Raw genomic sequence first — 455,232 nt, 5'->3', positions numbered from 1 at the left:
GTCATAATGAGGGAATAAATGTGTGCTTGGCCGGTCTTAAACTCTCTGTGTAAGACCGGTTGGAGTCTGGACACTGATAATAACCCGAGCTGGATTACCAGACGCCAACTGGTCTTAAAGGGAAGATACAACAGTTGCGAACACCAAAAAATGAAATGATCAAATAATCACAAAATATTTTACTGGATTGTAAGGGAATGACAGTCCAAAGCATCCTTTAAAATTGTGGCTCTAGGTGTGCTGACATTTTGAGGAAAACTTGACATTTGCAGGAAAACTGGCTTTTTTTCAAAAACTTTTTCTAAGTTTTCATATTTAGTTATTCCACATTTTCTTTGCAATTGATTACACACCTGTGAAGGGGTACAAGCCTGCTAGACTGATTCTCTGACTTTACAATTCCCCAAAGTATATAAATTGTTCCATTTCATCTTCAGTAGGGTCATGGAACCAGACTATAAGAAAATGGTTGGTTTTCTTGGATTTTCCAGCATCTCCGAACCCAAAACGTGAAGCAAGTCTGTTTAACAATACTTGCTATAACATACTAATCTTCCAAATTCATTTATTTCTGACAATTGAAGCAAATGTTGTACATTCCCTTGAAATAAAGTGTTTAATACCGGTCAAGTACATACTTATTCCCATTCATCAATACCTTTTCGGTCAAATAATCAAAACTTTTCAGTCCAAAAGGCAAAAGTGTTCAACAAGTTTACCTCATGTTTTTTGGGACACCCCTCAAGCATTATTATGGTATGTCCAGTCTCGCGAGTGTTGTAAACAACTCCTTATAAATTACGGAGATTGGTGTGTGCATCACACGCACTAGCAATGTGGCACATAACGTAGCTGTGCCAGTGTATTGTAAATTTCGGACTACGAAATTCTGAACCACCGGTAGTATTATGCATGCCTATGTGAGCCAAATTGTGACCTTCAACCGATAAAACGGTAAAGCACCAGATTTCATAGGAGTCCAAATTTCATGTGACTAGTGTTTAACACCAGCCAGCCATGTCTTTATTAACCGTTGAAGACCAGCCACGTGACATACTCTCGACCAAGAGGAATGGGGTAAAACTGTCTTAAGTATTTAAGAATATAAATTACATCTTGCACCTTCAAAGGAAGCACTTGGTAAAAGAGAATTATAGGTCTTGAATTACCAGTTGTACTTTCTTCAGTGGTGCTCAGTACTGTAGTCGTCTCTTCAACTGTAGTTGACTCTGGAGTAGTTGTGTACACAACAGTGGTTGTCACCTCCTCAGTAGTTGATGGTGCCTCAGTAGTTGATGGTACAGTTGAAGTAACGGTAGTACTCACAACAGTGGTTCTAGCCTCTGTCGTGGAGGCTTCTGTTGTTGGGAAAATGATCAAGTGTTTTTCACTTGTAATCGTCAAAAGTATAAAAGACAAGTTTCTTGCATATATTAAGCTATTAATTTTACCAATTTCTTTTCGGTGTGTTTTTTCCCTGGACTATTGTAATGCAGATCATTTCAGGGAGTTCTCCGAATATTTTAGGTATTTTCATTTCTTTATTGAATGTTTTATCTTCAGCATTTGTATATATAAACATGCCATAATATTATATGTATGGGACAGCATGTATAACCCACTTAGCCAACAAATGTCAAGTCATTCAATCCTCAAACTTCCCCAAACAGCCCTAGCACTCAACAGTTTTATTGATTTATGGAGTAAATACAATGTAATACAATTTCATACAAGTGGTAAAGGGTTCCATTCCCTACTTGTACGGATATGCTCACAGCCAAACAGCTATGTGTTGACATGCTCAATAGGTGGAGAAACCTAGATTGTCAGCTGCTTGCCAAAGAGGGCATGTCAGGCTCCAAGACTCAAGCGGACTTCAAACTCACAAACCAGAAAACACGGAAAGAACAAAAACAGTCTGTCCAACCATTCCAACATCACACCCAAATGCCACATGATGTCATATCTAACCTGTTGTAGACTGCACTGTGGTGACTTCCTTTGTGGTAGATTCAGGGGTAGTGGTCACAACTGTTGTTACCTCCTTGGTCGTTGAAGGTGGGGTAGTTGTTGAAGGTGGGGCAGTTGTTGAGGGAGCCTCAGTAGTTGTCACACGAGTAGTTGACTTCTCAGTTGTACTTGGAGGACCTAAAAGATACAGTTCACAAAGTTTTAATTTGAGTGGGGTTAAAACAAAATAATCTTTTGCTCTTTTGCTCGCTACGGATCTTCATTTCAATGAGAAACTTATTTTCTATTCCATTGTAAAGGCCTAAAAGGAAACAAACATTCCTGATGTATTCCTTATTGGGGTCATAATGAGGGAATAAATGTGTGCTTGGCCGGTCTTAAACTCTCTGTGTAAGACCGGTTGGAGTCTGGACACTGATAATAACCCGAGCTGGATTACCAGACGCCAACTGGTCTTAAAGGGAAGATACAACAGTTGCGAACATCAAAAAAGAAACAATCAAATTATCAAAACATATTTCACTGGATTGTAAGGGAATGACAGTCCAAAGCATCCTTTAAAATTGTGGCTCCAGGTGTGCTGACATTTTCAGGAAAACTTGACATTTTAAGGAAAACTGTTTTTTTTTTCTCAAAAACTGCTTCTAAGTTTTCATATTTAGTTATTCCACATTTTCTTTGCAATTGATTACACACCTTTGAAGGGGTACAAGCCTGCTAGACTGATTCTCTGACTTTACAATTCCCCAAAGTATATAATTGTTCCATTTCATCTTCAGTAGGGTCATGGAACCAAACTATAAGAAAATGGTTGGTTTTCTTGGATTTTCCAGCATCTCCGAACCCAAAACGTGAAGTAAGTCAGTTTAACAATACTTGCTATAACATACTAATCTTCCAAATTCATTTATTTCTGACCACTGAAGCAAATGTTGTATATTCCCTTTAAACAAAGTGTTTAATACCAGTCAAGTACATATTTATTCCCATTCATCAATACCTTTTCGGTCAAATAAGCAAATCTTTTCAGTCCAAAAGGCAAAAGTGTTCAACAAGTTTACCTCATGTTTTTTGGGACACCCCTCAGCATTATTATGGTATGTCCAGTCTCGCGAGTGTTGTAAAAAAACTTTTTATAAATTACGGAGATTGGTGTGCGCATCACACGCACTGGCGATGTGGCGCATAACGCAGCTGTGCCAGTGTATTGTAAATTTCGGACTACGAAATTCTGAACCAGCAGCAGAACACCGCGAGCTGAGTGTTGATTGCGGAGGTGCACCAGTCTATGTGTGGACGACCTAGGATCGAGAAGATCTGACTTGCGATTCTCTTGTTCGATGACCACTCCGTGGGAATTATTTTGCCCCTGGAGAGAGAGTCCGCTATGTCGTTTTCCGCACCAGGAACGTGAATGACACGTAGATCTACTTTGTGTCTGGTTAGCCACTAACACATTTCCCAAGTCAGGTAGCACAGCTGGGGTGACCTTGTACCGCCCCATTTGTTAATATATGCTACCACTGTCGTGTAGTCGGTCTTGATTAAAACAGACCGGCCCACTGCGTCTGCTTGAAAGTGGTGTAAGGCGTTGACTGCAGCCTAAAGCTATAGAACATTGATATGTAGGGGGGAGGGGAGGCTCCCCAGCCCTCGTTGGAAGCGTCAGTGGAGATTATGGCGTGAGGATCCCCTCTGGGGAAACTCCATCTGCACCGAATGTTCTGTTCCAATGGCCACCACCGAAGGTGTGGCCAAATGACTTCGTCGATCGAGATTACTAGAGAGATTGGATCTGTCTCGGGTCAGTCATGTGCCAGAAGATGCATTTGCAAAGGACGCATCCTAAATCCGCACCAGGGGACCAGGTCCACTTAGCTGGCCATGATCCCTAGAAGTTTCAGCCAAGCTTGCGCTGGGGCGACTTGAACAGATAGGAAAAGTTTGACGCACTTCCGCAGGCTGGTAACGCGTTCCCCTGTGGGGACGGCTATGCCCCTGCGTAGATTGATCTCTGTTCCCAGAAAAGCGATTTCCTGGGACGGGATTAGTTGGGACTTCTTCTCCTTGATGATGAAGCCTAGCCTCGTTGTCAACGTATAAGTATCTCTCAAATTTTGAGCAGTTTCGTCTTTTGATTTTCCCACTATCAGTCAGTCATCGAGATCCATAAAAATCATTGTTTTCTCGACGAAGACATGATGCAACTGCCCGCACAACCCTGGTAAACACTCTTGACGAGGTTGATAACCCGAAGGGAAGGGCAGTGAATTCGTAAGTGCGCCCCTGAAACCGGAAACGTAGGAATCAGGAGTGCTCTTGGAAGATGGGGACATGTAGGTATGCGTCTTTCAGGTCTAAAGACGTCCCCCACGCTGGCGTGGGCAATGACTCTAGAACTACATGGAGTGTTTCCATTTGGAAACGCTTGGGTCTGACAAACCTATTGAGCAGTTTAAGCCAGCCACCTTCTTTGGTGTTAGAAAGAAGGACAGGAAGCCTATGAATTGTTCCATTGGTGGTACCAAGCGGACTGCTCTCTTCTCGATAAGGGATGATATCTCTTGTTCGAGAGCTAATCGTTTGTCTGTGTTTGTCGGAACTAGTGTTTTGCGAACACATATTTCCGACCAAGGGGTGCTTGTAGATTCTAGTTGATAGCCGTGGCTGACTATAGAAAGCACCCTTGCGCCGCAGGTGATCTCTCTCCAGAATTTCTGAGACGACACCCAACGGGCCTGAGTGTGGGGGTCGGCTCCGTGGGGGAGTCACCGCCGCCATCCGAGGCGGGGGGCCGATGGCCCACCGCCACGTCCCCGGCCGCTAGTTCGTACATACTGACGCGCAGGGACAGAGTAGGGGCGTGGAGCTGAAACCATTGCACCAGAATGATGCCTTGGCCGTCTGTTGGTAAAAGGTCTTGAATGGTTTCTTAGGGGATGGGCGAAACGAGGCAGCACCTCCCGTTGCCTTCTTCCCAGATAACTTGGGCTTGTCAGTAGCTGAAGGCTTCTTCAAGCTCAGTTTGTCCGCTGTTTCGATTCTTTTGGCTTCAACTTCCAGAATCTCCTGGAATTTGCCTCCGAAAAGGTCTTTGCCCATAAGAGAAAGGTCTTCCAACTTCCTCTTAGCGCCTTCGTGCGGTATGTAAAGTGCCTCCATCACGTTAGTCCTATGTGATTTGGCGGACAAGATAGAGATTCTCGTAAACTGATCTATAGAAAACTGGAATTTGTTAGTCTTCCTCACATGCGCAGACGATATATTCAGATAACAAAAGTAAAAAGGTGCTTTGTTTGTGAGCCAAATCTAGCCGCCTCATCAACTTTCTCCATTGTATCTTCCATCTTTGATCTAGTTTGATCGACAAATATTGACTTGGTCGGGGCTTTGCTGCTATCTCCAGTCAATTTGTCCTTGGCTGTATCTGGAATAGCAGGAACCGTAAAGAAATTATCTCGGTCCTTTTCTGGAAACTGGAAATAGGCTGCCGACCTTTTGTTGAAAGCAGTCCATTTCTTTGAATCGGCGATCTGTTGGATGCGATCGGCGCATAAACGATCCACTGGCATAGCTGGGAAAGGTGGATCTCGAGGTTCCTCCACACCACTCCGGCGTTTGAAAGAACGACGGGTGGTCTCTGGCTAACTGCTCTCTGGTTGTTGCAGTACTCGAACCATATCACCTTGAACTAGCCTCAGCTGAGTCCCAAATGGCAAAAAATTGCCATGGTCAGTGGCCTCTTCATCCCCAAAACATCCATCTTGCGAGTGAGTGGAAGGGGGGTGAGTACTGTCGACATCTATGCCAGGAACATTTTGAACAGAAGTGCCCAAATTCATAGATGGGTGTAAAGAAATGCCCACCTGTGATCTCGGGGGCGCCCAATCGCGGTCCGGAGTAGGTGGAATATCTGAGCAGACACTGATGGCAACCCCAGGATCTGGGGGCCCAGTGTGTTCCCCTTTCATCCCGTCGAAATCGGCAGGATTGTGCCCGGATCCGGCTGAATTAAGCCCGGATCCGGCTGAATTAAGCCCGGATTTGGCCGGATCCCGGCCGGATTGGAGCCGGATCCGGCCGGATCACACTCGGATCCGGCAGAAAAATGACCCGGATTTGGGTCCGGAAATGTGGCCGCCGGGAGTGACTTCTCAGTCACCGCTGGGGCCGATCTCCATTGTTGTTGTTTAGTGAGGGCTGCTAGCGAAACGTTGATGTCCTGGAAAGCTTTTAGAAAGATTTCCATGGATACACCTTTGTTTTTCTTTTGCCGATGCGTCGACTTACGGGGGGAATCCCCTGAAGAAGACGGCGCTGCCTTGTGTTTCTTTTTCTTACTTGGGTGACTTGATTCATTGAATGAAAACTCCGATAATATCCTGGGAATTCCGGAGCATTGATCAAAGAACGAAGTTGACTGCGAGTCCGTGGCCCGAATTTGGGGAGGAGGCAAGTCAGTCACCGCGAGTCCTGCCCATTCCGCACGGGTGGAAGCAGGAAGCTCGGAGCACAATGAACGCGCAGACGGGGCCGGTGAGGATTGAATCCTTTTACCGCTCCGTGACTGGTCGTCCCCGAGGGTTGCTGGAGCCAGCAGACCGGGGGGACGAGGCGAAGAAATTCCCGTGAAAACGCGGTAAATCGACGCCGGGTTGCTAGGTGACGCCGATGGTCCGGAGACCGGTGGCGTGATCGAGCGACTAGTGGTCCCTTTTTGGGTCTTGCCCTTGGGACCGCTGGTGGCCTTTGATGCGGCCTTTTTAACCGCGGGACCCTTAGGGCTGGTCGCCTGGGGGGCCCTGGTTACACGGGGAATTTTATCCCCGGTATCCTCACGGTGTTCCATACCGTAGGACGTATGTTTGGTGCCGGTCAAAACGCGTAAACACGGTATGACCGTTACCGACTACGGCTATGTCCCTGCGTGGGGACTCACTGCTATCTCGTTTTTTCGTACCATTGTACAACTGAGATAAATGCAGTTGAGAACAGCCGAGGGGAAGGGAACGACCGCTGGTCGCTGTACCCCACGGACTTTTTCTTTACACGCCAGGCGAGGCGGCCGAGGGAAGGGAATGGCCAGCGGCCGATATACCCACAAATATCTCGCCGCTATCTCGTTTGTCGTCGTACTATCGAGATAGCTTAGGACGGTCGAGGGGCAGGGAACGACCTCTGTCGATATACCCAACGAAACGTCCTCTCCTAGCTTACTAGCTCCCCGAGCTAGCTGAAACGGTCAGGGGGGAAGGGAACGACCTCTGTCGATATACCCCCACTGTACTCGTCTCGCTAGGCCCTAGCTCACCGCGAGCTTAGGGGAAACGAACGGTGAACAGGGAACGGCCGAAACCGCTGTATTCTTCGAAACGTTTCGCTAGTCCCCTGAACGGCCGAAAGTCTGACTTCCGGAACAGGGGCCCCATGTGTGGGGCGACTAGCAGACCTTGTGGAGAATAACCGCACTTTCTCTCCGGGGATATACGACGCACTGTCTCCCCTAAAGGTCTTTACGGATTCGTCCGTCTATGGAGTCATAAATTAAATGCACTGCTTTTTTTTTTTTTTTTTTTTACAAAGAAATATTATTATTAAATAACTGTACAACAGAAAATAATAATAATAACTCAGGAAAGCCGACTTGGCTAAAAGGGGATTGCACTTGATCCCAAAGGGAGACCCCACGATGCCTACCCGGCACTGGGCTAGTCCCGCGGTGCTGACCTGGCCCGCCGCACGTGGTGTCAGACAAAGGCTGAAAACCTGCTACGCTACGTGCAAGAAAAACGAAATCAAAATGACTCCAAAATCACTCCAAATGAGAACTACTTAACTCAAACCAAACTCTACAGATTCTACACAACTCACTTGGTTGATAAATTCTATAAAACAGAAACTCTTAAAGCGAAAATCGTACAAAAACTCGTCAAAAGGCGAGAGCAAAAATATTTGCTTCTGCACGATGCCGTCGCTAAGAAAAAAGAACAAGTATAATGGCGGATTCATGACGTAGCATAATGGGTAGGCCCCGAGAGGGCGCTCGGTGGTTGATTAAATCTTTTAGCGTTTGAGCCTGTCGGCTGAATAAATATGCATATGTAGTAGCTATTGGGTAAGTGAATGAAGTAGATTATAGGTCTTGAATTACCAGTTGTACTTTCTTCAGTGGTGCTCTGTACGGTAGTTGTCTCTTCAACTGTAGTTGACTCTGGAGTAGTTGTGTACACAACAGTGGTTGTCACCTCCTCAGTAGTTGATGGTGCCTCAGTAGTTGATGGTACAGTTGAAGTAACAGTAGTACTCACAACAGTGGTTCTAGCCTCTGTCGTGGAGGCTTCTGTTGTTGGGAAAATGATCAAGTGTTTTTCACTTGTAATCGTCAAAAGTATAAAAGACAAGTTTCTTGCATATATTAAGCTATTAATTTTACCAATTTCTTTTCGGTATGTTTTTTCCCTGGACTATTGTAATGCAGATCATTTCAGGGAGTTCTCCGAATATTTTAGGCATTTTCATTTCTTTATTGAATGTTTTATCTTCAGCATTTGTATATATAAACATGCCATAATATTATATGTATGGGACAGCATGTATAACCCACTTAGCCAACAAATGTCAAGTCATTCAATCCTCAAACTTCCCCAAACAGCCCTAGCACTCAACAGTTTTATTGATTTATGGAGTAAATACAATGTAATACAATTTCATACAAGTGGTAAAGGGTTCCATTCCCTACTTGTACGGATATGCTCACAGCCAAACAGCTATGTGTTGACATGCTCAATAGGTGGAGGAACCTAGATTGTCAGCTGCTTGCCAAAGAGGGCATGTCAGGCTCCAAGACTCAAGCGGAATTCAAACTCACAAACCAGAAAACACGGAAAGAACAAAAACAGTCTGTCCAACCATTTCAACATCAGACCCAAATGCCACATGATGTCATATTCTAACCTGTTGTAGACTGCACTGTGGTGACTTCCTTTGTGGTAGATTCAGGGGTAGTGGTCACAACTGTTGTTACCTCCTTGGTCGTTGAAGGTGGGGCAGTTGTTGAAGGTGGGGCAGTTGTTGAAGGTGGGGCAGTTGTTGAGGGAGCCTCAGTAGTTGTCACACGAGTAGTTGACTTCTCAGTTGTACTTGGAGGACCTATAAGATACAGTCCACAAAGTTTCAATTTGAGCTGGGTGAAAACAAAATAATCTTTTGCTCTTTTTGCTCTTTAGTGGTCTTTATTTTCTAAAAAATCTCCTGAAGTATTCCATATAAGGGTCATAACATAAATTAAAACTTGAACCTTCATGGAAGCACTTGATAAAAGAGAATTATTTGTTTTGAAATACCAGTTGTGCTTTCTTCAGTTGTGCTCAGTACTGTAGTCGTCTCTTCAACTGTAGTTGACGCTGGAGTAGTTGTGTACACAACAGTGGTTGTCACCTCCTCAGTAGTTGATGGTGCCTCAGTAGTTGATGGTACAGTTGAAGTAACGGTAGTACTCACAACAGTGGTTCTAGCCTCTGTTGTGGAGGCCTCTGTTATTGGGAAAATGATTTAAAAAATGTTTGTCAGTTGTAATCTTCAAAAGTATAATAAACTCGAAGATAATAAGCTATGAACTTTACCAATTTCCTTTACTTGATTTTTTTTTAAATAATTTTTTAATGACTTTTTTTTATCATTAATGATTTTGTATTTGATGTTACATGTTGGTTTTTATCTTCAACGCAAACAATTCAAATGAACACAATCTAGTTCACATTGCATATAATCTGGTGGCCTACCACTTCTGCTGCTAATAAACTTGATTAACTTTCTCCTCCAAAGTTTGATACAAGTTGTCATAGATGATGGCCCAATTTGACACTTTGTCGTCTACCTTCTTGTGAATTCTTTCTGTGTTAGTCATAATATATTATTAAATCCCTTGTACAGTCACATCTAATTCTCCAGACAGTCGTGGATATAACTGTTTGATAATCAAAATTTTCTAATGCATTGAAAATTGTTTTCGCAAGTCCTGTTAGAACACTTGTAGACAATTTTTGCCTTTTTCACAAGTACAAGCAAAAACCTAGCTCACCTGTTGTTGAGGGTGCCTCTGTTGTTGAGGGTGCTTTGGTTGTAGTCACTGTGTTGTTTAAGAAAGCACAATAAAGTTTTGGTATATCTTTTATACTACCGTTTTGACTCATGGCCTAATGTAGTTTGACTAAGTTCCTCCAACGATGGACCATTGACGAAGGTCCCGCTAGGATTGCAATGGTTAGGCCGTTCACCTTTTATGATTTGTACGTTTCAGGTCAATCCAGTCAAGTAAGTAGTTTGCAGCAGTTTGACTAATTTTTTTTTCAACAGATATAAAAGCAGACAATATTCAGTCATCATTCACATTGCATTTATTTTCCAATACTGTAGATTAAGCTCCATTTTTTTATCATTCTTTTCATGTTTCATTGATTCATTCAATTCTACAGCCGTTCCATCATTATACCTACGAAGTAAAGAGAAAATAAGTGACTATAATAATACCTCCGTGTTCACAACCGTTGAATATCACTTTGTAACCATCTGGGTTTGAGGTGATGATGCAAACTTTGAGTCCCGTCACCAACGCCATACTGGATGGTAGATAGATCTTTTGATCTGTTTTGCCAATAAAGATAGGAGAGCCAGCTTCATCTACTAGAGGCAGGTATGGTTGCCTGTCACCTGGTTGAAATTTGAAGGAAACAGTTATGTCTCCCGGTGGGCCTTGTTCTGTCTTTATGATGACCGACGTGATTTCAACCCGTGGGCTGAAGGTAGCCCCCAAACATGATCCATTGTGTGGTGATGTAACATCGTTGGGTGGGTTGCTAGGCCGCCACCATTCAGTCGGAGGTAATTCTTTGCCTGATTCTGGGTCTTCGCGTATTATCGTCACATTTGGCAATTTGTCAAGATCATCCGCACATACCTCTGGAGTAGTTGATGGTGGTGAAGTAGTTGACACTGATGTGATTCAAAATAAAAATGAAGGAAATAAAAAACATAAAAGATGCATACCACTGAAAGTAATGAAAAGATGATGAATGAGAGGTTTGTGGAAACACCATGTGGGAATAATTTCTCAACAGTTCCCAAACAGTTCAAGACTCAGGCCTACAAATATTAGAACAATGCAGAAAGTAACTTGAACATTCCCTTTAACCATACGACTATCAGAATCGAATGTCAGTCTATCTCACAACCTCTAACCTGTTGTGGACTCCACTGTGGTGACTTCCTTTGTGGTAGATTCAGGGGTAGTAGTCACAACTGTTGTTACCTCCATGGTTGTTGAAGGTGGGGCAGTTGTTGAGGGTTGGGCTGTTGTTGAAGGTGGGGCAGTTGTTAAAAGAGCCTCAGTAGTTGTCACACGAGTAGTTGACTTCTCCGTTGTACTTGGAGGACCTAAAACATAGTCCACAAAGTTTCAATTTCACTTAGGTGAACAAATAATAATGTTTTGCTCTTTTTGCTCTTAACTGATCTTTATTTAATGAGTACATTACTCCACTGTCCATGCCTGAAAGTTGAAAAATAATGGTACAGGGTGAGTAGAAAAAAGGGGGTCCCACACCCCCAATATTAAATCTCATATTTAAATAAGTCAGGTGTGTTAACAAACACAAATGCCCTGCAACCGTGACTGTTCCCATGACATACAACCACTCTTTTAACATCAACTTACATGTACATATGTACTTGGCTCACATGGAACGTTCATTGACATCATTAGTGTTTTCTGTAGGTTTTATATGAATTAATCCCTATGATGTCAGAGTAAATACAAGATTTCTATTGTTTTAGACACTGTGACCTTGGCCCTCGACATTTTGGCCTGAAATACAATAGGATTCTTAGGATTACCAAGAACAATCCACAAACCAAATTTGAAGTTCATATGTAAAGTATTTCTCAAGTTATTGCGCTGACAAAATTTCTTTTGTTTTAGCCGCTGTGATCTTGACCCTTGACCTTTCGGCCCCCAATGCAATAGACTTCTTAGGATTGCCAAGAACAATCCACAAACCAAATTTGAAGTTCACATGTTAAGTATCTCTAAAGTTATCACACTGACAAAATTTCTATGTTTTAGCCTCTGTGACCTTGATCTTTTGGCCCCAAATGCAATAGGCTTCTTAGGATTACCAAAAAAAACCAATTCACAAACCAAAATTGAAGGTCATATGTTAAGTATTTCTCAAGTTATCGCGCTGACAAGATTTGTCCGGACACCCACACACGCATACCCACACACTCTTGTTCCGTAATTGTGGGGACTTACACTCGTCTAAAGGTATTTTGTGGGGACCGAAAATGCTATGGGGACAGCAGAAAGTCCCCATAACTAGGTCCTAATTTGCCTAACAATCAAAAACTTCCCCATAATGCAGGGTATGCCTACCCACCCCCACACACGTGTGTAAATGCCGGCAATCGTGGACGCCCCATTGTCCCTAATCCTCTTTCCTTTGTTTGTACTCTACCTTTTTAGCGACAGCTGACATTGGTTTTGTACACGATTTGAGATCGTGGACGTTCGGTCAATCGTGAATGTTTTGTTTGCGCCCACATTCTTTTGTCCTACGTGTACGTCCACGATTGCCGGTGTTTACATACTCAAACCCACCCACCCACGCACGGAAGGACAAGGCGGAAACAGTATGCCCCTTCGGTTTCGCCGTGGGGCATAAAAACAAGACACACAATTACAGCTGAACAGTCTGTCCTTGAGACGATGTTGATGGGGATGTGAAAGAAGTGATTGAAAGCTCGGAATCACTTGTACCTGCTTGTGTCATGCGAGTGATCTTGTATATACATTGTATATATATGCTTCATACCTTAAATGAAAACATGACAACAGAATTTTTGATTGTCACAATCAATTAAAAAAAAAATTGAAAACCACTCCATATACCATTGCCAGTTGCCACTAATTACGCACATGATTCATTGCACTAATTGGCTTTGAATTACCCTGCATGGTTATCTCCTTAATGCTTGAGTTGAATCCAACAAATTAATCCTAAAATGTTATCATCACGCTTGGGGTATTGATAGTGGAGCCAAGTGTACAAAATAGTAATACATGTACGTGCCAGTGTTGTAGTCAAGTACCAAAACTCGAGTACCAAGTTTTCCAAGTACACACAGTGCCGAATACAGGCCGAGTCCGAGTACTTTTTAGTCGAGTCCTGGGCCAAAAATCCGAGTTCAAGTTTTTCAGAGTCCGAGTACGAGTACAAAGATATCGAGTACATCCCGAGTATATTTTTAAACTAAAGCATTATGGAAATTAGCACCGTTACTTACATGTGATATATAAAGTAATTACCCAGTATTCCAAGAAATTAACACGCACTCATATTCAAAAGTGTTGTTTTTGCTTGGAATTCTTGATTTATTGACGATCTTCCTCATTCTGAAGGTTAAGACAATAGTCGGTTTTGCAATGCTTGTAAGTGCCTTTTCATTTTGTGTTCCCTATTTTACTTGGTTAAACACAACACCTATTTATTTGCATAGTTTTACAAATAAAATTGCAGACAGAAAAGTACAAACTATAGGCGTACTTCAGTAAAATTCAGTGCTATCTGTTGACCAGACTACCTTTACTTGCATAATCAAAAATGCTAATGTATCATCATGGTCATAGTCATATGAAGTGTTGTTGCACGAAAAGAGGTTTAATTCTATAAGATGTTTTGTTGATTGTTCACATAGGTAGAACATTTATGAAATGGACCATTTCCAGGGCTTGACTGAGAAAATCAGACGGGTCAGGAACCTAACACCCAGTCACGCCACATTTAATCACGTCATAGGAGGGGATCATACCATTAAGACAATGGAAAACAGCTTCTGTCCGTTAGCGAATATTCCTTGTGATCTCTAAACCCCCAAGATATAATTGCTGACGAAGAAACCATGTCTAGGTCTGGATCAAACTCGCCGCCATGTGCCAGAGAATGTGACGCGTTTCCAACAAAGAGTGATGTGCACAACCTCTTCCCCACGGATACGATCTTTCCACACCTTGTTAGTTAGAAAATGCCGCGTGTGATGAACGCACATGCAGCCCATGGAAAGAAGGTTGCGATTTATTTCACTGATATTCTTGTAGTATTCAGTAGGAATAGGACAGTAAAAAATGTGCACCAGCGATACTGCGAGCCCTGCCAATACCCATTCAAGAATACTCGATTTAGAGTCGATAAAGAATACAGCGCAATACTTTCATCATTTTTATATACACTCTGTGAAATTTTTGGTCAAAGTTTAGTATCAAAAACTTAGAATCGAAAAAATCCGATTTTTTTTTTTTAGTACTGCGCGAATGGGATCGAGTTTACCGAGTACAATTTGTCGAGTTAAGGGACGAGTCCGAGTACAAAATTACAAGTACGTGCCGAGTAATTTTTTTTTCTCGAGTACTTATGATTGAGTACGGGCCAAGTACTTATTAGTACTGGAGTTGTACTCGAGTTAGAGTACGAATACTCCAACACTGGTATGTGCACAGTAACGAATTAATTGCGTGTGTGGTCGGTCCGGTATACCACGCACGCACTGCCTGCAGCACTTGTCATTCAATAAGATGACCCCCAAAATGGACAGAGCGCATGTCTACAGACAAGAGGGGGTGCTGGTATTGATATGCTCACGATGCACATGCGATGTGTATGCAGTACGACACCCTTTTGCGGCACAGATGCATATGCAGGGATCATGGGCCGTGCCAAACCACTGTTCAATCAACACTTATTGCCAACTGCAGTACAAGAAGTCGATACCAATGTGAGAATGTTTTGTAATGCCAACTTACACAAAGGATTTTGTGATGCTTTTTATGGAAAGGGGACCGAGAGAAACAGGACGACATGAGTGAAATGGCGACTTATAAGAGCCAACTTAGAAATAAAAAATTCAATGGAAATTTACGGACAATTGGAACTTTAGTCAGACAGCGGACTCGAGCAATTTGACAAGTTATACGATGTCGGTTTAGCCGGAGTTTACTGTATTCAACAAAGTCCTAACTCATAGTGTTTGCCTAACCTGGGTTGTTAATAAAGATATTGTGTACTACTGTTGTTGACAGTTGTTGAAACATGTAATGTATTCTGTGTCATTTTCTTTGTTGTTCAAAACAGGTTTTTTGGTCATTGTGTTGAAATGGTGATATTCTTTAGACGTATTGAGCAGTTACAGTAATTTTTTTTATCTAAAAGTAGCTAATAAAGTTGTCTTTCCAGTGATTATTATGTTTGGTGCTACATATTTTTTTTAAATATAACATTTATTTTTTTTTAATTTGGGTTCTGCTTTTTTTGGACTCCCCCTGTATATTCCTCATCAATTAAGTCCCCCCCCCCACACAGAAGTGTGGTTGGGGCTACGGGCTAATACTTACCTGTAAAACCATCTACTTATGGATATTCCCTATGGCAGCAGGTATTTCCCGCTAAGAATTTTATACAATAGGGCCCTCTGGCACTCTACCCATAATACCCAGTGGAATGCGTGCCTCGTGAGCGTCCTCTTTTCTCGAGCATTAAGTCGGAATACTCATTGCATCATTGGGGTAGGAGGGAGGGATGCTCTACAGGTAAGTATTCGCTCGTAGACCCCAACCACTTCTGTGGGGGGGGGAGTCTACTTTGCTCAACTTACCTGTAGAGCAATCTACTTATGCATAGACTAGCACCGTCAAGGCGGTGGGTCATGCCAGATGCACAAGCATTATGACATAGTACATGTACATATAGACACTATTTTACGTATCGACTTCAATAAAGAATCAGAGTTAGGAGACACCAATTCTGGGGAAGTCTCCAGTCTGAAAATGTCCTGAAAACGTGGTGGGGCTCAGTCAGTCGCCCTCAACACTGCTCTCCCATGCTCTGCCTTATTTTGTGCATGCGGAACAATCACATGGCCTCTGCCCTTGATACATCCGTGGTTTCATGGATTACCATAACCAACCCTCAGGCAATCATGTTGTGAAAAGCCTGCAGGTATGGTGGGGTCGTTGTGATAAATACATGTCATGAAAGGTCTGCCTGTATGGCAGGGTTGTCATGTCAAAAACATGTCGCGAGAAGCCTGCTGGTATGGCAGGGTTGCCATAACAAATACATATATGAGAAGCCAGTTGGTATGGCAGGGTTGTCGTGGCAAAAACATATAACTGCAAGTGACCGATTAAAAGCGTCCCAGTGCAGCTAATGTACGAAGTTAAAGTCATGATTGGCACCAAAGAATGATTTGATGCCCAGAACAAAGACATCCGAAGGCAAATAGGACTCCGACAGTCTTAGTTATAAATCTTTCCTCAGGGATCAGACGTCATGATCGGCACCAAAATTCTCCGTCTGGCACAGACAATGATTTGATGCCTGGAACAAAGATGTTTGAAGGTTAAGAGGACTCCGACAGTCTTAGTTCAAAATCCTTGAGTAGGAATCGGACGGGCACACTTGGTTCCCACTAGATGTAGGCCGTCTCTATTATACAGATAACAGTTCTTTACTACATGTGCATCTAGAAGTAACAACTGCTAACAAAAAAGGCAATCTTAGGGACAATTGAAACAGATGTAAAATTGTTCACTGGTTCAAAGATCTGTAACATTTTTTGATAAGAAAGGTATTGAAGAGATCTCGCACTTCAGGGGTGTTGAGCATCCTCTTAATTAGCTGACATGGAAGTTTGACTGTCTAACATAAAGTACTCTACTGTTGCGTTAGATGTCCCTGACATGCAGACTGTAAAAGCCGTAGCTTGTTTGAGGAAGGACTGATGTGTAGAGGGATTGCATCTAGCATCCAGCACATCAGGAGAAATTCCTGGGGAGCCGGGTAAAGGAAACCCAAGCTGCACTGGAACAGAATATTGTTCTCCTCAGAAGTACATTTGTACAACTGACTGATGAACCAAGGAAATGGTTATAGCCCTGGGAAACTAATCAATGGGACCAACAAGGAGGTAAGAGCAGGAAATTGTCATCCTTCTGCTCCAGTTGATTCAGTACCCGAGGGATAAGAGAGAACGGTGGGAAGGTGTATACAAGTAGCCTGTCCGTCTCTTTCATCAGTGTATTCGTCTGCCACACACAGGGTTCAGGAACCCTTTCGCAGTAGACCGGAAATCTGTGACTTATTTGTGAAACAAGTCAGATTGACATGTGGTTAGTGCTCAACAGCTTCCACTGTCGGGAGGATCCACCACCCCTAAGGAGGGCCTTAGAAGCAACGTCGTACTTGCTTGGGAGGTGGACCTTCGAAAGCAAGAAACTGTGTCACAAACACCAATGGGGGGTTTCTCAAGTGAGAGTACACAGTTGAGCAGACTGCCTGCCCACCTATTCGTCGATGTAAGCCACAACCTTGTCAAAGTCACATTGAACCAGGATCATCTGGCACATCACTGATTACAGAAAATAATATCGCAGTTTATCCATGACTGCCAGCATCTCAAGTCTGTTAATGGAACTTGAATGATGCTCACACAGGGCGGCAGGGCCTCAGCAATCCCCCACTGGATGCGGGTGGTGGGTAGTCAACTGACAGGGTAACGTGTCTGCCATGACAGTTTTGATCTGTGAGAGGCACACCCTTGTGTGGTTGGCAACGTCGAACCACCACTGGAGGCACTGCACAAGTCAGGTCATGGCATGCACTGCATGCACTGATGACTGGGCCGGTACAAGGAAAATAGGTGAATGCCACCAATCTCTGCGCAGCCAAAGTGCCTTTTTACTATCTGAACAGAGGCCAGGAGTGAGGCAGAAAAAGGCTGGATGGGGCCACCATGAAGTTGCAGAGAGAATCTTTGTTTGAAAACCACAAAATTCTCAGTGCTCTTGCCTGATAGGAAGTTGCAGAAGATAGAAGGTGGGACTTGAATCTTTGGCGGGCGCCCTTTGACTGGAGAAACAGTTCATCATGCAAGTTACCCCGGCGGGCCGAGGCCGTTAGGGTCTGCACTCATGTAAACTAATAGATTACTGAGTGCAGATTAAGATTTAAGTTAAGATTAAAAGATTAAACCTAATGTACTCCGTGCGGATAAAGAGGGAGGCTAAACGGTAATGATCAGATTATTGCTTGAAGAGCAGCAGACATTTTGGATGCAGGCACAATCTTGCGAATGTGGTCCACACTTGCCTGAACTACGAAAATATCACAACACACAGTCGCTGAATTTATGATCAGGCTGGGGTTCATTGTGAAGAGCAGCTGCCATCTGATGAACCATCATAATGCAAGGGTCGAATTAACCCCATAAACAACAACCGTCTAGCACACCTGGAGGGAGGAGTTGCACACGGCCACCGTCAGTGGTTGAACGACTCCCTCGGAGACAACAGACAGTGTAATTATGTACATACATGTACTGTATACGGTACAATGTACATGTGCATGAAAAATGTAGCGATTTCAGAGCAGCAAGAAACAACGACGCACAGCTAAAGCACTGCGCGGCATGTCTCTTTGTCCTCCAGTGACCCAACCATGACTAATGTAGAGGCTACAGAGCACAGCTTCCAACTGAACTCAAACGGGCTGTTTCATCAACGTGCCCACCAGGCAATACTTGTACAAATGTATATGACCGACAATGAAGTCGACAATGAAGCCAAGAACAATTGCAAGTCTTGCAATGAGTGGGCCAAAAACTGAGTCCTCATCCCGGAAGCATTTGCTGTGGTGGGATTGGTGCAATAATTCGCCCGAATTAGAAGAATAAGAAGAATGACATAATGTTGTCGATGTGTTCCACACACACTTGATCCAACAGAAGTTTGGGGAACACTTTGTCATCGTTAGATCTGGAGCCCGTCCTGCGCTTGACAGATTTATGATTGGGCGGAGGGGGCTCATCGGTAGAGGGTAAGTTAAGTACCCGTATAATGTCCCTCTGCAGCAAACGGAGTTCCGTCTCTGCGATGGACAGCAGTTGTAATTGGTCTGGTTCTTCGTCATCATTGGATGAATCAGCCGATTGTGAAGGCCGAGTTGACTCTGGTAAATGAGAGCCGTCTGCAGGGGCTAGATGTACAGAACCATGCGGTGGTGGCTGGGCAACACCCTCGGAGATTATAGGCATACAAGTCATAGATGGGTGAAGACTGAACACAGGCGGGGATTCTGGCACACAGCTAACTGTGTGTGGTAGGTCCCTTTGTCTCTGGTCCACCCAACCCAATGTGAAGTGTTCGCTGTAGACCGGGCCTCCTGTGCATGCCACCATGTGTGGTATACATGAACATATACATGTATGTACATGTACATTTTTTATAAATGTACAATGTACATGTATCTCCTTGTATTTGGGCCACGTAACTGTGACCAAATACTGACAACTGTTAAGCATTCACGGAGCACGGCTAACTGTGTGCGATATGTCCCTTTGTTCACGGCCACCCACGGGCTTCAGGGAGGCACCAATAGGGCCCGTCTGGCGGCCTGCAGTCATAGACGATAGCATAGCTGAAAACAAATGAAAAGCCTAGCCTGCAGAAAATCAGACCTCGAGATCGAGTCCTCACCTTGGGTGCGTTTGCCCCAGTGGGACCGGTCAGAGGAGCTGTCAGAGTCTGAAGAAGAATGGCATGATCTGCGATCAGCCTTCTTTTTCTTTTTGTTCTTCTCCTTTGAAGAACAGCCCCAGGGTGTGTGGAGAAAAATTCGGAAGACACCTGGGGAACCGAGACCCACGAACAATGGAAAAAAATCCAATGACGAGAATGGTCCCTCAGAGCAAGATACAATGGGGGCCGTAAGGCCGGGGTACCCCTGGGCGACCGGCTTCACGTCGCTCATAGCATACCCGGCCGACAGCACCTCAGGCCCCGTGGGCTGAGTGAGCGCTGGTTGGTCCAAAAGCCGGTACAATAGCCCGGCAACCAGTGGTACTCCGCACTGTGTCAGGAGGGCATGGGTAACTAGAGCCTACTGAAGCGTGGCGGTTGGTCCCCTCAGGCTGCCCCGTGTTCGGGGAAGAGTCGGGTGGTATAGCGGCACTTGTACCCGAGCCACGCCTGCCCTGTCGGCCCTTTTTAGGCTTCACTCCAGCACAGGAGGGTATGTTTTGGAGGAACCTTAACGGAGCGTGCCTTTCGTCTGGCTGTTCCGCTTAAATTGACCAGAGAAGGAGACCGAGGTCCCTTCAACTGGTCAGCAGAACTGCCAATGCCCCCAGCCGGCAAAGGCTGAGGGTGCTGGACGAGGGACTGCTACCGCGGTAATGACACGGTGCTAACAGCAGAGTCCCCCGAAAACTTGGTCTGTCACGTACATGAGTAATTCTCCCCGGTTTCTGACTGATCCATTCTCCCCAAGCGCTTCATAATAATCGAATAAATATAACAAATATATCAAGAAGATGAGAAACTCTACAAACTAACTGTTTTACTAAAAAAAACTTCTCTTAAAAAAAAAAGGGCATAAAATGACGATGAAAACAGGAGCTTTTTTACACACATTATACCCTACCTGCCGCTAAGAGAAAAGAGGACGCTCACAAGGCATGCATGCCACATGGTATTATGGGTTGGGCGCCAGAGGGCGCATTGTATAAAACTCTTAGCGGGAAATACCTGCTGGTATAGGGAATATGCATAAGTAGATTGCTTTACAGGTAAGTTGAGCGAAGTAGACCTTGAACCTTCAAATTCATGGAAGCACTTAATAAAAGAGAATTCCATGTCATTGGTCATGAGTTACCTGTTGTACTTTCTTCAGTGGTGCTCAGTACTGTAGTTGTCTCTTCAACTGTAGTTGACTCTGGAGTAGTTGTGTACACAACAGTGGTTGTCACCTCCTCAGTAGTTGATGGTGCCTCAGTAGTTGATGGTACAGTAGAAGTAACGGTAGTACTAACAACAGTGGTTCTAGCCTCTGTCGTGGAGGCTTCTGTTATTGGGAAAATGATAAAATGTTTGTCAGTTGTAATCGTCAAAAGTGTAGTAACCTGAAATATTACAACTATTCATATTAACAATTTCTTTTTTTGGTTCTCTTTTTTTTTTAGAAAATTGTGGTACAGATCATTCCAGAGAGTTCCGAGAATATTTTAGGCATTTCCATTTCCTTATTGCAATTTTTTGGTCTGAAAATGGATTAATATAATTTCAGCATTGTATATAAATGTGCCGTAATATTAAATATATTCACAGTCGGGACAGTGTATTCAACCACTTAGCGCTCAAAGTGCCAAGAAATGTCAAGTCAAACGTCCCCAAAGAGCCCTAGCACTCTATAGTTTTACAATGTAGCATAATTTTTATACAAGTGCTATTGGGTTAAATTCCCTTCTCGTTAGGAAAATGCTCACAGCCAAATAGCTATGTGTTGACATGCTCACTGGGTGGAGGAACCAAGATTGTCAGCTGCTTACCAAAGAAGGCATGTCAGGCTCCAAGACTCAAGCAAAATTCAAACTCACAAACCAGACACTAACATAGAAGGAACAAAAACAGTCTGTCTAACCATTCAAACATTAGACCCAAATGTCGCATGATGTTATATCTAACCTGTTGTAGACTGCACTGTGGTGACTTCCTTTGTGGTAGATTCAGGGGTAGTGGTCACAACTGTTGTTACCTCCTTGGTTGTTGAAGGTGGGGCAGTTGTTGAAGGTGGAGCAGTTGTTGAAGGTTGGGCAGTTGTTGAAGGTGGGGCAGTTGTTGAAGGTGGGGCAGTTGTTGAAGGTGGGGCAGTTGTTGAAGGTGGGGCAGTTGTTGAGGGGGCCTCTGTAGTTGTTACATGAGTAGTTGTCCTCTCTGTGGTACTTGGAGGGACTAGAAAAGCAACACTTGATGTTTAAATTGTATTAAGTATATCAAGTATGGTCTGTTTCTTTTAAAGATCACAATTTCATTTATGGTTAGCAATTCCTTCAGCCATTTGATAGCCACATAAATTCTACAGTCTGTCTGTACCTGTTGTACTTTCTTCAGTGGTGCTCAGTACTGTAGTCGTCTCTTCAACAGTAGTTGACTCTGGAGAAGTTGTGTACACAACAGTGGTTGTCACCTCCTCAGTAGTTGATGGTGCCTCAGTAGTTGATGGTACAGTTGAAGTAACGGTAGTACTCAAAACGGTTGTCCTAGCCTCAGTTGTTGAAACTTCTGTTTGTTGTAAAGTTATACTATTTTAATGCTGATTCATTTAGAATAGGTTGTATCAAATTGAGAACAATTAACCATTTCACCTTGCATGTGAACTGTAGACCTACCTCATGCAGGGATATACTATATATACATGAACTCTGTACATGCATGTATATGTATATGTCCACATATTTAAAGCTATAGTCCATCATTTGCATCCATCCGAAAAGTAACTGGCGTAATTACTTTTGAAAAACAAACTTTGTTGAAAGATAGTAGGGAACTAAACTCCCTGTGAAATCATTCTTTCTGGCAAGCTGTCATTTTGAAGTGATTAACGAAAAAAGGCCTTTCCAACAGTGCGTCTTAAGATGCACCGTAGGAAAATCTAAATTAGTAGTGCGTTTTGTTATTCGGCGATGCACACGCGCACGGTTGCTATAATTCTTCGGATCAGTGCCCGACTTCGCTTATAGCTGCAATTCAAAACAATTCAACACATGATTCAGTAACTTTTGATTTGAAATTGAGATCCTAGAATGCTGTTTTTTCTAGGAATATACAGCTGAAGCTTAGCTGAAACTTCATCAGGTTAGTTGTTCAGTATCCTTCATTAGATTTTGAACACATTTGTTGCTTCAAACGAACAAAATGCACAAATTACAAATGATGGACTATATCTTTAAGCATTTGTAGATTGAACATGAATAAAACTTAAATGTAATCAGTCATTTGTAGAAAACAAATAGACTTCTGGCAATTGCTGGAGGACTTTCATCCCTACTTGTGGTTAATAAACAGATAAATCCACTCTCAGAAACATATGTAGCACGATATGGGACAGAGGGACCTCCCCCCTTTGTGTTGGTCATTGTGTTACAGAAACTCAGCAATTCATTTCAGATATCTAAGGGGATGTGTAAGGGAACAATAGTCTAGGGTTTGCATAGGGTATAAGGAAATGGGGAGTACCCTTAGTCTCATATCATGCTGGGTATACTCAGAAAGTTTGAGGCTAATTATTTAATGTGACATATGAATTTTGTTTGCCTTTGCTCACTTTTATAGTTGGTTTGATTTTTATAACAGATACATACCAGTTTGGCAGTTTGATATCATTTGTATACAAGTATTGAATCCCTGACTGGATACATAACCCCTCATATTCCCTATTCATACATAAAGGTGTGAATTTATGAGTTTTTTTTTTTCAATTCAGGTGATTCACAATGCCGTGCGCCACCAAGAGTTTGCCACGGAGAGTCCATTTTCACATTTAGGGTTCACAAAACACGGCCTATGTGAATGAGTGTCAGTAGAGAGCTTGAGCTAATTTGTAATAGCTTGGGGCATAACATTCTGCCGCCTTACAAAAAAAACCACGATATTGATAAAAAGAAATGAAAAGGGCAAACAAATACTCGAATCATGCACTTGAAACTACTGACCGGAATTTTTTTTGTTCAAATGTCCCGTGCTGTGAATTTGTTGACCATCTCCCAAAATGCACTGGGAAAAAATGAACTCTCTGTGGCAAACTCTTGGTGGCACTCTGCATTGCCAGGTTGCCAGCATACAAACCAAAAATCCTGTTTTGTAGTTGCTTGCAAAAGAACGAATGGGAAGCATGGGGTGCCGGATTCACATTATAACAATGACACAGAGAGAATCTGAAACAGTCTCTGTAACCAGTTGACCCTTAGGCTGCCAATTCAAAAGTATAAAAACTCTAACCTGTTGTAGACTCAACTGTGGTGACTTCCTTTGTGGTAGATTCAGGGGTAGTAGTCACAACTGTTGTTACCTCCTTGGTCGTTGAAGGTGGGGCAGTAGTTGAAGGTGGGGCAGTTGTTGAAGGTGGGGCAGTTGTTGAAGGTGGAGCAGTCGTTGAAGTTGGGGCAGTCGTTGAAGGTGGGGCAGTTGTTGAAGGTGGGGCAGTCGTTGAAGGTGGGGCAGTCGTTGAAGGTGGGGCAGTCGTTGAAGGTGGAGCAGTTGTTGAAGGTGGGGCAGTTGTTGAAGGTGGGGCAGTTGTTGAAGGTGGGGCAGTTGTTGAGGGAGCCCTTGTAGTTGTCACATGAGTGGTTGACCTTTTTGTTGTACTTGGAGGAGCTGGAAATCACAACAGCCTATTTTTAGATTTGATTAATGATTATCAAATATGGTCTATTCCTATCACAAATTCTTTCGTGGAACGGTTTGATTGCAGTTAATGTTATACACGATATCATTACCTGTTGTACTTTCTTCAGTGGTGCTCTGTACTGTAGTCGTCTCTTCAACAGTAGTTGACTCTGGAGTAGTTGTGTACACAACAGTGGTTGTCACCTCCTCAGTAGTCGATGGTGCCTCAGTAGTTGACGGTACAGTTGAAGTAACGGTAGTACTCACAACAGTGGTTCTAGCTTCTGTTGTTGAGGCTTCTGTTTGTGGTCAAGTTATACAATGGTTAACTTTGTTTCTCATTTTGACCAAGTAGAACTATATTTAACAAAATAAGCTTATGCATCCAATAATGCATGTGTATCATAAATAACCAGTTTTCATCTTATTACACATTACATATATTTCAAATGTTTCCAAATCCAGATGCATCCCCAATGAGATTTATGTATTTACCCAACCACAATGGTTAGTCCTCAGTGTGTACCTTGCCATGTGATGACTTTGAACTTTTCTGGTCCTTTTTGTTTTATTTCTTGACAAGTTGCTACTCATGTAACGAGACAGCGGCATGCGTAACTAACAAAACTGATAATTGTTACTTTATTGAAATATTAAGACATTTTGCCTTATTAAAGGTTTTCCCGGCCGAATTCGGGAAAACAGCAGTCAAATTTATTAACGTGCATTCGTTTCCGAGCGATTTTTCTCAGCTGGTTGTTCTCATGATTCATTTTCACACTTTGAGTCTTCAATTTTGTTTGCAGACTTTGAATTGTGTACTTTCAGGCATTCAATTTAGAACTAGCTTCATTCAATTAGATGATGCATACCCGTCATTCAATTTCGCGCTAGGCGACTAGAAGGAGAATTCCCTCCTGAATTGTACTTTCGTTTTCGACTATGGGCAATCATTTTCGCACTTCGAGCCTTCAAATTGGAGAAGGAAAGTACAGTATTTATGAGGACAACTGAAATAGATGATGCTTATATTCACTAAATGGAGTTTACTGAATAATTTGTTATTTTACATAAAACAAATACCCACCCACACACACACACGCACCCATCTCATAGTTATACTCATGAGGACCTGATCCTTTTGTTTGTACTTCAACTTTTTTTCTTGACTGCTCCCATAAGGTTTGTACACGAATTCTCCCGAGGACCTGGGCCCAGGTCCTCGGGCCCATTAAAATTGCACACACCCACTGTCCCAATTCCTCAGTCTGAATGGATAACCAACCCACGCAAGTGTGTATTTGCCTGCAATCGGGGACTCCTATTGTCCCTCTTTTGTTTGTACATTAACTTTTTAGGAATACCTCCCACATGTTTTGTACACATCGCCAAATTGGAGACCTTCGGGAATTGGGGACCCTATTGTCCTCTGTTGTTCAATGTCCCCTATTGAATGCAGAAACAAACTCAACAACACACACCCACGTTTGTTTATGATGTAAATCGAGGATTTTCTATTGTTCCTCTCCCTTTTCATTTGTTTATACTCTAACTTCTTTGCCACAGCTCTCATTGGTTTCGGACATGTTTTTCTAATTTGGTTCCTGTCCTCCATTCATTGATGATGTTGTATGTGTGTGTCCTCGATTAATACACCATAAACAAACACACGTTTGTTTAAAGTGTAAATCGAGGATTTTCTTTTGTTCCTCTTCCCCTTTCTTTATTTGTACCCTAACTTTTTAGCAACAACTCTCATTGGTTTTGTACACAAATTTAAATCGTTGACTATCGGTCAATCATGGACCCTTTATTTGTGCCCTAACCCTGTTGTCCTTAGTGCCGGTATTTACATGCTCACATGTGCATTATTTATGTGTTGTGCCAATTAAAATTATTCGGAATTTGTTCGCAATGGCCTAATTTCTTTATTTATCACAATTTGCAAGTACTTCTTTGTCTCTCCATTTTTCATTTATCTTTTGTTTCTCCTTTTTGCATGCCCCCTCCTTTTTCATTTATTAATCCTTTCTGTTATAAATATATACTTTCGGGTGTTTTATTTCATTTTACTTATAATATGCATGTAGGTGTTGTTTGTTCTTTTTATAATTATTTAAAACGAAACAAATTACATATCAGAAAATTAACATTAAATGAAAAACATTGCACAAATGTCACAAATGCTTGCCTATTCACAAAATTGAATGCCCAAAATGCTTACGCGGAGAGTCCGCGTGAATTTGAATGCTATTTGCATGTTTTTTTCAAATTGAATGCTGACTCTTCAATTATGTTTTACAAATGTGTGCAATCGTGTGCTCATGAAGTTAATTTTAATGATCATTTTTGCTCTTTGAATGGTGATCTAGTTCGTCAATCAATTTCGTCCTAAATTGAATGAACCTATGGTTAATTCAGATGCTAAGTTTACGAAATTGGGCGGGAAAACCTATATTTCAGAAATATTGAATACTAAATCATGCAATATCTTTAGAAATATGTACAACATAGAGTTGAGGCTTCCGTTTGAAGTAATGTCACACGATAAGTTTGTTTAAGCTTTAATAGTCCATGGGCCAGACCAGTTGTTGCTACTGTTGTGATACTACTTAATGCATGCATGCAGTAGTCTCTTGACCATGGCTGATTAAAAATGCTCACCAACACACGGAGGACTCTATATTTGTGCCATCGATTATCCTTATTCTATCTCCATATCTCTACAGCTACCACTTGAGGTAGCAAAACTTAAATGGTGTTAATTTCTTTGTTTTATCACTATAAAGTGAAAAAAATATGATAGCCTTTCATAATGAATGGCATACTGTATGTTTGATGAAGTTGCTCCTTTTAATGTAAACCCTATGGGTATCAGAGGGCAGGCCACAACCCCCTAAAATTCAGTGATCTCTCCAAACTTTTACCAGGGGTCAATACCCGCCCCATGATACCCATAGGATTATAACGTTATTAGGGGTCTGGACATTCAAGCGGTGATAACCAATAATAAGCTACCACATTGAAACTAGAGATGTACAGCAATCCAAAAATAGCAACCAGATTTTGCCACCTCAGGTGGAACAAATTGGTGAATTTTGGGGTCCTGGCCCATGGGCTATAGTAAGTTGAACAAATTCAAATCTAATTCCCCATTCATATGGTACCTAAATTCTTGGCCTAGCATTTACTTTTACTAACTACTCTACCAGTGCAAAAGTTTGATCAATTATCACTTTCGTTTTCCACATATTTGTGCCTCTCTCCTGCCTTACTAATTTTCCTTTAGATCTTCTGATAAATGGGTATAGTATCAGCTTCAATTGTTCACTGGCACACTCAAGAATGGGGTTTCCAGCAGCGGCGTAGCCAGGGTTTTGTTTTGGGTGGGTGGGGCCTGTGGGAGGGGGCCATGGGCGTCGCGAGGGGGGGGCAAGGGGGAAAGGGGGAAAAGCAAAAAACAAAAAACAAAACAAAAAAAAAAAAAAGGAAAAAAAAGAAAAGAGAAAAAAGAAAAGAAAAAGAGGCGCGAAGACATAGTGGTGAAAATTTAATGGGTGGGTGGGGGGGGGGGGGGCAAAATGTCCCTGCCCCCCTCTAAAACTGATAAATCGAGAATGTGTTGAAAAATACAGGCATTTTTTGGCAACATTTTGTTTTGCCCCCCTCTATAAAAAATCCTGGCGACGCCCATGGGGGGGGCCCCCACAAATTAAATCTTTGCTGCAAGGTAGACATTTAGGGGGGCGTGCGCTGGTTTCCATATAGGACATGCAAATGCTTTGTCTCATTAATGCATAGCTGCCAACTTTTCAAAATCCCAATTAGTAATCAACCCACGTGGTCATTTTAAACTGCTCGTTTTATCAAAAGCATTACCAACATCGAGTACAGGTACATGGTTTACATGTACACATACATGTGCATACCCTTCTTGTTGTGAATAATAATGTACTGTAGGCCAAAAGATAATTAAAAAAAAATTTAAAAAAAATTAAAAAAATTAATATTTTTTTTTTTAGTATTAATTTTGTTTTAATGTCTGTATTTGTTTGTTGAAGTCAAATAAATAATAACAATAATAACATGTGCGCATATATTTTTTTGAGATGCATGATATCGATGTGGAGTTTCAAGTTCGTATCAATGTTTTTACACACAATGATTTAGGGCCACCGTATGCAATAGAAATATCCCGCCAACATACCTTGCAAACGCATGCTGATTTATCTTTTCTGGATGTTGTGACAAACTCAAACTCTATTACCAATTATTCCAACCATACTTTTATTAAATTCCATGATTAAAATCTCGCACTGATGGGTCTCATCCCGGCAATAAGCGACCAAATGTGCTCACGATCGTCACTGAAAAGTACTCACATACAGTACACACAACCACACATCCACGAGATGCACACAAATGACACACCATTGAAAAATAGTTTTAGTCTGGACCTCAAATACTCCACTGCGCACACTGCATTGATGTCTATCAGGTGCTTGACTGCATTCTTATTAGACTTGTCACCAGTCCATCCATTACCGCGACATTTCGCCAGAAGTTTTCTGTCAAAAACGATTCTTTACAAGTATTTTTTTTTAGTTAGGTAGAAAATGGGAAATTCGTAATGTTTTAGTGGCAAATCGTATTTTCGTAATTTAACAAACAATTCGTAATAATTACGAAAATTTCGTAACAGTTGGCAGCTATGTTAATGGCCTTAAGCACAAAGTATTGAATGTTATAATCCAATAGGAACACATCAAAAAAAAAAAAAAATTGGAGAGAACTCAAATAGGTTCCTGCTTTTCAAATACAGGAATGTTAAACACCCTGACCTGTGCTTGGATTAAATCCAAATGGTCAACAACAATGCTGAAAGTATCAGAAACAATCCACTGAAACCACTGGATACTAGGACACAACCATCAAACAATTCTCAATAGTCAAACCTGTTGTGATCTGCACAGTGGTGACCTCCCGTGTCGTTGATTCAGGTGTAGTAGTCGAAACTGTTGTTACCTCCTTGGTCGTTGAAGGTGGGGGAGTGGTTGAAAGTGGGGCAGTTGTTGAAGGAGACTCTGTAGTTGTCACGCGAGTAGTTGACTTCTCAGTTGTACTTGGAGGAGCTAGGGGACAGTCATGAATATTTCAATTTTATGAGTGAAAGATACTATGTTTTCTTTTGACTTCCCCAAAATTTCAACATTTGTGAACAATTTTTTCCTGATTGTACAGAGCTAGCAGTAGCTTACACTCGTATTACATGTAAATAGCCATCAAGCACATTAAGAAAGTCTGTTCTTGTCAGAATTGTAATTCAATTTGATTCTTAGACTAGTTATGTTTTATAACCATTTTAAAAACTACTGTCTGCAGTTGCAGTTACCTGTTGTGCTTTCTTCAGTGGTGCTCTGTACTGTAGTTGTCTCTTCAACAGTAGTTGACTCTGGAGTAGTTGTGTAAACAACAGTGGTTGTCACCTCCTCAGTAGTTGATGGTGCCTCAGTAGTTGATGGTACAGTTGAAGTAACAGTAGTACTCACAACAGTGGTTCTAGCCTCTGTCGTTGAGGCTTCTGTTTGTGGTAAAATTATACAATGTCCAATTATAAAGTTATAAAGCAGCTGTTTCAACTTATATTAATGACACTAAAATATCAAACTCTCCAAAAATTCTTACCTGTTGTCGACTGCACTGTGGTGACTTCCTTTGTTGTAGATTCAGGGGTAGTAGTCACAACTGTTGTTACCTCCTTGGTTGTTGAAGGTGGGGCAGTTGTTGAAGGTGGGGCAGTTGTTGAAGGTGGGGCAGTTGTTGAAGGTGGGGCGGTTGTTGAAGGTGGGGCAGTTGTTGAAGGTGGGGCAGTTGTTGAGGGGGTCTCTGTAGTTGTCACACGGGTAGTTGACCTCTCTGTAGTACTTGGAGGAGCTAGAAAGCACAAAAGTAAATGTTGAAATAGTATTTACTATTATCAAATATAGTGTGATGAAACAAAAGGTGCTTTAACACAGGGCGAGGCAGCTTGCACTTGCGTACTGAGTACTTAGTGTTCTTATTACTGCTGGCACCATGTCTTCCCCTAAATCAGCCCAAGATAAAGAACGCTTGGACCCTTGACGGATGACTTTCTTGCCTTCTTCACAATGGTAAGAAAATTGCCATCTGCTGTTCATCGGACATCGCCAAACTCTGACCATTCTTCATCTTCACCCACCCCTGTAACTGTATTCATCAGCCTTGCCATGTAATACAGTCCATAACTTTGTGCTACTAATGCTGATGACTCATCCACATAATGCTCACACACTTGAAGTGAATTGGTCGGAGCGGCACTGGTTGGTTGTGTGAGACATCATTTTGACTTTAGCTAGTCCAGGTGTGTCTCATATGGCTGATTAGCGTTGTTTTGGTTGGTTTAATTTAGGTGTACTTTGCACACTTTTCACAAAATTTAACTTTGACAAAAGAGTTGATTTGAGTATGCAATTTGTACTATTTTAATACCACATTCGCATATATTCCATGAAAATTGACATGGTTTTGACATATTTCTACCAAAAGGGTTGTATTTTACTTTAAAAATGTCAATTTCTTGTGGTTTCTGCCCTGACCACATGGTAGGTTGGTTCGGGCTAAAAATTGGTGTGCATTCATTGCTCATCAGGACCTACAAGCACAGCAATTTTTCTCAAAATCAGAAGACATGATGTAAAAAGTGTGTTGGTCTGACATGGAATGACCCAATTACAATTATTCCCTAGTTATGTGAGACCATTTGAGGGCTATTTTAAACTCTACAGTCTGTCTGTACCTGTTGTACTTTCTTCAGTGGTGCTCTGTACTGTAGTCGTCTCTTCAACAGTAGTTGACTCTGGAGTAGTTGTGTACACAACAGTGGTTGTCACCTCCTCAGTAGTCGATGGTGCCTCAGTAGTTGATGGTACAGTAGAAGTGACAGTAGTACTCACAACAGTGGTTCTAGCTTCTGTCGTGGAGGCTTCTGTTTGTGGTAAAATCATACAATGTCCAATTATAAAGTTGTTAGGCAGCTGTTTTAACTTAATAACACAAAAATATCAATCTCTCCAAAACTTCTTACCTGTTGTTGATTCCACTGTGGTGACTTCCTTTGTGGTAGATTCAGGGGTAGTGGTCACAACTGTTGTTACCTCCTTGGTTGTTGAAGGTGGGGCAGTTGTTGAAGGTGGGGCAGTTGTTGAGGGGGTCTCTGTAGTTGTCACACGGGTAGTTGACCTCTCTGTAGTACTTGGAGGAGCTAGAAAGCCCAAAAGTAAATGTTGAAATAGTATTTACTATTATCAATTATAGTGTGATGCAACAAAAGGTGCTTTAACACAGTACGAGGCAGCTTGCACTTTTTATGCATATCTAGTAGTCTGGTTGTGCGCACGGCACATGTGTAGCAACATTTGTGCTCCACCCAGCATGCATGCAATTGGACAGTATATGGACCACTGTTTGAATGCATTCAGCTCATGGAGCGCAAGCGTGCTGGACCAGCGATGAACACTGTGAGGTTATCAAAGGAGCACATGAACCCAGTTCATACACCCTGATATTAAGGGCCTGGTTGTCTTTTCCTAGTGAGGCTGGTGCTTCTTGGTTGTTAGGCTGATGTATGCTATCGATCAGACTCCTAAGGCTGGCTATGTGTTGCAGTAATCAATCTCAGTTTAAGAGCTAGGGTCTGTGACCCTGCAATATCCTATTGTGGGCAGTGAGGAACATTATTATTAATGATTTATTTCTTTCTGACGACAAAATGTGGCAATCAGAGATTGAATTGTAATAAGTCGAGACAAATAATACAATCTTGTGCACAGTACTTAAAAATACATCCAATTAAAAAAGAGGTTAACAAGTACACTAAATAACAATTACCCAAATGTAAGCCCCTAAAATAGTTGTTTGTCCCAGCTTCAGGCCCAACACTGACCCAGCCCCAGAACTATCAGTAACTTACAAATCCCAAACTTCATTAAAATATGTTTTGCATTAAAAAGTTAGAAACAACTGTCAATTAGTATCAGCTAGGATAAAAAAAATACATTGGCATTACATTAAGAAATATTACTCTGGACAATAACAACAATAATGGCAACAATGGCCACGACCACCACCACGACGATAGCAAGGACAACAATGAAGACAATGACAAAAGTACAATAACAAGGACAACAACAGGATTAACAAGAGACAACTGTATAAACAACACAATGTATGGTGAAATCGGCAATATGACAGTATTGTTAAAAGATAGGCTTTATTGATTAAAACACCAACATCATTAACCCAAAAGAAAAGAAGAATGTTTTGAGGTTGGGGTAAGCCCAGGATTTCCCTAATAATTATGGCAAGGTCTAAAAATTGATGAACTACAACACAGGCAATTAAAACAAAATTATTTTGCTCGTTGTAATATTGAGTTCGGCGATATTTGTATCCCACTTAAGGTCCTTCTGTATGTGTATGCCCAGAAGTTTCACTGTTTCTGACTGCAGGAGCTGTTGACCATCTATGTTGAAAACTGGTGGGGCTGGGGGGTCTCTCATGAAGTTGATTTCCATTGATGTACATTTTGCAGGATTGTATTCGCAGGATAAATGTTGGTTAAAGGGCTGGTACTGGTTGTGCAGTGTAACAATTTCATTTGAAGGGGCATGCGAGTTAAGATAACTTGCTGCAGACTTGCGTAAGGACGTGTGCATGTGTGTATTCCTGGTATATAATTTTCTCTGGTACGTAATTATTTCGAGTATGTTGTTACTCCTGCACATAGTATAACCCTCCTGTAAGTCTGCTGTATAGGAACTAGAAGAATTTGAGAAGCATTCAGGTGCATTTAAAATAGGGGATTAAGGAGACTCTAATAGATAGTTAAATATGTTCCTACTAAGCTTGTTTAATTTGGGGTCCTATGGTTGTTCGATTAAAATATACCTCATTGCTCTATCATCATGGAGACTGATATTGGACTCTGTCACATTGACATAAAAATAATAGTTACCTTTCAGAGTTTGTTTTGTTAAGCATGTCGTAGCTTGCGAGGTCGTCACGACCTCTTCATTCTCATTGCTCTAATAGATCAACCACACATGAACCAATGAGGTTAGGTTGTCCCAGCTCATTTAGCTTTTGCAACTGGGATGGGACACTTCCATTCCAACAGGTGCCTCTCTTGCCACTCAAGGACCTTCTGGGAAGTGCTGCCTGCACTTCACCCAATAGAAAGTAGCAGCGGGTACCGCAATGAAACATTCATAAAATGGAATCTGTGTCCGGGTGATGTAAATTCAATATTAGGAGTGTAATGTCACAAAAGTCTGTTAATTTAAAAATTTAGAATTTCCTTTGAACTCAGTAGTTGTTTAAAATCATTTGATGGCTATTCAATTCATATCGCTTATTTGCCGAATCAGCCTTTTTTCCCGTTAAGATTTTTGAGTGGTCAGGCACAACCCGACCACTCTCTGTTATTGTTCTGATGGATTTTAATTTTTTTTCTGGACAATACTTCTCCGCAGGTTTTCTCCTAAACAGTATATGGTATAAACTTGTAACTTTCAACATATATCAGCCCTCATCCTTAGTGGTGCATATTACTCTGACGTCATGATAGTGTCATCAGGTGTCAAATTACAAGCAATTTTCGTTAAAACAATGACGATATTCTTCCACCTATAACTAATGAACAAAATGATCAATTATTTTCCAACCTTGTAATCAGATAGACCATGAATTGATTAACATTTTTTGTCGGTGCGTTAACTCATTTGACCTTTACTTCCGGGTCTACTGGAAGGTCAAAGTTGTGTCAATTCAAAATGAAGACTTTGGCCTGAAACCAAAACAAAGCAACAATTCTTTAAAATGGTTCACGGTGTGATCATAAAACCCAGTGTGAACTTGTACCATGAAACGAAGATGTTATAAATTTTGTTACATGACGTTATCAGGTATCAAATTACAAGCAATCAAAGGGCAAATTTTGACCAAATAGTTTGTGCTATATCTTTTGAACTAAATAGAGAATCGTGTTCGTTTTTTTTGTGTGTGAGGTTGTAGACTATGCTGTGAGAAACATTTCTTGTCCCGGACACAAAACTGCTTGACCTTCACTTCCGGTGTTACCGGAAGTGCAATAAAAATCAAATATATATCAAAAGCGGAAGCATTTTACTACACACATACAAATTGTGAATGTTTTTTGTGAGAAACCCCAGACACAAAAAAATCAGCGTGATGATGTCATCACATGGAAGGGCGCCCCCTAGCGGCACATAAAATAGAGTTTGCTTTCGTTAATTTTAAAACCATAGGTTCAAATTTTACCAAGTTGCTCCTTGGTATTCTTTGATTAACCACAGTTAACTTGGCAAGGTTTCAAATTCATAACATTATCAGACAGGAAGTTACTTCTATGAGAATATGCTAACGATCAAATTGTATATTTTAAATTTAATTCTATCATTTGATCCATGTCGTATATCTTAGCCCAATTAATGTTACCATTACAAAGTTCACCTTTTGCTTCCAAACACTGTGACGTCATCAAACCGGAAGTTCGGTGTTATGAATTTATCATCAAGTTTGTCCAAATTTTCATACGTTATTTAACTTTACAATGAACATCTACTCCGAACTAAATCAGGATTCACTTCCCATTTTTGACAAATGACGTTATCAAGCCAGAAATAACTTGTATGTGTACAAAGAATGTTTACTGAAAATTTATCACACCACTAAAAATGCATTTTTTTAATCACAATAATTGTTTGTCTTGGAAAGGATTTAATTTTGTGATCCTTTGCTCTTACACAAAAATATTCTTGACTTAACTGGACAGTGTTTCATAAAATAGTTTTCTACCCAACCACTCTGCGATTGTAACAACAAACGCAAATCTGTAGTTGGCTTTTCTGATGAACGGCAGAAAAGCCTTTGTTTTTGTTCTGATATTTTTTTGTCTTCTTTTTTATCTTTTTGGGTCCACCCCAAATCGCATTGACTTTGTACACGTTATTGGTGTGACCCACATTTGACCTAAAACAAAGTCCTATTCCAATGAAACTTATCTCAGGTAAAGACCCTATAGTGAAGTTGTGTCTCGAAGAGTGACGTCATGATTACGTCATCATGGGTCACCTGACGTCATCACAAATGTGCATATTTTGAAGTTCTATATCTACAGAACTGTACGTCCGAATGGGTTGATATTTGGTATGATGGTAGACCGGGTTGTGTTATCAGGTAAAAATTGAGGTGACGTCACGATGATGTCATCGTGCGATTTATTATATTTTTGGGGGGAATTTTTGGAGCCTCAAGCCATATCTCACGAACCCAATATGCAAAATTGAAAATTCTTTTTGTATTATGATTGTTAGGTAACATGTGTTTGGCCAACATTTAGAAAAAATGTGTGACGTCACGATGACGTCATCAAAAATGCCATTTTTTAAAAATACATATAAGGAAAGGCCCAATCGTCAAGAAACTTGGTGGATAGGTAGATGGTGTCATAAGTATGCAAAACCTGAAATGACGTCACCATGACGTCATTGGTTGATTTTTTATGATTTTTGAATATTAACATTTTATTACACTTAGAACATTTTACACTTTCTTTCTTGGGATTGACGTAAAACTTGGTGCACATCAAGACCACAATAAAAATATGTGAATTCAGTCAGTAGCCGTGTCACGCACACAGCCCTGTTTGACCTCAGTTTCTCATCCCGAGGTCAAGTACGTTTGGCCCAAAAGCGTACACAAGATTTTACGAGATTTATTCGAGACTACAGAAAAACACAAAAAGTGCCTCTATACATGCACTGTTTGGCCAAGATGGCAAAAAAAGAGAAAAGTTGGAATCGTGTAATGCTGTTATGGCCTGTCAAACAAAATCATATTGTTTATCAACAATCGAGGGCCGATAGTTTTTAGGTGTACATTCGATTCTAAAGAAAGGCCGAACCAAATGGCAAGGCTTGATAGATAAAGGAAAGTATATACGCTTCATTTTCATGTGAAACACGTGCAGGAGACTTCTAATGTTTGGTCCTAATCGCAGGCTGAAAAAAAAGAAGACTTTTGCGAGATTTCATGATTTGCAATCACATGTACGCATGTAAACGAATGTAAGTACACCAACGTACAAAATGTACGTTGGCCTGAAAACATTGTGAATAGCACGTGCGAATGCGCAATGAATGACTTATGAATATTAAGCGGGCCCATACTCGAGCTTGACCAATCAGTAGGCATATGGGTCACATTTTCCCAAATGCATATAACAGAAGTTCCCTTCGTCATGAAACTTTGTGGATAGGTAGATAATGTATGCAAAATTTGAAATGATGTCACCCTGACGTGATCAGTTGATACTTGATGATTTTCTTAACATTTAAGATTTTATTCCGCTTACAAATTTTTTACACTTTCTTTCATGGGATTGACATCAAACTTGGTGCACATTAAGATCACAATGAAAGCATGTGCACTGACAAGTGTTGTTACCATGACGTTATCGCGGGACATGTGATGTGGATCATGTTAAAAGGTGTATATTTTAAAGTTCAAAGTTGGTATGTACCTGGACTGGGATGTGTTATAGATGAAAATTGAAGTGACGTCATGATGATTTTATAGGTTACGTGACGTCACGTTAAAGATTAATAGATTTAATCTTTGAAAATCAATATAAAATCAAATATGAGAGACCTCAACTGACTTTTGCGGAAATTGATAGAATAATCCTCATCTTTGGAACAAATTACCCCTTGCCATTCGCAATATCTCATTGGTTTCTGAATTTAAAGTGGCCCTGAAGACCAATTTGTTCCAGATCACTCACAATACTCTTGTCTAAATAAATTTAATTGTTTTGTTATTGCTGATTTGATCTAATTTTGTATTGCGCCATGAGTGTCATTTATGCCGGATACCGGCGCATTATAAACTGCCACTATTATTATTATTAATCCAGGGTCTTCATTTTTGATATTACATGCAAAATCACGTGACCCTTCCGTCCGGTTGAAACCGGAAGTGCCTTGTATTTTAAAATTGGTGAAAGATGTGAACTTATTTTCAACGATGTTTGCTCTGGTTAAGTTGTTCTTTACAAAAACAATTTAAAGTTATAGATGAAAATTACTGTGACGTCATTATGACGTCATCACGTGATGGGACATCAGAATTCAAAACCCTATGAGAATTTAATCATACCTATGCCACCATTTATTATAACCGGAACTACACATCTTTCCTGGATGGAATCATACTTAAAAGTGTACATGTCACATATCACAAAAAAGTTGCCGAAACAGCCCTGTGTTTGTCCACAAACATAAGTGTAGTTGTACCTGTTGTACTTTCTTCAGTGGTGCTCTGTACTGTAGTTGTCTCTTCAACAGTAGTTGACTCTGGAGTAGTTGTGTACACAACAGTGGTTGTCACCTCCTCAGTAGTCGATGGTGCCTCAGTAGTTGATGGTACAGTAGAAGTAACGGTAGTACTGACAACAGTAGTTCTAGCCTTGGTTGTTGAGGCTTCTGTTTATAGTAATTAAGTCATAATAATGTTACATGTTGGTTTTATTTTCAATGCAGAAAATTCAAGTGTGAACAATCTAGTTCACCTTGAATATAATCTGGTGGCCTACCGCTACTGCTGCTAAAAAAAATGATTAACTTTCTCCTCAATAGTTTGATACAAGTTGCCACAGGTATTGGCCCAATTAGGCCATCAGCCTCGATCCAAAATTTTGGCCATCGGTATCAAATGAGGGGAATAATCATCATAGCGATTTTTGGCATGGTATACACCTTCGGAGATGGAAAATATGTGATAGCATTGCAACAGTGGCAGCTTTTTGGGTGTTCTCACCCCTTTTTTCAAAATGTCCATCAAAATGCTTGTTACCACTCTAGGGGCGGTATACCTTGTGCATGCTCATTATAATCATTTATGCCCTGATTTGATACCAACCAAACCCCCAAGCTGATGGCCTAAATTTCACGCTTTGTTGTCCCCCTTCTGATAAATTCTTTCTATCTAACAGTCATAAAGTATTGTAGCAAAATCAGCTCTGCGCTGTATAGGGGCGTCAAAAGAGGGCGCTATCGCCGCGCGCTAGGCGCGCAGCACAGTCGTGGTTCTTCCACGTCCGCAATGTAGGACTCTCTGCTACGTCCGCGGCGCGGCTATAAAAGCCGAGCGTATCGCGCGCGCTCTCTCTCTCTCTCTGGTGGGACTCGCCGAGCAACTTGACTTGGTGAGTATAGCTGGTTAGCTGAACTGCGGAAGCGGGACTCCAGTCGTGCACGGCGCGAGGAGGAGCTACAGGAGGCTTACTCAGGATCTGGGCTACGCATGTCCATCGGGACAGGATCGGGAGGCTGACTCACGATCTGGGTACCGCTGGTCCCTCACTGGGATCGGGATCACAGCGAGCTACTGGAGGCTGACTGGATCTAACCGGGATTCACAGGAGCTACAGGAGGCTTACTCAGGATCTGGGCTACACAAGCCCATCGGGACAGGATCGGGAGGCTGACTCACTATCTGGGTACCGCTGGTCCCTCACTGGGATCGGGATCACAGCGAGCTACTGGAGGCTGACTGGATCTAACTAGGATTCACTGGAGGCTGCATGAGCAGTCGTGGCCAGAGCACAGAGGAGAGCCGGGTGCATTAGAGGCGCTCGTTACAAGCGGCTGCAACCCCTTTGTTATAGGAGGCGCGGTGCGCAATAAGCCCCCCACAGGAGGCTCCCACATAGCAAATAAGAGGCACATTAATTCACATATGCACACCCCTTAATTACAGGCCCACTGAGTATTGAATAAATCATATATCTTTTATTACGGCACATGAAACCCAGTTGTCAGTGTCCAATATAATTCCTTTGTCCTTGTCTATTATTTAATTATCCCCTCCCCCCATCTGATTTGTGAGCTACTACATTGGAAGTCGGCGGTATATTTCGGCCAAACGGACTCGGGTTATTTCGCTAAATGGTGGCAGCGGTCTGTCGCGCTACAGTATTATCAAGTCCCTTGTACAGTCATGAATTATAACTGTTTGATTATCAACATTTTCCCATGCATCAAATATTGTTTAGCAAGTCCTGCTGGAACACTTGTAGACAGTTTTTGCATTTTTGAGGATTAGCAACAAAACCGTTAGCTCACCTGTTGTTGAGGGTGCCTCTGTTGTTGAGGGTGCACTGGTTGTAGTCACTGTGTTGTTTAAGAAAGCAAAATCAACTATCAGTATATTTTTGATCCTACTTTTTTTTTTTAAGAGAACTGAACAACTACTACAAAAATCAACAACATTTCATGGCCTTATGTTTCGATCCTAGTGGAAAGTTTGACAAAGTTCCTCCAACGATTGACCACTAACAAAGGTCCTGCTGGGATTGAAATGGTTAGGCCGTTCACCTTTTTTTGATTTGTACGTTTCAGGTAAATCCAGTCAAATAAGTAGTTTGCAGCAGTTTGATTCATTTTTTGTCAACAAATATTAAAGCAGCAGAAATTTCTCTTCACTCTTCATTCACATTGCATTTATTTTCCAATACTGTAGATTAAGCTCCATTTTTTTCATCATCCTTTTCATTGTTTCCTTGATTCATTCAATTCTACAGCCATTCCATCATTATGCTTAAGAAGTAAAGAGAAAATAAGTGACTATAAAAATACCTCCGTGTTCACAACCGTTGAATATCACTTTGTAACCATCTGGGTTTGAGGTGATGATGCAAACTTTGAGTCCTGTCACCAACGCCATACTGGATGGTAGATAGATCTTTTGATCTGTTTTGCCAATAAAGATAGGAGAGCCAGCTTCATCTACTAGAGGCAGGTATGGTTGCCTGTCACCTGGTTGAAATTTGAAGGAAACAGTTATGTCTCCCGGTGGGCCTTGTTCTGTCTTTATGATGACCGACGTGATTTCAACCCGTGGGCTGAAGGTAGCCCCCAAACATGATCCATTGTGTGGTGATGTAACATCGTTGGGTGGGTTGCTAGGGCGCCACCAGTCAGTCGGTTGTAATTCATTGCCTGATTCTGGGTCTTCGCGTATTATCGTCACATTTGGCAATTTGTCAAGATCATCCGCACATACCTCTGGAGTAGTTGATGGTGGTGAAGTAGTTGACACTGATGTGATTCAAAATAAAAATGAAGGAAATACAAAACAGAAAGAGGCATACAATTGAAAATGGTGAAAAGATAATGAATGAAAGGTTTTTATTTCATAGTTATTTTTAGTTATTATTTCTGCCTCTTTCTTGCACATGTGGGACTGTCCATAAAGCCGACTTGTTAGACCCTCCGTACGCATGACATACGCATTGGTTCCAAACACCCTCCCCCTGCCTGTACACATACGCATTCCGGTGTAGTCACGATGCACCATAAATGCTGTGTTGAATAACATTGCCCGAAGTGTAAAATGCATACGATAATCATATTTTCTATGGACAAATTTCAAAAATATTGTCGTTAGATTTGAGAGAAGTAAGTTTTAGGTAAGAAGTTGTTTTTAATGATAAAAAAACTCTCTTGACTCTAACTACATGACCAAATTGATAGGGGCCCGTATCCCTTTTGCCTTCTGATAATGTCACATTTTCTAAAGTCTAATGGCCTCTCAAGGCATTAGCTGACGGTGGCACTGGCATGGGAAGATAAATCTAAATGGAAAGGGTGAGGGGTAAAGTGTTTTGATGCATAAATGCTGGTTCTAGTAGGTATTAATGATTAGAAAGTACATTTATTTTATGACAATTTATTTAAAGCAAATTATCACTACCATACATACGCATTGACTTTGACCCCCCCCCTTGTGTGTACATGTGGCCGGCCCCTTTTAGTGGTGTAACTGGGAGTCCTCATTTGTTACACTACTGGTCCTTTTATTGTTTTGTGTGTGTGATTTTATAATGATTTAATACAGAACTTTGTAAAACATTTGAAAGTAACTCAAACATTCAATTTAACTATAAGTTTATCAGAATCAAAAGTCAGTCTATCCCAAAACCTCTAACCTGTGGTCGACTCCACTGTAGTGACTTCCTTTGTGGTAGATTCAGGGGTAGTGGTCACAACTGTTGTTACCTCCTTGGTTGTTGAAGGTGGGGCAGTTGTTGAAGGTGGGGCAGTTGTTGAGGGAGCCTCAGTAGTTGTCACGCGAGTAGTTGACTTCTCCGTTGTACTTGGAGGACCTATAAGATACAGTCCACAAAGTTTCAATTGGAGTTGGGTGAAAACAAAATAATCTTTTGCTCTTTTTGCTGTTTACTGATCTTTATTTCAATGAGTAACTTATTTTCTATTCTATTCCATTGTCCAGGCCTAAAAGTAGACTTTAATAAACACATGCATTAGAGTGAGAGGCTGGGTGTACCGGTATGTGCTGCGTAAGTGTGCCTGCCACATCCATCCACGGTCAGTTGTTTCACTGCCTACTGCAACATCACCAGTGGTCAAGCTCTGTTCATTTACACAAGCCTTTGTACTCTTTCACCAGACCTTTTGCTCTCGAAGCACATCCACAATTTGTTCATCCCGATTTTTGTTTGCTTGAGAAGTGTTTGTATACAACATCCATTCATGTGCCCGAAGAGCTCCAAATTTGTCTCATCCGACCAAACAATGGATTTCCTAAACTCAACGACGTTTTTCCGAATGGTCCCTAGCAAACTTCAGTCTGGCAGTGATGTGCCATTGTTTAAGCAATGGTTTAACCAATGGTGTTTTCCTTGGTTGATGACCTCGGAGCCTTTTCATATTTATAAAACACTGAAAGAAAAAGATATTTATTCTTTCCAGTTTGGGACATTCATGCACCAACCAAATCACAACAAATTACCAAAATCCATCCACTGTATGTTTGCACCAACATTTCACCAGACAGTGAACAAATTTCATCAATCCTTTGCTCGTATGACTCTCGCCAAAATACAATCCTTAGATGTTTCTATACAAAATATATGGAATCTTACATTATTTAAACAATAATATATGGCCAAACTACTAACTGGGTATACAAATTCTAATTAGTCTATTTGTCTACATGTCTCACAGGGTTACACTGCTTACTGTAATGACAATGTGTACTTTGTGTTAATACAGTGTATGTAAGTGTCAATGAAGTGGTGGGGCAGTTGTTGAAGGTGGGGCAGTCGTTGAAGGTGGAGCAGTCGTTGAAGGTGGGGCAGTTGTTGAAGGTGGTGCAGTTGTTGAAGGTGGAGCAGTCGTTGAAGGTGGAGCAGTTGTTGAAGGTGGGGCAGTCGTTGAAGGTGGAGCAGTCGTTGAAGGTGGAGCAGTCGTTGAAGGTGGAGCAGTTGTTGAAGGTGGGGCAGTTGTTGAAGGTGGGGCAGTCGTTGAAGGTGGGGCAGTCGTTGAAGGGGGGGCAGTTGTTAAAGGTGCGGCAGTCGTTGAAGGTGCAGCAGTCGTTGAAGGTGGGGCAGTTGTTGAAGGTGAGGCAGTTGTTGAAGGTGGGGCAGTTGTTGAAGGTTGGGCAGTTGTTGAAGGTGGGGCAGTCGTTGAAGGTGGGACAGTCGTTGAAGGTGGGGCAGTTGTTAAAGGTGAGGCAGTCGTTGAAGGTGCAGCAGTCGTTGAAGGTGGGGCAGTTGTTGAAGGTGGGACAGTCGTTGAAGGTGGGGCAGTTGTTGAGGGTGGGGCAGTCGTTGAAGGTGGGGCAGTTGTTGAAGGTGGGGCAGTTGTTGAAGGTGGGGCAGTTGTTGAAGGTGGGGCAGTTGTTGAGGGTGGGGCAGTTGTTGAAGGTGGGGCAGTTGTTGAGGGTGGGGCAGTTGTTGAAGGTGGGACAGTCGTTGAAGGTGGGGCAGTCGTTGAAGGTGGGACAGTCGTTGAAGGTGGGACAGTCGTTGAAGGTGGGGCAGTCGTTGAAGGTGGGGCAGTCGTTGAAGGTGGGGCAGTCGTTGAAGGTGGGGCAGTCGTTGAAGGTGGGGCAGTCGTTGAAGGTGGGGCAGTTGTTGAAGGTGGGGCAGTTGTGGAGGAAACCTTTGTAGTCATATGAGTGGTTGCCCTTTTTGTTGTACTTGGAGGAGCTGGATATCACAACAGCCTATTTTTAAATTTGATTAACAATTATCAAATATGGTCTATTCCTATCACAAATTCTTTTGTGGAACGGTTTGATTGCAGTTAATGTTATACACGAGATCATTACCTGTTGTACTTTCTTCAGTGGTGCTCAGTACTGTAGTCGTCTCTTCAACTGTAGTTGACTCTGGAGTAGTTGTGTACACAACAGTGGTTGTTACCTCCTCAGTAGTTGATAGTGCCTCAGTAGTTGATGGTACAGTTGAAGTAACGGTAGTGCTCGCAATGGTGGTTTTGGCCTCGGTTGTTGAGGCTTCTGTTTGAAGTAAAAAAAAAAAAATCCACTACATGTCGCACGTAATCTGGTGGCCTACCATTGTTAATAAACTTTGAAAGATTTGGTCTACTTTCTAAAGGTCTAACATATCTTCAGTGTTAACACAACAATAACTTTTTGCCCACAGACTCTGGAAATTGTATCCTTGTGGAGTCGTTTCTTTGTTCTCGTGTACTAAAATTTTGAGTTTGAAAATCTAATTTTAAAAAGCTCCTATTTTAACCAGAATTTATCTTCTATTTTAACCAGAATTTTAATTCCTGGGCTGAAATTCGGACCTTATGTATAATATCCCTTACGTATAATACTTCAACAAAACTTGGAAATTCCTAGTTTTTGAGTAAAATTCATATACCTAGTTAACCTTGTGGAGACATATTCACCTATAGAATTTGTCCTGTGGAGACATATACAATCTTGTGTTCCCTATTATCAGATTCTATCATTTGTTCCCCATTATTTGTTTGTTTTTTTGTTCCCTATTTATCACGGTGACCAGCATTAGACATGATGCGAACAGCTTACTTTTTTACTCAACTACCCCAGTTTATAACTGAATAATTTAATACGGGAGAACTAAAGAATTACAAAGAATAACTAAAATGTTGCTGGGGATGAAGAATTTTAAGCAATTCATTATACCAATAGTTTTAATATCTTGCTGAAGATATCACTATGTACTTCTTCCACGTAAGATTTTCATCTATTGTAACACTTAAGAATTTAGTAGTTGTGACGGAAAGATTTCCATATAAGAAGTTCACTCAACAGAGTGGACTGAAAAATTCTAAGTGTTTTCTAAGAAAATGCTTGTATTTTCTCACTGCTCAAATTGACTTTGATGACATGAAATTGCTATCTGGGGGTTTGTTAGTCAATACAAAGGAAAATAAGTGAACTTCTTATATGGAAATCTTTCCGTTGTGACATGATTTATATTTACATCATTCAAAACTAGTGGAACAGATTTGGTATGTTTCTGTTGTCTTGAAGAAAATGTCATGTAGTTATGCATGTAGATTTCAGCAGATTAATACACAATTTTTTGATAAAAGCCAAGTACTTCTTGTTGTTTTTTTAAGTTCAATATTAAAAATCTCAATAGCTGCATCCACCTTGTTATGGCCGTACACCAAACTTGTGTCATCGGCAAATAAGCAGAAGGATATGATGTCAGATATATAAGACATATTGTGAATAATAATAATAATAATAATAACTAGAAATGTGTTTGTGGACAAACACAAGCTTTTTCGGATATTTGAAATACTCTGTGCACTTGGTGAGCAATTCGACTAGGACCATCTGTGGGTGGAAGTCTAAGTGTGTACCAAGTCTAATGTCGATTGGATTTACGAAAGTGCCAAAGTAGAGTGTTTTAAAATGTGTACAAACCCTATGGAAAAAATGCATCTTTAATGTGACGTAACCTGATAATGTCACGATGACAATTTTCTTCTAGGACCATCTGTGGGTAATGGTCTAAGTGTGTACCAAGTATAAAGTCGATCGGATTTACGGGGACCATCTTATGCTGCTGGTTTTACTAGTGTCTGACAAGTGTAAAGTCAAGCAGACATATAGAAGTAGAAAAGAGTATAGTTTGAAGAAAAACGTGTACAAAACTAAAAGGGAAACAATGCATCTTTAATGTGACATAACCTGACACCTCATGACGCCACGATGACGACTTTCTTCTAGGATCATCTGTGGGTGGTAGTCTAAGTATGTTCCAAGTCTAATGTGATCGGATCTACGAAAGTGCCAAAGTAGAGTGTTTTAAAACGTGTACAAACCCTATGGGGAAAATGCATCTTTAATGTGACGTAACCTGAAACCTGATGATGTCACGATCATGAAATTCTTCAAGGACCATCTGTGAGTGGTGGTCTAAGTGTGTACCAAGTGTAACGTCAATCATATTTACGAAAGTGCCAAAGTGGAGTGTTTTAATACGTGTACAAAACCTTTGGGGAAAATGTGCATCTTTAATGTGAAGTAACGTGACACCTGATGATGTCACGATCACAAATTTCTTCTAGGACCATCTGTGGGTGGTGGTCTAAGTATGTACCAAGTCTGAAATCAATCGGGTTTAAAAAAGTGGCAAAGTGGACTGGTAGAAGAAACGTGTGTTAAACTTATGGAGAAAAAGTCTGAAAAAGGAGAAGAAACTAGAGGTCTATGTCTGTTTGCAACAGAACATAGGGCTTTTCCGCATTATGTTTTTTTTTTAATTGAGGTCATGTTTTTCTGTTTCGTGCAAAACTGTGTGCATTTACGTTTTGTCTAACAAACCTCATTCAAATGGAAATTTGATTTTGGCATATTGCATTTGTCATATACAAAATATATATATAATCACAAGATGACGTCATTATGACGTCAGCTCAATATTTATTTGTAACACATCCCGGCCTGCCCCCATACCAAGTTTCAACCCAATCTAAATTACTGTTGATGAGATATAGGGGCTTAAAATATACAAACGATGACGTCACATGTCTAATGATGACGTCATTGTAACAATACTTGGCAGTGCTCATTATTTTATTGCGGTTTTAGTCTGTACCAAGTTTGAAAACAATCAGATTAATGAAAGTGTTAAATTTTGTAAGCAGAATAAAATTAGCAATATTAAAAAAATCGTAAAAAAATCTACAGATGACGTCATCGTGACGTCATTTAAGATGTTGCGTACTAGTGTTATTATCTACCAACCCACCAAGTTTCATGACGATCGGACATTATCTGATATGTGTTTCAAAAAAGCGCATGTTTGATGACGTCATCACGACGTCACACATTTTTCAAAATTGTGTACATATACCTATTGCCTAACAAACCTAATACAAAAAGAATTTTAAATTTAACATATTGGGTTCGTGATATATGGCTTAAAGGTCCAAAACTTCAAAAATCTATATAAAATCACACGATGACGTCATGATGATGTCACCTCAATATTTATTTGTAACACATCCCGGCCTACCCCCATACCAAGTTTCAACCCAATCTGGCGTACTGTTCATGAGATATAGGGGCTTAAAATATACAAGTTAATGATGACGTCACATGTCTAATGATGACGTCATCGTCACAATGCTTGGCAGTGCTCATTATTTTATTGTGGTTTTAGTCTGTACCAAGTTTGAAAAAAATCGGATTAATGAAAGTGTTAAATTTTGTAAGCAGAATAAAAATTGGCAACATTAAAAAAATCTTTAAAAATCGACCGATGACGTCATCGTGACGTTATTGAAGATTTAGTGTACTAGTGTTATTATCTACCCACCCACCAAGTTTCAAGACGATCGGACATTCCCTTATATGTGTATCAAAAATTCGCATTTTTGTTGGCGTCATTATGACGTCACACATTTTTCCTAATTTTTGTGCATTTATCTATTGCCCAGCGAACCTAATACAAAAAGAATTTTGAATTTATCATATTGCGTTAGTGAGATATGGCTTAAAGGTCCAAAACTTCAAAAATCTATATAAAACCACACGATGACGTCATGATGACGTCACCTCAATTTTCGTCTATAACATATCCCGATCTACCTACATACCGAGTTTCAACTCAATCGGACTGACAGATCTGTAGATATAGGACTTTGTAATATGCACATGAATGATGACGTCACGTAACCCATGATGACGTCATCATGCCGTCGCTCGTCCGCACACATCTATGCTGTATGGACTATGTCTATGCAAACTTTGAACTATATGCAACAAAGTTTAAGGGCAAAAGTGGCGTGTAGAATAAACGTGTACAAAGTCTATGGGGTTTTGGGAAAAAAAGAAGAAGAAGAAGAAGAAGAAGAAAGAAACTAGAGCTGTATGTCTGTTTGCAAACAGAACACAGGGCTTTTTCGCATTTTACAAATATTTGTTTCGTTTGTCCTTTTGCAGTCACTTTTCAGAGTGCTTCATGCAGTTAAAGGTTGTTCAAAACGCTTAGAATAATTCCTAAAGTATAAGTTTATGAAATGATGTCACTTGCCCTGCAATGACGTCATCCTTAAGACCCTTCTCAATGCACATTTTGTCATCGTGATTTTGGTTTGAACCAAGTTTGATGTCAATCCGATGAAAGAAAGTGTGCAATTTGTGGAAGCAGAATAAACTGATAAATATCTAAAAATTATATAAACCAAACGATGACGTCATCGTGACGTCACTCTAAACTTTGTATACTAGTACCATTATTTACCTACCCACTAAGTTTCATAACAGTCAGACCTTTCCTTATATGTATTTTGAAAAATCGCCTTTTTATGACGTCATAATGATGTCAGATATTTTTTTCAAAATTTTGTGCAAATACCTTTTACCTAACAGACCAAATACACAAAGAATTTTGAATTTTGCATGTTACATTCATGAGATAAGGCTAAAAGGTCAACAACTTCAAATATTCATATAAAATCTCCGGATGACATCATCATGGCGTCACCTAATTTTTTTATACCTATAACACTACCGGTCTAGCCACATACCAAGTTTCAACCCAATCAGACTTACAGTTCTGTAGATATAGGACTTCATAATATGCACGTAAATTTTCAAAAATCCATAAAAAAAATTAGGTGATGACGTCATCATGACGTCATAGTCTTGGCATAATTTTTGTATGAGGGTCTTCCTTGACTGTAACATTGATGACGATTCCAGATCACCAAGTTATAGAAATGGTGGCTTGAAAACGTGTACAAAGTCAATGGGCTAACACGTGTACAAAGTTAACGGGCTAAAAAAAATCCCACTGCAGAAAAATTGCAACTTTAAATTTGTAATTTGCCTTTTGAACTGAAACATTTTAATGAAATATTACTTGATATTCCGACCCTTAGGACTATATTCAATCGAATGACAGCGCGAAAAAAAACGATCTCATAGTAATTCTCGGCTGAAGTTCAGAACTACTCAGTAAGATATCAGTGTTGTATAGGAAAAGACTTGTGGAAAATCCCACTGCAGAAAAACTGCACCTTTAAATACGTAACATAGGGCTTTTCGGCATTATGATTTTTTATCACACGTCCCTGACTATGCGCACGCATGAACATAAAATCTGTCAAAGTTAGCCGAAAATCGGCTAAAACGGTCACTGTGATGTGGACAGGATTTGACCTCGGCAACAGGTGCTCTGCAGGCTGACTGACATACGATGTACAGTATGTGCGTAACGTACGTGTATGTACATATAGACGTTCCGTGCATGTTTTAGAGCATAGGTATTGTCAACCTGAAGTTTTAAGCGTGAGCAGGGCATGTACGAGTTCGCTTATTGCCTCGAAGCTTTGAAATGTTTTAGACCTACCCTTAAATCGACAATTAAAGTAAAAACTAACATAAAAACTGCCATGGTTGAGTTTTCAGGAATTTTCAAATGAAAAAGGGTCTTTTTATTATAACTTCCGGTCTGATGATGTCATTCACCTAAAACTTCGCACACGTCTTAAGTGTGTCAAGGTCATCATACACACTAATATTTGGGCGATTCCGACAAACTTCGCCACAGACATCTATTCAAAATACATTTTTGAACATTTTCAACCTGTCGCTAGAGGGCGCTCGAAGATTGCATGACGTCATCGGTAGATGATTTGAAGAATACTATCAGCCAAGAGACTAACACAGTTGAAAGCAAGTTCATATCTATTAACACTTTCAAATAATAAGCCACTTCCGGTTTTGGCCTTTTTCGACCGGAAGCAAGGGTCACGTGATTTCAAACACACTGAATGAAATAAAGACCTCAACCTACTCTAACACTTGCCGGTAATTGAATGCTGCGGACGCGTACGGTTGATTTCTTATGCATTTTTAAATATTAAAAGTGTCACAATTTAATTGCCTATAAATACACACCGGATGACGTCATCATGACGTCATCATTACACAATGTTGTTTGAATTAGGGTCTTTGCTTGGACAAAGATTGGTGCAAATGAATTACTGGTAAAGAGTCAAAAATGCCCTTTGAAAAGCGACAATTTTTTTTTAAATTTCTGTGTACAAAGTCTATGGGAAAAATTTAATATTCAAAAATCTATAATAAATAAGTCGATGACGTCACCATGACGTCACTCTTCGGGACACATCTTTGCTATGGGGACTATGCTTATGCAAATTTAGAATGATGTATGACAAAGATTAATGCCAAAAGTGGCACTGAGAACAAACGTGCACAAAGTCAATGGCATTTGAAGTGGAACAAAAAGAAGAAGAAGAAGAAAGAAAAGCTAGAGATGTGTTTGTGGACAAACACAAGCTGTTTCGGATATTCAAAATACTCTGGGCACGTGATGAACAATCAGTGACGTCACTAAAAATGTCATCTATAACAGCACATTATACGTACATGTCAAGTTATAACCAAATCGAACATATAGGTCTGTAAATATAGGCCTATGAAGAACAAAATGCCCCTTTAAGAGACGTCACATGACATTTGATGATGACATCACATGAATTTTCATCTATAACCCATCTCGGCATTGGTACGATCACGAATTTCTTCTAGGACCATCTGTGGGTGGTAGTCTAAGTGTGTACCAGGTCTAACGTCGATCACATAATTTACAAAAGTGCCAAAGTAGAGTGTTTTAAAACGTGTACAAACCCTATGGGGAAAAATGCATCTTTAATGTTATGTAACCCAACACCTGATGACGTCACGATCGCGCATTTCTTCTAGGACCATCTTTGGGTGGTGGTCTAAGTATGTATCAAGACTAAGGTCGATCGGATTTACGAAGGTGCCAAAGTGGAGTGTTTTAAAACGTGTACAAAACATATGGGGAAAAACGCATCTTTAATGTGACGTAACCGAACACCTGATGACGCCACAATCACAAATTTTCTTCTTGGACCATCTGTGGGTGGTGGTCTAAGTGTGTACCAAGTGTAACGTCGATCGGATTTACGAAAGTGCCGAAATGGAGCGTTTTAATACATGTACAAACCCTATGGGGAAAAATGCATCTTTAATGTGACGTAACCTGACACTTGATGACGTCACGATCACGAATTTCGTCTAGAACCATCTGTGGGTGGTGGTCTAAGTATGAATTAAGTTTAAAGTTGATCGGATTTACGAAGATGCCAAACTGGTGTGTTTTAAAACGTGTACAAAACATATGGGGAAAAATGCATCTTTAATTTGATGTAACCTGACACCTGATGACGTCATGATCACAAATTTCTTCTAGGACCATCTATGGGTGGTGGTCTAAGTATGTACCAAGTCTGAAATCAATCGGATTTAAAAAAGTGGCAAAGTGGACTTGTAGAAGAAACGTGTGTTAAACCTATGGAGAAAAAGTCTGAAAAAGGAGAAAAAAAAAAAAACTAGAAATGTGTTTGTGGACAAACACAAGCTGTTTCGGATATTTGAAATACTCTGAGCACGGGATGAACAATCAGTGACGTCACTGTACATGTCATCTATAACAGCACATTATAATACGTACATGTCAAGTTACAACCAAATCGAACATTATAGTTCTGTAGATATAGGCCTATAAAAGAATAAAATGCCCCTTTAAGGGACGTCACATGACATTTGATGATGACGTCCCTTCAATTTTCATTTATAACACGTTCCTGTAAATGTGCATACCAAGGTTTAATCCAATCAGACTTGTACCTGTTCTTCCGAAGTTATAGCGATTCGAAGAAATGCTCATTTAATGTTACGTCACGTGACACATGGCGACGTCATCGTTACGAACTCACTTGGGACCATCTTAGGCTGCTGGTCTTACTAGTGTTTGACAAGTGTAAAGTCAATCAGACATACATGTATAGAAGTGGAAAAGTGTATCAGTTTAAAGAAAAACGTGTACAAAAGCAATAGGGAAACAATGCATCTTTAATGTGATGTAACCTGACACCTCATGACGCCACAATGACGACTTTCTTCTAAGACCATCTGTGGGTGGTAGTCTAGGTGTGTTACAAGTCTAAAGTTGATCGAATTCACAAAAGTGCCAAAGTGGAGTTTTTTAAAACGTGTACAAAACCTATGGGGAAAATGTGCATCTTTAATGTGAAGTAAAGTGACACCTGATGACGTCACGATCACGAATTTCTTCAAGGACCATCTGTGGGTGATGGTCTAAGTGTGTACAAAGTGTACCGTCGAGCGGATTTACGAAAATGCCGAAATGGAGCGTTTTAAAACTTGTACAAACCCTATGGGGAAAAGTGTATCTTTGACGTGACGTAACCTGACACCTGATAACGTCACGATTACGAATTTCGTCTAGGACTATTTGTGGGTGATGGTCTAAATATGAATTAAGTTTAACGTCGATCGCATTTACGAAGATGCCAAACTGGAGTGTTTTAAAACGTGTACAAAACATATGGGGAAAAATGCATCTTTAATGTCACGTAACCGGACACCTGATGATCACGATCACAAATGTCTTCTAGGACCATCTGTGGGTGGTGGTCTAAGTTTGTACCAAGTCTGAAATCAATCGGATTTACAAAAGTGCCCAAGTGGACTGGTAGAAGAAACGTGTGTTAAACCTATGGAAAAAAAGGCTGAAAAAGGAGAAAAAAAAGAAACTAGAAATGTGTTTGTGGACAAACACAAGCTGTTTCGGATATTTGAAATACTCTGAGCACGGGATGAACAATCAGTGACGTCACTATAAATGTCATCTATAACAGCGCATTATAATATGTACATGTCAAGTTACAACCAAATCGAACATTTTAGTTCTGTAGATATATAGACCTATAAAAGAATAAAATGCCCCTTTAAGGGACTTCACATGACATTTGATGATGATGCCACTTCAATGTCCATCTATAACACATCCATGTGAATATGCATACCAAGTTTTAACCCAATCAGAAAAACGTGTACAAAACCTACGGGGAAAATGTACATCTTTAATGTAAAGTAACGTGACACCTGATGACGTCACGATCACGAATTTCTTCAAGGACCATCTGTGGGTGATGGTCTAAGTGTGTACCAAGTGTAACGTCGATCGGATTTAGAAAAGTGCCGAAATGGAGCGTTTTAATACATGTACAAACCCTATGGGGAAAAATGCATCTTTAATGTGACGTAACCTGACACCTCATGACGTCACGATCACGAATTTCATCTAGGACCATCTGTGGGTGGTGGTCTAAGTATGAATTAAGTTTAAAGTCGATCGGATTTACGAAGATGCCAAACTGGAGTGTTTTAAAACGTGTACAAAACATATGGGCAAAAATGCATCTTTAATGTAACGTAACCTGACACCTGATAACGTCATGATCACAAATTTCTTCTAGGACCATCTGTGGGTGGTGGTCTAAGTATGTACCAAGTCTGAAATCAATCTGATTTTAAAAAGTGGCAAAGTGGATTGGTAGAAGAAACGTGTGTTAAACCTATGGAGAAAAAGTCTGAAAAAGGAGAAGAAAAAAAAACTAGAGCTGTATGTCTGTTTGCAAACAGAACACAGGGCTTTTTCGCATTTTACAAATATTTGTTTCGTTTGTCCTTTTGCAGTCACTTTTCAGAATACTTCATGCAGTGAAAGGTTGTTCAAAACGCTTAGAATAATTCCTAAAGTATAATTTTATCAAATGATGTCACTTGCCCTGCAATGACGTCATCCTTAAGACCCTTCTCAATGCACATTTTGTCATTGTGATTTTGGTTTGAACCAAGTTTAATGTCAATCCGATGAAAGAAAGTGCAATTTGTGGAAGCAGAATAAAATTATAAATATCTAAAAATTATAAAAACCAAACGATGACGTCATCGTGACGTCACTTTAAACTTTGTATACTAGTACCATTATTTACCTACCCACTAAGTTTCATGACAGCCAGACCTTTCCTTATATGTATTTTGAAAAATCGCATTTTTATGACGTCATAATGATGTCAGATATTGTTTTCAAAATTTTGTGCAAATACCTTTTACCAAATACTTTTTTTTTTTTACCTATAACACATCCCGGTCTAGCCACATACCAAGTTTCAACCCAATCAGACTTACAGTTCTGTAGATATAGGACTTCATAATATGCACGTAAATTTTCAAAAATCAATAAAAAAAAATAAGGTGATGACGTCATCATGACGTCATAGTCTAGGCATAATTTTTGTATGAGGGTCTTCCTTGGCTGTAACATTGATGACGATTCCAGATTGCCAAGTTAAAGAAATGGTGGCTTGAAAACGTGTACAAAGTCAATGGGCTAACACGTGTACAACGTTAACGGGCTAAAAAAAATCCCATGCAGAGAAATTGCACCTTTAAATTTGTAATTTGCCTTTGAACTGAAACATTTTTATGAAATATTACTTGATATTCTGACCCTTAGGAATATGTTCAATTGAATGACAGCCCGAAAAAAAACACGATTTCTCTTTCTTTCTCATAGTAATTCTCGGCTGAAGTTCAGAACTACTCAGTAAGATATCAGTGTTGTATAGGAAAAGACTTGTGGAAAATCCCACTGCAGAAAAACTGCACCTTTAAATACGTAACGTAGGGCTTTTCGGCATGATGATTTTTTATTATACGTCCCTGACTATGCGCATGCATGAACATAAAATCTGTCAAAGTTAGCTGAAAATCGGCTAAAACGGTCACTGTGATGTGGACAGGATTTGACCTCGGCAACACGTGCTCTGCAGGCTGACTGACATACGATGTACATGTATGTGCGTAACGTACGTGTATGTACATATAGGCGTTCTGTGCATGTTTTAGAGCAGAGGTATTGTCAACCTGATCAAAGTTTTAAGCGTGCGCAGGGCATGTTCGAGTTCGCTTATTGCCTCGAAGCCTTGAAATGTTTTAGACCTACCCTTAAATCGACAATTAAAGTAAAAACTAACATAAAAACTGCCATGGTTGATTTTTCAGGAATTTTCAAGTGAAAAAGGGTCTTTTTATTATAACTTCCGGTCTGATGACGTCATTCGCCTAAAACTTCGAACACACCTTTAGTGGGTCAAGGTCATCATATACACTAATATTTAGGCGATTCCAACAAACTTCGCCACAGACATCTATTCAAAATACATTTTTGCTAATTTTCAACCTGTCGCTAGAGGGCACTCGAAGATTGCATGACGTCATTGGTAGATGATTTGAAGAAAACTTTTAGCCAAGAGACTCACACCGTTAAAAGCAAGTTCATATCTATTACCATTTTTAAATAAAAGGCCACTTCCGGTTTTGGCCTTTTTCGACCGGAAGCAAGGGTCACGTGATTTCACGCACACTGAATGAAATAAGGACCTTAACCTACTCTAACACTTGCCGGTAACAGAATGCTGCGGACGCGTACGGTTGATTTCTTATGCATTTTTAAATATTAAAAGTGTCACAATTTAATTGCCTATAAATAGACACCGGATGACGTAATCATGACGTCATCATTACACAATATTGTTTGAATTAGGGTCTTTGCTTGGACAAAGATTGGTGCAAATGAATTACTGGCAAAGAGTCAAAAATGCCCTTTGAAAATCGACAATTTTTTCTAAATTTCTGTGTACAAAGTCTATGGGAGAAATTAAATATTCAAAAATCTATAATAAATTAGTCGATGACGTCACCATGACGTCAATCTTCGGGACACATCTTTGCTATTGTGACTATGCTTATGCAAACTTAGAATGATGTATGACAAAGATTAATGCCAAAAGTGGAGGCCAGAAAAAACGTACACAAAGTCTATGGGGTTTAGGCGACAAAAAGAAGAAAGAAGATGATGAAAAAAAAAAAAAAAAAAAATGAGAACAAAAAGAAAGGCTTTTTCGCAAATTTTGCGAAAAAGCCAAAAAAAGAAGAAAAAAGAAAAAAAAAAATCTTAACGAAAACAAGAGCTGTTTCGGTGTGTCACCGAAACAGCTAAAAAAAAGAAACTAGAAATGTGTTTGTGGACAAACACAAGCTGTTTCGGATATTTGAAATACTCTGTGCACGTGATGAACACTTGATGAAGTCACTTCGAATGTCATCTGCCAAGTGAAAAGTCAATCAGACATACAGTGCCAAAGTACATGGTTTGAAGAAAAACGTGTACAAAACCTATGGGGAAAATGGATCTTTAATGTGAAGTAACCTTACACCTGATGATGTCAAGATCACGAATTTCTTCTAGGACCATCTGTGGGTGGTAGTCTAAGTGTGTACCAAGTCTAACGTCGATCGGATTTATGAAAGTGCCAAAGTAGAATGTTTTAAAACGTGTACAAACCCTACGGGGAAAAAATGCATCTTTAATGTGACGTTACCCAACACCTGATGACGTCACGATCACATATTTCTTCTACATGTAGGACCATCTGTGGGTGATGGTCTAAGTGTGTGCCAAGTCTAAAGTCCATCGAATTTACGGAAGTGCCAAAGTAGAGTGTTTTAAAACGTGTACAAACCCTATGGGGAAAATACATCTTTAATGTGACGTAACCTGACACCTGAGGATGTCACAGTCACAAATTTCTTCTAGGGCCATCTGTGGGTGATGGTTTAAGTATGTATCAAGTCTGAGGTCGATCGGATTTACGAAGAGGCCAAAGTGGAGTGTTTTAAAACGTGTACAAAACATATGGGGAAAAATGCATCTTTAATGTGACGTAACCCGACACCTGATGATGTCACGATCACGAATTTCTTCTAGGACCATCTGTAGGTGGTGGTCTAAGGGTGTATCAAGTCTGAGGCCGATCGGATTTACGAAGAGGCCAAAGTGGAGTGTTTTAAAACGTGTACAAAACATATGGGGAAAAATGCATCTTTAATGTGACGTAACCCGACACCTGATGACGTCACGGTCACGAATTTCTTCTAGGACCATCTGTGGGTGGTGGTCTAAGTATGTACCAAGTCTGAAATCAATCGGATTTAAAAAAGTGGCAAAGTGGATTGGTAGAAGAAACGTGTGTTAAACCTATGGAGAAAAAGTCTGAAAAAGGAGAAGAAAAAAAAACTAGAGGTTGTGGTTGTGAACAACCACAGAGCTGTTCCCAGTTTTGATTCTCTATTGGACCGTAAACAAAATGATTTAATGATTAACAAAAAATGAAAGTAATAAATTGAAATTATTACTTTTAAAGATTCCACTTCCGGTACAGCTTTTTAAATATTCATGACGTCATAGCATAACAATAATTATGCGCACAGTAATAATAATTCAATTTAATTATCTGTCAATATAGCTTTGTATTAATGTGAAATTTCAACCTGATCAGATTAATAATTCATGAAATATGATATAAGGGTCTAAAATTACCACTTCCGGTAAAACCGGAGGTGAAGGTCACATGACCTTGACATTTCAATTTTTATCTATAACACTTCCCTGTCTGTATACCTGCCAGGTTTGAGATCAATCGGTCAAATAGTTCTATAGTTATAGGACTGTAAAGATTGTCTCATTAAATATTCATGACGTCATGACATGACAATAATTAAGTGCACAGTAATAATAATGCAAGAAAATTATCTGTCAATATAGCTTTGTATTAATGTGAAGTTTCAACCTAATCAGAGTAATAATTCATGAAATATGATATAAGGGTCTAAAATTACCACTTCCGGTAAAAACGGAAGTGAAGGTCACATGACCTTGACATATCAATTTTCATCTATAACACATCCCTGTCTGTATACCTACTAAATTTGAGATCAATCGGTCAAATAGTTCCATAGTTATAAGACTGTAAAGAGTGTCTCATTAAATATTCATGACTTCCGGTCTGATGACGTCATACACCTTAAACTTCGCACACGTCTTAAGTGGGTCAAGGTCATCATATACACCAATATTTAGGCCATTCCGATAAACTTCGCCACAGACATCTATTCAAAATACATTTTTGAAAATTTTCAACCTGTCGCTAGAGGGCGCTCGAAGATTGCATGACGTCATCGGTAGATGATTTGAAGAATACTATCAGCCAAGAGACTAACACCGTTTAAAGCAAGTTCATATCTATTACCACTTTCAAATAATAAGCCACTTCCGGTTTTGGCCTTTATCGACCGGAAGCAAGGGTCACGTGATTTCACGAAGACTGAATGAAATAAAGACCTCAACCTACTCTACCACTTGCCGGCAACAGAATGCTGCGGACGCGTACGGTTGATTTCTTATGCATTTTTTAATATTAAAAGTGTCACAATTTAATTGCCTATAAATAAACACCGGAATACGTCACCATGACGTCATCATTACACAATGTTGTTTGAACTAGGGTCTTTGCTTGGACAAAGATTGGTGTAAATGAATTACTGGCAAAGAGTCGAAAATGCCCTCTGAAAATTGACATTTTTTTTAAAATTTCTGTGTACAAAGTCTATGGGAAAAATTAAATATTCAAAATTCTATAATAAATCACGTGATGACGTCAGCATGACGAAAAGTTTCGGCACACATCCTCAGATGATGGTTAATAACTATGCTGAGTTTAAAGTTGATCGGATTTAAAATAATTGCCAAAGTGGCTTGTAGAATAAAAACGTGTACAAAACCTATGGGAAAAAGTGGAAAAAGAAAAAAAAAAAAAAAAAACTAGAAATTGTGGTTGTGAACAACCACAGAGCTGTTCACAATATTGATTATCTGTTGGACCCATATACATATAAGTAGAGATCTATGTCTGTTTGCAACAGAAGATAGGGCTTTTCTGAATTATGATTTGTTTTTATCAATAATACGTCCCTGACTATGCATGAACATAAAATCTGTCAAAGTTAGCCGCAAATCGGCTAAAACGGTCACTGTGGACAGGATTTGACCTAAGCAACACGTGCGCTGTGCGCGGGCTGACTGACATACGATATGTACAACGTACGTGCATGTACATGTACATGTACTGTACATTGTGGACGTCCTGTGCATGTTTCAAAGCAGAGGTATTATCAACCTGAAGTTTTAAGCGTGCGCAGGGCATTTCCGAGTTTGCTTATTGCCTCAGAGCTTTCAAATGTTTTAGACCTACCCTTCAATCGACAACTAAAGTAAAAACTAATATAAAAACTGCCATGGTTGATTTTTCAGGAATTTTCTAAGGAAAAAGGGTCTTTTCATTATAACTTCCGGTCTGATGACGTCATACACCTTAAACTTCGCACACGTCTTAAGTGGGTCAAGGTCATCATATACACCAATATTTAGGCGATTCCGACAAACTTCGCCACAGACATCTATTCAAAATGCATTTTTGAAAATTTTCAACCTGTCGCTAGAGGGCGCTCGAAGATTGCATGACGTCATCGGTAGATGATTTGAAGAATACTATCAACCAAGAGACTAACACCGTTGAAAGCAAGTTCATATCTATTACCACTTTCAAATAATAAGCCACTTCCGGTTTTGGCCTTTTTCGACCGGAAGCAAGGGTCACGTGATTTCACGCACACTGAATGAAATAAAGACCTCAACCTACTCTACCACTTGCCGGCAACAGAATGCTGCGGACGCGTACGGTTGATTTCTTATGCATTTTTTAATATTAAAAGTGTCACAATTAAATTGCCTATAAATAAAAACCGGATGACGTCATCATGACGTCATCATTACACAATGTTGTTTGAACTAGGGTCTTTGCTTGGACAAAGATTGGTGTAAATGAATTACTGGCAAAGAGTCGAAAATGCCCTCTGAAAATTGACATTTTTTTTTAAATTTCTGTGTACAAAGTCTATGGGCAAAATTAAATATTCAAAATTCTATAATAAATCACGTGATGACATCAGCATGACGAAAAGTTTCGGCACACATCCTCAGATGATGGTTAATAACTATGCTGAGTTTAAAGTTGATCGGATTTAAAATAATTGCCAAAGTGGCTTGTAGAATAAAAACGTGTACAAAACCTATGGGGAAAAGTGGAAAAAGAAAAAAAAAAGAAAAAAACTAGAAATTGTGGTTGTGAACAACCACAGAGCTGTTCCCAATATTGATTATCTGTTGGACCAATAGACATATAAGTAGAGATCTATGTCTGTTTGCAACAGAAGATAGGGCTTTCCGCATTATGATTTGTTTTTATCAACGTCCCTGACTATCACTATGCATGAACATAAAATCTGTCAAAGTTAGCCGGAAATCGGCTAAAACGGTCACTGTGGACAGGATTTGACCTCAGCAACACGTGCGCTGCGCGCGGGCTGACCGACATACAATATGTACAACGTACGATGTACGTGCATGTACATGTACATTGTGGACGTCCTGTGCATGTTTTAAAGCAGAGGTATTGTCAACCTGAAGTTTTAAGCGTGCGCAGGGCATGTCCGAGTTTGCTTATTGCCTCGAAGCTTTGAAATGTTTTAGACCTACCCTTAAATAGACAATTAAAGTAAAAACTAATATAAAAACTGCCATGGTTGATTTTTCAGGAATTTTCTAAGGAAAAAGGGTCTTTTCATTATAACTTCCGGTTTGATGACGTCATACACCTAAAACTTCGCACACGTCTTAAGTGGGTCAAGGTCATCATATACACCAATATTTAGGCGATTCCGACAAACTTCGCCACAGACATCTATTCAAAATGCATTTTTGAAAATTTTCAACCTGTCGCTAGAGGGCGCTCGAAGATTGCATGACGTCATCGGTAGATGATTTGAAGAATACTGTCAGCCAAGAGACTAACACCGTTGAAAGCAAGTTCATATCTATTACCACTTTTAAATAATAAGCCACTTCCGGTTTTGGCCTTTTTCGACCGGAAGCAAGGGTCACGTGATATCACGCACACTGAATGAAATAAAGACCTCAACCTACTCTACCACTTGCCGGCAACAGAATGCTGCGGACGCGTATGGTTGATTTCTTATGCATTTTTAAATTTTAAAAGTGTCACAATTTAATTGCCTATAAATAAACACCGGATGACGTCATCATAACGTCATCATTACACAATGTTGTTTGATTTAGGGTCTTTGCTTGGACAAAGATTGGTGTAAATGAATTACTGGCAAAGAGTTGAAAATGCCCTCTGAAAATTGACATTTTTTAAAAAAAAATTGTGTACAAAGTCAATGGGAAAAATTAAATATTCAAAATTCTATAATAAATCACGTGATGACGTCAGCATGACGAAAAGTTTCGGCACACATCCTCAGATGATGGTTAATAACTATGCTGAGTTTAAAGTTGATCGGATTTAAAATAATTGCCAAAGTGGCTTGTACTATAAAAACGTGTACAAAACCTATGGGGAAAAGTGGAAAAAGAAAAAGAAGAAAAAAAAAAAAAAGGAAAAAAAAAAACTTTAACGAAAACAAGAGCTGTTCCCAATTGAAATTGGGAACAGCTAAAAAAAAAAAGGAAAAAAAAAAACTTTAACGAAAACAATAGCTGTTCCCAATTGAAATTGGGAACAGCTAACTAGAGATGAGTTTGTGGACAAACACAAGCTGTTTCGGATATTCGAAATACTCTGTGCACGTCATGAACAATCAGTGACGTCACTAAAAATGTCATCTATAACAGCACATTATACGTACATGTCAAGTTATAACCAAATCGAAAATGTAAGTCTGTAAATATAGGCCTATAAAGAACAAAATGCCCCTTTAAGGGACGTCACATGACATTTGATGATGACATCACATGAATTTGTCTATAACCCATCTCGGCATTGGTACGATCGCGAATTTCTTCTAGGACCATCTGTGGGTGATAGTCTAAGTGTGTACCAGGTCTAACGTCGATCGCATAATTTACAAAAGTGCCAAAGTAGAGTGTTTTAAAACGTGTACAAACCCTATGGGGAAAAATGCATCTTTAATGTGATGTAACCCAACACCTGATGACGTCACGATCACGAATTTCTTCTAGGACCATCTGTGGGTGGTGGTCTAAGTATGTATCAAGACTGAGGTCGATCTGATTTACGAAGGTGCCAAAGTGGATTGTTTTAAAACGTGTACAAAACATATGGGGAAAAACGCATCTTTAATGTGACGTAACCCAACACCTGATGACGCCACGATCACAAATTTCTTCTTGGACCATCTGTAGGTGGTGGTCTAAGTATGTATTAAGTCTGAGGTCGATCGCATTTATGAAGGTGCCAAGGTGGAGCGTTTTAAAACGTGTACAAAACATATAGGGAAAATGTGCATCTTTAATGTGAAGTAACGTGACACCTGATGACGTCACGATCTCGAATTTCTTCAAGAACCATCTGTGGGTGATGGTCTAAGTGTGTACCAAGTGTAACGTCCATCGGATTTACAAAAGTGCCGAAATGGAGCGTTTTAATACATGTACAAACCCTATGGGGAAAAATGCATCTTTAATGTGACGTAACCTGACACTTGATGACGTCACGATCACGAATTTCGTCTAGAACCATCTGTGGGTGGTAGTCTAAGTATGAATTAAGTTTAAAGTCGATCGGATTTACGAAAATGCCAAACTGGAGTGTTTTAAAACGTGTACAAAACATATGGGGAAAAAAGCATCTTTAATGTGACGTAACCTGACACCTGATGACGTCACGATCACAAATTTCTTCTAGGACCATCTGTGGGTGGTGGTCTAAGTATGTACCAAGTCTGAAATCAATCGGATTTAAAAAAGTGGCAAAGTGGACTGCCAGAAGAAACGTGTGTTAAACCTATGGAGAAAAAGTCTGAAAAAGGAGAAGAAAAAAAAACTAGAGATGTGTTTGTGGACAAACACAAGCTGTTTCGGATATTCGAAATACTCTGTGCATATGATGAACAATCAGTGACGTCACTAAAAATGTCATCTATAACAGCACATTATACGTAAATGTCAAGTTATAACCAAATCGAACATAAAGGTCTGTAAATATAGGCCTATGAAGAACAAAATGCCCCTTTAAGGGACGTCACATGACATTTGATGATGTCATCACATGAATGTTCATTTATAACCCATCTCGGCATTGGTACGATCACGAATTTCTTCTAGGACCATCTGTGGGTGGTAGTCTAAGTGTGTCCAGGTCTAACGTCGATCGCATAATTTACAAAAGTGCCAAAGTAGAGTGTTTTAAAACGTGTACAAACCCTATGGAGAAAAATGCATCTTTAATGTGATGTAACCCAACACATGATGACGTCACGATCACGAATTTCTTCTAGGACCATCTGTGGGTGGTGGTCTAAGTATGTATCAAGACTGAGGTCGATCGGATTTACGAAGGTGCCAATGTGGAGTGTTTTAAAACGTGTACAAACATATGGGGAAAAACGCATCTTTAATGTGACGTAACCCAACACCTGATGACGCCTCGATCACAAATTTCTTCTTGGACCATCTGTGGATGGTGGTCTAAGTATGTTTTAAGTCTGAGGTCGATCGCATGTATGAAGGTGCCAAGGTGGAGTGTTTTAAAACGTGTACAAAGCATATAGGGAAAATGTGCATATTTAATGTAAAGTAGCGTGACAACTGATGACGTCACGATCACGAATTTCTTCAAGGACCATCTGTGGGTGATGGTCTCAGTGTGTACAAAGTGTAACGTCGATCGTATTTACGAAAGTGCCGAAATGGAGTGTTTTAATACATGTACAAACCCTATGGGGAAAAATGCATCTTTAATGTGACGTAACCTGACACTTGATGACGTCACAATCACGAATTTCGTCTAGAACCATCTGTGGGTGGTGGTCTAAGTATGAATTAAGTTTAAAGTCGATCGGATTTACGAAGATGCCAAACTGGAGTGTTTTAAAACGTGTACAAAACATATGGGGAAAAATGAATCTTTAATTTGTTGTAACCTGACACCTGATGACGTCATGATCACAAATTTCTTCTAGGACCATCTGTGGGTGGTGGTCTAAATAGGTACCAAGTCTGAAATCAATCGGATTTTAAAAAGTGGCAAAGTGGACTGGTAGAAGAAACGTGTGTTAAACCTATGGAGAAAAAGTCTGAAAAAGGAGAAAAAAAAAAAAAAAACTAGAGATGAGTTTGTGGACAAACACAAGCTGTTTCGGATATTCGAAATACTCTGTGCACGTCATGAACAATCAGTGACGTCACTAAAAATGTCATCTATAACAGCACATTATATGTACATGTCAAGTTATAACCAAATCGAACATGTTGGTCTGTAAATATAGGCCTATAAAGAACAAAATGCCCCTTTAAGGGACGTCAAATGACATTTGATGATGACATCAAATTGAATTTGTCTATAACCCATCTTGGCATTGGTACGATCACAAATTTCTTCTAGGACCATCTGTGGGTGGTAGTCTAAGTGTGTACCAGGTCTAACGTCGATCGCATAATTTACAAAAGTGCCATAGTAGAGTGTTTTTAAAACGTGTACAAACCCTATGGGGAAAAATGCATCTTTAATGTGATGTAACCAAACACCTGATGACGTCACGATCACGAATTTCTTCTAGGACTATCTGTGGGTGGTGGTCGAAGTATGTATCAAGACTGAGGTCGATCGGATTTACGAAGGTGCCAAAGTGGAGTGTTTTAAAATGTGTACAAAACATATGGGGAAAAACGCATCTTTAATGTGACGTAACCCAACACCTGATGACGCCATGATTACAATGGACCATCTGTGGGTGGTGGTCTAAGTATGTATTAAGTCTGAGGTCGATCGCATTTATGAAGGTGCCTAGGTGGAGTGTTTTAAAACGTGTACAAAACATATAGGGAAAATGTGCATCTTTAATGTGAAGTAACGTGACACCTGATGACGTCACGATCACGAATTTCTTCAAGAACCATCTGTGGGTGATGGTCTAAGTGTGTACCAAGTGTAACGTCAATCGGATTTACGAAAGTGCCGAAATGGAGCGTTTTAATACATGTACAAACCCTATGGGGAAAAATGCATCTTTAATGTGACGTAACCTGACACTTGATGACGTCACGATCACGAATTTCGTCTAGAACCATCTGTGGGTGGTGGTCTAAGTATGTTTTAAGTCTGAGGTCGATCGCATTTATGAAGGTGCCAAGGTGGAGCGTTTTAAAACGTGTACAAAACATATAGGGAAAATGTGCATCTTTAATGTGAAGTAACGTGACACCTGATGACGTCACGATCTCGAATTTCTTCAAGAACCATCTGTGGGTGATGGTCTCAGTGTGTACCAAGTGTAACGTCGATCGTATTTACGAAAGTGCCGAAATGGAGCGTTTTAATATATGTACAAACCCTATGGGGAAAAATGCATCTTTAATGTGACGTAACCTGACACTTGATGACGTCACGATCACGAATTTCGTCTAGAACCATCTGTGGGTGGTGGTCTAAGTATGAATTAAGTTTAAAGTCGATCGGATTGACGAAGATGCCAAACTGGAGTGTTTTAAAACGTGTACAAAACATATGGGGAAAAATGCATCTTTAATGTGATGTAACCCGACACCTGATGACGTCACGATCACAAATTTCTTCTAGGACCATCTGTGGGTGGTGGTCTAAGTATGTACCAAGTTTGAAATCAATCGGATTTCAAAAAGTGGCAAAGTGGAGTGGTAGAAGAAACGTGTGTTAAACCTATGGAGAAAAAGTCTGAAAAAGGAGGGGGGGGGGGTAAAAAAAAGAAAAAAAACTAGAGGTCTATGTCTGTTTGCAACAGAACATAGGGCTTTTCCGCATTATGATTTTTTTTAATCAATAATATGCCCTGAATATTCATGAACATAAAATCTGTCAAAGTTAGCCGAAAATCGGCAAAAAACGGTCACTGTGGACAGGATTTGGCCTCGGCATTACGTGGTATGTGCGTGTGCACAAGGTCTTTGCTTGGACAAAGAGTGATCTAAATAAATTACTGGCAAAGAGTCGAAAACGCACTTTGAAAATCGACAAATATTTTTAAATTTGTTGATGACGTCATCTGACGTCACTTCGAACTTTGCGTACTGATTTACTACCTACCCACCAAGTTTCATGACAATTGGACCTTTCCTTATATGAGTTTTGCAAAATCGCATTTTGATGACGTCATGATGACGTCACACATTTTTCAAGTTTTGTGCGAATAGCTATTACATAACAGACCAAATGCAAAAAAGAATTTTGCATTTTGCATGTTGCGTTCGGGAGATATGGCTAAAAGGTCCAAACAAATAAATATTCATATAAAATCTCAGGATGACGTCATCATGACGTCACCTCATTTTTAATCTATAACACATCCTGGTATAGCCACATACCAAGTTTCAACCCAATCGGACTTACATTTCTGTAGATATAAGACTTCACTATATGTACGTAAATTTTCAAAAATCAATAAAAAAATTAGGTGATGACGTCATCGTGACGTCATAGTCTTGGCATAATTTTTGTATGAGGGTCTTCCTTGGCTGTAACTTTGATGACGATTCCAGATCGCCAAGTTATAAAAAAGGTGTCTTGAAAACGTGTACAAAGTCAATGGGTTAAAAATCCCAGAGCAGAAAAATTGCACCTTTAAATACGTGATTTGCCTTTAAACTGAAACATTTTAATAAAATATTACTTGATATTCTGACTCTTGGGAATATTTTCAATCAAATGGCAAACGTAAAAAAATACGATTTCTTTTTCCTTCTCATAGTAATTCTCGGCCGAAGTTCAGAACTACTCAGTAACATATATCAGTGTTGTATAGGAAAAGACTTGTTTAGAAAGCTGTGTACAAAGTCTATGAGAAAAATTAATTATTCATGAATACATAATAAATCACATGATGATGACGTCATCATGATGTCATAGTCTTGGCATAATTTTTGTATGAGGGTCTTTCTTGGCTGTAACTTTGATGACGATTCCAGATCGCAAAAATATGAAAATGGTGGCTTGAAAACGTGTACGAAGTCAATAGGTTAAAAATCCCACAGCAGAAAAACTGCACCTTTAAATGCGTGATTTTCCTTTAAACTGAAACATTTTTATAAAATATTACTTGCTATTCTATCTCTTGGGAATATTTTTAATCAAATGAAAGGCGTAAAAAAATACGATTTCTTTTTCCTTCTCATAGTAATTCTCAGCCGAAGTTCAGAACTACTCAGTAAGATATATCAGTGTTGTATAGGAAAAGACTTGTGGAGAAAGCTGTGTACAAAGTCTATAAGATTAATTATTCATAAATCCATAATAAATCACTTGATGGCGTCACCATGACGTCACTCTTCGGGACACGTCTTGGCTATAGGGACTATGCTTATGCAAACTTTCAATGATATCTGAAAAAGATTAATGCCAAGAGTGCTATAATACGTCCCTGTCTATGCGTAAAAAAATACGATTTCTTTTTCCTTCTCATAGTAATTCGCAGCCGAAGTTCAGAACTACTCAGTAAGATATATCAGTGTTGTATAGGGAAAGACTTGTGGAGAAAGCTGTGTACAAAGTCTATGAGAAAAATTAATTATTCATAAATCCATAATAAATCACTTGATGGCGTCACCATGACGTCACTCTTCGGGACACGTCTTGGCTATAGGGACTATGCTTATGCAAACTTTCAATGATATCTGAAAAAGATTAATGCCAAGAGTGCTATAAAACGTCCCTGTCTATGCGCATGCATGAACATAAAGTCTGTCAAAGTTAGCCGAAAATCGGCTAAAACGGTCACTGTGGACAGGATTTGACCTTAGCAACACGTGCGCTTCAGGCTGACTGACATACGATGTATGTGCCTATGTACAACGTACGTGCATGTACATGTACATTGTGGACGTCCTGTCCTGTGCATGTTTTAAAGCAGAGGTATTGTCAACGTGAAGTTTTAAGCGTGCGCAGGGTATGTTCGAGTTCGCTTATTGCCTCGAAACTTTGAAATGTTTTAGACCTACTCTTCAATTGACAATTAAAGTAAAAACAAATATAAAAACTGCCATGGTTGATTTTTCAGGAATTTTTAAATGAAAAAAGGTCTATTTATTGTAACTTCCGGTCTGATGACGTCATTTGCCTAAAACTTCGCACACGTCTTAAGTGGGTCAAGGTCATCATATACACCAATATTTAGGCAATTACGACAATCTTCGCCACAGACATCTATTCAAAATACATTTTTGCTAATTTTCAACCTGTCGCTAGAGGGCGCTCGAAGATTGCATGACGTCATCGGTAGATGATTTGAAGAATACTATTGGCCAAGAGACTAACACCGTTAAAAGCAAGTTTATATCTATTACCACTTTCAAATGATAAGCCACTTCCGGTTTTGGCCTTTTTCGACCGGAAGCAAGGGTCACGTGATTTCACGCACACGGAATGAAATAAAGACCTCAACCTATTCTACCACTTGCCAGCAACAGAATGCTGCGGACGCGTACGGTTGATTTCTTATGCATTTTTGAATATTAAAAGTGTCACAATTTAATTGCCTATAAATACACACCTGATGACGTCATCATGACGTCATCATTACACAATGTTGTTTAAATTAGGGTCTTTGCTTGGACAAAGATTGGTGCAAATGAATTACTGGCAAAGAGTCAAAAATGCCCTTTGCAAATCGACAATTTTTTTTTAATTTCTGTGTACAAAGTCTATGGGAAAAATTAAATATTCAAAAATCTTTAATAAATTAGTCGATGACGTCACCATGACGTCAATCTTCGGGACACATCTTTGCTATTGTGACTATGCTTATGCAAACTTAGAATGATGTATGACAAAGATTAATGCCAAAAGTGGAGGCCAGAAAAAACGTACACAAAGTCTATGGGGTTTAGGCGACAAAAAGAAGAAAGAAGATGATGAAAAAAAAAAAAAAAAAAAATGAGAACAAAAAGAAAGGCTTTTTCGCAAATTTTGCGAAAAAGCCAACTAGAGCTGTATGTCTGTTTGCAAACAGAACACAGGGCTTTTTCGCATTTTACAAATATTTGTTTCGTTTGTCCTTTTGCAGTCACTTTTCAGAGTACTTCATGCAGTGAAAGGTTGTTCAAAACGCTTAGAATAATTCCTAAAGTATAATTTTATCAAATGATGTCACTTGCCCTGCAATGACGTCATCCTTAAGACCCTTCTCAATGCACATTTTGTCATTGTGATTTTGGTTTGAACCAAGTTTAATGTCAATCCGATGAAAGAAAGTGCAATTTGTGGAAGTAGAATAAAATTATAAATATCTAAAAATTATAAAAACCAAACGATGACGTCATCGTGACGTCACTTTAAACTTTGTATACTAGTACCATTATTTACCTACCCACTAAGTTTCATGACAGCCAGACCTTTCCTTATATGTATTTTGAAAAATCGCATTTTTATGACGTCATAATGATGTCAGATATTGTTTTCAAAATTTTGTGCAAATACCTTTTACCAAATACTTTTTTTTTTTACCTATAACACATCCCGGTCTAGCCACATACCAAGTTTCAACCCAATCAGACTTACAGTTCTGTAGATATAGGACTTCATAATATGCACGTAAATTTTCAAAAATCAATAAAAAAAAATAAGGTGATGACGTCATCATGACGTCATAGTCTAGGCATAATTTTTGTATGAGGGTCTTCCTTGGCTGTAACATTGATGACGATTCCAGAAGCAAGTTAAAGAAATGGTGGCTTGAAAACGTGTACAAAGTCAATGGGCTAACACGTGTACAACGTTAACGGGCTAAAAAAAATCCCATGCAGAGAAATTGCACCTTTAAATTTGTAATTTGCCTTTGAACTGAAACATTTTTATGAAATATTACTTGATATTCTGACCCTTAGGAATATGTTCAATTGAATGACAGCCCGAAAAAAAAACACGATTTCTCTTTCCTTCTCATAGTAATTCTCGGCTGAAGTTCAGAACTACTCAGTAAGATATCAGTGTTGTATAGGAAAAGACTTGTGGAAAATCCCACTGCAGAAAAACTGCACCTTTAAATACGTAACGTAGGGCTTTTCGGCATGATGATTTTTTATTATACGTCCCTGACTATGCGCATGCATGAACATAAAATCTGTCAAAGTTAGCTGAAAATCGGCTAAAACGGTCACTGTGATGTGGACAGGATTTGACCTCGGCAACACGTGCTCTGCAGGCTGACTGACATACGATGTACATGTATGTGCGTAACGTACGTGTATGTACATATAGGCGTTCTGTGCATGTTTTAGAGCAGAGGTATTGTCAACCTGATCAAAGTTTTAAGCGTGCGCAGGGCATGTTCGAGTTCGCTTATTGCCTCGAAGCCTTGAAATGTTTTAGACCTACCCTTAAATCGACAATTAAAGTAAAAACTAACATAAAAACTGCCATGGTTGATTTTTCAGGAATTTTCAAGTGAAAAAGGGTCTTTTTATTATAACTTCCGGTCTGATGACGTCATTCGCCTAAAACTTCGCACACACCTTTAGTGGGTCAAGGTCATCATATACACTAATATTTAGGCGATTCCAACAAACTTCGCCACAGACATCTATTCAAAATACATTTTTGCTAATTTTCAACCTGTCGCTAGAGGGCACTCGAAGATTGCATGACGTCATTGGTAGATGATTTGAAGAAAACTTTTAGCCAAGAGACTCACACCGTTAAAAGCAAGTTCATATCTATTACCATTTTTAAATAAAAGGCCACTTCCGGTTTTGGCCTTTTTCGACCGGAAGCAAGGGTCACGTGATTTCACGCACACTGAATGAAATAAAGACCTTAACCTACTCTAACACTTGCCGGTAACAGAATGCTGCGGACGCGTACGGTTGATTTCTTATGCATTTTTAAATATTAAAAGTGTCACAATTTAATTGCCTATAAATAGACACCGGATGACGTAATCATGACGTCATCATTACACAATATTGTTTGAATTAGGGTCTTTGCTTGGACAAAGATTGGTGCAAATGAATTACTGGCAAAGAGTCAAAAATGCCCTTTGAAAATCGACAATTTTTTCTAAATTTCTGTGTACAAAGTCTATGGGAGAAATTAAATATTCAAAAATCTATAATAAATTAGTCGATGACGTCACCATGACGTCAATCTTCGGGACACATCTTTGCTATTGTGACTATGCTTATGCAAACTTAGAATGATGTATGACAAAGATTAATGCCAAAAGTGGAGGCCAGAAAAAACGTACACAAAGTCTATGGGGTTTAGGCGACAAAAAGAAGAAAGAAGATGATGAAAAAAAAAAAAAAAAAAAAATGAGAACAAAAAGAAAGGCTTTTTCGCAAATTTTGCGAAAAAGCCAAAAAAAAGAAAAAAGAAAAAAAAAAATCTTAACGAAAACAAGAGCTGTTTCGGTGTGTTACCGAAACAGCTAAAAAGGAAAAGAAAAAAAAAAATCTTAACGAAAACAAGAGCTGTTTCGGTGTGTCACCGAAACAGCTAAAAAAAAAAAAAAAAGAAAAAAGAAAAAAAAAAATCTTAACGAAAACAAGAGCTGTTTCGGTGTGTAACCGAAACAGCTAAAAAAAGAAGAAAAAAGAAAAAAAAAATCTTAACAAAAACAAGAGCTGTTTCGGTGTGTAACCGAAACAGCTAAAAAAAAAAAAAAGAAAAAGAAAAAAAACTAGAGGTCTATGTCTGTTTGCAACAGAACATAGGGCTTTTCCGCATTATGATTTTTTTTAATCAATAATATGCCCTGAATATTCATGAACATAAAATCTGTCAAAAGAATTTTGCATTTTGCATGTTGCGTTCGGGAGATATGGCTAAAAGGTCAAAACAAATAAATATTCATATAAAATCTCAGGATGACGTCATGATGACGACACCTCATTTTTAATCTATAACACATCCTGGTATAGCCACATACCAAGATTCAACCCAATCGGACTTACATTTCTGTAGATATAAGACTTCACAATATGTACGTAAATTTTCAAAAATCAATAAAAAATTAGGTGATGACGTCATCGTGACGTCATAGTCTAGGCAGAATTTTTGTATGAGGGTTTTCCTTGGCTGTAACTTTGATGACGATTCCAGATCGCCAAGTTATAAAAATGGTGGCTTGAAAACGTGTACAAATTTAAAAATCCAACAGCAGAAAAACTGCACCTTTAAATACGTGATTTGCCTTTAAACTGAAAGATTTTATCAAATATTACTTGATATTCTGACTCTTGGGAATATTTTCAATCAAATGACAGGCTTAAAAAAATACGATTTCTTTTTCCTTCTCATAGTAATTCTTAGCCGAAGTTCAGAACTACTCAGTAAGATATATCAGTGTTGTATAGGAAAAGACTTGTGGAGAAAGCTGTGTACAAAGTCTATGAGCAAAATTAATTATTCATGAATCCATAATAAATCATTTAATGATGACGTCATCATGATGTCATAGTCTTGGCATAATTTTTGTATGAGAGTCTTTCTTGGCTGTATTTTTGATGACGATTCCAGATCGCCAAGTTATGAAAATGGTGGCTTGAAAACGTGTACAAAGTCAATAGGTTAAAAATCCCACAGCAGAAAAACTGCACATTTAAATTAGTGATTTTCCTTTAAACTGAAACATTTTTATAAAATATTACTTGCTATTCTAACTCTTGGGAATATTTTCAATCAAATGACAGGCGTAAAAAAATACGATTTCTTTTTCCTTCTCATAGTAATTCTCAGCCGAAGTTCAGAACTACTCAGTAAGATATATCAGTGTTGTATAGGGAAAGACTTGTGATGAAAGCTGGGTACAAAGTCTATGAGAAAAATTAATTATTCATAAATCCATAATAAATCACTTGATGACGTCATCATGACGTCACTCTTCGGGACACATCTTGGCTATAGGGACTATGCTTATGCCAACTTTCAATGATGTCTGACAAAGATTAATGCCAAAAGTGATATAATACGTCCCTGTCTATGCGCATGCATGAACATAAAATCTGTCAAAGTTAGCCGAAAATCGGCTAAAACGGTCACTGTGGACAGGATTTGACCTCAGCAACACGTGCGCTGCAGGCTGACTGACATACGATGTATGTGCCTATGTACAACGTACGTGCATGTACATGTACATGTACATTGTGGACGTCCTGTCCTGTGCATGTTTTGAAGCAGAGGTATTGTCAACGTGAAGTTTTAAGCGTGCGCAGGGTATGTTCGAGTTCGCTTATCGCCTCGAAACTTTCAAATGTTTTAGACCTACCCTTCAATCGACAATTAAAGTAAAAACAAATATAAAAACTGCCATGGTTGATTTTTCAGGAATTTTCAAATGAAAAAGACTCTTTTTATTATAACTTCCGGTCTGATGACGTCATTTGCCTAAAACTTCGCAAACGTCTTAAGTGGGTCAAGGTCATTATATACACCAATATTTAGGCGATTCCGACAAACTTCGCCACAGACATCTATTCAAAATACATTTTTGCTAATTTTCAACCTGTCGCTAGAGGGCGCTCGAAGATTGCATGACGTCATCGGTAGATGATTTGAAGAATTCTATCGGCCAAGAGACTAACACCGTTAAAAGCAAGTTCATTTCTATTACCATTTTCAAATAATAAGCCACTTCCGGTTTGGGCCTTTTTCGACCGGAAGCAAGGGTCACGTGATTGCACGCACACTGAATAAAATGAAGACCTTAACCTGCTCTACCACTTGCCGGCAACCGAATGCTGCGGACGCGTACGGTTGATTTCTTATGCATTTTTAAATATTAAAAGTGTCACAATTTAATTGCCTATAAATAAACACAGGATGACGTCATCATGACGTCATCATTCCACAATGTTGTTTGAATTAGGGTCTTTGCTTGGACAAAGATTGGTGTAAATGAATTACTGGCAAAGAGTCAAAAATGCCCTTTGAAAATCGACAATTATTTTTTAATTTCTGTGTACAAAGTCTATGGGAAAAATTAAATATTCAAAAATCTATAATAAATTAGTCGATGACGTCACCATGACGTCAATCTTCGGGACACATCTTTGCTATAGGGGCTATGCTTATGCTAACTTAGAATGATGTATGACAAAGATTAATGCCAAAAGTGGCGTGTAGAATAAACGTGTACAAAGTCTATGGGGTTTTGGGAAAAAAAGAAGAAGAAGAAGAAGAAGAAGAAAGAAAAAAAATCAGAACAAAAAGAAAGGCTTTTCTGCAACAATGCGGAAAAGCCAAAAATCTTAACGAAAACAAGAGCTGTTTCGGTGTGTCACCGAAACAGCTAAAAAAAACGAGAACAGAAAGAATGGCTTTTTCGCAAAATTGCGAAAAAGCCAAATAAACAGAACAAAAAGAAAGGCTTTTCCGCAACAATGCGGAAAAGCCAACTAGAGACCTACATGTATGTCTGTTTGCAACAGAACATTTGGCTTTTCCGCATTATGAATTTTTTTTATCAATATATACGTCTCTGACTATGCATGAACATAAAGTCTGTCAAAGTTAGCCGAAAATTGGCTAAAACAGTCACTGTGGTCAGGATTTGACCTCAGCAACACGTGCGCTAGTGCTGCGGGCTGACTGACATATGATGTATCAAGGGCGGATCCAGAACACAACTTTTTGGGGGGGCCCAAAAAAATTTGGTCAAAATAATTAGGGCGTGGGGTTCGGGGCCCGCTTAAGGGTCCCGAAAAATTGTTGGATTCTAGATGCTCTGTGGTGCGATCTGAGGCAATTTCTGACCACTTTAACCAATGTTTTTTAGAGGAAAAGATGGTGGTGTACTCTTTGCCTGCCTTTATTGCGATGTCACATAAAAAAAAAAAATGGGTTTCGTTTTGGGGGGCCATGGCCCCCTTTGGCCCCCCCCCCCCTGGATCCGCCCTTGCGATGTATGTGCGTATGTACAACGTACGTGCATGTACATGTACATTGTGGACGTCCTGTGCATGTTTTAATGCAGAGGTATTGTCAACCTGAAGTTTTAAGCGTGCGCAGGGCATGTCCGATTTCGCTTATTGCCTCGAAGCTTTGAAATGTTTTAGACCTACCCTTAAATCGACAATTAAAGTAAAAACAAATATAAAAACTGCCATGGGTGATTTTTCAGGAAATTTCAAAGGAAAAAGGGTCTTTTCATTATAACTTCCGGTCTGATGACGTCATACGCCTAAAACTTCTCACACGCCTTAAGGGGGTCAAAGTCATCATATACACCAATATTTAGGCGATTCCGACAAACTTCGCCACAGACATCTATTCAAAACACATTTTTGCAAATTTTCAACCTGTCGCTAGAGGGCGCTCGAAGATTGCAATGTCACCGTTAAAAGCAAGTTCATATCTATTACCACTTTTAAAAAATAAGCCACTTCCAATTTTGGCCTTTTTCGACCGGAAGCAAGGGTCACGTGATTTCACGCACACTGAATGAAATAAAGACCTAAACCTACTCTACCGCTTGCCGGCAACAGAATGCTGCGGACGCGTACGGTTGATTTATTATGCATTTTTAAATATTAAAAGTGTCACAATTTAATTGCCTATAAATAAACACCTGATGACGTCATCATGATGTCATCATTACACAATGTTGTTTGAATTAGGGTCTTTGCTTGGACAAAGAGTGATCTAAATGAATTACTGGCAAAGAGTCAAAAATGCCCTTTGAAAATCGACAATTTTTTTAAAACTTTTGTGTACAAAGTCTAGGGGAAAAATTAAATATTCAAATATCTATAATAAATTAGTCGATGACGTCACCATGACGTCACTCCGGGACACAACTTTGCTATAGGGGCTATGCCTATGCTGACTTTGAATGATGTACGACAACGATTAATGCCGAAAGTGGCGTTGAGAAAAAACGTGTACAAAGTCTATGGGATTTGCCAGGGGAAAAAAAAAGGAGAAGAAGAAGAAGAAAGAACTAGAAGTCTATGTCTGTTTGCAACAGAACATAGGGCTTTTCCGCATTATGAATTTTTTTTATCAATAATATGCCCTACATATGCATGAACAAAAAATATGTCAAAGTTAGCCAAAAAATCAGCTAAAACGGTCACTGTGGACAGGATTTGACCTCGGCAACATGTGCGCTGCAGGCTGACTGACATACATGTACAATGTATGTGCATGTGTACAACGTACGTGCATGTACATTACATTGTGGACGTCCTGTGCATGTTTTAAAGCAGAGGTATTGTCAACCTGAAGTTTTAAGCGTGCGCAGTGCAAGCGTGCGCAGTGCATGTCCGAGTTCGCTTATTGCCTCGAAGCTTTGAAATGTTTTAGACCTACCCTTAAATCGACAATTAAAGTAAAAACTAATATAAAAGCATGCATGGTTGATTTTCAGGAATTTTCAAAGAAAAAATAGTCTTTTCATTATAACTTCCGGTCTGATGACGTCATATGCCTAAAACTTCGCACATGTCTTAAGTGGGTCAAGGTCATCATATATGCCAATTTTTAGGCGATTCCAACAAACTTCGCCACAGACATCTATTCAAAATACATTTTTTTTTAAATTTTCAACCTGTCGCTAGAGGGCGCTCGAAGATTGCATGACGTCATCGGTAGATGATTTGAAGAATACTATCACCCAAGAGACGAACATCGTTCAAAGCAAGTTCATATCTATTACCACTTTTAAATAATAAACCACTTCCGGTTTTGGCCTTTTTCGACCGGAAGCAGTGCGTGTAGTAATTATACAGAGGATAGTTAAAAAGAGTCAGGTGAGGATCTGCACGCGCAAATGCTGCTGTACTGTAAACTTACCAAGTACAATCGTTACAGAAACCCATTAAACAGCTCATATCTCTAAAAGTAAAGGTCGCGCACCATTGGCGCAATACAAAATATTGCTCGTCATATCCCCTTTACCCTAATGCTCATGTTTTTAGAAAAAAAACAAGCGCCCAATTTTAAAAAAAACAACGCCCAATTGGGCGATTTTGCCAGCCCAATTTTTGAGTATCATATGACGTCATCAGAAGTCAAAATGTGCTTGCGTTAAGAAGTTGTCATATGAACGTGTACAAAACACTGGTAAACACTTAAAATACATTGGTTCATCAAACAGCCGTTACATGTAGCTCAATACTTAACATACAACAGTCGTAAAACCAGACACTCAAGAAGCGAGCACGGGGAATTCCCTTTTGTACGCAATCATAGCACACTGTTTTTCGGGAATTTCCTTTTGTACGCAATCATCCCCATTTGCTCTACACGAAATGTATGTGGCATTAAATGAACTTTTCAAGGTGTAGGTTTCAAGGTGAACGGTTGATTTTATATTGAATTTCAAAGATTGAATTTATTATTTTTGCAAGTGACATCACGTGACCCGTGATGATGTCATAATGATGTAATTGCAAAGAAGCATAACTTCAGTGGGTTGTGCATTCATGTATTGACAATTAAGTTCACATTTGTTTTCATTTTGACAAAAACTTCTTGAGAAGAATTTGTCTTGGAGAATAATAATAAGAACTAGAGTTTGTGGGAACAAACACACGGTGTTGGGCCACTGTTGATGTTGACGTTGATTGTTGATGTTGATGTTAATGGTTGATGTTGATGATGAGGGATGAGGGTTGAAAAATAGCGCGTGTAGTACGATGAACTCTCAAACTATTTAACAGTCAAACATGAAACAACATAAGAACGATCCAACGATTTTAACTACAGCGATAAGCGAAATACTTGCAAATATTTAAGCGACGAAGAAGCAACCAGTGCAAAACCAAAATAGCACTTCTTACACAACTAATCAACAGAGATGCCACAGGGTCTGCTTGAAAAAAAAACGGAACTGGGTCTGCTTGAAAAAAAACCGAAACGGCTGCTTGAAAAAACACTCCGTGTCCGACACAAAGTCCCTGTGTCATCTTTATCTTGTAGCCAAGCCAAGTTCTGTTTATTTTTTAATTTTGCTTCTATGGCCTTAAAAGCTGTCGGTTCATTAAATCACTTTGACTTTTTCCATATTCCTAATTTTTATTCTGCCTACCCAAATTTCCAAAACACGCACGATTCCACAACACTGCTGTCGGTGTACATGATCCTTGCACTACGCGATGCGCTTAACGAAAACATGGTTGGTACCCGCATTTTTTGTATTCACATAAATCACTGCGATCGGAAACCACAGATAGCTGAAATGATAGACTTGATTTCCAGGCTGAATGCTACGTGTGCTTAGCACACAACACGCCCGCACGCGGTGAAGCACGCGCGAGGCGCCGTTGTATACTGCGTGCAAGTACGTTGGCCGCTTGTATCGCATGCAGGCTCGGCAACAACATACACAAAGACTGTTTTTAAGACTACTTCAACGAACAACGTTGTGCCATGCGTGCGCCTAAATGTACTAAATCAAGGTAAAAATCAACGCATTTCCACAGTTTTTCTTCTCTTTTTCTGGTTAATTTGACGGCCGGAAAAACCGGAATTTTGTGAGATTTTTTTTTAAACCGGAATTCCGGTTAAAACTGGAAAAGTGGCATCTCTGAATCAAAGTGATCTTACTCAGCTGATTGTAGAGACAATTACCAGTTCAGTTTGTGGCCTCAAAATACTACAGTTCTCCCAAAATGATGTGATTTCAATCAATAATTCTCTACAAAATAACAGCTGTCATGTCGCTTTTGACTTACGTGTTTGTGACTTTGTTACTGAAAGAGCGCCCTACATCACTTGCAAGGAATGTAAACAAACGTTCATTCATAAATTTTTCTGTCCGGAACAAACCTTTCAAGGCGTTGTCGCCGTCAACTTCACATTTCAAGGGGGAAGTTTTAGATCTAATTCTAAACTGCCATTTAACCGACAAATCAAGATTAAATCCCTTAGGGTTGATTTTCCAAGAATTGTCAAAGGAAAAGAGGTCTTTTCCTGCTAACTTCCGTTCTGATGACGTAATCAATTTTTTTTCGCGCACATGTCTTGTCTGCATTTAGGTCATCATGTATATTCATTTTGAGGCGATTACCGTAAATTTCGCCACAGACATCCACTGAAAATGCGTTTTGGACATGTTTTAACCTGCCGCTAGAGGGTGCTCGAACTGTTCAAGGCGTCACTGATCATTTTTTTTTTAAAGATCAACCCATACAGACACTAACATCATTGAAAGCAAGTTCATATCTTATTCCACTTTCAAATCATTAGGCACTTCCAGTTTCGACCGGAAGGAAGGGTCACGTGATTTCACACACACACGACAAATTTAAGATCATGTATTATCATACCAATTCCCGCAAAATTCACGTTCGGGTCTCTCACGTTTGATTTTATATTGAAATTCAAAGAATGATGTGATGGACAAATTTGAATATTAGAAATGGTAAATTTGAATGATAAACGTTTAAAAATAGCTGGAAAAACCCATATTAATCTACTAAGGGATGACAGACTCAATTAACTTCAACTAACCTAGTGTTCATTTTACAGCACCTCGTGATATAAACCTTGAATCCCATTACTGAAAATCTATCAAGTAAAAAACGTACCTGTGGTTGACTTCACCGTTGTGGTCTGTGTTGTAGTTGACTCAGGTGTTGTGCTCACAACAGTTGTGGTGATTTCCTCAGTGGTGGATGGAGGAGCTGTGGTGGATGGAGCCTCAGTGGTGGATACACGGACTGTGGTTGTCTCAGTTGTTGTGGGTGCCGCTGCAAGAAAAACATTTCAAAAGTAAAGACACAGTAAACTCTGGCTATTAAACCGACATCGTATAAACCGTCACATTGCTTAAATCGGAAGTCCCGATTGTCTCTAATGCATTTCCATTGATATTTTCATTTCTAGGTCGGCCTTTGTAAGCCGCCATTTTGCCTATGTCCCATTTCCTAAAAACCACAAAAATTCCTCTGTATAAGTCGGAATCGTGCTCTGCGGTTTGTAAGAAGTGTCGAGTGAAAAGTCCCACACACTGCTAACTGACATCTGTTTATCAATGGCACGGCCCGTGATTGATGCATCGGCCAGTTTTGAATACTTGAAATACATTTTAAATAGTTTCAGATACGCTCATTACTTTTGAAAGACTCTGTGTAAAGGCAAGTTCTTTCATGATAACATAGACAATGTCCAGAAGCAACCCATTTTTTTACTACTCAAAGAAACAATAGTGAGATTGCCAGCAGAATGCTGTGGTAGAAAACTCCTAGGTGGTTTTTGGCGGGGCTGTGGTAGGAGCCCTTGTAGTCAACACATGGGTAGTTGTTCTTTCAGTGTTTGATGGGGCTTCTGACAATGGCAAACACAAACAGAGCTTAACAAATGCTTTCAAGACATACATGTATAATACATATTAATGTTTAAAGAGATGCTTTTGAAGACAAAATCAAGTGATTTGAACTATTGAGAATGACATATGAAGGGGCAGGCACCATTCAATTCATTTGATAATTCATTTGTTAATGCAAATGCAGAAACCTGTGGTTGTTGTCTCAACTGTTGTCAGTACAGTAGTTGTCTCCTTAGTTGTTGTTGACTCAGGGGTGGTTGCTACAACAACTGTAGTACTTTCTTTGGATGTTGTTGTTGGTGCAGTTGTTGTGGACGGAAATTTTGTAGTTTCACGAATTGTCACCGTAGTAGAAATAGCCTCAGTTGTTGATGGAGCCTCTGCAAAAATGAGTCATCAGAACAAAAACATTGCATTTTGTTCTCAACACTGTGCAATCTCTACGTTTTAAATAAAAACGTTTTTACATGTGGCCAGATGTGTTACTTATTTCAAGTGAGTACACAACACCTATATCGTGCAATATTCTACAATTGGGACATTCAGTGGCAATCCATTTACCATTGATTCAAGATGACAATATTTGTTGTTTTAAGTTGAAAAAAGAAACAACAGATTTCTACAACTTTCTGCCTAGAAGTACATAAAGTGCCCTACCAAAAGAGAAATTAAGGGGGTTCAACCCCAACTTCAATGGCCAGAAAATGGGAAAAATGAAAGGAAACACAAAAAGATGTGTTAAAAAAACACTAATGCCCCGCAACTGTATCTGTTCCCTTGACATGACACACCCTTTTAACATCATCTTACCTGGGTCACATATTCATTTACATTCTTTCTTTTGTATTTAATAATTGAACCCTTGACATTTGACCTATGGGGTCTGAAAGTGACTGGAAATCCTAAGAACAAACCACATAGCTGTGCACACATGTACTATTTGCATCGCTGCTAACGTAGAGGGCGAATGATTTTATATCAGTCGCAATTCTGGCGGGACCGCTGCTGGTTGTTCTATAGATCTGTCTCCAGATCACGTAGGAATCATGTGGAATTAAGAACACGGGGGTTTTTGTTTTCCTTTTCCAATGCCATCTCATACCAATGATTTCGTGGATTTGAACAAAATCAGAACAAAAACAAAGGCTTTTTCGCAAATTTGCGAAAAAGGCCCCCCCCCCAAAAAAATCTTAACGAAAACAAAGACTGTTTCGACTTGTTGCCGTACAGCCAACTAGAGATTGTGGTTGTAGCTAAACAACCACAGCTATAGCAGTTCCCAAAATGTTTTGATTGTCTATCAGACAACCAACTGGGCTGAAAAACTTGAAGAGCGGTAAAAGGGCTCTGAGTGGTCTTTATTACAAACTAAATGACAAGGAAACCCGAAGAGTGGTAAAGGGCTCTAGGTTGTCTTAAAACAAACCAGTCAATCAGGAAAAACATGAAGAGCAGAAAAAGTTCTCAAGGTTGTCTAGAAATAAGCCAATCGGCAAGGAAAAACCTGATAAGATTAGGGCTCCAGGTTGTCTAAAAACAAAACGTTTAAACAATCAGGGAAACCTGAGGAGCGGTAAAATGGCTCTAGGTTGTCTAAAAGTGAGCCAAATGACAAGGGAAAACCTGAAACAAAACAAGCGACCGGGGAAACCTGAAGAGCGGTAAAAATGGCTTTAGGTTGTCTATAAAGGCAAGCCAAACAGCAAGAGAAAACCTGAAGAGCGGTAATATGGCTACAGGTTGTCTAAAAGCAAACCAAGCGACTAGGAAACCTGAAGAGCAGTAATTTTGGATGCGCACGGTTTTCGACTGCGGATGCCAGTGGTGTCTTGTGGCGGGAACTGTAGACTCTTATGTAGGACAACTCAGAGCATATTAATTCCAGGAGTAGGACTCAGCATTGGCAACAAAACAGATCATATACATCAAGGCTATTCCAGCAAAGCAGGCGCAGGCACATATCTCACCGCATCAAGCTCCCCCTTACATGTATTCTCCGACAAATAGGGTGTTTAGCCAGTGAGATCAGGAGGCGTCAAACACATTTTAACAGCAGCGGAAATCCTTGTCTAGCGTTAAATTCTTTCTGTGGGCGAGAGACCATGGCGGCCGACCTCGGCTGCTAAAATTGGTGAAGTTGCCAAAGTTGTTGGGTGTGATTAAAATAGTGATCACTTACCCAAACTTAAGGGTTCACACTGGACAGGATCCGACGGACTACCTACTGCTGACTTCTCGTGGGACAGCTGGCCTACATGTAGACCGAGTCCATTTAATCGTTTTGCAATGTTAAAAAAGTCACGACTACGAGGATGAAGTAAATAAAAGGCGATGAGATGGAGAAAGAACATATAATAGGTCTAACAACAAAGTTCAGCACACAGTTGGCGTGCTCAAGCAGATGGCAAAATAAGGATCCAAGACACAAAGTTTCACCAATGTAAAAAATGTTGCTAATCTGTAGAATACCTCCTCAGTTCATCAGCTTGAAAGACAAGACTCCAGACCACAATAAATGTGACCTCGTATACCAGACGTCGTGTGATGGCTGTGAAGACACATGTATCGGAGAAACAGCTCGCACTCTGCAGACCCGATACAGAGAACACACCAGTAGGTCAGCCCCCTGACAGCAGTTGGTGAACATATATCCACTCCAGGACATAACATCTCCGTGGACAATTTTGTTAAGATCATCGCCTGGGAGGACGACCTCTGGAAATGCAAATTTCGTGAAGCTGTGGAAATCAGCAGGCACCGCCCTCATATGAACAGAGATGGAGGGTACGAGCTGACCCATGGGTGTATGACCGCCTCTTGTCGTATGACCAAGCCTGGTCACATGACCGGTCACATGAGGGCCTCAACAACGCCAATTGATAAAGACATCGTGATGGTGTCGCAAGCTCCTGATACGAGCTCTGTAACTCAAGTATGAAAAAGGTATCTTTAAATTACTTAAAGAATATGTTGTTCTCCCTTTGTCTGTTGGCTCTTGTGGTAAGTGTATGCTCTAACAGGTTTGTTCATGGTGTAATTCAAGGATTTTCTATTGTTTCTGATCATCAATCTTTTGTTTACAACCTTTTTGCAACAGCTCCCATTGGTTTTGTGCACGTTTTCTAATCGGGGTCGTCCTTGATTTGAGTCCTGTCCTCATTGCAATTACTCGGTGATGCTTCACAAGTGTGTCCTCGATTTACACCATTAAACATGCACACAAGCGTACACATGTCACACGGATGGATGGACAAAATGGAAACAGTATGCCCCTTCAGTTATGCCGACGAGGCATAAAAAAAGAAGCATTTACACTTAAACACACTATCCTCCTTTGCTACTGGCCAACGTTAACAATTTCAGGGGAAGTAAGTAATTCTTTTTGTGTCTCTCCTACAAGCATAAAATGTAAAAAATTCCAGCTAATTGATTTAGTACAAACCTGTTGTAGTAAACACAGTTGTCCTCTGTGTAGTTGTAGCCTCCGGTGTGGTCGTTACAACAGTTGTTGTTATTCCCTCTGTGGTAGAACCCTCAGTCGTTATCAGTTCAGTGGTGGTAACTGTTGTTGAAGGCTCCTCTGAAAGGTGATTGAAATGTACTCACAGTAGTTGTCATTGTCATGAGGATGACACAAACGTGCTTAAGGATTCAAAAAGTGTAGGCCTAACCTTTTCACCCAATAAAAAGTGTTCCATGGTGGAATGGAATGAGCCCAGTACATGTGTACATAGAGAAGCAATGCAGTTCAGTATAAAAAGCGAAAATGTGATTAAAATGATTTTGAAGAAATAACCGATGCATTATTGTTTTTTTAAAATGTGTACAACATAATGTCTTCCTTGATTGTTTGTCCTCTTACATAATTTGTGTTTAAAGCTCAATTGTACTTTTACCCAAAAAGGTCCCAAAATAAATATAAAGGCCTAACTACTGTTTCCACTTTTTTTTCACTGCAAATCAACTTCGTAAAAAGCAAAATTACAGGACTAAAATCCAACAATGCCCAATTCGAGCCAAATTACAGCTTTTTCACTTGCTCAATTGAAAAGAAGTAGGAATTTGCCAACACTGCCTAATTACTTAATAATAATGATGGTCAAGACAAGTGTACAAATTTAAAATTGTAAAACTTATTTTCTAGATTTTATTTCTTCACTACAGATCCATAGAAGATATCAAGCTGAAATGATAGCTTTGCAAAAAAAAACTATTGTAAGATATTATTACAATTTGCCGGCGAGTCACTTAGGTGTCGCATAAGCACAAATAAGTACAATAACAATGCTATGACACCCACAATGCAAGATGAAAAATAGATCGCAAGAAAAAATGGATATGAACAATTCTCCTTTTAATTTGTTTAATTTTTATTATACATGAATATTTCATTTAATACTGTAGAGACTAAATGCAGAATGGTTCAGGATTGAAAGGAAAAACAAGAAATGATTCGAAATGTTATTTGCTTGTTTCATCATGCTTCTTAGTTAATATTTCACAATTATAACATTTATGGATGGATTCAGAGCATCATGCATAGACTGGCATTGTGAAAGATGAAAAATATTTATTTATGTATTTAACACTTAAAAATGTCGCCAACAATAATATTTGACATCAATAGGCAGCACTGATGACTTCCCCCAAATGGCAGCATGATCACAGTTTCAATCTGTATTGAAGACAATTACATTTTAAAACAATGAAGCCAAAGTTTATCCAGAGTTGAAATATATGAAACAGTGTCAGAATTTCATAACCCCTGTTAAAGAGATCTTCCAATGGTTTTGTGACTCATGACATCAGCACTGACTGGGTGGCACAAGAAGGTAACGACAACACTGAAAACATCCCAATGATATGGGTTAGGCACCTATCATAAGGCACAGAATACCTATGTAATGAAAACTGGTGGGAGCAAGTAAACATGACAAATGCCGGCAGATTACCATTCACTGGCACAAACCTGTTGTACTTGGTACTGTTACAGTAAACTCTGTAGGCCTACTTGTAAAAGGTGTTGTTCCTGGTAACGCTAAGGTGACAAATAAAGACAAAGATGATAAATCGCTTGCTACTTAGAATGAATTCATGAATTTAATACATCAAAAATATTCAACTAAATTTCCCTCCACAGTTGTGTGAAGGGAGTCTACTATGGAAATACCTAACCATTGATCCACTACTGCTGCATATTTCCCTGGAGGGGGCAATCCATTTGCTAAGACTTCACACAATAGCCTACCTACAATGGCCCACCATGTTCTGCCTTTTTTTCTTGAGAGCCAGCCTGTAAGGATCTACAGTGAGCCCTCAGTGGGGAGGGAGGGATGGATGCTCTATGCTCAAGTATTCGCTAGTAGATTCTCTCCAGATGACTGGGGCGGGGGGGGGGGGGGGGGGGGGGGTCTACTGCACTCATGTTACCTGTAGAGCCATTAACAGGGGTGGGAAACAGAATAATACTGTGTGTATACAGGACAGGACAGGACTAAAAACATTGGTTACGTTTACTGGTCATTGTCATCTGTGGAAGTAAACGTAATGGCCAGTGTAAGATATGTGTAAACCAACCATCAACATAGGGTACAACTTAGCCTTTAAGCTGGTCCCATCTACTCAGTATGCTGGGAGGAAGTGCAACAGATACTCTGGTTGCCAGCAATACCATTTTCCCTGTCTGTCTCTCTGTATTGAGGACATCTCGAAGGTAGCAAGTTGTGAAAGTGTTTGGAGTTTCGAAGACTGAGGTCTTGCTTCGGTCAAGGTCAGGCTCACTTTATGTGCAGCCGTCTGTCACAATGGATGGAAGCTCCCTAAAAGCAGTAGACAGCTTCTGCTATCTCGTTAGTGTTGTGTCTCAGAATGCCATGATAGATAATGAAGTCAATGTCCGCATTGCTAAAGCTAGTGCAGCATTTGGCAATCTGCAACGGAGGCTTTGGAGTGATCATGGTGTCCGGCTATCTACCAAAGTAGCAGTTTACCGTACAGTTGTGTTAACCACCTTGCTCTATGGGTGTGAAAGCTAGACTCCCTTCCTCTGCCATATCAACGAATAGACCAGTTCCACATGCACTGTCGAAGAATTGCCAATATCAAGTGGCAAGATAAAGTCCCCAACACCAACATCCTCAAATGATGAATCACCACTGGGATTGAGGTTCGGATCATACATTGTAGCTGCACGCTTATGCTGAATTGGTCATCTTCAGAAGATGGACTATTCCAGAATTCCAAAAGCTCTCTTCTATCGCCAACTGAAGGAAGGAGCTCATTCGTGTGGAAGCCAACATAAGCGTTTCAAAGATGTGCTTAAGGCTAGCTTCAAAGCCTGTAACATCAACTGTGCAACATGGGAGATTACAGCAGCAAACCATACCCAATGGCGCTCAACCTGCAAGATGGCAGCAGAATCCTTTGAGGAATGGTGCATACAGTCTGCAAGAACCAAACGACTGCAAAGGAAGCAAAGACCAGAAACTCCTCCACATGCTGCCCTTGTTTGCAACATCTGTGGCCGGCCTTGTGCATCAGCCATTGGCCCCATCCGTCACCAGCGAAGTCACCATCACCAATGAGATCTGACGATAATGATGGCTCACTCCACCATTGCATGATACTCTCTTCAAATAGGCCCATGTTGTCACCCATCTTGTGAGCATGTATTTTAGACTCGTCCGACCCACTTGACAAATGTTTTGATCAGTCACAATCCAGCATGTGATAGTATCCCACAAAGTTGGTGGACACAGAGGGACTGAAGTGATAAATAGTTGAGTACACTTCCCTCGGTGTGGTTCAGTTCTGCTGAGGTACCACTTCAAGGACCTCACCGGACACCATTTTTTATCTTCTGGAATGGATTCTTGGTGAGAAATGAACTGTGGGAATTAGTTGAACACCATTTGGTTCCCATGTGATGTGGCCAGATTCGATCGACATGGCATGGCGAAAATACTCCAATGTCAAGTTGTTGTTACAGCAAGTAGGAAGGCAAGTTTACTTTGGTTAAAGGTAGAGTTTAGGTTAAAGGTAGAGTTCATTATTTGTCATTTGTGCATTTTTTTAATTTGAAGCAACAAAAGTGCTCAAAATCTAAAGAAGGGTGTTTAACAACTAACTTGATGAAGATTTAACTCAGTCAATGCTGTATATTCTGACCAAAAAAACCCAATATTTCTGAATCTCGTTTTAATTCAAAAGTTGCTGAGTCATGTTTGAAATTTAGCCCAAAATTGGTATCTGGGACATGTTCTCATTCAGCCGATTGCAGCTACATGATGTCACACACTGAACTAATAATTTTGTCACTTACTCTTTGCAAATGATATATTCTATCTATAAGCAGAGTTGTTTGCCCAATTGGTTCATACGGAGTTTGAAAAGTGTTCTTGGTGAAAAGTGTATCCAATGATGGAACCAGTTTACGAGTGGGAGGTCTCTGGACAAACATTTCTTGAAGGATATGGCTTCAAGGCTTGGATGTAAGACATTGAAGAGTCACCCACAAACCCTTTATGATGAGGAATCTTTGGAGATTTTGAGTCCGTATATCTGTAGGGAAGACAGTGCTTGTTCTGAGATAGATCACTGCTCCAATGAATTTTGGGGTCTGTGTGGGAATTGGTTGCAACTTTGCTTCATTGATGAGGAATACCCAAGGCCATGGCCAAGTTCGCGCAAGGACTATAGTTGACCAATGGTTAACTAACGTTTGCCCGAACTCTGTCTAGTCGAAGGTGGTTGACTACGCTAGTCGACTATTTGGAACCAGCCTACTGGGGTTGGTTGCTTCGCTGGTAACCAATAGCCGCGCGCATGCATAACGCTAGCAGAGAGCCAGGATTCAGAAGTTTTGCGATGACATTTTGACCAGCGTTTGACTAGAGACGCTCGCACGTTGCTATCAGTGCGCAGGCGTAAGGTACGTCACAAATCAACCACTAGTCGACTAATGGTCCTTGCCCGAACTTGGCCCTGGTTGAACATTTTGCCTATTTCCTGCTTTGACTGACCGACTTTCAGCCAATCATTCAGGTTCATGAACACCATGATACTCTGTTTGTGTAGCTTTCACAGTCCTTCCTTGAAAACTCTTTAGGGCACATCCCAAGGAAATTTGAAAGTTCGCCGTTAATTTCCTGGTCTTGGCCAAGTCTGACCCTGGCTTGAGAACAGGCTTGCATAAACTGACTTGATCAGAAGTAACAATTGGTTTAGCTTCTGCTTCCACTGAGTCCTGCAATTTCCCAGCAAATAAATCTTGACTCAGAAGACGGAGTGACTCCATGCGTTTTTTTTCACTCCATCAGAAGGGAAAAACAGCGCTTCCAGTATGTTGCTTCTATGTACTTCCAGTACTGAAAAGCTGGCAAACTGTTCCATATACAAGGTTTCATCTTAACAGTGGAAGGCTGCTGACAACACGTAAGCTAGAATAGTGGTACCATCCTCACTTCCACTGACAAGATACTCTGATAGAAGTAAGGAGATTGTGTCAGCATCTTTATTTTGGCGATAAAAACTGTCGGAAAATGACTCTTAGTTGGTTTAGCGTATCTTACTGACATTTCTATTTTGGGGAAATTGGCTCTGGAAGGACTCGGATATTGCAGTCCATTTTCGAATATTATAGTATTCAATTATTTGAAACTGCACTGGACTGAATATTCATATATTCAAAACTTACCAAACACATTTTACACACACCTAAAGCTGCCTTCCTTGCTGGTCAAAAGTTGCATACAAAGCATGCCAGTTAAAAATTGCATGCAGTGATGGATATTATTGAATGCAAGAGTGTTTTGCAATTGCAGTAGAGGTACTGTTCTATCCAGGGAATTACCCGGCTCAAAGATACATACATGAACGTGTCGACAAGAAAGTTACCGTTGACAAAAAAAATATCATCTGACAATGAAATGCAACTTTACAATTAAAATTACTCCCCAGTCAAGTGTGTATGTACCATAGAGCTATATGAAGTTACTAGAGCGCTAAATCGATGTACAAAGAGATGCCTGATAGGCGCATCCATGTTTGTAAACAAACCTATGGAGAACTAGAAATTTTGTACCGGTACGTATTTTGTACATCTATTTGCATATCTGCATTTGTATTCCATACCGGTGCGTTATCGAAGCCAATACACCCAAATTTGAAACACATGATCAGCAAAAGAGCGAGTCATTTTGCTCTACGCAAACAGCGCAACGCGTGCGCGTATTCACTGCAGATGCTTTTTGCCATGACATTTTCTGAACTGTCATGACGCGCTGAAGTTGTTTGCGCATCTTCTACTTTCACGTTACATGTAGAGTGCAGTCAAAATTCAATCCATCTAATTTCCTTGTTCTACAAACACGCACATGTATTCAAAATGTCTGCACCTAGGATGTTTCAAAGCCTCTCTACACGCAAGAATGAGGAGTTAGGACTCTAGTAATTTAATATAGCTCTATGGTACGTGCATAGTTTCTCTTTTTGAATATTTAAACTGGCAAAAAGCTATTCGAATATTTGATTGATGATCAAATATTTCAATATTCGGTATATTCCGGACATCCCAAGACTAAGATAAAGGCAGAACAGCTGGAATTCCACGGCACTGAACAATTCTGATGCTGAATCAATCACTGATGTACCAGGAAGGCATTTGTCCTCGGGAGGAGAGTGCCTCCCTAGACTCAGCAACTGAGAAAGAGGTGGCCTTGTGGAGAGCGCTGATTCCACGTTACAGGTTACCGAGCTCCGAGACGATCTTATCTCATCACCTAACATTACGTTGTCTCTTGAGCACATTTTCAATTCAAAAACTCAGAATTTCATGCGAAGAAACTGACGGAGTCACAAGTAGACTGAGGACACTATATTTTACTCTGACTGGAAAATTTCTTAGTCAAATGCCAGAAGGCAAGGACATTTTACTTGAAAACCGCAGAGAAAAAAAAAATGGGGAAAGAGGTAGAACACGGTGGGTAGACCACAGGGTATTGTAGGTAAAGGCTATTGTGTGAACTCTTCGTTAATGTATTGCGCCCTGTAGGGAAATATGCAGTAGTAGTGGCTCTACAGGTAAGATGGATGCAGTAGACCACCCAATTTTATCTATGATTTACAATCAGTACTTTGGTGACTCATTTTGATTTTGAGTTATTCCTTCATAATTTTATCACTCTTTGATGGAGGTTGCACTTCAACCAGAACGTAAGACTATAAAATGAGAAGTCTTGTGATATAACATTGATAACAGTCTGTTAGCTGTAACAGTTTAGGTAAGCAAGTAGTGTATCTCATTCTGTAACACCAATTCCTAATCAACTTCTCATGTTGCTGTTATTTCCCTCAGCCATCCAAACCTACGTTCAACACAGCCTAAGTAGTCCAGTTGCAACGGTGTGTCTTCTTGAGGTTTTCTCTTCAAACTAAATTGTAAGTCTGTGACAAATCGGATGGGCTCTGTGAAGATCACATTGATGGATTGGTCCTCGATGAGTTGAATTGTGAGATCCTGTGAAAAGGCCAAGGTTGATAAAAAGTCAGTGAGAAAGTTATGGCGACTAATGGTTGGGTATTCGCCCTACATGCAGCTAGATTAATTGGCAGAAGTTTGCTCTTCTGCTCTGCTGAAGGAAAGACTTTTTTCACCTGACAGGACAACCAAATATTTTATTTGGAGTGCCCATTGAGAAGACTGGCATTTATTTGGCATGTGCCACTTGCCAGAAGAGCAGGAGAGACACTCAAGTATTTAGGGGCTAGTCTTGGCCCAACTTGTTAGTGATCGATAGTGATGTTTGCATTGTTGTACCGCACCTTTCTCGCACTAACGTCTTGGAAAACTTGCATCAACAGGGGCTTGGCCCTTTTTATGTAAATGAGACTGTTGGTGTAAATATTAATATCTTCGATCGAAACGGTGGCTTCCCATTTGATACCAATCGTCACATGTGGGGGTTAACTGCATTGCAAATCTAATTAGCAATGCTGGATCACCGCACGTAGCTATATGTTTACAACTGCTGTGCCAAGACAATCAACTTTCCAAACAAAAAAAGGTTAGCATTCAGCGCTGAACGTGCATGACTGACTATAAACCATTTCTTGATTGGTTCCCTAGGAAAGCCCTGGGAGAAAATGAAGAAACATTTAAATGGCTACTACAGGATTCCAAAGACGTTAGTGCAAGCAGGAGCACTGCAGAGGCGGATCCAGGGGGGGGGGGGGGGGGGGGGGGTGGGGTCAAACCCCTCCACCCAGCTGTCAAAAAAAAAATTCATACAAATTCCTAAAAAAAAGTCAATCCCTCCCCCCCCCCCCCCTGCTGTGACACCCCAAAAAAATTGTACTGGTATAATGTCTGCCTGTTTAAAATATGGTACACCATTCTGTAATCTAGTGTTAATAATCGTCAAATTTGAACAGCGCCCCCTATTGAAATATGGTACCCCCCCTCCTCCTCCCCCCCCCCCCCCCCCCCCCCCCCAGTTTTTGATTTTACGGAGGCCAAGTGTCCGGAGAAAAAAAAAACCTGTGTACATTTTCATATTGTTTTGCTGATGAACCCCCCCCCCTGCAAAAATTCCTGGATCCACCCCTGGACTGGTCTAATCATGCCGTTAGATTTGCAGGATCCGCTATCGACCACTAGCGTCTTGGACCAAGGCTAGTAGGGGCCACCATTAAGTAAATTCATGATGACAACATAAAATAGATACATTAAACTATTAAAAGTTTAGGATGATAATGTTTTGATACTCTTACCATTTTTATGAAATCCAATGATCTATTCACACTGTAGCTCAGTGTCACTTCTAGTGGTAGGGTCACCATTGCCTTTATTCGAATTCCCCTTATCTCTGCTGGGGTCCTAAACATTGTCTCAATGATTGAGTATATGACAAGGCTATTGACTTTCCATTCATTCTGTGGACCATAAAGTGTGTTTTTGTCATTGCCGTCAGAGATCACCCACATTTCAACCAAGCCCAGTTCGGTCAGTGATTCCAGACATTCTTCTAGAGGCAAAAACACAAAAAGATTCAAATCACCAAATGCTTTTAAGAACAAATATTCATTGTAAAAAATGAGTCATCTCTGCTGAAGGGGTTGATGTCAATGTAAACTACTTTTAATTAATATAAAATGTCAGGAAATATGTAACTTAACTGTTTGCTGGCATGAGATACGTCCTTTGCTTGTTGTGTTGATCCAGACTTCACAGTCAACTATAGTACATCAACTTTGAATGGAATTGTCTACTTACAACTACTTTATAAGTTTTAGTCAATTGTGATGATTTATTTATGATTAATTGTTTGAAAATAATGACCAAGACTGAATGATTATGAATACAAAGAACTACAGAATTTAACAGCCATAAGCATCTAGGAATAGCCATAGGCGTAGCCAACAGGGGGGGGGGGGGGGGTGGTATTTACCCCCCCCCAATATTTTGTAAAAAACTGCCTTTTCCATTCAAATGCCCTTTTGCCCTTTTTTTCAACGAACTTAACCCCCCCCCCCAAATAATTTGTAGAGTGCCCTTTTTTTACAAAGTGCCCTTTTTTTCTGAACAAGTGCCCTTTTCAAAAGAAGAAGTTGTGCCCATTTTTTGGGGTGCCTTTTTCCGAATTTTGCACATGTATCACCCTGAAAAGCACCATATATTGGCCCTTTGTGTGCATAATTGTCTGTTTTAAACAGTGCCTCCATCGTTAAATGGTACCAGTCCCCCCCCCCCCCCCCCCCCCACTTTTTGATTTTATGGAGGTGAAGTGTCCAGAGAAAAAAACTTTTACAAAAAAAACGTCTACATTTCACAACGGATGTGCAAGTGCCCTTTTCCGAAAATTCTCCCCATAAAAATGACCGTGCTACGCCCCTGATAGCTTATGTGGTCACAAGCTGTCCACACATGTTGAAGACTGTTATATTTTGTTGGATTTGATCCAAATGATCTTTGCAATGAATACTTCATTCCAATAATTCAGCTTAATTGTAATTCTCCTTAAATGTTCCTGTTTGTACTGACAAATAACCAACAATGACAAATCAACCAACTGATAGTCTAAGCCTGCAGGATAACTTGTTTTCCCACCACCAAACCAGAAAACTGTAATGTAGATTTCGAAATTGAAAATGCACTGTTGTAATCCTTGCTGTTAATCTAGCACATAAACAATACCAGCTTAACATTTAAAATTTCAAACGTTGTTGTCAATCATGGCCACAGAGGCTACCTACCTGAAGTGGTAGTTATTGCAGCTGTTGTGATCTGCTCAGTTGTGGTACTCGGGGCAGCTGTAGTTGTTGGAGGTGCTTTGGTTGTTTGACCTGCTGTAGTTGTTGGTGGTGCTGTGGTTGTGTGAACTGCAGTGGTAGTTAGAAGTGTTGTGGTTGATGGCGATATTGTGGTAGATGGAGGTGGCAGAGTTGTAAATACAGCTGTGGTTGATTGGAATGGTGTTGTTCTCAGAGGCGTGGTTGTCTTCACGGGGGAAGTTGAACTAAGGGGTGTGGTTGTCTGTGTCGCAGATGTTCTCAAAGATGTGGTTGACCTTGCTGTGGTTGACCTTGCTCTGGTTGTGGATGGAATAGTTGTAGTGGACCTCAAAGCTGTGGTTGACGGTAACGTTGTGGACCTTATGGTGGTCGTTGGAATAGTTGTAGTTGACCTCAGAGTTGTGGTTGATGGTAACGTTGTGGACCTTATGGTGGTTGTTGGAATAGTGGTAGTTGACCTAAGAGTTGTGGTTGACGGTAATGTTGTGGACCTTATGGTGGTTGTTGGAACAGTGGTAGTAGACCTGACAGCTGTGGTTGACGGTAATGTTGTTGACCTTATGGTGGTCGTTGGACTAGCTGTGGTTGACCTCAGAGTTGTGGTTGATGGGATGGTTGTTGTTGACCTTATGGTAGTCGTTGGCTTCTGTGTAGTTGTTATCGATGGTGTTGTTCTATGTGTTGTTACTACAGTCGTGGTTACTCCTTTCATAAAATGATTTGAGGAAAATTGAAGTTACATAGAAAGCTGCTTGAAAATACATAATATTGCCCACTGAATGCCAGGGGAGGGGGAATAGATTTCCTCTGTATATGCAAAATAATAGATCATCCATTGGAAAATAGGGAAAATTATACCAGTAACTCTTTTTCTCGTAATAGGCAAAGGTTTGGTATTGACAGTCAAAAAACAATAGAAGCTCAGAGTGTTGAATGTCTGAAATTATGTGTCTAATAGAATGTATCATATTAAACGCTTGTAAAAAGAAAATTTACAAATATTATTTATAATTATACCTGGTGTTGTTGTACATCCAGGGATAGGATTACAGATCATCTCATATTTAATGTCCTCACTGCTTCCAGAAAAGTCCAACTCGCATTTGCAAAGCTCGCATCCAATTTGGACTTGATCTCCAGGCTAGTAATAATGTTTAAAAAATCAAATATGTTGATTGCTTGAAAGTTTTGTTTGAAGGTGAGAGTACAAACAAAATTATGCTAAATTATGCATTTAAAAAATGCTAAATGTCGAATACAAGAATGATGGAATGAGGAATTACATGCAAGCAAGTTAATAATTTTTTTCCAATTTGGATCGGATGGTGTTCTTGTTAAATTCTCTAATCTAAGACAAACAAATAACAGAAACTGACCTCGTAAGTTTTATTATTGAGAACACAAGGTCCCCCACAAGGTTGCTCGATTTTCACACACATATATGTGTCCCAGGCGAAGCCAATGTGGTATTGCAGGAATTTTTCATTCAGGCCATCGCTGTAGTCTCGGAGATACCCTTCTTTGCACTTACATGGTATGGGGTAATCCATAAAATGCGCAAAACTGGGATTACAAAAGATGTCTGTTGTGAAAGGAGGGGACTGTTGATTGTAATTGTTATAGTCTTGATCTTCACACGGAATTGGTTCCACAATGTGACACTCGTCGTCGCAATCTATGCACACACACAAAAAAGAGACGTTATATGAAGTGTTTGCTTCACACTAATACTGAGAGCACACTCAGGTGGCACTTCACTGAACAAAAGGTGAGGAAAACCATGGGTTATGAACTTCACTAGTAAAACAGGGTGCTGTACAGCATGTGTCAATAGAAGTGTAGCAGTCAATCCATAAATATATTAAAAATACTAGCACTTTCTTTTTGTAAAACATGAGTCTGAATGTAAAGTAAGTATTCTACACAATGGTCTTTATCCCATCTCACTTGGACAGCCAGTCCAGAGATATAGCTAATTAAATGAAAGTACTTGAATTCCAAGTTGGACCTCTTTTTTTAAGTTACGGCCAACTCTAAAGACTGTAACAATCTTTTTGGGCCACTCTTCAGATTATCTGGTATCTACTGAAAGGCATTCATAATACCAAGGTGTGTGGATGCCTTTCTTAGATACGAGATCATCTGAAAAGCGGCCCAAACTTTGTTGCTTGTTCACTGTTCATATGACCTGCAGTGTATGTATATCAACAATTACAGGCGAAATGATGTCCTGTAGTTCTGTAATATTAGTGCTCCCTCCTAGTTGCCAACAAATAATGTTTGATAGGGTAAAAGTATTGGGTTGAAATCAGTATTTAGAAATAACAATAAAAGTTGTTGCTGCAATGGTTTTCAATGTAAAAGTAAGACGTGTTTCAGATAATTACCTGGTATGAAAGGAGTAGTACCAGGTGTGGTGGTTGGTGCAAGTGTACCTGTTTTGTTGAGAAAAAGTGATAATTATCAGTAGGGGCGCAATATTTTAATGATCGATGCATCGATAATCCCTATTCTGAAATGCCACAATACAGCATCATGATACATAACTGTGTATATGTAGAGATACATACAGGGCGAGTAAAAAAAAGCGGAACCTAAACACCAAAAATTATATTTCATATTTAAAAAAACATATAGCAATAAAAATAATAATGACTGGAAAGCCAATTTCATAAGCTACTTTTAGCTGAAAAAAAAAAAAAATACAGAAACTGCTCTATCCATTCCAAGAATATAATTATAATCATTTTAACGCAATGACCCTAAAACCTGTTTCGTCCAAAAAAAAAAGGCAATTTATTGTGTATTCTGACTGTGTATTTTGACCCAAGTATCGTGAGAAAGTGGTACTGTTACATCCATCCATTGAATTTCACACCCTGAATATGGAGCATCACTTTTACACTAAGCATATACAGATACTTGCCTGGTGTTGTAGGAAGCGCAGTTGTTGTTGGTGCTTGGGTAGCAGTAGTTCGTACAGTTGTGGGTGGCACAGTTGTGACTGTAATATAATACTGAAATGTCAATCGGCTTGTAAAGTAATACCCATTGTAAACCAATGGTTATTTTGCTTGAATTAGCCATCTGTTAAAAAAAAGGTAGCCTCAAGCTATATACATGTACTCTCAAGGCAGATGAGATGGTCCCTGGCATGTTTAGGGGAACCTATAGAAAAGGTAATGGGGGGGGGGGAGAGATTTGGCACTTTTCATGATTATGGACATGAAAATATGTCACTGTTGTGTTAAGGACCTTTAAAAAAAAATTATATGGATTTTCAGGTCCTGAGGGTTGGGGCAGCCCTAAAGCCAATCCATAACGGCATGCTTATTTGCAAACGGTACTCTAACACAAAAGTGCTCAAAGAAATTGTCATCATTCCATTTAACTGTACAAAGCTTATCAAGGATTTCCTCGTAAATGTAGGGCCTATCAAAAATTGCTTTGATTAAAAATAATAATTATTATTGTAATTATGAATCATTTCTGGTAATGAAACCAAGGATTCCTCAAAACGCCCTTGGCACTGTAGCTCGCAATAGTAACAATATTGAGCTTAATACTGAAGGAACATTTTGCTCAGGCAACACAGTCTGTATCAAATCAACATGCATGATAAATGCACTGTAGAAGAGCCACACCATGTGCACACACCCAGCTGCGCAATCATTATGTGACCAGGGAAAACAGGCTCTTCATGTTTGAGAGGGAACATTTTATCCTGCAGTGGCTGCATGGCAGCAGCGCTGTAAACAACTTGGCTGTTCACAGTAATTAATCTTACATGTGTTCTACTGGGTAGCTAAACCCAAACTGGTAACTAGCTAGGCCACCATTAAGTGTAAGTCGCTGCTTACTACAAGGAAGTCCGAAACGGCTGCAATGTGAGGTGTCATGTGTTTGACCCAAGCATGATGAGGATGGCTGTTCTTCACAGTCATGTCTTCAGGCAGAAGATCTGTGTTGAGATCGCAGTCGAATGCTGTAATGTCATGACTCAGTTTTGAAGCCAGGTATCCCCCAACAATGTCAATACAATCGTTGGTGTATCTGCATGACCGTGTTCTTTTAACAAATTAGACGCAAGTTCGCTTAACTGTCGTTCTGAAACTTCCGCGACCAAATGAGTTAATCGCGGAAAACGATCGTCTATTTGAGTTAATTCAACTAATGTTTCCGACCGCTTACGTTTTGTGTCAGACATGATGACTTAGTTTTACAACATCCAACCATTTTTTTATTCTACATTTCACCAACTTTAAAAAAATTACACGGCAGATTCCTGATCCACAACGTACGTTTGTGAATTTCCCGCACAATAACACATCGATTGCTTATTAGAACCACGCGGAGTTCGCTAATACTGTAGACAAAGGGACTGTAATCGGTAAAAATGCGCTTTGTGTGTATCCGCTGGATACACTGTTACATTGGCCTGGTGCCAGTCATCTGGTATGTCGCCTGTATCAAGTAACTGCTGGTATACAATCTGTAGAACAGGTGCCAAGGTAGAAGCATGGTCTTTCAATATCTTAGTTGGTATTTGATCTGGACCAGTAGCTTTTCTAGGACAAAGCAAGGCAACCGCTTCTCAACTCCCGTTGTACTAATTTGAATGTCAGGCAGGATGGGAAAGGGGCTAAGATTCTTTGATGGCATGGTGTCAACAATTTCTTTTGTAAAGACTGAGCTGGATGGTGTCAACATCTTCTTTTGTAAAGACTGAGCTGTATTGTTTGGACAACACTTCAGCCTTGTCTTTAGGTGAGATCACAACCCGGTTTCCTGAGACCAAGGAAGAAATACCCATTCCATCCTTCTCCAGTGATTTAACATACTTCCACAGTTTCTTGGGAGCACTCTACTCATTCTCAAATATGCCATTGACGTAATGGGTGCGTGACTCATCGAGCTTCTGCTTAATTTGTGTCTGGAGTGCTCTATACTTGGTTCAGTTCTTCTGTGTCTTGAATTTCTTGTATGTTGTGTGTCTCTGTTTTCTGCGTCTCATTAGACATTTTATTTCTGGTGTCTTCCATGGTAGATCCCATCCGCCTTTCAGATGTTAAGTTGGCACTAGTGGCCTTGGCAAGGGAGGGGGGGGGGGGGCTGACAGCGCCCCCCCCCAACTGAAAAATTCCTGGCTACGCCACTGGTTGGCGCATTCTTGTCCATGATGCTTGTGATCTGCAGCTTGAAATGGGTCCAATTTGAAGATGCAGTACGTGATTTCCATGTTGTGCTAAAATCAGTGGCAAAAGATTCAAGATCTTCTTTGAGCCCTTCATTGTCAGCCTTGTTGTGTAAATAAACCGTTCTGGGTTTCTTCCTGTTTATTTGTATAGTTATGTTGCAGTCGGCAGTCACGGCCTCATGGTCACTCATACCGGGAACGACATTCACGTTTTGTAGGCTGTCAGGAGCGTAGGTAAGGATCAGGTCGAGCACATTTCCCTTCCTTGTAGCCTCAAGGACAAGTTGATCTAGGTGGAAATTGCTGACAAGGTTGACCAAGGTTGACCTGTGGTTTTTAGCGACATGTTTTTCACATAAGCCACAAGGATACTTCACTGGGCCGGGATTTTCATGGATAATATCCGCTAATCATGAGGAAAATAGGCATCAGCATTATCATACATGTAGCAAAATTCATGTGGGAGATTTTAAAGTTCTCATGTTTGTCAGTGCACCCAAGCTGTGGCGGGAGTACGAGTCCGTCACCTTGGATCAAAGTCACCCAACAGGTTCCCAATTTAAGTGCGTCACAGTTACATTGCAGAAAATTGTAGAAAATTCCATCAACAATTATATGAAACACAGACAAAACTCCAGCAAAATCCAACACCTTTCAATGAGAATTAAGCAATGATAACTTGCTGATGTTTAGAATCCTCACGTTTCTCAGTACACGCCAGCTGCAACAAGAGTCTGCTATCTTGGATTGAACTCACCCAAGTGCGTCACAGTCACATTGTAGCGAAATATACTAAGTACAGGGATCAAAACTCCAGGAAAATCCAACCAGTAACTAATAAGCGATTGTAGGTTAGGTTTCAGTAGACTACCAGTTTGTTTTAGGTCCCAAATGCCCTGATTAACATATGTGTACAAAGTCCAGGGGATTTGGAGGTGGAACAAAAAGAAGAAAAAAATCTTCAAATATACACCTTTAAGATCGTGTCACATGACCATTGATTACATCATAATGACATCACTTGTCCAAGGGCCAACTTAATCTTGGATTCTTCGTCTGTGCCTAGTTTGAAGTTAATTGGATTGTATTTTATGTCATATTTTGCTAGTATAAGAACATTTTTAAAAGTTGAAAGTTAATAAACAAGTACCAAGTGGTACAACCCACAGCGGTTACACAAACAGCACTACTGCGAATTTGGCAATGCAATGGGGCGTAATCTAATATGCAAATTAGATGCATGCGCATCAGTGTCACAAAGCTGTAGGTATTCAACAGACTCACTGGCAAAGCTGTGATACGCGTGTGGCATGAAACAGTATAATACACCCTGAGTAAAGTGTCCACCAACCAACCCACCCACTCACCCACTCACCAACCCACCAACCAACTTAAGCAGCTCAAGCCCATGGTGTGTTTCACACCGCCGCCGGAAAAAGCAGTTGATGATGTCATCATGAAGTCACTTCTGATTTCGTATACTGGCAATGTATCTAACTACCAACCAAGTTTCAAGAAAACTGGATTTAACCTTTTTGATGACGTCATCATGACATCCTACACTTGTCAGATTTAAGTGCAAATATAAGTATGTATGACCTAACATACCTATTACAAAGTTTGAATTTAGCTTGTACTGTTGATGAGATATGGCTTAAGGGTACAAACAAAATTAAAATAACGTTACCTCATTTTTTGCCTATAACACATCATGACGTCACTGTGCGGGACACAAGTTCACCTTGGGGTCTTTACAGTTAAGTTTTATGGGAATTTTCTAAAAACTAAAATCTTAACAAATACAAGAGCTGTTTAAGCTAGAAGCAAACACAGGTGAGGAAAAAAAAACAGCGTAGTGTAAAATATGTTAATACATAGTGAGTTATGATGTCTTCCCTCTAAACCCCCCCCCCCCCCAAAAAAAACCCACCAATCCCACCCAAATATTTATAGCTCAGTGATGTCAGCAACTCCATCTTTCACCTTAACAAAGGTATTATCATAAAGAATTGTTTGGTTTTAAACACCAAATATATATTTAAAATCATTTCAATAGAGATTCACATACCTGTACAGGTGGGAAGATTGATGTCATTTACGCAGTCAAAATAGTATTGCGATAGCACGAAGTTAAAACGACACGTGCAATTTTCACAGTTGTCCCTGATATAGGAGTAGCCCTCCTATATGGTTAAAGAAAATAAGCAAAAAAAAAGAGAGTGTTTGACTTGACCAATTTTGGGCAACATGTTCAAGTACAAAGAATAGTTATCAGCATGCAATTTCTACATTAGCAAAAAGAACATCATCAGGGATTTTTTTTGTAATAACTGCAGAAATATCAATATGACATAAATCAAAACGTATAAAATGAAAATTGAAGAAAAATAGAAACAATATAATTACTTAAGAATTAATAGATCATTTTAAGTGTTTTCTTTTTTTCAAGTTTACTCAATTGTAACTTCCCTAATTTAAGTTACTCACCTCATAATAATTACCGAGCTCATCAGAGCAATCACAGTTCTCTTCCAAGCGTAAGCACATAAATGTACCATAATGGAACATGTATATGCTGTCAATGTCTCCATTGGGGCCATCTTTGTAATATCCCTCTTTACATTTGCAATCTGGATCAAAGGTTGGGAGGATAGTGGTGCACAGGAAGTTCTCATCAAATGGTCTGTTGCCTCCCACAAAGTACTGTCTGTCACATTCTATTTCTTCGTCAACATGGCAGTAGTCCGGGCAAACTTCAAAGCAAACAATTTCAAAATGCATAACAGTGACTTCAAGGAAGATTTTTAATTTACTCTGTAAATATTAGTAGATAAATTACAAATCTGTAAAAAGCTTAAATAAACTACACAGGCTTCATACCATAGTTTAGTGGATTGGATGTTAATTAAAACAAAACCAAAAATAAACAAAAACAGTAGTGTTAAAAAAACACAAATGCCTTGCAACTATGCATGCCTATTTCCACGACATAACACCGCTCTATTTACATCAACTTACCAGGGTCACATGGAACGTTCACTGATATTGTTATTGTTTTCTTTAGGTCATATATGTGATGTATTGATGCCTATGATCCTATAATGAATTTTAGTTTCTTGCTTTTCTGTTGGAAGTCATTGTATGTGATTTAAGCAAACTGACTGGATATTTTCAATCTTAAGCAAGACATTTCTCAAAGGCAAATTCTTTGAGCATAATCCTTTGAGCATTTACAAGGCCTACATGGAAATACGAATGTTTACATAATCAAAAGAAATATGGTTATTTGAATAAGCTTGAGTAATCATCATGACATCATATCTTTGGTTTTTAATATTTCGTGAAAACCTTGTGGAGACGTATTCATCTATAGAAATTGCCCTTTGGAGATGTACAATCTTTTGTTCCCTAAAAACACGTCTCCAGAGGGTACGGTGTATCAGATCACACGCACACCGTCGCACACAGTTTGATTTAAGCAAACTGACTGGATATTTTCAATCTTAAGCAAGACATTTCTCAAAGGCAAATTCTTTGAGCATAATCCTTTGAGCATTTACAAGGCCTACATGGAAATACGAATGTTTACATAATCAAAAGAAAATATGGTTATTTGAATAAGCTTGAGTAATCATCATGACATCATATCTTTGGTTTTAATATTTCGTGAAAACCTTGTGGAGACGTATTCATCTATAGAAATTGCCCTTTGGAGATGTACAATCTTTTGTTCCCTAAAAACACGTCTCCAGAGGGTACGGTGTATCAGATCACACGCACACCGTCGCACACAGACGGACAAGGTAGAAACAGTATCCCCCTTCGGCTTCACCATAAAAAAATCTTTACAATAGTCAAATAAACAATATAACTATCCAAAGGGAATACAATTCTTATAAGCAAAACCACTCAGTTTTGACACAAATGTAATGCTTAAGAAAATTGTATTATTCTGTTGGTGTGAAATGGAAGTTTTTTGCCTTACTTGTGATGCCCGGAGTGGTGGCAGGAGGAGTTGTTTGTTGGGTTGTAGATGCTTTTGTCGTTGATAGCAAAGTCGTTGATAGCAAAGTCGTTGGGACTGGTGTTGTAACTATTCAGTATGTGCAAAGAAAGAAAATTAACAAAATAGCCATTAATAGTCCGGTTCACAATGTAATTGAAACGTTTGGGGATCAGCAAAACTGTACATTTTTTGGGATGCTTAGGATCTACTGAATCAAAAATTCAGTAGTTCAGTAAAGAGGTCATCCTTAAGTTATTTTCATATATCATTATCTAATATAGCTTTTTTGACAGTCAAAACCTTGTATTCCCTTTCGACCGAAACAATAGTTACAGCCCTGAGCCAGTGCATTTTGGGAATCAAATATGGTTGCCATCAACATGAAACCAATTTTAAATTTCACCACTGCCGCACAATTTTGTTTCTATTACTTTTTTGGCAGATCTTTGAAGAAACAAAATGAAATGATTCAACACTTTTAAAGCTATGACTAGAAACGTAAGAGCTCTTAAAAATCAAAATTTACATAAACAGGAGAGGACTACAGATCTTGCCCTTTTTGAGAACTTTTGTCGTTCAGAATTTCATGGCTTTTTGTTGAAAAATTACATTCAAGGGGCAATATTTAATTTTATCAGAATCAGATTTATTTATGGAAATTACACAAAAATGAGTTATGAAGTAACGACAGTTTCTTTTTTTGTGAATTGTGATTATGTGTGATACAGGTTGGTGGTGTTCCTCTCTCCACTAATTACCAGAGCAACCTAATGCCACATAAAGTATAAATTTCAATTTTATGGAGCGTTTACGATTCTAGTCATGGCTTTAAAAGTTTTCAATCAAATCAGTTTTTTTCCACATGCAATAAAAACAGCAATGGCATGAAAAAAACACAAACACAATATAGTCTCACATGAATATTTGTTAGACATGGCCGATAATTTTTCCAGGCCGGCTTTTTCTGCGACACACTGTATTGCAATAATTTCTAGGTCAGGCCATGTTTCATTGTAAATTGACTGGTTTGTGAATACCGATGACAGATTGGCTGAACCACTCAATGTCAGGTAGGATTAGGTCACCACCTATTCACAAAATTGATTTCCTGTTGTTAAAAATGTTATGTACTGACTCATGCAAATGCTTTTTTTTTTTTTTAGATATTTCCCATTGGAGCTCGGGGGTGGTATAAAGTGCTATTATGAGGGATTAGCCTGTTTGTAAACTGACGTTCTTGTACTTGAGATCAATCTTAATGAAGATAGCCTTGCAATGCAGCTGTGAGGAAGACTTTTCCATCCAAACCAGGACCAACTCCAATGGTGACTCCACATCAACAGTCTGATCTTTTCCTGCTATACCTGTTTACACTTTCACACGTAGTCTAATTCAGATTCAACCAGTTGTCCGAATGACTATACCTGGTTTTAATAGCGGTTTTTCAAAATGTCACCAGTTTCTTTTAATGCTGCGACAGTTGATACCCAGAACACCAAGGTTTGAAATAGGTTAGTGCTGGGACGTTGACCCAATTTGCAAACCATTGTGTCCAATGGGGGGGGGGGGGGATGGGGAGGGGGGTGTCTGCATGGTGAATTCTCTTGCGTAAAGTTTCATGAAATCAGCTGCTGGGCATTGTGGGTAGGCTATTGTGTGAACCGTCAGAGAAATATGCAGTCGTAGTGGCACTACGTGTAAGGTTAGACCGATACGTTTCATTTGCAGTTACAGAGATGGGGGAATCACCATACAGCAAAATCCTAATTTGTGTCTAGTCGCACACATTTGAAAGGGGGGGGGGGGTGCTGTACACCACGTGACTCTAGGGGACTAGGGGATATGCACTCCTTCCCCCAGAAGTTTGGGGAAAGCAATAATGGAGATTTATATTGTTAACATTTCAGTGACCCAATCCATAAAATAAAGGCCCCCTCCACAGAATAAGACCCTCCCCCCACTCTCTTGCCCCCTGCAATTTGTACCCTAGTTATACCACTGTACATAACTGACAATTTACACAGGCTTCCATCAAATATAAATCTGTAGGATGTGAATAAGGAAAACCACTGATGTTTACAGTGTACTTACTGTGACAATAAGGACAGCAAATATTTGGATCGTCTATTGGCTGTTAGGAAAAAAGTCATAGAGAGTGTATCTATCAAATGAAGTCTTAGTCATAACAAATTTCTCGCAAAATGAAAAAGTTATTTCATACAAATTGTAAGTGTTTGTTGAGAAATAGGTTAATTAAGGTTATTGGTGGAATGATGTTCTTACATGCCTAAAGATATATCAAACAGTTGCTAGAACTCTGAGCAAACTAGCAAAAAAGCTAAATGTCTGTGAGATAAGGACAGATCACAGTGCTTTCCTGATGTGCAGTTCCTTATATATATTAAAGAAGTTTCGTAGAGATAGAACTTTAAAAAAATAACTTGAAGCTTATGTCTTAATTATGACATTATGCTTATGACATTTCATGGTTCATCTTTTTGATGTGATTTTTGTCTTTGCCAAGGTTCAAGTTGAAAATAATATATAAATCCAAAAAATTCATAATAAATCAATTAATTTCAATCATCTTGACATGATTTTATTTTTTACATACAGATTTCATGAAGAATAAATTGTTGAAGAAGAAACTGTATATCTTTACGTTTGGTGATGATGTAGGCCCTAATCATTATAGACAATAAACAACAAAATAAAGTATTAAGTACACTTACATTTTGACATGGAGCTGGGGAGCATGATGTAGTATTACACATCACCGTTTTTGACTCTTCACATACACAGACTGTGCACTTATCAGGATGCCATACCTCACCAATCTTAAGTATTCAGAATATTATCAAAGCAATGTGTAAAAATCAAAGAAAAGCAGCTTTATTATTCATTCATATATACCTCATAGTTTACCCATTTCTATTGGTTAAGAGACCATTACATGGGTGGTTTTAAAATGCTAACAAAACACAGGCAAGAAGGCCAGTAACAAACGAGGCCCCTTAACCAGGACAATAAATTTCTGCTCTCTAAAATGTATTCTTAAGAGTTTGTAGGCTTTGAAGTTTGATAAAAATGGGAATAAAGTAAATTATTTTACATCGTTTTAACATTAAACTGTCTTGAACAATATGTGCTTGCTCGCACATAATACAGTAACCCTGTGCATAATTCTGCACATACATACACTTCATGCGAGGCAGTTACAACAACTGGCCAGTCTAGTTGCTGGCAAAGTAACACTGGTCGTTACATCTAGATTCATGTTAAACCTTTATTCCAAAACAACACAAGTAGATGTCTTGCCGATCTTTCCTTGCCATGTACATAATGTCAGTACAAGTAGACACAACATGTAGGTACAAACATGAACATGAGATACTTTTCTATGATTACCTTTCAACATATGTTTCCTTATTCTGTGGTTTAATTAACTTATTCACAAAATGGCTATATACTGGACCAGCTTAGGTCATTAGGTTATCACTTTTAACCAAAAATTAATGTAAATAACTGCATGATGGAGCAGTACTAAATATCTGAAAATTTGATAGTGCGTAAATTTGTTGCAGTAAATTACTACTACAGACCACATTTAAAGTAGCCAAAACATACCTCTCTGTAGACCATAGGAGGATCATGTACATACCGACAACCATCTGCAACAAAATAACAAGACCTAATTGTTATTTTTCCCATTATCATAACACGAACAACACTTAGGCCGTGTTCCCATTGGACTTTTTTCCGTGGCCACGTGGAAAACCGAATCACCATGATTCACCTGGAGGAATGTCACATATTGCGAGAGTAGTGCACAATAACTCTTGACCTAATAACTCTTGACCGGATAATTTGCACATGCTAAAATAGTCAGCTACTTGACCAAAGTGACTCATGCACGACGCAATGCTAATAGTGTGGGATATTATGGGGAAAATGACTTATTTATCTGTACCGGTGAATTCGAGACATTGAATAGCATTTACGTCCTCTGCTCGTCTCTGCTTTTCTAAAAATCCTCCGTCCGACTTCACCATCATTTTCACTGACATGTAATCCACTCAAACTTCTCACAAAATTGATCACATCTGCTATGATTTTGAGGAGCGAACAGACAAAAAAAGGTCTCTATTTTATTGGTCGGGTTTTGTCCGTGTGTATTACAGGCACCGTTCCCATATGAGAGAATGGAAGTCCACTTTTTAGTTATTGGACTCATCAACTACAGTGTCGTTTATTGAGGGCAGCTGCTATATAGGTTTTGATTTTTTTCCCAGGAGATATTTTGTGCAGAACGACAATGGAGACGAACAAATAGGCAACATGAAAATAAAGATGGTGATCATCGCGACACACCGTGAATTCACAAAGCCGCATGTTGATTGGCATAACATCAAATTGATAACTGCATAGGAAATTCGCATTTTCTACCCCAAGATGCCGTTTCAAATTGCAAAATTAGGGTCATCCCAATTAAAAGAAGAATACCTAAGGTTGTAGGAGTAATTTTAGAATGATAAAAACATGTTAAGGACTTATACAAAAAAAACAAAAGAGAAACCCACTTCACAATGGCCTGTTGTACCATACAAAATAATGAAACTTTCTCATTTTCATTCAAATTTGCTTTCGTTGTTGAAAGTGGAGTGATGTAATACAGGAAGTGATATTTGTTTGCAAAGCATTTGACAGCAGGGTCCCGGTAGTTCGACACCGTATCAGTGTCCCTGATAACTTACCATGGCTGCGTGCAAATCTCCCGCGACCATTTTGGCCTGGCAGATAGGGATGTAATAAGTTTATTGTCTGTCCCCATACTGAATTCAATAATTATTAACAGTGTTCTCTTTCAATGGCCCTAGATTCAGTATAGCTCTTTACAGGGTGAATCAAAATAAAGGTAATCCAAAAGTAATTGGTTAACATATTAAAGTTACGAAATTGAGCGCTGTCAGAGTGGATCCATTTTGAAGGGTAATTCATTAGCTTTTCATTGATATCTTATTTGCATCTCTTCAGTCACGGATGACAGACCACCATTGATTTCAAAACAGAGGCCAATAAACCCCTGTTTTGAAGTATACTTAATAAGTGGTGAGTTATTTAAAGCTATCGGATGAATGTGCTGTCGCTGTGGATGGTACGTTAAAAGAGGGTATGTTGGAGATACTGGTGCTTAAATTGGTATATCATATTTTCCATGAATAATTAATCACTCTAAAGATTTTGTTTTTCATCACAAACTAGCAATCCAATCAAGGCATTGCCAAAGTCATGCCAAGTTGGGCAACGCCCAAGCTATGTTTTGAGTCCCTTTTTTGCAATAAGGTAGATGTTAGTCTAATTTATAAAAATAATCTTTGAAATGATTGATTTAATCATGAAACATGCATGGGCGTTGCCAGGATTTTTTTCTAGAGAGGGGGCAAAGCTCATTATTTTCCCCAAATCCCTATACTTTTCCAGCATATTCTCAATTTATCATTTTTCGAGGGTGGGCAGGGGGACATTTGCCCACCCCACTTATTTAATTAACAGCAATATGACTTTGCACTTCTTTTTCTTGTCTTTTTCCCCTCCTCTCCTTTTTCTTTTTGCTTTTTTTTTGGGGGGGGGGCCCTTCCCCCTCCTCACAACACCCATGGAAAAATGATATTCCATTCATACTTGAACGCTTTCAAGATGTCTTTTTAACTGCTCGCATTTAACACGTAATCCACTGCGAATGCACACTTTTTGGACAGCTCAATTCACAACTGACAGCTTAACTCACTACTTATTCAGCTAACTTGGAAACAGGGATTTAATGACCTTTGTTTTTAAATCAATGGTGCTCTGTCATCTGTGAATGAAGACATGCAAATAAAAAGCTACGAATTAAGATGAAGCCACTTTGACAGTATTCAAGGATACCTTTTTTTGATACACCCTGCATATAGATTAGAAAAAGTGAACAAACCTATTGGAATGCAGTGGCAACAAACCAAATCATTGGGTAACTCATTCACCAGTCGATACTAAAAGTAGGGGGGAAAAAGGAACAGAAACTCATTAACACATGAACTAATAATTTCTGCTGAGAAAAGAAACCAACAGATCAACATTAGCTGTATCAATGAGAGATTTAACTCAATTACTGTTATAATTCATTGCATAATGTAAAGTTAAAATAGGAATGTTTTTAAATGTACATCACACCTTTGGGGGGGATATTAAAACTCCTACCTTCTCCAAGATAACGTTTTTCCAGTTTATCTTACACTGACCAATTCCACGGTACATATTCTTAACCCTTTAACTGTTGGGTGGAATCTACTCCTTTTTTGTCACTAACAGGCATGATATTTTCTTTGCTAAGCCTATAGTTGTAGCTATAGAAGTACTTTTTGTAGTTGTTATCACGTGTATAGCCAACTACAATAACAATTTAGAAAACTCTGCTGCGAGAAGGTAACAGCTCTTTTAGGGTTTTTAATGTCGAGTCCCAAGTTCCAAGGATGCCACTAACATAGGGGTGGTTCATACACTCGACTAATGTGCATAAATCTTTAGCAAGCTAGATATCCACATGCAAGTTGCACTAATTAATTATGTGTGTTTCTTGCACAAGGTCATGATTTTGTACAGATCTGGAAAGGAAACATCTGTCCTTGTTAATGATTTGATACAATTAAAAAAAATTTTTTTTAATCGGTATCCACTTAGTTGAGAGCAACTTACGCCTTCAGGACAAGTTTCACCACAATATTCCCCGCAGCTTGTTTCACAGAGGGTTTGGTTCACCCATTTGCACATCGTACAATTGCCTTCGTACCACACTTTGTCAACCTGTACAGAAGAAAACAACTTTGTGTTGGAAGTTTCAAAATGCAACTAAATTCTGTGGGGGGGGGGGGGGCCTAAAATTCAACCATTCATTATTTAAAATCTTACATATGCAAGCGTTTCCTTTTCCACACCATTTACTACTGTAAGTTCATGTAAAGAATTTTCTTTAAATCTATTATGACCTGATTATTTCAATATTATATTGGAAAAGTAAAAGGAAATGAAGTATATGATTTGTAACCTGTGCAGAAGAAAACAACTTTGTGTTGGAAGTTTCAAAATGCAACTAAATTCTGTGGGGGGGGGCCTAAAATTCAACCATTCATTATTTAAAATCTTACATATGCAAGCCTTTCCTTTTCCACACCATTTACTGCTGTAAGTTCATGTAAAGAATTTTCTTTAAATCTATTATGACCTGATTATTTCAATATTATATTGGAAAAGTAAAAGGAAATGAAGTATATGATTTGTATTATAAGAGTAGAAATTTTGTCCCATTTTAAAACAAATTAAAACTCGATTGAATATGCTTCTTTGCCTTTCCCATTAATGAGCAAGATTTGAACCTGTAATGTCTAGAACACCATATCAGCACTCAACTGAGCTTACCTACCATCTAGCTGTCAATGTCTTTATAAACGGGGCACTGTAACATTAATGCCCTGACACAAACAATAACAACAGATATTTTTTAAATTGATAATAATTAGTACAGATCTGATTCAAATTACTTTGTGATCCTCGAATTCACATGGGCAATCGACAACACACTCTGTGCCATTCCAGTACTGGCCTTCAGGACAACTGCAGCCAGGAGTGCACTCGGATGGGCAGGGTACCAGTTGTTGGTCGCAGGTACGGTGGCAGGCACATTCTTGATACTCCATTGGCCCACAATCTTCGATTTAAGGCAAGCAAACAAATCAGTCAATTTTCCATCCAACAACAAATACTTTTTGATGAGGGGAGAGGTCTTTATTCTGCTAAGATGAAGTTGCAGAAAGAGCAATGGGTGTTTGTGGCAATTCTTCAGAAATTGAACCTAACTTAATTTTTTGGGATTTTTTTACGTTATGTAAAACAAATGATTATTGTTCACTAAACTATTGCTAGTAATTAAAGGTGCAAATTTGTTAAGAAGTTTCATAAGTTGGTCTTTCCATGCATAAATTAGCCTAATTTCAATTGCAAAATGTCACACAAGTGACCAATCAAATGTCAGTAGAATCACCAAAATATACCCTTAAATTAAAAAAAAAACCACCAAATATGGAAATAAATATATTACACGGTAGGTATTAATGATTTATGCAAATTAGGCCCCTTAAATGGGTGGCACCTGGGGGGGGGGGTGGCTTAAGTTATTATCCTATCTTTGTCAGGCGTTGGACAAATATCTTAGGGCGAGCCAGCTCTTCCTGAACACTAACACATCGCCTAATAGCTAAATCAACTTAATACAAAAGATTTTCAATCTGGACGCTGGGACAGAACACTACACAGAAGCAGAGCTGGGATCATCAAAGCGCTTTTGGACCATCTTGTGATCACTCACAGTCTCCATCAGTCCCATGCACTAGTGAACTCATTGCCAGTTAATCTGTGTATATTTATTGCCCACCTGGAATGCACTTGCAGCACTCCCCTGGTTTTTCCTCGATGAGCTGGCCGTCAGGACACTCCAGATTGCAGGTCTGAATCAGATTCTCTGGGTCATCTATGTCTACAACTCTTTGGTCACATATGGCTGAGTGGCAGTCATCTATAATGACAGTTTCCCCATACTGCCATGAAGAAAATAACAATGAGAAAAGGTCAATTCTTCTTTCATAAAAGAACTTCAGGCAAACTCCATCAGCGCGGCTGGTATAAGGCTAGTACGTGATTGGCCGCAACAAATCTAACAACTTGATGATTATGTTCTTGCACTGTTAATCATATATGCAAGCAGCGCAATACATATATATGTAGTGCATTTTGGCCGTGAGATCCAGTCGCACACCACTATGCAAATGAAGACTCATTCATTCTGTTACATGGGGAGTTCTTCTCAATACGTCGGGGACATGTTTGCAGATCTGGCGACGTTTGAACGGCCAAATCCCTCAGCTTGGTCAATTGTGTACAGAAATATGATCATTGTGATATTGATTTGTTTGAGTCGTGTATATGCCCTATAATGAAATTTGTACACAACACAAAGTACAAACCTTTGAAGTAATAAGAATGACCTTCTGTAGCGGCCTAGAATGCATGCTGCAATCTGAACCAATCAGAGTACTTCCATAGACTTTGCTAGCGATTCAAAATACTCCCATATGTAGTGTACAAAATATAAAACGTTTTCGCCTAGTCGGTTAATGAATATCAATAGTCAGCATCATTTGGTCTGGGAACCAGGCAGTGATATTTTGCGTGCCGACTTGGTGAATAACCGACTTGGCACCAAGTCAACCTACAGGCAAGCTCTTATACATGTACATAGAGATATGCCACAATAAAAAGCCTGAAACACGACCAAAAAAACCCTGAAACTACCTTTACCCCCTTTCAACAATGTGTTTTCTGGATGTTTCAGACCAAATCCAGCACTTTTAATTTGCCACATTTAAAAAAAAAAAAAGGTGCCCGTGTCACACGCAAACATTCATGTTCTCACCAGCTTAAAAAATAAATAAAACTTTGATCCCTGAATGTAATTTTTGGGCAAATGGCTGTTCATAATTTGCAATTGATGATGCAAACCCTAATCAGCAAAGACTAAAAAAATAGGGTGCTATTTCCTTATCACAGGATTTGTTCAGCATTCCTTAAAGTGTGTGATCACTTAATTCCCCTGTGATCTCCATACAGAAACATGAACTGTTTTGGAGAGTTTAGGAGAGGATCAAGTATTTAACTGTATGCTTATTGTACCTCATAGAATGTTCCATTGAAGTAACAAGGACACCTTTCTCTGTCTATGCAGGTGTTGTTATACACCACTTGACCCTCAGGACAAATGCAGCCAGGAATACATGTGGTGCGATTACACTCAATGATGAGAGGTGGGCGTCCCCCGGGGTACTGGGCCATGGCCAGACAATCCACGTGACAGCTGCAGTCTTTATAGACAAGACCTATGGGGCACTGGTGGGCTACAACAGGAAACACAGACAGACAATATATTGAGGCATCTGTAAAAAGCATACAAGCACCTAGCATACAGGCATCTGTAATAAGCATAAAACGCAGCTGGGCAGGTGTAGAGTGAATTTTGGACCATAAAATACTGATTCACTGGTAGTACACTGCGCATGCATACATGAGGAATGTGAAAGTTTAACCAATGAAACGTAAGGCACCGGATTTCATGGGAGTCCAAATCTCATGTGACACTGGAAAAGTGTTTAAGACCAGCTAGCCATGTCTTTATCATCCGTTTAAGACCCGGCCACATGACAGGCTCTCGACCAATAGGAATGCGTAAACTGTCTTAGGTTTTTATGAATACAGTTAAAACACAAATTTAGGCAAATAAAACACTAATATAATTGCAGATGTCCTAAGCTTTTGTGTTAACATCTACAAGTTTTAAGAGGAAGAAGCGACTGTTCTTACATTCGGTTGTACTTGGAGCTGTAGTAGTAAGAGGAGTATTAGTTGGTGCCACTGTGGTGCTTGGCAATGGAGTTGTCAACTCGCATCCATATGGTACATCCTGGCAACACTCCAATCGGATGACATAATCAAAACATCTACTTGGAAACAAGTCGGCATGATCAGCATGAAAGCATCGGAGTCCATCAACTCGACTACAGTTCACCTGCTGGCCTGTACTGGAACTGGGTATATCCTTGTTGGACTTCATGGCACACCTGATGTCAGATGGTGTTTCACAGATATCATACAACTGTCTCAGGTCATCAATTAGTTCAAATTCATAGTTGAAGTCAACAACTTTTTTGCCATCAACTTCATCATCCAGCCAGTCTGTCCAAGTACACACCCTTTCGTACCTAGGTACACATGCTGAAGGAAAAATACAAATAAAGAATCAGGAAAAATACATATGAAGAATCTGGACAACTTTATGATATACGTAGCACTTAATTCATCCAAAGAACAAATGAAAATGTATGTTTTTTTATATCTATTTGTGTGATTTGAAATTTGTAGCCTCTCAATTACCTGTTGTATGAGGAACAGTTGTGACTTCAGTTGTTGTACGTCTTGTTGTTGTTAATTCAGGCGTCGTATTGATGACAGTAGTTGTTCTGCGCGTTGTTGTTGGTTGTGTGGTGGAAATCACTGTTGTCACTTCAGTTGTTGCTTTTGTTGTTGGCAGTGTGGTGGTTGACGCCTCTGTTGTTGACAACCTTGTTGTAGATGCCTCTGTTGTCAATAATTCAGTAGTTGATGCCTCTGTTGTTGATGCTTTTGTAGTCAAAGCCTCTGTTGTCGATGCCTCTGTTGTCAATGCCTCTGTTGTTGATGCCTTGGTGGTTGATGCCTTTGTAGTTGAAGCTTCCACTGTTGTTAGTATTGTTGTTGGTGCTTTTGTAGTTGTCTTCAGTGTTGTTATCGGAACTGTTGAAGGAAGAAGTGCCTTTATTCAGTATTTAATTAAAAAAATTTATTGTCAGCTATGGATGATTTGTATTCACTAATCCATTCTCTGAATACAAAACTACTACAGGGAAGGAGGATGTAACCAAAGATCGTATGTAAGGGAAGATGAAGTCCTCAAAGAAAAGTGAAACAGGAAGTACTTGCTCAGAGGCCATGATGGGGAAGGGCGCCCTACTAGTGGTAGGTACATGTAGGTAAAAAAAACCCAGATTTGCTCAATGTGCACTCAACGTGATTTAACTTAAATGCAAAGCCACTAAAGCCGTTAAAATTTTCTTTGATAAAATCATGCAGATATATACCACTTTAAAGCAGTTTATTCACTGAATAGCCCCACCAACGCATGTGATCATGGGGAAATGCCTAGAAGTGCCTTAAACTTTTTAGGACAGTTTACAGTATTATGCTAATGAGCTTACTGTAACAGAACATACAGGATTCAGAGATAGGGGCAGTATTATGAACAATTTTCCCCAAATATTTCCACTTTTCATCATGTGTATTATTGTTTATGACTTATTCTCAGGACTTTTTTGAATTAAAATGACGTATTTTTTCATTAGTAGTTAAATTAATTGAGTAAATTATTAATGACTTTATTTATATTTTTGAAAGATTTTTGTTTAAAGTGTTCAGCGGTTGTCATGTCCAAATGTACGGAAGCGTATATGACCATCCGAGCTACTGCGTTACTGAGATAAAATAACTTGGAACCATAGAGTTCCATCATAAAATATCTTTACAACTCGGAATGCAGCGATAGCCCATCATGAAAATGCTGAATTCCATGAAAGCCTAACATGAAAACGTGGAAATCCATGGTAGGTTATCGTGGAAATCCATGGTAGGTTATCGTGGAAATCCATGGTAGGTTATCGTGGAAACGTGGCATTCCGTGATAGGCTATCATGAATAAGTAGAATTCCGTCACATGCAATCGTGGAAACGCGGAATAATGTGATAGGGTATCTCAACAACATGGAATTCCGTGATGTTTTGATCGTGGCAAAGCAAAATGCCATGATATTGTTAGCCTATCAGAAAATTCCACATTTCCACGATAGTTCATCACGGAATTACATGCTTTCACGATAGCCTATCACCGAATTCTATGTTGCTATGATAGGCTATAACGATATTCCATGTTTCCGTGATAAGCTAGCACAGTATTCCACATTTCCACGATAGCCTATCACGGAATTCCACATTGCTGTGATAGGCTATCACAGTATTCCACGTTTCCACGATAGCCTTTCAGGGAATTCCATGTTTCCACGATATTTTATCTTAGTAACGCAGTAACGCGGATGGTCATATACGCTTCCGTACGCTTCCGTACAATTGAGATACATGTAAAGCACTTTTAAAATGAAATAAATTATTATTATACCGTCAAAAAATTGAAGGGGATCACATAAGCATTCTATTCATGTTATCAGCAATGAGTTCTACTTAGAAAATGGTTTTATTAAGGGAATAAATGTGTGCTCCAGAGGTTTTTATCACTCTGTTTAAGACCACTTAGAGTCTGGGTGCTGATAATTACCCGAGCCGGAGGCGAGGGTAATTATCAGCACCCAGACTCTAAGTGGTCTTAAACAGAGTGATAAATACCGACGGAGCACATATTTATTCCCATTCATAAATACCTTTTCGGTAAAAAAAAAATCAAATAATTTGTTCAAAACATCCCGATTTTGTTCAACAAATTCACTTTATGCTTTTGGAAACATCCCTCTTGCAAAATAATGGAGTGTTCAGCTGGCGAGTAAGATGTAAACAACCCTTTTATGGAGATTGAATCGCGCGTATCATGTTCTGCACGATGTCGCGCAGAACGCACCTGGCGCATTGCGTTTTGAATTTAGAACTATAAAATTCTGACTCCCTGGTAGTGTTGCGCATGCAGGATTGAGGATTGTGAACGTTCAACCAATGAAACGATAAGAGGCACTGGATTTTTAGGAGTCCACATTTTATTGTGACACTGGAAAAGTGTTTAAGACCAGCTAGCCATGTCTTTATCATCCGTTTAAGACCGGCCACGTGACGGGCTCTCGACCAATAAGAATGCTTAAACTGTCTTAGGTATTTATGAATCATAATTAATAATAAAAAAGGCACATTTTTTTTTTTTCAAGGCAAAAAAATTGAAGCTGGTTTTCATATTTGAACAACTTCAGGAAAGTTATGGACTTTTGAAGCAATCACCGCTAGAGTCCTTATTGGTTACATTGCCCTGTCCCCACCCCAAAAATAACTTACTTGTATTCCCTGATATTGATCAGCATTCCTAAATCTCAACATGTTACTATTTTCACTGACAGGTCTACTTTTATCCTCCTTTTATTGAATTATTCATTCATCTATTCCTCAGGCATGCAACTGGGAATTTAAAAAAAACGAGGAAATTTTAAACCACACAAGACTTTGTACAGTGTTTTTCAATTTGTATTGGCATTCATGAGAAGTAAAAATTGAGGAAATCAGCAGATCCGAGAAAAAAATTGCATGCCAGATTCCTTTATTGTTTAATTCATTTCTCGGTCTTTTGTCTTTTAAACTTTTTCTTTTCTTCATCAAAGAAAATCCTTGGTGCACCAACTCGCGTACACCATGGTCATACATACATGTACATCAAGGGGTGAACACATCTGCAATGTTTGATGCTTGCAAAGACAAACACTTAGTCGGAGGCTTCCATTTTCTTTATGGGGAGGAAAACCAGATTTGTAATGGCTGAATGGAAGCTGTCGCCAGATCCGGCAAGATGTATGCCCCTTGGGTTACATTTTTGCTAGAAACTGTGATTATGTCCATAAAAGACAGAGTCATGAAAAGGTTTATTACCTTTGTTACAACTGATAATGTAGTAACCAACGGATAACGGATCACCAACCGATAATGTATCACAAATTGACCGATATTGTATCACTAACCGATAATGTAGCAAAATTGACTGATAGTGTAGTAAAATTTGTATCCGATGTAACTACAAAATAACTGTATTCGATAATGTATCACCTCGGAACGGATACTGTTATCAACCGATAAAGTATCAAAAATCAACCAATTAAGTATCAGTATGGGGAAAAGGTGTACACAAATGTTTGTTTTATGTCCTATATATCCCGCCCCACTTTTTGACCGGGGAGGGGGTCTGGGCTATTGGATCACCCCCCCCCCCCCATTATTTCGTATTTAGAGAAAAAAGGCAGATTTTGAGGTATTGTTCAAAATTCCAACCACCGAAATGTATTAAATAGTATGAGGGAGAAAAAGTACACAAAGTTTGAAATCCGCTGATACATCTGTATCATGAACAGTGCCCCCAGCGTCATGTCGTCTCCAGCCCCCCCCCCCCCCCCCCCCCCCCCCCCGCCTCTTTTTGAATTTCATGGCCGGGATTTTTTTTTTTTTGGCTATCCCCCATCCCCCAGTCTCCTGAAAAATTCTGAAAATGTACACAGGTTTTTTTTTCTCCGGACATTTGGCCTCCGTAAAATAAAAAACTGGAGGGTACCATATTTCAATAGGCGGCGCTGTTCAAATTCAACGATTATTAACACTGGATTACAGAATGGTGTACAAATACCCCCTATCTAAGCTGCCTCCATCCGTATTTTGAACAGGCGGACATTATACCGGTATGTTTTTTGGGGGGAGGGTGTCACAGCGGGGGGTGTTGGCCTCAAGAGTGCGGCAGGCTCGTGACGTTTGGACTGCAAACTGTATGGGTTCAACAAACTGAAGTCAGTGGGTGGACAAATAACAAATGACGTCACAAGCTAACGGTGCCCCCCCCCCCCCCCTCTTAAAACAAAAGCCGGTGCATTTGTACGGTTCAGTTATATAGTGTACATGATTGTAGGATTATATCACCTTTTCCCCATACTGATACTTAATCGGTTGATTTTTGATACATTATCGGTTGATACAGTATCCGTTCCGGGGTGATACATTATCAAATACAGTTATTTTGTAGTTACATTATCCGTCGACACAGGATACATTATTGGATACAAAGTTTACTACATTATCGGTTAGTGATACAATATCGGTCAATTTGTGATACATTATCGGTTGGTGATACGTTATCCATTGGTTACTACATTATCAGTTGTAACAACCTTGTTCTGAAAGCCTTTTCTCGATAAACATGTGTCAAGACAATTAATGCACAGTTTCTTTCTCTCAAAAATGTTTGTCCCTTCATTGTTACCATCATACCATTAAATCCTTAGAGTATCATTTTTCATGATGAATATTGGACAGGGAAAAGGCCAAATAGAAATTGAGACACGGGTATTCTTCTCTCTATATCTCGCTGTGATGGAATCTAGTGTTTTATTGAAGAGCACAAAAGCAAAGCACACTTTACTTGCTCAATGACAATGCGTTGCTGTTGCTGCCAAAAATTGGTACTTAATTTGTTCTATACCATTAAATTCTCAAAAACATAGATCTATAATTACAAAAATAGATGCAACAAAACACGTGGGCCGTTCATATGACCCTTTGTGCAGGTACCGGTACGTAATATTCACAATGTACACGTGCATTCTGTGAAGGTCTCACTGTGTGATTGCCAGTACAGGCAGAATTACACGTTTACTATTGTGACTATAGCTCTTGAATTACAGCCCTGAGTGCAGTTGCAGTGCAATAGTGTGACAATGTGGAACACTAGTCGCCGAATAATGAATATTCAACTATGTGAAAATCGATGGTCATGACAACCAATGCCTTTTGGCATTGGTGACTAGCCGTATGTGCCAAAATCATCATGTAAGTAAGGTCAAAGCCCAAACCCGGGTCTCAATCTATAAGATTCTTGTACATGCATATGATACAAAAATGAGGCCATACAAATTAGTTCATTCGGATGAGCCATTAACTAGATAGGTTAACTGGCTGGTACATGTTGGTGATTTTCTCAGTGCACAGAACCTTTCAGAAAACTATAAGAAAGACAATTGCAGATTTCCCCCCCCCCCCATACATAGTAGTATGGAGGGAATCTATGATAGAATATTTACCTGAAGAGCCACTACATTTTAATATTCCCCTTATTGGCAGTTTCCACTCGCTAAGAGTTTTCACATTAGCACCCTCATAAGGCTACCCACATTTACTAAGACTACCCATTTACTCTTTTCTTGTGCTCTACAGGACTCATTATCAAACTAGTTGGGAGGGGACGTGCTGTACAGGTAAGTATTCAACGGTAGACTCCCACTATGCCGTACTACTGGAAGGGGGAGTCTCCTTCACTCAACTTACTACATTTGCATAAATGAGGACCACCTTGAGGTGGTGGGAAGTGAAATATGTATTGTAAGTTGTAGTTTGATTAGTAAGGAAGTATATAGATACTATAACCTCCCTGAATAATCAAACCAGTAACATTCATTCAGAATTTATAGTGAAATGAGTAGTTAAAGATCTCAGCAATGAATTGCACTCACGTACTATACGTAAGTCAATCCTGTAAGATCGTCCTTCTTTGGTTTTTTTTGGCAGATGTTATGGCTGCCAACAGGACCGTGCATCCAAGTCTACCCTCAAACTACAATTCATCCTTCAGGCAGCAGGTTGAAAATGTGTTGGGAGATTTCCAACTCGCTGCTTTGGTGATATTTCCTAAGGATACACTCTTGGCCCTTCAAGGACCAAATACTACAGAATACTACATGTGTTGTGCACACTTGTATGGAAAGAAATGCATACTACAGGTTACTACTCAGTAGTATTTTGTAGCTATGAGGTTAGGGCTAAAAGCCCAAGATGTTGCTCCAACAACATGATTGGCAGTTTCGCACTTCTGGCCAAATGGATACTGTTGACTAGGTTTGGGCGATCCAATCTTTCTGGAGCGGGTTCTGGCTTTCAAAAAAACAAACAACAACCCCGTTCCGAGTCGGAACCGGTTCCGAGTCACACTCAAAACTGAAAACTGAAGACTCTCCCCATACCTGCACCCAAATGAAGGTTGAGGAGATCATTGAGATGCTGGTCTTCTGTTTGGACACCACATACTTTGCGTATGACGGCACGTACTACCAGCAAACACATGCGACTGCAATGGGTTCCCCAGTATCCCCACTGGTCGCCAAGCTGTGCATAGAGGATTTCAAACGTTGAGCGTTAAATTGTCTACTGCTCCTACCCCTCCAAACCGGTGGTACAGTTATGTGGACGATACCTTTGTGAAGTTACAGGAGTTACCAATCCAAGGTTTCACCCAACACATCAATAGCACCGATCCCAACATCAGGTTTGCTGTGGAACCAGAGACAGATTCCAAACTTCCATTCCTAGACACCTGTGTACACACCAAAAGCGACGGATCTAGTAAGTAACTATCTACAGGAAGCCGACTCACACCGATCAATATTTGAACTTTGGGTCCAATCACCATTTGGCACACAAGAGGTCCGTGGTTCGCACTCTTTGCCACCGAATCGACCAAGTCATCACAGAAGAGGAGGACTGCGAGACTGAACTTCACCACGTCAAAAACACTCTCACTGCCAACGGGTACCAACCAAGGGCATTCAAGATCCCTAAAAAGAAGCCAACAACTGGAGCTGCCTCTGAGACGATCACCAATGCAAAGCAACAACCTATGGCCATTCTCCCATACATCCGAGGTCTGTCTGAACAGCTGGAGTGTGTGCTTCGTGAACACGGTGTCACAGTAGCACATAAACTGTTGAACACTCTTCGCTCCCAGTTTATCAGCCTGAAAGACAAAATCTCAAGAAATGTGGCCTCGTATACCAGACGTCGTGTGATGGTTGTGAAGACACTTTATCGGGGAAACAGCTCACACTCTGCAGACCCAATACAGAGAACACACCAGTAGGTCAGCCCCCCTGACAGAAGTTGGTGAACATATCTCCACCCCAGGACATAGCATCTCCATCGACAATGTTAAGATCATCGCCAGGGCGGACGACCTCTGGAAACGCAAAATTCGCGAAGCTCCCGTGGAGCTGATTCTGGATTTTGTGCACAGAAAATAGGTAATTTAATGTAGAACCGATTCTTTTGGAGCCGGAACTGAGGATAACTGGTATCCAGTTCTTGAAATTATTGTATTCACGGTTCCCATTCCCATATTGGAACTGGTTAGAACCAGGGAACCATCGGAAACCTCGCAAGCCTACTGTTGACCTGATTGTTCTCACATTCCACTGTGTTAATGTTTTGAGATGCTGGTTGATAAGGGGGGTGAAGCAGGGTTCGACCTTAACTTTTTTGTTCACTAGACAGCCGGGGCTACTGAAACAGACTCTGAACTAGCCTGTGGGCATGTTCACTAGCCCGCATGTTTTTTCTTTTATATTGTCTCATAAACAACAATGTGCATGCACACAAAACGTGTTTATGCTTGAAAGTTGACCCCTAGTGGCACGCTTCAGGGCCCCTGGAAATGAAAAATATGTGTAAAAGTCAGAGTGTTTAAACTTAGTTTGTTATAATGATTTCTTAAAAAATCACGCTCAGAGTTTTATGGAAACCGAAAAATCGCATGACATCAAAGAGAAATATCCTGCCAAAAATTGACCTGTCACTTCTGAAAACTTCCATGTGGACTTGTAGAACTCGATCATTCATTAATTTCAGCATAAAAATTTTATGGTATAATTTTGTGGCAGGCAATTTTTGAAGGACTTAAAGGATTAATTTTCATTTAAAAACAAATAAACAAATACCGTTGATAAGAACTGCATTAAAAAGTGATCCAAACGAAATCTAGAATCAATCAGATGTTATGATTTTCGTTCTCACGCAAGCACGCCATGTGAAAACAGACGTGATCGAATAAGAAGACCTAGGTACGAAATTAAGTTGAAAGTAAAATTCGGTTTTACCCTACCCATTTACAACTGATTTCTCATCTATTCTGAGGCAATTTTGTCAGTGTTTCTAATGAACAGATCTTTTATAATTTAACCCATTAAAACAGTTGATAAAATATACACAAATTTATAGGTTTGCTTTCTGAATTTCATTTCTTCCTGTCCTTTCGTCTTTGCCGTATCCCAATATTTTTTGACTCGCCAGCTGGGCTACTTAAGGAATAGTTTGACTAGCCCACTGCTGTTTTGACTAGCATTTGGCTAGCGGGCTTCCGCTTATTTCGAACCATGGTGAAGTAATAAATAAGTGTTTTGTCTCACCCCTTGAGATCTTTTTTTTTTTTTGGTTAACATATCACTTCAGAATCCACACTGGACACCATAATAAGCTGTTTGGATTGACGACAGCAATTTTTTTTCTGGGATGAACATATCAGTGGTTGAAAGGAATTTTTTGTCAGGAAGCCTAAATTAGGGATCACCCGCGTACAATTTGGTTCCCAATGGAAGTGTCCATCTTTTATTGTAAGTGCATACAGTTGCTACAGCTAGCAAGAATACCACTTGATTGATGTATTTAATAGGGAAGCCTGCCCCAGGAGATCATAAAGGGCTTTTGAAAGATTAGACAGCACATGAGTAAGGTCCCAAGAAGGCAGAAACATCCCACATAAAAGATTGCAATGACCATTATTTGCCATACTGATTGCGACAATGGCTGACCTATATCTTAATAGTAAGCAACTGTTACCTTAGATTCAAAAGGATATAAACTAGGATATTTCCTGGTTTGTCAATGTCTGTTACATATGTATAGGTGGGATTGAGATAATGCTGTTTAAATTATTTAGTGGTGTCATCTGCTATGGTAGACCTGTAGAGGATGCATGACTTTGTGCTGCACTTTTATTGGCAGTTGCTACAGTGAGCACGACCACCTGTCTGCCCTAAGAGTTCATGGGGGCTTTCAAGAGATAATACAGACCATGAGTAAGGTCCCAGGAAGCTCAAAGTTTATGCAAAGGAGGTCTTCTTATACAAAAAAATTGGCTGCACTATTTGACAACGATGAGTCATCTGGAAAGCTTTTATGGCTGTCCTGTAAGTGTTTTATTACCTTAGATTCAAAAAAGGTAAACAAGGAAATCCCCAATTTCTGTATTGGTGGAATTGAGAGAATGCTATTGAAGAAGAACTTGCTAAGTTCGCAACGTCAGGCCACATTAATTTTTAGAATGCTATTGACTGCAATTTTAACAGCCTTTCCTTAAAGGCCCGCTGTTGTCAAAGATCTCTTGACAAGATCCAACAAGCTAGGTGGAGATCTTTCAGAGCTGGATGATTGAATCCTGATACTGGGTAAAACAAAAGATATACATAGTCTTCGAGGCAAAACTACCAGTTGATGCAAAAGAAATTTGACAAGCCTTGTAAACAACGGCTGGCATGGCCGTGATGCAGCAATGAGAAGAATGCTCCTTTGATTAGAACTCGCCTGAGAAGGGACATGGGAGGGAATTAAGCATAACCTGGCATGAGATCCCATCAGATTGACAGTGCATCGATGTGCCATGCTTGAGAATAGAGTATTCGAAAGCAGAACAATGGTAGTTGGTTGTTCATTGCCAACGCGAACAGATCTATATGCAGTTAGTCTATCAGAGTGAATAATGCCTCCACTACGTTGGGTCGAAGTGTCAATTCTGTTGGAATAATGGTCCTTTGAGATAAATCATCGGCAATGGCATTCTTCTCGCATGGAAAATGTGTTGCTTTGAGGGTGAGTCTGTTCTGGATTCACCATTGGAAAAGTCTCTAAGATAAGAGGCAATGTTAGACTGACTGAGTGCCTGATCCTTGGAGATTATGTATGACACAACTGTGGTGATCAGTATACTGACCGACTTGAAACTGCCAGACGAAAATGCTGGAGGTCATTGAAACCTACTAAATCTCGAGGATATGAGATGAACAGGGCTAGGGGTCCCATCTGCCTGATACTTGGCGTGGTGGTAATGTGGCTCCCCAATCAAGCTGGGAAGTATTCGACAGTATCACTACTGCATGGAGGTGGGGATATCATTTGTGACATCCCTGGAGTATTGGGGGGGAGGGCAGGTGACTTAAATTACCACTAGGCTGAGATCGATGGTGGACTTGGTTTGGTCGTCAACGAAGTCTACGAGTGGTATTTAGAAAGGTCTGAAAAGATTGGCAAGCAGGGATCGTTTGGTGCTTTTGTGCTCTCTTGTGGCGGTTTGGATAGGCTTATACGCATGTTGATTGTCAGTGGCTTCTATGCATTTGAAAATAGCCTGTAAATGAGTCATTGCCCGCCAACGAGAGGTCATCAAAGCGCTTACCAGCCCTTCAGTTGGTAGAAAATAACATCTAAGACCCTTGCCGGGATGATGTAGCAAGTGTTGAATCTCTTGTGATTTGCTTGAGGAAAATATGCAGACTGTTGTATGCAATGATGCATTCTGTGTCCTGCACCCGATTGGACGCGATGTGTAACAACCCGAGTTATGACATGTGACTTTGCAACTTTGCAACGCATGCTAATCCACTCACGAAACTTGTGATGTGTTAAACTGGTTGGAAGTTGCTTGACAACAGCAAACACGTCAAAGTTACGATGTGTTTAGTGGTCATTGCAAAATAAGAGTCCTCTTCTTAGCCAGTTTTATGCATACACATTTACGAGACTATAATACCATGACAATGTGTGTAAAGTTGTAAATGGAAATGCATTGAAGTAATTACGAATTAGCCTGGAATATTGCAGTTGAAATGACAAAGTAGCTAGGAAGTCCACCGCAAGCTTGTTTTCCTTTAAAACTGCCACACCTTGGCCATTTTGTTTTACGTTTAAAAACCTTTTTTGAGAGATCTCAACTCTTTGAGAAGCAGACGACTATTAACTTTACACTGAATAAATATAACAGTCACCGTGCTGTGATATAAATACACCTACGACGCACTCCACTTATGACGCATTTTGTGAAATGAATTGCAGGCCGCGTCGCAACTGCACTGCGCATTAGGGATGCGTCGCAGTGCTGCAATGCATCGTAAGTTACGATGAGTTTTGTGAAATCTGATGGTGACGATTTGTATTCAGAAGAATCCTCGTTAAATTCTGATGAAGAATAGTGGGTACAAGTGACAGAATCAGACCAGGATTCTTGTGGCCATGCATAACCTGTTCATCTGAGACCGAAAGACATGTGATTCACACGGTGCGCCTAGCACCGAGGGGTCGGTGATCTGCTTTCCAGTATTAGATTGCACCACAGCACACAGGACTCGAAGGTATATGCCTAGCGAGAGGCACTGCAGTTGGAGCCAACATGCTCACACATAGAGCTGCCGACTCACGACCAGAAAGCGTGGAACCGTATCAGATACACTACCAGCTACATGTAGTTTGGCGGCCTGCACATGAGACTGTTTTCGGCATATATGCTGTGCCTCGATCTTGAGTGAGGGTACAAATGCTGTTAGTGGCTTGGGATTTGCTCTTGGTCTTTACAATCTTTGGCAACAAGCTTTTCATGTTTTGGTTCAATCCCAACTGCACTCGGGCCACGGTAGGGAGCTGGCTATAACCCTTTGCCTGGCATGCATGGCCTCCAGTCATGTGGGAAGAAATCCTATATTCTGAAAAGACCAACAGTCATGCCCTTCCGAATTGTGACAGTTTTTAATTACATGTTATCACAGCTCTTAACTAAATTTGAAAAAAAAAAAAAAACAAGACGAAGCACCCAATTTATGTAGGTACTGGAAAACAGGTCTTATCTGTCCTGCTGCTAAGAGAAAAGAGGAAACCAATTAAAGATGTCCAGGAACTCAACTTGTTGTTTTCTGTAACCTATTTTTTGTCTGAAACCACTTTATCACTCTTTATTTGATATATGATTTATATCGATACCTATAACAAAAGGTCAGCTCAGAAAAATGAGCGTAGACAAAAATCAAACCCAACCAATCGGCCACCAACGGCCAGGGTATTTTGCTGTTTTTCCTTCATAAACTGTTAGACTGACAATCTAGCTATGAAAATAAAATAGCGTAATTTTCGCCAGCCCGGTGATCAGAATACAACTGCTGAGCAAGACAAACAGCACTCTCTATTGACAAACAATGAAGACAGGAATTCCCTTTCCAATCCCAGTGTTCTGTAGTGAGTGCGCCTCACGTATTGGACATGTACATGACACATGTACATCGATGTTACATTTTTACCGAGTGTCCTTAGCGTGAAAGGTAAAAATTTCGCACAAGCAGGTTCTTTGTAGGGTTTTGATGTAAAGTAGATCAGCTATATGTCCAAAACTTTCTAGTGAAGTTTAAAAAGAAAATGTTATTTTCGTTAAGTTAAACTACACGTGCCACACATTAACTTTTATTCAAAATGTCATGTGTTTAAGTATCACTTTGGACTATAATTGTAGCTCAGTTTATTTGGGAACAGTCCCTTTCTATTTATGAAGAGGGGAAAGCGTTCAGTACGATTCTGTTTGACTTTCACTTACAGCAAAACCTGGTCTGCAGGTATTCTTCACTAGTTTTTTTTTCTTTAAGAAACAAACTGGGCGAATCTACAAAATATGTTTACAAAGAAGTATCTCAAAGTAAAACGTAGGCACCGATCTACTACCAGCTTCACAAATGTTGCCTATTAATGACCTGGACACCAATGCACTGAGAAAATCCTACATAGAATCAGATTATTATACAGCAAATACAAAACAATACAAAACAGCAAATACAAAACACGTCCCAGTGACAAACAACAAAGTGTGACTTGATGAGTTTTATAGTTGGTCAGGCAGATTCTGCGATTGCATGAGTAAGGAACACAATGAAAGGGTAACTTTTATAACACGTTCCTTAGCCCAGCATAAACCTCACTCATTATTTCTTAAATGAGTAAGGTATAAAGTCATTTTGACTATTTAAAAAAAAAAAAAAATTGATCGCCCTCTCTTCCCCCAAACCAAAAAGCCGAAAAATATCACCTGAATAAAACGTACAATACTTCACCTGCGTCGCATGCATTATCAATTATATTTCCCAAATTTCGAAGGAAAACAAATTAAAATTAATCTACATTCCTTCGAAAATGAACATTCTCCAGTAGATTGATAAGTCCCATTTGTGTAGATTGAATAAAAAAAATAGGTAAATCTTACTTTAAATCTCACAAAATAGTGCAATGAACATATGTCGTCCTAGATTGGCAAAGTTTCAATCTGAAAAAATAGTTGTCACACTACTCACCAACGGCGAGCAAAATCTACATCTTTTTGACAAAGATGCACGTGCTGATGAACTTGGAACAAATTCTACATGGTAATTGATCACATTTGCCAGTGAGGGGAATAGGCAAATGTAGTGGCCCTACAGGTAAGTTGAGTGAAGTAGATTTCATAGTTTTATCCTAATTAAATACATACTGTAAATGTAAGAAATCTCTATGGGAGAATATTTCCAAATTACAGTTGAGGGTTAAGATTAAGGTTGATTCATTATTGGTGAGTTACACATTGCAACAACCAATCCTCATACTGTTCGGTCATTTAAAATTTTGCTTAGTATTGTTTGCCTTCCCACTGCCCTTTATAATTACTTACCTGTTTCTTCACATCCCCTCAAAGATACGGTGTAGCTAGTATTCCTGCTAACATCAGATCCAGACACAATATAGATGTTCAAACGCCACAAAAACGGAGTGCCTTTAGGAAGATAAAGCTTCTCCCCCGCAAAGCCATAGAAGATACGGTTGTCATCTTCACTTATCATATCCATGGTGGATGTAGAACCAGTCGGAATAAATGTGAAAGCCACGCTGATAGGTCGTTCCAAGCCATTTTGGGGATAAATTATGATGGACGTGATATTGACACTTGGAGTGAATTCAACAACCAGATGACGTCTGAAGTAAACATCCTCTTCGTCTTCAGGCATTGGTATATCGGGAGGAATCCACCCCTCATCTGGTAAAATTGGTATCTCCGATTCAGAAGGGCGTCGACGAACCGTTACTGGCACGTAGTCTTCATCCATGTCATCATCACAAACATACTCACGAGTAGTAGTTGATGGCTTTGTGGTTGCTTTGGACAAAAGAATTCCGAAAGAAAATAAGTCAACACATGAGTATATGCATGGCCTTTATTAAAAAATGAATTCCCAGGTATTTTACTACTTCTTGAAGACTTGATTTAAAGAGAGAATAAACATTCTCTTTGAACATTCTCCAACTGGGGAAATCATCAGTGAATCCTGTATTTTGCAAGCCAAAATAATGTCATCTTACCACCAACCAATATTTATCATTTGCAATATATACAAAATATAGAATGGCAAACGTTTCAGGCCAAATGCAACCTAATATTAAGAAAAGTTGGTTGAATAAACACAAATGCCCCACAACAGTGACTGTTCCCAGGATATGACACCTCCCTGTTAACATCAACTTACCTGGGTCATATATGCAACATTCATTTACATCGTTATTATTTTCTTTAGTTTATATTGAGTGAGTGAATAGATACTGTACAAGAAATACAAGTAAAAAGAGACAAGACCAGTGGGTACATACATGTATAGTGCAAATGCATGTAAGCAAAATGTGAGGTATACTAAAATAATCACAAACATCACATAAAAATAGTAACCTGGAAAAAAAAAAGTGGTTTACTTTATTCAATGAGTTATCACCATTCTTTCAATTTCAACCGTGGTGATCTGGCAAGCCATGGAATTTGGATTACATTTCCATGTATGCTAAAAGTGTACAGCTGGCTGGTGAGTAACTGACAGTACACAATTTACAAAAAGCAAACTACAAGTTATTATGTGTACATGCAATAGTGTATGTACACATGCGTTTTTTTATGGTGTAAATTGAGGACACACATGTGCAACATCATCACTGAATTGAAGACAGGAACCAAATTGAGGACTCCTCGGTTAGGAAAAGTGCACAAAACCAATGAGAGCTGTTGCAAAAAAAATATAAACAAAGGAATAGGGAAGAGGAACAATAGAAAATCCTCGATTTACACCATAAACAAATGTGTATGTACATGTTGAAGTTTGCATTCAGTACACTTTAAAGGTTGAAAGGTGCCACATCCATGGAAAAAGAAATGTCTGTATAAGTTACCTGTCATGTTGCCTGACAAGTAACTTATCATGATGACATTATTTCTTGTATTTTAATTAGAACCTTGCCATTTGGCCTATGGGCTCAAAAAAGTGACCTGAAAATCCTACGAACAATTACCCACGTACTTGCACCTACCAAGTCCCAAGTCGATATGCCAAATTTTTCTTGAGTAACCTCTGTATAATGCTGAGAAAACTACTGATGTTGTTTCCACTTATTTTAATAACAACCTTGACCTTTGGCATATGGGGTCCAAAAAGTGACAGGTTTCTGAATGAACCCCAGACTAACCATAATACCATGTTTTAAAGCTATAGTCCATCATTTGCAGCCATCCGAAAAGTAACTGGCATAATTATTGTTGAAAAACAAACTTGGTTGAAAGATAGTAAGGAAACTAAACTCCCTGTAAAATTATTCTTTCTGGGAAGCTGTCATTTTGAAGTAATCAACGAAAGAAGGCATTTTCAACGGTGATTCTTAAGAAGCACCGTAGGCAAATTTAAATTAGTAGTTCGTTTTGTTATTCAGCGCAGCACGCACAAGTATTGGAACGATGCACACGCGTGCGCGGTTGTTGTAATTTGTCGGATCAGTGTGTGACGTCGCGTATAGCTGCAATTCAAAACAATTCAAAACATGATTCAGTAACTTTTGATTTGAAATTGAGATCTTAGAATGCTGTTTTTCTCGGAATGTACAGCTGAAGCTTAACTGAAACTTCATCAGGTTAGTTGCTCAGTATCCTTCATTGGATTTTGAACACTTTTGTTGCTTCAAACGAACAAAATGCACTAATTACAAATGATGGACTATAGCTTTAAGTTGACATGACAAGTCTGGTTGTGTCATGGTGGGAAAACTAATTGTTTTAACCATAATGACCTTGGCCTTTGTCCTCTGGGGTCAAAACACATTAAGCTTATTAAGGTTGCAATAGCAAGCTACCTATCAAGGTTCATGACATACATGTTCATGTTCATCAAGTCCAACTCGAGTTATCACTATGAAACCAAAAGTGTGATGCACGCACACACACGCAGATTTGTATCGACCTCCCACCATGGACATCCTACTTTGTAACTTTTTAGGAAGACTCCATATGTTTTGTACACAATCCCGATTGCGGACGTATGCTTGGAACGCGGACCTTATTGTTCTCTTTTGTTCTCCGTCATTTTTCGTCAACGGTTTGAATGCATGAACACGCCCACACAAACTTGTTCCATAGTTGTGGGGACCACACACGAGTTGTCACATGGTACTATGGGGACTGAAGACGCTGTGGGGACAGCAGAAAGTCCCCACAACTAGGTCCTAATTTGCCTAATAAAAAAAATTCCCCCATAACGCGGTGACAGCCCGCCCACACACACGAACACTGATGGACAAGGCAGAAACAGTATGCCCCTTCCACTTTGCCGGTGGGGCATAACAAATAATAATTGATTAATTATTATCTATTCATAAGAGCAAGATTGAAAGCTCCCAATTGGGAAAATTGGCATGTTTCAATTAAAACATACATACTTTGTGTCCCAAGCCAGGTTACTTTTAAAGAGATTTCATCCCAAACTTTTTACAAAATGTCCAAGAAATGGAAGAAGTCTTTCTGTACTGTGGCTGTCCACCCTATTTTGTAAGTTCTTTTCCCAAAGCATTTTCTCTCAGTCACAGAAGGGTAAATCCTGATACACTGGTGAAAATGACATCCGAAAATTCAAGTTCTATCAACAGTTTTTGTTTTAATGCTAAAGAAATGTAATACCTTCCAAAACACTGTCAAAAGTAACAAGTTAGGCATATAAATTACACATTTTCTCCTTTGTAACATATGTTACCATTGCGTTCATGGAAATAACGTGAATTGATACATTACTAGGATCTGTCAAATAGAATGCATCCTCCATTCTCAGACCTATTGAATACATTGTGAATGTTGGGCAAACAAATGTACATTGTTTATAAGATGGAATTTTGCGTCGGGGTGATATAAATCAAATTAGGTTTTGCCCTTCACCAACGTTTTTGATCTACATTGTAGATCTACAAATCTGCATTGTTTGTTTCTCAGCAAGAAAATGTGGGAGGAGGGAGCCCATGCACACCCCCCCCCCCCCACTCCCCCCAGTCAAAAAGTGGGGGGGGGGGCGGGATTGCTTTTGATTATTATGCAGACAGCAACATGTTTTTTGGTCATCGAAAGTTGAATTTTTTGGCGGCGATTTTGTTTTGTTTTGTTAATTTCTGATTTTGTTTGGGCAGCAGATCTGTAATCCAAGTAATAACAAAAAATGGCATCAGGAAGAAGCAAGACTGCATGAGCTTGTACATTGTGCAGGGACATCAAACATTGATATCATTGGGAATACAAGAACACTGACGGTCCACAGTGATCCATTTAGATTCAGCAGACTGAATGGATACTACCCCATTACATCATCAGCTTGGCGGAATGAGGCTGGGGCATCTCAAGGAGGTGTTGGTCTACTTCTTAGTGGAAGAGCCAGATAAACCCTCATGGGTGCACACTCCCACTCAGAGACGATCCAGGTGGTAGAGTTTAATGGTAACCCAGTTATGTCAGTGATTGTGGTATATTCTCCCACTGATTCAGCTCCCATTGATGAGATTGAGCAGTTTCACAGATATTTATGTGCTGCTACTAGCGATATTCCAAAGCATAAGTTTCTGATACATCTTGGTGAATTCAATGAAAGACTAGGTCATCATGCATGATGAACAGTTTTCTTACAGAAACGGATCTGACATGGCAGACTTCATGTTAGAACATAAACTTTTAGCAGTTAACACAATTTCAGGAGAGGGAAAGCGGTGGACATTTAGTTACAATGGTACCGGTACACTTTATCAACTTGACTACATCCTGGTGCGTTACAAATGGAGGAAAGGTGTACTTAGCGCAGAGCTGTACAACTCCTTCCATCCAGTTGGATCTGACCACCAAACATTGATTATGAGTGTCAAATAGTCTCTTATAATGGCTCACTTGTAGTTATATTAAACAGCTCACCCTTGTAATACAGCAAATTGACCCTTCGACCTTTGTTGCTCCTATACTACATGTGCCTGCTCAATCCCCAAGACTCTGTGGTTATTAATGTGGACACTATGTTCGCAGCAGTTCCAGGCAACCAGCCGAACCCTATGGTGACCGTAGTTTCTACTGTATCCTCTCCACCCACTGCCGTACAACCTGCCTCAGCCCAGCCAGTCCCAATGGGGACGCCCCCACAGCTGTCGGCATCCGCACTACCATTCCCAAATGTGGGTGACCAGTCTACGCCCATGGTGACTGTAATCTCTACAGTTTCTCCATCCAAATGACAACGCCTACACAGCTGTCTGCACTGGCACCGCCATTCTCATATCCCGTTCCACAGCCGTACCTCTACACTCCTATACCTGGTGCATGGCCGATGTATGGAAATGTACCGTATCCAGATGGACCTGCACCAGCAGCCCCACCAATGCGAAATGCTACGGAGCTGCTAACTGCCTCTTCATATGGCATACTAAGGCCTACGCTCCCCACCTTCAGCAGTGGAAGGGAGAAGGATTTACACCCTGTCTGACCTCACCAAATGGTTGCACAGCAAGTCTCGGGGAAAGCAGATTGCAGGCCAAGCTGTAGTCATATACAGAGGTGACAAGAAGGGGAAGTTCCCACAAAAAATGGAATCAGACCCCTGCGTTCTGAGGCAATTTCTGACCACTAAAAACAGATTTTTTTTTAGCAAAAGATCATCTTTTAAACATCATTTATGAGTTTGGAGTCAATGAATCAGCTATTTTGAGTTATAGAATCATTATAGCAGGCTACAATTTTCATTCAGGAATGAAAAAAAAGTTTGTGTGTGTGTGTGTGTGTGTGGGGGGGGGGGGAACAAATGATATGATATCCCCCACTTTAAAAAGGGGGGGGGGGGGGAGGGGACATGCCTACACGTGTCGCCAAAGGACAACCTTAGTGTCAGATACCCAATCAATAGAACGTTTACAGCAAACAACCTATGGAGGAAGGAGACATCTGTGACCAGTGGCTCACTTGGGAACATGAGTTCTGTGACCTCCCTCTTGTCAAACTGCCACACAGCACCTGATGTCAACAAAGTGAGAGCCAACCGCCAAGTACATATCTTCTGTGATGCATCAGAATGAGAATATGGATCGGTAGCCTTTCTCCGTTCCAAAGATGACAAGGGAAATATCCATGTCAGCTTTCTCCTGTCATGATCCCCAGTGGCACCAAAACGACAGCTGTCAATGCCTCGCCTTGAGTTATCAGCAGCCCTTACTTGTGCTCAGCTAGCGGATCTACTAAGCAAAGAGCTTATTCTACCCATCCAGACTGTCATTCTTTGGACTGACTCAACTACTGTCCTTCAGAGGTTGCAGTCAGAGTCGTGTCGATACAAAGTTTTTGTTGGCCCACAAGTATCTGAAATTCAGACCCTAACAGATGAGCAGAACTGGCACACTTATATTAAATAGCTCACTCTTGTTATACAGAAGATTGACCCTTTGACATTTGTTGCTCCTAATACATGTACCTGCCCAATCCCCAAGACTCTGCGGTTATGAATGGGCTACTGTTTCCCAAGTAGAACCAGTCTCTGCATGGGCTAGAGTATAATATTATATGAATTATGTAGGTTGGGTCCAGGCTCGGAATGTGGATGAAGTAATGTCTAGGTTTGCCTTGCCTAGGTTTCAGACAACAGTGGTTTCTTTATTCCTTTTTAGCACTGCCAGGGTAACTGGTGCCCTTCTGTTTATATGCATTATGTATTTAGCACTAGATTTAGGGACCATTTAAGCCTTGCTCCTTTGTCTCATTCTCACACTCTTTCCTTTGCCGATCAGTCCATGTTATTTTCTCCAAAAGTTATCCCTGTATTTCTCCAATTTTCCTTTAATTACTCAAAGCCGTGAGAGCTTTGTGAATAACCACGGCTTCCACGGGTAACCTGGTAACCAAAACACAGTAATCAATGCCAACACTGTAACCAGGCCATAGCTCTTCCAGGTCAAATAAATACAGTCCACCAGTGAGCCTCAATTACCATTTGCCCGTGTACCATTACACCCTGTTTTCAATGAGGATTTGCCTTCAACTAGAATATGTAAGTCTTGCTTCAACTAGAATATACAGGGTGGATAAAAAAAACCGAGATATTATTGCTAATTGGAAGAGAAGTAGGGCACATGTGAATCAAAGGGAGATATCTTCTGTTAGGGTTGAATCTCCTCTTTAAAATGACACCCTGGTCATGTCATTACATTCACGAGTGACTAAGCAGTGACCAATTTTATGAAAGGGTCTATTTAGAGATTTGGGCCACTTTTCAATTGTGGTTTTGTTGTGTCAATTGTCACAGAGAGAATGGCTATTGTTGCCAATCAAGGCAGGAGGAAAAAAGAAGAGATTTCACCATGGAAAGTGGCGTAAGTCTCTAAATAGACCCTTTTATAAATGGAACTTTCATGTAGTGAATATGATTGTCTTCTTGAAGATGAGCTAGAGGTGACTATTCAAGCAGTGGAAAGAGTACATGGCGGTAACCAACATCAAGAAGCTTGGAATGGCATTAATGACAATTGTGGGCATAAGAATGCTCAAATATAGCCTTGGTCAAGGCGCTAGTTGTTATTCATCCGGCCGTAACGCGGTAAATGATATCTTCGCTAGTGCTATGCATGCAGTCATATGTCTATGCATGCAGTGCTTTAAAAATACAGCGTGAACAGCGACCTCACGCGGCTATTATTTTTATGCAAATCAGTTGGACCCAATCTAGCGCCTTGGTTCAATCGTCCATGTGAGGTTTTGGGGGTGGTGCTCATTATGTTAATAGCCTTAGCTGACCTGAAATGTCATTTTCTTATTGGTCGATCGTTGTGTGGAAACTTGCATAGTGAAACGTGGAACTGTACATAATCCATGCATGTACACATTGTGTATCTCTGCACACGGCACCAATGCACAAAAACTGTGGTTCCTGTCACGTCCGCAAAAGGCGAATAGCTGCAAATAATTTGACGACGTCCGGATTTACCAAGGTGTGATTGGACACTCCACATATTAGCCCCGCCTACACTTATCTGTATTTGCATACGAGGTTGTGCGCTAGAAATCCAGCGCAAAATAAAGAAAAACATAAGCTTTTGCCGACGATTGAACCAAGGCACTAGATTGGGTCCAACTGATTTGCAACCAAAGAAGAACGTGTTACCACACTGCTCACACATGTGTAATGGACCAGGATGAGGAGATCCCCCTACTGTCTTCAGGGACTTGGATATTGATGACAATCATTTTACACTTGCTGAACTTATTAAGGCTAAGGCTTCTCTCAAGGCTAAGGCTTCTCTCAAAATTGGCAAAAGTAGTGGTCCAACAGCATTCCTGTAGAGGTGCTGAAGAAATGCAATCTAGATGACATTCACCAAACTTGTAACCTCTCCCTCATGAGGAATGAGCCAGAGCAGTAGCAAATATCAACATCATTCCAGTTCCAAAAACAATGAACAATTATCACGGAATCAAAACTAAAAATATAAGTAATATATGGTTACGTATGTTTCATACCACAAATCACCTTTAATACTGGTGTTGGGACATTATTAGTTATGAAGGGCGCCACTGTGTCTTGAATTAAAATACATATTGTTATTGAAATGAAGCATACCAGTTCAAGAAAATATGAATGTAAAAGATACTAACCAATAGTTGTTGGTGCTTGAGTTGTAGTTGGTAAGGCTGTTGAGGTGGGGGCTGTAGGGAATTGGAAACACAATTTAAACTAGTGTATTTGAGTAGTATCTTTAAATTGACATACAAATTATGAAATCTGATAACTGTAGAATAAAAAATTTAAAAAAAACCCCAAAATACCTACAATTGTTCAAATAATAATCCTGCTTAGTTCCAGATCAGGGAAACCAATGAAAAACGGAAGCATATTGGGGACCATTAAAAATATTTATTTTGTTTGAGTGAAATGTGGGTTGGTTGCTCAAGCTAAATAATTACTAATCACTTTACAAAGTGCATAAAAAACCTCCTTTGATTCACCGGTACAGTGTACATGCATTCTGATGTTTTGTTTGTTTTGTTTCAACCCCATCCCCATATGGACGGGATAGAGTGTGTGACCCTTAGAGCACCATGGGGTCCTAGCCAGGCATTCAATAGCGCTGGCACCCACTGTATTTTGGAAATCAGCACTATAAGCTTAGTGGCGGCTCTACAGGAGGGCACGGGGGGCATTCTCCCCCCCCCCCCCCAGTTTGCCCCAAACACGTTATCTACAACTACATTTATTACATTTATTTTCTTCGCTGTTAAGATTCATTGTTGAAAATAGAGAGTGAATCATCGGTTCTGTGGACACATTTTTGCCAATGAAAGCATTAGCTTCATACATTTCTCACTCATAAAAACGACTACACTTCTATTTCCGAACTATTGACAGTGGGCACACGTGCGTACACAGGCTTTTAAGTTGCCATTAAGTTATTGGGCTAGCTCTTCCTTACTTTCCCCTTAGATTTTCGATATCATCAGATTTTCTTTTGACTGGACCCACAAAATATTTCCTTGCCCCCCCCCCCCCAGTACACTTTTAAGCATTGCGAAAGCTGAGGTGACTTCCAATGTGTGCATGATTTGGTGAAAAGCTACAAACGACAATAACACATGTTCCTACGAACAGAAAGCAATACATGTACTGTGCAGTGCATGCCAGTGTGCACAGTGTGCTTTGGACAACATCATTTGTGGTGCTAATTCCGAAGGGCAACATTCCTGCCAAAATAATAAAATACAGGAATTAATATCAATCCTATATTTGCTTTGAGTGACTAATCAGTCACTGATTAATTGGCCAATTATTACTGATCTTAAAGGCCTCTAAGGGTTCTAGTATGATGGGTTCACTTAAAGATGAAGTGGAAGTCCTACCAGATGTTGTTTCAACTGTGGTTGACTCTATTGTGGTTGCCTGAGGTGTTGTGGTCTTCAAAGTTGTTGTCAAGACCTCAGTTGTTGTGGGTACAGGAGCGGTGGTTGTAGGAGCGTGCCTCGTTGTCACCAGAGTAGTTGACTTTTCTGTTATTTTCATTACAAACAATAGAAAGGCAGGATAATGCTATTTATTGAAAAACTTTTCCATTCAAACATCGTATTGTGCATATTATTAACATACCAGTAGTCGTCTCCTCTGTTGTTGTCAAAAATGTGGTAATCTCCCGCGTTGTAGTTGCCTCTGGAGTCGTGAATAAAACAATTGTTGTTGAAGCTTTTTCAGTTGTTGTAGGTGAAGCTGTTGTTGATGTTGTGGTTGTTTTAACGGTTGTTGATACCTGTGTTGTTGACTCTGATTCAACAATAGAAAACAAAATTAAAATCCCTGATACCAAATCTCATCTCATTGGGCCTATCATTATTAATATTAATAATGATATCATTATTAGTATTAATAATGATAATCGATTTTGATTTTTTAAAGACAATCAAAATCACTGGATTTAATAATATATATATATATTACATGATCTTTTGTACCTTAACATCAATTAAACTTGATCTATGTTTTAAAATTTGTTCTTTTTGATTGGCATGTTTGTCCTTGAAAATGTAAGGGAACAAATCTAGCATTGAAGTTAAACAACTGACCTTTTGTGGTTGGTGATTCAGTTGTTGGTGTCTCGGTTGTAGTAACTGCGTGAATTAAGAAAAGGAGTTTGAAATAATTTTGAACACCCGTGTCAGTTATGTGGAACAGCGACGGCGGAACGGTTTCAAACTGGGTCGGCACCACCAAGAAGGGGCACTTTTTTGGGAGGGGGGGCACATCAGTGCTGAAATGTCAACACTTTTTTTTTCACCAGACACTTGGCCTCCGTAAAATCAAATACCGGTAGTGTGTGTGGGGTGGGGGGGGGGGGGCTGGTACCATCTTCCAAAATATAATAGGGGGTGCTCTTCAAAACCGGCCATTATGCAAACAAATAAGCATTATGTGCCCATTTTCAGGGTGCATTGTAACGGTTTGGGGGGGGGGGTTCATATTCTTCGTTCATATCAGAACTCTCAATACCATATTGGGAAATGGTTACTGAAAACAAATCCGCAATTTTTGTGAGGGGGCACATGTATGCTCGAGGGGGCACATATATGGCTGCTAGAGGGGCACTTGGGCAAATTGGGGGGACCGATTCCTCTGCCCCTAATGCAGAATGAATCATTTAAATAAAAAAAACAGTTTAAACAGTTCTCATCTTGTAGTTAAAGTTGCTCTCCCCAAGCTATTTTCGAGTTTCAACCTAAAAAGCTTGTTTTTAATTGCTAATGTGTTAGCAATACACAACTTATCCATACATAAATGAGATGTCAAATGCAAAAACAAAAATATTTATTGAGTAAATACTTTAAAAATACTTAACTATTGTTGCCCAAAAATTGTTCAGCCAAACTTAAAAAAAAAAAAAAAAATTGCAAAAGTATAAAAAGCCTGTTTTAGTCCAGTCAGTTTAAGTTTTGACCTAGAACTAATTGCAATAGAAATCATTCAAGTGTCAAACAACTTCAAATAAATAAACAGACAACATGTTACAGGAAAAAGTTTTCCAGTGAAGTGAAAAGGATTTTTTTCAAGCAAATTTTGGAGACTTTTGTATCTAAACAATGGAAGGCGCATTTTGTTGATTCCTCTCTCTGCTAACATGCTTTGATTTACATGCACTGTAAATGTTTATGTTTAGGATTCATAACCATAATGCAAGTGCCCTACACGACAGTTCTTCGGAAACTTAAAGCATTTTACGTGAGAAAGAATTTCTTTTGCTACTTGCATAAACTTTTCTTCTTGAAGAAAAAAAAACTTAAACTTTCTATGAAGAGCAATTAAGGTTTGTACATAAAAATTGGTCCACATTTATGCAATTGACACAGATGTTGTCCGTTTCAAGTCAGAATTCCATACAGGGCATTCATATAGACATACAGCCCGGTTGTGCGTAATGTGTCCACAGATATACAAGATGTTTCCGTAAAGGGATAGCATCATGTCAGGGAATAAATAAGGCTTGTGAAGCAGCAGAGGATTCCCTAAGTCAAGGCACGCCAGAGTGTCCATGTTGCCACAAATACTGCATTGAAAGCTGCTAAAAAGGATCATACGATTCAGCGTGTTGCATTTTGCATCTCCCATGTATTTGAAGAAAAAATCAGTGTGATTTTCAGAATTGAGAAACATGTCCCAAAGTGTATGCAGATGAAAGTGATATCCTTTAAACAGGGACTCATTATTTTGAAAGTAAAGGGAGAAGCGTTTAATTAAAGAACTAATGAAGCACCTCAAAAATCTCGTTAATGAACAAACAAAAGTTTCAGATTTAGTGAAGAAAATACTTGGCTCGGGTGGGGCTTACATAATTTTGTAAGTAGACGAATCAACAAATCTCAAAACACCATGATTACAGAGTAATAATTTCTAAGGTAGATGGAAAACAAATGTAATTCAAGATGTAATCACTGTCAATGCTACTGTTATTGATCTCCAATATGGAGGGTGTCCCTTAACACCACGTCCAAGATGGTCTGGCCTGAGATCCTGAAGTTTGAACAGTAGTCTTCTTGTAGACATTCTCAGGGAACTGCAACACTCCAATAAATAATATTGGACACAGGCCTATGTGCGTGGACATCTATATTTGATTTGGGTCGGGATTTCCGCCCCTCTTGCAAGAGTAGACCTATGTATGCAAAACGTAAAGCGCAGCCAGGCATCAGACTATTTCTAATTTTGCATACGAATCCATATTTGTTGGATATGCAAATGATCCAGCGCAGGCTAGGTAGTGGTGGGATGTACTGCTCGACACAATGGGAATGAGGTTAAGCCAACTAACAAACAAGCAAACAAGAAACGTTATCATGAGCCTATTTTTTTTTTTACAAACTAATTTAATCTCAAGGCCTTGAATATAAGAACAAATGTTTATACCTTCATGTTCACATCCGTTGAAAATCACTTTGTAACCATCTGGGTTTGAGGTGATGATGCAAACTTTGAGTCCCGTCACCAACGTCATACTGGATGGTAGATAGATCTTTTGATCTGTTTTGCCAATAAAGATACGAGAACCATGTTCATCTACTACAGGGTAGTAGTGTAGCCTGTCACCCGGCTGAAACTTGAAAGAAATGGTTATAACGTTTCCAGGTGGGTCCTGCTCAGTTTTGATGATGACGGACGTGATGTTAACTCGTGGGCTAAAAGTAGCCTCCAAGCATGATCCGCTGTAAGGCATGGCGTCGTTAGTTGGTGGATTGCTAGGGTGCCACCAATCTGCAGGTGTTAAGCTGTTGCCCGTTTCTGTATCCTCTCGTGTTATTGTCACATTCGGATTATTGTCAAGATTATCTTCGCATATCCCAGGTGTTGTCGACGTGGGCAGGATAGTTGTCACTGAGAGGGAACAAAAAGGATGGAAACCAATTAATGACAGTTTTATAGGAAGTCAGGCCTGTGGCTGGTTGAAGGTGGGGGGGGGGATGTGGGACATTGGGGAGCGGCAAGGGAGGTGGTGAAATTAAACTTCATGTTTATTGTGATCCTTCGATGTATTTCTTCAGATAAAAACAAAACAAAAAGTATAAGGGGGACAAAAACATTGCGGAGTGTCACAGTGAAAGTTTAACCATATCTTTCCCGCGTTTCATTTGTTTCACAAAGGTAAGTATGAGAAATTTCTCTGCAATTATTTTCTCCTATTGTAGCGGAAATGTATAATTTCCTGGATTTAATGCAGTATACAATAAGCACATGTAGGCTAACTACAGGGTACCTCTGAAATAGCCTTCAAATTCTACTGTTAGTCTTTCACAGAATGATAGGATATGAATGGAATGCTGAGTGTAGCCATTACCATGGGTTCGTAAATAAAAAGAATAGAATTTACAGAGTATTATATTAACAGACAATGTACTTGGTGGTCAGACTTTCACCTTAAGATTTGAGCATTTCATGACTCACCACCTATAAAGATGGCTAGGGCAATCTTGGGTGATAAAAGAGACGGCTTTTATTTTAAAGTATACACAAAAAATGTGAAATATCAACGAGGTCTGTACCTTCTGTTGTCTGTATTGTAGTTGTCTCTTTTGTGGTTGATTCAGGTGTCGTTGTGACAACAAAAGTGGTGACTTCCTCGGTGGTTGAAGGCTTAGACGTGGTTGAGGGCACTTCTGTGGTTGACAAACGGGTAGTAATCCTCTCCGTAGTTGATGGGGCTTCTACATACATACAAATGTGTCACACAAGTATGGCATCGCACATGTTATTGAAACTGGTTATTCTTCAAGGCTGGTATTTTGTAATCTTTCTTCAAAACAAAACAATCGTAAGTTCTATATAATTCCCTCACTGGCGTATTACTCAGCAGGGTGAACAGAAGTACAACAAATCAATGCTAAGGTTTTCAGGACAAATTTTCAAATAGAAAAATGCTGTGTTCCTACTTGAAATTTTACTGTACTTTTATAATAAAAAGCCTAATTCATACAAATAAAAACTAGAAGAAATTATAACAATCAATTTGATAGTTTATGATGCTTCAATACAGCTTTTGTTTTACCAGTTGTACTTTCTTCAGTGGTGCTTTGTACTGTAGTCGTCTCTTCAACAGTAGTTGACTCTGGAGTAGTTGTGTACACAACAGTGGTTGTCACCTCCTCAGTAGTTGATGGTGCCTCAGTAGTTGATGGTACAGTAGAAGTAACAGTAGTACTCACAACAGTGGTTTTAGCTTCTGTCGTTGAGGTTTCTGTTTGTGGTCAGGTTAAACACTATTAAATGTGTTTTCTATCCTTAATACAGGACAAAACCAACAATACTGTGCACAGGGGTGTGAGTGGAGTAAAAAAAAATAGCTGAAAATAGCTGAACCTGTAAATAACCGAACCTGCGAGCGCATAGCGCGAAGCCCTTAGGGCGTGGGTTTAAAGAAATTTTGAAATGTAGATGCTCTGTGGTGCATTTTAAAGCCTCCTGGCATGCCTGGGCTAGCCCCATAAATGTGGCCAATTTACTGGACTACCTCCGTAAACATATGCCACACATCCGCCAGCACTGAACCTACTCGCACAAGTTTGCAAAGTTATTTCCACATTGCGACTTCAGACCCAGTTCATTTATGCTTTAAAAATACACTCACCCTCTTAATAACAAAGTTTGAACCTGCTTCTAGTGTCAGTTGCCCAGCTGCTGCGTAATTTACGATTATTTCTGGAGGCTTCTTGGCAAATTTTTGGTCCAACTGAACAACAACCTCGCGCAATACATGACGGGATACGAACCAATATGCAGGGATCGTTCACCTGTCAATCACACATGCATGAGGCACGCCGCAGGCCCGGTGGTAGTCTTTTAATGAGATGAAGTCTTTTTCCACTGGTTCGTGGAGTTTGGTTTGCAGTGCAGGGGTTTCATGAAAGTCATCTATTACTACCGTACCCTTACTTTCTCTTGTGGAAATTATGGTTTGGGCGTATTTAATGCCAATGCCCGGCAAGGTTGTCAATTCCTTAAGGGAAGTCTTATTTATGTTCAGGGCCATATTGGGGCTTACAGGTTTATACCTAGAGCACAAACCGGCAAAATCAGATTTACGAAATATGAAAGTTGGTATTTAATGAGTGGCTTCAATTGCCCGTCACTTGTGATATACATATACGTGCACTGTCAACGCCCCTGTTGTAGTGACGCACAACAGATTGACCTGATTGACAGTACAATTTCGTACATGTACTTTGAATGCGTATCGTCAAAAATAAATGAAAACTGCAATTTTTAATTTCCGTTAGGCAATTTGGACAAATTTAACGTAGCACATGACGCTCGCAGGAATACCAACTTTCTAGATACATATGTACATAATTATATCAATATACAAGTATACAGAGATTTAATATAGTGAAACATTGCTCTAGCGTATTTCAATACTTTCAGCGAATACAGATTGTATCGAAATATATGCTCAAAGAGGATAATGCCGATGTATATTGTAATACTGGAATTCGACTGACGTCACCAACATTCAACAGACGTAGATTATTGTCGACAAACAAATTTAGTCTAAAAACATACTCTACCTACTCTGAAAGTTGAATATAGGTGTATTCCAAAATAGTTTCTGAAATTCTCAAATGAGCCGAAAATATTCTTGGAAAAACTGTATGAGTCAATTCCAAAAATCTCACACAGTATAAATATTTTTTACCAACTAGTAATCTCACATCAAAAATTGAGAATATTATCGCACGTAATGATTTATCCTCGTCGCCAATGTTGTAATTTTCGTACCTTAAGTTAATAGGTCAGTGCCCGCGCCCGCTGGTCCTGGAGGGAACAGACAACGAATTGACGCTCACTCTGGTATTGCTGGACACGGACTGCCGTGCGGCAGGGCTGCACAATGCTGCCCAGCCACCGGTCACGCCTAACTGGTTTATTATGCAACACTTATAAACATAGTCATTACGTGTATTCACTACACACATGGCATCGTATGTAGGTACGTATGTACAATGTACAATGTACAATGTACATTGAATGCTCGCTTGCGATTGCACGCACCCCAGAGCTACGTGTATGTTGTAGAGAGCGGATCGCATGCGTTCGGCGGCAGCGGAAAATAAAATAAACGGAAATAAAATCAATGCTTATGCGCGGGGGAAAAAGCGGGGGGAAATCTGGACCATCGGAAGAAAAAAAGCAGAAAACAAAATGTGGCACGCTGAACAAAAAAGCGGAAATCTGCTAAATAGCCGAGATTTCACAACCCTGTGTGCAACTGTCAATTTACATTTCATGTTGCGTAAAAATTGCAAGTCTACAAATGAAGTGATCAATCCAGGCCCTGAAAGTGTGATGCTATTCTGTATTTGAGGCATGTCTCATTTTTGTTCCCTTTAAAATTTTCATAGTCTTCTGTGGCAGAATTAAGTCCCAAGGATATAAAAATTGTAACAGTCTCTTTACAAAAATGAGCCCTGAAACCTTTTAGGTACAACAGCATTTTACTAAGGGATAACTATGTGCTTCGCTGGTTTTAAACAAGTTCATGTACGTTTTAAAACTGTTACAAGTACTCAGGAATGCAATTTTCAAAACGTGCAACACCAAGAACCAAGTTTGAGTTTTGTAACTAATTGCCTATAGATGGCATTGAAAGTGATCTTACCTGTGTACACATGTAAGATCAACATTCCAAATAACATTGCCAAAATTCACAAATTGTCTCTTTAAACATTAAACAAATGAAAGAATTTCATATAATTTCGGAACTGATAATCACAATTAAAGAGGTTGTGGAATGCTGAAAATCGTTTTGTTTTTTATATTTTTATATTGTAGAGTAGACCCATATATATCATAATGACAAACTCCCATTCTTTTCTAATGTGCGTTTATATGTTTATAAAACTGAAATTCATCGAGTAATTTGTTGGTCAGCGAGCGCATAATTGAAATCAACAGTCGTCGGGTACTTCATAAAATCAGAAAAATCGTGACGTAATAAACAGGTCTCGACTGTTTACTGCTGCACAACCCACCCCGTCAGCACGTGTGACTCGCAGTCAAGCAGTGAAAATCAACATTTTGTAAAAGACTTGCGGAGATTAATGTTCCTTCCCATCGTTTAATTGTTGGATGAGTATATTGTACAAGGAAACGGTGACCTCTGAGCTGTTCTTCCGTATAAATTTGAGCCCCAACTGCCCGGAAAAAAAAGACCAGCGAAAACACGGATACTGCAACTGGCCAGCTGAAAACGCCAGGCAACGCGGCTCTGATGAGTGGTAGGTCTGCGACGTTTGCGTAAAAAAAAACAGCTGTGTTTTATCCAAGGACTCAAAGTATTATGTTCATTATAACATTTTTAGATTAGCATCAAAAGTCCTACCGCAACTTTCTTCGTGATTTACAGACAATCTCAAACGTTATTCTGGTGAATAATTAGTCCAAAGAGACGACAAATCGTCAGGTTGTTTTCGAATTATACGCGTACGGCACGCATAACGCATCACGGCAGTTGATGTGGTCGACCGTGTCCATAACTAATTTAACGAGCACTATCAATTTTTTTCAGTACCTAATTAAGACCCTATTCAAGAAATTTCAGTGCCAGAGAATTTTTCATTCGATCAAAAGAAGTTCTAGGATATGGAGGCCTGTCACATTAATCAGCACTAACGTAAGGAAAGCTACGCGGTCCTTTTTTCTACGCATTTACCTTCGATTTGTGTGTGACAACGCGTGCGCATATGCTGCGCAGATAATGGAGGGTCGAAGATACATTTGAACGGGTCTACGGTTCTTCGAGATTGGCAATGGACAAATGGTCCAAAACAGTCTTCCCTATTAAATCATTAACAAATCATATCTCTATTATTTTTTGTCCAATTTTAACAATTGTACAAAGAATTACCTGAACATTGAAGATGAACAAAACATAGCTCTCTTGTATGCACTTTGAAAAATGGTGTGTGGTCTCGTCCGCGGCCCCGTTCTGTGGAAGGGGCCAGGCTGGCCGGAGAATATGGCTCATCATATGGTTGCCTTATACTGTCGGGATCGAGTGTCAGTACAGCACCATTGTTTTTCTGTACAGTCGTAGCAATTCCAAATTATCTCTTGAGAAAAGAAGACTCTTGCCCTACAAAATGTACAGTGCATGATCAGCGCTCTATTGGCTGAAATCCGATCTCGTGTTTCGCACGGTACCCTGTCGGACAAACTGCACGGCACTAGCATGACTAGGGAGGATTCTTATTCCTCCATGATGACTGACACCCAGACGGGAAAGCTGGAAATTTATTGCAAACAAAATGTGGTGTGATTACAGCCAGCGACTGACACAATAAGCATATAGGTTTGCCTTGGCCTAGTGCGTTCGTTTACCGGTGTCATTAGAATTTCGGGGGTAAAAGCTGTTGCCAACTACGGTTGAATTTATGGAGCATGTGGCTGCCCATACAAAATGTCGCTCAGTGGATTGTAAACAAAATCATGTCGTTGCGCGGAGTGATTTGCAAAAAGTTTCGCTGCATCGGGAGTCCTGTTTATTACGTCACGATTTACAGTGTTTTGTTTGCTGCCCCCAACGACGACTTTTACACAAATTGCACGTTCGGGTCGAAACAGGACCCGAAAAACAGCTCTCAAAAGTACCTTTTGTATTCATTTCATGACAGAAACAATAGTCGTTTTTATTTCATCACACCTAAGGCCACATATACCAGAAAAATGATGTAAATGTCTTCGAGCATTCCACAACCTCTTTAAAAAACCAATACTAATAATAACTCACACAGTCCCTTTAACCATACGTTTATCAGAATCAAATATCAGTCTATCCAAAAACCTCTAACCTGTTGTGGACTCCACTGTGGTGACTTCCTTTGTGGTAGATTCAGGGGTAGAAGTCACAACTGTTGTTACCTCCTTGGTTGTTGAAGGTGGGGCAGTTGTTGAGGGTGGGGCAGTTGTTGAAGGTGGGGCAGTTGTTGAAGGTGGGGCAGTTGTTGAAGGTGGGGCAGTTGTTGAAGGTGGGGCAGTTGTTGAAGGTGGGGCGGTTGTTGAAGGTGGGGCAGTTGTTGAAGGTGAGGCAGTTGTTGAAGGTGGGGCATTTGTTGAAGGTGGAGCAGTTGTTGAAGGTGGGGCAGTTGTTGAAGGTGGGGCAGTTGTTGAAGGTGGGGCAGTTGTTGAGGGTGGGGCAGTTGTTGAAGGTGGAGCAGTTGTTGAAGGTGGGGCAGTTGTTGAAGGTGGAGCAGTTGTTGAAGGTGGAGCAGTTGTTGAAGGTGGGGCAGTTGTTGAAGGTGGAGCAGTTGTTGAAGGTGGGGCAGTTGTTGAAGGTGGGGCAGTTGTTGAAGGTGGGGCAGTTGTTGAAGGTGGGGCAGTTGTTGAAGGTGGGGCAGTTGTTGAAGGTGGGGCAGTTGTTGAAGGTGGGGCAGTTGTTGAAGGTGGGGCAGTTGTTGAAGGTGGGGCAGTTGTTGAAGGTGGGGCAGTTGTTGAAGGTGGGGCAGTTGTTGAAGGTGGGGCAGTTGTTGAAGGTGGGGCAGTTGTTGAGGGTGGGGCAGTTGTTGAAGGTGGAGCAGTTGTTGAAGGTGGAGCAGTTGTTGAAGGTGGAGCAGTTGTTGAAGGTGGGGCAGTTGTTGAAGGTGGAGCAGTTGTTGAAGGTGGAGCAGTAGTTGAAGGTGGAGCAGTTGTTGAAGGTGGGGCAGTTGTTGATGGTGGGGCAGTTGTTGAGGGTGGGGCAGTTGTTGAAGGTGGGGCAGTTGTAGAAGGTGGGGCAGTTGTTGAAGGTGGGGCAGTTGTTGAAGGTGGGGCAGTTGTTGAAGGTGGAGCAGTTGTTGAAGGTGGGGCAGTTGTTGAAGGTGGGGCAGTTGTTGAAGGTGGGGCAGTTGTTGAAGGTGGGGCAGTTGTTGAAGGTGGGGCAGTTGTTGAAGGTGGGGCAGTTGTTGAAGGTGGAGCAGTTGTTGAAGGTGGGGCAGTAGTTGAAGGTGGAGCAGTTGTTGAAGGTGGGGCAGTTGTTGAGGGTGGGGCAGTTGTTGAAGGTTGGGCAGTTGTTGAGGGAGCCTCAGTAGTTGTCACACGAGTAGTTGACTTCTCCGTTGTACTTGGAGGACCTAAAAGATACAGTCCAGTAAGTTTTAATTTGAGTGGGGTTAAAACAAAATAATATTTTGCTCTAATTGCTCTTTACTGATCTGCATTTCATTCTGCATTTCAAATTTATTTTCTATTCCATTGTAAAGGCCTAAAGGACACAAACATTCCTGATGTATTCCTTATTAGGGTCATAATTAAGGGAATAAATGTGTGCTTGGCCGGTCTTAAACTCTCTGTGTAAGACCAGTTGGAGTCTGGACACTGATAATAACCCGAGCTGGATTACCAGACGCCAACTGGTCTTAAAGGGAAGATACAACAGTTGCGAACATCAAAAAAAGAAACAATCAAATTATCAAAAAATATTTTACTGGATAATAAAGGAATGACAGTCCAAAGCACCTTTTAAAATTGTGGCTCCAGGTGTGCTGACATTTCAGGAAAACTTGTATTTTTCCAACGCTGGCCAGCCAGCATTGGAGAAAACTGGCTTTTTTTCAAAAACTGCTTCTAAGTTTTCATATTTAGTTATTGCACATTTTCTTTGCAATTGATTACACACCTGTGAAGGGGTACATGCCTGCTAGACTGATTCTGTGACCTTACAATTCCCTAAAGTATATAAATTGTTCAATTTCATCTTCAGTGGGGTCAGGGGACCAGACTACAAGAAAATGGTTGATTTTTGTGATTTTCCAGCATCTCCTAACACAAAACGTGAAGCAAGTCAATTTAACAATATTTGCTATAACATACTAATCTTCCAAATTCATTTATTTCTGACAATTGAAGCAAATGTTGTACATTCCCTTTAAACAAAGTGTTTAATACCGGTCAAGTACATATTTATTCCCATTCATCAATACCTTTTCGGTCAAATAATCAAAACTTTTCAGTCCAAAAGTCAAAAGTGTTCAACATGTTTACCTCATGCTTTTTTTGGACACCCCTCAAGCATTATTATGGTATGTCTCACGAGTATTGTAAACAACTCCTTATAAATTACGGAGATTGGTGTGTGCATCACACGCACTAGCAATGTGGCGCATAACGTAGCTGTGCCGGTGTATTGTAAATTTAGGACTACGTAATTCTGAACCACCGGTAGTATTACGCATGCCTATGTGAGCCAAATTGTGACCTTCAACCGATAAAACGGTAAAGCACCAGATTTCATAGGAGTCCAAATTTCATGTGACTAGTGTTCAACACCAGCCAGCCATGTCTTTATTAACCGTTTAAGACCGGCCACGTGACATACTCTTGACCAAGAGGAATGGGGAAAAACTGTCTTAGGTATTTATGAATATAAATGACATTTTGCACCTTCAAATTCATGGAAGCACTTGGTAAAAGAGAATTATTGGTCTTGAATTACCAGTTGTACTTTCTTTAGTTGTGCTCAGTACTGTAGTCGTCTCTTCAACTGTAGTTGACTCTGGAGTAGTTGTGTACACAACAGTGGTTGTCACCTCCTCAGTAGTTGATGGTGCCTCAGTAGTTGATGGTACAGTTGAAGTAACAGTAGTACTCACAACAGTGGTTCTAGCCTCTGTCGTGGAGGCTTCTGTTGTTGGGAAAATGATCAAATGTTTCTAACTTTTAATTGTTAAAAGTATAAAAGACAAGTTTCTTGCATATAATAAGTTATTAATTTTACCAATTTCTTTTCTGTATGTTTGTTTTCCCTGGACGATTGTAATGCAGATCATTCCAGGGAGTTCTCTGAATATTCTAGGCATTTTCATTTCTTTATTGAATGTTTTATCTTCAGCATTTGTATATATAAACATGCCATAATATTATATGTATGGGACAGCATGTATAACCCACTTAGCCAACAAATGTCAAGTCATTCAATCCTCAAACTTCCCCAAACAGCCCTAGCACTCCACAGTTTTATTGATTTATGGAGTAAATGCAATGTAATAGAATTTCGTACAAGTGGTAAAGGGTTCAATCCCCTACTCGTAAGGGCAGGCTTCAATATTGACTGTTCGCGAGGTCAGCGAAATTCGCGAACTAATTTTGATCCCAAGGCTCTGCAGGTTCATTTGCATTGCATGACAATGTGCCTTTGTTATGCTAAAACTATGCTAATATGATACGCGTAGTTCGCGTAACCAGCTACCGGTCACTGCTCCGGTAATATTCAGGCTTTTGTTGCCTCAGCGGTATTTCTTATTAAACTAGGAGCAAGGTGCTGTGTTTTCGAATATTTTCCTGAGATTTGTTTTTGATAGGTGGCAGATTTCCTACACATCGTTTGTTAAATGTTGACAAGTGGAAATCAACTTCCTGAAATCGGAATGAAATTCCTTACCGCAAATTTCTTGACCCTTAGGCGATATTTTAACTTCGCACCCTGCGGTATTCATCAATTACAAAAACTGCAAAAATGTATTGTCATGAACCATTTTCCCTCAAAATACAATCTAATTTATTTGTACATGAACTGCACTTTTATATATAATCAAGCACCGATTGTCGTGAAAAGTGTACTATCCATGGCTTCTGATTTCCGCATTCTATATAACTTATTTATTGGAGATGTCTGCATGTAGTCCTTTCTATTTTTCCTTCGTAATGTAGAATTAGTGAAGAAATGTCCATCGGGCCTAATACGTTTAGCAATAAAACAACTTCAAGTTAATTGCTCTTGATCTCCCCGGCCGTGCTCAGAGTTTCTCCTCAAAATAAAAACTTCCGTCTTTTGTGAAATGCATTTTTTTTTTAGCAGTACAAAACAAATTCACTTTAGAAGGAGGTATCAATATAAATTTTATTTCAATGCACCCAAACCAAATATTGGAGCCTAACAATAATTCACTTTTATGCGTAATGCCTGCAAAAGCAATTAAAACATCAACCGTTATTTTAGAGGGATAATAAACAACGTCCAATTAGGATGGAATATATCATTTCCCGTTTCTTCAAAACCGTATGAAAATTTTGTTACAGAATTGAAAAGAAAATATTATAGCATAAACTGAAGAGAATGGGTAAATCAACTTCCACCATGCAGTTTAGAAACTGTATCATGAATATTTACGAAGCCGACACACGTCACTAGATATCCTTGACAATAATGTTTCTATGGTTATGCCTTGCACTAGTCAACCTATATATGGGATGTTTGGGCGGGTCTTATTGCCATCAGTTAACTCCAGTTTGGCGGGAACATTTTCACAGCTCATCGCATTAGTGGTGACATTTCGTCGTCATGACGATCTACCTGTCTGTCTTGTTTTGGCAAGAAGCCAAACCAACCATACCCTTTTCGCGCCAGGCATTGTTTGGAGTTGCCGACGGCTGTTTACTGTGCAGGCTGTTGGGCTCACGAAGCACATGCTCAGTTGTGCTGCTGTCGTGATCCCTGCTTCAATATATTGCAATATGGATTCTACTCGCCATGAAGTTCTAAAGTATTTTTTATTAATTTACCATAACTAATGTATATTGTGATTCATCTTTTTTTTCTCTTCACTGTGTTCGGGTGATTTGATGACGCTGAAATAACCAAATGTTCTTCCGTTCGACGTTTTCAAAATACGGGGGGGGGGGGAAGGATTTTGCCTGCTCATTAATTAGTTTTGTTAAAATGTGTAATTGTGCATTTTTGTATGTCGTATATCAGCCAACTTTCATCAATGCTGCAGTCCATGTCTGGAACAGACTGAGAATGTGCAGTTGGAGAGGTTCAAATCAGAGAAGGCTGGTGTTCAAAGGCACAGTGCTTCGCGAGACCCATCAAGACCCATTTAGCTGTACTCTTGCATATTTCCACTACTTTGACTATTATTCATCTAAGCATTTTATATTAAAAAAAATTCAACAGTAATAGATCGGCCTGTATTTGCCTTTGGATAGGGAAATTATGAAACTAAACCTAAAAAATGGTGCTCAGTTTTTATTCTTGAATTAATTTTTTCCGGAAATTGTTTATTTATTATGTCATGCTGTCTGGGTCATTTTAGAAACCCATGAGAATGCTTTAACTTGTCACGGCTTGTATGCTACACTTTTCTACAGAAGGATAATTGGGGATCTATGATTTGCATTCTGATGGACCTGATTGGCGTATGTAACACTATTAAACACCTGTCGCTAAAAAAATGCAAACAATTTAATCTTCAATACACTGATTACAAAATACATGATGGCAAATTTGCTCACACACTATCAAAAAACGAGGCATTAAACATTTAAACTCGGACAGCTTAGAAATGCAATGTGTATTGCTGGGGACGGTTTTGAATATAAATGCATATTACAATTTTATTCTCGTCAAGTAATCTCTATTAGGGTCTGTGCATTTCTAATATGCTTAATTGTTCTGGTACACTTATTAGGAAATAAAGCTTAAATTAGTGTGTTGAAGGACTCTGTTTCATTATGAGAACAAATAGACTCCTATAATAATATGTTTGTTTTAGGACCTAAATGTTTGGCTATACATGTATATCGTCATAGTTCGCCAAGATAATGTTGAATATCAGCTGGCTTAATTTTGTGGGAATAGGGCATATATTTGTGAAGGGAAATAAAATAAAAGGAGTGTCCTAAAGTATAATTATTACAATATACACAATTACCTTAAATTGTATGATAATTGATATACATGAACATTGAAGCCAGCAAAAAAATAACTCATCACTCTCTGAGTCTTTCCACAATTTCATCAAGTGTAACACTGCCCGGCGCGGTTGGCCCATATTCAGGGGTGTTGGGCAGTACCACAAGACAAGACGAGACAAGTACATGTATTCGCATAATTGTGATGGCAACGGAAGGCAAAGCAAATCGTCATGTTTCCCTGCAGAGTTGGTCTGTACTGCTGCTCGGCAAAATGAGTACATCAGCAAGTTCTTGATATGTAGCTCTGTTCCTCGTTTACGATATGAAGGGCTCAGCAAAGAAGGCAAAATTCTGCACCTCATTCTGCACCTCATTTCTCACTGGACACGATGCCTCTTTGCCGCATATGTTCACGAACAAGTACATGCGCTGGCAGTCATCGTGTTCCCAGAATTGATAGGTACTCAATGCGTGCATTGTTCGGCCCCGGTATCGGGAGCTGACTATTTCTAAGTCATTGCGTGCTAGCTTTGATTTCGTGCTCATGAAAAAGTCACGCATTATTTACAACGGCTGTTTCATGCATATGTATTATATTATTCATATAATCAGACTGCGTTGTTTTGTTTTTTATTAAGGCCGACAGTATAAGTGAAATAAACTAATAAAAAAGAACAAACATTGTTTTCACAATAAATAATGTTAATAAATATGGATAAGTACCTTTGAACAGCTACTTTTACAATTACTTTCGTGGATTTCATGAGTGAGTGTTTTTTTTTCAACATCACTCTATGCCGTTCGTCAAAGATATATTTGATAGAATCAATAATTTTGATTGCGTTACCTTATCACTGCATAAAGGTTATTGTCAATTTTTTTAGAAACAATTCAATAGCAACTTTTCAACCTGATTTGTGATCCATTTTTCCGGCAAAAAAAAACCTTTCAAAATGGTCTCAATTAATGGCAAACTTCCCCTTTGTTCCACCATTTTTCAGACCGTAGCGCGCGCAGTCTGGTTGGATCAGCTTCTGGACGGGAAGTTCCAGTGATCCGGACTGCATGGCTTCCCTGCACCCAATATTTTGAACCAGCGGAATGGACTTACCTGTTTCGGTTCATTTCTTCAACCATGTTTTAATAGCATAATACGAGATTTTAAGTTACAGCATAATTGACATCATCGTCAAAACTAATCACAATATTATATTAAACTGAAGAGAATCGTTTTTTTTTCTACGTCACCGTCAGCATTCGGTGTGAATCCTCAATCATTTTTTACATCGTGTTTTTACATTCAGTTTTTCCCTACAATCGTGTTTTCTTCAACTTAATTTTCAACAGGCTAGTGCTTGTGCTATATTTAACCGAAAAATATTAGTAAGTTGTCCCAATATCCGTTAATGTTTTTGATTAACTTCTGCATTGAAATTGTTATTAGATATTTCACATGCCACTTATCAAAACCTTTCGCCGCTCGTGCTCGCGAACATTAACCTCAACACATTTTGGGCATGCACGTTCACTGACTTCGCGTTATTATAATAAGACGTCCAAGTGCTGTGAATTATTCAGTACGAACATTAACATAACAAAGGCGCAGGTTTCATGACTACCTTATAAACTTGACCACAAATGGATGAGTAGCTCCGCGAAGTTCGCGAACTGCTTTGCTCTTGGCGTCGGACAGATATTCGCAAACATTCATGAACGGTTAAGTGCACCTAATAAATGCTGTTTATTATTATCATCATTTTTTCCATTTCCTTAATGAATGTTTAATCTGATAGTCGATAAATACACAGCCAAATAGCTATGTGTTGACACGCTCAATAGGTGGAGGAACCAAGATTGTCAGCTGCTTGCCAAAGAGGGCATGTCAGGCTCCAAGCCTCAAGTGGAATTCAAACTCACAAACCAGACACTAACATGGAAAGAACAAAAACAGTCTGTCTAACCATTCCAACATCAGATCCAAATGCCACATGAGGTTAAATATCTAACCTGTTGTAGACTGCACTGTGGTGACTTCCTTTGTGGTAGATTCAGGGGTTGTGGTCACAACTGTTGTTACCTCCTTGGTCGTTGAAGGTGGGGCAGTTGTTGAAGGTGGGGCAGTTGTTGAGGGAGCCTTAGTAGTTGTCACACGAGTAGTTGACTTCTCCGTTGTACTTGGAGGACCTATAAGATACAGTCCACAAAGTTTAAATTTGAGTTGGATGAAAACAAAATAATCTTTTGCTCTTTGCTCTTAACTGGTCATTATTTTTTTTAAATCTCCTGATGTATTCCATATAAGGGTCATAATATCAATTAAATCTTGAACCTTCATGGAAGCACTTGGTAAAAGAGAATTATAGAACTTGAATTACCAGTTGTACTTTCTTCAGTGGTGCTCAGTACTGTAGTTGTCTCTTCAACTGTAGTTGACTCTGGAGTAGTTGTGTACACAACAGTGGTTGTCACCTCCTCAGTAGTCGATGGTGCCTCAGTAGTTGATGGTACAGTAGAAGTAACGGTAGTACTCACAACAGTGGTTCTAGCCTCTGTTGTGGAGGCCTCTGTTATTGGGAAAATGATAACATGTTTGTCAGTTGTAATCTTCAAAGGTATAATAAACTTGAAGATAATAAGCTATGAACTTTACCTATTTCCTTTCCTTGATTTTTTGTTTTGTACAAAATTGTGGTACAGATCATTCCAGCGAGTTTTCATAATACTTGAGGCACCTTTGAATGTCATAACGATAAAGTGCACCTTATAAATGCTGTTTATTATTGTTATTATTTTTTTCCATTTCCTTATCTTATAGTTGATCAATATAATTTAAGCAATTGTATATAAAAGTGCCATAATATTAAATATCAACACAGAAGGGTCAGTATAATCAACCACTTAGCCCTCAAAGCGCCAACAAATGTCAAGTCATTCAATCCTCAAATTTCCCTAAACAGCTCTAGCACTCACAAGTTTTATTGATTTTTCGAGGAAATACAATGTAATACAATTTCATACAAGTGCTAAAAAGTTAAATTCCCTACCCGTTAGAAAAATGCTCAAAGCCAAATAGCTATGTGTTGACACGCTCAATAGGTGGAAAACCAAGATTGTCAGCTGCTTGCCAAAGAGGGCATGTCAGGCTCCAAGCCTCAAGTGGAATTCAAACTCACAAACCAGACACTAACATGGAAAGAACAAAAACAGTCTGTCTAACCATTCCAACATCAGATCCAAATGCCACATGAGGTTATATCTAACCTGTTGTAGACTGCACTGTGGTGACTTCCTTTGTGGTAGATTCAGGGGTAGTGGTCACAACTGTTGTTACCTCCTTGGTCGTTGAAGGTGGGGCAGTTGTTGAAGGAGCCTTAGTAGTTGTCACGCGAGTAGTTGACTTCTCCGTTGTACTTGGAGGACCTATAAGATCCACAAAGTTTCAATTTGAGTTGGGTGAAAACAAAATAATCTTTTGCTCTTTTTGCTTTACTGGTCTTTATTTTCTAAAAATCTCCTGATGTGTTCCTTATAAGGGTCATAATATCAATTAAATCTTGAACCTTCATGGAAGCACTTGGTATAAGAGAATTATTTGTTTTGAATTACCAGTTGTACTTTCTTCAGTGGTGCTCTGTACTGTAGTTGTCTCTTCAACAGTAGTTGACTCTGGAGTAGTTGTGTACACAACAGTGGTTGTCACCTCCTCAGTAGTTGATGGTGCCTCAGTAGTTGATGGTACAGTAGAAGTAACGGTAGTACTCACCACAGTGGTTCTAGCCTCGGTTGTTGAGACTTCTGTTTAGAGTATTAAAGTCATAATAATGTTACATGCTGGTTTCTATTTTCAATGCAGAAAATTCAAGTGAACACAATCTAGATCACGTTGCATATAATCTGGTAGCACACCGCTACTGTTGGTAATAACATTGATTAACTTTCTCTTCCATAGTTTGATACAAGTTGTTATAGATGATGGCCCAATTTGACACTCTGTTGTCCCCCTTTTGTTGAATTCTTTCTATCTCACAGTCATTTGGCAATTGTTGACTGCTGTGATGTGGGATATGACGTTTTGAACACCCGAGGATACGCCCCTCGGGTGTTCAAAAGGTCATTATGCCACATCACAGTAGACAATTATTGTTTTGTTATACCTCTGTCTTGGATTCTTTGGAGTGTGATATGAAAAAAAAGGAGTATACACAACAATCATGACAATCGAACGTCGACTCACATGCATGTCGTGTGCTAAAAACAGCTGATCATCTGCTACTTCGCTGCTCGCACTCATGTGAGAAAACATGGTGAAAATAGCGTGGGTACTAACAATACAAGCTTTTAACACTGTACTTCCTCTATGAGTGTGCCATGACTTTTTACACAAACTGAACGTGTGATCGTTCTAGGCCAATAAAAATACAGTATTTTAAAGACAGAGGTATAAAAAAAATTAGTATTAAATCCCTCATACAGTCACATCTAGTTCTGGACAGTCGTGAATTATAATTATATAACCGACATACAGATCCTTGTCATTTGATTGGTGGAACTCGCATAACGTGACATTTATTTTTTTTTCCATTCACACTGTGGCTCAAAAAGTACTATCTGCCCATGGGGAATGGGAAATACTATTCAACAGTTGGGATCATGATGCAGTATTTGTGTGCAAATGCATGCTGGTGTGCACGTTCAGCATTGAGCGTAGCGTGTATTGTTCCAAAGAGCCAGCACTACTGCCTTGGGTTCAAACATTTTCATGAAGGGGTGGTTTGGAAGAGAGAAATACATTTTTCACCAATTTTGTATTGAAATAAAAGTTCAAACTTATCAAAAGACAAGGATTTATATGTCAGTTATATAAAACAAATATTGAGTGGCTTTCAATTGTGAAATGGGAGGAATATTATTGCTCGGTAAAATCTGGACTTTTCCAGTTCACTCGGTTGGCCTCGTGAAATGGAAAAGTCCAGATTTTAATTTGCAATAATATTCCTCCCATTCCACGCTGATCCACTCAATATTTGTATACTGTTTGATTATCAACATTTTCCCATGCATCAAATATTGTTTAGCAAGTCCTGTTGGAGCACTTGTAGACAATTTTTGCTTTTTTGAGGATTAGCAACAAAACCGTTAGCTCACCTGTTGTTGAGGGTGCCTCTGTTGTTGAGGGTGCACTGGTTGTAGTCACTGTGTTGTTTAAGAAAGCACAATCAAGTATCAATATATTTTTGATCCTACTCTTTTTATAAACAGAACTAAACAACTACTACAAAAATCAACAACATTTCATGGCCTAATGTTTTGATCCTAGTAGAAAGTTTGACAAAGTTCCTCTAACGATCAGCCATTGACAAAGGTCCTGCTGATTAGGCCATTCACCATTCTTTGATTTGTATGTTTCAGGTCAATCCAGTCAAGTAAGTAGTTTGCAGCAGTTTGATTCATTTTTCAACGAATAACAAGAAAAGTTGTGTTGAATAAGCTAAAACGCCCCACAACTGTGACTGTTCCCATGACATGACACCACTCTTTTAACATCAACTTACCTGGGTCACATGGAACGTTCATTTACATCATTATCATATCTTTAGGTTACACTGTATTAACGCCTATGACCCCGGAATACAAATTATTTGTTTGCTTTTCCACTTGGAAGTCATTGTATGTGATTTAAAAGAGTGAGTGAATGTGAATAGATCGTGTACCAGGAACATGAATAAAAGGAGACCAGACCAGTGGGTACACATAGTGCAAAATGTATGTAGGCAAAATGTGAGGTGCATGTATACTTAAACAATCACAAGGAATAGTTTCCTATTCCTGTATTCAATGAGTACATATGATATCACTATTTTTTCAATTTCAACCATGATGATCTGACAAGTCAAACATGAGTTATCAAATTTGGAGTACATATAAGTGTACAACTGGCTGGTGAGTTACTGACGGTACACATTTTACACAATGCAAAATACAAGTTATTATGTGCACATGTAATAGTGCATGTACACATGTACACGTTGAAGTGTGCATTCAGTACACTTTAAAGGTTGAAAAGTGCCACATCCATGGAAAAAGAAATGTCTGTATAAGTTACCTGTCATGTTGCCTGACAAGTCACTTATTATGATGACATTATTTCTTGTATTTTAATTAGAGCCTAGACATTTGGCATATGAGTCCAAAAGTGATTTGGAAACCCCCAAAACATTCCACCTATTTGCATCTACCGTACCAAGTCCCAAGTTGATATGCACAGTTTTTCTTGAGTTACATGTAAATGCTGAGAAAACTATTTCTGATGTTTTAATAAACACATTGACCTTGGCCTAAGGGGTCCAAAAAGTGACAGGTTTCTGGAGGATCCCCATGATAAATTGATTTGACCAGTTTTTTGTGTGTTATGGCGGGAAAAACTTTTCTATTGCTTTAATGAACCAGGGTCCAAACACATTAAGCTGAAGGTGGCAATAGCAAGCTACCTATCAAGGTTCATGACATACATGTCCATCAAGTCCAACTCGTGCTATCATTTTGAAAGCAAAAGTGTGATGCACGCACACATGCTGGCACATAGGTTTGTTCATGGTGTAAATCAAGGATTTTCTAAAGTTCCTCATCATCGATCTTTTGTTGATAGTCTACCTTTTTTGCTACAGCTCCCATTGGTTTTGTAAACGTTTTCCAATACTGCAGATAAATCTCCTTGTTTTCATCATCTCTTTTCATATTTCCTCATTTCATTCAATTCTACAGTCGTTCCATCATTATGCTCAAGAAGTAAAGAGAAAATAAGTGACTTTAAAAATACCTCCGTGTTCACAACCGTTGAATATCACTTTGTAACCATCTGGGTTTGAGGTGATGATGCAAACTTTGAGTCCCGTCACCAACGCCATACTGGATGGTAGATAGATCTTTTGATCTGTTTTGCCAATAAAGATAGGAGAGCCAGCTTCACCTACTAGAGGCAGGTATGGTTGCCTGTCACCTGGTTGAAATTTGAAGGAAACAGTTATGTCTCCCGGTGGGCCTTGTTCTGTCTTTATGATGACCGACGTGATTTCAACCCGTGGGCTGAAGGTAGCCCCCAAACATGATCCATTGTGTGGTGATGTAACATCGTTGGGTGGGTTGCTAGGGCGCCACCAGTCAGTCGGAGGTAATTCATTGCCTGATTCTGGGTCTTCGCGTATTATCGTCACATTTGGCAATTTGTCAAGATCATCCGCACATACCTCTGGAGTAGTTGATGGTGGTGAAGTAGTTGACACTGATGTGATTCAAAATAAAAATGAAGGAAATAAAAAACATAACGATGCATACCATTGAAAATGATGAAAAGATGATGAATGAGAAGTTTGCGGAAACACCATGTGGGAATAATTTCTCAATAAGAGAATGGTTCTGAAAAGAACCAGAGGTATTTAGAGCCATTCTCTTAGTTTAAGAAGTTATTCCCACATGGTGTTTCCGCAAACCTTTCATTTATTAGTACCTCCACAACGTAAAGCCTCAAATCTTACTTATGAAACAATAATTTAGTAATTTCTGCTTCATTCTTGCCCCTTTCAGTGGTGTCACTGGGAGTCACAGGCTTTGAGTGGGCAGGGGGAATCCCCTTCCCCATACTCCCCTTTGTTACACTACTGGTCCTGTTAATTTTTTGTGAGTGTGATTTTATAAGCAGTAATTTTAATACAGGAATTTATATAACATCTGTTTATAAAAAATGAATCCAGTGTCTTGAATGGAGGTATAAATCTGAAACAACCTTACTAATGAAATCAGAATCATTTTTTATACCAATTACGGCCCAATGCACTGAAATAGTGAAATGGCAAGAGGTACCCAGCAGTAGAAAATTTGGGGAAAAAACAAATTTTGGGGGTCGCTAACCTAAAACAGCATTGCAAGCAATCCAAACAGTTCAAGACTCAGGCCAAACATCATTGGAGCAATGCTGTAAGTAACTCAAACATTCCCTTTAACCATGCGACTATCAGAATCGAATGTCTATCCCAAAACCTCTAACCTGTTGTCGATTCCACTGTGGTGACTTCCTTTGTGGTAGATTCAGGGGTGGTAGTCACAACTGTTGTTACCTCCTTGGTTGTTGAAGGTGGGGCAGTTGTTGAAGGTGGGGCAGTTGTTGAGGGAGCCTCAGTAGTTGTCACACGAGTAGTTGACTTCTCTGTTGTACTTGGAGGACCTAAAAGATAAAGTCCACAAAGTTTTAACTTGAGTGGGGTTTAAACAAAATAACATTCAGCTCTTTTGCTCTTTACTGATCTTCATTTCAATGAGAAACTTATTTTCTATTCCATTGTAAAGGCCTAAAAGGAAACAAAAATTCCTGATATATTCCTTATTAGGGTCATCATTAGGGAAGATACAACATTTGCAAACATCAAAAAATGAAATGATCAAATTATCACAAAATATTTTATTGGATTGTAAGGGAATGAAAGTCCAAAGCATCCTTTAAAATTGTGGCTCCAGGTGTGCTGACATTTTCAGGAAAACTTGTATTTTTCCAACGCTGGTCGGCCGACCAGTGTTGGAGAAAACTGGCTTTTTTTATCAAAAACTGCTTCCAAGTTTTCATATTTAGTTATTCCACATTTTCTTTGCAATTGATGACACCTCTGTGAAGGGGTTCAAGCCTGCTAGACTGATTCTCTGACCTTACAATTCCCCAAAGTATATAAATTGTTCTGTTTCATCTTAAGTGGGGTCAGGGAACCAGACTATAAGAAAATGTTTGGTTTTCTTGGATTTTCCAGCATCTCCAAACCCAAAATGTGAAGCAAGTCAGTTTAACAATATTTGCTATGACATACTAATCTTCCAAATTCATTTATTTCTGACAATTGAAGCAAATGTTGTACATTCCCTTGAAACAAAGTGTCTAATACCGGTCAAGTACATATTTATCCCCATTCATCAATACCTTTTTGGTCAAATAATCAAAACTTTTCAGTCCAAAAGACAAAAGTGTTCAACAAGTTTACCTCATGTTTTTTGGGACACCCTTCAAGCATTATTATGGTATGTCCAGTCTCGCGAGTGTTGTAAAAAAACTCCTTATAAATTACGGAGATTGGCGTGCGCATCACACGCACTAGTGATGTGGCGCATAACGCAGCTGTGCCGGTGTATTGTAAATTTAGGACTACGTAATTCTGAACCACCGGTAGTATTACGCATGCCTATGTGAGCCAAATTGTGACCTTCAACCGATAAAACGGTAAAGCACCAGATTTCATAGGAGTCCAAATTTCATGTGACTAGTGTTTAACACCAGCCAGCCATGTCTTTATTGACCGTTGAAGACCAGCCACGTGACATACTCTCGACCAAGAGGAATGGGGTTTTTAAAAACTGTCTTAGGTATTTATGAATATAAATGACATCTTGCACCTTCAAATTCATGGAAGCACTTGGTAAAAGAGAATTATTGGTCTTGAATTACCAGTTGTACTTTCTTCAGTGGTGCTCAGTACTGTAGTCGTCTCTTCAACTGTAGTTGACTCTGGAGTAGTTGTGTACACAACAGTGGTTGTCACCTCCTCAGTAGTCGATGGTGCCTCAGTAGTTGATGGTACAGTTGAAGTAACGGTAGTACTCACAACAGTGGTTCTAGCCTCTGTCGTGGAGGCCTCTGTTATTGGGAAAATGATAAAATGTTTGTCAGTTGTAATCTTCAAAGGTATAATAAACTTGAAGATAATGAGCTATGAACTTTCCCTATTTCCTTTCCTTGATTTTTTGTTTTGTACAAAATTGTGGTACAGATCATTCCAGCGAGTTTTCATAATACTTGAGGCACCTTTGAATGTCATACCGATAAAGAGCGCCTTATAAATGCTGTTTATTATTGTTATTATTTTTTCCATTTCCTTCATGAATCTTATCTTATAGTTGATAAATATTATTTCAGCAATTGTATATAAAAGTGCCATAATATTAAATATAAACACAGAAGGGTCAGTATAATCAGCCACTTAGCCCTCAAAGTGCCAACAAATGTCAAGTCATCCAATCCTCAAACTTCCCTAAACAGCCCAAGCACTCAAAAGTTTTATTGATTTATGGAGTAAACACAATGTAATACAATTTCATACAAGTGCTAAAAAGTTAAATTCCCTACTCGTTAGAAAAATGCTCAAAGCCAAATAGCTATGTGTTGACACGCTCAATAGGTGGAAAACCAAGATTGTCAGCTGCTTGCCAAAGAGAGCATGTCAGGCTCCAAGCCTCAAGTGGAATTAAACTCACAAACCAGACACTAACATGGAAAGAACAAAAACAGTCTGTCTAACCATTCCAACATCAGATCCAAATGCCACATGAGGTTATATCTAACCTGTTGTAGACTGCACTGTGGTGACTTCCTTTGTGGTAGATTCAGGGGTAGTGGTCACAACTGTTGTTACCTCCTTGGTCGTTGAAGGTGGGGCAGTTGTTGAAGGTGGGGCAGTTGTTGAAGGTGGGGCAGTTGTTGAAGGTGGGGCAGTTGTTGAGGGAGCCTCAGTAGTTGTCACGCGAGTAGTTGACTGCTCCGTTGTACTTGGAGGACCTATAAGATACAGTCCACAAAGTTTCAATTTGAGTTGGGTGAAAACAAAATAATCTTTTGCTCTTTTGCTTTACTGGTCATTTTTTTTTTTTAATCTCCTGATGTATTCCATACAAGGGTCATAATATCAATTAAATCTTGAACCTTCATGGAAGCACTTGGTAAAAGAGAATTATTTGTTTTGAATTACCAGTTGTGCTTTCTTCAGTGGTGCTCAGTACTGTAGTCGTCTCTTCAACAGTAGTTGACTCTGGAGTAGTTGTGTACACAACAGTGGTTGTCACCTCCTCAGTAGTCGATGGTGCCTCAGTAGTCGATGGTGCCTCAGTAGTTGATGGTACAGTTGAAGTAACGGTAGTACTCACAACAGTGGTTCTAGCCTCTGTCGTGGAGGCCTCTGTTATTGGGACAATGATAAAATGTTTGTCAGTTGTAATCTTCAAAGGTATAATAAACTTGAAGATAATAAGCTATGAACTTTCCCTATTTCCTTTCCTTGATTTTTTTTTTGTACAAAATTGTGGTACAGATCATTCCAGCAAGTTTTCATAATACTTGAGGCACCTTTGAATGTCATACCGATAAAGCGCGCCTTATAAATGCTGTTTATTATTGTTATTATTTTTTCCATTTCCTTCATGAATCTTATCTTATAGTTGATAAATATGATTTCAGCAATTGCATATAAAAGTGCCATAATATTAAATATCAACACAGAAGGGTCAGTATAATCAGCCACTTAGCCCTCAAAGTGCCAACAAATGTCAAGTCATTCAATCCTCAAACTTCCCCAAACAGCCCTAGCACTCAAAAGTTTTCTTGATTTTTGGAGTAAATACAAGGTAATACAATTTCATACAAGTGCTAAAAAGTTAAATTCCCTACTCGTTAGAAAAATGCTCAAAGCCAAATAGCTATGTGTTGACCCGCTCAATAGGTGGAAAACCAAGATTGTCAGCTGCTTGCCAAAGAGGGCATGTCAGGCTCCAAGCCTCAAGCGGAATTCAAACTTACAAACCATACACTAACATGGAAAGAACAAAAACAGTCTGTCTAACCATTCCAACATCAGATCCAAATGCCACATGAGGTTATATCTAACCTGTTGTAGACTGCACTGTGGTGACTTCCTTTGTGGTAGATTCAGGGGTAGTGGTCACAACTGTTGTTACCTCCTTGGTCGTTGAAGGTGGGGCAGTTGTTGAAGGTGGGGCAGTTGTTGAGGGAGCCTCAGTAGTTGTCACGCGAGTAGTTGACTGCTCCGTTGTACTTGGAGGACCTATAAGATACAGTCCACAAAGTTTCAATTTGAGTTAGGTGAAAACAAAATAATTTTTGCTCTTTTTGCTTTACTGGTCTTTATTTTCTAAAAATCTCCTGATGTGTTCCATATAAGGGTCATAATATCAATTAAATCGTGAACCTTCATGGAAGCACTTGGTATAAGAGAATTATTTGTTTTGAATTACCAGTTGTGCTTTCTTCAGTGGTGCTCTGTACTGTAGTCGTCTCTTCAACAGTAGTTGACTCTGGAGTAGTTGTGTACACAACAGTGGTTGTCACCTCCTCAGTAGTCGATGGTGCCTCAGTAGTTGACGGTACAGTTGAAGTAACGGTAGTGCTCACAACAGTGGTTCTAGCCTCTGTCGTGGAGGCCTCTGTTATTGGGAAAATGATAAAATGTTTGTCAGTTGTAATCTTCAAAGGTATAATAAACTTGAAGATAATAAGCTATGAACTTGACCTATTTCCTTTCCTTGATTTTTTTTTGTACAAAATTGTGGTACAGATCATTCCAGCGAGTTTTCATAATACTTGAGGCACCTTTGAATGTCATACCGATAAAGCGCGCCTTATAAATGCTGTTTATTATTGTTATTATTTGTTTCCATTTCCTTCATGAATCTTATCTTATAGTTGATAAATATGATTTCAGCAATTGCATATAAAAGTGCCATAATATTAAATATCAACACAGAAGGGTCAGTATAATCAGCCACTTAGCCCTCAAAGTGCCAACAAATGTCAAGTCATTCAATCCTCAAATTTCCCCAAACAGCCCTAGCACTCAAACGTTTTCTTGATTTTTGGAGTAAAAACAAGGTAATACAATTTCATACAAGTGCTAAAAAGTTAAATTCCCTACTCTTAGAAAAATGCTCAAAGCCAAATAGCTATGTGTTGACCCGCTCAATAGGTGGAAAACCAAGATTGTCAGCTGCTTGCCAAAGAGGGCATGTCAGGCTCCAAGCCTCAAGTGGAATTCAAACTCACAAACCAGACACTAACATGGAAAGAACAAAAACAGTCTGTCTAACCATTCCAACATCAGATCCAAATGCCACATGAGGTTATATCTAACCTGTTGTAGACTGCACTGTGGTGACTTCCTTTGTGGTAGATTCAGGGGTTGTGGTCACAACTGTTGTTACCTCCTTGGTCGTTGAAGGTGGGGCAGTTGTTGAAGGTGGGGCAGTTGTTGAAGGTGGGGCAGTTGTTGAGGGAGCCTCAGTAGTTGTCACGCGAGTAGTTGACTGCTCCGTTGTACTTGGAGGACCTATAAGATACAGTCCACAAAGTTTCAATTTGAGTTGGGTGAAAACAAAATAATCTTTTGCTCTTTTTGCTTTACTGGTCTTTATTTTCTAAAAATCTCCTGATGTGTTCCTTATAAGGGTCATAATATCAATTAAATCTTGAACCTTCATGGAAGCACTTGGTATAAGAGAATTATTTGTTTTGAATTACCAGTTGTGCTTTCTTCAGTGGTGCTCTGTACTGTAGTCGTCTCTTCAACAGTAGTTGACTCTGGAGTAGTTGTGTACACAACAGTGGTTGTCACCTCCTCAGTAGTTGATGGTGCCTCAGTAGTTGATGGTACAGTAGAAGTAACGGTAGTACTCACCACAGTGGTTCTAGTCTCGGTTGTTGAGACTTCTGTTTAGAGTATTAAAGTCATAATAATGTTACATGCTGGTTTCTATTTTCAATGCAAAAAATTCAAGTGAACACAATCTAGATCACGTTGCATATAATCTGGTAGCACACCGCTACTGTTGGTAATAACATTGATTAACTTTCTCTTCCATAGTTTGATACAAGTTGTTATAGATGATGGCCCAATTTGACACTCTGTTGTCCCCCTTTTGTTGAATTCTTTCTATCTCACAGTCATTTGGCAATGGACCGATCCAGTAAGCCCCTCCCACTGCGCACGTGGGCAAATTAACACGTGCTCCTCTCCAATGCCACACTGCATTTTCCGGCTGCGCGCGTCATACGCGCGTGCTCGCATGTCGGACTTTTGTGCACGCATGTCGGACATAAATCACGACTGTGATTGGTCAGAATACCATGGGGCAGTGCTTACTGGATCGGTCCATTGTTGACTGCTGTGATGTGGGATATGACGTTTTGAACACCCGAGGATACGCCCCTCGGGTGTTCAAAAGGTCATTATGCCACATCAGCGTAGACAATTATTCTTTTGTTATACCTCTGTCTTGGATTCTTTGGAGTGTGATATGAAAAAAAGGGAGTATACACAACAATCATGACAATCGAACGTCGACTCACATGCATGTCGCGTGCTAAAAACAGCTGATCATCTGCTACTTCGCTGCTCGCACTCATGTGAGAAAACATGGTGAAAATAGCGTGGGTACTAACAATACAAGCTTTTAACACTGTACTTCCTCTATGAGTGTGCCATGACTTTTTACACAAACTGAACGTGTGATCGTTCTAGGCCAATAAAAATACAGTATTTAAGACAGAGGTATAAAAAAAATTAGTATTAAATCCCTCATACAGTCACATTTAGTTCTGGACAGTCGTGAATTATAATTATATAACCAACATACAGATCCTTGTCATTTGATTGGTGGAACTCGCATAACGGGACATTCGTCATTTTTTCCATTCACACTGTGGCTCAAAAAGTACTATCCGCCCATGGGGAATGGGAAATACTATTCAACAGTTGGGATCATGACGCAGTATTTGTGTGCAAATGCATGTTGGTGTGCACATTCAGCATTGCGCGTAGTGTGTATTGTTCCAAAGAGCCAGCACTACTGCCTTGGGTTCAAACATTTTCGTGAAGGGGTGGTTTGGAAGAGAGAAATACATTTTTCACCAATTTTGTATTGAAATAAAAGTTCAAACTTATCAAATGACAAGGATTTATATGTCAGTTATATAAAACAAATATTGAGTGGCTTTCAATTGTGAAATGGGAGGAATATTATTGCTCGGTAAAATCTGGACTTTTCCAGTTCACTCGGTTGGCCTCGTGAAATGGAAAAGTCCAGATTTTACTTTGCAATAATATTCCTCCCATTCCAGGCTGATCCACTCAATATTTGTATACTGTTTGATTATCAACATTTTCCCATGCATCAAATATTGTTTAGCAAGTTCTGTTGGAGCACTTGTAGACAATGTTTGCTTTTTTGAGGATTAGCAACAAAACCGTTAGCTCACCTGTTGTTGAGGGTGCCTCTGTTGTTGAGGGTGCACTGGTTGTAGTCACTGTGTTGTTTAAGAAAGCACAATCAAGTATCAATATATTTTTGATCCTACAAACAAAGTTCCTCTAACGATCAGCCATTGACAAAGGTCCTGCTGATTAGGCCATTCACCTTTCTTTGATTTGTATGTTTCAGGTCAATCCAGTCAAGTAAGTAGTTTGCAGCAGTTTGATTCATTTTTCAACGAATAACAAGAAAAGTTGTGTTAAATAAGCTAAAACGCCCCACAACTGTGACTGTTCCCATGACATGACACCACTCTTTTAACATCAACTTACCCGGGTCACATGGAACATTCATTTACATCATTATCGTTTCTTACACTGTATTGACGCCTATGACCCCGGAATACAAATTATTTGTTTGCTTTTCCACTTGGAAGTCATTGTATGTGATTTAAAAGAGTGAGTGAATGTGAATAGATCGTGTACCAGGAACATGAATAAAAGGAGACCAGACCAGTGGGTACACATAGTGCAAAATGTATGTAGGCAAAATGTGAGGTGCATGTATACTTAAACAATCACAAGGAATAGTTTCCTATTCCTGTATTCAATGAGTACATATGATATCACTATTCTTTCAATTTCAACCATGATGATCTGACAAGTCAAACATGAGTTATCAAATTTGGAGTACATATAAGAGTACAGCTGGCTGGTGAGTTACTGACGGTACACATTTTACACAAAGCAAAATACAAGTTATTATGTGCACATGTAAAAGTGCATGTACACATGTACACGTTGAAGTGTGCATTCAGTACACTTTAAAGGTTGAAAAGTGCCACATCCATGGAAAAAGAAATGTCTGTATAAGTTACCTGTCATGTTGCCCGACAAGTAACTTATTATGATGACATTATTTCTTGTATTTTAATTAGAGCCTAGACATTTGGCATATGAGTCCAAAAGTGATTTGGAAACCCCCAAAACATTCCACCTATTTGCATCTACCGTACCAAGTCCCAAGTTGATATGCACAGTTTTTCTTGAGTTACATGTAAATGCTGAGAAAACTATTTCTGATGTTTTAATAAACACATTGACCTTGGCCTAAGGGGTCCAAAAAGTGACAGGTTTCTGGAGGATCCCCATGATAAATTGATTTGACCAGTTTTTTGTGTGTTATGGCGGGAAAAACTTTTCTATTGCTTTAATGAACCAGGGTCCAAACACATTAAGCTGAAGGTGGCAATAGCAAGCTACCTATCAAGGTTCATGACATACATGTCCATCAAGTCCAACTCGTGCTATCATTTTGAAAGCAAAAGTGTGATGCACGCACACATGCTGGCACATAGGTTTGTTTATGGTGTAAATCAAGGATTTTCTAAAGTTCCTCATCATCGATCTTTTGTTGATAGTCTACCTTTTTTGCTACAGCTCCCATTGGTTTTGTACACGTTTTCTTATCGAGGTCGTCCTTGACTCCTGTCCTTAATTACTCGATGATGCTTCACTTGTGTGTACTCGATTTCCACCATAAACATGCACCCATCTTTGTAAACACTGGCAAACGTGGACCCCTATTGTCCCTAATCCTCATTCCTTTGTTTTTACTCAGTACTTTGTTTGTACTTTTTAGCAAGAGCGCTCACTGGTTTTGTACACGAATATCAATCATGGAATATCGGTCAATCATGGACCCTTTGTTTGTGCCCTAACTCTTTTGTCCCTAGTCCATGATTGCCTGTGTTTACATACTCACGCACACAGACGAGGCAGAAACAGTATTTTCACCGGCGGGGCTTAAAAAAGCAGCACAAACTACTTTTCACTCTTCATTCACATTGCTTTTGTTTTCCTATACTGCAGATAAATCTCCTTGTTTTCATCATCTCTTTTCATATTTCCTCATTTCATTCAATTCTACAGTCGTTCCATCATTATGCTCAAGAAGTAAAGAGAAAATAAGTGACTATAAAAATACCTCCGTGTTCACAACCGTTGAATATCACTTTGTAACCATCTGGGTTTGAGGTGATGATGCAAACTTTGAGTCCCGTCACCAACGCCATACTTGATGGTAGATAGATCTTTTGATCTGTTTTGCCAATAAAGATAGGAGAGCCAGCTTCATCTACTAGAGGCAGGTATGGTTGCCTGTCACCTGGTTGAAATTTGAAGGAAACAGTTATGTCTCCCGGTGGGCCTTGTTCTGTCTTTATGATGACCGACGTGATTTCAACCCGTGGGCTGAAGGTAGCCCCCAAACATGATCCATTGTGTGGTGATGTAACATCGTTGGGTGGGTTGCTAGGGCGCCACCAGTCAGTCGGAGGTAATTCATTGCCTGATTCTGGGTCTTCGCGTATTATCGTCACATTTGGCAATTTGTCAAGATCATCCGCACATACCTCTGGAGTAGTTGATGGTGGTGAAGTAGTTGACACTGATGTGATTCAAAATAAAAATGAAGGAAATAAAAAACATAACGATGCATACCATTGAAAATGATGAAAAGATGATGAATGAGAGGTTTGCAGAAACACCATGTGGGAATAATTTCTCAATAAGAGAATGGTTCTGAAAAGAACCAGAGGTATTTAGAGCCATTCTCTTAGTTTAAGAAGTTATTCCCACATGGTGTTTCTGCAAACCTTTCATTTATTAGTACCTCCACAACGTAAAGCCTCAAATCTTACTTATGAAACAATAATTTAGTAATTTCTGCTTCATTCTTGCCCCTTTCAGTGGTGTCACTGGGAGTCACAGGCTTTGAGTGGGCTGGGGGAATCCCCTTCCCCATACTCCCCTTTGTTACACTACTGGTCCTGTTAATTTTTTGTGAGTGTGATTTTATAAGCAGTAATTTTAATACAGGAATTTATATAACATCTGTTTATAAAAAATGAATCCAGTGTCTTGAATGGAGGTATAAATCTGAAACAACCTTACTAATGAAATCAGAATCATTTTTATACCAATTGCGGCCCAATGCACTGAAATAGTGAAATGGCAAGAGGTACCCAGCAGTAGAAAATTTGGGGAAAAAACAAAGTTTGGGGGCCGCTAACCTAAAGCAGCATTGCAATCAATCTAAACAGTTAAAGACTTTGGCCAAACATTATAGGAGCAATGCTGTAAGTAACTCAAACGTTCCCTTTAACCATGCGACTATCAGAATCAAATGTCTATCCCAAAACCTCTAACCTGTTGTCGACTCCACTGTAGTGACTTCCTTTGTGGTAGATTCAGGGGTAGTAGTCACAACTGTTGTTACCTCCTTGGTTGTTGAAGGTGGAGCAGTTGTTAAAGGTGGAGCAGTTGTTGAAGGTGGGGCAGTTGTTGAGGGTGGGGCAGTTGTTGAGGGTGGGGCAGTTGTTGAAGGTGGGGCAGTTGTTGAAGGTGGAGCAGTCGTTGAAGGTGGGGCAGTTGTTGAAGGTGGGGCAGTTGTTGAAGGTGGGGCAGTTGTTGAGGGTGGGACAGTTGTTGAGGGAGCCTCAGTAGTTGTCACACGAGTAGTTGACTTCTCTGTTGTACTTGGAGGACCTAAAAGATAAAGTCCACAAAGTTTTAACTTGAGTGGGGTTAAAACAAAATAACATTCAGCTCTTTTGCTCTTTACTGATCTTCATTTCAATGAGAAACTTATTTTCTATTCCATTGTAAAGGCCTAAAAGGAAACAAAAATTCCTGATATATTCCTTATTAGGGTCATCATTAGGGAAGATACAACATTTGCAAACATCAAAAAATGAAATGATCAAATTATCACAAAATATTTTATTGGATTGTAAGGGAATGAAAGTCCAAAGCATCCTTTAAAATTGTGGCTCCAGGTGTGCTGACATTTTCAGGAAAACTTGTATTTTTCCAACGCTGGTCGGCCGACCAGCGTTGGAGAAAACTGGCTTTTTTTTTCAAAACTGCTTCTAAGTTTTCATATTTAATTATTCCACATTTTCTTTGCAATTGATTACACCTCTGTGAAGGGGTTCAAGCCTGCTAGACTGATTCTCTGACCTTACAATTCCCCAAAGTATATAAATTGTTCTGTTTCATCTTAAGTGGGATCAGGGAACCAGACTACAAGAAAATGGTTGGTTTTCTTGGATTTTCCAGCATCTCCAAACCCAAAATGTGAAGCAAGTCAGTTTAACAATATTTGCTATGACATACTAATCTTCCAAATTCATTTATTTCTGACAATTGAAGCAAATGTTGTACATTCCCTTGAAACAAAGTGTTTAATACCGGTCAAGTACATATTTATTCCCATTCATCAATACCTTTTCGGTCAAATAATCAAAACTTTTCAGTCCAAAAGACAAAAGTGTTCAACAAGTTTATCTCATGTTTTTTGGGACACCCTTCAAGCATTATTATGGTATGTCCAGTCTCGCGAGTGTTGTAAAAAAAACTCCTTATAAATTACGGAGATTGGTGTGTGCATCACACGCACTAGCAATGTGGCGCATAACGCAGCTGTGCCGGTGTATTGTAAATTTAGGACTACGAAATTCTGAACCACCGGTAGTATTACGCATGCCTATGTGAGCCAAATTGTGACCTTCAACCGATAAAACGGTAAAGCACCAGATTTCATAGGAGTCCAAATTTCATGTGACTAGTGTTTAACACCAGCCACCTTCAAATTCATGGAAGCACTTGGTAAAAGAGAATTATTGGTCTTGAATTACCAGTTGTACTTTCTTCAGTGGTGCTCAGTACTGTAGTCGTCTCTTCAACTGTAGTTGACTCTGGAGTAGTTGTGTACACAACAGTGGTTGTCACCTCCTCAGTAGTTGATGGTGCCTCAGTAGTTGATGGTACAGTTGAAGTAACGGTAGTACTCACAACAGTGGTTCTAGCCTCTGTCGTGGAGGCCTCTGTTATTGGGAAAATGATAAAATGTTTGTCAGTTGTAATCTTCAAAGGTATAATAAACTTGAAGATTATAAGCTATGAACTTTACCTATTTCCTTTCCTTGATTTTCTGTTTTGTACAAAATTGTGGTACAGATCATTCCAGCAAGTTTTCATAATACTTGAGGCACCTTTGAATGTCATACCGATAAAGCGCACCTTATAAATGCTGTTTATTATTGTTATTATTTTTTCCATTTCCCTATCTTATGGTTGATCAATATAATTTCAGCAATTGTATATAAAAGTGCCATAATATTAAATATCAACACAGAAGGGTCAGTATAATCAACCACTTAGCCCTCAAAGCGCATACAAATGTCAAGTCATTCAATCCTCAAACTTCCCTAAACAGCCCAAGCACTCAAAAGTTTTAATGATTTATGGAGTAAATACAATGTAATACAATTTCATACAAGTGCTAAAAAGTTAAATTCCCTACTCGTTAGAAAAATGCTCAAAGCCAAATAGCTATGTGTTGACACGCTCAATAGGTGGAAAACCAAGATTGTCAGCTGCTTGCCAAAGAGGGCATGTCAGGCTCCAAGCCTCAAGCGGAATTCAAACTCACAAACCAGACACTAACATGGAAAGAACAAAAACAGTCTGTCTAACCATTCCAACATCAGATCCAAATGCCACATGAGGTTATATCTAACCTGTTGTAGACTGCACTGTGGTGACTTCCTTTGTGGTAGATTCAGGGGTAGTGGTCACAACTGTTGTTACCTCCTTGGTCGTTGAAGGTGGGGCAGTTGTTGAAGGTGGGGCAGTTGTTGAGGGAGCCTCAGTAGTTGTCACGCGAGTAGTTGACTGCTCCGTTGTACTTGGAGGACCTATAAGATACAGTCCACAAAGTTTCAATTTGAGTTAGGTGAAAACAAAATATTCTTTTGCTCTTTGCTCTTTCCTGGTAATTTTTTTTTTTAAATCTCCTCATGCATTCCATATAAGGGTCATAATATCAATTAAATCTTGAACCTTCATGGAAGCACTTGGTATAAGAGAATTATTTGTTTTGAATTACCAGTTGTACTTTCTTCAGTGGTGCTCTGTACTGTAGTCGTCTCTTCAACAGTAGTTGACTCTGGAGTAGTTGTGTACACAACAGTGGTTGTCACCTCCTCAGTAGTCGATGGTGCCTCAGTAGTTGACGGTACAGTTGAAGTAACGGTAGTACTCACAACAGTGGTTCTAGCCTCTGTCGTGGAGGCCTCTGTTATTGGGAAAATGATAAAATGTTTGTCAGTTGTAATCTTCAAAGGTATAATAAACTTGAAGATAATAAGCTATGAACTTTACCTATTTCGTTTCCTTGATTTTTTTATGTACAAGATTTTGGTACAGATCATTCCAGAGAGTTTTCATAATACTTGAGGCACCTTTGAATGTCATAACGATAAGCGCACCTTATAAATGCTGTTTATTATTGTTATTATTTTTTTCCATTTCCTTATCTTATAGTTGATCAATATAATTTCAGCAATTGTATATAAAAAGTGCCATAATATTAAATATAAACACAGAAGGGTCAGTATAATCAACCACTTAGCCCTCAAAGCGCCAACAAATGTCAAGTCATTCAATCCTCAAACTTCGCCAAACAGCCCTAGCACTCAAAATTTTTATTGATTTATGGAGTAAATACAATGTAATACAATTTCATACAAGTGCTAAAAAGTTAAATTCCCTACCCGTTAGAAAAATGCTCAAAGCCAAATAGCTATGTGTTGACACGCTCAATACGTGGAAAACCAAGATTGTCAGCTGCTTGCCAAAGAGGGCATGTCAGGCTCCAAGCCTCAAGCAGAATTCAAACTCACAAACCAGACACTAACATGGAAAGAACAAAAACAGTCTGTCTAACCATTCCAACATCAGATCCAAATGCCACATGAGTTTATATCTAACCTGTTGTAGACTGCACTGTGGTGACTTCCTTTGTGGTAGATTCAGGGGTAGTGGTCACAACTGTTGTTACCTCCTTGGTCGTTGAAGGTGGGGCAGTTGTTGAAGGTGGGGCAGTTGTTGAGGGAGCCTTAGTAGTTGTCACGCGAGTAGTTGACTTCTCCGTTGTACTTGGAGGACCTATAAGATCCACAAAGTTTCAATTTGAGTTGGGTGAAAACAAAAAATCTTTTGCTCTTTTTACTTTACTGGTCTTTATTTTCTAAAAATCTCCTGATGTGTTCCTTATAAGGGTCATAATATCAATTAAACCTTCATGGAAGCACTTGGTATAAGAGAATTATTTGTTTTGAATTACCAGTTGTGCTTTCTTCAGTGGTGCTCAGTACTGTAGTTGTCTCTTCAACAGTAGTTGACTCTGGAGTAGTTGTGTAAACAACAGTGGTTGTCACCTCCTCAGTAGTTGATGGTGCCTCAGTAGTTGATGGTACAGTAGAAGTAACGGTTGTACTCACCACAGTGGTTCTAGCCTCGGTTGTTGAGACTTCTGTTTAGAGTATTAAAGTCATAATAATGTTACATGCTGGTTTCTATTTTCAATGCAGAAAATTCAAGTGAACACAATCTAGATCACGTTGCATATAATCTGGTAGCACACCGCTACTGTTGGTAATAACATTGATTAACTTTCTCTTCCATAGTTTGATACAAGTTGTTATAGATGATGGCCCAATTTGACACTCTGTTGTCCCCCTTTTGTTGAATTCTTTCTATCTCACAGTCATTTGGCAATGGACCGATCCAGTAAGCCCCTCCCACTGCGCACGTGGGCAAATTAACACGTGCTCCTCTCCAATGCCACACTGCATTTTCCGGCTGGTTCGGTTCGCCTCGGTTCGCCTCGTGAAATGGAAAAGTCCAGATTTTACTTTGCAATAATATTCCTCCCATTCCAAGCTGATCCACTCAATATTTGTATACTGTTTGATTATCAACATTTTCCCATGCATCAAATATTGTTTAGCAAGTTCTGTTGGAGCACTTGTAGACAATTTTTTTTGCTTTTTTGAGGATTAGCAACAAAACCGTTAGCTCACCTGTTGTTGAGGGTGCCTCTGTTGTTGAGGGTGCACTGGTTGTAGTCACTGTGTTGTTTAAGAAAGCACAATCAAGTATCAATATATTTTTGATCCTACTCTTTTTATAAACAGAACTAAACAACTACTACAAAAATCAACAACATTTCATGGCCTAATGTTTTGATCCTAGTAGAAAGTTTGACAAAGTTCCTCTAACGATCAGCCATTGACAAAGGTCCTGCTGATTAGGCCATTCACCTTTCTTTGATTTGTATGTTTCAGGTCAATCCAGTCAAGTAAGTAGTTTGCAGCAGTTTGATTCATTTTTCAACGAATAACAAGAAAAGTTGTGTTAAATAAGCTAAAATGCCCCACAACTGTGACTGTTCCCATGACATGACACCACTCTTTTAACATCAACTTACCTGGGTCACATGGAACGTTCATTTACATCATTATCATATCTTTAGGTTACACAGTATTAACGCCTATGACCCCGGAATAAAAAGTATTTGTTTGCTTTTCCACTTGGAAGTCATTGTATGTGATTTAAAAGAGTGAGTGAATGTGAATAGATCCTGTACCAGGAACATGAATAAAAGGAGACCAGACCAGTGGGTACACATAGTGCAAAATGTATGTAGGCAAAATGTGAGGTGCATGTATACTTAAACAATCACAAGGAATAGTTTCCTATTCCTGTATTCAATGAGTACATATGATATCACTATTCTTTCAATTTCAACCATGATGATCTGACAAGTCAAACATGAGTTATCAAATTTGGAGTACATATAAGTGTACAGCTGGCTCGTGAGTAACTGACGGTACACATTTTACACAATGCAAAATACAAGTTATTATGTGCACATGTAATAGTGCATGTACACATGTACACGTTGAAGTTTGCATTCAGTACACTTTAAAGGTTGAAAAGTGCCACATCCATGGAAAAAGAAATGTCTGTATAAGTTACCTGTCATGTTGCCTGACAAGTAACTTATTATGATGACATTATTTCTTGTATTTTAATTAGAGCCTAGACATTTGACATATGAGTCCAATAGTGATTTGGAAACCCCCAAAACATTCCACCTATTTGCATCTACCGTACCAAGTCCCAAGTTGATATGCACAGTTTTTCTTGAGTTACATGTAAATGCTGAGAAAACTATTTCTGATGTTTTAATAAACACATTGACCTTGGCCTAAGGGGTCCAAAAAGTGACAGGTTTCTGGAGGATCCCCATGATAAATTGATTTGACCAGTTTTTTGTGTGTTATGGCGGGAAAAACTTTTCTATTGCTTTAATGAACCAGGGTCCAAACACATTAAGCTGAAGGTGGCAATAGCAAGCTACCTATCAAGGTTCATGACATACATGTCCATCAAGTCCAACTCGTGCTATCATTTTGAAAGCAAAAGTGTGATGCACGCACACATGCTGGCACATAGGTTTGTTTATGGTGTAAATCAAGGATTTTCTAAAGTTCCTCATCATCGATCTTTTGTTGATAGTCTACCTTTTTTGCTACAGCTCCCATTGGTTTTGTACACGTTTTCTAATCGAGGTCGTCCTTGACTCCTGTCCTTAATTACTCGATGATGCTTCACTTGTGTGTACTCGATTTCCACCATAAACATGCACCCATCTTTGTAAACACTGGCAAACGTGGACCCCTATTGTCCCTAATCCTCATTCCTTTGTTTGTACTCAGTACTTTGTTTGTACTTTTTAGCAAGAGCGCTCACTGGTTTTGTACACGAATTTCAATCATGGAATATCGGTCAATCATGGACCCTTCGTTTGTGCCCTAACTCTTTTGTCCCTAGTCCATGATTGCCTGTGTTTACATACTCACGCACACAGACGAGGCAGAAACAGTATTTTCACCGGCGGGGCTTAAAAAAGCAGCACAAACTACTTTTCACTCTTCATTCACATTGCATTTGTTTTCCAATACTGCAGATAAATCTCCTTGTTTTCATCATCTCTTTTCATATTTCCTCATTTCATTCAATTCTACAGTCGTTCCATCATTATGCTCAAGAAGTAAAGAGAAAATAAGTGACTATGAAAATACCTCCATGTTCACAACCGTTGAATATCACTTTGTAACCATCTGGGTTTGAGGTGATGATGCAAACTTTGAGTCCCGTCACCAACGCCATACTGGATGGTAGATAGATCTTTTGATCTGTTTTGCCAATAAAGATAGGAGAGCCAGCTTCATCTACTAGAGGCAGGTATGGTTGCCTGTCACCTGGTTGAAATTTGAAGGAAACAGTTATGTCTCCCGGTGGGCCTTGTTCTGTCTTTATGATGACCGACGTGATTTCAACCCGTGGGCTGAAGGTAGCCCCCAAACATGATCCATTGTGTGGTGATGTAACATCGTTGGGTGGGTTGCTAGGGCGCCACCAGTCAGTCGGAGGTAATTCATTGCCTGATTCTGGGTCTTCGCGTATTATCGTCACATTTGGCAATTTGTCAAGATCATCCGCACATACCTCTGGAGTAGTTGATGGTGGTGAAGTAGTTGACACTGATGTGATTCAAAATAAAAATGAAGGAAATAAAAAACATAACGATGCATACCATTGAAAATGATGAAAAGATGATGAATGAGAGGTTTGCAGAAACACCATGTGGGAATAATTTCTCAATAAGAGAATGGTTCTGAAAAGAACCAGAGGTATTTAGAGCCATTCTCTTAGTTTAAGAAGTTATTCCCACATGGTGTTTCCGCAAACCTTTCATTTATTAGTACCTCCACAACGTAAAGCCTCTAATCTTACTTATGAAACAATAATTTAGTAATTTCCGCTTCATTCTTGCCTCTTTCAGTGGTGTCACTGGGAGTCACAGGCTTTGAGTGGGCTGGGGGAATCCCCTTCCCCATACTCCCCTTTGTTACACTACTGGTCCTGTTAATTTTTTGTGAGTGTGATTTTATAAGCAGTAATTTTAATACAGGAATTTATATAACATCTGTTTATAAAAAATGAATCCAGTGTCTTGAATGGAGGTATAAATCTGAAACAACCTTACTAATGAAATCAGAATCATTTTTTATACCAATTACGGCCCAATGCACTGAAATAGTGAAATGGCAAGAGGTACCCAGCAGTAGAAAATTTGGGGAAAAAACAAAGTTTGGGGGCCGCTAACCTAAAGCAGCATTGCAAGCAATCCAAACAGTTCAAGACTTTGGCCAAACATTATAGGAGCAATGCTGTAAGTAACTCAAACATTCCCTTTAACCATGCGACTATCAGAATCAAATGTCTATCCCAAAACCTCTAACCTGTTGTCGACTCCACTGTAGTGACTTCCTTTGTGGTAGATTCAGGGGTAGTAGTCACAACTGTTGTTACCTCCTTGGTTGTTGAAGGTGGAGCAGTTGTTGAAGGTGGGGCAGTTGTTGAAGGTGGGGCAGTTGTTGAGGGTGGGGCAGTTGTTGAGGGTGGGGCAGTTGTTGAAGGTGGAGCAGTCGTTGAAGGTGGGGCAGTTGTTGAAGGTGGGGCAGTTGTTGAAGGTGGGGCAGTTGTTGAGGGTGGGACAGTTGTTGAGGGAGCCTCAGTAGTTATCACACGAGTAGTTGACTTCTCTGTTGTACTTGGAGGACCTAAAAGATAAAGTCCACAAAGTTTTAACTTGAGTGGGGTTAAAACAAAATAACATTCAGCTCTTTTGCTCTTTACTGATCTTCATTTCAATGAGAAACTTATTTTCTATTCCATTGTAAAGGCCTAAAAGGAAACAAAAATTCCTGATATATTCCTTATTAGGGTCATAATTAGGGAAGATACAACATTTGCAAACATCAAAAAATGACATGATCAAATTATCACGAAATATTTTATTGGATTGTAAGGGAATGAAAGTCCAAAGCATCCTTTAAAATTGTGGCTCCAGGTGTGCTGACATTTTCAGGAAAACTTGAATTTTTCCAACGCTGGTCGGCCGACCAGCGTTGGAGAAAACTGGCTTTTTTTTCAAAACTGCTTCTAAGTTTTCATATTTAGTTATTCCACATTTTCTTTGCAATTGATTACACCTCTGTGAAGGGGTTCAAGCCTGCTAGACTGATTCTCTGACCTTACAATTCCCCAAAGTATATAAATTGTTCTGTTTCATCTTAAGTGGGATCAGGGAACCAGACTATAAGAAAATGGTTGGTTTTCTTGGATTTTCCAGCATCTCCAAACCCAAAATGTGAAGCAAGTCAGTTTAACAATATTTGCTATGACATACTAATCTTCCAAATTCATTTATTTCTGACAATTGAAGCAAATGTTGTACATTCCCTTTAAACAAAGTGTTTAATACCGGTCAAGTACATATTTATTCCCATTCATCAATACCTTTTCGGTCAAATAATCAAAACTTTTCAGTCCAAAAGACAAAAGTGTTCAACAAGTTTATCTCATGTTTTTTGGGACACCCTTCAAGCATTATTATGGTATGTCCAGTCTCGCGAGTGTTGTAAAAAAAACTCCTTATAAATTACGGAGATTGGCGTGCGCATCACATGCACTAGTGATGTGGCGCATAACGCAGCTGTGCCGGTGTATTGTAAATTTAGGACTACGTAATTCTGAACCACCGGTAGTATTACGCATGCCTATGTGAGCCAAATTGTGAACCTTCAACCGATAAAACGGTAAAGCACCAGATTTCATAGGAGTCCAAATTTCATGTGACTAGTGTTTAACACCAGCCAGCCATGTCTTTATTAACCGTTGAAGACCAGCCACGTGACATACTCTTGACCAAGAGGAATGGGGTTTTTAAAAACTGTCTTAGGTATTTATGAATATAAATGACATCTTGCACCTTCAAATTCATGGAAGCACTTGGTAAAAGAGAATTATTGGTCTTGAATTACCAGTTGTACTTTCTTCAGTGGTGCTCAGTACTGTAGTCGTCTCTTCAACTGTAGTTGACTCTGGAGTAGTTGTGTACACAACAGTGGTTGTCACCTCCTCAGTAGTCGATGGTGCCTCAGTAGTTGATGGTACAGTTGAAGTAACGGTAGTACTCACAACAGTGGTTCTAGCCTCTGTCGTGGAGGCCTCTGTTATTGGGAAAATGATAAAATGTTTGTCAGTTGTAATCTTCAAAGGTATAATAAACTTGAAGATTATAAGCTATGAACTTTACCTATTTCCTTTCCTTGATTTTTTGTTTTGTACAAAATTGTGGTACAGATCATTCCAGCAAGTTTTCATAATACCGTAATTTCCTGCGGATAAGGCGCGCGGCGGATAAGGCGCAGGTCCCTAAAATCACCCCCAAAAAATTCAAACGCCAACAGATAAGGCGCACCGCCGCATAAGACGCATGTTTGACCGCACACAGAAGAACACCAGGCGTCACCCGGTGTCGGTACATCGCCACAAAGGGGCCATTGTGTTGCCTTAGAAAGATCACACTATTCGGAGGATGAATTAAACCGTAACCACATTGGCTGGTCACATGTAGAGCCAATGAAGAAAAGACCAATGTAAATTGATACCGACCTTCATCCATTCTGATCCGGCAATTTGACCTGTTAACATCCGCCCGGTGCACGAGTGGCGCGAACATGTTGCGGTCTCATGAACGAAGAAACACGTTTTCAGGCGTGTAGCTCATGTGAACCTTTCCAGCGTATACAACATGCACAATAAACAACCGCTGAACTCAGGCTAGCACCGCGCATGCAAAAGCGCACGTGGTATCCTAAAACTACACTATAGGCCTTATTTTTGTTGCGTGTTCGTCCATTACTAAACCTTTTTCATTCCTGAAATTGTACTTATTTTTCCATCCATAAATGACTCTGAGTCCGCACTCACCAAAAGACTTCACTTTGGCACAGAATCATGGAAAAGCTTACGAGTATGCGGATGAGAATAGTGCCGATAACGCGGTACGTACGGAGGTGACAAATCTGAAGTATTGATTATAGAAAATTGGAAAATGATGTCGTAGTACATCATGTGACCGTTTCTAACCAATGAGAAGCTTCAGAACCAGGGAATCCCTTATCGATGCATTGGTTTCTGCCGTGATGTCACACAATGAGCGGCTCTGTTGGATTTCACCTGTTAATTTATGCACGCACGGATCCTCTATGGATCCGTGATTTATGTTGGTGAATTCGCGTAATTTTTTGTCTGTGAATTCTGATAGTGCTGTTTGAAAACTGACCCATCCTGGCCTAGCATGCAACCATGCAACAATGGCACTCCCACAGAGCGCGCGTAATTCCGAACTCAGTGACCTTTCGGACCCAACATTTCCGTACGAAAAGGTGGATCAAGCATAAGTGGGAACGCGACTTGCGGTTTCGTTGCGGTAAGATAACGATCACACCAAAATGCCGGATCTTGATCCACCTTTTTCCAATTCAAGTGGGAACGCGGTGTTAGATAATACAAATTCCCATAATACTTTTTAAAACAAACGTCTAAAAAGAGGCAATTAATAAATGAACGATTTGAACGTTTAATGAAACAAACGAAAGTGCAACAAATAAATGCAACAGCATTTTCGGAATGAAAAAACGGCCACAAAGAAAAACGTTTGTATGACGGCATTGTTGGAACGAAAGCACGATCACTAAGGGGGATCAACGCATTGCGGCATTGTTGGAATGAAAGCACGATCATGGGGGATCAACACATCGCGGCATTGTTGGAATGAAAATACGGTCACAATGTCTGGAGAGTTGAGCCTTGGTTGACCGCATTATTGATTGCGGCATTGAAAGAATTCTTCACACAAAGACCGTCACTTTGAACTCAAGCGACATCAGATAAGGCGCACCTGTAGATAAGGCGCAGCGATGTTTTTGTGGTATAGAAAGTCAGATAAGACGCGTCTTATCCGCAGGAAATTACGGTACTTGAGGCACCTTTGAATGTCATACCGATAAAGCGCACCTTATAAATGCTGTTTATTATTGTTATTATTTTTTCCATTTCCCTATCTTATGGTTGATCAATATAATTTCAGCAATTGTATATAAAAGTGCCATAATATTAGATATCAACACAGAAGGGTCAGTATAATCAACCACTTAGCCCTCAAAGCGCATACAAATGTCAAGTCATTCAATCCTCAAACTTCCCTAAACAGCCCAAGCACTCAAAAGTTTTAATGATTTATGGAGTAAATACAATGTAATACAATTTCATACAAGTGCTAAAAAGTTAAATTCCCTACTCGTTAGAAAAATGCTCAAAGCCAAATAGCTATGTGTTGACCCGCTCAATAGGTGGAAAACCAAGATTGTCAGCTGCTTGCCAAAGAGGGCATGTCAGGCTCCAAGCCTCAAGTGGAATTCAAACTCACAAACCAGACACTAACATGGAAAGAACAAAAACAGTCTGTCTAACCATTCCAACATCAGATCCAAATGCCACATGAGTTTATATCTAACCTGTTGTAGACTGCACTGTGGTGACTTCCTTTGTGGTAGATTCAGGGGTAGTGGTCACAACTGTTGTTACCTCCTTGGTCGTTGAAGGTGGGGCAGTTGTTGAAGGTGGGGCAGTTGTTGAGGGAGCCTCAGTAGTTGTCACGCGAGTAGTTGACTGCTCCGTTGTACTTGGAGGACCTATAAGATACAGTCCACAAAGTTTCAATTTGAGTTAGGTGAAAACAAAATAATTTTTGCTCTTTTTGCTTTACTGGTCTTTATTTTCTAAAAATCTCCTGATGTGTTCCATACAAGGGTCATAATATCAATTAAATCTTGAACCTTCATGGAAGCACTTGGTATAAGAGAATTATTTGTTTTGAATTACCAGTTGTGCTTTCTTCAGTGGTGCTCTGTACTGTAGTCGTCTCTTCAACAGTAGTTGACTCTGGAGTAGTTGTGTACACAACAGTGGTTGTCACCTCCTCAGTAGTCGATGGTGCCTCAGTAGTTGACGGTACAGTTGAAGTAACGGTAGTGCTCACAACAGTGGTTCTAGCCTCTGTCGTGGAGGCCTCTGTTATTGGGACAATGATAAAATGTTTGTCAGTTGTAATCTTCAAAGGTATAATAAACTTGAAGATAATAAGCTATGAACTTTCCCTATTTCCTTTCCTTGATTTTTTTTTGTACAAAATTGTGGTACAGATCATTCCAGCGAGTTTTTATAATACTTGAGGCACCTTTGAATGTCATACCGATAAAGCGCGCCTTATAAATGCTGTTTATTATTGTTATTATTTTTTTCCATTTCCTTCATGAATCTTATCTTATAGTTGATAAATATGATTTCAGCAATTGCATATAAAAGTGCCATAATATTAAATATCAACACAGAAGGGTCAGTATAATCAGCCACTTAGCCCTCAAAGTGCCAACAAATGTCAAGTCATTCAATCCTCAAATTTCCCCAAACAGCCCTAGCACTCAAACGTTTTCTTGATTTTTGGAGTAAATACAAGGTAATACAATTTCATACAAGTGCTAAAAAGTTAAATTCCCTACTCGTTAGAAAAATGCTCAAAGCCAAATAGCTATGTGTTGACCCGCTCAATAGGTGGAAAACCAAGATTGTCAGCTGCTTGCCAAAGAGGGCATGTCAGGCTCCAAGCCTCAAGTGGAATTCAAACTCACAAACCAGACACTAACATGGAAAGAACAAAAACAGTCTGTCTAACCATTCCAACATCAGATCCAAATGCCACATGAGGTTATATCTAACCTGTTGTAGACTGCACTGTGGTGACTTCCTTTGTGGTAGATTCAGGGGTTGTGGTCACAACTGTTGTTACCTCCTTGGTCGTTGAAGGTGGGGCAGTTGTTGAAGGTGGGGCAGTTGTTGAAGGTGGGGCAGTTGTTGAGGGAGCCTCAGTAGTTGTCACGCGAGTAGTTGACTGCTCCGTTGTACTTGGAGGACCTATAAGATACAGTCCACAAAGTTTCAATTTGAGTTGGGTGAAAACAAAATAATCTTTTGCTCTTTTTGCTTTACTGGTCTTTATTTTCTAAAAATCTCATGATGTGTTCCTTATAAGGGTCATAATATCAATTAAATCTTGAACCTTCATGGAAGCACTTGTTATTTGTTTTGAATTACCAGTTGTACTTTCTTCAGTGGTGCTCTGTACTGTAGTCGTCTCTTCAACAGTAGTTGACTCTGGAGTAGTTGTGTAAACAACAGTGGTTGTCACCTCCTCAGTAGTTGATGGTGCCTCAGTAGTTGATGGTACAGTAGAAGTAACGGTAGTACTCACCACAGTGGTTCTAGTCTCGGTTGTTGAGACTTCTGTTTAGAGTATTAAAGTCATAATAATGTTACATGCTGGTTTCTATTTTCAATGCAAAAAATTCAAGTGAACACAATCTAGATCACGTTGCATATAATCTGGTAGCACACCGCTACTGTTGGTAATAACATTGATTAACTTTCTCTTCCATAGTTTGATACAAGTTGTTATAGATGATGGCCCAATTTGACACTCTGTTGTCCCCCTTTTGTTGAATTCTTTCTATCTCACAGTCATTTGGCAATGGACCGATCCAGTAAGCCCCTCCCACTGCGCACGTGGGCAAATTAACACGTGCTCCTCTCCAATGCCACACTGCATTTTCCGGCTGCGCGCGTCATACGCGCGTGCTCGCATGTCGGACTTTTGTGCACGCATGTCGGACATAAATCACGACTGTGATTGGTCAGAATACTTTGGGGCAGTGCTTACTGGATCGGTCCATTGTTGACTGCTGTGATGTGGGATATGACGTTTTGAACACCCGAGGATACGCCCCTCGGGTGTTCAAAAGGTCATTATGCCACATCAGCGTAGACAATTATTCTTTTGTTATACCTCTGTCTTGGATTCTTTGGAGTGTGATATGAAAAAAAGGGAGTATACACAACAATCATGACAATCGAACGTCGACTCACATGCATGTCGCGTGCTAAAAACAGCTGATCATCTGCTACTTCGCTGCTCGCACTCATGTGAGAAAACATGGTGAAAATAGCGTGGGTACTAACAATACAAGCTTTTAACACTGTACTTCCTCTATGAGTGTGCCATGACTTTTTACACAAACTGAACGTGTGATCGTTCTAGGCCAATAAAAATACAGTATTTAAGACAGAGGTATAAAAAAAATTAGTATTAAATCCCTCATACAGTCACATCTAGTTCTGGACAGTCGTGAATTATAATTATATAACCAACATACAGATCCTTGTCATTTGATTGGTGGAACTCGCATAACGGGACATTCGTTATTTTTTCCATTCACACTGTGGCTCAAAAAGTACTATCCGCCCATGGGGAATGGGAAATACTATTCAACAGTTGGGATCATGATGCAGTATTTGTGTGCAAATGCATGCTGGTGTGCACGTTCAGCATTGCGCGTAGTGTGTATTGTTCCAAAGAGCCAGCACTACTGCCTTGGGTTCAAACATTTTCGTGAAGGGGTGGTTTGGAAGAGAGAAATACATTTTTCACCAATTTTGTATTGAAATAAAAGTTCAAACTTATCAAATGACAAGGATTTATATGTCAGTTATATAAAACAAATATTGAGTGGCTTTCAATTGTGAAATGGGAGGAATATTATTGCTCGGTAAAATCTGGACTTTTCCAGTTCACTCGGTTGGCCTCTTGAAATGGAAAAGTCCAGATTTTACTTTGCAATAATATTCCTCCCATTCCAGGCTGATCCACTCAATATTTGTATACTGTTTGATTATCAACATTTTCCCATGCATCAAATATTGTTTAGCAAGTTCTGTTGGAGCACTTGTAGACAATGTTTGCTTTTTTGAGGATTAGCAACAAAACCGTTAGCTCACCTGTTGTTGAGGGTGCCTCTGTTGTTGAGGGTGCACTGGTTGTAGTCACTGTGTTGTTTAAGAAAGCACAATCAAGTATCAATATATTTTTGATCCTACAAACAAAGTTCCTCTAACGATCAGCCATTGACAAAGGTCCTGCTGATTAGGCCATTCACCTTTCTTTGATTTGTATGTTTCAGGTCAATCCAGTCAAGTAAGTAGTTTGCAGCAGTTTGATTCATTTTTCAACGAATAACAAGAAAAGTTGTGTTAAATAAGCTAAAACGCCCCACAACTGTGACTGTTCCCATGACATGACACCACTCTTTTAACATCAACTTACCTGGGTCACATGGAACATTCATTTACATCATTATCGTTTCTTACACTGTATTGACGCCTATGACCCCGGAATACAAATTATTTGTTTGCTTTTCCACTTGGAAGTCATTGTATGTGATTTAAAAGAGTGAGTGAATGTGAATAGATCGTGTACCAGGAACATGAATAAAAGGAGACCAGACCAGTGGGTACACATAGTGCAAAATGTATGTAGGCAAAATGTGAGGTGCATGTATACTTAAACAATCACAAGGAATAGTTTCCTATTCCTGTATTCAATGAGTACATATGATATCACTATTCTTTCAATTTCAACCATGATGATCTGACAAGTCAAACATGAGTTATCAAATTTGGAGTACATATAAGAGTACAGCTGGCTGGTGAGTTACTGACGGTACACATTTTACACAAAGCAAAATACAAGTTATTATGTGCACATGTAAAAGTGCATGTACACATGTACACGTTGAAGTGTGCATTCAGTACACTTTAAAGGTTGAAAAGTGCCACATCCATGGAAAAAGAAATGTCTGAATAAGTTACCTGTCATGTTGCCCGACAAGTAACTTACTATGATGACATTATTTCTTGTATTTTAATTAGAGCCTAGACATTTGGCATATGAGTCCAAAAGTGATTTGGAAACCCCCAAAACATTCCACCTATTTGCATCTACCGTACCAAGTCCCAAGTTGATATGCACAGTTTTTCTTGAATTACATGTAAATGCTGAGAAAACTATTTCTGATGTTTTAATAAACACATTGACCTTGGCCTAAGGGGTCCAAAAAGTGACAGGTTTCTGGAGGATCCCCATGATAAATTGATTTGACCAGTTTTTTGTGTGTTATGGCGGGAAAAACTTTTCTATTGCTTTAATGAACCAGGGTCCAAACACATTAAGCTGAAGGTGGCAATAGCAAGCTACCTATCAAGGTTCATGACATACATGTCCATCAAGTCCAACTCGTGCTATCATTTTGAAAGCAAAAGTGTGATGCACGCACACATGCTGGCACATAGGTTTGTTTATGGTGTAAATCAAGGATTTTCTAAAGTTCCTCATCATCGATCTTTTGTTGATAGTCTACCTTTTTTGCTACAGCTCCCATTGGTTTTGTACACGTTTTCTAATCGAGGTCGTCCTTGACTCCTGTCCTCAATTACTCGATGATGCTTCACTTGTGTGTACTCGATTTCCACCATAAACATGCACCCATCTTTGTAAACACTGGCAAACGTGGACCCCTATTGTCCCTAATCCTCATTCCTTTGTTTGTACTCAGTACTTTGTTTGTACTTTTTAGCAAGAGCGCTCACTGGTTTTGTACACGAATTTCAATCATGGAATATCGGTCAATCATGGACCCTTTGTTTGTGCCCTAACTCTTTTGTCCCTAGTCCATGATTGCCTGTGTTTACATACTCACGCACACAGACGAGGCAGAAACAGTATTTTCACCGGCGGGGCTTAAAAAAGCAGCACAAACTACTTTTCACTCTTCATTCACATTGCTTTTGTTTTCCTATACTGCAGATAAATCTCCTTGTTTTCATCATCTCTTTTCATATTTCCTCATTTCATTCAATTCTACAGTCGTTCCATCATTATGCTCAAGAAGTAAAGAGAAAATAAGTGACTATAAAAATACCTCCGTGTTCACAACCGTTGAATATCACTTTGTAACCATCTGGGTTTGAGGTGATGATGCAAACTTTGAGTCCCGTCACCAACGCCATACTGGATGGTAGATAGATCTTTTGATCTGTTTTGCCAATAAAGATAGGAGAGCCAGCTTCATCTACTAGAGGCAGGTATGGTTGCCTGTCACCTGGTTGAAATTTGAAGGAAACAGTTATGTCTCCCGGTGGGCCTTGTTCTGTCTTTATGATGACCGACGTGATTTCAACCCGTGGGCTGAAGGTAGCCCCCAAACATGATCCATTGTGTGGTGATGTAACATCGTTGGGTGGGTTGCTAGGGCGCCACCAGTCAGTCGGAGGTAATTCATTGCCTGATTCTGGGTCTTCGCGTATTATCGTCACATTTGGCAATTTGTCAAGATCATCCGCACATACCTCTGGAGTAGTTGATGGTGGTGAAGTAGTTGACACTGATGTGATTCAAAATAAAAATGAAGGAAATAAAAAACATAACGATGCATACCATTGAAAATGATGAAAAGATGATGAATGAGAGGTTTGCAGAAACACCATGTGGGAATAATTTCTCAATAAGAGAATGGTTCTGAAAAGAACCAGAGGTATTTAGAGCCATTCTCTTAGTTTAAGAAGTTATTCCCACATGGTGTTTCTGCAAACCTTTCATTTATTAGTACCTCCACAACGTAAAGCCTCAAATCTTACTTATGAAACAATAATTTAGTAATTTCTGCTTAATTCTTGCCCCTTTCAGTGGTGTCACTGGGAGTCACAGGCTTTGAGTGGGCAGGGGGAATCCCCTTCCCCATACTCCCCTTTGTTACACTACTGGTCCTGTTAATTTTTTGTGAGTGTGATTTTATAAGCAGTAATTTTAATACAGGAATTTATATAACATCTGTTTATAAAAAATGAATCCAGTGTCTTGAATGGAGGTATAAATCTGAAACAACCTTACTAATGAAATCAGAATCATTTTTTATACCAATTACGGCCCAATGCACTGAAATAGTCCAATGGCAAGAGGTACCCAGCAGTAGAAAATTTGGGGAAAAAACAAAGTTTGGGGGCCGCTAACCTAAAGCAGCATTGCAAGCAATCCAAACAGTTCAAGACTCAGGCCAAACATTATAGGAGCAATGCTGTAAGTAACTCAAACGTTCCCTTTAACCATGCGACTATCAGAATCAAATGTCTATCCCAAAACCTCTAACCTGTTGTCGACTCCACTGTAGTGACTTCCTTTGTGGTAGATTCAGGGGTAGTAGTCACAACTGTTGTTACCTCCTTGGTTGTTGAAGGTGGAGCAGTTGTTAAAGGTGGAGCAGTTGTTGAAGGTGGGGCAGTTGTTGAGGGTGGGGCAGTTGTTGAGGGTGGGGCAGTTGTTGAAGGTGGGGCAGTTGTTGAAGGTGGAGCAGTCGTTGAAGGTGGGGCAGTTGTTGAAGGTGGGGCAGTTGTTGAGGGTGGGACAGTTGTTGAGGGAGCCTCAGTAGTTGTCACACGAGTAGTTGACTTCTCTGTTGTACTTGGAGGACCTAAAAGATAAAGTCCACAAAGTTTTAACTTGAGTGGGGTTAAAACAAAATAACATTCAGCTCTTTTGCTCTTTACTGATCTTCATTTCAATGAGAAACTTATTTTCTATTCCATTGTAAAAGCCTAAAAGGAAACAAAAATTCCTGATATATTCCTTATTAGGGTCATAATTAGGGAAGATACAACATTTGCAAACATCAAAAAATGATATGATCAAATTATCACGAAAAATTTTATTGGATTGTAAGGGAATGAAAGTCCAAAGCATCCTTTAAAATTGTGGCTCCAGGTGTGCTGACATTTTCAGGAAAACTTGAATTTTTCCAACGCTGGTTGGCCGACCAGCGTTGGAGAAAACTGGCTTTTTTTTTCAAAACTGCTTCTAAGTTTTCATATTTAGTTATTCCACATTTTCTTTGCAATTGATTACACCTCTGTGAAGGGGTTCAAGCCTGCTAGACTGATTCTCTGACCTTACAATTCCCCAAAGTATATAAATTGTTCTGTTTCATCTTAAGTGGGATCAGGGAACCAGACTACAAGAAAATGGTTGGTTTTCTTGGATTTTCCAGCATCTCCAAACCCAAAATGTGAAGCAAGTCAGTTTAACAATATTTGCTATGACATACTAATCTTCCAAATTCATTTATTTCTGACAATTGAAGCAAATGTTGTACATTCCCTTGAAACAAAGTGTTTAATACCGGTCAAGTACATATTTATTCCCATTCATCAATACCTTTTTGGTTAAATAATCAAAACTTTTCAGTCCAAAAGACAAAAGTGTTCAACAAGTTTATCTCATGTTTTTTGGGACACCCTTCAAGCATTATTATGGTATGTCCAGTCTCGCGAGTGTTGTAAAAAAAACTCCTTATAAATTACGGAGATTGGCGTGCGCATCACATGCACTAGTGATGTGGCGCATAACGCAGCTGTGCCGGTGTATTGTAAATTTAGGACTACGAAATTCTGAACCACCGGTAGTATTACGCATGCCTATGTGAGCCAAATTGTGAACCTTCAACCGATAAAACGGTAAAGCACCAGATTTCATAGGAGTCCAAATTTCATGTGACTAGTGTTTAACACCAGCCAGCCATGTCTTTATTAACCGTTGAAGACCAGCCACGTGACATACTCTTGACCAAGAGGAATGGGGTTTTTAAAAACTGTCTTAGGTATTTATGAATATAAATGACATCTTGCACCTTCAAATTCATGGAAGCACTTGGTAAAAGAGAATTATTGGTCATGAATTACCAGTTGTACTTTCTTCAGTGGTGCTCAGTACTGTAGTCGTCTCTTCAACTGTAGTTGACTCTGGAGTAGTTGTGTACACAACAGTGGTTGTCACCTCCTCAGTAGTCGATGGTGCCTCAGTAGTTGATGGTACAGTTGAAGTAACGGTAGTACTCACAACAGTGGTTCTAGCCTCTGTTGTGGAGGCCTCTGTTATTGGGAAAATGATAAAATATTTGTCAGTTGTAATCTTCAAAGGTATAATAAACTTGAAGATTATAAGCTATGAACTTTACCTATTTCCTTTCCTTGATTTTTTGTTTTGTACAAAATTGTGGTACAGATCATTCCAGCAAGTTTTCATAATACTTGAGGCACCTTTGAATGTCATACCGATAAAGCGCATCTTATAAATGCTGTTTATTATTGTTATTATTTTTTCCATTTCCCTATCTTATGGTTGATCAATATAATTTCAGCAATTGTATATAAAAGTGCCATAATATTAAATATCAACACAGAAGGGTCAGTTTAATCAACCACTTAGCCCTCAAAGCGCATACAAATGTCAAGTCATTCAATCCTCAAACTTCCCTAAACAGCCCAAGCACTCAAAAGTTTTAATGATTTATGGAGTAAATACAATGTAATACAATTTCATACAAGTGCTAAAAAGTTAAATTCCCTACTCGTTAGAAAAATGCTCAAAGCCAAATAGCTATGTGTTGACACGCTCAATAGGTGGAAAACCAAGATTGTCAGCTGCTTGCCAAAGAGGGCATGTCAGGCTCCAAGCCTCAAGCGGAATTCAAACTCACAAACCAGAAAACACGGAAAGAACAAAAACAGTCTGTCCAACCATTCCAACATCAGATCCAAATGCCACATGAGGTTATATCTAACCTGTTGTAGACTGCACTGTGGTGACTTCCTTTGTGGTAGATTCAGGGGTAGTGGTCACAACTGTTGTTACCTCCTTGGTCGTTGAAGGTGGGGCAGTTGTTGAAGGTGGGGCAGTTGTTGAGGGAGCCTCAGTAGTTGTCACGCGAGTAGTTGACTGCTCCGTTGTACTTGGAGGACCTATAAGATACAGTCCACAAAGTTTCAATTTGAGTTAGGTGAAAACAAAATATTCTTTTGCTCTTTGCTCTTTCCTGGTAATTTTTTTTTTTAAATCTCCTCATGCATTCCATATAAGGGTCATAATATCAATTAAATCTTAAACCTTCATGGAAGCACTTGGTATAAGAGAATTATTTGTTTTGAATTACCAGTTGTGCTTTCTTCAGTGGTGCTCTGTACTGTAGTCGTCTCTTCAACAGTAGTTGACTCTGGAGTAGTTGTGTAAACAACAGTGGTTGTCACCTCCTCAGTAGTTGATGGTGCCTCAGTAGTTGATGGTACAGTAGAAGTAACGGTAGTACTCACCACAGTGGTTCTAGTCTCGGTTGTTGAGACTTCTGTTTAGAGTATTAAAGTCATAATAATGTTACATGCTGGTTTCTATTTTCAATGCAAAAAATTCAAGTGAACACAATCTAGATCACGTTGCATATAATCTGGTAGCACACCGCTACTGTTGGTAATAACATTGATTAACTTTCTCTTCCATAGTTTGATACAAGTTGTTATAGATGATGGCCCAATTTGACACTCTGTTGTCCCCCTTTTGTTGAATTCTTTCTATCTCACAGTCATTTGGCAATGGACCGATCCAGTAAGCCCCTCCCACTGCGCATGTGGGCAAATTAACACGTGCTCCTCTCCAATGCCACACTGCATTTTCCGGCTGCGCGCGTCATACGCGCGTGCTCGCATGTCGGACTTTTGTGCACGCATGTCGGACATAAATCACGACTGTGATTGGTCAGAATACCATGGGGCAGTGCTTACTGGATCAGTCCATTGTTGACTGCTGTGATGTGGGATATGACGTTTTGAACACCCGAGGATACGCCCCTCGGGTGTTCAAAAGGTCATTATGCCACATCAGCGTAGACAATTATTCTTTTGTTATACCTCTGTCTTGGATTCTTTGGAGTGTGATATGAAAAAAAGGGAGTATACACAACAATCATGACAATCGAACGTCGACTCACATGCATGTCGCGTGCTAAAAACAGCTGATCATCTGCTACTTCGCTGCTCGCACTCATGTGAGAAAACATGGTGAAAATAGCGTGGGTACTAACAATACAAGCTTTTAACACTGTACTTCCTCTATGAGTGTGCCATGACTTTTTACACAAACTGAACGTGTGATCGTTCTAGGCCAATAAAAATACAGTATTTAAGACAGAGGTATAAAAAAAATTAGTATTAAATCCCTCATACAGTCACATCTAGTTCTGGACAGTCGTGAATTATAATTATATAACCAACATACAGATCCTTGTCATTTGATTGGTGGAACTCGCAAAACGGGACATTCGTTATTTTTTCCATTCACACTGTGGCTCAAAAAGTACTATCCGCCCATGGGGAATGGGAAATACTATTCAACAGTTGGGATCATGATGCAGTATTTGTGTGCAAATGCATGTTGGTGTGCACATTCAGCATTGCGCGTAGTGTGTATTGTTCCAAAGAGCCAGCACTACTGCCTTGGGTTCAAACATTTTTCGTGAAGGGGTGGTTTGGAAGAGAGAAATACATTTTTCACCAATTTTGTATTGAAATAAAAGTTCAAACTTATCAAATGACAAGGATTTATATGTCAGTTATATAAAACAAATATTGAGTGGCTTTCAATTGTGAAATGGGAGGAATATTATTGCTCGGTAAAATCTGGACTTTCCCAGTTCACTCGGTTGGCCTCTTGAAATGGAAAAGTCCAGATTTTACTTTGCAATAATATTCCTCCCATTCCACGCTGATCCACTCAATATTTGTATACTGTTTGATTATCAACATTTTCCCATGCATCAAATATTGTTTAGCAAGTTCTGTTGGAGCACTTGTAGACAATGTTTGCTTTTTTGAGGATTAGCAACAAAACCGTTAGCTCACCTGTTGTTGAGGGTGCCTCTGTTGTTGAGGGTGCACTGGTTGTAGTCACTGTGTTGTTTAAGAAAGCACAATCAAGTATCAATATATTTTTGATCCTACAAACAAAGTTCCTCTAACGATCAGCCATTGACAAAGGTCCTGCTGATTAGGCCATTCACCTTTCTTTGATTTGTATGTTTCAGGTCAATCCAGTCAAGTAAGTAGTTTGCAGCAGTTTGATTCATTTTTCAACGAATAACAAGAAAAGTTGTGTTAAATAAGCTAAAACGCCCCACAACTGTGACTGTTCCCATGACATGACACCACTCTTTTAACATCAACTTACCTGGGTCACATGGAACATTCATTTACATCATTATCGTTTCTTACACTGTATTGACGCCTATGACCCCGGAATACAAATTATTTGTTTGCTTTTCCACTTGGAAGTCATTGTATGTGATTTAAAAGAGTGAGTGAATGTGAATAGATCGTGTACCAGGAACATGAATAAAAGGAGACCAGACCAGTGGGTACACATAGTGCAAAATGTAGGTAGGCAAAATGTGAGGTGCATGTATACTTAAACAATCACAAGGAATAGTTTCCTATTCCTGTATTCAATGAGTACATATGATATCACTATTCTTTCAATTTCAACCATGATGATCTGACAAGTCAAACATGAGTTATCAAATTTGGAGTACATATAAGTGTACAGCTGGCTGGTGAGTAACTGACGGTACACATTTTACACAATGCAAAATACAAGTTATTATGTGCACATGTAATAGTGCATGTACACATGTACACGTTGAAGTTTGCATTCAGTACACTTTAAAGGTTGAAAAGTGCCACATCCATGGAAAAAGAAATGTCTGAATAAGTTACCTGTCATGTTGCCCGACAAGTAACTTACTATGATGACATTATTTCTTGTATTTTAATTAGAGCCTAGACATTTGGCATATGAGTCCAAAAGTGATTTGGAAACCCCCAAAACATTCCACCTATTTGCATCTACCGTACCAAGTCCCAAGTTGATATGCACAGTTTTTCTTGAATTACATGTAAATGCTGAGAAAACTATTTCTGATGTTTTAATAAACACATTGACCTTGGCCTAAGGGGTCCAAAAAGTGACAGGTTTCTGGAGGATCCCCATGATAAATTGATTTGACCAGTTTTTTGTGTGTTATGGCGGGAAAAACTTTTCTATTGCTTTAATGAACCAGGGTCCAAACACATTAAGCTGAAGGTGGCAATAGCAAGCTACCTATCAAGGTTCATGACATACATGTCCATCAAGTCCAACTCGTGCTATCATTTTGAAAGCAAAAGTGTGATGCACGCACACATGCTGGCACATAGGTATGTTTATGGTGTAAATCAAGGATTTTCTAAAGTTCCTCATCATCGATCTTTTGTTGATAGTCTACCTTTTTTGCTACAGCTCCCATTGGTTTTGTACACGTTTTCTAATCGAGGTCGTCCTTGACTCCTGTCCTCAATTACTCGATGATGCTTCACTTGTGTGTACTCGATTTCCACCATAAACATGCACCCATCTTTGTAAACACTGGCAAACGTGGACCCCTATTGTCCCTAATCCTCATTCCTTTGTTTGTACTCAGTACTTTGTTTGTACTTTTTAGCAAGAGCGCTCACTGGTTTTGTACACGAATTTCAATCATGGAATATCGGTCAATCATGGACCCTTTGTTTGTGCCCTAACTCTTTTGTCCCTAGTCCATGATTGCCTGTGTTTACATACTCACGCACACAGACGAGGCAGAAACAGTATTTTCACCGGCGGGGCTTAAAAAAGCAGCACAAACTACTTTTCACTCTTCATTCACATTGCTTTTGTTTTCCTATACTGCAGATAAATCTCCTTGTTTTCATCATCTCTTTTCATATTTCCTCATTTCATTCAATTCTACAGTCGTTCCATCATTATGCTCAAGAAGTAAAGAGAAAATAAGTGACTATAAAAATACCTCCGTGTTCACAACCGTTGAATATCACTTTGTAACCATCTGGGTTTGAGGTGATGATGCAAACTTTGAGTCCCGTCACCAACGCCATACTTGATGGTAGATAGATCTTTTGATCTGTTTTGCCAATAAAGATAGGAGAGCCAGCTTCATCTACTAGAGGCAGGTATGGTTGCCTGTCACCTGGTTGAAATTTGAAGGAAACAGTTATGTCTCCCGGTGGGCCTTGTTCTGTCTTTATGATGACCGACGTGATTTCAACCCGTGGGCTGAAGGTAGCCCCCAAACATGATCCATTGTGTGGTGATGTAACATCGTTGGGTGGGTTGCTAGGGCGCCACCAGTCAGTCGGAGGTAATTCATTGCCTGATTCTGGGTCTTCGCGTATTATCGTCACATTTGGCAATTTGTCAAGATCATCCGCACATACCTCTGGAGTAGTTGATGGTGGTGAAGTAGTTGACACTGATGTGATTCAAAATAAAAATGAAGGAAATAAAAAACATAACGATGCATACCATTGAAAATGATGAAAAGATGATGAATGAGAGGTTTGCAGAAACACCATGTGGGAATAATTTCTCAATAAGAGAATGGTTCTGAAAAGAACCAGAGGTATTTAGAGCCATTCTCTTAGTTTAAGAAGTTATTCCCACATGGTGTTTCTGCAAACCTTTCATTTATTAGTACCTCCACAACGTAAAGCCTCTAATCTTACTTATGAAACAATAATTTAGTAATTTCTGCTTAATTCTTGCCCCTTTCAGTGGTGTCACTGGGAGTCACAGGCTTTGAGTGGGCAGGGGGAATCCCCTTCCCCATACTCCCCTTTGTTACACTACTGGTCCTGTTAATTTTTTGTGAGTGTGATTTTATAAGCAGTAATTTTAATACAGGAATTTATATAACATCTGTTTATAAAAAATGAATCCAGTGTCTTGAATGGAGGTATAAATCTGAAACAACCTTACTAATGAAATCAGAATCATTTTTTATACCAATTACGGCCCAATGCACTGAAATAGTGAAATGGCAAGAGGTACCCAGCAGTAGAAAATTTGGGGAAAAAACAAAGTTTGGGGGCCGCTAACCTAAAGCAGCATTGCAAGCAATCCAAACAGTTCAAGACTCAGGCCAAACATTATAGGAGCAATGCTGTAAGTAACTCAAACGTTCCCTTTAACCATGCGACTATCAGAATCAAATGTCTATCCCAAAACCTCTAACCTGTTGTCGACTCCACTGTAGTGACTTCCTTTGTGGTAGATTCAGGGGTAGTAGTCACAACTGTTGTTACCTCCTTGGTTGTTGAAGGTGGAGCAGTTGTTAAAGGTGGAGCAGTTGTTGAAGGTGGGGCAGTTGTTGAGGGTGGGGCAGTTGTTGAGGGTGGGGCAGTTGTTGAAGGTGGGGCAGTTGTTGAAGGTGGAGCAGTCGTTGAAGGTGGGGCAGTTGTTGAAGGTGGGGCAGTTGTTGAAGGTGGGGCAGTTGTTGAGGGTGGGACAGTTGTTGAGGGAGCCTCAGTAGTTGTCACACGAGTAGTTGACTTCTCTGTTGTACTTGGAGGACCTAAAAGATAAAGTCCACAAAGTTTTAACTTGAGTGGGGTTAAAACAAAATAACATTCAGCTCTTTTGCTCTTTACTGATCTTCATTTCAATGAGAAACTTATTTTCTATTCCATTGTAAAGGCCTAAAAGGAAACAAAAATTCCTGATATATTCCTTATTAGGGTCATAATTAGGGAAGATACAACATTTGCAAACATCAAAAAATGATATGATCAAATTATCACGAAATATTTTATTGGATTGTAAGGGAATGAAAGTCCAAAGCATCCTTTAAAATTGTGGCTCCAGGTGTGCTGACATTTTCAGGAAAACTTGAATTTTTCCAACGCTGGTTGGCCGACCAGCGTTGGAGAAAACTGGCTTTTTTTTCAAAACTGCTTCTAAGTTTTCATATTTAGTTATTCCACATTTTCTTTGCAATTGATTACACCTCTGTGAAGGGGTTCAAGCCTGCTAGACTGATTCTCTGACCTTACAATTCCCCAAAGTATATAAATTGTTCTGTTTCATCTTAAGTGGGATCAGGGAACCAGACTACAAGAAAATGGTTGGTTTTCTTGGATTTTCCAGCATCTCCAAACCCAAAATGTGAAGCAAGTCAGTTTAACAATATTTGCTATGACATACTAATCTTCCAAATTCATTTATTTCTGACAATTGAAGCAAATGTTGTACATTCCCTTGAAACAAAGTGTTTAATACCGGTCAAGTACATATTTATTCCCATTCATCAATACCTTTTTGGTTAAATAATCAAAACTTTTCAGTCCAAAAGACAAAAGTGTTCAACAAGTTTATCTCATGTTTTTTGGGACACCCTTCAAGCATTATTATGGTATGTCCAGTCTCGCGAGTGTTGTAAAAAAAACTCCTTATAAATTACGGAGATTGGCGTGCGCATCACATGCACTAGTGATGTGGCGCATAACGCAGCTGTGCCGGTGTATTGTAAATTTAGGACTACGAAATTCTGAACCACCGGTAGTATTACGCATGCCTATGTGAGCCAAATTGTGAACCTTCAACCGATAAAACGGTAAAGCACCAGATTTCATAGGAGTCCAAATTTCATGTGACTAGTGTTTAACACCAGCCAGCCATGTCTTTATTAACCGTTGAAGACCAGCCACGTGACATACTCTGGACCAAGAGGAATGGGGTTTTTAAAAACTGTCTTAGGTATTTATGAATATAAATGACATCTTGCACCTTCAAATTCATGGAAGCACTTGGTAAAAGAGAATTATTGTTCATGAATTACCAGTTGTACTTTCTTCAGTGGTGCTCAGTACTGTAGTCGTCTCTTCAACTGTAGTTGACTCTGGAGTAGTTGTGTACACAACAGTGGTTGTCACCTCCTCAGTAGTCGATGGTGCCTCAGTAGTTGACGGTACAGTTGAAGTAACGGTAGTACTCACAACAGTGGTTCTAGCCTCTGTCGTGGAGGCCTCTGTTATTGGGAAAATGATAAAATGTTTGTCAGTTGTAATCTTCAAAGGTATAATAAACTTGAAGATTATAAGCTATGAACTTTACCTATTTCCTTTCCTTGATTTTTTGTTTTGTACAAAATTGTGGTACAGATCATTCCAGCAAGTTTTCATAATACTTGAGGCACCTTTGAATGTCATACCGATAAAGCGCGCCTTATAAATGCTGTTTATTATTGTTATTATTTTTTCCATTTCCCTATCTTATGGTTGATCAATATAATTTCAGCAATTGTATATAAAAGTGCCATAATATTAAATATCAACACAGAAGGGTCAGTTTAATCAACCACTTAGCCCTCGAAGCGCATACAAATGTCAAGTCATTCAATCCTCAAACTTCCCTAAACAGCCCAAGCACTCAAAAGTTTTAATGATTTATGGAGTAAATACAATGTAATACAATTTCATACAAGTGCTAAAAAGTTAAATTCCCTACTCATTAGAAAAATGCTCAAAGCCAAATAGCTATGTGTTGACACGCTCAATAGGTGGAAAACCAAGATTGTCAGCTGCTTGCCAAAGAGGGCATGTCAGGCTCCAAGCCTCAAGCGGAATTCAAACTCACAAACCAGACACTAACATGGAAAGAACAAAAACAGTCTGTCTAACCATTCCAACATCAGATCCAAATGCCACATGAGGTTGTATCTAACCTGTTGTAGACTGCACTGTGGTGACTTCCTTTGTGGTAGATTCAGGGGTAGTGGTCACAACTGTTGTTACCTCCTTGGTCGTTGAAGGTGGGGCAGTTGTTGAAGGTGGGGCAGTTGTTGAGGGAGCCTCAGTAGTTGTCACGCGAGTAGTTGACTGCTCCGTTGTACTTGGAGGACCTATAAGATACAGTCCACAAAGTTTCAATTTGAGTTAGGTGAAAACAAAATATTCTTTTGCTCTTTGCTCTTTCCTGGTAATTTTTTTTTTAAATCTCCTCATGCATTCCATATAAGGGTCATAATATCAATTAAATCTTGAACCTTCATGGAAGCACTTGGTATAAGAGAATTATTTGTTTTGAATTACCAGTTGTACTTTCTTCAGTGGTGCTCTGTACTGTAGTCGTCTCTTCAACAGTAGTTGACTCTGGAGTAGTTGTGTACACAACAGTGGTTGTCACCTCCTCAGTAGTCGATGGTGCCTCAGTAGTTGATGGTACAGTTGAAGTAACGGTAGTACTCACAACAGTGGTTCTAGCCTCTGTCGTGGAGGCCTCTGTTATTGGGAAAATGATAAAATGTTTGTCAGTTGTAATCTTCAAAGGTATAATAAACTTGAAGATTATAAGCTATGAACTTTACCTATTTCTTTTCCTTGATTTTTTGTTTTGTACAAAATTGTGGTACAGATCATTCCAGCAAGTTTTCATAATACTTGAGGCACCTTTGAATGTCATACCGATAAAGCGCGCCTTATAAATGCTGTTTATTATTGTTATTATTTTTTTCCATTTCCTTCATGAATCTTATCTTATAGTTGATAAATATGATTTCAGCAATTGCATATAAAAGTGCCATAATATTAAATATCAACACAGAAGGGTCAGTATAATCAGCCACTTAGCCCTCAAAGTGCCAACAAATGTCAAGTCATTCAATCCTCAAATTTCCCCAAACAGCCCTAGCACTCAAAAGTTTTCTTGATTTTTGGAGTAAATACAAGGTAATACAATTTCATACAAGTGCTAAAAAGTTAAATTCCCTACTCGTTAGAAAAATGCTCAAAGCCAAATAGCTATGTGTTGACCCGCTCAATAGGTGGAGGAACCAAGATTGTCAGCTGCTTGCCAAAGAGGGCATGTCAGGCTCCAAGCCTCAAGCGGAATTCAAACTCACAAACCAGACACTAACATGGAAAGAACAAAAACAGTCTGTCTAACCATTCCAACATCAGATCCAAATGCCACATGAGTTTATATCTAACCTGTTGTAGACTGCACTGTGGTGACTTCCTTTGTGGTAGATTCAGGGGTAGTGGTCACAACTGTTGTTACCTCCTTGGTCGTTGAAGGTGGGGCAGTTGTTGAAGGTGGGGCAGTTGTTGAAGGTAGGGCAGTTGTTGAGGGAGCCTCAGTAGTTGTCACGCGAGTAGTTGACTGCTCCGTTGTACTTGGAGGACCTATAAGATACAGTCCACAAAGTTTCAATTTGAGTTGGGTGAAAACAAAATAATCTTTTGCTCTTTTTGCTTTACTGGTCTTTATTTTCTAAAAATCTCCTGATGTGTTCCTTATAAGGGTCATAATATCAATTAAATCTTGAACCTTCATGGAAGCACTTGGTATAAGAGAATTATTTGTTTTGAATTACCAGTTGTGCTTTCTTCAGTGGTGCTCTGTACTGTAGTCGTCTCTTCAACAGTAGTTGACTCTGGAGTAGTTGTGTACACAACAGTGGTTGTCACCTCCTCAGTAGTTGATGGTGCCTCAGTAGTTGATGGTACAGTAGAAGTAACGGTAGTACTCACCACAGTGGTTCTAGTCTCGGTTGTTGAGACTTCTGTTTAGAGTATTAAAGTCATAATAATGTTACATGCTGGTTTCTATTTTCAATGCAAAAAATTCAAGTGAACACAATCTAGATCACGTTGCATATAATCTGGTAGCACACCGCTACTGTTGGTAATAACATTGATTAACTTTCTCTTCCATAGTTTGATACAAGTTGTTATAGATGATGGCCCAATTTGACACTCTGTTGTCCCCCTTTTGTTGAATTCTTTCTATCTCACAGTCATTTGGCAATGGACCGATCCAGTAAGCCCCTCCCACTGCGCACGTGGGCAAATTAACACGTGCTCCTCTCCAATGCCACACTGCATTTTCTGGCTGCGCGCGTCATACGCGCGTGCTCGCATGTCGGACTTTTGTGCACGCATGTCGGACATAAATCACGACTGTGATTGGTCAGAATACCATGGGGCAGTGCTTACTGGATCGGTCCATTGTTGACTGCTGTGATGTGGGATATGACGTTTTGAACACCCGAGGATACGCCCCTCGGGTGTTCAAAAGGTCATTATGCCACATCAGCGTAGACAATTATTCTTTTGTTATACCTCTGTCTTGGATTCTTTGGAGTGTGATATGAAAAAAAGGGAGTATACACAACAATCATGACAATCGAACGTCGACTCACATGCATGTCGCGTGCTAAAAACAGCTGATCATCTGCTACTTCGCTGCTCGCACTCATGTGAGAAAACATGGTGAAAATAGCGTGGGTACTAACAATACAAGCTTTTAACACTGTACTTCCTCTATGAGTGTGCCATGACTTTTTACACAAACTGAACGTGTGATCGTTCTAGGCCAATAAAAATACAGTATTTAAGACAGAGGTATAAAAAAAATTAGTATTAAATCCCTCATACAGTCACATCTAGTTCTGGACAGTCGTGAATTATAATTATATAACCAACATACAGATCCTTGTCATTTGATTGGTGGAACTCGCATAACGGGACATTCGTTATTTTTTCCATTCACACTGTGGCTCAAAAAGTACTATCCGCCCATGGGGAATGGGAAATACTATTCAACAGTTGGGATCATGACGCAGTATTTGTGTGCAAATGCATGTTGGTGTGCACATTCAGCATTGCGCGTAGTGTGTATTGTTCCAAAGAGCCAGCACTACTGCCTTGGGTTCAAACATTTTCGTGAAGGGGTGGTTTGGAAGAGAGAAATACATTTTTCACCAATTTTGTATTGAAATAAAAGTTCAAACTTATCAAATGACAAGGATTTATATGTCAGTTATATAAAACAAATATTGAGCGGCTTTCAATTGTGAAATGGGAGGAATATTATTGCTCGGTAAAATCTGGACTTTTCCAGTTCACTCGGTTTGCCTCGTGAAATGGAAAAGTCCAGATTTTACTTTGCGATAATATTCCTCCCATTCCACGCTGATCCACTCAATATTTGTATACTGTTTGATTATCAACATTTTCCCATGCATCAAATATTGTTTAGCAAGTTCTGTTGGAGCACTTGTAGACAATTTTTGCTTTTTTGAGGATTAGCAACAAAACCGTTAGCTCACCTGTTGTTGAGGGTGCCTCTGTTGTTGAGGGTGCACTGGTTGTAGTCACTGTGTTGTTTAAGAAAGCACAATCAAGTATCAATATATTTTTGATCCTACAAACAAAGTTCCTCTAACGATCAGCCATTGACAAAGGTCCTGCTGATTAGGCCATTCACCTTTCTTTGATTTGTATGTTTCAGGTCAATCCAGTCAAGTAAGTAGTTTGCAGCAGTTTGATTCATTTTTCAACGAATAACAAGAAAAGTTGTGTTAAATAAGCTAAAACGCCCCACAACTGTGACTGTTCCCATGACATGACACCACTCTTTTAACATCAACTTACCTGGGTCACATGGAACATTCATTTACATCATTATCGTTTCTTACACTGTATTGACGCCTATGACCCCGGAATACAAATTATTTGTTTGCTTTTCCACTTGGAAGTCATTGTATGTGATTTAAAAGAGTGAGTGAATGTGAATAGATCGTGTACCAGGAACATGAATAAAAGGAGACCAGACCAGTGGGTACACATAGTGCAAAATGTATGTAGGCAAAATGTGAGGTGCATGTATACTTAAACAATCACAAGGAATAGTTTCCTATTCCTGTATTCAATGAGTACATATGATATCACTATTCTTTCAATTTCAACCATGATGATCTGACAAGTCAAACATGAGTTATCAAATTTGGAGTACATATAAGAGTACAGCTGGCTGGTGAGTTACTGACGGTACACATTTTACACAAAGCAAAATACAAGTTATTATGTGCACATGTAAAAGTGCATGTACACATGTACACGTTGAAGTGTGCATTCAGTACACTTTAAAGGTTGAAAAGTGCCACATCCATGGAAAAAGAAATGTCTGTATAAGTTACCTGTCATGTTGCCCGACAAATAACTTATTATGATGACATTATTTCTTGTATTTTAATTAGAGCCTAGACATTTGGCATATGAGTCCAAAAGTGATTTGGAAACCCCCAAAACATTCCACCTATTTGCATCTACCGTACCAAGTCCCAAGTTGATATGCACAGTTTTTCTTGAGTTACATGTAAATGCTGTGAAAACTATTTCTGATGTTTTAATAAACACATTGACCTTGGCCTAAGGGGTCCAAAAAGTGACAGGTTTCTGGAGGATCCCCATGATAAATTGATTTGACCAGTTTTTTGTGTGTTATGGCGGGAAAAACTTTTCTATTGCTTTAATGAACCAGGGTCCAAACACATTAAGCTGAAGGTGGCAATAGCAAGCTACCTATCAAGGTTCATGACATACATGTCCATCAAGTCCAACTCGTGCTATCATTTTGAAAGCAAAAGTGTGATGCACGCACACATGCTGGCACATAGGTTTGTTTATGGTGTAAATCAAGGATTTTCTAAAGTTCCTCATCATCGATCTTTTGTTGATAGTCTACCTTTTTTGCTACAGCTCCCATTGGTTTTGTACACGTTTTCTAATCGAGGTCGTCCTTGACTCCTGTCCTCAATTACTCGATGATGCTTCACTTGTGTGTACTCGATTTCCACCATAAACATGCACCCATCTTTGTAAACACTGGCAATCGTGGACCTCTATTGTCCCTAATCCTCATTCCTTTGTTTGTACTCAGTTATTTGTTTGTACTTTTTAGCAAGAGCGCTCACTGGTTTTGTACACGAATTTCAATCATGGAATATCGGTCAATCATGGACCCTTTGTTTGTGCCCTAACTCTTTTGTCCCTAGTCCATGATTGCCTGTGTTTACATACTCACGCACACAGACGAGGCAGAAACAGTATTTTCACCGGCGGGGCTTAAAAAAGCAGCACAAACTACTTTTCACTCTTCATTCACATTGCTTTTGTTTTCCTATACTGCAGATAAATCTCCTTGTTTTCATCATCTCTTTTCATATTTCCTCATTTCATTCAATTCTACAGTCGTTCCATCATTATGCTCAAGAAGTAAAGAGAAAATAAGTGACTATAAAAATACCTCCGTGTTCACAACCGTTGAATATCACTTTGTAACCATCTGGGTTTGAGGTGATGATGCAAACTTTGAGTCCCGTCACCAACGCCATACTGGATGGTAGATAGATCTTTTGATCTGTTTTGCCAATAAAGATAGGAGAGCCAGCTTCATCTACTAGAGGCAGGTATGGTTGCCTGTCACCTGGTTGAAATTTGAAGGAAACAGTTATGTCTCCCGGTGGGCCTTGTTCTGTCTTTATGATGACCGACGTGATTTCAACCCGTGGGCTGAAGGTAGCCCCCAAACATGATCCATTGTGTGGTGATGTAACATCGTTGGGTGGGTTGCTAGGGCGCCACCAGTCAGTCGGAGGTAATTCATTGCCTGATTCTGGGTCTTCGCGTATTATCGTCACATTTGGCAATTTGTCAAGATCATCCGCACATACCTCTGGAGTAGTTGATGGTGGTGAAGTAGTTGACACTGATGTGATTCAAAATAAAAATGAAGGAAATAAAAAACATAAAGATGCATACCATTGAAAATGATGAAAAGATGATGAATGAGAGGTTTGCAGAAACACCATGTGGGAATAATTTCTCAATAAGAGAATGGTTCTGAAAAGAACCAGAGGTATTTAGAGCCATTCTCTTAGTTTAAGAAGTTATTCCCACATGGTGTTTCCGCAAACCTTTCATTTATTAGTACCTCCACAACGTAAAGCCTCAAATCTTACTTATGAAACAATAATTTAGTAATTTCTGCTTAATTCTTGCCCCTTTCAGTGGTGTCACTGGGAGTCACAGGCTTTGAGTGGGCAGATGGAATCCCCTTCCCCATACTCCCCTTTGTTACACTACTGGTCCTGTTAATTTTTTGTGAGTGTGATTTTATAAGCAGTAATTTTAATACAGGAATTTATATAACATCTGTTTATAAAAAATGAATCCAGTGTCTTGAATGGAGGTATAAATCTGAAACAACCTTACTAATGAAATCAGAATCATTTTTTATACCAATTATGGCCCAATGCACTGAAATAGTGAAATGGCAAGAGGTACCCAGCAGTAGAAAATTTGGGGAAAAAACAAAGTTTGGGGGCCGCTAACCTAAAGCAGCATTGCAATCAATCTAAACAGTTCAAGACTCAGGCCAAACATTATAGGAGCAATGCTGTAAGTAACTCAAACGTTCCCTTTAACCATGCGACTATCAGAATCAAATGTCTATCCCAAAACCTCTAACCTGTTGTCGACTCCACTGTAGTGACTTCCTTTGTGGTAGATTCAGGGGTAGTAGTCACAACTGTTGTTACCTCCTTGGTTGTTGAAGGTGGAGCAGTTGTTAAAGGTGGAGCAGTTGTTGAAGGTGGGGCAGTTGTTGAGGGTGGGGCAGTTGTTGAGGGTGGGGCAGTTGTTGAAGGTGGAGCAGTCGTTGAAGGTGGGGCAGTTGTTGAAGGTGGGGCAGTTGTTGAAGGTGGGGCAGTTGTTGAGGGTGGGACAGTTGTTGAGGGAGCCTCAGTAGTTGTCACACGAGTAGTTGACTTCTCTGTTGTACTTGGAGGACCTAAAAGATAAAGTCCACAAAGTTTTAACTTGAGTGGGGTTAAAACAAAATAACATTCAGCTCTTTTGCTCTTTACTGATCTTCATTTCAATGAGAAACTTATTTTCTATTCCATTGTAAAGGCCTAAAAGGAAACAAAAATTCCTGATATATTCCTTATTAGGGTCATCATTAGGGAAGATACAACATTTGCAAACATCAAAAAATGATATGATCAAATTATCACGAAATATTTTATTGGATTGTAAGGGAATGAAAGTCCAAAGCATCCTTTAAAATTGTGGCCCCAGGTGTGCTGACATTTTCAGGAAAATTTGTATTTTTCCAACGCTGGTCGGCCGACCAGCGTTGGAGAAAACTGGCTTTTTTTTTCAAAACTGCTTCTAAGTTTTCATATTTAATTATTCCACATTTTCTTTGCAATTGATTACACCTCTGTGAAGGGGTTCAAGCCTGCTAGACTGATTCTCTGACCTTACAATTCCCCAAAGTATATAAATTGTTCTGTTTCATCTTAAGTGGGATCAGGGAACCAGACTACAAGAAAATGGTTGGTTTTCTTGGATTTTCCAGCATCTCCAAACCCAAAATGTGAAGCAAGTCAGTTTAACAATATTTGCTATGACATACTAATCTTCCAAATTCATTTATTTCTGACAATTGAAGCAAATGTTGTACATTCCCTTTAAACAAAGTGTTTAATACCGGTCAAGTACATATTTATTCCCATTCATCAATACCTTTTCGGTCAAATAATCAAAACTTTTCAGTCCAAAAGACAAAAGTGTTCAACAAGTTTATCTCATGTTTTTTGGGACACCCTTCAAGCATTATTATGGTATGTCCAGTCTCGCGAGTGTTGTAAAAAAAACTCCTTATAAATTACGGAGATTGGTGTGTGCATCACACGCACTAGCAATGTGGCGCATAACGCAGCTGTGCCGGTGTATTGTAAATTTAGGACTACGAAATTCTGAACCACCGGTAGTATTACGCATGCCTATGTGAGCCAAATTGTGACCTTCAACCGATAAAACGGTAAAGCACCAGATTTCATAGGAGTCCAAATTTCATGTGACTAGTGTTTAACACCAGCCAGCCATGTCTTTATTAAGGGAATAAATGTGTGCTCCGGAGGTTTTTATCACTCGTTTAATACCGCTTAGAGTCTGGGTGCTGATAATTACCCGAGCCGGAGGCGAGGGTAATTATCAGCACCCAGACTATAAGCGGTATTAAACAGAGTGATAAATACCGACCGAGCACATATTTATTCCCATTCATAAATACCTTATCCGTAAAAAATATCAAATAATTCGTTCAAAAAATCCCGATTTTGTTCAACAAGTTCACTTCATGCTTTTTGAAACATCCCTCTAGCAAAATAATGGAGTGTTCTGCTGGCGAGTAAGATGTAAACAACCCTTTTATGGAGATTGACGCGCGCGTAACATGTTCTGCGCGATGTCACGCAGAACGCACCTGGGGCGTTGCGTTTTGAATTTAGAACTATAAAATTCTGACTCGCTTGTAGTGTTGCGCATGCCTACGTGAGGATTGTGAACGTTCAACCAATGAAACGGTAAGAGGCACTGGATTTTTAGGAGTCCACATTTTATTGTGACACTGGAAAAGTGTTTAAGACCAGCTAGCCATGTCTTTATCATCCGTTTAAGACCGGCCACGTGACGGGCTCTCGACCAATAGGAATAGCTAAACTGTCTGAGGTATTTATGAATAACCGTTGAAGACCAGCCACGTGACATACTCTCGACCAAGAGGAATGGGGTTTTTAAAAACTGTCTTAGGTATTTATGAATATAAATGACATCTTGCACCTTCAAATTCATGGAAGCACTTGGTAAAAGAGAATTATTGGTCTTGAATTACCAGTTGTACTTTCTTCAGTGGTGCTCAGTACTGTAGTCGTCTCTTCAACTGTAGTTGACTCTGGAGTAGTTGTGTACACAACAGTGGTTGTCACCTCCTCAGTAGTCGATGGTGCCTCAGTAGTTGACGGTACAGTTGAAGTAACGGTAGTACTCACAACAGTGGTTCTAGCCTCTGTTGTGGAGGCCTCTGTTATTGGGAAAATGATAAAATGTTTGTCAGTTGTAATCTTCAAAGGTATAATAAACTTGAAGATTATAAGCTATGAACTTTACCTATTTCCTTTCCTTGATTTTCTGTTTTGTACAAAATTGTGGTACAGATCATTCCAGCAAGTTTTCATAATACTTGAGGCACCTTTGAATGTCATACCGATAAAGCGCACCTTATAAATGCTGTTTATTATTGTTATTATTTTTTCCATTTCCCTATCTTATGGTTGATCAATATAATTTCAGCAATTGTATATAAAAGTGCCATAATATTAAATATCAACACAGAAGGGTCAGTATAATCAACCACTTAGCCCTCGAAGCGCATACAAATGTCAAGTCATTCAATCCTCAAACTTCCCTAAACAGCCCAAGCACTCAAAAGTTTTAATGATTTATGGAGTAAATACAATGTAATACAATTTCATACAAGTGCTAAAAAGTTAAATTCCCTACTCGTTAGAAAAATGCTCAAAGCCAAATAGCTATGTGTTGACACGCTCAATAGGTGGAAAACCAAGATTGTCAGCTGCTTGCCAAAGAGGGCATGTCAGGCTCCAAGCCTCAAGCGGAATTCAAACTCACAAACCAGACACTAACATGGAAAGAACAAAAACAGTCTGTCTAACCATTCCAACATCAGATCCAAATGCCACATGAGGTTGTATCTAACCTGTTGTAGACTGCACTGTGGTGACTTCCTTTGTGGTAGATTCAGGGGTTGTGGTCACAACTGTTGTTACCTCCTTGGTCGTTGAAGGTGGGGCAGTTGTTGAAGGTGGGGCAGTTGTTGAGGGAGCCTCAGTAGTTGTCACGCGAGTAGTTGACTGCTCCGTTGTACTTGGAGGACCTATAAGATACAGTCCACAAAGTTTCAATTTGAGTTAGGTGAAAACAAAATATTCTTTTGCTCTTTGCTCTTTCCTGGTAATTTTTTTTTTTAAATCTCCTCATGCATTCCATATAAGGGTCATAATATCAATTAAATCTTGAACCTTCATGGAAGCACTTGGTATAAGAGAATTATTTGTTTTGAATTACCAGTTGTACTTTCTTCAGTGGTGCTCTGTACTGTAGTCGTCTCTTCAACAGTAGTTGATTCTGGAGTAGTTGTGTACACAACAGTGGTTGTCACCTCCTCAGTAGTCGATGGTGCCTCAGTAGTTGACGGTACAGTTGAAGTAACGGTAGTACTCACAACAGTGGTTCTAGCCTCTGTCGTGGAGGCCTCTGTTATTGGGAAAATGATAAAATGTTTGTCAGTTGTAATCTTCAAAGGTATAATAAACTTGAAGATAATAAGCTATGAACTTTACCTATTTCGTTTCCTTGATTTTTTTTTATGTACAAGATTTTGGTACAGATCATTCCAGAGAGTTTTCATAATACTTGAGGCACCTTTGAATGTCATAACGATAAGCGCACCTTATAAATGCTGTTTATTATTGTTATTATTTTTTTCCATTTCCTTATCTTATAGTTGATCAATATAATTTCAGCAATTGTATATAAAAAAGTGCTATAATATTAAATATAAACACAGAAGGGTCAGTATAATCAACCACTTAGCCCTCAAAGCGCCAACAAATGTCAAGTCATTCAATCCTCAAACTTCGCCAAACAGCCCTAGCACTCAAAATTTTTATTGATTTATGGAGTAAATACAATGTAATACAATTTCATACAAGTGCTAAAAAGTTAAATTCCCTACCCGTTAGAAAAATGCTCAAAGCCAAATAGCTATGTGTTGACACGCTCAATAGGTGGAAAACCAAGATTGTCAGCTGCTTGCCAAAGAGGGCATGTCAGGCTCCAAGCCTCAAGCGGAATTCAAACTCACAAACCAGACACTAACATGGAAAGAACAAAAACAGTCTGTCTAACCATTCCAACATCAGATCCAAATGCCACATGAGGTTGTATCTAACCTGTTGTAGACTGCACTGTGGTGACTTCCTTTGTGGTAGATTCAGGGGTAGTGGTCACAACTGTTGTTACCTCCTTGGTCGTTGAAGGTGGGGCAGTTGTTGAAGGTGGGGCAGTTGTTGAGGGAGCCTTAGTAGTTGTCACGCGAGTAGTTGACTTCTCCGTTGTACTTGGAGGACCTATAAGATCCACAAAGTTTCAATTTGAGTTGGGTGAAAACAAAAAATCTTTTGCTCTTTTTGCTTTACTGGTCTTTATTTTCTAAAAATCTCCTGATGTGTTCCTTATAAGGGTCATAATATCAATTAAATCTTGAACCTTCATGGAAGCACTTGGTATAAGAGAATTATTTGTTTTGAATTACCAGTTGTGCTTTCTTCAGTGGTGCTCAGTACTGTAGTTGTCTCTTCAATAGTAGTTGACTCTGGAGTAGTTGTGTAAACAACAGTGGTTGTCACCTCCTCAGTAGTTGATGGTGCCTCAGTACTTGATGGTACAGTAGAAGTAACGGTTGTACTCACCACAGTGGTTCTAGCCTCGGTTGTTGAGACTTCTGTTTAGAGTATTAAAGTCATAATAATGTTACATGCTGGTTTCTATTTTCAATGCAGAAAATTCAAGTGAACACAATCTAGATCACGTTGCATATAATCTGGTAGCACACCGCTACTGTTGGTAATAACATTGATTAACTTTCTCTTCCATAGTTTGATACAAGTTGTTATAGATGATGGCCCAATTTGACACTCTGTTGTCCCCCTTTTGTTGAATTCTTTCTATCTCACAGTCATTTGGCAATGGACCGATCCAGTAAGCCCCTCCCACTGCGCACGTGGGCAAATTAACACGTGCTCCTCTCCAATGCCACACTGCATTTTCCGGCTGGTTCGGTTCGCCTCGGTTCGCCTCGTGAAATGGAAAAGTCCAGATTTTACTTTACGATAATATTCCTCCCATTCCAGGCTGATCCACTCAATATTTGTATACTGTTTGATTATCAACATTTTCCCATGCATCAAATATTGTTTAGCAAGTCCTGTTGGAGCACTTGTAGACAATTTTTTTTGCTTTTTTGAGGATTAGCAACAAAACCGTTAGCTCACCTGTTGTTGAGGGTGCCTCTGTTGTTGAGGGTGCACTGGTTGTAGTCACTGTGTTGTTTAAGAAAGCACAATCAAGTATCAATATATTTTTGATCCTACTCTTTTTATAAACAGAACTAAACAACTACTACAAAAATCAACAACATTTCATGGCCTAATGTTTTGATCCTAGTAGAAAGTTTGACAAAGTTCCTCTAACGATCAGCCATTGACAAAGGTCCTGCTGATTAGGCCATTCACCTTTCTTTGATTTGTATGTTTCAGGTCAATCCAGTCAAGTAAGTAGTTTGCAGCAGTTTGATTCATTTTTCAACGAATAACAAGAAAAGTTGTGTTAAATAAGCTAAAATGCCCCACAACTGTGACTGTTCCCATGACATGACACCACTCTTTTAACATCAACTTACCTGGGTCACATGGAACGTTCATTTACATCATTATCATATCTTTAGGTTACACAGTATTAACGCCTATGACCCCGGAATAAAAAGTATTTGTTTGCTTTTCCACTTGGAAGTCATTGTATGTGATTTAAAAGAGTGAGTGAATGTGAATAGATCCTGTACCAGGAACATGAATAAAAGGAGACCAGACCAGTGGGTACACATAGTGCAAAATGTATGTAGGCAAAATGTGAGGTGCATGTATACTTAAACAATCACAAGGAATAGTTTCCTATTCCTGTATTCAATGAGTACATATGATATCACTATTCTTTCAATTTCAACCATGATGATCTGACAAGTCAAACATGAGTTATCAAATTTGGAGTACATATAAGTGTACAGCTGGCTGGTGAGTAACTGACGGTACACATTTTACACAATGCAAAATACAAGTTATTATGTGCACATGTAATAGTGCATGTACACATGTACACGTTGAAGTTTGCATTCAGTACACTTTAAAGGTTGAAAAGTGCCACATCCATGGAAAAAGAAATGTCTGTATAAGTTACCTGTCATGTTGCCTGACAAGTAACTTATTATGATGACATTATTTCTTGTATTTTAATTAGAGCCTAGACATTTGGCATATGAGTCCAAAAGTGATTTGGAAACCCCCAAAACATTCCACCTATTTGCATCTACCGTACCAAGTCCCAAGTTGATATGCACAGTTTTTCTTGAGTTACATGTAAATGCTGAGAAAACTATTTCTGATGTTTTAATAAACACATTGACCTTGGCCTAAGGGGTCCAAAAAGTGACAGGTTTCTGGAGGATCCCCATGATAAATTGATTTGACCAGTTTTTTGTGTGTTATGGCGGGAAAAACTTTTCTATTGCTTTAATGAACCAGGGTCCAAACACATTAAGCTGAAGGTGGCAATAGCAAGCTACCTATCAAGGTTCATGACATACATGTCCATCAAGTCCAACTCGTGCTATCATTTTGAAAGCAAAAGTGTGATGCACGCACACATGCTGGCACATAGGTTTGTTTATGGTGTAAATCAAGGATTTTCTAAAGTTCCTCATCATCGATCTTTTGTTGATAGTCTACCTTTTTTGCTACAGCTCCCATTGATTTTGTACACGTTTTCTAATCGAGGTCGTCCTTGACTCCTGTCCTCAATTACTCGATGATGCTTCACTTGTGTGTACTCGATTTCCACCATAAACATGCACCCATCTTTGTAAACACTGGCAATCGTGGACCCCTATTGTCCCTAATCCTCATTCCTTTGTTTGTACTCAGTACTTTGTACTTTTTAGCAAGAGCGCTCACTGGTTTTGTACACGAATTTCAATCATGGAATATCGGTCAATCATGGACCCTTTGTTTGTGCCCTAACTCTTTTGTCCCTAGTCCATGATTGCCTGTGTTTACATACTCACGCACACAGACGAGGCAGAAACAGTATTTTCACCGGCGGGGCTTAAAAAAGCAGCACAAACTACTTTTCACTCTTCATTCACATTGCATTTGTTTTCCAATACTGCAGATAAATCTCCTTGTTTTCATCATCTCTTTTCATATTTCCTCATTTCATTCAATTCTACAGTCGTTCCATCATATGCTCAAGAAGTAAAGAGAAAATAAGTGACTATAAAAATACCTCCATGTTCACAACCGTTGAATATCACTTTGTAACCATCTGGGTTTGAGGTGATGATGCAAACTTTGAGTCCCGTCACCAACGCCATACTGGATGGTAGATAGATCTTTTGATCTGTTTTGCCAATAAAGATAGGAGAGCCAGCTTCATCTACTAGAGGCAGGTATGGTTGCCTGTCACCTGGTTGAAATTTGAAGGAAACAGTTATGTCTCCCGGTGGGCCTTGTTCTGTCTTTATGATGACCGACGTGATTTCAACCCGTGGGCTGAAGGTAGCCCCCAAACATGATCCATTGTGTGGTGATGTAACATCGTTGGGTGGGTTGCTAGGGCGCCACCAGTCAGTCGGAGGTAATTCATTGCCTGATTCTGGGTCTTCACGTATTATCGTCACATTTGGCAATTTGTCAAGATCATCCGCACATACCTCTGGAGTAGTTGATGGTGGTGAAGTAGTTGACACTGATGTGATTCAAAATAAAAATGAAGGAAACAGAAAACATAAAGATGCATACCATTGAAAATGATGAAAAGATGATGAATGAGAGGTTTGCAGAAACACCATGTGGGAATAATTTCTCAATAACAGAATGGTTCTGAAAAGAACCAGAGGTATTTAGAGCCATTCTCTTAGTTTAAGAAGTTATTCCCACATGGTGTTTCCGCAAACCTTTCATTTATTAGTACCTCCACAACGTAAAGCCTCTAATCTTACTTATGAAACAATAATTTAGTAATTTCTGCTTCATTCTTGCCTCTTTCAGTGGTGTCACTGGGAGTCACAGGCTTTGAGTGGGCAGGGGGAATCCCCTTCCCCATACTCCCCTTTGTTACATTTCTGGTCCTGTTTTTTGTGAGTGTGATTTTATAAGCAGTAATTTTAATACAGGAATTTATATAACATCTGTTTATAAAAAATGAATCCAGTGTCTTGAATGGAGGTATAAATCTGAAACAACCTTACTAATGAAATCAGAATCATTTTTTATACCAATTGCGGCCCAATGCACTGAAATAGTGAAATGGCAAGAGGTACCCAGCAGTAGAAAATTTGGGGAAAAACAAAGTTTGGGGGCCGCTAACCTAAAGCAGCATTGCAAGCAATCCAAACAGTTCAAGACTCAGGCCAAACATTATAGGAGCAATGCTGTAAGTAACTCAAACATTCCCTTTAACCATGCGACTATCAGAATCAAATGTCTATCCCAAAACCTCTAACCTGTTGTCGACTCCACTGTAGTGACTTCCTTTGTGGTAGATTCAGGGGTAGTAGTCACAACTGTTGTTACCTCCTTGGTTGTTGAAGGTGGAGCAGTTGTTGAAGGTGGGGCAGTTGTTGAAGGTGGGGCAGTTGTTGAGGGTGGGGCAGTTGTTGAGGGTGGGGCAGTCGTTGAAGGTGGAGCAGTCGTTGAAGGTGGGGCAGTTGTTGAAGGTGGGGCAGTTGTTGAAGGTGGGGCAGTTGTTGAGGGTGGGACAGTTGTTGAGGGAGCCTCAGTAGTTATCACACGAGTAGTTGACTTCTCTGTTGTACTTGGAGGACCTAAAAGATAAAGTCCACAAAGTTTTAACTTGAGTGGGGTTAAAACAAAATAACATTCAGCTCTTTTGCTCTTTACTGATCTTCATTTCAATGAGAAACTTATTTTCTATTCCATTGTAAAGGCCTAAAAGGAAACAAAAATTCCTGATATATTCCTTATTAGGGTCATAATTAGGGAAGATACAACATTTGCAAACATCAAAAAATGACATGATCAAATTATCACGAAATATTTTATTGGATTGTAAGGGAATGAAAGTCCAAAGCATCCTTTAAAATTGTGGCTCCAGGTGTGCTGACATTTTCAGGAAAACTTGTATTTTTCCAACGCTGGTCGGCCGACCAGCGTTGGAGAAAACTGGCTTTTTTTATCAAAACTGCTTCCAAGTTTTCATATTTAGTTATTCCACATTTTCTTTGCAATTGATTACACCTCTGTGAAGGGGTTCAAGCCTGCTAGACTGATTCTCTGACCTTACAATTCCCCAAAGTATATAAATTGTTCTGTTTCATCTTAAGTGGGATCAGGGAACCAGACTACAAGAAAATGGTTGGTTTTCTTGGATTTTCCAGCATCTCCAAACCCAAAATGTGAAGCAAGTCAGTTTAACAATATTTGCTATGACATACCAATCTTCCAAATTCATTTATTTCTGACAATTGAAGCAAATGTTGTACATTCCCTTGAAACAAAGTGTTTAATACCGGTCAAGTACATATTTATTCCCATTCATCAATACCTTTTCGGTCAAATAATCAAAACTTTTCAGTCCAAAAGGCAAAAGTGTTCAGCAAGTTTATCTCATGTTTTTTGGGACACCCTTCAAGCATTATCATGGTATGTCCAGTCTCGCGAGTGTTGTAAAAAAACTCCTTATAAATTACGGAGATTGGCGTGCGCATCACATGCACTAGTGATGTGGCGCATAACGCAGCTGTGCCGGTGTATTGTAAATTTAGGACTACGAAATTCTGAACCACCGGTAGTATTACGCATGCCTATGTGAGCCAAATTGTGAACCTTCAACCGATAAAACGGTAAAGCACCAGATTTCATAGGAGTCCAAATTTCATGTGACTAGTGTTTAAACACCAGCCAGCCATGTCTTTATTAACCGTTGAAGACCAGCCACGTGACATACTCTTGACCAAGAGGAATGGGGTTTTTAAAAACTGTCTTAGGTATTTATGAATATAAATGACATCTTGCACCTTCAAATTCATGGAAGCACTTGGTAAAAGAGAATTATTGGTCTTGAATTACCAGTTGTACTTTCTTCAGTGGTGCTCAGTACTGTAGTCGTCTCTTCAACTGTAGTTGACTCTGGAGTAGTTGTGTACACAACAGTGGTTGTCACCTCCTCAGTAGTCGATGGTGCCTCAGTAGTTGATGGTACAGTTGAAGTAACGGTAGTACTCACAACAGTGGTTCTAGCCTCTGTTGTGGAGGCCTCTGTTATTGGGAAAATGATAAAATGTTTGTCAGTTGTAATCTTCAAAGGTATAATAAACTTGAAGATTATAAGCTATGAACTTGACCTATTTCCTTTCCTTGATTTTCTGTTTTGTACAAAATTGTGGTACAGATCATTCCAGCAAGTTTTCATAATACTTGAGGCACCTTTGAATGTCATACCGATAAAGCGCACCTTATAAATGCTGTTTATTATTGTTATTATTTTTTCCATTTCCCTATCTTATGGTTGATCAATATAATTTCAGCAATTGTATATAAAAGTGCCATAATATTAAATATAAACACCGAAGGGTCAGTATAATCAACCACTTAGCCCTCAAAGTGCATACAAATGTCAAGTCATTCAATCCTCAAACTTCCCCAAACAGCCCTAGCACTCAAAAGTTTTATTGATTTATGGAGTAAATACAATGTAATACAATTTCATACAAGTGCTAAAAAGTTAAATTCCCTACCCGTTAGAAAAATGCTCAAAGCCAAATAGCTATGTGTTGACACGCTCAATAGTTGGAAAACCAAGATTGTCAGCTGCTTGCCAAAGAGGGCATGTCAGGTTCCAAGCTTCAAGCGGAATTCAAACTCACAAACCAGACACTAACATGGAAAGAACAAAAACAGTCTGTCTAACCATTCCAACATCAGATCCAAATGCCACATGAGTTTATATCTAACCTGTTGTAGACTGCACTGTGGTGACTTCCTTTGTGGTAGATTCAGGGGTAGTGGTCACAACTGTTGTTACCTCCTTGGTCGTTGAAGGTGGGGCAGTTGTTGAAGGTGGGGCAGTTGTTGAGGGAGCCTTAGTAGTTGTCACGCGAGTAGTTGACTTCTCCGTTGTACTTGGAGGACCTATAAGATCCACAAAGTTTCAATTTGAGTTAGGTGAAAACAAAATAATCTTTTGCTCTTTGCTCTTTCCTGGTTATTTTTAAAAAAAAATCTCCTCATGCATTCCATATAAGGGTCATAATATCAATTAAATCTTGAACCTTCATGGAAACACTTGGTATAAGAGAATTATTTGTTTTGAATTACCAGTTGTGCTTTCTTCAGTGGTGCTCTGTACTGTAGTCGTCTCTTCAACAGTAGTTGACTCTGGAGTAGTTGTGTAAACAACAGTGGTTGTCACCTCCTCAGTAGTTGATGGTGCCTCAGTAGTTGATGGTACAGTAGAAGTAACGGTTGTACTCACCACAGTGGTTCTAGCCTCGGTTGTTGAGACTTCTGTTTAGAGTATTAAAGTCATAATAATGTTACATGCTGGTTTCTATTTTCAATGCAGAAAATTCAAGTGAACACAATCTAGATCACGTTGCATATAATCTGGTAACACACCGCTACTGTTGGTAATAACATTGATTAACTTTCTCTTCCATAGTTTGATACAAGTTGTTATAGATGATGCCCAATTTGACACTCTGTTGTCCCCCTTTTGTTGAATTCTTTCTATCTCACAGTCATTTGGCAATGGACCGATCCAGTAAGCCCCTCCCACTGCGCACGTGGGCAAATTAACACGTGCTCCTCTCCAATGCCACACTGCATTTTCCGGCTGCGCGCGTCATACGCGCGTGCTCGCATGTCGGACTTTTGTGCACGCATGTCGGACATAAATCACGACTGTGATTGGTCAGAATACTTTGGGGCAGTGCTTACTGGATCGGTCCATTGTTGACTGCTGTGATGTGGGATATGACGTTTTGAACACCCGGGGATACGCCCCTCGGGTGTTCAAAAGGTCATTATGCCACATCACAGTAGACAATTATTTTTTTGTTATACCTCTGTCTTGGATTCTTTGGAGTGTGATATGAAAAAAAAAGGAGTATACACAACAATCATGACAATCGAACGTCGACTCACATGCATGTCGCGTGCTAAAAACAGCTGATCATCTGCTACTTCGCTGCTCGCACTCATGTGAGAAAACATGGTGAAAATAGCGTGGGTACTAACAATACAAGCTTTTAACACTGTACTTCCTCTATGAGTGTGCCATGACTTTTTACACAAACTGAACGTGTGATCGTTCTAGGCCAATAAAAATACAGTATTTAAGACAGAGGTATAAAAAAATTAGTATTAAATCCCTCATACAGTCACATCTAGTTCTGGACAGTCGTGAATTATAATTATATAACAGACATACAGATCCTTGTCATTTGATTGGTGGAACTCGCATAACATGACATTCGTTATTTTTTCCATTCACACTGTGGCTCAAAAAGTACTATCCGCCCATGGGGAATGGGAAATACTATTCAACAGTTGGGATCATGATGCAGTATTTGTGTGCAAATGCATGCTGGTGTGCACATTCAGCATTGCGCGTAGTGTGTATTGTTCCAAAGAGCCAGCACTACTGCCTTGGGTTCAAACATTTTCGTGAAGGGGTGGTTTGGAAGAGAGAAATACATTTGTCACCAATTTGGTATTGAAATAAAAGTTCAAACTTATCAAATGACAAGGATTTATATGTCAGTTATATAAAACAAATATTGAGTGGCTTTAAATTGTGAAATGGGAGGAATATTATTGCTCGGTAAAATCTGGACTTTTCCAGTTCACTCGGTTCGCCTCGTGAAATGGAAAAGTCCAGATTTTACTTTGCGATAATATTCCTCCCATTCCACGCTGATCCACTCAATATTTGTATACTGTTTGATTATCAACATTTTCCCATGCATCAAATATTGTTTAGCAAGTTCTGTTGGAGCACTTGTAGACATTTTTTTTGCTTTTTTGAGGATTAGCAACAAAACCGTTAGCTCACCTGTTGTTGAGGGTGCCTCTGTTGTTGAGGGTGCACTGGTTGTAGTCACTGTGTTGTTTAAGAAAGCACAATCAAGTATCAATATATTTTTGATCCTACTCTTTTTATAAACAGAACTAAACAACTACTACAAAAATCAACAACATTTCATGGCCTAATGTTTTGATCCTAGTAGAAAGTTTGACAAAGTTCCTCTAACGATCAGCCATTGACAAAGGTCCTGCTGATTAGGCCATTCACCTTTCTTTGATTTGTATGTTTCAGGTCAATCCAGTCAAGTAAGTAGTTTGCAGCAGTTTGATTCATTTTTCAACGAATAACAAGAAAAGTTGTGTTAAATAAGCTAAAATGCCCCACAACTGTGACTGTTCCCATGACATGACACCACTCTTTTAACATCAACTTACCTGGGTCACATGGAACGTTCATTTACATCATTATCATATCTTTAGGTTACACTGTATTAACGCCTATGACCCCGGAATACAAATTATTTGTTTGCTTTTCCACTTGGAAGTCATTGTATGTGATTTAAAAGAGTGAGTGAATGTGAATAGATCCTGTACCAGGAACATGAATAAAAGGAGACCAGACCAGTGGGTACACATAGTGCAAAATGTATGTAGGCAAAATGTGAGGTGCATGTATACTTAAACAATCACAAGGAATAGTTTCCTATTCCTGTATTCAATGAGTACATATGATATCACTATTCTTTCAATTTCAACCATGATGATCTGACAAGTCAAACATGAGTTATCAAATTTGGAGTACATATAAGTGTACAGCTGGCTGGTGAGTAACTGACGGTACACATTTTACACAATGCAAAATACAAGTTATTATGTGCACATGTAATAGTGCATGTACACATGTACACGTTGAAGTTTGCATTCAGTACACTTTAAAGGTTGAAAAGTGCCACATCCATGGAAAAAGAAATGTCTGTATAAGTTACCTGTCATGTTGCCTGACAAGCCACTTATTATGATGACATTATTTCTTGTATTTTAATTAGAGCCTAGACATTTGGCATATGAGTCCAAAAGTGATTTGGAAACCCCCAAAACATTCCACCTATTTGCATCTACCGTACCAAGTCCCAAGTTGATATGCACAGTTTTTCTTGAGTTACATGTAAATGCTGAGAAAACTATTTCTGATGTTTTAATAAACACATTGACCTTGGCCTAAGGGGTCCAAAAAGTGACAGGTTTCTGGAGGATCCCCATGATAAATTGATTTGACCAGTTTTTTGTGTGTTATGGCGGGAAAAACTTTTCTATTGCTTTAATGAACCAGGGTCCAAACACATTAAGCTGAAGGTGGCAATAGCAAGCTACCTATCAAGGTTCATGACATACATGTCCATCAAGTCCAACTCGTGCTATCATTTTGAAAGCAAAAGTGTGATGCACGCACACATGCTGGCACATAGGTTTGTTTATGGTGTAAATCAAGGATTTTCTAAAGTTCCTCATCATCGATCTTTTGTTGATAGTCTACCTTTTTTGCTACAGCTCCCATTGATTTTGTACACGTTTTCTAATCGAGGTCGTCCTTGACTCCTGTCCTCAATTACTCGATGATGCTTCACTTGTGTGTACTCGATTTCCACCATAAACATGCACCCATCTTTGTAAACACTGGCAATCGTGGACCCCTATTGTCCCTAATCCTCATTCCTTTGTTTGTACTCAGTACTTTGTTTGTACTTTTTAGCAAGAGCGCTCACTGGTTTTGTACACGAATTTCAATCATGGAATATCGGTCAATCATGGACCCTTTGTTTGTGCCCTAACTCTTTTGTCCCTAGTCCATGATTGCCTGTGTTTACATACTCACGCACACAGACGAGGCAGAAACAGTATTTTCACCGGCGGGGCTTAAAAAAGCAGCACAAACTACTTTTCACTCTTCATTCACATTGCATTTGTTTTCCAATACTGCAGATAAATCTCCTTGTTTTCATCATCTCTTTTCATATTTCCTCATTTCATTCAATTCTACAGTCGTTCCATCATATGCTCAAGAAGTAAAGAGAAAATAAGTGACTATAAAAATACCTCCATGTTCACAACCGTTGAATATCACTTTGTAACCATCTGGGTTTGAGGTGATGATGCAAACTTTGAGTCCCGTCACCAACGCCATACTGGATGGTAGATAGATCTTTTGATCTGTTTTGCCAATAAAGATAGGAGAGCCAGCTTCATCTACTAGAGGCAGGTATGGTTGCCTGTCACCTGGTTGAAATTTGAAGGAAACAGTTATGTCTCCCGGTGGGCCTTGTTCTGTCTTTATGATGACCGACGTGATTTCAACCCGTGGGCTGAAGGTAGCCCCCAAACATGATCCATTGTGTGGTGATGTAACATCGTTGGGTGGGTTGCTAGGGCGCCACCAGTCAGTCGGAGGTAATTCATTGCCTGATTCTGGGTCTTCACGTATTATCGTCACATTTGGCAATTTGTCAAGATCATCCGCACATACCTCTGGAGTAGTTGATGGTGGTGAAGTAGTTGACACTGATGTGATTCAAAATAAAAATGAAGGAAACAGAAAACATAAAGATGCATACCATTGAAAATGATGAAAAGATGATGAATGAGAGGTTTGCAGAAACACCATGTGGGAATAATTTCTCAATAACAGAATGGTTCTGAAAAGAACCAGAGGTATTTAGAGCCATTCTCTTAGTTTAAGAAGTTATTCCCACATGGTGTTTCCGCAAACCTTTCATTTATTAGTACCTCCACAACGTAAAGCCTCTAATCTTACTTATGAAACAATAATTTAGTAATTTCTGCTTCATTCTTGCCTCTTTCAGTGGTGTCACTGGGAGTCACAGGCTTTGAGTGGGCAGGGGGAATCCCCTTCCCCATACTCCCCTTTGTTACATTTCTGGTCCTGTTTTTTGTGAGTGTGATTTTATAAGCAGTAATTTTAATACAGGAATTTATATAACATCTGTTTATAAAAAATGAATCCAGTGTCTTGAATGGAGGTATAAATCTGAAACAACCTTACTAATGAAATCAGAATCATTTTTTATACCAATTGCGGCCCAATGCACTGAAATAGTGAAATGGCAAGAGGTACCCAGCAGTAGAAAATTTGGGGAAAAACAAAGTTTGGGGGCCGCTAACCTAAAGCAGCATTGCAAGCAATCCAAACAGTTCAAGACTCAGGCCAAACATTATAGGAGCAATGCTGTAAGTAACTCAAACATTCCCTTTAACCATGCGACTATCAGAATCAAATGTCTATCCCAAAACCTCTAACCTGTTGTCGACTCCACTGTAGTGACTTCCTTTGTGGTAGATTCAGGGGTAGTAGTCACAACTGTTGTTACCTCCTTGGTTGTTGAAGGTGGAGCAGTTGTTGAAGGTGGGGCAGTTGTTGAAGGTGGGGCAGTTGTTGAGGGTGGGGCAGTTGTTGAGGGTGGGGCAGTCGTTGAAGGTGGAGCAGTCGTTGAAGGTGGGGCAGTTGTTGAAGGTGGGGCAGTTGTTGAAGGTGGGGCAGTTGTTGAGGGTGGGACAGTTGTTGAGGGAGCCTCAGTAGTTATCACACGAGTAGTTGACTTCTCTGTTGTACTTGGAGGACCTAAAAGATAAAGTCCACAAAGTTTTAACTTGAGTGGGGTTAAAACAAAATAACATTCAGCTCTTTTGCTCTTTACTGATCTTCATTTCAATGAGAAACTTATTTTCTATTCCATTGTAAAGGCCTAAAAGGAAACAAAAATTCCTGATATATTCCTTATTAGGGTCATAATTAGGGAAGATACAACATTTGCAAACATCAAAAAATGACATGATCAAATTATCACGAAATATTTTATTGGATTGTAAGGGAATGAAAGTCCAAAGCATCCTTTAAAATTGTGGCTCCAGGTGTGCTGACATTTTCAGGAAAACTTGTATTTTTCCAACGCTGGTCGGCCGACCAGCGTTGGAGAAAACTGGCTTTTTTTATCAAAAACTGCTTCCAAGTTTTCATATTTAGTTATTCCACATTTTCTTTGCAATTGATTACACCTCTGTGAAGGGGTTCAAGCCTGCTAGACTGATTCTCTGACCTTACAATTCCCCAAAGTATATAAATTGTTCTGTTTCATCTTAAGTGGGATCAGGGAACCAGACTACAAGAAAATGGTTGGTTTTCTTGGATTTTCCAGCATCTCCAAACCCAAAATGTGAAGCAAGTCAGTTTAACAATATTTGCTATGACATACTAATCTTCCAAATTCATTTATTTCTGACAATTGAAGCAAATGTTGTACATTCCCTTGAAACAAAGTGTTTAATACCGGTCAAGTACATATTTATTCCCATTCATCAATACCTTTTCGGTCAAATAATCAAAACTTTTCAGTCCAAAAGGCAAAAGTGTTCAGCAAGTTTATCTCATGTTTTTTGGGACACCCTTCAAGCATTATCATGGTATGTCCAGTCTCGCGAGTGTTGTAAAAAAACTCCTTATAAATTACGGAGATTGGCGTGCGCATCACATGCACTAGTGATGTGGCGCATAACGCAGCTGTGCCGGTGTATTGTAAATTTAGGACTACGAAATTCTGAACCACCGGTAGTATTACGCATGCCTATGTGAGCCAAATTGTGAACCTTCAACCGATAAAACGGTAAAGCACCAGATTTCATAGGAGTCCAAATTTCATGTGACTAGTGTTTAAACACCAGCCAGCCATGTCTTTATTAACCGTTGAAGACCAGCCACGTGACATACTCTTGACCAAGAGGAATGGGGTTTTTAAAAACTGTCTTAGGTATTTATGAATATAAATGACATCTTGCACCTTCAAATTCATGGAAGCACTTGGTAAAAGAGAATTATTGGTCTTGAATTACCAGTTGTACTTTCTTCAGTGGTGCTCAGTACTGTAGTCGTCTCTTCAACTGTAGTTGACTCTGGAGTAGTTGTGTACACAACAGTGGTTGTCACCTCCTCAGTAGTCGATGGTGCCTCAGTAGTTGATGGTACAGTTGAAGTAACGGTAGTACTCACAACAGTGGTTCTAGCCTCTGTTGTGGAGGCCTCTGTTATTGGGAAAATGATAAAATGTTTGTCAGTTGTAATCTTCAAAGGTATAATAAACTTGAAGATTATAAGCTATGAACTTGACCTATTTCCTTTCCTTGATTTTCTGTTTTGTACAAAATTGTGGTACAGATCATTCCAGCAAGTTTTCATAATACTTGAGGCACCTTTGAATGTCATACCGATAAAGCGCACCTTATAAATGCTGTTTATTATTGTTATTATTTTTTCCATTTCCCTATCTTATGGTTGATCAATATAATTTCAGCAATTGTATATAAAAGTGCCATAATATTAAATATAAACACCGAAGGGTCAGTATAATCAACCACTTAGCCCTCAAAGTGCATACAAATGTCAAGTCATTCAATCCTCAAACTTCCCCAAACAGCCCTAGCACTCAAAAGTTTTATTGATTTATGGAGTAAATACAATGTAATACAATTTCATACAAGTGCTAAAAAGTTAAATTCCCTACCCGTTAGAAAAATGCTCAAAGCCAAATAGCTATGTGTTGACACGCTCAATAGTTGGAAAACCAAGATTGTCAGCTGCTTGCCAAAGAGGGCATGTCAGGTTCCAAGCTTCAAGCGGAATTCAAACTCACAAACCAGACACTAACATGGAAAGAACAAAAACAGTCTGTCTAACCATTCCAACATCAGATCCAAATGCCACATGAGTTTATATCTAACCTGTTGTAGACTGCACTGTGGTGACTTCCTTTGTGGTAGATTCAGGGGTAGTGGTCACAACTGTTGTTACCTCCTTGGTCGTTGAAGGTGGGGCAGTTGTTGAAGGTGGGGCAGTTGTTGAGGGAGCCTTAGTAGTTGTCACGCGAGTAGTTGACTTCTCCGTTGTACTTGGAGGACCTATAAGATCCACAAAGTTTCAATTTGAGTTAGGTGAAAACAAAATAATCTTTTGCTCTTTGCTCTTTCCTGGTAATTTTAAAAAAAAAATCTCCTCATGCATTCCATATAAGGGTCATAATATCAATTAAATCTTGAACCTTCATGGAAACACTTGGTATAAGAGAATTATTTGTTTTGAATTACCAGTTGTGCTTTCTTCAGTGGTGCTCTGTACTGTAGTCGTCTCTTCAACAGTAGTTGACTCTGGAGTAGTTGTGTAAACAACAGTGGTTGTCACCTCCTCAGTAGTTGATGGTGCCTCAGTAGTTGATGGTACAGTAGAAGTAACGGTTGTACTCACCACAGTGGTTCTAGCCTCGGTTGTTGAGACTTCTGTTTAGAGTATTAAAGTCATAATAATGTTACATGCTGGTTTCTATTTTCAATGCAGAAAATTCAAGTGAACACAATCTAGATCACGTTGCATATAATCTGGTAACACACCGCTACTGTTGGTAATAACATTGATTAACTTTCTCTTCCATAGTTTGATACAAGTTGTTATAGATGATGCCCAATTTGACACTCTGTTGTCCCCCTTTTGTTGAATTCTTTCTATCTCACAGTCATTTGGCAATGGACCGATCCAGTAAGCCCCTCCCACTGCGCACGTGGGCAAATTAACACGTGCTCCTCTCCAATGCCACACTGCATTTTCCGGCTGCGCGCGTCATACGCGCGTGCTCGCATGTCGGACTTTTGTGCACGCATGTCGGACATAAATCACGACTGTGATTGGTCAGAATACCATGGGGCAGTGCTTACTGGATCGGTCCATTGTTGACTGCTGTGATGTGGGATATGACGTTTTGAACACCCGGGGATACGCCCCTCGGGTGTTCAAAAGGTCATTATGCCACATCACAGTAGACAATTATTTTTTTGTTATACCTCTGTCTTGGATTCTTTGGAGTGTGATATGAAAAAAAAAGGAGTATACACAACAATCATGACAATCGAACGTCGACTCACATGCATGTCGCGTGCTAAAAACAGCTGATCATCTGCTACTTCGCTGCTCGCACTCATGTGAGAAAACATGGTGAAAATAGCGTGGGTACTAACAATACAAGCTTTTAACACTGTACTTCCTCTATGAGTGTGCCATGACTTTTTACACAAACTGAACGTGTGATCGTTCTAGGCCAATAAAAATACAGTATTTAAGACAGAGGTATAAAAAAATTAGTATTAAATCCCTCATACAGTCACATCTAGTTCTGGACAGTCGTGAATTATAATTATATAACCAACATACAGATCCTTGTCATTTGATTGGTGGAACTCGCATAACGGGACATTCGTCATTTTTTCCATTCACACTGTGGCTCAAAAAGTACTATCCGCCCATGGGGAATGGGAAATACTATTCAACAGTTGGGATCATGATGCAGTATTTGTGTGCAAATGCATGCTGGTGTGCACATTCAGCATTGCGCGTAGTGTGTATTGTTCCAAAGAGCCAGCACTACTGCCTTGGGTTCAAACATTTTCGTGAAGGGGTGGTTTGGAAGAGAGAAATACATTTGTCACCAATTTGGTATTGAAATAAAAGTTCAAACTTATCAAATGACAAGGATTTATATGTCAGTTATATAAAACAAATATTGAGTGGCTTTAAATTGTGAAATGGGAGGAATATTATTGCTCGGTAAAATCTGGACTTTTCCAGTTCACTCGGTTCGCCTCGTGAAATGAAAAAGTCCAGATTTTACTTTGCGATAATATTCCTCCCATTCCACGCTGATCCACTCAATATTTGTATACTGTTTGATTATCAACATTTTCCCATGCATCAAATATTGTTTAGCAAGTTCTGTTGGAGCACTTGTAGACATTTTTTTTGCTTTTTTGAGGATTAGCAACAAAACCGTTAGCTCACCTGTTGTTGAGGGTGCCTCTGTTGTTGAGGGTGCACTGGTTGTAGTCACTGTGTTGTTTAAGAAAGCACAATCAAGTATCAATATATTTTTGATCCTACTCTTTTTATAAAGAGAACTAAACAACTACTACAAAAATCAACAACATTTCATGGCCTAATGTTTTGATCCTAGTAGAAAGTTTGACAAAGTTCCTCTAACGATCAGCCATTGACAAAGGTCCTGCTGATTAGGCCATTCACCTTTCTTTGATTTGTATGTTTCAGGTCAATCCAGTCAAGTAAGTAGTTTGCAGCAGTTTGATTCATTTTTCAACGAATAACAAGAAAAGTTGTGTTAAATAAGCTAAAATGCCCCACAACTGTGACTGTTCCCATGACATGACACCACTCTTTTAACATCAACTTACCTGGGTCACATGGAACGTTCATTTACATCATTATCATATCTTTAGGTTACACTGTATTAACGCCTATGACCCCGGAATACAAATTATTTGTTTGCTTTTCCACTTGGAAGTCATTGTATGTGATTTAAAAGAGTGAGTGAATGTGAATAGATCCTGTACCAGGAACATGAATAAAAGGAGACCAGACCAGTGGGTACACATAGTGCAAAATGTATGTAGGCAAAATGTGAGGTGCATGTATACTTAAACAATCACAAGGAATAGTTTCCTATTCCTGTATTCAATGAGTACATATGATATCACTATTCTTTCAATTTCAACCATGATGATCTGACAAGTCAAACATGAGTTATCAAATTTGGAGTACATATAAGTGTACAGCTGGCTGGTGAGTAACTGACGGTACACATTTTACACAATGCAAAATACAAGTTATTATGTGCACATGTAATAGTGCATGTACACATGTACACGTTGAAGTTTGCATTCAGTACACTTTAAAGGTTGAAAAGTGCCACATCCATGGAAAAAGAAATGTCTGTATAAGTTACCTGTCATGTTGCCTGACAAGTCACTTATTATGATGACATTATTTCTTGTATTTTAATTAGAGCCTAGACATTTGGCATATGAGTCCAAAAGTGATTTGGAAACCCCCAAAACATTCCACCTATTTGCATCTACCGTACCAAGTCCCAAGTTGATATGCACAGTTTTTCTTGAGTTACATGTAAATGCTGAGAAAACTATTTCTGATGTTTTAATAAACACATTGACCTTGGCCTAAGGGGTCCAAAAAGTGACAGGTTTCTGGAGGATCCCCATGATAAATTGATTTGACCAGTTTTTTGTGTGTTATGGCGGGAAAAACTTTTCTATTGCTTTAATGAACCAGGGTCCAAACACATTAAGCTGAAGGTGGCAATAGCAAGCTACCTATCAAGGTTCATGACATACATGTCCATCAAGTCCAACTCGTGCTATCATTTTGAAAGCAAAAGTGTGATGCACGCACACATGCTGGCACATAGGTTTGTTCATGGTGTAAATCAAGGATTTTCTAAAGTTCCTCATCATCGATCTTTTGTTGATAGTCTACCTTTTTTGCTACAGCTCCCATTGGTTTTGTACACGTTTTCTAATCGAGGTCGTCCTTGACTCCTGTCCTCAATTACTCGATGATGCTTCACTTGTGTGTACTCGATTTCCACCATAAACATGCACCCATCTTTGTAAACACTGGCAATCGTGGACCCCTATTGTCCCTAATCCTCATTCCTTTGTTTGTACTCAGTACTTTGTTTGTACTTTTTAGCAAGAGCGCTCACTGGTTTTGTACACGAATTTCAATCATGGAATATCGGTCAATCATGGACCCTTTTGTTTGTGCCCTAACTCTTTTGTCCCTAGTCCATGATTGCTTGTGTTTACATACTCACGCACACAGACGAGGCAGAAACAGTATTTTCACCGGCGCACAGTGGTTTAAGACCCAGACATCGGGTCCAATTTTTTTTTTTAATTTTAGTAAAAAAAACCTTCGATTGGAGTCTGAAAATCAAGTTTTTAGTATAAAAAAAACTATTTTCAAATTTAATGCACTGTTTTAGAGATATAACAATTGTTATGTACATTGATGTGTGAGTTAAATGAAATAAAGGATTCATATCTTGTTTAAATATAACGTGTTTGCCAAAGCATATAAAGGCTCGTTTTCAATTTTAATATTGCTTTTAATATTGCCCATCTCATACCCATTCGAATGGTGTATAGTATGATATGGACCAAATATTGGATGACACTGAAACAAAACATTGAAAAAATCGACTAAAATGGAACAAAATGTAATATTTTCATACATTTACGATCGCACATTTTGAAGAGTACCTTCTAGTACCCACCGTAAAATGTCATAAATTGGTAATATTTTGAATGAGTAAACATTCCTTGTCAATATTAAATCGCGGAAAATTATCGGAAATGTTTCTTTTGGCCGTACAAGACGAATTTCGGAACGGTGTTTTCGACAGAAATTCGAAAGAAATATCGCCTCGTGCGCGAAATAGCGCCCTCTGTTGATACGCATGGTCAGCAAAATCGAGCAATGCTTCCCAGTTAGTTTGTACGTCCGCATCGCGTCATGTTTGCATACAGAGAGGAGACTTTTGCGACGAAAGCGAAGTATTTCGTGCATTTACAATAAAGTACGCATATTTACTATCGATTGCATGGATTGTAGGGTAGGTTATTGAAGAAAATTTCGCAAAAACAATGACAGAGAAACGTGGTTTTCGATTTTTTTTTTTTCTTGGACAATCGACACGGGTTGCAATTTATTTTTCGGGCAAAGGAAAACACAGGGGAAAAGTAAAGACCATCTCAGCCAACCAGACGTGTTTTCCCGACCCAGGGAAACCCGATATTCAAGGACTCTGCAACCAACTCCAGACCGGAGCTGTCATTGTGATTTAAACCAGACTTCTTCAGGATTAATTGAAAATAGAGATCTTAATAATTCTTAGAATATTTTTGTTGACATCGACGGCCGTCCATTCCTTTTTGTCCTGATGGAATGTGTACCGGAAAGAGGTCAAGACAGAGCAAAACTTTCACAGATCGTGTCGAATATGTCGATAATTCTCCGTCTGGTTTCATCTACAGAATTTTTCAATTCCGAGAAATTAGATAGCCTTTGCAAAGACACAAGCAGGATGCTCCTAGAGAAGTTTCCAAGCTTCAGATTTACGTGCTCAGTGCACCAGCTTCTCGCACATAGTGCGAGTTGGTCGCAGCGAACAAAAGCCATGGCCTGGGAACACTTTCCGAAGAGGCGCTTGAAAATAACACAAAAAAAACATTCGGAAGTACAGGGAACAGCTATCCAGGAAAACCACACAAGAGGACAATCTAAGTGACGTATTTCATCGTCTTTGGTTAAAAGCAGTACTCCGCAAGTTTCCTGTCCAAAGAGTGAACACCGAAGATGACCTGTTTAATTTCTCCTTCAATAAGTCACAAATAGTACCAGCAGGTATTCCATTCAATTCACGAAGATTGAATCAATCTAATACTCAACAACTGATTACTACATTCAGCATTTTATTATGAAAGGTTTTTTAAAGGACGGTAGAAATATCTTGGGGAAAATTGATTACTATTTAAGTAGTATTTTGGGTCACAAACCAACACATAATGTAAAATAATACCACAAAATCACTACATTAGAACCGTAAATTTGCAACCTAGTATAATCTTTATTTCATCCAGTAAAACAAAAATTAACGAGAAAAAAATGTGTCAATACCGCGCCGGTAATAAGCCGTATGGACGTGGGAAAAATATGAATGCAGAAATTGTCGCAAGAGGGGGCTATGCATAAGTAGCGCCCTCTTTAGAATTTTGCTCCGGATTTTTGACAAAATTGGCGAGTTACGTTTTATATAATTTCCAACCTAGTTTTCTAAACCCAGAGATGGCTTTTGAACATGCTTCGTGTGTTTTATATGAATTTTGACCGTTTATTATCCTTAAATGTACCGATGTCTGGGTCACATATGGTTTTAAACCACTGTGCGGCGGGGCTTAAAAAAGCAGCACAAACTACTTTTCACTCTTCATTCACATTGCTTTTGTTTTCCAATACTGCAGATAAATCTCCTTGTTTTCATCATCTCTTTTCATATTTCCTCATTTCATTCAATTCTACAGTCGTTCCATCATTATGCTCAAGAATTAAAGAGAAAATAAGTGACTATAAAAATACCTCCATGTTCACAACCGTTGAATATCACTTTGTAACCATCTGGGTTTGAGGTGATGATGCAAACTTTGAGTCCCGTCACCAACGCCATACTGGATGGTAGATAGATCTTTTGATCTGTTTTGCCAATAAAGATAGGAGAGCCAGCTTCATCTACTAGAGGCAGGTATGGTTGCCTGTCACCTGGTTGAAATTTGAAGGAAACAGTTATGTCTCCCGGTGGGCCTTGTTCTGTCTTTATGATGACCGACGTGATTTCAACCCGTGGGCTGAAGGTAGCCCCCAAACATGATCCATTGTGTGGTGATGTAACATCGTTGGGTGGGTTGCTAGGGCGCCACCAATCAGTCGGAGGTAATTCATTGCCTGATTCTGGGTCTTCGCGTATTATCGTCACATTTGGCAATTTGTCAAGATCATCCGCACATACCTCTGGAGTAGTTGATGGTGGTGAAGTAGTTGACACTGATGTGATTCAAAATAAAAATGAAGGAAATAAAAAACATAAAGATGCATACCATTGAAATGATGAAAAGATGATGAATGAGAAGTTTGCAGAAACACCATGTGGGAATAATTTCTCAATAAGAGAATGGTTCTGAAAAGAACCAGAGGTATTTAGAGCCATTCTCTTAGTTTAAGAAGTTATTCCCACATGGTGTGTCCGCAAACCTTTCATTTATTAGTACCTCCACAACGTAAAGCCTCAAATCTTACTAATGAAACAATAATTTAGTAATTTCTGCTTCATTCTTGCCCCTTTCAGCGGTGTCACTGGGAGTCACAGGCTTTGAGTGGGCAGGGGGAATCCCCTTCCCCATACTCCCCTTTGTTACACTACTGGTCCTGTTAATTTTTTGTGAGTGTGATTTTATAAGCAGTAAGTTTAATACAGGAATTTATATAACTTTTTGTAAAGTGCTTTGAAACACTGCGTATTAAGCGCTATATAAATGTTAATTATTATTATTATTATTATATAACATCTGTTTATAAAAAATGAATCCAGTGTCTTGACTGGAGGTATAAATCTGTAAAGATCTTACTAATGAAATCAGAATCATTTTTTAGCCAATTGCGGCCCAACGGCAGGTCAGCAATGGGTCAGCAATGGGCACACCAGGTCAGCAATGGGCATGCCGGGCTCAGAAACTGCACTTGAAGAGCTGATGTGCCGCGTGCTTGGTGACCTGCTGAAGGAGGGCATAGTAGCCAAGATCGCAGATGACCTGTATTCTGGTGGCAACACTCACAACGAACTGTTACATAATTGGAGGTGGGTCTTGCATACCCTGTACAAATGCGATCTTCGCCTCACTGCCAAAAAGACTGTCATCTGCCCAAAGACAACCACCATGCTCGGATGGGTTTGGTCACTTGGAACACTCCGTGCGAGTCCTCATTGCATCGCGACCCTTGCATCATGCTCCATCCCTGAGAAAGTCGCAGGCCTGCGTTCTTTCATCGGGGCATACAAAGTCCTTGCCCGCGTCCTTCCCAACTGTGCCTCCATCATATCACCCCTAGATAGCGTCGTGGCTGAGCGTCAATCAGTTGATCGCCTTCAATGAACTGACGACGCTCGCACGGCCTTCTCCAATGCTCAGGCTTCCCTCTCTAAAGCTTGTATGGTCACTTTACCTCGCCCAGATGACCAGTTATGGATTGTCACAGACGGAGCTGTCAAGAATCATGGCATTGGTGCAACTGTGTATGTCACATGCCATGGTACGCTGCTCCTTGCCAGCTTCTTCAGTGCCAAACTCCATGGGCGTCAGCCAACTTGGCTCCCATGTGAAGTAGAGACCCTGTCAATTGCTGCTGCCACTAAGCACTTCAGCCCATACATCATTCAGTCTACACACAAAACATCCATTCTCACTGACAGCAAACCCTATGTTCAAGCTTTTGAGAAGTTATGCCGTGAGGAATTTTCCGCCAGCCCCCGCGTATCTACATTTCTGTTGACTGTTATCCGCTTTCAAGCCACAGTCCGCCATCTCACAGGGTTGGCAAATATCCCATCAGACTTTGCCAGTCAAAATGCCCCAGACTGCACTGACTTTGCTTGCCAAATCTGCTCATTTGTGAAGCATACAGAGGATTCTGTCGTCCAGCGCATCTCTACACAGGACATTGTCACTGGCAAGGTGAAGCTGCCATTCACCAGTCGATCAGCCTGGGCAAACTTGCAGGCAGAGTGCCCAGATTTGCGCCATACGCATGCTCATCTTCTGCAAGGCGCTTGTTCCTCCAAAAAGGTCACCAATGCCAAAGATGTCAAACGGTACCTCAACGTCGCCACCATCACCAAAGATGGGCTCCTGATCATTCGCAGAGATGAACCACTTGCTCCCAAACGGTAGTGCATTGTAGTCCCACGACAGGTTTTGGATGGCCTCCTCACTGCCCTTCACATCCAGCTCAACCATCCATCATGCCAACAACTCAAGTGCGTTGTCCATCGCTACTTCTACGCCCTCGACATGGACAAGTCCATTGAGAATATCTCATCTAGTTGCCACCAATGCGCTGCACTCCGCAATGCCCCCACCACCGTAAAGCCTCAAACCACTGAAGACCCACCAGATGCTGTCGGCATATCCTTCGCGGCCGACGTTATCAAACGAAGTCGTCAGCTCATTCTTGTTGTACGTGAGAGTGTCACATCTTTCACAGCCACATGCTTCACAGAGGATGAACGACACACCTATTTGGGACGCACTTATTACCCTTTGCACTGAGTTACGCCCACTTGACGGACCCCCAGCTGTGATCCGTACTGACCCAGCACCAGGCTTTAAGTCTCTTGTGACTGATGAGCTCCTGCAGCAGCACAGGTTGACCATAGAAATTGGCCGCATCAAGAATATCAGCAAGAATCCAGTTGCCGAAAAAGATGTACGAGAACTGGAAGAGGAGCTTCTGCGCCAAGATCCCATGGGTGGCGCCGTAACACCGCCGACTCTTGCATTAGCCACATCTTGCTTGAATTCCCGCATACGCTCCCGTGGTCTTTCCGCTCGCGAGATGTGGTATCAACGGGATCAGTTCACAAGCAACCAGATTCCCATCACCGACCGGCAGTTGATTTTTGACCAGCACGACCTTCACAACGCTAATCACCCCCACAGTGAAAAGTCGAAGACACCATCAGGCAAAATTGCATCTGACACTGTTGTTGCCATCAGGGACTTAGTATACCTCCATGGTGACCGCAACAAAACAAAAGGACGAAACCGCTACCTTGTGACAGCCATTGATGGGTTGTGGTGCAGTGTCCGTAAATTCATCGGGAACCAACTCCGGAGCACATCCTACCGTGTTAAACGCTCAGAGTGTTTCAAGGTACCTTCCCACTCTGATATCAACCCACCATTTCCATCAGAACGGCCCGATCTTCATGACAGTGCTGATGAAGCAGACGCTGACATAGCACCAGCTCCACCCACACCACCTGCCATACCAATCATACTCTCGACACCTGCTAAGCCAGCTACTGGATCCCCCTCTCTGGAAGTTGAGCATGCACCACAAGTAGCAGAGGTACCTATTCACGTGTCGCCTACTCCACAGCCCACGATTCCTACAAACAGCCTTGGAGACATGAGCATCTCTTGCCCACGCTCACCCGCAAGACGCTCATCCCGCCTACGCAAACCACCCGCATACCTTGATGACTACTTGACTGATTATTGACACTGATCTGTGACTGTGTGAACACTTGTAGTGTTTAGGACAAGATATATAATGCCTTCCTATGGAGTGGCACATTTGGGGCAGAATAATCCCCAGGGCTGGAGGGCAGTCTACCCCTATGAAGGCCCATTTATCTTTCTTTATGTAGCATTAGATTCCATTTTGATCTAACATGTTTAGCTTTTGTTTCTTGTTTCAATTGAGCGCAGCTACAAAAAGCCATATCCTTCGTTCTCCTTCTAATATATTTTCTGTAAGAGGGACTCATTGTTTAAGTTCTTTGCCTTGTTTCAAAAGAGAAACAAATAGGTCACCCCAGTAGTAATGATTACGCCCTCTTGCGTTCGTGACCTTCGACCTGTTTGTCTTCGTTCTATCGTTTATCGCTCAATGTGCGTTCTCGCCTTTGTTCATTAAAGTCTCCCATTATACCCGATAAGTCGATTACCGCTGCTGTTATAGTGTGTGTTGGATTGAACTCTTGTCCCTACTGGCGCAATACACGGAAATAGTCCAATGGCAAGAGATACCCAGCAGTAGAAAATTGGGGGGAAAACAAAGTTTGGGGGCCGCTAACCTAAAGCAGCATTGCAAGCAATCCAAACAATTCAAGACTCAGGCCAAACATTATTGGAGCAATGCTGAAAGTGACTCAAACATTCCCTTTAACCATACGACTATCAGAATCGAATGTCTATCCCAAAACCTCTAACCTGTTGTAGACTCCACTGTGGTGACTTCCTTTGTGGTAGATTCAGGGGTAGTGGTTACGACTGTTGTTACCTCCTTGGTTGTTGAAGGTGGGGCAGTTGTTGAAGGTGGGGCAGTTGTTGAGGGAGCCTCTGTAGTTGTCACACGAGTAGTTGACTTCTCCGTTGTACTTGGAGGACCTACATGTACAAGATACAGTCCACAAAGTTTCAATTGGAGTTGGGTGAAAACAAAATAATCTTTTGCTCTTTTTGCTGTTTACTGATCTTTATTTCAATGAGTAACTTATTTTCTATTCTATTCCATTGTCCAGGCCTAAAAGTAGACTTTAATAAACACATGCATTAGAGTGTGAGGCATGGGTGTACCGGTATGTGCTGCGTAAGTGTGCCTGCCACATCCATCCACGGTCAGTTGTTTCACTGCCTACTGCAAACATCACCAGTGGTCAAGCTCTGTTCATTTACACAAGCCTTTGTACTCTTTCACCAGACCTTTTGCTCTCCAAGCACATCCACAATTATAATAATAATAATAATAATAGTGGATATTTATAAAGCGCACGTATCCACCAGGACTGGTGCTCAAGGCGCTACATCATTATTACCCCTGCTCATTTGGCACATGAAACAATCCAAATACCATCTCAGCTCCCTGGGGAGTATACAGCTCGATGCAGCCTGTTAGGCGCAAGGAAGCTTATTCATTCACAATAACCATCTCTGCCCTCACAGGTACCCATTTACTCCTGGGTGGAGAGAAGCAATGAGTGACAAAGTGCCTTGCCCAAGGGCACACGCACCATGACCCCGCCAGGACTTGAACCCACAACCTGCAGCTTTATCCGCAGACCACGAATCAGTGCCCTTAACCACGAGGCCACAGCACTCCAATTTGTTCATCCCGATTTTTGTTTGCTTGAGAAGTGTTTTTACACAACATCCATTCATGTGCCCGAAGAGCTCCAAATTTGTCTCAAACAATGGATTTCCTAAACTCAACGACGTTTTTCCGAATGGTCCCTAGCAAACTTCAGTCTGGCAGTGATGTGCCATTGTTTAAGCAATGGTTTAACCAATGGTGTTTTCCTTGGTTGATGACCTCGGAGCCTTTTTATATTTATAAAACACTGAAAGTAAAAGATATTTATTCTTTCCAGCTTGGGACTTTCATGCACCAACCAAATCATAACAAATTACCAAAATCCATCCAGGGTTACAAGGCTTACTGTCATGGCTATGTGAATTTTGTGTTTATACAATGTATGTAATTGTCAATTAATATTAATGGGGTCCCTACTCGGCAAGAAGTTGCTTCTTGGGGACCCCCATCCACTTTTAAATGTTCTGGAACATTCTTCTGGAACATTCTTCTGGAACATTCATGAACATGGAAATCTCTGAAAACCCATCATAAAGCAAGAAAACGCCATTCCAGTCCCATTGCTCTCATTTTTTAGAAGTTTCCACAAAGGGGCTAATAATTTTGACTACTGCAAATTAATTTACTTATTCTGCAGCTTTCTGAAAAATTCAAAGAAATTCTAAAATTTCCTCAATGAAGGCCCTTCACTGAGGAATGTTTCACTTAGAAAGCTGTCATGATTACAGTTTTAGTTTGGATTGGTGGAAATGAATGTAAATTTACTATTTCTCACATGGGGCTAATAGTTCTGACCTTTACTGTATATTTTTTTAAAAGTATTCAATTCAATTGTGTAACAGATTTGTTTGATTAATATCTATAATTATTTTGTAAAAGATTTGCCATAGTGTGATTGTTGCTATTGCTCATCCGAATAGTGCATGCATATGTGACTGGTATAATGGATTCTGCACATTTTTGTTGTATAGTGTAAAAGAATGGAATATACATTGTAAATGCATAACTATTTTGGAGTTGCGTTTGTTAATAATAAACATGGCGAAGAGGTAGTGTACTGACAGGTGTGCACAGCTAATGGTTGCTAATGTTTTGTTTCAGTACCTCAGAAATTGAGTAGTAAAGTGAGACTTTAAAGTAAAGTTGCCATTAAACACTGTTTGCCTTTGTAGCTGGCCAGTAACCATTGGTTGGTTTGCATTCTTGACATATTAATATTTGTGCATTTTGCCCTGGTGGCTTGAAAGAGACTGTGCAAGTTAGATTTTGTGGCAGAGAGTTGAATTTGTTTAATAAACTAGCATAAATTTCTTGGTGTATTTGAAATCGAATTTCATTGGTGTGTTTAAGTTGACAATTTTGTTAGTGTATTGGTTATTTATTTGCATTTGTATTTCATTGGTGTACTGATGTGTTAACCAACACATCAGTACACCAATGAAATACAAATGCAAATAAATAACCAATACACTAACTGCTTCATTTTAACATGTTTAACACATGAAAAATGATTGCAATAATGCTGTTAATATTGATGAGAACTGCAAATGAAATGTTAAAGTAAATCAGTGACCTTGGGACTGCAAAAATATAATATTTTTAAAGAAACCACATAGGAAGACCAGATGGGTCCTACGGTAAAAAGGGGCCAGGAATAGCGTAGGTTTGGATTTAATTGAAAGGCAAGCATATAAGTATTGAGTTCAAAATGCTTGTCAATAGGCCAGTGAACAATAGCCACACCAGGCCATGACAGCAGGTGTGTCAGCAGAAGAAAGAGCAATGGCTGTATGCGGTTCACAGATAGTCAATGTCAACGGTGTGACTGCTGCCAGCCAGCCTGTGGGTCAATGGATCCTGGGGAACACTGAACGACCAGAGAATCTAGAGGATACATATCAGTGGCAGTTGGAGGTAGTTTAGCCTTGGTGAGGCATGAGAACAGAACAGTAGAGGAACACTTGCGTTTCTTCAATCTATCTGTGACTAGGTTGAAGTGAGGGAGCCCTATAGTGCAGTCATAAACTTCGACATTGAGCGACCACTTGTAATATATCTAGAGTTGTAATAAAGTCCAGGCAGTTGAGGCCAATGGCCCCAAAAGGGTAGTCGGCTTGAGCCACTGAAGGCTCAGTACATGGTCACAGCCGGTCCAAAGTCAAGCTTTTCGCTAGTACAGGATGAGTAAAATATTATATCTCTTTGGATTAGTTCTTGTCTCCTACAAAAACAAGAAAAGTTACCAGGGTTATTTTTCAGCCAACTATATTGGTCTGGGTATTGACCACGTTCAGTAAAATTTTCATTGATATTCAGACATGCATGAATAGGATACAGACTTTTCTTTTTGACTCCCCGAAAACACTGCCAACACAATGTTCAGAATAGGCCTGTAGCTATCAACACAATAGCATCAATTGGCCTCTAGACAATAAAGGAAATAAAAGTATCACCAGAACAAGGTGTGAATGAAATGGAATTACATTTATTGAATTGGAATCTGAATTACAGACAAGATTCACAATTTCACTGTCATGCTGCTTGACCTTTCACCTGTCTGCCATTCAGTGTTGTCTCTCAGGCGTCGGCCTAATGATCAAGAAACCATCACCAGCAGACTACACATATTGCCAGTCAGCCACTTGGACCGTCTCATAACCCTAACCCCAACCCCAACCCCGCCAACCTGTCAGCTCAAGTCCAGCATAAAATGTTCCTCCCTTTTTTTTGGGGGGGGGGATTTTAAATTTGGTTTTAAATGCTTTCTCTCCGGTTCAAAATGTAAAAAAAGCATTTTTAAAATTTGCCAAAAGAGGCAACATAAGTGATAATTCAAACAAAGATAAAAAGATTACATTTTATTTACAAAATAAAAACAAAGGGGATTCTTGGAAATTTACCAGTGGTAGAAGCTGCCGTGGTAGACAAAGCTGTAGTCATCTGTTCAGATGTTGTAGATTCAGGAGTTGTTGTTAAGACAGTGGTAGTTGTGACTTTTTCAGTAGTTGGCATCCGAGTTGTTGCTGGAACCGTCGTAATTTCCTGAGTAGTGGTAACTGTTGTTATTTCTGCTGTTGTAGAGGCTTTTGTGGTTGATGCAGCTGAGGGTATAGGACAAATTAACCTGCCTTTTTAACCTAATTCCTGCTGAATTTTACTGACTAAAAGAGATCCACAATTGAGGTATGTTTAAACACAACCAATCTATCTACGGTATTGCACAAAAAGACAACTGGTCTGAGGAGTCATTAATCTGATGAATCATTTTCAAAGATATTAGATGAACTTTAATTACCAACACATTATCTTTGATAAAGTTAACAGAATTAAAAAGGAACATGATTTAAGTTTAATCGCGGCTTGAATGCATTCTTTTGCAATTCTGTAGTTGGTTTTCAATAAATTGTTCCCTCTCTGTTTGAATACTTGTACACTATAAGCGATAGGATGCCGTAAGTATTTTTTGAATAAAACCATACGTCTCTCCTACCGACGTATGTTCCTGGGGACATTTAGTTTCTGCGCATGTGTGAAATGAGTGCATAATTTACAATATTCATAAGCCAGGGGAGATATGACGCAGAAATTATGACCTTTAATCATCCTATTGGTTCTCCTGTTGAGCTTTTCATGAATAATTCATATTAACCCAAGGTCACAATAAACTCTTGCACTACTAGTTTTTTCTGTTGATATTTTGTAATTGTTTTGAAAATCAGGATTTTCTTTGCATTTTTTGGGCGCATTGCAAATCAGCATGAAGTAAATGTTAATTACTAGCGTTCTATAAATTAATATAAAACAAAAGCTGAAGTTTTCCTGGAATGTAAAGCAACCCCAAAATGATGGAACTTGGCATGAAGTGCCATGATGTACATTGAGTTTACTACTTGCATTTTTTTAAAGTGAATATAGGAGGGTAAAAGTTGGTTCAAAATCTCATTTTTTATGGACTCAAAAGTAAGATCAAATGTTTTACAAACATCATGATGAGAATAATATGTAGTAAAGGGAAATATGTCATTATTCCTCCAATAATTTCTGAACTTGGATTATACTGAGGTTTATTCAAGCATAAGCGGTCACGCAAAATCACCGTTCATATGCCCCACATGAAGGGATTGTCATGCATTGCAAGATACAGCCCAATTTGCAGAAATGATGCCAATTTCCGGACACGACCGCTTACGCTTGAAACTATGACTGGATTTAATGTTGAAACATAGGAAGAAAAAAAAATCGCAGTAAAACACAAATGCCAAATTGTGACAATAGACACCTTTCTCACACCCTTGCATAGTCTCAAAATTTTGACAAAACTTCAGCAACTTGTTAATTTCCATATAAAATATGTGATTTTCAATTGCAAAACTACAGTCATGACGGAAATCCTAGCACCAAGAATCTCATGATTTTCAGAACCTATAAATTTGCAAAAAATCTTGCTCAGGTGTAGAGAGGAGTTTACACATCAGTGAAAAGGACTGTACTTCATTCAAGTTTATAAATTTAAATTTGGCAGGTATATGGAGGGTAAAGTGTCATTGTTTACGTCATGATTTTCGCGTTGCCATGCGCCCGCGTTACATATGTAAGGCAATATTATCCCCCACGTGGCATGAATCTAAATGTCCACATGGGCAATGGGATTGGAACATACGTGTACTACTTACTGACTACTTTCCCACTTACAAAAAATAAGGCAATACCCTGGCTAAATGCAGCATTCTGGTCGGTTCAATAATGGCTAAGTTTCTAGAGCAAGTTTAATACAAAAGATTTCTAATAAAACATTGAAATAATGATCATCAGATTTGTTTGCAAAATCAGAAGCATATGTTCGTACTTTTCAGGTCATTTGACCACTGACAAATGTAAACATTTGACCTTACTGACAAATGTAAACATTTGACCTTACGTGGTTTATGTCAATGCTTACCTGTTGTTGTCACTGTTGTTGTAACTTCTGGAGTAGTTGACACAATAGTGGTGGTTTCCTTGACTGTAGTTGAAGGCTGTGCGGTGGTGCTTTCGGTGGTGGTCAAACGAGTAGTTTCTGCCTTCGTTGTAGATGGAGCAGCTTGGTCAAATATGCAAAAAAATAGTACCAGTTATTTTTTAAATGCATTTGTAAAACCATCTCTTTAACAATGAAACAAGAAAAACTGACTTACTATAGAATTTTGCTGTTATTATTACATTCCAGTGCTAGAAAGTAGAATCATCACTTGCATATCTGAGCATGTGCACAAGCTCAAATTCCATGGCTACCAGTGAAACATGATGGACCCTGGGTCGCTTCACATACCTGTTGTGGAAGCCTCAGTAGTTGATAGAACCCTTGTAGTCATCTCAGTGGTCGTCACCTCCGGAGTGGTTGTTGTCACAGCCGTGGTAATGGACTCTGTGGTGGTGGTTGGTGTTTCTGTTGTAGTACCTTCATTTGTTGTAAGCTGAGTTGTAACAACTGTCGTTGTTGCTTTCTCTGTGCAGTGAATATTGAAAATCAATTCAAAGCATTTTCAAACCTAGCCGGAGATTGTTGTTAATATTCAGGGAAAGGGAGAAATATTGCCTCTTTTGATTTACATGTAGGTCGGTTATTTCAACATGCTTTGGATTATCGCCACTTGTATGTAACCGTCTATCCATGGGTGTTTTATGTTATGGGAATTGAACGTAAACATCTCTTCACTATATTTTTAAGAGAGTCATTTGGGTACCTGTAGTTGTTTCCACTGTTGTTATTTGTGTAGTAGTAGCCTCCGGAGTAGTGGTCCGAATTGTTGTGGTGTATTCTTCAGTCGTACTTGGCTTGGCAGTGGTACTCACTGTCATTTTGTGACATAATAAAGAGATAATTTAATATTCATACCACAAGTTGCTTGCAGATTATTTTTTACATTCTCTTCAATTAAAGAGTGCAAAGTTTTGTACCATAAAAACATATAACAAAAACATATAACAAAAACATATAAAACTTGTATGAAATCACATACATGTACAACCTGGATAAAGCATTGTGTTTTTTCCTTCAATTTTGACAGTAATGCAATATATCGCAAAAACAAACCTGTTGTTGTAACTTCCGTTGTTGATGGAGCTGTAGTGGTTACAATGGGGGTTGTAGTGGGGAGCTCTGGACATGAGAAAAAGATATAGACTTACACAGCCAATCATGAAATGAAATCAGCACGACAAATGCTCCAATGGATTCTCTGTCTTCCGAAAATTAAAGGATCTTTCACTGAATATCCAAGCACTAATAGGGAACTTTAATAGAAATGTTGGCAAAATATATTTAAGGACTTTTTGTATGTATGTTAATCATAATATGCCAGAAAACTTTTCGAATTTAATACATAAGGTCTGTGAGAAGGGCAAAGTGATTGCAAAGCAAGCTTTAGAAGTAAGATTTGAGGCTTTGCATGGTGAAGATACTAAATAATGAAAGGTTTGCGGAAACACCATGTGCGAATAATTTCTCAACTAAGAGAATGGTTCTGAAACAAGAACCAGAGGTATAAACTCGACGTTCCGGTCAGTATGCTCTGACCGTCTTCAGGAGAGTGCCTAAACTCTAAGAAAGTGAATACTTAAGTAGCAAAAGGTGAAATCAATGGAGTGTGAAGTTGGCAAGGCAAGTTCTACGAGCAAATGGCTGGGACCTCCATGGGATCTCCTTTATCCCCGGTCCTAGCCGACATCTTCATGGAGGAGTTCGAGTCTTCCTCCCTACTCACAGCGGATCTTCGGCCGAGCCTGTGGCTACGCTACGTTGATGACACCTTCGTAGTGTGGCCCCATGGCCCGGACACACTCCAAGACTTCCTCCAGTACCTCAACAAGCAACACACCAGCATCAGCTTCACCATGGAACAAGAGCAGCATGGCACCATTCCTTTCCTGGACGTCAAGATCTCCAGGAATCCGGATGGCACCCTGGGACACAGCGTCTACAGGAAACCCACCCACACCGACCGCTATCTCCACCAGCGGTCGTTCCATCACCCCAGCATCAAGTCATCGGTCAACCGCACCCTAGTACAGAGAGCCTTCGAGGTCTGCGACCAAGACAACCTCAAGCGTGAACTCAAGCACATCCAGACGTCACTACAACGGAACGGCTACAAACCCAACCACATCAAGATCAGCAAACCTGACCAACGGGTCCCCTATACCCAAGGTCCTCCCACTGTATCTCCCTCAGTCACTCTTCCTTACATAGGTCCAGCTTCTCATCATCTGCAACGCATCCTCCGACAAGCCGGCGTCAAGGTGTACCACTCATCTGGCAACAAGCTCCAAGGCAGCCTCCATACTCACAAGGACAAGTAGGACTCCTCTTCCAAGCCGGGAGTCTACCGCATTCCATGCGAATGCGGCAAAGTCTACATCGGCGAAACTGGTCGGAACCTTCCCACTAGGCTCAAGGAACACAGAGCACATGGACGGCGAGGGGATTTTGACAAATCGGCCATTGTCAAACATTCCCACATCAACGACCACAAAGTTGATTGGGATGCGGCCGAACTCATCGCACCGATCCAGTTCTGGCATCCAAGACGCATACGGGAAGCCATCGAGATCCGCAAGCACAACACAGTTCCGCAAGACATCGGGTTTCATCTCAACGACATCTGGCTCCCACTTCTCCAGACTGATGGGTCTCCTATACCCTAGGTCCTCAGCTACTACCTTAGACTGATGGGTCTCCTATACCCTAGGTCCTCCCTCCACTGACACTGCAACCCTACTGTTCCACTTCAGTGGGCACTAAGCTTGCTCAGGGATCCTGTCTACTTGGCATCCTCACAGGATGCAACTTCACACTCCATTGATTTCACCTTTTGCTACTTAAGTATTCACTTTCTTAGAGTTTAGGCACTCTCCTGAAGACGGTCAGAGCATACTGACCGGAATGTCGAGTTTATACCTCTGGTTCTTTTTTCAGAACCATTCTCTTAGTTGAGAAATTATTCGCACATGGTGTTTCCGCAAACCTTTCATTATTAAGCTTTAGAAGAGCGAGGGTGAAGCATTTCATGTATATTTGCAGTTCTAAGGGGTTAATAGTTTAACAAACTATTCTGTTGCTCTTTAGTTTACCCAAGTAACGGTCAGCATTAACCAATGAAGAGGTTTATTATTCTTTGGGAAAGACTGTTTGTTACACGTACCTTCAGTACATCCAAGGAAGTCCAACCTCAGCGTTGAGTTGAACTCAGAAGTGGACATAACAATCAATGTCACATTCATGACAAAACTCATTTCATTTGGGAAAAAGTAGTCGCTTGGTGTATCCCCTGTGAGGGTGGTCTCGAAGGTCTGTAATCAAAGAAGCTCATCAAATCAGTTTGGACCAAGGCCGGATTAAGTGTTTCGTAGGCCCTAGGCACCAGTGTTCCATAGGCCCTACTCCTGTCCTAGGAACCAGTACATGCCCAATCCCTGGTTTATTTTAAAAAGCCATAACAAATCAAATCATCAATAAGTCACCTCAATTTTTATCTGCAACACGTCCCGGTCTACCTACATACCAAGTTTCAAACCAATTTGACTTACAGTTCTGTAGATATATCATGTAGGACTTAAAAAAATGTGCATCTTTAAGATGACATCACATGACCCATGGTGACATCGTCAAAACATCACTCTTCTACTTAAAGAAGAGTGATAAAGTCTTTGCCTATGTTAAGTTTCGTTGGGACGTGACTTTGTTTTATGTCAAAAGTGGGGGCCGGAATAAAACGTATGTGCAATTTATATTTATATTTTCATTTATACGTGCAATGCCGAATGCCTGCTGAACGGGGAGTGCCTCAGCAAGAACATTGTGTACCAGGCCACCGTCACAAGGTGAACTATGTTCAAAACATAAAAAGCATGAACTCATTAAAAAAACAATGCGGAAAAGCCCTATGTTCTGTTCCCTAAACAGACATAGATATCTTCTTTTTTTTTGCTTTTTCTGTTGAAATGTGAAAATGTTTTGATTTGTTCTTATTTTGTTCTTCTTTTTGTTCCATCCCCAATTCCCAAGACTTTGTACATGTTTACTCTGCCCTTCACTTTTGACATTGGGTCATAAAAACTAGCATTTGCTTTTACTACCTATTTTTAAGCATTAACTTGCATTTGTATGAATAAGAATGAAGCAAATGCTTTTACTGGAAAGCATTTCCTACAAGCTAAAAGTATTTACTTTTTACTTTTTAGCTTTTGCTAGACTAGAAGTGTTTACTTAATTTGTATGAATAAAAAGGAGTAAATGCTCACATTTCAAGTATTTACTGGTCATTTTTCAAGTCTGGGTTGGGGCTACCTTAAGAATATAAAGCAAATACTTCTGTGCAAAAATTGCTACATTCATTCGTATTAACTGCACCAAAGCTAACACAAAACGTTAATAAACTACATGTAATAACATACACTTGAATGATGAAAGTAAACTTTCTGTATTCTGCAACTGTTGAAAAGTGAGAATCAAATGTACTCTACGTGCACTGTATGCATCACCTTGATTTGGACTATTACCCTACTTGAAAACCCTATGTGTGTGTGGTAGTTCGTACGCACAAACGAAACCCTATTGTTGACAACATGAAAACAATCCAACAAGAAGCTTTTGCTACCTGTTGTCTAGTGAATGCTGAACAGTACAGGAAAAGTTTTAGTCATACGGAATCAAGCATTTGCTTTTCCTTAATGCTTTTACTCCAAAATAAAGGCTTCAATTACTTTTTGCTTAAACTTCCTAGCATTTGCTAGTTTTTATTTATACGACCCATTGAAAAGACATATATCTAAACCTTAACATAAGGTAGACAAAGATTAAGTGAAATTTATGCCACCAGATAAAATTAAATGAGTTTATTTTTATTTTATTCACCATATTTTTGAGACAACAATTCGACATTTCCAAGAAAACGTCGTTTTAGATCATTGTTTGCTCTCCATTTCCGTGCAATCATTGGCAAAAAGGCCCAACTTAAGTTGGGATTAAAAAAAAATATTATTACAGGATTTACAAGTTATTGCGAATAGGTTTGTGCAGGTGCGGTTCTACGGGGGGGGGGGGGGGGGGGGGGGGGGGGGGGGGCTAGGGGGGGCTGTAGCCACCAAAAATTTTGTCTAGCCCCCCCAAAATAAATTCCGTAAAAAAAAAAAAAGGATTGTGATGTACATGCGAACGGTCTCCCCCTAAAGAAGAAATAGCCGTGACGAGGGTGCATTAGTTAATATAGTGTGAATGATTTTAGGACTTTATTGGCGCTCCCAATTGAAAATATGGCATGAGACACCCCCCCACCCCCCCCCCCCACCCCCACCTATTGATTTTTGGAGGCCTGGGTGTCTGGAAAATAACCGGTCAACATTTCAGCACGCCTCCCTGAAAAAAACTGGATCCACCTTGTTAGCCCCCCAAAAATATTGGTTCTAGAACCGCGCCTGGGTTTGTGTTCCTTAGATGGGTTTTATTTTTGTAGTTTCCGACCATACGTTTAGATGTACGAACCACGAGCCGTCAAAACGATGTCATTAAGCATGGATGGCCAATGTCGGGCCGTACTGGAGCACTGGCCAAGCTTGCTCCATGCAGAAAATCACGCTGCGCTATACGGGTCAGCGGATAAAAACGTATAAGTGGCAGATATGTCATTCTTTCTTGAATTGTCCTATTCGCAATAACTCGAAAATGGTATCATTATTTTCATCTACATGGTAATGCCTTTTATTTGTCCAGGAAACTGTCAAATATTTCTGAAATTGGATTGATTCACGCAGGGTTTTTGAGGTGTTGTTAGGCTTAGATGTCAACGAGGATTTTCAGGAGGAAGAGCAGTAATCCTGTCTATTGGAGGAGGTATCACTCCGATGTTCTAGTAATCAGCAGAACAGAGTAACTTCCCTGAAGCGTCACATCATGTGACGATGAAATAATTAAACTGCTTGTAAAACATTGGTGTTTGTTTCTAGGGTGAAATCGACAAATATTTGGAGCATCATGAGAGATTTGCTAATTGTTGCCAAAATATCATGATGGCGGGTTGATAAGTTGTGGCGTGGGAGTTGACAACTTGCTGTCAATGCGAAGTCACACATTGTTTGGTACAGCTTGGGCAACTTGCTGCCCAAGCATGTAATGGGAGTGAGCGACTTGCAATCTGTGCCAATTAAGCCATGCCGTAGCGGGCGGTAAGAGAAAAATGAAGAACAAGGCAGGCTGGACGAAAGGTATACGGCTAGCGTCCTCAAGGGAATAATGCATATTAGGGCTGTCCACTTTTATAATAATTTTGTTTTTCGATCATTGAAAACTGTGTTTTGACTGAATATTATCATAGCTGCAAACTTTTCAAAATCCAAATGAGTAACCAAACCGCAGTCAGTTTCAACTGTGCACATATTAACAGTGCATGTACCTGCTATACCAAGATCCCATATAGGTACATGATACACATGTATATGCATACCCTTCTTTTTGTGATTAATCTGTAGAGTACTGTAGGATATTTTGAGAATTTGTGAAGTCAAATAAATAATAACAATAATAACATGTGCACATGTTTTTCTGAAATGCATGTAATCGATGCTGAGTTTTGATTTTGTATGGTTTTACACACATTTACATTAGAAGGGCCAATGTGCGCAATAGAAATATCTCGCCAACATACCTTGCAAAACCCATGCTGTTTATTATTTCTGGATGTTGTGATAAACTCAAATACTTGTCACTATAAAATTGTCCCTTTGTTGTTGCCTTGGAAGTCGTGATGATGTCACATAAAGTTCGAAAAACTTTTTGTAAAACGTTTTGGGAATACTACAAACATGATGAAAACTTTGGACTCACATGGCAATCTTTTGGAGGCCATCTTAAAAAGGGAGTGTATGACACACACGCTGGTTCCAAGTCGTTTCACACATATATTATATGAACTGGCTGGTGCCTGGCGGTATCATTGATGTCAGAATTACTTGGCAACGGCTTGATATAACACATACATTACTACAAGGGCAAACAAAATTTGGCTGCCCAAAAAGTGGGTCCAAAAATTGACGGCCTGAGGTTCAGGGCTTGCTGACTGCTGTTACCATATTTTTATGAAGACAAGATGGTGGTGTATGCCATGGCTGTTTTTTTGCGACATCACTATAAAAACAAATAAAACAATTGTTTTTTTCGGGGGGGGGGGGGATGTTTATGGCAGTGGCTGCCATAGACTTATGTGCAATTTCAAACTGAAGCCGAAAGTTCGGACACAGCTTATTTGTAACTGCTTTTTCAGCGTTCGGTTCATAAAATCATGGTATCTAATTAACAATGTAAATGATTTTGAGGAAATTTGTAATAAAGGGCGATAAATTGGTAATTCGGAAAACAGCTTGCAATTTCGTAATTATTCTGACAAATTCGAAATGGTTGGCAGGTATGCCAATATAGTACTACTATACCTAGCACACATTTGCTCACAACATTTTTGTTTGGGGAATAAAAATTTCTCAGATGTTTGCCGAATGCTTTTGCTCAAGGGGAATACCTCGCATTAATAAAAAAAAAGGTTCAACAACAAGCAAAGTGTGAAAGCAGGTTTGCATTTTTACAATCAGAGAAGAAAAACTCACATGGACTGTTTCTTGGATTGCACCTGTCAAGGGGAAAAGGTGCAGGAAGATTGCCTGGAGCTTGTATGTGCCATCTTGGTATTCCGCTGCCTGGAGTCTCACTGCATTAATATGGACCTGCTGCTTGAACAACACAGTGACTTTAGAGTCTGGCACACCGGGGCGCCATGGAATCTCTTCCCCGATGTAGGTGGTGACATCAGCTCCATGTGGTGGTCGGGTCTCTCGTGAATTAGCCTTTTCTAGATCCGTGCCAAATGGGCTCATTGGGTCCAAGCAAACACCTAATTGAGAAAATATATATAATTATTATATGTTCCCTTTACCCCAAGAAACAACTCAAAATAAGTACATGCTGAATGTTTTAACAACTGCCATCTATGTCTTGAAACCTCAGCACGCAGTACAATACTAATTTGAAAAACTTTGCAAGATACTGATTCATTTTTAAAGTTAAATTCATTCCATTCGGATCAGATGGGGGACTTCAGAACATGTACCTTTTTACCATCTATGCTTCTGATTGGAGCCTTCTTATTTAAAATATTTTGGACAATCCTCCAAAAGGCCATGGTTATTTCAGTGATTCACATATTGTTATTTCAGGTATTTTAATGAGTGGGTAACACCAAGATATTCGACAGGAAGCCTACAGTCAACTCTTTGGACTTAATCCTTAACATACACAAATCAATTAAGTCTATGAGGTTTCTCTACCTTGAGTTGTTGGCACTACTGTTGTAACACACTCTCCACGAGGTGGAGGACGTTCACAATAAATTCCAGTAGGGCTCTTCCTTGTGCCAGGAGGACAGCTTGCACATGTAATGCAGTAATCAGGGACATTGACAGGACAAGTCTGCTGGATGAGAACTCCATAACAGTCAACTTCACAGATGCACGGAGGGTTGCAATACTCTGGAAAAAAATTGGGGGGGGGGGAAGAGAGATGAAAAGATGGTACATTTTATTCAACTCAGGTGTTATTTTGTATTGAGGAAGGTGTCACCGTAATTGTTTTCACCTGTTTGACACTTTCTTTCAATTTACAAAACTCACTTGATGAAATAATTGACAGATATGAGGGCTTAATCTCGCATTTTATCAAGGATTTCTGTTTTAACAATTTTCTACGAATGTCACTGTCAACTACACTAGTTAAATTGAACTGTTACAACGTACGTTCTTTTGTGGTGAAGGGTACTCCAGTTGTGGTTGGTGCTGCTGTGGTGATAAGGGTGGTTGGTGGTGCAGTGGTACTTGGTGCAGTTGTCCTGCATGAATCTGGCGAAGGTGGGCGGACACAGTAATGCTGATATCTCTGGGTCGGTGGAGGACAGGTACATCTTATGCACTCCTGTGGAACATTGCTGGGACAACTGTCATTCTCTACTTGTCCAAGGCAATTGAAATCGCAGACACACTGCTCATCACAAGTGTAAGCTATCAAATGTGAAGAGATCAAATGAAAACAAAATGATAACATTTAATGGATGCAAATCTCTCAGATGTGTTTTTCGCTTCTAAATAGGGTAGAACCAAAAAAATCTTACTTGTTGTTGGTGCAATTGTGGTAGTAAGGCGAACAGTTGTTGACGGTGGTGCAGTGGTACTTGGTGCACGTGTCGTTGACGGTGGTGCAGTGGTACTTGGTGCGCGTGTCGTTGACGGTGGTACAGTTGTACTTGGTGCGCGTGTCGTTGACGGTGGTGCAGTGGTACTTGGTGCGCGTGTCGTTGACGGTGGTACAGTTGTACTTGGTGCGCGTGTCGTTGACGGTGGTGCAGTGGTACTTGGTGCGCGTGTCGTTGACGGTGGTGCAGTGGTACTTGGTGCGCGTGTCGTTGACGGTGGTACAGTGGTACTTGGTGCGCGTGTCGTTGACGGTGGTACAGTTGTACTTGGTGCGCGTGTCGTTGACGGTGGTACAGTGGTACTTGGTGCACGTGTCGTTGACTGTGGTACAGTGGTACTTGGTGCACGTGTTGTTGACGGTGGTGCAGTGGTACTTGGTGCACGTGTTGTTGACGATGGTGCAGTGGTACTTGGTGCGCGTGTCGTTGACGGTGGTACAGTGGTACTTGGTGCGCGTGTTGTTGACGGTGGTGCAGTGGTACTTGGTGCGCGTGTCGTTGACGGTGGTGCAGTGGTACTTGGTGCGCGTGTCGTTGACTGTGGTACAGTGGTACTTGGTGCGCGTGTCGTTGACGGTGGTACAGTTGTACTTGGTGCGCGTGTCGTTGACGGTGGTGCAGTTGTACTTGGTGCGCGTGTCGTTGACTGTGGTACAGTGGTACTTGGTGCGCGTGTCGTTGACGGTGGTACAGTTGTACTTGGTGCGCGTGTCGTTGACGGTGGTGCAGTTGTACTTGGTGCGCGTGTCGTTGACGGTGGTACAGTGGTACTTGGTGCGCGTGTCGTTGACGGTGGTACAGTTGTACTTGGTGCGCGTGTCGTTGACGGTGGTGCAGTGGTACTTGGTGCGCGTGTTGTTGACGGTGGTGCAGTGGTACTTGGTGCACGTGTTGTTGACGGTGGTGCAGTGGTACTTGGTGCACGTGTTGTTGACGATGGTGCAGTGGTACTTGGTGCGCGTGTCGTTGACGGTGGTACAGTGGTACTTGGTGCGCGTGTTGTTGACGGTGGTGCAGTGGTACTTGGTGCGCGTGTCGTTGACGGTGGTGCAGTGGTACTTGGTGCGCGTGTCGTTGACTGTGGTACAGTGGTACTTGGTGCGCGTGTCGTTGACGGTGGTACAGTTGTACTTGGTGCGCGTGTCGTTGACGGTGGTGCAGTTGTACTTGGTGCGCGTGTCGTTGACTGTGGTACAGTGGTACTTGGTGCGCGTGTCGTTGACGGTGGTACAGTTGTACTTGGTGCGCGTGTCGTTGACGGTGGTGCAGTTGTACTTGGTGCGCGTGTCGTTGACTGTGGTACAGTGGTACTTGGTGCGCGTGTCGTTGACGGCGGTGCAGTTGTACTTGGTGCGCGTGTCGTTGACGGCGGTGCAGTTGTACTTGGTGCGCGTGTCGTTGACGGTGGTGCAGTGGTACTTGGTGCACGTGTCGTTGACGGTGGTGCAGTGGTACTTGGTGCACGTGTCGTTGACGGTGGTGCAGTGGTACTTTCAATTCCTGTAAGGGTTGCAGAATTAGGTAAAAGGAATATTTACCGTGTCTTATTATTCTTGTTGACCCAATGCCACTTCAATAACAAAAATAACAGCCTTTTCAATAATATACGCATTTGGATTTTGATCGCGTAAATACTCTAACCTTCCAAATACTTACTTATCCTTTCATGTTGAGTTCACAAGAAAGAAACTGAAACACTTTTAGGTATCATAATAAGCAAATATATGGTTGAGGGTACATTAAATGTTCTTGGTCACCTGTTGTGGTGCTGACTAGAGGAGTTGTAAGACACTGCTCTCGAGGTGGTCGACGAACGCAGTAGTCCCCACGCCTCTGTGTACCAACTGGGCAGAAGCAACCTTGACAACTTTCTGGAACTACTGGCGGGCAGGCGGGATCCATGATAACACCATCACAATTCACATCACATTCGCATCTCGGACCACAGTCTCTTTCTGATTAAAAGATATCGACACAATTATACAAGGGAAGAATAAAAAAGACCAAAAGTATGTACTGTCTCCACCCACATCTCACTGTATCAAATATGCATTTTGGAGTCAATAATCAATCAAGTGAAGCTTTTAGTTAACTATTTCAACAAGAAAGAAAGGACTCGCTAATTACTGTTGTTGAGAAAAGATATCATCAACACATGACATCAACAACAATAAAAAGGATTGGAAATAGACAAGATGGAGAATATATCACTGACAGTATAAAGACTGAACATTTTTGTATCCTATATAGAGCAAGTTCACAATAATGCATACATTATGTATGGGGCATTCAGAGAATTCCTCCATCCCAACAACGTAATTCTTTAAATGTAATTTATGTTACCAATTATTTCAGCATTTTATTGGATTCAGATTTTTGGTGAGGCTGTTTCTGTCCAACTGTATTTTCAGTACTTGTGCACATTAGTATGTGAAGACTGGCCAATGACAGATTCACTTTCCATGTTAAAAATGTTGCTTTTCATTGTCTGTATATCATTATTGTCTGTATATCATCTATTAGAGCTGTCATAACCTACAAAGTTTGTATTGTTACCTCTGTTGGTGGCAGTGCTTCAGTCCAACTTTGCTTATTTTCATATTAGTTATTTCGGAGTTATTCAAGCAATTTTGGCTGACAACATACAGGCATTTTAGTAAAGGATAATGCCCGATAATGTTGACCATGCGGAGCCTGGTATAGGCCTAGCTCCTCAGCCCTGGGGCCAGCTATGGCACGCTGTTACACCACATAGACTGTCTTGCATTCAAGGCTAAAAAGGCTACCTGTGATGTCCCCTTATTGTTTCTAGCCCTCCATTATAAAGCATGAATGGACTGACTTATGAAATGGCGTTCATTGACAGCGATAGTGAGTTGTTTTTGACGCACGCAGAATGTGTATCAGTCTCAAGACAGTGAGGAATATCACTCTGATGATACATTAAAAGATACACCTCAGGTGAAATTAGAGAAACTCATGTACCAGTTGACTGCACTATATCAGATGATTACCAGAAGTTACTGCAGACTTCACCTGCCCTGGAAGGACAAGACTGTTTTGGCACACCAAGGGGAAATGAGGAAATTACGCGCATGAGTACAAAAACTAAATAGTAACAACAATCATTGCTTCAAATTAGCTTTGATGCATAAAAGGTATATTTTTTTACCGGTAGAATAAAAGTTTGATATAACTCCAATCTTGCATTCGTTGTCTGATTTAGTTCATTCAGTATGTAAAAAATACTTTGCATGCAACTGGCTCTGAATGAAAGCTTTGTGAATCAACACTGTCCAATACAGTGGATTGTCCCTTTTTATGCTAGTTTATATATTTAAAAGTTAACCAGTTTATGACTCCAAACAGTAATTTTCAGATTTTTTTTTTTAAATTCTAATTACAGAACTGGTGATAATGTAGTGGTAAATTTTTCTGCATTTTGCTGTTTTGGTTTGGTGTTTATGTATTGTATATTACCTTTTTTTGCTATTGTAGCCATTTTCCCCTGTGTCGCATTGGAATTATTGGTGCATGTGCTATTTATTAATGATTTGATATTTTGAATGCTTTTGATTGGCTTTTTAATTTTTTTCTGGCATGTTAACTTGCATTTTAATTATGTTTGCTTCCATGTTGTAGTCCTTAGGTAACTTTTATCTTTTATTCTAAGTATTTTCATTTCCTAGGTATTATAGTTTTTATTGAGAGGCGATTTGCGTGATTTTACATAAAATGCCCAACAAATTTCTTCAGGATGCCCGGTTCTTGCTGATCAAGAAAAAAACAGACGGACTAATGAAGGATTGTGCTAGTATCTAAAACACTGGAAAAAGAAGCCTAAATTAGGGACTCAGTGACACTCACAAGAAAAAGACAAACCTGTCCTGCTGTATTGTCATACTGTATGACACTTATTTTGAGATTCAGCACAAGGAGCAACAGATGCATCCAGATTGCTTGAAATCCAGTCAAAAATATTATTTGCATTGTGGAGAGTGTTAAAATATTTGCTATGTCAGAAAAAGAATGCTTCCTGACTTTCATACAAACACGATGTCAAAATGAATAAGAAAATACATAGCATTCAATTTGACAAATGGTATAGCCAAGCTGCAAATCAGCAAAGTAATATTGTCATTCTTGGTGTTTCTTTACTTTCCAAAGGAATGGAGAGGTATCACCTCCAACGCTCCATTCGTGCAAAATAATGGAGAGATAGGACAATATGGTGACGTCACGGGTGGAGTTTATTCAGCTGCAGTAACAAGTCCAAACAATGTGCAATCACAACAAGTCCAAATAGGGGCTTGTCGTCTTCAGTCAATGTAAGGCTCACTATATGCAAGGAGTTAAACTGAAATGATACTGACATGTGTATGGGGTTTTAACTTTAGTGTTTCAGTTTAACTGATCCGTTAACCTTAACTTCCTATAGCATGATTTACTAGGAACCATACCCATCCTGGCAAATTCCAACACCATATGGGAAACTGCATACACATATTTCTGACTTTGATTCTGGAGGTGTGCCAACCCAATGTAAAAGACTGTCAGTTTAGGGGTACTGTACCCATCCTGACAGATTCCAACAAAACATGCCGTTGGGGTTTGATGGGTTGAGTTCTGTTACGGTTAAATTAATAACTGATTCCTTACGTGGTGTTGTAATTTCCTGTATGGTTGTAGAAGGAGATGTAGTTGTCACAGAAATGGTTGTTGAAACTGAAATTAGAAACAAAAATAATGTGAGTGAGTTTGGGATGCTTTTACACAGAACTTGGACTCAAACACTTTACTGATGTCTGTCAGACAAGTCCGACTCGAATCAACCTAAACAACTACTAACTTAGTACTTATTCAATACAGAGTTTACAATTGGAATAAAGAACAAAGAATTCTACAATTACATTTGCAAAGACATTAAGGTAGCGTGTACCACAGCAAAAAAATAACAGGCATGCTTCACCAGCAGAGGGCACTAACGTAATCAAATATTCGTTCTGTTCACACAGCGTTAAATATCGTGCACATCATGCACATCATGCACATCTTTGTTGCACGTGCTCTGTATTCATAGCATATGCGCAGGTCATCACAAAACGTATGCAGTGTAGAAAATCTTTTACAATCAATAGCGAATGTGGAAGTTGAAACCTCACACAGTTGTATTCATTCATTCTTATTATACTGTTCAAGCAGAAATGGCTAATAATGATTCATAGATTATCAAGAATAGAAACTTGTCCTTTAGGGTATTTGTATCTATACTATCATCTCATTTCTTTTAAATATCTTCATTTCTTAGCAAGAAATGTCTTCCACCTTTTCCACTTTATGAAAACAAACCATTTCTTGTTCATCCCACACTACAGGCAGGATATAGAAGAAAAAAAATAGAAGAAAAAAAATTGAATAAACATATGGTAAAATGTATACCCACCTTCCACATTGCAGCCAAACAAATCAATAGTTTGCGATTCTGAGGTCGAGAATATTATCTTGATGGCATAAATAGAAACATCTTCTGGTTGGTCTGGTATATCAAGTCTCTCCCCTGAGTTCACTATTTCATTACTTCCACCAAACAAATACTTATCCACCACTGTGGAGTCTGGTTGGTATATTACACCGATCTTTACTACAACAAGGGCACCAGAGGTGGTCGTGAATTCCAGCTGGTTGATCCGGGAAGGCTTAGAAAAGACTATGATCAAGCTAGGACCAAATGGTGCAGTGGATGTCCAAGGCTGGTCCGCTGGAATTATTTCTGATGGGTTGTTGGATGCATACCGTGAAACATTCAATTCAGGAATCTTGTCCATGTCGTAGTTACAGTACACTGTGGGGTTGTACCAAATTGATAAATAAAGGTGACGTTTTCATTATATCACCGTATTCAAGGTCTAAAGAAAAGAGTGGGCTTTAACAAACGATAATGTTAAGTTAATTTGCCATTTATTTTGAAAATCATGTATAACATCTTAATCGCAAACATAAACCAACAATTCAAAGGGTGTTCATGTTGCTAAGTATTTGATAATAACATGATTGAACACATGAAAAGGTGACTAAACTTTGATAAATATCAACAAATCCTGTCTTAAAAAAAAACAAAAACAAAACTGACGTTAGTTTGTAACAACACATGGCTGTTTTTTGGCAATGTTCTGGTGACATCTAGAGTGCGTTTAATTATTTCCCCTGCGCTTACTCATGCAAGCGCGACAGCATTCGATTTATCTCTCACGTGACTTCTCCCGCTTACTAGAGCCTGGCCCAAGTAACTGCCTCGCCGAGCTGGTTACATGGGTAGGTATCCCATAAGGCCATGCAATAAACATGGCTGCTGACGGGCGCCTCAGGCCGTGTCCGAAACGGGCGGAAAAAGTGTTGCAACCTGACGCCACTTTTTCCTTCATATATCATCTCAACGAAGGTCATTAATTGTAAAAATTACGATAAGATGTGAATCTGGGATTGAGAAACATTTCCAATTTTGTTAGGAAATACTTTAAAAAAAATTCTTGACTCTCCATAGACTTTGTACACAAACCGCTGTCAGGTTGGCGTCAGGTTGCAACATTTTTTTCCAAAACGGACTTTTCAATGGGCTGCCAGAGCTACGGCTACGTCTATTGTCAGCGCGCCCCTGCGTATTTTCAATGGGCGTGGACCTAGACCTAGCTCTAGACAGTTGATTTGGATGCAGCCTGTGTCATATCAAAGTTCAACTTTCCAGCTCTTGCATGAACTTTACCCGAAACTGTTCCGTTTATTTAGCTCCACTGCGCATGTCTGTCATCACGCGAGGAGCCAGGTGCGAGTAAGCTGGGGAAGTAATCCAACTCACTCCTAGCATGTAGAGTTACATGCAAGTTTCATTCGTTTCGGATGTGTTGTTCTGTATCTTTATATCTTTGTAACTATTCATAAGATGGAATTTAAATCAGGGTTCAAATTACGATATTAGGTTTTGACCTTCACCGACCTATAAACACTGTATACTCAGTACGTGTGTTACCAGCCAAACAATCCCGGCAAGCTCGGTGGTTGAGTGGTAAGACGTCTGCACTAGAAAGCAGGATATTGTGGGTTCGAGTCCCACCTGAGTGATTTTTTTCTCAATTCCTCTCAGGGGGGTTAACACACACTGAGTACACAGTGTTAATAGGTTGGTGAAGGGCAAAACCTAACATCAAATATCTATGACCAAACGCTTGAGAATAAGTTGTTAGACAGTTGTGTTTTGTCTGTCAGGGTCCCCAATATTATACTAGCAAGGTGCTAGCTGTGTATTGTGTTTTTTAAACTAATTCCTGGCCTCGACCTGTCTAATACCTAGACAGTTGAATTCAGACAGTTATTTATACACCCAGTGAAATGCATGCATTACGTTTCCATAGAGAGGGCCAAATCCCAACCATATTGATGGGGAATCATCCATTATTAGAGTGGGGATATCTTTGGCTTGTGTGGCAGGTCTAAATTTATCTTGTATATTTTTCATGTATGTAATGTATAGTGTATTAAATAGGAGTAGCTCCCCTTAGTAAAAAGAAAAATCATTTTTGTTTTAGTTTAGATGTCCCCCCTTTCTTGGTAGTGTGTCCCCCTGGTTGTTTACTTAAGCCCACTATTCCCCCTATATAAGCTGCCACATGGTCAAGTCACACTTCAGTTCAACTAGCAGACCGACAGAGGCAACTTCATAGTATACCGGTATCTTATGTTCCTCCTAACTGGAGTGGTGTGTCCTGTTTGAGCTCTGTCTGCTCGAGTCATTTGATTTTATTCCTGCTTGAGTGTTCTTTGAAAGATCCACTATTCACACTGTGTTGGTTTTAGATTTTAGGGTTTAATTTTCAATTTCTTGGTTTTAAGGTTTAAGTCTCAACTTCTTGGTTTCAGGTTTTTGTAAATAAATTATTTTTGTTCCTTTTTTTTTTTTTAAATCTAGAACTTGTGTCTGTGTCTCTATTAATTCAATTTCCTCGCGACAGTTCCCTTCGAAGATCCTGAGTTTAGTACATTTCATTAGTTAATCCCCATATAGTCTTAGTTTGTGTGAGTTTGTGTGAGTTCCCCCAAGTGTGTTTTTGAACAATTTTCATCAGAAATATTACACTCAGTGGTAATTTAGACAAAATAATGTCAATTTTTTTTTTTTTAATAATGTGATGCATGGGATATCAAAAAGACCGTGGAATCAGCTTTCGACCCCTCAAGCAATCGTTCCACTCCTGACTGTGTCGCGTGCATTCACCACACGTACATTCACGTGCACCGAGACCGGTTAATGCCAGGTATAATCAATATTTCATAACCTTCTGTGTTCTTAGCCAATCACAATACTCTGTCCAATTTTAACAGCAAGTCCCATGCGTTGTGTACAAACCAGGGTACAGATTATTCAAGTCTTAAATTGGGATTGATGTACATGCATATTCGAGCAGAGGTGGCAACACATAACCTCGGACGTCAACACTATGCAATATATGGTACATGTAGTGTCAACACTGGTGGTACATGGTAGCGCGGCGGCACAGACAAACTAAACCCGATCAATTACCAACTTGTTTTCAAGTCTATGACTTAAAAAACTCATTACAAAAAAGAATTTTGAATTCAGCATGTTGCATTCTCATCTATAACACATTCCTGTATGTGTAAATTTTGTGTAAATAACAAACTTTCAAACCCAATTGGCTTTGTTGTTCTGTAGTTATAGGTCAATGAAAGATGCACCTCTAATATGACATCACATGACACATGGTGACGTCAACATGGCATCACTTGTCGTGGCACAACTTTGCTATGGAGTCTATGCCTATGTTTAGTTGCATTTATAAATGAATAAGTTCAAAAATCCGGTAAAGAAAACATCTGAACAAAAGCAAAGGCTTTTCCTTAAAGGTACAGTCAATCATTTGTAACATGTGCATTTTGTTCGTTTGAAGCAACAAACGTGCTTAAAATCTACAGCAGGGTGCTTAAAGGAATGTACATTTGGTTTGCTGTAATTTTCAGAAATAAGTGCATTTGGAGGATTAGTATGTTATAGCAAATATTGTTAAACTGACTTGTTTCATGTTTTGGGCTCATAGATGCTGGGAAACCAAGAAAACCAATCATGTTCTTGTAGTTTGGTTCCTTGAGTCCACTTAAGATGAAATGGAGCAATTTATAGACTTGAAGGAATTGTAAGGTCAGAGAATCAGTCTAGCAGGCTAGTACCCCTTTCACAGGTAATAAATTGCAAAGAAAATGCAGAATAACTAATTATGAAAAACTAGGAGCAGCTTTTGAAAAAAAGCCAGTTTTATTGAGTGCTGGTTGGCCAACCAGCGTTGGAAAAATACCATATTTCTTGAAAACGTCAGCTCACCAGGTGCCACGATTTTACAGGATGCTTAAGACTGTCATTGCCTAACAATCTAATAAGATATGTCTTGAGAATTTGATCACTTTGTTTTCTGATGTTTGCAAATGTTGTATATTCCCTTTAACAGCTAACCTGATGAAGTTTCATCTCAGTTTCAGCTGTATATTTCAAGAAAAACAACATTCTAGGATCTCGATTTCAAATCAAAAGTTGCTGAATCATGTTTTGAATTGGGCCTGGATTCAGCGTCTGAGACACGTTCTCACTGAGTCGACTGCAGCTACGCGATGTCGTTCACTGATCCGATGAATTAATGCAACCAGGCGAGTGTGTGCGTTGTGTCAACGCTTGCGCAAGCTTCACCAAAATAAAAAAGAATTACTAACCGAAATTTCCAACAATGCATCTTTAGATGCATCGTTGGAAAGGCCTTCTTTTGTTGATTTCTTCAAAACGACAGCTTGCCGGAAAGAATAATTTCAAAGGGAGTTTAGTCCCTTTACTATCTTTCAACCAACTATGTTTTTCAACACTAATTATGTCAGTTACTTTTAGGATAGCTGCATATGATGGACTGTAGCTTTAATGTTCATAGAAAAGCCCAAAATCACTACAAAAACAAAGGCTGTTTTGGTAAACTGTTGAAACAGGCAAAAACAAATTGTAAAAAGAACAGAAATCTATCTTACCAGGAGTAATGGTTGTAACAAGTTCTGTTGTGGTTGTAGTTACTTCATGCTCTGTGCTGGAAAGAATGGTTGTCCTTGTAGCTGTTCAAACACAAAATCAAATAAGGTCAGGAGTGATTTTGTCTGCCTTACATCAGTTTTATAGATTTGTGATTTTCCAATTTGTCATTTTTGAAATGACAAGAATCGAACAAGCAAGCTTTGATCCATTTACCAGCTTTTACATTTTGCAGTAGTTTTTACACACTATTACAATGCTCTTACTTGTGGTTGATGGTGCTGAGGTTGTTAGCCTACACCTTGGTGAAGTTGTATCTGGGTAACATGTGATATTGTTGAATAGGCATCGGCATTTTTCACACTCTTGGTTGCTATCCCATTCTTCTTCAGGCTGTTTACAGAAAAAAAAATCAACTCAATAATTGTAGTCTGAGATAAGATGCAGTAAGGACATGTTTAGCTTGAGGCCTGTGGATTGACACTAAATACTTACCCGTAGAGTATTACTACATATGCATTATTTCCTAGGGGGCGCAAGCCATACGCTAAGATTTATTACCCACAGTACCTTGCCACCAGCCCGCAATACTTCCTCCAGGTAAGTATTCACTAGTAGAATCGGCCCACACCTTGGTTGGGGGGGGGGGGGCAGCGTAGGAGGAACCGTATCCAGTTGTGCCGCTGGGGCAGTAGAGAGTGCTGCACGACCAGTTTTGTCATTGGCTTGCAGCACATCCTTCAGATAACAGGAGGTAAAGGTGTTGGAGGACTTCCAACATGTCACTTGCATGATATCTGCAAGGGACACTCCTTTGAAAAAGGCCCAAGAAGTCGTCACGCTGCGAACTTCAGGGGCGTGAACTCTGTTCTGGATAGGCCAGTCAGACGATGTGAGTCGTATGGCCTTCACGACTCAGCGAGCATTTGTGTCGCGGGACGCTGGACGATGTGGTGAAACCGTAGTTATAAACAGTTCTTGCTGGTCACTGCGGATCGATGAGGTTCGATGGAGGTACCACTTGAGGGTTCAGACAGGACACCAGAACTTATCCTCTGGGACAGAGGAGAAGGAACAAAGATGTCAGGTGGGGAGAATGTAGCCGACTGGTTCTTTGTGAGCAAAGAGCGATGGGGGATCAGGCAGACCCCACTGGGTTCCCAATGCAAATGTCAGGGCACGGAGTTCACTCATGCGGCAGGCTGTAGCTGCCCTCAGGAGGAAAGCCGTTTTCAAGGAAATGTTCATTAGAGTAGCTAGGCTGAGAGATTCAAAAGGAGGACAGGCAAGAGCTTGTAAGACCTGCCCTAGATCCGTTGACGGTAGGGGTGGTCGAGAAACATTCATGCCTCTGAGGTGTGTGAGGGCAGTGCAATGGTTAGAGTTGTAGTGAATGGATCCACCGCACACCATCTGCACCATTTATAGAAATGCCTTAGTCCGCTGTCATAAACAGTTTGGGTTGACCAACATCGACTATGGGCCGCGATGTCAGCAGCATCCTGAGAAATTCCAGTGTGTCTGAAGGAGCGCTCGACGATGGCCAGCATGCCAGGTGAAGTGCCCGCCAGATGGACTGCTCTGAGACAGACCACATGCTGGCGACACCAGTGCAGTAGTTGCCATGTTAGTAGGCGTAGGCTTGGGGAATGTGTCCCGCCTTGCCGGTTGATGTAGGACACCACAGTTGTGTTGTCGCAGCGGATGAGAACAGATTGACCCTGCACCATGTGTTGAAATTGGTGAAGGGCATTGAGGACCGCTGTCAGTTTGAGAAAGTTGATGTGGGGGGTTGTCTGTGCCAAAGTCCATGAACCTGCCGTTTCATGAGATTCCATCACCCTGCCCCAATCCCAGCAGTGACGCATCTGTCGTGATGGTCACAGTGGGCCGAGGGGGCTTCAAGGAAAAGCCCTGATTGAAGTTGTCTGGTCTGTAGTTGGAGCGGGTGGATATGTATAGGCGACACAGCGGAACTAAGTCTGTAGGGTTCACCAAAAGGGGCCGAGGAATGACAACCAAGCCAACGCTGAAGCTGTTGGTTGAAGTAAGAGGAAGGAAGCGCATTGACAAACATTGTCTATTTGCTCCTACGTCGGGTAAGCCGTGCCTTGTTGTAGATTGAGGACGGCACCTAGGTATGTGGGCCATTGAAATGGGATTGGCTTGGATTAGGACTCATTGATGAGAAAACCCAGGCCTTCTTGCGGGCCCCAGGCAAGGGAGCGGGACTGATGGACTGAGTGAGCAGCTGCCGCCTGCTATTAGCCGATAATGGGCCAGTCGTTTAGGTACATGAACACCTGTAGACCTTGACGATGGAGGGCACTGGCTAGTGTCTACACAATTCTGTTGAAGACCCGAGGGGCCGTGGACAAGCCAAAAAGAAGGGCTTAGAATTCGTATGTGGTACCTTCGTAGGCAAATCGAAGGAACCTGGTGTGGTCTACATGGATTGGAATGTGCAGATATGCATCCGTGAGATCATGGGAGGCGGCCTGGCAAGGGAACTGCAGAGAGTCGATGACAACCATGAGAGTGCCCATGCGAAATGGTGGGGTCTTATGAAGCGGTTGAAGGGCCGTAGATTTAAGATCGGGCGCCACAACCCTGTGTTCTTCTTGGGTGTCAGGAAGAACGTTGAATGGAACCCCTGAGGTTATAGCCAAATGAGTGGCACCATCAATGTTTTGGAGCGTCTTCTTGTTACGGTTCTGTGCAGCGTCTGGGAACAAGAATGTAGTCAAAGCCCGATGACCAGAATCAGAGGCCAGTTTATCACGCACTTAACCAGCAATGGTATGGGCTTGGTAAGATACTGGGAAGTCTTGTATGTTGGGAAGGAAACTCAAGTGGTGAATATGAAGATGCAGTTTGGGTTTGTCAAACACAGAATGAATCTGTTGTAAGCAAACAAGATCGCAGGGAACCATTGGGGTGGGATTGGGAGTGACTAGCGAGTCAGGAGCCATTAGTCGTTTAAAAGGTGTTTAAAAAAAAAAAAGAAACCCAACCTCAAAGAATGAGTATGGACAGATGATATGTTTACAGGCTATAAAACTGGTATCATCTGAAAGTGTCATCTCTCTGGTTTTCAATGGTACCGTGTTTTCTGAGTCATGCATCAATGAGCATCATTGTTTTGAAAACTGGATGCAAAAATGCAGTTGGTTCACTTTCATAAAAAAAAAAAACCCACTGGGCACAGTGTGCATTTTGTTACGGAAATGTCTGTGAAATGGCTTGAATGTTAATCCTCGGGAAAATGGGAACATTGTTTTGAACATGGCTTGGGCAAAACGAGAAATTCATGGCAAACAATAAAATCCAGTTTGAAGCCAACCTGACTTGTTTTTTGGTTTCTTTTCTTCTTCTTGAATACTTATTCTCATGCACACCATGTCTATTGTGTTTGACATGAAAGTGAACCAAGTGCAATTTTGCATCCAAATCTCATGACAGTGGCGCTCAGTGAAGCATGACCCTAAAAATGTAAACAAGGTATCATTGAAAAGGATAGAGATTACGCTTTCAGATGATACCAGTTTTAAAGCCAGTAAACACTTAGTCTGTCCATACTGGTTCTTCAAAGTTGGGTTTCCTTTTTATTGAAACACCCTGTACAGGTTCAGAAAACTCCAATACATGTGTCATGTCTCGTTGTACCAAGCGATAGAGCATGGCCATGGAAGCTGGCATACTCGAGTCTTCTTCATGTTCGAAATTATCACGCTTATTGGATGGTGACCTAGGTAAGGGGAAAGTGGCTTGCAACTCATGCAACACTTGCCCCGCATAAAGTCTCACTTGTTTGGTACAGCAAAAACTGCCGGTTATAACACGGTAGTGCCAGGTAAATAACCTTAGTCATTTTGAAGACAAAGACTCCAAATAGTCAGTGCAACGTGAGGGATTGGCTAAGTAGCGAATATCACACTGATGGGTCGGTTAGTAGCATAGAGCTATATTAAATTACAAGAGCGCTAACTTTGTGTACAAAGTAATGCCTGCTGGGCGCATCCATGTTTGTGCACAAACCTATGGAGACCTAGAAATTTTGTATGGCTTTTGTACGGCTATTTGCATATCTGCGTTTGTATTCCATACCATTGCGTTATCAAAGCCAATATGCTCAAAACCGAAACGCACAATCAGCAAATGAGCGTGTCATTTTGCTCTACGCAAACAGCGCAATGTATGCATGTATTCGCTGCAGATGCTTTTTGCCGTCACGTTTTTTTTAACCATCAATGATGCGCTTAAGTTGTTTGCGGTGTTCTACTTCCGCGTTGCATGTAGAGTACACTTTCAAAATTCAATCCATCTAATTTCATTATGTTCTACAAACACGCAAATGAATTCAAAATGTTTACACCCAGGATGGCTTCAAAGCGTCTCCGCGTGCAGAATGGCGAGTTAGCACTCTAGTAATTTAATATAGCTTTATGGTTAGTAGTGGGTTAGTGGCTTGCAACTCGTATGATACTCCCCCCCCCCCCCCCCCCACCACACAGAAACCTGTGTGAAGCCCCACTTGCTCAGTACGACGTGAGCTACTTGCAGCCTGTACTAAGCCTCACTTTAAGAAGTGGTCATGTGAATGTGGGAAGCGAGCAGCCTGCAACCTGTGCGAAGCCTTGCTAGATGGGTACGGCGTGAGCTACTTGCAACCTGTGCAAAATGTCAGGCACACGGTCTGGTACCGCAAGAACCGCTTAACAGGAGTGAGGGACTGGCAACCTATGCTGTGCAAGGACTCACTCCAGAAATGTACTCGTAACGACCAAAGAAACACCAAGAAAAACTGACCAAAATAGTACCAAAACTTACTCAACTTGTAGAAACAACAACAGAAGACAAATAGTAGAATAAAGCTATGAACTTAGCTATATAAATGGCTGAGGAAAGACTTTGAAAATTTTGCAAAGCAAGAGCTCTGCAAATAAACATCTTTCACGAAACGTCACTAAGAGAAAAGAGAAGTATGGTGAGCGGGCCGCAAGGTACTGTGGGCAATAAATCTTAGTGTATTGCTGGCGCCCTCTAGGGAATAATGAAAATGTAGTAATACTCTACTGGTAAGTAGAGTGCAGTAGAACCCTCAAGTACAACTACTTCCTCATTTATTCGGAGACCTGAAACGTTGCATACAAAATGGCAGCTCATGTAAAATATTTTTTTTGGCGGGGGAATAATCTTTGCTTTGGTCCTTTAAAATATATCATGTATTTGAAAACATATCATAATCTTTGTTTTAATCAAAGGCGTGATGGGGATGAATGCCCAAGACAAAACGACTGATGAGAAAATGTGACTCTATCAAAATCTTGTGAAATGAAAATCAACAGGACACCTACAATTTTCCCCATGAATAACACTGTATCTGCATAAGAAATTGTCAAAGTGAGCATTTGCCAAACTGAAGAATGAAGTTTGCTCTTTCCACTGGATGTTATTTATTGTTATGAAAATGCAAGTGAAAAATGTCTTCAATATTCATTTGTTGGTTCCAGTAACAATTGTCACCTTCCTACCTGTCTGAGTTGACCATTTTCATCGAGACAAGGGCAGTCCTTCGGTGGTACACACTCGGTCCCGTTATACACTGTTCCAGGCATGCAATCACAGCATATGGTAATCTGGCTGATCGGATCAGTTACTTCAGTCCTGTAGCAGTTACCATCTATGCATGCACGCTGTTGACAGGGTATGTTGCAGTCAGCAGGTTTCAGGCCCATCGGACAAGCTACCATAAAAAAAGGAAGGGGTGTATATGATGAATACATTTCCACAAGCAGGAGAAAACCTGTGCTATCAGGGGTATTAATCATGAAACCTGTGGTAGAACAAATAAAAGCAAACTCCTCAATAGGGCTGAGGTACATTTCTGTATGAAAGGACATGAAGAAATAGGATGCAACATGCCTTTTTTCATTAAATAAAGAAATGAATTGAAAGGAAAAATACAACTTGCATTACATTTATAGCCCATGTACAGGAAAGGCCCATGATTGCATAATATTGCATGTATTAAAAAAGCAACAATCAATGTACTCACTCGGATTTGGAGGTGGTGGTGTTCCCTCTGCGAAAAAGAAAAAGAAAAAAAGTGCAAAAAGTAAATCTAGTTACACAAAACTTACGTCAAAGGGAGACACAATCAAAAGTACCCATTGAAGAGACTCCCTAATTGTGTTGAAGTCCCCCTGCATGTCCACAGCCCTCGGTTCTGGTTGAATGATCGTATCGGAATGGGTGGTACTACTAGGAAATGCTCATACTCTGCCTGGGCGATCTGGTAGTATTTCATTTTCCTTGCACGAAAGGGTCTCCCCATTTTTGCACTCGCGAGTTTCTTCATGCGTTCAGTGCACACCATGTCCAATGGTAAATAAGGAAAGAGTGGGTCCTGAGCTAAAGCTTGGGAGGAGCCTGTTCTACACCTGAACTATTTACTTTCAGGCTGACCGGCTTCATCCACTGTTGGTATTTTCAATACTCAGGCCATTTCCCTCTGTAACAGACGGAGTTGCATCATGAAGGGAGACAGGTCCCCTGGGTCAGGAAAATCATCGGACTCCAAACAAGTTTTGTCCGAGGATGATTCGTAGTTTGGTTTTGCATCACTCCACTCCACGTTTTCAGCACTGTTCTTGGTCTTGTCAGAGAACTGCGAAGATGGTTGGATTGAAATGGATGCATAAGGAATTTCATGCACCTCCTGTGTAACTCCTGAAGTTGAAGGCACATATCTGAATTATCTTGAACCCTCGGCATGGAAGTGTTCTCCCGATTTGGGTATTTTGGATTTTGTTCCACATAAGGGAGGTAAAGACTGGTGGGGCTCTTTGTGCAGCAAGAGCAGATATAGAGTCACTGATAGTCTGAAAGGCTATCATGAAAACCTTGGTAGATACCTCTTTTCTCTTCTGCAAATGACAGGAATGTCCATCGGAAGAGTTGCCTGAAGAGGACGATGAAAATCGGTATCGACGCTTGTATTTTTTAGCGTGTTTCTTATCTTTCTTCGGGGTACAACTTGCAACACCGCCCTGAGTACTTGAAAGACTAAGCACTTGAACTCCAGAACACTGATCAAAATCTGAGCTAGATGCCATGCCGCTCAAGGATGGTTGGGCCAGCGGTAGATCGTCCATTGGTAGAACAGGGGCCGTGGAATTACCGCCAGGACCTCGGGATTTCCCCCTTGTGTCCTTGGAGGATTGGGTTGATCCATTTGATGGTACTATGGTCAATAAGCCAGCAGGTTCCATGGTGTGCACGTGCTATCCGTGATCTTTTTCTTTGGTTTGGGACAGCTGGTAGTTGTTTTAGTGTTCGTTGGTTTCTTTGCTGGGACTTTCCAGCAATTGTTTACCCATAGCGGCGTCAGTCCGCACACTCTCCGCTGTGGGTTCCATTTTATCGGGGGACTATTCCCCTGTTTGCTGCATAAGGCCATAGAAAGGAATACACTGTACTCGGTTGGAAGCACCACAAAAAAGCACTAAAAACAAGGTCTGCTTTCGTTGTAAATGGGTGCGTTGTGACACAACCACTGCACACAGGAATGTAATTAAAATAATAATTGCGTCACTCGCTCACATGTCTGACGTGCTGGTATAGTTAGACGGCTGTTCTAGGAGTAAAAATAAAATCCACCATGGCAAATTGGACGTATTCCTATTAGAATAGGATTACGTACCGGTACATATGCCACTAGCGGTGTATGCTCCCTGTTTCTATCCACTATTGACCAAAGACCACTGATGTGAAAGCAGTAAACGCCCAAGGAAAAAACTGTTGCTTCCTAGCTGTGAAAGGATTAACTTTGTTCTCATCTGCTACTGACCAAGCCCGCTGTGGCAGGAACGACCATGCCCCAAGAAGAAGTCGGTCTCTTCTCAAGAAAAGAGGCAGATTCAGTATGGCGGCAATGCCGTATGGCATTGTGGGTGGGTACCAAGAGGCATATTATTGTGGAGTGCCCCAGCCTCGTGGTCTGGGGCATTGAATTTGTGGTCTGCAGGTAATTCTGCGGGTTGTGGGTTCAAGTCCAGCCTGGGTTAAGGTACGTATGCTCTTGGACAAGGCACTCTGTCACTCATTGCTTCTCCCCACCAAGGAGTAAAATGGGTACCTGTGAGGACAGAGATGGTTATTGTGATTGTATAAGCTTCCTTGTGCCTCACAAGCTGCATCGAGCTGTATACTCCCCAGGGAGCTGAGATGGTATTTGGAATGTTTCATTGTCCCAATGATCAGGGGTATGTAAAGCATTTTTATCTTAGTCAAAAGCGCTATATAAAAACCTGTTATTATTATTGTGCGATTAAACGCTTAGTGAATTGGCCTGCCGGTAAAGGGTAAGTGGAACGAAGTAGACCCTCAAAGTTTTGTTCCAAAGCTAAAAGACAGCCATCAATTTCCTCCATAATACATGTACCAGTAAAGCAGAGAAATAAAGTAAAGGGGTCCTTCCTGTGTGTTGCACAGGACAACAGTGATGATACCGAAGCAATCACTAAACCACGTTACCCCCCTTTTTTGTCCACTTCAATTTTTTTTAAAGTAGAATCTTTTTGAAAATGAGAAGCCCTTTTGGAAGTCAACATACATAAGAGCGGTTAACAACCTATTTCTCAATATGCACAATGTTGTTTCCACAAACAATTCGAGAACTAGGTAATAAAAACTTTAACTTTATTCATGGTACTTACTGATTGTTGTGGAACTGGGTGATGTTGCAGTGGGCGGTGGTGTGGTGGTGGCTGCATTAGGATGAACCATTGATGAATATTGATTTATATGGCAAAGAAAACTTGTTATCACCACAAACAAAGCCAGCAAAAGCAAACAAAGGAAATATTTAAAATTTACGACAACAACATTATGTTCCACTAGCATGCAAAAGCTGAAGGCTGCATTAATTAATTTTTTTGCAAAATAATATACAAATATAACATGGTTTGAGGGTTGACAGTCGATATTAGCTCCCGTCGGCATTGGAAGTTGACAGACTAGTTCCCGAGGCAAAAGGTCTTGTACAGGTCTCTGAGCCAGAGTACTCGGCAATCTCAAAAGCAATTCCTCAAATCTTTGTTCCAAAGCTAAAAGAAAGCCATCAATTTCATCCATAATACCAGTAAAGCAGAGCGGTAATTATAAAAGGGGTCCTTCCTGTGTATTGCACAGGACAACAGTGATGATACCCAAGTGATCACAAAATCATATGATCACTTTGGCACCAGCAAATCTGGTCCTAGCTCGACAGTTACGTCATCATTTCTCCTGAGACTACAGCAATATAATTTTCAAACATTTTTTTTTGTAGCAGGGAAAATTAACACTATTTCAAACTACATATAAAAATTGCCATGCTTATTTTTGTCCACTACAAATTTTCCTTATAAAGTATAATCTTTTTGAAAGTTGGAAGCCCTAAAGGAAGTCTTGAAACATCTACAAGAGTGGTTAACAACCTATTTCTTAATATCAGAGTTTCCACAACTTGATAGATAGGCTCCTTGACCACTTTTAGTAATATTTGAAACCTAAGGAATAAAACTTATATATTATAAATGGTACTTACCGATTGTTGTAGGTGCAACGGTAGTGGGCGGTGGTGCAGTAGTTGCTGCATTAGGAACAATTGATAAATATTGATTTATATGGCCCAAAAAAGCCTTTTTATGGATATCACCGCAAACATGGCCAGCAAAAATAAACAAAAAGGAGATGGATTTACAATTAGAACATTATGTCCCCCTAGGATGTAAAAGACGAAGGCTGAAGTAATTTTTTTTTTAAAGAATATGTAATGGGACACAACAATGTTTATGAGTTTTTTTTCTTCAGATATATTCAAAGTACATCAAATGTAGTTGGAAACACCATCCCTGTCCCAAATGAACCTCCATTTAGTCTACAACTAAGGAACAATCAACCACTTTTACGACAATGCAATACTTCATATTTGCTACACCAAAGGCATTTGTGGTGGGTTCAAGCAGTCTGTGGTGCAAGATATTTGCAGTAGGTCTGCACACTCTGTGCTGCCAGACATTTGTGCGGTCTTTTAACAATGTATGGAGAAACTCCAAAACTTCTGCTAAAGGTTTGATTTTTGATCAAACAAATATCACTCTGATCTGACTTTGCCACAACTTGAGGATACAGACTTATCGGCTGCATATTCTGGCTTGGTAGGGGGTTGTTAGGGGTTGTTGCCAGGAAAAATTGTATTCACTGCAAAATAATAAGGAGAAACCTATTCATCTTGTTCAACCCTGCAGTGGATGCTGCTGTCTTGATCACTTTAGATTCCAGTTTATTTACTTTCAAGGCATCCTTTATGTCCTTGACTAATTTCCACCAAAAAGGTGACTCATCAATGGCAAATTTTGTTTGTGTCTTTCAAATGTTTTGTAAAGCAGTTCATTAAATGCATGCTGTTTTGTAAGAGCCAGACTCTGGCTTGCAGACCCAAGCAGTATCAGTGCTGAAGTGACATGATCATTAACCATACATGTACATGGGTGTCGACAGTCTGGGCAGAATAGATCCACCAAGCATAAAAAAGATGGTTACGAGGCAAAGCTGCTTTCAGCAGGTGATTATGAGAGTTTTTCTTCTTGTCATCATGAGTAACCAAAGACGCTCGAGCTTACTTGAAGGATGCCTTTACCAGACCTAGTCATTCCGGAGCCTTGAAATGTAGTATATGGTTCCTGTTCAACAGGTACTTGATTGGGGCTCTTCGAACTCTTTAAGTCCCAGTTTGTTTCAGCACAGATCTTCCCACCAGGTAAGAACTTTATCCGTCACTGAAATATCCGATGCTTTGTGATGGGGGTTAAAAAAAACCACACCACTTAGATTGTAATGTTCCGGTGTGGTTTCTGTGTCGCCACCAATCTCTGATCATGCCTTCCGACACTTACAGATTCCAAATTCATACCATCTCAAAAGCTGGAACTACCAACCCAAACGAACGGACTCGCTGGCGGAGGAAGTGAGAGTTATCCAGGGGTAAAGGGATTTTCCTAATATCTATGTTACATCTGCTGGGGAGCGTAAGGTGGCCACGCTGTTGTGCGGAGTTCGGACACAGCCAATATGGCGGAGGCAAGGGCACTGCCACATTAAATTGCCGCTGCCCTCTAGCGCTGCTTGCTGCAGGTGGAAAATTCCATTGTTGAACGGGGAAGAAAGACGACCCAAGACGAGGTCTGTCCAGACTTATTTTACTTTTTACCACATGTTTAGTTTGTGGTGCTCTGGACACTCAGGGCATGGAAAGAAGACACTCCCGAGCCTGTGCTGAAATTGAGGAGAGGTGGCCCGCTTTCCACTTCTTCTGCAAGTAGTTCACCAGCCCAAGGCGGGGAAGCAGCTGGAAGATTATGCACTTGTTCAACCCGAGGCAAGGTTGATTAGGCTGAGGATGAAGGTCTCAAACGACCAGGCATGTCTTTAGCCTGCTACTTATCCTTGATTTTCACTTTCTTGGTTGACATATCAGAGTGATAAATGTAGAGAAATTTGAACTGGGTGTAGCTAGCTAGGATTTGTCGAAGACAGGCAACTGAAGCTTTAGTGAAAATACGTGTGGGCTAAACCATACCACAAGAAACAAAGATATACTTCAGTGGCTTCACAGGGGGCTTATACCTGCATGCTAGGGCTAATTTGCTCAAAGCAATCTGGAATAAAAACAAAAAGCATATTAGGAATAAAGAAAAATGATTCCCTCAAATACTGCGTTGTAATTGGCTGCTACCCAAATTGGTAGACATGGTAGATTAGCTCATATACTGTGTTAAACACCCGGTAGAATGACCCAGTCTGATTTTCTGAGCTCACATGAGAATAAAATGTACATTTGTACTTGTTGGTCTGGCACCGCATGATGGCATGCGTGATGTATACACAGCTCATATGCACTACATATTGCACAGACCAAGCAAACCCCAAATTTAACCAAGTCTAGAGTATAATTCGTCGTCTCAGGAAAGGTCTGTAGCAACTTGATTACATTTGTACATTCCTTACAAATACCGCACATTCTTATTTGGAACTTGTACGCATGCGCACCAAGTACTCAGCACACAACATTTGGAGTCTGGATGCCGGACGATTTCCTAAATGCAGTGTACATGGAAAAATGCTCTGACTTTTACAGGCTTCTAAACAGTTTGCAATCAGTCTTCGGAAATGAATGACACGTTGTGATTGTTGAGTAATTTCCCTCGAGTTATTCTTTGAGACTTCGACAACTTTTACATTTCATTTGTGAATATTGACCGTTATCCTGTGAGTTTTGTGGCTTGTGCTCGCCGAGGATTTTGGACCGTTTTTTTTTGTACGAACTTCTTGGAACCACATGTGTAGAGATTTCACACTCAGCTGCAGGCTGACGGTCAATGCACCAGCGTGGGAGAAGTTTTCACACCGCTTTGCTGTACCTTGATGATTGAACTCAAAGTCCCTGGAGTCCAGGTATTTATTGATTCTGACACACGATTGGTAAGTGTTTATAATTTACATCATCATACAGGTTAAAAACCTCTTCATTGGTGACCCTGACGTGATTTGTATCAACTTGTTGTTCTCATCATCAAACTTTAAATACTGTTTTTAATCACTGCACTGATGAGTTCCATTAAAGAACCGCCCACCACCTCGTGTCCCCCCCCCCCCCCACCTCTAGTCATGCCAGTTGCTGCCGTTAGTCTCAAACTACCCCCTTTCTGGTCAAACGACCTGACCCTGTGGTTTACACAAGTGGAAGCCTAGTTTGCTACTAGAGGTATCTCAACACTGGAGACAAAGTTTGCCTATGTCGTGGCATCTCTTCAGCCAGAGATTGCGCAGGAAGTCCGAGATCTATTCATCGATCAACCAGAGACCGAACGGAACAAAATTTTAAAAGCCGAGCTGGTTCGTTGTACTTCTGCATCAGAACAAAAGAAGTTACATCAACTGTTGATCTCCGAGGAGCTCGGTGACTGCAAACCCTCCCAACTGCTGCGCCGAATGAGACAAATGCATGGCGATGGTAAACTCGAGGAGAAGATCCTGAAACAGCTGTTTCTTGAACGCCTACCTCAGAATGTGCAACTCATTTATGCCTCCACCAGTGATGCCGTCAACATTGAACAGCTTGCAGATATTGCCGACAAGATAGTTGAAGTGGCCGTACTATGTGTATCCTCTATTGCTGCTGCCTCCATTTCTCCCCATGCTCCACCATCCCAAATGCAACAACTGCAGATGCAGGTTCAGCAGTTGACATCTGACCGTGGATGAGATCAACCCAGACGAGAAAGTCGTGACAACCCTCAATGTCAGTCGCTTAGTCCAAATGCTCAACGTCATGCAGCGGGCGAGAACTGGTTACCACTGCTGTTTTGGTAAGCAGGCAAAGAAATGCATCCCACCTTGCACCTTTCAGCTATCTCCCAGTACAAATGACCAGGGAAACAGACCAGCCACTACAGGCGACGAGCACAGCTGGTCATCAGGAGGGTCGCCTATTTTACATAACTGATCGAGTGGTTCAAAAATCTAATTGACACTGGAGCGGAGGTTAGCGTCTGGCTGTCAACAGTCCAGGAACGAGGCACACCTAGCAAACTCACCCTCCTGGCAGTTAACCAGTCCTCGATCGTCAATTATACAGTGTGTATCGGGGGTTGAAAAACGTAATTGGCAATTCTGTATCGGGCTGGAATTCTAGCGTATGGGGCCAATACACAAGTTTGTATGTGGGGAGAACCCTGAACACTGCATCCAATTATTTCAAAATCCTGTATCAGTCTGGTGTGGTACGGAGTCATGCTGGAACCCAATTATTCCTAAGTTTTTAATTAAGTTCGACCTGTAAAACATCGAAGAGTGACAACATGCTAAAGATCAACTGTTGCAGTCATTTAAATCAACTCATGACTCTATAATACATGGATTTATACATCAAGTTCACCTTTCTTAAAACAAATCTATTTGGGTTGACTTTAGTTGCACCTGATACTATTATTTTGGTGCGCTGTGGAGCACCAGATTGAATTGACCTATGATACACGGTGAGTGTAATGTAGCCCTTTCAATGCTTTGAACTGCTTTGAATCTTCTAAAGTGAACTTACCACAGTCCTCTTCATCGCTACCATCGTCACAGTCCTCTTGCCCATCACACCTCCACTCGATAGGGATACAGTAGGTGGAGTTGCACAGAAACTCGCCTGGACAAGGATCCTTGACACACTTTGGACAGCATTCACCCGGATCATGTACCAGTTTGTAACCCTGCAGAAGAATGATTAAACGGAGAATATGGATGAAATAGGATGGTGCATGGGCCATCACTTTGTGCGTGTGTAGTGTACTAGTTTGTAATCCTATATGAACATTATCCACAAGAAAGTACGTTAGGAAATAAAATGTCATTTGGGGCATCACTGTGTGTTTGTAACATTACAAGCTGATTTGCCAACAACTCTGCACCCAGAATTTAAGCAGCATCAGGCCCTATTTAATTTACAAACCTTCATCAAGCTAAACACTCCTTCAAAATTCATAAAAGAGAGGCCGAGTGTGTCTTTGCCATTACATTATAGACATGGATTTAAATGGGCCATAGAGGTTAATACTCATGTTCCTGCTAGTGAAACTCGTTCTGCACATTTGTGGAACCTAGAGGTAAAATCTTGTCTAAGGCACTGTAATGAAATGTAAAGAGGGTGTCTTGTAACTGGACTAGGACAAAGTATTTGGTTTATTAAATAAAAAGTCTAATGTACTTCTGGGCAGATGAGTTCCCCACATTCGATTTTAACGCAATGAAGGTACAGTTCATTTGTCCGTTGCTGGCATGTACACGTGCTGCAGTCATCATGCCAAGTCTCATTGACCTGCAAATGAGAAACAACAAATAAACAATTGCTTCTACAGTTTTGAAAGTAGTGTCTTTTCTTTCTTATTTGCAAAGAGTTAAACTAGAGACCAGATGGTTTAAAGTGGAAGTCACTCCTATTTCAGATAGAAATACTTAACAATAATAGTACAACTTTTATAACGCGCCTTAATCATAAATAAAATGCTCTAATAAGGCCCTACACATCGGATAAAAATTCCTATACAGATAATGAAAACCAATAGAGGATTACAATTAAAAAAATTTTTTAAAGACTTGAAGGAACTTGACATATTTAATTTAATGACTTTCAGTCTAAATCTTAACTTGGCCATATATTTCAGTCCGACAAAGTGAAAGTGCACTCAAACAGAAGTGAGAAACTTTACGGGTAAGTACTCGCTAGCACTTACCTGTTAGGGTGGTCTCACTTTCTAGAATATTACTATAGGCAGGTGGGTTCAAGCATATGATAAGAAAGAGTATAAGATGGCCAGTGGGGTGCAAGAAGTATACACGCTACTGGTAAAAACACCCACCTAGCTAAATAAACAACACACCAGTTGTGCTGCTCTGCCCGTGGGACAAGGGCTGCTCGACGGGTCTTGCCTTCGGACTGCAGCCCATCCCTTGAGGTAGCAGGTTGTGAACATGTTGGCAGACTTACATCATCATGCACTTTGTATGATGTCTGTAAGTTTTACGCCATTAAAAAAGGCTCACAAGATAGCTTTACCACTAACTTTGTGGGCATGCACTTTGCCAAGAGGTGGGGAGGATGTCAGGACAATTGGTAAATGTCGGCTATTAACAGTGTAGCAAAATCAGCTATGTGCTGTTGGCATCAAAACAGGGTGCTAGGTAGGCAGTGTAGACTTGGTTCTCCTATGCACATCCGCACATGCTAGGATTCTCTGCTACATGTTATGTCCGCAGCCAGGCTATAAAAACCGTGTGTATTACACACTCTCGTCCTCTCCCTCTCTCTCTTGGATGCGCTCGTGGAGCTACCTTGGTGAGATGCAGATCTGTAGTGACGAACACGGCCTGACAGTAACCACAGATTGCAGCCATCACATGTAAATACCATTTAAGGACAAGGACAGGCGAAACAAAGCTTGTCCTCTGAGACAGATGAGATGAGATCAGTTGTGTGTCTGACAGACTTGAATGAGGGGGCGGACAAGCCTCAAACACTGGCTGGCGAGGTCAGAACAGGGCGACAAGTAGAACCTGGCACCTCTTCTGCACTTGAGGGAGAAAAGAGATCTGGGGAAGGCATAATTAAGGCTAACAGCCTGGTACATGGTACAGAGATGATGAGGGTCTGACACGCCTGGCCCTCTGTGTATTGAGAACAGTACACTTGAAGCAAAATTTGTATTCTCTTGCAAACTGGCTGACAAAGGAGGTTCAACTCGGGCAGAGATTACCTGTATGACTGGGGACGGGGAGTCCATTCTGTGGGTCAGATCCACCCCCGGGACAGTGCATTGGCTGTTGTGTTGTCTGCCAGATGAAGTGCCATTAGAGTGACGGTGTGCTGGCTGCTCAGGGTTCTCATAGAAATCTTTAAATGAAATTCACTTGTCCAGGCCAAACTTCGGGCTTTCCAATACCAATTTGTATTTTGGGATCCTGCTGCTCTAGAGGCACGGGACACCATTCCCTTACAGTCTTCTAGTTAGATACAAGACCACTCATTACCACAAAACATCACAATGGTGCATTGAGCATATACACTCATAATAAGGAAGTACATGTATACAGTACACTGGACTGCAAATTGGAAGACTGCCATGGCCAAATATAACACATCATCATGTATTGGTTGTGCAGGGCTCCATGACTTTTCCATGACTTTTTTTCTTGGAATATCAATTTTCCAAGATTTTTCCATGAATGTGGGAACCCTATGGCACCACTGGAGTAACTGTTAAGTTAGAAAGCAGAAACTTGCAGGTGACCGAGTCCCATCCTAAACATCAATTTACAAGACCAAAATCATGGTGTCGCAGCACATAAGAATAGTTTGGCCCAATACCACATGTTGAAAATGGTGAAAAACATTACAAATCACTGTCATGTCCAGGATGTTAATGTGGCCATCAGCTTCTGCTGGAGTCCATGAGCCTGATGCTTGGTAAGAGACTGTGGTGACACAAATTTTGTACTGTTTTGCCTCTCATGGCACGCCACACCACATCAGTGTGAACACTTTCAGTGTGAGTATTAAATGAACATTATTTTAATCAACAACTGTACCCCACAAGACCATTACTGCACCCCAGCCCTACATGGAGGCCTCCATCATGACAGTCACTGTGGTGGGGTTAGATGCAGGAGAGGCCTTGTTTGATATTGTCCGGCTGGTGCCGGACAGAAGACTGGATGGGATCAAGATTAGAAATGGGTAAGATGGTAAGATGGTGCAGCTGGAGCAGAAAACACATACAATGGAACTACTTCTGATAGACTTGCCAAAAGGCCAAGAAACCATAGCCATGCAAGAGCTGGTGTGGTCGACAAACATTGGCTATTCGCTCTGGATTAAGTAAGCAATGCCCCGTTGTAAGTCGAATATGCAGGGGCGGATCCATGAATTTTTAATTTTTAATCAGCAAATCAGTGCTGAAATGTAGACAGTTTGTCCATAAAATCAAAAAGTGTGGGGGGGGGGGGGGGGGGGGGGGCGGTACCATTCTTCCTATGGGGGCGCTGTTCAAATCTGACGATCAAGCACACAATATCACACACTAGTGTACAAATAACCCCCTTATCCCCATTGGCTATGCCTCTGTGTCTGAGTGTTGCAGACAAGCAAACATATAGGTGATTATTATTAGTAACCCAAAGTGTGGACCATATAAAGACTTGTTTAATTAAAGGTGAGAATGCCTATATAGAATGCCCAGAAACTATCAGGGAACCCTTTTTGTGAAAAATTACATGATGCAGTAACAGTAAAACAGTTATGTCAAAAGAGCAAAGTACAAGTTTCCGAGGCAGGGCATGTGTAAATGGGGTAAATAGCAGGAATAACGTGGGTTGATGCCATGTAGCCAAAGTAGCACAATGGGGTTTGCAAATTGCCAAAGTATGGCAAGCACAACTGTGCTCCACAACTAACTGGTTGTCAGTGAAGGGGGTGCACGTTCAAATGCAGCTCTGCTTGACAAGTTAATGGTCACAGGAAGAGGTAGTATGTATTCCCGAGGTAGGGCAAGTGTTGCTCCACTGTCAATTATGGGGAAAGCGAGCTGCCAAGGTTGGGCGGGCGCATCTCCTCTTGACAAGGCAGGGGAATAGAGAATCAGATACTACCTTTTATGTTAAATCTTCCTGCCAAATTACACAAAAAATTACAATTAATGTAGCATAACTAATGGCTAAAGAAGATGACAAGAAAAACGCAAAAATGCAGGAGATCTTAAAAACACGTCTATTCTGTATCGTCTTTTCTGTAGCAAAGGCTAAGAGGAAAGAAGATACATGTATCATTGTGGGTGGGCAGTAAGTACTGTGCAAAATCAATCTTAGTGCCCTGTAGTGAGAATTCCACATATAATGCTCAACAGGTATTGACAAGGGCAGTAGAATAAATCAAGCAAAACTGTGTGTAACATTCTTGTGACAATACTGATATTAATGGCAGTGTTACCTCATGGCAGCTCCCATCAACTTCATAGAAGCATCCAGTGCATTCTAGAGAGGGGCAAATTGAAAACCCGCATATGAATTTAATACATTACAATAAGTAATGGGCAAGGTGACAAACTTTATTGAGCTATGATATCATCGCTTCATTTACATACGGCCAATTATAGCGCACAGCTGTTTGGGAAGTAACGAATAATCGTTTAGCGATCGTTTAGCATTTAGCGAGTTGGATAACAAGTATTTCTTCAAGCAAACTTAATGCAGAGTCAGTTAAAATGGAATATGAACCATGCGCTGTACAGCAGTTATCCCATTATTCATGCGTGATGCAGGAATGGTGCAGGCATCTTGGAATAGAGAGATACATATGCAGTAGGTTGTTAAAGATATTGCATACAGTAAATCCCATATAACTCAAACCTCAGGGGAATGGATAACATATGTGAGGTATCTCGGATTGGAGTTAAGCTCCAATCCAGTCCGTTGTTCAAGTACTGTACAGTACATGAACTTCCACTGTAACTTGCTCTACCTGGCTAGACTCAAAATGAACGCGTTATTTGATAAACTTTCCTTCTTTTAATTCATTCTAATGGTGTATTTTTTGAAGTCTCAAAGCATCATTTTACTAAGATTTTATATTGTTCTTCCCTAAAAATATCTGCTGTATTGATAAATGTAACAATTACCCACTCAAATTGTGTAACTTTGTGTGACAAATCTTTCTTTCATATCATTTGTCTGGCAACGCACCGCGCTCACTCAAGGTTTTCCTATGTGTGGTCACATGACCGTTCCTATTTAATCCCTTGAGGGTGCACAACTGGGCCAGCAGTACTGGTCAGGCTTAACACACAGCGTGCACGAAGGTTTGCAATGCAGTAACATGGCAACCACAAAGAGCAAGCAATTGGACTGCCAGCGTGTAGGCTTTTGGGTTAGTAGATGCAGTCAGGCTAATTCAAAAGCCAGGATCCCTGCGTTTACTTGCTGGTTATTGTGGCTAGTATGATCACAATGGCAACGTGAGCACATTATGTATTCCAAAGTGAAAAGACGAAGTGCATTCGGCAAAAATGACTCACAAAAAACGTTTTCCGATCATTTACACTTTTCTTGTGAACGTTTCCAGTGGCGGTTTCTTTTGGATTGGCCGAACATAATTTGAGGTAAACAGAGGTACCGTTGCAGGCATTTTGAGTGACGGAGGTATTTATGGCAATAATATCCTATCCTCTTGACGGGAATGCACTATGACTTCCAGATATTAAAGCAGAGATTCAAGTGTTCAAATTACTGGGATTTTACTGTACGTATATCTGATAGCATTGTAGCTGTTGTTTTTTTTTTTTGCATTTTTTAGTGTGATAAACATAGGACCCCCCAAAATACAAGTGATCCGGGGATTGCATGTGTCACCTTTTTCCGCAGTCAATTCCTTTATGTTTTGTGTTCTTAAAAAAGTTAAATTTTGTGCATTTCTAAAACAATGACCCCAAAAGACCCTTAGATGACAGGTTCTACCAACATTAAAATCCATCAAATTCTGTAGAAAAAGAAACATTTGAAGCATATTTGAACAATGACCTCTCATGACACTACATGACATTTGACCTCAGTAATCCAATGAAGAATTGTGTCTTCCCACCCAATGGTCACTGTATCCAAGTTTCATCACAATCCATGAAGGCATGTACAGGTACAGTGTTGTAAAGTTTCCCCCAAAACTGTTCAAAACTTCTCACTGACCCCTTGTATCCAAGTGTAATGGAATTCAAGCGAACAGAGAATGTAGCATTTCATGTTAAGAGGAACTTACTTGGTTCACAGAAGCAGCATGCTTCACCGTCTGGATTGATCAGGTTTTCATCTGGTTGACATGTTACACCGCAGTGTTTATCGCAGATCACTGTCCTATTAGTGCATGTACAGTTGATACATGTGTTCTTGTTCCAACTTTCCCCATTCTGGAAATATTAAATACAAACATTCTTAAGTAAAAAACCTTTTTAATGAATATGTGCACTTTGTTGAAACTGACCCCTTAATTTAGTATACCGTAAGTTTCGGAATATAAGCCGCAGCAGGCAAAAATCTGCAAATAAAAATTTGATGTTGGCGTATTAGCCGCACTGGCATATAAGCCGCACCGACCACAGCGGTTTCCAAGGCCTCCAAATTCTAAAGTCAAAAAGCTCTGGACCAGTTCCATTTGCACTACGAAAGCTATAACTAGAACGGCGAAGCCGCCATGGCTCGCTGGTATATGCGAATCAAACTATTTGGTTGTTATACAAACTCAAGTTGGGGACCTTGATACAAGCAAATTGCAAATGAGGCTGATATATTATGCAAGGAAATCATAATAAGCAACTAAGTGTGAGCTTTGCCATAATTGATATGAACAGAAAATACAGAAAGGTTGGTTAATGCATCAGTAGCCTATGTATGTAAATTAAAGGGCACTTTAAAGTTTTGGCATGTATTTTTTTGGTATGCATTACGCTACAATCATCATGTATGTGATAATCAACATACATGGCATAGGGCCTACCAGTGATCTCCTCTTACTTATGAGCATCATCCAGCATTCACACTCTATTCTGTTACCGTTTTCCACCCTGACAGCTGATCCCAAAATGTGAATGAAAGTGTGATGTCATTTCAACATCATTTCAATTACAACTGAACAAAATTAACAATGCACCTCATTATTTAGTACACATCCATTTTAGTTTGCACAAATCTGGTCTCAATACAAACTGTTTATGCAAGCCATCTAACTGCTGTGACGTTATCAAATCTGAAGACATAGGCCTATGTATAATAAAACAATTTTGTGCCAGATCAGCTTGAGTTTGAAACTGAAACAAACATGAATCTCTTAATTAATTTATCTGCAAAAAGTATAATAAAAGATTACAAATTATTACTCCTTTCTGTAAAAAGAACAACTAGTCAATGACATGGTCAATGTAAAAAGAACAACTAGTCAATGACATGGTCAATGTAATAAACAAATTATTCCTTATGCACTTCAGCTGAATTTTAATGAATTAAATATTCAATGCAATGTAAACAAAAGAGATTTAACTTTTTAATGATTTAGAAGTACATATTATTGCAAAGTGAACATTTGTGATTACCAAGGATAAAAGTGCAATTTAGGAAAGTAATAATAATCCGTTACTTAACCTCATAAATGGTCATCTAATCTCTAATGGCTATCCACATTGGCTTGTGATCAGAATACCAGCTTTCTAGTGTCCCTGCATGGAGCTTATCTGTATCCAGGTTTGTGAAGATGAGGTCAAGTGTAGAACCATAATCTGTTGTTGGTTTGTGGATGAGTTGATGCAGGCCATACTTGGTTGATATCAAAGTAATAAGTCTTGCAGTGTCATTGTTTCCAGTACTGACATCAATATTAAAGTCTCCACCTAATACTAGTTTGTTGTAGAGAAAATTGTCCAAACATCCTGTAATGTGCTTAAAAGCTTCTCGACGAGTACCCGCAGAGGGCTGATGTCTTGGTCAATAGCTCCTATATTCCTGCACTGGCAAATGGCTGGTCTTCACTTTGTCTCATGATCTGGGTAAGCTCAAACATTGTCACCAGACTTTCCCACAGCACTGGGGCTAAGGATGCATATGGAGTGGCTCCATGTTGAAATATCCACCTGTCTTTAACTGGACGAAGTTGAAAAAGATTTCCAACAAGCAACAGATTTATTCCATCAAAAGGTATGTTGTTTCCCATGACATCCTGCAGCCTCTGATTAATGAAATTAAACATGTTGGCACCAACCATAGATATCTCATCGATAATTACCAGTTTGTTATGTGTCAGTTTTGACCTCAATGTATTCAGCCTACTTTGATCAAGTTGCCTGTATTCTAACTTTTGATTTGTTGGAACAAGAAATGTAGAATGTAGGGTACTGCCTTGTATGTTAAAAGCTGCTTTTCCTGTAGGTGCTGTCAGCAGAACTTTAGTGTCTTCTGGATTTTTTCCGGGTACTGAATCGTAGAACTTCAGTAATGTGTGATATATGGCCAATAAACAACGACTTTTGCCAACACCAGCTCCTCCAGAGAGAAACAAGCAGAATGGTTTGTCTCCTGTCTTCATCAGATGAAGTATGTGGTACATAAATGCTTGTTGATCTGTATTTAAAGAGATCATCAGCTGTTTGTATTCATCTTTAGGAATCCTGTGTGGAATAAGATCTTGTTGTGTTTGCTGCTGGCCAGGACAGCCCAACACTTCCCCAAAGTCAGAATATCCACGTGTTGCAGAGTCTGAATGCAATACAGCCATGCTGCTGGTACTATCGTCATGATTTTCATCTTCTTCAATTTCCGTGTGACGTGCAAGTGGTACCATCTCATCCCAAGCTTTGTCCAATTGCTCTTCTGTCTTTATTTCTTCAAGAGCTCTGTCAGTTTCTTGTGCACTGTGCTCAAACATGGAAGCTGTCGAGTTTACTATCGACATGTGCGGACTGTGTTCAAAGAATGTCCAAAATTTGCAAGACAATATCAGGCAAAACTGTACTAAACCATTTCCCTTTGGTCAGTAAAATCCCTGACGGTGGAAACGTCCTGAGATTAATAGCATTAAGAAGCACGAATAAATACAAACAGTTCAATAATCGGTACATTACTGTAACAGGCAAAAGAACACAAAGGAATCATTAAGGGAAGGCAAAGTACAACGGACTAGGCAGTGGAAAATTACAGTTTGTAGATCTGCACAAATGCATTAGTACACCTGTGTGTAAATTTATAAGATCAATGAACGGCGCATGTGAGAAGTTCCTCATACATTAAACCCAACATTAGCCCCACCCCATCCACCATATGTGGAATGATATGTAACCGAGGGAAACAAACACCCCCCCCTCTCTTTTTGTGTTGGTCATGGTGTTACTGGAATCTCAGGAATTCTTTTGAGGTATCTGGGGGATGTGTTTATAGGTAACAATATTCTAGGGTTTGTATAAGGTATAAGGAGATGGGGGGGGGGGGCACACCTTTCTGTCTCATATCGTGCCAGGTATAATCTCAACCTGAGCCCAATTCCATCATTTTAATCTAAAAAAAGTACCAAATTGGAAAAATTTGGCATGAGAAATGGGGTGACAGGTGGGGCAGTCAGTATCTAATAAATGTACTTTATATGGTACATATACCCATGATGGTATTTGTTTTGATCTATGCAAAAGAACCACCGACATATGTATAACCCCTTTTCCCCTTTGATATAAAAGCAAAGCAAAGTCTACTTTAATAGAGGTTTGGTAAGGTCAACAATGGATGGTACAGTGGTAAAGCATGTACAATAAAAATGTACCCCCATGTGCACCCCCATGCAAAGTTTTGTTCTTGTAATTACACTTGCATATGTGTATGCAAAGTGATGTACAATAATAAAAACTGTAACATTTTAAAATTAATTTCCCTTTTAAAAATCACAAAGTTAACTACAAAGAGTGAACTCTAATTTGAGGTTGTCAAGCTGAATTATGTTCTTAATTAAACCAGCAAAAAGCAAAAAGAACTTTTAACATTTTCATCTGAAAGAGGACGGCCGGACAGACTGTTTTGATTCCCCTGTCTGCTTAAACTGAAAGTGCAATGACCAAATTAATTTATTTACAGGACACCTACCATAGTACTCAATTGAAATGGTTAATACAAAATGAAGACCCAAATCAGATACAGCGAGAAAGGTTGGTTACTCACATTACGGTTATTTGCATCACAATTAGGTTCATTTGGTTGGAAACAAAATCAAATCTTAATCAGGACAGGTCTAATTCAACCTAAATCAAGCTCAGGAATGAATTTCTTTTTTGGGATCATGTCTCTGTTTGCTTGGAATCGCCCATTTGATTGACAGAGTTTTTTCTGTATGAACAGTACTTCATTACATGATTCCATGTGCAATTGTGCTTTGTATTTTTAATTTTAAAAGAAAAAATTTAAGACCACTCTGCTATGAATTAAAATGAAATGTCTGTTAACAGACAGGGTTGAGACAGAAGTCCCAGAGAGTTTCTTGAGGTGTGGGCCATAGTGTCAGAAGAAGAAAATTCTTTAATTGACCTTCCAAGTTGAAGAGGTTGTTCTTAGTTTTACAACCAAAATGCATTCTCGGTTTACCTCATAGCTGTTTCCTTGGTCGTCAACACATGGGCAGTCATCTTGGAGGACACATTCTCCCTCAGATTTCTCCACATAGCCAGGTGGGCAGACACACTCATATTGGCATCCCTGTGGCACACAGTCCCCATCCAGATCAGCACAGGTCCGTATACAACTACACTGCTCCCGGTACTCATAAGGTTCAAAGCACACTTCAAGGAATCACACAGAGAAAAAATGCTGGTCAGACTTGACTCTTACAAACTCAAACTAATAATAATTGCACTCACCTCTCCATGATTTGTATGTTTTTTTCCTTCAAAGATGAGAAATATTACTTTTTTCTGTATTAGTCCTAAATGTAAAGCATTTAAATCTTACCTGGAGAGGTTGTGGTAGGCTTGACTGTTGGTACTGGACGGCATTCGCAACAGTCCCCAAAATAGTGCACGTAATGATTCTATTGATAGAGGCACAAACATTGATATAAGTCTGTTGTAATGAAATTGTGGGGGTTAGGGGGTTCTAACACCACCCCCTTCCCCCCTCCCTCATCACTCCCTTCTCCACCTCACAAAATTAGGACAAGTCAGGTGTATTGCCAACACTAATTGCCCAGCTGAGCCACTGTGCCCTTGACCTTTTGGCCCCAAATGCAATAGGCTTCTTATGATTACCAAGAGCAACCCACAAACCACATTTGAAGTTTATATGTAAAGTATTTGTCAAGTTATCACCCCTACAAAAAAGGTCTATAGCATTCTATACAACACTTCATATAGTTTTATATAACTTCCATATAGATCCTTGTCATCTGATTGGTAGAACTCACATCATGTGACATTCAAGCCGGGGCTCAAAAAGTCTCATTTGCCCATTGGGAATGGGAAATACTATTCAACAGTTAGGATCATTCTTGTTCCATGATGCGGTATTTGTGTGCAATTGCATGCTGGTGTGTGCGTTCAGTGTTGTGTGCAGCGCGTTTTGTTCCAAAGAGCCAGCGCTACAGCGTTGGACTCAAACATTTTTGTGAAGGGGTGGTTGGGTAGAGAGAAATACATTTTTCACCAATTTTATGTTTGAAATATATGTTCAAATATATCAAATGACAAACTTGTCAATTTAATAAAACAAGTAGTGAGTGGCTTTAAACAGTGAAATGGGAGGAATATTATCGCTTGGTAAAATCTGGACTTTTTAAGTCCAGATTTTACCTTGCGATTCCTCCCATTTTACTCTGAGCCACTCAATATTTGTATACTATAGAACTCTACAATGTCACCACTTGTCTATAGAGCCTTTTTAGAAGTGTCTGTAGGAAGTAGCTTACTCTATAGAATTCTACAGACTGCTATAACATAATAATTTTCTCCATGGATTTAGAAGTGTCTATAGCGCATTGACATGTATTTATATTTCAACATGTAGAACCAAGGTCATATATTTTCATGTCTCTCATCCAGTAAAGGAGAATCAGATATTTGAAATTCTAAAAAACAAACAAATCAGATGTATAAAAAAGCGGACCTCTAAAGAAACTCTATAAAATTGTAAAGGAAATTCTACTGAGGACTAGTGCCAGGTCCTCAGGCAGTGTCGGGCCCATTGTTGTCTCACACACCTCATTGTCTCAAGTCCTCAGTCTTAAAGGATAACCTGTACACCCATGCCTACCCACAGAAGGACAAGGTGGAAACAGTATGCCCCTTCGACTTCATCGCAATGCATAAAAATCTTGAACGAAAATCATGCAGAAAAAGAAATGCACTTGCCTGTTAACCCCCCCCCCCTCCAACAAAAAAAGTAAACCCCACCTCCCCAGCCTGTAAAACACCACCTCCCAAGCCTAGTAAATCCCTCAGATCCCCCTGATACCCCCAGATAAATCCCCATCCCTGAGCCTGTTTACCCCCACCCCCTGAACCTTCAAACCGCCCCCATGCCTGAGCCTGTTACCCCCCCCTTAGATAAATCCATGCCCTCTGAGCCCGTTACCCCCCCAAGATTCACCCCCATCCCCTGAGCCTGTAAACTCCCCCGAGATGACCTTCCCCCTCCCCAGATAAACCCCCACCAATGCCTGAGCCTGTTACACCTCCCCCCCTCCCATAGATAAATCCATGCCCTCTGAGCCTGATACCCCCCCCCCCCCCCCCCCAAAGATAAACCTCCATACCCCCAAGATAAACCACCACCTCCTGAGCCTGGTAACCCCCATCCCAAGACAATAATAAAATAATCTTAGTAATTGTGTTGCTTTATAACTTTGAGACTTATGCATGTAAATTCAGTTTAGGCAAACAGTTGTCCTGCAAATTTAATTCAAACAAACAATACTGTATATTTACACGTACGTAAACCAATTAAATGCATTGGCATCATCTGAGTTAAAGAATAAACAACTCAACTTACCGGAGGACAGTCCTTTATGTTACAGTGTCCCCTTTGACACTCCAGTCCAGTCACATTGCAGTAACATATGTCACAATCGCCACGATAGACAATTTCATGCAACTGGAGACGGAACGAAAGAGGAACTTGAAGTCTTTCAAACATCAGCCCATTTTTGATTAAGTGTACAGAAGTTTCCATGAATCCTGTTTATGTTATTACATTTTGTGGACTGGTTCACCTGGGCAACCTGATAGCTACCCACAAGTAATTGGCATAAAAAAATGACACATTAACAAATGGGTATAATACAGTAACATGCAAAAGTGGGTATGGCCGAAAGATGTTGCATATGTCTCTCACCCAAGAGAGACGCCACAGTATTATTGTGACTTTTTTTGTAGGGCAGAGAGAACAGTTTTGAATAATGTAGACACCATAATTCTGTGAGTTTTTATCATGTGTGTAAAATTGATTTCAGACTCATATTCATAACACCCATAACATTACAATGTAACACCCAGATTAACAAAAGCATGGTATTTCCACACTTACCAGGAGCTTTCTGTAAAATATCTTAGGTGTTTGTATAGGGGAGTGGCAAAGCATCTGACGGAAAGGGGGCGTGTATATTTCTGTTCAAGTAAACGAACGAAAGAGCCGAACAAAAGCCACAAAAGACGTGGGGCCGTCCGATCCGATGTGAAGTCTACAAAACACACGTGGCCATTGGCGGAAAGATATTGCATAACAAATTTTCCTATTGGCTAACGCGATTTCAACAAAGACTTGCTTTCAGCAACCTCTAAACGTTTAGTTTAAAAAGGATCATTAGGACACTTTTCTTCCATTTCTCCCACAATTTCAAACAAAAATTTCATCGAAAATCGGTTTCCATGATGCATGGCGTCCCTAGGTTCGAAAGTCTGTGCGGCCGTGTAACTCTCGGTCGACCAATAGAATTGCTTGTTAGGCACAGACATTGCTGTGGCCCATGGGGATTTCCCCTGGCACGCAATACTACGGAACATGAGACTTTTTGGACTGCGTTGCAATGACAATTATGTGACAAAGGACCCAAGCGGTCTTGGTATAACGTATTTATTTTTTTAAGTACACACAAACTGATGTTAGACCTCAATGTTTTCTTTCGAATTATCATAATACCAGAGAGAAAAAAATCACTTGCTGATAAATGCCTATAAATCGTTCTGGCGGTCGGCGAGTTTTACCAATTTTGATCGGAAGTCGGTATCATAATATTCGTTTTCCCAAATAACCAATAAAACTTTGTGGGGTCGCATTTTATCGCTTTCAAAATAGGGTCGGTTGAGTGACCCGAACCAAAGTTTTGTTTTTTTTGGCCTAAGGTAATTGACAGTGCTTATGACAGCTAATACTAGGTTAACCATGGAAGCCTGAGCTAGAGCTGTACCGAATATAAAGTTGCTTTCTCTGCCAGTATTTTATGATGCAGTTTTCTTTTGGAATTGGTCAGTAGCCTCTGGATGTTACATCTGTAATGATAAATATGCCCATATACAATGGTAACAAATTACACTGGATAATGTAATCTCCATTAGCGCAGTTACTCAAGTATGCCACACTTACCCCTACATATCTATCCTCCTCTGCAATGTAACAACCGGAATAAACCGTGGTCTGGCCTGGTGTGGTATATACAGACATCGTCGATTCTAAAATAGAAATTGACAACAATTACGCATCAGTTAAAGTGATCACAAGATGAAGCCATTTGTTTATCATTCTTCATTTAAATCTTCATATAAACTACCTAGGGAAACTGACTAGGCGCATTATAATAATTTTAAAGTTTAACAATGAAATAAACTAGAACAAAGTATCCTCTCTGAGTAATTGTTCCGTTTGCCATTTCCTAGATTTGCAAAATTGCTATTGTTACCAGCAATGAGACTATGGGTGCGATCCCTGGCTACATGGCATATGTTTAGCCAGTCTCAAGATGCATCCAAGATGTTGTCCATGAATAGTGACAGAGCCTTCTCATTGGTTGCCCCACAGTACAGGGCGAGTAAAAAAAACCGAAACCCAAATGTCGGGACCATTGTTTTCAGTGAAGTTCTGCATGTAGCGCTTTCAAAATCTAGGATATGAAAGCTCAATTCATGAGCTTTCTTTTAGTACAAGAACCATTCAAATCACTTATGTATTTTTCAAGTTACAGACTTTTAAACACAACCACAGTTTTAAAGTTCTGGCCACGGGTCACAAGAAGGGAAGCATTCTTTCAGCAAAACGAAAACAAATCACATATAATAGGGATGTGGCAGACCATGTGGACACATTTTGAGCGTCGCATAATATGCAATTTGACCCTTTGTGAATTCAAAACGGAGCCTGAGCAAGTGACAGAAATTAAAAATTTACACACAAAATTTTTTTATTTTAAATTTCCTATATTATTACACTTTTCAATGACAGAAAGCATTTATGAATGGAAATAAAAGAGCGATTACTCAGTCTTAATGGCTGTTTAAAACCTTGCAGGGCCTGAAATTTAACTTTAAATGGATCTCTTTATATATATATCACTTCCTGCTCTTGTTTCAAGTAGACCTGTTTATGCAAACAATTTCCATGAAACAAAATGGTTTATTGAGCACAAAGTGATTTATTTTAAGCAATAAATAATTCGGGCAGTAAAAAAAATTCATTAGATGGAATTTTTGTGTCGAGGTGTAAATCAATATAAGGTTTTGCCCTTCACCGATGAATAAACACTGTATACTCAGTGTTTTAGCTCCTGAGTGAAAGGGTCAAAAAAAATCTCAACTTTCTTGATTTTTTTCAAGAAAACATCCTATGGTATTGTGCGCTAGTGTAAATTATATTTAGTTAAATTTATATTTCCTTAGCGTGATAGCATTAAAATAAATTCTATTGCAATTTGTTCTAGGTCAGCCCCGAGGTCAGTTTCCGTGTTAAAAAAAACCCAACCTTTTACTCGCACTCTAAACACTCTTTCGACCCACTTATCTTGATTTCCTGGAGTGTTCCTCTTCATTTTGCGACAAATAACCCTTACCCAAAAAAATCCTATAAAACTGTTTTTCAGAGAGGGGGAAACCTTGTGTGGGTGTGGGCAAGTCCACACAACATCTTCACTATACCTGCAATGTGAGAAAACATCTTTTGCTCCGAGGTCCACACAGTGGCTACACTGCCTGTACACATCCTTTGCTCTTTATAGCATTGCAGTGATATTTTCATCCACTCCGTTTATTCTAAGAATAAGCTATGTTTCTTACCTGGACAATATGGACAGCACTCCCCATCTAAAGTAATGGGCTCCTGCAAATTGTACAAGTATTAAAAAGTGTATCAAATTGTAGCGTTTTCCGATTGTCACTTCTTAATTATCAATTTGTCTTACTTTTTAGTTAATTACCACACTTTAATTATCAATGTTCCTTTTGAACTTGTTAATGGTCATTCCTGTAGAACGAATAATTCTTCTGAATGCATTACTCATTGCTTTCCTTGTATACACCATACACCCTACGCATGCCTACGCAATGTGTAGTCCCTATAGTTTTATACAGAGCAAATGACCTTCACTGCCCACACACAAGTCACTGGTCAGTGTCTCAGTATAACCAAGTAACTAAATCATTGTTTTAAGATACTCATATTCATTCATAGTCATCTTTCTGAGAATCAAGGAAATCAAGACATGACTAAGTTTCCCATTCTTAAGTATTTCTTATTCCCAAGACTTCCTGCATCCACCAGTATATAAGTACTGCCCTGTGAGCACTTCCTCATGCTAGTCATTTTCATTCAACCGATTCTATTCCGTTCTATTTCAACCATTCAGTTCATTCCATTTAATCTTTGTCTCAGTTCGCTTTAACCAGTTCAATCAATCAATGTGTATAAAAATATTGTTGTGGAATGAACGGTCACGGTAAACACAGTCCTCAACCAAAGAATTGTGTATCGACTGACACATTCCTCAACAAAATGCTCCTTGATAATAAATTCATTCAAAAGTGTGCATACTGTTTTAGCTATACCTCTTTAAAATGATCAGAATAAACAAAGATAACATTTTCTTCTGTTGGCAAATGCCCATTTCTTGTTTAATTTAAAAGTGCATCTGTAAAAAAATACTAGGCAATGACACTTTCCGTTTGGTGGCCCACCACATACAGAGCATATTTTGCAGCAAGGGACCATCCATAACGTACAAAATGTACTTACGTACGAAGAGTGAGAGGGGAGGGGGATGTTAACAATGCGTACGGGAAAGGGAGGGGGTCTACGCCAATGTGTACATCAGCAGAGCCATAATTTGATTTTAATAAATGTCATTAAATCATTGAACTTTCTCAAATTTAATACCCACCAGGACCAGCTTTCATACATCGAAAACAGTTATAACACTGTTCTCCTCACCCTTACTATTGATTGATCTTCCCAGGGTCAATCCCAGTACATCAGCGCAATTACTTGATTTTCTTGTCAAATGACTTTCAGTGAATATACGCAAAAAACTATAGGACTATTGGCTTTAGAAGCATTATTTTAAATAAGAAACACAAATAGACAACTAGAGATTTGCGTTTGTTGAGCTACAAATGCAGAGTGGTCAGGCTCGCATCTATTTTTTATATGTCATAAACTTTGCCACAATAATCAACTGAAAATTCAATTTAAATATTTGTCAACCTGCTGCCAGAGGGCGCTCCGACATTTTATGATGTCACCGGTAAGTGCAACCTAGCCAGAGACTTATATCGTTGAAGGCACTTCCGCTTTGGACCAGAAGGAAGGGTCACGTGACTTTGTACATAATATCAAAAATACTGCAAGTAAAACTAGCGGGATCCCCTTCTGACCCCCTGGCAGTTTGTATGTGTAATTGTCATAAAAAATTACAAATCAAATTTGTCTAAGCTGTTGCCAAATAGCAGAGTTGTAATGACTCGATTCAATGACTCGACTCAAGTCTGACTCGAGTCACATTTTTTGGTGACTCGACTCGACTCAAGTCCCTGAGGGCAAATGACTCAATTTGACTCGAGTCACTTCGAGCAAATGACTTGACTTGACTCGACTCGAGTCCCTCATCAGAATGACTCGACTCGACTTGAGGAACGCTGATAAGACTCCAGTCCCAAAAATAAAGCAAGTTTTAGTTCACGTCACGTTAGAATGTATGCAAATAATGTATACATATACAAACATGGTTTGATCAGTAGTCCCATAAGTTGTATGGGGATCAGCTGGCATCCCCATTGTATTTTCATTAAGAGTCAAATGTGGTGTCACCACATGCAGAGTAGCCCGAATGTGAAATAAAAAAAATAAAAAAAATGACCTTGTCTCTTGTGTTTATTTATTGTATAGTGTTCAAATACTTGTGATTTGACTCGAGTACACACTGTGACTCGACTCTACCTCCTTGACCCTAATGACTCGACTCGACTCACTCCCTTCTTTAAAATTACTCTACTCAACTTGAGTCACAAAAATCAGTGACTCATTACAACTCTGCCAAATAGTGGCATTCAGAGAAATCCAATTCATCTCATATCGATCAATTTAAAACTGGTGATAAGTAAATAAGGTCACAGTAGCCACAATGTATGCTGGTAATGCGTGACCTGCAGGTCAATATGTTAGCTATCAGTCAGGCGGCCCTGACTAGCTATCAGTCAGGCGGCCCTGGCTTCATGCGCCATTCCCTGTTCATAACCGATGGCAGAGGTGTGAAGGCGGGTCTCTGGCGCCTTAAAACCAGATAGCTCTGGGCAGGTGGGGTTCATCAGCCGTAGGAGGCAGCTCACCTAAGAGACGGAAAACTCTGATTCCAAACCCGGGCAGGAGGAGCTCGTCAACCAACCTCACTCCACCAAGTCCCCCTTGAAGGACATCTAACCTCATAGGTGTTGGTAGATCGGCAGATCTGGCGGACGAGCAAGTTATCACGCAACTTGCCAACGGCAGAAAAGGCGTACAAACAGCAATTGGTTGTGCAAACCACAGGGCGCATGGATAGATGCAAGCAACATGCGGCCATGCACTACGCTGGTGGAGGAGTGGTGACACGCCAGCGGAATCCATTCACCAAAACCTCCAAAAATGAATCACAACACTGAGAATCACAGCCATACCCTATTGAGCGTGGGGACCCCGAGCGCGCCAACTGGGTCTGAAGCTACTGGGGATGAAGGTGATCATGCTCTCTACTACCCACGCTGTAATGACGCCTCGCACTCAAAGCCTTCACTGGACGGTGCGCGGTTGAGTTTGCGTGAAGAACGAAGCACGGGCACCTTTAGCTTAGGATGCTGGAATGTGACCACACTGAACTATAGCCTAGCACCTGAACATCTGATGGCCACTTTAAAAGCCTACCGCTATGACGTCATTGCTCTTAGCGAAACTCACAACATCGGTCAGGAAGTAGCATGTAATGGACACATAATCATGTCGGGTGGTGAAACTCACTACGCAGGTGTGGGAATACTGTTGTCAAAACGGGCAAAAAACAGCTGCTTGCCGTCTACTACATCTCTGATCAGATCATGGCTGCCCGCTTTCGTCTGAGGAAAGGCTCCCTGCTGTTTGTCTCCGTCTATGCACCTACATCCACTGCAACGGATGATATTATCAACAACTTCTACTCACAACTACAAGATGTGATCAATTCAAACAAAAAGAACTGTAACACACTTGTTGTGGCTGGTGACTTCAATGCCAAACTTGGAAACCAGCGCATCCCTCTTGTCATGGGACCCCATGGCCATGGTGACAGAAATTCAAGAGGAGACAGACTTGTTGATTTCTGCATGGTTAACAACCTCACTGCCGCACACTCCTGGTTCCCCAAGCGATCTTCTCACAAGGTTACTTGGATCAGCAGGGCAAGAAATGCAAGAAACGCCATTGATCACATCTTAATTAGCACAGAAGCAAGGAACCACCTGACTGACTGCCGTTCCTACAGTGCTTGCTTTGATACTGACCATTGGTTAGTAATCTGCAACCTGAAGTGGAAATTCCGTCGTCATGCTACTGCACGTGGACTACGACCTCAACATCCAAACGTTGAAGCCCTGAAGTCGGAACAATCGTCTGAAGTCTTTCGGCAGCTGGTTCGATCCCGTGTTACTCAAGGTGACTCTCTTGAAGCTGTCGCATGTGTCATACACGAAGCATCTCTCAAGACCTGTGGTACACAAATATCCCAGAAGAAACAGCCGTACCTGTCTGAATTAACTCTTCATCTGATTCAGCGCAAGAGGAAGGCTGTAGGCACTCCAGAATTCACAGCTCTGAGGAATGAGGTCAAACATGCATGCCAGAAAGATCTCAACGAATGGTTGGTAACTAATATCAACACATTGAACCAAGCATACCAGAATCACAATTGCAGAGCTATGTTCAAAACTACTGATGTTCTCCTTCAGAAAACATGTACGCCTGTGGTGAACATCAAAGATGCAAACGGTCTGGTATTGGAGACAGCTGAAGAAGAAATACAGCGTTGGCATCAGTATGCTGTAGACCTATTTGAGTCAAATCGGCCACGTCCACCCCATCACACAACTGAGGTTGAATGAAACCCGCCGTCACCAGAAGAGACCAAGAAAGCCATACAGGCACTGAAAAACCACAAGGCTCCCAGAGTTGATTGCGTCACATCTGAAGCTCTTAAAGCTGCGACACAGGACCCAGAGATATTCAAAACCCTTCATGGGGCCGTGTGTAACATCTGGAACTCTGGGAAGTGGCCACAGTCGATGACCAAGTCAGTGTACATCCCGTTGCACAAAAAGAGTGACCGAGGCTTGTGCAACAACTACAGAACACTTGCACTAATCAGTCATGCCAGCAAAATTGTTCTGAATGTGATACAACGCAGACTGGAAAGAACCGCTAACATCGAAGTGAGTGACACCCAATGTGGCTTTGTAAGCGGTAAAGGCACAATTGATGGAATCTACCTCCTGAAAGGTGTGGCGGAATTGCACTACGCAGGAAAACGCCCTCTCCATCTGGTCTTTGTTGACTATAAGAAGGCATTTGATTCAGTTAATCATGCACTTCTGTTTGCAAAGCTACGATATCTTGGCGTGGAGGAGGATGTGATGCGGCTACTTGAGGATCTTTACATCAACTCAAATGGCAAGCTCCGGTGGAAAGGTCGGATGACAGACGAGTTTGAGACACCAGTGGGAGTACGCCAAGGCTGTCCATTGTCACCAACACTCTTCAGCCTCTACACTGAGTGTCTCATGCGAGAGTGGTACAATCGCACAGCACACCTAACGGCTCCAGATGTCAGTGGTATCCCCCTAAAGGAGATCAGATATACTGACGACCTGGTACTGATGGCGCTGTGCAGAGCTGATGCTGAAGAGATGCTTACTACCCTGGGTGATATATCTGACGGGTATGGGTTAGCCATCCACCCAGGTAAGACTGCATATATGATCATCCAGCCAACAACCGATGACAGCACCATCACATACCGCTCGGCGCAAATACCTCGTGTCACATCTTTCAAGTATCTAGGAGTGTTGATCAACCACACACTAGACGACAGCAAGGAGGTTCGGATGCGGTTAGGTATGGGCAGATCCACTCTTCGGCAGTGCAAGTATCTGCGCTCCCCCCGCGTCAGCCTTGAGGTAAAGGTACAGCTTGCTCGGGCCCTAGTCATATCAAGGGTACTGTATGGTGCCACCACCCTGTCGTTGAAGGCAGCTGACATCAAACGCCTAGACAGTTTTGGCCGAACCATTTGACAAATGAAAGACTGATGGAGATGATTGGCGACCGGTGGTGCTTCAGCAGTAGCACTGTGATGGAACGAAAGACATCGTGGTTGGGCCATGTGGTTCGGTATGGCGGCATCTGTTGTGGATGGGATGCCAGTGGGATGTCGTCACTCCGTGGGCCGGCCAAAGATGCGCTGGGTGGACAACATCCGTGAATGGTCTGGGTGTGACACCAACGAACTGAAAGCAGCAACACTAGAAAGACGGGCTGTGGTGGGAGCGGCGCCAGTGATCCCAACTGTGTATAATTTGAGGAGGAGACCACGGGCAAATGCCTATGTCTAACGAATGAATTAATGAGGCGGCCCGTTCAGCAGAGAGGGGGGGAGGAATTGTTTTGAACCATTGCATATACCATGCGTACCAGGGGGGGGGGGGATAAACAGTCTTCAATTAGTGCAGACATACTTTATGGATGTCCCCCAAACACATCTACATGTACATTCTTTGACATAGTCTTTACAAAACACTTACCTGGCAAGTCACTGTTGGGCAGGTCTCAGGAAAACAGGGGATGGAATTATTGAAGCAGATACACTCACTGCAGTTTAGATTTGGGTCATCCCACTTATCACCAGGCTAGAAGAGACAAATTAAACCACACCAGTGATTAAAGAATGATAAAGTGGTACTGCAACAGAATCTTCAATTTTGAGAAAGAAACTAAATGTAAAACTGTCAGGATTTATGTTGTGGGGATTGTGACAATGTATGTAATACATTTCTTGGCAAATGACATTATGTTTTATATGGGTATTATTAAGCATAGTTATATTAAAAGAATTGCAATTCTTTTGTCGCTTAAGAGTGTCCTTCAGAAACCTTCTGCTGTGACTTCAACCAACATCAATCTTATAACAGAATGACACCAAATAATTACTCAGCTTTAGTGTTGCCACTTGCAAAATTGGAAAACCCTGGATCTAGCCATAAAAATATCTAGATATTAAAAACCCTGCTACATCAAATATATTTTATCTTATTTTACACAGTGTTCTGCCATCCGAATGTATTATGCTTTGATTTACTGTTTATAAAATGTGGACTTGGTGATTGGCTTGCTATAGTTTGGTCATCATCTTGGTTTTGTGTTTTGGCAGTCTTGGGTCTGGTGTGTTTTGGGGTTTTTTTTGCCTTTGGTTTATTGGGGGGAGAAGGGGAGGCGCTGCGGCATATTGTGGTGGTCATGGGTATGAGTTAGTTTTGGTTTTGTTGTATTTTATTACCTGTTGTTAAGCATTTTGGGTGTGTTTTAAAGTATTCTGATATGCAATATTAATCTTTCAGCTCGACTTTTTAGTTTTCCTTAATTGTATGTGTTGTTATATTTTCCTGTTTACATATAGTTCTATTTTATTTCTTTGGCCATATGAGGGACTCCAAGCTTTAGGACTAGAGTGACTTTTTTACTTTTGCTGATGTCTCCTACCCACGCAGTCATAGATTGTTTGTTTGTGTGTATGTATTTGTCTTACAAAATCGTACTGTTTGTGGTTTAATGGCAAAATAAATGATAACAATAGTAGTAACAACAATAATAATAATTACTGATACTGGGTCATTAGGGGGACATTCCCTTAGAATTGAGCACAATTTTTTCCCAACTTTACTGACCCCTAACCCCAATTTTACCTTATCCTACCCCAAAGGAATTTTGGAATTTTTAATAATAAGCCATTTGCGAGTGACCTATACACTTTGAGATTTAAATTTGAAAAACATCGGACAAACTGACTTGCTCAGAATTTAACTTTGAATTCTCAAGACCAAAGACACTGTTGCTAATCACATGATTTGGGGCAAGCTCTTGCATAGCTACTTGAGAGACGCTTAGCACCAATACATTGTTCACAATGGGTGAGAATGGCACAAAGACAGACTATAAACTAGAAATGTGTTTGTGGACAAACACTGAGCTGTTTCGACCGTTTTATTAATGACTGCCGTAAAAGGAGTTTCATCCAGGTCGAATGAACATGTACATGCGTATTCTATACAAAAAAATGTCTATCCTACGTCCCTGACTATGCATGAACATAAAATCTGTCAAAGTTAGCCGGAAATCGGCTAAAACGGTCACTGTGGACAGGATTTGACCTCAGCAACACGTGCGCTGCGCGCGGGCTGACTGACATATGATATGTACAACGTACGTGCATGTACATGTACATGTACATGTACATTCTGGACTGTGCATGTTTTAAAGCAGAGTTATTGTCAACCTGAAGTTTTAAGCGTGCGCAGGGCATGTCCAAGTTTGCTTATTGCCTCGAAGCTTTGAAATATTTTAGACCTACCCTTCAATAGACAATTAAAGTAAAAACTAATATTAAAACTGCCATGGTTGATTTTTCAGGATTTTTTTAAGGAAAGAAGGTCTATTCATTGTAACTTCCGGTCTGATGACGTCATACACCTCAAACTTCTCACACGTCTTAAGGGGGGTCAAGGTCATCATATACACCAATATTTAGGCGATTCCGACAAATTTCGCCACAGACATCTATTGAAAATACATTTTTGAAAATTTTAAACCTGTCGCTAGAGGGCGCTCGAAGATTGCATGACGTCATCGGTAGATGATTTGAAGAATACTATCAGCCAAGAGACTAACACCGTTAAAAGCAAGTTCATATCTATTACCACTTTTAAATAATAAGCCACTTCCGGTTTTGGCCTTTTTCGACCGAAAGCAAGGGTCACATGATTTTACGCACACTGAATGAAATAAAGACCTCAACCTACTCTACCACTTGCCGGCAACAGAATGCTGCGGACGCGTACGGTTGATTTCTTATGCATTTTTAAATATTAAAAGTGTCACAATTTAATTGCCTATAAATAAACACCGGATGACGTCATCATGACGTCATCATTACACAATGTTGTTTAAATTAGGGTCATTGCTTGGACAAAGATTGGTGTAAATGAATTACTGGCAAAGAGTCGAAAATGCCCTCTGAAAATTGACATTTTTTTTTAAATTTCTGTGTACAAAGTCTATGGGAAAAATTAAATATTCTAAATTCTATAATAAATCCCATGATGACGTCAGCATGACGAAAAGTTTCAGCACACATCTTCAGATGGTGGTCTAAGTGTGTGCCAGGTTTGAAGTCGATCGGATTATAAAAAAAGTCAAAAGTGACTTGTAGAACGAAAACACGTGTTATCCTATGAGAAAAAAGTCTGAAAAATAAAAGAGAAAAAAAAAAATAACAGAAACAAGAGCTGTTTTGGTGTGTACACCGAAACAGCTAAAAAGGAAACCCAACTTCAAAGAATGAGTATAGACAGACGATATGTTTACTGGCTATAAAACTGGTATCATCTGAAAGCATTATCTCTATGCTTTTCAATGACACCGTGTTTAGGTTTTTTGAGTCATGCATCACTGAGCATCATTGTCTTGAAAACTGGATGCAAAAATGCAATTGGTTCACTTAATTCATAAAAAAAAACCACTGGCACGGTGTGCCTATTGTTACGGAAATGTCTGTGAAATGGCTTGAATGTTAATCCTTGGGAAAATGTCACATTGTTTTGAACGTGGCTTGGTCAAAACGAGAAATTCATGACAAATAATAAATTCCAGTTTTGAAACCAACTCGACTTGTTGTTTTCTTTGGGTTTCTTTTTATGCACTCTTGTCTTCTTCTTGAATACTTATTCTTATGCACACCATGCCTATTGTGCTTAACATGAAAGTGAACCAACTGCAATTTTGCATCCAAATCTCATGACAGTGGCGCTCAGTGATGCATGACCCTGGAAATGTAAACAAGGTATCATTGAAAAGCATAGAGATTAGGCTTTCAGATGATACCAGTTTTATAGCCAGTAAACATTTAGTCTGTCCATACTGGTTCTTCAAAGTTGGGTTTCCTTTTTATTGAAACACCCTGTAGTAACAGTCTCTTTGGTCCGGAGAATGCAAAGTTAAAACGTGTAAAGCATTGGATTAAGTCAGTGTCCCAGATTTTATTCCAATTTAACTCGCAAATGGCCTATTGGACCGTCAGCAATCAATCCAGCCTATTTGTGATGATAAAATTATATTATATATTATTATATATTTAATAAAATAATACTTGTGGTTGTAATAGTAGAATAATAATGAGGCTAACCTAGTAACCCTGGTCCTTATAGGAGGATTTGCTCGCTCCCACTGCTCCACAACCTAAGAAAAAAGCTTTCTGAGTGTTGGTACTAGTGCATGTGCCCGACTTCTATTATCATTTTTCTTTTAATAACAACGCTAAAAAGGGCAAAACTATATAATAAAAAAATACAAAAATACAAAGTTCTATTTCCAAACCCCCCATCCAGGAAAACCCCCATCCCCAGTTTTAAAAACCCATTAATAGATGTATTTTGAAGAAAAAAAAGGATGTTAGAATCATGAACTGGAGCTTAATAAACAACAACATACTGTAATTTCCTGCGGATAAGACGCGTCTTATCTGACTTTCTAGACCGCAAAAACATCGCTGCGCCTTATCTACAGGTGCGCCTTATCTGGTGTCGCTTGAGTTCAAAGTGACGGTCTTTGTGTGAAGAATTCTTTCAATGCCGCAATCAATAATGCGGTCAACCAAGGCTCAACTCTCCAGACATTGTGACCGTATTTTCATTCCAACAATGCCGCGATGTGTTGATCCCCCATGATCGTGCTTTCATTCCAACAATGCCGCAATGCGTTAATCCCCCTTAGTGATCGTGCTTTCGTTCCAACAATGCCGTCATACAAACGTTTTTCTTTGTGGCCGTTTTTTCATTCCGAAAATGCTGCAATCAGAATTACTTAAACGTTTGGAAATCGCATTCACTCAAGTTCTATTGTGTGAACGTTGAGGGTGTTTATTGTACAGGATATCTTCGAAGTCTGCTTTAGACTTAGGATAATATGAAGTACTAATGTTTATTTGTTGCACTTTCGTTTGTTTCATTAAACGTTCAAATTGTTCATTTATTAATTGCCTCTTTTTAGACGTTTGTTTTAAAAAGTATTATGGGAATTTGTATTATCTTATTATAATAGTAGGTCAGGATTTATATTTTAAATATGGTAATAAGAGTTTTGTTTTAAGAAATTTTCATATTTAGGATAATATTATGATAAGACTTATCAGGACGACCAAACGAGAAAAGAGATGGTTTATGTGTCTGTTTCGTTTATTTTATTAGTAAGATATCAAATAAGTTTAATGATCTTGAAAACAAAACTAACACTAAGAGAAGCGATGTATTAAACAAATATCTTATGAACGTGATTAACAAATTATAGGTTTGAAATAAAGGAAAAGAACTTTAAATACAAAAAAACATTACAATAATTTTTAAAAAATATAATAAAACATTTTTGTTACGTCTCCCCCGGTGTGACGGGATTATTTTCGTATGGTATATACATATAGGCGACGCTTGTTTTTGTATTAGTCACCGGTAGAGGGCGCAACATCTGGCTCGGAGGGACTGGGCAAGTCTACGAATCTGATCCAGCGTGCGTGTTGCAATATCTTCAGACAGCGCGTGGACCATCGTTTCTGGCCGCTGATTGGGCCCAGGAAGGCCAGGATCGGAAACCGCAAGCAAGCATGCACAGTGCGCGTTGGCTGAATGGATGAAGGTCGGTATCAATTTACATTGGTCTTTTCTTCATGGCTCTACATGTGACCAGCCAATGTGGTTACGGTTTAATTCATCCTCCGAATAGTGTGATCGTTCTAAGGCAACACAATGGCCCCTTTGTGGCGATGTACCGACACCGGGTGACACCTGGTGTTCTTCTGTGTGCGGTCAAACATGCGTCTTATGCGGCGGTGCGCCTTATCTGTTGGCGTTTGAATTTTTTTGGGTGATTTTAGGGACCTGCGCCTTATCCGCCGCGCGCCTTATCCGCAGGAAATTACGGTACTAACAAACAAACAATAATGAGTGTAAACATGTTAACAATGCTACCACTGAGAGTGCTTGGACAGTTGCAGTTTCCTACAAGATAGTTGAGGTTTCATTGCTTGAATGGATAACAGAAATGTTGTTTCACCTTGTGATAACCACTTTCATCATAGCAAAGGCATTCTGGTGGCAGGACGCAATGAGTACCGTTGAAGACCTTGGGTGGTTTGCAGGCATTGCAGTATTCTGATCCTGAGTACACAGGTGGAACTGTGCACACCACAACATGCATGCAGCATGTAGGCTCACCATGATGGTATGGGTCCATGCACACTAGAAGTGCGGGGGGAAAAAATGCTACTTTAGAGCCAATCCTATCACACAAAGCTCAAAATAAAACACTTCATATTTCCTTTTATTGTTTGAAGGGCCTGCATATGAATAGGCATACTGTAATATGTGTGTGAGAGTATCTTGGGTTATGAGGAGGAAATGGACAAAAGCCTTCAACGTAGGCCTAACTCTATTAAATGCATTTATTTTATTCACACTACAATAATTCCATACACATGAATACAATTAGCCACAGGTGTCTGTTACAAAAGTTGGCATTAAAAGTTTGTTGCACTGACAACAAATACATGTACTTTAGGTCTATATGGAAAAACATATTATTGTTCCTCCAGATTGTTGATTATATTCAGAATTTGATTTAGAGCCCTCCCTATCATTGCCTCCTTCCCAGGTCTTACACGTATGAACAAGCTCCAAAGTCCTACCCTCCCTTGCCCAATAAATGTCAATGTTCTGATTTGGAACTAATGTCTATATCGACTTGTTACCAGATTAAAATGTAAGAGGAAAGAAAGGTTCAGTGAGGCCAGTGCGGTTTGAAGGTTGTATGTGTGTAATGTTTCCCTGGTCCTTACATCAAATACTATCTGACACTACATGTACATACTAAATGATTAGTTGGTTCCCATGTAGACAACATGCAATGTGAACATGTAAATCATACATGTCTCCACATGTGTCCAAATCCGTGTGCACATAGGGTCCAGTAAGACATTTTAAGCTAAATTTTGTCATCTTTTTAGATAATGTCATATCCCAAGACTGTTGGGAATAATCCTGAAAGGAGGCACTATATTACAAGAAAATGAAACACCAAAATTGGGCTATCACATGGAAAATATAGTTCTATTTCTAACATTGCATAGAAGTGTTATAAAACAAAATTACTGCTTTTTAAAATTTTATTACAGCTACACATTAACAAGCATACCTTCTGTTGTGCTAATTGGTATTGTTGTCAGTATTGGTGCTGTGAAGAAAAGGGGGAAAAAAAGCAATATTCCTGAAACAAGTACAAAAAAACTATTCCAGTGCCAAGTTAATCAAAATCAAATCTGGCACAAAACAATAGACAACACGTCCATTGACATTAAAAAAGGCAAGAGTATCACCTAATCTTAATTGTGCGTTTTCTGAAATATTTTTACATACAATCCAAACTGTGGATCTTTTTGTTGATACTGAAGTTTATGAGAAAATTATTAGTTGGAACCTACTTGTTGTTGGTACACACTCACAGCACCTATCAGGATCATCATATTCAACACGTTGTTCTCCCTACAACAAAATATTTGGGAAAGAGTTAAGTTTACCACTTTCATCACAATTAATGCACTACATTTAAAGGTACAGTCCATCATTTTGTTTGTTTGACATGTTTGAAGCAACAAAAGTGCTCAAAATCTAAAGAAGGGAGCTGACCTGATGAAGTTTCAGCTCAGCTTCAGCTGTGTATTTCGAGAAAACCAACATTCTAAAATCTCAGTTCTCACTGAGCCGATTGCAGCTACGCAATGTCACACACTGATCTGACGAAATATAGCAACCGCATGCGCCTGTGCATCCTGTCAATGCTTGGGCACGCTTCGCCGAATAAAAAACGAACTACTAACCACCCCTATCCCCTTACAGAAAATGATACTACAGCAATTTACATACCGGCTGACAGGTCTTGTGGCAATCTTTGTAGCAATAATATGTGTTGTTTTCACAGACACAGGTTTGGCATTCATTTGGTATTAGAGTGGATCCAGTCTATAAACAGAGGAAGTAAAGCAGAATATTTGTTTAAACTGCATGTTGTACCCCTGATGCAGATGCGCAATATACACTCATATGTTCTTGATGCACCACTCTGATGCACACTCTTATTACAGAACTCTAAGGTCTATGCAATATGAGTCTATGGTTGAACATAAAAGATAAGTTCTTTCATTGCAAACAATGTGATATTGGTGCATGTACATTCTCAGCATAAAAATGGAGTTACATGATCTATTGTAAATTTCATCATGCTCTTTAATGTAAAAAAAAAACGCTTATGCAATCAACCTAATCATAATTCAACGTTTAGTTGTTATAAGGCTGAGATAAAAATCTACACAAGAGACATATACCTGACAATATTGTGTCACTGTTGTGCTATAGGGTGTCACTGTTATCTCAGTGGTCGTTTGCTCAGCTGTTGTAGTGATGACCGTGGTTACAACTTCAGTTGTAGTTACAACTACCTCTCTTGTTGTTGTTGGTTGTGCTGATGTCGGTTGAGTTACTGAGTGAGTAAATACAGAAATACGTAACTTGCTTTTTTATTTTGTTAAAATGTTCTTACGAATGCCTGTTTATTCTAGAAGACTGCCTAAGCATTTCAATTATTTCAAGTGCCGATCACAACCTTGGTTTCTATCGTAACCATGGAGCTGCAAGGCAAAACAAATGTTGGCAATTTACCTTTCTCTAATTATGCTGGAATGTCAATGTCGAAATGGCAATGTTTGTCATATAAGATTTTGGCTAGTGAGCTGTTATGCTCATTTTGATCTTGACTAAATCCTCGCCGTCTGTGTTGGGCAACATCATTCAATAGCTCCTGTTTAATGTGGTGTTTAAATCTCTTGTTGGTTGTTGAGATTGAGAGTTGGCCCCGGGCAATAAGAAACATTAAAAAACACCTTTGGTCAGCAAACAATGTATGATATACTACTATCCAATACAATAATATATCTTAATGTCATCCACCTTGAAGTAGGTGACATGAATTTTGCAAAGTTCATATGTTATATATGTACATTACCATTTGTTGTTTGTATTTGCCTACTGGTACATGGAACATTAATGCTTTTACTGTAGGTCAACAAACTGACAACTTACTGAGTGGGCATCCATAAATCTCGACGCGCACTTTTGGAATGTGACTTGAGTTGTAGATGTACACATATACCTCATCCGTAACCACACTGTCTTTAAACTTTTGGACTGTTGGTGTCTCCCGATCCACTGAAAAGGTCTTTTAGAAAATAAAGTATAAGTAACAAGCTTATGATTTCTTTTAATATCTTAAGCACTTGTATACAGTGTATTCAAAACCAATGCTATTTTTTTTTCTTTCCAGTTCTTTTAAAATGTCAGGTGCCATTTACATGAGATTCATATTTTGATACTTTGCTGTATTATTACAGTATGTATGGTATTATTCTAACAAGTTATAGAGGAATAACATCAATAATTTTATGGCAAAGAACAAAGCATCATATTGCTGACAATAACGAAGACTAAATTGATTAGTGGTGTTTTTTTCAATGGAAAGGTGTTGAAGACGGAAATTGGAAAAAAAACCTGGAAAGAAGAACTCATTGACCATTTTAATTTATGTATGTCTTGGCACTTAGAAAAATGGGAACTCACACAGACATGCATATGGATGAGAGTCTGAACACAGATCCTACACACAAGGATTAATGACTCCGCCAAAATCCTGGTTAGACTGTGATAATGGCTCGTACTGGTGGCAAAAACCATGAATACTTGTTAGCAAAGACCCCTGCGCATGGTGGCTTTCAGATTTGCAGGGCTCTGCACCCGATCTGGTGTCGAACTTACTCTGTCAAGCCAGCTAATTATAATTTTGAATATTCACGAGTCTACGTATTTGGTCTTTATTATTTGACTCTGATAAGTGATAACTACATAACCATGTTAATGCCAAGCACAATATCTTTAGCTTTAAAATGAACCAAAAAAAGTTACTTTTGTTTCATCGGTTCGGGATCACTCTCTCTAAAACTTTTTAGTGAAAGCCTAATTAAAAACGAAATTTGGGAAAACAGTGTTCTCCTCGAAATTTGAAGTTTATTTCCCGGGTAAATACTTCATCTATGATGACAAAACCATCTGTTATATCCTGAAGTATTTATTTGTTAACAATTTTGGAATAATTATATCTTACATAAGGAGTAGTTTTGCTTGCAGTTTACATTTTAGATGTCGTGCAAAAACCCCAACACAATGGCACACCTGCAAAATTCGCGATTACGCACCAACGGGTATAAATGCCTGCTATCACACGTCTAACCAATTAAGGAAAGTCCACTCAGTGCATTTTGTACCAGAGCTCAGAACAGTCGTTTATCCTTGTGTGTAGGATCCGTGGTCTGAACACGATAAAAGTGATCACTGATTTCACAGGAGTCAACATTTTATGTGACACCTTACCTCATCTCCATCCAAGGACTCCACATACTGTAAATTACCAGAGACAGTATTTCTGTATATCAAGTGCACTATTAAGTCCTCCACTTGTTGACCATCTCCCGTATCAATAACAGTGACAGCAGTCAATCTACGAAGCTCGTCAAACTGCACCTATGGGAGTCAACATATATATACAGAAGCAATGTTGGTTTTTAAAGATCTGTGCAGCCATGTGGTTGCGTAGGCCTAAGCGTCACCGTTGTTAAACAAAGTTAATCCGATTACATACATGGACACTACTATCAGAGCAGTGAAATTCATGCAGCAAAACACATGGCCTTTTGAATGTTATGTTTTTCTGGGGAAACAAATGCTAAATATGACTGAAAGATAAATTATAATGTAAGAAAAAAAATTCTAAATTTTATGTCAGTGAACAAAATATTGATGCCAAAACGTCATTACTGGAACGTGCATGCAGTCAAGTTGGCTGACTTGGGGGCAACAATGATGAAGCTCACATTAGCATTTTCATTAGCGTGACTTGGCATGACTTTTCGTGGGTCTCGAAATGGACCAATGGAAGCCGGCAAAAAGGGTGATATTTATTAATAGCTCGTTAAGAACGCAATACTCCACAATTTTACTGCACACCACAATGGATAGGAACCTTATTACTATTCATGAGGCTTGACAAGATTAAAAGATATTGCAAACACCAGTGTAACTGAAAAATAAACGTACCCAAGCATATTTTTTCAATTTCAATGAAAAATAATGATCATATCAAAATGATGTTTAGCACTTAGTTGGATCATTATAAGGAGAAAAACCCTAAAAGTTGCATGAAGATATGGTCTTCCCAAGTAAAAAAATTACTTTGCAAAGATTTCTCCAGCAAACATCCACATGTCTGTGTGCATGTTGTTTCATTCAAAATCAAGTATTACGTATCATGGCTGTGTGGACTGACTTAAAGCGATGACGCTTTTTATTGTCATCTTTTTCTTTAACTGCAGGTTTCAGTATTAAAAAAATATCTAAAAAATGGGAGCAGTAAGGCAAAAAATACTGCAATTAATGAGACTTGCGCAATCCCCCTGGCATGCTGGCAGTTTTTTGATAAAGTCAGTGTTGTAGTTGAGTACTTTTTGCCGAGTACCAAGTACCTAGGTTGCCGAGTATGAGTTCGAGTACTTGTGCTTCCGAGTACAAGAACAGGTCTCCGAGTACGAGTACTTGAACGTCCAAGTACAAGTACGAGTACGAGTACTTGTACGTACGAGTACGAGTACGAGTACTTGTATTTTCAAATACGGCACCAGGAACATTGTGCTTAAAGCTTAAAATTATATGTACTGTTAATCACTTGCAATACAAACTAGGGTTCGTCTTTGTAAGCTTTTTCAATTATTTGAAATTAATTTGTTTTTTAAATCGGCAACAGCAGTCTCAAATCAATGTACACTGTAAATGCATTTTCCAAGGAAATACTACACAGCTGAGACACAGACATGAAAGTTTAGGTCAACTGTCATATAATACAATTAATGTACAGTGTTGTGCATTTAATTGGCTTCGACTGTGTCTCTTTCTCCATTCATGTGGATTGGCAATGGGGCTGGACCCGTATTACAAGACCAAAACCAGGTTCAGAAAACTGCTTTGCTCCAATCACCCAAGTTAATTGTACGCCCATTTTGAGGAACACCTCGACGTACAATGTGTACAATGATTGGCCAATGTGCTCACATACAGCAAATCATCATTGTGCGTAACTGGCCCAGGCCCAGTCAGACCTACATACAGACCCAGCCACGGCTACCTGTTAATTGTGTTTGTCTGGAGAAAACTCTCGACTTCTCCGCAAACGACCAATTGAAACTGAAAGTATTGATACAATAAGGCCGTGGTAACGTAAGTGATATACTATTTTTTTTTATCAAGTACCGCTATTTGAGTACGAGTACTTTGTTTTATCGAGTACTGTTATTCGAGTACGAGTACTTTGATGATCGAGTACAATTTCGACACGTGCGAGTACGAGTACTTCACTGCTCAAGGAAGAGTGCCGTCATATCGAGTATGAATACTTTGACATTCCAGTATGAGTACAAGTGCCCCAAAAAGTACTTGAGTAGTACTCCAGTACAAGTAACGAGTACGAGTACTACAACACTGGATAAAGTCAGTGTCCCTAACCAAAATGGAAGATTTCCATTGTTTTAGTAAGAGTGACCTTGACCTTTAAACTCTCAGCCCAAATCAACAGGCGTGATAAGACTACCAAGAGCAACCCACAAACCAAATTTGAAGTTCCTCATGCAGCAAAGTATTGCTCAAGCATTTGTGCTTAGCTGACAATATTTCCATTGTTTTAGCAATATTGACCTTGACCTTTGACCTGTCAGCCCCAAAAGGAAGAATCTTCTTAAGACTTTCAAGAACAACCTACAACCCCAATTTGAAGTTCCTCGGTTAAGTATTTCTCAAGCATTCGTGCTGAATATTTTTCCATTGTTTTAGAAATATTGACCTTGACATCTGGCCTGTCAGCCCCAAATCAATAGGCGTGATAAGGCTATCTTCTTAAGTTACCACGTTGACAAGATTTCTATTGTTTTAGTAATATTGACCTTGACCTTTGACCTGTCGACCCAAAAGCGATTGGCTTTTTAAGACTACCAAGAAAAACCCATAAACCAAACTTCAAGTTCCTAAGTAGAGTATTTCTGAAGTTACCATGTTGACAATGGTACCGTTAATTTTATACTTTTTTTTAGCAGTATAGTGACCTTGACCTTTGACCTGTCAGGCCCCAAAATCAATGGGCTTTGAAGAATATCAAGAACAACCAAAACCTAACCAAAACATAACACACACACAAACAGATACATACTGAAATTTGTATCCTTGTGGAGTCATTTCTTTGTTCTCGTCTACTAAATTTTTTGAGTTTGAAATTGCCCTATGGAGATACAATCTTTTGTTTCCTATTGTGCACATGTCACTAGAGGGTACCATGTTACAGATCATACATACAGACACACGCATACACACAGAAGGAACACGCTATCGCAATATCCCCCTCCGGCTTACAGCCAGGGGGATAAAAAGGCAACCTCCCACATAGATCGTGTAGAATTTCTCGAACCTGTAAATAACTGAATGCTTTCTAGTCTACTTGGGACGTGGCCAGAGCAAAATAATCCATTGAGCCACTCACACATGCCTACTAAGCCCCAAACAACCATCGAGTCATTTATACCAAATCAACAACATTGTGAGACGACATGTTTGAGCTGTGCAATAGAGTATCTGTTGACAATATTCTGTTGACTATGATAAATGGATGTAAAACCCTCTCCAGCAGTAAAGATTTGACTTACTTTAATCAAACCATGTTCTGCAGTAAAAGTCCATGCTGTTCCATTGAGCAACCCCAGTGATGGGTCATTGTTGTCCACTGGTATGTTGCCATCGGTGAATGAAATATTTCGTGCAATCTGCCCATCCGGATCCATCAGCAATGGATACTGACAAACTTTGATAAAATTAATTGCAGTAAGAATGTAGTTACAGACATATTTTGAACTCTGTAAATGTTACAAATCACAGAATTGACAAACTGAAATAAGCAGCCCGTTTTCTTTTATGTAAAGCAAAGTAAAAACAGAAAACAATATTACTCTTATTACTATTGTAATTTTACAGTGCGAAAAACAAGAAGCTGACAATCATAACTTGAACATAAAATCAAAAGTTCAGAGACAATTTCATATTTTTCTTCAAAATTGTATAGATGGTGATAAAATAATTGCGACTGCTTAGGCTACTTTTTTTGCAGCCTCTTGTATGTAAAATAGGTACTTTTATTATTTTGTTGGTTCATGTAATGAATGCAACTTGAGGTTACACTTGTTCCTACCTGGTGATGTTGTAGTGGGGCCAGATGTAGACGGGGCAGTTGTTGTAGTCCGCTCTGTTGAAAAATATGTCACGCATACATGTACAAATAGCTGAAATCTTTTCTTTAATAACACATTTCATACAACAAATAACACAAAGAAGAAGATGCCATTTAAACTTCATTGAGATTAACTCCATTTTCATGTTTTATGATCGTGCAAAGTTGAAAGAACACATTAAAGATACATGTAGACTTATTTGCTAAAATCTCTGGTGTTAACCTGGCCTATATCACACAGCTCTTGGATCCTCTCTTATCTGGACTGTAGGCCTTATATCACCCAACAATGATGACGACTATTCCCTGGTAGATAAAGATCTATCTTGGATCCTCTCTTGTCAGTATTCACATGTTTATCTTTGATGGTTGAATAAGTGAATGTGCTGTTGATCCCCTTAACCCCCCCCCCCCCCCCCCCACAATCCTAGTTTTCATTACTAAGATTACACAGTGACCATTCCTTTACTGATCAGTGGGGTAAACATTGAGATTGTGCAAAATTACAAATCCTTGGGAACAATGATTGACAGCAAGCTAGATTGGAGAGAACACTCCCTCACAGCAAAGGGAAATCAGAGGTTATATTTCCTGCGTGAGCTACTTTCTATTCGGGTCATTATGAATCTTGTTTACACCTTGGTCAAATAGAAAGTGTCATCATTCACGACTGTGCAGTTTGGTACAATGGAGCAATGAAACAACTATCAAATATTGGGGGAATGGAATTTGGGTGAAGTCTGCAGGGAGAGGATACTATCTAAGGCTCTAAGTGTGGTGGAAAATGGTGTGCATCCCCTCAATACATATTTCAAAATGCTTAGTAGTGGTAGGAGATTTCAGTCAGTAAGGGCAAGAACAAACCGGTATCTCAATTCATTTGTACCGTTTCAAAACATCTCCTCAATGATCAGCATCGATGCAACTAACATCTTTAACTACACGTATCTTATCAATATTACCCTTTCCAAAACAGTCAGGTTTTCAAATTGTTTTTCCACATCTGTAATTTTGACAAATATGCTTAAATATTTATTGTCATAGTATTTGTAAGTATATTGTAAGTTACTTACTTAATTTTCTGGATTTTATGTATTGCATGTGACGGAAACAAATTTCCCGGAAAGAACACTAAATTGAAGTTGAATTGAAATTGGAATGTAAAGGCCCTTTGCATACAGAAGCAATTTTAGATTCAAACCAACCATGGAGTTATAAAACGGATGAAGCAACTCAGTCGTTCTCCAACTCATCCGCTGTGCCAACTTGACCATTCCGACTTGTCTGTTGACCAACTTGACTTAAAATAAGGAGTCATCTCGAACATTTGCCAACTCGTCTGTTGTATAACTCAACTTAAACCATTGCTATGACGTCACACTATTGTTAAAAGTGTGGATTCGGATCTACGAATCTCTTACACTGGTCACAAAGTGTGGATTTGGAACGAAGAATCTTTAGTAAAGTGTGGATTCGGAATTACGAATCCACACTTTGAAAACGTCGGACAATTGTTCTCCATAATGAGCATGAATAGGACCGTCTGCGTGAAAATTTGCTTTCCGAAAATTACCAATGCATCTTCACTGTCAGCTTTTCCGCCGTCACTGCAAAATTTACTTTTAAATTAGTCAGAAAGAAATCGTCGTCTCAACTATCCATTTTGACGTATGTGGCGATACACATGCTAAACACGCCAGGAAACAATGTTGCAACCTGACGCCACTTCCGCACTTGTGTACAACGTTTATGGAGAGTCATTTCAAGTATTTCCTAACAATTTTGGAAACGTTTATCAGTCCCAGATTCATGTCTTATTATCAATTTTGCAACAAATGGCCTTCATTGAGATGATATATGAAGAAAAAAGTGGCGTCAGGTTGCAGCATTCTTTCTTATACTTCTGTTGACGCAATGGTTTAAGTCGAAGAATACACTCGCAAGTGTGGATTCTTAATTTACGAATTCACACTTTCTCGTGTATTCTCCTTAACTTAAAACATGGAACTAGTCAACTTGACCAACAAAATAAGTTTGAGTTTTGTGTCTTTGATTCTTCCAGTTGTAAGAGCTGCATTCTTTTGCGAGCTGGGCAATATGTGAAGCGAGCAGCTTTATCTGGGACAATTTTGTTACCAACATTGTATATGCAAGATAATTGTCGCTTTGGTGCATGACAATTATATTGTTTTGTTCTTGGTAAACCTATACACTTACACAAAGTTGGAGATAGTTCTTTCAGTTTATACAGCATTTCCAATAAGAGTCTGTCAATCAATTTCAGTCATCATCACTGATTGATCAGATCCTTAATCAATGGGCCAGCAGCCATGCATCCTCCACAGACACACCTGCTCAATATCACAGAAGACCAATCAACTTGAAGTAGAAAGTTGCTGTCTGTCAACTTGTCATGTCAACGGCCTAACCCTTTGGGGGTTTAGGGCCGCACTTAAGTAAAAACAAGAACTGATATGAAAATAAAAATATAAAAATTATTCACTTTCGAATAAGCTATCCAACAAAAAATCTAGCAAACATACGTTATTAAATTGTTTCTTTACCAAATTTGAAATATTTCAGGGCCGGTCCTACTTCAGGATTGAATTTAAATTATCTGGACTGACTGTAGGCCTTAATATTTATGTTATTTTTGTTGCTTTTTCATCTGTTTCTTTATTATCTGTTTATTAAATGAAGTTTTTCTCCCTTTTAATTATTATTACCTTTGAATTTTGTCTATAATAAATTTTATAATTGTTATTATATTGATATTGCTTCTTAACATTTCCTCCGCACCTTAAAGACCACCGCACTCTTCACATTACAGCTACAAACAGATCCAGAACAGCATCTCTGCAAACATCCATTCAGAAAGCAAGAATGATGTGAATAGCCACATCGTAAAAATAAAATGGGCACATGGTCTGATCTGGGGAAGTCAGGTTGGCGTAGCGGTACTTTCCCCGCTCTGATTCGAATCCCGCCTAAGCCAACATATGGATTGGGTTTTCATGGGTTCCCCCCAGATTATTCTTCTGGTGTTTCCTCCCACCTCTAAAACTGTAATTGCTTCTCATTGTCTTCTCTCCACAGATTTTTCAGGCTTGTGAGCTTCAGTGCCTAGGGTGCTTTTGAGAAACCCTTGGTTACCAGAAACAAGTAAAAATAATAATAACAATAACCAAGCAGACGAGTGCTTTGCTGTTCCTGTGCTGCTATACAGTTTTGGCGTTATGTAATGGCAGATAGATGAGATACGGCTTTTGGACAATATAACAAGTAATTCTTTTAGACTGGGGGGTTGGGGGCTGGGCTATTGAATCATCCATCCATGGGCTATTGAATCATGATGAAAAAACAAATTGAGGCATTTCAAAGTATTTTACAACCAAAATGTATTCAACAGCACTGAAAAACAGAAAACACTTTTTAAATGTGCCATTTTGACGTAAGCGAGAGTATACATATTGATATACAATTATATCCTGAAGAGCGCCACCTAGTGTAATGTGGTGGGTCCCCCCCCCCCCCCCTTAGATCTTCCAAGGCCGGTCAATTTTGGATTTTGGTCACCCCCATCCCCCCACTCGCCTGCAAAGATTTACGCCACTTCCTCAAAAAAATTTAACATGACAGCAGGCTCATCCACTTCATAACCAAACAGGCGAGTGCAATCTGCCAGAAAGCTGACATTGGCGTCCTCTGTCCTTCATCAAAACTGGAGTACCGTCAAACAACGCCGTGAGGCTAAAATCATTGAAGTCAGCATTCCTGCAGACGGCAAAATCAGAACGAAGTTTGCCAAAAAACAAGACAAACACCAAGACCTGAGAATGGAGATCCAGAAAATGTGGCACGTCAAGGCCACCATACATCCTGTCATCATCGGTTCAACTGGTCTCATGCTGAAGGACACAGTCCAACAGGCTGAACACCTTGGGTACAGACACACCTTCTCCAACGGACAGTCATCCTCCAAACATGCAACATCACCCGTTGCTTCCTAAACCAAACCATTTAGCTCCTGGTGCATCATCAACTGCGATGCAAACCTACAGCGGCAGAGTAGCTAAAATGTTTTTCTTTGGACTAATCATAGTCTTGAAAAACTGTATTCCGCTGGCTGATAAAGCTTTGTTAACTAGAAATAATAATACTTATAACTCTGGATTGCAGGATAGGGCGACACTTCCATAGAAACGTGCACAAAATTTTTCAAACTTTAATGTGACCTAACCCAATTTTACCTAATCAGATCCCAACCAAGTTTGATATGTGTACATTTTCACGAGCAATCGATCTAGCCCAATTGCGACCATACAATTCCTTTGCTAAAGGGTAGTTACCTCAAAAAAGGGACACCCAAAGTGTCGCCCTTACTAATAATAATTATAAATATAAATTCATGCTAATAATAATTATCACCCTGGATTAGACATTTGGGAGACATCCCCATAGACTTGTGCACAACATTTTTCAAAGTTAAATGTGCCCTAACCCAATATTCCCTTGTCCTTTTTCCACAAATTTTGGTATGTTTACTAATTAGACAACGAGCAACAAACAGGCCTATAATCTAATTGCGACAGTAAAATTTTGCCTCTAAAAGGGAGCTGTGACATTAGGGAGACATGAAAAAAGTCAATTTCAGGTCTCTCACGATTGATTTCATATTGATTTTCAAAGATTAAATCTAGAAATCTGTAATTGCTTCATTTGCTTGTAATTTTATAAACGATGAAGTCACAATGACGTTGTTACATTTTATGCATCTTCAGTTGGTTTTGCATTTATGTATTCAAATTGAAGTTGGTATCAGTTTTCATGTTGACAAACAGTTCTGGAGACGCAGTGGCTGAGGAGAATAATAATAATAGTGAAGTCTTACATTAAAAATAGGACACCGAACAAGTTGGACAAAGGAGGATAGAATTTTCAGTGGGAAGCACGGCGGTCCAATTGGCACAATGGTCACAATGTCAAATGGTCCAGTTGTTTTGAGTTGACGAGATACCTATAAAATGTCAATGCTGTTACCGATTAGCTGGTTCCCAATCCCTATTCTTTAGTTATCATTTCATTCGGCAAGAACCTGTCTAGTCTATAGCTAGGTGCTAAGCAAAGATGCTACAGGGCCGTAGGCACTGTAGTCAAAATCAACGTCAAAATATTTTTCAGATGAGTTTTTGTAAGTCATTTAAGGGCAATGTGAATATGTTTTTGCCATACACAACTCAAGTCTCATTTCAAAATATGACTTCAACATGTAAACAATTATATTTGTATTCACTCTGTAAAGTTGCAGCAGTGTGGCATGGCTGGGTTTATTCTCGCCTATGACTGAGTCCTTCAAAGGTTCCAAAAAAAGACTAGGTTATTATCTCCCTCAGCTACTCATTTTGAGGATCAGACATTCATGTCTGCAGAGCCACGGTTCAACGTCTGATATATCCTAAAGTACCAATTTTATGCACCCCGAATGTTAACCAATCAGAGTTCGATTTCAAAACTGTGACTACAGAAATGTGGACTAAGCTGTTGATTGGTCAATTGAATGCTCAGAATCTTACAGTATTTTCGGCATAATTAGCTGCTGAATCTGCTCGCATATCATAGACAGGCATGCAACTGGGAAGTCACACAAAAAAAGAGGAAATTCAAATCTTTCCAAGACTTTGTAATGTTTTTTTACTTCTAATGGCACACATGGGAAGTAAAAATATAAGGAAATCAGATGATCTGAGGAAAAGTTGCATGCCTGCTTAGATCCTTGTTGTGTAAGGGGCAATTCCATACACTAAACTGACCCATTGTGCGGGTAAACGTTTCCAAATCTGAGGGCTAACTTGCAGCATTAGTTTGTATTCCCAAATTATAAAAGGTTTGGCGAGACAATTGATTTTGAACCATCCGACGGTAAATGAACCATTGGGGCCTAACAACGAATGCACTAAAGGTCCATTTAGGAAATATCCTTGTGGTTCAAAAGCACGCATCTCAAGGATGTCAGCAATGCAAAGGATGTTTTCTCAGAAACAATTCAAGCAAGCTCTTACCAGGAAGTGCACAGCCGTTAAATACCACAAAGAAGTTGTCATTGGCGTCTGGATTGATGATGTAGACTTCCACCTCCACCATGGATAGCGGGCCATCAGAAAGTAGAATCTTTTGTCCAAAAGTGCCCACAAATACCGATGAACCTTCTGGGTTCAATAGGGGTATCAGGTCAGTCCTCTCATATGGTTTGAATTTAAATGCCACCTCAGTTAGTCCAGAGTTTCCACTATCCTTGTGGATTGTGACAGATGTCACATTAACTCTTGGAGTAAAAGTCACCCTCAAGGAGGACCCTGAGTATGGCATTGATGGGTTAGGAGGGCTGCTTGGCCTCCATGCGTCTTCTGGACCAATAGAGGCACCACTCTCAGTAGTTCTGCTCACAGACACTTCATTGGATCTGTCCAGGTTTTCATCACACACCACCTCAGTTGTTGTTTCAATGGTTGTGCTTGCTGCTAGGAAGAATAAATATGGCAATATCAATAACTTGAAATAAAGGTGAAAATATCAATACATAACTTGTTATTATGAACCATCACTCGGGAACAAGCTGCAGTATAATATCCCCGACTCCAATTGGATTGTGGTTTTCTTTGTGCATTTTGACCATTTGTTGTAGTGGAATAACTGGTTATTCAATGTTTACCACCATTCAGCAATTGTTGTATAGGTTTCCGTATTTCACGATATTTTCTCCAGTTTTCTAATGTGGACTTTTCAGTGTGAATAAGGCAAGTCAACGTAACAACTGTGTTTTAATGCTAGCCTTTACCCTTACAAATCTGCATGGTTAACATGTTGTTTTATACAATTGGAATAAAATTTGCCCTTTCCAGAAGGATTCAGATAAAAAAAACTGTTCAATTTCGATTTCATCTAACACAGACATATGTGTTATTCTAAAACCTCTGAATATTATTCTTAAAAATTATATTGTTTCCTCACTGCACAATACCATACAGTATCAAATGTTTTAATGCTAGTATAAGACAAGAAATCCACCATATCATTTGAGTAGGCTTATGCTACCTATTGAGTAATCTTTATTTCAGATCTTACCTGTAGTTGTTGGAACAGCTACTGTAGTTGGAGGGACTATAGGAAAATTCAAAAGGCAACAGTTTTACAAAAGTTTGCTAAAAACACTGAAAGTCTAGAATGACAGTTAGATAATTGTCAAAGGCGAGTTGATTTCTGTAAAAAGGCAAAATCAGATCCATCACAGTTGATTTTCAATTGATTTTCAAAGATCAATCACATGCTCTCACTTTGAACATACCGGTATATGCACACCTACTGCATTGTAAACTGATCAAGAGCAATCATTAAAAAAAAAAAAAAAAAAAAATAGCTCACATTCCTTAATGTAAAGGTCGCAGACAAGTAATTTTTTTTCAAAATGTACAACCTAGCCAGAGACAAACTTCATTGAAAGCAATTTCACATCTTTTTCCACTATCAAATTATGAGGCACTTCCAGTTTGGTCTGGAAGGAAGGGTCATGTGATTTGACACACAAGATAAAATAAAGATCCTGGATTATTCTATCGATTCCCGCAAAAGTCAATTTCAGGTCTCTCATGGTTGATTTTATATTGATTTTCAAAGATTAAATCTAGAAATCTTTAATTGCTTCATTTGCTTCTTATTATATAAATGATGACGTCACAATGACATTAGTACGTCAAAATGTTTTTTAGATGCGTTTTTGTAAGTCATTTAAGGGCAATGTGAATATGTTTTTGCCGTACACAACTCAAGTCTCATTTCAAAATTTGACTTCAACATGTAAACAATTATATTTGTATTCACTCTGTAAAGTTGCAGCAGTGTGGCATGGCTGGGTTTATTCTCGCCTATGACTGAGTCCTTCCACTGGTTCCAAAAAAAGACTAGGTTATTATCTCCCTCAGCTACTCGTTTTGAGGATCAGACATTCATGTCTGCAGAGCCACGGTTCAACGTCTGATATATCCTAAAGTACCAATTTTATGCTCCCCCGAATGTTAACCAATCAGAGTCCGATTTCAAAACTGTGACTTCAGAAATGTGGACTAAGCTGTTGATTGGTCAATTGAATGCTCAGAATCTTACGGATTTTTTGGCATAATTAGCTGCTGAATCTGCTCGCATATAATACAGAGATGAAACTGGCATATGGCAAAAAAATCGGAAAATAGGCCAAACAAAGATATGTGTCCGAAATCTGGGCCGCTCTGCCATTACACACATGTACATGTACATATACAATACACTTCATGCCCAATTTCCGGACACCAACACCTGCTTTATTTTCGATTCAAACAAAATTTTACGATGAAAAAAAAAAGGTCAGTGGTTTCATTGCATAAAATGCCTGAATTACGGTAAGAGTAATGGAGTCATCAATAAAGAAGTTCACTTCTTCCTTGAGAAAGTCAAGGGAAAAGTCCAAAAGACAAGGGCACCGTTCATGGTGCTTCAATCATGTCCATGATTCAACCACACAACTCCACTACTCCACTTGCATTCATACGTGGGAAAAAATCAGGCATTATCGTCTTTCTCTTCCAACAAATGCCAGTGAAATGTTTCGCTAATGCTCTCTTCGCTATCCTCGAGATAATCATCATGATTTTTAAAGCACTGCATTTTGTACAACTAAATCTGAAACCTCTGGAAATCGCACAACATAATGATTTTATCCACTGGATCGTTCACAATTAAGGCTACCCGTTCCCTACCGGCCATGTGCTAGTGGTACGGTGTGGTACGTACGCTGTACCATTGCATATTCGCACGCACATGCTACACAGTGATTTTCCATGTCGCCCGTCAATGTTTAACCTTTTGTCCAGCCGGAGAAGGCTCCAATCAGTGTTATGCCCTGTGTTTCTACCGTTGAAACACTCCAATAACGACTGGTGAAAGAGATTAAACTACGTTGGCGATGATTTTAACGTGCCATTTCCATCGACTTTTCTTCAAAATTATGATTGAAATAAAATGACTTTTTGTGAAAAAATCGTTAGAAAATCAAATTTTCTGGGACATACTGTAAAAAAATCGGAAATTTCGTTGGAAAATTTAAAAAGTCAGATTTCCGATTAAAATCGGAAAAGTTTCATCTCTGGTCATAGACAGGCATCCAACTGGGAAGTCACTCAAAAAAGAGGAAATTCAAATCTTTCCAAGACTTTGTCATGTTTTTTTACTTCTAATGGCACACATGGGAAGTAAAAAAAAGAGGAAATCAGCTGATCTGAGGAAAATTGCATGCCTGCTTAAATCCTTGTTGTGTAAGGGGCAATTCCATACACTAAACTGACCCATTGTGCGGGTAAACGTTTCCAAATCTGAGGGCTAACTTGCAGCATTAGTTTGTATTCCCAAATTATAAAAGGTTTGGCGAGACAATTGATTTTGAACCATCCGACGGTAAATGAACCATTGGGGCCTAACAACGAATGCACTAAAGGTCCATTTAGGAAATATCCTTGTGGTTCAAAAGCACGCATCTCAAGGATGTCAGCAATGCAAAGGATGTTTTCTCAGAAACAATTCAAGCAAGCTCTTACCAGGAAGTGCACAGCCGTTAAATACCACAAAGAAGTTGTCATTGGCGTCTGGATTGATGATGTAGACTTCCACCTCCACCATGGATAGCGGGCCATCAGAAAGTAGAATCTTTTGTCCAAAAGTGCCCACAAATACCGATGAACCTTCTGGGTTCAATAGGGGTATCAGGTCAGTCCTCTCATATGGTTTGAATTTAAATGCCACCTCAGTTAGTCCAGAGTTTCCACTATCCTTGTGGATTGTGACAGATGTCACATTAACTCTTGGAGTAAAAGTCACCCTCAAGGAGGACCCTGAGTATGGCATTGATGGGTTAGGAGGGCTGCTTGGCCTCCATGCGTCTTCTGGACCAATAGAGGCACCACTCTCAGTAGTTCTGCTCACAGACACTTCATTGGATCTGTCCAGGTTTTCATCACACACCACCTCAGTTGTTGTTTCAATGGTTGTGCTTGCTGCTAGGAAGAATAAATATGGCAATATCAATAACTTGAAATAAAGGTGAAAATATCAATACATAACTTGTTATTATGAACCATCACTCGGGAACAAGCTGCAGTATAATATCCCCGACTCCAATTGGATTGTGGTTTTCTTTGTGCATTTTGACCATTTGTTGTAGTGGAATAACTGGTTATTCAATGTTTACCACCATTCAGCAATTGTTGTATAGGTTTCCGTATTTCACGATATTTTCTCCAGTTTTCTAATGTGGACTTTTCAGTGTGAATAAGGCAAGTCAACGTAACAACTGTGTTTTAATGCTAGCCTTTACCCTTACAAATCTGCATGGTTAACATGTTGTTTTATACAATTGGAATAAAATTTGCCCTTTCCAGAAGGATTCAGATAAAAAAAACTGTTCAATTTCGATTTCATCTAACACAGACATATGTGTTATTCTAAAACCTCTGAATATTATTCTTAAAAATTATATTGTTTCCTCACTGCACAATACCATACAGTATCAAATGTTTTAATGTTAGTATAAGACAAGAAATCCAACATATCATTTGAGTAGGCTTATGCTACCTATTGAGTAATCTTTATTTCAGATCTTACCTGTAGTTGTTGGAACAGCTACTGTAGTTGGAGGGACTATAGGAAAAATTCAAAAGGCAACAGTTTTACAAAAGTTTGCTAAAAACACTGAAAGTCTAGAATGACAGTTAGATAATTGTCAAAGGCGAGTTGATTTCTGTAAAAAGGCAAAATCAGATCCATCACAGTTGATTTTCAATTGATTTTCAAAGATCAATCACATGCTCTCACTTTGAACATACCGGTATATGCACACCTACTGCATTGTAAACTGATCAAGAGCAATCATTAAAAAAAAAAAATTAAAAAAAATAGCTCACATTCCTTAATGTAAAGGTCGCAGACAAGTAATTTTTTTTCAAAATGTACAACCTAGCCAGAGACAAACTTCATTGAAAGCAATTTCACATCTTTTTCCACTATCAAATTATGAGGCACTTCCAGTTTGGTCTGGAAGGAAGGGTCATGTGATTTGACACACAAGATAAAATAAAGATCCTGGATTATTCTATCGATTCCCGCAAAAGTCAATTTCAGGTCTCTCACGGTTGATTTTATATTGATTTTCAAAGATTAAATCTAGAAATCTTTAATTGCTTCATTTGCTTCTTATTATATAAATGATGACGTCACAATGACATTAGTACGTCAAAATGTTTTTTAGATGCATTTTTGTAAGTCATTTAAGGGCAATGTGAATATGTTTTTGCCGTACACAACTCAAGTCTCATTTCAAAATTTGACTTCAACATGTAAACAATTATATTTGTATTCACTCTGTAAAGTTGCAGCAGTGTGGCATGGCTGGGTTTATTCTCGCCTATGACTGAGTCCTTCCACTGGTTCCAAAAAAAGACTAGGTTATTATCTCCCTCAGCTACTCGTTTTGAGGATCAGACATTCATGTCTGCAGAGCCACGGTTCAACGTCTGATATATCCTAAAGTACCAATTTTATGCTCCCCGAATGTTAACCAATCAGAGTCCGATTTCAAAACTGTGACTTCAGAAATGTGGACTAAGCTGTTGATTGGTCAATTGAATGCTCAGAATCTTACGGATTTTTTGGCATAATTAGCTGCTGAATCTGCTCGCATATAATACAGAGATGAAACTGGCATATGGCAAAAAAATCGGAAAATAGGCCAAACAAAGATATGTGTCCGAAATCTGGGCCGCTCTGCCATTACACACATGTACATGTACATATACAATACACTTCATGCCCAATTTCCGGACACCAACACCTGCTTTATTTTCGATTCAAACAAAATTTTACGATGAAAAAAAAAAGGTCAGTGGTTTCATTGCATAAAATGCCTGAATTACGGTAAGAGTAATGGAGTCATCAATAAAGAAGTTCACTTCTTCCTTGAGAAAGTCAAGGGAAAAGTCCAAAAGACAAGGGCACCGTTCATGGTGCTTCAATCATGTCCATGATTCAACCACACAACTCCACTACTCCACTTGCATTCATACGTGGGAAAAAATCAGGCATTATCGTCTTTCTCTTCCAACAAATGCCAGTGAAATGTTTCGCTAATGCTCTCTTCGCTATCCTCGAGATAATCATCATGATTTTTAAAGCACTGCATTTTGTACAACTAAATCTGAAACCTCTGGAAATCGCACAACATAATGATTTTATCCACTGGATCGTTCACAATTAAGGCTACCCGTTCCCTACCGGCCATGTGCTAGTGGTACGGTGTGGTACGTACGCTGTACCATTGCATATTCGCACGCACATGCTACACAGTGATTTTCCATGTCGCCCGTCAATGTTTAACCTTTTGTCCAGCCGGAGAAGGCTCCAATCAGTGTTATGCCCTGTGTTTCTACCGTTGAAACACTCCAATAACGACTGGTGAAAGAGATTAAACTACGTTGGCGATGATTTTAACGTGCCATTTCCATCGACTTTTCTTCAAAATTATGATTGAAATAAAATGACTTTTTGTGAAAAAATCGTTAGAAAATCAAATTTTCTGGGACATACTGTAAAAAAATCGGAAATTTCGTTGGAAAATTTAAAAAGTCAGATTTCCGATTAAAATCGGAAAAGTTTCATCTCTGGTCATAGACAGGCATCCAACTGGGAAGTCACTCAAAAAAGAGGAAATTCAAATCTTTCCAAGACTTTGTCATGTTTTTTTACTTCTAATGGCACACATGGGAAGTAAAAAAAAGAGGAAATCAGCTGATCTGAGGAAAATTGCATGCCTGCTTAAATCCTTGTTGTGTAAGGGGCAATTCCATACACTAAACTGACCCATTGTGCGGGTAAACGTTTCCAAATCTGAGGGCTAACTTGCAGCATTAGTTTGTATTCCCAAATTATAAAAGGTTTGGCGAGACAATTGATTTTGAACCATCCGACGGTAAATGAACCATTGGGGCCTAACAACGAATGCACTAAAGGTCCATTTAGGAAATATCCTTGTGGTTCAAAAGCACGCATCTCAAGGATGTCAGCAATGCAAAGGATGTTTTCTCAGAAACAATTCAAGCAAGCTCTTACCAGGAAGTGCACAGCCGTTAAATACCACAAAGAAGTTGTCATTGGCGTCTGGATTGATGATGTAGACTTCCACCTCCACCATGGATAGCGGGCCATCAGAAAGTAGAATCTTTTGTCCAAAAGTGCCCACAAATACCGATGAACCTTCTGGGTTCAATAGGGGTATCAGGTCAGTCCTCTCATATGGTTTGAATTTAAATGCCACCTCAGTTAGTCCAGAGTTTCCACTATCCTTGTGGATTGTGACAGATGTCACATTAACTCTTGGAGTAAAAGTCACCCTCAAGGAGGACCCTGAGTATGGCATTGATGGGTTAGGAGGGCTGCTTGGCCTCCATGCGTCTTCTGGACCAATAGAGGCACCACTCTCAGTAGTTCTGCTCACAGACACTTCATTGGATCTGTCCAGGTTTTCATCACACACCACCTCAGTTGTTGTTTCAATGGTTGTGCTTGCTGCTAGGAAGAATAAATATGGCAATATCAATAACTTGAAATAAAGGTGAAAATATCAATACATAACTTGTTATTATGAACCATCACTCGGGAACAAGCTGCAGTATAATATCCCCGACTCCAATTGGATTGTGGTTTTCTTTGTGCATTTTGACCATTTGTTGTAGTGGAATAACTGGTTATTCAATGTTTACCACCATTCAGCAATTGTTGTATAGGTTTCCGTATTTCACGATATTTTCTCCAGTTTTCTAATGTGGACTTTTCAGTGTGAATAAGGCAAGTCAACGTAACAACTGTGTTTTAATGCTAGCCTTTACCCTTACAAATCTGCATGGTTAACATGTTGTTTTATACAATTGGAATAAAATTTGCCCTTTCCAGAAGGATTCAGATAAAAAAAACTGTTCAATTTCGATTTCATCTAACACAGACATATGTGTTATTCTAAAACCTCTGAATATTATTCTTAAAAATTATATTGTTTCCTCACTGCACAATACCATACAGTATCAAATGTTTTAATGTTAGTATAAGACAAGAAATCCAACATATCATTTGAGTAGGCTTATGCTACCTATTGAGTAATCTTTATTTCAGATCTTACCTGTAGTTGTTGGAACAGCTACTGTAGTTGGAGGGACTATAGGAAAATTCAAAAGGCAACAGTTTTACAAAAGTTTGCTAAAAACACTGAAAGTCTAGAATGACAGTTAGATAATTGTCAAAGGCGAGTTGATTTCTGTAAAAAGGCAAAATCAGATCCATCACAGTTGATTTTCAATTGATTTTCAAAGATCAATCACATGCTCTCACTTTGAACATACCGGTATATGCACACCTACTGCATTGTAAACTGATCAAGAGCAATCATTAAAAAAAAAAAATTAAAAAAAATAGCTCACATTCCTTAATGTAAAGGTCGCAGACAAGTAATTTTTTTTCAAAATGTACAACCTAGCCAGAGACAAACTTCATTGAAAGCAATTTCACATCTTTTTCCACTATCAAATTATGAGGCACTTCCAGTTTGGTCTGGAAGGAAGGGTCATGTGATTTGACACACAAGATAAAATAAAGATCCTGGATTATTCTATCGATTCCCGCAAAAGTCAATTTCAGGTCTCTCACGGTTGATTTTATATTGATTTTCAAAGATTAAATCTAGAAATCTTTAATTGCTTCATTTGCTTCTTATTATATAAATGATGACGTCACAATGACATTAGTACGTCAAAATGTTTTTTAGATGCATTTTTGTAAGTCATTTAAGGGCAATGTGAATATGTTTTTGCCGTACACAACTCAAGTCTCATTTCAAAATTTGACTTCAACATGTAAACAATTATATTTGTATTCACTCTGTAAAGTTGCAGCAGTGTGGCATGGCTGGGTTTATTCTCGCCTATGACTGAGTCCTTCCACTGGTTCCAAAAAAGACTAGGTTATTATCTCCCTCAGCTACTCGTTTTGAGGATCAGACATTCATGTCTGCAGAGCCACGGTTCAACGTCTGATATATCCTAAAGTACCAATTTTATGCTCCCCGAATGTTAACCAATCAGAGTCCGATTTCAAAACTGTGACTTCAGAAATGTGGACTAAGCTGTTGATTGGTCAATTGAATGCTCAGAATCTTACGGATTTTTTGGCATAATTAGCTGCTGAATCTGCTCGCATATAATACAGAGATGAAACTGGCATATGGCAAAAAAATCGGAAAATAGGCCAAACAAAGATATGTGTCCGAAATCTGGGCCGCTCTGCCATTACACACATGTACATGTACATATACAATACACTTCATGCCCAATTTCCGGACACCAACACCTGCTTTATTTTCGATTCAAACAAAATTTTACGATGAAAAAAAAAAGGTCAGTGGTTTCATTGCATAAAATGCCTGAATTACGGTAAGAGTAATGGAGTCATCAATAAAGAAGTTCACTTCTTCCTTGAGAAAGTCAAGGGAAAAGTCCAAAAGACAAGGGCACCGTTCATGGTGCTTCAATCATGTCCATGATTCAACCACACAACTCCACTACTCCACTTGCATTCATACGTGGGAAAAAATCAGGCATTATCGTCTTTCTCTTCCAACAAATGCCAGTGAAATGTTTCGCTAATGCTCTCTTCGCTATCCTCGAGATAATCATCATGATTTTTAAAGCACTGCATTTTGTACAACTAAATCTGAAACCTCTGGAAATCGCACAACATAATGATTTTATCCACTGGATCGTTCACAATTAAGGCTACCCGTTCCCTACCGGCCATGTGCTAGTGGTACGGTGTGGTACGTACGCTGTACCATTGCATATTCGCACGCACATGCTACACAGTGATTTTCCATGTCGCCCGTCAATGTTTAACCTTTTGTCCAGCCGGAGAAGGCTCCAATCAGTGTTATGCCCTGTGTTTCTACCGTTGAAACACTCCAATAACGACTGGTGAAAGAGATTAAACTACGTTGGCGATGATTTTAACGTGCCATTTCCATCGACTTTTCTTCAAAATTATGATTGAAATAAAATGACTTTTTGTGAAAAAATCGTTAGAAAATCAAATTTTCTGGGACATACTGTAAAAAAATCGGAAATTTCGTTGGAAAATTTAAAAAGTCAGATTTCCGATTAAAATCGGAAAAGTTTCATCTCTGGTCATAGACAGGCATCCAACTGGGAAGTCACTCAAAAAAGAGGAAATTCAAATCTTTCCAAGACTTTGTCATGTTTTTTTACTTCTAATGGCACACATGGGAAGTAAAAAAAAGAGGAAATCAGCTGATCTGAGGAAAATTGCATGCCTGCTTAAATCCTTGTTGTGTAAGGGGCAATTCCATACACTAAACTGACCCATTGTGCGGGTAAACGTTTCCAAATCTGAGGGCTAACTTGCAGCATTAGTTTGTATTCCCAAATTATAAAAGGTTTGGCGAGACAATTGATTTTGAACCATCCGACGGTAAATGAACCATTGGGGCCTAACAACGAATGCACTAAAGGTCCATTTAGGAAATATCCTTGTGGTTCAAAAGCACGCATCTCAAGGATGTCAGCAATGCAAAGGATGTTTTCTCAGAAACAATTCAAGCAAGCTCTTACCAGGAAGTGCACAGCCGTTAAATACCACAAAGAAGTTGTCATTGGCGTCTGGATTGATGATGTAGACTTCCACCTCCACCATGGATAGCGGGCCATCAGAAAGTAGAATCTTTTGTCCAAAAGTGCCCACAAATACCGATGAACCTTCTGGGTTCAATAGGGGTATCAGGTCAGTCCTCTCATATGGTTTGAATTTAAATGCCACCTCAGTTAGTCCAGAGTTTCCACTATCCTTGTGGATTGTGACAGATGTCACATTAACTCTTGGAGTAAAAGTCACCCTCAAGGAGGACCCTGAGTATGGCATTGATGGGTTAGGAGGGCTGCTTGGCCTCCATGCGTCTTCTGGACCAATAGAGGCACCACTCTCAGTAGTTCTGCTCACAGACACTTCATTGGATCTGTCCAGGTTTTCATCACACACCACCTCAGTTGTTGTTTCAATGGTTGTGCTTGCTGCTAGGAAGAATAAATATGGCAATATCAATAACTTGAAATAAAGGTGAAAATATCAATACATAACTTGTTATTATGAACCATCACTCGGGAACAAGCTGCAGTATAATATCCCCGACTCCAATTGGATTGTGGTTTTCTTTGTGCATTTTGACCATTTGTTGTAGTGGAATAACTGGTTATTCAATGTTTACCACCATTCAGCAATTGTTGTATAGGTTTCCGTATTTCACGATATTTTCTCCAGTTTTCTAATGTGGACTTTTCAGTGTGAATAAGGCAAGTCAACGTAACAACTGTGTTTTAATGCTAGCCTTTACCCTTACAAATCTGCATGGTTAACATGTTGTTTTATACAATTGGAATAAAATTTGCCCTTTCCAGAAGGATTCAGATAAAAAAAACTGTTCAATTTCGATTTCATCTAACACAGACATATGTGTTATTCTAAAACCTCTGAATATTATTCTTAAAAATTATATTGTTTCCTCACTGCACAATACCATACAGTATCAAATGTTTTAATGTTAGTATAAGACAAGAAATCCAACATATCATTTGAGTAGGCTTATGCTACCTATTGAGTAATCTTTATTTCAGATCTTACCTGTAGTTGTTGGAACAGCTACTGTAGTTGGAGGGACTATAGGAAAAATTCAAAAGGCAACAGTTTTACAAAAGTTTGCTAAAAACACTGAAAGTCTAGAATGACAGTTAGATAATTGTCAAAGGCGAGTTGATTTCTGTAAAAAGGCAAAATCAGATCCATCACAGTTGATTTTCAATTGATTTTCAAAGATCAATCACATGCTCTCACTTTGAACATACCGGTATATGCACACCTACTGCATTGTAAACTGATCAAGAGCAATCATTAAAAAAAAAAAATTAAAAAAAATAGCTCACATTCCTTAATGTAAAGGTCGCAGACAAGTAATTTTTTTTCAAAATGTACAACCTAGCCAGAGACAAACTTCATTGAAAGCAATTTCACATCTTTTTCCACTATCAAATTATGAGGCACTTCCAGTTTGGTCTGGAAGGAAGGGTCATGTGATTTGACACACAAGATAAAATAAAGATCCTGGATTATTCTATCGATTCCCGCAAAAGTCAATTTCAGGTCTCTCACGGTTGATTTTATATTGATTTTCAAAGATTAAATCTAGAAATCTTTAATTGCTTCATTTGCTTCTTATTATATAAATGATGACGTCACAATGACATTAGTACGTCAAAATGTTTTTTAGATGCATTTTTGTAAGTCATTTAAGGGCAATGTGAATATGTTTTTGCCGTACACAACTCAAGTCTCATTTCAAAATTTGACTTCAACATGTAAACAATTATATTTGTATTCACTCTGTAAAGTTGCAGCAGTGTGGCATGGCTGGGTTTATTCTCGCCTATGACTGAGTCCTTCCACTGGTTCCAAAAAAAGACTAGGTTATTATCTCCCTCAGCTACTCGTTTTGAGGATCAGACATTCATGTCTGCAGAGCCACGGTTCAACGTCTGATATATCCTAAAGTACCAATTTTATGCTCCCCCGAATGTTAACCAATCAGAGTCCGATTTCAAAACTGTGACTTCAGAAATGTGGACTAAGCTGTTGATTGGTCAATTGAATGCTCAGAATCTTACGGATTTTTTGGCATAATTAGCTGCTGAATCTGCTCGCATATAATACAGAGATGAAACTGGCATATGGCAAAAAAATCGGAAAATAGGCCAAACAAAGATATGTGTCCGAAATCTGGGCCGCTCTGCCATTACACACATGTACATGTACATATACAATACACTTCATGCCCAATTTCCGGACACCAACACCTGCTTTATTTTCGATTCAAACAAAATTTTACGATGAAAAAAAAAAGGTCAGTGGTTTCATTGCATAAAATGCCTGAATTACGGTAAGAGTAATGGAGTCATCAATAAAGAAGTTCACTTCTTCCTTGAGAAAGTCAAGGGAAAAGTCCAAAAGACAAGGGCACCGTTCATGGTGCTTCAATCATGTCCATGATTCAACCACACAACTCCACTACTCCACTTGCATTCATACGTGGGAAAAAATCAGGCATTATCGTCTTTCTCTTCCAACAAATGCCAGTGAAATGTTTCGCTAATGCTCTCTTCGCTATCCTCGAGATAATCATCATGATTTTTAAAGCACTGCATTTTGTACAACTAAATCTGAAACCTCTGGAAATCGCACAACATAATGATTTTATCCACTGGATCGTTCACAATTAAGGCTACCCGTTCCCTACCGGCCATGTGCTAGTGGTACGGTGTGGTACGTACGCTGTACCATTGCATATTCGCACGCACATGCTACACAGTGATTTTCCATGTCGCCCGTCAATGTTTAACCTTTTGTCCAGCCGGAGAAGGCTCCAATCAGTGTTATGCCCTGTGTTTCTACCGTTGAAACACTCCAATAACGACTGGTGAAAGAGATTAAACTACGTTGGCGATGATTTTAACGTGCCATTTCCATCGACTTTTCTTCAAAATTATGATTGAAATAAAATGACTTTTTGTGAAAAAATCGTTAGAAAATCAAATTTTCTGGGACATACTGTAAAAAAATCGGAAATTTCGTTGGAAAATTTAAAAAGTCAGATTTCCGATTAAAATCGGAAAAGTTTCATCTCTGGTCATAGACAGGCATCCAACTGGGAAGTCACTCAAAAAAGAGGAAATTCAAATCTTTCCAAGACTTTGTCATGTTTTTTTACTTCTAATGGCACACATGGGAAGTAAAAAAAAGAGGAAATCAGCTGATCTGAGGAAAATTGCATGCCTGCTTAAATCCTTGTTGTGTAAGGGGCAATTCCATACACTAAACTGACCCATTGTGCGGGTAAACGTTTCCAAATCTGAGGGCTAACTTGCAGCATTAGTTTGTATTCCCAAATTATAAAAGGTTTGGCGAGACAATTGATTTTGAACCATCCGACGGTAAATGAACCATTGGGGCCTAACAACGAATGCACTAAAGGTCCATTTAGGAAATATCCTTGTGGTTCAAAAGCACGCATCTCAAGGATGTCAGCAATGCAAAGGATGTTTTCTCAGAAACAATTCAAGCAAGCTCTTACCAGGAAGTGCACAGCCGTTAAATACCACAAAGAAGTTGTCATTGGCGTCTGGATTGATGATGTAGACTTCCACCTCCACCATGGATAGCGGGCCATCAGAAAGTAGAATCTTTTGTCCAAAAGTGCCCACAAATACCGATGAACCTTCTGGGTTCAATAGGGGTATCAGGTCAGTCCTCTCATATGGTTTGAATTTAAATGCCACCTCAGTTAGTCCAGAGTTTCCACTATCCTTGTGGATTGTGACAGATGTCACATTAACTCTTGGAGTAAAAGTCACCCTCAAGGAGGACCCTGAGTATGGCATTGATGGGTTAGGAGGGCTGCTTGGCCTCCATGCGTCTTCTGGACCAATAGAGGCACCACTCTCAGTAGTTCTGCTCACAGACACTTCATTGGATCTGTCCAGGTTTTCATCACACACCACCTCAGTTGTTGTTTCAATGGTTGTGCTTGCTGCTAGGAAGAATAAATATGGCAATATCAATAACTTGAAATAAAGGTGAAAATATCAATACATAACTTGTTATTATGAACCATCACTCGGGAACAAGCTGCAGTATAATATCCCCGACTCCAATTGGATTGTGGTTTTCTTTGTGCATTTTGACCATTTGTTGTAGTGGAATAACTGGTTATTCAATGTTTACCACCATTCAGCAATTGTTGTATAGGTTTCCGTATTTCACGATATTTTCTCCAGTTTTCTAATGTGGACTTTTCAGTGTGAATAAGGCAAGTCAACGTAACAACTGTGTTTTAATGCTAGCCTTTACCCTTACAAATCTGCATGGTTAACATGTTGTTTTATACAATTGGAATAAAATTTGCCCTTTCCAGAAGGATTCAGATAAAAAAAACTGTTCAATTTCGATTTCATCTAACACAGACATATGTGTTATTCTAAAACCTCTGAATATTATTCTTAAAAATTATATTGTTTCCTCACTGCACAATACCATACAGTATCAAATGTTTTAATGTTAGTATAAGACAAGAAATCCAACATATCATTTGAGTAGGCTTATGCTACCTATTGAGTAATCTTTATTTCAGATCTTACCTGTAGTTGTTGGAACAGCTACTGTAGTTGGAGGGACTATAGGAAAAATTCAAAAGGCAACAGTTTTACAAAAGTTTGCTAAAAACACTGAAAGTCTAGAATGACAGTTAGATAATTGTCAAAGGCGAGTTGATTTCTGTAAAAAGGCAAAATCAGATCCATCACAGTTGATTTTCAATTGATTTTCAAAGATCAATCACATGCTCTCACTTTGAACATACCGGTATATGCACACCTACTGCATTGTAAACTGATCAAGAGCAATCATTAAAAAAAAAAAATTAAAAAAAATAGCTCACATTCCTTAATGTAAAGGTCGCAGACAAGTAATTTTTTTTCAAAATGTACAACCTAGCCAGAGACAAACTTCATTGAAAGCAATTTCACATCTTTTTCCACTATCAAATTATGAGGCACTTCCAGTTTGGTCTGGAAGGAAGGGTCATGTGATTTGACACACAAGATAAAATAAAGATCCTGGATTATTCTATCGATTCCCGCAAAAGTCAATTTCAGGTCTCTCACGGTTGATTTTATATTGATTTTCAAAGATTAAATCTAGAAATCTTTAATTGCTTCATTTGCTTCTTATTATATAAATGATGACGTCACAATGACATTAGTACGTCAAAATGTTTTTTAGATGCATTTTTGTAAGTCATTTAAGGGCAATGTGAATATGTTTTTGCCGTACACAACTCAAGTCTCATTTCAAAATTTGACTTCAACATGTAAACAATTATATTTGTATTCACTCTGTAAAGTTGCAGCAGTGTGGCATGGCTGGGTTTATTCTCGCCTATGACTGAGTCCTTCCACTGGTTCCAAAAAAAGACTAGGTTATTATCTCCCTCAGCTACTCGTTTTGAGGATCAGACATTCATGTCTGCAGAGCCACGGTTCAACGTCTGATATATCCTAAAGTACCAATTTTATGCTCCCCCGAATGTTAACCAATCAGAGTCCGATTTCAAAACTGTGACTTCAGAAATGTGGACTAAGCTGTTGATTGGTCAATTGAATGCTCAGAATCTTACGGATTTTTTGGCATAATTAGCTGCTGAATCTGCTCGCATATAATACAGAGATGAAACTGGCATATGGCAAAAAAATCGGAAAATAGGCCAAACAAAGATATGTGTCCGAAATCTGGGCCGCTCTGCCATTACACACATGTACATGTACATATACAATACACTTCATGCCCAATTTCCGGACACCAACACCTGCTTTATTTTCGATTCAAACAAAATTTTACGATGAAAAAAAAAAGGTCAGTGGTTTCATTGCATAAAATGCCTGAATTACGGTAAGAGTAATGGAGTCATCAATAAAGAAGTTCACTTCTTCCTTGAGAAAGTCAAGGGAAAAGTCCAAAAGACAAGGGCACCGTTCATGGTGCTTCAATCATGTCCATGATTCAACCACACAACTCCACTACTCCACTTGCATTCATACGTGGGAAAAAATCAGGCATTATCGTCTTTCTCTTCCAACAAATGCCAGTGAAATGTTTCGCTAATGCTCTCTTCGCTATCCTCGAGATAATCATCATGATTTTTAAAGCACTGCATTTTGTACAACTAAATCTGAAACCTCTGGAAATCGCACAACATAATGATTTTATCCACTGGATCGTTCACAATTAAGGCTACCCGTTCCCTACCGGCCATGTGCTAGTGGTACGGTGTGGTACGTACGCTGTACCATTGCATATTCGCACGCACATGCTACACAGTGATTTTCCATGTCGCCCGTCAATGTTTAACCTTTTGTCCAGCCGGAGAAGGCTCCAATCAGTGTTATGCCCTGTGTTTCTACCGTTGAAACACTCCAATAACGACTGGTGAAAGAGATTAAACTACGTTGGCGATGATTTTAACGTGCCATTTCCATCGACTTTTCTTCAAAATTATGATTGAAATAAAATGACTTTTTGTGAAAAAATCGTTAGAAAATCAAATTTTCTGGGACATACTGTAAAAAAATCGGAAATTTCGTTGGAAAATTTAAAAAGTCAGATTTCCGATTAAAATCGGAAAAGTTTCATCTCTGGTCATAGACAGGCATCCAACTGGGAAGTCACTCAAAAAAGAGGAAATTCAAATCTTTCCAAGACTTTGTCATGTTTTTTTTACTTCTAATGGCACACATGGGAAGTAAAAAAAAGAGGAAATCAGCTGATCTGAGGAAAATTGCATGCCTGCTTAAATCCTTGTTGTGTAAGGGGCAATTCCATACACTAAACTGACCCATTGTGCGGGTAAACGTTTCCAAATCTGAGGGCTAACTTGCAGCATTAGTTTGTATTCCCAAATTATAAAAGGTTTGGCGAGACAATTGATTTTGAACCATCCGACGGTAAATGAACCATTGGGGCCTAACAACGAATGCACTAAAGGTCCATTTAGGAAATATCCTTGTGGTTCAAAAGCACGCATCTCAAGGATGTCAGCAATGCAAAGGATGTTTTCTCAGAAACAATTCAAGCAAGCTCTTACCAGGAAGTGCACAGCCGTTAAATACCACAAAGAAGTTGTCATTGGCGTCTGGATTGATGATGTAGACTTCCACCTCCACCATGGATAGCGGGCCATCAGAAAGTAGAATCTTTTGTCCAAAAGTGCCCACAAATACCGATGAACCTTCTGGGTTCAATAGGGGTATCAGGTCAGTCCTCTCATATGGTTTGAATTTAAATGCCACCTCAGTTAGTCCAGAGTTTCCACTATCCTTGTGGATTGTGACAGATGTCACATTAACTCTTGGAGTAAAAGTCACCCTCAAGGAGGACCCTGAGTATGGCATTGATGGGTTAGGAGGGCTGCTTGGCCTCCATGCGTCTTCTGGACCAATAGAGGCACCACTCTCAGTAGTTCTGCTCACAGACACTTCATTGGATCTGTCCAGGTTTTCATCACACACCACCTCAGTTGTTGTTTCAATGGTTGTGCTTGCTGCTAGGAAGAATAAATATGGCAATATCAATAACTTGAAATAAAGGTGAAAATATCAATACATAACTTGTTATTATGAACCATCACTCGGGAACAAGCTGCAGTATAATATCCCCGACTCCAATTGGATTGTGGTTTTCTTTGTGCATTTTGACCATTTGTTGTAGTGGAATAACTGGTTATTCAATGTTTACCACCATTCAGCAATTGTTGTATAGGTTTCCGTATTTCACGATATTTTCTCCAGTTTTCTAATGTGGACTTTTCAGTGTGAATAAGGCAAGTCAACGTAACAACTGTGTTTTAATGCTAGCCTTTACCCTTACAAATCTGCATGGTTAACATGTTGTTTTATACAATTGGAATAAAATTTGCCCTTTCCAGAAGGATTCAGATAAAAAAAACTGTTCAATTTCGATTTCATCTAACACAGACATATGTGTTATTCTAAAACCTCTGAATATTATTCTTAAAAATTATATTGTTTCCTCACTGCACAATACCATACAGTATCAAATGTTTTAATGTTAGTATAAGACAAGAAATCCAACATATCATTTGAGTAGGCTTATGCTACCTATTGAGTAATCTTTATTTCAGATCTTACCTGTAGTTGTTGGAACAGCTACTGTAGTTGGAGGGACTATAGGAAAAATTCAAAAGGCAACAGTTTTACAAAAGTTTGCTAAAAACACTGAAAGTCTAGAATGACAGTTAGATAATTGTCAAAGGCGAGTTGATTTCTGTAAAAAGGCAAAATCAGATCCATCACAGTTGATTTTCAATTGATTTTCAAAGATCAATCACATGCTCTCACTTTGAACATACCGGTATATGCACACCTACTGCATTGTAAACTGATCAAGAGCAATCATTAAAAAAAAAAAATTAAAAAAAATAGCTCACATTCCTTAATGTAAAGGTCGCAGACAAGTAATTTTTTTTCAAAATGTACAACCTAGCCAGAGACAAACTTCATTGAAAGCAATTTCACATCTTTTTCCACTATCAAATTATGAGGCACTTCCAGTTTGGTCTGGAAGGAAGGGTCATGTGATTTGACACACAAGATAAAATAAAGATCCTGGATTATTCTATCGATTCCCGCAAAAGTCAATTTCAGGTCTCTCACGGTTGATTTTATATTGATTTTCAAAGATTAAATCTAGAAATCTTTAATTGCTTCATTTGCTTCTTATTATATAAATGATGACGTCACAATGACATTAGTACGTCAAAATGTTTTTTAGATGCATTTTTGTAAGTCATTTAAGGGCAATGTGAATATGTTTTTGCCGTACACAACTCAAGTCTCATTTCAAAATTTGACTTCAACATGTAAACAATTATATTTGTATTCACTCTGTAAAGTTGCAGCAGTGTGGCATGGCTGGGTTTATTCTCGCCTATGACTGAGTCCTTCCACTGGTTCCAAAAAAAGACTAGGTTATTATCTCCCTCAGCTACTCGTTTTGAGGATCAGACATTCATGTCTGCAGAGCCACGGTTCAACGTCTGATATATCCTAAAGTACCAATTTTATGCTCCCCCGAATGTTAACCAATCAGAGTCCGATTTCAAAACTGTGACTTCAGAAATGTGGACTAAGCTGTTGATTGGTCAATTGAATGCTCAGAATCTTACGGATTTTTTGGCATAATTAGCTGCTGAATCTGCTCGCATATAATACAGAGATGAAACTGGCATATGGCAAAAAAATCGGAAAATAGGCCAAACAAAGATATGTGTCCGAAATCTGGGCCGCTCTGCCATTACACACATGTACATGTACATATACAATACACTTCATGCCCAATTTCCGGACACCAACACCTGCTTTATTTTCGATTCAAACAAAATTTTACGATGAAAAAAAAAAGGTCAGTGGTTTCATTGCATAAAATGCCTGAATTACGGTAAGAGTAATGGAGTCATCAATAAAGAAGTTCACTTCTTCCTTGAGAAAGTCAAGGGAAAAGTCCAAAAGACAAGGGCACCGTTCATGGTGCTTCAATCATGTCCATGATTCAACCACACAACTCCACTACTCCACTTGCATTCATACGTGGGAAAAAATCAGGCATTATCGTCTTTCTCTTCCAACAAATGCCAGTGAAATGTTTCGCTAATGCTCTCTTCGCTATCCTCGAGATAATCATCATGATTTTTAAAGCACTGCATTTTGTACAACTAAATCTGAAACCTCTGGAAATCGCACAACATAATGATTTTATCCACTGGATCGTTCACAATTAAGGCTACCCGTTCCCTACCGGCCATGTGCTAGTGGTACGGTGTGGTACGTACGCTGTACCATTGCATATTCGCACGCACATGCTACACAGTGATTTTCCATGTCGCCCGTCAATGTTTAACCTTTTGTCCAGCCGGAGAAGGCTCCAATCAGTGTTATGCCCTGTGTTTCTACCGTTGAAACACTCCAATAACGACTGGTGAAAGAGATTAAACTACGTTGGCGATGATTTTAACGTGCCATTTCCATCGACTTTTCTTCAAAATTATGATTGAAATAAAATGACTTTTTGTGAAAAAATCGTTAGAAAATCAAATTTTCTGGGACATACTGTAAAAAAATCGGAAATTTCGTTGGAAAATTTAAAAAGTCAGATTTCCGATTAAAATCGGAAAAGTTTCATCTCTGGTCATAGACAGGCATCCAACTGGGAAGTCACTCAAAAAAGAGGAAATTCAAATCTTTCCAAGACTTTGTCATGTTTTTTTACTTCTAATGGCACACATGGGAAGTAAAAAAAAGAGGAAATCAGCTGATCTGAGGAAAATTGCATGCCTGCTTAAATCCTTGTTGTGTAAGGGGCAATTCCATACACTAAACTGACCCATTGTGCGGGTAAACGTTTCCAAATCTGAGGGCTAACTTGCAGCATTAGTTTGTATTCCCAAATTATAAAAGGTTTGGCGAGACAATTGATTTTGAACCATCCGACGGTAAATGAACCATTGGGGCCTAACAACGAATGCACTAAAGGTCCATTTAGGAAATATCCTTGTGGTTCAAAAGCACGCATCTCAAGGATGTCAGCAATGCAAAGGATGTTTTCTCAGAAACAATTCAAGCAAGCTCTTACCAGGAAGTGCACAGCCGTTAAATACCACAAAGAAGTTGTCATTGGCGTCTGGATTGATGATGTAGACTTCCACCTCCACCATGGATAGCGGGCCATCAGAAAGTAGAATCTTTTGTCCAAAAGTGCCCACAAATACCGATGAACCTTCTGGGTTCAATAGGGGTATCAGGTCAGTCCTCTCATATGGTTTGAATTTAAATGCCACCTCAGTTAGTCCAGAGTTTCCACTATCCTTGTGGATTGTGACAGATGTCACATTAACTCTTGGAGTAAAAGTCACCCTCAAGGAGGACCCTGAGTATGGCATTGATGGGTTAGGAGGGCTGCTTGGCCTCCATGCGTCTTCTGGACCAATAGAGGCACCACTCTCAGTAGTTCTGCTCACAGACACTTCATTGGATCTGTCCAGGTTTTCATCACACACCACCTCAGTTGTTGTTTCAATGGTTGTGCTTGCTGCTAGGAAGAATAAATATGGCAATATCAATAACTTGAAATAAAGGTGAAAATATCAATACATAACTTGTTATTATGAACCATCACTCGGGAACAAGCTGCAGTATAATATCCCCGACTCCAATTGGATTGTGGTTTTCTTTGTGCATTTTGACCATTTGTTGTAGTGGAATAACTGGTTATTCAATGTTTACCACCATTCAGCAATTGTTGTATAGGCTTCCGTATTTCATGATATTTTTCTCCAGTTTTATAATGTGGACTTTTCAGTGTGAATAAGGCAAGTCAACGTAACAACTGTGTTTTAATGCTAGCCTTTACCCTTACAAATCTGCATGGTTAACATGTTGTTTTATTCAATTCTATTCACAGACATATGTGTTATTCTAAAACCTCTGAATATTATTCATGAAAATTATACTTTTTTCCTCACTGCACAATACCATACAGTATCAAATGTATTAATGTTAGTATAAGACAAGAAGTCCACCATATCATTTGAGTAGGCTTATGCTACCTATTGAGTAATCTTTATTTCAATTCTTACCTCTTGTTGTAACAGCGACTGTTGTTGGAGGAACTACAGGAAAAATTCAACAATAATATTACAAAAGTTAGTGACCACTTTAAACTAAATATCTGTTTTAAAATTAGAATCTACCAAGTGGTTGGTTTGAGTTTTGTTGCAGATCAGAATGAAAACTTTAGAATACAAATGACTATTTACAGCAAATGTTTTCAAGATGTTGAAATCCTTTAATAGCAAGACTAGGCGCGCATAGTAAGCTGGCCACAGAGCAAGAGCAACAAATTCTATGCAATTGATTCAGAAATCCTATAAAGCTTGTTAGAATACAAGGGTGAGGTGGGGGAAATAAACAAATCCATGAAATAATCAAATGGTTGGAAGTTTACCAAGGGCTAGAGCATCATCGGATCTACAAATTGCATGTGCTTATACATTTCATTCATTCTACATGTTTCATAGGTAGAAATACCTTTAAAGTAAAACCTGAGAGTTTTCAGATTTTAAAATTGATTTCATAAAAAAGAAACCAAATCAGAAAAAAATCCTGACAAATTACGTTCCAGAGAATGAGATGCAGTGGTAATGTGATGAAAAAAAAAAAAAGCCTATTTCACTATCTGCATAGGGACTTGACTTACTTCCAAATACATGCATCACCAAAGTACATGAAACAAACAGCGCCAGCACTTATACTAACAATTTTCATCATATTTCAAATGGATTTTTCCCCCTTAGTTTGAACCTAATTTTAAACCCACTGTTAAATAATCTCTCTGATCCTCCATTAGCTGACAAGACTTGAACTCAAAGTGAAGCATAAGTTTACATTAATAGACATTGTTTCTTCAATTCATTCAAAAAGAACTATCCTGTATTCTTGTTAAACATACTCACCCGGTGGTTTGCATTCGCAGCACTTTGTGGTGTCATTTTCATTTAAATACAAGTCTTCGCCCTGTTTTGAAAATTAATGCACAAAGTAATGAATGATTATCTTGCGTTGAAGCCAAATATGGACGTCACTGTTCACTGAACTTTCAAATATGTATTTCATAGTTGCGTATTTCACAGACAATGTGTTCTCCAATGAATATTACTGAACTTGATGGGTAACATGTGAATTGTTGATAAAAATGGTGATTGGAACTGTATCATTTGATGACTGAGAAGTAGTCACTGATATCCTACATTAAAAAAAAATCAGCTAATTCTGTAAAAAAACATCATTACAATTATAACAGGTTAAAAAGAAAAACAAATGTGGTACATGCATATAAAGATATGACTGATAAATAAGGTCACATTAGAAAATTCATACTTAATTTTCCCTGGGTTAATAACCTTTTGCGGTGCTGGGGCTGTGCCAATCAACCCTTTGTTTTTATACATCATTTCTTTCTTCATTTTATATGTTTTTTTGGCACTCTGTTTTATGCAGCACAAAGCGTGAACTTGAAACTTTGAACCCATGTCAAGCGCAATTCTAAGGTGCACATCCTACTGTGACGTCATGATGACAGCTGAATACCAAATAGCAAGCGATGTTAGTTCAATGTGATTAATGTCAAGTGAATGTAACTAGATCATGTAGAAGAAATAATGACTAGAACAAGCCAAGAATGGTATGGTATAGACCCACATAGTGCAAAACATGAGGTACACTATAAATTAATCACAAACTTCACATAAAAATAGCCAATATTGAATAATCAAACCCTGAACCGAATACATCATTAAATGTATTCAATGAGTAGATGCAAGGTAACTATATCAACCATGACAGACTACCCGATAAGTCAAACATGGATTGTCAACACACTCCTGCATGCACGCACCAAGCCTTACATTCATTTAGTTGTGAAGAGGTTTGTTTCCCTTCTTTTGTTCCCCGTTTGTTTCTATTGAAATTTCAAACTGCAAAGGATTTTCCTGATGGGATAGATGGATTTCTACAGACTGACCAATGGGGTACCATGTGTATGTACACACTGATTGACGAGGTGGAAACAGTGTGCAAAATGAGTATCATTTTTCATAAGAAAAATGTGGTGCCTGCAACCACACATTGGTGCCTTGATCTCTAACAGTTTTCCACTGGATGTCAGTCTCCAGAGAAGGTTTCGCAATTGTAGCAATGCAATTTTAATATCTGGAACCTTGTTTTAATGCTTTTAACTCAGCCCTAATTGGGAGGGTTGTTTTTTTTCTTTAAACGATCCATATATGACCCCCCCCCCCCCCCCTCCGTCTTAATGGCAGCCATTTTAAAAACAACATTTAGGGTTGTTCTAATTCTTTTCTACTGATTTTTTGCCCAAAATGTATGAAAAACAAACTGGTGGGAGACTTTTGAATGCATAACTACAAAATCCAATCACGTTTCACAAGAAAACAACTCTGAAAGCAATGGTATGCATTGATGGTCATCATACTAACCAACCAAAAATTACACAAACATTGCAGGTTTGGTGCAAAATTTATGAAAGTGAGGAACTTACTTGATATTTCATTTTCAAGCAATCCATGCAATCACAGTATTCCATGAGATGGAAAATGTATTTTTTTACAGAAATATATATGTCCTCCACTGAGTTAATGCTAAATATTTCCTTGCAGAAATTATGACAAAACGTTTAGAATATTATTCAAGTCGTGTAATGATCATTATGGCTTTTATGCCATCGAAAAATACTGGAAAAACATTATGTACACATCAGTGTACAATGTACATGTGAATATATAGAAATACAAGTACATGTCATTCAAAAGATCTGCATTGCTGTCTCGCTATTTCCTTTCTTGTCACTTTTGTTGCCCAAATCGAGAAGATTTAAACATCTTTGTCAACCTAAAGTTCCTCTTGAATTGTTCTTGTTATCTGCAATTTTTGGTAGGAGTTTCCCCAGGCAGATTTCAGCAGGAATTAGGGCACGCGTGGCAAACAACAGATGTCTGGCCTCTTTCTCACTTCACCTATGAAAACGTAATGCTGCCATACATAAACAAATGACACCATTGGTAGCCAGTCTATAAAGCTAAAAAATGGTTATCAAACATGAGTCAAAAGAGGGCAGGAAACACAAAGTACAATATTCTGAAAATTGTGACCATTGGTGATCAATTTTACATAGGGCTGAGTTGAAAGGGTTAACCTGAGAAATGTGTCGATAAAGCTGAACTGAAACAACGTATAAAAAAGGTGTCCCACCCCATCACCCTGCATAGACCCCAAACAAACACCAAACCTCTAGTTTCAAAAACAAGTATATATATGCATTATGAACATATTTTGGGCTTAACTTTTATTGCTGTTGTTAAACTGGCTGTTACTTCACAATTGGTTAGGATGTGCTGGGGGTTGAAGGGAGAATTAAGAAGCTCCATCCTCACTGAACTATCCCATTTACAGCACTGCTTCTCAATATTACCTCTCGCAACCAAATCCTACTGTCTGGCTTCTCGTGCCAACCCTGTTTCTACTGAATGACAGAGGGTGTCAGCGTGTTCCTGGCACTTTAATCAGATTGCCCAAGTTAGGTGAAGCTCATTAGTCTTGGTTGTCAGTCCACCTGAGAGGACAATTATGATCACAAACCTGGGTAGATACGACTCGTTAGCTTAGGTCAACAGCCCGTTTTTTCCAAGCTTTGGCAAATAGCCAGGGAGTAAATCTGTCACAGAATCTGGAGTGGAGCCCCACAGGCAGTCAGCTGGCTATGTCAACTGTCAACCTTCCAGCAGCTCCTGCATTCCTGTTTATCTCTTACTTGTCTCAACTCTGTCCTTCCACTGGATTCAGATGAGCAAGGATGAGAGAGTGAGGCTGATGGTGTGCGACTCTTCCTCAATTAAATTAATTTCTGCAGCGAAAGTCGCAACTTCATGCAAAACCCTTTGGCGATGGGAGAGTGATGAACCAGCAAGTGTGGATTTCTGCAGTCACAACCTGCACACAAGTGGCTCAGGCCATATAATCGTCTTTCGCTGGATAAAGGCAGCGGTGGAGCCCTGCATCCCCCTGAGCGACCAAGCAGCCCTTTTCAGGATCGCTCTGCCTGTTTCCATAGCAAGAGGATGAGGCTAGAAAAGGCGCCTTAAAAATAGCCTGCCTCAACATCACCAGACCAGCTTAACGCTGCTAGAGGGGATCCCCATATGCGGTCGAAATAGAAAGAAAGAGAAACATAAGGTGACAACACTCACCCTAGGCACGTGGAACGTGCAAACCTTAGCGATAAACGTTAAGGCTGACAGACCTGAGCGATGGACAGCCCTTGTGGCTAGGGAACTTGCACTCTATAATGTTGATGTCACTGTCCTGAGTGAAATGCACAACCTGGCGTGGGAAAGCTCTCCGAAGGGGAGGCTACACCTTTTTTTTCTGGAGTGGACGCAGCAGTAGGGAACACAAAGAGGCAGGAGTAGGCTTTGCAGTCAAATCCCACACTGTCTCCAGGCTCACCAGCTTGCCGAAGGGGCTGAACGATCATCTCATGATGCTTCAACTTCTTTCGGGCCATAACAAGTGTTTAACAATAATTATCAGCGCCTACATACCCACCAGGACTAACTCTGAGGAGGTGAAGGACAAGTTCTGTGAAGAGCTCGAAGCCCTCATCACAGCAGTCCCAAAGTTGAGAAACTCATCCTTCTTGGCGATTTTAACGCAAGAGTTGGTGCAGACCACCAGACCTGGAATGGAGTCAATGTTTTTCACAGAGTGGGGTAATGCAATAGCAATTGACGGCCTCCTCCTCCTGAAGTTGTGTTCCATGCATGACTTCCTCATCACCAACACCTTTAACCAGGAACATGACACACCATCCAAAAGGGGACTCAGAAAGTCTTCAGTCAGCTGACCAGTGGAAAGGCGCCCGATGTTGATGCAATATCTGCTGAGGTGTACAGTCAGTGCAGGTTCCGTGCTGGAAGAGGAATGGTGGACATGATCTTTGCAGCAAGACATCTCCAGGAGAAGTGCCAGGAACAGAACAGAGATCTCTATACCACCTTTATAGATCTTACAAAGGCCTTTGACACCGTCAATAGAAAAGGTCTCGGGAAGATAAAATGGCCAAGTTCAGCTGTTCAGGCCAGTTAATCACCATGGTGCGTTAGTTTCATAACAACTTGATGGCTCATGTGCAGAACGAGAGAGAATCATCAGAAGCCTTCCCAGTGAAGAATGATCTAAACCAGATCTGTGCATTGGCTCCAATGCTCTTTAGCATGATGTCTTCAACCATGCTCTCCAATGCCTTCAGAGAAAGTGAGGATTAAGTCACATGGGACACAGGTCAGACAAGAAGCTGGAGTTGCACTTGAATAGATGGCTAAATTAATTAATGCCAGATGTGTAAAGTGTTACTTGCATTGTTTATTGCAATAAGATTACTTTGATTTTATACAGTGATGAAACTGGCTTATAGGAAAACAATCAATAAATAGGCTGGAAGTCCAAACAAAAATCTGGGTCCAAAATCTAGGCTACACCGCAGTTACACACGTAATGTGGGATGTAAAATAAACTCTGTGCAAAATTTCTGGAAACTACCTCCTTGTTTATTTTAGCTCCAAACAAAATTTTACGATGTGGAAAATGTTCAATGTTGCCATAAAATTCAAATTGTGATTTAAAAACCATTGTATTTTGTACAACTAAATCTAAAATCTCCGAAAATAACACACCATTTTACTGCAGCCGAACTCGAACTTCACGTGCAAACGTCTTAACATGCTGTAAGCTCCAAACATAGTTTCAGACATGTCTCGCAGCACAGATATTGGAGCACCATTTTCATCAAATTCATTGAAGTTTAATTTTAAAATTTCAGATTTTGCGGGGAAAAGATGGTCAGAAAAATCTGAATTTTTGGAAAAAGATTTTTTTTTTAAAGTAAGAATTCTGATTAAAATTGGAAACGTTCCATCTCTAAATTTCTAACAAAATAATTAAACCATCGCTTGCAAGATACAGTTGACTTCATAATATCTGCACCATGCATGCAGCTCACTTCAAATGATTCAGCTGTAGTGGCAGCCATGACACAACAGTGAAGAAACTACAGACCCTGATATGATGCATGTGAGAGGCAACACCACATCTTATGGGACTGCATTGGTTGCTATACACCGTGCTTCAAATGAAATTTCAATGTAATTTTCCATGGCTTTTCAAACAACTCCAGAGCCTGATTGCCTGATTGTGATATTAATTTTTTTTCTCTCATTTATTACATTTTTTGTTAGTTGGGATATCAGATGGGCACAGGGTTGGCGATAATAAAAAAGGTGTTTTTTTTCCTGGGTTGGGAGTCCAAAATAAGGTTCGTTGGTATCAACATTGTCCAAGCAACAGATCATTCAACGCTTCAGTAATTTAGCAGTATCCCGTGTCTGTATAGTCTGTTGTCCTATATGTAATTGCATATAGATGATCAATAATGCACGTTGGCTCATAGATATTCATGTTGCCATGGAGGTCTTGGCATGAGGATTTTGCTATTAACTTGAATATATATTGCCGGCTTAGTTTAGGATAATTCATTGTTCTTTTTATTAACCCTAACTCCCTAGGGGGTGTGCAAAATTGGAGGATTCAGAACTGTTAGGGCTATTAACTTGTTATAGGTTATCTTATTAAGATTACTTAGGTTAGGATTAAATTAATGTTCGATAAATTATCTAATTCCTATAAGGTATCATCTCATTACGTTTTCCTACATAAGAATTAATTTATTGTTCCAGCAATTAATCAGTTATTCATAAATACCTCAGATAGTTTAGCTATTCCTATTGGTCGAGAGCCCGTCACGTGGCCGGTCTTAAACGGATGATAAAGACATGGCTAGCTGGTCTTAAACACTTTTCCAGTGTCACAATAAAATGTGGACTCCTAAAAATCCAGTGCCTCTTACCGTTTCATTGGTTGAACGTTCACAATCCTCACGTAGGCATGCGCAACACTACAAGCGAGTCAGAATTTTTTAGTTCTAAATTCAAAACGCAACGCCCCAGGTACGTTCTGCGTGACATCGCGCAGAACATGTTACGCGCGCGTCAATCTCCATAAAAGGGTTGTTTACATCTTACTCGCCAGCTGAACACTCCATTATTTTGCTAGAGGGATGTTTCAAAAAGCATGAAGTGAACTTGTTGAACAAAATCGCGATTTTTTGAACGAATTATTTGATATTTTTTTACGGATAAGGTATTTATGAATGGGAATAAATATGTGCTCGGTCGGTATTTATCACTCTGTTTAATACCGCTTAGAGTCTGGGTGCTGATAATTACCCTCGCCTCCGGCTCGGGTAATTATCAGCACCCAGAATCTAAGCGGTATTAAACGAGTGATAAAAACCTCCGGAGCACACATTTATTCCCTTATTATATTATTGTAGAAGTTGCTTAGTGTAGGATTCATTGCGAGAGCATTTCAGATATTGGGCTAATTGATTAACTTAATTCCTAAAGCAGGCAGTTTAATGACTAAACCCACATAATAATTTAGTGTTACTCGTTCTGTACATATTATTCTGTAAATGTCAAACAATAGGCCTACCTGTAAATAACTAAGAAGAAGCTGTACATATTAGATAATTTGTAGATATACCTCAGACAATTCTGGACAATTAATTTTGAAGTATTTACAAAGTTGTCGGGTGGGAAATCAATCCCTAAATTTATTCGGCCTTGTCTGGGGCAGTTGTGAGGGTCGCAAATGAAAACCAAAGAATAAAAAAGGATGCCCTAATACAATTACTGTGGATGGTCGTGAAACCCTTTGAAACAATATCTGTACTCACTGTTGCGCAAGTGATGGCACATATTTTCTCACAATTTGGTGTGGATGAACCAATGTCACATTTGCAGACCTCACATGAACCATTTCCTGGAAACTGCTGGTTCACCTAACACAGAAAGAAAGACATGGTATGTTAGCTGTGCTACGTTAGCTATCATGGATGGCAGTTCCATGTGGCGCAGTAAGCCTACAGCCAAGCTACCTGTCACAATCAGGTGCTCTGAGGTGTTACAGTGAGTATCATCTAAAAGTTGAATACAGAAGCAGTGAAAAGAAATAGCCAAGAATATGTTGTTGCCCTTTTTTTTATCTAACAGAACATAATGGTCCTTCAACTTTTGTTAACATGTTTTTAGAAAATGGTGTGTGCTGAATGCCTGAGGTTTAACTTCTTAGAAACAGGTTCAACAACTTACGGTATAGTTTTTGCCGCCATAGAAACACTCACAGCTTTCTTCATCTGAAAAATCGTCGCAATTGTTTATGCCATCGCACACATCATCGATAGATATGCACCTGGAGCAGTCGTAGCATGTGAACTCACCAGGAAGGCAAGAGCATGGCGTTGTGGAACGCAATGGCGTTGTGGAACGCAATGGCGTTGTGGAACGCAATGGCGTTGTGGAACGCAATGGCGTTGTGGAACGCAATGGCGTTGTGGAACGCAATGGCGTTGTGGAACGCAATGGGGTTGTTGGAACCAGTCTAGTTGTGGAACCCAATGGTGTCGTTGAGACCAAGGGAGTTGTTGACACAAACAAAGTTGTTGATGAAGGAGTGACTGCAAGAATGAGCAGACAGTGAGTCAATTCATGTTCAGGACATACCACAAATAAATTCAAACTTCCTACACATACTACAGACACTTCTAAATTTACAAGTCTTCCAGGCATGAAACAACAAGCAAAAAACTACACTGTTTTTAGACTAAGTGTGGCAAAACGACTGTATTTAAGCACTGAGTAACATAACTTACAAAATTTACAGACTGCTGTTATTAAGGGAATAACAGTGTGGGGAGCCGGTCTTCACTGCGGTCACCCCCACACCCGGTCATTATCACGCAGTGAAGACCGGATCCTCACACTGTTATTCCCATTAATAAATACCTTTATAACGAAATAAACAGTTAAAATGCTCCAATTTTGTGACTTTTTCCGGCAATATTTCCAGACTTTTTTGTGTTCATGTTCATGGGCCATATTTTAGCTTAACAGTATAACGACGTAAACTCAACAGAAACTGCTGCCGTATCGAAACAAATTACAACAATGTTTTCGTATCTTTACCTGATGGAGGAAGCTGAAATCTCGTTTACACATTCCTTGTGTCCGGAATTACAAAAGGTAAATATGTCGGTGGGTGAAGTGTTTCAAAGAAAATAAATCGTAGATCTACGCTTTCGTCGTAAACATCCTCAGTATATACAAACAATGTACGATTCAAAATTTCCTTACGCGCGCACAAGTGGGTACGCACGCATCCCTAGCAACTGTGTTGCGTACGCGCGCGTCAGTCTCACGCGATGGGGGTTGAGCGCATGTGCAGTGCTCAATTGTTAAAAGCTACCGCAGGCCTGTTACTATATTTTGACCAATCATTGGCTTGCATGGGGCTGAACAGGGTTTGATCAATGCTGGTTCAGGGGCCATTTATTCGCTTGATCTTTGAAGCCGGTCCATTATCACCGTTAATGACCGGCCACGTGATCGAGTCTCGACCAATCAGAAACCATCAACTCTCCAAGGTATTTATTAAATTCAATTAGTGAATATGAAGTTTTACTGTTCAGTTATATCACACCTGAAATCTATTCTATATGTTGGAAGATCCAACTCAGGATACTTACATGGTGTTGTACAAGTAGACCCGCTGCATGTCATGTTGCCCTCAATGCATTCACTGAGAATAAACCACCCCAAAACAAAAAATGAAAAGGTGCTTATCGTATATTCATATTGTTTTAATATTTCCACTATCACAGCAGTGAAAGTCACACTCATCCTTTGTAACTATAACCTGAGATTGTCATTGAGTCACCACTGATCTTTACACCTTAGTCAAAACCTTGATGCATAAGGCAAAAACAAAAAATACATCACCAATTACATGCCGTTTCAAAAATAGGGTCAGTAAGGTTGGAATTATTTTGTGTGCTGATTCCATGTAATCAAGGTGTAAAGCCTTCATGTAGTTACCACCCATGCATATTTTCAGCTCCATGTATTTCCATTTGCTCTTGGAAAGCTATCAATACTGGTCCCCAAAAATGATAAAAACTTGTCTTAATAAAAGGAAATGATATTCAATTAATAGAGAATTGAAGTCTTGCACACCACTACGCATGCACTGGTGGTGGGAAATTTGGAAAATGTACTATATCACGCCAAGTACGAGTAATTCCATGAGAAAGTGCAACCATTATGGATTTTGGGTAGTCATTTTGCCACCTTGTTTTTATATGCAAAATTCTAATGATAGTTGTGAGTTTTTAACTCAGGGAGCTGAGTTGGTATGTTTCATTGGCCCAATGAATATAGGGTAACAATGATGTAGTGCCTTGAGCATTGCACCAATACTGCTGGATATGTGCGCTTTAATACAAATATGCATTATTATTATTACAACTTCATTGCACTTACCAGGTTCTAAAATAACCATGCAGAATCAAAAGCTCACAGGTGCATGTATGACCCATGACTTTGAGAAAAATAGTGTCATTTTTGGAAAAAAAATCTTATGTACATGCACAGAATTACATCTGTTTTCCTGGTTTGTAACCAGATAATGCATAGCCAATCCCAAGAGAAAAACCTGTCTATATTTTAAATTAAACAAAACCACAATTTTTCAGGAAAGCTCAGTATTTCAGTCACATACAGGGTGAGTAAAAAAAAAACGAAACCCAAATTTCGGGACTATTGTTTTATTGAAGATCTGCATGTAACACTTTCAAAATCTAGGATATGACAGCCCAATTCATACGCTTTTAGTACAACACATTTTACCATATAACTGGTAAATTTTATTATACTCAGTGCAAAATCCTATTTGATTGTTACTTTTGGGAGTTCAATAACTGTTCAGCATACAATGCACAAGAGTATCTTGATTAAGGAAGGTTGTATGCAAATTGGGATTCTGAACACCCTTGGGCAGCCAATAAGAGCAGAACATCGCTTGCAGGACGTGTGCAAACTTTATTGCGGACGTTGTATGAACTCTCCCTTTATTTTTGCCGCGCTAGGATTGCGCGGCAGCCAATCAGCGTATTGTTTTTTATTGGGAGAGCGTACATAGCCTGAGCCCTTGCAGTGAGATTCACTTTTAGTCACGGCTTCAAACTAAAAACATCACACTCGATTGAAAAATGTTCCCACCTCCTCCCCTACATTCCTCCATGGTAGAAGAGAGGGGGATATTCTGTATTTAGTCTATCACTATTGTTTGGGCACAAAAGTGATTATTTGTTGGCATTTTTATTGGTGCCCCAGAAGAGAACGAGCCCCATAATGCTGGTTTTGAGTGAACATTTGACTACTTAAACTAAATTCAACTTGTTAACTCAATTCCTTGTGGCCCGTGATGTGCCTCATGGGCTGATCCAGTAAACAGAATTACTAACATGTTAATCTTGAATCTACATGTATAGCCTATGATTTTCCACAAGGCTATACCCCCACTACATGTGCCTGATGTGGGGAATGTGCACTACAATTTTATAATTATTTGATTAACCGTCAAAGGGGGCAGGTGTTTTTAATTAAGTGCTGAAGTTATAGCACCTTACTTGTTAATTGGTTTTATCGCTTGATTTAATAGGCTTTCACAACGGCCGTTGTTGGTGGGTAGTGGTTACTGGGTACCACCGTTATTGTGGTCTTGGGTATCACAATCAGTTTTCTTGTGAGCATCAAACTACGCAAGGGGGTCATGGGTACCTCCTAATTTTTAATGTTAATGTGCTTTATGTAGCCGGTTTGCCCTTAATCTTTGGTATTCCGGTTGAATAAGGTTTATTAAAAAATTGAATCTGTGGCGAGAGACACAACAAACTTATCTCCTGCGTGATTCCTTTTTGTAGTACGAGTATAAGAATCATTCAAATAACTCATGTACATTTCAAGTTACGGAATTTGAAACACAACCACCCGGCGTTTTAAAGTTCTGTCCACGGATCACAAAAACGGTGTGCGTTCTTTCAGCAAGACGAAAACAATTCACACACATCCCTATGTGATTTGTTGTCGTTTTGCTGAAAGAACACTAACCTTTTTAAGATCCGTTTTTGTGATCTTTGTTTGTGTTCTGATTTGTTGGCTTCTTCTTGTTCTTCCATTCCAAATCTCATGGACTTTGTACATGTTTCACTTATATACATAACTTTTTGCAAAATGTTTGACATTATTATGACATCATCAAAATGTGAATTTTTGAAACACATATGAGGGAATGTGCGAACGTTATGAAACTTGGTGGGTAGGCAGATATTGATAATAGTGTTCAAAATATGATGACGTCATCAATTGATTTTTTTCTAATTGCAAAATTTGACATGAAATGAAATCAGATCGACTTCAAACTAGGCTCAGACCAAGACCCTAAGGTAACATTGTTCCTTAACAGTGATCTAGCCAGGGTGAAATTATAGCGGTTAGGGAAAATCAAATTGCCCTGAAAATTGGTGGGTACATTGACTATGTTACTTGTATGCAAAATCTGAAGTGAAGAACACGCATTTGATTTTGTATGAGACTTTTTATATAATTTTTCTCCTTGCAAAATTTGAAATTGCATGTAAATGCAACCAGATGGACTTTCAACTGGACACAAAGACCCCATAATAAATTTGGTCCTAGACAAGTTACGTCGTCATCATGTGTCAAGTGACGTCTGCTTAAAGGTGCATATCTCATAGTCCAAGGATGTAAGTGGACGCTGACATTTAAATTTGAGGTATAAAGGAAAAGTATACACTCAAGGTCTTGTGCCAATATGTTATTTATAATTTGAAAAAAGCCTGAAATTGTGATACTAAAGGGCTCCCTGAAAGTCTAATTTCAAGAGAACTACAAGTTTGCACAAATTACAGCAAGCCATACTCATTAAATTAAAAACCAACAAAGTGGAAAAGCCCTATGTTCTTTCTTGAACAGACTTAGACCTCTAGGTTTCAATTGCTGATTTTAAAAAGCTTGTAGTGCCCTTTCAACTTTTGCCCTATGCAAATTAGTGTGCTCCATCAGTCATCCTCTTGACATATGTGAGGTGAACACCAAACTATAGTCATCGAAATTTTCACATTTTTTGTTCTCCATTTCAAACCTGCCGGAAGTATCAGCACTTGTACAGTGGTGTTCCTTTTTAACTGTTCATTATACCAGACCATGCAGTGTTGGTTCTTGAATGATCTCACCTGAGTTGAGGGAGTCTTTTGTACCCAGTATCGCGAGTCAACTCACCTCAAACTCTGTACACGTTCTCCCCCACTTGGATACCACAATGCACGCGGCCAGTTCCCACTGGGGGCGGCCAGAGGATGAACTCTAGGGTGGGTTATTGACTTATATTGTTGTTGATTTATTTGTAGCAAACCTCTACAAGATAGTAAAATGTGATCACCAGGGCCCTCGGATAGGGAAGTAGGGAGGAGCAAAGACCAAACAAGTGAAAACTTACCATCTCCTACAGTCCTCGATGACAACGAATCCTGGCTCTACCTCTTGGTTGTTGTACATGCATGGGCACTGGATGTCATCCACACACTCGCCCTTCCACAGCTTGGTGCCTTCGGGGCAGTGGCAGCCCTCCACGCAATGCATTTCACAACCATAATCTTCCTCCTCTATTCTGGGGTTTTCGTAGCATGTATCAGCACAGACCTTCCCGCAGGCTTGGTACTCCATGCCATTTTCACATTGCAAACCTTTTTTTTATATTGCAAAGCAGAAATAACTGTCAGGATTGTATTTGATGTGGTTATGGTACATACTATATTTAGGAGGCTAAAAACATATCCGCTGTCTTACATCCTTTGCTTCCTTCAGAAGCCATGTGTATCAGAAAAAGTAAACAATAAAATCCCACCGCCATGACACTGAATCATGATCTTTTCAACCCTTCAGACGAATCATCAGATATTGTACTTTAAAAGGGTTTTATCGTGGATACCAAGTAGGTGAGAAAAATCACTCTGTGCCTTTTCATTTTGCCTTGCATGAAAATATTTCTACAGGGTATTCAAGTTTCTTTTCAGTTTCAATGTGCTACCTGCATCCCAAGGTTGCAGTTTCAAGACCCAATGTCAAGTACTGATCAATCAATCAACCTAACATAACCAATTCAGAATCTGAGATGCAGTAAACAACAATGACAAATCTTTTGAAAGTTTGAATTAAAAAAAGAAAATTACCGCAGTTGCCATCGGATCGCCAAGGTACTGGCGCATTCAATGAGTTACAAATATCAGCATAATTAGTGATGGCAGTACACAGACACTCGCAATCACCACCACGGTCACAGCCACAGCTATCGAAGACACAGTTGTCGTAGAAGGGTTGAGGGTCCACCTTTAGTGGTAATAATGAAAAAGTAATTCACATAAACCGCAACACATTATTGCAAGGCTGTTGTGGTACTAAGGACTCGTACATTATTATTGATGAGGGGTCTTCAACACTAGGGCAAATTTAAATAATATGGTGCAAATGTGTATGGACACAGGATTGTGGTTTCTTGTACAGTAGTTACTGTTCTTATGATTCTTGATTGGTTCATTTTCTTTAGTTTCTTGTAACTCGCTTTTTCTTCAACCACAATCAGTAGTTCAGAGCACAAGTCACTTGGTTTTTTTTTACAGCTTGGCAGTCTGCACTGAACTGACAATCTTGCCACTAACTTCTTACACGCAGGCCAATGCGCACACTGGTTGCTGAGCAACTTGAAAACTCGGTCACGTATACGCTACATGTACATCACACCCCATCACATAATCCAGCTGCACTCACTACAATATTCTCAAGGTAACCCTGACAATCACAATCTACTTTATATTGTAGATGAGGCTTCGACTCGCCCACTGGCTTCGCAGTGTGTCACTCGCTTCGCGGGTGATCAACTTGTGTGACTACACACCTGTTCAGCGATGGTATCATGGAGACCAAAGACACTATGGGTACAGCAAAAAGTCCCCATAACTCGGTTATAATTTTCCTAACAATAAAAAACTTCCCCATAACACGGTGACGGCCTGCCCACATACACCACTGAAAAATGCACACACTCACGGACGAACAAGGCAGAAACAGTATGCCATTCGGGTTCGTTGGCAGGGCATAAAAAAAATATGGTCACACACCCCCTTATGGTTTAATCACCAAAGCGCAATAAGTATTCCCCACTTATTCGCTGATCCTTAGGTATGTCTACACATTTAAATGTACTGAATAAGCCTATTCTTATTATACTGATGTTTGGACTAGTTATGTACTTAACAAGGTTTAAAGTTAAGATTGACTGGTTTGGAAAATTTCTTTGGAAAGTTTCTCTGAAAATCCTTTTTGTTTGTCTTAAAATAAAGAACTTGATTTCATTGAGTTTTATATTGCTTTAATTTTAGTTTGTTGTACACAGAATGAGAACAGGTTCATCTTTGGTAGGAAAAATTAAGATTTCTTCAGGATTATTAGTTTTATTAAGTTTTCTGTTCAACCCTCTGAATCCAAGTTGAGTGGTGAGTAATTTTATGGTATTCATACAGTTTTATCTTACTTTTTTGAAACTCTGTGTAACTTGTTTGGATCTCAGTTAGGGGTGTGCATTTACGGGTAGTACAGGAACCGGATACCCTATTGAAAAAAAATACGGGTACCCGGGTACCCGTTAAAGAAACTCAGGCCCCAAATTCAAATCTTGGAAGTTGCTGTTCAGATTGTTTGTAAAGGTCCGAATGATAATACTACCACATCGGTGTGGCAATACGGCTAGATAGGGTGTATACAGTGAGCTCTTAAGCTATGTGGTGGAAACTGCAACTTTTGCAAGCAGCATAAAACTTGAAATTGGTTTTGGTTTTCCATGTATCGTGTTTTTATTGTGAAATTTTCCCACTGATATTCGAAACATTTCTTTTTCATCGACTGACAAGTTACTAAGTAATTTGCAAAGTTGGTTACCGATACTCGATTCCATAATCTGGAACCGGTTCCTGACATTAACGGTTGGGTACTCGGGAACCCGGTTCTGATGCACAGCCCTAATCTCAGTCCTGAGCTTGTAGCTGCGCTGACTTTGCTTTGCAGTGAAGTTGCCAGCTTCAGTAATTTAGTTTTCATTTGTACAGAGTTTCTTTTCCTTTAACTTAATTCTCTAGAGCAAATGTTTATAAGAAGTTATTGCCAAAAATTCTTGATATTTTCTTTATTTCTCTTGAATACTTGAAGTGTGGTAAGACTACTGAGGGCACTTAGTACCAGATTACACCATGTTCCCATTGGACTTTTCTTCTGCAGTTTCATAGAAACTCACTGTCAACATTCATTTGCGTATTTCTACCAGCCATTCCCACTTGGACTTTTTTAACACCAACGGAACATTTATTCGCTGTGTGTTGCTGGCCAAATGTCACATGTTGCACATGATGTGCACAACAAACTTTTACAACAAAATGTTTAACGGCATGTGGCTGTTCCCACAGGATTCAGCATTTAAAAACTACCATGGCTGCATGCATACATACCACACCCACTTACACCTGTAGTTTAACATCATGGTCATAAGTTGATGTTAGTCCTCAGGCTTCCCCACTAGACTCAATATTGTGATCCTATGGGAAAGTTGAAGTAGTTTTACCAAAAAGGGTCCAAAGGAAACACGGCTTTAGTCTCTGAAGGCCAAAACTTCAGAAATTATTGGTTGAGGTTGTACTGCATCAAAGACTTGTATTGAAACCGGTACTATCAAGACTCCGGTTATACTCCCATGAGGAAGTCTTAATCTACATGTACAAGGTACAAGCTTAACCCTAACTTCCTAGCATCTTTTACTAGGAACTGGACCAAGTCCATCAAAATCCATCAATCACTGTGCGTCCAATACAGAACTGTTCATGACATAATGGAATCCACCACTGACGCACTGGTTGACATTCATGGACTTGCTACACATGGTTTTTATCACAATAGCAGTACAGGAAGCTAGGCAAAATCAATCGGATACCACTAGCACTGCTTCAGGCTATTAGGCCCAAGTCCAACATACTCCATCAATATTTAGTCTTGCAAGGCCTTCTGGACCAAGTCCCCCAAAATCCACCAAAACCGGGGAATGGATTTTGATGGAGTTGGGGTGGTTAGGGTTAAGGTACTATCTAAATTGTGGCCAAAGATAATTGATATGTTGTCAATGTACATGTACCATTGCCAGCCCACCAAGGTCCAGCTTCCTTTTCGTGCCCTCACTCTGTGGCAACTTTAACTGCCTCTCTGATGTTCTCAGTCAGTGTGGCGCAGTGCAGCACAAAAGCCCTGGCCACAGCTCATTCTGATCAGTTATTGTTTTGGCAGTATCGTTATGTAAATTGAGGCCCTCCACTAATTTCCATAAATTGTAAATAGTCGCCATGTAATATATTTATTTCCATCTATAGGTACATTTTTTTTTTAAAATATGTTTTTTGAAAAGTACATTTGGGGGATTCTACTTACCGGTACCTACTTACTTAGATAACATGTTTTAAAGCATAACGACTGGATAATAATAAGAATATATGAAAGATCCAAAGTGACTTCACCCTAAAGATGCGCTCATTGACCTTTTCCCAGATATTTTCAATTAGTCTTGCCAAATGTAAGTATTGACAAGCTTCAAATTCACAAAGTTACTTACTGGCATAGTTACCCTAATAAAACAAAATGGAAAATCATGCGAACAATGATAAAATCACCATATTCAGAGCTCCCAACATTCAGATTTCAGAAATAGTAATTTTTATTGAGCCAGTATTTATAGTTCGGCGCGTCAACATTTAAACACAAAGGTTGTCAAATCCTGTCACAACAATATCAAGTAATTCCCACAGAGTGAAACCCATTTCATTAAGTTCTTGTAAATGCTAAACCAACTACATAACAATACTTAAGGGCAAGAGGGAGACTAGAACATATAAATGCTGGGTTAACAGCCATGGAAGTCAGATAAAACGGGGTTGGACTCATGTTTATACTCACCTAGGTTTCCAAGAAGTGAAGTAAATTTCTGTTGTACAAATTGATTACAGGTCCCTGGAGTGTCAGTCACTCATAAATTTGGAACAGTATCTTGAATTCAAAGGGCTAGCACTTTGCTTGTCAGAGTCTGCAGGAGCTTTACATTTAGCTTTCTTCACGTGCAGATCTGTGTATGTTGCACTTTTGCATTTTTTGAGCAACTGAGTACATTGTTCTTGATCAAAGCATCTGCTTTCTGCGGCTGACATAAATTGCTTCTTGACAAGCAAGTCACTCAAAGTTTCTGTACTCATGCTGGCCCTAAATTCAGTTTTGGTTTTTGTGACATAGCTGAACACCCGCTCACAATCAGCATTACTATGGAACACAACCAGAATAGCTTTGACCAAACTAGTGAGTAGAGGATACTTGAGATTCCAGTTTCCATCTTTGAGCTGCCCTATTAGGTGCCACTGCTTGAGCACCCTTGTACAGCTGATTATTTCACTGGAGAAGTCATCAACTTGGTACTGCATAAACTCATCCTGTAGATTGTCCACTTTATCAGGAGTATTGAGTTTTAGACACGTGAATTTCTTGGCAAAGTATTTGACAGAGTCAAATGTGATACTCTCTCTCTTGGAGACATCAGCTAACTGGGCATTGATCAACATTGGGTATGAGTAGGGAAATTTAGCAACCATGTACTCAACTGCTTTGCAGAAGAATCCCTTGAGATGACAGTAGAAGCTTTCCTTGTAAATTTTTTTCAGCTTCCAAAACCTCTCTTGTTTCGCTGCCAATGAAGATTTCTGCATTGTCCCTCTGGTGCTTGGACTTGTGGTAAGGAAGGTGGTGCAATTCGGCTCGGTATTTCTTGATGGAACTTGGTTTCAAAAACCTTGTGAATAATGTTTTCAGCTGATCTAGAAATGTCTGATGAAGCACATGGATACAAGGTTCATCTTTCTGAAGGATAACATTGGCTTTGTCAAATATTGGGAGGGTATATTTAAGGAACATGCAATAAGCCTTGGTCTGTGGGTCACTCAAAAGTTTGACCACCCTTTCTGGCCTTGTGAGTGGCTTCACTAGTTCCTGTTTTTGCTTTGACTGGAGCGGACTTGAAATGCTTGAAGTCTTTTTGCTGCTGGATGTGTGGGTGGTAGTACTTTTTCTCTCAGCTGTTGGCTTTTGTTTGAACAGGTGATCACTCAGATTAAACTGGTACCACCATGATCACTGGAAGTCTTTGCCTTCTTGGGTGGGGGTGGGGGGTCATTGGTACTGGATTCTTTCTTCTTGCCTCCACTGGTACCACCACGATCACTGGAAGTCTTTGCCTTCTTGGGTGGGGGTGGGAGGTCACAGGCACTGGACCCTTTTCTTTTTCTTCACTGCCAGGACATGAAGGACGTCCACCATCACTGGACTTCTTAGACTGGGAGACTGAGCTAGCATGTGTAGGTTTTTTTGGGGGGGCAGTTCCTTCTGGAAGTATTCAAGTAGGGCAGGCCACTGTATCAGAAGTCTGTTGATGCATAACCCCAAAGAAAGCCACCTGGTGCTCACATGTTTAATAATCTTGGCAACAACAACACCATGTAGATCTTGGAATTTCTTCAGGGTGTGCTTCCATTTGCTGCTCTTATCCAAGTAAAAATATATGTCTACAAACAACTCTTCCACATTGAATGGTAGTGTTTTGCCAGCCTTCTCAGCTGCAAGATGCATGGGGTGACACGCACATCCCAAAATGTACATCTCTGGATTTGCTTTCTTCAAATGGGAAGCCAAGCCGGACTGCTTTCCCTGCATCACACTGGCGTTATCAGCTCCGAATGATACACAGCTTGTCCATTTTATATTTCGCCTGGAAATATCTTGATCGAGAGCCTCAAATATCTTCAAGGCAATGGATTGATGGCATTGGACCGTACACAGGAGAACTGTTAAAACTAGGCCAAGACTGTTGTCGAAATATTTGACCAGTAATGGGTAGAGTTTCACATCTTCAATGTCATTGCTTCCATCAGTTGCCATACTGTATGGTTGGGCACAAAGAGGTGAAGTGATATCTTGTTGTACATCATTAAATAACAGCGCACTATGGATCTTGTTTTTGTTTGTCCACACTGATACTGTTTGGCAATTTTGCTATCAGGAAACATCTTCCTGAATAATGGGCCAGCATGATCAGAAGCAGCGATGGATAGGTTGTGTTCAATAAGAAAATCAATAAATTCCCCAGCATCTATTACCGATGTGTCCAAGCTGAAGCTGCTGAAAGTGGTGAGTTTCGGTGTGTTCTTAACATTTTCCGCTGCCCGAGCATGTTTATCCGTTGCGATGTGCTTCTGGCAATCATTTCGGCCGGCGTGACTCACACAAAAATCCATGTTGCACAACGTACAAAAAGTAAAATAATCTGAACGTTTGCTGCACGTTACACACGCCCATTCATCACCGTACTTCTTCAAAAATCTCTGCCGTGGCTTCAGCTGTATTTTAGATTGTTTGGTAGACATGTTTTCAAAATAAATCCAAAATCCACTGACTATTAAAAACAACTCGATGACACGAAGCATTCCACGGTATGAACCGAAACCAAGATGACTGGCGTATACAACTCGACCACGAGACAACTTGACCCGTGTGACAACTCGACTGTCACCGCGCCACCATATCCCTGCAGCCCACGCCGCGATATGTACCTGCATGGCGCCCATCGTGCATGCCGCGCCGTGCATGTCGAGTTGACTCGTTCACGAAAGCATGCCTGCGCAGATTGTCACTGTGCACTTAGTTTCATAGACTGGCTACCAGTCCTTCGGACGTTATAAGCAAACTCCTCACGAGAATATAAGGCGGGAATGGCGCTTTTTTTAAATGAATAATTTTTTGAAAACAATATCATCAAAAATCGTACATTTGAAGAATGAAATAGTGAAAGCGTAAAATGGGTGAAAACTCGTAAAAAGTACACCAAAATCGTTCATGTTGGGAGCTCTGCATATTTAGCCCAGAAAACCAAAAAATGGAGGAAAAATAGGTGTCCGTAAATTGGCCTAAAAATTAGGCGAATGTTTGCCTATAACATGGGGGACTTGAACAATTGAAAGAAATTCCCCAAAATAAGAGGTTATTTATAATAGGTCAATATCAAAATTTTCTTACAGGTAAATTTGGGGATTTCATTGAACATGTAATAATTTAAAAAAATTACTGGAAGAGTGTCTGATAATATCCTGATGTTTATGAGGCTTACCAAATCATGACAAGGCTCAAAGACAGATTTCAGGATGATGCTGCAAGCAAACTGTGCCCAGTCACGTCGCTCAGGATTCAAATCACAAGGGTGGACCGGAGGCGGGGGTAGAGGGCAGCTCTCGATAGTCTTCCAGCTGTGGCCAAAGGCATTAGCCGTGGCCTCCAACTCGCCAGTCGGGGTTCGGAAGTCATTTTGGGCATTGTCATCAAAATCACCGCACAGGCCACAGACACGGCCTTTGAAGGTGCCGTCTACAGTGACGTATATGGACGTGCCATAATCCCATATCACTGTGATCCCTGCAGGTGTTAAAACATATTGAGGTTGTTGTAGTGAAAATACCATTACCGTAATTTTCAAAATATAAGCCGTGGCTTATACGTTGAATTTGCCCATGAAAATGTTTACTGCGGCTTATACACAGGGCAGCTTATACGCCGAGCCTTGAAGAATAAAAATAAGATTCACATGTGAATTTAATGTACTGGTATAAGAAGAGATGTGTTGCTGAAATGAATTATCAATTAAGAAAGTCATTAACAAACCGAAACCACGTCCCACGTAAAGGTACCGAGCGGTAAAAAGTATGGTGAAAGCTGTCTTCGACGCTTGCGACCAGCTGTACATGATACTAGTACAGCTGCATGCCATGCAGCATGCTTTCCCCCAGTGGATCACACCATTTGTGGTAATAAAGGGGTGTACTTTCTTGGGAACAATAATTACCGATATTTCCACTGTTTAAAAAAAAGAAAAAAAACGAGTAATACTTTTTATTGTGTTCGAAACATTTCTTTATTAGATAATCAGTTGTTCAACATCACAATATATACATATTTTTTTTTAAATGTATTCAAGAAAAGATGTAAAACTCAAAACAGGGACTAAATCACCCCTTACAAAATTAATGGAGTCGTCCATAAAAATGTCCGTAATGTTTTGACTATTTTAGAAGAAAGTTACAATCGAAACTTGAATTTTTAACGTTACTACTCATTAGTAATCACAAAAATTTGATAAGTTTTGAGGTAAAAACGGACATGTTTATTCTTAGGACAAAACAAATCAGCATCTGTTGCCACAAAGCAAGACTTGTAGCGCTCCAGTCAAACTACACACGGTGGGTTGCATACTCTCTCATGTGCTGCGGGAAAATGTTGTTATTTGCCGGCACGCGGCGCATGCTGCCGGGCCATGCACTAACTTTTAAGGCCGGGGACCAGGCGGGACAGCCAGCAGCAATTCTTGGTGTTTATTTCTCATCATCAATTTCCATATTTGATGATGAGATCAATTGTAAATGATTTGATATAACTTTTGTGGCCCTTTTATAACTTCTGTAGTGTAAATGGAACTGGTTCAGAGCATTTTGACTAGAATTTAGAGGCCTTTTCAAAATTGAAACCGCAGCGGTCGGTGCAGCTTATACACCGACTTCAAATCTTAATTTGCAGATTTTTGCGTGCTGCGGCTTATATTCCGAAAATTTCGGTAGTTTTTCTTATACAGTTACAACTGTTTACCTCTAAGCACACTTACAAGCTTGCAAAGGAGAATTCTTCCCCATTAGTAAAGGTGTTTTTTTTAGCTTGTTACAACCGTGATGATTGTATATCGTTTGCCTTCAGTACAGGTGCCATGTGGGTATTATATTCCCCCTCACAATACAACATGAGAAAGACAATATAATGTTAAAGGAAGAAAGAGCTTCAAGGCCAAAATTGTAATTTGAGTTTATAATAAACTTTGATAATGAAAAATACCGGAATGGGACTAGATCTAGTCAAAAATACTGGAGTCTGCTCTTCCAATGAACAATCTGGAGTGGGCCCATACTTAAGTTCTGTTCATAATTACGGTGGTTGACAATAAGATTTGGCACGACTCTGTTTGGTGTAGCGGTACTTTCCTCACCTTCAACCGCTGTGACCTGGGTTCCATTTTGAATTTGTAGTCCCTACCTGATCCAGAATATTCTTCTGGGGTTTTCATACCACCTCTAAATCTGTAATTTCTTCTGATTGTCTAGGTTTCTTCAGGCTTGCGAGCTACAGTGCCTGTGGAGTTTTTGATATCACTATATATCAATAAATAAAATAATACTCACCATGCCTGGTATTGATGATGAGAAAGATGCCTGACCGTACAAAGCGGTACTGGGCCTGTGTGGGTGCAGGTGGTGCAGGGGTAATGACAATATCTGAGCCCCTCACCATGGATATTTGCACATCCAGCAGGGTGAACAGGATGGACTTGGTACAGGTCACCCTTCCCAGACCACAGGGAACATTCTCCACGACTACAGTGAAGATACTGGTACTACCATCCTGGCCACAGCCATCCGTTGTTAAGACGTACCTACAATCACCTAGGAAACCATATGTGACAGGATTCCACGGAATGAGACTTAACAACACATTCTCACTTATTAGGTTAAGATGTGCAGGAGAAAGCACAGAATTTTCATGTCAATAAATCACTGACTTTAACATCTTCATTTAAACAGATTCTACTTTTGGGCAATTCCTTCAATTCGGACGTACATGTCAGACACATTAATGAGCTTCTGTTGGTAGTGTGAACGTGATACATTACTAATGTGTGATATCTAATGAAGAAAAAACAATTACAAGCCAAACAAATGCACTACCACCTTTATGACCTTGTAAAAATATGTTGTCGGAGGTACAAAAAAAGAGCTTGAATTTACGGAATTGCCTGTTTGTGAAAAGATTGACTGTTCCTATTCAAATCACAGTTTTCTAACTTGAGACTTGACTTAACTTGAGAAAAAAAGACTGCAGACTTGAATTGACCTGAAAAATAATGACTTAACTTGACAGTTTTGACTTGAAAAAAAAAAGACTAGCGACTTGACTTGGTTAAATTTGAATTGCTGGCAGTATCACATTTGTTGAAATAAACACAAACTTTTGGGCGTATGCAAAAATCAGTTGAAGAGAAAGCCAAGGACCTAATGCACATGTAGCAGCTAGGCATCCAGTGCAAGTATGTTCATGGGGATCGTAGAGGTGGTGTTTGTGTGGTGCATGCCAGTTTATGCCCTGGAGTTAAGTGTCATTGGTTACAGTTGCGTTACAAGGCACCACACTACCGTGCTCCACATATTGATCAGTGTTTAGAAGAATGGAAGAAGCGTCATCATCTTAAAATGACTGGAAAACAACTACTTTCGTCATTCCATGATATAAATTGAATGTTGCAACAATTCTTCATATTCGATGAAAATGATTGGCAAATCAAAGTCTACTGTCCTTCAAAATTCAACATGATTGAATTAAGTTTGTAGATATTCAATCAAAACATATTTTCAGACTATTTTAAATGCAAATAAGAAGTTTGTAACAGCAACTCTGCAAAATGTTAATTTTTTAAATTCTCCCTACAAGATGCATGCTTAATAAACCCCATTGCACACACATACACATAGACTAGTTCCCGTCTCTGCTGCTATAGACTAAATACAACAGTAGAGATGGGAATCAGAATAATGTACACATTGTATTCAGATATTGCAAACTAAGACTTGTATCATCAGTAAAGGGTGTTGGAGAAAGGGTACATGTGACATGTACATTATGATGCAATATGTTCAGATGGACTTGAAAATATTTACTTTAGACTTGTGACATGTTTTGGAAAAAAGTTACTTACGACTTAAATTCACTTGTGAAAAAAAAATGACTTGGTACAACACTGTTAGCAGGAGGTCATGGGTTTCAGTCTTACCCGTGCCAACTTGTGATTTTTGTTCCCCAAAGACAGTAGTACACAGTGCTTAAAATGTTACGTGGGTGGAGGGTGAAACCCTTTTATTGCTTAAACACGTCTTTGAACCATATTACGACACAAGCATTTGTTAAAAGCTTACCCTGAAACTCATACAGCCGACCATCATATGTCATGTAATGGGGGTCTCCGTATCCTCGACATGTAGCTGAGTGAAAACAGATTGATTAAAGTAAAAATCAGATATTTGACAAGGCCCAATTTCATAACCTGGCTTACTGAAAGCGAAACATCCCTTTTAAATATAGTAAACAATAGCAAATTGAGCACTAAATGGTTTGCGTATTACATGGCTTTGTAAGGAATATGCTTTTGCACAACGCGTACATCCTGTAAATAAGGATTCTGTGCTTATAAGACATACCATTTCACAATTTTTGCTACAATATTGCATGCAATTATTGATGGAATGAAACTGGCTGTGTATGTCAGAACCATGATGCTGGAACATACCACCAACCATTTTCCTAGCAAATTACAGTTTACAAAAGAAAGAGGATTCATGCAACTGCAAATTTTGTCAGACTGCACTATGCAAAGTAATGTTAATAAATTCACTAACCTGGGCATACGGTGTTGCCACATATTATCGTACCATGGTAACATAAACTGAAGAAAGAAAAATACAGTTGAATCAGGCATAAGCTATTCTTTTATTGGCAATTTTACATGTAACAATATTTGAATAAAGGCCTAGACTGGTCTAAATACAAATATGTCCTTAGTTGTTGTTCCAATTTGAATCCAGCACAGGGGAGTCAGGTTGGCGTAGCGGTACTTTCCTCGCCTTCCACCGCTGTGACCCGGGTTTGAATCCCACCTGGGCCAGTATGTGGATTGGGTTTTCAGCCCCTGCCTGATTCCGTGGGTTTTCCCCAGAATATTCTGCTGGCTTTTCCTCCCACCTCTAAAACTGTAACTTCTTCTCATTGTCTTCTCTTCACAGGTTTCTTCAGGCTTGCGAGCTACAGTGCCTAGGGCACTTTTGAAAAATCCTTGGTTTCATTACTAGACATGATTAATAATAATAATAATAATAATAATGTGGCTGTAAAATTGTTCTTCTTAATGCACGCTTTTTTGGTTGTTGTAAAACAAGCAACAAAACTTATAAAACTGATAAAATGAAATGGGAAATTGCAAAACTGGAATAGTGGGTCACTATTCCATAACGACAACAAATTCACATTTCATGTCATATGTCCATAGTTTTTAGGTGCGCACTCTTGAATTTTTTCTTTCGGGGGGGGGGGGGAGGGACACCACACAAAGTGTATTTTATTAATCTTTATCAATCACTGGGATATCACAAAACAAAACAATATTTTTGGAAGACATATCATGGTGCTGTGTGTAATTAACAATAATTAGTTGTTACCACTGATTGCAGTCATTATAGAAAGTGTCTAGGTGGTTGTAGCTTCGCCCATTGAAGTAGCAGGGACAGTCAGTCTCTGGCATACACTGGTCGTCGGCGGTGCGGACGGTACCAGTCGGGCAGCCACAGCCCGGGGTGCAATCGGTCTCACTGCAGGCCAGGTGCAGGCTTTGGCATTCACGCTGGCACTCAACACACTCAATGTACTCCTGGCTTCCCGTGCATTCATCACCAGCGGCTACAATTATTGTATCAAATATGTTTTGTTTGGTGAGAAAATGAGGACATATGTCCAACAGATGTTATTAAATGGTCAAATAACTTGAAAATGGTCAAATAACTTTTTCTGCACAATGATTTATGCCAATTATATCAGTTATCATTTTTTTCCGGCCTTTTTGGTCCCCCCCACCCATTTGTTCAACCCTCACCAAGAGTGGCCTTTTGTACACCCTTGTAATGGACGCCCTACAAAAAAACAAGACAAGTTATAGAACCTAATTTCCATTAGGTTGTACAAGCTTATAAATCAGCTTATGCAAGTTAATGAATGTTATGCATAATGAAGGGCAAAACCCCATATTGAAATGAATAGTTAGCTACTTACCAGTGCAAATGTCCTCAGTACACTCAACAACACCATTTTTGCAGGTGCTGCAAACAAAATCAGTGCAGAAAAATGTTTGTACTGAGCAATGTTTAGTACAGGTCAGCCTCGCAAGTAATTACAAATCATAGCATGCAAGACTCAAGTAGTTTCCTGGAATTGTATTCCCTTTGGTATACATTTACTGTCATTCTTGTTCCTTTCTGATATCTCCAAAGAATTGTCAGGTTCTCTTTTTGTTCATTTATTTCAACATTTCATTTTGCAGAAAATAAAGCTTCAGGATATAAATCAGAGTGTTTTGTCATGTAAATGTCTGGTGACATGCACTGAAAATACAGGTTTATATCACTAAGACAAACCAGCAGGCATACATTTAATCCTATCAGCCATTTCTTCTTTTATTTCATTCGACTTGGCACAACATGGCAAAATAGATATGTATAGAGAGCAGACCATTGCTTGTATGGAACATGACAAGACTTTTGTGCTTCAAATGTACCCACCATTTGTTGCAAATACTCTTCCATGATGTCCCAGGCTCGTAAAGACGTCCCTTGAAATGACATGGGCATTCTGGTATGGGAACACACTTGTCTAATCGTTCGCTGAATACCTTTGGTGAGTGCATAAAACAATTGTATGGATCTGAGATAATTATGCACACAACAGATACACTCATTAAAAAAAAAGTGCTACAATAGCCATAAAACATATAGACTTCACTCACTGACAAATGCAAAGTGATTTTGTGACATCAATGGCAAACATTTGCACTTCCAAGTATAACACAGCCTTTCAAGGTGTTGGCTGAACAGCGTGATGAGCAAAATTGACATCATAAGCAAATCCTGTCAAGAGTTCATAGAAGAGCTTCAACCTTTTCAACTTTTGCAAATTGGCAGCAATAACATTTGCCGCTAACATCACACAGTTTAGACACACTGGCATTTGAAGTGAAGGAGACACCTCTGTAGACCTTTTGCATAATTGCAGTCATCTTAAGCAGTATTTTGTTTCACAGTGATACGGCTAAGCACACCTTTTGGTGCATTTGTTGTCTCAGCACAACATTGCTATAATGAGCATGATGGATCCACAAAAGATTGTTGGGTATAGCGGTCATTCCACATATTGATTGTTGGCTGCCACCAGCCACCGCCAGACACTCTTAGCTCTACTTTCCCTCCTAATCACTGAGGAGATGATTCCAGGATATCTCTGATCAAAGCCCATAGTGGGCTAAACATCAATTTTCATTGACTGATAAATTGGAGGAAAATTTAAGCAATGTACATAAATGTAAAGAAAATTTGCCAACATGGTCTGTACTGGGCAGTGTCAGTGCGCATAAACTGTATGGTGACCCGCCATTGAATGTGCACAAACCTATGGCAACCATTGGAAACACACTGTGCTTTTGATAAGAATAGGAGCGTTGAAACCTCCAAAATAAAAGTAATAATATAAAACAAAACCAAAAAAAAAGGAAAAAAAAAAAAGAATTACATACAGGTTCACAGAAAGGAATCAAGGTGAGTGAATATTGTTGCTGAAATCCTTTTTTTTTTTAGATCAAACTCAAATGTTTGTGAGTCATTTTGTTTATGTTCACTATTTGTTAGCAGCATTGTCACCATAGCAGGCCCGTTGCTACAGACCAGTTCCCAATACATGTTCTTTTGTAATCATTTTGACCATTATCGTTATTGCAGCAGGCCACCAGTACCAATTCAATGTTGGTTGAATAGTACTCCAAGAACTCTCATTCTTCAGTGTGAATTAGGAAAACTAGAATAAGGCAATAAATATGTGCTTGGCCAGTTTTAAACAAGTACGTTTAAAAACGTGCTTGGGGCCTGGACGCGGATAATGACCTGAGCCAAATCCCATTCAAACATACATTTTCAGTCAAAACGTCAAAAATTAACAAATTTCCAACACTTTTGTTTGACAATTTTGCTTCATGTTTTTTGGAACACCCTTCTTGTCATGTCTATGGCATATATGTGTGTAGTGCTAAATGTCTTCTTATATGGAAATTGGCTGGTGCGCGGTATGTGTGGCACAGAACGCAGCAGTATTTTATCAGCGGTTATAAAAGCACCCATGCGACGGGCTCTCAACCAATAGGAATGTCTGATAAAAAATTGACAATACAGAATGCATTTTCCGGAAAATTGGAAATGTAATATAATGTAATTGAACACAAATTCTGGAGCCAGAAGTGATGCCCAATATAACATATTGTTTAGTATAGTGGTGTCAATTATAGTGGCATTCTATTGCACTGATTTGAAATGACAAACAAACACCCACAATGCTGACTGCAAACTGTCTATACAAGAATGGGTTTCATACCATATCATTGGGGCATTGGCAGCCCTGGACACACTGTTCTTGGCAGTCATCTCTATTCCCCAGATCTCGACAAGACACCTTGCACATGGAGCCACACTCCTTGTACACCTTTCCGCCCTCACATGCAATGGCTGTTAAAAATATTTTAGGTTTACAAGTTAATTCAGATATTTTTGAATGGTCCATTTATACTATCAACTTAATTTGACTGTGTCTTTGTTAGGTTTTTGATTGTTATTATAATAATAACTGATACAATATTGAAGGGATGGAAATATACACATGGCTAATCAGTTTCCAAAGCTGTGGTGTTAAATATTGATGTGCTCATCATACCTGCTCACAGTACAATTAATTCAATAAGAGGACTCCCATAATGGACAGAGCGCATGCCTGCAGGACTAGAGCCTGGGGGGGGAGGGTACTGGTATTGATGTGCTCATCATACCTGCTCACAGTACAATTAATTCAATAAGAGGACTCCCCTAATGGACAGAGCGCATGCGTGCAGGACTAGAGGGGGTACTGGTGTTGAGTATCAGAGAAAGCCATTTTTGATCGCACACGTGGTGGTGGTGTATTTTTTTTTTGATGCCGACTTATACGGAGGAATAGTTGTGATTTTGAGGAAATGGGACCGAAAGTAACACGCCGACTTAGGCAAAATGGCGGCTTACAAAGGCCAACTTAGAAATGAAAATTTCAATGGAACTGCATTAGAGACAATCGGGACTTTTGTCAGACAGCCAATTTAAGCGATATGACGAGTTATACAATGTCGACTTGGCCGGAGTTTACTGTATTTCACACCACAAGTTTTTTACAGTTAATAACTTACAACAAAGATCTGGGCTTCTCCAGTCAATACCAACACCCATTTTGGCGCACTCTCGAGAGTATGCAGCAAAGGCCAGGCACTCAGTCCCTTTATAGTAAGGGGCCTTGCAACGGACGTCCCTGCACATCTCCAGGTAGGCCTTGGGGTCAACTTTAAGGCCACATTCTTTGAACGGCTCTGTTGTCAATTGACTGCAGGTGTTTTCAGCTTCGTCTCTGCGGCTGTTTTCCTTTTCACAGTAGTCCAAAGTCTCCTCAATCAGGGCATTTGTGCATTGGGAGTCTGACTTCCACCAGGGAGCAAAGAGGTGCGATACCCTCACAACAAATCCAGTGGGTAGTTGGTAATCATCGGCAGTTATTCTGTTGAAGGTTCCACAAAGACCTTCCACCTTTGTGAAGAGCAGATTCATATCATTACTTCAGACTTAAGAATGTGATAACATTCTGTCTAATAAAACAGAATTCACTTTATCATTAAAGCTATAGTCCATCATTTGCAGCTATCCGAAAAGTAACTGGCGTAATTACTGTTGAAAAACAAACTTGGTTGAAAGATAGTAAGGGAACTAAACGCCCTGTGAAATTATTCCTTCTGGGAAGCTGTCATTTTGAAGAAATCAACGAAAGAAGGCATTCCCAATGGTGATTCTTAAGAAGCACCGTAGGAAAATTTAAATTAGTAGTTCGTTTTGTTATTCGGCGCAGTGCACGCAAGCATTTGAACGACGCACCCGCGCGCGGTTGTTATAATTCGTCGGATCAGTGCGCGACGCCGGGTATAGCTGCAATTCAAAACAATTCAAAACATGATTCAGTAACTTTTGATTTGAAATTGAGATCCTAGAATGCTGCTTTTCTCGGAATGTACAGCTGAAGCTTAGCTGAAACTTCATCAGGTTAGTTGCTCAGTATCCTTCATTAGATTTTGAACACTTTTGTTGCTTCAAACGAACAAAATGCACTAATTACAAATGATGGACTATAGCTTTAAAGTCAATCAGCATTTAATTAGCGTTAATATCAATTCAGCATTTCTTCTTTAGATTTTCCAATTGCCAGTTACCTTTCCAAACAATTTCTCAGAAACTGAGAGATAGATACGGTTGTCACTTCCCAACAAAAGCTCTATACCAAGCATCGGCATGGACACTCGTGTAAAAATGGACGACACGCAGGTAATGCTGATTGTACTGTTGTCGGCTATCCGAAAGTACGGCAATTTCAGCTCTTGTGCTGGCTGGTTGTGGTGGTCCTTTACTGTCACTGCATCAGCTTCCAACAATCTGTTCAGGCACAGACACAGGGGATATTTCATCACTTGATTAAAATTTACATAAAAAGCTAATTAACTAGTCATTATAAATAATAATGCGTAAATTATAAAGCACACATATCCACCAGTACTGGTGCTCAAGGCGCGTACATCATTATTACCCTGCTAATTGCGCCAATGAAACATTCCAAATACCATCTCAGCTTCATGGGGAGTATACAGCTCGATGCTGCCATTTCAGCGCAAAGCAGCTAAAATCAATCACAATAACTATCTCCCTCACAGGTACCCATTTACTCCTGGGTGAAGAGAAGCAATGAGTGACAAAGTGCCTTGCCCAAGGGCACACGCACCATAGCTGCAGGCTGGACTCGAATCCACAACCTGCAGACCACAAATTCAATGCTTCAGACCACCAGAGCACGGCACTCGTTTAACACCAAACAAACTTAGGTCAGACCATAGAGCTATATGAAATTACTAGAGCGCTAACTTCGTGCACAAAGTAATGCCTGCTGGGCGTATCCATGTTTGTGCACAAACCTATGGAGACCAAGAAATTTTGTACGGCTTTTGTACGGCTATTTGCATATCTGCGTTTGTATTCCAAACCGGTGCGTTATCGAAGCCAATACGCCCAAAACCGAAACACACAATCAGCAAATGAGCGTTTCTTTTTTTCTCTACGCAAACAGCGCAACGCGTATTCGCTGCAGATGCGTTTTGCCGTCACGTTATTTTGAACCGTCAATGACGCGCTTTTTTTGTTTGCATATTCCACCCATCACCATCGACAATTCTTCTCTTCAACCAATTCAAAGTGCACGGAATCTTGGCGTAATCATCGATGAACACCTAACTATGGAAAAGCACATCAGTAATATATGTCGTGCTTCTTCCTTTGGCTTACATAAAATCGGAAAAATTCGCGAATTTTTGGATCAGTCAACAACAGAAAGGCTGATCCATGCATTTGTGACTAGTCGCATCGACAACTGCAACAGTCTTCTTTACGGACTGCCAGATTCCCAACTTAATAAACTCCAACGAATACTGAACTCTGCGGCGAGGCTTGTCACAAAAACACGCTTGCATGAACCCATTTCATCAGTTCTGCATGACCTGCATTGGCTACCAGTGAAATCCCGCATAACTTTCAAATTACTGGTTCTGATTTACAAATGCATACACGGATTAGCCCCAATTTACCTCCAAGAATTAATCAACAAATATCAACCACCAAGAACCCTCCGCTCTAGTTCCAAAGATCTTCTCACTCCTTATCCAGTTACCACCAAATCATACGGTCAACGTGCCTTTCAATTCACTGCTCCCAAACTATGGAATGATCTCCCTCACCATATCAAAACCTGTCCCACCTTGGATCAATTCAAACAACTTGTTAAAACTCACCTGTTCACTTGCACAAGCGCATAGAGACTAAATTGTATATTGCGCTATATAAGAACTGTTTATTATTATTATTATTATATGTTCTACTTGCGCGTTGCATTTAGAGTACACTTTCAAAATTCAATCCATCTAATTTCATTATGTTCTACAAACACGCACATAAATTCAAAATGTCTGCGCCCAGGACGGCTTCACAGCATCTCCGCGCACAGAATGAGGAGTTAGCGCTCTAGTAATTTAATATAGCTCTAAGGGTCAGACAAATATCTTTACTTTATACCCAGCTACAAGGATTCTGTTGAACGTATTCCTGAACCCTAGAGATTTTAAACACAACCACCATTTTAAGATTCTGTCCACGGATCACAAAAAATTCAGTGTTCTTTCAGCGAAACAAAAACAATCACATAGGGATGTGTGTGAATTGTTTTCGTTTTGCTGCAAGAATGCACACCTTTTTTTGTGATCCGTGGACAGAACTTTAAAACAGTGGTTGAGTTTAAAATTTCTTAACTTGAAAAGTACATGAGTGATTTGAATGATTCTTGTACTAAAAGAAAGCTTATGAATTGGGCTATCATATCCTAGATTTTGAAAGTGCTACATGCAGAACTTCACTGAAACAATAGTCCCGACATTTGGGTTTCGTTTTTTTTTTACTTACCCTGTATTTCTCAAGTTATCAAGATGACAAGTTTTTTTTTACTGTTTTAGCAATAGTGACCTTGAACTTTGACCTGTGGGTCCCAAAAGCAATAGGCTTCTTATAACTACAAATAACAACCCATAAACCAAATTTCAAGTTTCTTAAGTATTTCTCAGGATAGCACGTTGACAAGATTCCTATTGCTTTAACATTTGACCTGTTGGCCCCAAAAGCAAAAGGCTTCTTAAGACTACCAACAACAACCCACAAACCAAATTTCAAGTTCCTAAGTAAAGTATTTCTCAAGTTATCATGCTGACAATGTTAACCTAACCAAAACATAACACCCAGACACACGGACAGCAGGAATACGTTATTGCAATACCCCCCTCTTCACTAACGGAAATTCCAAAAATGGGTCACTAGACGTACGCATCTTTGGAAATTGCCTTCTTTAATGTTTTCTTCCAAATGACAGCATGTCAGAAAGTACAATTTCACAGGGAGTTTAGTACCATTACTAATTATTATTTTTTGGATAGCAGCAAATGATATACATGTATACTCCCTTAAGGGAGAGAGAAAGGATCATAAATTGTACAATTAACACCCAGAACTTAAAATAAAATGATTCAGTATGTTTTTTAATCATGTATGTGAAGTTGATTTCAGACATCTAAACAAAAACATGATGTATCCATAATATCAAAGTTGCTTTTTGTAAATGTCATTGGTGTCTTTGTAGGGTGAGGCTATCTACCACAACAAACATGTACTTGTTTCATTTAATTCCTGCAAGAAACTGTTATCCCTGTAACAAACTGTTAACATTGCTTACTGAAAGTCATAACCTATGAGCGTCACTTCCATAATAGTCATTACAGGACTTGTATCTCATTGACTATTTCAGTTAACATTACATTCATTAACCATGTCATGTTGTACATTAAATCCTAAGCTGGAGTTCCACCAAATATGTGACCTAGTGAGGCTAAATGAGGAATATTTCCCAAAATCCTGTTGTTTTTTAATTTTTTTTAATTTTTGAGCAGCCAAGGTATTCAAGATTCACACTGTCCATTTTCATTGTGAAAAGATATCCTCAAAAGTAGAAACAAGACGATTTCTGAAGTGTGTTTGTGTTGAGTTTCTGAAAATTGTCAGCACTTTTCTTCTGAATAACAAAGAATGACCCAAATTCACTGTGAAATTTCTAGAGAATTGTTACGCGCATTTAACAATTGTTGACTACCGTGATGTGGGATATGATGTGTTGAACACCCGAGGGCCGCATGCGCCCCGATAGGTGTTCATAACGTCACATCCCACATCACAGCAGTCAACAATTGTGTTGTTATACCTCTGTCTTGGATTATTTGAATTTTGATGTAAAAGTCACGAAAACAAACAGCAGTAAACACAGCAATCAAACCCAAACTCACATGCATGTAGTGTGCTTGAAACACCTGATCGTCTGCTAGTTCGCTGCTCCCACTCATGCGTAAAAACATGGTGAAAATAGCGTGGGTACCAATGATAAAGTGTTACACTCCGTACCCTGTACGTACAAAGTCATAGCACACTCCCTGTGGGATATCATCACGTACGTGATATCCCACAGGGAGTGTGCCATGACTTTTTATAAACTTAACTCGTGATCGTTCTAGGCCAATGAAAATACAGTATTCAAGACAGAGGTATAACAAATACCTTTATGTGATACCATTCCAAAGCATATCGCCTACTCTGTTTATTTAGTGGTGACATCAATCGTCACTTGCCTAGCAGCTCATGATCAGCTGTGGAAGATGGTAAACAAAATGCGCTGCAGGCTGCACGGCTGATGACAATGTCTAGTTCGCTTTACTCAGATATGAGACGTATTGCAGCACTGGTCAGTGGCGCAATATAAACAAAAATACAACAACAACAAAAATTGACAACCTCTTGGGGGAGCCCCCCCCCCCCCCCTCCCAGGCTGTCTTCTTTTCTTTTTTTTGTATTTTTTTTTAGTCCCACAATTTGGCCCTGGTGATATGAATGTTGCATGTTTTTGAGTAGTATAATAGGGGTGTAAGTGGCGCCACCAACGTCACAATTCTGCGGCCAAAAAATTCAACTTTTAACAAATTTGTAAAAAAAACATTTGAGACCCCCCCCCCCCCCCCGAAACCAAATCCTGGGTGGGCCAATGGCACTGGTCCAATCTGTGGTCCAATCTGCTACAGGGTTACTCTTTCACATGGTATACAAAACTCAAAAATCAAAGATGGGATAAAAAATGAACCTTTCTCTCTGTATTACAAACAAAAAATCACAATAACATTTGCAATTAATATGCATAGAAAAATAAGTCTACAAAATCCAAGATATCAGCCCACACACAAAAATGTTTTGGACACCCCAAAAAACCCAATTTGCTTGGAATTGTCCATATATCAATGATTTCAAATTTAAATCCAAAAACCAACTGAAACTTGAACATCATTACAAAAAAAGTTGTATCAATACAAGAATATTATTTGGTTCAACTTCTGACCCACACTCAAATGCCAGGATTTAGAAAATACTCACCCATACTGAGTCCCATCTGGGGTCGTAATGCTAATGTCCGGAATGTCATCGCATCGCGGCTCATCATTGCTACACTTAGTCTTAACCATGAAGATGCTGAAGGCTGGGTCGTCACTGGTTGCATTTTGAAGTAGTACGTGCTCGCAGTTGCCTTCATACTCATAGCTTTTGCCATCAAAGGTGTTAAAATGGCGACCTCCCAAGATGGTGCAGGTGGCAGGACAGGCGTGTGTCGTGCATATCTGAAGCTTACCCTCAAAACAAACACTTCAAGAGAGGAGGAAGAATGATTGTCCAGGATAAGCTGCACCATCAAATCTTCTTAAAGTCCTAAAGAGGCTCTTAGTTTAAAATGCTAGATGTACAAACTATTTTACTGACCTCAAACAAGAAAAGTATTTCAATGATTGGAAAGAGGGAATGAAGAATATTTCCTCCATTTTGTTAATTTGAGTAAATTCCATAACTTGTTAACATCTTGATTTCTCACCAACCACTTGGAACTTCTAAAACAGGAAGAGAATAATTCTTACAACGAGCCATAAAACTTGTCAATATCCAAATTCTATGTACCATTAACTAAAGGTTTCCAAATATTGTCCATTTTGTCTTACCCATAATGTATCTGAACTCAATTTGGATATCACAGAACGTTTATAAATATAGCTCTAGTGTGGAGAAATGATTTATGATAGTGATTTGTTGTTGATCATTCACAAATTTGGCCAACAGAGGGCGCTCGCCTACTCACCGTTAAATTGCCAAAAGCTGGCCTGCCCAGGTGTGTGCACAATATTCTAAAAATAGAGCGTGTATCCATGCAGCGCAGGGATATGTCTGCAAAGACTGGCATTCGGTGTCGTGTAAGATAATATAGGGCCTCATTAATTATTGTTTGGTGCTTATAAAAGACTGCATCTTACATAATTTGGTAGATCAGTATATACTCTTTGAATATTACTAAGGTTCTTTAGAGTGATACAAAAGCTGGTTATTCTAAGGGAAGGGAGAGGTGACCCAGTCAGCGGTATAACAGGCTTCGCGGGGCAGTGCTCCGGAACTAGTGAGAAAACTAGAAGGAGAGAAATCTGTGTCGGTCACGGAGGGAGTCGAGAGAAATGGCCTCCGAATTGGGGAAAATGGAGAGATAATTCCCCCGAATACCGCTGGAAATCATGATGAAAGATACTTTTAGCCGTGCTTAGCCTGGTGCAGCGACTGGCTACCTCCTTCCCTTCAACTCTGAGCAACCAATTGGAGACGAATGAACAAATGAATGAATAAATAATCAGTGATTCTCCGGTGAAACTTAATCTCCGCTGTTTGTGTGTATGTCAACTCGCCCCCAACGAGACTCAAGCCCCACAGCACTACTCCGCGCTCACTACACTATAGCAGTACTATGCTGGTTTTCCTACTATTTTCCTACTATTAGAAAAATGACCAGGAACCAGTCTTCAACATTGGGCTTACAATGGCAAACAGGAAAAATGTAGGCCTGTTTGACAACACTATAAACTATGTCACACACATGCCCCAACTCATTTGCATTGAGTCAAATATGAAGTATATATTGAACAATTTAATTCCCAAAATCTACTTCTTTATCTGTGTATGTATCTTTTTCTTTGGATTAGGAAGAATGAGAACACAAACAGACGAGGGGGGGGGGCTGCATGTTGAGTTACATGAGGGACCAGTGTCTGGTTTGAGCCACCTAACGGGCAGACAGTAAAAACTTCTGATGAAGGGCAACGATGTTGCTCAATATGTAAAAAAAAAACCACAGTACGTATTTCTCTTCAATTATACGTCATTCATAATCAGATCAATCTAATCAAGCATTTTTGTTCTTATACAGGGGGCATGGACGGTGAGAGGACTTTGACTAGCAATCATCAAGTACGCCCATACCACAGGCCACCTCATCAATTGGGAAGCAGCAGAAATCATCGATCCTGTCAAGAATTGGCATGGATGCTATATTGGAAATTGAGCTTCTGGCAGTTGAAAGTAACTGTAACAAATGCCCACTTCACTGAACAATGTCTTATGGACCCCATTGTGTTAATTATAGTGACGTTCAACTGTATTTGTAGTGGCCCGTCTCTACATAGCAGAAATTATCATACAAGTTGCTTACCAGTTTCGGCATTCGTCCTTCATGATGGCACCGGCAGGATTAGGTTCACCATCATGAAAACATGGGCAACTATCTTTGGCAATACATGAATCTCCGGCGAAGTAAGTCTCTAATTATATATCAAAGACAAAAAAAAACACATTAAGCCTGAATGTGACAACACAAAGTAGAAATCATCTTGCAATTCATTTTTTATTGCACAAAGACCTGAAAGACAATTACATTTAAAACAACAATTACATTTAAAACAACAAATTTATCAGCCCAGAAAGAAGTATTTTTAATAAGATTCTCCCTTCAGTGAAATAATGTTATTCTGATTGTATTTTAGAAAGGCTGAATTTTTAAATGTTTCCATCTGTAAGCAAGGTAGAGTGTGTTTTTTTTTTCAATCTTATTAAGCATAATAATTAGCTGTTCCCAATTCAATTGGGAACAGCTTTTGTTTTCCTTTTATTGTAGAATTTTGAATATTTAATTTTTCCCATAGACTTTGTACACAGAAATTTTTAAAAAAATTGTCGATTTTCAAAGGGCATTTTCGACTCTTTGCCAGTAATTCAATTGCACCACTCTTTGTCAAAGCAAAAACCCTAATTCAAACAACATTGTGTCATGATGACGTCATCCGTTATTTATAGGCAATTAAACTGTGACACTTTTAATATTTAAAAGTGCATAAGAAATCAACCGTATGCGTCCGCAGCATTCTGTTGCCGGCAAGTGGTAGAGTACATGTAGGTTGAGGTCTTTATTTCATTCAGTGTGCGTGCAATCACGTGACCCTTGCTTCCGGTCGAAAAAGGCCCAAACCAGAAGTGGCTTATTATTTGAAAGTGGTTATAGATATGAACTTGCTTTCAACGGTGTTAGTCTCTTGGCTGATAGTATTCTTTAAATTATCTACCGATGAAGTCATGCAATCTTCGAGCTCCCTCTAGCGACAGGTTGAAAATTTTCAAAAATGTATTTTGAATAGATGTCTGTGGCGAAGTTTGTCGGAATCGCCTAAATATTGGTGTATATGATGACCTTGACCCACTTAAGACGTGTGCGAAGTTTTAGGCGTATGACGTCATCAAAGACCTTTCCTTTTTCAAAAATTGCTAACAAATCAATCCGTAAGATATAATCTTGAATTGCCCATTAAATGATAGCGTAAACATTTGCCTCAACAGTGCCAAGTTCCCAGCTTGTCAAATTGTTCACACAGTTGACGCAGCATCGGCAAAAAATACCCTTGTGCAAGTTGCGGCAGAGAGAGTAAAAAATGCCGACTCATTCAAAGCAAGCATAAACCGCAAGTGTGTAAGTGTATGTATGACCAGATTCGGCATCGCCTGCTTCCCATACACCACACCAGCACGTGGTCATGAGGGCGCAGACCGACCAAGCGCCACATATTAGTTTCCCTTGTTAAACAACTCACCAATAAGATAGAGGTGCTGCAAGATATTTTCATTCTTTCATTGACAGTTTTTAGTAACCCAAATAGTGGCAGTACGATAAGATAGAGGTGCTGCAAGACGTTTCATTCTTTTATTGGCAGTTTTTAGTACCCCAAATAGTGGCAGTACATATATGTTCATACAATAACAAGTACATATACTTCACGTTCTTCATAGGGCCGGCCCTATGCTCGTTACACTCAGTCCCATTCAAATAAAAACTACAGTGTAAAATCCAAAACGTTCAGGCCTGTAAAACGTGCACACAGCCTGACATCACTGCTGTTTCTAAAACAAATATCAATATATCGCCTGCTCTTTTCACTTTCTATTCCCCTTCCATTTCGGGTGGTTAAACCAATTCCACTCTTTAAATGATCACACCTATTTAAACCTATCCACAGAAAAATGATGTATCCCAAGACCAAAGCCATTTTACAAATGGCATCCACCCACTTTCACAGTCATATACCTGTACCCATTTTCAACCTCTCATTAAATCGAATTTGCTCTGAGATGGGAGCCCAGAAACCGGGCAGTTGATCCCATTCTACACAAAAAAGTATTTACACAATCATATCCGTGTTAGCCAAACGGTCTCCGTTTTTCAAAGTGTGCACGAACACTGAGCTGTTTCGCGTTTCTTATCACATCATAATGACATAAAGTTACAACTTTTGAATAAACTCAAATTATTTTGAATTAATACAAAAGCTTAACATGATGAGGCTCTAAAGAAAATACATATTATCCCATGGCACTTCAAATAAATAAAAATTTGTACTATAGATAAAAATTCATATTACATCCTGATAATATTTTTTTGAGTGTGACGTCACTTATGACGCTATCAAAACGTGATTTTGTAAAAATTGATTTAATTCTTTAAAAATCGATATAAAATTCATTTTATAAGCCCGAAAGTCTTATCTAACTGCTATGGATTCAGAATTCAACATCTTCATTTAATCTTTTTGTGTGAAATCACATGAACCTTCCTTCCCGTCCAAACAGCTGGAAATGGTTTATACATTGCTGTAATTTAAAACTGGACAAAGATAGGAGTTTGCTTTAAACGATACTGGTCTTTACTCGGGTTGAACCTTCAAAATATGTTACTAATGACATCACAAATTGCTAGGATGCCCTCTACGGACAAGTTGAAAAGTACTAAAATGAATTTTCTGTTGGTGTCTCTAGCAAAGTTTACGGCAATCACTTCATAATTGTGCGGCGAAGTAAATTCTCCTACATAAAAGAAAGCACAAAAGCCCTGTGTTCTGTTTTGACAGACATACAGTTCTAGTTATTAGCTGTTCCCAATTTTAATTGGGAACAGCTTTTGTTTTCGTTAAAGTTTTTTTTTCCCTTTTTTTTTTTTTTTTCCACTTTTCCACTTTTCCCATAGGTTTTGTACACTTTTTTATTCTACAAGCCACTTTGGCAATTATTTTAAATCCGTTCAACTTTAAACTTGGCATAGTCATTAACCATCATCTGATGATGTATGCCAAACTTGTTGTCATCGTGACGTCATCAGGGGTCACGTGACATCGATTTGAATGTTAAGTTTTTACAGTCTTACAACTTTTGAACTACTTGACCGATTAGTCTCAAATTTGGTATGTATATAGTCAGGGAAGTGTTACAGATGAAAATTGACATGTAAAGGTCACCTGACCTTCACTTCCGGTTTTACCGGAAGTGGTAATTTTAGACCCCTATATCATATCTCATGAATTATTAATCTGACTGGGTTGAAACTCTACATTTATACAAAGCTATATATTGACAGATGATTATATTGCATTATTATTACTGTGCACTTTATTCTTGTTATGTTATGACGTCATAAATATTTAATGAGGCAATCTTTACAGTCCTGTAACTTTAGAACTATTTGACCGATTGATCTCAAACCTGGTAAATATATAGACAGGGAAGTGTTATAGATGAAAATTGGTATGTCAAGGTCATGTGACCCTACTTCCGGTGTTACCGGAAGTGTTAATTTTATACCCTAATTAGCATATCTAATGAATTATAAATCTGATGGGGTTGACACGTTATATTAGCATTAAGCAACATTGAAGGTTTAATAGTATGCATTATTATTAATGGACAGTTTAATGTTTTCATGTTATGACGTCATGAATATTTAATGAGGCAATCTTTATACATGTAGTCTTACAACTATAAAACTATTTGACTGATTGATCTCAAACTTGGTAGGTTTATAGACAGAGAAGTGTTATAAATGAAAATGTGTATGTCAAGGTCATCTGACCCTTACTTCCGGTTGTACCAGAAATGCAATTTTTAAAAGTAATAATTTCAATTTATTAATTTCATATAATTTTTAAAATCATTATACCGGTATCATTTTGTTTACAGTCCAATAGAGAATCAAAACTGGGAACAGCTCTGTGGTTGTTCACAACCACAACCTCTAGTTACAAATTGTTTTTCTTTATGCAACATGTAAGTGACAACATCACCGTTATACTATCAAGTGCAACACACATGGTACCTCATCAGGCAGCAAGAACACGGAGTAATAGGGAAAATAGACCTGTAAGTCAGTCTTTAAAATCTATGTGCCCCACAAGGAAAACGTGAGGGAGTTTGAGACTTCAAAAGAAACAAAGGTGAACAAAAGGAGGGAACAATGGTCTTCCCCACAAGTAAGTCTGCTCTTGTATGGCTTTACGATCGAGGATAGACACACAAAGGGAGAACAAAAGATCCTTTTTTAGTCCTCCTGCGTTGGGTCTTTTGTTGAAAACGGTCCTTGATCTTACAGTTATGTCTATGGGAGAGTGTTATGTTACAGGGACAAACGGAAACACAGAGCATTGTTAGAAATAAACAACTGTGTGTGCAGGCAGGTGTGTGTTCAAGAATTATTCACAGTTGATTGTGAATAACCTGCCTAACGAGCGTTCATCTGCAAAGTTGGCAACTCCTCCATTTTAAATTTCTGTAATTTTTCAATTGAAGTACAGCTGGTACTCAATAAATGAGTTATTTCTACTGTTCGTTACAAGACAATGGTACTATCACACCCTCATTGGCTGAAGAAAATATGGCCTATTTGGGAATTTACCTGATGGGCACTGACAGCCTGGAATGCATTCATTTCCGGAGTCCCCTGGAAAGAAAAATGTCTCGCAGGTCTGAGGGAAAGCGGATCCACACTCCGTGTACACCATGTCATGGTCACAAGAAACATCTGGGATAAAAGAAAAAGATAAATTATATGATATAAATTATTAGATAAATCAAGCAGAGATAAACTATTAGAAGTACATACTTAATACAAAAATTCCATCAGACGACAATGGGCCTTATTTACAAGTTGGCCATTTTTGTTGAGTTCACTGAATTTATTTCATTAATTGTTAACTGTTGAATTGGATGGCACCAGATTATTTATGCAGGCACAATGCAGCCTTATTTTACTGTCTTTTTTTTAAATATGGCTTTAAACATTTGGCAATGTTTAATTACAAATTCAAAATTATTTCTTGAAACAGACTGGAATTTATTATAAATTAAGTTGCTTTCATTTCTCTTCGCAAATTCAACTTTCAATTCAATATGGCCAACTTGTGAATAAGGCCCATGTCACGTGTAGTAGCAGCATACATGCTTGTTATATTGTACCTTAGATTGTGACTGTCAGTACCTTTGTTTATGTGAGACTTTTTTTTGCTCCATGCATTTTTAAAGGAAACCTTAGAAGCATTAAGAACTTAAGGACTTGCATTGACTTTTTAAGATCAACACTAGAATCAAAATTTAAAAATTTATGAAAAACACTTACGACAAAAGTTTTTTGACCTCCACTCCACAGGTACACCATACCGCGAGCATGCCAAGGAGTATTCAGCAAAGACATCACACAGCCTTTGATCAAAGCTTAAGCCCTCCTGCAGAGCGTTTGACAGAGTTAACCAGCAGGAATTGTAGAACGGCTGCACGCTGTGCAGGGACCGGCAATGCTGGAATAGCGGGTCGGTGGCAAACTCGTCACAGGCCCTCTGGACTCTACCCTTGTTAACTGCGTTGAGGTTATCAAACGGATTAAGGAGGCTTGCTCCTGGCTTTGTGCAAAGAACACCGTCTTCTGGAACCATGAGTTTGTCAGCAAATTCTTGGACAGAGTGGCCACGGAGGTCATTTGTGGGATCCTTGTCGTAGTTACCACACAGGCTGTAGGCATCATTTGCTTCCCATGCCGATTCATGGATTTTGTTGACAGCGATGATCACACCATTACTACCATCAAATGACACTCGAGTCTCTGCATATGAACCCGAAACATCAGTAATTAAAAGAAATCTACTGGTGAATATATAATGCAGGGGCTGAGATCATGGCATGGAGTCAACACATTGCAACAGCAGTCAAAACAAAGGCATACTTGTATTGTTAACTGAGCTATTACAAGAAGATATTTAAGTAGCCTAGGCTTGCCATTTCAGCCCCTCTTCTAATCTGACCACGATTTATAGGTCCTTCAAGATCAGACAAAGTATCTTAAAGGGAATATACATCATTTGCTTTTGCTGTAATTTTCAGAAATGGATGGAATTGGGGGATTGGAAATATAAAGCAAATATAGTTACACTGACTTTTTGGAGGTTTTGGGTTCGAAAATGCTATAAAAACCAAGAAAAACGATCATTTACCTGTAGTCTGGTTCCCTGACTCCATATAAGAAGAAACAGAGCAGTTTACATACATTGGGGAATTGTAAGGTCAGGGAACCAGTCTAGCTGGCTCGTACCCGTTCATAGGTTTGTAATCGATTGCAAACAAGTGCAATAGTCAATTGGGGCCAGTATTTGAAAAAAAGCCAGTTGTTTCCAACGCTGATCGGCCGATCAGCGTTGGAAATTGATACAAAAATACCACTTTTCTTGAAAATGACAGTATACCAGGTGCCATAATTTTACAGGATGCTTTAGACTGTCATTTACCAACGTCCTATTAAGGTATTTCGCAAAAACTTGGTAGTTTTATTTTTCGATGTTTGCAAATGTTGTATATTCCCTTTAAAGGGCCCATGTAATTTGAAAATGAACCTTTATAGACAGCTTTTTTCTCTGGACACTTGGCCTCCAAAAATCCATTGGGGGGGGGGGGAGGGGGAGGGGCCTCGTACCATACTTTCAAAGGGGGGGGGCGTTGTTCAAATTCGATGATTATTAACACTATTTTGCATTATTTTTAATGAATTTCTATAAATAGAAAATGTTTACAGGATACGTATTTGAATATTTTGAATATCCGGGGTTTTTTTACCCCAAAATCACCCCCCCCCCCCCCCCGGATCCGCGACTGACCTGACAGCATGCGGTAAGTCATGCAAACTGTGATATTATGCATAAAAGACAGCATTAACGGATCATCATTTCATTCCCATAAGCACAGGATACATGTATGTTCGGTTGAGAATGTCCTGCCTTTTTCAAAAGCTTCCTTATTCCTCTTACCGTCAATCCCACGGCAGACCTTGTACACTCCTTCCTGGAAGATTGTCATACCGGATGCAGTCACAAATGGCACACTCACCCTTCTTTCGTTTACATGCACAACGCCATCGGGTAGCAAATCCACAATTGTTGCAGAATTCCTTTCAGTAAATACGACAGATATTACGTCAAAAAATTTAGAAAATATATCAAAATACAGGAATAACTATATTACACGGCAGCTATTTACGATTTCTGCAAATTAGGGACCTTTCCCAAAAGAGTTTCAGGTGTCAACCTATCTGACACGAACACGAACTACAACATGAAAGAACGAAGACAAAACCAAAGGGTGATGGGAAATTCACCCAATTCCGACCATTTCAAAACAGTGATCAGGTCGTATCCAGTTAAGGGTAACTTCTTATTTGTACCCACATTTAATACATACTTATGTTTAGTTCTATAGGCCTAATAAATGTCTTGTCCTTATGCAAACACTAAACAGGTTTGTGAATATCAAACTTTAATTACTTGTGTACTTTGCACCACACCCCATGCATACCATGTGCATGTAAATGATATGCCCCCTATATGTCTCTCCCATGGAGCTCTCACATGTAACTACACCATCTACTGCTCTGTTTTTACAATTTTGAACATTCTGTACAAAATGCAAATTTTTAACACACTTTTCAGTTCAACAACTTGATGTTATGCAAATAAACATGTGGCTTCATGAATTCACGGTGTGTCGCCATATAGTATTTATGCTGCATTCAGTGGTCTTCATTGTTGTTCTACACAAAACATCCCCTGACAAAAATCAAAACCCTGCCCTCAGATACACTCTTCTTGGTTTTATATTGTAACGAAAATGCAAGTCCGATGATTAATTTCCAGTTAGCACACTTTATTCTTCACTCTGATAAGATACAGGTTCCTTTCATAAACTTAATTGATAGGACTTACGGAAGATAAGAAGATAAGTTTTAAGTTAATAACTTGTATTTCAATGAGAAGAATTAATGCCAATACAGTTGACTGTTAAATGAACAGTTAAATGAAATGACTTGTACAAGTTTAATTCATCGAAGCTTTATAGGTCAAGACGCTATGATTTTTATGAATAAGAATAATATTTGGCGCAGTGGTTTATGGCCAATCAGAGCATTGCAAGAGACATTTTGTTATGATGCGCTAGCTCCTTACGTTATGTACACGCCCAAACGAGCCAAGTCGGGGCTCGGTGTTCAGATCGTGACTGGTTCTGGCCCGGTGAGGAAGTTCACCCAGAATAAGGAGCGTGTCGTACTCAACGTTCGATTGCAATGCACATCCGCCTCATCGTTATCCACATAGACATTAGATTATACGCATCGGGCACGGTGTGTGCCAACAGTATTGGAAGACAATAAAACCGTTATTATTATTTGAAGAACAACACGATCTCTCCAGTCAGAATTCTTGTTTAGTCTCTAGTCATTTAGTACTTGAACTAGTAATTTCGCGCCCGTTACATTTAGTGGCAGTGGTGACCGGACTTTGACGGAGGTATTGTACACGCTACCAGAACGACAAAAGAAGATGAATACTTCTGATCAAGAAATCCAGTTCGGACCCACCGCCGGGGCGGGCCGTTCAAGTACGCCAGAAGATGACACCATACATAGTTCACCGGCATTGGGCGGTGATGGTGACGGTTCATTTCAACGTGAACGACGAGAAATCAACCTGATGAAGGAAGAAAACGAGAGGTTGCGGCGGCAACTTGCGGCAAAGGGCACTGCCGATAATGAACGACAAGAACCGTCACCGTACAACATGGAACGACAAGAACCGTCACCGTACAACATGGAACAACAGAGATCGACACAGAACAACATGTCAGCCCTGTCTGGCAATAAGCCGAGAGTTCGGCCAGCGACGTATGATGGTATGAGCCCCTGGGAAGACTACCTTGTGCAGTTTGAGCTATTGGCTGAGCTCAACGGGTGGAGTGCATGGGAGAAGGCGATGTACCTGGCCGCTAGTCTACGGGGCGCAGCACAGGCCGTGCTGGGTGACTTAGATGTCACTAGATGACGAGATTATAACGCCCTCGTCACAGCACTTGGTCGACGATTTAGCCCGACGGAGATGTTTCGTGTTCAATTAAAGAACCGAACAAGAGGGCGTGATGAGAAACCTCCCGAGTTGGCCCAGAGCATAAGGCGGTTGACACGACGGGCATACCCAACGGCACCCTACGAGCTACAAGAAACACTAGCGAGAGAGCATTTCATGGATGCTCTAGATGATGCTGACATCCGTTGGCTGTGAGAGTTGCCATTGAGCTTGAGGCATTTCATACGGCAGAGAGACAACGGGGCCAAATAAGACGGTCAGCACGGCTGCCAGAGTGATATCCTCTGACACAGCAGATACAACAGCCGCACAATCAGCATTTACCTCTACAATCAGTAATGCTATTACCGAAGGGTTCAACAATCTACAGAAACAACTTAATGGGGAAGGGAAGATGGATAATGGCCAAAAGTTTACCCCCAGATCATCAACACGACGAAGATGGGCACGCCAGAGAGACAAAGGCACCGTGGAGTGTTGGAACTGCCACGAGACCGGCCATTTCCGACGAGAATGCCCAAAAGCCGGTTCATGGAGAAATGATACACGCTCACTTCAGGGAAACGGCAGACAGTCGAGCTTGTGGGCCGAAGATCGACTACAGCACCCAGGCCCGGGCCAACAGACCCAACAACAACAACAACAACAATAAAGCCACGCATCAGATCGACAGTGGGGGCAGGTGGCATGTATGTGGCCGGACATCTAGAAGGGGTTGGTGTGAATTTTCTGGTAGATACAGGGGCCAACATAACGATAGTGAGGCCAGAGATTTACTACGCCATACCTGAATCAACGCGACCACAACTAGAGAATAAAGAAATCACCATGGTAACAGCAAATGGCAAGCCCCTACTCTCCATTGGGTGTGGGAGTTTTCAACTTAAAATCGGCAAGCAGAGCCCTCAGGTACAATATGATGTATGGGTGGGCTATGATTTCATGATGAAATACAACTGTAATCTAGATGTGGGTAAGGCAAAAATGGAACTGCACGACATACCCATAGCGTGCACAGCCACTGCACGGGCACCAGCATCATCATGCCGCATCACTGCAGACACTACTGTGAGCATTCCACCAGACGGAGAGGTATTGCTACCAGGGAAACTGGAAGGAGAAACAGGGCTTACAGGACTGGCTGTAGTTGAACCAACGGCTAATTTGATAGAGAGACATGAGATGATAACCGCCAGGTCATTGGTATACACCGACAGTGGAAAGATTCCAGTTCGCATTTTGAACCAAACAGAGAAACATGCCACACTCTACAAAGGTACCAACGTTGCTACCTGCGAGCTAATAGAAGAAGTGGTGACAAATGTAGACCACTGTGATGTAAGAGCAGCACCTTGTCACACCGATGAACAACCTGGCAGACAACACGGTAATGCAGACGGCTTATCTCACCGGCCATGTGACGAATGTCAACAGTGCGAAAGAATTGAGCACAATGACCATGAAATGCATGATCATGACATCACACCGAAGCCGACAGCCATCATTAACTTAGAGCCAAATGATGTCTTGCTTAATTGCAATGAGAAAGAAGAAGTGATGAGCCACAAAGAGAAGTGTATCGACAAAGAAAAATCGCCATGCAATGGCAATGATGATGAAGTGCATGGTTGTTCAGCCCAACCCGTGTGCACAAATGAAGCTGATGAAAATGAAGGCATTCAAGATGTAAGCACTGACCCCAACGCAAATACCGAGGCACAAGATGTACCAATAACGTACTTTTCCGTGATTAGAACTACCGAGGCCGGAGAAGAAACCCCAGAGGAAAAGTCTGAAGAGGGCTGGAGGTCAGGAGACCTCGGATGGACAGCCAAAGACTTGAGAGGGTCGCAACTGGATGACAGAGACATCGGGCAGATACTCTGATGGAAAGAGTCAAGAGAAGAGCGACCAGACTGGGCAGAAGTCTCTCCCGAGGGCAGAGTAGTTAAATCCTATTGGACGCAATGGGAGCGTTCAGAAGTACGTGATAAAGTGCTGTATAGATGATGGGAATCAGCTGTAGGTGATAAGATGACGTGGCAATTAATCCTTTCTTTGAATATGCGTGAAGACTTGATGAGACTTCTTCACTGTGAACCAACGTCCGGACACTTGGGACGGACTAAGACGTCTGACAGAGTTCAGAAAAGGTTCTACTGGTACGAGTGGCGAAGTGACGTCAGCAAGTTTTGCAAAAGTTGCAATATCTGCGCAACTCGTAAAGAACCGCTGAAGCACCGTCGCAGCCATTATGAAGATGTACAATGTCGGCATACCAATAGAAAGAATAGCCATTGATGTGATGGGTCCTCTGCTAGTTTCAGATCGAGGGAACAGGTACATACTGGTCGTTGCAGAGTACTTCACGAAATGGACAGAGGCATACGCCATTCTAAATCAAGAAGCAACCTCTGTCGCCAATGTTCTCACAGAAGAATTTATCTGCAGATACGGTGTCCCGTTACAACTACACTCAGATCAGGGTGGAAACTTCGAGTCGCATGTGTTTCAGGAACTTTGTCAGCTACTCGGCATCGACAAAACTAGAACCACTGCTCTTCATCCTCAATCTGATGGAATGGTTGAACGGTTTAATCAAACGCTGGAAGCCATGCTCTCCATGTTCGTTTCAGACAACCAGCGTGATTGGGATCAGCGTCTGCCTTATATCATGATGGCATATCGAACTTCGATTCACGAGACCACGGGATGCACGCCAAGTGAGCTAATGTTAGGCTGTGATGTGAAATTACCTGCGGACTTGCTAATTGAGCGACCCCCAGAAGAAAGGTACAGTGAACATACAGAGTACGCAGAGAAGTTACTCGAGCACATGGAAACCACACAAGGGTATGCGAGAGAACACCTGAAAGTAGCGACAGAAAAACAAAAGAAAAACTATGACCACAAAGCAAACGCAGGCGGCTACAACAAAGGAGATGTTGTATGGTTGTACGACCCAACGAAGAAGAAAGGGATAAGTCCAAAACTACAGAGATACTGGGAAGGCCCGTACCTTATTACCAAGAGGCTGAGTGATGTCACTTACAGGCTTCAGAAAGGGCCAAAGACAAAACCAAAGGTCGTACATAGAAATCGACTCAAGCCATATTGTGGAAGCAAGCAATTAAAATGGCTTTGGACAAGCAGTAAACAAGACCCGAAATGTAGCCAGGAAGAAAAAGAAGTCAGGATGGGCTCTGCAGAACAAAACAGAAACAAAAGAAGTTCGACGAAAGTACAAGTAACAACACGGCGAAGGACTGTACAACGAGATAAAACTTTGGCAGAAAACAAAGAAAACTAGAGTTTGAGGACAAACACACGGTGTTGGGCTAGAGGTTTGGCTTTTTCACATTGTTGATTGTTGTTGATTGTTTTTGTTGATTGTTAATGTTGATTGTTGATGTTGATTGTTGGTTGTTTATGTTTATGTTGATTGTTGATTGATGATGTTGATGTTGATTGTCGATTGAATTTGACGGTGGTTGTTTATGTCGATTGTTGAATGTTGATAATTGATTGGTGTTGTTGATTAACGATTATTGATGTTGATTGTTGATTAATTGATGATGATGGTTGTCGATGTTGATTTTGATTTTTTGTTGTTGATTGTTGATGTTGATTGTTGATTGTTGATTGTTGACGATGTTGATTATTGATATTAATGTTGATTGTTGATGTTAATGTTGATGTTGATTGTTGATGTTGATTGTTGATTGTTGATGTTGCTGTTGATTGTTGATGTTGATTGTTGATGTTGATTGTTGATGTCGATTGTTGGTTGTTGATGTTGATGTTGAGGGTTGAAAAGTAGCGCGTGGAGTAATTATACAGAGGGTAGTTAAAAAGAGTCAGGTGAGGATCTGCACGCACGTATGCTGCTGTACTGTAAACTTATCTAGTACAATTGTTACAGCAACCCATGAAATAGCTCATATCTCTAAAAGTAAGGTCGCACACCATTGGCGCAATACAAGATATTGCTCGCCATACCCTCTTTACCCCAATGCGCATGTTTTTAGAAAAAAAAGCGCCCAATTTAAAAAAGCGCCCAATTGGGGGCTTTTGCCAGCCCAATTTTTGAGTATCATATGAGGGGAAGTTCCCTTTTACGCAATCGCAGCACACTGTTTTTCGGGATTTTCCCTTTGTACGCAATTATCCCCATTTGCTGTATAAGTACACACAATGTATGTGGCATTAAATGAGCGTTTCAATGCGTAGGCGTGTTCAACTTCAAACTTGAAGGGGGCTGCAGGGCATCTTCTAGTAAATTTATTGTAACGAAACCTTGGGAAGTTTGAGACCTATTATTAAAGTGCCATTTAAAGCACAAAACTGGATTATATCTCTGACAGTTGATTTTTTAGCAATTTTCAAAGGAAAAGAGGTCTTTTCATTGTAACTTCCGGTCTGATGACGTAATCATGTTTTTTTTTCGCGCACAGGTCTTGTCTGCATTAAAGTCATTTTGTATATTAATTTTGAAGCAATTACCGCAAATTTCACCACAGACATCAACTGAAAATGCGTTTTGGCCATTTTTTAACCTGCCGCTAGAGGGCGCTCGAACGTTTAATGGTTTCACTGATCATTTTTTTGGAATGATTAAACCACCCACAGGCTAACATCGTTAAAAGCAAGTTCATATCTTTTTCCACTTTTGAATTATTAGGCACTTCCGGTTTCGACCGGAAGGAAGGGTCATGTGATTTTACGCACACAAGATTAATTAAAGAGCATGTATTATCATGTCGATTTCCGCAAAATTCAAGTTCCGGTCTCTCACGGTTGATTTTATATTGAATTTCAAAGATTAAATGTATTATTTTTTGAAGTGAAGTCACGTGACCCATGATGACATCATAATGACATAATTGCAAAAAAGCACATCTTCAGTGGGTTGTGCATTCATGTATTGACAATTGAAGTTCATATGTGTTTTCATTTTGACAAACGGTTCTGGAAACGAATGTGTCTTGGAGAAATAAAAAAAAACAAGTCAGGTGTGTTTACAAACACAAATGCCCCGCAACGGTGACAGTTCCCATGACATAACACCACTCTTTTAACATCAACTTACATGTACCTTGGTCACATGGAACATTAATTGACAGCATTAGTGTCTTCTGTAGGTTTTATATGAATTAATCCCTAATCCCTATAATCTCAGAATAAATACATGATTTCTATTGTTTTAGCCACTGTGAACTTGACCCTTGACCTTTTGGCCCCAAATTCAATAGGCTTCTTAGGATTACCAAGAACAATCCACAAACCAAATTTGAAGTTCACATGTAAAGTATTTCTTAAGTTATCGCGCTGACAAGATTTCTATTGTTTTAGCCACTGTGAACTTGACCCTTGACCTTTTGGCCCCAAATGCAATAGGCTTCTTAGGATTGCCAAGAACAATCCACAAACCAAATTTGAAGTTCACATGTTAATTATTTCTCAAGTTATCGCGCTGACAAGATTTCTATTGTTTTAGCCACTGTGAACTTGACCTTAGGCCTTTTGGCCCCAAATGCAAAATGCTTCTTAGGATTGCCAAGAACAATCCACAAACCAAATTTGAAGTTAATATGTTAATTATTTCTCAAGTTATCGCGCTGACATGATTTCTATTGTTTTAGCCACTGTGAACTTGACCTTTGGCCTTTTGGCCCCAAATGCAAAAGGCTTCTTAGGATTACCAAGAACAATCCACAAACCAAATTTGAAGTTCATATGTTAAGTATTTCTCAAGTTATCGCGCTGACAAGATTTCTATTGTTTTAGCCACTGTGAACTTGACCTTTGGCCTTTTGGCCCCAAATGCAAAAGGCTTCTTAGGATTACCAAGAACAATCCACAAACCAAATTTGAAGTTCATATGTTAAGTATTTCTCAAGTTATCGCGCTGACAAGATTTCTATTGTTTTAGCCACTGTGAACTTGACCTTTGGCCTTTTGGCCCCAAATGCAAAAGGCTTCTTAGGATTACCAAGAACAATCCACAAAACAAATTTGAAGTTCATATGTTAAGTATTTCTCAAGTTATCGCGCTGACAAGATTTCTATTGTTTTAGCCACTGTGAACTTGACCTTTGGCCTTTTGGCCCCAAATGCAAAAGGCTTCTTAGGATTACCAAGAACAATCCACAAAACAAATTTGAAGTTCATATGTTAAGTATTTCTCAAGTTATCGCGCTGACAAGATTTGTCCGGACACACACACCCACCCACCCAGACTTGTTTCACATACCTAGTGTGGACTTTCCTTTCTTTTCGTGTAGTTAAGGAACACCAGTGGAAAAACTCATTTTTCTCAAACTGTGAAAACTCTTACAACCCAATTTTTTTTCAATGATTCCCTTTAGTGTTTCTCTTCATTCTGCTACAGATAAACCTAACCCAAAAATGCCTCTAAACCTGTTTTCCAGAAATGGGGAAACACTGTGTGGACGTGGGCAAGTCCACACTTCGTCGCTGCTACCTACATTATGTGGACGTCTTTTGTTCGGAAGTCCACACTGCGTATGTAAGACAAGCTCACCCACCCACACACACACCCACCCACCCACCCACGGAAGGACGAGGCGGAAACAGTATGCCCCTTCGGCTTCGCCGCGGGGCATAAAAATAATAGTAAATTCTTACAATAACAATAGGTGTTGGGCTCAGGCCCAACACCTAATAATCTACGAAGAAGTCAGCGAAGCAGGTGCCAACCGGAAAGATACCGAAATTAGCACCAGGCATTAATTGACTGAACACTTTGCAGCAATGGACTCAACCATGAACCAGTACTCGAAGCATGCGCGTACGCATGCCGCAAATACGCAAAACGCAGATTTTTTCAAAGTTATGTGCGCGTTGGATGTGCGTCTTGAAAACCGTTAGACTGGACGTGACGAACAAGACGCGCTGCGTCACCCTTCACATTGCAACGGCAACGAGACAACACGTATAATTTCTTCTTCTAAGTTAAAGATGTTTCGAAAACCAACCAATTACAACAAGAGAGGAGGGTGGTGGAGGCCAAGGCCGGGCTACATGCCAAAAAGATGTAAGGGCAGGGATGAAAGGGAAGTGAGACAAGAGAAAGACAGGGTCGAGCGGAAAACAAAGGCAGAAAGAGACAGTGGCGAGCAGAAAGCAAGAGAAGAAAGAAGAAGTCGTCGTAGTCGTTCTGAGCTCGAGGAGCTTTTGGTGTCAATGGAGACACCAAGGCCACCGTCGTCAACCTACGAGCCCCTCAGCCCCACCCCCTCTATGAGGAAATGGATGGTGGATGATTTTGAGCAGGCGACTGCCGAAATATTGAATGGAATCAAGGAAGAAGAGAGGACGTCAAAGGTCACACCAGTACCAGCGGAGGCACCGTCAACTGAAGTGCCGACATCTCCCATCTCCAATCCTTCAAACCCAGATCCTCGGTATTTTCGTGCAGCGAGACGGGAAGAACCCAAGTCCACGGCTGGAGGGGAAGTGGCATGGATGAGGCAGCAGGCGTTGACCACAAGAACAATAAAGTCTCGGCATGACCAGCTGCACGAAATCGACTTCGGAGTCACAGTGAGACAAGTGACAGAGACAGCCATTTTTCCGGATGGCTGGAGATACGAGGTAAAGTACACTGAATACAACCTGCCTTCACATACCAATAGAGGCCCACACATGTGGACAACGTCATCCGGTAGTCTGTAAAGCTCCCTATAACTCAGGAGAGTTATACTTCTTAGGTGAGGGGGGGTGTTATTAGTTTAACACCAGTGAGGGGTTAAGCTCCCTCTACTGACCCAGCCAGGTGTAGCAGGGGGGTGTACCTGCATCGCCGAACCCTTTGGATTTTATCGACTGAGGAGTAATCTGAAGTCAGCCACCACACCTTGTCCCTTGGGGTGTAAAATACAATGCCGGGTCTACCAGTCTAATAATGCAGCTGCGCAGATCGACATGTCGTCACCATCATCATGAAGCTAGCCTCAACTATTTCAGTCAATCGAGTTATTCCGCACAAGATCATCAAGTGTTCATCGATGGGGCTATCTAGCCCGGCTATCCAGCGCACCAGGGTCAGCCACCCTCAGCTTTAGAGTTCATCAATGGGGCTATCTAGCCCGGCTATCCAGCGCACCAGGGTCAGCCACCCTCAGCTTTAGAGTTCATCGATGGGGCTATCTAGTAATTTCGCCCCCGTTACAATATATTGCTTGCTAGTATAACCTAAATTATAGGAACGGGGCCCGCAACCACACAATGGCCATACAACATAGGCCTACAACATGGCCCGATTGATAAAACAGAAATGTTTTCATAAGTTCGCTCCTCATATTCATGGCAGATTTGATTGATTTGATAAGAACTTTTATTGGGTTTGATGACAGTGAAAACGATGGTGAAGGCAGACGGAGAATTTTCATTCAGCACAAACGAGAAGAGGAAGCAATGGTTTGCACTGTCTCTGAAATCACCGTTACAAATAACAAAGTCATTGTCCTTATCCCACACTTAGTCTCGGTTCTCGACACTCCTTGTGTTTTTATTCAACGAGTGCACAATCAACCCACCCCAAAACCATTATCACGAACCATCGCCGATAGAGGGCGCTATCACACACAGACCGCTTTCAGCCTCGAACTGGTATCACACACAAACCGCTATCAAAGGAGCATCTCGGGAAACTCGTGCGATATCACGTGACAAAAAGGCAGTGACCTCAACATGCATATTCAAGAAAGGTTACAATGGAAATACGCAAGCGCAAAAGCACAATTATAATACTGCATAATGAGCATATCAGCCTGGTACAGTTCGTCTGCATTCATATCGCATGTGTACATACACATGCACTGTGTGTTGCCAAAATGCGCTCAGCCATGCGTTTTGGTTGTGTACGTATGTAGACGTATGCTACTGGTTGAAAGTTTTGATGAATGGCGCGGCGGTAAGCATTCGTCGAGCTCAGTACGTGTTGCATTGATGTTGACAGACTGAAGAATGGCCAATCTACGATGCATTTGTTGTATACACTCCTCATGCATATCAGAGAAGTTGTTTTTACGGGGCTAAGGCTGCTGGTGAATACTTGCAAGTGTGTATTAGCAAACCCTATTGTTATTAACATGAGTCATCCACTGAGCCAGTTTAGGAATTAAAATGGAGATTGCTATAGTATAATCCTTGTGTCCACACACAAAAATTCCTAGAGTAATAACTGGCATGTGTAGGTTTTTTTTTTTGAGGGGGGGGGGGGAAGGGGGGTTGAAAATAGCGGGTTCTTCTTGGTTAAGGTACTTAATGTAGAGTATCTCTTACAGGTGATTAACTCTCGGTTACAAATTACACAACAGTGAAATTTTCTTGGCCGTATGCAACTGCCAGCAGAGCCTATGGCTCTGCTGTACGCTCCGCCATTATCATACTTTATTTGTGATCGACAACGTATGTGTACCGTACGTACCACGCGTCGACGTCGGCGACCAAATGTACATTGTCGATCCATTACAAAACAAGCCAATAAACAGTTACTGCGTGTTCTGCAAAACAGTCGTTCAGGTACTAGACATAATATCACGTGTTCTCCATGCTGGCATTTTTTATGCAAATGACCACATAACAGGGCGTCAAGTTTTGCACACGGCACTTTTTGCCCGGAAAATCGCGGGCAGTTTTACGAGTTTCCCGAGACGCTCCTGTGATAGCGGTTCGTGTGTGATAGCGGTTCATGGCTGATAGCGGTCTGTGTGTGGTAGTGCCCTCTAACAGCGATGGTTCGTGAAACCGGTGGTTTTTGGGTAGGTTGATTCTGCACTCGTTGAATAAAAACACAAGGAGCGTCGAGAACCGAGACTATCCCACACTATCAGCATTGTGTCGCACAGGCGCGGTTCTAGCGCCTATATTTTAGGGGGCTAGCAGGGGTGGATCAAGAAATGTATGCAGGGAGGAGTGCTGAAATGTAGACAAGTTTTTTCTCCGACACTTAGGCCTCCAAAATTCAATAGGTGGGTGGGGGGGGGGGGGAGTGGTGGGTGGGGGGGGGGGGGAGTGGGGGGGGGAGTGGTGGGGGGGGGAGTGGTTGGGGGGGGCTTGTACCATATTTTCAATGTGGAGCGCTAACAACCTCCTACAATCATGCACACTACATGTATTTTACCTAATAGTGTACAAATGCCCCCTTCTCATGCTTTTTTTTTGGGGGGGGGGGGACCATTCGCATGTAACGTCACCTTCTAACATTTGTTACTGCCTTTTTTTATGAATTTAATTATTTGTTCATTGATTTTTTTGGGGGGGGGCTTAATGAATTTTTAAAAAATGTCATTGATTTTTTTTGGGGGGGGCTAGACAGGGAGCCCCCCCCATTCCCCCCCCCTAGAACCACGCCTGGCGTCGCGTCAGACAGTGCAGACTATTTTAGCACCCAAAAATTATCCATTTAGGTCAAAGGTTATTGTGCACAATGCCTGCAATCAGACATTATGCCAGTCACTCACGACGAATGAACGCAAGTCCGAGTGGGAACACACGATAGACTTACACAAAGGAATGTTGCGGTAAGTTTCCGCGCTGCTGTGGAAAAAAAGGCCAAATAAAATTGTCATGTTTATATTGTGCTTTCCATCCTATCAAAAATGTCAAAGCGCTTTAAAATTATTCCCCCATTTCATCAGGCCTCGAGCCCACGTGGCAGCTGATATCAGCGCTCATTTGGTCCTCGGCCCATTCATACTCCTGGGAGGAGAGAGGCAAAAATAAATAAGTGTGATCTTGCCCAAGGGCACAAACGCCATGTACCATCGTACATGAGTCACACACCGTAAGCACTGAACAGTGGCATCCTACTTTTAACTATTAGTTACACTATATTCATAAATACCTAAGACAGTTTACCCATTCCTACTGGTCATGAGCCTGTCATATGGCCAGTCTTAAACGGATGATAAAGACCAGCTAAAAGAAAATGGTCACATGAAAATGGTACTCCAATAAAATTCAATGCCTTTTACTGTTTTATTGGTTGAACATTCACAATCCTCAAGTATAGGCATGCGCAAAACTACCAGTGAGCCAGTATTTCATAGTCAACGCACCGCCACAGCTGCATTCTGCGCGACATCGCGCAGTATGCTCGACGCGCACGCCAATCTCCATAAAATAAGTTGTTTCTGACTTACTCACGAGCTAAACACTCCATTATAAGCTAGAGGTGTGTTTCAAAAAACATGAAGTAAAATTGTTGAACAAAATCGTTGGTAATTTAAGAATTTTGACTTGTTTTGACTTTTGGATGGAAAAGTTTAGATTTTTTTACCAAAAAGGTATTTATAAATGGGAATACATACGTGCTTGGTCATTATCAAACACTAAGACCGATTGGAGTCTGGATGCTGATAATTACCCTCGCCTTCAGCTCAGATAATTATCAGCATCCAGACTCAATCATTCTTAAACAGAGTGTTTTAAACCTTGCAAGCACACATTTATTCCCTTATTAAAAGGCAAACTCACGATATAGACACGGCACCCTTGCACCTCATGTTGCTACAAGAATAATGAGGAATGAAGTCCACGTTGAATGAAGGAAGGCTCGCCATGAAATGTCGACACCTTAATGGGACGTTGTAGGTCAGACCATCAAAGGTCCTCACTGAATCGCCGTGGAAAACATGACAGTGGCCTGGAGGGTAGAAATACCGGGAATTTGTTAAAATAGAAGATCCCGTTAATCAAAAAGTGGCCTTGAGAAAGCATTTCGTTTCTGCTACAATTAACCTTTAACAAAATTACGTTTGACTGTTGACTCCAATAAGGAACTCACTGTTTCTGAGATTTCTCCAGCATTGTTTTGTAGCTTTGGCAGGTGTCTTTGTTATTTTTCTTTTCTGTATGGTGCCATATAAAGTGCTTATCAAGTTCTGTGGCCGATTCCCGGTTGTTGTTTTTGTGATTTTGAAAAAAAAAATGGGGGGGGGCTGAATTAAAAAGGTTACTGCTTATTGGTTTATAGCTGAAATATTGTGCTATTCAACTACAGCTGAAAAATTGTACTGACCCTAACTACATTTCACAGTGTGGACATGCTATCGCTTGGACATGCTATAGGCTGTCCTGAATATACCAAATATTTGAATATTCCATTATCTGTTTGCCAGTTTGAAAATTTGAAAAGGGAACACTATGCACCTGCGCACTTGACAGTGGTGTCATTTAAATCGTAAAGTTGCGTTTTTATTATATGTCGATGGTAACTTTCTTGTAGACACCTATTTATTGCTCCCATTCTTTTTTGCTGGGTAAAGTCCCTGGACAGTCATACAGTACTTACTCATATCAATTTGTTTTAAGAAAATTGTAAACCTAACAAGACTGTTAAAATCCCCGCAGTGTTGTGTACGCATCCATCACAGGGCTGTGTGCTTCAACCTTGTGATGAACATCTTGCTTCACAGAACAAACTATGTTTGACCACAGGGGTGTATATGGTTCCTTCTGTGTGCGGTATAAGCTCTTAAGTAGTGGACACATGTACACGCATATCTCAAATCGTGGTCCATTCGTGGTTCATTTGAAGATTTGTAAGTAACAGCTCCAATTGCACAACTATACTTCAACAAAACTATAGGCTATATCGCTCATCATTCACTCTAATCCTCGTGTACACTCTGAAAGAAGCAAATGGCCCTCACCGACCATACTGGTCCCTCATGATCACAATGTAGGCCTCTACATGTATAATCTCCCCATAGGCAATAATGGTCTATCTTGTCCCACACGCACAATGGATACCATAGTATGTACCAAGGGTTGAAGTGGGCCCTAATAACAACACTCAATGATTGAGTGTTCGGGCACAACTCGACCACTGATTGGAGTTGTTACAATAAATCTTCTTTCTTTCTTTCTTTGAGTGGTCGGGCACAACCTGACCACTCTTTGGATCTGTTGTGATTAATCTTTCTTTCTTTCTTTTTTTCCGGACAATACTTCTCCGCGGGTTTTCTTTTAAACGGTATATGGTAAAAGCTTGTAACTTAGAATATATATCGACCCTCATCCGAAGTGGTGCATATTACTCTGACGTCATGATTACGTCATCAGGTGTCAATTTACAAGCGATTTTCGTTGAAAAAATGACAATATTATTTCACCTATAACTCTAGAACCAAACATTCAATGATGTATTCTGTAATCAGATAGACCATGAATTGCTGAACAGTTTTTGTCGTGTATGTGAACTCGCTGGACCTTTACTTCCGGGTCTACGGGAAGGTCAAAAATAGGTGAATTCAAAATGAAGACATTAGCCTGACATCAAAACAAAGCAACATTTCTTCCGAACCGTTTACGGTATGATCACAAAACCTTGTGTGAACTTGTTACGAAGATGTTACAAATTTTGTTCAGGAATCAAGACGTCATCAGGTATCAAATTACAAGCGATTTAAGGGCAAATTTTGACAAAATAGTTTGTGTTATATCTTTTGTACTAAATAAAGAATCGTGTTCGTTTTTTCGTGAGGTTGTAGACTATGCCGTGAGGAACATTTCTTGTCCCAAGACACAAAACCGCTTGACCTTTACTTCCGGTGTTACCGGAAGTGCAATGAAAACTGAATATAACTCAAAAGCGGAAGCATTTTACTACAGACATGTATTATGCAAGTGTTTAGTAAGAAATGCAAGTCCCAAAAAAACAGTGTGATGACGTCATCATCCAAAAGGGCGCCCCCTAGTGGCACATAAAATGGTGTTTGTTTTCTTTAATCTGAAGACCATCGGTTCTAATTTTACCAAATCGCTCCTGGATATTCTTTGATTAACCACACGACTTGGCAAGGTTTCAAATTCATGACGTCATCAGACCAGAAGTTACGTCTATGAGAATTTGTAAACGATCATATTTTAAATTGAATTCTATCATTTGATCCATGTCGTATCTCTTCGTAGCCCAAATAACGATATCCATTCGGCACAACCCGACCACTCTTTGGATTTGTTGCGATTAATCTTTCTTTCTTTCTTTCTTTCTTTCTTTTTTTTCCGTACAGCACGTTTCCGCGGGTTTTCTCCTAAACGGTATATGATATGAACTTGTAACTATTAGCATATATTGACCCTCATTCCGAGTAGTGCATATTACACTGACGTCATGATGACGTCATCGGGTGTCAAATTACAAGCGATTTTTGTTGAAAAATGACGATCTTCTTTCATCTATAACTCTTCAACAAAATGATCAATTATGCTCCAACCTTGTAATGAGATAGACCATGAATTGATCAACATTTTTTGTCGTGTACGTAAACTCGCTTGAACTTTACTTCCGGGTCTACCGGAAAGTCAAATTTAGGTGAATTCAAAATGAAGACATTAGCCTGAAATCGAAACAAAGCACAATTTCTTCCGAACGGTTTACCGTTTAGATCATAAAACCTATTGTGAACTTGAATCATGTTACGAAGATGTTATAAGTGTTGTTACGTCATCATGACGTCATCAGGTATCGAATTACAAGCAATTTGATTGCACGATTTGACAAAATAATTTTACCTATATCTCTTGAACTAAATAGAGTATCGTGTTCGTTTTTTCGTGAGGTTGTAGACGGTACCTAGAGCAACATTTCTTAATTCCAGGCACAAAACTGCTCGAGCTTTACTTCCGGTGTTACCGGAAGTGCAATAAAAACTAAATCTTACTCTAAAACGGAAGCATTTTACTACAGACAGATATATTATGGAAGTGTTAAGTGAGGAATGCCAATCACAAAAACGTAATTTTGACGTCATCCCACTAAAAGGCGCCCTCTAGTGGCACATCGAAAACCGTTTAATCTTTTAAAATGTTACAGCCCTTGATCAAATTTTTATGATAATTGCCCCTATATATCCCCTTATGCAACCACAAATGAATTTGCAAGGTTTCATAATCATGACATCATCAGACCGGAAGTTACTGTAGGGAGAATTCAACAATGATCATTTTATTTTGAATTTAAATCCATCATTTGATCCCTGTCTCATGACTTTGTTCCCCCCCCCCCCCGAAAAAAAAATGACATCTGTTACACTTAATATTGACCTTTTGCTTCCAAATACTGTGACTTCATCAAACTGGAAGTTATCTGTTAGTATTACATGCACTAAATTTCCATATTTCCATGCGTTATTTTACTAAATAATAAACAAGTGTCCTCCCTTCCCTGTTTGACTGATGACGCCATCAAACCGGAAATAACTTGTACGTGTACCTAACTGTTTACTGAAATGTATCATACCTTAAAAGATGCAATCTTTTTGTACAAAATAATTGGTACTGGAAATGTTGAAGTTCTCGGTCCTTTTTTTCTGACATAAACATATTCATAACTTAATTGGACAATCTCTAATAAAATGGTTGTCTACCCGACCACTCTGCGTTTGTAACAACAAACGCGAACCTCTAGTTTTAACTTTACAATGAAAAATTATCCTCTCCGAACTTTATCAGTACTCACTAACCTTTTTTGACTGATAACGTCATCAAGCCAGAAATAACTTTTTGTGCACATAGAATGTTTACTGAAATTTATCACACCGTTAAAGATACCTTTTTGAAACATTGATTGTACTTGAAGGGATTTAATTTCGTGATCCTTTTTTCTACATAAACATATATTCCTAACTTAACTGGGCAGTGAATAATGAAAAGGCTGTCCGCCCGACCACTCTGCGTTTGTAACTCAACAAACGCGAAACTCTAGTCTTTTTTTTTTTTTTCGTACGGCATGTTTCCGAGGGTTTTCTCCTAAACGGTTTATGATAGGAACTTGAAACTTTCAATATATATCGACCCTCATCCTAAGTGGTGCATATTACTCTGACGTCATTATGACGTCATCGGGTGTCAAATTACAAGCGATTTTGGTTAAAAAAACTGACAATCTTCTTTCACCTATAACTCTTGAAGAAAGTAATCAATTATGTTCCCACCTTGTAATCAGATAGACCATTAAGTGATAAACTTTTTTGTCGTGTACGTAAACTCGCTTGACCTTTACTTCCGGGTCTACCGGAAGGTCAAAATTAGGTGAATTTAAAATGAAGACGTTAGCCTGAAATCAAAACGAAGCACAATTTCTTCCGAACGGTTAACGGTATGATCACAAAACCTTGTGTGAACTTATACATGTTTCGAAGATGTTGTAAATTTTGTTTCGTCATCATGACGTCATCAAATATAAAATTACAACGATTTAAGGGCAAATTTTGACAACACAGTTTGCGTTATACCTTTTGAACTAAATGGAATATCGTGTTCATTTTTTCGTGAGACTGTAGACTATGCCGTGAAAAACATTTCGTGTTCCCAGACACAAAACCGCTTGACCTTTACTTCCGGTATTACTGGAAGTGCAAGAAAAACTGAATATAACTCAAAAGCGGAAGCATTTTACTACAGACATATATATTATGAAAGTGTTTAGTGAGGAATGCTTGACACACAAACAGTGTGATGACGTCATCATCCGAAAGGGCGCCCCTTAATGGCACATAGCATAGTGTTTGCTTTCTTTAATTTTAAAACCTTAAGTTCAAATTTTACCAAATCGCCCCTTGATATTCTTTGATTAACCACAGATAACATGGGAAGGTTTCAATTTCATGACGTCATCAGACCGGAAGTTACTTCTATGAAAATTTACTTCTATGATCATATTTTAAATTCAGTTTGATCATTTGATCCATGTCGTATATCTTAGCCCAAATAATGATACGTTACAATGATCTCATTTTGCTTCCAAATACTGTGACGCCATCAAACCAGAAGTTCGGTGTTATGAATATATACACTTATATTTTCCAAATTTTCATACGTAATTTAACTTCACATTGAACATCTATTTCGAACTAAATCAGTATTCAATTCCTGTTTTTGAATAATGACGTTATCAAGCCAGAAATAACTTGTATGTGCACTAAGGAATGTTCACTGAAATTTAACACACCTTTAAAGATGCATTTTTTAAACAAAATAATTGATTGTCCTTTAAAGGAATTAATTTCCAGATCCTTTGCTCTTACCCAAAAATATTCATGACTTAACTGGACAGTGTTTCATAAAATAATTTTCTACCCGACCACTCTGCGTTTGTAATAACAAATGTGAATCTCTAGTTCTTTCTTTCTTTCTTTTTTTTTTCCGGACAATAAGTTTCTGTGGGTTTTCTCCTAAACGGTATACATGTATGGTAGGAACTTGTAACTTTCAACATACATGTATATCAACCCTCATCCCTACTGGTGCATATTACTCTGACGTCATGATGACGTCATTGGGTGTCAAATTACAAGCGATTTTAGAGGAGAAAGTGGCCAAATACTTTCAGATATAACTCTTAAACAAAATGATCAACTATGATCCAGCTTTGCAATCAGATAGACCATTAGTTGATAAACAGTTTTTGTTGTGTCATGAACTTGCTTCACCTTTACTTCCGGGTCTACCGGAAGGTCAAAGTTACGTGAATTAAAAATGAAGACTTTAGCCTAAAATCAAAACAAAGCAAAATTTCTTCCGAACGGTTTACGCTTTGATCATCAAACCTAGTGTGAACTTGTAACATGTTACTAAGATGTTGTAATCTTTGTAACGTCATCATGACGTCACCAGGTATCAAATTACAAGCGAATTAAGGGCACATTTTGACTAGATAGTTTGCGCTATATCTTTTGAATTAAATAGAGAATTGTGTTCGTTTTTTCGTAAGGTTGTAGACTGTGCCCAGAAAAACATTTCTTTTCCCCAGACACAGAACCGCTTGACCTTCACTTCCGGTGTTACCGGAAATGCAACAAAATGCGAATATAACTCAAAGGCGGAAGCATTTTCCTACACCCAAATAAGCTATGAAAGTGTTAAGTGAGGAATAGAGGACACAAAAATATGTGATACCCTGTGGGATTTACATTTCAATAACATCTGGTACACTGACTTGCTCAGAATGCTTGGCACATTTTAACTTTGAATTCTTCAGACCAAAGACACTGTTGCTAATCACATGATTGGGGGCAAGCTCTTGCATAGTTATGCTCAGCAGACGCTCAGCATCAATACATCGCTCACAATGGGTGAGAATGGCACAAAGACACCAGACCATGCCAGAACAGGGTGTTGCTAGCATAAGGCTTGCCCCGAATCACGTGATGTAGTAACAGTCTCTTTGGTCAGGAGAATGCAAAGTTAAAATGTGCAAAGCATTGGATTAAGTCAGTGTTCCAGATTTTATTCAAATTTAACTCGCAAATGGCTTATTGTACTGGAAGGGATTTAATTTGGTGATCCTTGTTCTACATAAACATATATTCCTAACTTAACTGGGCATGGCAGTGTATAAAGAAAAGGTCGTCCGCCCGACCACTCTGCGTTTGTAACTCAACACACGCGAACCTCTAGTTGGATCTTAATTTTGACGGATCTAAGAATTGGCCAATCAATTGTACCATCAGTGAAAAGGGTATTTCATCAGCTTTCCATCAGTGTGTGAACTTTTCTAAAAGAACGTATAGTTTGTGAGTTACAGCGTTGAACACAAGGCGCGAACGCCCCCAAGAGGGGGAAATTCTTCCTGCGGAATCCTTCCACACACACAATAAAAATTGGAGTATTGATATTTTTGACGGTGTTTTGATAGGACTGCTTTGTGGCTCAGACAATGCAGTCTGTACATTTCATTTGAGGTCAGAAACATCCCGAGTGAACCTAGTAAATTCATTGAATGGTTCTCAAGAACAGCATGATATGTCTCCCAAAATAATGGCATGATTTTTCACCTTTTTCTACATTTTTTCCACCTGGTTTATCATGTTTTCAGCCACAGTCACTCAGTTTACACAGCAAATCGATATATTTGCAATTGCAAAACACTCAACCGTTCCTAATAACCATTGCCACATGCACTACCGCTTTGTACACTATTTTCCACTGCTGAGGAAGGCTGCTGCAGCTGACGTGTGTAAAACTTGATTGGCAAGTTTGAATATTGGAATATTGGTCAAGTGCAGTTTTGAATAATCGAATACTAAATTATTAAGAAATGAACAGCCCTATCATGCTATAACTGGCATGCATAAAGAGTTTGCCAATATGGCTGCGTCTGGAAGTGCCTAGCTACAGCTGGCAGTTAGGCATGCTCATATAAAAGAAGCCAAATAAGTCCGCGGAAGTTAGCATGCTCATTGCTATACACACTGCATGTTTTTATTTTAGCCTCCATGAGGTGGTGAAATGCTCTATTAGCAGAAAACTGCTTGCTTATGATGCCATGAAATTGGAACCAAGTACACTTCCCAAATATGTTGTGAATAATGATCTCACTGATATTTACCGTATTTGGCTAAGGAGCAAAGGCATTTCGAGTTTGCATTGATGCATGGGCTGCATGCGCATTCCTTCACTACGCAAACGCCTGGCAGTGCAGAATACGTAATCGGCGCATCGACGCTGATTGAGAGCGTACTGCGCAAGGTGCGCGCATATCAAAGAAGACAGCTAGCACGTACGCCATGTGCGCTCGCGTTATCTCTTGCACATCACGCCACGTACGAACAATTTGTATAATTTCAGGACTGCGCCGTGCCTGTTCAAAATGGATACTGGAAGTCTCAGTTTTCCGTTTTAAAAAATGTAATCTTGTGTTGTATTGGGGCGACAGTGGGACGAAAGTTTTTGCTCTGTAACACGACATAGAAATCTCGTGTTTGAAAGGATTAAATCTGCAATAAATTAAAGAAAACTTTTAAATTATAAGCACTGTGTCGCGCATTAACCCCTTAAGGAAGGGGTGTAATGGGGACATTCCTCCACACATAGAGCAAGTGGCCCGCATGACTGCACAGCCTTTGTGTGGTAGCGGGACTGCACAAAAGCAGCTGCTGTGGAACTACCCACTAGCCGTGTGCCACGACGTGCCACGGCATGCCACGGCATACCACAGCTGGCAACTGCATTCCAATAAGGATTAGCGGCTGCGGCCATGACCGCTTCCCGTATGCATGGGGTTAAACACATTGCCTGCAGTCCTTATTTTTAAAGGTCACTACTTATTTACATACATTTACACACATTTGCATTGAGTTCGGCTCATGACTAGAGCGATGTCTGAAACAAAGTCGCTCCTGAGTCGTTCTGAACGACTCCGACCATCCATCTTTTGCCATCTGGCGCGTCTTGTCGCTCCTATTTGTTTCAGACGTCGAACGTTTCATGTTCTTAATTTAAATCGTGCCTTTAATTTGGATCGGCGCGACTCTAGCACGCCTGTCTGAACTGAGGGTAACATGTTCCAGAACACTACTTTTGTTGGCTTCATCATGGCATATCACTCCGAAATTAACAAAATCAAGGCTAAAAGCTCCTATCATCATTCCCTTGGTTTGATGATTTTTGTCATTGTTTCATTTATATCACATTACAACAAAAGTTTAATGATAATCACACCCAAACACAGTGATCTTGTACACCTACCATCGGGTTGCCCTTCAACAATCGGCTCCCGAGTCGGTTCTTGCAGTAGCTGTGATTGCCTCTTTTGGTTTTCAACATCTAAATTAGAAAAAAAAAATACAATGAAGATTTGATGGCAATCTTTTTAAAATACCATATCTCATCCACACTTGTTAGTTGATGGAGGTAAACAATTGAAAACAATTTAAGAAAATATCAGTCTGATCAGGATGTCAAGCGGCATACATAATTACCCTCAAATGGAACCAATGCGTCTGCCGGTATTGTGCAAGCTTTGTCGCTAAGGCTGCATTCACCCATATCCTCAGGGCACTTCGGGCTGCAATGAGCTGGAGAAATCAGACAGGAAGCTCTTAGATTCATGGAACAGGCATTCAAGGACAAAAACATGTATAAAGTACACTCACGGCCATGACAGTGTTAGCTGCTTAAACTGGACTTCAGAAGTTATAATGAAACCACAATGTCAGTGATTAGTTGGCAGATCTGAGGACAGAATGAGGAAACACGCCTCATTAGATGTCTTAGGGCCTTATTCACGAGTCTGCCATATTGAATTGAAAGTTAGGTAAAATCTTAATTTTTGGAACTTGCGAAGAGAAATGAAAGCAAGGTATGTCTCTAACAGTCCTGAATCCCAGTCCAATTTTAATACGATTTTACATGCCCCCTAGTTAAATGCCCCCTGGTTAAATTTCAGTCTGCTTCAATAAATAATTTAACATATTTGTAGACATTCCCTAATGTTTAAAGCCATATTTGAAAAAAAAAATGATGGCAAAATATGGCTGCATTGTGCCTGCATAAAAAAGTCATCCCATTCAACAGTTAACAATTTATGAAATACATTCAGGGAACTCAACAAAAATGGCCAACTCGTGAAAAAGGCCCATACTATCATAAGGTGAATATGTACTGAGATTAAGTCACAAAAGTAATGATCCATACACACATTGTGCATGCTCGCAAAGCAGTGATGCTTGCAATCTTTGCAAGCATCTTTGATTGAAACAAATTGGGATGGGGATGTATTATACACGAACATTGATGTGATGCCATGATGACGTCATCACGTGTCACAAGACGTCACATTAAAGGAAACATGCAGTAGAAATTCAGCTCATCTTGTTTTCATGCACATTACTATGTGTTGCAACAATACAAGATCTTAATACTTAGTGCTTATAAAAAAGATAATCAACTAAAAATTAAAATGAATTGATAATTCAAAACTATCTAAAAATGCTACACCACCATAACTTACGTTTTCCACAGTAATAGGGTCTAGCTTCATCATCACAGCAAACTTTTCTGCAAATGGAAATGAAAAAAACTCCATGTTTAGGCCAAGCACTAGATATCAATAATCAAGGAAAGAACATGAAGAATGTTGCATCCTGATGCCACTTTTTTTCATCATATAGGCCTATCATCTCAATGAACTCAGTCAGTCGGTCTGAATCTGAATCTGAATGGTACAGTTGGCAATGCATCCATCAGGAAACATCACACCAACTTGTTAGTTAGTTTGGGGGTGGAGCTGGATGTAATTTCAACAACCTACCATATTTGGAACCACTAAACAATTTGAGGGGTGTCTTCCCAGATTCAATGACACTGGATAGTTAGGAAACTGTTCCAATCTTCGATTGTCCTGGGGAAGAAACTGTTGTTGAAGGTTCTTGTTCTGGCATACCCTGTACAGTTGATTTAGTTTGTGTTTATGCCCCCGCGATGATCAAGTATTTGAAGTACGGTAACAAAGGCCTCTGCTGGTACATCAACTGTGTTGTTCACTATCTTGTTCAGCATTAGTTATAATCTGCTAAGTTTGCTTTGTTGTTCAAGGGTAAGCCATTCATGGTTTTGGAGAAGTGATGTAACTGCGATTTATACACAGACTCAAATTAAAGGAACCTTCACACTTTTCTTCTGTGTTTGTAGCTTGTGCCACAGCCAAAATTTTATTGCCGGACACCGATTGTAATGGCAATCCGGTTTTAATCAAAGGCATAAAAAATAATCGCAATTAGCAGACACGCAATCAGTGCTCAGTGCACTCTTTGAATGGCTGTGACAGAGTGGCAAAAAAATGTGCGGTTCCCGCAAAAAAACAAGTCCCCACGCCAAAGCAGCACATTCCATTGGCTGAAGTTTTATTAAACCCCCATTTAGAATCCAGGTGATTTATCATTTTACAAAACGTAATCCGCCCTTGAAGGAAAAACGCCATTGCGCGACCTCGCCTCAAGGAATTACAGACCGCTCCGTCCAGACCACTCGCCCATCCGTCTGCTAAAAGTCGTAAAGGCGGCCGTGTTGAAAGATTTGTATAAACAATCATAATGCCGAACGTAGAATAATTTTTCAATCAATAAAGACACTGCCGCAAACTGGGACATTATAATTCACCGAGTATAATATCTTTTACCCTACATGTTATTACGGTTAAAAGGTAGTTGTAGATGAATCTAATTGCCTGTCTTTAGGAAGATAAGTTGAAGTTTAGTTTTGTCTTCAGGGATGCAATGGATTTCCTAAGCACATCTAACTGGAGACCTTGGTGATCGTTTGGTGATCTATAAACAATAAGTTCCTATGGTTTTAATTTAATTTGTTGTGTGTTCGCTTAATTTCAGTCCAGATGATTTCGCAGTCACCCTCGGCATTGTCAAATTCATTGGAGGCCAAGTCTTGGTGAATAGCCTGAAAGACGCCCCCACCTGTTGTATTCACAACCCAGTCTCTGTGATAAACTTTGTACCGGTAGTTTGATGGGAAGATTTCGCTACTATTTATTGATGGGTTTAACCACGATTCGGTACCACAGCTTATGTCAGATTTATATGTACTTATGAGAGCTGCTAGATCAGCTGTTGTCCCTCTAATGCTCTGACAGTTGATTAACAGGCTTTCAAATTGTCTTTCTTTATGTGTTCACATGGGATTCAGGCATGTAGTTGAGATCCCTGGGAGAAAACTACTGAAGTCTCGTTGACAAAAGAGTTCAGCTAATTGTTGAGGAAGAATCGAGAACCTTGCTAATTCACAGTTAATGCAAATCGAGCTGGAGTCTGAAGCTTGCAAGATTACATAGGTTTTGCCCTTCACCGACGTATTAACACCGTATAGTGTGTTATATACCTCCGCAGTGAAAGTCAGAAAAAAATCCCTCGGGTAGGAAGCAACCCACAACCTCCTGCTTTCTAGATTGGTAGAGTGAGACATTCCAACACAATGTGCATGAATCCAGCAATCACAGTTGTCACATTGTACAGCTCAGACATCAATATTCTGGACAGATTCTGGCAAACACCAAACATGTACAACGGTACAAGCTAGCTGAGTGACACACATCCGATTAAAGGCGAGTTGGACCCGGGTTGATTTCAATATCCCCGTTAACAACAATAGCCAGAAAACAATGGATTTGGTTTCTTTTTTTGCCTTGGCTACACGTGGCTTTGAGGCTGGTAAGGGGATGGAGTGCCAAGTATAACTGTTCCTTTTCACAAATTTGATTGTAAACACATGATGCAGTTCATTAGCGTTGGGAGCTGTATGAGGGATATTAAACCTATACTTCAAAGGCAACTGACTCAAGAGCATCATTGGCCGAATGAAGAGTTACAAATCCAAGATGGCGATTCCAAGACAAGTGGAATAGGCAATGGGGTACATACAACCATGACTCACCAACGATTTGTTGAACACAAAACATCAAAATTACGACAACAAACTCCACCAAAGATGACACAACATTTACCAAGTCACAAAGCACCAGTAAGCGTATCCAGCTTTGGAAGTCGGGCAGGGGGGGGGCAACCGCATACCCACTCCGAAATGTAGACATGTTTTTTCTCCGGACACTTGGCCTCCATAAAATCAAATAGCAGGGCCCCCTCCTCTCTGGATATGCCAATGGAAAGCACAGTAGTCACACATCAAAATACGACTTTACAGGGTACAGATAAATTTAAGACACAAGGACAAGAGCTGAAACAAAACGTGTCTGTTCCCACGTGCGCCACAAGCATGACAAGGCATGTACTTTGTAGTGCATTACAACAGCAAAAGGAAAGATTCACATATATCTGGCCATCACTATTTTTTTCCTTCAGTTCAGACCTATCAGCCATCAGAAAGTGCATGGTCACTCATAGTCCCACTAACTGGGGCGCTAGAACTCCATTTTGTGGTCTCCGTATTGCTGCGCTGTATGTTAGGCCACACGTCTGGTTTACCAACCTACTGACATGACTGAGGAGTTTAGTCCGAAACTGGCGCATATCAGCATATGGACTCCAGAAAGATATCTAAATTTCTCGAAAAGTTTGAAGGAGGACGAAAGATGAGAAATCATAGAATACAACCATATACATGTACAGCATGTACAGTGGTATGTAAAAACAAAAATCCAAAAAAGGGTGCGCCAGGGTTTGGACTGAACTCCTCAGTAGGTTGGAAAACCAGACGTGTGGCTACAGCGCAGCAAAACGGAGGCCATGGGCGATACGCCAGGCTAACATCCCAAATCATCCTCAAAAAAGGAGTTCTAGCGCCCCAGTTAGTTGGACTAACTCAGTTGCTGCCTTGCTCCGCCCTGTGCTGGATACCCACGGCCACAAGGTGCTGCTGCTAACCTCATCAGCCCTGCCTACCCACATGACCCATGAAGGCGTGAACGTGGCGTTGTAATACACGCAACGTTACTTCAGAGGAAAAAATTGCTATAGAAATCTCCACGCACGCGCAACCGTTAGCACATCCACGCCGTGAAATAGTGCAATTGTTTTTGCTAGTGCTAGCTACAGCTAACAATTAGGCACAACTTTTCGGCGGACCGCCGCCGGGACCGGAATACCTAACCGTACCCGTACACTACATATGATTCTGTGTACGACCGGCAAGAGGCATTCAGGCTACGTATTATATCAGCCCTGTTTTGAGATTCGCGCCGGTCGGTTACCAGACCAATGACACCGTCGATTACTTAGCCTTCCACCAACCAACGTCACCGTGGCTTTTACCGTCATTATTAGACGGAGCGGCAAAGCCGCGAAGTGACTGGAGCGGAGACCACACGTACGACGAGTACGATTGCGGGCAACCTCGTCCCCAGGGTGTCGAGCAGTACGCGCCCACCACTACCTGCTCTCTCACCTAGTCCGAGTAACTTGGACCCAACTTATCGCCTTTTTTAACATTTGGACATGGTCTGGCGATAGTTGGGTCCAAGCATGGAGGTAGGAAATAGCTGGACAACACCGTCCAAAAACCAACATTTTCGAACAAAAAACATCAGATTTCACCTTCAAAACGGCCTCCAAATTACTAGATATGCCACCTGAGGTACAAGTAGATATCGATGATTAAGATGGTTGTACTGAAGTTTAAATGAAACAGAAATCACATCCGGTATGGAATGCGCGCAATTCTTTGGAAAGTTTCGGATAGCATTTGAGCACATTGTCTAAATGCGATCTTGAACAGCTGCAGCCACATGCCTTATACATAGGTCATAGCCATTTCCTTCACAAGATTCTGTGGGGCTCATCAGAGTATCACAGCGTCCTGTTTGCAGGGCGGGGGTACGAGCGAAACCAGGGACTCTGCTTCTGGCCATGTTATGCGCACGCACCTGCTTTGCCTAATGTATGTATCGCGCATTATATACCCTGCATAATTACCCAAAGTATACATATTCATAGTTATAATCCCCTGTTCCGCGCCGCACCGACTGACAGTGAATGGTTGAATGTACACGGTGGCCCACAAGTGTCACGGCAAAAGCAAATTCTTCACGGCAAAAGCAAGTTCCCCACGGCAAAGGCAAATTCGCCGTTGTGAGCCACCGTAAATTTACATGTATGGTTGCAGACCAGTAAATAAACTTCCATAGACTCCAATGGTAAATGCTCCCACTTCAGAAATTCGGAAAAAATACTCACAACTCTCCAAGGCGTTCGAGACACACGTCAAATTAAGGCTTATTTCATTATCTTTCATTTTCTTTTCAATTTTGGGGGGGTCAACTGATGACTTTGATAATTGATAATTATTAATTGTTGTTTATTTCATAAGTTATTCACAAACGGGACAAGGCTCTGTATACTGAGCTTAGGTTTTCTTTTCCTGGTTCCACCATCTGTCACCATGTATGTTTAAATTGATCAAAGTGTTATACATGTATTAGCATTCTATTAAGTTTAATTATTGTTGTAGTAAATAAACTGTTGCATTTGCATTATATTAATTTGTGACAAATGGAAATAAAACAATACAATACAATACTTTTAGGAGAAAGTTCCCTCCGAAGATGATCACCCCTGAAAATAGTCCTGAAACCCATCGCCATTTTGAAAAACGATGCCTACACTCCATTTCAAAATAGAGCGCTTTAAGGGCCCCAATTTCATCAAATTGAACGGAACTACAAGCTCACAGTCCTGTGCACGGCTTCCACCCATATTTTTTACAAACCCTCAAGTTTATGGCCCACATCATCCTCAAATACTGAAGATTTTGAGGGTATGCAAATCGTGATTTGGCCGGCGTAGGCAATTTCGGACCGATTTACTGGTCTGCAACCTATAGGCATGTACGTACGCACATATTTACTGTGCCCACTGCGCTTGAAAAAAAAATGGCCGAAAAAATGAGTCAGCTTTTGATGAGGCTGTTGAATTCGCTGCAAAAAACGTTCGGTATATCAAAACTGAGATATCAGCAAATAGCCGCTCTTCGAAAGATAGTTGGAGGCCACGATGGTTTCGTCAACCTGCCGATTGGGTTCGGAAAAAGCATCTTCCAAAATCCAAGCAACACCGTACATACCGCGCCGATAATCTATAGATTTCAAAACGGACCGTGATGATGATGCATCGCGAGCGCTGCAGCTCGAAGCACGGCACGGCTTGCAGCCGGCCGGGCCACGCCGTCCGCCGACGGCAGCTTCAATGTCATCAAGGTCATGACTCTGCAAGGTTTGAAAACGGCTGTTAAGACTGATTCATTACTCTTTTATTCCAGTTTCCGTTGAAAAGCGTAATAATGTAGGAATTTCTGTAAAACTTAACTGTGTTGTAAATTTACAATTCCCGTCACTCACTCGGGTTCCGTTTCGAATCACAAACGGTTGGATTGCATTGCAACGCTCAAAATTTTGTCCACATGGTCCGCAATGAAACAGAAATCACATCCGGTATGGAATGTGCGCAATTCTGTGGTGAGTTTTCGGATAGCATATTCGCACATTGTCTAACTGCAGCCAGATGCTTTGTACATAGGTCATAAGCCACTTCCTTCACAAGATTCTGTGAAGCTCCAACCTCGTCTCCAGTGCTTACTTTATTTCCAACCGCGTCCCCAACCTCGTCCCCAGTGCTTACTTTATTTCCAACCGCGTTTCCAATAGTAAACCCTGGATAGGAAACTTTCTTCTTGTATCCTGATTGGATACCGCAATTGGCTAGTAATGGATTTTTATCGTGTACTTGGTGCTATATATTCACAACGTGCAGTACGTGTTTTCGCGATCATTCGTCCACGCCTTCTCGAAAATACAATTTCCTTTGCAATTTGCTCATATTAATATGAAATATGATACTGCATGTTGTCTTGATAAGATCGTAACAGTTTGATTTCACGCCGTGCTCGCGATGCTACGAATTGACTCTGTTTTTACCCCAGACACCGCATACAAAAACAAACGCTAATGTGTAACGCATATCCAGGCACCAGACTGTTCATTTGCATACGTGTGCAAAATCTTGCACATGCAAATGATCCAATGCCAGGGTGAAAGAGCAGGTAGTGGTGGGCGCGTACTGCTCGACACCCTGGGGACGAGGTTGCCCAGCGTCAGGGCCAAGTTCGGGCAAAGACCATTAGTCGACTAGTGGTTGATTTGTGACGTACCTTACGCCTGCGCACTAATAGCAAAGTGCGAACGTCTCTAGTAGAACGCTGGTCAAAATGTCATTGCAAAACGTCTGGATCCTGGCTCCCTGCTGTACGTTATGAACGCGCGTGGCTATGGTTACCAGCGAAGCAACCAACCCCAGTAGGTTGGTTCCAAATAGTCGACTAGCGTAGTTAACCATCGTCGACTAGACAGAGTTCGGGCAAACGTTAGTCGACCAATGGTTAACTATAGTCCTTGCGCGAACTTGCCCCTGTTTGCTGGTACCGGGTCCTTATTGGTTTGTCGTGATAGCGCCCTCTCGCGGCGGCGGGTTATTGCGGCGGCGGGTTATCACGTATCAAACAATAACAGCGTCTACCCCCTAGACTAAGAAACATAACGTTCAAAAGGCCATGTTTGCGGGGGGGGGGGGTTAGTTCACGAATTTCAATGCTCTGTTACAGCGTCTTAGTACGTAATCGGATTAGCTTTCCTTGACAACGACTGACGCTTTGCCTTCGCAACCATATGGCTGTATGGTTTTTGTAAAACTCAAGCCAAGACAAGTGCATGGTTTTTGGACACCTGGCCGCCTATCAATAAAGCAATCGGCAGAAGAGAGAACAAATTATAACTAGGTAGATTTTCCAAACATAATAGCCTTGAATGCAAGAATGTGTATTGTCACGTGTCGTGCCAGCTCTCCTGCGTCAGGCTGGTTTGGTTGGTAGCGTGCCGTCCCGATGGTGTCGTCCTATGGTACGGTGGTCATGCATGCCTTTAATCATCATCATTCATCATGTCATGCCACTTAATCAAGAACCCTAGCAATTATTCTGATCATTATTGGAGAATCAAGCAATCAAGTCACTAAATCCTAGCCCTGCAACTTCTTTTCTAGACTTTGAGCCCCATGGCTGTGTACAACTTCTCTTTCCCATACAACAGTGCATAAACTCAATTGACCAATCAGAAACAAGGATTCCTTATATGCAAAGTGACTCACAGTGTTCTAGTGTATTTAAAACATACAGTTGGTGACTTAATGCCTATTCCGTCACAGTATGTACTTTACCAACTTGCGGGCATTCGGCTCCACATACACGGAGAAACTCTGATCATACACAAAGCCCACAATGTGCTGTGCACAACTAGTACTGTTATTTAAAGAGGCACTAGGTCCTGAAATCCCCGACATTTTTATGTTTTGGATTGTTTACAACGGTTGTTTACATCGGACACGACGGAGTACGAATACGTTTTTCGTGTCGTTCTCTAGTGTACGATATACACGTTGTGTGTCTCAGGATCAGCGGTGACCAATCACCACGCAAAAGGCGTGGTGATTGCAACGCAACGCAACGTCCGCAAAAGGCGAACAATTTACGCGTACGAATGAAATCTCAACTAGCACCCAAACGGCTCGAATTTATGGGGTCGCAAAAGTGGACCCCGAAATTCGTTCTCGCACACAAATACAGGAATAACACAAAAACGCCCAGTTTTTAAAGGGCAGTTGTGAGGATGTTTCTATCCTAGTTATGCTCTTTCCCGTCATCTCGTTCAAAGCGCGTTTTGTAGCCCAATTGGCTGTTCCAGAACCTAGTGTCCCTTTAAGAAAGGGAGAAGACGGTTGTGGGAGACCAATCGGGGAGACATTCGAACGCACCACCGCCTACGAGTACAACGCTTGACGCTCCTGTGAAGCGTGATGGCTTTGTACACGTATCAGGATAAATTACTCGTGCGTACGCGGTGTGCCCCATCCATGATCAAGGGGCTCTTGAAAGTGGTCAAAACACGCCCTCATGGGCGTCGCGAGGGGGGGGGGGGGCGCACCCCCCCCCCCCCAAAAAAAGGAGGGGGGAAGAAAAAGAAAAAGAGGGACAAAATCATATTGTTGCTAATTTAATAGGTTGGGGGAGGGGGAATATCCATGCCCACCCTCCAAAAAGGATCAATCGGGAATTAAAATGCTGGATGGAAAATAGGGATTTTGGGAAAAAGGGTACTTTTGCCCCCCTCTAGAACAAAATCCTGGCGACGCCCATGCGCGCCCTCTCACGTTCGCGCACAGAGCCCATACGAAGACACAAGCCAGAAGTCCACCTTTGTGGCTTGTATTACGAAAATATGTCATTTGGGTTTATGCAAATGACGCTCAAGCCACATTAATGTGGAGGCTGTTATATGGAGAAAGTCATGTCTGGTCTACAGTGGGTAATTTTGTTGGTTTATTTGGATGATGTAATTGTGTTTGGGTACATGGTCGTCGTTTGGTGGGGAACGGGGGAACATTGTGCCCCCCCCCCCCTTTCCTTTTTATTTTGAGTTTGGGGCAGGGGGTATCATATCGTTCCCCCCCCCCCCCCCCCCCCCCCCCCCCCGCACACACACACTTTTTTTCATCCGCGAGTATAAATTGTAGCCTACGTAATTTTGAATCTATAGTTCAGAATAATAGCTGGTTTGATTAATCCAAACTCGAACAAAATGATGTCTAAATGATGATTTTTTTTGCTCAAATAATTGGTACAAGTGGTCAGAAATTTTCTCAGATCACACCACAGAGCGTCTAGGATCCAAAAATTTGAGGAGTTAACTAGGACAGATTCTGTGTATGTCTGCACTAATTTTGTCGTGGGCCTACCGTGATGTATCTCATGCCAGAAGGGTACTTCGTCTTGGCACCGATGCTAGTCGTGACGGTATTACTGGGGCCGTTTTGTCCCAGATCCTAGATGTAGAAGAGTCTTAGTCTATATACACCAGTCACAAGCTGAAGGCAAGCAAGAGAGCTAGAGAAAACCCTAGCTTAACGCGGCGAGAGCTGCTGTTAGCAGTGGTCACTACTTGAAGAGCTTCAAGCAGTAACATTTATGGCCGAAAGATTAATTATCATGAATATGTTGTAATGATTGACGCAAACTATACGCTAATATTGCAGTCTCCAATGAAGCATGGTTTCCCCCAGATGTCAGCCTCCACAGTCATAGGCCCAACATGACATGTCTCAGTCTCAGGCAGCATTTTGGTGATCCGTTTCTTAGGATTTCATTGTAAAAGAACCCCAGAATACATCGGGGTGAATACACATCAGTTGCTCATGCTGTAATTTTCAGAAATGGATGGATTTGGACCGGTTGGTAATATACAGCAAATATTGTTACACTGACTTTTTTTTACGTTTTGGGTTCGTAGATGCTATCAAAACCAAGAAAAACAATCATCTTCCTGTAGTCTGGTTCCCTGACTGCATTTAAGGTGAAACGGAGCAATTTGTAGCAATGGGGAATTGTATAAGGTCACTGAACCAGTCTAGCTGGCTTGTACCCGTTCACAGGTGTGTAATCGATTGCAAACAAAACCAGACTAACTAAAATATGGTCAACTGGGGCCAGAATTTGAAAAGAAAAAAAAAATCCCAACAGTGGTCGGCCGACAAGCGTTGAAATTGATACGAAAATACCAACTTTCTTGAAAATGACAGTAAACCAGGTGCCATGAGTTTACAGAATGCTCTAGACTGTAAGCCACTAACAGTCCAGCAAGGTATTTCAGAATTATTTGGTAGTTATATTTTTTGATGTTTGCAAATGTTGTATTTTCCCTTTCATGGAACTTTGAACACTGGCGGAAATTCGGATTGAGTTACCTGAGCCAGTCTGACTTTTCTACTGTATAAAGAATTGCTCCTGAAATCCTCGGCTTTGGGACGATTTTTAAATTTTGCCCAGTACATGCATCGCCATCGCTTCAATGTAAAAGAACCCAAAAATATAACAGAACCGGTAAGGCAAAATAAATAAATAAATAAAAAATACTCGGTCTCTGGTCAGCGCGCGCGTCGATTTTAATCATGCGCGTCAACCTTTTTTTTTTCCTCTTCAAATTAACACGGAAGCTACAACAGCGCCCTCTATTGCCGCACCTCCTCAAATTTTTGTACCAAGGAGCACCAAGGAATGGGGAAATTGCACCAAGGCAAATGATAAAGGGCACCAAGGCAAATTATGGAGGACACCAATGTATAATGAGGACACAAAAAAAAGGAAAATAGTACCCACCTTGTCTGTACAATTCAAGCTTGAAAAAAAAAGCCACCCCTCCCAAAAAAAAAAACGCGACGCCGCATCAATTCCGGAACTTCGGTCTGACCAGAGACCGAATATTTTTTTGTTGGCCTAACAGTATAACACTATATACTTCAGCCTACCTCCGGATGAACGTCTCTTGAGTCTCTATGATGCTTCCATCATCAAAAAGGCTAGTCAGGAGCGGTTCTGCGTGGGACTCGGATTTGACTTTCTCCACATAACGGCAGGTAGTCCCCGAAGATTCTTCCACAGCGGTGCATCTGGTTACGAAAGAAATGACGGGAAATGGAAATGATACCAAGTGAAACAGTCCAAGATTACTTTTCAAGGGATAGGCTAATACTACGGAAGTGTATTTAGGACATGACCAAAAACAACAAAAATCCGGCCCTCTAATTCGCCCGGGCGTATTACTATTATTATTATTATTTATTCGACCAAAACAATACACAATGAACAAACACGGTATGAAAAACAAAAACTAAACAAAAATGTATGAAAGCTACGAAATAAAAAATAAAACAAAATAAACACAAAAGAAGACACTGTGTAAGTGTAAGTGTAGGGGCCACAAAAACAACGTATAATATGAAATGAAAACATCCGAAGACAATAAAAGACGATATGTGGGTCAGGGGTCACAAAAGTAAATTCAGTTACTATTACCCACAGGTATCCCCGCACATATTAAGAAACAAACGCAGACAAGAACAAAACAAGGTACAAGAAAATATTAAACAGCAACAAGAAAACTGACCCTTGTTACAATTACTATTTCGCCCGGGAGGATTACTAATACGCCCAGGCAAAATAGTACGGATTACTAATTCGCCCGGGCGAAATAGTAGTCTACCCGGCCGGGCGAATTAGTAATCTGCCCGGGCGGAATTAGTAGTCTGCCCCGGCGAATTAGTAGTCCGCCCAGGTGGACTAGTAATCTGCCCAGGCGGAATAGTAATCCGCTCTGGCGGAATAGTTATCCGCTCTGGCGGAATAGTAATCCGCTCTGGCGAAATAGTAATTCGCCCGGGCGAATTAGTAATCCGCCCAGGCGGAATAGTAATCCGCCCGAGCGAAATAGTAATCCACCCGGGCGGAATAGTGGGCCGACAATTTTTTTTTTTGGGGGGGGGGGGTCATGTCCTCAATTCGCTTCCGTAAGTTTAAGAACCGTTTTAAAGAAAAGGTGCGGAGAATAATACCATTGTCCAAATCATCCCCCAACATGAAAAAGTGAGATTAACAGACAGATATTACCCAACAAAAGTATTTTAAAATGTTAAGCGGCCCTAAATGTTTCTGAAATACTAGCAAATTCATATCAATTCCAAAATTGGGTTAATTTGAGCTGTTTTGAGCTCAAAAACTGTTTTAAATATAATCCGCCCAGGCGAAATAGTATTTTGTATAATAAACTTTTCAACGGCCCGTAGCCATGGTCCGAATTTTATGTTTTTAGTAGCAAAAAATGTGCAAGACTCGAGGCTAAAAAGTCAGGACAGCTCGGGTCGCGAAAAAGAAAATTCAAACTTTGCAAGGGTAGCGCGGGAAAAAAATGAGGGGGGGGGGCGGATTCCGCGACGGCCCTTTAAGCTGTGGTGGGAAGTCCACATTGAGGTTATTAAAATAATGCATCATCTTCGAGATCGTATCGTCACAATAACACATGTAGGCTACACTAAAAAACAACTGTGTCTTCCTGTGACTGAAGTAGATCGTGACATGCTGGTTTCAAAATGTTGGACTTCTTAATTAACGTAGTTCGTCAACCGGGAATGATTGCTTTGAATCCCCTCTCAGATTTGTTTTCTCAATTCCACATTACTTTTAGTAATAGAATATAATGTGGAATTGAGAAAACAATTCTGAAAGGGGATTAAAAGCAATCATACATGGTTAACGAACCATTTCTATCTTGACCCTGGACCATTAAAATAAAAAATAAATCTAAAACAATGTGACACTTCACAACAATATTCATGCCATCCAGGAAGCTTGAGCTAAGTTTAGGGTACGGGTGAGGGAAGGGGCTAACGCCTTTACTGTGTCCCTTCGTATACAACCACATCAGAAACATGTTTTATTGCCAGAAGTAATCAAAGTGTGATAAACGTCTACTATACCTTGTGATCCACGTAATGAGAAGAAGCACCGCTAAAGAGCGGCTAGCGATGCGTGCCATCGCGAAACAGCCCCTCTCCTTTTAGTCTCTTTCTCTCTCTCTTGAAGCCTGTCTCAAGATCTCTAGACTATGGCTTCTAAAAATGTCGACGCCTGAAACTCTTTGCGTCACCAGAAGGTAAACGCGTTTGTCAAGCTGACGATTCAGACCAGGTTTTTTTATACAGAAATGATGCATTCATTAATTGACGCGACTGTTGTGATTGGTGATTCGATAGATTGCTCTTTGAAAACGATCCGTTCCATTGGATGAAACAAACTAAATTCAAAGAAAGAAAGCTGATTGGCCGGGCAAAAATTTGCTGAGTGAGCAAATGATGAAACTCGAGCATTGCATTGATTTTTGCAGGGAGATTGTCAGATGGTGACTTGAACAGCTGTTTCATTCAATTTGGTTCTGAAAAGGGAAAGAAATAATTGATTTCCGACACGCAAAACATCCGTCAAACGGTACAGTAAATACGAAAAACTGGTTTTCAGTACAACGTTTAACAATCCAGCATTATGTGTGATCCTCGCAGACAAAATGAAAGAGTGTGTGTATGGGACAATAGTTTTTTTTTCTCCGAACTGATAACTCAACATGTTTTTATTTTGCCATATTCTTTTTAATTGCTTTTTTTTTTGCGGCGCGGAAACAATGTAACTGTTGCAACAATGCTTTCTTTCCGCAACATGTATGAAATTGGAAAGCGCCACCGAGACCGTTTAACCCCACCCCAACTCAAGAGGCCCCCCTCCCATGTTATTTTTGAAAAAAAAAAAACAACAACTTATTTCTATTCATTTAAAAAAAATATTTGTAATTTTTTAAAAATTCCATGCCATTGGATTATGCACTATATGGACTCATGATGCGGATAGGCATAATGCGGGGCCTTGCAGCGGCGGGGGCTACATGTTGGACCGCTCTTCCTCTTAATGAAACACTCGGACAACAGGTGTGTACCGAAGCCACAACTCGTGGAAATATTGAATTTATTGATTATACTTTTCACGCCACGAATTCAAACCACTTGTTAAAAACGACAAAAGTTATCTCAGATTTCAAGCGAGAGTTTGATGAGTCAACAAAAGTCAATCGATACGAACAAAGCAAGCATGGTTTGAATTATGTAAACCTAACGAGCAGCTGCTTAAGTGATTATTTTCAGTGAAAGAAATATTGATCTGGACCCCCTGAATGCTGAGAAAATCAGTCTATCAGTGCTATATACGAATCTCTTTGAAAATATTAACAGATGGCGTTGCGTTTTTCTGCCTTTTTGCAAACGTCGTGGTTCAACTGTTCGGTGCCAGCTCAACTCGCCCCTGGCCGACGCGCCCCAGCCCTTACAAACTCCCCCCACAGCCGCTCGCCACCTCACCCCTAGCCGACTATCTCTCTCTCCCCCCCCCCCCCCTCCCCAGCTGACTCGCCCCCTATAGCCGACTCGCCCCTGGATATATAATTATTTCATTGAATGGCGCGCTGATTGTTCGTCAGTGATATACATCAAGTTAACTTTGTGTGCACTTTGAGTTTCATGATTTTGTAATTGTTCTCCGTTTTGGTCGCGGGAAACATTTTATTTAGGGGTCCGAATGATGCCGGTATAATTATGTTCGATCATGTATCCTTTCTCTATGGTACGATTAATGTTGTTTTTCTGTGTTACTGACATAGAGCTTAAATATAGCTACATGGTTGCTCAAAATATAGCTATATGGTTGCTCATGACTTTCGTGTCTGATATTTAACTGCTGTAAAGCACAAGGCAAACCAACAGTTTATTAGGCTCCTACATAATCGAGTGAAAATAAAAGCCAACAAAGTATTCCACGCATGCTTTGTCGATGGAAATGAATGACAAAACACAGTGCCTCCTCGAAGTCGACAAAATTGAACTCATAAAATAATAGTCTTTTTTTTTTTCAAGAAAGCTATGCATAGGCCTAATCTGTCAATCACCCCATCGCAGATGAGGGATTAAACTGTACTGTACTTGATGAGTCTGCCAAACGGGGTGAAATATGAACAGCACAGAATCCATAATTTAGTCGCTCCATAGACGTATGAGGTTGCCACTTTTTGAGAGGGGCTGTTGGTTTGTCAGCCGTTGTTGAAGGTTGGGAATTTGGTATTTTGTATGAACTGGTTAAATGTATTTTCACATTGTATGCATGTTGGTTTTAATTATGTAGGCCCAGACCTGAAGAAATATTCATAAAAAGTACCTTAAATTTTTCAGGAACATCCGTAGACCTTTATTCTGTTAAACAGGTGTGGGTTTGGTTATTTTTCAACTGAAGTGTATAATACTCGTGTATGGATGTATGATATGCGATTAAAAACCTTAAAAAATAAATAAATAAGGAATGCTATTTAAATACATCACATTTTTGGATCGTTTTGGGGGTTACTTCAGGAGTTCTTTGCTTTAGGCTTAACCCTCTTAAAATGTCCTTAACTTTTTAATTTCTATGTAAACGCCATCATTAATTCCATTGGAAATTTTGCGTGGTAACTGGTTATAATACGTAGGCCTCCGTCATGCAAACACGATACAACAAGGTCCAAACCGTACCAACGAAATCCCAACTCAGGGGGCGAGTCGGCCTAGGAGGTGAGATTGTAAGGGGCGAGTCGGCCAGCGTATTTTTTTTTCTGCAACATATATCGTATTTTAACCAATCACGAATCCTAACATGAATATTTATCACGCTGTCTAGATGGAAGACACTTAGGTTCTATTAGTGTTTTCCCTTCAATTAAACTTATCCCAACCAACAAAGCTATGTAATGAATTGGGACACGGGTGCCGGGGTCGAACCACAGACCTTGCGATAATAATTCCACTATACGCCACTGTAGCAGCTCGACGAATAGTCTGAGTATCACCCGTTATATATCCACGGAGTAAGTCTCCTGCATAACGTCTGATATGTCTAGACAAGCAGACATACGCAAGCCGCGCGCCAGCCAATCGGAGGAGACTACATCGTGACGTCATTTCATTCCCAAATCAGGACTAACATGGTTTGATTGGTCAATTCGAATGCAGTGTTTTGTAATACAACATTGTCTATGACGCGCAGCGGGTGAATGACCGAAGACCCGATATAGAAAGCGCCCGCTGATTGGTCAAAATTTAGAGGTCAAGAGGCGGTTGTCTTGCCTAATTAATCAGCGAATCTGCTCACTATCATAGACCGTACCACGACATTCGCCGTGGTCTATAACATACCACTCGACGAAAGCCGTTCTTTAAATGCTATACATGCATGACTCTTATGAATATACATCAAACTAGCTGAACAACCATGATCCATTGACGGTGTGTGCTGCAAATAAATCACCGCAGTCGGCCAGGGGGCGAGTTGACATGACACCGAAAAGTTGAAACACGACGTTTTAAAGTAGAAGTACGACTTTGAAAAGCTGAACCACGATAGACCGTACGCGGGCAATGGGCCCCAAACCCTTCAGATAAGACGTTTCGTAGTCCCCTTCTTGGTAGAAGTCAAAACCTTTTTTTCGAAATTCATAAAAGTATATAGAAAGCACAGAGATATTTTGTTCCCCTTGCACCTCCCCCTTCGTTTCTGTTTGGGGGGCAACTAAGATCAAACCGGAGCCACGCAGGGGTCAAAGTTGAAAATTATTCCAATTATTTCAAGAATATATAAATTTACTGTTCTGGTCAGAAGGAATACAATGATCTATAGTTTGCCATATCTCCAAACGTCATTTATACCGCTATGGACAAAAACATGGAAAGGTCACCTGACTTTGACTTCGGGGTCAAATTTATCAACATGGTCAAGATGGTGCAATTGTTCCTGACATAATAAATTCCACTATACAACTTAAAAAAATCAAAATAATGATCTCCACCTTAAAATTTCAAAGTAACACAATACATGCAGGATTTTACACCCAACATTGCTGGCGGGCACAATTTGAAATTTCAGGGTGAAGATGGCCATTTGATTGTTTTAAGTTGCATCGTTGAATTTGTCATTTCACAAAACATATAATAATTATTATTGGACACCAAAAGCATTCAAATTGCATTATCTTGACCATGTTGATAAATTTGACACCCCGAACGGTCAAAGTCACGTGACCTTTCCATGTTTCTGTCCATAGGGACATAAGCGACATAACCAGCCAACCGATTCCGTTAGCTCGGTAGTCGAGTGGTAAGACGTCTGCACTAGAAAGCAGGAGGTCGTGAGGTCGTGGGTTCGAGTCCCACCCGAGTGATTTCTTTTCCAACTTTCACTCGGGAGGCAGCACACTGAGTATACAGTTTTTATACGTCGGTGAAGGGCAAAACCTAATCTGATTGACATAAGTGAAGTTTGGATATATGGCAAACATTAATTTTTGTATTTCTTATGACCAGACGCGTAATTTGATATACTTCTTGCAATAATTGGGATAATTTTCAATTTGACCCCTTGCATGACCCCGGTTTGACCTAAGTTGACACCTAAAAAGAAACGAAGGGGTAGGCATGAGGAGAACAAAACGTTTTTGTGCTTTCTATATAATTTTAACAAGGGTTTTGACTTCCGCCTGGCAAAACTTAAGCGGTGGTCACATCTTACGGTAATGAACGTAGTTGAACGTAGTTCATTTGACCGTAGTTGACCGTAGTGTAACAACGGTCAACTAGGGTGAAGTAGGGTCGAAGTAGGTTCACAATTGGCAAAAGTGCAAATATAAAGAACGGTTTAGTAGGGTGAAGTACGTGCAACTACTGTCGACTACGTTGATCTACGTTGATCTGCGGTCAAATCGGCTAGGGTTAACTAGGGTTGAACTACGTCAACTACGTTGAATTACGGTCGAACTACGTGTGAACTACGTGCAACTGTGGTCAACTATACGTTGTACTACGGTAAAAGCTCGCGACCGCGCCTACGTAGTGTGGGTCGGCCACGGCGTGGGGACAGCCATTGCGCTTTGAGAAGTCAGAAGGACAAAACTGCTGTTTGTTTATATCTGAACTTTTGTTTCTCATTCACCCTAGTTCAACTACTTATCGAACTAAACCGTACTGTGACCGTACTGTGAACGTACTTAAAACGTAGTTCGACCGTAGTTGACCGTACCTCAACTGTATAGTGCCATGGTTACTACGGTCAACTAGGGTCAACTACGGTCAACACTACGGTCAAGTAGGGTCAACTATGGTCCACTAGGGTTGACAACGTACATACTATAGGATCACAGTACGGTATAGGCATTCACGCTGACCGTAGACATATTTTCAACATGTTGGAAACTTTTGGGCTAACTACGGCCAAATCATGGCTTTCCTCCAAGGTCAAAGTACGTTCATAACTACGTTTAACTACGTTTAACTACGACTAATAGGGTCTTCTACGGTCAACTACGGTCACACCCTACTAAGTTCAACTACGTTCATGACCGTTAGTCTGAGTAGCACCCATTCTCCACAGAGCCTTATCTATCTCCGGGTGAACGTCTGACATCTCCTGACATGCAAATTTATGTGAATCGCGCGCCAGCCAAATCGGTGTCGACTTTACTAAATCGTGACGTCATTTCATTCCCAAATCAGGACTAACGCTTTGATTGGTCAATTCGAATGCAGTGTTTTGTAATACAACAACAGCCAGGAGCGCATTCGCGTAACATTATAACGAGCGCCGTGACAGTTTTTTTTTTTATCCATGTCCACAGTGACGCGCAACGGGTGAATGACCGAAGACTCGATAGGCCTATGCGCCCGCTGATTGGTCAAAATCTAGGAAGTCAAGAGGCGGGGTCTGTCTTTATATAGAGATCAGTGGTCTTGACCTATCGCCGTTTGCGAGTAATTGGCCACGCCCCTTAGACAACCCTATCCGGTTCGTTAGTAAAAACGTCATACACGCGCGCACACCACTGATTACTAGCGCCCATTGGCTGCAAACGCTCGAGCTGCGTTAACTTCCGGTTCCAATTGTGCAGAAAGTGCTGGAGGTGACGTCACACTAACGAACCGGATGGAATTTTTGGTTTTGTTCTTGTCTCAGATGTTGCGCGCTCCGCGTCCATTTGTATGTCATGTAATTGGACAATATTTCGCAACCTGCGTTTCACGCGATTCTAAACGCGATTCCACCGCTTAAATGTTGCAGCAGCAGGATTCCAGAAACGCGCATACCAGAAACCGGAGCCTTTTTTTTGGGCCTTAGCGAACAATACTATCGCCGAAGATTTAAATCTACAAAACGCTCGTTGGAAGACTACTGTTGCAAAAAAATTACATATGTTAAGAGAGACGTATAAGCAAACATCTTCAAGTGTCCAGAGTTGTGAAAGCATAAAAGTTAATTGAAATGGAATGAGATTGTCGTGCTAAGAGGCGTGTGCTGAATGTATACACGAAGCCGTGTTACTAATATGAATTAATTTAAGAGAGTTGCAGATTTATGTTATCGGTTGTAATGTAATTGACATTGTCTTGGCCGTGAAATGAGGGCATTTGCCCCAATGAACACAAGAGGCTTTCGTATTGTAAGAAATCGTCCAGTTACATGTGTTGTAACAATGTTATCTTTTTATTAATGTTTAGTTCATGCTGACCAAGACGGTCTTGAAAGTGGCTTGTGTGTTATGGTGTTTCCAGGCAGAAAACCTGAAGGGCCGAGATGGCCGTGGCCGGGCAGTATACCTGGCTATTGTGTGATCTGAAACTGTTCATTATTTTTGTTTTATATTTCTTTATGAATAATTCAAATATATACTTGTCATTGATACTGTCAGTTAAATCCCAGTGTAATAATTACCGTGAATATTCAGCATCATTGTGCATGCAAGCCTACATCCCATGCCAGTGTCTGAATAAAATTAATATATCCTTTTATTGTGTTAGAACTGATCTGAATAACCTTGAGTTATTTTCATGCGTGTGCGTATGTATGAGTGCAGCGAAATAGCATGAAACAAAAATCATTACCAACTTGACTGCAGTCTACCGTTCACGCGAACTTGCGGCGAAGTAACACTATAGAGGGCGCGCTTTAGTTTAAACTAAATACATCGATTATAATCGACAGATATATCGAGAAGAATGTCATGATCGACCGTACATTTTCCAAATTTCAGTTACTATAGCCAGGCTGTATCATCGTATTCGTACTATTTGTTGTAGTAGCTGTAGGCCTACTTATTAATTAAAAGAAAAAAAAACAATTGATGATAACCTCTCCGACTGATATTGGCACGGCTAATGCACGCTGGTAAGTTCATTTCAGTGAAAGATTCCCATATGTGGCCATCACTAGTCTTAGCCCCATGTGGCCAATTTACTAGACTACCTCCGTAAATAAAGGCCACACTTCCACCATGTAGTAGCCTATGTACAAATACATGTCAAACTTTGTCAAATTTTGATTTTCACGTTTAGGCTTAGTTTGGTTTAGAAGCATACTCACCATTATACTATAGGCTAATCAGAAAGTGCTGCCTTTTTCAGATGTCTATTTTTCGTGAAATTTCCAGATTCAATTGCACACGTTAGCGTATCAACATTTTCAACATGAAATTTCACGAAAATTAGACATCTGAAAAAGGCAGCACTTTCTGATTAGCCTATGAAGAGGGTGAGTATGCTTCTAAAGCAAAAATAAACTACAAACTAAGCCTAAATGTGAAAATAAAAAGTTCAACATGTGTGTGTTTGTACATGGTGGAAGTGTGGCCTTTATTTACGGAGGTAGTCTAGTAAATTGGCCACATTAATGGGGCTTGCCATAATTTAGCCCCATAAATGCGGCCAATTTACTGGACTACCTCCGTAAATAAAGGCCACACTTCCACCATGTATAAAAACATGTCGGACTTTGTCAAATTAAACATAACTCAGTCATAACATTAACATGCCTCTAGTCATAACATGCACTCAGTCATTCGCGATGCTATTAAATGATCGACTTCAAATAGAACAAAAGTTCCTAAAATGTGAAAAATAATAATGATTTCGGTGCCGCACTGTCATGGCCGGCTGTGGTGTGGTTATTGCGTGCTTAAGCCGATCAGCAAATCAGATTAATCCTTGATTATTCATGCTGAGTAGGACATCCAACAGCCGTTGGGTCATGGCCAATAGCCTGTAGAGTTTTGGTTCTGGTAGATCACTGCATAATATTCTCAGCAGGGATGTAATATGCAGGCGCGAGGTGACTGAGCAGATATTTACATGAAGTGGGCCCCCCTGATGATGTCATCTATGTTAAGAGATTGAAGTTTCGACTTGAAAATTGCAGTGCTTGGTGCTTGACGTATTTCCGGTGGTAATTTATTCCATTCAGCAAAAGTTCTTGGGAATAATGAGAACTTGTAGCAATCTTTATGTGCGGATGGTTTGATAAAAGAGATTGCTGCCTGTTGCCTTGTAGAATGGTTAGGTTTGGCCCAACCTCGTCCCCAGTGCTTACTTTATTTCCAACCGCGTTTCCAATAGTAAACCCTGGATAGGAAACTTTCTTCCTGTATCCTGATTGGATACCGCAATTGGCTAGTAATGGATTTTTATCGTGTACTTGGTGCTATATATTCGCAACGTGCAGTACGTGTTTTCGCGATCATTCGTCCACGCCTTCTCGAAAATACTCATTTCCTTTCCAATTTGTTCATATTAATATGAAATATGATACTGCATGTTGTCTCGATAAGATTGTAACAGTTTGATTTCAAAAATCGTGTTTTCGTAACTCACGCCGTGCTCGCGCTGCTACGAATTGACTCTGTTTTTACCCCAGACACCCCATACAAAAACAAACGCTAATGTGTAACGCATATCCAGGCACCAGACTGTTCCTCATTTGCATACGTGTGCAAAAATCTTGCACATGCAAATGATCCAATACCAGGGTGAGAGAGCAGGTAGTGGTGGGCGCGTACTGCTCGACACCCTGGGGACGAGGTTGGGTTTGGCCTGGTATGAGTCCGTATTGATGGCAACGATTTTGTTGACAGATTTGTAGAGGAGGGTCAATCTCTGGGCAGCTCTACGATGTTCCAAGGGCTCCCATTCCAGTTGGGACAGCATTTTGGTGACGCTCTCCCTCTTTGTGTTGTTGTTGAGGACAAATCTGGCAGATCGTCGTTGAACCCCTTCCAGCTGTAATTTATGTTCCTTATGATGAAGATCTCAGACTGATGAACAGTAGGCCTACTCTAGATGAGGTCTGACTAGTGTTTTATAAGCCCTCGCTTTTACTTCAGAAGAACAGCTGTACAGATTTCTACGTAGCAGTCCTAGGATTTGGTTAGCTTTTGCGGTGACACTTTGAATATGAGTTGCCCAGCTGAATTGTTGTTGATTCCGATTCCTAAGTAAGTGTGGTTGGTTACAGCTTGTAGTGTCATATCCCCCAGCTTGTAATCTGCTAGAATTGGCTTCTTTTTGTGGGTAATTTCCATGGTGTAACATTTACACTTGTTAAACTTCATTTGCCATCGTTGTTCAAATGTGCAGAGGTGGTCAATATCATTTTGAAGATCCTGGCTATCATTTAGGCCTATTTTGTCTATCTGTCCGTAAAGGATACAGTTGTCTGCAAATAGATGTACTTTCGATGTAATTCCATTTGAGATGTCAATACTGTACTGTGTATATGCAGAATGTACTACCGACCTGACAGCTGTTGGATGTCCTACTCAGCATGAATAATCGAGGAATAATCTGATTGGCTGATCAGCTCAAGCACGCAATAACCACACCACAGCCGGCCATGACAGTGCAGCACTGGACGATTTTTCTGAAGCAGAGCCACTGAATTTGTATTTTATTAACTTTTGTTCTGTTTGAAGTCGATCATTAGCATCGTGAATGACTGAGTGCATGTTATGAGGTATGCTTAATGGAATCTGGGTTGGGATAGAGGGAAAAAAGGACCATTTCGTGGAGGCCGTTTTTTAAGGGTCTCTTACGATCTCACTTTTACAATGTACATCTGTCTCCAGCGTTACATGTGAATTCCTGATGAGCTTGTTAAGCTGGAGTTACTCAAGCCATTCACAGATATGGAATTCCTGAACCCCCGGTTGCATAGGACACATAGAATACTAAGACGTAAAAATTGGCTTCTCCGACAAGGTAAAAATCTTGGTCATAAATTTGTTTGCCCTGTTTTGAGCACTCCGTAACGTAGGGAGGAAAGGGAGTCCACCTGGGCTAGGTATTCTCTTTACAAGTAAAAACATGCAGGCTAGTGAAAGTGCCCGCAGGCTAGTTAAGAGTCTGTTTCAGTAGCCCAGCTGGCTATTTAAAAAAAAAAGTAAAGGTCGAACCCGGAGTAACCCCTTATACAATTTTGAAAATTGAAATGGCTACGAAATCAGTTTTACGTCTTCTCTAATTTGACACAAATAGTGGCTTTTCAATCCTTTTAAACAGAAATCGCGTGCAGTCCCTATACATTGTACCTTCAAACCTGGTGGTTTCCTGCCAAAAACTGTCCGCTAGGCATGCACAGTAGATGCAGGACACATCTAAATAGTGTCCGAGTGTTGCCCTGCAATTTGTTAATTTCCATGTCTTATACAAAAGTTATAGGCCCATGGCTACTTCAATAATTAGAAGGCACCTGTGTGCCTTCTAGCACTATAATTTGTTGGGTCTTTGTAATGCTATGGGGGGGGGGGGGGTTTGAGACAGTGAAATTCTAGATGCAAGTAATTCGTCTATCAAAGTTCCAATATCCTTCCCATACAAATATCAAAAACATGATAGTGCCAGAAGGTACATAGTCCGAGTATGACCTGTTATCCACGGAGCAAGTCTCCTTTTAACATCTGATATATCTAGACATGCAGATATATGTGCAAGCCACGTGCCAGCCAATCAGAGTCGACTAAAACTAAATCGTGACATCATTTCATTCCTAAATCAGGACTAAATGGTTCAATTGGTCAATTCAAATGCAGTGTTTTGTAATACAACAACAGCCAGGCGCATTATCGCGTAACTTGATACAGAGCCCGTGACATATTTTTTTGATGTTATCCATTGTCTATGACGCGCAGCGGGTGAATGACCGAAGACCCGATATAGAAAGCGTCTGCTGATTGGTCAAAATCTAGGACGTCAGGAGGCGGGGTCTTGCGTAATTAATCAGTGAATCTGTTCATGCATAATAGACCACGGCATTTGCCGTGGTCTGTTACATATTAACATAGCTGCCAACTATTAAGATTTTTTTGTAATTATTACTAATTGTTTGTTAAATTACGACAATACTATTTGCCACTAAAACATTACGAATTTCCCATTTTCTCCCCTACAAAAAAATCGTTTTTGACCGAAAACTTCTGGCGAAATGTTGCGATAATAGATGGACTGGTGACAAGTCTAATTTATAAGCAATGCGGTCAAGCACCTGATAGACATCAATGCAGTGTGCGCAGTGGAGTATTTGAGGACCAGACTAAAATTATTTTTCAATGGTGTGCCATTTGTGTGCATCTTGTGGATGGGTGGTTGGGTGTGTGTACTGTATGTGTGAGTACTTTTCATTGACGATCGTGAGCACATTTGGTCGCTTATTGCCGGGATGAGACCCATCAGTGCGAGATTTTAATCATGGAATTTAATAAGACTATGGTTGAAATAATTGGTAATAGAGTTTGAGTTTATCACAACGTCCAGAAAAGATAAATCAGCAAGCGTTTGCAAGGTATGTTGGCGGGATATTTCTATTGCATACGGTGGCCCTAAATCATTGTGTGTAAATTAAAAACACGATACAAACTCGAAACTCAACATTGATAGCATGCATCTCCCAAAAAAAAAATGCGCACATGTTATTATTGTTATTATTTATATGACTTCAACAAACAAATACAGACAGTAAAACAAAATGAATTTAAAAAAAAATATTATTATTATTATTATTTTTTTTAAAATTATCTTTTTGCCTACAGTACATTATTATTCACAACGAGAATGGTATGCACATGTAAACCATGTACCTGTACTCGATGTTGGTAAAGCTGATACATACACTTTTGATAATAGGAGCAGTTGAAAATGACCGCGCAGGTTGATTACTAATTGGGATTTTTAAAAGTTGGCAGCTATATGCTAGAAGGTACACGGCCCTTCTAAGTTTAGAAGTAGCCCATGTAGCTATGTTATAATGTGCGAGTAAACTCCAGAGGAGGTTTCTGCATAGTACATTAAGTTGATGATGACAATGACACTGTCATAGCCTGAGTAACTTGGGGCCTACTATTACTACTTTAACATTTGGACATGGTGTGGTGATAGTAGGGCCCAAGTGGAATGTCAGACATGGCTTCACAGATAATAAACAACCCAACAAAAATATCAGATTTTACCCTCAAAATGGCCACAGAATTACCAGATACTCCAGAGATACAAGTAGAGACTGACAATTAAGATCAAGGTACTAAGGTTTAATATGATCTGGATGAAAAGTGAAATTGTCCGTTCAATTCCAAGAGCTCCCCTCGCATTTGTGGACACGTTAAATGCCGGAATCATTTGAACATTTAAATGGCGGGGCAGTGGAGTCGTTATGGTCGTGCCCTCAACATACCGGTAGAGTGCAATTTTGTTATGATAACGTATAGACTGAATCTCTTTTGTTGTGCATTTCAAATAAGAATCGGGAACTAGGGCAGCTTGAACTGGTTTCCGCTCATTAATTCTGACTGTACAAGGGAACCAGTGTAGGGTATGCATCATATGAGAATGGTATGCATCATGGGACAACAATTTAATGGCATTCGATGTTGAGTGTGATCAATAAACGTTTTCGTTCACATCACCGCGGTTCAAATCTGATCCCCATTTGATCCTGGCAAGCTCAGTGGTCAAGTGGTAAGATGTTTGCACTAGTAAGCAGGAGCACATGGGTTCAAGTACCACCTGAGTGATTTTGTTCTCACAATCACTCAGGACAACACTGAGTATTCTGGACATCATTTGATGCATGGGGCCGCTGTTCAAAACTATTTATATACATATTTATGTTCATAAATATGTATGCCGGTACGTTTTACGGCTATTTCCAAGGGTTTGCAGTCTATATACATTCAATGTACACATCATTGTCAAGGAATTTACAGGGTAAGTTTTGTGAAATGGATTATACGACGCCAGTTGGATGTGATACGCATTGCAACTCGAATTACAACGTGTTACAGTACTTCGTGAAGTCACATTTAACTGCCATTTCATGTGTAGTATTTGAGTAACTGTGATTGCAATTTCAGTAACTGGGATTGTTATGTTTACATACATTGGGATTGTTATGTTTACATACTATTGGAATTCTCTTCACAGAGGTGAACTGGGTGAGGAGGAGGATATTCATCCATCATGTCTCTCAAGCCAAGGGTTGTCAACTTCGAGCAAACCTGGGACAGGTTGTTGGAGACGGTCAAAGGAGTAATTCAGCTAGGAAATGTCAAGAGGAAAATATGGAATGATCGTTTCTCGTATCCTTTGACAAAATTGTATTTCATTTAAAAAAATGGAAAGATCAAAGCAGGGTTTTGTTTGACGGGCAATTTTCTGTGGGGTTGCCAATTATTAAGAAAAAAATATGTATGATACTCATTTGTAACTATTTTGATGTGCTGAGGGAAAAAGAGTTTTTGTAATGTTCGATGAAAACCTGCCAGATACTTACACCACTGTCAAGTGCAGTTGAAGACTGGTGGCGAGTGAGTTACTAAAGGTTTATTCAATACAAATAACTCATTGAGCGGATCATAGTTCACTCCTGTACTTACAGAGGTGGACAATGAAAAAGATGAATTATAGCTAAAAAATACTGTGGCAAAGTTACTGACATATGTTAAACTAGGCTAAGGCCATTCCAATTTTAGTATTTGTTCTACGGATTTCGGCGACCTAAATTGTTGAAAAATGAAAAAAAAAAAAATATATATCGGAAACACAGATTTTTATTTTTATTTTTTTCCCCTGGCGACGGATATAGAACATTAATCAGAATAATTAATAAAAACCGCCAACAACACTTTTTTTACTTTTTTCAGTCCATTCTTATAACTTATCTCTCATCTGTGAAAGTTTCAATCCAGTACTTAAGCAGAATTAACAAAGTTTACAGAGTAAGAAAGAGTAAAGAAATCAGCAAATTCTGGGTTTCCAAGCACGCGGGCGATGGCACCTGTTATAGTGTGAAAATACAGGGTATGAAAAGGGGTGGGTTAATGGGCTACCTATTGAGGGGTCCAACGAAAGAAACTGCAAAGAATTGCCAAAATGGCAAAAAAAAAATATTTCAGTGGCATATTTGTGATCATATCCATCTTATTTATGAGGTTTAAACTTCAGTTTTATCTTTGATTTAGGGTGATTTTTGAAAGAATGCCATGCGTACATCCCTTTTAAAAATGATGTGTTCCGAACAGCTGCCATCCGGGAACTTTTTACATCGATTTATGGTCAAGTTTCCAGTATACATTCGCACTTGCTGAATACGCGAGGTAATTGGGAACTGACTATTATGCACAATAGTGTAGAAAACTGACTATTATGCACAATAGTGCAGAAAACTGACTATTATGCACAATAGTGCAGAAAATGTGTGTTGATGAAGCACGTTTGTCATGTGCCGAAAAATCATCAGGTTACAAGAGGGTTTTGTAACTTTTCTTTCCGAATGTCTGAGCTTATTATTTTCGGTATTCATGATGGTTTAGAAAGGATCTTTCTGAGATTATTGAAGAATGTGGGACTGCAATCGAAACATTTTGACAGCCGTGACACTACACAGCTCGGCCGATATACATGCATAGATAGAGCAATGGTTGTCATGCTTGTAATATTGTAATCGATGGCATGGCCGGCTGTTGACATTTACAGATTCTCTGAGCCAGGATATCAAACACGTCTTCAAATCACTTTTAACACTAATAATTAAAATATAAATTGTTTCATTTTTAGGGGATTTATGTTTTGTTCAGATTTTGTTCTTGTTTTGTTTGCTGTCAGTGTTACTTGTTTTTTTTTTCTCTCCATATTGACAGTCCTGACAATAGGCCTAGCATGCATTGTGAATATTATTCTAATGTCAAGTTTCCATGGCAAAGGTTTGAATTCAGCAGAGGAAGAAATCTGAAGTTGTAGGCATTTGTCTGTATATCAAATGTTGAACATTTTTGGGAAATCGGATATTAACTAATTTTCCAAATCAGATATTCACTATTTTCCAAATTTGTTTTCCTAAATCTACTGAGAAATGGTGCCATACCCATATCACAGGGCAATCGGTCATCCGAAAAAACCCACATTTTTTGATAATTTAAAATTCTGTATCTCCAGAACGGAAAGTCAAATTTTCTTCAATAAAGTCTGATATTAATATATGTACGGCCACTTGAAGAGACCTTTTCAGTGATACTCCTTGATGCAATAGGAAGCCTTTAAACATGTACCTGAAAATCCTACTGGTATTCTATTTAGCGTATACATACATACATACATACATACATACATATACATGTACATACATACATGTACATGTACATGTACTTATCATCCGAGGCCAATTTTTAATATTTTTCCCCCTGTGACGACCCTTCTCAGCCCCTAAAAAAATCTGTGAAACAACTAATTAATTGGAATGGCCTTACCTTCACAAGGTGGTAAAGTTGAATGTCTTTGTTTTGTTACTTTTAAGAGATGAAATCTTTTTCCGATTTTAGTCAGAAAGCTGCCTTTTTCATATTTCCTTCCAAATATTCGAAATTTGAAAGGAAAAAGAACAATAGAACAAATAAAGTATGTATGCAGTGTTAAGTGGATCCTACTACCACTTTGACTAACCCTGTCCAGAGGTTGTCATGACGATACATACTTGACTTTCCTTAACTCCATCAAACAGTGATGTTTATGCACTGTGTGTTGCTTTTCCTGAGCCACACAGCAACCGTTTGTATGAGGAAACCAAAATCTTCCTAGAGGAACATGTGCAAACATTATACAAGGTTTGTAACGTTACTTTACTTGTTTTGTATGCATGAACTTTACAACAAAACAAGTAAAGTTTTGCATGATTTCATGTTTGTTGACAGGATGTTGTCCAGGCTGCAGATGGTCTTCTTACTATTTATCACCGACATTGGCAAGAGTACAGCAGAGGAGCAAGCTATCTAGATCAGCTGTATTCGTAAGCTAATACTTCCCCTTTACTTAACTTATCTTAACTGCAGATGCTTTCTAACTTGCATCCAATGCATCCAAATTATAGGCTGTATCTTTGAATTGAAACCATTCCTGTACTGATGAGTTCCATTTGACTAGTATTACTGTGATGTGTTTGGCATTGTAAAAAATATGTACAAGAAGATGTGTAAATGAAAAATCTTTCCCTTGAAGTTGATGGAGACTGACTAGATCCAGTTAACCATGACCCTGTTAAGGCCAAAAAAAAAAATATGTCGGTCTCTGGTCAGCTCGCGCGTCGATTTTATTCATGCGCGTCGATCTTTTTTTTTCCAAAATGTTCCGCGGTAGCTCCAACAGCGCCCTCTATTTCCGCACCTCATTTTTTTTTTACCAAAGAGCACCAAGGAATGGGAAATTGCACCAAGGCAAATGATTGAAAGCACCAAGGCAAATTATGGAGGACACCAATGTACATGAGGACACCAAAAAAGCAAAATAGTACCCACCTTGTCTGTACAATCCAAGCTTGAAGAAAAAAAAAAAAAAAGCAAAAAAAAAAAAAAAAAAAGCCGCGTGGCCGCGTCAATTCCGGATCTTTGGTCTGACCAGAGACCGAATATTTTTTTTTTTTGGCCTAACCTTGAAACACACAAAGTGAATGGTATACAATTATTGACTGCTTCGAGAGTTGTAGCAAAGCTATCCTCCCGAGGTGATCCATGGGGCGTTCTGGTTTCCTGAGGTAAAGCCGAGGGAAAATAGAATACTCCATGGACCACTGAGGAAGCCAGTTTCACTTCACCACGAGATAAGGCAGTCAGTATTTGTTTAATAACGCCTCTCCCATAGAGTCTGCTTCATTTAAAGGCATAACGATTAATTCAACCTAAATCCAACTAAAATGTAGGCCTACTTCTATTTCAATGCAAAATTAATTGAAAATTTACTTGCACTTTACCAAATTACCCCTTCACAAAATGTTTGGACCCAGCTCTGTAGCGCTAGCCTTACATACATATACTTGTAGGGAAGACCAGCCTCAACTCCATGGGCGCATGCACGTTCCTTCATTAACCCCTGGCCGCGATGAACATGTAAACGACGCTGACGGGCTACTCAGAGTGTACTGCGCGCATTTCGAAGACTATTATGAGCTTGCGTGCTTTGCACGTTACGTCACGCACGAACATTTTCTTTTTCAAAACTGCGCGTTGCCTGTATGATATGGATTATGGCAGCCTCGTTTTTCGCCCCAGAAAACCTGTATCTTCGGTTGTAAAGGGACGAACAAGGGTGTACATTTAATACAAATCCTTGCTAAATAACGCAACGTTGAAACCTTCTGTTTGAAAGGATTGATTCTTTAAAAACACAACTTTCAACATTTTAAAGATGGCGTCTTGATTTATATACATCGACTGCAGTCTTAATTTAAATGTGTCTTATTTTGACACATTTAAATTAGACAAATCCAGGGGTTAAGATTGCACAAGTTATGATGGGAAACAACATAGCACAGCAAGATCGTACCCATGGGAACGAGTCTGATTGAGGACCTTTGTTTCAATTCTTTTGTTCTCCTTTGTTCCTATTGAAATCTGAAACTCCATAGCATTTTCCTTATGGGGCAGATAGATTTCCAAAGACTGACTTTTGGGATCTAAGGACCCATGTGTTATGTACACATGTGCGTGTGTGTACGTGACTTACATTCACCTTAAGGACAGACAGACAAAGGGAAAGGGAGAGCAACAGTACAGGTTCTTTGTTGTCCTCGAGAGTTCATCTTTTGTTGAAAATGGTCCTCGATCGTGAGTTTGTGTGCTTGGTCTATGGGAGAGTGTAATATTATAGGGACAAAGGGAAAGACAGTGCCTTGTCCTCGAGAGTCATATAAAACACGACCGTGTGTGTGTTAATGTTGTGCAATAGGGCTGTGCTGAATACAGGGTGAGTCAAAAAAAGCGGAACCCAAACCACATATAGTATATTTCATATTTTTAAAAATGTAGCACCAAAAACAATAATGACTGGAAACCAATTTCATAAGCTACTTTTAGATGAACAAATTACTGAAATTGATCAATCCGTTCAAAGAATATTACCATTTAAACACAATGACCCTAAAACCTGTCTCGTCCAAAAATGCGATTTCAACAATCGTCGTCACAATTGTCTTCAAACATCACCAGCGATGAAATCTTAGTTTAAACGTTAACAATATGCAACAAAGTCCTTTTGAAGGCCCATCTTTTCAAAAAGTAGATTTTATAAATCATATTGTTTGCCTAACCAGGGTTGTTAATCAAAATATTGTGTACTACAGTTGGTGACAGTTGTTGAAACGAGTATTCTGTGTCATTTTCTTTGTTGTTCAAAACAGTCAAAACACACAATAAATGCTTTTTTGGACGAGACAGGTTTTAGGGTCATTGCATTTAAATGGTGATATTCTTTGAACGGATTGAGCAATTTCAGTAATTTTTTTTCATCTAAAAGTAGCTTTTGAAATTAGCTTACCATTTTATTATCATTTTTGGTGCTACACATTTTGTTAAATATGAAATATATTGTTTGGGGTTTGGGTTCCGCTTTTTTGACTCGCCCGGTATTAGAATATTTGATCGATTATCGGACTTGCCCCCCAGATTTTCCCAGGCCAACAAAAGTGTTGGGTGCTGTTGGGTCAGGTTGGTTAAGCCGAAACTGTGAGAAAATTCATGCGGTGCAATATTATTGCAGAGTTACTGTGCCTCAGTGGCGTATTCGGGGGGGGGGGGGGGGGGGGGGGGGGGGGGGGGGCACCTTGGCACCCCAGATTTTTTGAAAGATATTTTTGCAGTAACTATTTCCATAAATTCTTAGAGAGTTCTGACATGAAAAAGAAAAAAAAACCAAGCTCCCAAACCATGCACCGTGAATATCGCATATCGGCATATATATTTTCCATTTGAAGAGCGCCCCAATTTAAAATATGCCCCTCCCCCCCCTCCTGACATCAAAAGCTGGATGCGCCACTGCTGTGCCTGGTACAACCAACGTCAACACACCGCGCAAATGTGCATGTTTACGGTCATCACGCACAGTCTATAACCTGTAGGCCCACTAGTAGATCATGTTTATCAGACGGTATGATTCTGTAAGAGACGGGTTGGTTTGCCCGATGCACAACGTTAGTGTGAGTGCGTGTCACACTTTTGGGTTTCATAGTGATACCATCCACTTGATGTAGTCATGAAACTTGATAGGTAGTTTGCTGGTGAAACAAGCTTAATGAGTTTGGACCCCATTAGACAAAGGCCAAGGCCATTATAGTTAAAACAATAGAAATGGTTTTCCTGGTACAAATCAAGAAAGATTGTCATTTATCAACTTGACACTTAGAACATGTAGGTGGGTTAGTCTGGGGATCCCCAGAATCCTGTCACTTTTGGAGTTTTGATTTTTGAAACCCAGGCCAAAGGCCAAAGGTCAAGATTGTTACAGTTAATGTAGTAGAACTAGTTTTCCCAACATGTCTGAAGAAAAACTTAGCCTATCAACCTGACTTGAAAGTTAATGTATGAGTTGTTCTTAGGATTCCAAGGTCATTTTAGACACCAAATGGTGTCATCAGGATAACTAAAGTTACCTTATAATGCATGGATCCTAGAGAGAAGGATGAACAACTCAGCCAAACTCTTGACGGCCCGTACAGGTGGGAATACCATGAATACTTGTGTTAACAAAGACCCAGACAGCTTAACCGCTTAACTGCACGCGATGGCTATCAAATTTGCAGGGCTCTGCGCTCAATCTGTTCTTTAATTCCGTCAAGCCAGCTAGTTATAATTTTGAATATTCATGATCCTATATTTTTGGCCTTTATTATTGAATTCTATTAAGTGATAACCACATAACTATGTGAACACCGAGCACCATATCTTTAGCTTTATAATTAACTATGAAATGTATTGTTTTTTCGGTTTGGGACCACATCTAACGAAAACTGTCTGATGAAAGCCTAATTAAAAAACAAAATGTTGGTAAACGGTGTTCTCAGTTTGAATCTTATAAAAATAAATGAGGAATAAAAATATTAATAAAACACGTGAATAACCACATAAAAAACTGAATTACAACAAACGTTTGTTTTCGTACACACACAAAATGTAAAAAAAATAAATTCCACCAACTGGAAACCCCCCCCCCCGGCATTTTGTATCAATAAGGACAAATATAATATAAAAAAAATATAAAAAACTCATCAAAAAGGTGTCACATTTGACTTTTTTCCCCAAGTAAATACTTTGTCTATGATGACAAAACTGCACAATACCATCTGTTATATTCTGCAGTATATGTTATGTAACAATAGTGTAACAAGTAGATCTTTCCCAAGCAGTGGTTTTGCTTAAAGTTTTATGAATATTTCTGTTTCAGATGTCATGCAAAAAGCAAACAAAATGGCGCACGTGGAACATTCACGTTGTCCAAGTGTTGAAATAAAAATCTTCCAAAATGATGAAGTATATGTTCCTACCTTGAAAATCACGTATGTTCGCCTTCTTACAGCTTTTAGTCCAATATAAAATAACATCATTATTACCTCCAATAACAAAACATCATCATTACCTCCAATAACAAAACATCATCATTACCTCCAATTACAAAACAAGTGTGATATGAATGAATGTTCCATTTGGCCTGGGTTGCTCTGAGAAAACTTGATGTTAAAGGGGTGGTGTCATGTCATGGGTACAGCTATGGTTGCGGGGCATTTGTGTGTGTATAATATATATTTTTTCTTGTTTATCCAGTTACCTAAACCAGCAGTTTATCAAAAGGCAAAAAATGAGTGAAGCAGACCGAACGTTTGGCTACTCATTAGACACTGGTGAAGAACAACTCATGGACATTGGTGAGGTAATGTATGTTGCATTCCAGAAAATGACTCACATCTGTTTATCTACATTTGCATATCAGCAAATATGTGCAAAAACTAGCTGAAAATAATCACCAAAGCAGTTCATCCTCCATGCAGTGCCGTATGCAGGAGATTGCGGAGGTTGGGTTGGTGTGATATGCCCACAATCTATATGTAGCAGTATGCTAAACTCTGAAATACCTACAGGGTGTCCCAATAAACAGTGTACATCAAGAAATCGCTGTTTTTTTCAAAAGTTGGTCAGACTAGCTATCAAATTTTGTTTGAGCGTTTTTAAGCCTATGGTCTTATTTATAATTGGTGAAACAATTAAGAAAATCCACTGATGCAAACCAGAGGGATCTTTGAATTGGTAAGGCTATGTTTTTTTGACCTGCACAATGTAATTTCCATACTTAGTATTTGCTTGTACATGTATATAGAATACTGAAGTGAATGCCTCACGCGCACAAAATGTGTGTAAAAGACATTAGCGCATGATTCAGCCCATGAACCAACATAGCCTTATCAAATCAAAGATATCTCTGGTTTGCATCTGTGTATTTCTGGATTTTTTCCCACCAATTATAAACAAGACCATAGGCTTGAAAATGCTATAGAATTTGATTAGCTAGTTTGACCAACTTTAGAGAAAATCAGCGATTCCTTCATGCACAATGTTTATTGGAACACCCTGTAGTTTAAGTACTGTTAACCTATTCTGAGGGGAAGGGGTATAGTACCTCAAAATACCTCACTGCCTTCATGCCTACCATGTGTCCCTTTTGAAGTAGCCCAAAGCTCCTTTTTCCCCAAGTGTTGCAACCAACAACACAAAACAACCTTAGCTTCTGTGCATAATAGTGGTGGACATAAAGGGGTGTCTATTCTTGCTGTAGCTGAACACCAAAACCTAATTCCCCCCCCCCCCCCCAACGTTGATGGCTATAAAATAATCCAGGAACAAACTTTCTGTGAAAGTCAGTGCCACATTCTGGGAAATGTCATATCTTCAGTAGTCCACTGCAATGGAGTCTCAAGAACGACTCACTCAACTGTGCAAGAAATCCTGTATACCTTCAAACCTGATGGAATTGGAGGTCAATTTACATGTACATGTGAGCAGGTGGGGCTTGGCATCTTTGTCATTGTCAAGTCATTGCAACCAATGCAGGTCCACATTTTCTAAGTTTTCAAATTACAAAATGTATACCTAAATTTTTTCATTGAGTTCTTTTTCTTTACACGTAGTGCTTTCCCAAAGACCCCTTGTATAGGCATAGCTTCATTATATACTTGAGCACTTCAGACCTTGGGCTTTTCACACTACAACAACTCACAACTGTACGAGAGAACAGTACGCATTTCCTCTACAGGTTTTTAATCTACATGTAATTCACTGTACAGCAGAAGTATTGATCATTTGCTAGCAAAAATTATTGCCCTGCAGCTGATTTTGATTGGATGGTGTAAATTGTACATTTTCCCTTCCATCCTATGTGTTTTATTTGCTACTTTTGGAGATTTGTGTTCTCCAATACGTTTCTGCTTGTAAGGGGCACATGGAAAGGACAAATTGCTTGTCATGGAGAGAAAAAAAAGAGTCTCTTGTGACCATGGACAACTAGTGAGGTGACACACTAGAGGGTCAGTGAAATCACCCAATAAGGCCAGCAATTGAATTCCCCAGCCTGCCTGGAGGACTCCGAGTGAGAGCCAGTTTTTCTACAAATGTGGTGGACTGTGACATATGAGACGGATGTTCTTAGTGGTCACTGGCTGCTGTTTTTCTGCGGACTCGGGACTAAATGAACGTTGGCTAGGGGTAGGCTCGTTTTAATAACAAAAGCATCCGCAAATGGAAATCATAACCAGTACCTAGCTCTATACAAATCAACAAAGAGTAATATTTCAATTTTGTTATTAATTTGGCTCTACATTCTTTTTATCGAGAAACCTGACAGTTTTAAGTAGAAGAATGTTGTATTTGTATTATACTACTGGTAGGTATGTATTTGCCTTGAAGAAAGCAGATGTTTTTGAAAGGTTTAATTTGAGTGTTGATATTCTCCGCTGATTTATTATTTTGAAAGTTTACCAAAATTTGATTATTGTGACTTTAATTTGAATTTGTGTCTTATTATATATAGACAATGCACACTGTACGTTTTGCGTATCATTTGACCTGACCAATTATGTTATTGTTATTGAATTATTGTTGTTCTAGCCAGATTTTTGATTTAGTTCCCCCCTTGTCTTCACTTGTGGTTTGTAAACCATGTAAACTTTTCCCCTTCTGCAAAACTTGTTTCTTCTCTGGGTGATTGTAACATCCACTTCATTGATGGGCATTCTAGCATTTCCCATTCAGGTTCTCTACATTGTTCAATATGACATTTTGCAATTACTCACTACCTCTTTCTGAATTAACTGGAAAATTCAATGGATGTCAAGTGAAGAAATTATTGGCCTATTGCTTTCTGCAATGTATGATTGTAACTGAACTTGAAAAATGCTAATGGGCTGGTAGTTTTTCACAAATGCTACATTTGAAGTATTCTTTGTCCAAGTGCATCTTATTAATTGATATTCAGTTGTTCATTTTAATAGCATTTTTTCTCCCTGTAACATTGAGTTTTGTGTGCCTCATTCTTTCTTGCCTTGTTTCTCCTAAACAGTTAGCTCTTGATACATGGAAGCGACTAATGATCAAACCATTGAAGAAGAATCTTCATGAGTTGTTGCTTCGAGAAATTCACAGGTATGTGCAACAGCAACCATTAGTACAGTACTTTTTCAAATACCATGTGACAACTCCGCCAATAAAGATTCAGAACCTGACAGATTGTTGTTGAGGTGCTAAAATACATATTACGTCAACTTGTGGCATGCCATTACAGCTCGACCATTTCATCAATTCATGTCTTCTCATATAAAGAGACATTTGGCAACATATGGAGACTGCATTTGCCAGCCTTGTATTTCATCTGTGGAACTCCTTGCCGGATGAATTGAGAACAACTCGTCTCTCTTCAAGCATCATAAGACTCGCATTTCAGATTTTGACACACACTTCGATACACACGTTCTATATTTATACTGTGAGTCAAGATTCATGGTCCATACCGCACTCTGCGTATACGCCATTCTGTTACATCCTTGTTTTACAGGTACCACCTCAGCATGGTATCAAGTGGACTCTCATTTCTCCATTGTGTACCTTCACCAGCTCTACTCTGCACTGTTTGTCTTTTATGAGCTTGTACAGCAAAGTACTCTACATGTACTCTGTCTCTCTAACTTGCTTCTTTATGTCTTGTTGTAGTTACCACCTCGAGTGGTCCTTGACCATGTGGTTGGCAATTTCCATATTTTATCAACGTTTTAAGTCATGTGAAAATGGATAGTTTGAAAATGATAGTTTGATTATTATTAATTTATTAAAACACCTCTTCTGCAGACTGGATTGTATACAATGACATGTTATCTATTAATTCAAGTCAAATATCTGATTGTTGAGTTCATTGTGCTATTTTAAAGTGCTCTTGAATTATTTTGAACAGAGATCGGTGTGGTGAAGACACCAATCAGGCTGTACTTCATGGTGTCATTAACTCACTCGTTGATGTGGAGCGCTACAGGCAAAAGGACCAAGTGCAGGTAAGCAAAGTTTGACTGATTTATGACATTCAATTTGTATGCCCCACGGGCGAAGCCGAAGGGGTATGCTGTTTCTGCCTGGTCCTTCAGTGTGGGTGGGTTTGTGGGTGATCTTGTTATCCTATACATCGAGTCAGATGGCTTGAGGGTGAAGGAGAGTTTAGATGTTTTTTTTTGGGGGGGGGGGGGGATGGGGGCGGGGGGTGGGGGTAGGGTGCCGAATTTCAATAAATCCTATATGGCAGCTGGGTAATATATTTATTCCATATTTTGGTACATTTTCAATTTTTATGCCCCGCGGCGAAGCTGAAGGGGCATACTGTTTTCGCTTTGTCCTTCGGTGGGTGGGTGTGTGGGTAGGAGCGTGGGTAAGAACGTGTTCATCTATTCAAACCGTGGAGGAAAATAACAGAGAACAAAAGAGAACAATATCGTCCTCGATTCCAAGCAAACGTCCGCGATTGGGGTCGTGTACAAAACCAATGGGAGTCTTCCTAAAAAGTACAAACAAAAAGGGACAGTAGGACGTCCACGATCAACGGTTTGAACACGACTGTGTGTGTTCTAACATATTGGCACTTATGGGGTACTGGGAACAAAGGGCAACAATAGGGACAATGGTACCCCGCAAGTCTGTCTTTAGAAATTGAAGTACCCCCCATAGCCCTAACGTTATGGGTTTTGAGATTTCTAAGGAGACAAAGAAGAACAAAAGAAGGGGATAAGGGTCGAACAGTAGTGGTGCCCCATAAACCCTGTATGCTAAGTGCTTGTGGGTGTGTGGGTGTGTGTGTGTTCGGAAAAATCTTGTCAGCAAGATAACTTGGGATACTTAACATATGAACTTCAAATTTGGTTTGTGGATTGTTCTTTAAAATCTAAGCCTATTGCATTTGGGACGGAAAGGTCATGGGTCAAGGTCACAGTGGCTAAAACAATAGAAAACTTGTAAGCGCAATAACTTGAGAAATACTTAACATATGAACTTCAAATTTGGTTTGTGGATTGTTCTTGGTAATCCTAAGAAGCCTATTGCATTTGGGGCCGAAAGGTCAAGGGCCAAGGTCACAGTGGCTAAAACAAAAGAATTTTTGTCAGCGTGATAACTTTAGAAATACTTTACATTATTATTATTTTTTAAAATTATTATTCTTGGTTTATTAAAAACATTTTCCATCGCAGCCAAAGGCTGAATTAGGGAAAACAATACATTTGTTCAATTTACATAAAAAGTAGAATAGTCTTAGCATAAAACGACCAAAAATTAGCACACAGCGTTAGACACAAAAACAATTAAGAAGAGCGAGCCAACAATACAATTATGAAAATATGTAGTTATACGTTCAGTTAAAAAAATGTTATTAGTAAAAAGAGATATCAAAAGATTTAAAAAAAATAAAAATACTGGAAGAGTAGGACTAAACACTTTGAATTTCATTGCTTTGCAGTGCCGCAAAATTGTCATTGACAAAATAAATAGATATCTATTGAGTTGTATTCAAAAGATTGATCAGATGTGGCACGGGACTGTTCTTAAATCTGGAGGTATTGCACTTGAGTTGAGTTAATTTTGTTGAGTTCCTCAGATTGTAGCCAGATGTTGACCTTGTTTGCGGAACTAGACTCTCAAGTTTTGAGTTCTTGAGAGATTTCACAAATGCAATGCTCAATTGTTCTCGTCTATGCTCAAGTGTGAACATGTGAACTTCAAATTTGGTTTGTGTATTGTTCTTGGCAATCCTAAGAAGTCTATTGCATTGGGGGCCGAAAGGTCAAGGGCCAAGGTCACAGCGGCTAAAACAAAAGAAATTTTGTCAGCGGGATAACTTGAGAAATACTTTACATGTGAACTTCAAATTTGGTTTGTGGATTGTTCTTGGTAATCCTAAGAAGCCTATTGAATTGGGGCCAAAAGGTCAAGGGTCAAGTTCACAGTGGCTAAAACAATAGAAATCATGTATTTACATGTATTCTGAGATTATAGGGATTAGGGATTAATTCATATAAAACCTACAGAAGACACTAATGCTGTCAATGAACGTTCCATGTGACCAAGGTACATGTAAGTTGATCTTAAAAGAGTGGTGTTATGTCATGGGAGCAGTCACGGTTGCGGGGCATTTGTGTTTGTAAACACACCTGACTTGTTTTTTTAATTCAGCTTGTTTGTACATGATCCCTTCACATTCACTCACTCTTTTAAATCACATACAATAACTGTCCATCAGAAAAGCCAAAAAAATACATTATATTTATTCTGAGATCATAGGGATTAATTCATATATAACCTACAGAAAACAATAATGATGTCAATGAAAGTTCCATGTGACTCAGGTACGTACATGCAAGTTGCTGTTAAAAGAGTGGCGTCATGTCATGGGAACAGTTACGGTTGCGGGGCATTTGTGTTTGTAAACACACCTGACTTGTTTTTATTTGTTAAGTGTATTATGGGATTCTATTTACATGTTCATATCCTTACTGAAATAAAATTTTCTAAAGCATAGAAGTGACTGGATAGTTATGAGGACATATAAGAGATCCCAAATGGCTACCTTTTCCCCAGATATGACAAAGTAGTTTTGCCAAGCCTCAGTATTGATGCGCTGCAAATTCATGAAGTTACTTAACGGCACGGTTACCCTAATAGAACTGCGTTGTATATGTGGAAAATCATGTGAAAAATGATAGCATCATGATATTTAGCAGAAAAAATAGAAAAATAGAGGTGTCTTGAAATTGGACTACAAGTTTGAAGAAATCCCTCACGTGAGAGTTTATGGTTGTTAATGTCAATGTTAAAAGTTTTTTTGCGTAAGTAAATTTTGGGATTTCGTTGAACTTATTCAAGTTCCCCACATCACGCAACCTTTTGCCTGATTTTTATATTTAATATGTAAATTAACAACAAGTGCGGAAAAGCGGTATGTTCTGTTCATAAGCAGACATAGCTCTAGTTAATGTTTTTATTCATTACGATTAAGAAAACATGACATTCTGCTTCCTGTGTGTTAACCCTAATCCCTTGAGCACTTTTACTAAAAAGTATCCTGAATTCGCCAAAAATACCTATTGTATCATGCGCAAAATTCCAGTGTGTTGGTGACTGCTCAGTATGGAGGTATGTCGAATCCATCCAAATCCTGCAGTACCGCTAGGCTTACAATCCTGAATCCATCAAAATCCCCTTGTCAATATGGAGGTATCCTGAATCCACCAAAATACTCCAAAACAGGGGTGTGGATTTTCATGGATTCAGGAGGGGTAGGGTTAAAACAAACAACACAGACATTAAATGGCACCAATATCAAAAGTGGTTTTCAAAATATAAAGTGAAGTATAAAATAATGAAAACGAAAAATATCTCAACTTATTCAAAAGGTGCAATAAAAATAAATATGAAAACACTACACCTCATATATCAGTATACACACCATCCTTTAAAAAAAAAAATCTTTTAAATCTTGAATAAAAAACGATGAGAAGCAGGTGGCAAGAACATCTTGTAAAACGCTTTGTATTTTTTGGGTAGAGACACTGCCGTACTTGTGCACAGTAACCAAATGGGTGTGCAAAATCCTAGGGAGTTAGGGTTAATTGATTGATGTGGATGTCAGAACCCTCATTAATAAAACGTTCAATGATCATGCTGACAAATCCTAGAAACCTATTCAAAATTCCCTGTGACTCCACTTGGTTTGAACCAACAATTGAAAGACTATGACAATAATATCTAAGTAGATCCTTGTCATATTTTGATTGGAGGATATAACTATAAGAATATATACACAATTTGCAAGATTTATTTCTGGCATCCACCACTCAGTGTTGTGGTACTTGTACTCGTACTCAAGTACTACTTGAGTACTTTTTAAGAGTACTCGTACTCGTACTTGAATGTCAGAGTACTTGTTCTGGACATGATGGTACGTGTCAAAAATGTACTCAATCATCAAGGTACTCGTACTCGAATAGCAGTACTCGGAACAAAATGGTATAGCTTGACTTACCACGGCCTTATTGTATCGATACTTTCAGTTTGAAATGGTTGATTGGCTAGCAGAGAAATCAAAGTTTCCTGACTTTCCTCTGTGCACGTCCGGACAAACACAATTACATGTACATGTTACAGCTAGCTGTGAGGGGGTCTGTATATTGGTCTGACAAGAACCCATTCGGCATATGTGGGCACAATGGCCAATCATGTACATGAAACGCAGAGGTGTTTCTCAAAATGGTCGTTGGATTAACTTGGGTGATTGGAGCAGGGCTGTTTTATGAACCCCGGTTTCACCTCCCTATCCTGGCCCTGCCCCATTGCCAACCTGCATGAATGGAGAAAGAGACAAGCTTAAGCCAGGGTTTGAAAAACAGCCCCTAGTCTGGTTCCAGCGTTAGTCCCACAGACATAAACACAGGCCTAGGATCTAGATTGTCACGTCAAGGAAGCAGACTATATGCGTAGTACATGTACGTTACCACAAATTAAATATTAATTTCAAATAATTGAAAAATGCTTAAAAAGACGATCCCTAGTTTGTATCACAAGTACAGATAATTTTCGGCTTCAAGCACAATGCACTAGTAGGCCAACTCGTACCTGTATTGGAAATATAAGTACTTGTACTCGTACTCGGACTACAAATACTCGAACTCATACTTCGGAAGTGCAAGTACTCGTACTCGTAAGTACAACTACTTGTACTCGGAGACCTGTACTTGTACTCGGAAGTACAAGTACTCGTACTCGGAAGTACAAGTACTCGTACTCAGCAACCTAAGTACTCGGCAGTACTCGGTACTCGGAAAATAAGTACTCAACTACAATACTGCCACTGCTTTATTTTTCAGCTTGTTCAAAATTAAACAAAAGGTTTAAAAGTAAAAACATTGGCAATCTGAAGTTCTTAAAAAGCAAGTTCAGTTCGTAACTGCATCCACTTCAAAGGCAGGTTCAGTTCATGATGAAGAGGAAGCTAGCTTTAGGACTACTTTTTTAAAAAGTTGACAGGTCCTTGAAAATAAAAATGCTACACAGAAGAATGTTAAAATTTGATTCACTAAGAACCAGTTATTCTTGAGAATTTGTGGGGAGATTATCTGAGATATTGCCCAAGTTGGCGTCATTGTGTTGTTCCTCTGGCTCGGGAGCTTTCTCTTGCATCTGATCAGCAAGCACGAAACTCATCAGGGTTTTTTCCTTGTAGCTGGTCCTGGAATAATGCTTTTGTAATGGCTCGGACTGATGACCAGTCGATGACATTATATGACGGTTTGAAAATCCTGCTTCAGCAAGTAAGGTGCATGTTGTTGCTCTCAAACTGTGATTCGTATCTTCTTTGAGCAACCAGCATTCTCGGAGATGGTTTTCATTGTATTTCCCATCCATTCCATGGTGACTCGCGTGACATTTGAACAAAATGTAAAGTTTTAATGCATTATTGTTGTTAACCTGGCATTTATTCAACTCAAATTAGCATGTATTTGAGTCAGGGCATTGTGAATGTATGGTTTAGTCTTTATATGATTACTTTAAAATCGCTATTTTTTCATGTATCACAGTTTCTTTGACGTGACTCGCATGACAGGATAGAAAAAGGGATTTTTGACATCCCTTGATTCAAATAGCTTTTCCTATGGATCTACCCTAAAAATTATTCTTACAGAACTTAGAACTTAATACCCTCACCCAATACATGCATAAGTTGTATTGTGCCAAATATCCCTTGTTGTAAGAAATGGCCTGAAGAAAATGTGACTCGCGTGACACAAATGCGTGACTCGCGTGACACAGTAGCTTTTCACTTTCACATTATAACTGTAATTTTAGTATAACGAATCAAATCATAATATTATATTAATAAAAATGATTTACCTGTGAATACCTTATGAAAGAGTGTGAAAACTGCTATTTATCCCTTTACTTTGGCAAATGTTGGGGGTGGAAATCTGGTTTAAACACAATATCCTTAACAATGACATAGAGAGAAAAAAATGTTTTGGAATTTTAGTTACGAAGTGATGTCATCAATCCACGGGTGATTATTTCAGGAAAACAGTTGTAATTCTTGGTCATGTAGAGTCACAGTTTCCTTAAATGGTAAGATCGAGCTGCAATTAATGATGCAGTTGTATCGGAATGTATACAGTACATTCGAATCTCGTTTGTACAAACTCTGTTAATACAAAATTCTGGTTATAACAAACATAAAGCCTTAGTCCCGACTGTGCATTTATGTGCACAATGAATGGGACTGATGTTCCTCTTAGTACAAAATTCTGATATAACAAACAATTTGGCTACATGTAGGTCCGAACGAATTTGTATTAACGAGACTCGACTGTATATACATTTGTAAAAAACTGATTCAATTTCTTGTTACATAACTAATGCTTTTAAAGACTTAATTCGAATTCTATAATTTAATAGGGCCTATGGCATTGTTTCTTTGTATTACATGTAAATGAAACATTCCTGGCTTGTGACCAGGCGCGGATCCAGAGGGTTTTTTTGGGGGGTCAACCCCCCCCCCCAGCTCTGTCAAAACAAAAATTCTCATACAAATTCCTGAAGAATAAGCCGAACTGCCCCCCCCCCCTGTGACACCCCCAAAAACATTATACTGGTCTAATGTCCGCCTGTTCAAAATACGGTACACCATTCTGTAATGTGTTAATAATCGTCGAATTTGAACAGTGCCCCCGATTGAAATTGGTACCAGCCCCCCCCCACCCCCCGTCCCCCCCCCCCAGTTTTTTATTTTACGGAAGCGAGTGTCCAGAGAAAAAAACGTGTGTACATTTTCAAATTTTTTGGCTGATGAACCCCCCCCCCTGCGAAATTTCCTGGATCCACCCCTGGTGACTCGCGTGACATACATCATGTGTGACTCGCGTGACATTCTTGAGATAGTTTTTTCTACAAGGAATGTAGAGCAAATAAGAATATTCATACTTTTATTGCTAGACCACCACTATTTCATTTACAAATATCAAACACTAGCTGAATCCCTCTCTAGTTATTAAGTAATCTTTTTTTGTGACTCGCGTGACATATTTTTGAGGGTGTTTTCACGATGAAATAGTGGAAAAATACTGAAGACATTTTGAAAAATTCTCAATGTTTTATCAAATAGACTGGAATAGCTACCAAATGTATGCAGATAAAGCACAATCTTATGAATGAGCTTCAATTACTTCCTCAGTTTGTGATTTATACCCCTGACCCTCCGTTTCGCCCACAAAATTCATCCATGTTCAGGAGGCTGAAATTTTAATTCAAATGATTTATTTAAAAAAATCTTTTGAGATTTAGATGGTTTCAATATTCCTCTTATCAAATATAACTGACAAAAATTTATTCCTTTCACTTCAATGTTTGAGTTTGGTATGACCCTTACATGGAATGGCTGTATTAACTCCTAATGGTGCATTTGTGTACCACGGCGTTCCATCCGAGGGTGCATGGGCTTGAGGACCCCTTTGTAGGGCCAGAAAATTAATTTTGTGACTGGACACATACTACCGGTAGACCCGAGTATCTCATACATACGGCTGCTGAAGCCTTCATCTTCATTTTCGCATCTGGATTTAGTCAATGTATCACGATGAACAATGTAACAGAGGTCTTGTTCATCACCATCAAGAACAAAGTCAGAAGCCTTCATATTGCAGATATTTTCTCTGCCTCTATTTGCAAAATAAATCAGGATATCAACAAATACCTTGTTCTGAAGGATGTCAGGTGTTCTGATGTCCAGTGAATCTAAGATCTTTGCCATATCTTCTCCAAGATACTGCTTCCTTGAATCGAGCACAGCCTTTTCCCCTTGCTAAAGCTTAGGGAGCGTCTCATAAGTTGGAACGCTCGGAAAGTTCTCATTGGAACGGCGTGTTCCTGAACTGGAATGCTCCGGCGTTCCATTGGGAACACGGGACAGTTCCGTTGGAACGGCAAAATCCCAGCGGAACGGTCAGGAACACGCGTTCTATTGCGCGTTCCAGCAGAGCGTTCCTAGCATAGCGTGTATACGATGGCCCAGTTTCAGGAAAAATGGCGTCGCGATCTCTGGCAAACCGTGCGTCACTGAACGGTAGGTTTTGCCTGTTTTTGAGGATTTACATATAATATTTGGACGTGATTATGAAATTTCTGTGATGGTTTGGGTAAATAGTTCAACACAAGGTACGAGTGATTGTTAATGCGGATGGAATCTTGGTAAATCTAATGATGTAAATATCGTTTCTGTGGTGAAATGTCGGTAGCCCCGAACCTCACATCACTTGCAATCGCTACGCTGTGGTGAGTGTGTATTCACGTCAAAGTATACTTTTGCAAGAACAATATTTTGTTTAATAATACTCTGATAATGCGTACTAGATTAAGGGAAATCTCCCCCCAAAAATCGTAGATAGAGAAGGGGTATGGGGATTTCGAAATATGTTAAGTGAATTTCTGTTAAATATAATTGATTACGAAACACAGTGGCTGTTGTTACGGAAAATGTGAAGTTCTCTGGTGAAATTTCACCTTGAACTTTTACATCGCTACGGTGATTGTGTATTCACGTTTATAATTAATACAGGGCGCATGTTTGTAGTATGCATGCAGGAACAAAAAGTGTCTTTGACACTAGTACGTAATAGGTTTACTAAAATCACCCGACAAAACAGCGTAGAAAGAGTGAAGGATTTTGAATTATAAACAAATCATTTCCAAACAATATAGCCTTCATCTCGAAAACGGCCCCGCTGATAAAATGAACGAGAGGGCCTGTATGTTTTGTCATGGTACTATGCGAT

The 455,232-nt window shown here is 39.8% G+C and overlaps 6 protein-coding genes and 1 pseudogene across 6 annotated transcripts in view; 2 read left to right on the top strand and 5 right to left on the bottom strand.

The window, feature by feature from the left end:
• Window positions 1–10,022: 10,022 nt before the first annotated feature.
• Window positions 10,023–12,982, bottom strand: LOC119719708 (mucin-2-like). The gene is made up of 4 exons (XM_038189205.1): window positions 12,976–12,982; window positions 11,209–11,403; window positions 10,501–10,962; window positions 10,023–10,099 (listed from the first exon to the last, which is right to left on the bottom strand). Exons 1-4 carry the CDS (start codon window positions 12,980–12,982, stop codon window positions 10,023–10,025), a joined length of 741 nt encoding a protein of 246 aa, XP_038045133.1.
• Window positions 12,983–18,738: 5,756 nt separating this feature from the next.
• Window positions 18,739–146,372, bottom strand: LOC119719707 (mucin-5AC-like). The gene is made up of 36 exons (XM_038189204.1): window positions 146,231–146,372; window positions 141,433–141,621; window positions 140,930–141,091; window positions 139,800–140,264; window positions 137,468–137,512; window positions 136,998–137,168; window positions 136,754–136,900; window positions 135,515–135,565; window positions 127,226–127,708; window positions 113,275–113,673; window positions 112,705–113,115; window positions 112,021–112,241; window positions 110,726–110,888; window positions 109,836–110,002; window positions 108,994–109,101; window positions 108,233–108,290; window positions 105,886–105,929; window positions 104,991–105,095; window positions 104,350–104,389; window positions 102,238–102,345; window positions 100,740–101,005; window positions 100,321–100,435; window positions 95,982–96,059; window positions 95,443–95,490; window positions 94,432–94,730; window positions 94,073–94,196; window positions 93,017–93,760; window positions 83,208–83,345; window positions 79,954–80,145; window positions 79,026–79,187; window positions 39,976–40,437; window positions 39,463–39,510; window positions 29,194–29,370; window positions 24,349–24,537; window positions 19,553–19,702; window positions 18,739–19,238 (listed from the first exon to the last, which is right to left on the bottom strand). Exons 4-36 carry the CDS (start codon window positions 140,104–140,106, stop codon window positions 18,739–18,741), a joined length of 6,720 nt encoding a protein of 2,239 aa, XP_038045132.1. The 5' UTR covers window positions 140,107–140,264; window positions 140,930–141,091; window positions 141,433–141,621; window positions 146,231–146,372.
• A 7,678-nt stretch (window positions 146,373–154,050) lies between these two features.
• Window positions 154,051–161,073, bottom strand: LOC119719706 (mucin-7-like). Its single transcript, XM_038189203.1, has 6 exons — window positions 161,069–161,073; window positions 159,293–159,327; window positions 158,866–159,045; window positions 157,194–157,241; window positions 155,310–155,468; window positions 154,051–154,232 (listed from the first exon to the last, which is right to left on the bottom strand). The coding sequence occupies exons 1-6, from the start codon at window positions 161,071–161,073 to the stop codon at window positions 154,051–154,053; spliced, it is 609 nt and encodes a 202-aa protein (XP_038045131.1).
• Window positions 161,074–163,733: 2,660 nt separating this feature from the next.
• On the bottom strand, window positions 163,734–344,397 carry LOC119719705 (mucin-2-like). Its single transcript, XM_038189202.1, has 83 exons — window positions 344,181–344,397; window positions 339,642–339,674; window positions 338,639–339,097; window positions 336,139–336,174; window positions 335,076–335,534; window positions 332,575–332,610; window positions 331,512–331,970; window positions 329,012–329,047; window positions 327,949–328,407; window positions 325,452–325,487; window positions 324,389–324,847; window positions 321,890–321,925; window positions 320,827–321,285; window positions 318,329–318,364; window positions 317,266–317,724; window positions 311,168–311,221; window positions 310,629–310,783; window positions 307,261–307,410; window positions 305,920–306,055; window positions 305,166–305,320; window positions 304,708–304,803; window positions 304,266–304,326; window positions 303,980–304,018; window positions 302,843–303,027; window positions 297,271–297,375; window positions 291,253–291,295; window positions 289,574–289,659; window positions 287,984–288,085; window positions 285,950–286,028; window positions 285,587–285,780; window positions 281,238–281,385; window positions 279,420–279,463; window positions 275,646–275,756; window positions 274,992–275,151; window positions 270,438–270,482; window positions 269,566–269,616; window positions 266,904–266,930; window positions 266,380–266,591; window positions 261,112–261,238; window positions 260,848–260,928; window positions 256,217–256,615; window positions 255,433–255,498; window positions 252,531–252,728; window positions 250,693–252,273; window positions 250,322–250,582; window positions 249,857–250,057; window positions 249,140–249,423; window positions 244,690–244,837; window positions 242,583–242,648; window positions 242,233–242,340; window positions 241,818–241,994; window positions 241,449–241,589; window positions 239,410–239,610; window positions 235,630–235,806; window positions 231,221–231,682; window positions 227,051–227,098; window positions 224,065–224,253; window positions 217,093–217,269; window positions 216,208–216,396; window positions 210,241–210,417; window positions 209,354–209,542; window positions 208,986–209,162; window positions 208,101–208,289; window positions 205,890–206,210; window positions 204,666–205,127; window positions 202,687–202,734; window positions 201,006–201,138; window positions 200,724–200,758; window positions 199,300–199,476; window positions 198,415–198,603; window positions 195,589–196,050; window positions 193,610–193,657; window positions 191,504–191,680; window positions 187,813–188,274; window positions 185,834–185,881; window positions 182,461–182,637; window positions 177,112–177,573; window positions 175,045–175,092; window positions 173,951–174,127; window positions 172,699–172,875; window positions 169,101–169,562; window positions 167,122–167,169; window positions 163,734–163,915 (listed from the first exon to the last, which is right to left on the bottom strand). Exons 1-83 carry the CDS (start codon window positions 344,395–344,397, stop codon window positions 163,734–163,736), a joined length of 16,425 nt encoding a protein of 5,474 aa, XP_038045130.1.
• Window positions 243,163–244,018, top strand: LOC119719170 (annotated as a pseudogene).
• Window positions 344,398–347,036: 2,639 nt separating the features above from the next.
• On the bottom strand, window positions 347,037–412,398 carry LOC119719399 (SCO-spondin-like). Its single transcript, XM_038188842.1, has 25 exons — window positions 412,090–412,398; window positions 408,773–408,819; window positions 407,742–407,837; window positions 407,509–407,586; window positions 398,512–398,680; window positions 384,901–385,040; window positions 383,226–383,705; window positions 382,506–382,631; window positions 377,952–378,060; window positions 375,809–376,075; window positions 370,966–371,185; window positions 369,901–370,291; window positions 369,063–369,193; window positions 367,208–367,317; window positions 366,702–366,748; window positions 366,095–366,332; window positions 365,279–365,325; window positions 364,799–364,864; window positions 363,014–363,274; window positions 360,904–361,205; window positions 353,843–353,999; window positions 353,110–353,356; window positions 349,280–349,332; window positions 347,847–348,211; window positions 347,037–347,536 (listed from the first exon to the last, which is right to left on the bottom strand). The coding sequence occupies exons 1-25, from the start codon at window positions 412,173–412,175 to the stop codon at window positions 347,309–347,311; spliced, it is 4,461 nt and encodes a 1,486-aa protein (XP_038044770.1). The 5' UTR covers window positions 412,176–412,398; the 3' UTR covers window positions 347,037–347,308.
• A 16,305-nt stretch (window positions 412,399–428,703) lies between these two features.
• Window positions 428,704–455,232, top strand: part of LOC119719214 (cullin-2-like) — a gene marked incomplete at its 3' end in the record, with an annotated part of 37,556 nt that continues 11,027 nt past the window's right edge. The window contains 7 exon segments of the mRNA XM_038188584.1: window positions 428,704–428,934; window positions 435,009–435,163; window positions 437,581–437,683; window positions 437,771–437,865; window positions 442,664–442,769; window positions 445,449–445,531; window positions 446,334–446,430. Coding sequence (XP_038044512.1) covers window positions 435,045–435,163; window positions 437,581–437,683; window positions 437,771–437,865; window positions 442,664–442,769; window positions 445,449–445,531; window positions 446,334–446,430 — 603 coding nt within the window.

Source organism: Patiria miniata, unplaced genomic scaffold (assembly GCF_015706575.1).
Source record: "Patiria miniata isolate m_02_andy unplaced genomic scaffold, ASM1570657v1 HiC_scaffold_8, whole genome shotgun sequence".
NCBI classification, from domain to species: Eukaryota; Metazoa; Echinodermata; class Asteroidea; order Valvatida; family Asterinidae; genus Patiria; species Patiria miniata.
This window is presented reverse-complemented; position numbering and strand designations above follow the sequence as displayed.

What these genes read in the sequence shown, in the direction of transcription:
- LOC119719708 (XM_038189205.1), bottom strand. An exon ending in CACAGTGGAGTCCACAACAG is followed by an intron (nt 10,963 to 11,208) that starts GTTAGAGGTTGT and finishes GAATCACATCAG; the next exon opens with TGTCAACTACTTCACCACCA. An exon ending in CAACGGTTGTGAACACGGAG is followed by an intron (nt 10,100 to 10,500) that starts GTATTATTATAG and finishes TAAACAACACAG; the next exon opens with TGACTACAACCAAAGCACCC.
- LOC119719707 (XM_038189204.1), bottom strand. Translation starts at nt 140,106, where the DNA reads ATGCCTTACAGCGGATCATGCTTGGAGGCTACTTTTAGCCCACGAGTT. An exon ending in TGAATCACCAACCACAAAAG is followed by an intron (nt 137,169 to 137,467) that starts GTCAGTTGTTTA and finishes TTGTTGAATCAG; the next exon opens with AGTCAACAACACAGGTATCA. An exon ending in TTGCCACTGCATTCCAATAG is followed by an intron (nt 105,930 to 108,232) that starts GTTTGTTCACTT and finishes ATTTTGTTGCAG; the next exon opens with ATGGTTGTCGGTATGTACAT.
- LOC119719706 (XM_038189203.1), bottom strand. An exon ending in AGAGGCACCCTCAACAACAG is followed by an intron (nt 155,469 to 157,193) that starts GTGAGCTAACGG and finishes TGGATCTTATAG; the next exon opens with GTCCTCCAAGTACAACGGAG. An exon ending in CACAGTGCAGTCTACAACAG is followed by an intron (nt 154,233 to 155,309) that starts GTTAGATATAAC and finishes TGTATCTTATAG; the next exon opens with GTCCTCCAAGTACAACGGAG.
- LOC119719705 (XM_038189202.1), bottom strand. Translation starts at nt 344,397, where the DNA reads ATGGAACACAACTTCAGGAGGAGGAGGCCGTCAATTGCTATTGCATTA. An exon ending in AGAGGCACCCTCAACAACAG is followed by an intron (nt 224,254 to 227,050) that starts GTGAGCTAACGG and finishes TCCCAATAACAG; the next exon opens with AGGCCTCCACAACAGAGGCT. An exon ending in CACAGTGCAGTCTACAACAG is followed by an intron (nt 208,290 to 208,985) that starts GTTAGATACAAC and finishes TCCCAATAACAG; the next exon opens with AGGCCTCCACAACAGAGGCT.
- LOC119719399 (XM_038188842.1), bottom strand. Translation starts at nt 412,175, where the DNA reads ATGTGGGTAGGCAGGGCTGATGAGGTTAGCAGCAGCACCTTGTGGCCG. An exon ending in AAGGACGAATGCCGAAACTG is followed by an intron (nt 376,076 to 377,951) that starts GTAAGCAACTTG and finishes CCTCTCTTGAAG; the next exon opens with TGTTTGTTTTGAGGGTAAGC. An exon ending in ATGGCGGCAAAAACTATACC is followed by an intron (nt 347,537 to 347,846) that starts GTAAGTTGTTGA and finishes TTTCTGTGTTAG; the next exon opens with GTGAACCAGCAGTTTCCAGG.